General features: G+C 22.6%; 27 protein-coding genes, 1 long non-coding RNA gene and 1 other non-coding gene across 48 annotated transcripts in view; 8 read left to right on the plus strand and 21 right to left on the minus strand.

Annotated features, from left to right (window-relative positions):
• LOC122714767 (protein transport protein Sec24C) overlaps positions 1-6,585 on the plus strand; it is an 8,247-nt gene extending 1,662 nt beyond the window's left edge. The window contains exons 5-18 of the mRNA XM_043936836.1: positions 1,698-2,683; positions 2,760-2,882; positions 2,960-3,139; positions 3,215-3,410; positions 3,486-3,601; positions 3,670-4,080; positions 4,197-4,323; positions 4,406-4,566; positions 4,651-4,830; positions 4,931-5,132; positions 5,203-5,397; positions 5,475-5,666; positions 5,742-5,935; positions 6,006-6,585. Coding sequence (XP_043792771.1) covers positions 1,698-2,683; positions 2,760-2,882; positions 2,960-3,139; positions 3,215-3,410; positions 3,486-3,601; positions 3,670-4,080; positions 4,197-4,323; positions 4,406-4,566; positions 4,651-4,830; positions 4,931-5,132; positions 5,203-5,397; positions 5,475-5,666; positions 5,742-5,935; positions 6,006-6,149 — 3,407 coding nt within the window. The 3' untranslated portion in view covers positions 6,150-6,585. The remainder of the gene's footprint in view (positions 1-1,697; positions 2,684-2,759; positions 2,883-2,959; positions 3,140-3,214; positions 3,411-3,485; positions 3,602-3,669; positions 4,081-4,196; positions 4,324-4,405; positions 4,567-4,650; positions 4,831-4,930; positions 5,133-5,202; positions 5,398-5,474; positions 5,667-5,741; positions 5,936-6,005) is intronic.
• A 2,003-nt stretch (positions 6,586-8,588) lies between these two features.
• Positions 8,589-12,915, plus strand: LOC122720737 (LMBR1 domain-containing protein 2 homolog). The gene is made up of 10 exons (XM_043947692.1): positions 8,589-8,893; positions 8,989-9,329; positions 9,461-9,671; positions 9,752-9,928; positions 10,016-10,193; positions 10,354-10,535; positions 10,630-10,869; positions 10,936-11,137; positions 11,254-11,373; positions 12,237-12,915. The coding sequence occupies exons 1-10, from the start codon at positions 8,720-8,722 to the stop codon at positions 12,476-12,478; spliced, it is 2,067 nt and encodes a 688-aa protein (XP_043803627.1). The 5' UTR covers positions 8,589-8,719; the 3' UTR covers positions 12,479-12,915.
• Positions 12,916-15,807: 2,892 nt separating this feature from the next.
• LOC122710914 lies at positions 15,808-17,052 on the minus strand. The gene has a single exon (XM_043929203.1). The coding sequence runs from the start codon at positions 17,044-17,046 to the stop codon at positions 15,838-15,840; it is 1,209 nt and encodes a 402-aa protein (XP_043785138.1). The 5' UTR covers positions 17,047-17,052; the 3' UTR covers positions 15,808-15,837.
• A 117-nt stretch (positions 17,053-17,169) lies between these two features.
• LOC122710861 (glycogen debranching enzyme) lies at positions 17,170-26,222 on the minus strand. Its single transcript, XM_043929077.1, has 26 exons — positions 25,964-26,222; positions 25,021-25,265; positions 24,022-24,145; positions 23,751-23,940; positions 23,480-23,687; positions 23,245-23,379; positions 22,874-23,092; positions 22,555-22,793; positions 22,263-22,475; positions 21,944-22,138; positions 21,737-21,866; positions 21,534-21,657; positions 21,061-21,326; positions 20,773-20,931; positions 20,488-20,696; positions 20,207-20,410; positions 19,892-20,124; positions 19,745-19,834; positions 19,481-19,658; positions 19,022-19,378; positions 18,795-18,942; positions 18,352-18,715; positions 18,067-18,275; positions 17,683-17,868; positions 17,371-17,607; positions 17,170-17,289 (listed from the first exon to the last, which is right to left on the minus strand). Exons 2-26 carry the CDS (start codon positions 25,141-25,143, stop codon positions 17,224-17,226), a joined length of 4,806 nt encoding a protein of 1,601 aa, XP_043785012.1. The 5' UTR covers positions 25,144-25,265; positions 25,964-26,222; the 3' UTR covers positions 17,170-17,223.
• A 2,095-nt stretch (positions 26,223-28,317) lies between these two features.
• LOC122712111 (pumilio homolog 3) lies at positions 28,318-30,168 on the plus strand. Its single transcript, XM_043931520.1, has one exon. The coding sequence runs from the start codon at positions 28,318-28,320 to the stop codon at positions 30,166-30,168; it is 1,851 nt and encodes a 616-aa protein (XP_043787455.1).
• A 1,284-nt stretch (positions 30,169-31,452) lies between these two features.
• Positions 31,453-39,999, minus strand: LOC122720484 (proteasome adapter and scaffold protein ECM29). Its single transcript, XM_043947646.1, has 28 exons — positions 39,799-39,999; positions 38,825-39,072; positions 38,632-38,750; positions 38,413-38,562; positions 38,040-38,318; positions 37,765-37,960; positions 37,607-37,701; positions 37,327-37,516; positions 37,089-37,234; positions 36,618-36,921; positions 36,338-36,524; positions 35,904-36,260; positions 35,656-35,831; positions 35,480-35,581; positions 35,209-35,415; positions 35,020-35,134; positions 34,768-34,951; positions 34,370-34,658; positions 34,068-34,301; positions 33,652-33,996; positions 33,421-33,577; positions 33,188-33,343; positions 32,971-33,102; positions 32,604-32,913; positions 32,334-32,517; positions 32,136-32,265; positions 31,848-32,057; positions 31,453-31,760 (listed from the first exon to the last, which is right to left on the minus strand). The coding sequence occupies exons 1-28, from the start codon at positions 39,821-39,823 to the stop codon at positions 31,561-31,563; spliced, it is 5,427 nt and encodes a 1,808-aa protein (XP_043803581.1). The 5' UTR covers positions 39,824-39,999; the 3' UTR covers positions 31,453-31,560.
• An 8,544-nt stretch (positions 40,000-48,543) lies between these two features.
• LOC122711940 (phosphatidylinositol glycan anchor biosynthesis class U protein) lies at positions 48,544-50,378 on the minus strand. Its single transcript, XM_043931183.1, has 4 exons — positions 50,081-50,378; positions 49,692-49,894; positions 48,912-49,617; positions 48,544-48,845 (listed from the first exon to the last, which is right to left on the minus strand). The coding sequence occupies exons 1-4, from the start codon at positions 50,208-50,210 to the stop codon at positions 48,592-48,594; spliced, it is 1,293 nt and encodes a 430-aa protein (XP_043787118.1). The 5' UTR covers positions 50,211-50,378; the 3' UTR covers positions 48,544-48,591.
• A 981-nt stretch (positions 50,379-51,359) lies between these two features.
• On the minus strand, positions 51,360-51,466 carry LOC122717761. Its single transcript, XR_006347245.1, has one exon. It is a non-coding gene; the product is annotated as a U6 spliceosomal RNA (small nuclear RNA).
• Positions 51,467-52,144: 678 nt separating this feature from the next.
• Positions 52,145-54,733, minus strand: LOC122711033 (WD repeat domain phosphoinositide-interacting protein 4-like). The gene is made up of 7 exons (XM_043929462.1): positions 54,597-54,733; positions 53,916-54,183; positions 53,584-53,824; positions 53,250-53,398; positions 52,836-52,937; positions 52,650-52,768; positions 52,145-52,565 (listed from the first exon to the last, which is right to left on the minus strand). The coding sequence occupies exons 1-7, from the start codon at positions 54,643-54,645 to the stop codon at positions 52,456-52,458; spliced, it is 1,038 nt and encodes a 345-aa protein (XP_043785397.1). The 5' UTR covers positions 54,646-54,733; the 3' UTR covers positions 52,145-52,455.
• Positions 54,734-66,546: 11,813 nt separating this feature from the next.
• Positions 66,547-71,782, minus strand: LOC122716997 (serine/threonine-protein kinase STK11). Of its 3 annotated transcripts, none has more exons than XM_043941883.1 (6): positions 71,387-71,782; positions 70,094-70,214; positions 69,473-69,658; positions 69,169-69,305; positions 68,679-69,022; positions 66,547-67,230 (listed from the first exon to the last, which is right to left on the minus strand). In XM_043941883.1, exons 1-6 carry the CDS (start codon positions 71,728-71,730, stop codon positions 67,073-67,075), a joined length of 1,290 nt encoding a protein of 429 aa, XP_043797818.1. In that variant the 5' UTR covers positions 71,731-71,782; the 3' UTR covers positions 66,547-67,072. The 3 variants fall into 3 exon arrangements, with proteins under 3 accessions (XP_043797818.1, XP_043796975.1, XP_043798673.1); XM_043941040.1 differs by having other exon boundaries at positions 66,548-67,233; XM_043942738.1 differs by lacking the exon at positions 66,547-67,230 and adding an exon at positions 67,556-67,681.
• A 1,111-nt stretch (positions 71,783-72,893) lies between these two features.
• LOC122711661 (zinc transporter ZIP9) lies at positions 72,894-74,781 on the minus strand. Its single transcript, XM_043930698.1, has 5 exons — positions 74,419-74,781; positions 74,147-74,273; positions 73,498-73,724; positions 73,267-73,401; positions 72,894-73,181 (listed from the first exon to the last, which is right to left on the minus strand). The coding sequence occupies exons 1-5, from the start codon at positions 74,512-74,514 to the stop codon at positions 72,930-72,932; spliced, it is 837 nt and encodes a 278-aa protein (XP_043786633.1). The 5' UTR covers positions 74,515-74,781; the 3' UTR covers positions 72,894-72,929.
• Positions 74,782-75,333: 552 nt separating this feature from the next.
• On the plus strand, positions 75,334-81,850 carry LOC122715455 (serine/threonine-protein kinase SIK3-like). Of its 3 annotated transcripts, none has more exons than XM_043938922.1 (13): positions 75,334-75,521; positions 76,289-76,585; positions 76,699-76,869; positions 77,020-77,143; positions 77,296-77,416; positions 77,503-77,740; positions 77,832-78,153; positions 78,241-78,374; positions 78,473-78,629; positions 79,218-79,355; positions 79,510-79,728; positions 79,842-80,035; positions 80,224-81,850. In XM_043938922.1, the coding sequence occupies exons 1-13, from the start codon at positions 75,369-75,371 to the stop codon at positions 80,725-80,727; spliced, it is 2,772 nt and encodes a 923-aa protein (XP_043794857.1). In that variant the 5' UTR covers positions 75,334-75,368; the 3' UTR covers positions 80,728-81,850. The 3 variants fall into 3 exon arrangements, with proteins under 3 accessions (XP_043794857.1, XP_043795699.1, XP_043794008.1); XM_043938073.1 differs by having other exon boundaries at positions 75,335-75,521; positions 79,507-79,728; positions 80,224-81,849; XM_043939764.1 differs by lacking the exon at positions 79,218-79,355 and having other exon boundaries at positions 79,507-79,728.
• Positions 81,851-84,861: 3,011 nt separating this feature from the next.
• On the plus strand, positions 84,862-90,269 carry LOC122720229 (histone-lysine N-methyltransferase eggless). 2 transcript variants are annotated; one of them, XM_043946832.1, is made up of 14 exons: positions 84,862-84,923; positions 85,156-85,429; positions 85,514-85,643; positions 85,720-85,863; positions 85,940-86,304; positions 86,381-86,607; positions 87,406-87,814; positions 87,887-88,117; positions 88,203-88,547; positions 88,635-88,802; positions 88,864-89,172; positions 89,264-89,529; positions 89,597-89,924; positions 90,019-90,269. In XM_043946832.1, exons 2-14 carry the CDS (start codon positions 85,196-85,198, stop codon positions 90,223-90,225), a joined length of 3,363 nt encoding a protein of 1,120 aa, XP_043802767.1. In that variant the 5' UTR covers positions 84,862-84,923; positions 85,156-85,195; the 3' UTR covers positions 90,226-90,269. The 2 variants fall into 2 exon arrangements, with proteins under 2 accessions (XP_043802767.1, XP_043802850.1); XM_043946915.1 differs by having other exon boundaries at positions 90,049-90,269.
• A 1,612-nt stretch (positions 90,270-91,881) lies between these two features.
• On the minus strand, positions 91,882-93,416 carry LOC122712178 (myotrophin-like). Its single transcript, XM_043931642.1, has 3 exons — positions 93,250-93,416; positions 92,876-92,986; positions 91,882-92,718 (listed from the first exon to the last, which is right to left on the minus strand). Exons 1-3 carry the CDS (start codon positions 93,316-93,318, stop codon positions 92,542-92,544), a joined length of 357 nt encoding a protein of 118 aa, XP_043787577.1. The 5' UTR covers positions 93,319-93,416; the 3' UTR covers positions 91,882-92,541.
• Positions 93,417-94,564: 1,148 nt separating this feature from the next.
• Positions 94,565-102,710, minus strand: LOC122711868. The gene is made up of 2 exons (XM_043931057.1): positions 102,472-102,710; positions 94,565-95,024 (listed from the first exon to the last, which is right to left on the minus strand). The coding sequence occupies exons 1-2, from the start codon at positions 102,590-102,592 to the stop codon at positions 94,681-94,683; spliced, it is 465 nt and encodes a 154-aa protein (XP_043786992.1). The 5' UTR covers positions 102,593-102,710; the 3' UTR covers positions 94,565-94,680.
• Positions 102,711-105,354: 2,644 nt separating this feature from the next.
• Positions 105,355-106,383, minus strand: LOC122721063 (uncharacterized abhydrolase domain-containing protein DDB_G0269086-like). The gene has a single exon (XM_043948328.1). It carries the CDS (start codon positions 106,381-106,383, stop codon positions 105,355-105,357), a length of 1,029 nt encoding a protein of 342 aa, XP_043804263.1.
• A 1,746-nt stretch (positions 106,384-108,129) lies between these two features.
• On the minus strand, positions 108,130-111,513 carry LOC122721117 (uncharacterized abhydrolase domain-containing protein DDB_G0269086-like). The gene is made up of 2 exons (XM_043948454.1): positions 110,613-111,513; positions 108,130-109,166 (listed from the first exon to the last, which is right to left on the minus strand). The coding sequence occupies exons 1-2, from the start codon at positions 111,511-111,513 to the stop codon at positions 108,130-108,132; spliced, it is 1,938 nt and encodes a 645-aa protein (XP_043804389.1).
• A 1,466-nt stretch (positions 111,514-112,979) lies between these two features.
• On the minus strand, positions 112,980-114,376 carry LOC122711814 (antifreeze protein Maxi-like). Its single transcript, XM_043930929.1, has one exon. The coding sequence runs from the start codon at positions 114,107-114,109 to the stop codon at positions 113,108-113,110; it is 1,002 nt and encodes a 333-aa protein (XP_043786864.1). The 5' UTR covers positions 114,110-114,376; the 3' UTR covers positions 112,980-113,107.
• A 903-nt stretch (positions 114,377-115,279) lies between these two features.
• On the minus strand, positions 115,280-117,333 carry LOC122713129 (myosin-10-like). The gene has a single exon (XM_043933345.1). The coding sequence runs from the start codon at positions 117,183-117,185 to the stop codon at positions 115,470-115,472; it is 1,716 nt and encodes a 571-aa protein (XP_043789280.1). The 5' UTR covers positions 117,186-117,333; the 3' UTR covers positions 115,280-115,469.
• A 7,986-nt stretch (positions 117,334-125,319) lies between these two features.
• Positions 125,320-128,616, minus strand: LOC122711354. Its single transcript, XM_043930114.1, has 4 exons — positions 128,258-128,616; positions 127,582-127,645; positions 125,966-127,511; positions 125,320-125,892 (listed from the first exon to the last, which is right to left on the minus strand). The coding sequence occupies exons 2-4, from the start codon at positions 127,584-127,586 to the stop codon at positions 125,683-125,685; spliced, it is 1,761 nt and encodes a 586-aa protein (XP_043786049.1). The 5' UTR covers positions 127,587-127,645; positions 128,258-128,616; the 3' UTR covers positions 125,320-125,682.
• A 304-nt stretch (positions 128,617-128,920) lies between these two features.
• Positions 128,921-131,618, minus strand: LOC122711498 (sorting and assembly machinery component 50 homolog). Its single transcript, XM_043930359.1, has 8 exons — positions 131,366-131,618; positions 131,016-131,093; positions 130,839-130,898; positions 130,534-130,752; positions 130,177-130,391; positions 129,715-130,093; positions 129,354-129,648; positions 128,921-129,276 (listed from the first exon to the last, which is right to left on the minus strand). The coding sequence occupies exons 1-8, from the start codon at positions 131,384-131,386 to the stop codon at positions 129,092-129,094; spliced, it is 1,452 nt and encodes a 483-aa protein (XP_043786294.1). The 5' UTR covers positions 131,387-131,618; the 3' UTR covers positions 128,921-129,091.
• A 2,313-nt stretch (positions 131,619-133,931) lies between these two features.
• Positions 133,932-141,110, minus strand: LOC122716854 (anoctamin-1). 3 transcript variants are annotated; one of them, XM_043940524.1, is made up of 11 exons: positions 140,776-141,110; positions 139,843-140,156; positions 139,637-139,762; positions 139,070-139,549; positions 136,280-136,673; positions 135,901-136,133; positions 135,615-135,812; positions 135,093-135,528; positions 134,806-135,011; positions 134,436-134,720; positions 133,932-134,363 (listed from the first exon to the last, which is right to left on the minus strand). In XM_043940524.1, the coding sequence occupies exons 2-11, from the start codon at positions 139,996-139,998 to the stop codon at positions 134,052-134,054; spliced, it is 2,826 nt and encodes a 941-aa protein (XP_043796459.1). In that variant the 5' UTR covers positions 139,999-140,156; positions 140,776-141,110; the 3' UTR covers positions 133,932-134,051. The 3 variants fall into 3 exon arrangements, with proteins under 3 accessions (XP_043796459.1, XP_043796368.1, XP_043796283.1); XM_043940433.1 differs by having other exon boundaries at positions 135,099-135,528; positions 139,843-140,219; XM_043940348.1 differs by having other exon boundaries at positions 139,843-140,219.
• A 540-nt stretch (positions 141,111-141,650) lies between these two features.
• LOC122717096 (prenylated Rab acceptor protein 1) lies at positions 141,651-142,961 on the minus strand. Its single transcript, XM_043940869.1, has 4 exons — positions 142,744-142,961; positions 142,227-142,460; positions 141,938-142,137; positions 141,651-141,842 (listed from the first exon to the last, which is right to left on the minus strand). The coding sequence occupies exons 1-4, from the start codon at positions 142,812-142,814 to the stop codon at positions 141,736-141,738; spliced, it is 612 nt and encodes a 203-aa protein (XP_043796804.1). The 5' UTR covers positions 142,815-142,961; the 3' UTR covers positions 141,651-141,735.
• Positions 142,962-142,989: 28 nt separating this feature from the next.
• LOC122716998 (wee1-like protein kinase) lies at positions 142,990-151,970 on the plus strand. 2 transcript variants are annotated; one of them, XM_043940742.1, is made up of 6 exons: positions 142,990-143,108; positions 143,718-143,922; positions 143,999-144,311; positions 149,982-150,300; positions 150,379-151,261; positions 151,337-151,970. In XM_043940742.1, the coding sequence occupies exons 3-6, from the start codon at positions 144,059-144,061 to the stop codon at positions 151,649-151,651; spliced, it is 1,770 nt and encodes a 589-aa protein (XP_043796677.1). In that variant the 5' UTR covers positions 142,990-143,108; positions 143,718-143,922; positions 143,999-144,058; the 3' UTR covers positions 151,652-151,970. The 2 variants fall into 2 exon arrangements, with proteins under 2 accessions (XP_043796677.1, XP_043796589.1); XM_043940654.1 differs by having other exon boundaries at positions 143,069-143,108; positions 143,686-143,922.
• Positions 151,971-154,596: 2,626 nt separating this feature from the next.
• On the plus strand, positions 154,597-156,896 carry LOC122712779 (sodium/bile acid cotransporter 7-like). Of its 4 annotated transcripts, none has more exons than XM_043932707.1 (7): positions 154,597-154,655; positions 154,885-155,140; positions 155,274-155,431; positions 155,556-155,782; positions 155,864-156,007; positions 156,072-156,321; positions 156,533-156,896. In XM_043932707.1, the coding sequence occupies exons 3-7, from the start codon at positions 155,296-155,298 to the stop codon at positions 156,775-156,777; spliced, it is 1,002 nt and encodes a 333-aa protein (XP_043788642.1). In that variant the 5' UTR covers positions 154,597-154,655; positions 154,885-155,140; positions 155,274-155,295; the 3' UTR covers positions 156,778-156,896. The 4 variants fall into 4 exon arrangements, with proteins under 4 accessions (XP_043788642.1, XP_043788900.1, XP_043788815.1 ...); XM_043932965.1 differs by having other exon boundaries at positions 155,556-155,728; XM_043932880.1 differs by lacking the exon at positions 154,885-155,140 and having other exon boundaries at positions 154,639-154,655.
• A 1,039-nt stretch (positions 156,897-157,935) lies between these two features.
• On the minus strand, positions 157,936-163,292 carry LOC122712659 (RNA-binding protein 26). Of its 2 annotated transcripts, none has more exons than XM_043932578.1 (10): positions 162,946-163,292; positions 161,819-161,937; positions 161,440-161,737; positions 161,202-161,360; positions 160,768-161,126; positions 160,447-160,695; positions 159,814-160,329; positions 158,919-159,703; positions 158,581-158,835; positions 157,936-158,388 (listed from the first exon to the last, which is right to left on the minus strand). In XM_043932578.1, exons 1-10 carry the CDS (start codon positions 163,002-163,004, stop codon positions 158,308-158,310), a joined length of 2,880 nt encoding a protein of 959 aa, XP_043788513.1. In that variant the 5' UTR covers positions 163,005-163,292; the 3' UTR covers positions 157,936-158,307. The 2 variants fall into 2 exon arrangements, with proteins under 2 accessions (XP_043788513.1, XP_043788434.1); XM_043932499.1 differs by having other exon boundaries at positions 161,202-161,363; positions 162,946-163,291.
• Positions 163,293-163,705: 413 nt separating this feature from the next.
• On the minus strand, positions 163,706-166,204 carry LOC122717386 (excitatory amino acid transporter 3-like). 4 transcript variants are annotated; one of them, XM_043941545.1, is made up of 10 exons: positions 166,124-166,204; positions 165,564-165,758; positions 165,285-165,462; positions 165,159-165,201; positions 165,044-165,080; positions 164,789-164,972; positions 164,479-164,712; positions 164,209-164,400; positions 164,013-164,147; positions 163,706-163,939 (listed from the first exon to the last, which is right to left on the minus strand). In XM_043941545.1, exons 2-10 carry the CDS (start codon positions 165,670-165,672, stop codon positions 163,810-163,812), a joined length of 1,242 nt encoding a protein of 413 aa, XP_043797480.1. In that variant the 5' UTR covers positions 165,673-165,758; positions 166,124-166,204; the 3' UTR covers positions 163,706-163,809. The 4 variants fall into 4 exon arrangements, with proteins under 4 accessions (XP_043797480.1, XP_043797393.1, XP_043797656.1 ...); XM_043941458.1 differs by lacking the exon at positions 166,124-166,204 and having other exon boundaries at positions 165,564-166,065; XM_043941721.1 differs by lacking the exon at positions 166,124-166,204 and having other exon boundaries at positions 165,595-165,736.
• On the plus strand, positions 163,968-164,470 carry LOC122717584. The gene is made up of 2 exons (XR_006347234.1): positions 163,968-164,106; positions 164,199-164,470. It is a non-coding gene; the product is annotated as an uncharacterized LOC122717584 (long non-coding RNA).
• A 137-nt stretch (positions 166,205-166,341) lies between the features above and the next one.
• On the minus strand, positions 166,342-486,673 carry LOC122717162 (ankyrin repeat domain-containing protein 50-like). Of its 5 annotated transcripts, XM_043941081.1 has the most exons (20): positions 486,094-486,672; positions 361,922-361,968; positions 308,559-308,619; positions 260,586-260,669; positions 205,902-206,050; positions 178,684-179,580; positions 177,292-177,822; positions 175,485-176,259; positions 174,192-174,365; positions 172,987-173,157; positions 172,440-172,751; positions 171,367-171,688; positions 171,000-171,246; positions 170,731-170,914; positions 170,031-170,247; positions 169,733-169,924; positions 169,399-169,646; positions 168,502-169,040; positions 168,131-168,308; positions 166,882-167,018 (listed from the first exon to the last, which is right to left on the minus strand). In XM_043941081.1, exons 6-19 carry the CDS (start codon positions 179,007-179,009, stop codon positions 168,137-168,139), a joined length of 4,410 nt encoding a protein of 1,469 aa, XP_043797016.1. In that variant the 5' UTR covers positions 179,010-179,580; positions 205,902-206,050; positions 260,586-260,669; positions 308,559-308,619; positions 361,922-361,968; positions 486,094-486,672; the 3' UTR covers positions 166,882-167,018; positions 168,131-168,136. The 5 variants fall into 5 exon arrangements, with proteins under 5 accessions (XP_043797275.1, XP_043797016.1, XP_043797101.1 ...); XM_043941166.1 differs by lacking the exon at positions 205,902-206,050 and having other exon boundaries at positions 169,408-169,646; XM_043940997.1 differs by lacking the exon at positions 205,902-206,050.
• Between the last annotated feature and the right edge of the window lie 83,897 nt (positions 486,674-570,570).

Below are 570,570 nucleotides of genomic sequence, written 5' to 3' on the forward strand. Positions count from 1 at the left end.
CTTATTAAATATTATCATCTTGAATTACATCATTATTATTCACAAGAAATGTTTTGATGGACAAAAAAATGTTAAATGGTTTCAAAAAGTGAACATACTGTTATTACTATGTTATTATTTTTATTAGTTTTTTTGAAGATGGATATATTAAGGATATATCAATTTTCATTTTTTTAAACATAATCATATATTTTTTTTATATACCAATCATATATACAGTTTTTAATTTTGTATTAACTCATATATGAAAAATTAGTTTAGAAAATAAATTTAAATAAATTAATTTAGAAAGAAGATATTTTGATATAAATGTTAAAAAAACTCACTAATGATTTTTATACCAATATTATTGCAATAAAAATATGATTTACAGCATTATGAAATATAAACATTTGAGAAGTTCTATTATTATCTTGATACAGACATTTAACTGATGAATAATTGTAAAAATGAAATACACTAAAGAAGAAATTAGATATGTTATCAATTTTTTTTGAAATTCAAAAAATGCGTCACATGTAGAATGATTGTATTGTTTTGATAAAAATCATCCATATCGTCGAACTTTAATGTTTTTAAATGATTTTCATTTCAATTGGAGGAATTATCACGAAAAATTTCTTCGATATAAGAATGACAAACAATCTAAATGAATAATGAAATTGCAGTTTTAGCTACAGTTATATTAAATCCATCTTTGAGTTGTAGTAAAATTGAAAGACAATCTAGAATTAATTAAATGAATATTATACATATATTTTATAAGCATAAATTTCACATATATTACTTTTTTAAAATTTAAAAATTATATATATATATATAGCTCATAATAATTTTTATTATTGTGTAAAATTTTCTGAATAAATTTTCTTTGAAGATGTTGATTTTTTAAAAAATATCATGTTCATGGATGAGATTACATTTACAAAGGATAGAAAGTTTTAACAATATTATATCAAATTTTTAATATCAATATTTTAATAATATTTATATCAAAATATTTCATAATAATTTTTTTTCAACATTATAGACAATTAAAAACTGCATTGATTAATGCATAAAAAATATATAGTTTTATTTAAAAAATGAAAATTGATCTTTATATGTTCTTAATATAAAAACCTATAAAAAATTAATAAGCTAGTATATACCTCTTAAAATTATTTAATAATCACCAAAATATTTTTCGCTGCGAATAATAATAATTTAACGTAATTCAAGATAGTTGATATTTAATATTTAATAAGATATAAAATATAAAAGATATATACATACAATATACATATAATTATGGAAAAATTGATATATAAAAATATATAAAATTGATTATAATATTTCTATTATTATAATTTTAGTCAATTTCGATCGCTCAAAAATTTTTTTATATTTTATTTTTACATTTTGATATGAAGATTGCTGTCATTATATACTATCACATACACTGTTATGGAAATATGTAGGCAGAATTTAATATATAGTACAAAAAGTTTTTTTATAAATAATCGACCATTGATTATATACGAAAAAAAAATTGTTTAAAATGAAATTTTTAAAAATTATTTAAAATTTTTTAAAATTATTAAAATTAGTAAAATGAAGACTAATGAATTTACTGGGGATTTAAAGATTTAATAATAATTAATAAGATCAATAAGATTGATAATCAATAAGAAATTAAATTTATTTTATTTTAATAGGTTCAACAGGACAAACTGATCCTGGTGGAAAATCTGGACCACCTATTTCTGGGACAAATGTACAAGAGCAGAAGACAACTTTGAAAACTTCTACACCACAGCTTACTGGTCTTCCATTTTCAGGACATTCTACAGGAACTACTTCTGGCAACTATTATCCTGGACCAACTTTACCAACTGAACAAGTGTTCAATGCAGGAATACCTTCAAATCAACATCAATCTGGTGGTCAATTGAATGTTACTGACACATCTGAACAATCAAATTTTCCTAGGCCACCAATAGGACAAAGATCTAAAGTTGCACTATTACAAGGACAACAAAATGTATCTTCTACTTCATCTTTACCTGGACAAAATTTTTCTAATCCAATAATATCGGGACAACCAAATTTATCAGGGCCTCCATTATCAAATCAACAAACACATAAAGATATGCTTATGCAAGGAACACATGGGCAAAATTTAATTGGACCATCACTATCAAAACAGAGTTTGTCAAATCCACTATTACAAACTCAACAAAATTTATCTGGACCTTCACTTTCTACACCATCATTACCAGGACAGCATTATTCTTCATTACAAGGACACCAAAAGCCTGGTCATTCTTTTCCAGAACCGCAAAATATGCCTATCTCTAATTTATCTGGTCCTCCATTAACAAATCAACAAAATATACATCCATCCCCAATGTCTGGTCAACAAAATGTTGCTCAATCTTCATTAATGAATCAACAAGGATTTAATAGACCACCAATGTTAGGACCACAAAATTTACCTGGTTCACAAATGCCTCCATTACCTGGTCAATCAGCAGGACAAATGATAAATTCTGGTGCAACTTTATCACAATCTGGTCAAAGATCATATACATCTGGACCACCAATACAAGGACAACATATAGCAAATCCTGCAGGAATCAGTCGTAGTCCAACCAGTGCAATGCCAAACTATCAACATACAGGATATCAAGGCTATAATAATGTATATTTGAAAAATAACAATTATAAATTTATCATAATCAATCATATTATAAATTTTTTTTTTTTATTTTATATAGGATATATATAATGCTCAAAGAAGTTCATATCAAGGTGGTACACCAAGTGTAACAGGTAGATATCAATCAGGCATGCAACCGCAACAAACTAGACGCTTAGATCCTGAACAAATGCCAAGTCCAGTAAGAAATAATTCAAAATTACAACTTATTATAATTTGATTTGGTTCTTTAGATTAATTTTAAATATATTTTCAAAGATTCAAGTAATTCAAGATGATCAACGCGCAAGAGGTGGTGTATTTATAACTAATCAAAAGGGTTTGGTTCCACCATTAGTAACCACTAAATTTGTAACGCAAGATCAAGGAAATGCATCTCCTAGATATATTAGATCTACTATGTATACTGTTCCTACCACAGCAGATATTATAAAACAAGTACATTGAATAATCAAATATATCAAATTATTTAGTTTAATTTTGTATATTCTTTAAAATAATTTGTATTTTTAGACGAATGTTCCATTTGGTCTAATAATAAGTCCAATGGCTCGTATAGCAGAAGGAGAATATGAACCACCTATTGTAGATATGGGTGAAATTGGTCCAGTGCGTTGTGTACGATGTAAAGCATATATGAGTCCATTTATGCAATTTATTGATGCAGGCAGAAGATTTCAATGCATGTTTTGTAAAGCAACAACTGAGGGTATGAATTTATTTTTTTAAGTTTTTTTGTTTTGTACAATTATTATTTTTTTTTTTTTTTTTGTTTTTAATGTAGTTCCAGCAGAATATTTTCAACATTTGGATCATACTGGTCAACGTATGGATCGTTACGAAAGACCAGAATTAATGTTAGGAACATATGAATATATTGCTACTAAGGATTATTGCAGAGTAAGATAAAAAAAAATTTAAAAAGTATTTAATTTTAATAATATTTATTTTGAAAATATTTATTTTAGAGCAATACTTTTCCAAAACCACCAGCTATTGTGTTCGTGATCGATGTATCATACAACACAGTTAAATCTGGTTTAGTTAATTTACTTTGTATGCAAATGAAATCAATTTTGCGACATTTACCTGTTGATGCTGGTCAATCAAAAACAAACATGAAAGTAGGATTTATAACATATAATAATACAGTGCACTTTTACAATATTAATTCTTGTCTCGCTCAACCACAAATGATGGTTGTGGGAGATGTACAAGATGTTTTTATGCCACTTCTTGATGGATTTTTATGCGATGTTGAAGAAAGTGAATCTGTTATTGACAGTTTAATGACACAAATACCAGCAATGTTTGCAGATACACGTGAAACAGAAACAATCCTTGCACCAGCCATACAGGCTGGATTAGAAGCATTAAAGGTATTTTTTTTAATAAATAACGTAATCTTATAATAATAAATATTATAATAAATAACATAAAATAAAAAAATCTTAATCTTATATGGACTAATTATAATTTTAATTGAATAATTAAGGCTTCAGATTGTGCTGGAAAATTAATGGTTTTCCATTCTTCTTTACCTATTGCTGATGCACCTGGTAAACTAAAAAATCGTGATGATCGGAAAATTCTTGGTACAGAAAAAGAAAAAACCGTATTAGGTAAATTTTTTATTTTTAAATTAATAGATATTTTTTAAGTAATAATAATAATAAATATTTTCAAGTTAATCTATCTTTTCAGCTCCGCAAAATAACATTTATAATAATCTAGGTCAGGAATGTGTGGGCATGGGATGTTCCGTAGATTTGTTTGTTTTCAATAATTCATATGTGGATATTGCGACAATAGGACAAATAGCTAGGTTGACTGGTGGAGAAGTTTATAAATATACTTATTTTCAGGTAATAAAGATAAAATTAATTATTATTATAGTGTAAATAAAATATATACATATATCATATTAGAATTTTTTTTTAATTCTTTAGGCTGATATAGATGGTGATCGTTTAATTTCGGATGTTATTAATAACATTAGTAGACCAATTGCATTTGATGCTATTATGCGCGTACGTACATCTACTGGTGTTCGAGCAACTGATTTTTTTGGTCACTTCTTTATGTCAAACACTACAGATATGGAATTGGCTAGTATAGATTGTAATAAGGTAAAAATTTTATTTGCATTATATAATTATAAAATAATTTGATTTTTTTATTTTATCATGTATTAAAGATATAATAAAAATTGTTAATTTAATATTTTAGGCTATTGCTATAGAAGTAAAGCATGATGATAAATTAACAGATGATGAAGGTGTATATATTCAAGCAGCTTTATTGTACACTTCATGCAGTGGAATTAGAAGATTGCGTATTATTAATCTTAGTTTAAAAACATCATCTCAAATGGCAGAATTATACCGTGCATGTGATTTAGACGCAATCATAAATTATTTCTCGAAACAAAGTAGAATAATTCATATTTATTTCATTAAAAATTTATCTCATCAAGTATTATTCAATTAAAATTTTTTTAGGTGTTTTTAAATTAATTGAATCAACTCCAAAAACTGTAAAAGATAATTTAATTGCAAGATGTGCAAATATATTAGCTGCATATCGAAAACATTGTGCTTCACCATCTAATGCTGGCCAATTAATATTACCAGAATGTATGAAATTGCTTCCACTTTACATTAATTCATTATTAAAAAGTGATGCATTATCTGGAGGTATATAATTTTATTTTTAATTATTTTCTAGTTTTTTATTCTACAATGTGGCCAACACTATAAATTCAATTTTTCAGGTGCTGATATGTCTATTGATGATAGAGCTTTTGTTATGCAAGCAGTTGCAACTATGCCAATTTCTATATCAGTTGTGTATATTTATCCGAGATTACTTCCTTTACATGATGTTGATTTACAAGATACAGAATTACCACAAATGTTACGTTGTTCTATTGATAAATTCACTGATGATGGCGCGTACTTACTTGGTATAATATTATTTCTTATTCCATTTTAAAAAATTTTAAATCATATTCATATTTGTTTTGTATTTTTTATTTTAGAAAATAGTATCCATATGTTTTTATGGTTAGGCCTGGCACTTTCTCCACAATGGGTACAAGCAGTATTTGGTGTTCCATCAATAGTTCAAATTGATACAGACTGTACTGCACTGCCAGTATTAGATACTCCATTAAATAAACGAATTTCTGATATCATTAATCGCGTACGTATGGAAAGGCATCGTTGTATGAGGGTAAGTAAATTGAAAAAATATGAAATGCATTAAAAATTTCATGAAATTTATGTTTTATTACATCTTTCAGTTAACTATAATAAGACAACGTGAAAAACTAGAAATTGTATTACGTCATTTCTTGATTGAAGATAGAGAAAACGATGGAAGTCCAAGTTATGTTGATTTCCTTTGCCATATGCACAAAGAAATAAGAACACTTCTTAGCCAATAAAATGAATCTTACAGCAATCAGTTACCTTATGTTGTAATCCTAGCTTGCTACATGTTTGTGACTGTTGTCATGTTATGTCCAAAATCAGTTAGATTATTAAAATGAAATTCACTTAAAGCTCAATGAGAATCATAGATTATGTGTACATTCATATGACTATGAAAAAATATGAAAAAAAATATGAAAACGAAAATAACATATATTTATAACATGGTACCTATAAAAAAATAAACTTTATGAAATAACTAATCATTCCGCGAGAAAGAATGGTACATGTAACAGGAAACATCAGAATGCACTCGTACAGTGATTTATACATTGTAAACGTAAACTTGTATTATTACATTTTATTTTAACTAGCTCATTAATGTTATTATTATGTTAAATTAAATAATAAAAATGTATTAAATCATTATAAATTTATATATTAAAACAATATCTTGTATTAATTGAATAATACCATAATGAAAACTATTTATAAGTTAATATTATTTTAGTATATTATATTTTATAATCTCAAAATTGTTTTATATTTTAGAATATGTGAAATGGTTATATAATATTTTTTATTATATTTTGATTTTTATTTTTAAACATATTATGAGTTATGATAAATAAATTTCACATTATCATTGCATTTAATTTCATTATTTAATCATTTAAATAAATTTAATATTCAAATATTTATAAAAAAAATAGAAATTTGAAAAGAAAATTTTTTTCATTACTTCATATACAATCTATTTTACATAATCTATTCAAATCATTGATGAAAATAAATTAATAACATTTTTTAGATTTTTACTTTAATATAAATTTTAATTCAATCATTATATATATAGGCTTATAACATATATGTAATTATATTTATGATATATATATATTTTTTAAATAGAAATGAATTAATGAAATATTACATAATACAATGTATATAATTATTAAAATATGCAATATATATAAATATTTGTAATATAATATAAATTTGTTTTATAATTATATTTGATTAATTTTTTTATTTCACATAACATAATTATTTAGTAAAATTTAAAGACAAAATTTAATTTAATTCAAATATATCTTATTCAAACATAATAGTATAATACATAATGCACTGATTTAATAATATTAATAATATATCATATTACATAGTTTTTCCATTAAAATATTATAAATTAATAATATTATAAGTTATAAATTAACAACATTTATAAGAAATATTATAAAATTTTTACATAATAAAAATGATACATCATTATAAAATATTAATATACATTACATATATTTTAAATACTTATAATATTTTTCAATAATTATAATAATTTTAATGTTAATTCTCTTCAAAAGTCTTTTCTTAGCAACGTTTTTTTATGAAATTACGAAAGTGTTTAACCTCACTTATTTAACATTATTCTTTGTATATTTTTATTTAGCTTATTAAAAATTATAGTTTTATTTAAAAATGTTTTATTTATGTTATTTTTATTAAATGTAAATATTTTAAATATGAATATCAATTTTAAATCTTTAATATTATTTTGAATATTTATTATAATTATATAATATGTATACGTAAATATGAAAAGACTGTATATTTAAATTAATTTTTTTCTAAAAAAATATTAATTACAATCTATCGATACATTCATAGTAATAATAAAATATAAGTTCATTTACTTACATATTTGCAAAAGCAATGTTGCCAAGTTGAATACTATGGCTTATATCTATCTACAGTAAACTATGTTGTGTGCAGAATAATATATCATATTATTCGCAAATGACAATTTGACGGTGTGCATGTGACGTCGATATTTTTTACTGTATCATACAATGTATATCTAACGATTTTACTGTAAAAAAAAGAAATGGATAAAATATATTTTTCAATGATAAAAGTATGTTATAATATACATGTACGTAATTTAAAATATAAGTAACTTTGAAAGATATCAAAGTAAATATGTGAAATGTGATTATAACTAGCCTTCTGTTAACTATTTTTTAGTTTTATTTATTCATTATTTAATGTCTTATCATTATCTAAAAAGTATTTAAAGTGTTAAATTTTTTATTTACTATCTATTATAAGTATTAAAACGATTCATATTAAAAATAATAAATCTCATATTAAATATTTGTATAAATTAAGTTAAAATATATATGAAATATATGTAATAATAGATAAATTATTTATTACATATATTTTAAAATGTTTAAAAGAAAATAATTTTAAAATAATTGTTTAAAATATATAACTTTAATAAAAAATTTTTTTATTCCAGTCAAAATGTCAGAGTTAATGGATAATTCTTTAGAAAAGATTGATATTATTCTTCCTAAGCAAAGCTTGCTATACCAGGAAGAAAATTTGGATTATATTCTTTGTAAACCTAAATTAATTCCATTAAAATCAGTTACATTAGAAAAATTAGAAAAGATGCAAAAAGATGTTGAATTAAAAATTCAAGAACCAATAGAATATAATAGTGTAAATGAAAATGAATAAGTTTTAGAAACTGAAGAATAAACATAATTTCAGTTATGATAAAATAAAATTAAAAATCACCAAAATGGTTCTTGGAGTATTCTTGACAGAAATTGTGGTAGCATTTTGTCTTGCTGCCACTTTATTATATAAATATGGGAATATTTTTCGACATCATATTATTGTTACAATCTCTGTACTCATAGCATGGTACTTTTCATTGTTAATAATATTTATCTTACCTTTAGATGTTTCATCTGTAAGTAGATGTTTATTAATTTCAGTAATATCAAAATAATATACACATTGTTAATTCAAATTAATTAATTCAAAATTTATATTATTTTTATATAGACTGTTTTCAGACAATGTGTTGAACAAAATATTCATAATAGCACAAAATTAATGTCTGATGGTACAACAGCAATTCCATTTCATACTTGTAAAGAACCTTGGCCTAATGTACCAGAACATATATTTCCAAATTTATGGAGAATTGTATATTGGACTTCACAATGTTTAACATGGTTGATATTACCTCTCATGCAGTCTTACATAAAAGCAGGAGATTTCACTGTTCAAGGAAAATTAAAATCTGCTTTGATAGATAATGCTATATATTATGGAAGTTATTTGTTTATATGTGGTATCCTTTTAATATATATAGCATTAAAGCCTGGTTTTGATCTTGATGGGTAACTATAATATATTAAAAAAATAAATATAAGATTATATTTTCATCATATATATACATATATACATCATATGTATACATATATATATATATATATATATATATGTGTGTGTGTGTATGTGTCTATTTTAGTCAAAAATTAAAAGCTATAGCATCATCTGCATCAAATACATGGGGTTTATTTTTATTGGTATTACTTCTTGGATATGCACTTGTGGAAGTTCCTCGTGGATTATGGAATGCTAGCAAACCTGGATACACTTTAAATTATAGCTACTTTAAAGTTGCTAAATTAAGTTTAGATAAATGTGAAGCGGAAGAAACAGTAGATGATATACTTGAGGTAGTTTAAATTTAATTAATTTTATTTAATATTTGATTTTTATAATTATTTTGTTTATTTTATTTTATTTTATTTTTTAGTCTTTACAAGCTGCTACAGTTTCTATTGGACCAGGACATCCTTTTCATTGTAATTTAGAAACAATTTTTCAAAAAATTCCAGCAGAATTAAAAGATAGAATGAATAGAAGACAATTACCAGATGATACACCAACAGATACACCATCAGAAAAAGCTTTAATTCGTCTACATAGACAAGTTCGTTTTTTATTAAATATATTATACATATACATTGAATATGTAAATATGTATATACATAATAAATAATTCATTTCTTCCTTTTAGACTATAAAAGCATTGCAAACTTTACAACGTATAGAAACTCAATGGGGAATTTTGGTTGATAAAATAATTGATTTGGAAGATATAGCAAGAAATCAACTAAATGATGATAGAAGATTTAAACCAACTTTCCCTACACATCGTTCATTTCCATTTTGTATTATTTATAATCCAATTATTGGTAAAATATAATTATATTATATATATAATTATAATTATAATTACATATATATATAATAATTATAATTATTAAGATATAATATTAATGATTACAAAATATATCATTATTTAAATTTTTATAAATATTTTAAAATATTTTATAAATATTTTAAAATTTTTAGAATGGTATTGGAAATGTATCATAAAGAGTTATGTACAAAAAATTGTAGCTATTTGTACTGGATGTCTTTCTATTGCTGTAGTATGGTCAGAAGTAACATTTTTCAATAAATCTCCAGTATTATCACTGTTTGCCCAATTTTTGAATCTAGCTAAGGAAAATTACGATTACTTTACCATTGAGGTAAAAATATATATATGAATTTGATATTATTAAACAAAATTATTGTTTTAAAAAAAATTAAAAATTAATGTAAAATTAAGTATACTTTCTTTAGGTATTATCAATGCTGATAATTGCTTATCTTTGTTATTGTGCTTATTCAACTGTTTTAAAAATTCGTGTATTAAATTTATATTATTTGGCTCCACATCATCAAACAAATGAATATAGTTTAATATTTAGTGGCATGATGTTGTGTCGTCTTACACCACCTATGTGTTTGAATTTCTTGGGTCTTATACATATGGATTCACATATTATTAAAACTCACATTTTGGAAACTCATTACACTCAGGTAAATGACAAATAATTGTTAAATTTTTGTAATAAGTTTAAATTATTTTACAATACATTTATTTAGGTAATGGGACATATGGATGTTATTTCTATTATATCTGATGGATTTAATGTATATTTTCCAATGGCTATTTTAGCATTTTGCTTAGCAACATATTTTAGTCTAGGAAGTAGATTGCTTTCTATGTTAGGTTTCCAACAATTTCTTGATGATGATGAATTTACAACAGATCTTGTTGAAGAAGGTCAAGAATTAATAAAACGAGGTAAAACTCTTTATTTTATTTTATTATTATTATTTTATTTTATTTTAACTAATACAATTAAATATTATTTAATTCATATAATATTTCATATTATTTTGCTTATATTACATTTTTAGAAAGACGCAAACGACAAAGAACGGAAGATTTAATATGTAGAAGACGCGAGCTTCAAGAACGATTTAGCGGTGCTGCCAATTCATCTCGCTACAGAACCTCAAGACAAAGTACTGATACAGGTATTTATATATTATTTGTTCAAAAAGAAAATATATGGAATGTTTATGAACTGCTATACATAATATACAGAATAATTGATAATTGATAATATAATTGAAAAAAAAATGCTTCTATATCAAAAAAATAAGTATAAAAAAATAGAGAATAAAATTTTTTCTGAAGCTTTGTTTTCGAGAAAATCAATTTTAATTATTCGCCAAATATACATACATTTAATCTAATTTAATGTATTTTGCTGTAACTTATTCTTTTAGTTCAGATTTGCTTGTTTATCGTTTGATGTTTATTGTACTATGAATTTTTTAATTATTTTTTTAATTGATATATTGTTTTAATTAATTATAAAATTGATTCTTTCTTTTAATTGATCAAACTTGTAATTTTTTCAGAATAAACAACTGATTTAATATAACTCCTTTAAGATTTAATAGTAGATTGGATAGTAAAATTTGGCTATTGCATTCTGTTTCATAGCACTTAATTTTTATTTATGAAATCATATCAAAACAGTTCGGAAAAAATTTCAAGTTTCAACTAATTAAAAAAAATAATTAATTTCTTATTTAATTAAAACAACAAAATAATTAAAAAACGTTTACAGAAATTTAGAATATGCCTATGACCAATATGCCTTTGACCAATAATTATCATGAGAAAATTACAATGAGATTAAGTTATGAAGTGCATATGTTTTCAGCGAATATTTAAAGTCAATTTTTCTTGAAAACAAAACCTCATACAAAAAAATTTTATTTTATATTTTCAATTTATTTTTTATATAGAATCCCTTTCCAATTGTACTATCAGTTATTATTTTGTATACTATAAAAATTTTAAATCAGTTTATTTAATTAAATTATAGTTCGTCCTTTAAAACGAGATGAATCAGTAGAATCTGCTAGAGCTGGATTATTACATGATTTTGATCCTACGGAATATTATATTGGCATGGCATCTGGAGTTGATAGTTATGGTGCAAATAATAGTTATGATAGAGGTTATCAAGCCGATGATTTTTATGAAGAACATACTGATACAGTAAGAGCATTTATTGCAAATACTAATTGTGTAGCTCCACAAAGAGGATTATTCGATGATATTTAAGTATATAAAACTTAATATATAATATTTAAGTTTTGCTCAGTAATAAATTATACAGCTAAATTATACAGTAATAAATTAGAACAGCTTATATTAAAAAATACTCTAATTCTATACTCTTGATACATAATAAAACTTTCTATGTATTAAATTTGAAATTGTGAATATAATTAAGTTCAACTTTTACTAAGTAACAATCATATAAAATTATGTTACAAACAGTAGTATAGTTAAAGCATGAATTAAATAACATAATTGAAAATTTGTTTTTCGTATTTTTATTACTTAGTGCTAAATATCAAACTGCTGTATATATATTAATTTTTCTTAAATTTTAGTAAATTTTAATTTATTTTATCTAAATTTACATAAACACTATTACAAATTAATAAAATATTAATAAAATATTATAAATAGTATAGTTCCATTAATCTAATGTTGAATTTCATAAAGCATTTGATATATTTTTAACAATACTACAAGTAGCATATTTAAATAACCATAAAATAATGTAAAAGATAAAAATAATATACTTAGATTTCAAGAAACAAATAAACTATAAACAAATAAGCAAATTTTGATCATTTCTTATTGATTTTTATAGTGATATTATAATTTTTGAGTTTGATAATATGATTTAAATTTAATATATTTATTATTGAAAATAAATTAATTAAAAAAGATCATATAAATATTCTTTTAGATTTTAATGACACAAAAAATATAATATAATTTAAGTAATTTTGATAAATCTTTTTTGTATCATTATTTTTTTTTTTTTTTGTATGAATTTTTTAAGTCATTTATATTTTTTATCAGATATTTTTATCAGAATATTTTTTTTTATTTCATTTTATGAATAAAAAAATATATTTAAATATATTTAAATATATCTGAATATCTATAATTTTTAGACATAAAAAATTCTTTCTTTAAAGAAAAATCTAAAGGAGTCAGATTATAATAAAATTGAATCTATGATCTGAATCCATTAATTCAATAACTTAAAAATTTTGAAAGAAATTTACTAATACTGATCTATAATTTCAAAAAATACAAATATATAATTAAAGTTTATGCTATTATTCCATTTGTAATAATTAGAATATTACAATTCATACATCAATAATAGAATACAATTCATGAACATCAGGAAGTTTAGTGTTATCATTGACATTACTTAAAATATTTTAAGTTTTATATATAATAATATATTATTATATGTAATAGTTAGTTTAAATTATTATTTAATTATTATTATTTTATTATATAATAATAATTATTATGTTATATTAATAATAATTATTATTATTATATTATTGTTTAATTATCATTTTAATATTATTTTATAATTTCATTTTATTTTAATTTTTATATTCAAAATCTACAAATCATAATTAGATTCAAATACAATCTTTTATATAAAATAAACTAAAAAAAGATATAGGCTTTTAAAAAATATCAATGATTTTGAAAAAATTTGAATAAAATAATAAAAAAAAAAATTTTCTTTCATGATGTGTTTGTTTTTAAAGTCATTTAAATTGTTATAAAAATTTTTTGCTTCATTAAAAATAAAGGAACAAAAAAATATTTAAATGGTCTTTTTTAATTGAGATATGATTCTATATTTTTTATAATTTCTGTTTATAAGTATATGCACAATAAAATATACATATTTAAAATATAATAAAATCAAATATAATAGAGAAATGATTTTAAATATTCATATTTGTTCTATACATGTGAATAATTCACTACTTATTAAGATTAAATAATTATATTACTACATAATTTATTATATTTAAAAAATATAAATTAAATGTATATTTAAAAAATTATAATATTAAAATATAATGTGTGAGCAAAATTATATTTTACAATTTTATTTATGTTGCATAATAAGGATTATTTTTTTAAGAAATTTTAATAAAATTTTGAGAAATATCACATATAACACATAATTTAATTTAGCATCATTCTACATGATGTCACATAAAATTCTGCTAAAATTTCATGTTGTCTAATTCTTATGGATTTAATTTATGTCATTCTATTGTATAAAATATATCATATAGTAGATTATCATATAGTATCATATAGATATCATATAGTAGATTATTGTATTTATCTCAATAAATGCTATTATTTATATTATAAATAAAATATATCGAATCTTATTTAAAAAAATTAACTTGACTTTAATCTCTCCTGTATCCATAAAAATTACTTTTTCAACTTTTATAAAAATATTTTTTTAATTATTTTAATTAATTTTTTTTATTAATCCCTTGGAAGATATTCTACTATTATTTCCATTAAACGGATCATATAGATTTAGTTCTATATATTTTTAACTATTACAGATTGAAATTAAATTTTAATTATTTTTGTAAATGATTTATAAATAAAATTTATATATAATTATGTTATGATTTATAATTAAATTTATAAATAAAAAATACTATTTTTTCAAATTAATTTAATTATTTATCATTCTAAATATATATATCGTATATTAAATATTATATTGTAATTCATAATATAATTTTATATTCCTATATAGTGCATAAAATATAGGGAAAAAATAACACTTTATATTATGCAAAATGATATATATATATCAATATTTTATTGCAAATATTTCGTACAGATGTGAAAATTATTAAGAAAATGTTATATATCTAAAATATACGTGCAATAAGTACCTGCTAATAAATATGTAATATAATAATCAGAAATAATAGATTTGAATAATCTTTAATTTAAGTGCTTACTCCTATGCATCCTATATTTCTTAAAATTTTTAAGGACATACATAGACATATTTTTGAAAATTGAAAATTTTTTTTATATTAAATATTTTTTTATATTTCATTATAGTTATGGTTTCAATAAAATCGCACATATATAATTTCCTAAAACAACATAAATCTTATATAATTATGTAAAGATCAATAAATTTTTAATTATAATAATAAACCTTAATAACTTATTATTAGAACAATCATGATAGATAATATAATAATTAACGAAAATAATAATACATTGTATTAAATTTATAATATAAAAATACTATGTATGCGGAAAATATATAAATAAAATATTATGTAAGATTGATACACTTAATAAAAAACTTTACACTTCAAAAAATTGAACTAATATTTAAATTGTTTCATAAAAATTCACAAGTTTTTTAAATAAATAAAATTAAATTTAAAATATATTTTCTGTATAAAAAATGAAAGAATAAATTTAATATAATTCTTAATTTCATAATTTTAATTAATATATCATATAATGAATATTCAATTGAACTTGATAGTTATTATGTGAAATAAATATATTTTTCACATATTTCATTATGTAAAATAAACTATATAAAATGTGATTGTTGCTAAAATAAAAAAAGAAAGAGTATAGGCAATTATTATCTTTACTATTTTTATGTGCTCTGATTGTGAAATACGATTTTTTCCGTGCCTATACCTAGAGTTTCCTAATTCTGGCATTAATAATAGAGGTTCTAAAAGTAATAAACTGGATCTATTTGCGCGATGATCGATTACATCATCTTGTTTGAGATTGTGCAATCGTAAAATATCATTACGGTAATTCATCCAGTTTTGCAAATCAGTATCATATCCAACATGTTTTATAGAACTTAAAATATTATTATGGTTCATATGAAACACTTTAGGTATAATGCCATTATTTGATATTCTCGTATAAAAATTACTTGCACAACGATGATATAACTCTGTATTTATTACTCCTCTGGTATTACTATTTATAATAAAAATATTTGGTTTTAATGTTGTTTTCAAATCAAATACATCTCGTGATGCGCCGTAAAAATAAAATATACTAGAGGCATTAGTTTTTAAATAATTATAAACTAATAAACAATGTTGAATATTATCGTATTGCAAAAATAATGTATTGTCACATTTAGTATCTTTTGAAGAATATCTAAAACATAAAGTTTCGTTCTGTTGAAGCAGATATACTTCTTTTGCATATAATGGCTTTTTTGCATATATCAAACGATCAGAATATACTGGACTGCCTTGTAAATTGGCACATTGTTTACAAATTTTATATCGAGGAAGAAAAAGTGTATTTATTAATGTTTTTGCTGTCGTAGGACTATATTTTTCATAATAACTTATAATATCACATTCAAGAGCATTGACTTCTTCATAAACGTGATCTATTTTTGATGAGTATTTTGTCATTGCATTATTTTCCCCTGTATTTGGTGTCATTAATATTGTACAAGTGTGATTATTTATATCATCTTTAAGTTTAGTTAAAGATTTACTTTCATATTTTAAAGGTTCATTTCCATATATGAATTGTTCTGATTTATGACATTTATTTTCCGTTACCATTGATAATTCGGTAGTATTTGGTATACTTTCAATTATTTCTAAATTGTTAATAACTGTAGGCGATATATAATCATGTTTAACATCTATTTGATTTTCGTTTTCTTTAAGTCCTTGAATTAAAAAAACATCATCACTTGTAGGTGTCATGTCAGCCTTTATAAATTTGCACGGTGGCATGTTAGTTTTATCTACGTGCGAAATATCAAATGCGTGTGTTTCCGTGCTCGGTGTTTCTATAGCTGTGTTAAATATATGCCATTTGTTATCGTGACATTTGTTTCTAATACTACGTTCTTTTTCTAATCGTAAATGTTCTAAGTGTAATTGGCGGTGGTGAACACACGCAAAATTATATCAATTCGTTCTTTCATTCTCCTCAGAACGCAATTCCCGTTTGATTTTATGTAAATCATAAAGAACCTAAAAATATAATATATCAATTATTAATAGAATTATATAATAAAATATATTTTACTATATATTATCATCATGTATACAAACTTCTAGGATAGAAGCAGCGCTCCAAGCTTGCGATCTACAACTATCTTTGCAATATTCCCCATTTTTGTTAGTAAGTTCTGGAAGACCTCTCCAATGATTTGTAGATGCTTCTATAAAATGTCGAGAAATAATAATTTCAGTTGATTCAATTGTACGGCATAATTCTTCTTTTCCACCAATTAATGGAGCAAAATACAATCGAGCTCGAAGAAAATAACCCATAGGCCAAATCCATTCCTAATAGATGTTATGAAATTATATTATTTTTATTTTAGAGTTTTTTATATTAATGTAATATTAAAAAGCACATACAGGTCCTTGATGATAATTCCAACCATGAGCTAATTTAGTATCTCCACTATCATTAGAATTATCATAATATCCATTATATGCCCAATCTGCAGGATCTAATGTTTTCATTCCAAGTGGTCCTAATAAAATTTCTTCTACTTTTTTTAATGCTATCCATGCATGTTCTGGATTAAATAACTCTGGAGCCTTTCAAAATATAATATAATATAAAAATAAAATATAATATATATATATATATATATTAGAAATAAATATCAAATGCGTGTGTTTCCGTATACATATATATATACACATACATAAATATATAAATATATAAGAAATTATATATATATATATATATATATGATTTAAAAATATTAATAAATATAAAAATTAAATACTTACAACAACCATTGCAACTGGAAAGTTAGGTCGTAGTTGATAATCAGCCCATGCTTGTGTTGCTCCATGACTATCTTTAAAAATTCCACGCCGATGAATAAGTTCTAAATTTAATTCTCCTTCTCTTGCTATTTCATTAATATAAAAATATTTTTCAAAATTTAATGAAATTTTATCCGCCCATTGTTTATAACTCCATGTTACAACAGAACCTACAATAAATATTAAATATATTTAAAAAAAAAAATGAAAATAAAATGAATAAATATAAAAAAATTTATTTCTTACCATCACGATTTTTTCTTTGCACACTACCATAAGGGAAAAGATTTTGTTTATATAATTCAGCTAAAAAACTAAGAATACTTTTACTAAGACCCACTATTTCTACAGCTGAACCATCCCTTGGAGTAGCTGGTTTTCCTTTGTTACCAGCTTTTTCAGAAGATCCCATTTTATCCATCCATGTACCACAATTTGCATCATTTCCACCAAATATAAATCCTGTTTCTGGATGTACTCCAATTTGATTATTAAAACCACGATCTGTCATATGTTCATCAATCTGTTTTCCAGCATTTCTTTCTCTAAAACAAAGTCCTTGAAAATGTACTAGAAGAGCTTCTTGAATAACATCATGTAATGATTGATCCTGAAAATTTGTTATGATAAATTTATAATATATAATATTAATACATATAATTTATTTATAATGAATATTTTGTACATACTACTTGTCCCGCGGATAATGGAGGAGAATCATCAGTTGGAAACAGTCTTGAAACTTTATCTGTTAAAATTTTTAAACCATTTGGCACTTCTTGTATGTAACATTGAATTGTATACAACCACCACCATAAGGCATCTCGACAGTTATATCTAAAAAAAAATATAAAAAAATTATTTGAAAAATGCAAAAATAATTATGAATTAAAATACATAAAAATCTATTCTTCACCTAGCATTCTTTCCTTTATCAAGTAAATTTGGTATAAGACCATGTCGTAAAGTTCCAGCATAACCAAGAATAATAAATCGTGCTTCTGTATGTCTGCCAGTCAATATTAATAGTCCTCTTAAAGCAATGAATGTATCTCTTCCCCAATTTCTCATATATCCTGTTGTGAAATGCGGTAAACCAGCAGATAATGTCATACATATTTGTTCACTTTCGTCATTATATTGTTTAATCTTTGGTTTAGGAGAATCTATATTTGGTGACAAATCTGGTAATGGAGCTGATTTTATTACTCCTCCCATTTGTATTGAAACCAAAGATAAGATCTTGACAAAAGTAGAACCATCTTTCACAAAGCTAATAATTATAAATGAATTAGTTCATTTATAATTAATAATGAATAATAATTATAAATGAATAAAACATATAAAAAACAAATGAATATTTAATATAAAGTACCTTGACATTAGATTATAGCATTGTTCGAGAAGTATCATATAAACGTTTACAACTATAACATCAAAATAACTAGGAACTAAATAACGAGGTATTAATTTAAATGGTTCAGTAGCTTCTTCAAGCCATTCTCCAAGTGCTTTTGTTCCATCATCTTCTTTTAACCGTTGCCAAGTATAATCTATATATTTGTGTAAAATTATGTTTTATTAATCATATGTTATTTGAAAATAAAAGAATGATTTTAATATTTTTTTTACCACTTACCTATTAACCAATTACCTTGTCTGAGATTAATACACATTGGATGACCTAAATCATTATTAGGACGAATATCCGCTAATAAGGAAATAATACCTAGAAAAAAAAATTTATAAATATATATATATATAATAATTTATATTATTAATTTACCTTGCAATCCTGCATAAACAAGTGGACCATAACCTGGAATATTATATACATCAAATCTGTTTGAAGTTTCGTCGCGTTCTTCCTGATCACATCGATATAAAGCCTTATTTAAATCTATCAAATCCATACGTGAAGCAATAACGCGTATGTCCGAACTTTTTTGTGATGTGATTATTGAAATAGTATTATGGAGTTTTGCAAGAGCTGGTTTTATATTAGCATGAAGAGATACACTAAAATATATTAATATCCATATATGATATATAAAATTTAGGAATAAATATTATAAAAAAGAAATGTATAATTAAATATTACCGAATAGCAATAACAGAACCTGGTTGAAAATTTACAAAATTAAGTTGAGTTATTTTAGGATCACCTGAATCAACTTTTTCCAAAATTTCTGAATCACAAATTTGTATATGTTCTTTAAGATTTACAATATATTCTGAGAGACCATTTATATAATTTTCATCTCGTACATATTTTTCAGAATAATGGAAAGGTGAGATATCATTTCTAAAATGTAAATATTTCTATAAAATATAAATATGTAAAATAAATGTATAAATAATATTGCTGATTTAATTTCTTACTTTGCTTCTATATGACATAAGGATGCCTCCAAAATAATTTCTTCCATTACACCTTCCACTCGTAATGGTTTCACATGTCTTCTCAAATCATTAGCATTAGGATCAGGATGTTTAAAAGCAGTAAAAGCAATTAAAATTACACTATCATGAGTTGTTGGAGAGTGTCTTGTTACAGCTACTATGTCATTATCCATTTGATCAACAAATACCTGTAATTTAATAATTAATACTTGAGAAATATTAAACTAATACTTTTTATATACATTATGAATTATAATAATATACTTGAGAAAACTTCTGTTGTCCAAGAATATAATGCAAATCATTTAATGCTTTCTTTGCAGCAATTATACCAGTTTTAAAACCTACAAATTTGATACCATCTATTAAACATTCATCATCTGTCCAAAATGAATATTGTCTTGTTTCATCTACAACATGTATCTGTAAGAATTGATAAAAATTAATAAATATTTCTTTTTTTAATATTATTAATAATTTTCTTTATATTATTATAATTTTATAAAATTATAAAAATAATTATATAAATATAATCATATAAAATTAAATTACATGATGAGGAACTAATTCATCATATCCACGATTACTACCACTAGCACATGCTGCCATTGATACAAGAGCAGCACTTGGAAGTAAATCAAACACGCTACGTTTTTCCACAGTGCTAGGATTATCATGAGTTAAATCTAAAAAAAGGGCATGTGCTATGCTTGGTACTAAAGGCCGTTTACGTGATTGCAAAAATGCACCGACTGGTTCACCTCCATATCGATATACCAATCGACCTTCTTCATGGCTATCCCATGCAGACATAGCTTCTATTTTAAAAAAAAATAGTATTTAATAATATTTTTTATTTTAATAATAATTATATTATATATTAATATTTTAGAATTAATTATATATTAATAATATATTTTATAACTTAAAATAAATATACATATCTTGAATTAAAAAAATAATAACGAAATTCAACAAATTCAACAAATAATTATAATTCTATAACTTAAAATAAAAATATATACCTCGAATTAAAGAAGTGATACCAAGACGATTAACAAATATATTGTCTTTTTGATCTGAATTTGTAAATAATTCTGCAACAACGTACAAATCTGGACGGATTCGACGAGCAACATCAAGCATATACTGTACATTAAATATAAAATATTCAAAATTTATTAATAAAAACATAAATTTATATAGCATTTTAAAAAGTTAAATATACCTCTGCAACTGGAATAGGAGTTGAATGACAATTGTCTAATCGAATACCATCAAAAATTTTAGCTGTTTGTTCAACATATGTACTAATATGCTGCCATAGAAAAGGACAATCTTCCGGTTTATCTCCATATCTACAACAAATTCAATATATTAATGATTTAAATTATTTTATAATTTTTTACTAATATTTCAAAAACAATTGCAGTACCTCAATTTTACACTATCACCCCAAGCAATAAGTTCTCTTCTTATATAAACATTAGAATCAGAATCTGCAAAATTTTTTAAAGGATCACCATTCATTACCCATCCATTATGAGCCATAAGATAACATCCTGCATCTGAGTACATTGTTGCTTCTCTTTCAGTTAATGTTTTAGGTGCTCCATAATCAGTAAAATATCTGAAAATTATGTTCATGTTCATAGTGATAGTGTAATAATACATTTTCTAACTTAATTTATACAGAAATAATAATAAAATTACAAATGTTTATATATTATATAGTTATAGATATAATAGTATACCTAGGAACTAGTGGATTTCTTTCACTTATTTCTTTAAGTTTAGGTCCATCAACTTGCACTCTAAAATATCTTATACCAGCAATTGTATTTTCAACTGCAGCATTTAAGTGATTTTGTATTTCATTAATGATTATATTATTAAGTTCCTGCAATTTTTTTCTTAAATCTTCAGCACAACGTTTCAAACGAGTCTCTTCATCAAAACAATCAGTTCTGAAAAACATAAAGAAAAAGATTAAATAAATCAAAATTTTATAAAATTAATATTTTTTTTAGAATATTAATTATTAACCTATATATGTTATATTTTTGTAAAGCAATTTGCATATTTATAGTTGCTTTTAATCTACGAAATTTTGAATCTTGTATTATTTTAATATCTTCTGATGTTTCTGATTTAATGGTGTCTTGAGGCATTTGATTTCGTGCTAAATTCAAAAACTCAGCAATAGTTTCATTAATATCTATTATATATAATTCATGTATTTTTATGAGCGGCAAAAAATATGTATGAAGTGCATGACGAATTGACTGGAAATGATAAAAATTAATATGCATATATAATGCATCATAATTATTATTAAATATTAATTTTAATCCATTTATCTTACATTTAAATGTTCTTCAGTTTCAACTACCAAAGGGATACCTTTAAATTCCCATTCTCCAGCAGCCACTTGCACTGTTAATTCAAATAATGCAGCATCCAAAATATATGCAGGACGTAAATGAGGACTATTCAAACAATTATATGTACATTCTGGATGAGATACCAAAAAAGGACTTTCGTTTGCTGTATGATTCAAAACAATATCACAGATGCTTAACATCTAAAATAATAATAATAAATTTACAAAAAAATTTACAAAAATATTTATAAATATTTTAAATTATAAAATTATAATATATAATTTAATATATAATATTTTAAATTATAAAATTATAAATTATAATATTTTAAATTATAAAATTATATATTTACATTCCATTCATTGCGCATTTTATTAATTAGTTTTTCAATATCATCATATGTAATTGATTTATTATCATCATTAAAAGAAGGATTTAATTTTAATTGGTCACTAAGACTATAAGAAGATTTAGAATATCCCAATTCCTAAAATATAAATTATAAATAAAATATATTCTTAAAATATATTCCTAAAATATAAATTGAATATAATAATTAAAAATATTATGTAATAAATGAAGTATACCTGAATTGGTGTAAAATGAATCATGTTATATCCAGAATTTTTAGCGACTAGTAATTTATCTTCCCAGGTAGAAAATGATCCTAAACATTTTGCAAGAACAGTTTGACATTGAATACAATCTAATGGTAAATCATTTCCATATTCCCCTATTTTAAGTTCTGGATCTACAAGGAGATATCCAGAAGCAATAGGCTTCATACCTTCAGAACTAAGAATTTAATATTAATTTAAGATTATGAACAGATGAAATTTTTTTATATTTAATACTTACTTAGGATCTATAAGATAATAATGAAATGAACCAGCTAGAGATAAACATATATTAGCTGTTTCATTAATCCATTCTAAGAGATAATATGTATGTCTTTCAAATTTTTTATTTTCTCCTAAAGGATAATTTATAAAAAGATCAACAGTTCTCCCAAGAAGAGAAGCGCCTAAACGAAATTCTACTCTCCATCCTGTTAAAAATTATTTTAATTCTTAAAAAATTATTTAAATTTAGTTTTATTAATATTGTAAATAATATAAAATTTACATACCTTTCTTTAATCTATATAATATACCATCAAGATGTTCTCCATTATTTAGAGTTAAGACTCTTATTTGTTCAGATTCGTAATTTTCAGTTGATGACATGTGTTCTGACATATTTTTAACCACTGCCTAAAGACACAAACACTTATTTTTTAAAACAATATTATTAAATCTTCAAAATTATTTTTTTTCAATTGTTTCCAATATTCACAATTGCTACTTCTAATTAATAATTAATTTATATAATTATAATTATACTTTTTTTAATTATAAACATTTTTGATTTTAAATTAAAAAATTAAATAAGATACATATATAGATATAAAAATAATTATTCAAAAAAAAAATATAATAGATCAATAATAAATTAATGAAAAATTTACAAATTATATATCTATAACATTTTTTAGAATAAAAATCTTTTCTCAAGATAGTAGTACTTACACATCAAATATGGTAAATGGATAAACACTTAGCTCACGAGTCCCTTAATATAAGTTATCAGCACAAAGCAGTTAGCAAGCGTGCAAAAAGCATAATATTATATTACAAAGTTATGCTGTATGAACATGCATAAAGCCTAGAGATATTTTCATTCTATATGCTTAGATTACCTCTTTGTAACAATATAAATATAGGATAGACTTCATACTACATAACATCAATTATATTATGTATATATTTATACTATTTTTTTATCTATCTACTACTACTATTATAAATTTTTATAAATTTAATAGAAGTGTTATTATTAACTATTTTTAATAATTCAATACTATTTTAATATTGAAATATTAGCTTGAATATAATCATTTGATATGTAATAAAATACCTCCTTTGATTAGAATGTATAGTTATATTATAACTGTTTATATAATTATATTATCTAAATGTTATATAAAGACATTAAAATGATATATTATTAACTCTAATTACATTTATTAATAATATAATAATATAAATACAAAAGGTTATTACATTATGATCATTACATCTAAACTTACATAATAATAAAGGCACTTTAAATAATGACATTTGTAAAGGCATTGGAAAATAGTCCTAAGTTTCCTTATCAATCTCCTTGTTGCATCGGAAAAGAAATAGCCTATTGTAAGTATGGAACCCATTCTCAAAATAAATCATATAGTTGAAATTATTATTAAAGGCAATGATTTTTTTCAATTAGCATTATGTTATTATAGCTATATGTTGCTTTTATTTAAGCAAATACTACTTTATGTTGTATTACCTACAAATAAATAAGGAAAAGATTAAATACAAAAAAATACTATTATTTTTAATATAATCAATTTTTTAAAAAGAAACAAGAATAATCTTCTTATTATCATGCTTATTATTTTATATATTATATTAAAATAAAATAAAATAAATACTTAAAAAATTATTTTATTTTTTATATTATATATCATATATAATATATTTTTGAATTAATTTGATTAAATAAAATAATTTTTTAATATAAATAAAATAATTTTTTAATATATATAAAATTTAACTTATATATATAAATATTATAATAATAGCATCTAAATAATTAAAAAATAAAGTACCTTATATGTAAAATAATATTTTAAAATATTTAAAAGTATTTATTATTGTTATTGCTTACATTTTTTAAAAATATTAAACAATATTTTTATAAAAAAGATATAAAGTTGTCAAAGTTACAATAGACATAACAATATAAAAATAATATAATTTTTATATAAAATTATAAAAATTATATACAAATACACAATTACAAATAATTATTAAAATTTAAATGTTTACATGTATATATAAATATAGTATATAACGGGTTAATAAAGATGAATAAAATCACAATTAATATTTCATATAATTAGAACATGCAGTATAAAAATTTATAACATTTTAGAAAACATTATTATTTTTTTTTGAAAATACTAGTTTTCTCAGTTTTCATACCTGACTATTCTGCAAACGCGTATTTTTCAAGAAATATATATTAAATTCTTATTCAAAAATAATGAAATAATAAATTAGTAAAATATAAAATATAAAACAAATTGCAATGTATTTTTTAATAAAAATAATTTAATACAATTCACTATATAATATATTAATAAAAATTGAGAATAATATCTTTTGTTTAAATATGACCTCTATTTTACAAAGACAAACTTTGAAGGTCGTAAAAACAAGAGTATGATTCAAGTCAAAGCGACAAAATCAGGCGACAGGTTGTAGAAATTCAAACATGTTGATTGGATAATAATCCATAATTTTCTTATTGAAAAGTTAATTTATAATTTTATTATATCTATATTTGCCTACATAATTATATATATAAATATTTGATATATAATAAAACTTTATTTAAATAATTAGCTTTATATGTAATTAAATTTTTAGGCTAATATTTATACAGTTACATATTATTGTAATCGCTACATGAAAATTTGCTAACAAATAGTGACGACAACAAACTATTCTATATATTTTATATGTATATATCTCATATATTTCTAACAATCTTATATTTGCTCACAAGATTATTTTCCCGCGCAAAAATGACCAATAAATCGAAAACAAAGAATATTTTGAGAGAAGATTTTTTAAATCTTTATGATATTTTTGATTGAAGCCATTTTCAAAAAATCTGTAGCCTAAAGAAACAATCAATATCAATAATAACATTTTTATGATTTTTATTAAAAAATTAATTATGTTAATATAATATTATATACATATATTAAATATCACTTGATTAGTTTCAAATATTAATATTTTTGAATATTTTTAAATATTCTTTTATATATTTTTATATATTTTTCTCTATATAAATTCTAAAATGTTATTTATTATTCATTATTTATTTATTAATCATTATTTCTATCAATATTTCTGTAATATAAAATTAAGTGTATCAAATATAAATAATCAAGCATAATCATAATAATAAACAATAAACTTTTTATAATAAAATTTGATTGCATTTTGGATATATATATATATATTTAATTGGATATATTTCATATTTAAATATTTTTATATTAACTTTTAATCATAAATTTCATTTCAAAACACTTTTGTATTCTTTAGACAATATAATTTAAAAAAAATAATTAAATTTCTGAATGGACATGTAATATTTTTCATATAATAAAATTAATGTTATAATATATCAGTATTTATCTGATGAAAAATTATTATATTATATATATATATAATATATAATATAATATATAATATATATTATATTATCACATATCATATTATAAATATATTATCAAATGAACAATTCGTAAATTACTATTGATACTATCTTCTAATATTTTATTGTTTTACAATCATATTTAATTTTAAATTAGATTTAATTTTAAATTAAAATTTTTTAATTTAAAATTTTAAAATTTTAATTTCAAATTTTAATTCGTATTCATTTTATGACGACTTAACACATGATTTAATTTGAATTGAGTTTAAATAATGATTTAAATTTTTTATCTAAAAGATGATTTGAATATCATGCTTCTTATTATTTCTTTTTATTGAATTAGATAAAAATCAAACACGATTTCACAGCTTGCAAAAATCTTTATAAAATGAAAAATTTTAAATTTCGATAATTAACATTGTTGTTTTTACTTTATACGTTAAAATCCATAAAAACATTTTAAAAAAATTAAAAATTTTATTACTTCAAACTAAACTAAGTAAGCAATTAATATGTAATAAAATAATTTTAATTTTTTAGATTATAAGAAAACTGCATTTAAAATTGTGAATTTAACTTTACATCTCTTATATTTTGACTATGTGATTTTGTTTACATCCGATAATTCAACATTCAACTATAAACGATATATAATTATATAGTTTTAGATTTATATAAATAATCGTGTGTATAGTATACACGTGTTGGAGCCAATTTAAATAATAAAGTTTAAGTAAAGTTAATTCAATATAATATATATTTTTTTACAATTTTAAACAAATTTTTAACATGAAATAATTATTAAAATTAATTATAAACTTTGATATAAACTCTATTTTTTCTTTTTTATAGGTTATATTGTTATATTAAGAAATCTTAAATATCAAATTTTATTATTAAGAAATCTTATATATCAAATTTTTAATTTTGTTCCGCTAATTAATTTATTTTTTAATTTAATTTATTATTTATTATTAATTATTATAAATTTTAAAATTTTATTGTTTAAAATTGCAAAAAATTTTTATCATTAATAAAAATAAATTAAAAGTCATTTGTTAATTTCTTAATTTTATATTTTTCACTTTTAGAAATTTACAAAATGACAACACGAAAATTGAAAATTAATAGCAAACCAAAATTACAAAAAAATAAAAGAAAAATTAATAATGATAATATAAATAGCAATATAAAAAAGATTAAAAGTAATGAATTTGAAATTCAAAAAACAGAAGAAAAATACAAAAAAACTTTGACAAAAAATGACAAAGAAAACCATAATAGAAATATAAATGATAAATTTGATATAATAAATAAAAACTCTATAGAAAAACCTAATTGGATGGAATTTAAGAAACAAAAAAAAGAACTTAAAGAAAAATATAAAGCAAAACGTCTCAATGATATTTATAATATAACAATTACAGCAAAGCAATTTAGTGAAAAGTTTCGTAGATCTGATTGTTCAAAATTAGAACGTAAAAAGTTAATTTTAAAAACACATAATATATTAAAAAATAATTATAATAGAATAATACTTACACATGATATGTCTCGAATTATTCAGTGGATACTTAAATATTGCGATACAAAGATTCGACAAGCTATTTTTCAAGAATTAAAACCATCAATTTCGTCTATGATTAAATCAAAATATGCAAAAAATTGTATTAAAACAATGTTAAAATATGGATCTCAGCAGATTAGACATGAAATTATTTCTGTTTTTTATGGTAATGTAATAAGATTCATGTGTCATTCTGTATCTGCATCATTATTAGAACTCATTTATTCAACATGGGCAACAGAAATAGAAAAAATATATTTTAAACAGGAATTTTATGGTGATATGTATAAACAAGCTAAAGATAAAGAAATTAAAACAGTATCTGATACATATAAAATTGCAGGAGATATGAAAACAGCAACATTATCTGCAGTAAAAGGAAATTTAATGAAAATATTAAATAAGAAATTTTTAAATTCCACTTTATTGCATTGTGTTCTTTTAGAATTCTTAAATGATTGTTCTATTGAAGATAGAACAGAAGTGATAACTATGTTAAAAAATTCAATAGTGGAATTATCTCAAACAAAATTTGGTTCAAAAGTTGCTGCAATATGTATATGGCATGGTACAAATAAAGATAGAAAAATTATTATGAAAGCTTTAAAAGGGAATATAAAAACTATTTCGATGTCTGAACATGGATATTTAATACTATTAGCATTATTTGATTCAGTAGATGATACTGTTTTAATCAAAAAAATTATATTCTCAGAAATACAAAATGATTTGATAGATATAGCATTAAATGATTACGGAAAGCATGTAATTTTATATTTAATAGCTAGAAGAAATTCCCATTATTTTGCTCCCAGTATAGTAAAATATTTGGAGCAAGGAGATAACAATACAATAAGTAAAAAACCAGCTAATATAAGAGAAAAAGAACTTTTATATTCAATTTCTGATTCACTTCTAGAATCTGTAATTACAAATACCTCAATTTGGATGTCTAATAGTTCTATTGCAATGGTAACATTAGCAATATTGAAAATAGGTATTGGAGAAAAATTAAAAAAAGCCTTTGAAGCTGTTGCTATATTTATTTCAGACTCAAAATCAAAAATCAAAGAAGGAGATGAAGAATATAAACCAATTGAACATACAGGTTTACATATGATGCTAAAAAAACTTATACAAAATGATAAAGAATTACAAAAAAAAAATGAATGTACATTTGGAGAAATATTAATTAATTATTTAAAAACAAATATTGTAGAAAAATGGATAGAATGCAATAGAGGATGTTTTTTATTAATATTATTACTAGAAAATGAAACAATATCTGTTGTAAATATTCTACTTTTTAAATTAAAACCAATGATAAATATTTTGAAATCAAAACAAAATCCAGGTGCTAAAATTTTATTAGAAAAATTAAAATAAATTAAAATGTTAAATCTTTTTTTAAATAGAAATTATAAGGATTTTTTTTTGTTAAAAAAACTACTATTTACTACTATTACTATTTTATTATTTATATATGTAATATATGTAGCGAAAGAAAAAGATATTCATATATTTTTAAAACGAAATAACTTTTTTAAAATTGGAGTAAATGACTTGAATTTTTTTTAAATATTCGAATAATTAATTTACTTATGTAATATGTAAAAAAATATTCATATTTTTTAAAAAATTGATATTGATTTTGAAGAAAAAAAAATCATGATTTGAATCTATAATAAAAATTTAAAAAATGTTTTTTATAGATCTAAGAAGTTATCATTCATCAATTATATTCACAAAGTTTCACCAAAATCGAAAACAATCAAAAATGCTAAAGTTTACAATTTTTCACGACTTTCGGCTTATAATTATTTAATTATTTATATAATATTCGGCTTATAATATTGTAATATGAAAATTTTCATATCTTTCGATCTATAGCTTCAATTTCGATGAAATTTTGTGTACATATATGATTTTCAATAAAAAATATGTTTTAAAATTTCATTACATTTACATTACATTATTTTTACTCAAATAAAAAAATTGAAAATCAAAATTTTTACTTTTTTTTCAAAATTCCGACCAATAATTAATTTAAAAATAATTAAAAAAATTTTTTTTAAACATTATAAGAATTAATTAAATATTATTTTTTTTTAATATACTAAAAAGATTTAAATCATTTATTCCAATTTTAAAAAAAATAATTCCATTTTAAATGATATATGAATACTTATATTTTATTTATAATACAAATACTTACAATTTATTCAATTAAATTTTTTGCTCTTTTTCATCTTTTAAATTTATTAATATCTATAAATAATTGTATAAAAATGATATAAAATATGATAAATTATGAAAAATATGATAATGTATATTATTATAACATGTAATGTATATTATTATTATTATTATTATTAAATATATTCAAAATAATTTTATTATACTTACCTATACTTATGAAAGCATACAAATACGTGTTTGAAATGCAAATTTATTAATTTAGAAAGTTTAAAATAAAATTAATGTAATATTTAGAAAGTGTTAAATTATTCTAGCATTATAAAATTAAAATATTTATAAATTCATATAAATTTCTGTTTTTTATATGACATGTAAAATTAAAAATTAAGAAATATCGATTAAATGATGTATTACTATAAAATTGTTTTAGCTACATTTATAATAAGTATAAAGTATTATTAAGGAAATATGTATTAGCGGATACTATATATTTTAATTATTATTTTAAAATGATTGAACACAAAGTTACTAATTTAGCCATATGTAACATTAATTAGGAAATACTAACATTTATTATCTTCATATTTTAAGCATTTCTTTGATATCAATAATTCTGGTTCGAATTTCTGGTTCATTATCCTTTGTTAATTCCGGTAAAGTTTCTTGTATTATTAAAATCATTTTATCAAATTTTTCATTATTTTTAGCATAACGTAATTTTCTACCAAGAGATAAAGCTATATTTAAAGCTTCTTTTCTTATTCTGGTATAAGAAATACCTATAAAGAATATAGAAGAAATTCATTAATTTTACAATTTTATAAAATATATACTTTTAATTATATTTAAATATACAATATGCTTACCCATACTATATTTTAATATTTTATTAAATGTATCACAAATTAAATCTAACATTGTTTTGTCTTCGATTGACAAATCCGAAATATTTATTTTTAGTAAGGCAAGTTTATCCACAAATAAATTAAGTGATGATAGCATTGATATTTGTATAGTTGTGGATTGAACAGGAAGCATTTTATCATAATGAGTTATAAATTCTACGCAATATTTGTCTAACAAGAGATTAAATAATAAAAATAAATAAGTTTGATATTTAATTTGATATTAATTTTTACGCATCAATAATTTACCTTGAGTTTCTTTATATAGTGGCCAAGCTTTTCCAAGTATTTCATAAACAGTTTCATATAATTTTATAACATCATTTCTTTTTATTTTCTCCTCAGAAACTAAAGATTCATCTGCATCTTTTCTTGCCAGCTAAATTGTACAATATTCATATATCAAAATGTATGATTTATCATTTTATTTTTATTATTAATACATACCATTGTCCAAATTTCTTGAACGATTTCATATACTTCTTTAAATTTATCAATATTTAATTCGTGTAAAATCGTACCAAATGCACATAAAGCGTGTCGACGATATTCTAAAGCCTCTTTTTTACTTTCCCTATATAATATTTGTACTATATCCATAGACATTTCAGAATTTTCTTTAAGAGCTGTTCTATAATTATAATATCAATTTTTAAAAGTGAATAATAAATATTGTTTTTAAAAAATATATATAAAATTTATAATATTTTTACATACTTGCTATTACATGTTAATGTAGCAAGAGCATTTAATAATCGATCTTTTCCATCCCAAGTTCTACCACGTAAACCATCCATTAATACCTTTAATAAAATATCTCTTATAGTTGCATCAATATTGCTACCTAATTTTTCGGCTAATGTATGAATCGCATTAGCCGCTTGAGCTTTCGTATTCCATGATGATGATTCTAATGATGTGCGTAAAATATTTGTTATTGATTCTATGTTTTGTCTAATTCCGGTTTCTGTTCCTGGAGTTATTTCATTCCACAATTCGGTCCATAAGTCGATAAGATTTTCATTTTCTATGAAAATAATGCAGATGAATATTATATTTACAAATTTAACTTCAAAATACGAACCTTGTGCTTTTTGTTCATGCATTGCAAAAAAAGTAAGAGGTATAACAATATTCGAAAAATTTCTTAATATTTCCTGATTATAATTATTTATAGCTTGTAATGTTTGACCAATTGCTAATTTAGTTGAATCATCTGAAATTAAGAATCAAATAAAATTTTATTCTTCTTTTTTTTTTAAGTTATAAATACAATCTTTAAAAAAAATTATTATGTGCACCTCGTTCCATATACCATGTATTAAGCATTTTAAATAATTTTTCAAGACTTGATTCTTTTGCTGATCCCACTATATGTCCAATAGCAATTGCGTTATTTTTCCTAACGACAGAATTACGATCCAATAATCCATTCATTAGCGCATTTAAAAGTTTACCTACATAAATATTAAATTATAATAATTTGTAGAAATATTTTTTTAAGATAATTATAATATTAATATTTTTTACTAACCACTATAAGATTGTAATTCTTGTTTAAAATGAGTACTTAAAAGAATAATAAAATGCAAACATGTAATTTTTGTTCCAAAACCGATGCTAGATTTCATTAATTCTATTATCTTTGGCATTAATTCTTTTAAAATCTCTGCATCAATATATTGTATGCACTACATTAAAGGGAAATATAATAATTAATAAAATTCTTTTTTAAAGTTATATCTATTTATATTAAATAACTCACTTTTGTCATTGTTTCAGTAGCATAATGTTCTTTAGCAGCGCTAGCTCTAATGTTATCAATAGCATCTCGCGCCTCCGACATTGTTCCACATACGTTACTCAAATATGATAAATTTGGATTTTCTGATTCACCAATTGTACTTAAAAGAGCAGGAATTAATATAACTAAAGACGGTTTAAGCAAAACACCTGCTCTCGAAACTAATTGAGATATAGTTTGTAAAGATACTATTCTTACGCTGCTTACAACGTTAACAACTCCAATATCTAATAACACAGGTAAAATTGCTTGTAGAACTTCTTCTCCTTCTTTGCCATAAGAAGAATCACAGTATCGAACGCAAACCTGTATTTTATTGAAAAATATAATTATTAAAATTTAATGTAATAGATAAATATTTTCAATATAAAACTTACTTTACTTAATGCTTTAGTTGTATTTGTGGCTGCTAATCTAGTGCCTTCGTGAATATCATCCATTACTCGAAACAATGTCTTCAATAATTCTGGAGCACATTTCGCCAAATTTAAACGAACGTTTACTCTTAATAAATCTGCAAGTGCATTGCAACAACTGATTCGCACTCGCCATTCATAATTTGTTAAATTATCAGCTATATCACTTAAAATTTCTTTATGATATTGTTCAATCTATTAAAATATGAAATATAATTTTAAAAAAAAAATCAAAAATGCATTTTAACTTACATATTACTTACAGCTTTGCTTGTTGATGGAACAATTGCTCGCCAAATACTAGACATACTGTGCTGAATCTTGGGAGTGGGATCAAATTGATATCTGTATAAACGTGGAATTATGTTGGGTAAATATTTATTTAACTCTTCATTTGCTATTTCAGCAATTGCTGCAAATCCAAATGCAGCACCTTTTTTAGATGTCCATACTGCATTATGATTCGCTAAATGCATGAAATAATATACCAAATCGGGTTTTTGTAATTCTGTAGCTAAAGAACAAATTTCTCTATATGTAGATAAATTACCACTGTAAATAAAATATTATTTGTAAAATTAATATTGTAAAATATTGTAAAAAAATATTGTAAAATATTGTAAATACATAATAATATCTAAATTTTTAATTGTCATTTTACCTTGTTGGAGATTTTCCTAATTGACCTTCTTCAAATAATTTTGTATCAAGAGTAACTTGTTGTACAGTTTTACGTCCCTGTGTAAATTGATCTAATATATTAGAAACAAAAAATTCCTTTTGTTCTTTATTACTATTAATATGTATCAAACTAAGACCTTTTGCTGCCATATCTTGTACTATATCTATAATAATATATTTTTTTAATAAAAATCTAAATTTTTTTTATAAATAGCAAATATATATAACTTACCACTATCATCTGAAAGAAAATCCATAAATGCATAATGTAATGACGAAAATTTTTCTTTAATACACTCTCTTTGGATATTATATTTTAGAAGTGCTAATAACCATACACAGACAGCCTTTATAAAAAATATTTGTAATAAAAAAATGAAATAACTATAATTTTAGAGAACTATATTTTTATTATAAATACCTGTCTCAAATTAGGATGTGGATCTTTATATATATGAAGTAATTCATCTAATGTATGTATTAATAACTCAGTACTAGTATCGCTGTAAGGTACTGTATGTTCACTTGGTAATATCGTCCAAGCATCTCGTTTTTCTGGAGAAGCTTCAGCTTGAACACAACAAACCAATGTCTCTCCCATAATCAAATGGATTTCAATATCTTTTGTCTAACAGATAAAAACAAATATAAAATATTTTTAAAATTTGTAATTATAATTATTATATATTTACCTCTTTAACAGTTGTAATTATTTTGTTCACTATATATGATGTATGAGGAAAATTTTCCCCTACACATAAATAACCTAATGAAAGTGCAGCTTTCTCTTTAATCTAGAAATATAATGAAATTAGTTTTATTTTATAAATTCAATAAATCAATTAATTATAAAAATATGTATATCAACCTTAGTGTTTAATTTTACATTATTTAATACTGAAAATAATATTTCAACAATTTCTTTTTTATTTGGTTCTTCTTTGCCCTCATTGGATAATGGTAATTCACATGTTTTACCCAAAATACCAATACTTTGAATTGCAGCATCCAATAACAAAATTGTATTATTATGAAGAAAATTGCCTATAATAATATTTTTAAAAAAAATTAGAAAATGGACTAATATTAATTTATTACATCTAAATATATACATACATATCATTCTTACGACATTAACATAAAGATTCCAATTAAAACAATCATTATTTATGTTATTTTGTTTAAAAACTAATCTTCTTTCCATCATATATGTTAAAGTTAATAATGAACCATGTTGAGCTTCTAAATTATTTTTATCTATGATACCCATAATCTCAGAAATTTGAGCTTCAAACTCATTATTGGAAAGCTGAGCAGTTATTATACCATAAATTTTAGCAGCTAATTGTCTTATATCTGGTTTAGTAGATATAAGTAAATTACGAAGCCATGATAGATTATTTTCATAAATTCTTGTTACAAACTGTGGGATAGAACCAATCATTTCCAATAAAGCTTGCAATGAAGTTTGATCTGTATTATATAATTATAATTTATTATAATTATTAATTCATTATTCATGTTTATCAAAAATATTGCATGCATTTTACCTGCAGAAGCATGACTAAAAATTAAAATTATATCAAGATAATGATGTAATATTTCTATTTTGTCTTCATACATATTTTTTAAATAACGTGTAATTAGTGGTGTACTTTCACAAGGATGTTGTAATAATTCATTATATTTAGTAACATGAGCATTTCTTGCTAAACAAATTCGAAGATAAGTAATTATCTGTAAGAAAAAAGTTATTTTATTAATTATTAATTATTAAAAATATATGTAATTTCTGATAAAAATAAATTATTTTTTTATTAAATTGATTACCTCTGTAAATACAGTGATATTATAAGGAAGTATTTTATTTTCTATATTCATTTTTTCATTACCAATTGACATTCTTGCTTGCATTTTTGAATAAATATAAGTAACAAGTTTTTTAAAATCTGGTAATGAGATATGGTTACAATTTTGTTTATCACATTCATTTTTATGCATAGTACCATATAAAACTTTCATAGCTTCCGTTCTTATTTCATGTTTATCATCTCCAGATGCTAATAATAAAAGATAACGAGAAGGTACATCATCAGAGGGAAATACAGTAGCTGCATAATGCATAGCTACAAATCTGTTTTCAAAAAATATGATTAATTTAAACGATATTTTTCTTAAATATATAAATGTATTAAATAAATAAAAAATATATATAAGTAATATATTATAATCATGTGTATATAATTCATTTACTAATATATACCAATATATATATACTAATAATAACTAATATATACATGCCTAACATTAGATTCCGATGACTCAATATAAGTAGATAATAATCCATTCATGAGAGATATATTGGCTTCATCATCTTTATTAAGAATGAATGCAGATGTTATTGAAATCAATGTATCTCTTACTGTTCTTCGTAAATCTCCTTCCGTCTTAAAGTTAAATTAAAAAAAAATATATAAATATTTTAATAAACATGTATATAAATTTGATATTTTTTTTTTCTATTATTAATTCTACATACCGATACAAGTGTATCGAATAAATGACACAATAAATTTGAATTTTTATCTATCACTGATGGAATTCTTTGTCCTAATTGTCCAATAACAGTATATGCCATCATTTTATGAATATCTTCACCTTCAAAAATTAATTTTATCATGCCATTTAAAATAATTCCTGCTATGCGAGATAATGGTGCAAGGCTACATCTTAAAATATTAAAAAATATCAATATATATGTATCAATGATTATTTAAAATTTAAACTCACTAAAATAATTTATATTATATCATACTTACTGTTGCACAATATTTGATGTAAATTGCAATGCCATTGATTTTAACTTTGCATTTGTAGTTTTTCCGTCTCCTTCTTGTAGAGAATGAAAAACTACCTATAAATTAATTATAATTAACAAATTAATATAAACTATAAACTATAAGATAATGAAATATACCTGAATACATGGTGGTATAATAAAACCAGCTTTAGTAACGCGGCAAAGATAATGCAATAATTTTAAACGAATTCGTATGCCTGCAGGTAATCGTTTCATTTCTGGCTTAATTTCCTTCTGAATACCCAAAGTATCAGTACCCAAGAATAATGAATACAATGGTGCTGCTAATTGCATTGAAGACCAATCTAATATGCTAGGTATTCATAAAATATAATTTTATATATTCTAATAAAATATTTATAAAGATTAAAAAAAAATTCTTTGGTACATACTTAACAATTTTTTTCAATTCTAAATCAGCTAGATTAGCAACACTGAATCTGGTATCTGCAGCTGCTACTATCAAATGTATAAGAATATCTGAATCAGGGAAAAAACCTCCAGCTAGAAATTTTACAATTCCTAATTTTGTTTGTTCAAGTTGTTCCGCTGTTGGTGGATTTTCACCAATGACTCGTTTAAATGCATATTCACTCAAACCTGGTGGTACACGAAAACATGACCAGTCAATAGCTTGATCTGATTGTTGATTTTGCATTTGTCCTACAGATCTAGAATAATTTTGTACAACAAATTATTATAAATAATTCTTAAAAAATTTTCTTATAACATTGGAATATCAAAATATAAATACAATAATCTTACCCATAAGGTAATAATAAAACATCAAGCATAAAATTGAGTAATTGTTTTGAGACATAAGGTTTGTCATGTAGACCAAGAAAGAATGCTCGCTTGTCTGAATCCACAGGAATATTAACATGACCCAATGCAGGCATAATTATGAATAATAAACTGAAATATTTTGTATATTTATTTAGATTTATATTTTATTAATTTACATTATAAAAAATATTTACAAACCTATCTTGATGAGATAACGGTTTTCCTTCAATAGCATTTAATATACTTGGAATTAATTCTGCTTGTTTTTGCATTTCCATTCTAGGATATCCTAGTTTTATGTATATAATTGTAAAATTCTGTGAAAAAAAATTTTTGATCTATCAAAAATATTTTAAATTATTTTTTTAAATTAAAATTAACTATTACATACAATTACAAATGAGCTGGCAGCTGGATCTTGATATTGTAATAAAAGTGTTTCAACTGGCAATTGTACTTGAGGTCTACTTTTTATTCTTTTATTTATATGAATTAATAGTTCCATTACTTTCTTTCTAACACCTTCTTGTGCACTAGAAAGCTTTAATAAAACTGGAGGCAAAAATTTGCAAACTGATGCTTGCAATTGTTCATCAGTATCTGCAGATCCCAAACGGAAAAATACTCGCTCGAGCAAAACTTTCATGGAACAATAAATTATATATACAATAATTTATATGATTAATTCATGTTATATATTATATATTATAATATATATATATAATAAATAATTTAAATAAATAATTATATTAACTTTTATAATATTAATAATCATTAATTATCAATAATTAATAATCAATAATAATCATTCATTATATATTTAAGAAATTATATTAATTTAATAATATTATCTTAAAATAAATTTAAAAAGATATTATCAATAAATATGTTTTATAAATTTAATAATAAAATCAATAAAATTTTTAATAATAAAAAATAAGATGCAATATTTAAAATTTTAAAATAACATAAAGAAATATTATACACTATACTATTATAATAAATGATAAGAGGAAAATAATTATATGAGTTATTTAATAAAATTTATTTATTTAACAAATGAAAATATACAAATAAAATAAAATAAAAATATACAGAGAAGTAAATAAAGATTTTCTCTTAATATAAATTTAGATAAAAATTATAAAAACAAAAAAAATGATATAATTGAAGTTGTTTTTTACAAAACAGCATGATAATTAACTTTTTTTTTAAAACTTAAACAATAGCTTTAGAATATTATTATGTTAGAAATGATATTTTTATAACATAAGAAGTGATATAATCAATAATATAATTGATGTCATCATCAAAATAAATTGCTTTTATACAAATCAAATTGATATTTTTTTCGAAATCACTTACTCAGCTCATCCGTAGGGGCTGCCATCTTGGATTAATGAGCGAAAGAGAAAGCGAATGACAGTTAGTCTATGACAAGACAATATCAAAGACAAAGTACAAAATGAATCTATCACTGACATCTAATTTTTATTTTTAATCATAAACAAGATACAGAAAAGATTTAATATCTTATAGAATTTTGTTATATATTTTGTAATACTGATCGATAAATTTAATTAAAATATTAAAAATTTTGTTAATATAAAAGTTATATATATAATTATCTAAGTATCTATATATAGCTTTTTCTTGTATCTAAAGTAAACTTATATTATATATATATATATAATAATAATATAATATATTATACTATACTATACTATATTCTATTATATTATAAGTATTATATATTAAATATATGATATATAGTATATACATATATACGAGTTTCTGTCCATCACGATTATAATTTCCTAACAAAGTTATATTAAAAATAATAGAGAAAACAAACTAATTTTGAATAAGAGATATAGAATAGAAAATTATGACATGATGACGAGTCATCACTATTATCATGACATTTGTGATTTCAAATATTTTGACATTTTGTAACAAAAATTGTAAGCAAATGCTAAATTAATGAAATGCAGAAAAATTAAAATGATCATAAATATATATAATATTTATTTATACAAAATAATTTTTATTTATTTTTTTAAATATTTCATTATCATATATATATGTATATATATATATTATATATTATATGTATATATATATATATTAAAACACAATAAAATTTTAATTTATTTATTTCATATTTGTATAAAAATATCAATCAGTTAATTGAAAAAGCAATATACTTATTTGTCAACTTCATTTTTCAACATATTCAGATATTCTCTATTGGATATAAATGAAGCATTTTTCAACATATTATTCTAAAATTTGAAATTAAATTAAATGTTGAGTCAAATTTTACATTTTTTATTTAAAATTGCCATTGTGTTACAATACAATATTATTTTTTGATATGTTTTTAATTATTTCTCATGAATTTTGTTTTAAAATATCTTTTAATTATTTCTCATGAATTTTGTTTTAGAATATCTTTGTATTGATCAATTATATCATTAATTCAATAATAGATTTTACATTATATGATGTAATATAAATTACAATATGAATAAATTATTTGTTATTTAAAGTTTTATAACTTTAAATGATTTAAATTTTGATATAAAAAAAAGTGATTAATTTTTCTTGTACAATATAAAAATCAAAAATATCCATTTAATGAAAAACAATTAATTATATATATTATTTACTATTATATGTGATATAATTTTAAATTATTATCATTATAAATTATAATAAATAATTATAAATTATATATGATAAAATTATCTCTTTTTATTTGTAAATATATAATTTAAATATTTTATGGCAAAAAAATTAGTAACCTTTGATTTTTTATTGATTTTTTAAAGTGTATGTTTTTTTTTCTTTTTAATAATTAGAAATTTATTTTATTTAATATTATTCAAACTGATCATTTAATAATTCTCTCTGTAATTTCTTTTCCTTATAATTGTTTCTTAGTACTTTTAATACCAGCTTTAGTACTGATATAACTTATGAGGTATACTTACCAATCTTCTTTGTCCTGACTAGAAATATTATTATAATATATTCAGTATTTTTGGTATCACTGTTTAATGACGTATTAAAATAACATCAAATTTTTTTCAAGTTATCACATTTTAATAATAAAATATTTTTTTTAGAATTTATGATAATGATTTTTCATAAAAAAATGCTATGATATTGTCATATATATAGAATAGAATATGATGAATTAATTTCTCGAACATTTCTCGGATCATTAAGATCAATAATACTTTTTAATAAAGTTAATTGAATTTAAATATTAATTTAATATAAAATTAATTTTACAAAAAAAATTTGTATTAATCAAAATAATAATAACATAATTTGATAGTTCTTGAAAAGATAGAATATTATATAAAACACTTTATATTTTTTATGTTCTATAACATGAAATAAATAATATTAATATTTTAATATTATATTAATAAATTTTTTATATTAATATTTTTATTCGATTTTTTGATACTTGTGTTTAACTCATCATTGTATTTTATATTATCATTTTATTTATTGTCATTTTTATCAGATAATAAAATGCCAGATCTGCTGAAATAGATTTTTTTTAAATAATTAAAATTAAATAAGTACAATATTTCATTCAAAATTTGTTATTGTTATTTATTACTATGCAATTTTGATTTTTCTTAAAAAAAAATTTAATTTTATTTTTTAATCTTTCTTTCTTTAATACATATTGCAGTTATTTTTAATGCAATTATTTTTATTGCAATTATTTTTATTGCAATTATTTCTAATTTCAATTTATTTTTATCTTCAACTTTTATTCAATTAATAATTGAATAAAATCTTTCTATATTTGAATTTAAATGATATTAAATAACATTAAACATTAAATATAAGTTTACTATTAATATTTTTAAATATTTCTTGCATATTTTTTGCTTATTTCATATCAAAATTCACATATTCATTCAAAATTTGTGCGAGTATTGTTTTTTTCTTTATAATGAAAAAATAAAATACCATTTAATAAATTCGTCTTGTTGAATTTTAATTTAAATTTATTTTTAATATTTTATTAATTGATTCTTTTTTTATAAAATATAATTTCTTATATTTAACATTGTTGGAATTTAAAAATTCTTTATTAAATAGAATTTTTTTTATAATAATTTGAAAATACATTAGTAAAATTATTTAATATTATTAAGAATTTTATTAATGAAACATTAAATTATTATTTTATTATCAATGAAAATGTCTTCGGTCAATTTATCGCTTAATTTTTTTCTCGTCATTTAACATTAATATTTAACATTAACTATATAAAACGTATAACTATATAAGATCGCTCTTAATTTTTATTTATTTCTATTTTCTTTTTTGCATCTTATGATCTTCTCAATTAGAATATTTATTCTATAATATTTAATTAATGAATATTATATTTTCAATTGTTAATAAAATTGATTTATTTTTTTTACTAATAGTTTGGAAAATCAAATACAATAAATACGTTATTTTTTTATTAGTTCTAAATACAATAGTTTTGTTATATTTAACATAACTGAAATATTTATTGAATTTTTTGAATTCTTTTATTCATATTTATTTTTATTAATTTTCATTTTTATTACATATTGAATATCTATTGATAATTTTTCTTATTTTATTAAGATTCTAGAAGTAAATTGGCCTTATTTTTTTCATATTTATTTTTATTTAAAATAAATATCTATTGTGAATTTTTTTATGAAGAAAATTTATATTATAAAATTTAGATTATTAAAAAAGAAATAATAATCGATCTCATAAACTAAAGTTATAATTAAAAAGATATATATATAAATGAAGATAAATATAAAGAAAAAGTTTTCAATACATTTACAATTATTTGTACAATTATAATTTAATCAAGTTTGAATCTCTTTATTATTAATATACATTAACAATAAAGATATAATATACAGATCAATTGTATTTAATTTTTATTTCTATGTATGTATGTATGTATGTATGTAATAACGCAATAAACATTAGTAATTTGTGATTATTTATAATAATTGTTAAGTTTCAATATCTATAATGAAGAATGAATTTAAAATATGTTGTAAAAGGCTTCATTTTGAATAATTTTTTTTTTACACATAATCAATGGTTGAATTTTATTCATAATAAATGTGCTTCTATAACAATATATGCTATATATAATATACATATAATAATTATATAGTATATATAGTTATATAGCTATATAGTATTATAATTTATAATTATGATAATAAGCGATTATTATTTAAAGATGGTATCTATTACTTGGTAATTAATATATCTGAATGATGAATGAAAAAATCTATTTCTTTATAAATTTTAAAATTTTTTTTTCTGATGTATATACACTGTATATATTATAATCATATATATTATACTCATCTGTTTGGAACAAAATTTAAAAAATAAAATCGAATAAATAATTATAAGTTTTTTTAATTAAATAATAAGTTTTTTTAATTAATTTTTTAATTGAAACAACAGGCGCTTATTTGTGATAAATAATTACAATATTCTAGAAGCGAGATAGTATAGGAAAAAGAAGACTTATTCTTCTTCCTCATTTATCATCATGTATTGTTATGTTATTTCATTTGTAATACTTTCGGTCAAAATGTTTATCTATATTATATATTATATATCATTGTATATATCATTATCATATTAAATTATCATCTAATTAAAAATAATCAGATTTAATTAGAAATAATTATTCCATCCTATTAATTAGAAATAATACATTCCTTTGTCTTGTCATTTTTTGATATCTGTATTATTAATGTTTCGTATTCCTCTTTTATTTCTATTTGCTATAACTTTGTCTTCATAAAATTGAAAAAAATATACTGGTATTGTAATTTTAAAAAATTGTTTTTTTTTTTAATATTTTTTGAATTAGATAGAATCTTAATAAAATGCTACATAAGAATATAAAAAAAATCTAAAATTGAAAAAATTGCTATTGGATTGGAAAATAAAAGATTTTATTCTATAGAAATATATAATATATATTTTGCATAATTGGAATAACCATTTCATCACAGATCAAAAAGCGTTAGTTTCTTCTTCCAAATAATTGGAATTCACTATATTTTTCTATATGCTCATAATTCTAAATTTCTTGTATAGCAAGCAAGTATAAAATCTGATATTTTTCAATCAGTGAAATTAAAAAAAAATAATTAAAATGATAATTATTATCGACATTGCCGACTTATAATTGGGAAAAAAATGCTATTAGAATAAAATTTGTTAATGTTTGCAATAAAATTTTTAGATATTTTTGATGCATTATATTTTTATTTTTAATTGTTGCGAATATATTAAATAATATTCTATTAAATATTCTGACTTTGACAGAATAATACTAATCATTGATTTATAGATAATTGAATTATTTTTTGTGATATTCATGAATATCTTAATGCTTCTCAAAATATTTTATTTTAGACTTGAAAAGTATGAGTACATATAATATAAAAAGTCTTTAAATATATAGCTAAAAATATTAATAGCTAAATTATAGCAATATAAATAATATATAACTAAATTACTGTGTACAATATGTAATTAAAAAAAAATAATAAATGCATAAGATAACAATTTTCATTAATTCTAATACATAAGAAATTAATGAATTATTTTCTATTTGCGATATTGACATAGATATCTATAATTTATTTAATATTTTTTTATAAATAAATTGTGTTTTTTTAAAAAATATAAGAAGCATTTGTACAGAAAAATTATTAATATTTATAAAGTAGCAATTGTATCATATTACTTCCATTCTATTATGATATATGTAAATAACTTCTATTATTAATTATTCTATTATTATATATCTCAAAAACTAAGATTGCTAATATGCAAAGATTAAAATCTTGTTTTTTACAACATATTCAAAAATCATCAAAGAGAAAGTTTTTTCTAAATAATTATTAATTATTATCAAAATAACAATTTTGATTTTTTAATAATATAAATTCAAATATATGTATTAACTATAATAAAATAGAAAACTAAAATATAAATATTATAAGAATTCTAATTATTATATTTTTTTTTTGTTTTTTAAATGCAAATATCTCACTGTGTGCTACCATGATTTCTCTTTGCTTTATTGAGTTTACATTTAACTTAAATTATTTATAACTTAATAAATAAGAAATTTTTATAATTGAATTACATATCAATTTTATTTTGTTGGCTTCAAGTCGATTATTCAATGATGTCTAGATATATACGAGCTATTAATATATTCATGAGATACCTTTGAAGAATCAAATCTAGAATCAAAATAAACACAAAAATTGATATACAATAATATCGATTAAGACTTATTCATTAAATTAAAAATAATTGAAAATAAAGCTGGAACAGAATATGACATATAGCAGAATATTTGCACCGAAAAATCGAACAAAACTATTAAAAAATTCGTTCAATTTTTAAATTCTATTTTTTATTTTTTTAAATTTATTTAAAATTGATAAATGAAATATCAAAGATTGAATTTTTTATTTTTCAATTCTTTAATCAATTCTATCTAAATATTCAAAAAATAAAATTCATTTTTAAAATGTAAAAAATTATGCTATTTGTCAAATGTTGTAGAGATCAAACAATAAAATAAACATTTTCGTAATAATTTTTACAATTTATATAATTATATAATATTTACACCTGCGATTGAAAAAAAATGATTATTTATTTTTAAAATAAAATTTCATTTTTCGATTAAATTTTAAAATTTAATCAAAAAAAAATAATTTTTGCAAATTTTTGCAATTTTGAAATTGTAAATATTCTATATATAGTATGAATATATAATAAAAAATATGTATATGTATTTATAAATATTATATACATATAATAGAAACGAAAAAAACCATATATATATAATATATATATATATATAATAGATCCTTATCCAATTCTAATCATAATAAAATTAATAAAATATTACACATTTAATTTCTTCAAAAACCAATCAATATGATGCAATGCAATTTATAATAGAATAACAATAAATAAATTATATTTATAATATATATTAATTATAATTAATTAGAAAATATAAGATTCATGAAATTATTTCTAGTATATTTAATTTATACATTAAATATAAATTAAACTATTAAAATAAAATAAAAAAAATATAATATATAAATTTGTAATTTAAACAATTTTTTAAAAGTTTCTTAGTATCTTATAGATAGACAAATGCAAAATGCTCTAACTCTCAAATATTATTTCTATTTAATTAGCTATAAAATTTCAAAACTATAAAAAACTATAAAAATTCAAAATTTTTATTGCATTATAAATTTTATCAAACGTAACCAAATAAAATCGGAACTTATCTAGAAATATAATAAAATATATAATAAAAAAAATAAATTATTGATTATTTTCAAATATTAATAATATAACACATATGTATTAATATTAATATTATTTTAATATTAATTATATATTAATAATATACATACGTATTAATATTAATATTATATAGTATTAATATAATACTATATAAATATATACTATTTTTGAAAAGTAATCATAATACAAGAATTTATATAATTTTCTTAAAATATAAAAATCGAATTTTTATAAAGTAGTTAAGAAAGAAATGAATGTCATAAAATCTCTTATTCTCTCGAAAACTACGATTAAATAATGATAATATGCAAAGAAAAAAATTCTTTAAAATCTTTTAATATATTTAAAAATCAAAATCAATGAAGATCCCCTATTTCGAATAATTATCCTTTTTTTATTTACATTTTTATATTTCTTATTTTATATTACTATATAAATGTATAATAAATAAATAAATTATTTAAATATTAAGTCAATCTGCTAATTAATTTTTCCTTTATTATATGATTTTAATAAATTTTAATGAAATATATTGTAAAGCACTTCATTTTTAAATATTTTTTTCCAAAGCGATCAATTTTAATTTTTACAAAAAACTGTGAAAAATGATATAAAAAAAATAAAAATATAAAAAAAATAATCTATAACTATTAAATTTTGTTTTTATGTATGTATATTCATGATAATATATAATATTATATGTATATATGTTATATAGTATTATATATTAATATTATATATATATATAAAATATATATGTTCGATAATATATATATATGTTTTATTGCAATTTAGCAACTGTATGTACATAATAAGTAAATTTATCGAAAATCTACTTCCTTACGGATTTGAACAAGATCTTTTTCAAAATTTCTTTTATAATATATATATATATAATTCCTTAATTATTTAATTATTTATTTATTTATTTAATTATTTAATATTCTTTCAATAATTATTTTATATTCTATTTTTGCAATCCATGAATCATTCAGAAAAATTCGAATGTTTAAACTCGTCATGAATAGATACTAAGTGTAATGGTATTTGTTTTTTATATTGTGTTTATACAAAGAGTTAAGAAGTAATCATCGCATATTGTTACATGTATTTTACGAATGCACATGTGTAGATAGAATTCAATATAAATTAAATATTTTAAGTTTATTAAAATGAGGAAGTTAATCAATGAGAAGGAAGTTAATTAGCAGGTTCAGGCCTAATTGCTTGTATCTTTAATACAAATAATTAAAATATTCAAATTAAAATAAATATAAATAAATAAATAAATTTTTATTTTTTTAAAATTATATTATCATTATTTAAAATTATAATATAATATAATTTTTAAAAATTTTTTAAAATTATATTATCATTTTGCTATTAAACATTAAATTTTTTTTAAAATATAATAATTTATGAACATTTAATTTATAATCTGATGAAAACAAATTAACTTATTACCTCATTTATGAATATCTTTAAATATAATTAATCATTTAATAATTAATCATTTCATTATGATTAATATTCATCATTATTATTATGTTATATATCTTTAAGACATATATTATATTTATATTGACAATATAAAATCAATTTGATGGGACTAAAATTAATTCATTTGTATTTCTATGATAAAAAGAGTTTCTTATTTAGAAATGATTTGGTTAACAAGTTAAAGTAAAACCACATTTATAAAATTTCAATTAATAATTTTAATATCAAATTTTTTAAAATACAATTTTATTCTAAAAGAAGCTTTGTATTACTTCCATTAACATCCTTATTAATACCATGACGCACAGCAAATTCATGTTTTACACTTGCGAAAAGAATATCTGTTACTAAAAAAATTTGTGCTATAGCAAATGCTAATGTAACTCCAAAGTAAAAATTTGCATTAGCTGATCTGGAATAAATCCATTGATACCAAACAGTAGGTGCAAAAATTGTGCAAAATAGCATAAAACAACCTACAATAAATCCTTGTTGCGTATCTGTAAAAAAAAAATCACTTTTACAAATATTGTAATATTTTATATTTAAATAAGCAATATACTTACATTGAAACAAATGTTTCCAAAGTGGTAAAAGTGACATATAAAATCCAACATCTCCTATACAAGGATACGATTTAAATATAGCAATAATTGCTAAGTAAGAAAATGCTAGTAACATTGGATCATGTCGTAACCTCAATGCTAATGGTACTATATATAGTAAACTGACATTTATTTGAAAAGAAGCAATGAAAAGCCATCTAAAATGCTCAAATACTTCTGTAAAAAAGTACCAATATAGTCCAATATTTGGACGTAAATCAGGAACTGTTAAAATAAAACCAAATGTATTCCAAATAAATGACCAATTTCCCATAATATAATAGGAAATATAAAATAGACCAATTAATGTGCTTATAAATACTATAATAAAATTAAAAATATTCCTTTTTTGTTTTATACTATCAGAACGAGCAATATAAATAATTGCTGGTACTATAAGTGAAATAGGATAAAGTCCTTGTAATGTTAATAAAGAAATTGATAAAGAACTCCAAAATATAGAAGATTTTGTCATTGAAATTAATGCTATGGAATATAATAAATTTGTAAATACTGTTGTTGTATGTCCTACACAATTAAGTATTATATATGGATTAAATAGATATCCTGCTGAGACATACATTATTGAAGTATATATTATTGAAGCATTATTATGGCTTTTTGTCTTTTCATTACATAATTTTTCTTTTTCCTTTTTTTTAAAAACCTAGAATTAAAATATAATTCCAACAAAATAAAAATCATATTTTAAATATTTGATAATATTGAAATTTAACTAACCAATTCAGTTGCATATTGTTTTGCTGTAAGTCCAAGAAATAATGCTGTTAATAAATCAGTGAACACAAATAAACAAAATAATATTGACTGTGATAAATGTTGTTGTATGAAATTAAAAACATATAGTCCAATGGGTGTTTCATGAAATAAATCTCCTGTATAAGGATCAATGCCAAAGTTATATAAATAGACTCCTTCAGTTACTAAAAATTAATTAAAAGAATAATAATTGTTATCATAAATATACATATATGATATAATATGAATACACACACACATACACACACACACATATATATAATCTATGTAATTTGTAATAAAAATAATAAAAATTCACAATAAAAATTCTCTCAATCTTAATATTAAATATATTTGACATTTATTCTAACCTCTCTTCCAAGAATTCAATGCAGTAGAAACTTCCACACGATCACTAATGATTTTTTGATATTCAGAATTCATTAATAAAAATCTAATAATACCGGCTAATATAAAATTTGATAACCATTGTATCTTCATTTTATATTTAAATTATAAATCATTTACGTATGATATAACCGGTATTTAAAAAACAGACTATATATGTATTTGAATTAGTTTTTAAATTACTGTTTAATATAACTTATAAATATTTTATTAATAATATTTTTTCTTTTTGCTATAAGATTTCTTTTATTGCTATATGTTAAATATTACATAAAATTAAATTGATTACGATGAAATCATGACATATGAGCGGATTTTTTTTGTTTAATAAATCCATTTTTTTAACACAATTTGATGAAATAGTTATCAATATAATACTTATTTAAAAAAATTTCGAATACGAAATAAATAAAAAATTTAAAATATAATTCTAAAGATTAAAACAAATGAAGACATAAATTTTTGATATGTAGTGGTATATCCAATGAAATTTATTTTTCAAGTTATAAACAATTTATTTTTGCATTAAATAAAATTAGACAATAATCAATCACGATGAGACATGATTTTTTTATCTCTATTTCATTTAATGTTAAAATTAAATTCTTTATGTTTAAAAAAAAACTGATGATTTTTATATACAGATCCATATATTTATTTTAATTTTTAGAATCAGATCTTAAATTTTTTATTTACTTCGTATAAATATATTATATAAAAAATATTAAAAAATATATATACAAAATGAAATTTTTCTTATTCACATTTGAAAAATATTTAAATGTACATACATTAAGAAAATTTTTATATATGTTAATAATAATATTAAATAATATTGTAATAATATTAAGTAATAGAATATATTAAATATAAAAATAAATAACTTATAAATAAATAACAAAAGATAAATAAATAAAAATTAAATAAATTGAAAATATAAAAAAAAATAATTTGTATTAAAAAATTAAATATATAACAAAAATCAAATAGTATATTAATATACTAAAAACTTTTATTTCTTTAAAAAAAATTTGTTATGTTTTTCTTATTTATTTATTTCTATTTTTAAAAAATTATAGTTAATCTAAATAATTAAAGTATATATTAAAAATTTATATATATTTCATTTATTTATTTTTTTTAAATAATATTTTATAATTCTTTTAAGTTACGAGAAAATAGATTTATATTTCATTTAAACATTTAAATATTAAATTATATTTTTTACGTAAATATAAAATAAAAAATGTGGAACGCTTCACGATTTTGCGTGTCATCCTTGCGCAGGGGCCATGCTAATCTTCTCTGTATCGTTCCAATTTTAGTATATGTACTGCCGAAGCAAGTACGCTGTTAAATTTTTATTTCTCATATATAAAGGAATTAATAAATTTTCGACCACTAGTGAGAAAGGAATATTAATCCAGCCATCTAGTGGCGTATTAATGTAATATAATTTGAAGCTATTGTAAAAAAAATAATGGTATTTATCATTAAATTTCTTTTGAAAAAATTTTGAATTGAATATTTTAATTTTGCCATTTATGTTAGAAAATAATACTATAAAAAATAAGATATAATTTGTTTAAATTGAATATAATCTAATAACATCGTATTTCTTGGTTATTTTTAATATATATTTTTAATATAAAAATAATAAACATGAATAATTATAACATTTTATTCTTATTGTAAATAAAATGCAAATTATTCTTAATGCAAATTGTGATTCATAAGTATAAAATGAAAAATAAATTTTAATCAATTTATTTTTTAGCGATTAACAGGATGGAGATATGCAGCATTTATAGGTACATTTGTAGGAACTATAGGAATATTTTGTTATTTTACAATGATAAGTCCTATGATTAATCCAGAGCCATATAGTATGTATAAAATTTTGCTTATTAATTATAAAAATATATTTTTATTTTTTATATGTAAAATAAAAATTCCAGAAAGAATTCGAGAACAAGTGGCACAATCCCATAGTAAAACTTACAAAAATAGCAAAGAAATATAAATAAGAATATATATATTTGCAGAACTACAATTTTTACTATAATTTTAAAAAAAAACAAGTTAAAGATATAAAATTAATTTTTATTATATATTAAACATATGTTACTAAAATGTTAATGTATATAAAATAGACTGAAGAACATTCAGTATGTTATATTGAGAAATCAATAAATGTAGTGACTTGTACTCTTCTTATAATTATTTTCCTAATTATTTACAATACAGATATTGCTGCAAGAAGTTTCTTATTTAAAATGACTGGAAACTTTCTTACAGATATTCTAAAATATGTTCTAAATGTAATATACAGTTCATGTTAAAAGTCATCATGATCACAAACATCTAGGAAGACATCAAATGCTTCACGGTTACAATTTCCATCGGCAGTAAAAACATATTTATGAAATGTTCCATCCATACAAATTGCTAAAAATAAATAAAATAAAAAATTAGAATCAAATACATTATTATAAGTAATTTTAATATAATAATAGATATATTTTTTTATACCTATGACAGAACTTCTTGTACCAAATGCACATACGCAAGCACATTCTGGTGGTACTGTGAATGTAGCCAATGCCCATTGACTTTCAACGTAATTTCCCAAAAATCCCATTTTTGAAAAACTATGAATAAATCAATCATTAATTTTAATCATTAGAATTTATAAAAATTTATACTATATTTACATACGTCGATCTGCGATTTAATTGTGTGTCTTTTAATGCAAATATGTGTACTGTTCCTTTATCACTAGAAGCACATAAGAATTCCGAATCTCTACTAAATGTAATGCTGAAATATTATAATTTAAAATTATAATTCAAGACTGTAATATAAAAATAAAATATTTTTATATAAAATTCATTTGTTTATAATTTATTTATAATATTTATATATATTTATATTATTTATTTATATATATTTATTAAATATTATTATTTAAGTATTAAAATTTTATTTAAATTATTTATATTATATTTTTTTTATTACATATATATATATAACATATATGTTATATATATATATAACATATATAGTAATATTTAATTTATAATATTTAATATTATATATAATATATATATATATATTATATATAATATTTACCAATAAAGTGTTGCAGGATCAGCACCTCTTCTCAATTCCACTAACAAGTGTCTACGTATACTATCCCATACTCTAACTAATGTACCTTGAGTGGAAGCAGTTGCTATCATTGTTCCACTACTATTAACTGCAAGACAAGCTAATGCACCCTAATAACATATATAAAAAAAAATGTTTATACATAGAAAGAAATATTAAATCATAGTAATCCATATTTAATTATTTAATTCTTTAAATTAATTATTTAAATCTTTATGTAAACTTTATAAAAATTATCTTTATGAAATTATTTAAGTTTTTATTTATCTTATATAACATATCTTATAAAACATACTTGATGTGCTGCAAGAGTTGCAGGAGCACTAGAACTTCCTGCTTCTGTAGCACCAAGATCAATTAATTGTACACTACCCTGTTTATGGCCAGGGAAAGCAAGAAGTTGTTTTTGTGCAGTAGCTAATGTAGCAACTTCAATTAATCCCATTGGATTATCTCTGGTTTCTAAAGTCAATAATCTTCGTGTAGGCATAGGAAATGAGAAAACATGTATTTCTCGTTGAAGTGCTACTATCATTCTGTTTTGTAAAATTATTCTTACATAAATGAAATATTTATATTGACTATTATATTAACTAAAATAGAAATTGATATCATTAATGAACTTACTTATCTCTACGTAATCGTATAGCTTTAATAGGACTGGTAAATGTAACTTCCATTATAAATTTTTTAGATAAATCATCATAAATAAGTACTGTATTTTCTGCAAACTTTGGTCTTGTACCACCACCTACTATAGCAATGATGTTTGTTCTCCAAAGCATTTCTGCAATAGCTATACTTCCCATTATATCATTTTCCAAATGAGCTTTTTCCACTAATGGTTCTACATTGTATACTCTAAGACCAGATTCCATACAACATGTGAAACATCCTAAAAGAATATAAATTAAAAATAAAATATAAATTAAAAAATTATTATCAAATAATAAAAATAATTTAAGAAATAATAAAAATTATAATTAAAACTATTGTTATTTAAAATTTTAATAATCAAACTGAAAATCAATAATCAAATATTAATATATAATAATAAATAATATATAATATAAATAATAATATAACTATGCTATTAATAAAATAAATTTTTCTTTCACATTATTTTATTTTGTTTTTGTATTTTATATATATTTATATTTCTGATAAAATATAAATATTTTAATTTTAAAATTTTTAGTTTCCAAACAAAAAAAATATTAAATTTTATTAAGCAATTTATTTTAATTAAAAATAAATTCATTCTAGTTGTTAAAGATTTCAGAAAATAACATTAAGAATAATAATTACCTTGATCTTGATTAAATCGTAAACTAAGAATATTTTTTTCGCCAGCCATTTGATGTTACATTAAATTAAACAAATAAATATTTTTTCGATATAAATTTTTTTTAATGATGAATTTTATGTTTTTGTTTACATTTTTCTTTCACAATCAGCTGTGACACAATGTTTGGTACAATATTTATCATTCAGATATATATATATATATATATATATATACGTAACATAGAAATTAGGTTGATTTTCACTTTTCGAATGAATTAAATTTATTTATGAATAGAATAATACAAACAAGTATCTATATGTTGTATATAAATAATAAAAAATACAATGATTTCTATTTTTTTTTATTTAATGAATAAAAATATATAAAATATAATATTTAAATAAATTTGATAAAAAATATTTTATATTCTAGTGATTGCTACATAGATATTCGCCAGTAAGTTGCTGTGATCATAGGATATCATATATTTAATGTATATTTAATGTATTCTATAATGATATAAATAAATGGTATAAAATAATCATTGAAATAATTATTGAAACAATCAATAATAAAATAATTAGAAAAAAAAAGAATTGTTAAATTAAAAAAAGCATTTTTAACTTTATTATAATTAAAAATTATATTGATGAAATTAGAAGTATAATGATGAAAATATATAGTTTAAAAGTATAATTTGACTAATCTATTTATATTGCTTTATTATTTTGCTTATCATTATTTGTTTGTTTGATTTGTGATGTGATATTTTTGATTAATATTGTTTTTATTAATTTTTAATTTTTAATTAATTATTAATTTAATTAATACTTGTTTTGTAAACAATTAATTCATTGTTCCTTTTAAATTTTCTTTTTATCTTAATATATATATATATATATATATATATATATATATATGTGAAAAAATTATTACGATTTATTATATTTGTAATATTTGTTTTTGTGTCATATTTTTTGTTATATTGAAATTCACTTATTTTCATAATTTCATAATTCCACTTTTATAAGAATAACATAAAATTCCTAAATATATTTTATATTTTATATTTTGTATCAAATTTTTACGGAACAATTATAATCATTCTTATACATATTATTTTAATATCTATATATTTGAGATAAATTATTATGTCTTATTATATATAGTTAATATATTGTATTATATATTAATATATTATAATATATTAGTTATAATAGTTATTATAGTTTATTATATGATTTTCATTGTATGACATTGTTATTTTAGATTGATACGATATATATATAGAAATATATGAATCAAATTGAAGCAAAAATAATAAAGAAAATGTAACATTATTTGTAAGAAAAGGTAATTCAAAATGCTGGATACTTTATTAGAGATATATTTCAAGTAGCTATGTGAAACAAGTTACATATTTGTTTGTGAATAATTTTTTAATAAATTATATATTAATAATAAGTTATTTAATAAGTACAAACATGTATATAGAATTGTACAACAATGACGCATTAAATACAATTATATCCAAAATATATTTTGCTGAATTAAAAAAGTTAACAGTTAATTTATATTTTTATTCATCATGAGCTAATAAATGTTAAAGATATATATAATCTATTTAATTTCTCCAAATTCTCTTTTTTCTAATCTTATATATAACATATTATTTATCAAAATTATTTTATTTTGCACTCAATAATTGTAAATAATTGTAAATAATTGTAAATAAATCATTTTTTTTCTGAAATTATAATTTTCAATATATGTAAATACTATTTAAAATTGTATTATATAAAAATTATTATTATATAAAAGAATAAAATAAAAATTAATTTTTTTTATAAAGTATAAGTAAATTTTTTATATATGTTTTATATATATGGTATTATATATACATATAATACCAAAAAAAGCTGACAATTATACATCTTTTTTATGTTTTGATAATTTAATGACATCAAATACTATAATTGATCAATATATAAAAAAAAATATATCAATATATAAAAAATATATAAAAAATATTTAAAAAAATTTGTTTTTTCAAAAAACAANAAATATTTGATTTTTTGTTTAAATTGCTATTTAATTCAAAAAAACTAAACTAAAAAAACATAGTCATTAAATTATAATTGTTATAATAAATATTTTAATCTTATAATAAGTTCTTCAAAATATTTTCTGTTTTTTATATTATTAAATTTATTTAATAATTGAATCAAATATTAATATACGATTATAAATATTTTTTTATGATTTTTTGAATATTTATTTATTTATTTAAAAAAACTATTAGAATACAAAAATTTGCGAATATTTATTTAAAAAATTACAAGAATATGATGTCCAAAAAATAATTTTAATAATATTCTATTTAATAATCAATTTTTACTATCATAAGTTTGTGAAATACTGTAAATTTTATTTTTTTAACAATACGGATTGCGTAATAAAAATCATTATTCAAATTCGTTCTGAATTGTTTAATTAAATTGTTTTCCGAATATAAATATAAATATATAAATATATATATATATATATATATATATTTATATATATATTAAACTTTAATAAATTTTAATTTTATCGCGTGGTTATCATTCATAAACAGAAGTTGCTGAAATCAATATCAATTATTCTATTATTATTATTTTTACTGACATTTAATAATTGTCAATTGTCATCTGTGATAGTCATCTAACAGGATGTAATTGTATTCAAATTTGTTTACAAGTTCTCCTATTTAAACAAATTATAAATATATAAAATCATTAAAACAAAATCATTACAATTGTAATAATATATAAAATTATTTATAAAATATCACAATTTTATATTCACATTAATTTTGATTCCAAGGATTTCTAATATCAAAATTGTAATTTTTATAAATCGTTTATTAAAAGATATAAAAATATATTGTAATATCAGTTTGTTTTAATTTAATCGTAAAGATTTCTATTAGATATAACGATTCTATAATAAGTAATAGAAAAACAATACGGTACATTATTCCAAAGAAAGATTCATCATAAGCATTATTTCTCAAAATCGATGATATTTAAAAATCTAAAAATCCGCGCAATCATTTTGATGAAACACTTTTTTTTTCTCAATTTTTCAAAGCATTTTAAATTATGCAAGATATTTTATATCTAAGATTTTATATTTTATATTTCATATTTAATATTTTATACTTAATATTAATTACAATTATATCAATTTCAATTATAATAAATTAATTAATAATATAGTTTTAATATATTTAAATCTTATTATGCAATATTAATCGAATATGATCATAAAAATTTTAGTATAATATTTAAAAATTTTAATCCGAATAGAATCTGACATTATATTATGAATAGGTCATCAAGGGAAAGAATCTATTAGAAAAAGCTAACTGAAAGGAAAGTAACACGATTGCTACGCCATCTATCAGAATGCTTTAATATTATTATAAATATAAATAAATATTATTATAAATTCATTCTTATTTATGATCTATTCTCTTTCTTCAATGATTTTTTGACAATTTTATTTTCATTTTGAAAAATTTAAATTTCATAAATAATAACTCAGTTAAAATAAATATTTAATCTTTTTATATCAATATAATTTTCAAATTATTATTTTTTAAAAAATATAACTACTTATTTTATTATAGATACATTAAAATAAATATGTTTATTTTCTCTTTTAATAATTATTATTTTAAAATTTTTTAGAATATATTGTTATAATATTACAAATTTATTAATAACAAATGTTTTATACGAAGATTAAAAATTTTGATAACATAGATTTGATAAAATAGATATATTCCTGATCCAACTTTAGTCATTGAAATTATTAATGTAAAGGAGAAAATAGTAATATATCTATTAATATTTAAATCGGCATTGTATTTTATTTCTTTGATTATCGCTAAAGGATTAACAATATTTAAAGTTTTGATGAGTTTTATTTTAAATTTTATAATTTTATTTAAAAATAATGCATAAAAAGAACTGATTTTTTTAAAATTTTTAAAATTTTATTTATTAAATTATTTTTTAAATTATTACTATTAAATTATTATTTATCAACAACTAAATATTAGTTTCAATTAAAAAAAATTTTTTGAAATAATAACTATATTTGTTTTGTGTTTTCTTTGTGAATATTTTGTGAATATTTCTTTCTTTAAAGAAATTGTATATATTACTAGGCTGAAAAAATATTATTGCTTGCGATTAATTTGTTATTTTTTACAGATTAAGTATTCAGAGTTTCTTTGTTCTCGAAGAGGAAAGATAAAGCATAAAGGCCGAAAGACAGATAGCGACAAATCATAAAGAGAACAATTGAGCAATAATGTTAAAAAAATTTTTAACATTAAAAAAGAATAGAATGACATATTTTTTCACTTCATTAAAATGAAAAAAAATAAATTCAATACAATGAATATATAAATTCTCGAGTTGAAAATTCAAATGTAATTTTATAAAAATTTATAAAAATCGTAAAATTTAAAAACCTATAATTTTTAAATAAATATAAAACCAACAAAATGATGATTTTCCCTAATTTAACATGAATTATATTATATTTCAAATTGAACAAAATTCAAGATATCGGAGCCAAAAAATTATCAATTTGATATGTAATAATCCTTACATATATTTTATATGATTTGATAAAATATATATGTGTTAATAAAATACTTCAAAGAAAATAAACAAAAATTATTTTATGATAATAAATATTACATATATTTAAGTTCATATAGATTTCCTTTTTCTTGGTTTTATTTCTTCATTATTCATATTACATTTTTAAAACACCAAAACAGAAAAATGTTTATACGAAATTACAAAAAATTATTGCATTGCTGCATAATGTACTCTTATATTTATCATACATACATATATTTTCATATAATAGTAATTCTCAATTAGTTTTTCGCTCTCTATTATTTTCAATTAAAATATGATATCAGATTCTATAAATCTTATTTGATAATCCGATTTCAAACAGCGTATCGTAAAAACTTCCTTTTGAAAAAATGACATCACATTACTTCTACTTCCATTCTCTCTCTAATATCATTGCATCGTGCAATTACAAACAATATTTTTTTTATAAAATTATTTGTCTACAATCTATAATATGAGTAAGCTACGGTTATTATAAATTTTCAATTCATGATATCACATTCTCATGTGTAGTAAGGGAAAAACTAATTGAGAAGAGATTAACATGACGCATTGCTACATGTCCACGCATTAAGGTATGTTTTCATGTAATAATAAATGTCAAAATTTTCGTTATCATAACATCATACAATATATAATAATAAATTCAATGCTATTACAATATAATAACGACAAAAATTATAATATTTAATGTCATGATTATAAAAATCACAATTTAATATCGAATAAAAATGTATATGCATAAGCGTATAGCTATAGCAATCATATAATGTTACCCTTCTCTTCTTTAAAACTTAGCTTAGTATTATCAAATAAAAATGTGATGTCATATATTTAAAATTTAGAATTTTATCTGACAATCATGGAATGAATTTATTTCTTATACTAGTTCTTTTTTCAAAACAGCAATCTTAATCCTAGATTACTCTAGAATTTTGAATATATGTTTACATTTAATAAAATTCTTATATATCTTTACATTTTGAAATTGTATCTTATGTCAAACTTTAAATCAACTTTAATAATAATATATAATAGTGATAATTTATAATTAATAATAACAATAATAAACAGACAATATCTTTATCATAAATTAATATCAATTTTTTGATATATTTAATATCAATTTTAAATATATCAAAATCATATTTAAATTTTTTTTCCAAAACATTTATTGACATAAAAAGTTAAATTGAGTTAAAAAATATTTCTTAGATTTAAAAGATTAAGAATATGTAATATATCAAGTAAATTTAATAAAAATTAGAATTTTTTTTAAGAAAGAATAGGAGACATTTCAAATTGAAATTATTTGTATTTATTTGTAGAAATTAATTATTAAATGTCATTTACAAAATAATGTAATATATACATTTATTATAATTTAAATTATACTTTTATATATTTATTATATTTTTATATATCATATTTATATTAATTGAAAAGTTTAGAAATAATTCTAATAACAAATATATATCATAGAAATATTTAAGAACATTAGATCTTCTTTTTTTATATTTCTAAATAACATCCTCTTAATGATAATTTATTTTTAATTTGTTAATTTTAAAAAATATTTTTAAAAAAATATGATGAAAAAAAAAATATATTGATGATTATTCAAAATTTAATAAAAAAAAAGTAATTATTAAATGATATTCATTTTATTAATTTTTATTATGATATTTCATTTACATTTCATAAAATTTAATGTTTTAAATTAGATAATTAAAAAGATTAAATATTATTAATAGACAATGATATTAATTTTAAATTATTTTCTTTTTCTTTTTTTCTTATGGAAACTTTTTAAGTGGAAAGTTTAATTTATATTTGATATAATAATTATATATGAAATGCATAATATATAATTATTATATTTGTTTAGAAATAAAACTTATCTCTATAAAAAACAAAGAAATGTTTCTTTCAATATTAATTTGTTGTCATAATTTACAAGAAAATAAATTTATTTGATATTAATGACATACTTTTCAAACAATTTTTATAACAATACAATACAATAATTTTTTAGTAAAATTTATTATATATTACATATTTTATAATAATTTATTTATTAAAAAAAATTTTTTTTATTTCTGTATTTGTATGTAATATATATTCATATCACAACATATTTATTATTTTATTAATTACTCTAATTCTATGTACATTATATATATATATTTTATCATGATATTTATAGAATCTATAAATTAATATTTTTTAAAAGTAAAATTATTTCAAAAACAATATATGTAAACATATCATTATGATATTCTAATAATTATATTCTAATAAGAAATTATATAAAATATATGAAAAATATATAGAATATATAGAATATTTTATGTATTCTCTATTAATTAATAATAAATAAAAATTATTTTGATTATAATATACTGAATAATATTAATATATGAATCAATAATTTTGCATATATTGTTGAAATAATTTATTTTATGGATTTACAATTTATTATATACATATTTCTAGATATATTTACTTAATATATATTGATATATATTGATATATATTGTTAAATAGTTTCATCTCTGATTTGAAATATATATATATATATAGTTTGATTTAATATAATTATCTTGAATATCTTCGGAATTATGTTAGCTAGATAAATTTCTTTTTTAAAAATTAAAAATTAAAATTTAAAAATTGTTTAATATAAAAATGGTTATCATATAATCATATCAATCTTTTTGTAAGTAAAATCTATCAAATAGATGAAGATATGAAAATCATTTCTTTGTTTTTTTTTTATGGATAATATATAATGTTTTATTTCACTTGATATATATAATTATGTCTTTTAATAAATAATAATTTATAATAAGACGAATACTAACATTTATAATAAAACATTTATAATAAAAAAAATATTACAAATAAAATTAGTTAAAGTAATAAATGATTGCTTCATAAATATTTATATAGGATATATAAAGAAATAATATAAAAAAATATCATGACTATAATGTGATTCTATGATTACGATCTATAATTTATAATCTCTCGATCAATGAAGATTTATAAACAATTGTTATCGCAAAAATGATTTTTGATATAGATTTTCAAGATCAAAACTTTTTTATTGCATTATATAGTACTCGTTACAAGAAATAAAAATCGCAATAAATCATTCTTTTGAAAAATGAATCTAAAATTTCATAAATTATATTATTCAATAATGTACATAATATGCAATTAAATACATTATACATTAGTTCATTAATTTATGAAATATCTGAAAATTTAATGAAGAAAACAATTACGTCTAAACGAAATCTAAACAAAATATCAATTCAATTTGACTTTTCATTAATTTCATAAATTAACAATTTATTGACCAGAAATTAATATATATTTTTTATCATCACATTATATCATTCTACTACACATCAGAAAAGGGAAGATCATCATTGCTCTCATCGATAACAACTCGATAAATAGAAAAAAATTATATGCATAATGTTCAGTTAAATAATTATATAACTTAACAAGATTTTGCTGATGAATTATTATATAAATCGAATTGTAAACCACGCTTTTTTTTATTATTGCTAGAATTAAAGGAATGATAATATTTGAGTTAAAGAGTATTTTGCAAGGATATTTTAATGTTTGAGCAGGAATCATTGAGATTTATAATATTGAATTGACTTAAATCTAATATAAGTTTAACTATAAAATTTCTGAGGAAAAAGATCACATATCTAGGATAGATTTGTTTCTGATAATCTAAAATATTTTTTGAAGACTGATAAATTATCTATACATTATCTATATCATTGTATATAGTTATATAAAATCGTTCATATCATCAAATATAGTTATATACAATATCGCAATTCATTTAAATTTTAAAAAGTTAGTTCAAATATTATAAATCTCAATGATTCTTCCTTAAACAAATTAAATTAAAGTAAATAATAAATTGAAAACAAAACGTCCCAATTTTATCATTCTTTTGATTTTGGAAATAATACATATTTTAAAAAGCGTAGTTTATGTTCCAACTTGTGTAATTCATCAGCAAAAATTAGTTATGCGATTAACTGAATATAACACGTATACGATTTTTTTCTACTCACTGAGCTATCATCGAGCAATAATGATTTTTTTTTTAATGTTACTTCTTTTTCATTGTGATTTCTGATGTGTATTAGGATGATATAATGATCAAAATTGATCTGAAATTATTAATTTAATTATTGATTTAATTAATGAATTGTAAGGAATTGATATTTCTTCATATTATCATTATATAAGTTTTCACATATTTTAATTGCATATTATTTACATTGTGATAATTCAATAAAAATATAAAAATATTTAATAAAATAGTTTACAAAACTTTAGATTTGTTTTTTAAAAAAATGATTCGTTTGTGATTTTGTTTCTTGCAATAAATATTGATACAATAAAAAAAATGTTGACCTTAAAAATCTGTCAAGGTCATTTTTACGGCAAAAATTTTTTTATAAATCTTAATTTATCATTTTTATAAATTTTCAATAGTCGAGAGATATAGAATTACACTATGATGGCCATGATATTTATTTTTTATATATTTTATGTATTGTACATATTAAATTATGCTTATTTTAATATTTTTTGTCATTATAATTCTTATTGTAATAATTGCTTTATACAATGATTACTTGATACTAATATTATTATTATATTTGTCTTAACATGATGTTTGTTATTAACATTGTTATTGTTATAGAAACCGTTCAAAAATGATTCTATTGATGCTAATATTCAATATTTCAATATAAAATATGGCCATAAAAAAACAGAAATGACATCTCTTAAGCAATTTTATCTAAGAATCTAAAAAATTCGATATGACTATATGATAATTATTTTTATATTAAATAATTTTTACTCTGGCTATTATAATTCCAAATTGTTTAAAACAGTAATTCTAAATTATCTCATATAATTTAATTATTTATATGAAAAAATCTATTGCTATTAAATTTTTTGTTATATTTGATAAATACTATAAATTCTATAAATTTATAAATTATATAAACATATAATTTTATAAATATGAATCATTTCTAGCAAATAACGAAACTTTTAGAACATCACTATAATAATAATGATATCTTTACATTTATGTATATATATATTAATATATATTATAGTAATGAATTTATGATTGTAAGCAATATGTGTATAAAAATTAAATAAAATCTAGAATATTATAATAAAAAAATTATTTTCTATAATTATTATATAACATTTACTTAATTTAATATTAAAAATGAAGCATACAATTTGCTTATTTGATATTACTGTTATTTTGTTTTTACATCATTTTAATACAAATGCGATTATATTACAATTTAAAATTACAAGCTAATTACATTAATATGTATAATTCTGTGCAATAATTTTTAATTATTATACAGATAAATTTTTAAATATACAGAATATATTTAATTATAATGATGCAATTTAGATTTTTTATCAATTTTATTCCACTGTGCGTATTTTTATTATTTTAATTTAAATCTTTATTTTATTTGAATTCCACTTATTTATTATAAAAAATATTAACAATTTAAAATAATAAATAATAATAAATTATATTTGTTTTAAAAATTATTTTAAATAATTTGAATTTTATAATATATTATTTGAATAAATCAATTGAACAATTATTGTATTATTTTGAATAATTTTCTTTTCTTTTAATTAGTATTTCGAATTAACATTAAGCAAAAAATTTTAAATTGTAGTAAAATATAATAATTTTAATTTAGATATATATATATTCATAAAAAAATATTGAGGAACACAATATACTTATGGTATATAAAAATATTACGCACATATTTTTTTTGTATATATTTTTGTATGTTAAATCTACTAATTTTGTTAATTTTATTTTGCACATTTCTAAATTTGAAAGATACAAATAAAATAACGAAATAATCAAAGTTAATCAACAAAATAATTAACTTGATGTTATTATTAGTGAATATTTTCTATTTCACCATAAAGTTATATATTTCTTAATATCTTGTATGCTTTTTCAAAATAACATATAATAAATTTTACAATAAAAAAAATGTTTGAACAAAAAAACAAAATTACATTATCACATAAATTTGATATAAACTTCTACTTTTTAATTATCATCTTTGTTCATTCTTCATGTAACTAAATATAATTACATATAATTTTTTCTTGTTTATAATATGTACAATCACAAAAGATATAATTATTTTTATGTGCTTTCAGTACTTGGCAGTATTTAGGCACCTTAATTCCATCAAGGAAAGATAATGAGAGAGAGGATAATTTATATTCATGTTCTCTCTATAACTTCAAATTTACATGATAGATAACAATTCATTATGATTTTATCTTTGTATAAATTGCGCAGACGATATTTAAAAAAACATCAATATTATTGATTTTCGCTTATTTAAAAAAAATATTTTTTATTAATGTGACAAAATTTTTGTTAATATATCTTTTATGAAATAAATTATTCTTTTGTGGAAGCATATTAGATATATAATAGATATATATGTCTTGAATTGGTTATATCTTTTAATTGGTAGATTTACAATTCATACTTGAAATATGTATGTGTATAATGTGCTCCTGTATAAAGATTTATTACATGCTAAATTTATCACACCCAATTTTGAATATTTTTTTGAATATTTGGTGTAATATTAAAGCATGAATACAGAACATTTAATATGAAATTTAAAAGTAAACATACAGATCAACAATACATTGTATTTATCCTTAATGATATTCAAGTACGCTTTGATAATATCTATTATAAGTATTTATATGTGAAACAATTTTCAATATTCTTATATAGAAGAATCGATGTTTGTTTTATATTAAGTCATGTTACAAGAATTGCATTAAGTGTTTACAAGTCATCTTACGATGATAATACTATCATATATATGCAGTCTACAAACACAGATATTTTCTAAAATAACAATTATATATAAAATATTTTTAACATGTACATATATTGGAGGAAAGTTTTTTGTCAATCTAAAATAATATTTGTGACATATTTAATATGTTTCTGTTTATATATATTTGTATGTTTGAATTATTTTATCCTCCATCATAACATCAACCATAAAGTTTTTGTATTAGAAATAGTTTGTTAATGTATTATATAAATAAATCTATTTAATAAACAAAAATTTATGCTTTACTAAAAGAATAAAAAATATAAATTTTAATAGCGTCAAAGTTAGTAAAATAGCTCACACAAATTTTGTTCAAAGTAACATGTTTTTTTTTAATTCATAAAACAAGAGTAATAGAGCAAAGCATGATGATTAAAAAATAGAATTCAAAATAATTTGATGATTTTTTTTGTATTACTTTTTCAATCTTTTTATCATTTAAGTTGATAAAAAAGAGAGAAAATAAAAAAGTTATACAAAAAGAACACTTAATAACATATACCTTAATAATTGTAACTTCATTATGGCACATGAAAGAAAATCACTTTATTTGGATGTCAAGTTATTAACCTCATAATTAATAAATCATAATGAATTATTTACTACGACTATTTAATATTAATATCACAAATGTTTACATTTAATGTTTTTGAATTAGTTTAAATTTATACTCAATTCGAGCTGTAGCTAGATAGTTATTCTAGCATATTTTAATATTTATTAAATTTTCAGTCATCTCCGTTGCAGAGAAACTTTATACCTGACATAGTCAGTAAAATGTATGATAAAAAATAAGTATGATGAGTTAAATCACGATGGCTTACAAGATGGAAATTTCTTAACATTAATACATGAAATTGGTTTGCGCCATCTCCGTTTACTCTGATGTGAATTTTGTTTGTTGTTGTGACTATTCCAAGTAGTTTTTTGATCTTCACTAATTTTGTCCATTTCTTGAAGCCGTTTTTCTTCTGAACAAAAAAATGAATTTATTTAAAATCTGTTTATAAATTTATATTATAAGGGTTAATTCTATTTTATGTATAAATAATATAATAACTTTATAATCTATTGTGCAATATAAAAAACAAGACTGTTTTTGCAATAATATTACTACACATAATTTAAAATATGCATGACACATTGCAGAAGCTAATAACAGAGGGCTATTCTAAATATTAATGAGTTAAAAATTTCAATACCATAATTAATATAAATTTAGATGTGTGTTATAAAATGTAGAAAGGAAGAAAGGAGAAAGGTAAAACTGGGTATACACTATATAGAGAGTACCCGTTTTTGTCAGCTCGCAACATCATAGGTAGATATAAACGTGTCATTGTTACAGAATGGTGCATGTCTTTGATAAGAATACTAGTAGTCGATTTGAAAAAGATTGTTCACTATTCCGTTTAGAATCTGAAAAGCAAAAGCTGTATTTTATTCAAGTGTTTATTTATTTTAATTATAATTAAATTTATACTGTAATATAAATAATATAATGTATTTTTTCTTCAATGATATCTTTTTTCTAATAATATATAAAAAAAGGAAGTTTTTTAACATATTTAACAAATTTTTAATAATAATTTTTATCTTTACTTAAAATAATTTATACAAATTATATAATTTAATTTTTATAAATAAAATACAAATATCAATGCTAATTTTATTAAAATACAATTATAAAATGACTTTAATAGATAAGATTATTAATTTAATTGCAAAATAATGTAATTATCAAACCACTTTAAAAATACTGCTTCTGAGCTATAATATAGGATATTAATATATTCATGGAATATCTTTGAAGAGTTGATTTTAGAGGCAAAACAAACAAAACAAATAAATACAAAAAATGATATATAAAAATGTAGATTAAGATTTATTTATTAAGTTATAAGCAATTTAAATTTGCACGAATATTAATGAACGAAATAAAAATAGAATGAGATAACTTTATTTCTGTTACATCACTGTCTTATTCTGTCTGTCTATTTCATCTAATGTAATTTATTTCCTTATAATTTAAAAAATAAATCTCAATATCTATTTATATCAACTTATGTACTTGATTTATCCTTTAGAATCAATTCTTCAAAAATATTTTGACAAATACATTAACATCCTCTATATTAAGCCACAAATAATATATGATTTATTTATATTTTATAATATACATAATATTTATATACATATTTTTTATATATATAATATTTTATATATATATATATATATATATATATATATATAATATTTTTTTAATTAGTGTTTTTGTGCATGCAAGTTTATCTTACCTTTCTGTTAGATGTGAATATACAAATTGATATAAATATTATAGCAACAAAAATTTAAGCTTTAATACATAAATATAATAACACATAACATAATGCAGAGTAATGTAAAACAAACATACCATTTAGTTGATGTTCAGTATAATACATAGGATTGTCGTCACTTCCGTAATGATACTCCATCAGGTACGGTAGTACGGTCATACTATGCCATTTATGCCCTTTAAGAGGAGGTATGGGTACTTCTTCTTGTGTTTTAGGATGCCTGCATATAGTCCATGGATGTTTTTTAACTTGTTGCAAAGTAAACCTTTTATCTGCATCTTTTTGTAACATTCCTTGTATAAGAGATTTTAAAGGTTCTTCAACTTCTTCAGGTATAGAGTATTCACCTTTTCCAATATTTTCATATAATTTATAAATATTATCGCCTTGAAAAGGATATTGACCTGTAGTTATATTGTATCTGTGAAATATTTATAATTTTATTAAAAATGCATAACAAAATTTTTATTTTATAATAATTAAAATTCAATTTGTAAAATAAATTTTTTATAATAATTCTTTAAATTACAAAAATAAAATTAATTTATAAAAAAAAGATATACTTACAATGTAACTCCACTGCTCCATATGTCTACTTTAAAACCAGAAAATGTTTCACAGCCATTTGCAATTTCAGGAGGCTGAAATGCTGGTGAACCTTGTCCCATTTTACATGTATCATCTTCAGAAAACATGTCTAATGCCTAATAAGTATATCAAAAATATATATATCAAAAATTACAGAATATTTTATAATTTCTTTTATTAATATAAACTTTAGTTTGTTAATTCTAAATATTTAACTTAAAAAATTATATTATAATTAAATAAAATAAAAGAAATTCATTAATTATCATATATTATCATATACCTCTGCAACTCCAAAATCGCTAATCTTCAAGGTACCATCTAAAGCTAATAATAAATTCCCTGGTTTTATATCTTTATGTACTATTCCTTTACTGTAGAGGTATTCCAAACCATCCAATAACTGACAAAAATAGTCATGTGCTTGCCAAATTGGAAGCTTCTTGAGAGGTGTACTTCCCAACATATCCTGCAAAAAATCTAATAAATAGAAATCTAATTGTTGTTAATTTCATGCAGGTTTTCATTATTTATAAAATTTGCATAAAAATAGATTCTTGTAAAGTACATGAAATTGTTATATTAAATTATAAAAAGCATATTATATGAAAATAATTAAATTAAAATATTAATATTTTTTGTGTTTTTTTTTATATTGTCTAGTTTTAAAACTATCTTTTTTACTCTTATATTAAATATGTAAGATAAATCACTTTTAAATATTATTACGACAAAAGATGAGGAGTTTATAAATTTTTATTAAAATATAAATATTCAGAAATATTGAATTAATTATTACACAAATTGCATCTGAAACTTTAAACATGATCAAATATCAATTTATTTAAAGATATATGTGTATAACACATTCTAAAATAAACCATGTAAGGTTTTTAAACTTTACCTGTAATCCACATACACAAAATTCCATAACTAGGTACATCTTCTCCTTTTCATCATTATATAAAACATCTACAAGGTTAATTACATTCTTATGTTTTAATATCCTTAATAGTCTTATCTCCCTGTTAATGAATGTGAATAAATAGCATTTAGAATTCTAGAAAGTAATTAAATATATGACATAAAAAAAATTTTTACTTTTATAAATCCATATAATTTATTTTTTCTTTTTTTTTTAATGTTATGTACATTATAAAGAGAAAAATCAAATTTTATATTTAAATAATTTTGATTTTTATTAAATAAATATTAAGAATAATAATAAAGCTTTATTATTAATTATAAATAATAAAACATTTTCAGATTCTAATTATGTAGATGTTTATTTATGTTGTATATATAAGATATTTCAAGATGAGTTATACAGATAAATATAGCATAAATCTATATGAAAAATGAGTTGAAAAAGACATTTTTTTATCTGAGATTTTATTTTTGAGAAAATCGAATTTGAAAATTTATTAAATATAGATGAATATGATTAATTTCTAATTAAATAGATAAGTTAAATTGACAAAAAGTTGTTCTATATAATAAAAAAATAATTATTTTGCATTTTTAAAATAAATTTTTAAAAAATACAAAATAAAATTAATTCATTTAAAAACTAGATTTTGAAATAATTTAAATTGAAAATTCATCAAATATGTGAATATCTTATTGCTTCTTCATAACTATATAAACTATATTACTGTATAAATTTTAATTTTTTAAAAAATGAGAATTTAACTTTAAATAATGAAATCATATTTTATATTTTTTTATTTTCATGTATACATAGACAATAAGCTTTTATCAATAATTTGCATAATATTCAGTTAGAAATTAATTAAATTCACTTGTATTTAAAAATTGTTTAAATTTGATTTATTTGAAAATAAAGTTTTAAACGAAAAAAAATTTTTTTAACTCATTTTTATATATAGAATTATCTTTTGTCATCCTCTTATATTATCTGTCTTAAATAATACTATTGTTATTTTAATTTTTATGTTCATTTTTATTGGATTAATATAAATATAATATAATTAATATAAATATAATATAAATAAATACTATAAGAGTAATTTTTTTCTTTGTTTGGGTATAATAATATCAATATAACATAAATTATGTGATACCATATCCATATAATTGAACAAAGTAAGAATATATAGAAAGATCTTGTCTACTTTATCTAATAATTAAAAAATATAAAAATATAAAAAAAATTTTAAAAATTTGTTTATCGTACCGTTGAACGTTAAGCTCTCCATTTGGGATTCTACGAAGTTTCTTCCTTTTTAAGATTTTCACGGCTCTTCGACAAAGTGTCTCTGAGTCCAGCACTTCTTTCACCTTTCCGTAACTACCTTCACCAAGAACATCACCCATAACATATTTACCGATAAATTTACATTTCTTCTTTTTTTCTTCATATATAATCTGATCTGAATCCACCCTATGGAAGAACATGTTGATCTCATCCAAATCATAGGTCGGATCATCGTTGATCCACGTGACTGGTTCGATATCCCGGAATATTTCATTATTAATTTCTTCTTCATCTGGGTCACATATTGTGATTCTATTGTCCATTTTTTACAATACTAATTGGACTAAAATTACTGAAAACCACACAACTTTAACCTAAAACACGACCGGCACCACCATTGTTGTGAATTACAGCTGTATATTCTACCATAGCTTGTGATAATAAAAGACACGATCATCATTTCAATTCCTGAACGTATACACACACATACCAACTATATTAGCGCTTAAATTCGAAAATATTTCGTTAGATTTATATATCAAATTTTGCATTTCATTTACGCAAATTTTTTTTACAATTATTTAAATATATTTTTCTTTCCTAGCTATTTAAGAAAAAAATTAAATATATTTTAGTCTATTTTAGTAATATTAATCACATTAGTCAAAAGAAATTCCTTGATAAAAATATATATCTACAAAAAATATATATCTACATATATATATTAATATTATATTTATTAAAAATTATATTTTTATAAATAATTTTATATATACAAATGTAAATGATAATTTAAAATTTTATTCTTTAATTATTTAAATCTTTGCTTATAAAATAAAATATAATTACATAAAAAAATGTATTTTTATAAAAATCAAATGATTTTATGTAAAAATTTTTTATAATTTTTTTCATATACAAGAATTAAAAAATCTTAATAAATAAAATAAAATCTACTAATTTTAATACTATTAGATTTATATTTATATTGTATCATATCATACTATCTATCAGGTACTATTAAATTACAATATGGAATCTTTTTTAAATTATTATAAGATGTGAAATATTTTTTTTATCTTTTATTTAATATTTTAAAAAAACTTAGTTATTCATATATAATATGAAACAATATGAAATAGTATAAAAAAAAAATATTTAATTTATTTTTTATATTAAAAATTTATCTATATAAATAATATAATTACGAAATTTCATTGAAAAATAAAAACTTATTTAGAATGTTTTTTGCATTATATTATATAACTTTATATCACGCGTTTATCATTAAATTTATACAAATATATAATAATTGTGATATGCTTTTTCTATAATTATTTACAGTACATAAAAGTATATCTCTTAAAACAGATATCATAATTGATAAATTTTTTAATTGTCATTTCATGATTTTATAAAAAAAAAATCATGGAATATATTAAAATATTATACTCTTTAATGAAAGGGACATTTTAAATTACACATAGTAAAAAAACAGGTATATTTTCTGTATGACATTTTGTCAATGATGATGTCCAGTTGTAATTAATGCAGGTAAAAAAGAGCCTAATACTAGAACTAATATTTCTTTAACTTTGAGTCCAGAAGAAGATACTGCAATGTTTTCGGCAGATGGCAGATGAGTATAGTTGCTATTAGTTCTTGTCATTAGTTCTGGTAGAACATGCACAGTAGCAACATATAAAAATGTACCTGCACTAAATAACATTGCTACTCCAGTTGCATTTACATTACTAAGTGTTTCTTTTCCTTCCTATAAAAAAAATATATAAATTTTATATTAGTACTTATAAATTAAGAAATATTTCATTAATTTATATAACTTTGAAATAATTTACCTTTCCAATACCAAAATATGTTACAAGAGCAAGACAAGGAGCTGCTAAAGAAAATACTAAAAGATGTCTACCAATTTTTTTTCTATCTACTCCTTCATGTAATAAAAATGATACTAGACCAAATGCTGCAGGTGCCTATAAAAAATTTTTTGATTTATTCATTTAATAATTTAAATCTCTGTGACATTCTTATTCTTAGATACAAAATGATATTAAATTTATTTTACTTACTTTATGTAACATTATTGCTAAAAAAACAATTAATTCTACATCAGCTTGTGATGTAGTTGCAGCAGCTCCTAATGCCACTCCATCAGCAGCTGCATGAACTACAAGACCTAAAGTAGCAGTAACACTCCTTTCTCTCACTCCACTTCTTCTAGCTGAACACTGATCAATCAGTAACATAAATACAAAACCAAGTATTAAACTAATGCCTATTAAAGAATGAGGATCACCTAGAAATAAAAATCAAAAATATTAAATTATATTTAAGTAAAATCAAATTAAATTAAAGATTTTTTAAATATTTTATTTTAAATATTAATTTTACTAAAATTGATATATATAAAGATTGTCTCATGTAAAACTAAAATATGACAAACATATATATTTTTTTAATTCATTAATTTTATTAATGTATTTATCAAATTTTATACTAATTCTATAATAACAATTAATAAATATTTCTTTAACAAATTAAATAATAAAGATTCATTTATATATTTGAACATAATAAAATCCAAAAAAATTTGTTTTAAATATAAAATAAAAAGTTCATAGCAATTTAAAAATATAATTGATTTACATAAATTTAAACACAAAAAAAAATATAAACTATGCATAGTTATGAAATAATATATTATTATGAAATACTAACTATAAACTCCTTGATCATTATTACTTCCACCAGTAAATAATGCTCTTATACCTTCAGGTATAATCACAGCTAGTGCAGTGCCTACAAGAAGTCCAGCACCAAGTATTGAAACCAGTTGTAATTTATCCTAGAAAGATTAAAGGTTCATGATGTTCATGATCATGGAGTTCTTTGTAGAATCTGTAATCAGTAGTTTAAGTATATGACAATCATAGAAAATGATAGATAAAAAAATTGTCTTTTCATCTATCGTCAAATGAAAAGAAGATTACCTCGGATAAATTCATGACTAATGGTAAAGATCCAGTTATACAGGAACCAATTAACATTACCAGTGAAAGCATCCATAAAACTGTACTTTCTTCCATTTTTTGAGATGTGTTTTTTAAATAAATAAAAAGTATTCACTTTGTTCAGGTATTATTTTCTCATTGTTATTTAATATTAAATAATCAGTTATATTATATTTATTGAAACAATTCAATTTTTTTATTATTGCATTTTAACTAGAATGCACTTTCTCATAACGTTCAACAATCTGTTTTCGTCTACGTAGCAATTTCGCGGTGAATACTGTGAGTATAGCAATAATATGACAGCAACCTAATATTATGACATAAAAGGAAAAAAGTTATATATGTAAAAAAATATGTCATAATGAAAGTTCATTGATTTCCTTCATAAAAAATAATATGAATATTTCAATATAAAAAATTATTTAAAAGTAAATATTTTTTAATGAGAAAATTATTGATTTATTTAAGCAAGTTATAGTTTCATTCATATAAAGATGTTATAAATGAATACACTCTAAGAATAATATGTTCTATGCTTTCGAAATTTAAGCGAAAAAGATCAATGAACTCAAATCTATGTACACTAATTTTCATGGATAATATTTATACAGATGGCGTATAAAGATTTATCTCGTGATTGTATAAAAAGGTAAACAAACAATACTTAATCAATAATTAAAGAGAATTAATGCATTTTTTGTAGATTTTATTTATTTTATACTATTAATAATTTCATATGAAACATAATTTTCGGAATTTTTATTATAATTTTTTCATAATAATAGTTAATTTCTTTTAATTTTTTAATTTAAATTATTTCACTAGATGGCAGAGATGTCGATGAATCGTGGCACCTCTAGCGGAAATATTAATGTACTAAGCAGTAAGTGATTGGTAACGAGTTGAGTGAGACAAGTGATGAAAAAATGGCATCCGCGACGACGTCGCACAATGAGGTTTCGCAGGAATTTTCTGTCAACAAACTTATTCGTGTCGGTTATTACGAATTGGAAAAAACTATTGGCAAGGGAAATTTTGCCGTTGTTAAAATGGCCACTCATGTTGTAACTAAATCAAAGGTAAGGCATTGTTAAAATATTTTTCTCACAAACATGAAACCGTCATTTTGTCGTTATATCTTTGAATAACAACGTGAACATATAAATTATATCATATTTTATACATTATAAGAGCTTTTTATAAAATAATAATGTATCATATGTCATCATATGAAGAAAATTTATAACTTCAAAAAATGTTTCATGGACCGATGTTACCAACAGATACTATTACATCGATTGAAATATGTTCATTACAATAATTTTTCAAATCATTATTAATGATAATAGATTTAATATCATTTCAAAATAAAAATAAAAATATTTTTATTAATGTTCATAAAAATTTATTAACTGAATTTCTACTTACATTACTACTTATATTGTAGTATTTTTTTTTTTTACATTTATTTTTCTTTGTTTTTTCTTTTTGTATGTTTTTTTTATTTTTATATAGTAATTAAATCAAATAAATGTAATATTAAAAATTAATGTTAATTAGTTTTTTGATACTATTATGCAATTTATTTTTATAATAAAATACAAATTATATGAAAAAATACAACTTTTTTTTTAGTAATCATTTATGTACTTTAAAAAATTTATAAATATTTTTTATTCACAAATGATATATATTATTATATCTATAATATACTTAAAGTTCTTTAAGATAAAAAATTAATTATGTGAAACATACATGTTAGTTGTTATTTTTTTATAATTCAATTTAATTTAATCATATATATTTCTTAAAAAATATAAATTTGTAATAAATATATTTTTTTTAGGTTGCTATTAAAATAATAGATAAAACAAAATTAAATGAAGAAAATTTAGCCAAAATTTTTCGTGAAGTACATATAATGAAACGATTAAGGCATCCTCATATTATAAGACTATATCAAGTAATGGAAACAGAGAAAATGATATATTTAGTTACTGAATATGCTCCTGGAGGAGAAATATTTGATCATCTTGTACGAAATGGGAGAATGCCAGAACCAGAAGCAAGAAGAATTTTCCGTCAAATTGTTCTTGCTGTTCGTTATCTTCACCAACAGAGAGTTGTTCATCGAGATCTTAAGGTTTAATTATCTAAAATGTATTTTTTTAATATTTAAAAAATTTATGAAAAATTAAAAAAATAAAATAATTAATATTTATATATTATAAATAATTATATACATTATTATTCCAGGCTGAGAATTTATTACTTGATGCAGACAATAATATAAAACTTGCAGATTTTGGATTTAGTAATGAATATACTCCAGGTGTTCCACTTAACACTTGGTGTGGTTCACCACCATATGCTGCTCCAGAAATTTTTGAAGGAAAACACTATGATGGTCCAAGAGCTGATGTATGGGTATGTGATTAACTTATAATATATATTATATAATATATGGATACACACACACACACACAATACATGGGGATATTATTATTATTAAAATAATAAATTATGCAAAAATGTTAATAATATTGCAACATGATTGAAATATATTTATTTTTTTAGAGTCTAGGTGTTGTTTTGTATGTATTGGTTTGTGGTGCATTACCATTTGATGGACCTACAATGCAATTATTACGTTCTGTAGTAATCTCAGGGAAATTTAGAATACCATTTTTTATGTCTGCAGGTAAAAAATATACAAATTTATATATTTTTATATTATATATTTATATATATTATATATATATATTATATATATATATATATTATATATTTTTAATTTATCATATGGCATTATATTTTATATGTATATTTTACTAATATATTAATTTTTTGTAGAATGTGAAAAATTAATTAGACATATGTTAGTAGTAGAACCAGAACGACGTTTAAGTATCTCACAAATTTTAGCACATTCTTGGATGGGTGGAGATGGTATAACAGAACCTGAACCAGGAGGGTAATGTACAAATACTAATAATATGAATTATATTTACAATAAATATATGAGAAAGATTCTATGAATATTTCATTATATATGTTTAGGTGTAATTCTGAAAATGTGCCACTTCAAATAAATCAGGTAGTGATAGAAAATATGTTAAGATTACCAGGTCTTAGTGCAGAAACATTATTAAAAGCAGTTCAAGGAAATGCATTTGATCATGTGTCAGCAATATATAATCTTCTTGTTGATCGGTTAGAACCAACAATGCCTAATTTACCTAGTATTCAAAGTATACCAGGAGATTATGCTCCTGATGGAGCACATCAACTAGAAAAGGTATATATTAAATTTTCTTTTTTTTTTTCTCTTTATTAAATAGCAATAAAATATTCTTCAAAATTATATTCTTTTATTTCTTTTTGAAAAGTTTGGTGATACAGAAGCAGAAACAGAAGAAAGAAGTGGAATGCAACTTACACCTGGCACACCTTATCATACAACCAGAAGACACACAGTTGGACCTGGTGATACAGCACATCAGCCACCATCATATCCTTATAGCTATAATCACACATCAGGCGATCCAGCATTACGACTACTTCCTATATTACAATGTAATAATACTGATCCTCAAGTATTACCTCACACAAATTTGCCCTTAAATCTTCCTTTGGTTCAACATCAACCTCCTCAAAATTTTCAAATCAAAGATCAACATTTATTAAAACCTCCTCCTGTGATGGGAGCAAGTAAGTAATATTATTTTAATATATATTTTAATATATTATTTTAATGAGTCATTTTGTTTTTTAATAACAATATTTGATTAATTACAGCTGGAAGTTTTGGAAGAAGAGCTTCAGATGGTGGAGCTAATCTTCATGTCTTCTATCAACAACATGGTAGTAATTCCGCTGGTGCTGAAGATGGAGGATGGAGTCAACCTGGCAGTAGAGAACATTTGCAACCTGTAAGAAAAATATATAATACATGTATACTACATAAATTATTAAATATTTACAAAATAGTTTATTAGAAATACAATTAATTTATTTATATTCTATTCAGATGCAAAGCGGAAGTCCAACTCTGGTACCATGTGCTCAGTCATTAAATGTAGGAGTTAATAGTGGCAATGGTGATACAAATAATAATAGTGGAAGTGGAAGTGGAGGTAGTGATAGAAGAAGACGAAGTGGTCTTACTGCCGTCATGCAAAGACCAGGTACTGTGGATTATGCCTTTCAGGTATTCGTGTGCACATAATCAATGCACTTTATTACAATATGTTTTATCTCAATGAAAGTTGATTATAATGATTTGCTATATTAATTAATTTAAAAGCTTATCATATTTCTTCATTTGTAAGCTGTAAGTATTATTGTGCCTTGTTTATATTTTTGCTTTTGCAATATTTGCATATTGGTATGTTTTTTTTTCTTTTTCGTTTTTAAATAGTGAAATATTGCATGATAAATGTAAGAGATGAAATTTGTCAATATTTAATGTTAATATGTTTATATTATAAATATTATAACTATTGTATAATACTTAATAATTAATATTATAGTATTATACAATATTAGTATTATCATTATATATTATTATAATATTAATATATATAATATTATTTCATGCTATATGTAAATATATTTGAATAATAGTTATATTTTAAATTTATACACAATACACATGTGCACTTCATTTGCAATGTATTTTTTATGGTATTTCATTTGATTTTATTTTTGATTTTGCATGGTTTTTTTGTATCCACTGCACTACCATGCCTCGTTGGTTGGTAATATGCATGTAGTTATAAATCCGGAAATGGTAATGGAAGTGGAAGCTAGGATGAATAGAGCTTACCTCCCATCACGACTATTACCGACACATCTTAGAGGATCTACACTTCCACACCATAGGAAGACTTCATTGTATCATACTAGCACTGGTAATTTTTGTGTGGTTCTTTGGATTTTGTACAAATAGAAAGTTAAATTATTGTATATCTTTATTAACATAGTTATACATATGCATAAATATATAATTTATATTTGTAATATTTAAATAATATATATTATTTTTTTTTGTATTGCTTTTAGTAGGTAATAGAGATTCATACAAGGAACCAAGCACTCATGTTTCTACAGAAAGATATTCACCTGTTCGGAGAGCATCCGAAGGTTCAGGTCCACCTGGACCTGGAATTCAGGCACTTCAACAAGAATATCAACAATTACAAAGGTTAGCATCTCCATCACATAGTCCTGCAAGTATTCCTGGATCTCCTGTGCATGAAAGAGGAGTAGCAGCAATTACACAAGGTACTCTCATTTTATAATATAATATATATTTTATATATATATATATATATATAAATTTGATATATAAAATTTTTTAAAAATTGTAATATAATGTAGTATGACTTCATTAATAGGTTTAAGTGGCTTAACTACAGCAGTACAGGGTAGTATAGTTCATGGTACTCCAACACAGCCTCCAGCAACGCCATTAGATTTAAGTCCATTAAGACATCATAGATCACCAGCTACCACACCAGTTAGTTATTCACCTAGTAACAGTCCAGCATTAGATATGATTCAAGAAGAACATCCTGTGGAAATACCAAGAGTAAATAACTTAAGCATCAATTTTATTATTATATTGATTTATTATTTAATGATTTTCTATATTAAAAATATTATTGTTAAAATGATTAATAGTATATTATTAATCATATAATAATTATAATATTATATTATAATATACATATATTAAATGTTATAATATAAATGTTATAGTATATTTATTTCTTTTAGGTACCGCCTCAAATATCTGTAACCGATCTTGGAGGACAAGTAACACTTATTAGTTGTTCACCTTCACCATCTCCATCGCCTGATTCACTCGAAGACACGTTACCTCATTACAATCCTCTTCCCAGCTTCATCATTTCTGAACCGTGTGATCCATCAAGACCTAGTATCACACGTGGCATTGGTAGGCCATTGAATACATCAATACCTACAGAAGTTGAAGTTACATTATCGGATGAATCGAGTAGATTAAATTCCGAAGCTATATTAGGTCGTGTAAAACAAATTATAGACGCAAGAGCCCCTCCAAAAGGATTTATCTTCTCTAGAGAAGAAATAAAAGGTGGTGGGCTTAGTTTAGAATATCCTGGTGGTGTTCAAATTGAACTTAGAGTATGTGAATCCGAAGAAAAGGAAGTAAAAGGCATTAAAATGCGAAGAATTAGTGGGGACCAATTACAGTACAGTCAACTTTGTCAGCAGCTGATCTCGTGTATTACTGTTTGACGACAACCAGCACATAATATAATGTTTTTCGTTACATTACATTCCTGGTGCCACATACACCACTCATTACAGTATTGCACATGCATGCTGCATAATACGAGCGGTACTTTAAGCATACCATTCTTTACATTGATACATTCATGTAACATTCAGTGTGCTACATTTCTCGATATTTTTTTCTTGTTTTTTTCGTTCTGACTTATAAAATTAAAAAAAAAAAACTTGTGCATAATATAAAGCTAGAACAAAAACATAATTTTTTAAAGTCTTATTAAGACTTTAAAAGATGTACAAATATACATGCTTTTGTGCAAATAAGACGATGTTCTGCTATTTTTAAATAATCTAAGTATTAACAAATCTGGACGTTTTTCATAAAACTTTAATCATTAATGTACATCACACACCATTCCTTTTTGTAGAATATTTGTCTTCATATTAGAAGATTGTAGGTAGTAAATTCATATTTTACTGTTCAAATTATCATCAGGTGCCCTTTTTAGCTTAGATAAAAAAAAAAGCGTCTTTTGTACCGAATTAGATGGCAAAATGTAAGCATTTTCACGATATATATGTCTTTCTAATGTAATGGAAATGTTTTATATGAAATTTACTATATTTAATCGATTACCATTGCAATTTTAATTTCATAATGTGTATTTCATATTTGTAGATATTCACTTTATAATGCTGTAATTTTCTTTTTTCTTTAATATTATTAGGACTAGAAGAATTCCCTTCTTGTTTTTGGTACAAATACCATTCTGTTAGATAATTTAATTTTAATAAGTAAAAACGTATATATTCTTTTGTATAGTGCAAATACAATTATTGTGGTTTGTAGTTTAAAAGCTACACAGACTGAGTTACGATTGTATATTTTTTTTTTTTAAAATCATATATAATACTTAAAAATTTTAAATCTATGATATTTCAATGATAATATAATTAAAAATTATTAATTTTTAAAAAATAGTAAAGCATCGTTATAAAGTATACTTTCTAATAGTTATATTTATGAATTATTTAATTATTGCCATTTAAAAAGGAAAGTATACAACTTAACTCTCCTTGTGTAACCAAAGAGTTGAATTACTTTTATATTTTCGAAAAGATCTTTTTCTTATTTTAAAAACAAAAGAAAAATATAAACATTCATAATAATTTCTAGTTAATGCAATTGTAACTATATGGGCACATTATTTTATTATGTTGCAATGATTAGATAAAAGACATTATATTAGTGTCATATATGAAAAATAAGATTTAAGTCGCTTAACAAAATATTTTTCTAAATTATAATTTAGACAAAAGATAATATATGCAAAAATATATTTCCTGTGTACGAGCTACAATGAATATTTTTACAAAATACAACTTGTGTAAACATATTTTTTTTCATTATTAAATATATGCTTATCTTCTTTTTATCATACTTCGGTTTAATATTGTTTATATATTTATATTTTCTATTAGTTCTAATAGTATTGCTTAATTATATAATCGTTCAAATTTTTTACAATTATTTTATAATATATCATTCAAATAATTAAATACAAGTTGTATTTTGTAAGTAAAATCACAAAACATGCTTCATATACTAATACATTTTTGTTTGAATATTTCATTTTAAATCATGGATCAACTTACATCTATTAGAAGTGATAATACTTCTGTGTTTCTGTAAATAACAAAAATTAATGTAAATATATGATGCGTACTATTTAGAGATTTCTAAAGTGTACATCATACAGGCTATTCTATTTGAGATAACTTTTAATACTTTAGTGTTCTTAAAATATTCATTAATATGTAATTATTATTACAATATGTTTCATTATAAAATTTTCTATAAAAAATACATAATCTTACATATTTATATAATATTATAATAGTTTGAAAATAGAAAAAGAATGTTTTCATAGTAATCAAATTTACATACACATTATATGCATACATGTTTCTAAATTATATGGATAAATTATTTCATTAGTTAATCAAATAAGAATAGCCCTCAATATTATGCAATGCCCAATTTCCATCAAGTAATTAATAATGTATTATATTATATCATTTAAACATTTTTTTTTTATATATTCTAATCAAAGTAAAAACCTTGTATATGTATACTATCTATATTAGATTTATAATGAATATGTACCATTAAATATTTTAATATATCTTAATAATTTGAATTCTTTGAAAATCCAATATGCAGTATCAATTTTATATTAATATAAATGGTATATTTCATTATAAATCATTGCTGACAAAGCAATTCTGAACAATTCTTATTATATATATTATTATATATATTAAATATTAGATGTCTAAAAATGTCTACTTAATTTAAGTAGAATTTAATTCAAAAATTCTATGTTCTAAATTCTTAACATTTATATGAAAACGTATTTTAAAGCAATAATTATTTCAACAAAATGTTTCCTGCCAAATAATGTTTTTACTTCTATATTTTGACTATTTTGTGTACAATATTTAAGTCTTCCTTATGAATTATTTTTTATTATAATATTAGAATACAAATTTTATCTTGTATAATGTATTCTACATAAAATGTGACACTGTTTCCGAAAGTATTACAAATATCGATATGATATTTTTTGCAAATTAAATAGTACACAAAAGCTAATTATTTAGGATAAAAAAAATTATAAAGACAAGTCTCGGAAGATAGAAAAGATACCGCCTCATTTTTTTTAACTCGAATATTTTTTTTTTAATTTAATTTGAATCATTATTTATTATATTTATATATCATCAAACATAATAATATTTATTTGATACTTAATATTTTTTTTTAGAATTTCCAATGAAAAATACTCTACATAAGAGAAAAAAATTTAAATCGTCAAATATATATAACGTAAATTTTTTTTTCCATTCTTTTATATACAACTTTCTTCATTATGATTTTTTAATTAATCTGTGAAATATAAAAAAATATTTAAAAATATAAATAATAAATAAATATTATTAAGTCCAATAATAGATATATAAATAACAAATAATTAATATGCTATTTCATTTAAAAAGAATGAAAATGATATTTCTTCCATCTCTTAAAATTCATTCCTAATTCTTTTAACTCTAAATGTTTGAATCCTATATACTGTTTAATTTGCAAAAGAATTTCATGTTAATATTTACAGTTGTAATGTTTCGAAGAAAACAGTTTGTTATTTTTTATATGGAATATCCTATATATTATGATATATATATTTTGTAAATTTTGTTTATCGAATACTAAAATTTAAAAATTTGTTTCATAAATTATATTATTTCATTTTTTTTATTTTTGCTATTAACTTAAATGTATATAATAACTATTATAAAAACATTGAAAATCTAATTAGAAATCTTTTTATTCTTTTAGCTGAAATTTTCAATATTTTAGTTGAGAATACAATTATAAACGAAAAAATTCTGTATTGATGGAAAATGGGCAAAAATATTATCAATTACGCACAACAGTGAAAGTGTAGATCAGCATAATCCAATTTATTGTACATAATACATATACATAATTATTCATTTAAGATACATACGATAGTATGTATGCAGAAGCAAACTATGTACATTATAAACATTTGCTATATGGATAGGATACAGATAGTATTTTCTGCTGTCAATTCTTCAACTAAGACTGTGATTTTTAAATATACTAATGGCTAGGTAGATACAATACATATTGATTGATAAATATGATAAAATAAAAATAAAAGAAATATTCAAAACATGTGTATTTTTAACTTCTTTTATCTCGTACAATAATAAATCTGCGAATTGTTTTAATATTCACTTAAATAAAAAATTTAATGTCAATTTGTACTAAATTAAAATATAATTCAAGTTTCTAATTATATTTGAAAAATTAAAAATTATATATTATAAATATTTTTTTTCTGTTTGAAATTATGGAACAATTTTTCCCACTATAATTAAATAATAATAAAATATTTTAATAGATGGCATCATGGTAGCATTAATTTAACCGGTTTTCATATCATTTCAGTGTAAATAAAAAAAAATGTTGCTCGTTTTATTTATCACTATTTAAATTTTTTATTTATGATACCAATAAGTGTAAAAAAAAATTAAATGTGTAAAATTTATAAAATACAAAATGTTTATATATTTTTATATGGATTAAATTAAGAATTGAAAACAACTACTAGGTAAAAACATATTTATTAAAAATAATTTTATTAATTATCAAAATTGTTTTTATTTATTATTAATAAGATGTTATTTTGGCAAGTTATATTTTATATATAATATATTTTATATATTATATATATTTAACCTTTAATAAACTAAGTATTTTAATTATCTAACCTAAACTAAAATATTATTTTTATATATTTATATATTTATAATTTTTACTTATAAATTTATTCTTCTTTTAAGTTATATAAAATAATAACATTTGTAATTAATATTGCACAAAATGGAAGTTATTGAACTTGTTTCGGATGATGAAGCATTAGAAGATAACACAAAAAAAGAAAATAGAACTTCAAAAATTTGTAACACTAATTGTATAAATTTTCAATGTTCTTCTGGATTTGATATGAAATTAGCACCTTCTTTTGCATGTGCTTTTTATGGAGTAAACACAGAAAAAAAGAAAATGCGTATGATATGTAGACAATGTTTTAATGCTGCTTTAGAACATCAAAAGGTTTGAATTTTAAAATATTTATTTTAACAAATTATAAGTAAAAAATTAATTTTAATATTTGTATCAAAATATTAATTTTTATAGCAATTAGTCACAGCTTTTGTAGATCGTAAGCCATTGTTAAAATGTGAATTTCCGGATCATACAATGGAGGTAGAAATTTCTGATAGTGACGATTCAGATGATGATAAAAAGAAAGATACATATGATGAAGGTGAAATTAAAATTCTATTATAATGTGCATTGCATGTATTTTAAATTTTGTTGATAAATGTATATTTGTATTTTAGAAAAATATTTGCCGGAACATATGCTTGTGGATATAGAAGAAATGTTAGATAGCACATTGAATGATATTTTTAAAAAGTATGATGTTGATTATCAAATTAAGCAAGCACATAATATATTAAAGAATCAATGGAATAAAATAGATGGTAGATTATTATTTTGCAATATATTTTACATATATTTATTATATTTACATTAGATTATATAATTTTTTTTAAACAGAACAAAATGAAATTCTGGATAAAACAGTGAAAAATTTAATGCGTACCATGGATACTTTACGTAATACTTTATATGATGAATTTAGACCACAAATTCAAATGCTTCAAGAACTTCAAATAGATGATGGCTATTTGGATAATATTTCCTATCCATTAGTGGCAACAAAAAAAGTTACACAAGTGAAAGTTCCCCCTTCTTCAATATTACAAGATAATCAACCAGAAATTTTACCAATTGAACAAGATAATAGACAAGTTATAGTTTTAGATTTACCTCCAATTGGTCCAATTGTAAGAGCACAAATAGATGTAGATAGCATTGTATATATTATGAAACATCCACTTATGCCTTGGGTTAAAGGAAAGGTGTGTGAATTTTATTATTTGAATTTTGTTTAAAAATATAAATAGTTAATTTATTTAAAGTTTTATTCATCAATAGGTGCAAACAGTACATATAAAGACTCCTTTGCATTGTCGTGTAAAATTATTACAAAAGAAGTATAATTCTGTTATTAAAACTGTTTCTGGCAAGCAAATTGCAGCTACTGTAATTAGTCAAGTAATAATTCCAGTTGGTACACGAGTAGTTGCAATATTTAAAGATGTTTCTAGTAATTTTTATAGTGGAGTTATAGCTGAACCGCCAAAAGCTACAAATAAGTATAGGTATGTTTTATATATGAGATTTTATATATAAATAAATAATATGCAATATATTAAATAATGTATTATACAATATATGTCTATACAAGGCTAAACAAAAAAATTTTGTCTTCAATTGAATAGAAAATGAACAGAAAATATTTTTATGAAACAATGTAAAAAAAATCCTTTATTCTTTATTTTTAAAGTTATATATTTATTTTTTCATTATCTATTATAATATATTTCCAATGCTGCACTAGTTTTTGTAATTCGTTCATTAAAAAATCTTAAAATTATTTCTTCACAACAAATTTCACTTTTTCATATTTGCCTTTTCAAAATTTCAAAAATAGATGAAAATCATTAAATATTAAGTTTGGATTTATAGATATTGTTTCAAGAAAAAATATTGATTTTTTTTATAAACAGATTAAACTAACGCAAATAGCGAAAATATATTACAATAACTTTAAAAATAAAAAAATAAAAATTTTTTTTATATTGTTTCATAAAAATATATCTTTATTTTATTTAAGAAGATGAAACTTTCCTGCTTTCATGTCATTTTATACTACATGATATATATATATATATATATATATATATATATATACATATATATGTATATATATAATACATGATATATATATGTATATATATAATACATGATATATATATGTATATATATAATACATGATATATATATGTATATATATAATACATGATATATATATGTATATATATAATACATGATATATATATGTATATATATATATATAATAAATATAACAAAATAGCACATTTGTTATTTTTTTTTAGATATTTGATATTCTTTGATGATGGATATGCTCAATATGTTGTGCACAAAGATATTTATTTAGTCGCAGAAAGTTCTTCTAAAGTTTGGGAAGATGTACCTAATGAATCTCGTGATTTTGTAAAAAAATATATTGAAACATATCCTGAAAGACCAATGGTAAAACTGCAAACAGGACAAGTTGTAAAAACAGAATGGAATGGAAAATGGTGGATTGCAAGAGTTGTTCAAGTTGATGCAAGTTTAGTACAAATGCATTTTGATGCTGATGGAAGAACAGAATGGATCTATAGAGGGTCCGCTAGATTAGGTCCTTTATATATTGAACTTTTAAAAGCTAATGCTAGACAACAAGGACATCATGCATCTGTCAATTCTCCTAGTCGTCATCGATTGCCTGCTGTTTCTAATGTATGTGAAGTATTTATATTTTTATACAAAATAATTGATTAATAATAATAATAAAATTTATTGATATTTTAGAAAAATAATTTACCATATGTAGAATATACATCTAATATAGAATCTGAAGAAGAAAGACTTTCTCAATTAGAAAAAGAACAAAATACAGTAAACGAAATAACAAATACAATTACAAGTGCACCACAACAATCACGTGCTGTTGCTAGAAAAAGTACTAGTAAAAAACAAAATATTGTAGATACAAGTCCATATACTCCTACAACAGAAACAAAACCTTCTCATAGTATAGTTGTAAGTATATTGAATAAATGAATTATAATTTCTATAAGAAAATTTGAAATTTTAAGATTTAAAATTTATCATTTCATTTTTTTAGTATTATCAAACACAGAACAAAATTCAAACAAAAAAATTTGTTCCACATAAATGTGGTCCTCAGTGTGTTCAAGGAATATCTTTTACACCTGATGATTTAAAAGGTTATTCACCTCTTTCAATACCATTACTTTGTGGTTGGAATAGGCAACTTTGTAAATATCCAAAAGGCAAAAAAATTACCTTATATCAAGCACCATGTGGTATTAGATTACGAAACATGGAAGAATTACATCAATATCTTCGTAAAACAGGTAGTCCAATGTCAGTCGATTTATTTGATTTTGATTATTGGGTACATTGTTTAGCAGAATTTGTCTTGGATAAATGTTTTATTAATATAAAGGTAAATAAAATTTTATTAAATTTTTAATATTAAATTTAATTAATACTTCATATTTTATAATTCATTTGTCTTATTTTTAATTTTAAGGATCTTAGTTATGGTGTAGAAAATGTACCAATACCATGTGTGAATGAATTAGATCATACTCAACCAGATACAATTAGATATAGTACTCAAAGAGAACCAACAGAAGGAGTTAATCTTAATTTAGATCCAAATTTCTTGTGTAGCTGCGATTGTGAAGACGATTGCCAAGTATCTTTTTTTTTATGAAACAATTTAAAATTATAAAATCATTAATTAAATTATCTTTCAGGATAAAACAAAATGTCAATGTTGGCAATTAACGATACAAGGTGCTACTCTCGGAGGAAGAGTACCAAATACATCTGTTGGTTATGTATATAAACGTTTACCAGAGCCAGTTACTACTGGAATTTATGAATGCAATTCTGGATGTAAATGTGCTGTAAAAACTTGTTTGAATAGAGTAGTACAACACCCATTAACATTAAAATTACAAGTATTCAAAACAGCTCCTCGAGGTTGGGGTATACGATGTTTAAATGATATTCCTCTTGGATCTTTTATTTGTATATATGCTGGTAGATTACTTACTGAACAGGTAAAAAAAGAATTATAGTTAAATTAATTACATATAATACAAATTATATTATTAATTAAACTTTTTAATTAAACTTATTTCATATTATCAGGGAGCTAATGAAGGTGGTAAAAATTATGGTGATGAATATCTAGCAGAATTGGATTATGTGGAAGTAGTAGAAGGTATTAAAGAAGGCTATGAAAGTGATGTTTTAGAACCAGAAATGCCATTATCTACTCCAGAAGATAAAAAAAAATCTATGACGAGCGATGATGAGGATAATTCTAAAGCAAATGCAAATGATTCCGACGAAGATTTCAATATTAGTAAATATGTAAATTTTAATGTTGATTCTACAGAACCTTCCTCTATTAGGTAAATCAAAAGTAATTAATTTTTAATAAATGACACAATCTATATTAACATTAATGAATAATAATAGGAAAAGATTAAGAAAGCGAAAACGAGATGATATCAATCAAGATGGATCTGAAGAAAATAGCGAAGATGGAAGCGCTACCAAAATTTCCGAAAACATTATGAAAACTTCTATTAATGAAAATCGTTCAAATGATCAAGACGCAATTACTATAAGTGATGAAGAAGAAAATAGAAGTGGTAGACGTGAACCAAGTAGATTTGAGCCAACAGTTGAACCAACGCAAATTGAAAGACCTAAATTTAAATCAGTAAGAGATTTCTTTGGAGAAGATGAGGCTGTTTATATAATGGATGCTAAAACAACTGGAAATATCGGACGTTACTTAAATGTAAGATATATTGAAATTTTTAAAAAAATGTTTTTAAAAATACTATTTTTATATTTACTATTAATTTAAAATATAATTATTGGTAATTTTTTAGCATTCATGCGATCCAAATGTTTTTGTGCAGAATGTATTTGTTGATACACATGATGTAAGATTTCCATGGGTAGCATTTTTTGCTTTAAATTATATAAGAGCAGGTCAAGAATTAACATGGAATTATAGTTATGACGTTGGAAGTATACCGGGTAAAGTTATCATTTGCAAGTGTGGTGCATCTAATTGTAGAGGTCGACTTTTATAATGTATAAATATTTTATATAAAATTAATAAAATTTGATTATGTAATAAATGACTTTGTTTTCTTTTTTTTTAATATTTAATTTGCAATTTTAAATTACGTAATATATATAATATATATTTTATTTATTCTCAAAAAAACATTATTTTATTATACATAACATTTATAAACATATTATAAACATTATACGTTTAATGATTGTTTATTTTATTATTTATTAATAATATTATAAAATAAAATAAGTCTAAAAAAATCTATAGAAAGAAAATATATTACATTGTATTTCAATTTTTTAATATTTATTATTTAAGTTTAATAATTATGATATATTTTATATTGTTAATCAAAATTATAAGTTCATTGCATTTATGATTCATTTATTATTGTAGAATTTTATTCTTTTTTTTTTGTAGAATTATATATAAAATATATTATTATATTATATAAAATATACGAAAAATAAAAATATTGAATGAAATTTTTACAATATTTGCATAAATGATGAATTACTAATTCTTACTAATTCTTTTTAGAATGGACAAATTGTATTTGTATTCAATTATATAAAATAACATAAATTCAATTATAAAAAAAACATTTATTTATAAAATTTACAACATAAATTGTTTTTAATAATTTATAACTGATGCATAAAGATAAATTAGTTGAAAAATTTTTATACTATTTTATAAATAAATTAAATTTTTATAAATTTTGCTATTATAATCTTGATCTATTTTTTTCATGTATTAATAATTGTTATTTAATTGTAATTATATATATATAATTATTTAAATGTAATTCTTCAAATATTATTCATTATTTTCGTATATATATTTAATAGATTTCTTTAATATATATAATAGTTATTTTTTGATAGGATTATTTAAAGAATGGGAATTTGAAAAATCATTAAGTGATCTTTAAATTATTAAATAGTTAACTGATAAATAAAAATTATTTTTTTGAAATTTAAATATTCTATTATATTTTTTGACATATGAAAACATATTTATTTTTTAAGATTTTTTAATATTCAATATTAATTATTTTATTAATTATTAATTATTATATTTTAATAAAAAAATTTCCTAATATATATATATAATATATAAATACTAAAAATATAATATATAAATACTAAAAGTTGTTCATATCATTACAGTATTTCCACCAAATTTATATATTGAAAAATCTTTATACTTTTTTAATATTTAATAATAAATAAGGAAATAATGTTAATATGTACATATTTTAAAGTTTTTTTTTTTTTAATTTTCGATATTATATCGAATAACACGAATATTTATACATTGTAAAAAAAATTAATAATTCACAGTGTATGCAAAATTTTTTTGCAATTTAAAATTATGTTAAATCCTTCTTAAAATGATTAAACTTTTATCCAAAGCTTTATTAATATTATTAATAATTTTGAAAATATTTCAGTTTCCAATCTTAGATAATTCACTTCTAAATATATATAAGAAATTTTAGTAAAGATATGCATATTTTATAATTATAAAAAATAGTCTACATTTTTAATAACTGAAATTTGATATATATAACTTTTATAAAAAGATTTATACATAATGTTAATACAAAAAATAGTAAATAATAAATAAATGATAAATATGGGTTTAATGAAATACAACAATATACATAACAATGATGCATTGGCTTATTATTTTTGATTATTATACACTTTTAAAACTTCTTAAGACATGTAATTAATATCATAAAGATAGCTCTTTAATTTTTTTTTTTTATAATTTATACATGTCTTTCTTGAAACACAATTAAATTATATAATATATTTTTCATCTCGAGCATTCATTTCAATACATACAACTTTTTCTCACAAAAAGTTGTTTTAATAAGTAGTTGTAAAAAAATGTATAAAAAAAATTTGATTTGTAAATTAATAACAAATATTTAAAACACGATGCTGCTTCTTACAAATGTATCAAAATATTTTTTGCTATATAATGTTACATGCTTTAAAAATAAATTTGTTTCTATTGTTAGTTTATAAAACAATCTGTATAATATACTATTTTAAAGCTGAAACTATATATACTTTAAATCTCTAAGAGTAATCATATAAGAATATGTTTATGATTATACGCTCCAAGTGCAATATATTATTATAAAACTACATTTGTGTACCTATATTTTTTGTTTTTAATTTAAAGTGCATAAATATGATAGTCTAGTCATATGCAAAAAATTAAGAGAAAGCAATAGTGATACTCCTATGAGGAACATTAAAATACTAAAATAACAAAATTATTGCTTTACGATTTGTTTGGCTTTGTGCTAGTGAAATTTAAGCAATTGTTTGATCTCATCTTTTTCAGCAGCATCCAAATAACTAGTTCCATCTGGTGTTAATCCATCTGGTTTAGCTCCCTTTTCTAATAGTAATTTTACACAATTTGTATGTCCTTCCCAAATTGCTGCCAATAATGTTGTTATTCCATGCTTGTCTGTAGCCTGTAAGAATATTTTATTTAAGTCACTATATAAATTTTCTACATATTTTCTACATATTTTTTATATTTAAAGCAAATTTAAAAAATTTATTAAAAAAAAATTTTTTTAATAATATATTTTCACTTTTATATATTCATTTAATATTAATAACATTTACATTTGCATTTGCACCCTTTTCCAAAAGATATCTGACTACTTCACTTTGACCATAATCAGCTGCATAATGTAGGGGTGTCCTTCCATCAATCATTTGATTAACATCAATATTCTATCAACAGAAATATATTTAAAGGAATTAATATATATTCACTTTTAAAAGAAAGAATATATTGAATTTAAAAAAGAAATATAAATGATTTTTACAATCATTAGTTTAATCGGCTAATAAGAATCTTTTCCTGTGTTTTAAATTATAAAAAAATCGGAGAATATAATATTAAACTCCAAGAAAGATATCTTTATGACGTTTCTGATTAGCGGTAATCAAAAAGCAACAGAAGAAAAAGATGATTTAACATTTCATATATTTGCCTTGTTTTCAACGATATCTCGCACTTGCTCCAAATCACCATTTTTTATTCCCCACACAAGTTCACTCATTTTCGTTGTAAGCTATTAGACAAATTTTTAATGTAACACAGCCTTTCAAATTTCTACGTTTGTTCTATTCAATTCACGTTCGTACTCACGTCCATTAAATTTGGTTAAACAGCGAATTTTGCTGGAATAATTTTTCCAGGTTGCCAACATATATAACAGTAAAATGAAAACTTTATGTATTCGTTTATAATACCAACATCAAAAATAATATAATAAGATAAATATTTTGCAATATTTTTTTCAACAAAATATCATTGCTAGATAAATTATTATTATATATATTAAAAATAAGAAATTAGTATATTATAATTTTAGATTTGCATATATTAAATTTTTTTTTTAACTATAATAATGAAATTATTACTATTAATAAGATAATATAATAAAGTTTTATCACAAAATATAATATGTAATTCTAGATCTCTTTGTATAACAACATTATATAATATTGTGTAATAAATTATAATGTAATTATAATTTTTAATTATAAATATTTCTTTTTAAAATTTGAATTATATATATTGATATATTTTAATTATATATTAATTAATATATATATAATAATATATAATAATATATAATAATGATGTATTAATTAATTAATATATTATAATTGAAATATATATATATAAAATTAACTTGAATATGATTCGTTATTTTTGAATATAACTTTAATAATAATGAAATAATTATTTCCAAAAAATTTAGCAAAACAATTTTTTTTTCTAAAATAAATGTAAAAAAAAAATTATTGATTTATCAAAGATATTACCATATAATATATTTATTATATGAATATAGGATAAAAATACACGTTATATATTTTTTTTAATTAAATAGATATTAATTTAATTACATATAATTACAGTCACACATGTCTTTACATTATATATGTAGAATTTTCTACTTTCTGAGAAAGAGAGAAAAAAACAAAATTAGTTTACTACGCGAGAATTACTGTTTAAAATAGAATTACATACAAAAGCATCTAGTAAGTCTCGGTTTCCGGGACTAGGAAATTGAAAAAATTCGATATTTTAGAACGGATACCGAATTACTGATGATTTTACTAGTATGCATATAGTTATTTATATAATGTAAGTTTGCAATTTTATATTTGTATCATCGTATAAATATAAGAATTTTATATATTTCAGTAAAACATATAATGAATGAAACAACATTTTTCGTTAGAAGTAATTTTTTTTTTACTTTCAAAAATGTACTTTTTTTAACGAATATATATATATTTTTAATTAAATTTATTATTTCAGATTATAATTAATAAATTTTTAATTTTTGTTTCAATTTAATCGATTGTTCAATTTAATTTGTAAAGATTATGATTTGTTTTTTTAGAATTTAAGCTTTTGTCGGAACTTCTTCTGAAGTTCTCTCGGTCTCTACAATTTCCGTGGGAGGTGGTAAAGTTGGAATTTCTGGATATTCAAGTTTTGCTCCTTCTTCGCATTCGAAAATGGGACAGCAATTAGGGAATGCAGCGGTCTTATTAGTTTTATCTGAGAGTTTGCATTTCGGATTGGCTTTTGGAAGTGGTCCACAGTCTTCGACAAGTTCGAAAAGTCGACCAGAGTTGTCATCAGCAGGTACGCAAGTAGAACGGCCACAAAATGGTGTCAATTCCCAAGATTTTGTTGGTTCAATAGTGGCACATCTTGTCGAGGCAAAGCACATACCAGGAAAATCTATAAATATAAAATTAAATAAAATTATATAAATTTATACATATTTACTTATACATATTTACACATATACTTATTATTAGAATGCAAATATTTGTGTATGATAAATATGAAAAAAACATATATTATAATATTATATTTGAAAAATTATTATAAAATTATTATATATGAAAATGTGCAAATATAAATTAAATATATAAATATATCAAAAAAATTTTAATGGATGATATAAAATAAAACACAACAGTATATTAATATGTAATATTAAATAACAATAATTATTGAAAATACTAATTATTAAGAATAATATGAAATGTGAATAATTAACAATATATTTAAAATTGTTTTACAAACAAATTTTTTTTTATGCAAATACAAATGCGTTTTACGATTATTATAGTTTGTAATATAAATTACAATAAAATATAAATATTTTCTTTAAATTAGATTGATAATATTTATCGATAAAAATTAATTTATGCACAAAAATTTTTATATTATAAGATTTTATCATTATATATTTAATTATTAATTTTTTTTCATATTTTATTTTTTCATATTTTTATTAAATTTTACAAGTACTTTATTCATTAATTTGGTGAATAATGAAATTAGAATTGTCTTGGAAACAACTCTCCAATGTTCTATTTTTTGGAATTCTATATATTTTAGATATTAAAAAAGAATTTTCAAAAACAATTCAAAATTCGTCTTATTGCTGTAACAAATAACACACAAATAAATTGTTTAAGATACAAATTGCATCTAAATTAACAACTTGAAAAACAAAAGCATGATTTAATATAGCTTATAATCAGCATTGATTATATATTATTATCAATATAATAAATAATGATAAAAGAATTTATCGATAAATGAAATTAATTTGATGAAATTAAATAGGTATTTTATATAACACGCATGACATTAATACAGAAAATATATATATTTTTGAATATGTTTTTAAACATAAATATGTAAAATATATATATTATATTAAAAATATAAAATATTATTTTTCTTTATCTTTATTTATGTTCTTATATAAAAATATGAATTTATATAAATATATTTTTTTTATTGCATTATAAAATCTAATTTTTAATAACAGGAAATTAAAGTTTCGAATTTTCTAAGTTTCTCTTAGAAAAATATTCTTACAAAATATTGCATGATATTAGATTATTTTAATTAATTCTAAATAAGACACATTAATTTATGATAATTTATACTATTACTAAATTTTTATTATGACATAAATAAATAAAATTAATTAAATAGCATAACATATTGAGTAGTTAACAAATTAATAATTATAATTAATTATAATTAACAATGTAATTATAATTAATAATAATTAAATTATAATTAATAATGTTTTATAATAATATTTTACAAATTAATTTTCAAATTACATAAAATATATTATATAAAGATGATATAGAATTAATATATTACATTCACTGGAAAATATTATGTTTGGTTATATAACAGAACAATTTATGCAATAAAATCTTGTAGTTATTCCTTCTAGAGAAAAAAGTCCATAATTCGATCATTAGAAATATTCATATAGCAAAATTTTCTAACCGGAAATCTCTATTCGAAAAATTTTGCAAATTAGATTTCTTAAAGAACAAAAAATCGAAACAATTAATCTTCTTAATTATTAATGTTTTTATAATTTTTCGTAAAAAGAAAATTTGTAAAAATATCTCATCCAATATATTTATTAAAAAAAAAAGAAAGTAATATAAATACACATATTATATATATTATATTTACATATAATTTTTTTAAAAACTTATAAAATACTTTATATTCTAAATGAATCATGAACTGATTTTCACTAATTATGATGTAAAAGTAAAATCTCATTGTATATAAGCAATCACTTGTACAAATTGCAATTCTCTGACAAAACGCGTCATTGTTGTGCATAATAGCATGGCCGGCTATTATTTGATTACTTGCACACCTGTGAAAAGTGTCGTTACTTTCTAATGTATAATCATTTTCAATGCATCTCGTTGCACCTTCTTATACAGATAAACTTAAGTATAATATTTCGTTATAATATGTCTCTATGGATTGTAAATAGATGATAGGATTGACGATAATCAGATTAGAAACTTCAAGGGGAAAACACTTTCATGTTATCACTTCTTTAATTATTTGAAATTCTGTAATTAAATAAATTAATTGTTATACTTTACTATTTGTTTTTCTTTATGTAAGTATTTTTTAAAAACCTAAAATAATTGAAAAATAATTTTTTATTTGTTATTTATTTCTTTTTTATTACTATTTCTATTACTGAAAATATTTAAAAATAATATTTATTACTTAAAATAATAAAAATTATTTAAATATCTTTCATTAGAAAACAAAGCATAAATTATGAGCATAATTTTGAAATTAACATGTGATATAATATTTATGTACACCAGATATGTTAAAAGGATGTAGTAACACAAATAAGAAAAATTAAGAAAATTTTTCATAAATAATTTAAAATTATAATTTTTAATTTATTTTAATATCATAATATTAAATATTAATAAATTTTTAATATTAATTTTAATTTATTTTAAATTAAATTATTTATAATTATTATATCATATATATATACTCTAAATTTTTAATATATTATATAATTTAAATTTCTATTAAATTTATAAAAAGAAGTGACGTAACAAAAAAAAAACAAAAGATAACAAGTGAAATGAAAAGAAATAGGAAATATTATGTATACATAAATTGTCATCATTATCTTCTTCGAATAAGATTTATTCGAATAATAATGTGTTTATTATTGTTTTCCAAATTTGCCAATTTCATTATGTTGAAGGTTTAACACAATGGACATTCACGATAATGTTAAAAGTATCATAATGTAAATATCGTACATAATATCAGTTTTTAGAATAGTTTTACAAAAAAATGGTACACGAAATGATTGAATGCCTAATATTTGAAATTGTTAAAATGTTCTTTTAATATCGCTAGTAGAAGAAATATAAGCATTAAAAAATTTTCTTTTAAGAGTCATATTTTTTTTTTATTCCAAATAATTATTCCATTTAAGGAATTAAAGTACTACATAATAATGATTATAATAAAATTATAATAAAATTCATAATTACCAATTAATCTATCAGAATCTATAATATTTTCTTATTTTCCTAAAATAATATATTATGCAATAATAAAATAATTATTTTAAGATCAAAATAAATAATTTTATTCTTAATGATTAATTAATAGATAATAGAATCGTTAATAAAGTATAAAGTCTTTGATACATGTTGCAAATCGAATAATCGTTGCGGAAGTAAAGTAGTACATAGGTAAGCAGTTTCACTTTCCTTTCTACATCGAAGCATATGGAATATGTTTACTTAAGAAAAAAAAAAAAATCGAAAGCGAATACGTTAACCAATAAAGGAATTACAAATTCGAGAGAAAAACAATTATTAATATGTATTAATTAATGTATTAATGTATTAATTAATAGATCTCGAAAAGAAAAAGGGACGATAAAATCAATTTCATTGTGCAATTTTACCAACAATAAAATTATAAAATTATCGATAATAAAAAGATTCATATCAGATCAAATAGTATTTATATAAAATAAAAGATATCGATTTTATTCGATAAATTTGTTAAAATATCTATAATGCTGATAAAAAAATTCACTTTTAAGATTAGATAATATTTGCCAAATAAGAAAAAAGATATTAATCAATGTGAATCAAAAAAATTAATATTTTCGGTATTGTTATCTGCATTTAAAATTCCATTTTCTTTTATCATTCGATATATAGAAAACGTTCCAATGTAGATAAAACGTGAATTGATTTATAATTTGTGTGAAAAGAATGTTTTTTTTTATGTTATTTGAAGTGATTCATTTAAGGAAATATTAAAGGATGATTTATAGTAGATGTTCCTAAACTTTCACCAACAAAGATTCATCTGGCGAGGATCGACTTTCATATTAATAGATGTAACATTACGTTCATTCACTTTGACTTTTTCGTTATAATCAGTATGTTTTTACTTGATGTATTTCCGTGGTTTCATCTGTGACTCAAGAGAAAAATAAAACTTTCATTAAATAGACGAAAATATTTTTTGTTATTTTATTCAAGAAATTCAAGAAATTCAATGAAATTAAAAAAAAAATTATATGTTAGATATTGCATTAAAATATTTAATTAAAAATAATAATAATAACAATGGATGTTATTGATAAATATTCAATCAAATTAGTTTAGGTTCTTGATAATGTTTTTTATAATCGTTAAAATTATACACATGATGCATTAATGCATATAATTTGTCACTTTCGATAATAGTAATAATTGAAAAAATAATTATAATTCTTTAATTTATTCCGCTTTTACATAATTTATTTGATTAACAAATTTATATTATTTCAAAAAGTGTATAATTTTATTTAATATAATTATTTAATATAAAATATATAAATATAATATTTAATATAAAAGTGTATATTTTTATTTAATGATACATTATTTGTTATATTGTTTAATGATATGTATTTGTTATATTAGTTAGTGATGAATGTATTTAAAATATTAGTTATTGATCACAAATTGGATATTTAGAATTGCATGAAAAGCAATATACAGAATTATAAATAATAACGAAAAAGTAACAATCTCATATTGGAAAGTCATAAAAGAGAAGCAGCAGATTGCAATCGGTCTCTTTCTCCACGAATTTTCATTTGGATCCTACTTTCGTCGCCGATGACCCAACCCAGGTCCTACTTTCTGTAATCATCCTGTTTCGAAACTGGTACACCCGGAGTGGTTGGTATTCATGACTGTGAAACTTAACTTGAAACACGTGCAATTGCACTTAAATGGACATTAGTTATTTTTATTTCTTTAGTAGTAATTAATTAACTAATTTTTTTATATTTTATACTCTTTTTGATTTATTTGATCATAATTTAATATTCAAAATAATTTTATAAATATAAATTTTAGAAATTAAAATCTTCTAAAAATTCATTAAAATTTATATAATAAGCATTTTCCTCATAATTAATTCATTCAATTATTTAAAAAAATTTATTGCATACTATAAAAATACAATTTAAAAATATTTCTTTGCTTTATATCATATAATTGTATATTATATATTGTATTTTAACATCGATAAATTAATCGAGAAAAGTATTCGTTTAATTATAAAACAAAGTAAGAAATCGATGTTTCTTTTTTGTTAAAAATTTCGTAATAATCTAATTCCATTATTCTTATTTTGGTGACGTATAATTAGAATGTCCTTAATGCTTAAACGATGACCAAGACATTATATACATGCATGTACGGTAAATACCATGTTCGGTGTTCGCCGGCAACAACTTGTTAGTGATTCGATTATTCATCGGAATCTAGGTCTGGTGCGAAAAATACGCAATATCCAGGCCACAGTATGTGAATCAACAAAACACAATCTCTTAAATTGCTTTTAGACTTCTTCTAACAAGAGATATTTAATTATAAATTATTGGAATGATCGATATATTTAATCGAATGGAATGATCGAAATATATTGACGATATATTGATAATATATTGATATTGATAACGATATATTGATAATATATTGACAATATATTGCTGCCGATAAATGATCAAGTATCGTGACTTTATTGTAGATTTTCATGTGATGAAAACCGCTAACTTGCTAACTATTTGTGTATATAAAGCGTATTTGAAGAATTGCGATTAAATATGTTTTATGCGCTCCTGATTATTAATGTTTTATCTTCATAAAATTATAATATACATTACGATATATATACGATATATTCTTGAAAAAAATGATGACAATTATTACGTGATGAATTTTTATGAAAAAAATTAACCTTGTTGAAATAAATAAAAAAATTATGATTGAATATGAAAACTTTTATCTTCAATAATAAAATTTCAATTTAATTTCAGAGTAGGAAGAAAACTGCTGTTTTAACTCGAGAACAGCTTTCCTGTTCTATTATGAAACTGGAACTTTACTGGACGAGTATGTATATACCATGTAGAGAGAGAGAGAGAGAGAGAGAGAGAGAGAATGAAATGAATCAGGTTGCGGGATCGGAGAAAGAAGAAACGGGCCTCACACCACAAAGACTTTCACGCGATCCGGTGGTCTCGCTACTATTTTTTTATTTTTCTGTTCGTATACGTTGTTAATATAAATCTTCAAATGAATTAAACAGATAGGCGCGCCTATTTTTATGAATAATTATGTCCCATTACGTTTTGAAAATAATTATATTTTGTCTTGTGTTGATTACATTATCATAAATATTACGAGAGTACAAAATAATCACATCAAAAAAAAAGCGCAATCTCAAGGACTTGTTTCTTCGATCGTAAGTGGAAAGTCGAAGAAACAGGAATTGGATGAAACTATGATTTATATCTATTTTTGCAAACCTATCGCAATGATCACTTCATTTGCAATTCTGAAAATGATTTTCAAATCGAATGATCAATAATTTGAAATAGAGAATAAAAATGATCGATTAATAAAATAATCGTATATTTTTTATTTATTTTTTTCTTTATATTAATCATTTTCATTACTCAGTTTTAGTTTTTTAATGTAATATTGATTTATAGAACATATTTTATAAATATACATTTTATAAATAATTTTATTTTTTTAAAAAAAAAGTGGTAAAAATTTTTCTATTTTCGAGTCACGTATATGTATGTCGAGTCACGTATATGTTCTTATTCTTTTGACGAACTGCTATTATTCTGCTATACATTTATAAGTAAAATTCCTCTTAAATACATTTGAATGCAAATTATGTGAAAGAAATTATGAGAATAAAATGGTAATTACTTGGTTTAATAATTGTTTTGTTAAAAGACAATTGTGAACGTGAGTTGTTTTTTTATTATAAATTTCTTTTTAAAATTGTATAGGCAAAAAATATAATATGAATGAAATTTAAGTTTTAAAATACTCTACAATTTCAACATATTCCAAAGGAAGTTAATATAATATAGTTTATTAAAGTTTTAAACTGATATATTCACTGCAAAATTGTGTTTCAAGTAATTTATTTATTAAAAAAAAGTCACCTACATTACTTAAAAACATTAACTTAAAAATGTACATTGCAAAAATATTTTTATAAATTTACAATTAATCTCTCGGAATCTTGTTTAACTTGGATTTATTAACTTCGGAATTATCGGCGACAAAATCCTTTTACCAAATTTTCCTAAACTTTAACAAAAAACATTAAGTATTCATATCATAATACCATTGTGCCTTTTTTATATCATGAAATCTATATTAAACAAATCTACATTAAATTAAAGCGAATTTTTTAAATTTCAAAAATAATAGAAAGCAAAAAAAAAAAAAAAAAAAATAAAAAAAAAACTTACCGCGAAGAACATCTGCTGGAATGAGTCTTCTAAACGTTTTAGGACGTTCTTCCTCTTTCTTCTCCTCGGCAGCGAAAACAATCGCTATGACAAACAACAGGATCGGGGCGAACTTCATCATCTTGAAGATGACACGGGAGAGAAAGAGAGAAAGAGAGAGAGGAAGGAGAGAGCAGACCCAACGTACCTCTAAAGAGGAGAAAGAGAAAAAAAAGGATCCTCGTATACTGATTAAGACTGGTTGGGTCCGATTCCCGTACCGGCATTTTATAGCTGTTCATGGGGCGGGGTCCTATTGTCCCCACCAAACATTTATGGTCTCTCACCTCTTGAACCACCAGTCACCAAAGGATCGTTCACGTCCCCCGATGCTCGATCGTATGAGCTTCTCGTTCACCAACGGTGGACGCGCATGTACACCTGAACGGTACATAGAGTATGCGACAATATAGGGTATACATATTGCGCTCTCACACTGTCGAAAGATGCAAATGGAATCAAATCCACGACCAATGCATTCCAGTTGCGAGTGATACATATGACAAACTGGGTTACCATTCAGTTTACGGATCTTTCTTCTTCTTCTTCTTCTTTTTTTTTTTTTTTTTTTTGCTTTTGTTGATCTGAATTTCTTGAATCGCTATTTTTATTCGCTTATTAGCGATGATCGAAAAATTGCTTTAATTAATTATTCAATTAATGTAATTATTTAATTATAAAATGTTACAAGATAATTATTTATACTTTCTTAATTAGTGGTTTTATATGATTTGTATCTCTATGAGAAAATAAAGATTGTTTTAATAGATACGTGGGATATATTAGTTAATTGTAAGTCTTTCACTGGTATAAATATTATGAAGAAATAATGATGTATATAATACATTAAAAATAATTACTTTAGCAAGTAATAATTATCCCAGAATTGAAAATTGAAACAAAATACAAATGTTTTATATTAGTATTACTTTTAAATAGTAATTTTAGTGATAAACTTATTTCTATTATATCTATTATAACAAATTAGATCCTAAGTAAATTTTATTCGTAATATAATATTCTGCAAAATATACAGATACTGTTGAGTTAAATAAAATAATTAATCAAAGATAAAAAATAATTTTTTAAAAATAAAATTTCGTTTTATGCAGTTACATTTAACTCAGTTTTAAACTCTAAATTTTATACTATTAATACTCTTTCTTTTTATTTACACATATTTATACTTTTAAAATAATTATTCGTAATCATAGAATTATTATTTTATATGGAACTGATAATAACACATATTATACTTTGTTATCGATGAGAACTATAATATAGTAGTATTTTATTTTTTGATAAATTTAATTTGTTAATATAAAAATTGAATACATGTATTGTAACGTTAAATTTTATTAGTATATTTTAAGAATCAATTTTTTCAAAATCGAAGATTTATTTAAAAAAATTTTATTCTTTACGTTCTATTATTTTCTTTTTATTCAGAATTATATCTTACTCCATGATATTATACTTTGTACACTCAGTACAAATTTTCGTGATCATATATAATATATGTATCATATCATATATGTATCATACTTAATTTATGTGTAATAATTTTAGAATAACAACAAGGAAACTAACGATTTATTCATTATCATATATCACGAAATCATTGTATTTGAAGAAAAGAAGTTGGGTTAGTTTATCGTTTTTCCACGCATGTGGAAAACGATGTCTTGGAGGTTGAAACGGTCGAATCTTTCACAAAACACTGCTTACCACATCACGACTATGCCATTACAAAAACTTGTAAAAGCGTATCTCGTATAATCAATGTGGTAATTGTCTAGCATTAAGATATACATGTGCCTATTTCGTTGGCAATATTTTGTGTTCGTTAATCTAACTTTGTAACAACTTTCGCTGTTTCATTAAGGCATCTCATATTCGATTAATGGAACGACGTTCTCGTCAGAGAACCACTGTCGCGTAGAAGAATATAATATAATAATAGGTCATAGAGAGTTTCTTCCGGACCATTTAAGGTAACGAGTAGGAAGGAATCAAGACTAGATATCTTATGGTTAATAACGTTTACGTAATACAGTGCAAAAATTATCGATCGAATTTATAAAAAAGACGAATTATAAGTAAGATTTCTTTTTTACCAATTGCTACGAATTTAATTATTGAATTTAATCATCGAGTGAATTTATTCATGATCATATTTTATCAATCTCTAATTAACAAAATGAAATTTTGCCAACATGATCGCGACGTGAAATGGCGTGATATCACGGGAGGAAAGTAAAGAAGAAAGGGAAAGTTGCTCACTAACATCGTTCTTCCAAGTGAAGAGACTGTAACCTTCTGAATCATCGATCTCGAAACAAGTTCGTGATATTTCGAGATTAGAGATTATTTCGTACCACGAACGTTCCTTTTACAAACGAGTTTTACCAATATATATATATATTCATATTAGTATTTACTAATAACAGAATGGTATACTCGAATAATTCAATATACCGATACATTCATTTCTCTTCGGTAAATAATTTTCGATCATCCAATATTATCATCAGATTTCAACAACATTGTTCCACGTATACGTTTGACATTTATTTTATTTCCACATGACGAATCGCCAACAATGGAAGGACAAAGAGAAAGAGAAAGGTATATGTGTGCCAGGAAGCATATGTAGTAAAACATGTACTGATTTGCTACAACAGTTTAATAAGTCATCGTACAATTTCGATTCGTATTTAATAAAGGTATCTTTTAATCATCTCTCGTATGCGCGTTATCCTCTCTACTCTACAATATACTCTGCCTTAAAGATGTCTAATTTCTTTCATGCAACTGTTCCCGTATTGTCGGCCTCGCGCCCTTTTACTTCGCCACCGGCTCCCATTCTTCATTCGTCGCTTTCCATTCTTCCTTCGTCGACGTTTGCCACTCTTCCTTCTTCACAGGAACCCGTTTCCATTGCGGCGGTTTCAGCTCCCCTGCTAACGGGCCAGCCTCAGCCGCTGCCTCCGAAGTCGCAGCGGCGGTCGCTGCAGCGGCTCGCGATTCCGCCGCGGCGGAGGCGGCGGCTTGCAAAACACCGGCGGTGTTCTCTGCTTGGGCCGAGGCCTCCTCTTCCGCCTTGGCGATGGCGTTCACGGCTGCAGCACGGGCAGCGGCCGCGTCTGCTACGGCCCTTGCCTTTGCAGCTGCCACGGCGGCAGCTGCTGCGTCCGCTTCCGCTTTCACCGCTATCTCGGCGACCTTAAGGGCGATTTCCGCTGCCTTGGCGGCGGCGGCTGTCTTGGCCTGCGCTTCGGCCGCTGCCGCGCTCTCAGCTTGAGTCAATTCGTTCGCTTTTTCCGACGAGAGAGCCGCGCGAGCGCTCGCCGATGCGAGATTTCTCGCCAGGGATTCAGCCTTTTCCGCGGCAGCCTTGGCGGCAGCCACGGCCGCCTCGGCCTCTTCCGCCGATTCTTCGGTCGCCAAGCTGGCCTTCAACGCGCCCGAGGAGGCGGCGGCCGCTCTCGCCTGCGCTGCAGTCGCGCCAGCAACTAGAGCAGCAACCTTGTTGGCAAGCTCGCTTGCGTTTATGGCGGCGTTTGCTGCCGTTTTGGATTGCGAGGCGGCCACGGCCTGAGATTCTGCCGCTGCCTGCCCTGCTCCAAGACTTATCGCGATGGCTTCACCGCTGCTAGATGCCACCTCGGATGCTCCAGTTCCCACTCTTCTTCCAAGGATGGGCTCGCTCGTTAATTTAAGTTCATCCTTAGCGGGAACAACGACTTCCACTTTCTCGCTTTTCACCGCTGTCGAGGTCTTGGTCTTGTCCCGTACCTCCACCTCTTCGCTTGCGCCGCTTGCCAAACCCCAGATCAGCAGGGAAACCGCGAGTATGGATGGGATCTTCATCTTCAAGGCTGCTTCGCAAAATTGATGCCGACTCAGGCGGGATTTCCTCGTTTTATACTGACATTCACAATTGTGAAAACATTGGTGTTATTATTTGTAAATGTTGTTGCATGGATATTTAAATATGTAACTTTATCTTTTTGTTATCGATATTTTTTTATGGGGAAATCTGGGTTTATTTAGGTGGGTCCCAGTCTGAAATATAATATTTGTTTCTTCTTTGGGAAGGGATTATTTATTATTCGTGTGATTGTATGATTTTGATAAAGAAAATTTATTATTTCGGAAATAATTTTGAAAATTGTTTTGAAACTAAATTTTGAAATATGAAACAATGAAATTTAAATTTTATCGGTAATTTAATTGCATAGATTGTTATAGATATTTATGATGTATTTAAAATATATCAAATTTTGAAAAATATCGCAGAGATTTGAATCTTAAAAATTAAAATATTTATTATAGAATTAAATATATTCTTGTTATGCGTGTTGATTACTTTAATAGATACAGTTTCATTATTTAAAAATATTCCATCCTTCCTTTTAATTAAAAGTAATTTTCTATATTTATCTATAATTATTTTACATGTTTGCTTTTATCTTTTATATCTTTTATTTTAAAAAAAATTATTATTTTTAAAGACATCGTGTTCCCTATAAATATAAATTATTTTAATCATTCGATTATTTTATTATTTTGACATTTAATTGAAATATTAATATCAATGTTGTATTTATATTTGCATATATTCAGAATCGAAAGTGGAAAGTAGAACAGTATAATTTTACAAGAAACCATTTAAGAAATAATAATGATAATAATAAATTTATTTATAGTACATATATCGAACACATGCATTATGTAATTGTTATTTAAATATTGATTTTGAAAATATTATAATTTAACTTATTATTTACTTTCGTGTATTCGTTTGCAAATGATAATTCAAAATTTATTGATCAAGTCAAATATAAATGATTAAATAATTAGACTATTGATTTTAAAATAAAAAGAAATTGTCATTATATACAAGTTGAAAATTTATACTTTTATAATAAAAGTGAAATAATTTTAATATATATTTATACGCTTTCTAATTATTATAAGTTTTTATTGTACTTATTCATTGTAAGTTTCACTAATCTAAATCATTCAATGTATACATATGAATCATACATATTATGAAATTATAAATTCTTACATATCAAGATAAATATAGAGTAGTATTAGAATCATCAGTAATTTTGAAATTGAATCAATTTCTATATAAAAAGAATAAAAAGTATACAGGAATAAAAAGTATGCAGAAATAGAAAAAGAATTAAAAACAGAAGTATCATCAAATATTATATGTATTATTAATACGTTTCTTAAATTTTCAATTGTAAAGTTTCTCTATTATTTTAAAAACTTATTTTATTTTTATTATTATTATACCTTAAAAACTTATCTTAAAATCAACAGGATAAAAATTAATAATCGTTGAAGATTAAAAAGGATTCGTGGAAAAAAAAAATAGGACGCAATGAAATCAGACCAAGAAAAGACATATTTGCTAAAATAGTGGATCTTTATTATCACGTAGGTAAGGTCGTTTCGACAATGTTTTACTTTTAATTTTAATCGGCCCCGTCCTCAACCTGTTCTCTAATCATATCCAAACAATCAACTCCTATTCTTCCCAATCAAAATTCTCAGTGATCTAAGAAAGGTTTCCATTCAAATCCCTATTAAATGCCTCCTTCAAAATTTTTTATCCTCAATATTTTCGGATTTCGAACTAACTTCGGCTAATGCCTTCGCCTGTGCAAGCAACTGAGCCGCGGCACCCGCGTCCTGTCCAAGTCCTGAAATCGCTCCATCCCCGATAGCTGCGGCCACGTTGGCTCTCGCCGCGGCAGAGGCTTCCAATTGCGCGGCCTGGGAATCCTCGGAGGCCGAGTTGGCAGATCCTTCGGCGGCTGCCACACTTTCAATCTTCGCAGCTGACTGTGCCTCGGTAGATGCCGACCTTTCCGCGCCATCCGCGTCAGAAGCTATCGCGGCCGCCTTTTTGGCGGCGGCGCTAGCGGCCTCCGAAGAGGCAGTGGTCTTCGTTTCTGCGGCAGCTGCAGCGGCGGAGGTTTCCAAGGCAGATTTGGCATTCCATTTGGTCTGTTCTGCGTCCTGTGATTGCCTGAGGGTAGCAGCGGCTTCAGCCGCGGCCTTGGTACTGGTCCGTTTCTGCAAGTCGCTGGCTACATCTTGGGCGGCCGTTGCTATCCTGGAGGAGGCTTGAGCGCGTTCCACTGCCGACTGTGTCGCAGTGGCTGCTGCGTTCGCACGAGCAGAAGCTGCCTCTTCCTCGGACTGAGCTTTCAACGCGGCCAAAGCCTTCTCCTGGGCGACTAATTGCGCTTGTTGCGCATTCTTCAGGGCAGCGGCTGCCTTGGCTGAAGCGGCGGCTGACAATGCAGACGCTCGCAAATAGGCCTCTGCAAGAGCCAGAGCGGACGCTTTCACCACGGCTGATGCTTTAGCATCCGCGCCTACCGATGCCTTGATCTTCTCCAGGGATTTGAATATGTTCTTGCCGAGCACTGGGGCGCCGTTCTCTTTTCGTTTCGCGCTAGTGTCCACATTTTTCAACAGGTCGACTTCTAACTTTTTGCCGATCACCTCCTCGGTTGCCTTGAATTCCTCGACGCCTGCGTGCACCAAGCCCGATGTACCGAGCAAGCATATGACGAGAAGCGTTGGGATCTGCATGGTCGACGGAACTTTGTCGATTGATGCCGTTCCTTCCCGCCCGCGTATGTTATATACAGGGGGTTACAGTTGTGTAAATAGTTAAGAAGAAATATTGTCGCGAACGGTCCGATTCTTTTTGTTTTTCTTGCTTTGATTAAGTTCTCAATATTTGTGCCTAATTTAGTAGTGTTTACAGGTGTGCGATTATATTCAAGGGAAGAGAAAAGTGTAATTTTGTTGCTTCAGTAGAGTTTTGTTTGAAGACGAATATTTATTGGAATAATACGAAGGTGTGGTTCGTTGTTGATATTATTTTTCGATATTTTGAATTTAAATTTTATTTATGAATGATGTAAAGATTTGTGATGGAGATATATTATACGAGATAATATGTACTTTGCATCGACGAAATTCACGATTTTTTGAATCTAATCTATTTTTATCATTTCAAGTCATTTTGGATTACAAACTTTGGATTGTATACTAAAATAAATTATAGTAATATTTGAAATACACAATCAGTATTTCAAATTTATTATAATATTTCATACATATCAACAATCAGCATTTTAACGAGATATATGTACATGTATATTTATATATATATATATATTTTATTTCAGAAAACGTATCAAGAATAAAAATATTAATTAATGAAACTAATATCTATAGAAGGATTTTGGTATATTAAACAACACATAATATTTTCTTATTTAATATTTAAACATTTTATTATTTTTTATCATCGAAATAATAATATATTAGAAATGAAATTTCAAATCCAATACGCAATAAAACGCAAGATTAAATATATTTTAACTTGATTTTGTCTACAAAAAATGCAAGATTAAACATATTTTAATACATATTCATTTATATTCATAATTTTGTCTAAAAATAAATATATTTGACAACACAGAAAAGAATAAGTACATCTATTATAAATTTGATATAAAATTTGAGAATGTAAACAAGAAAATTTTTCCAATAATAAAGCAAATTAAAATATAATTGCCTTTATACAACTAATAACTAATATATAAAATATAATATAATTGTCGTTCAAATTTTTCTTATAAGATTAAATTTATTCTATATTCTACATAGAATTTCGTTAAGCTCTTTCATCATATTTATTAATTTTTTTTAAATAATACGAATTAAAAGATAAAGAATCTAATGACTATATATTCATTTCAATATAGAACAAATAAAAAAGGATAAGAATATAGGAGGAGTGTATCGTAAGAAAAACATTCATCAGAATTCGAGTTGCTACGACAATTTATTTCCACTAAAATATTACACGAATGAATCTCAACTATGTTAATTATCTTTCTTCATATAATATCTGTCAATAATCATCGTGTTTAAATCAAATTATCAAGGTAATTTGTCTTTTTGACAACGATCTTCCGCCTCTTATTCTGCCAACTCTGCTTCAACTTAATCTATCCATCATTCTCTATCTTCTCTTTATTCCAACTTTTCTACACGTATTTTTTTCTCATCGACGATCTTTTTTGCTAGTGAGGCGGCTTTGCTCGCAGCCTCAGCCTCTGCAGCTGCGACAGCTTCTGCCGTAACCAAGAGAGTTTCGGCTTGTGCTACAGCGGCTGCTTCAGCATTCGCTGCTTGAGAATCTACCCTAACAGCCGCGGAAGCTTGAGTCGAGGCGGTTGCCTGTGCGTTCCTAGCCTGGTTCACGGCGACTTCTGCGTTTGTTAATGCCACTGCGGCTTCGGCCGCGAGTTTCGTGGCCTCGGATTCCGCAGCAGCTGCTACTTGAGCCTTAGCCAAAAAGTTCGCTGCCGATTTCTTGGCGATTGCTGCTTTAACTTGAGCTTCCGCTGCAGCTTGAGCCTCGGCAATCGCAGCCCGTTTCGTGATGATCGAATCGGCGTTAGCCTTTACCTGGGCCTCCGTGGCAGCTTCAGCAGCGGCTGCAGAAGCTCTGGTTGCTTCTTTCGCCGCAGCCGTCAATTGTGCTGCCCTCTTCGTTGCTGATACAGTTGCCTCTGCCGCCTTTGCTGCATTAGTCAACAACTGGTTTGCTATCTCGCTGGCTTTAATCGCTTCCTCCCGTTTGGCAATGGCGGCGGCCAGAGCGGCGTTTGCTCCTGCTTCCGCAGCCTCTGTATTTTTGGCCTGGGCAGCAGCGGCAACACTGGCAGCACGCGCGCCTGCGTTCAATTCCAGATTCAGGCCCACGTTCTCAGACGCTCGAGCAACTTTTAGGGCGTTTTCTATGGAGGAGCCAATCGCGTCAGATCCATCGCCGACTTGTCCTGCTGCTCCTTGATTATCCACGTTCGACTTCAGGGATTGATTAATCACGCGGCCCTTGGCCAATCCCCAGACCAGCAGAGACGTGACGAATATTGCTGGAATCTTCATGTTCGACGCAGCTTTCCTGATTGATGCCGATTCGTAAGATCATTCACGGTTATATAGTGGGTGATGGGACAATTGTGAAAACAGCAGGTGTTTTGGATGAAAATTGATACGTTACACCATCTTAAAATATTGTTTTAAGTAATCTTAAGGAATTGGGAGAGAGAGAGAAGCTTTGTGAGATTTTTTTTTATTGAACTGTATTTATTTAGGTGCAACGATTGGTTATGCTTAAATATTTTGCTTTTGTTATGTATTATTCCTAAAATTCCTAAAATTTCTTTCGAGAAAAATGTGTAATTCTAAATTGAGTTAATTTTTCGATTTGATTTAAGAAATAAATGAATCAATATGATTGCAATAAGTTAATACAAATTTACAAATCTTTCTTTTTTAATTCATTTTTAATAAAATCTAATTTATTTTTTATTCTTTAAATATTATCGTATTTTCGTATTATCGTAATTTGTTTTTATTTAAATATATCTTTGAATTTTGTTGCTCAATTATTTAAAAATTAAATTTATTCAATTATTCAAATTAGTTATTTTTATTATATATGAATCTAGACATTATAAGTCTGAATTAGCAAAAAGTAAGTTTTTGTAAATAAAAATTATGAACAAATTGACAATATGAAGAATCTTCATATCTTAACATTATTTTAACAATTGGCTATCAAGAATTACTTATTGTTAGATATTGAATCAGATATATTAATATTAATATTACTAATAATTTCATATATTTAAATATAATATATATAATATATAATATATATATATATATATAAATTTAAATATATAACAAAATATTTGTAATAATATTGGAAAAAGATTGTAAAAATTAAAATTAAAGTAAATATTGATAGATTTTGATAGTATTTCATATAAAATTTTAAATTATGGAAATAAATTTATTTTCAAAATATTTATTTATATTATTTTTATTATATATCGTTACGATTTTATAATCAAAATATAATAATGTATACTACAATCGTAGATTATATAATACTCATAAGTTTTTTTGTTAATACAATTTCAAGTAGTAAGTTTTTCATCTATCTTTTAATATTATCGAAGAATTATGAATATTTTAATTTTTTGTATTAATTTTTAAATTAAATACAAATTGCTTAATTTTTATTGTTTCATGATAGATATATATATGATAGATATATATAAGTTATATAGATATATATAATAAATTAAATTTATTCCAACCAATCGAAAAAAAATATATAATTTTTTACATGTGAAATTTTTTTAAATGTACTTTATTTGAATATGTCAAACATTGTTGATTGCAAGATTAATCAATACATTTTTAATATAAATTTCATAATATGAAATTCAAAAATTAAAAATAAGAAAGTAAATTTAATTTTTAACTTGAAACTTCTATTGAATCTTGAAAGAATAGAAAGGCAAAGAACATCAAAAGACTACATATATGCTAAACCAATTTATTTTCTTCATTACAATCTCTGTCTGACTATAGACAACATTTTCTCCGGAAGCATTTAATACATCCTATAACGGCTGAAATTTACTTTCAAACAAATCGCTTTTCCCGATATTTTATCCAATTCTTTCTAAAATACATTGCTCTTCAGTTCGAAGCCGTTCAGATTTATATCCTCCTTCTTCCCTTTCGTAACCTCTTCATCTTCTCTCCATGATGTTGACAGTTCCGGCTCCGGGAATTTCTTTATTTCCACTGGAATTGATACGACTTGTTTCGAAGAGTCGATGTTAGCTCCGATTGTCGCCGTTTCTACGTTCCTGGAGCTTGCCTTGGCAGCGGCACGCGCATTAAGCGAAGTGGCTGCGTCGATTTCCCTACTCTTTTTATCAATCTCGGCGATCAATACAGCTACTTCGTTCCTGGCCTCGGATTCCGCGGCGTTTCTCGCACTGGCCGTGGCTGCTTCCTTTGAGGAGGCTAGAGCGGCCGCAGCAGCCCTTGCAGCAGCCTTTGCAGAGGCCGCTCTTGCGATGGCTTCTTCAGCCACTTTCTCGGCCTTGAGGGCTGCTTCCGCGGCTACACTGGCCGCAGCCGCCAAGTTGGCTGCGGCAATCGCCTTGGCCTTGGCTTCCTCTGAGGCAACAGCTTCAGCCTTGGCTGCTCTCTCAGCTATTTTCGCTTGTACCGTGGCTGTGGATAATGCGGATGCTGCGGTTTTGGCGGCGGTTGATGCTTCTTTGGCAGCAGAAGTGGCCGATGCGGCGATGGATACCGACTCGAGACCAGCTCTAGCTTGACCAACCGCTGCCTCCTCCGTTTCTTTCCCTTTGGCGGCAGCCTGCGATTGCACTGACGCCGATTCTTGGCTAAGTTTAGCCGTCAGATCGGCAGCAGCGCGTGCCTCTGACGCGGCGGATGCAGCAGCTTCAGCTTGGAGTACGGCATCCTTCTGCGAAGCTAAAGCTACCTGTCCGGCTCTAAGTCCCGATCTAGCGGTCACAGCAGTCGACGCGGTGGCCGATGCACTACCTTTCACGAGCTCGGGCAATGAGTTACCCGACCCTTCCAAACCGGCGGACACAAATCCGCAAAGGTAGAGGCACGTTGCAAGCAATACTGGAATCTTCATGTTTGACGATGCTTCGCGAATTGATACCAGGTGTGAGATGCTGGACGGATTTATAGCGGCGTTGACAGTTGTGAAAATAATTAATGGAGTCTGGTCTGATTAAGCATGATTGAAAATATTGTTTCAGGTCGCACTTTGCAAGTGATGATGATGATTTCGATGATATTTAGGTCGGAAGTGGATGTGTTTAATTAAGCGCTCGTTATCGAAAATGGACAAAATCGTTGATCAATTTTTAAGACGCTAATTTTAACGTAATGAGGAGAATAAATAATGAATATTTAAGAAACTTAAAGATAAAATTCTGATTTTAAATATTTATGACAGTTTTTAGTTTCCTTAGATTGTTTTTGTGAATTATATTTTTGTTATTTTTTTTTGTACATTTTTTTTATTCAATGTAACAAAATCAATGATTAACCGATACTTTTCTTATTTATCGTGTAAAACTATTATCATATAAGTAATATTGAAACATATTTAAATATTAAAATCAAATAAAATTTACATAAAAATTTGCATAATGTAATTATATGATGTATATTTTAATAATTCTAATTTTTTAAATTTTTTATTTAAAATTTTGATATTTATTTTTTGATATATGAATATATATTTATTTACATTAAATAATAATGTTTTTGCATTTATATTTAATTTATATAAATAATTTATACAATTTTATATTTTTTTCATGAAATATATAAAAATTCAAGAATCATCAAATTTTATATATTATGTATTAAATTTCATCATAAAAAAAAATTTTAGAATTAGATAAGAATTATCTTATCAATTTTGAAATAAAATGTATTTAAGAAATGTATTTATGAAAGAAAGTTATTGTATGTTCGTAACAATATAACTCTTTATTCAATACGAATCAATTTAAAAAAGTTATACTCATGTTATATATAATATATTTTAAGTTTCATTTCATTCTTTCACGCAAGAAAATTCTTATGTATTCGTATAAAAATAGTATAAAAGTTTTCAAATAAAATAAATTATATTACTTTAACTGATGCATATACTTTATTGATAAAATAAATTCTAATATATACATTATATATAATAATTTAATTTTTCAGTTTTTATTTATATCCAATATTTTCGTTTTATTATTTTCTTTCCATTTAGCAATATTTTTTAATTTTTGTTATGATACATATCAATTCAAAGGGATTTAAGGGAAATGAAATAATAAAAAACAATCTCCTCAATGCTATGTGACATTATATTTATAATTCCTCACATTTCTTATTTAAAAAAAAATCAAAACATCGCCTTTCCTCATTCCATATCTACGATTTTCGTAGATCGTAAATAATTTTTTATAATCTCCTCCTATTTTCTCTTCTCACTTGTCTCGATTCTCAACCACTTTCGTCAGTATTTCTGCTTGTTGCGCGTTAAGTTCAGTCACAGACGATCCCAATCCGATAACAACTCCATTCCTCACAGCTTGAATTGGATTCACACGAGCCGCAACTGCCGCCTCAATGGTCGAACTTTCAACGTCCGTTATCGCCATTGCAGCAATTTCCTCTCTAGCCGCCGCATTCGTTTCCACCAACGCCGTCTCCGCTTTTGAAATCGTACTTTCCTGTAGGCTGGCCACATTATCAGCAAAGTTCTGATTATTTATCTGTAAACGCGCTAAATTATTAGTGGAAGTAATAGCAGCCGCAGTCGCTTTATCAGCCGCTTCTATAGATGCTTTTGCCCTCTTAATCGCATTCTCAAGTATTGCCGCTCTATATTTCGCATAATCGATAATAGCCCCTTCTGCAGCAGCTGCTTTCACCGCCTGATTGGTTATAGCAAGCGCTTCAGCTTGCAAATCCGCTGCAGCTTTCGAGGAAATTGTAGCTTGTTCGATCGCAACGCTTAGAGCGTTAGCCAAGGCTTTAGCATTGCTAGAAACAATTGATTGGATAAGAGTAGCTTTTTGAGCGGCTAAAGCCTTCATGGCGGCATTTGCTCGAGCCATGACAGCAATTCTAATTGCCTTCGCAGCTTCCCTGGCGGCCACACTAGCTGCTAACGAAGCTTCCGCCGAAAGCTTCGCTTTTTCCTTTACCTCTTTGGTAATCGCAATTTCCTCTTCAAACTTGGAACGAGCGTCGAGTATCTTTATAATTTTCGATTGTAACCGAGAACGAGCTTCTTTTTCCATCTTTGCCTTCGCTTCCGCCTGCGCAGCCTCCTCGGAATTGGCCTTCGCTGTTGCTCGAGCTGCAGCCAAAGCTTTGGATTCCGACGCCACCAAAACTTCCGCCTTTGCTCGAGCTTCTGCTTCCTTCTTAGCCTTCAGCTGTGCTTCTCTAAGGACCTTTAACTGAATTTTCAATTGTCGACGAAGTTCTGCCGCTTCTGCTTCAATTTTCGCTCGTGCTTCCGCTTCCGTTTTAATCTTAGCTTCTGTCTTTATTTTTTCTTCTTTAAGAAATTGAATTTCCTCGCTGGAGGGAATATTCTTCAATTCGTTTTCTTCGCTGGTCCAGCTCCATGTTTTAATCACTGGGCCTTTTTTCACATATGTTTTCGTAACAATCCCTTTATTCTTTTCATTCGTCGATTCTTCCTCGATCTTATCCCATTTAGAATTTGTGATCGTTGCAGCTCGTTTAATTTTACTTGATTCTGTGCCAATTTCCTTTTTATCGTTTTTAAATTTTTCCAAAGAGAATGGCTTATCTAGAATTTGAACTCCGTTCAAAGCTCCTTCTCCAGATTTCAATGGTGCTTTCTCTTCCTTGATGTCAAGTTTCTCGTTCAAGGCTGATAAAAGCGCCGCCGATGACGCCGTACGTTTTGATACCGCTTGTGTGGACGAAGCGAAGAAATTATCAGCAGGTATCTTTTTATCTAATGTCTCTAAATCGATTTGTTGGTCCTCTGCGTTTCCATACTTCTTGTAATTATCGATTGAGAAACCTTCCAAGGAAGGCGGTAGTATAAATTCCAAATTTTCTATTTGACCATCATTTTTCTGAGCATCGAGGCTGCTTGCGAGTACCGTTTCCCGGTTTATAAACGCCCAAATGATGAAACAAACGACGAATATCTTCATCGTCGATGGAGCGACCTACATTGATCATCGTTTTCGCGATTCGTCAATTATATACCGTAATGAACAGTTGTGAAAACAATGTTGGTTGGATGACGTATTGCCGATTGAAAAAATAGCATTTTTTTGGGGGGAATTTTTCTTAATTTTGTATGGTAAAATCGGAATTTTTATTTTAGGATTACTGTAATTAATTTAGGATTACTGTGTTTATTTTAGGATTATTTTAATTAAATATTTGATAATAGTATTATATATTATACATATATTAAGATTGGAAAAATTCAATATTCATAATTTTAACATTTTATTTTTATTATATTCTGCAAGCTGTTGAGAAATTTTTAATTCATTAAAATATTAGAAATTCATTTGATATTAGAATATATTATTGGTTTTTTCTTTAAGAATCTCTTTTATAAAAATTCTTAAAGAATTACAAAAGTTGAGAAATTTTATTGACTCGTCAGCAAGACTGAGCAACAGTTCGTAGCCTGAAGAGTTCTGGAGCAGAAGCCTGTACGTGTTTTATCATATACTGTCTCGAAGTCTTACACTTCCTTAAATAAAATTCCGTATAATAACAATACGTGCAAACGTATACAATTCTTACCCCACTACCATGAATCTTTAATATCGTCTTTTTTATAAGTTTCATACATTGTATTTTTTTTTTTTTTTTTTAGCCTTTATATAACTTTTTTGACATCGATGAATAATAAAAATTTCAAAAGAAAATGATGAAAACAATTTTTTTTCTAGATGAAAATAGAAAATTTTAGGAATCGTAAATAATATCAAAATTTCATTTTTTAAACATTTTTACGTAAAAAGAATTTTTATTTTGATATTTAAGCTTATTAAAAATGGAAAAAAAAAATTATAATCTTTCTATTCTTATTAATATATATGAGATACTTTTAAAGAATCGATTCTAGAGATCAAAATCATAAAAGTTTATGTACAAAATATTGATTAAGATTTATTTGTTAAATTATAATTAATTAAAATTTGGAGCGGGATGGAAAGAGAATTAGACTCCGTCTTACATCATTGTTACATTCTGTCTTGCTTTATTTAATACGAATTTAGATTATTAATAATTCAATAAATAAGTTTTCGATATTTTTGTATACCAACTTTTATGTTTGTTTAAGTTCTAGAATCAATTATTCAAATATATTAATATATATACATTTATATCATTTACTTTCAATTTAGTGGTAATTCTTTTCTTGGATACATTGATACATTTATTAAAATAATTTTTCAATAATAGTTCATACAAAAACTAATAATAACAAAACATAACAAAAAACTAATAATCCAATAAATATTTTTATTTTAATAATATATATTATAATATATATTTTATTTATTTATATATATTTTGTTTTATTTAATTATATAAATTTTTTTATAATAATACATTTTCATAACATATAATATTTTTTTGTTAGAAAAAAACATTATAAATTTAATGATCTACTAATACGAAAGATTGTCGTTTAAAAGTTTAACTGGTATTGCAAGTATTTATCTGTTGTCGAGATTTAATAATATCAACAATAGACTTTCAAGTATTCCAAGGAAAGTGATTATCATTGAAGGTTAAGCTAAAAGACCAGATTGTTGATTATAATTCATTAAATGGATTTCGCATAAATACATTTATGAGATTTGCTATTATAAAATTAGATTGTTTATTTATTACAAATAATTTCGAAATTGACTTAATTTGAATATTACAAAAATAATAATAATTATTATAAAATTAAGAACAAAATAAAAAATATAATGAAAAATTTCGATATTAATATATAATATTTTTATTAATTTATTTACACTTTTTATATATTTCAGTAAAATATTTAATATCAAGAAAAATAAAATAAAAAATTTATTAAAATGTTTTAATGTGAAATCATAGCAAATTAATATTATTTTTTAAAAATCTTATAAAATCAGATATCGTAATATATATAAATATGTATATATATAATTGAATTATATTACTATATATGTTTACACAGATGTACAAATATATATAAAAATTTTCATTATTATTTTTATTATTATACTTATACTACATATACATATATTTAAATATGACGTAGTATTTAAAATATATTATTAAGATATTTAATCAAATATCTTATCAGTAAAAAGAAATATCAGTTTCAAGAATTTATAAATAATATGTTATATACATAAAATTCTCAAATTGACTTTTTTATATAAATTTTTTATATATTTATAATATAAATATATAATATATATTTTATAATAAATATTTTTAATATTTTTTTTATTAATAGAAAATATAAAAAATAAAATATGTGATATATAATAATTTATAAAAAAAATCAATCATTAATGATTTGTAAAAAAAACAGATGAAAGTATTTACCTGCGATTAAAGAACAGATATTTAATATATACGCATTTAAAAAAACAATATGATTCAGAAATAATTTATTTTTTTATTTTCGTCATAATAAAAATTAGATTTTTTTTTTATTTCATATAATGATATCCTTACCTTTTATCAAATATCAATAATGAAAATTACTCTTTTAAGAATAAATATTTGATATAATTGTTAAAAATTCGTTTATGTAATAATAACATAATTAATATATTAATATCTTATTACTTGATATTTAACTCTAAAAATTGAAATAATCGTTGCATATTATTTAGCTATGCAATGAATTTTCTAAAATTTTCTCGTATCATAAAATTTCATATATTTGTTATATACGATCTCTTTACTAATCGTGAAAAGTTAAAAGCAGATCGAGTCGAATAATCCTTGAATAAACTATATTTTTTTTTCTCAATAATGATTCATATGAAACTAAAAATAAAGTTAGTTTGATTTTATAATTCATATCCGCTTTAATATTATTTTAATTTTATATTCAATATCAATAAAAAAACACAATGTTATTAAAATGAAATAAAAATGACATTCAATTGCTTAATGAATAATGACAATAAATAAGATTCAAAGGTATTAAAATACATTTAAAAAAAACATTTAAACAATTGAAAAATATTTGATTTAGTTAAAGTTATATCTGATTTAGTAAACTCTATGATTTCTGATTAAAAAAAAATATATATAAAAGTATTAATTCTTAACAAGTTAAATTTTTAAAAAAATTTAAAAATATAAAAAATATTTTAAAAAATATTATAGAAAAATAGATATCAAATTTTAAACATAAAAATTTTCTATATCAATGAATTATGTAAAAATTATTTAACACAAATATAGATTTGTTCTAATCTTTATTTTGATAAATGAAAAATATTTGATTCATTAATTATTACACTAGGTTTATTAAGAAATCATTTTTTAATTCTTTAATTCTTTTAATTAATAATAATAATTTAATTTTTTAATTCTTTTAATTAATACACTAAGTCTATTAAGAAATCTATCTATTAAGAAATCATTTTTTAATTCTTTTAATCAATATTATCAATATTTTATATTTCTTTTTTTATTTAATTTTCATAATTTTCACACACACAATTAAAATATGTATTAATAAAATATTGTAATATTGTAACTGAAAGACCATCCTATTACAATAATACAATAATTACAATAAAAATCATCTATATTTAATAATATATACAATTTAAAAACCCTCAAAGTTTTAACCGATAAAAAATAGTATAAAATAAATAGTAAAAAAATTATAATTCAACTAAAAAATAAATTTTATTGATACATTCTATTTATTTAAACTTGAAATTCATTAATATCATTATTTATTAAGCAATATCAAAATTGTGTTATTTTAAATTTAAATTATAATAATTGTGTTTATAAAAATTAGTCAATAAATTATTACGCACTTTTATATATATTTTTGTAAGTGATTTATCATTAAATGGTAAAGGACTGCTGATTTATTAACAATATCTCAATTACAAATATGCATCGAAAAATATTGTCCATTTTGTTCCTCTTTTCCTCTCTATTGTAATAACTATCCAGTTAAATTATGCCTATCCTTTTCCGGTTAATATTCTCTCCAGTGTTCTTTTCACAATAAATATTCAACATATTTCATAGATAATAATATTAGATAATAATATTAGATATAATATTGAATATATTGTTGCATGTAAATCAATTATCATCAATCAATTATTAATATTATCAATTATAATATTTTTTAAATTAAAAAATATTAGTTAAGATTTCTAAAAAAATTGTTTCTAAAAAAATTTTTTATATAATTAATAATGAAAATTGTTTAGAAAATATATCTAAGAAAAACAATTGTAAAAATTTTCATTATTATTTTATATTTATATTATATCATTATTATTTTATTTATATTATAAATGAAAATGTCGATCAAAAATTGTGCAATGCAATATATAAAATATGTATAGCTATAATTATAATTCAATAACATAGAATTATTATTAATTATTTAAACAATGCACATAATAGAATACTGATAAAGAAAAAAATTTTTAGAAACATATATAATTATATAATTACAAAAATTAACACATATTTGCTAATTAAGAATAATTTGATATCTTTTAAACATATTTTTTGATTCATGGAAAATTTATCATAAATAAAATAGATGCATGTTACAGTAAAATAATTTTTTAACTATATATGTTTATATATAGCATGAATAGCAATGAAATTTTTTCATAAAAGCATTTTTTAAATTATTTTAAATTGAAATGCATTGTTGTATTAAAAGATTGATTTGAAGAAAATTATTTCACTTTTTTCTATTATAGCTACGGCTTTAATAATAAGAATTAATTATAATGAATGTTTTGTGCAATATTTAATTTTACTATTAAATATATAATATAATAGTTATATATATAACTTAAATATCATTACATAATATAATTGATTAATATTTCGAAAAAAACATAAAATTAATTTCCATATAATTCTAAAATCAAATAAAAGGTTATTTTAGATTGCTGAAAAATAGTAATTGCAAATAGTAAATGAATTGTTATTATATTAATAATATTTTGATATTTGATTTTATTTCTAATAATTGTTATAAATCATTAATTGAAAAATAATATTTAATTTTTCTTAAAAAAAATTGTTATACCTCAAAGAAAAAAATATTTTATTATTTTATTATTATATTAAATAAAAACTATAGTATGATCTCGATTATATATTAAATATATTATATTTATATATATTATATAACTATATTATTAATATTATTAAAAATATTTATTATGTATGTTCTGTTGGAATCAAATAGTATAGTATCAAAATAACATTGTTTTTCAAAATGAATTCGTATAACAATCCGATAACAATTAAGAAATAGAATCCATAATTATAACATTAGTTTTATGACTATCGCCATCACCACAAGTACTCACAATCACGTAATTTGTCCTTGACATAATTTGGATTGTATTATTACTTTCATTGTTAGACTCTGAGCAACTTTGCAAATTATTTATGACAAGAGAATTAATAATATGTCAAAACCAACATAAATTCTTTATCAATGTATAATTAATAATATTTTTATAATAATATTAGATTAAAAACAATAATATATAACCAAGTTAGATCTTGATATTTGATCTTTTTTTAATTATTTTTAATAAAAAATTATGTTAATTAAAAGTACAAAATTTTATTTTTAATAATGGATATTATATTTTTAATGAAAGTTACTTTATTAAAAAAGCATTGAAAATTTTTTTTGGATTAAATATTTTACAAGTTATTATAAGTTAATATATTTATTAATGTATTTATTCAATGAAATATATATATATATACCTATAATATTTATATACTAGATACATGTAAGATATTATTCTAATTTTCAAAATAAAAATAATATTTTAGTTTTTTTGATAAAATTTAAATATAAATGACTATGTATATATATATGAAGAACAAATTTTTTTTTTTGCATTATTACATTAAGAGAAATTAAAATAATTTTTAAACTAAAAATAGAAAGAAATTATTAAATAAGTGCAAATGAAGTAGATTATAATTTAATTATTACAATTTATAACACAGTCATATATATTACCAACTTTTGTATGTACATGCAGTAATTCCTAATTAATTTTAAATATATTATACATTGTAAACTTGGCAAGAACAATTTTTTTTATATTAATCCAAATCAAATTCCACAGGGAACATTTATATTTAATAAAATATATAAATTAACAATTTCAAAAATATCTAAAAATTCCATTAATAATTAAATAATGAAAAAAATATATATTATTTATACAAAAGTATGTTTGAATTAATTAAGTAAATTAAATTATTTATTAAAAATTTTCTCTGGTGTTTTTTGATTACGTATAATATACCTTATTTCACATATGAATATTATGCATTGCTGACAAGAAATCGTTTGAAAAAAATGTGATCAATTTTTATTTAATTAATTTTTTCTAATAATTGAATGTAATTATAAAAACAGTCAAAAATGGTATTGCTAGCCAAAAATTTCATATTTACAAATAATATCATATAATAATGATTGTAAGTGAAAAAAGTATTTTCTTATTTTCTTATCAATTTAGAAAACTTCTCAGCAATATATAGCATTTATATGTGTGTGCATTAATTAATTATAAGTAATGAAATAGAATTTATTTTCTTATCATAATAATAAATTAATTTCAGGAATTACAATGCATAATTTATTATAATTATATCTGCCTAAACTTTCCATTAATTTTAATATTGTCAATATAAATGATATATTTTTCAATATTATGTATTACAAATATTCAGATTTTTCAATAAAATTTATAATAAGAAAATTTTCTAATAAAAATGTGGAAAACAAATAATATAAATTAATAAATAAAACAGAGACATGTATAAGCTGTATGCTTAAAATGGAAATTAAAGATATTTTTTATTTGTTCAATATTTAGAAATTTGTACTTAATATTTAATTACATTTATACCTTATTAAAAATAAGTAATAGAAAATGAAATTATGAATATATCCTTAAGTTAATAGTTAATGTTCATATATTTATATTTTTTATCAAATTAAAGACGAAAAAAACATGTACATAGAATATCACAAATATGTGACTTCTGAATTTTATGTTTAAAAAATGCATATAATAATTTTAATATCGAAAATATAGTGAAAAGATTTTAATTTTGTTACAAAATAATTGTATAGAAGAGATAATGTATGTTAGAAAAAAAAAATGTGAATAATGAAAATCTTCTAATAATTTGTTTTATACATAACAAAACTGATTGATAATTTATACATTTAATGACTAGTATATATAATTCAAGTTATTTATATTTTGTAACTTAGATATATAAAATGAATTTAACTAAGAAACTAAGAATAATATCTAGGATGTCAATACATTCAAGCGATATTTAGAAAATAGATTTTAAACCAAAACAAACACAAAAATTGATATAAAAAAATTATTGCAAAAATTAAAGTTTATTTATTCATTTATAAGCAATTTAAGTTAGCAATGAATTAAGATGTATTTATTAGATGTAATTATATGAATTAAGATGTATTTTATTAGATGTAATTATTGAAATAGTTCTATCTTTGTCATACTATTATTCTATTTTCATCTTGTATCATTTAATAAAAATTTAAATAGTTTATAATGTTATTTAAATTGCTTAAATATATCTCAACCAATATTTTTGTATATCAACTTTTATTTGTTTTGATTTTATTAAAATCGAAAAAGAATCTTCAAAGTTATCCCATGAATATTTTAACATCCTTTATATAAATGTAATTCTATTATTCTATTTTATTATTCTATATTTTGAAATATTTAAAAATGTTAATAGAAAAGTGTATTTCTACTTATGTAACTTAAATTCTCATTTTATTTTAACATTTTTATATTTACAGTATTTTGCATACAAATCAAATTAAATAATCTAATATGGATTTTTACTGAATTGAAAATGTGAAATTTTTAAATCTTTAATTATTGAATCTGTTATTGTTGATACAATTGGATTTACAGATTTTAAAAAAATATAAGTGAGATATATTTCAATAAAATATAGCTTATTAACATTTTAAAAGTATGCATGTATTTATTTATTTATTAGCTAATATAATTTATGATATAAAAAATCTAATATTTGTTAATATTTTTAGATATAATAGACTAGCCAAAAAAAATTTACAGCTTATTAACTTCATACAAGTTATAGTATTATAAATTTTAATGAAAAAATATATGATATATACCAATTGTTGTTGCAATTTAAAAAATGAAAAATTAATCTTCATTTTTATCATTATGAATATATTGTATTATTAAAAGACATCATATTCTATTTGTTCACAGCCTATTTTATCATTTTAAAAGAATTATTATACACATTTTTTTTTTTAAATACATCATCTCTTCTATTATAGTACATAATACTAATTTTAAATGATACAGTTACCTTAAATAGTAAATATGAATTTTATTCAATAAGTGCAAATCGTTCTTGCCAAATATAAGTTCTGTGTTGAGTTGTTAATATTGGATTAAGAACACGTTCTATACAATTTATACGGCCTCTAAATCGTTCTCTATCTCTAGCCATTTCTTCCCATGGACCTTTTCGAGCTGCACGATAAGCATAGTCCCATTGAACCATTATATGAATTTCTGGATTTAAATTAAATTTTACCTATAATAAAAATCTTATTAATTATTATTTCAAAATTATAATAAGCAAATTTAAATCATAAATGATTAATTACTTTTTGAACAGGAGATATAGATCGTTCGTCTTTATAAATTTTTTCATCTTCGCTTATTTGATCTTCATCATTTTCTTCACTATCTTCAAGATCACTTTTATAAGTTACTTCGGAGCCAGTTTCAAATACTATACAGTAACTATCTTCTGAATCAATGGAACTTTCTGATATTAACCGTGGTCGAAATGTATTCTTTTGTACATTATATCTATTCTCAACAAAATCATGATGAAAAATATTTGTTTGTTCTGTACATTCGAATATACTTTTCATTTTTTTAGAAAAATTAGGTATACTTTTATTAATATTTCTACATATTTTTGATTTTTGAATTTTGGGTTTTATATCGGCAAATGTATATGTTACAGGATTCACTGTCTCTTTTACAGTATATTGTACAGTATCTATTATATCTTCATCTAAGCTAAAACAGTCTTCTAATTTTTTATTTTTTATTGTATGAGATACTTTTAATTCTTGCCAGCTTTTAAAATCATCTTCTATATCTATAGCAATATCATGTTTAATGCGTTCTTTTCTATGTCTTGTTTGGCTAACTCCAGAACGTCTAAGTTGCGACTTTGCTCGTCCCCGACCTCTACCTTTCGCCACTGCAATAAGTTTTTTTCGTTGCTTCGGTGAGAATGATCGTTTAATTATCAAATCCGATTCAACAGATTCTGTTCTATAAAAGCGATCTGTTATACTATTGAAAGCTTTTTGCAATACCTTTGTGAACAGATTAGAAATTATACCTTGTTGGATTGGTTGCATACTTAATGTATTTGTACTAGATGTTAAAAAAGAAATTATTTTATCATCTATACTGTTGTTAATATAATTAAAAAATTGTTCCTTATTAAATATATGCTTATTATAAGTATCTTCAAAATTATAACAATTTTCTTTAGTACATACTTTTTGTATGTTTTTATCAAAATAAATGTACTCAAACATTTCCTCTTCATTTGATTTGTTCAAATTTTGAACTGATATCAAATAATTATAATTAGTTGTATCATATCTAATATTCTCCTTAATATATGATTCTTTTTTATCAGATCTTTTTGCATATTTGTTTTTGTTACTAATGTATTCATAATTAAATTTTAAATTATTATTTGCATTTTTGTTAAAAATTTTATTTATAGATTTTCTTTCATCAAATATATCATTATTTGTATTTTTAATAATATTTAAAGATTCTTTTACATGAGCATTCTGAATATATACATTATCAGTACTTAATCGTTCTCTTTTATTTGACAAATCTTTAAAAAAGTCATGTGGAATTATACCATCATTGTTCACAACTGTTATAGACAATGGATAATTAATACTTGCTATAAATGAAGCAGGAACTTTAGAAAATTGTTCCCAAAGTATATTCAAAATATTAAAGACACTATGGAACATATTTTCTTTTTTTGAACTTGACATATTTCTTTTTTCATTCAGTACATTATTTATTGAATACATTTTTTCCATTGTTGTTTCTAGAGGTAAACTCTGCATAAAATACATATTTAATATTGAAGCAAAGTTGCTGCAAAAAAAAAAAATTTAAATAACTAATTTAAATTTTTGAAAAATATAATTTAAATTTTATTACATACATCATTCAACACACTGCTGCTTCTTTACAATTTTTCTCGGTTCTCATAAATCTTCTTTGTTTAGCTGTAAAATAAATTTAAAATTAATATAATATAATATAATATAATATAATTAAATTAATATATAAATATTAATTTATAATATTTTAAAATATTAATTATATTAAAATATTAAAAATATTATTTAAAAATAGTTAATAAATAACTTAAAAAATTGTTAATTATAAGTAAATAAGTTAAATTTAATTATCTCGCATAAAAAATGATAAATATGTAAATTATCAAATATTTTCTAAAATATTGCTCAAAAATATTCGATAATCATAATCTTTGTATATGATATAATATATATTATTTTTCAATATAAGAATTTTATATAATAATTTCAATATTATATATTTTAATAAAAAGTAATAAATTTTAATATTAAATTTCAAATTATTATATTTGTAATTTTAAAAATATATTTGAAATCGATATAATGTTTATAATCACGTCACGAATATTCCACATCGCACATACATCAGACATTAATTAATCAAAAATCAGTAAATTATTAATTTAAATAATATATTCAAATCCAAAATATTTATATTTCAACATGATTTTAATGTTATAATATTAAACACAATAATATTAATTACATAAAATATTTTTTTTTTTCACTTATACATACAACAAAGATAGCCTCCACTATGACAATTATCACGTATAATATTTTGCTCGCAATATGACAACTGATTACTTGTAATACCACACTTTTTATATTTTAACAATAGATTTCTGATAAATCTCTTTACTTCAATCACAATATTTTGTTTTAATTCTTGAATAATTTCGAAGGATTCCATTGTAAAGTGATACATGATTAAAACATACATTTCAACGATAACTTTTAAGCGGCCATTTTCAACTAACTGATGCATAGGTCATTTATACATACATTGTAGGGGCGCTGTTATAATTGATTCACGTTTAAGATATAAATTTAAGAAAGATAAAAGAATAAATAATTTAGCAAAATGATGTCTTTATAATATTTGAAAGTAAAAAATAATTTTTTCTGAAATAATATTTAGAATTATTGTATATATATTATATTAATTTAAATCGATAAAAGATAAAATTACACAATTTTAAAAACAAATATGCAACATATTAATGAACTGATTCATAGTTGATTCATAACTTAATTGATGAAATATATATATATATACTATAAAATACTATAAAACTCAAACTTAATATAAACTATGAAATAAATGTACTAATTATGTTTATGTATGTAAAATACAACTTTAATAATATAAATATATTTAAAAAAATCAAGAAATAGATTTGTATCAATTTTTATTGAAAATGCTTTTTTTGATACTTATTTCTAATGATATTAGCATATATTTCCATAAGAGTTATAAATTTATAATTGTAATTTATTTTACATTAAATGCATATGATTCACATAGAAATAATGTAGGTATAATTTATACTACTCTGAAATAGAAATTATTTATAAGTATTGCAACCCAATACCAAATTGAAATTGTTGCAATACATCGCTCCTGACAAATAACAAAGGCATAACTAAGTTTAACTCTACTCTTGCTATATTTCCAAGTTTCATTGCAATACCTCCACCAACTGCACAACGAACATTTTCTTTAAAAATTTTCATATTTTCTTTATAATCATTAGCTGCAAATAATGAGAAATTATTTATTTCCTAAATAATTACAAATTAAAACATAAAAAATACTTTAAAGATATCATACCAAATTTAAAAGTAAAATTGGATACGTTTCCACCATTGATAAAACCATGCAATTTGAATAGATCACCAAAACCATTACGACCAGGTCTAAATGGTAATGGTGTGTATAAATGCAATGCAAGAGCCCAATATGCATCACCACCAATAGAATTTCCATCATGACGAGGTCCACAACCTCTCATATCAAATCCTCTAAGATTTAATGGTCCACCCAGAAAAAAATGATCAGCAATATTTATTTTCATGTCATTGCTAATTCCTCGAAGCAATCCAGATTGAAAACCCAATTGGAAGGTCTAATAAAAATTTTTTAATTACACAAATTATATATAAGAAATAATTTCAAATTTGAAAATACTTGCTAGACATTCATATGGTGACCAATTAGTTTGCATGGTAAGTTCATTTTTAACAAATCCTATATCTCCGCCAAGACCAGCTACTTCTGTCGAAAATTGCACTAAACTTCCCATAGTAGGAAATATTAACGAATCCCTTTTGTCAATAGAACAAATATGTCGTAGAGCAGATTTTAAATTTGGACCACATTGCTCTCGAACGCGAAATGACACTTGCTTAGAAGAAATTATTTCCCTATATGTAGCTTCATATTGCAAGTTATGTTTTAATGTACCTGCTCCATCTGGATTAAGACCAATATCTAATAAAAAACCTTTATCACATTGACTAAAACCAGACCATGGAAATCTATTTGATGTGTTAAACACACTACCAGTTAATCTATAAGAAAAATTATTAAATATAAATTTACAAGAACATTTATTTTTAATTATTAATTTTTAAAATGAAATAATTTTGCATACACTGTATGACGCCAATTATCTATAAATGGTTTAACAGCAGATATACTTATATTAGTTGAACTTTTTGAACCATAAGAATATTCCATCTGTAAACGTTCTCCTCTTCCAAATAAATTGGGTGCTTTTGCATGAACAATAACTGAACCTTCATTATTTCCAACCATAGTACTAATTCCACCTGTTAAGCGTCTTATTTCACGTACCATAAAAGTGACCTGAAAAAGAACATGGTTTTAAAGTTTCTTAAAAGAATATATATTAATCATTAAATAAGAAATTCATGAGTGAACTGGAAAGAATTAAATCTGAGAAATTACTTATTTTTTGTTGAATTATTGTGTAATTATATAGACCCACTTCAACGCCTTCTGGGGTAGCACGAGGACCCTGACTGGTATCAATGTAAATTCCAATATTTCCAAAACATCCTAAACCTTGTAACTTTTCTCTCACTTTATAGGCACGTAGAACAACATCATAAAAATCTTGAGCTTTAAACAGTTCTATTACTTGAGCTTTTATTATATCATCTTTCGTTCTTATAAGCCCATCTACATGTATTCTGTCAACTCTTGCCTAATTTATAATATTTTAAAACTAGAGTTACTAATTTGTAAAATTATTAATTTGAAAAAATTAATGTTTTATATTTATATTAATACCTTTACTGAATGAAGATCAATGGGTTCCTCTTTTCTTTTTTCAAATAAATTCATCTTTTCCTAAAAATATAAGGATTAAAAATAAAAATTTAAATTATTTTATGTATTATAAAAAAAATTAAATAAAAAATATAAGAAATATTAAATAAACTTTAAAAATATATACATATTACTTACAGAATTATTTTTTCTAAAATTTTGTTTTTCAGTATTATTACTTGAAGTTTCATTTATATTTCTGGACATATTTGATTCCTAAAACATTAAAAAGAAAAATGTAAGTCATTAGATTATATTTTCATTAATGAAAAAAATAATGTAAAGAATTAATTAACAAATATAATAACGATCTATATAATAAAATTAGAAGTATATTTAATAAAATAATACAAATTTAATAAAATATAACAATTTTATAAAATATTCAAAATAATAATACTAAAAATTATTATTAGAAATTACTCATGGTATAAATTAATAGCTTTTATTTTAGGTTACATCGTAATTTTCTAATAATACATGTGTACCTTTGCATGAACAGTTCCCATTTTTCTTAGAAATTAAATTAAATTTCGTTGTTTACATAAGAATTCACATTAAAATATTATAACAAATTTTGTTGAATCTCTTTTAGTAAAAAATAAGAATAAATTTTTTAAATCAAATATTCGGAATGACTGAGAATAAATAGTGTCCCATTTTCATACCGGTTCTATGATATCGCCCTCTGCATACCGTGCTTTAGATAATTGTATCAACTTATAAAATTTAAAATTATATAAAAATATTTATATAAATATTTCAATGATAATTTAAACTTTATTATTATTATAGAATCTTTTATTAAAATTATATATATTTATAATATATTTATATTATACAATTATATTATATATAATGAAAAAATTATTATTACAATTTCATAAAAATATTATATACATTATATACATTTAAATATCATTAATTATGGAAGCTGAATATATATATTTAAAAATGTTACAAAATTTGTAAAAATTACAAATATTGTCAATTTATGGATAAAAAAGATAGATTTTATAGTGATATTAATAGCAATATATGTTATTGATATTAAAAAACTTTAATTAATTAGTATATTTTGCATAAATATAATACATTTAATTCATGTTTAAAAGTTAATCCAAATATATCAGAATATATTATTTGCAGGAACTTTAAACAGAGACTTATATTATGAAAAATATAAGGATTAAAATTCATAAATAATTCAACAATAAATATTTATGAATAATATAATAATTGAATAAATAAATTATATTGTAACAAATAATTTTTAAATCAACTATAATTTAATGAAAAAGAATTTAATGAAAAACACAAGTCAACATTTAATATTTATATTTCTTTAAATAAAAATTAGAAAAATCATTAATTTTCTTTTTCATTTGCAAAGAACATAATATAAAATTCATATATATATATTTTTCAATAAAGATATAATAATATTAAAATTTGATTATAATAAAAATATTTTCTTCTTTTTAAATAATTATAAAAATATATAATTCCAAGAGTTTTTTATATGATCATTTTAAATAAAATGATTATCTTAAATTATTTATTAAGTAAATTAAATTATAAAAAAAATGTTATATACAAACATTTCATATTGAAAAAGGATATAACTTCATATTATATTAATTTTTTTAATAATAAACATATATATAAAGATTATTATTCCTTTAAATAAAATAATATAGTTCATTATTTTCTATATTTTTAAAAATGATTAATTTATGAGATTCTTTTTTTAATTTTATAAAATTTAATATGTGACAAAATAAAGATAAGAAAAACACTAATTTACATTTCTTTTTATCATATACATATAATAATTCTCAGTGAAAATCAATTACTATTCAAAAGAGAATCATTTTTTTAAATCAAATAAATTGAATTTTTTTGAGAAGTTAGAAAGATTTGAAAATGCTAGAAATTTATTAGATAATGTATAACAATTTTTTTTTAAATTATTATTGATTAAAATTGCGAAAAAAAAATAAATTTCGATTTTTAACTTTTTTATTTAAGTCTATAAAAAAATTTAAAACGTATTTTATATATCAATCTAAGTAAATTATACATTTATAAAGTTTCATCAAAATCAATTAATGCATAGAACAATATAAACATTTTTAGATTTCTTAGTTATATAGGTCAAAAATCGTGAAAAATTGCGAATTTGAATATTTTCGATCTTTTGTAATTCATAATTAATGAAATTTTGATGAAATTTTATGTAAATAACTTACTTAAATCTACAAATACTTACTTGTTAGATTTAACTTATTTAGATTACATTTATATTTTATTACAAAAGCATTTACAAAAGCAAAAATTTTTTTTAGCTTAGATAAAAAAGTTAAAAATTACAATCTTTGCTTCTTTTTCTTTGTGATTCTGACTGATAATAATTTTTTTTAAATTTTTAATAAATTGATTTTAATAATTAATATCTAACGAATATTTTTCGAATATCTTTCTAACATTTTAAAAAGATTCAATTTGATTTCGTTTGATTCAATTTTTAAAAAATTATTCTATCGGTAAAGAATAACCGATTTTCACTATGAGCCATTTTATTTTGAAATTGATGTTCTCTCTCTCTCTCTCTCTCTCTCTATATATATATATATATATATATATATATATATCTACAGAAAAAAAAATATATATATATATAATATCACACCAAAATTATTCAATTTTTATATGATATTTTGCTATAAATAATAGAAATTAGATATTTTCTTTTCTTTTACATTCAGATTCCTTTTTTTATTAAGATTTACTTATTATATTTAGAAGAAATTTAATCTTATTTTAGATAAAAAATCAAAAATATAATTCGACAAAAATAGAATTGTAATTCTATTTTCGTTTCATTTTATGTAATGTAAAATTAAATTATTTATAATTTAATAAATTAAACCTTATCGAACATTTTTGTATATCAATTTTTGTTTAGTTTCCATAATTACTATCAAATTTTCTATTTTATTTCATTCAAACATGGATTCATATCCTTTATATGTATTATATTTTTATCAAATATATAATACATTTATATATTTTTAAAAATTGTCAAATCAATGAAATCAATATAAAATATGTGACTAGAATCACAATTATAATTTTTTTATTGAATTTTTTATTTTTTTGATCTGAAAATGATCATAATGCGGCAGGACTAACACGTGAATGTGTGTTAGGTGGTGATACAGGACTTCCGTGAATTTCTAAATCGAATTCAGAATTAGATAAACTACTTCTCATGACTCTATTCCATCGATTTGCATTTTCGTTTAATCTAATTAACTGTTGATTTGCATCTAAATCAGTAGATCGTTCACAAGCACGAAGCGTTTCTTGTTGAATAATTATTTCATTAGTTATATATGCTTCACGTCGAATTTTATCCCTTAACTTCGGATTCATATCAGGAATACACCATCGCACTAATATCATTACAAGAGCAACAATATTCTGGAAAATATTGATTTTATTAATAATCAAATTAAAATTTTTGATTTAAATTAATTTCAATAATAATAATACCTCAAAAACAACAATGAAAGCTAATCTTGCCGCAAGTACATGCCAAAACATAATAGTATATTGATATTTATTTGATGAATCGGGTGGTTCCCTATAATCTGGATATCTACATATTTCAACTTGCTGAGTAGATGTTGAAAATGGTTCAGTACCATTTTTTAAATCACTTGTATTAAACTTCGAAAGAGAATGGTCTAGAAATCCTTCTAGAGAATAATTATCAGAGACAATTATTCGATAAACTAATCTAGGTATAAAATTCGAAGTGAAAGCTATAATGAATGCCTAAAAAATTTCAATTATAAATATATCAAAAATTGTTTTTATATAAGATATTTTTTATAAGAAATCTTCAATTATTAGAACTTACATTAGTTATAACAGATAATTTAGAAATGGAATCTAAAATACGGTACCATATGCCTATATCAGTAACACGTTGTCCGACCGGTCTTCTATACATTGTTAACAATTTTTTCGCATCTAATCGCATTTCAAAAACATTATTCAGTAATGCAAAAAATGGTGCTAATGGAAATGCAGCGACGAAGATAGTAACAAATCCATATTGTAACACTGTAATATAATATAAAATAAAATATTAAGATTTAAATATATTTAATTATATGATTTAATTTATTTCAATAAATTTAATACCAATACCCATTTCTAAATACTCAGGAAATAAACTTCTTGGACCCCATTCCACTAATTTATAATCCTTAATCCATTGGAGATATTTTCTAGTAGTAACTTTTCTTTGTCCATCTTCTGTTGTCATTCCAACATGTACTTTTAAAGTATTTAACCATTTATAAAATAATGGAAACAACATTTCTAATATTGTATTCATGGCCTGTTTGCCAATCATAATAATGCTTAGCTGTATGCATAATTCCATAAGACAACCACCAGGACCACATTCTTCTTGTCGATAATGAAAGAAGCGATTATAATTTCCAGGATAACCAACGAACTTTCCTTTAAAAAATGCTATATAAAATATGGAAGCATAATAGTTAACAAATTCGAGTAGATATATTTTTAATGTTAAACTATCATCAAATTCAGTTTGGGTTCGAAGTAGTTCGATCTATAAAAATAAAAATATATATTATAAAAAAAATTAATAATAATATATTATGAATAAAAATATATTGTTATTATGATATAAAATACCTCTGTTAAATATTCAGCTAACCAAACATAAACCCAATTAAATATTATAATGCAACACAAATTAATACTAGCAGCAGTAGCTGTAGTAAATAGTATTGCATAACTTGTTACCATAGGATGTCCATAAACACTTAAAGCAGTCAAAACAGACATTCTATATAAAACGACACCTAAGACAGCAGCCATTGCTATTGCGATCTAAAATAAATGTAAAATAAATGTAATGCAATGTAAAATAAATAGAAATAAATTTAATAATTTTAATTTTTTCCTAATTTTTACAAACCAGCAATAAAACGACGGAGAAACTGAGAATTGTAGCAGGAACTCTCATCTTCCAAAAGGGAACTTTCGGTTCTTCTGTATTTGTGATAATATTGAGCGATTTTTTTTTTATATGTGCTAAACGTGCTAAGTACTGAGGTCGAGGATGTTCCTCTTGAGCATCCAAACCAGTTAAATCCCATTTATGAGTAATTTCTGCTGAATATCTTTTCCATAATTCCAAAAACAATGTAGCTAATAATAAAAAAAATTGTAAAATATATATTATATATATATTATATATTTTATGCAACAAATTTATATATATATAATTATATATAAAATATATAAAATATATAATATATATATAGAATAATTATATTAATATTATTATTACATACCCCATAACGACATAAATATAGAAAAAAAAACAGTAGATGGATTGTCAAATAAGTATGTAATTCTTGCATGTAAACATGTTTCTTTTAAATCCCAATATCCACAAAAATGATCACATAAAGGACACATTTCAATAGTACCATTGAAATTGCAAATATCTTCACTTGGTTCATTAGAATATAAAGTCGCGCAACTGTATATGAAACATAAAAGACCAACAATACTAGCAGGTATCAACATATGTGTATAAAATCCAAGCCAAGCAAAGTAAAGTCCAATTTTTACTCCAAAATACTCTTTGATGTAATCTAATGGTTGATAATGAAGACATTTCTTTATGCTTGCCCATTCTTTGTACAAGAGATATCTCATAGAATCTGGTGCTTGTAAATCACCCTAAAAAAAATTATATTTTAAATAAATTGTTTTTATCTAAATAAATAATATTTATAATATTTTAATAAATATTTTATTAAATTGTTTATTTTTTTTTATTTTTTTATTTTATTTTACAATTCGTAAACTCTAATATTATATAATATTTTCAAACAAAAATTTTCTTTTAATCAAATTTAATTTATCAAATGATATTTATTTACTACTTAAAAAATTAGAAAATATTTATTATAAAAAAATTTAAATATCAATAAAAATAATAATTTTTTCTAAGATTTCTTTTGTTAAATAGAATTTCAATTGATTTTATAAAATAATTATATAATAGCATAAATTTTAATATAAATATATTTTCTTTTAAATAAATTTTCTTCTTTGAAAAATAATATTAAAAATATTTTTAATATTTAAAAAAAAGGATTCAACAAACATACTTTAAACATTATTCTTTTTTATATAAAATATGTATGATATAATGAAATTAAAATATTTTTTTATTTTTATTTAGGTATTATTTAATTATGAAAAAATAAAATCGAAAAATAAATTTTTTTTTCTAATTAGTTTTCTCTAATTTCTTGAATAGACAATTAATCACTATTTTGGATAGAAAGAAATTGATTATAAGCATCTTAAATCATTTATTCAGATCATATCAAATATATAGCAATTATTTTATTTTTTTATATATTACATACTCTTAATTTTTCTTTCATATATATATATATAAATATTATATAAATATATATAAATATATTATATATTTATAATTTAATTATATAAATTATATATATTATATAAATATACATTATATAAATATATATATATTAACTTATTCTGAGTCTCTATGATGTTAATCTGTTTTTATTTAATAATTATGATTTATATTTTAAAAATCATAAATAAAAATAATATCAAAAAGATAATATTCTTATAATAAATATAATTTTTTTATAAAATTTTTATTCATAATTTATTTAATCAAATTTCTCATAATAATTATTTAATTAAATTTGTTTGTAATTTCTCTTATTTAGAAACTTGTTCATACATTATATAATGCAAAAATAACATAAATAACATTGAAGTTTATTTATTTAAAATTTTTAATAAAATTTTTATCATATAAAAAATATGAATTGATAAAAGTATTCATAAAATAATAATAAAAATGGATATTCAATTCTATATAAAGATTAAAATAAATTTGTAAAAATAAAAAATTTTTGGACTGGAGAACTTCTCTTATTACAACCTATTGCCACCTATTTTATAATCAAGTTAAGTTCAATTTTTTTTTCTATGTTAATAATTTATATTAATAGTTTAAACTTTTAATTAAATTATTAATATTAGTTTATTTAGCTATATTTTATCTAGTATAAGAAAATTAAGAATAAAACACATAAAATCATATAATAAAACATAAAATACATAAAAATATATAATAAATAATAAATACAATACTCAGTTATTAAGTACTATATTTTAAATTTAAAAAAACTTAAAATAAATATAAAAAATAATATTATTTAATAAATAATTATAGTAACTATATATATATAATTATTTTAATTCAAAAATATTATAATTTTTAACAATTTTATTATAATTTTTATTTTAGAGAAAATAAATATAAAATCATATTTTTCAAAATATATTTTTCATATTATATATTATATATATTATATTATATATATATATATATATATATATATTATAAATAAAATATTCACAAAATATTTAAAAAAGTAATACTTTAAAAAGTTTCTGAAGTCTAAAACATGATATACCAACAAAACCTATAATAAAATAACAAAAAAATAATTATTACTAAATATAAAAAAAAGTTAGTAAATATAATCATTAAAAATTTTGCATTTATTTTTATTTTTTTTTTTATGTTTATATATTAGGGTAATTTAATTTAAAAAATATAATTTCATTTTATTTTTATATTTATATTAAAATTCAATTATTAAAAGACATATTTTATTGATATGAATAAGTATATAAAAATGAATTATATAACACAACAAATATAATACATCACATATATTTAATATAAGATCAAAATAATTGAAAATGAACAACTAACCATTAAATTATTGAGTCCTTTATTATTGTCCTTTTTTCAATATTTAATTTAAAAAATTTTCAATATATAATTGATTGTTTGGGATATAACAATTTAAAATGGGCAAGCATAAAATAATAAGCTTTGTTGATATTATCATATATAGATATATTTAAGTATTCCATATAATAATCCTATAATCCTAAAGTTTCTGAAGAAAATATGAGTATACATGTAACTTAAGCGTAAAATTAAAATAATTAGCATAATAAATACAGAATTTAAAAAATACAATGAAAAAAACAAAAAAATGACTTACATCATGAAGAGGATATGCAGCTATGTATGCTTTTTCCGAAATCAATCTATCTATTCCAAATGCAAAATCGTCATCCTTAGTTTCAGTAAATCTGGTTCTATCTAAAATAAATTGTACAATTCTAGCACGTGTTGCAGTAGTAAAAAAATTTGGTGAATCCAAATTGAATAAATATTCTTTATCACGGCTATAAACAGCTGTAAAATTATGTTTTAAAGTTGGAAATATTGTTTGGTTTACATAATACTTTTTCATAATTCTCTTGAATAATGAATTGACTTCTTTAATTAATGTGTTACTACGATTTTCAAAAATCATCATGCTAGGTAATTCTTTCATTGGCAATCTAAGTTTTAATATTTCAGCATACCGTCTTAATACTTCTTTAGGTGCATGAATTTTTATGAAATGTAAACCATTTGGTTCTACTTGTTCATATTCTAATTGTAAACCTTCCTTTTCTAAATTTTTTTCAAATATCTAAAAATTAAAAATGAAAAATTAAAACAAAACAAAAATTATATCTCTAATTATATTATATATTTATATAAACTATATATAATTTACACGTCTATATTCAATACAACGGTACGTTTGAGCTTCTACATTGTATTCATCCCAAACAAGTACAAAATCAATTGTACGAATTTCATCACGAAAATATAAACTAAAAATTGTTCCACATTTTGAAGCCTGTGAAAAAAAGATTAATGTTTCATGTTAATTATTATTTATATTTTATATTAAAATATGTAAAATAATTATAAATTTACCGATCTTGAACTTCTTTTACTGTTTCTTAAATCTGTACAACTACCATCAATGATTGTTTCATTGGTATCATTATTAAAAGTTAATGTATCGTCATTATGTGTTTGTTGAATATCTTCCATAGAAATTGCACTATGCATACTATTTAAAGTATTCATGCTTCCAATATTATTTAATGAGATATTAGGAACACTTTGATATAATGTTTGTACAGATCCTGCATTTAAATTACTTTGTATTGATCGATAAAGACTTGCTTCAGATATATTATTTCTATGTCTTTGTATCCATGGTATAGAAACTTCTTCATCTTCCTCTTCCATATTTAATTGAATTGATCAATATTCAAATTCTACTTATTTGAATCAAATAACATATACTACATGCAAGCCAAATAAAAAAAATTTATATAAAAAAAAATACTATAATATATAATTATAGAAGCATTTTAACTAATAATAAATTGAATTTATATTGAATTTAACTTATATTTTACAAAATAAATGAATATTAAGACATAAATAAAATAATGAACAATAATAATACGAGCAATATTAAGATTTATTAAGTTTATATTATTTATATAATATTTTTAGAGAAAAAATAATAAATGACAAATAAATTTTTAAATTTTAAAAGTTATATTTTAGAAAAGTATAAATATTTTCATGTAAAAATTAAAATATATAGTATATTATAATGTATAAAAACTTATAAATATAAAAACTTAGAAATAAATAATAAATTCTAAAAATAAATATTATGAATTATTTTTAGTATTTATTTCAATTTTGAAAAAAATGCATTTTTCCATTCAAAAAATATAAATAAATTTTAATACAATATAAAATGTTCGTATTATATTGTGTTAATGTAAAGCTAGCTACAACATTAAATTTTCTACGAAAGAAATAACAATTAAAATTTATCCTTACAAAATTTTTATAATGTTTCCATTGGGAACCTTTAATTCCGGATGCTGTTCAGATATGAAGCAGGAAATTGTCACATAATTGTGTGAATTGTGTGAATTCCATTATACAGTACTTTTAACCTTTGCTTTACTATTTATATTTTTTTATAAATAATTAATTTAAATGATTAATTTATGTGTATTTTTATAAATGTGACGTATTTTAATGTGTTAATTTTATTGTATAAAAAAATACGAAAAAAAAAACATGTAATGAGATAAATATATAATATACATTCATGTATAAATGCATATGCATCTCGTGAATCATATTAACATGTAAGCGATACAACAATGTATTAAATGATTACATGATAATAAATTGATGCCAATTATTTTGTAATTTAATTTATATAAATTTTAAATTAAATAAATAAATTTTTTTCCTATAATAAAATATAAATTTAAATTGATTTATATTTATATTTATATTATTTATATTTTTTTATATTATTATATTTATATTTATATTTATATTTATTTATATAAAGTTACATTTATTTAATGTTTTTGCTATATATTTTGTTGAATAATAATTTTAAATATTATTAAAATTATTATAAAAGAAAAAAATAAAAAATTTTGTTTTAATTTATAAAATTTTATAAAATTTAAATTAATTTAAATTTATAAATTTATAATTTTTTATTTTCTTAAATGATAATAATACAAAATTATTTTTTATAGTTTCTATACTAAATGTAAATTATATTTTCTATACTCTAAATGAAAATTATATAAAGATTCTTTTTATTTGATATATTATCTATTATTTCAAATTAAAATTCATCAAGATATTTAAAATTAAAATTCATATACATCTTTTAATAATACATAAATATGTAATATTTTATATTATTTACATATTATATAAAATTTGTTTTTTTGTTTTTTATTATACATAAATCTTTTACAATACAGATCATACTTCTTGCATAACTAAAGAATTGAGTTCATCTTCTCCTGGACATAATACAGAATCTATATTATAGAATGCTGCATGTAAAGTTATTAAAAACCATGATACACCTAAAATAAAATTTTTATATATATAATATATAACATTATATACATATACAACATTGTATATCATATCAAAATGAAAGTAGAATTATTTTATTTACCAAGAACCCAAAATAGAGCTGCACCAGCACCAACCAAATAAAAAATTGGTAATGAACAAATTCCTACTAAAGTATAAACTTGAGCTAATGTTAATTTATGATTGAATATCATAAGTTCCTGTTTAGCATGACGCTGTGAAACTTTGTAACAAGTGCCAAGAGATGCAACAACAGCGAATAGCAACAATGGTGATGTAATTCTAATGTTAAAATATGTAATTTTGAGATTATTATATTTTAAAGTATACTTATTCTAAAAAGAATAAATTTTGAATGTAATAAATCTTACAAGCAATATATAACTAATCCAACAAATACAAATAAATAATTGCTTTGGAAATATTCAATATTTCTAACAATTCTTTTACTCAATCTTGGTAAACTAGGAGCAGGTCTTATATTGCTTGTATTAAGAAACAAAGACCATGATCTAATATTTGCTTTTCTGTGTTCAATCCATTCATGAGCTTGAGGATATCCTATGTTATTGAGTGGGAGTTGTGGTATCTGTAAGAATTCAAACCTATAAAACAAAATATACATATTATAAATATTATTAATATTTCATTAAAAATAATTAAACATTAAAAAATATTTTTTAAATATTAATAATAAAGAAAAATTTACATAATAAATTTTAAAAATAAATATAATTTGAGAATACGGTTACTTTAATTAACTAACAAATATATTAATAAGATGTCAATGTCATTAACATTGTAAAATTTTCTTATAGGTTAGATAATAAATATTTGACATTTTATTTTTCATCATCATCCATGTATCATATCATATTTGAAGATTACCCAGTGCTAGATTTTTGTTTTTGTTGTGGTATTTGCATATCACCTACGATGTCAATTTCTACGTTTGCCATTATCTTTTAGTACTTGAACTTCTTAATTTTAAATGTATGATAAAAAAATAACTATCCTTTCTGTTTTATTCTATGAATCTCGTATCTCCACCGCAAGGCGTCGTAGCATCGTTTTAGAAAAAACCCATCGTAAGCACTAAAATTCCCATCATATCGCACATCGAACTACTATGTTACCCCTACCACTGATCCGACTATACCAACACAACCAATGTCGTGTATACAAATGCTACAGGTTGCAGCTGCTCGATAAAAATTCTTTCACTGCTCCGTAAGGCTCTTTGTCTGAATAAGGTAAAAGACGCAAAAGATTTTTCTTTCCTTACGTGAGTTACAAATGTTTTCACTTAACAGATATAAAAAAAACTTTTTTTTTTATTTATCTTAAATCACAGTATGTTCACTGCATGTTAATTCTCATTGAATTTTGCTTTTAAATTGAACAATTTCACTTTTTTTTCAGGAAATCAGATTATATATATTGTGTCTAGATTTCCTGAAACTTATAATTTAAAAAAGAAACAGAATATTATAAATAAATTATTTTTTTTGCAATTAATAAATAATATGATAATCATTAATAATATATTTTTTTTAAAATAAATTTTAAATAATTTATTTGATCTATTTATGATATTTTGTTTAAATTCATAGTTATGAAATTTATATTCAAATTGATTTTGTTTTATAAATTTTTGAATTGAAATTTATACGTTATGATTATATATTAATAATATAATTTGTCAATATATGATTATTTCTATAGAAGATTGTTTAATTTACTAAATGAAATTATCAACGCAAAAATAGAAGTTGTTTTCATCTATTATTCAACAAGAAATTATATTTTTTAAATATTCTTCGATTTTAGGTGAAACTTCCAAAATAAAATGTGACATAAAGTTTTTAGAATTAGATCGAGAATGGTTTCACCCTCGAAAATGTGTGCAGATGACGCTACTATGTATTAACATTGTGAATAATTACAACCAATAGCAAAACGCGTTATATCAAATTCAATAGCTTCTCGTTCTCGAAGAAGCTTCCAATTGGTTAGCTGTAATTTCCCAAGTAACATTGGGCCACCCGCCATAACGAACATAGCGTGGTACGAGCGATTATTTGAATGAATGTCTTCAAATGTAATTGATAAAATATTGTAATTAGTATTTATTTTATTTCAGTATTATTAGTGTATACGAGGTGATTATATACAAGGAAACGTATGGTGACAATTTGAAAACATGGAAGTTGCACAAAAGTTGCATTTCGACGCATGCGATATTCAGGACGAGGAGCTAAACATTAGCTGTCGTACGAATAGCTCCGGTTGTGATGTTGACGATATTTTAGATTCTTCAGCAGAAGATCTTGGATGTTCACCCCCACTTCAACCAAGAAAATTATCATTTAGTAATACAATGGACTGTAGTGACAGTGAAAATAATCAATCTGTGCCAATTAATAACAATAAGACGCCGATCAGTAACATGACAGGTTAGTACAATTTTCAATTTTATTTTTTTTGCGAGTTGTTTTTATATAAGATTTTGACTGTAAGATCACGAGATCTTGACTTTATTCTTCATTATTTTATATATATTTTTATGTAGTTATATCAAAAATTAATTTTATTTGTATTTTCTTTTTATTAGTATTTTTAGATATTTTTTATATAAATTTCTAACTATTGTATTAATTTTCATTCTATAATGATTTTTTCATTATCGTAATTCTATATAATTATTTTATTGATATATATTTACTTTTGTATTTATAAAAATTTATTTTATAATTAAGCATGTTTTTTTCTTTTCAATTTTTTATATTATTTTAAGCAATGTGCATGGTGTGGGAAAATTGATATTTTTCATGGACAATTGTTTTACATCATGCTTGCATGTATATAATATATATAAATATAAAAAAAGAAATCGAGAAGTAATCAGTAAATATAATTATACTATGTACTGTTATTATTTTAGATTTTCTTTAATTGTATATATGTATGTTATATAAAAATTTGAAAAAAAAGAATGTATATATACAAACTGATAAAATGTTGACAAGTTGATAAAAATTATTATAAGTTGTTTTCTTTAAAACTATTGCAGATATTGTCATAATTCCTTTTTTAAAATTAAAAGTTTAATTAGTAAGTAAAGCAATAAAAAATTGAATTGAAAAAATTTTAAGAAATTTAGAAAGAAAAAATGCTTAGTCTCAAAGAAGAAATGATGCTTTCCCTTTTTTTTAAATAAAATATATTACTATTTTATATTGTATATTATTATTTTTCATTATTTAAATAACTGCTATTAAACTTAATGATATTTATTTAATATATTTTTTTTATATTTAAAAAATTACAATAAAGAATATTCTATATAAAAAAATATGACGAAAAGAATTCATATTATTGAAAATATATGATATAAATTTTTTCTTCAATATATTTTTAGATAATGTAGAATATTTTGCATTATTAACTCTTTAATCATATAAAAAAATCAAAAAAAAAAATATTTCAAACAAATATTATTAGATTCAATGATAGTTATTTAAATAACAAAAAAGTCATTTTGTTTAAAGAAATAGAAATAACATCTTTTCCAAGACTTGTCCTTAAAATTATTTTATTGTAAATGATAATTTTTGTATATTTAAATGATTAATTTTTGTATATTTATTAATTTATAAAAAAAATACATTGTAATAGATTGAAAAATTTTCCTTCATTTAAATAAAAAATGAATGCAAAGACATATATTTATAAAATAGCAGTAAAAAAAAACTTTTATTTTTTATTTTTAAAATTATATAATTACATAATTTTTCTATATAATCATCACTTATAACAATACATTTTCACCAATGCTGGTTTTTATAATTCATTTATAAAAAAGTCAATTTTTTTCTCCAAACTGTATCTATTATATAATCTAGATTTATCTAATAATTTTAATTATTTTTGAAATTAAATACTAGAAGAGCAAACATTTTAATTATAATGAAAAGATTTCAGAAATGAAAAAATAGTTTCAAGATTTTTTCATGAATAATTTTCAAGATTACAAAAATTAATACAACATTAGAGAAAATATATTACAATAAATGATGATTATGTGAATAAATAAATGTATAATTTTAAAAATAAAGAATAATGGTTTTTTTTATTATCTTGTTTTATAAAGATATTTTTATTCATTTTTTATTTGTGAAGGCAAAATTTTTCAACCTATTTTTATATTATGTCAATATCTATGATAGTTTGTTTATAGTTATGACTATTGTTAGTTATGCTTTAGGAATTATTATAATATCTAAATGAAACATATTTTTGTATATATGCAATGTAATGTCTTACAATGAATGCTATAACAAACAATTTTTTTCATTATATCAAAATATTTACAAATACTAACAAACATATTACGAACTATATTATGAACACAAAAAATGTAAAATTTAAATATAAAATATTAAATTTATAGCATGCATATTTATATATTGCATATTATATATTTATTATATATTTATGCATATTATATATATATTTTTTTTTTGTTATTAAATTTATTTTTTAATGTGATATCTTTGTTTATTTTTAGAGACTAAAAGAAATTAATATACAAAAATCTTGATTGAGGCTTATTTATTAAATTATAAATATATGATATATGCAATAAAAAGATGGAGAGAGATAATATAATAGAAAATAAACTGTGTCATTCTATCTCTATTTTGCGTCATCTAACGCAAATAATGCTTTATATACTTATAATTTAATAAATTATCCTCAGTTGATATTTTTGTATGTCAATTTTTATATTTGTTTTGGTCTTTAAAATTAATTCATTAAAACGATCCTGTGAATATTTTAATATCCTATATATTTATATACAGAAGTCCCAGAAATTAACCGACAAGACTTAACTGATGATTTCTAAAGTGATGATTTTAATCAACATTTTTTTTTTTTTTTTCTAAAAATTTTTGTTACGATTATATTATTACGAATTATTAACGATATAGCTAATCGTAGAACGTAAATATCGCTTTGCGATTATAATGTTAGTATGTATTACCGATGAATTGTCGGACTTGAACAAATAATCAAATGTTATTGCAGAAATTTCTTCTTTTCTATTGCCATTTTCACATCACGTGACTTCTATTTCGATTTGTTTATGACAGCATTTCGTGAAATATCTATGAAATATTTCATAAATCCTGAAATTTTAACAGAATATATTATTTTTCTAGAGTAGATAGATATAAATAATAAATAAAATAAATAAATAAATCTAAGTGCTTAATAGCATAATTCTCGCGCAAAATAAGCAGTGTCTAATTTTATTTATGAAATATGTTTAAGTTATCGTAGCATTTAAAATTATTCCATATTCATTTTTATAATTTTTCACGAAATATTTATTTTTCGTAGAAAACGCGGAAACGTAGTTCGGTATACTAAATGCTATAGTATGATCATAAGTGTTGATTATACTAATTTTTCAATTTGCTCAATATAACAATATCCTGGCGATATATATCTATGCTCTACTGTTATGGCGCAACAGTTTTACGCGCCATGTGATTGGCCAATGTTTTTGACTATAGTTATAAAAGATATCGATCACCGATCAATATAAAATTTGAAAGAATAATAAAGAAGAAGGAATGGACTTTAAATCTAAAATTTTAGTTTCGAATATTTATTAGTTTATAGATATTAATGAAAAATATTATACATTGAAAACTGCATAAAAGATGTTATTAATATATTAATTGCTGCCTATTCAAATGTTATTAATATTCAAATGTTATAAGTCTCCGCTTTAGTCGTCAAATGTCAAGTAGTTTATGACTATGTAAGTAAATATATCGATCTATCTAATATCTATAGAATGTTTTATAATCCATTGAAAATCTAATCATTCGTTTTCAAGAAATTAAACACATTTGATTTAAATATCAAATACGATGTCAAAAAATTAATTTGTAAAACATTTTAGCAAATATAATAATTGCTATTGAGTACATTTCTAAAAGAAGCAATTCTGTATTGAGTTAATTTTAGAATTTAAAAACGACTTTCGATCAGAATGCCGCTAAAATTTTCTTAGAAGCAATTAAAGGTTTTACATATAAGATATTTCATAGATATTGAGACTAGCTATTAAACATGTGCAACATTGCCGCAAAAATTGCCTTTTGAAGAAATAACATTACATAATTTTCTCATTAAAAATTTTATTAAATTCATTAAAATTTTTTTTTCATTTTTTTAATCATAAGCGGCAAAACTTGAACTTCCATTTGTTTATAATATGAGTTAGTTCATTGACTGTATTAATTTTTTGCTAATTCTTCAAAATAGCAATTTTAGATATTAAGTAATAATAATTTTTGCAGCGAATTGTTGTATCATTATATTTGTAAACAAAATTCAATGTATAATATTAAGTGCTTTTCATAAATATTTCGAAAACTAATTCAAAGCTAAAATTTGAGAGATGTCTTTCTCCTTCTCTTTTTCTTTCTTCCTTAAATCTTGATAGAGGCTTTTCAAAAAATAATATTTGTATTTTTGATTAGTAACTTGTTAACAAATTCCAAATCAAAATTTTCGCAAAAGAAAAATTTATTTATTTATTTGAAATTTATTTAAAATCATTGATTTATCAAATGACTTATTTGAAATCATTTAGGAATCACTTATTAAATCTTGTTGGTCGGTTTCTAAGATGTATATACCATGTCCGATTTATCTTGAATTATTCAAATATCTCGAAAAATGAATGATATAAAAGAATGTTTCAAATAAAAATTGTTTGAGAAAAAGAGATACATTATCCAATATTAATAGTTTTTCTATAGATGAAAGTGTAGAATATGAAATATGAAAATTAATTTTAATTTTTTAAATAAAATCATATAATTTTTATTGCATTAATTGGTTCATTAATTGGTAATTATTTCTTACGAAAGTATTAAGCTATTTATATCGAAAAATCTTTATTTTAAAAGATATTAAAATTTGTAAAACTTAAAAGATAATAAGTTGAACAATTGTGAAGCGATATTTTTTACAGTTTTCCTTATTTTTCGTATAAGTAAATATTACAACATGTTATAAACTAACAATTTTTCGATAAATAATTAATACTTTAGGAAATAATGAAATGCACCAACTAGTATAATAAAAATTATATGATTTTTAATTATATTTAATTATATTTCCATTTAAAAAATTTATATAACCTTAACATTTCATTCTGTACAAAAACTATATATGTGTAATATTATATCTTTTTGCAAACAATTTTTATTTATAAAAATGTTAAAATTTTCTATATTATTTTATTTTTCGTAATATTTCGAGATAAATCGGATACACTGTATACATATATATATATATTTATATAATTTTAAAGTTTTGTATTTTCAAAATTTCATTCTTGCCATTTTCTATAAAATACATATATAGTTTTAAATTTTATTTTTATATGAGGATTATAAGTAATATTTTTAAAGAATGTAAATTTTTATACTTATTTTTTTATACTTATTTTTTTATATTGTTTTTTATTAACTTAAAATATATTTTTGTTGTTGTAAATAAATTCAATTCATATTTTTTTATATATATATTTTTAAATGAACAAAAAAAATATATGATAAAAAAAAAATAAAAAAATATAAAAAATATATATATAATATGAAAAATATTGTATGAAAGAAATAGAAATAGAACAAAAAATATAAAAAAAATAAAAAATGTAAAACAAAAAATATAAAAAAATATATGATAAAAAAGAATAANATAAAATATCAAAGATATGAAAAAAAATCAAAAGTATGAAACAAAAAGAAAATATTAAAAAAATATGAATAAAAAAAATATCATAACTGAAAAAAAAATATAAAATATCAAAAATATGAAATAAAAAGAAAATATCAAAAAAAAAATATAAAAAAAATATGAAAAAAAATATCGAAGATATGAAAAAAAAATATGAAAGAATACATATATAAAAATATATTGATTATGGTTGATAATGAAATAATATGATAATGAACATAAATTTGTTTGCATGGAGTTTCAATGCAAGGAAAATTTTGCATCAAATATGTATTTGTTTTAAAAAATGTAAATTGCAGGTACATCAAGAATTAGAATTCCACCTCGTGAAAATATATGTTCTCAAAAAATATCAATGGCATGTAGTCCACCTTATAAACGTGTTAGAGCTTTACGTTTATTTGATTCTCCTGCTACTCCAAAGACATTAATGGAAAAGAGTGCAATGCATACTCCATTTCCATCTAAATGTACTAGACTATTTTCATTAGACAAATCTAGATCATGTAATTATCAAAATAAATCTGACAAACCTACTGCTAATGTAAATCCTTTTACACCAAATGGAATGTTGTTAACTGCAAGAAAACGCACTAGATCTAAACGTAGTCTTAATGGGTAAGTATAAATATAAAAATCAATCAATTTGATAATACTATTGATTTCATAATAAAAGTTATTTTCTCTTAATTTTAGATCTCCAGATATTCAAATACCAAAATTCGATCTCGCTGATTCCGAAGATTCTGATAACGAAATAGAACAAGCTACAAAACGTGTTGCATTGCAAGATTCGAATATTTTACGATATCATCAAGAGTTCCATGAACTTGGTTTAATTGGAACAGGTGAATTTGGTTCAGTTTATAAATGTATTAACCGATTAGATGGATGCACTTATGCTATTAAAAAAAGTATTAAACCAGTTGCTGGAAGTATTAATGAAAAGAATGCCTTAAATGAAGTGTATGCACATGCTGTACTTGGTAAACATCAACATGTTGTGAGATATTATTCTGCATGGGCAGAAGATAATCATATGATAATTCAAAATGAATATTGTAATGGTGGTAGTTTAGCAGATGCAATTATCAACTTAGAAAAGGAAAAAAAACATTTTACTGAAGCAGAAATGCGACAATTGTTGTTACATGTTGCTGAAGGTTTAAGATATATTCACAGTATGCAATTAGTACACATGGATATTAAACCTGGAAATATATTTATTTCCAAAGAAAAGAGGTTACTCGCAGTTAATTATGATTCAGCTGATGATGGTTTCGACGAAGAGGAAACTATCGAAGAAGAAATTACTTATAAAATAGGAGATTTGGGTCATGTTACATCCGTTAATAATCCTCAAGTTGAAGAAGGAGATTGTAGATATTTGCCAACAGAAATTTTACGCGAAGACTTTAGTCATTTACCAAAAGCTGATATTTTTGCTTTTGGATTAACTGTTTACGAAGCAGGTGGTGGAGGTCCACTACCTAAAAATGGACCAGAATGGCATGATATTAGAAATGGAAATTTAAAGGAATTATCCCATTATAGCCGTGATCTTAATGAATTACTTAAAGTAAATTCATTCTCTAATTCTATTATTTAAATATTTATTTTATAAAATGATAATAAATTTCTTTTTTTTTTATAGTTAATGATTCATCCAAATCCTGAAATGAGACCATCAGCAATTTGTCTTATACAGCATAGAGTATTGTGCCCATTTGGAAATAAAACAAAAGCACAACTTCGACGGGAATTGAATGCAGAAAAATTAAAAAATGAAATTTTGTCAAAGCAACTGCAAGAAGCGGCTAAGTGTCTAAAAACTATTGCTCCAAACGTAGCGGCTATTAATAATACAATGAATGCAGGAGGCTACAAACTAAGACCTACACCAACTAGAACATCGTCTCGAGCAGTGGGTAAAAAAGTCAATAGAAGCAATAGCACTACAAACTTTTGAATGTTCTATGTTATATTTATGTCAGACTAAATGAGAAGGGGAAAAGGTGCTTAAGAAAAAAAGAAATTTTTTTAAGTGCCTTGAGATATTGTGATATAAAGTAACTCTAATTTAGAAGTAAAACTATAATTAATTTGATAGCAAGAAAATATGATATACAGAGTGAAATTGTACAATAACCACGGGTGTATATCTTTGCAACATATGATGGAGATATTACATTAATAATATAAGCTGTGGATTAACTTATGAAAATTACAAATAAATAACTTTCATATTTTATATTTCATTAGATGGGTAATACAGTAATTTAATACTATTTTCTTATGTATATTATGTTTGATCTTTTCTTTTTTTATATAAAATAAAAATAAGTACATAAGTTTTGAAAAGTTTAATGATTATTTCTATTGTTCATTGGTCTATTTATCTTATAAAGTATAAAAACTGTAAAAAAATCTATTTCTATATAAAATGAGAATAATTTTATTAAATATTTTCTTATGTGCCTTTAATGTTACAAGTATTTACTTATGTACTTTGTGTAATTACAATATACAATTATTTTACAATATTACTATTTTTTAGTGTAAAATTAGTATCATAAAAAGAATATTGACGGAAATGAAATGATAATGTTTTTAATATCACTTATTACCTAACATTTTGACATATCATCGTGTGATATTTTCGTTCTTCCCGTTTTTACTTAAGAATTACTGTAGTATATAAAATGAAATACTAACAGTAAACTGTGACAAATTTATTACAAATACATTGTATTTTTATATATAGATATTTACATATAATAATAGTTCAGTGTTGTGTATTGTTTAGTGTTTAAATATTAAATAATCTCTGTATTATCCATCGTTAATTTTCAAATTTTTATAGAAATTCAGATAATTTTTTCTTTCTGTAATTTTCATAATTATCAGATACAAGACTGCTACTTTAAATATATCATAGAATAATTTTTATATTTTGCCAGATTCAATATTTTTTATAATTTTATATATATGTCTTTTTAAATTAATAATGAATAAATAACAAATAATACATGTTACCTACATATTGTGTTTATCATGTTTAAGAAGATAGAAAATTTTTTGATGATGACTAAATAGAAATTGACAATTAACATAGAACTTCATTTAAACATAATTTCTAACCGTGAAATTTATAATTTCACTCTGTGTATTCTTATATAAGGAAATAAATCTTAAAATTGCAAACAGTTATAGAGAGAATCTTTGAACGTAAAATGTTTTAAGTTTAAATTATTTTTATAATATTTTTTTATAGTCATATTATCTTTGGCATGCTCTAGAATTCATATTATACAAGTTTTCTTTGTGTTTCTAATATATGTATATATGATATATATAATATATATATATATATATTGGATAAATATTGATATATAATAATCCATGTTTCTAATATAGGTGGTACTATTGATTAGATTTTTCTTATTCTATTTACTAATGCAAAAATTCAAAAAAAAAAAAAATATATTCATTTCAAATGTGTGTCAAATTTAAAGTATTACAAATTTTGCTATATTGGACAGATTGACTAATGATCTTTTTTACTTCATTTTTTGTTTTGTAATACATTGTGTTTCTTGATCAGGAATGACAAAAACTAATGGTTTATCATAATATAGTGAATTCAAAGTCCTGTATCATATAAATACATCCAATGAATATCCTTTGTTCCTCAAAATAACATTGAATAGATAAATCTTATGTATAATTATTTGGCTTTTAGCTAATAAACAAATCAAAGCCTTTGTATCTTGATTTAGTATTTTTGTATCTGAGCATGCTAATATGTGATCTTTTATATATTTGCGTTACTGGAGCATTTCAATATTTATATTTAGAAAAAAAAAATATAACGTGTAATGCTTTGCATTACCATTTATAAAATGATTTCGATTGGAGTTTTTAATATCATGAGATTTTTTGTTGTAGTTTGCGTTACAAACTATTTATGTCTTTTATTTTCAGTATAAATTCAATTCTTAAAAGTAAGATCATTTAAAAAATTTTCTGTTACACTATCAAAGTTTTAAAAGGGTAATGCGATTAAATATTAATTTTCGTGAGCGTATAACCTCGTTTACAAAGCAATGTTATGTATGTAGTTATAGACCGTGCTATGTATAAAAGTTACGAAGTTTTGTAAGAAAAAAATGTGAATAATCGATAAAGGAGCTCTTAAGCTTCAAACTGTGTGCCAAGAAGGGTGGACCCCTACTTATGGCAGTAAAGGTATTGTGGTAATATGCCATGTTTACATATACTGTTGTTTCATTAATCTTATTATTATTATTAATATTATTATTGTATTATTATTAATATTATTATAATAAATAATTAACAAATAGATTTTTTTTGTTTATTCTTTATTATATTTGTTAAAAATTAATGCTATAAAAAAATCATAAAACCAAAATTAATATATTTTTATTATTTATTTCAAGTATAGATATTTTGATATCAATTTTGATTTTAATGATATTATAAAATGAATATAAATGTTTAAATTAACACTTAATTAACAAATAAATTAACAATAGAAACTTTTTATTATAAATATATTTTTTTTGTAAATATATCTTATTAAATTTATGCAAATTATTTAAATAAATAATAAATTTTATGTTATTTTCATATTTTTTTAATAAAAACTTAATTTTAATAAAAGAATATATGAAAATGTTTTTTGTAACTACGCATGCGTAAGAAAATGAAATCGGATTTTCCTAATACATTTTGATACGATATGCATCAAAGCATTGTATTATCTAAATAGTTAATTGTTAAAAATAATAAACATTTAGAATAAATATCATATAAAAATATTCGTGATTAATGATTTTGAAGTTTTTCAAACAAATATTAATGAATTATAACGAAAAATTTAAATATATTTATTACGGTCATATAATAATTTTTTAAAATACAATTTTTGAATTTATACATCACACACAAGTGTAAATATACAATTATGTTTGAATGCAAGCTTAATTTGCACAAAGCATTATTATTTTGTATATATATTTCATTCAATAAAAAAAAATTGAATAATACAAATTTTAGAATAAAAAACTTATTATTAGAAGAATATCATTGCATTTTATAAATCTTAAAAGTATTGCTTTAATTTAGATGCATTTATCTATTTAATTTTATATTACATTAATTAAATTATGAATTTTACAGGAGTTTTGATAATGATAAAAAATAGCACAGAATGATTAATGTATGATTTAATACAGTATTATAGACAATAAGATTTTCTTTACTTAATTATAATATTTTAAGCATGTTTAAATAGGATTATAGTAAATATAATATTTTATCCAAATATGCACGTATAAATTCTTGTAAAGAAGACAACGCATGAAATTTCTTCAAAGAAGAGTCAGAAAAAAAGTTTCACTGGTTGCTTGTAGGCTGATATAATTTCATAAAAATGGTTTGCATCCTTTTTATTGTTATTAACATTTTTTCATTGTTATAAATCATATTTCATTTGCTTTTATTATATATTATTACATAAATAAAAATTTTCAAAAATAAACACATATAAAATATTTAAATTATTACAGGCATGTATAAAATTAAGTAAAAATGCAAGAAAATTATATGCAAGATATTCAACCAAAAAAAAAACAAAATGAACTTTTATATAGATATGGATATTTTTTATTAATGCTTTTGTGTATGATGCTTGCTTCTGTTAAACCACATTTTGGTAAAACAAATGGTATTATTTTATAAACAAATAATTAAATATATATAATAAAATTTTAAATTACTATTTAATAATTAATAATAATCAAAAAGATATACTTGTATTTTATCATTTTTATGTTATTTATTTATTATAGGTATTCTGAATGGAAATATTATTATTCGATATTTTGCTATTCCTTTAACATACTTAGAAGCAGGTTTATTGTGTGATCCAAAAATGCTTTATTTAACATTAAGCAATGGTTCTCTCTTAATATTTACAATGACTTTTATATATATTTTAATGCCTTTTCTTATGAGACTTGGGGTATGTTTATTGACTTATATCAATGTCAATGTGTGGTTATTGAAAGGAATGGAAGTAAATATATATACACAAGCAAAATATCTTTAATTATATAATATGTAAATATTGATAATAATTTAATTTTTTCGGTTTTAGGTACTTTATTGCATGCCACCTCCATTTAATACAAGTTTTGTATTATGTCGATTAGCACAAGCAGATTTATCAACAAGCATTGTGATTACTTTAGTATCTCATTTTGGAGGATTATTTATTTCTCCTATATTATTATATTTTGTGGTAATTACTCACTATTAAAATTTAAAATATGATTTTTCTTTTATAAGAGTTTTAATTCTTTTAGTTAGGAGCATCTACACCACCTTTGGTTGGTATAAATATAAAAGAAACCATTTATAGTACTATTATACCATTAATTATTGGTATTGCAATTCAAATTATTATTTTAAAGTACGATATTTGTCCAAAAATTAAATCACCTTGGTTTTCTCAAGGATTATTATTAGCTACAGCATATCATTGGTTTTGTGATGCATTGTTAGTAGATGCATCATCTTTGCAAGCTTCTGATGTATTATTATGTGTATTAATTGGTAAGTAATTTATGATAATTTAGATTAAAACTTATATTGATATAACCAAATGAACTTAAATTTAAATAGCAATATGCTAAAAATTTTTGTCTAATATTAATGCATGTATATACAATTTATATGTATTTAAATATTATTAATTTAAATTGATTCTAAATATAGCATGTTTTTTATTATTTTATTATGATATTAGTATTCTTTTATGTTCAAGCCTGTGCGGGACAACTATTTGTTAGCTGCTTATGTTGGATTTTGTGCTCTCGGTGGTTACCTCGAAATATTTTGCTAGCTACACTATTTACAAGTACTCACAAATCAGTTGGTCTTGGTAGCTGGATTTTACGTGGTGCTTATCATGGTTCAGCTCATGGTTCAGCTGTGAATTTACCATTATCAATATTACCAGTTGCACAATTATTATTAGGTAGTTTACTAGCTGGCTGGTTGTCTCCATAATATAAAATGTTACGTGATTATTTTAAATAATTTCTTTTGCGAATTCTGCTTTCTAATTGAAATTATGTTTATATATACTATCTGTTTCTACTACTGTTATATATGTTTATATATACTGTTTTTTTATTACATATATTTTGTTTTGTACTCAATATATAAGCTAGCTTATAAAAATAATTTTTTTTTTGTTTTTTAATGTATTTAAATGATTATAAAAGAATAAAAAAGAAGTTATAAATATTTTGTAAGTTTTAAAATGTTAAATTATAAAGAATTTTGATATTCATTAAAATTAAAATGCTTAAAAATTTAATATAAATTATTTGCTTAATTATATTTATAAAAAAAATACTTTAGTAAATAATATTGAAATTTGGAATTAAGGAATAAAAGAAAGTCTTAAGTAGATTAAGATTTTAGAATTTTAATATGTAATGTATTTTTAATATGTAAAAAATTGTATGAAAGTTATTTACATAATTTAATTTGAAAAAGTGAAATGTTTAACAAAATATTGGGTAGGATTTTACTTAAAATTGTTTTCAAAATGTATCAAATAAGTTTATTTATATATATAACGAAATGCCAAAGGCGTTTGAAATATAGTGATTCTTTTTTTTCTTTTTAAATTTTACGCATTATTATGAGTTTTATTTATTGCGGAATTTAATACTTACCTTGGAAATTAGTTTTAAGAATTTATATATAACAATTATATATTATTTTTTTCAGTATATATTGAAACAACTAGTGTAAAATTATGCACGAATAAGTTTTTTTCAATTCTAATCAACTTAGTTTCATTGATATTTGATAAAAGAAAATCATGACAATTATACAATACACTGTACATCATTACAGGAACAATTTTAAATAGTACATTAAGTGAAAGTAAAAAAGAAAAACCAATTACACTACTTCGAAGCGTTATACGCTATATCTTACTTGGTAATTATATAATAAATTGTATTTGTATCTTACAAGTTATAAATATAGTTTCTTCACTTTCAATTGTAAAATTTTTGAAAATTATAAGTATCTACCTATATCTAAAAGTCTGGTTACTTGTTTATTATGGATATATCTCAAAAGAAATAACAAGAGACAATTCACAATTCTACACACAAAGAAAAAGGACTTTGAATTCAGAATAAGATGTTTCCCATACAAAACATAGCGATTTTATTCTACAAATAATGGGATAAATTTGGTTAGTTTTTGTTGTTGTTGTTGTTGGAAACTTGTATATCTGTTTTCTATTTCATGATACGCAATTTGATACGGTATATTTTTTTATAATACCGTTATCATGCGCATATGTATATATTTAATAATATTAACAAATAGTGTAACACTCATGATAACGTGTATGAGCTCGTAACCTGATTTTTTTGTGAAAATCATGGTATTTAATGCATCAAACGACAGTGCAGCAATGGCGCAAGTGCTGAGCATATATTGATTCGCCCAGATCATCACACAGTCATTATAGCTGGTACCAAATTTTTGTCACGAATAACGCTGACGCTGCTATCGCCGCCAGCTTCGCGATTCACCATCTTCATCTTCTTCTTCTTCATTTTCTTCAAGAAGTAATGCTTCAGCGTTACCCTGTTACAAATAAAGGTTTATATCATATAAAAAAAAAAAAAAAACAAACAAAATATTTCATATTTTTATTATTTATTTATATATCAGAAAAAGAGAAAGTTTTCAATAAAAGTAAAATAAAATACAAATAATTGCATCTTTAGATTTAAATGTTTAGAAATTACATGATAAATTTAAATTTTAAGGACTCACTTCTAAGTCAATATCTTCATCGGTAGTAGGTGGTGCTTGTTCAGAACGTGAAGAAAGTTGTACGGATGCGTTTGTATTACTACCACCACCACCACGATGGAGATGATGTCCAGAAACCCATGTTATAGATAATAATCTATCTTGAAATGTGCGTCCTTTTACTAAAGCTATTTCGGCTTCTTTTCTGGATTTAAAATTAATTACGATCGAAGGTGTTGCGTCATCTACTATTTGATTGACTATTTCTCCAAATTGCTAAAATATAAAAAATATAAATTTTAATATACATTATATATATAATATATAAAAATATATATATATAAGAGAATTAATCTTACTTGAAAATGCGCTAAAACTTCAGCCTTTTCTTCGGTTTCGTAACCAGAGACTAGAAGACTTGTCGGTCTATGATCTACCGAAACATGGGCAAAACTCCCTCTACCACGACCCCTATATGATAATGCATGACTACCTCGTATAACTCTACTGGATCTTGTACCTCTACCAATAGCTGAACCTGCATTTAAACCTAATGCGGCAGCTTGTGCTCGTAATTCATTTAATCTTTTTTGCAATTCTCCAGCATCTTGTCCTTCTTGTTGCGCAGTCATTAAATCTAATTCTGCATCTAAAATCTCTTTTTGAGTTTGTTCTCTAGATTTGATTTGTGTCTTATTTCCGCCAATTTGACCGTTTGCAGCCAAATCTTTACGTAAATTGTCAATAGATTGTTGCATTGTTTTGATCGTTGCCATAATTGCATCTTTTTGTTCTGGATTCTTTTCAGCTTTATCAATTAGAGCTCGAATTTCTATCAAATGCTTATCTAACAATTCTTGTTTTCTTTTACGTAAATCAGCAGTTAATTTTAATGCTTCTTTACGTTTCTCTTCTTGTTTCTTCTTTAATGTTTCCTTAGCAGCTAGTATCTCCTGCGTCTTTTTTATTGCAAGAACTTTGTCTTCTCGCGTAGGAACAGTAGTAGTTTTTGGCGATGTTGGAACCAATGTTTGTGAAACTTGTTCTTCGGTTGAACGACGAGTGGGAATATATTCATTTTCTTCGGTCTTTGCTGGCACAGTGACAGCAGCACCTAATCGTTCTTTAACAGAAGGTCGACATCCTAAATGAAATGAACAATATATTAAATACTGAAGTTTTTATAAAATAATTAATAAATTGATAAGTTAAGATTTATGAAAAAGTAATATAAATATATGTATGATAACTTACCAGGTGGTACATTTTCAATGGCACCACCAGATGCATTATTGTTAATATTGTTATGCCAAAAAACTTTGATAAATCTATTATTCAACACAGCCTCTGTACTTCTGTATGCAGCCTTTGCTTCAGCTGGTAACTGGAAGGTAACCAACGCTCCTTCAGGATCTCCACCGAAATTAACTTGGATATTTACAATTTTACCAAATTTTGAAAAATGATTATTTAACTGGGTTATGTTGTTCAGACTACGTGGAACTTTTTTTAATTCCAGAGAACAATTAGCTGGATTATGTACCACTCGTTGTTTTGGTCCAAGACGGTTAAAATCAAATGTTTGTTTACGTTTTAATGGATTCGTTTGAGTATGTGTTATTTCGGACGAGTTTGTATGTGGAATTACTGGTACACTAATTAATTCTCTTTGACCTCTTCCATAAATTGCAGGTCCAGGTTGGGGATGTCTACCCCATGGCATTCGGGGTTCCATACTTGGTGCGTCTGGATTGTATTCCGCAAAAGCATCTATTGAAATTTATATTAAAATAATTATATTTATATATAATATATATATAACTATATATATTAAAAATTTATATATAGAAAATATATCAAATTTATAATTTTATATAAAAAATATACCCATATTAGAATGATGTTGATTTCTTAAATGTGGAGGAGGTAAACTGGCAAGAGGAAGATGTTGTGGTGGAGCATTTCCATTAGGTCCTGGAGGTGGTTCTGGAACTGCTGTTACAGGTACTGTTCCTGGTGCTTGAGCACTATGTGGCCCAAAGGTGAGAACACGACTTAGAGCTACATCTTCTAATACAACTGGATCTGTACCATGATCATAGGGGCAGAGATCACCTCTCATACAATATCCTTTTTCTATAAATATTAATTATACTCTATTATTACATTTTTTACATTTTTCTATGAAACAATTTAAAAAATACAAACCATCAAAATCTCTACATCTTCTCTTAGTTTGAAAACCTGGTTGGCTATTCGGAACACTAGAGGCAACAGCAACGACGCTTTGAATTGATTGACTAGTAGTAGACAACCTCATGTCTACATCTCCATGATTACTATCCTGAGTTGGAGTACCACCACCAGGACTCCCGTCAATTCTTTCTGTTCTATCTACTTCCATTCTTTCAGAACGATCTATCTTTTTTCGTTCTAATGATCTTGAACGAGATCTAGATCGAAGTGGTGTTGGAGATCTGTTTCTAAATCGTGCTCTATGGTCACGATTATCAGGACCATCTCGTATTCTTGGACGTATTGGCGATGTGCTACGACTTCTGCTTCGTCTAAAAAAAACTAAATGTTATAGAAAAAACTATAAATTAAATTTTTTTATTATTTGAAATAAAATTTATATAAACCTTCTATCATGCCGTCGCGTATTTGGTGGCGATTCATTTCTCCATGGTCGACTTCTGTCACGTTCTCGATCGCGACGAATATGTTCTCTGCTTCTTGATCTACGTCTATCTCTTTCCCATGAACGTGAACGAGATCTCGTTCGTGATCTCATTCGACCACTTCTAAAATATTTAGATTATGTTTTAAAAAATTATATAAATATTTTATCATTTTATTAATATATAATTTGAAACTCACCGACTCCTAGAACGTTTTTCTTTTTCTTTATCAACTTTTTCAGAATCTGATTTTCTAGTTTCACGTTTTCCTATTGCCATAGGTGCAGATCCATTCATTTGTAATGGAGCAGGAGGATTTGTATTCATAGAAGTAATTGGAATTGTACTTTCAGTTACTTTTTCTGTGTTTAATGCAGGCGGTGGTGGATTTATACCTGGTGGTGTCCCACCACCATCTGGATCACTTTTTGGAGGTGGAAGAACATATTCTTGAGTTTCTAATGTTTTAAATAACAATTCCACAAAATTTTTTGTTTCTATAAGAAATATATCATAAAATAAAATAAATTAAATAATTTTTAAATGTCATTTAAATCTAATGATATTTTAAAATGTACCTTGCTGTAAAAATACATCAAGTTGTTCAACCATTCCACCTCGTAATTCTTCCAATGTTTTGTCCTTCTTAACAAGAGCATATACATATTTTGCTAATGCTGCAGGATCTGCATCACAACTGAAAAATTATATTGATATTAATATTTTAAACAATAATTACAATATTAACAATAAGAAATTCATATGATGTTATACAATAAATACATAAATTGTATATTAATTTATATAACAATGTTTTTAAATAATAATCATGTTTATGTAATAAATAATTATTAGATATAATAATATGATAATATAATAAATTATATAGCAAATATATATTTTGTTATTTGTAATATTCTATAAAATTATATCATGTTTACAAGTTGTAAAATGTAAAACAAAAGGTTAAACTTTACTAAATCAATAAATTACAAATGAATAAATGAAGTTAGTTACATATTATCAATTAATTTATATCAATAAAAAAATTATTTCTTACAATATAAAAAATATAATTCAATGTATATATAATTTTAAATACTTTTGATGTTTTTATTTAACATTTCTACTTAATTAAAGCATTCTTTATTTTATTAAGTATTAAGTATTTTAGTGATTATTAAAGTTTGTTCAATGAAAATTATTGATGAAAGAAATAGATATTTCAAATATTGATTCCTTTTTAAGCATAAACAATGTTTTAATTAAGTATTATTGTCAATAAATCATTTTAGAATAAGTCATTGCTTAAGCTGTTTATGTAGGATGATTAGTAAATTAAAAACATATTTTTATCATGATACTTAAAAGAAATATAGATAAAATTCATGTTGCGAATTAAAACGCAATAGAATTGAATATTCTACGTTCAATTATTCGAAATATATTCGCTTTAAAATAGATATGAAATATATTAGAAATTAGACACATTATTATTTGATTACTTATTATTAAAAGCATAATAAATTCGGCGAAGGAACAGTGTCAAACATGATCTATCGATGATCATTGAAGGACAGGCAGGGTAATACATGTAAATATAATTCTGCATAGGGTGTAAAGCATAGCACATGTACGGCCATTTACAACATCAAATGCATACACATACACTTAAAACCGTACTCGGACAAGCTGGCCTACTTACAGTGGCTCCAAGACGGCAGTGAGCCACGCCTTGAATTGATCCGGATTCTCTATTATCATTTTCAGTGAATATGTGATGAAAAACACATGGAACTTTCCAAAGACACACGTTAATTATACAATTTCTGGGCGGGAATAAGTACTCTCCTAAGTAAAGACAGTCGCCATTCTGAAATCTCTCTCCTATACATGCAGTATTCACATAGATAGACTTTTCACTTCTAGAAAATGTCACAAGAGACGCTGCAGCAGCGCGTCAAAAAAGTTAGGTTTATTCACCAGTAAGTAACATAGAATATGTTGTATACAGATATGTTTGTATTATATCGAAACATTCTCAGTAGATTTTTAATGTATTTTAGAATACTTAAAGTTATTTATATGATAGTTAACAGAAAAATTCAATATAATTTAAATTTTTAGAATTTAGGAATATTTATATATTTATTAAAAAGTATAAAAGACAATTGTAAAATGTTTATATTTCAAGATCATTTGAAATAATCATAATTATAGTAATTATAATAATATATATTTATTGCATATAGAATTTGAATTTTTTTTAATGAAAATTTGTACCTACAATATACTAAGTTTTTAATATATTCAATTTTGAATTTATTTTAATAATTTACTGTTGTAAAAAATATATATATATTTAAAATTTATATTTAAAATATAAAAATATTTTTATTAATAAGTTATTATTTTCTTTTATAATGATTAATTTTTATATTATGAATTTATAATAATTTTTTTTATTATATAAGTTTTTATTGTGATTTAATATTATTTTTATATTTTAAATATTTAAATATTTCTTGACTTATTAAAAATCGAGCTTATTATTATATTATAACACATGTCATGTGGAAATGTATAATTCCATTTCTTCTTCTTGAATGGAAGTTTGCGTATTTTTTTTGTAATAATGAGTTATTATACCAGCACCTAATGCATCCGCCACAATATTTAAGGTAGTTCTAAAACGATCTCTAAAAATTAAATTTATATTAATTTTTATGAATAGATATTTAAAATTATATAAATGCATCACAAGATGCTTACACAAACCAATCAATCGCAATAATTAATGAAACATCTTCTACTGGAACTCCTACGGAATTTAATACCATTATTAACATTACATAACCACCGCTTGGTAAGCCAGCAGCACCAATACATGATAGAGTACATGTTATGCTGCAAAATTTTTTAATATTAATATGTTATTAATTACAAATTAATTTATAGAAATACAAACCAGATTATAATAATTTTAAATAATGAAAATTGTAACCCATGCAATTGAATTATGAAAATTGCACCAATACTTTCATATAGTGCTATACCATCCATGTTTATAGTTGCACCAATTGGTACAATAAATCTAGATATTTTAGAAGGTATTCCAATATGTTTTAAGCATGATATTGTTACTGGAACTGTAGCTGTACTAAAATATAATTGTTAAATATTTATAATTTTATTAATAAGTAATAAAAATAAAAATATATTTATTTTAATTGATTACCTTGATGATGTACCAAATGCTGTGACAAAAGCTGGTCCAAGTTTAACTATAATTTTGTATGGAGATTGACGAGTACATATAAAATATAATAAAGGAAGTAATATTAAACCTTGTATGAGTAAACCACTGAAAACGGTTAAAATATAAATTCCAAGTTGTTTTATTACATTATTAAAATCTTCCACTTCAAGAATTTTTGCAGAAATAAGAAATAATGCACTTATTGGTACAAGCCTATTACAAAATGAATATTTGCATATAATAAAAACTTATTTCTTTTGTTTAAATACTTAAGACTATATAATTTTACATTATTGTCCAATTCATAATTTTCATCATTACATCTGATAAAGACTGAAAGAAATTTATTAAAGGTTCTCCTTTAACACCTATATCTCCAATTGCAAGTCCCAAAATTAAACTAAAGACTACTAATCCTAAAACATTTGTGCCTGCTATATTAATATGATTTATTTCCCATTCATTGATTGGTACTAAAAAATAGAAATTAAGTTTTAATTTAAGTTCTATAAATTTAATTTTTCTTTATTATTATATTACATACCTGATTCATTTTTTGATTTTTTTAATACAGTTTGATACTAAAAATATTTTATTTATTTTTTTTGTTTAAATTAAATTAATTATATGTGAAAAATAAAAACATAAAATGTTATTACCTGAAATAAGCATGCACTCACTATATTTTCTGGTATGAAATTTCTGTAATATAAATAAAAAAATAAATTTAATAGATAAAAGCATAAAATAGAATTTGATAATATTATGAATAAAGTATAAAGTACCGAAATAAATCTAAAATTGTATCCACTGTTATAAATGATTTGGTTGCATTTTGTGATATGATATTTTTATTTTTAAGTAAATCACCAGGTCTTATTGTTTGAACAAGTGTAACACTTAATACAATTCCAAGTAGTGTTGTTGTAATATAGTAGTATAGTGCCATTGTTCCAATATGACCTATATATATTTAAAAAATTTTTACTATGTAAAAAAAAATTTTTATTTGCTAAAGTAAATAGAAAATCAATTTAAATCAATTTGTATTTAAGTTGATTAACCTGATTTTTTTAAGTTGCAAGTAGCACTCACTATACTAGATGTTATAAGAGGTAGTATTAAGCAATTTATTAATCTCATGAATAGTTCTCCAGGAAATTTTAGATACATTATATCTCGTTTGGACCATGGTTGAAGAGTAAAAGTTTTAAGAACAAATCCTAATAAAATTCCAGCACATACACCAATAATTGTTCCTAATATTAATTTTTGTTTTAATATTTTTTTAAAAGTATTCATTTTATATTAATTTATCAATATTTTATTTTATATTTTTATCTTATATCTTTGTTATTTCACTATATTGTAGTATTTTAATATATTAAAATCATTAAACTTGTTTATTTTTTTTTTGCATAAATATTAATAATGCAAAATTTTAAAGAATATTTTCTATATATAAAAGATAAGATTTCTTATCTGACAATATGATAAAACAGAATTCCTCTTTTTTTCTTCCTTATAGAATTTTCAGAAACAAATTACTTTTTATAATATCTACAATTTTATCTAATATATTAGCAATGTGGATGAAACATTTCTTAAAAATAGGAGATATTACCTTAAGAGATATCTTTTGACAATGAATGTATTTATGACTCTTTTATATGGTATGAAGATAGATGGAATCATATCATGATATAATATATAAGATAAATTTAGTTTCATCTATAACTAGACTCGTTTTAGAAAAAATTGTTTTAATAAATTTTTTTATTATCGAATTATTTAAAGGTGTTTTAGAGGATCCTTATGACGTAAATAAATAAATAACATCGATATTTTACTTTTTATTTATTTTGCATCTATTACAATATAATAAATACGATCGTGCACAATACATAAAAGATGTGTATTTACACACGTTTTTATCAATTTTCAGGCCATAATTTTACGTATTTGTAATTGAGTTTGCATTATCATGCTATATTTTTTTTTTAATCATTTAATATAATTTATACATATCTTTACAATGCTGCATCATTCACATCACATTATGAATTTCATTTGCATCCAGTCTTCTGAAGAAAAAAATTTTATAATATATCATCTTTTTTCATTAAAATCATAATTACTTAAATTTTAAAGGTTTCAATAATTAATTCATTTTTTTTTTGTTTATATGAAGTATTAGTGAGATCAATAAAGAATTTTATTAACGTTACATTTATACAAAGTCACGTTTCGTAAAGTTTACATATCTAGATCTACATATTTTTCTATACTGTTTAATATTTGGTTTTTTTTATATTACGCAATTTTTATTTTTATATTATTTTCCTTTTGACTGCAATTTTTATTATTTTTTTAATCTATTTTTTCATGTGAGGTAATTTGATTTTGCTCAAATAAAAAGAGAAAAATTTATTTATTGACTTCCGCTTTTTGGTGATTACAATTCGCCAGCCGCAATAACGGATTCCAGTATCCCGTTGAGATGTTTCTGAGAATACAACCTATATTACAAAAAATTAAGATTTTAATTAATTCTTTGTTTTCATTTTCGAACATTTTATCGTAAACAATAAACTTAACACAACACACTTAAATGTATTGATTAGTGAGATGATTATTCTGAAAAGATTAAAACATTAAATCTTCTTAAAAACTCATGTTTTTTGTGCTGAATTTCTAATTTTATCGTAAAATCTAAAATTATATAAGAGTTATTTCTGATCATGCAAAATATTTATACGTTATAATTTAGTAGAAAAGGAATATAAAAAATCTACTGATACCACTTCCAAAATTGAACACTGTAATTACAGTGTATAAGGATTAGCTACTTCTATTTCCTTATATATAGGATATTAATGTATTTATGGAACATTTTTAGAAAGTTTTTAAAATTCAAGAAGTCAACACAAATATAAAATTTGATATATAAAAATATTGAAACTTATTTATTAAGCAATTTAAGTTTGCATTAGATAAAGCAAAACAAAAAAGAACAGATGAATCTCAATTACACTACTATCTTTTTCCATCTTCATTTTATTTATAATTTAATAAATAAACTTCAATTGATATTTTTATATATCAACTGTTATGTTTGTTTTGGCCTGCAAAATATCATGTATCACAAATATATCAACATCCTATATATGAATATATATGTATATATATGTGACACACACATACATATACATATATATTCATACATATATACATACATATACATAATATAATATTAATATATATAATATATATATTGTATATACATATATCATTCAAATATTGTTTTAAAAAAAAATAATTTAAAAATTTATCACTCAATAATTTTTAAATTAAAATTGAATTAAATGAAACTTGAAGGGATGAAAAAATTTAACTTCTAATACTAAGTGAGTGATTGAATGGAATTTATAATTATGTATATTTGTGAAGCATAATAAAATTATGCAGTGCATTTCAAAGAAAAATATAATAAATACATTACTATAAATATTTATACAATATTATATGAATTGAAGATTTTTTTTAATATTTATTCCTTCTTTACAATTATGTAAAATATTTGTTTTCCTAGACTTTTATTGTGACCTTCAAAAATGAAATTATATAATACCTGTCCCTACAAAGGTGTTTCCTTTCGTGCCTCAGCCTTCCACTGAAATCCATTAACTCGTGTTGTGATAGGTTTGTTTCTATTAGTTGCATTTTCAATTCCATTCCTAACACCTGCTACTAATCTCATGGCTGGATTGGAAACCAAACCATTACGCTTTGGTTTTGCATTACTTGCACTGTAATAAAAAATTATTTATCTTAAAAAGATGTTTTATTTAATGTTTTATAATTATATAATTATATAATTTTTTCAGTATATTTTAGAAATTTTTTGCAATTAAATATATTCATAATTAATATTTAAAGCAATACATATAAAGAAATTTTTATAAATATTTGAACAAATAGTTTTATTAAAATAAATCTTACCTAGCAGGTGTATGATCTGAGGCATGTTTTACGCTTCTGCCAACACCAGCACCACTGTTACCCAATATTATTCTCATATGAGTATCTCTAGTGAAATGAGTGTCGGCTGAATTTCTTTTTTCATCAAGTCCATTTTTTTTGTCTTTTGTCACGCTTAAACCTAACATTTCGTTCGTTAATTCAAATGGTTTGCTAATTTCATTTTTATCGATGATCTCGGTCTTTATATTAATCGGTTCGTAAATAGCCGATGTATGATTATATCCTCCGATTTGCACTTTATATGGTATATTTTGATTTCCAGTCAACAATGATACTCCAAGTTGATTCTGTATCACATTCGCTGCGGTCTGAGCACTAGGTGGACTTGTGTTTGTTGGCGAATAGGGTATCAGGCTGTCACTTAACGGTGAATGAGGTGGTGATGCGTAGATAGGACTTTGCGGTTCACTTTTCAGAGGTGATAAAAGTTTGCTGAGTGGACGACTCTTGGCTCCCCTCGAGCATTGTTGCAGTTGTTGCGTGAAAGATAATGGTGTCTAAAATTATAGCAGTCAGATGATGCGGGGAGAATTTCCCAGAGGAGAATGAGAATCAAATTCGTAGCGTGTATAGATCGAGTTGGTCTTTAACTTTTTAAATAAGAATCAATCGAAAGTTTTAAATGTGAAATAAGATTGTTTGAGATAACAGTTAAACAAAATCTTCGTACAAAGAGTGATCTAGTTAAAAAAAAAAAAAAACGATCTGTACACGAGTGCATAAAAACGAAATGAACAAAACATGCAGTCAGAAAGAGATGATGAAAATCGATTGGAAGTGGTATCGGAGAATTTGAATTGATTCCTTAAATTACACAAAAGAGTTAATAAAAAAAGCAATAACGTTGTTACCTACTTTTATTACCTGATTCACCATCGAGTTCTGGTTAAATTTTCCCTGATCGCTTTTTGTGCTACCGGTTAGGTTGCTACTAGATTTGCTGTTGCTGGAATTATTTCCCAGAGACACGCAGCTTCTTCTTTTTGTCGAATCCGGCGACTCTGCCGGACTGTATTGAGTTGAAAGGGGATTCAAAATTGCGGATGATGGTTTTGTTTCTGCTGTCGAATTTGATGTTACTGAAGTAGCACTACTACTTCCGCCTACATTATAATAAACAATATATATTACAATAATGCAATTTCAAATCAAAAAATGAATTAGTAAAAATTATAATAAAAAAATGAACCTCCATTGATGCCAGGCCTTAGACTTCGTTGATTAGCTGAATATTCCTCGAGCAGTCTTACTACTGTGTCGTGGCCGCTTTTGGCAGCTACTTTGATAGCATTTCGACCACAATGATCAGAGTGGCTGGGATCAGCACCGTGATTTAAGAGTGCTCGTACACAGTGTTCATGACCCTCTTGTGCGGCGATACCTAATTAATATTGATTTTTAATAATTATTTTATACTAGTTTCATTATTATTTTACAGATGAAATTTGATTATTATTTTACAGATGAAATTTGATTATTATTATTACCTAAAGCTGTTGCTCCTTGATTACAAGTATGATCAGGAGTTGCTCCATGTTCAAGAAGCAATCTGACAATGGCTGCATGACCTTGCCAGGCTGCAGAATGTAAAGGAGTTCTATTCTCATTGTCACAAGCATTTACACTGGCACTACCTTCTGTTAATAACAAAGCTACCATTTCAACATGTCCCTGCCAAGCACTTACATGCAAAGGAGTTCGTCCCTGTAATATTATATTAAATTTATAATTTCATATTCTAATAAAATATAAATATTCTAATTTTCATATTCATATAAATAAATAATTTCATATAAATAAAATTTCTATTATGATATAAATTAAAATATGATATAATCGAATGTTGGAAAACTTCTGAATAATTTATTTCTAAAAGCAATATTAAATTGCATAAAAATTTGTAGATTTTTTTAATTTAATTTTTTCAAATAAATAATAAAATGTTAAAAATTTTTGAATTAACAATATTATATGTGTTAATGTAATATTGTACATAAAATTACATGAAAGGAAATAAAAAAATATTGAAAACGATACAAAAATCAATTTATAAAAATAAAAATCTTCAATTTGACAAAAATTTTTAGTGGTATATTTTTATAGAATAATAAGTCTATTTTGAAGAAGATTGTAAATTTTTCTACGATTTTTATAAGATTTAAATTATTATAAAAATTTTTCATTTACTTCTGAATCCCTGCTTTCCACATCTGCTCGGGCATGCTCCAACAAAAATCTTGCCATTGCCAATCTGTTTTCTAGAGCAAGAATATAAAGAGTGCTTCTTCCATCAGCATCTTTTGCATTCACATCTGCATTATGAGCTAACAGTATCCTGACAGTATCGTAGTGACCTTCCAAAGCTGCAAGTCTGTAATAGTTTTTGATTATTATGAAGATATCTTAGAAAATAAAATTTATACAAAATATATATTAGAGTATCATTATTAAGTTACCTGAGAGCAGTTTTTCCATCATGAGCATGTTGATCGATTGGCGCTCCATGCTGTTCTAACAGTCTTTCAACTAATGCAGCATGTCCTTCTTGTGCAGCCAACATTAGTGCACCTTTTCCATCATTGTCAGTTTCATCAATTTTGGCTCCTGCTTCTAGTAGTGCTTCGCAAACGTCGATGTGACCTTCAAATGCTGCATAATGTAAGGGTGTCCAACCTGAATTGTCTCTATGTTGTTCGTCTAAGCCTAAAATATCAAAAATTTTATAATCATCTTGTTTGTAATCTAATAATGAAATTAATTGGAAAAGAAAAAAAAAAAAGAAAAAAAAAAGATAAAAAATCTGAAAAAGAAGAAATATTGTACCTCGATCTAATAATTGTTTCACTACATCTGTGCCGCCTTGAGCAGCAGCCACACTCAAAACTGTTCTGCCCTCGTTATCGATACTATCAACGTAACATCCCCAGAATAAGAGAAGAGCAACCACTGATCCATGGCCCATGCTAGCAGCTGCCCACAAAGGTGTGCGACCCGTAGCATCGCAATGATCTACATCTGCCTCGTATTCCAACAATAATTCACAAACATCCCTATGTCCTTCGAATGCAGCCACTAACAATGGTGTCATACCATCCTTATCTTGATGATCGACTGCAGCTCCTCTTTCCAATAGAATTGTAACTACCTGTGACAGAAGATTATATTCGTTTAGTAAAGACAATTATAAGAGATTTTGCAAGTAAATAATTTTTCGCATTTCAATGAAATTAAAAACTTTTACATGCTTCTTAAATGATTTGATTGTTTTACTTATATATAAAACGTTTATTCTTATATTTATATTATATTTATATTTTGAGATTATTTTAATCTTTTATGGTATTTAATCAAACAATGTTTACATTAAGATGATTAAGGATTTGTAATGTTTGTTACAATTTGCATAAAATCAATTAATCTATTAATCTTAGAAAGGGGAAAACTCTTCGAGTTCATTTAAAAAATTTTCTCATTTAAAAAGTTTAAAAAAAAAAGATTATTTTTTTCATTTTAAAAATTTCTAAAAAATTATTTATTGTAACTTTTTTAATTGCAGCATTCGCATGGAATTACATATATTTCTTTTTATTTTCTTTTTTCTCTATGGACTTTCTTGAGTCTAAGTCTTTCTAGGCTCAATTATTTCTCCGTACACTTACAATTTTCTTATACGTTTTAGATGTATATAGATCATGATATGTGGTAATAAAAAGTAGTATGATATGATGGAATGATATTAAATAAACTTAAATTTCATCGTTAGAAGTATGTATGACAAAAAATAATATTTGTGTTTATATAGCAATAAATCTTGCAAATATCTCATCTTCGCTTGTCCCATTACGCGTTTTTCTTGCACGATAAACATTCACGAATACGAGGGGAACATAACTAACTTTTGCATAGCCATGATTGGAAGGGACACAGAGGGCAGCGACGCTGAGTGCAGTCCTTCCATCGTTATCGGCGTGATCGATCTCCGCGCCGAAGTCTAGAAGATGTTCGACGATTTCGCTGTGACCCATGTAAGCAGCGGCAATTAAGGCGGTTCTACCCTCGTCATCTGTTCTGTTCACGTCGGCGCCGTGCTGTAGAAGCGCTTTAACGATGTCCTCGTGGCCACCCCAAGCGGCTGCTCTGAGCGCGGTTCGTTGATCCCAATCGGCACAATCCACCATTGCTCCATGTTCCAGCAGCATTTCGACTACCTATATTTTTATTTCACTATTTATATTCCTTTCACTTCTTATTACATTTCAATATTTTCAATCCCCTCCAATTAAATATTCATATGTATGTATATAATACAACATTTTAACGATTTTATTTGTTTAATTATGAAAGAAAGATGATGATCGTCGAGGATAGATGATAATGTAATGTTTCTTATTGTTATCTTTTATTGATTATTTAATGATTATTTATTTATGTTTTAATGATTACCTGAGTATGTCCACCCCAGGCAGCAGCCCTAAGAGCTGTCCATCCATCGCAGTCAGCATGATCCGCACAAGCCCCAGCAGCCAATAGAACTCGTACCACATCCGCATAACCATGCCTGGCAGCAAGATTCAAAGGTGTTTGACCGTGACGATCAGTAGCTTCCAACTTTGCCTGCGAAATTAAAAATTCTAAAATATATGTGTGATATAAAGAAATTCAATTTATGTGAATATTTACTTCATATAGAATAATTGCCAAAAGTTTTTAAATAAATTATATTTTTGTTTCGGTTTAAATTATATTTAAAAAAAAATTCTTTTTATCAAAAATTTAACATTGTATTTTAAATTTTATTATATTATTATATACATAGTAAACCATACTATGTATATATATTATATTTTATATTATGCTTATATATTAAACACTTATTTTAAAAAATTCATTTTGAATAATGTATTGCAGCTGCAAACTTTTGACAGATATTATTTATTTATAATAATAGGAAAGAGGTAATGTTTTGATTAATATTTTATAATCACTTTGCATTAAACCTAATTTTATTTATAAACAGAGTGTTTATAAAAATGTAAGAGCTTTGAAAGATCGATTCTAAAGATCAGAACAAATAAAAATATTGATATATAGAAATTTATTATTTGAGATATATTTATTTATTTAAACAATTCAAATTTGCATTGGATGAAATGGAAGATCTTAATTCTATTATCATCTTGCTTTATCGAATAAAAACTTAAATTACTATATAAATTATTTTCAACTAACATTTTTATACACAAATTTTTGTATTTGTTTCTCTCGATCCTTTAATACATTCTATATTTTTATAAAATACATCTTGTATATGTTTAAATCTTTTATAAATTGAGCTTCTTTTCGTTGCTTCATTCCTTTCATTGAGAATTATAAGAATTTGTATATAAATGTATTGATTCGATACAAATATGATAGAAACTGATTCATATTGTTGTATATATATTAACAAATAATTTTTATGCAAAATTTATGTTATAAAACAGTCTTTATATTATGTTTTAAAAATAACGAAAGTTTATTTTTTTCAAATTTATATATAGAAACATACACGTACATGATGAATAACATTGATAGATGCTTTTAAAAATGTTTCCAATGATAGGTTGGTACAAATGATGATGTTGCGCTTTAAAAATGAGGATTCTTACCTGTGGACACGTCGCTAGAGCCAGCTCCAGCAGAGATGCATTACCATCTGCAGCAAGCGTGTGCAGTACTGTTCGTCCGCAAGAATCAGCTTGATTGATGTCTCCGCTTTCGCCGAGTAGTTCCGTTAATGGTTCGCTGGGAGATTCATCCATAGGGCTTACATCTTGCGAGACCTGCGACAAAGACCATTTTATCTGTTATAAATTCCATTTCTACAAAGGAAATGCATTTGAAAAAAAAAACAAAATGAAGGAAAATTTACTTTGAAGAATCATAATTTAATTCTCTTTAATAATTTCATATTTCTTTCAAATATGATACAAATAATCTACAAGTCTTTTTTTTTATTTCCTAATTTTTTATTATTCTAGATTTTGAAAAAATTTGAAAAAACTTTGAAATAAAAATTGGATAATTAATTGACGAAAATCAAGATCAAAGGATATTTATAAAGTATGTAATATAAATTTAATTTCAATGATTTTCAATTCGGAATTGCCTTTGTATTTATTGAACATAAAAAAAGACAATGAATGAAACAGAAAGAAATTTTTTATTTTAATTCAAAAATTGAAATAAATGTATGAGTTTTCTTATAGATGTTAAGAGGAATACTCTGAATGATGGAGACGAATATTGAATAGCAAATTACCAGCAAAATGGTCGATAGTGATATAGATAATAGAGGAGTAAAAAAGCAATATGATGTTCATATGCTTCCATATCATATAATAGAATTGCCAAATATCTAAATAAAATAGCTGCCAGTGACATTACAAAGTAGCAACGTGAAGAAATTGCAAGGAAACGATTTCCCTTATATCCGTCATGTAACGCGTCTCTATACTATATTAATATGATTGTTCTCATGCAGAAATTCGCCAAAAGGGAATGTATTTTAACAATAGAGAAAACAACGTACTGTCCTCATTTAGCAACTCTATTCTCAACGTAGAACTTAGATGTCAAACACTAGACATGTAGAGTCTCTTCTGGCAACATTGCTGGCAATTCTGTTAAGATAAGAGATTCGTTACAGTGACGAATCTTTGTTTTAGTTTACCAGCCATTTATGCCATAAATTATTTTATAGTTATTCAACTTTTATTATAATTATCAAAACCTCTAATTTAATATATAAAAAATGATTAAGTGAAACATTTAAACTTTTTCAATAGAAATAAAAATTCGTTCTAGAGAAATTTAACAATTTTTCTTTTTTTGGATGATCTACAAATTATCTACTTAACTATTTCTGAAAATGCAAACTGCTAAAGATTATTATTAATTACTTGACTAGAAGAGACAGCATCCTTATTGGCATCGTCTTCGACAATTTTCTCGGATGGTTTGGCTCCGGCATCAATCAACAACTTCAACAATTTCACCTCTTGCCTAGGCCAGAGAATGCATTCAGAACTGTCCAGGTAACAGTCTTCTATAGGCGCTCCACTGCCTACCATCCAGACCACTTGAAGCGTGTGCACATCCAGGTTACAATTTGTAGTAGCTATACTCGTTATGGCTCGTTGCAGATGTTGTCCTAACACGCAGATCTCGTCGGCGTTTAATTCCGGTCCACGAAGGGTATAATAAGCGGCCAGCATTGCGTGACCCTCAATAGCGGAACATAAATATTTCTGCGTGCAATGTTTCACGTCCAGCAACCATTCTGCGAAACTATGATGGAATAACATCAACGCTCCTGCACGAGAGACAGAGATGACTCTGCGTAAAAGGTGTAAACGTCGGTTGAAATCTTCTATGGTGATACTCGTGCATGCCGTTTTTACGCATTTGTAGAGTATCTCTTGTGTGATTGGTAGTTTCGCGGCCAGTATCACGTTTAGCAAAGGTTGAACTTTGGCAAATTGCTTTCTACTGAAGAGTCTTTGACACAACCATAGGTAGAGACCGTTCAGGGTGCCTGGTATCTCGCGAACCTCGCGTAGCACGATAAAATTCTCGGCCACACCGTCGAGAACTTTCTCCAGGTACAGGAAACAGCCATTGCTCTTGATGTGCAGCTGGTTTAGCATCTCGGCTGTATCGCGCGAGATGTGCTGCCTGGGTAAATGAAAATTCAGTCGTTTTTATCGCTTTATCTATTATTAGTTATTTTATATTAAAAAAAAGTATATCTGTTATTCTTTTTGGTCGAAAAGATGTTTTCAAAGATGATTTCAATGATATTGAAATAGGTTATTAAGGATTGTTATTATTTTGAATATTTTTTTTTTTTACAATTGACTTTATTTTTTAAATTATACACCAAAATATTTTTCACGTTAATTTTCAAAAATGTGAAGAATGATACGATGAAAATAAAATTATCTCATTCTATTTTTGCTTATAAGTTAATAAAAAATTTATGTATATCAAGTTTAATATTTATTTTAGTCTTTAGAACAAATTTTTCAACAGTGTCACGAGTATATTAATATATAAAATTTCTGTATTACTTAAAAATTAAATACATGTATAAAGAGAAATAGAATGATCTTTAACAACATATTTCAATACTGAATAATATGTCTTTTTCCACTGCTAGATGTAAAAATTAAAATCAGTAAAACCACATATTTTTTAAAGTATATCTTCTTTTTCTGTAATATCAATTATATAGGATGATCTGAAATAAATGTTTTAATATTAATCCAATAATTTATCTTTACTTGATAATTGAAAATGAATTACTTTCAGACAATAAGGTTTTATCAAAATGTAAAGGTTCTGTTGCAATGTAAGTAAAAAATAATATAATAAATAAAAATAATAATAATAATAAAAATAAAATAAAAATAATAATGTGATTTTATTTAAAAAAAAGTAATCTTAATATCCTTTCTACAAAATAATCAATAAATATTAAATTGTGCCTTGTGTTCTTCTTGAAATCAAGCAAATTTAATTGATATTATTAATATTTATTAACAAAAGTAAATGAGTAATATTTATTTTAAATGCTTCCCTCATCTTATATAAACGATAAAAGATTAAATTCATTAAATTTATTAATCAGAAAAAAAACATTTTCATTTACAAACAGTATGAAAGAAAGAAAATTTTAATGTTCTTCTAATATTAAAAAATTCACACCTGAGCGCATCTTCTTGATCCAACCGAGCGAGAATATACTGCTGAATGTCTCTGACCACTAAGGACTTTCTTAAATCATCCAAAGGGATTTTCCGGAAGCCGCTGAACATCCTCGAGATTGGCTTGCTCTGACGCCGAGCAGTACAAACCAACAGCAACCATTGAGGAAACAGATGATGATGATTAGCCAACAATTCAGCAATTGTTCTACTGACGTTATCATTTTCCCTTCTTGAGTCTCTGGTACCGGTTTGTGGAAGATCCAAAGTTTGACCCTCGTCGATGGAATCGACTAATAGAAACAGACAATTTTTTGGTGGTTCCAACTCGAGAAGAGGAAATAGTAGTGCCTTCTTTAAAGCATCGTCGGGGTCTCTGTCAAGAACATCTGGTTGCAAGGCGGCTTGTATTTCTGGGTCGGTTCTAAGCTTTTCCGCGTACGCTTCTGCCACCATTTCCCTCGATGTTAATGGTACTGTTGTGGCATTGGTGGTCGTTGTGCTTCCTGGTATTGGAGAGCTTGAAGACACCCTAAGGAACATTTGAAGAAAATTAACTTTGCGTGTGTGAAATATATGCGTATGAATAATATTATTATTTGATTTTTACGATTATATTACTGAACTTAAGTAGCTATTAAAGATCCAATTATCCAAATTATCCAATGTAATGATATATTTAGCAATTGCGAGCAATATTATATACAGAATATATTATATAAATACTTATAATAAAGTAGGCTCAGAAACAGTACTTTTGTTGCTTATATAAACAAAATTGTGGATAATCATAAACAATGTTCAGAATAATACAAATAACAGAAAATGAAGTAGGATTAGCAAAACATAATAAAACAAAATTCAACGAATGAGCCAAGAGGCAAAAAGTGGTTTTGAAAAACAATGCTGTTCAATATTGTTTGTCGTCCAAATAGCCATGGAGAGGCATGCGCAACAAATAATGCACAAAGTTCAATAGAAGTTTCAACCTCTCCATAAGTTGTTTTGTTTTCAGAATTGTTTATAAAATGACATATAGTACTGCTTTCAAGTCTCATATCGTCATTTCATTAATTTCACCATCGAATTACCATCGAATCTCCATCGATTGCCGAATGGAAACTTAAGTAATTTAATTGCGGCAAATTTTCCAGAAGCAAAATGTATGATTATTGCTACGTTTCTGTTAAAATTAAATATTGCATCGTGTCACGTAACATGCCTATTTGACAGTAGATAATATCAAATATTTTTCATATGTGGAAAGAAAATCAAGCTACTTTTAGTGCTAGAAGAGGTAATAGAGGTAAGAGATTTCTCGCAAAATAAATTTAATAAGATTTTTTTCATTTAAGGGAAAACTGGTCTAAAAAGATTAAACTCTCAAATTTACCTGTGAATTCCATCTGAACCGGGTTGCAGAAGTTGAGCAACTAGGGATCTGACGAATTGTGCTGGTGACAAGGATGCCTCGCTCCTAGCTTGGCAAAAGTGCCTGGCCAATAATCTCCTGTTCAAAGATCTTTGATGTCTGGCATTGGCACCGGTCGATGGCCAAGCTAATTCCGCACTGAACGCAGTTTTCCCGCTTCCTGGACCACCGACGACCAGAACACCGCAGGTTTTCGAAGCTGGCCTTTGCTCCAAACAATGGGACAATTTGGTGAACGCCCATTCGCGGCAAAAGAATCGTTTCTTCTCTATCACCGGTGCGGCCATCTTTTCAAACGATTGTTCCTTCCTTATTTAATAAGAGTTAAACTAAACGATCCTAATCGTAATTACACTTCGTTGTTCAGAACTCTTGGTTATCGCGCGTTAATAGATCTTTTCTTTCAGATTTACATTCATATCAAACACAATTCCGAAGTGATTCGAAATGGTTTGTGCGTCTGGATAGGAAATATATCAGAGGCCGTATTCGTGAAGAGCTCTGCTGTTTGAATTTTCTAAACTAATTGGATGATCGATCGATCTGTTCGTAGGTATGTAAAAGCGCGGTTTCTTCAAAATCGTTTTTCTAAAGTGGATCGAGAGTTTTGATTGTTTCGTTGGTTGATAATATTAATTGTTTATGTTTTAATTGCAATTTTGTACAAGTTGCAAAGGATAGTTGATGATTTAGTTAAAGAATGAATGCGGTGTGCGACTACGGTTCATCTTGTTGTGCTTCTCTGAGGGAAGATTCGTCGGAGCCCCAGGGGGCTCTGAGACTTCCTCGGCCTCCATTCAGCCTTCTCATCGCCTCGTCGCGGACGAGCACCGCGCTTCGTATCGCTGCATTCTACACCTGGAACAGAAAAAATTATACATTACATATATTTATGCTACTGGATTAAGTAAATTCATCAAATTAAATAAGTAAATTTTTTATTATCGTCTCGTATTGCACTTTCGTATAGTATTTTGATATAGTAGCTTCTTAATGTATGTATTATAAATATTTGATAGAATGGTAAATCACTCGGATGAAACCGCGTTAATCCACGATGAATAAAGTATGAAGTTTAAATAATATTTAAGTTGAAATAATATCTTCATATTTCAAATTTACTTATAACTTTATTAATAAATCGTTTTATAAATTCTATCCAATACCGTTTATGTAAAGATAAGTTTATAAATTCGGACAACTTGTTGAAAAGTTATTTCTTTAATTCAGGATAAGAAAAAAAATCAAATTGATTGGTATTAAAATTCGAGAAAATTTTGGAAATTTTTGAAAATTTTGAACATTATCGAACGTAACAAAAAAATTTCGAAAATTCTATTATATTTTATTAAGTTTCTTATAACGTTTCTCTTCAACACGAAATATGATCTTTTGTTTCGAATAATCGATTTAAAAATTTCAACATTTTTATCTTATATAAGAATTCGTAACTAACTAGTTTCTATAACTAACAATTGCTATAATAATAATAATATTGGCATAAATCAATATTCTCAATACAATAATATTTTTTATTTTATTACTTTCAATCTGATTTACATGTTAGCAAATAATTGAACTCAAGTTTAGTAATAAATATTTTGAATTCTCGCAAAAGTTAACAAAATTTTTGCAATGGTTGTCGCATGAAAATTGTTATTGTCAAACTGAAAATTAATTGCCGCAAGTTAAATTTGCTAGAAAGCAATATATCCATGACGAGATTACCAATAATTTATAAAATGCAAACCGCGTTAATCTATAGAATTATATAATTCTTAGAAACATAGAAAGAAGCATTGTTAATTTCAACATTTTATTTCTTGAAAGTATTGTTGTTTCAATCTTTGTTATAGAAAAGCATTTCAAATAATTTTTAACAAACATAGGTAAAGATATTTTAATAAATGTTATATTTAGTTCCAAAGTCGATATTCTTTGATTGGTTAAACCAATGTAGTAAATCGATGCATCATCAAGTGTCTATATGTTATCAAATGAATAATCATGTGCCACATGAAAAACTATGACAAATGAAAAACATTCCGATCTCAAAGAAAGATTCACATTCGGATTTAACCTTGTATTTTTGATTTTTTTACATCGATAAATAGCCAATCGAGAATATTTCATGACGATGTACCTTTATTATTCGAGATGTAGTCATCAGATAGCGTATTACGAGCTTATTTTATGTCGTAGTTTCTGATGTAACATAAAATCCAATCCGTTTATATTTTTTTTCAGTGGCTTGTAACGTTAGCTATCTATACTATTATATTCTTATTTTATTAGTTCTTGATGTAGGACAAAGCATTGATCCAGCAATAAAGCAAGGTTGTAAATTAAACTTTCAAAGATCACGCTTAATTACATATTGTAAAATGACAAGTGCGAGTAATGCTGGTCATTGGTTATATGACAATAATCTATATAAATATATAATATATTTAATATATAATGAAATTATAAAATATAAAATAATATAAAATAAAATTAAATATATAATATATATAAATTTTTTTTTAACAGTTCAACGAAATTATATATATTTTTCTTATAGATATCATATGTGACGAAAAACAAAGTAATTTTAATTTTAAACGATGCAATAGACATATATAATGTTGCAAATATGATAGATATTTGGATTCGAGATTATTAGAATTTATTGAACATCTTAAAATTTAATTTAAAAATACGAGATCAATATTTAATTTCATTTAAAATTTCACGTTCCATATATGAATTAATCAAAAATAAAATTTTTTAAAAGAGATAAAAATATTCAGAATTTCTAAAGTATAATAAAATTTGTGATGACTTTCGATATTACATCACATCTCAATTTCACGCTAGAAACTGATGATACCTCGGAGATATCGTCGTAAGTGAAGGAATTAATATTGTTGAATGGACGACAATTTTGTCATCATACGATGTAATTAGAACGTGGTGTCTGTTGATATGATCGTATGTTAGACTTATATATATTGCATATATTCTGTTTTAGAATTTCGTATATTAATCTTTTCCCTGTTATCGTTTAAGAAAAAAATTGCTGTTCACAGCTCAAGCCTGAAATTTATTACCTAATGATAAGTACAATTTTTATCAAGAAGAAAGTTTTAAAATAATGAAAAATAATATGTTGCAATTTCAAACTAATAATTTTAATTTTTATAATATATATAGAATGTTCCAAAGAAGATTTCTAAAATAATTTCAAACAATATTTTCTTTTGCAAAAACATTGGTTAAGGCTTTGTTAACGAATTAGTAAGAAAAAACATTGTCCAATCATGCATAATTTAGTCGAGCCGCGACGCAGCTACGTTTCGCCGACCGAACACAAACAAGTCCAAACAACATATCTCAAAGAGAATGTATTGAATACTATATTTATTTATTTATTCATGGTTTTTGATATAATTCGATGTAATTTTTTATCGATAAAAAAAATATTTATTATATTCGATGCATTCCGTGATTAGCCAGTGTTTTTTGTTAATAATTTGTTAACAAAGCCGTAACAAAAATTTTTACGAAAGAAAATGTTGCTATCACCTGAATTTCCGTTTACGGAAATTGTTTCAATATTTTTGAAAGTTATATATAAATTTCTTTCTAATAAAAATAGGTAGGATACTATACTTATTTTACCTTAAGAAAAATTGAAGTACAATATGTGTTATATACAACGTGCATGATAATAAATGTTAAATAAATAGAATATTATTAATTATGACTACAATATTTTATTATTATATTATTTACAATTGAAAGACTTATAATTTATTGAAAGACTTATAATATATCCAAATATATTTGGAATATTTTGAGTCCATTGTCCATTTCTTTTGTATACATTATTATTTACAAAATAAAGTCAAATAGTAGAATTAGTTGGATTATTTTTCTAAAAATCTAAAAAAGAAAAGAAATTCAAACTAGAAAAATCAAGAAACAAAAATTGTCACATAAAAGTGAATTTTTATTTTTAAATATATCACATTAAATAAAAATTAATCTAATTAAATATTTCTTTGTATATAATCTTAATTAAAGTTTGTAATGAACAGATGTTTAAGTCTTTATATTTTTGTTAATTCTATTATATTGTTATCCGTAATATTATTATTATTGATTTAATTAAATTATTATTGATTATTTCTCATTCATTTTATGCTTTGGCTATGTATTGGGTCAACGTTCAATCTTTAAAATCCTAACTATTCATAATTCACATCACGTTATCGAGCATGACCTACGCTCTGATCTGTAACAAGTTTTAAATGAAACACTTCTTCATTTATTCTTTTTTTGTTTCTCATTTCTTTAATCAATGTTACTTATGGAATGTTAATTATGAAATGTAATATGTTATAAATTTTATAAATATTTCAATAAATTTGTTCAACATGTATAATAATGTGTACATAATAATAAATTTTATTAATGAAAATTTTATTGTAGAAAATTTCAGATTTTTATAAATAATTTCTATTTATTTAAAAAAATTAATAATAATTATTTTTCATATGAATTCTTTAATCGAGTTAGCGTTCAAATTCAAATCATAATTAATGAGAAATATTCTAGAAAAAAAAGTGGCGACAAAATAGTTGTTCTTCAATAAAAAAAATATTCTGTAGTTCTGTAGAATTTTGTTATGTAATAAGAGATCCATAGTAATCCTAGGTTTATTTATTCTTGTAATTTTAATTGTAACATATGCATATAACTTGTTCGGTTTAAAAGTCTGAAAATCTTTTTTTTCGTTTTTCAAATAAAGTTTCTTGTTTTGTACTATTGTCAGTAATTAAAGGGAATTTGGTTATTTCTCTCGACACTTGTTTGCATTGAAATTATACCATTTCGTGCCAACCCTCTTCTGTCTAGGCCGAAAGAGCCTTGCATCTTAATAGATGCCAAGCATTTGAATACTTTATTTTCTAGTTTTTCTTTTTTCTCTTTCTCTCTTTTATTTTTCAAAAGTTGGTCGAAGTTTAAATCTTATTAAAATTCATTTGATTAGATTTAATTGAATTGGAAATTTTTCAGGAATTAAAATTTTTAAAAATTATCATAAATAAGAGGACACAATATATTATTCTCTTTCAGTAACATAATCGTCGAATATTGCTATGCATTAAAAAATTTAATGATATTAAAAAACAATTGTTAAAGCATTCGGTATAATATATGATCACTATAGAGAACATTAATATATTCATGGAATATCTTGAAATGTACATAAAAATTAACATGTAAAAATGTTGGTTGAAGTTTATTAAGTTAGACAAAAAGAAACAGAAATAGAGATGATATGATGTATAAAATATAAAATATAAAACTATCTTTTTCTATGTTTATCTCGCTTCATTTAATGTGAATTTTTCGTAAATTTAAATTGCTTTTAATTTAATAAATAAATCATAATTTTCAATTTTGTATTTAAATTTTTATATTTATTTTAAGTTATGGAATTCACTTTTTAAAAATATGTTGCAAATATTATCTATATACTGAATATGAAATTTTAAATATTTAAAAGTGCAATTAGAAGTTCACAAATTTTTTTCACTATTGTTATTACATTGTTTTAGAAATTAAGAAGATAAGAATATGAAAAATTATATAAAAAATATATATAATTATATAATTATATATATTTATATATATATTATATATATTANTTTTCTTTATATTCAAATATAAATAACATATGATGTTTATATCGTATGAAATTGTAATTAATATATAATGATACTAAACATAATTATTTTTATATAAATGTTTTATTTTTATTTGAAAATATTTTTAAAAATAATAGAGAAAAAGTAGATAAAAATTGAAATTTCAACAATATAAAAATGTTTAAATTAAATTAAAAAACTTAATTTAAATCAAGAGAAATATCATGTAATATAAAAGATTTTATCACTTTCTATGTAATAGCAATGTATAAAATGAAAAAAAAAACAAATTTTGTTTTATTATTAATTTAAATATTAAGTTTGAATTTTAATTTTATTTTTGTAAAATTCGATCTTTATGAACTTGCCAAGATGTTATACGTCTCATATAATAAAAATTTATCTAATTTCAATTATTGATTTAATAGAAATTCATATTCATATAATATTTCATAAAATTGAAATAAAAATGTAATAAAATAACAATAAATTTTCTAAAATGCATAATAATATATCAAATATTATAAATTTAGAAACAATTTTGTTAGCATAATAGTTAATAATATTTATGAATTAATTTTTTACTTATTTTGAATCAATTTACATTTCTAATTATATTATTATATTCTAATTATATTTTTTATTATATTTTTATATTATATATTTATATTATAAAATAAAGATATATTTATATAAGTGAAATTACATTTAACTAATAGCATTAGTAATAATAAAAATTCAATTAGAATTCAGATAATTAAAAACTATATAAAATCTCATATATTTAATATTTTACTCTACTTTATATTTATATGTAAATATAATATATAATATATTTATATATATAATATATTTAATATTATAATATATTAATATTATAATATATTTAATATATAATCACATTTTAATTACATAATTATATAAATTAAAAAGTTATATATATATAAAGAATCTTAAATATACAATTTTATATTTCTTATATTTTAATAATCAGAATTTTAATAATCAGAATATTTTAATAATCAGAATGCTTTACAAAAAAAGTATTGTTATAATTAATTATAAATATTTGTTATGAAAATATTAAAAAATATTAAAAATACTTATTACATAAATTAAAGAGTTATAGATTAAAAATTTTAATTGTACAATTTTGTACAAATTTTCTTTATTTTAATCAGAATTTCTTACAATTGTTTAAAAAAAGTATATTAATTATTTATAAAAAATAAATTTTTCTACAATGATCCCGATATTATTACACAATTCATTATTACACGCGAAGATTACGGGAAACAAAGTGACAAACAATCCTATTTCCACTCACAACAGTTTATCGAATGAGGAGAGAGATCCAGTCACGTCTAATGAAAAGCCTGATTCCGGTATTATTCGTTGCACGGTGAACGATCTGAAATTCGTATTAAACGACCGTGATAATTGTCTGTTCGCGGTAGACAGGTGGATTGAAATTATGGGAGTACGTTTGAGACGAGGGAAAACGTGGAGGGCCAATGACAAACTAGTTCCACTAATGAGAAGGAAATACCTCGGCGACTGACTTTTCTAATTATTACTCACCGTGTATTTGCGTTTGTTGAGACTTCCGTTTGAAAATCTGATACTCTCATAAATGAAAACACGCTTAATTTACGATGTTATGAATACGTTAACATTCCAGTTGAATATGCATGTTTGCATTTTGAGTTTAACAGGGTCTTTTAAGTTTTATAAATTTATAGTCGATTAAAGAAAATCTTTATGAAAGTTCAACTAATAAATTGTGTTATTAAATTCAACAATAATTATATTTTATATGAAACATCATAAGAATGTATAATGAGTTACATAATAGAGTAAAATTTTTTTTATTAATGAAATATTACTCTCAGGAAATGAAATCCCTAAAGTAATTAATATTCCTTTTTTAAATATAAGTTCGTAATGATATGAAATAAAACAAAATTTTAAATTATAAAATAATTAGAGTTCTATTCTTCTATTGTAAAAATTATAAAATATAAAGAAAAAATGATGAAAATTTAGAAATTGATTTCATGCACACAATTTTTCCGTTAAAAAATTACTCTACATATAATTCATTATAATTTATACAACACACAAGTTTTTATAAAGATCAGATTTTTCAAAAAAGATCAATTTTCTTATAAAATAACATATGTATTTATAAATGACTGTGTATCTCTTTTTTGAAGATAGTGATATCGAAAGTTTTACTTACAGACGTAAATTTCAGATTATAGAGATCAAGTTTTGTTTTAAATTTTGTAATTCTTCTTTTTAAAGTTAAAATAAATTTATAAAATATTGTTTGCAAATATTCGAATTCTATAATTGTAAAAAATACTTTAATTTTAACAGTATTATGATTAATTATGAACTAACAATTAGAAATAATATTTATTATATTATATTTTTATATAGGATAAATCATTTATCATTATATCATCACCTACCAAATATTATTATTTTTATATCAATAGAATTATTCATAATAAAAAATTTTCAAATAAAAAGTGATTTCAAAAGAAACATTTTAATATATCAAAAGATTAAGAATAATTAGAGAAATATTTTAATTTAAATTTTATAAAACTTGATGAAAGATAAATATGACAGAAGAATATTGTTTCAATTGTGTTTCTTATCTTTTATATAATAATAAGATTTATATTATAATAAGATTTATAAAATTTGAGTCAATATATTTTTTAAATTAAACTATCTTTCGACATAATTTGAATTTTAAAAAAGTGTTTTCTTATTATTATACGATTTACAATTGATTATTTCATTATTATTATATCATTTTTAATCAGATTTATAATTTTATAACTAAGATATTTTGTCAAAGATAGTTGTATTCGAATATTTTTGAGTATACTTCAAATTTGAATAAATTTTCATAGCAGAACAAAAAAGAAATGAATAAAATTTTAATTTTATAAAACTTAAAATTTTATATCATATTTATATCATATATACTATCATATTTTTCACAATATAATAAATTCTTCTTATCTTCTTGAAGAAAAATCCTATATTTTACAATTTAAGAAAATTTTTTTAACTTTTCCATATCTTTTTCTATATCCAAATGTTTTATTATTGAAATATTTATTATTATTATTAAAATTTTTATTACTATTAAAAATATTTCTTAAGTATGAGAAAAATATGAAATATGAATCATTAAAATAGGAGGGAATTGAAAATAATAAAAATTATAAAACCATCACAAGATTAAAAACATACCAAATATTTTTAAGATTTCTTTTTTTTTTTAAGAAAAACAGACATTTTTACTTGAAACTTAAAAGTCGACGATTATACTTGCAGATCCTTCATAACTAGAACTTCCGTTTCACGAAAATTACCCGGCACCAATACAAATCAAACGTTTTGTTTGCACTGGGATGCATTGAAAATTTACTGCTCGGCCATCCAGAGTATGCCGGTGGTTTTGGCTTATCGCGTGCGTCGCGTCATTGATAGCGAATTTTCGAAATTCCCTCGTACGCCGGGACGATTTGAATCTGGACCCACCTCAACTATCAACCGCAAAGATAAACCTTGACACGGACAAGCCATTGTCGACGTTTACACTACTCGTTTTTATCTGTGAACAATGTTGCGATGCTGTCTCGAGGATATCGTAGTCGACAAATTAACAGTAACAAATTTGCAAGTCGATCGAACCGATTGGAAGAACGAATTCGAATGGAAGAACGGAACCAGTTAATTTATTTGCGCAATTGGAATCTTTGCTCATGGATAAAAGGCATGGAAAGTGTCGCGTTATTTCTAACGAGTTTTCAGAAGCTTTGTTTCATTTTATAACAATTGATAAAATCCTGTTTCTGATATCAGATCGTATTCTGTAAAAAGAACATCAAGCAAAATGGAATTTCGAACGCGATTTAATATAACATCACGAAAAAATAGGAGAAAACGATACTTTCTAATGAACTTCTTTAATCTGTTAGAATTTATCAATTCTCTGTTAAATGAATTGCTATTGCTGAATCAATTGTAATTTTCAAATTTAAATTTCCAAATAAATATATTTATAATATAATAATATATTATAATAAATATATTTATATATAATATAAATATATAATATTTTTGTTCGTATAATTTAAAAATAAGAATTTTTATATTTTATAAGTTTATTTATATTTTGTTTATATTTTTTATTTACATTTTTTATATTTCATTAAATCTTTTTTATTTCACAATATCTGAATTTTAATATAAGTTAAAAATGATTTGATCGCTATTCGACTATTCATTGTTCGATTATTATTAATTCTTGATTTTAAAATCATAAAATTTTATCAGTTTTGAATTTATTTTTTCCAAAAAAATTTTTAGTAGGTATTAAATTTTGTATTGAAAGTTAAAAGATCGTGATAGATTTTCACGTGTCAATTCGTCACACATTGAAAACCATGCAACAAGAGAAGGATAGATCCATTTTCGACAGTTTTTGAATTATTATGTGTAATATATCTCAAAATAAAATTCTACATCGTGAGGTAAACTAGACAGATATCGAAAAAAAACAAGCGATTTATATCCTGCAACAATATGATTTTCAATAGCATTATAAAATATTTCTTCCTTTATAATGTAATAAAAGTTTAACTGCAGATAATATTTTTTTCAAAACAAATTTGATCTGTTCAAAAATAAATACAATGAAATGAAAAATGAATACAATGATGATAGCATTTACGTTAAAATATATAAACAAGATTTTGATGTTCGAAAAAAGAAAAATTTTTTTACATATTTTTATATATTGGGCATAAAAATTATATATTAGATTTAAGATATAAATATATAAGTATTGATTTTTTGTTATATTTATGAGAATATTTCAAAAATAATAATTTTTTTCAATATTTTTGTTAATTGCATCATATGATACTAACTTTTCCCTATGGAATCAAATTTAATTAATTATATGATTATAAATATTTTTTTTCTATTGTTTTCTTTGTTTTGCAAATTATTTCAAAACTAATCAGACTTGCTTTTCTTCTGCAACTAATAAAAAATGAAATTTTTAATTAATAAAATAATAATAAATTATTTTATTATTTAATGTTAATAAATATTAGTTTTTTTATATTTTAATGCAAATCAGAGATAGTTCCGAAGAGATAAAATTTATTGAAAATTGAAACGAAATCAATATAAATTAATGCTAATTAAAATACAATTTCAATGATCTGATAAGTTATTAATTTCGGTGTGATAATTCGGCTGATAATTTCGGCTTATCAAATGATAAGCCGAATTATTGAAATATATCTCGCATATGAGAAAAATGTAAAAAAATTGTGGTTAATATAGTGATGCAATTTTTTTTAATAAAAAGAGATAATAACAAAAATAATAAATATATCTGTAAAAAAGAGTCATGAAAACAACGATGAAATATTTTTATTTTTATTTTTAAGATATGATGATGATTGATATTAGGCGTAAGATTATTATTAAGATTATTAAATTATATAAATATAAATAAATACATAAATATCAAATTGATTATGGATTAAATAATTAATTAATTGATTATTTAAATTAATCCAATTTAGTAATTTTTATTGAGTAATTATTTATTAGATAAAATTAATTTTTTTCTAATTTTTATATTATTTATAATATTTATTTCAATAAAAATAATTTATGTGATACGATTTATTTTTTATATAAGATAAAGATAATTCATAAAGATAATTTTATTTAAAATCCAAATACTGATATGTGATCAATTTTTTAAGTCTTTTTAAGTCATAAGCAATAATTTTATGAACATTTTTAAATTTCTTTCAAAATTTTAAAATTTTTTTAGTTTCCTCGTTATAAATCGATTTATTTCTTTCTTTTATTATAAAGCTTTCAATTATTCTTTTACAATGAAAAGGTCGGCGATTAACACAAATTCCTTTTGAACATTGTTCAAAAAACTTTCCTTCTGGAAAGGAAAAACTGTGATAAATTCCAACAACCTTCGCTTATCCTCGAGAAGAACCTTCTATCACTATCTAATCGATCTATTGGAAAATTGAATCTGGAATAGATGATAAACCAAGATACACGAAATGGTATGATGGAATAACCGAGATCTTTTCCTTTAAATCGTCATTGTTGTTGTCTATCAGACGTGAATTTAATGAACATCGTTGGCTAGACATTCGTTCTAATCCAAATAAGGTTGTGGTATTCTAGTCTTAAGTAGGTCAGGTCTGCCATGATTTCGCTTTGTATGAATTTCAAATACCATGCAGCTGAATCGCAGTCTCCTTAATGATCAAAACAAGTTGTTCTTCGTATAATCCAGTTGTCGGACTGTTTACCTTTTTCTCTGTATGATCTAAGAAAGATTTAGGCAAATTGTCAAAGATTAAGTAAATTAAATCAAAGATATTAGGAAATTTATATTTTATATTAACTTATTGATAATATTTAAAAATTGCAATGAAAAAATTGTTTTTTTATTCATAAATATATTATTTGAAAGGTATGATAAATATGAAAAAATGTATATATTAATCATCCTTACATGTCATATATATCTTTGATTCTGGAGGTTAAGATAAATACAAACGTTGATATATAAAAATTTTGGTTGAAATTTATATATTATTAAGCAATTTAAGTTTCTATTAAATGAAGTGAAACAAAGAGAGTAAAATAATGATGTAATGAAGATAGAATGGTTCTTGGAATTTTTATACAATGTTTGTATATCAATTTTTGTGTTGTGTTTTGTTTTGATTTCTAAAATTAAGTTTTTAAAGATTTCACGAATATATTAATGTTTTATATACTACTATTTATAAATATTTTAATATTCAAAATCGACTTATAATAGATAATAATATTTATAATTATTTATAATGTTACAAATCTTATCAAAATGTATTAAATTAACGATAAACTAATTTTATTTAAATTAGAAATAATATTTATTATTACTTATTATTTTATATGTAGATAGATTATATAAGATAAACATCTTAAAATATATAGATTACATCTTTATGATGGATATTATAATTAAATTAAATATTTTATCGATAAAATTATAATTATGTGTTAAAACATAATATTTACTAAATATTATATATCTACTAATAATATTAAAATTAAATATATAATTCGATATACTGATTTTATATGAATCCATGTTCCTAATAAATTTGATAATTTGATTGCAAGTAATTATAAATTAAACAAATTAAATAATTAACATTCTTCTATCAAATAAGAAATTAACTCTTTTATTACATGATATATTTATAAATTAATTTTATAGTATTCAGTATTATATTATAGAATTAAATTTGACAATGATAAAAAATAAAATCATTGCAGATTCTTATGTAATTTTAATATAATTAATTTTTAAAATTAGTTATATTCAAATTAATAAATAAGTTTTTTTAATTGCTTTTTATATAATAACATAATATTAAAAAAAATAATAATAACATATAACTAAAAAATTATTTTTATGCACGATTAATTGCTTGCACGAATCACTATTAAAAAATATTGTAAGTTATACAAGTTTAAGATAATACAATTATTTATTACTACATTATACATCTGGATGATTATTCAGATTTATATTTTTATGAATATAATTAAAAAATTTGAATCTAAATGATATATTTTATCATTATAATATTTAAATAACAATTAAACAATATAATATGATTAAATATTATTAAAAATTAAATTTAAGTAATATAGTATTAAGTTTTATCATTCGAGTATATCTAAAAATAATTTTACATGTGCAAGGAGAAAATATGGGAGATTGACAAATGTGAATAAAAAAAAAACATTGTGAACAGAACTAATATTGATTGAGACTGGTATTAAAAATTGATAATTGAATTCCCTTTTAATATTTAATGAGGAAATATACACAGAGTTGAGAAAGAATGAATATAAAAAAAAGAAAATAGAAAAATAAAAATGGAATAGAATGAAAAATTGAAAAGAAACAAAAAAAAATAGGAGAATACAAAATCTTGTATTACAGACAAATTTAATTTCATTGATTTTTCTTTCTAAATAGTTTCTTCTTAAAAATTTTTTTTTATTTATATTATAATTTTTATTTTTCACAAAAAATGAGAAGAAATTTGATGATTTATGTATTTTAATTGCATTTCTCGAGTATTATATTCGAAAGCAACTTGAATAGTAGAGAAACAATTGATGGCGAGAGAAATCGAAGGAAAACACGCTTTCTCGTTCTCATAGAGCTCTCACGGTGACGTGGGACAGATTTATAACAATTAAAACGTGCGAATCCCAAGAAACTCCGATAGAATGGAGAATAGCAGAGAAGTTGGTTGGAATTATCGTCGGAAAATCAACAATGTATTTCGTTCGAGAAATTCATTTAGACACTTTCGAAAGATAAATTGCGAATCTGCTCGATTTATTACAAAGAAAGTGCTTGCTGAATGAGAGAGAAAAAGTGATACTATGTCCATCTATTGGTTAATTAACCGCATAAGTCGGTAGTGAATTTTATATTTAATACTAAAGACATCTAACAGCAAATGATATAAAATTCATTTAAAGAAAGAAATATAGTTTTAAATTGTTGTTAGTAATATTTTTATTTTAAGAAATAAAAATGGAACAATTTTTTTTTTAATTGTTTTTTTTTTTTGATTATAATATTTAGTATTTTCATTTTTAATATTTTTACTTTTAAATATTTGTTTCCATCATTATTTTATACTTATTTGATTTTTTAATAATAATTATTGATATTTTTCTCTTATATATACATATATCCAATTTTTCTTAAATTTATTTTTAATTTTAATTTTTTATATTAAAATAAATTATTATCTATATGTCAAAGTATAGAAAAAGTACCGAGATCTATTGAAATGAATTTTTGAGAAAGAACATCAGAAAAATCCAGAAAATAAGCAAATTAGAAAAATTATGGAAATAGTACATATAATTATATATCAAAAATAAATAATTTATTTGGAATTGTACAATGAATATTCAAAAATAAAATATCAAAATAAATATTGGCAATCCAAAGACAGAAGATCAAATAAAAGTTGGAGAAAAGATATAGACAAGAAACAAACGAAAGATAAAGGAACAAACAAAAGAGAACTTCAGAAACTTGTGAAATAATAAGAGGTGGAGAAAAATAAGAAAATATTGAACAATCGATATAATATACACGTATACTAATATAAATAATTTGTAAAATGAAAATGAAAATTTATTTGAAAATATTTTTTATAAGTTGAAATAAATTAAAGAACTAAAAATTAATATTGAAATATATTAGATAAAATAATACATAGAATCCATATTTATGAATGAATTTTTGTTTATTTTAAAGATTTTATATGCAAAACTAATATTTATATATTTTATATATGTTGATATATTATTTTTCTTTCATAAGGAGAATAATGTAGGACACATAGAGGCTGGATAATCTATTTATTAATAGATTATCGCAAGGATAATCTATTTATTACTACTATAGCTTATCTATTACTTTAATAATATAATAAAATTATCTATAATTATTAGGAATTCATATAAAAAAATATCTAATAAAATAATGTTGCAAAACTGGGTCAGATATAATATAGACAATGCAACAGTTAATGTTTTATGGAAGAAGATAATATATATTATAGATAATTATACATATATATGATTTTTTTTATAAGTGATATAAATCTTTAATAAAATAAATCTTAATAACACAAATATTAATATAAATATTAAATGTTATATATATGTTTATAAGGATAAATATAATAAGTAATGTAATTAAATGCTATGAATTATTTTAAATAATTCTTATTAAAAGGCTATAGATATTTATTTATAAGAATAAAAATATAAAAATAATTATAATTTGTAGAATAAAAAGAATATTGTAATATCTATTTTATTTTAAAGTATTATAACAGTTGCTTTAAGTAAAGAATCACTTTATTCTTTCGAGACTAATAGGATATTATATCCTAAATTAAGTATTATATGAATTTTTCTGATACTATTGAGATAAGATTATTAATCCTATACAATGAAATTAAATTTATTTTATTATTAATTTATTATATTCATTATATTATTGTTGAAAGAAAAATTCATCTCAAGAGGATTAAATGATAAAAAAGAAAAAAAAAGATATGAACAATTCATATTCTGACCTCAATGCAATGTGTAATAGTAGTTTTGCAGTATTACGGACTTAACACTACAAATTGGATCTGTCGTTAGTCGAGATTAGAGTAATCTACTTAGGAAGAGATGTAAATCATGTTATTATAACTGATCTTAATATTTGGCGTAATTCATTGTTATGAAGAGCCAAATTATTATTATTATACAATTATTTTAATTTCATAATTATAACAATAATTGTTCATTTTATATATAATGTAGAATAAGAACTTTTTATATTATATATTTTATATTTTTATATTTATTATAAATTTATTTTAATTATTATAAATTTTATGATTTATAATTTAACGATAATAAGAAAATTGATAATTCTTTTCAGATATTCTTTTTATGTCTTGAAATATTTTTCTACTAAAATAAAAAATAATTCTTTTTTTATTATTATTAATTAAAATTATTTATTTCTATTAAACTTTTCTTTAATTTCTGAAAAAAAGTTATTGATTTTAATCTTGTTAAATTATTATTTAAAAAAAAATATATATTAATCCAAATGAAAATCTTAATAAAAAAATAAAATTTCATCCTATTTTCTACTTTAGTTTCTCAAAACCAAAAGAATTTTAATTCCAAATTCGAATTCGAAACGAATTCAATATACGCTTCAATATAATTAGTATTGAAGCATATTTCAAATAAGAAACATTGAAAATAAATATTGAAATACATATTAAAATAATTCTACTGAAATGAAATAATATTTAAAGATTTATTTTAGTTTTTTTTATGTATAAATATAATAAAAAAAATAGTGAAAATATATCAATGAAAGATATTTATTTAAAATATAGTAAATAAATTTATTAATTGAAATAAAAATTCTTTAAGATATATTAGAAATAATTATTTGAAATAGTATTTGATGTGCCTAAATATTATTATTTTAATATTATTTCTTCGTGATTATTAATTAAAAAAGAAAATAAGAAAGAGTAGAGAAAAAAATAGAGACAAAAAATAAATGCAATTATTTATATATATAAGAAAAAATAAATTTTTCTTTACAATTTCTCATTTGCGAACGAATTTATGAATATTAACTTTTTAACTTTAAGTACATTTTAGGATTATTATATTTAAATTATATAATTATTATTATATAAAAACAAATATTAATCAAATATAATAATGATTTACAGGATTTCATGAAAATAATATTCAAATATTTCATTCTATGTATATTTAAGAAAATATTTATCAATTGTTTATAAGAACATATAAGAATATATAAAAATGATATTTCAATTTAACAATATTTCAATATAACAATAAAACTAATATGTTTTTTTATCTTCTCAATAAAAAAAAAAAACATGAAAACAGATATAATGAGAATTACAAAAATAAAATCACTTATCTCCATTGGATCTAAGCATTTAATATTTTACTAGTCTTAGTTTATATAACACTTTTTTAACACACACACATTTTTAATTATTTTACATACATTTTTAATTATTACAAAAAAATATATATACATAAATATTGTTATATTAAAATATAACATGATAAAATGATAAAATGTTATCAAGGGTTATCAATCATTATCTTGTATTACAAACAAGAAAATAATTTTTAGATAAATATACATAAATGTAATATCGAAAATAAAATAAAAATATTCATTTTAAAAATATTTATTTTTAAAAATAATTTTATATTAAACTGCAATTCTATAGCGTTTATGAATAAGTAAATAATATCTATTTCTATTTATATAATATCTGAAAAATAAATAATTGAAATTGTATATAATATTATACACATATATATAATATGTAATAATTAAAAAGTATATAATTGATATTAACTTATTATACATTATAAAATCAAATAATTATTTCAAATAATATTTTAATCAATACAGAAACAAACTATTATTGCAAATTTAAGACTTAAAGAAATGCAGATATTTTTTTTTCTCATTTCAAATATCTATTATTATCAATATCATAAGAAAAATTAGTTATAATCAAATTCAATTGACAGAAAAACTACGCAAATGTGATTCCATCACACCACGTGTCGTAATTAACCGATGAATTATAGCAAGTAGGAACGCGTGAACGCGTGAAATATAATAGGATGAGGATAAGCAGCAAACGAAGTATCGAGCGTTCAAATTCATAACAGCAGGAAGACTGAATAATTAGGTGACCCGACTCTCAAATGTCGATGTCATTATCCATGCGAATCGCAGTACAAAAGAAACAGGACGAAGATACGCTCACTCACATTTATAATTAATTCTCGCCAAGTCCTTCTTTTTTGTTTTTTTTCTTTTTTTTCCTCTCTCTTTTCTTCTTCCTCCTTTTTTCTATGTTTGGTGGTGCAGCGTAAATTGAGTTGGCGAATTAACTAGACTGTCGTGTAATTAAAGCAATTTGTTGGATAACGGTGCGAATTACGACAAGATGACGGACACGATATGGTTCTCACGCTAATCGATTTTTTCGATAAATCAGCAAAGAGAAAGAAGAAAGATTGAAATGTGTTGGTGAAATACATAGATTGAGATTGAATATAAAAATTAGAAAAATTTATTTAAAAAAATCTTACTTTTCCATCATTTTCTGTTGAAATTCTTATTGTCCATGAAACGTTGCATATTATGTTATTTACACTGGCTAAAGTTGTTCATGAAGTATTCGCTTTGTAGATACCTATTACACTGCGTTTACACTGACTAGAGATTTTTGCGAGCTGCTTACGACCTCTTTGGGACTTGTTCGTAAATTATCGTATTCAGAATAGAACTTGCAAATAATGTCAGTTTTAGCCAGTGCAAATTCAGTATTAAATTTGTTGAAATCGTTATTATGTATAAGTAACACAAATAACACAGTTAATTGATTCCATGTTATATAAGATTTAGAATCGTACAAATGTGATGATTGTGTTCTGTGATTCTGATCCTACTGATAATTTGAATTCAAAAGAAGTCATCGTTGTTAACAGAAATAATGTTACTGCTTACTGAATAAGTCTTATATATATTGTTAATATGTTTTTTATCAAGCACCAAATTGGAATTAACAAGCATTTTTTCTTTTAAATGGATTTTTACATATAAAAGTTTTTATAATAATTACATGAAAATTTTTATAAAAATTCTAACAGGGAATGTGATAATTGTACAAAATTTTAATTAAATAAAAACAGTTTTTCTTAAAATTGTTAAAAAACACTTTAAAAATAATACATTTAAAATACTGTTATTCGATGGTTGGCACAATTTCTCGTGCTATTTTTATGTAATTCAAATACAAGTGATATTCTTATATTTTAAATATAAGAAAATATCAAAATTTTTAAGCTTAGTTTTTTTTAAAGAAATTTTTCGTGAATAACAAAATGTCTAATTAATTAATTAATTAGGTAAATGTCTGATCTTTATGCTCTACATGTAATTTTTTTTTAAAATTAGAATTTTTAAATTAGAATTTTCTTAATAATAAGATTAAAAAAAAATTTGTGATTAATTATAAATTTTATAATTAAGTTTTTTAAGTTTAAGTATCTTATTTATTAATTAATCTATTATTTAAGTTTAAGTATCTTAAAAAAATATATATCTTTGAAAATACATTTTAAGTTGTTTTTCTAAACATTTTTATATAAACTTTTGTCAATATTTTTTGTCAATATTTTTGTCAATATTTTGTTGGCAAATTCAATTAAATTAAATTAACGATTTCTTATGTAAGAATTTATATGTCTTGTTACTTTATGTACAATTCAAAATTATCATTATTGTTTACATATTATTATAAATTACGATTATTTTGTTATTTATTTAAAATCTAATGCAGCTATATTTATAGAAAATTAAATATAAGTTATATCACAGCGATACATAAGTTTTGCATAATGCAAAAAAATACAATTTTTTCTGTTCGTTTCTTTCAAAGAATTAAATAGAAACTATTTTGTTAGATATTGATTATTTAATTATATTATAATATTTTTAATACAATATTATGTTTATAAGTAAATAAATAAATATATTTAAAAAATTTATGAAATATTATTGATTTATCTATATTGAATTTTATTCAAATATTATCTTATTTCATCTAATAGTAATATATCTCATTAAACAATTATTATCATTTTCTGTTATTTTGTATTACATCTTTCTTTAAAAAAAGAAATATTCACGAACGAATTACAATTTAAAAAAAATAAAAAATTGTTGAAAAATATTTGTTTCCTTGATATTTCTTCAAATAATAAAATAACAATATGTTGTTATCAAACTGATTTATCGTGATGAACTGTTATGTTTTCGTATAGACTGATAATTTCAATAAACAATAGGATATTTAAACCATGCATTTTTCGTTCGTGACAGCACATGATATGAGGATCTCTGGAACAATGGTGAATGATATGGATAGGATGGTGATCGGGATTAATGGCCCATGTCTGTTGCGAGATTTTCATGATACGATGAAAAGTATGAGCACAACTTTTGGCGGAGCAATATGAAAATGGTAATCGAAAAAAATTATGCGAGTATAATATTTCGAAGAGGCAAACGATGCGTAGCGGTTTATGATAGTTTTGAAAATTAATTTCATGCAACAAAATATCGAATATTTCATGATAATTCAATCGTAACAAATATAAATATTGTTCGTTATATATGTTATTTTGATATTTGTAGTTTTGATATTTTTTCAATTTTATTTCTTTTCTTAATGATGAGATCAAGTATATCAAGATTAAATACTGACAGATTAAATTCGAATTTTTTATAAATATCTAAAAAAAGAAAAGATTCTTTCAAGTTACTTTCAAAAATAAAAAAAGTATTTTAAAATAGACTCAAACAAAAATTTTAGAAATTTCCTATTTATTTAAAATTAATTTTCTTAATTTTTTAATATTATATAATTTTCATATACATATAATTTAATTATAATGCTAATAAATAAATTATGTGTTTCAAATGATTATTTTTTTATGATTTTTTTAAAGATATTATAAATCAAATATTATTTTTAAACTGTTATAAGTAGAAAAATTGAAATAAAATTATGCTCATTTTTTTATTATCTATAATTCCAATTACGATTTTTTTATCTATTTTAATCTATTATAAGAAATTAATGAAATATATTTTTTAGATTCTCATAATTCTATTAATAATTATAAGATTTTTAATATACATAATTCTAAATACATATTAATAAGTAAATTCCTGAAATTGAGAAATATTTTGAGGTTTGAAATCACTCAATTATCAAATATTTTGCAAATGGATAAATTTATTTGTCACTATTAATAATATAGTATAATATATATTATATGCAAAACAAAAATATTAGATCTATATATTTAGCATAAAGCAAGTTGAATCTTAGTTATATTTCATTTTATCTAATTTTTTTCTACATATGAACAAAGATAAAATCTTAATTAATCAAAATTCTTCTTAATCAAAATCTCACAAATACAGAATACTTTTATCATATTATCATACTATATCATGAATGTTATCTATTTTCATTTTGCTTCATTTAACGAAAATTTAAGAATTAATCCTTCTAGAATTGACTGAATTTCAAAAGAGTTCCACGAATATATTAATTATATATATATTAATTATAATATAAATTTTTAATATATAAATATAATATATATATAAATTTCTATTTCATATTATAAATATAACATTATGTATTACTTAATTTTTATCAAAAATAGATTTTCATAATAAATGATCATAATCAATCATCATCTATCATTGAATATGATTACCAAAATTCCAATTTTTAATTTCAGTAAAATCTGAAAAAATCGCAGAATAAATCGATCCTTAACTTCGACAAAAAGAAAAATGGCAAGATTCGGAAAGGAAATGAGACGAGCAGCCGCAGAATCATCTTACATTCTCATTAAAGTTTCACAAGGAGCAAGAAAGGTCTCTCCTGTTCCGGCTTCGAGGGCGGGTTTATCGTACGCGATCCTTGATACGACGATAACGAGAACGAGGCCTCAAAGGCAAAACGAGGAAAACAGAGGAAGATGCTTAATGGGGTGGAGCAGAGGAATGGGCTCGGAGAGGCGTGGAACATTTTGAACAATGAGGATCAAGCCATACCATAGGGAGAGAGAGAATCGAGTCGAAGTTACTTCGTTGGCTGAATGACAACGCCCGTTCCACCCTTCGACTTTAAATTTGCTTGGTTAATAAAGCGGTGCATTCACCTTGCGAAGAACACGCAAATTGAGATGTCTCACCTGAATGGGAACCGCGGGACCAAGCCTCGATGCCATTATCGTGTGGAATCGAGGAAGGGCGAAGGGTGGTTCAATTTTACACAAGTGGACTGACGGGAATTCGATTTCACAACGGCTCGTCTTCCGCCTTGTCGCATCAGGAGTATGTTTAGGAATTGTTAAAAGGGGAAGTTGGCACTTTTCCTTCTTCTCGTTGCATTTTGAAGATCGAGGAGAGATTCTCGAGAAGAATGTAGAATCTTTGAGTAGCTTCTTTGAATCTTATGTATATGTATACAGGGTAGTCTACTTAAAATAGTCTTCTTTTAGACGAATAACCTACAAAGATTTTTTTCTCAAGATTATTTTTTCAGAAATTTTTAAGATCACCAATGTTTTGTAAGGTTGCATAATAAATATATATATTTTTTCCTTCGTATTATTCTATTTAACATTAGAATGCAAAGATGACAATAACATGATTTCGAAGTGATCTTTGATTTGCAAAAATATTCAAATACTTAATTTTTTTTTTAGAAATAATTATTTGCTATAAGTTTTATAATTAGAATATCATATTTAGTTAAATTGAAGTTGGTAAGTTTGAATTTTTGTGATTTTGTTGAAAATACAATATTAATTATTATAACTATAGAGTACATCATTAGAGTACATCATTATTCAGATCACAATTATTTCAAATCGTAACTCCGTTACGTTATATTATCACTGGAGTTATAGCAAAATATGAATTTAAAAATATTTTTTATATGAGTTATTAACTGGAATCATTATATTATATTATATATATATATTATATTATATATTATATTATATTATATTAAATTAATTATTTGTCAACTCTATTCCAATATTTTTTTATTAGAAGACTTATAAAAAGAAAACTTATAAAAAGAAAAAAAATGCATTTCCATTTAAAAATTAATGTAATTATTAATCACATACTAATATTTTAATAAAAAAATATAATATAATAGATATATAATATATTTTATAAATATAATTTTTGAACTATTTATTTTTCTTATAACCAAATTGACTATCTGTCTGTATCTATAGATTCTGTATATACTTTCATTTCTGTTATAATTTATTATTTTTCAAAATTGCATATAAATTGTTCAATGTTGAATTCAATATTTTTTTCGAGTTAGTTTTTCGAGTCGGCTAATTAAATTTTTTTTTATGCTTTTCTCAATTTTTATTTATAGGAAACTATCACATTATTTTAAATTCTATGAAGAGTGATAAAAATATTTTAAATCTGTTGTTTTCATCTAAAAAAATAAAATTATATTTTTTATATTATTAAATTATTGTATATTTGATTTATTAAATAGTTTGATTATTATATTTTTAAAATCAAATTTATTTTTATTTATATAAATATCGTTATTTTGAGAAAGTTTTATTGAGTGCCAATTTATCCCATTATAATTAATTCAAAAAAGACTTGTTAAGTATCAATAATCAATAATCAATTTAAATGATTATTCTCTTTACTTCAAAAATTCAATAATTTTCTAAAATATTTCCAATGTAGATAATTTCTAGAAATTATAATTATATTTATCGTGCTTAAGTATATATATTAGAATTGCAGAAAAATAAGAAAATATGAAAAGTATGCCAATTCTAAATTCTCTTAGAAAACAATTTATCGAACATCTACTCGAATGTCTATTGAATGAATTCTAGTTCAAAGTAAATATATTTACCCGACTTAATTTCAAATGCAAGAAAGAGTTGGAACCAGTTATCGGAAAAGTTTGATTTCATCACCATCGAATCCATTCGTTTCCTCTTTTTAAACGTATCAAAGAGAGGTTTGTGTAATCCGATAGCTTCGTCTTCGGCAATTGAAGTATCCTTAACGAGAAAACTTCTTCACAGTGTCCATTAAAACGAAAACACAAATCCGTGAGTGAGCAAAAGCATCGTGTTACGCATTCTGCGCGACTAGTCGGGATGAACGATGAAATAAAGGAGAAATCGTACAAGACGAGACAAGATCGTCCAATTACGGGAACAATTATACCAGTAACACCTTTCGCGGCATACTTGTTGATCGATCCATTGAAACTAATTAAACCTTCAGTCACTGTACACTCGAGAAAAAAAAAGAAGGAAAAAGGAGAAAATCTGTGGCGAAGTATTTGAAAATTACGCGTCAAGATATGATGTAATTGTTAGATTTCTAACAGAATTTTTAAACTATAATTTGAAAGATTTTAAAATATATTAGCGTAAAAATTTTAATATCTAAAAACTAAAAAGGAAAGGAAAAGACGAAAACTCGTTGCTAAATATTTGAAAATAATTCAAGATATGTTACAAAAATATTTCTAAAATTATTTCAATAATTTGAAAATTAAAAAGTTTAAAAAAAGTTTAGAAAAAAGAAAAATTTATTATAAAGTATTTGAAAATTAATACTTATCTTTATCTCTTTTTACTTTATCTTTATCTATAAAATTATAGATTTCTATAGAATTTCTATATTGCAATTTAAAAGATTTTAAAATAAATAATATATTAGTTTAAACATTTTTAAAATTTATTTGATAATTTTAATATTTAAAAATTAAAAAGATAATCAAATTCAATAATCAATTCAATATAAAAAAAAATGAAAAAAAAGAAAATTCATTATGTATTTTATAAATAAAATTTTAAATTTCTCTATCAGAAAGTTTCTCTATCATAATTTGAAAACTTTTAAAATGTATTATTTTAAAAATGTTAAATGTTCGAAAATTAGAAAATTTCACAAAAAAAAAAATGCAACGATTCATTGATAGTAAACTCGATTTTTAAAAAAATAATATAATTAGAGAGATAAATAATATATATATATAATATAAATAAATAAATATGTAGTAATAAATATATAGTATAAATATAGTAATTAAATCGAATAGTTAAGACAACAGAAGAAAAAAGAGTATTAGATACGTGTAAGCAACGTGAAAATTCCAATGGAAAAAGGAAAGACTGGGCTTCTTATCTTCTTGGATGTATACGAGATCGTTAATGCGTTCATGGTTAGCCATATTTGGTTGATTGAGCAACGGCCTCGTTTCACTCAGATCCAGATACAACGATCTTGTCTTGGTTCTATACACGTGCTTCTGTGCCGATGCACTACCTTAATCGGTTCTCGTTTGTGCTTCGTGATCGCTTTAATTATGGTAGTGGACATTGAAACGTTTTACTGGACAGTAGCGATTGCGGTAATTAAGAAAGAAGCTTGAAAGAACGAAAACTTATTCAATAAGTCATTATATATATTTTACATTTAAATTTGTGCATTTAATAATATATAGAATAATATTCTAATAAATATCATTAGATTTGTTATAGTTACATAAATAAGATTTAATCATATATAGATTATTTAAAAAAAATTATTATTTAAAAAATTGTCTTATTTTGTAAAATAATATTTAAAAATTCTTTTATGATAGAAAAATGTTTATATACTTCAATTATGAAAAATTAATTAATAGTAATTGACAAAAAATTCTAATATTTCTAATTGTTATCTCAAAAATCATTTTATTCGTATTATATTATATTAATGTCATTTAGTCTAGCTATAATTCAATTACAATTTTTATTATTTTATAAATTAAATAGAAAAATTAGTTAATTTATAAAAATTAAGTTTTTAATATACTTTTTCGCCACTTTCTATTTATATAATCGTATTTTCTTATATTATTTAAATTGCATTTTTATTTATTAAAATTCATTTTTAAATATTAGAAACCTGTATGTATAGTTAGTTAAAAGTTTTTATACGTACACAAATTTAATTAGCAAGTTATTTATCAATAGTAATAATAATTCTGTTTTATATGAAATTTTTAACTTTTATATGAGTATATAAAATATCATAAATTATATATACGTATAGAGCATTATTTTGTTATTAGAACTTCGAGAACAAATCAATTTTTAATTTTGAATAATCTCTTCTCTTTGTTTTTAATGTAATTATATGATATATGATAAAACAAATGTTTAAATCAAGAACAAATCAATTTTTAATTTTCAATAATATCTCTTCTTTTTTTTTTTTAATGTAATTATATGATATATGATAAAACAAATGTTTAAATAGCTATATAAAATACAGATTTAATGCTTTATTACCTTATTGTAAGAGATATTCTCAATATTTGCGAAATGATATTTAAAAAATAAAAAAATAATGAAAATTTGATTTCACGTGTTTTAAATATATTTTCATTAAAGAAGAAAAATTTTTTTTATATATATAATCCTTACATGCATACATCTTAAAATCTTTAAAAAAGATTTTTGAATGAAATGAATTTTCTTGTAAAATTTTCGTGACTGATTATATTTTTTGTTCCATTAATTGTAAATCTCAATTCTAATTATTAAAAAAATTTATTTTTGCATTATTTCTTACATATTACATTTTTACTAAATAAAATAAAATGATACTTATTAAATTGACAATTATTCATTGACAATTATTAAAACATTTAATCCCTGTAGACAAATATATTTTTATTTTACTTCATTAAGCAATTTTAATTGTTATGTTCACAACTATCTATTTCTTTCCTATTGAAGGAAAATTCTAAAAATTTTAGATTCTCAAAAAAATTAAAAGAAATTCTTACTTATTGAGATCTCTATTTTACATAATTATCCATCCAATGAAATATAATATTTAAAAGATTTATCAGCAAAAATACAAATTTTTTTAAAAGAATTCAAAATTTTGTTTCGCACACAGAATGTTCACGGATGATTATATTCATTTAAAAATTCAAAAGGACTTGAAAAATCTAAAGAATAAATTTCACTTCACACCTTCTCTTATTTTTTCTTTAAAAAAGAGTGCAATGGAACAAATTGTAAAGAAAAGGAAGGGAGAAAAATGGCAAAACGAACCGTTCGATCCCAGTCCAGGCCAAAAGATGGCGAAATTCGGGAACGGAAATGAGTTCGGCAACCACAGAATCCTTTAGAACGGAGTCAGAGTCGTGGCACGTTTGGAACGATCTTTATCGTTGGTAGCGTCAGACCGTTGAAAGCTGGCCCTGAAATATTTATAAGCTGTACACGCTCGTAAATTACGACGGATTTCGAGGGGGAGGCTTTCCACGGATATCATGTTCGGCAGTTTAATTTTTCATGGACGGGTACGAAGGACAGAGGCGAGTGGCCGCTAACTAAAAGCGTGATTAGAATCTTATTGAAACGTCACCATCTCTTCCCTTCGATCCATTCTATTTCTATTTTCTCTTCTTTTATTCCTTTTTCTCCTTCTTGCATGTATGTAGCAGGAGTACTACATTGAAACTTTAAAAGGACAAAGCAAAAAAATATTTTTTTGATTTAATTTTCAAATTTATATTAGAATATTAAACTTTTCTTAGGGAATATAAATTTATTTTTGTTTGCTTCTGATAATGTTTGACTATCCAATATTGATCTAGATTTATCCCTTGGGTACTTATCACTTTATAAGATCAATAAAACTAAAACTTTTAGATATTGTAAATCGAAATTAAACTTTATCCAAATTTAATTAGCAACTATGTCTCATTTGGAATGTTATCTGCAATCCTATCAACAAATCAGTATATTTTTTTTCTATTAGCTTTATAATATATAAGTATCTTTATTTTCTGGACAATTAATAATTCCTTCATTAATCATGTATATGAAGTCAATAAGCTGTATATATAAATACATATAATATACAATATAATATTTCAAATAAAAAGTATCGGAAATATGTAATTATTGAAATAATATTTTTGAAATAAATAATTTTTGAATTTTTATTTTATATATATTTATATTTTAGAAATATAGATATTTAGAAATATAAATATATTTATATCATAGAAAAAAAATTTCTTTATGATATATTAGAAATAATTATTTGAAATAATATTGACATATTGATATATTGATTATATATTTCAAATTATTTCTTTTATGGTTATTATTTAACAAGAAAAATATTAACTAAGAAACTAGATAGAACACATTTATAAAAATTATACGAAAGATAAATTTCTCATCATATTTTCTGATTGATGCATAAACTATTTATGAATATTAATTCATAAAATTCCTTAATAATATAAATATGTATAAAATATACTATCGTAATTGTTTGTGGAATAAAATTTCATAAAAATATTATTTAAATATTTCATTTCATATATAATAAAAAAAATATTTATTTTAATCAATTATTTCAAGTCTATATCAATATACGTGCAATTTATTGAATATAATATTTATTGAAAAATATTTATTGAATGTAAATTCTAATTTTATTTCTTTTTTATATCAGAAATAAGCGTTTAAAATTGATCTAGATTTATCTCTTTGATGCTTGTCACCTAAAAGATAGGAGGATTAATTAAACTAAAATTCTCGGACATTAATACAAAGATTCAATTTAATAATAATAAATACAACAATATAAATATATAACAAAAAAAATTTAATAATTAAGATTAATAATTTCAATAATATTTTAATCAATGCAGAAACAAATAAATGCAAATTAATCATATCAGACAAACAAAGAAATATACTTACACAATATTTCTATTTTACTATCTTAAATATTCACAATTTTTGATATAATGATTTCTGATATTATAAAGATATAAATATTTATAATTATGAATAATTTATAAATAATATTTAATCGCCTTAATTCCAATGATTTTATTAATTTTCCATTATAATTAAAAACACGTGATGAACTTAAAAAGAGAAGATAGGGAAAAAAAAATGAAATTTAGGGTTGAATTCATTATCCATCATCCGTGTTGCTTATGGACACGAAGGAGAGAAGTTATTAAAAAAATTTCCATAATATTCATCGGTCAGGATTTACGTTTTACCAGCTGTTAAATCCTCGATTCTAATCGTGGTCAAACAAACGTCGAGACAAGAGAAAAGAGGACGAGAAAGAGAATGAGTGGGCTTAATTAACGAGATTCGAGATGTTAGACTGATTGCAACTTTGTGAGGGAAAGAGAAATCCTGGAAATTGAATACAATTTCTACGTGTTTGTGTTCCAACTAGATTGGATAGTTACTCCTATTTTTTTTTTCCTTTTTTTTCCCCCCTCCCCTATTCTCTTTCGTGGGGGGAACGAACAAAAGAAACGGTTCTGGAGTTATGACAGCGTAAAAATTTTTCGACCAGGCTTAATTACGACGTCTGATGCAATTCGACCAATCGAATAGGCGGAAATTGAAGTTTAGCTCGTAGAAGTAAGTTTCATGGTGAAGTAAACTGATTGCGCTCCAAACTTCGTTTTTGTTTTTCGAACGGTTGTTTACTTTTATCTTTCTTTTTTTTTTTCATTTGATTGCAATTAATTTTAATTCATTTTAATTTTTCGATTGATTCGATACCGGGATCGGATTTTCTTTCGTTTTGCGATTACAATTAAAATACTCTTGACACGCCCTAGAAAATATTTTATAATTCTTTGGATAGTTTAAATTTACAATTAGTAATTTTAATGATGAAAATTTTGAAGATATTGATCAATGTTGCTTATTATGCAAGAATAAAATTTGTCTGGAATTTAAATGAAATTGCGTGCTACAATTAATAAGAAAATTTAATTTAATTTTTTCTATTTATTTAATTTAACTTGAAAATTTAATTTGAATTTTGTCAGTGTTGGATATATTTCAAGCGAAATGTATTAAAGGAAAATTAAAAATAATTTTGTTGAAATGAAAGAATAATTTGAAGATTTATTTCACGTCATAGCGATAGTATTTATTTGAGATATAGTAAATGAAATTATTAATTAAAATAATAATTTTTTAAGACGTATTAGGAATTATTTGAAACAATATTTACTAAGTTTAAGCTTGGATTCATTATTTTAAATATTTTTTAAAATAAATAGAGAAGCAATTACAGAGAGAACAATACCAGAAATAATAAATTAAGATATAATAAAACGAAATTAACAATATCGAATATCTTATCAAAGAATAAACTATTTATATTGTTTGATTAATAAATGAATATTTGCAATTATTTAGTGTTTTTTGGCGAATTTCATTAAAATTATATTCAAATATATTTCATTATATGTATAGTTAATTATAAAAATTATAAATATTTCATTTTACACGACATTCATTTGCTCAATTAACAAATTAGTTTTTATCAAAACTAATGAAAATTATGATTTAAATAAAGTTTTGTGAGTAGTACATAATATAATAATATTATATGTAGCAATTCTTTTTTTTAAATAGAATATCATTTTCAATTAATATTTGAAGTTTTAATATTTTTTAAAATATAACTTTATAATGATACAAAATAGAGCGAAATTTTGAAATGTTTAGATTTTAATGTTCCATGTTATAAAAAATATTTTCATTTGAAATAATATTTAAAAGATAAAATATTGAGGGTTTAAATAATTGCTCCAATTATCTATCATGCTTTATATATGCATAAATTTTCTTTAAAATTAAAATTTTTGCATTACATAAAAAAAATTTTTTGTAATAAATGCATAAAGATTTTTAAAATGATTATATAACAAATTAAATATTTCAAATTAATTTTAAAAAATACATAATTGATTTATAATAATATTTATTATATATTTGAAAAGTCAAATAAATATTTCAAATAGCATTTTAATATTTCAAATTTATTTCAAATTATTATTTCAAATAAATCGTATTTAATATAATTAAAGGAATATTTTTATGCAAATATTATTTTTTATTTCAAGTGGAACGTCATTTTTAGAATAATTATAATATTCGAAGTTTTATTACTTTTTCCATTTTTTTAAGTATAACTTTACAATGATATAAAATAGAGAAATTTTGAAAAAAATATTAAGTTTTATTATAATATTATCCACGATTAGATATTAAATTAATAATGAAATTTCATATTTGATTCTCCGTGATACTATGTAACCCACAACAATCTACTATTAATTGGGAATACAAGTACAGAATATTCAAGATACGTCTTCATGATAACAGAGGCAACTCCAGGGACGATTCTTGACATTTCTATTACTCGAATATCTGCTAATGCTAATAGAAATTGATACGCGACAGATATATTGCAATATTCGATGCTTCGTATCGAGATCGCCTCAGTGGTTCAATTTACGTTTCATCCTGAAATAAAAAAAAAGAAGAAAAAAGAAAATTGATCAGAATTTATACGAGTCGATTCACATTTGTCTCTCAGAACATGTACAGTATTTCATCTCTCTGGTTAGAGGTCAAACGAACGGAATGCGTCAAGTTAACTGAGACCCAGATACGTTTCACCCGTTGGGATGAATCGAGATATCTTTCTCGTGTCTTCCTATATCGATGATCATGAAATTTTATGTGGTCGTTTGATATAGATATTTCTCTCGCGCGATATATGCGTATGAATAATTTAATAATTTAAATGAAATTTCAAAACAGGTGATATATATGATATATATATTTTTTACAATCGTTGTATATTTCCTGTTTCGAAATTTCATCCAAATTATTAAATTATTCACATGAATATAATATATATATAAGAGTTCTTATATATATTCTGAGTATATATTCTGATTATAATATACTGTTTATCAAAACAAACAAAGAATCTTAATAAATACGAATTTAAAAATCATTAATTTGGAAGATGTTAAATCTTTTTCTATTTTAAATTTTTAATAGATTTTATTCCAGATATATGATATCTAGAACAAACCCAAAGAAATGTTAAAAAAATATTAGAAAAATGTTAGAAAAAGATCTTTCAACGCAATGTATATTTATGAAGAAATGTGTAAGTAAAAGTGGTAATCAAAATATAAGGCGGACGTATTGAACATATGATATAAAAAAATATTTTACAATTATAGTAAAAATTAGTAATAAAAATATCTCGTAACTAATGAAACTAATAGTTTTTAATATTCTATACATATACATATCAATTACAACCAAAATATTCTATAATTATAATTTTTATTAATATAATTTTATTATTTCGTAATTTATATGTGTTTTTAAAGAAAGTATAATAATAAAATAATTATTTAATAAACAAAAGAAAAATATTATTATTTATATAAATATAAAAATAAAATAATATAAAACAGAGATATAAAATGAATGGGATTGTTCATAATTATGAATTATGGAAGTCTTACCAAATATGATATAATAATAAAGTAATAAAGTAATAAAGTAATAATAATAAAGTATAAAAAATTAATGAAAATAATGATCTTATCATTTTTCATTAATTAAAAACAATTTAAAAATAATTGCAATGAATCTTATAAATATTAAATATAGGTCAATTTAATTATGTAATATAATAGATTAATTTAATTGTAAATGTATCATAGTAAAATAATTTATAAAAAATATATAAGAAAAAAAAAGAAGAAATTAGCATTTATAAAAAATAATAAAGTTTTAAAACAGAATAATTTATGTATATAGATAGTAAATATAAGATGGTCTATTATTATACGATTTATCTGATAAAGTGACAAGATATTTCAAAACTTGATTATTCTTTTATATTATTCTTGTCCTTCATATTTATATTATTTATTTATTTCATACTTTTTCCAAAACTTTTCTAAATCTTCACAGAATATATATAATAATATATAATTAGTCAGTATAATATTTGTTTTATATCTTTCTAATTTCTAATTTCTAATTTCTAATTTCTAATTTCTAATTTCACCGTTTAAGTAAGTTTCATTTTAGAAGAATATCGATATAAAATTTGAGGTAAATAATCCATAAAAAATATCATTAGAAAATCTACGCTCTACATTTTTATTAAATATACATTTCCAACATATACATTACCAAATCATAGACTGTGAAATCAAATCGTCCAGGAAACTATTTATAACAGTATTTATAGTGTATCACTAATCAGAATTTCGAATATTGTATTTGTATTCACAGTGTTTTAATACGAAACGAAATAGAATATCAAGAGAAAAATTTTTATCGTGATATACATCTCGATCAAAAGCTTATTATTCTATTGTGTTGAAACTAGGAGTTTCTATTCCAATTCATTGACAACATATCATCGATTTGATCAGAATCTGTAATTCATTTTCAATTAGAAAATTCTTTCTTATTTGTCTTTTTCATTTTTTAGAAAAAATAACATTGTATGTTTCATTTTTGTGTAAAATACATTTAAAAATCATTTAATAAAATAATTAAGAAATTTAGAATAAGATTTTTTTTCGTTGAAGATCTTGTTCTCGAGAAAATTTCAAAAATTTTATGTATCTAATTAATACATAAGTAATGCGTAACATCCCAATTTCTTCATGACTGATATTGTTTAATAATTTTCATGAAAACTTTTTATATTTAAAAAGATGATATAATAAAGATGATTGTGCATATTGTAAAAAATGATTAACTACATTTATTTACTACAGTGTTATATTGTTGAGTGTTCAATGTATTACAATTTGATAATATTCTATCAATTATTCAATAAAATTTCTAATATATAAATATATATTATTCATATAATTCATTATTCAATATAAATTTCTAATAAAATAAATAATTAGATAAATTCGTATTTTATAAATTTTTAGATTTGATTTCTCAAAAATGAAGCGTTCAATGAAATTTTATTATTAAATATATATATTTTATTTTAAGGCATACCATACTTTAGATCTTATTTATATTAAGGATTTTAATTGACGTTATTTGTATATAAAGTGAAATATAAAAAGAAACAACATTTGGAATCGTAGTATATTCCTAGTTTTCTAGTATTTGAAAAAAAGAACAATAGAATAATCAATACATATTTTTCATAAATCACATGAAATTAATAATAGTATTAAAAATAATGTAATGAGAAAATTAGAATTTATAAAATTTATAATATGGAATAAATCAGCAATTCGAAAAAATACAAAATATATAAGTTAATTATTTTTTAATTATAGAAATCATTTTTAATAAAGATCATTTAACGATCTCTCGAAATATAATATTCTCATAAATTGCACTATTCTTTTTCAATTTATCTTTTAACGTTAATTGAACATTATCAAAATACATATATTTCGCGATTAGAACATATACGTATAACATATGATTATACGAAATCTATTCATCAACCAGTTCATAAAAGTATTTCGTAAATAGAGCGGCCTCTTCTCACAGCAATCTAGCTCGATTTTCTTTCTCACTATTGTCTTTATACCTTTTCGATATACTGTACAATTTAATAATTACTTTTCTCACGAATAATCTCGAACGGTAACGTAAGATTTTATTCGTAAGGTTAACATGTATGCATATTTCCATCGGAAGTATTTCTCATTAGTCTCTTCTATCATATAACTCGTTATGAATTAATCTGTCATTAATATTAATATCGCAAAAAAAAAGATTTATTTTTCTCGCAATTATTTCCGGTGATAAAATTTCGTTCGTAATATGAGATTGAGCATAAAAGTAATAATAAGTATGTAATTACGTTACTAATTCAATGAACATTTACAACATAGTTACATTAGTTACAACATAAAAGTATCCGAATAATTTGGAGATATTTTTAATTTTTTCTTTTAGAATTTGTAAAAATTTAATTGTTATCATTAATTATTTTATTATTTTTTTCCTGATAAATTTATTGAAAAATGAAAGGAGTATTAATATTAACTAAAATATAAAAAAAAATCTTTGTAGTATTTTCCTAATTTTTCTTAATTTTTCATTAGAATTTAATATGGAACTCATAAATTTTTATATTATGATGCAATAAAATTTTTATTTTATTAGTCTTTGAATAATCATATTTTGTGAACGAGTTTTTGATTCTTTATAATCTAATAATCTAAAATCAGATTAATTTAATTTATTAAATTACTTAATTTATTAAAAATACTTATTTATATATATTATTCATTATAAATCGAAATTTATTTCTTATAATTATTTCTTATAATTTCTTATAATATCAGATAAATAGATAATATTTTCGTATAAAACTTTTTGTTTCAAATTTTTGCTTTCCTATATATTTTCCGTCCATCCTATATATAATAATGTATAACTTATTCGTATCACGAGTGCAATCCGAAAAAAAGAATTTTAATGGAGAAAAAGAACTTATCATTGTTCGTTCCATTCAACAAGATTAATATTAATTGCGAAATCAAAAATAGTTTTTCGAAAGTAACATTCACCCGATGAAATAAAATGGAAAACGGAAGAGTGAATTAATGAAATTCGTAGAAATCAGGATGCGAGAAAAACGATGGCATCACGATGTGAGTTTTTAAGTTTTGTTCATTCAACTTTTTCAATTTTCGAGCAGAGTGCAGAGCTGTGTCCGATGTACCGTCCTTCAACTTGTCGAAGTGGATACACTCCGAAGAACTTTTCCATCCCTTATCGCAAAACGGAGCTGAAACGTTTGTTCTTTCTAGTCTTGAAAGGCATGCAAATTGTATTACGCGGGGAAACTTCGAAGCATTTTACATACATGATCTTTAACTTCACTTGTATTTTTATATTGTTCCGTTCGATACGATAACATAAAATGCGTAACTAAAATTAGATCATACGATTTTTAATTTTAAAAATTTCTATTGCAAAGAAATCATTTATTACATTATATAAACTATTTAAAAAAAAAGAACAAATCATCACGATTGTAATTTATAATAAAAAATTAAATATGTAAAATGGAACTTTTATAAACAAATGGTTGATATTAAAAAATTGTAAAGAATTATTTTTTTTATGATAATGTAACTGATATTTATATAATATCTAAATTTATTTTATTATTTATCTAAAATTATTTATTAGTAGATAGTAGATTAGTAAAATAATTAGTAGATAATAATAGATATTTATACAGTACAAGTTTATACATATACATATTTATTATTAATTAACTGCTGAATCACACGATTCTTTATTTTATATCAATTTTTCATTACTTTAAATCAATAGATAATTTATTATTTATTATCAATAGATAATGAAATTAAATTTGATAATGAAATTAAATTTGAGCATGGCATATACATAAGAAACGTTAAAAATATTTATATATATAGTATAATTAATGATATATTACAAAACAAATTTTTGAAATTTCAAAAAAATATGACATTTGAGGAAAGATCTGTGACAATTACATGTGACAATTAACGTTAAATCTATTATATTTTTCAGAAATTTTTTCAAATCTTTCAAAAATCACAAAAATTAAAATTAAATAAGTTTTTCGATTGAAGAGAGAAGAAATTTATCGAAACAACAAATTTTTTGAAAAATACAAAATTAAAATAAAAATGTTCTCTCATAAATATTGCGAATGAATAAAAATTTGTTTTAGATTCTTATCAAATTCATCCAAATAGAACAACAGAAATATTGCTCCGAACTGTTATCCAACACCTTTTTCAACTTTTAACTTGCGCGATGAAGTTTTTCAAACTTTTTCCCCGACACAATGGAAGAAGCATCGCATCAAAGTCAATCAATAACGAGTCCAAGAACTAAATACAATATCAACAGAATTTCACTTCGTGAAACCAATAATTCACTGGCAAGACAGGGAACCAGCCAGATAGATTTATCACGTTCGAATCGGATTCGCGAGGGCGTCGCTTTATCATTTATTATTGGAAATTCTGTCAGCTCTAACAACTCGATTCCACGCCGAAAGAAGCAGCCATCCCAAGAGATACTTTATTCAGAACGTTTATTTGATTCGTGTTAAAGCCGAAATTCGGCTTTGATATTTTATTTAACCAATCTCTCTGTTACCATTGATTACTATGATATTTTATCGATATCTTATTGATATCTTTCGATATACCGATGATATCGTTAAGATAGAAGCGACTAGAGTTGCTGTTTCTTTTTATTGAAAGTTATTATTAAAAAACGTAAAAATTAACGTTATTTGTAAGTTGAAAATAAAAATAAATATATTTTATTGAAAAATTATATTGTAATTTACTTATGCCATTTCTATTATTAATATCTTAATGATGTTTTGAGTATGTAAACAATTAATCAAATATCGTTTATCCAAAAATAATCATTAATATCTTCAATAATAAATTTAATATAAAAAAATATAAACTTTAATTATCTTTATCTCTTGTAACATATCAACAATGTCAATATTATCAATATTTATCAATATAATCACAATTCTATGACATCTTTCGATCAGTTGAAAGAAAAGAAACGGAGGAACGACGATTTACGCTAGAGTTTCTTTTCTTCTATTCTTTTCGCGATTTTATGTTACATGAATGAGAGTGGGTCTCAAAAACATGATTACGTCAATTAATTAAACGGTCGTCGAGCATAACGCGATTTAATGAGACATCACTGGCAATTACCGAAGTTGCGCGATAACGATTGAACGAAATCGTGAGGAATTTAGAACGGGCGGGACCCTTGGATTTTTCCACGGCCAAGCTGATTAATTGCCAATTATTTCTCTAATTGCATGTTTTGCTCGAACGCGTTTTCTCCTATTTTGTACATTCATCGTGGAGCAAAGTTAATTGGAAAAACCGCTTCGGCGACCGAACCGTATATACGTCTTTCTTAACGTTATTTCATTAGACGTTTGTTTAAACGTTTGTTTCGCTTTATACAAGAAGAAAACAATCAACACGAGATAGAATATCGAATTATCCAGGTTGAAGGTCGGTAGAAATAACCGCAGTTAATTTTATTCACAGAAATCCAAGGGGGATTTAATCGATACGCCAACTCTTGACCTGCAATAAGCTATCTGGCAGAGCAGAATTGAAGAAAAGAAAGGCATTCAAAATCTTTGATGAAATGTATACACTGTATAAGCGAGATAGAAGTAATCCAACAAGATCTATCTTTGTAACGTTAAAGATTGCAAAAGAGTACCATTTGTCAATATTTACATCTGTAAATATTTTTATTTATTTTGGAAGAAGTTAGAGTTATTTGTTGAATTCAATAAAGTTATTCATTAACTGAAAAAGTTTTTAGTTTTTTTTTATGAATCTTTAGAATCTTCGTTATATGAATTAATTGATAAATAAAAATATTCGTGTAAATATATGTTAATACTTAAAACAAAAAAAAATGAATATAATTAATTTATAGATAATTTTATATCTACGATATAAAATCAAAAGAAGATATTATTAATACTGTAATTGCCTTTTCTTAATGAAATTAAAAAATAATAACGAGACAAGTAAAAATAAAAAATATCAATTGCTTAATGAATTCATGAATATTTAAAAAATAATAAATAACCGTCCACGTGATAATAAATCATCATATATAAACGAGGTAATTTTAACCTCGTTTATATCTAAACTGATTAATGGAATTTAAATTTTATTTCTTTTACAATAAAATATAATAATTCTGATTGACTATTTTGAACTATATAAGTAAAATAATATACAAATAAACTAAATCTTTTTTTTTAAATTTCAATCGATCAAAATCAAACAAACAAGAAACATGCTTAATTTATTTAAAATTACAAATTATCCAATAAATATTAAAATGAAACAAAAGCACATTCTTAACATATGATATTAATAAAAGATTATTATATAATGGCAAGAAAATAATGAGATAAGTAAAAATATAAAATATCAATTCATAAGATTACAAATTTTTTACTTTTTCTCTTTAAAATTTTCAAAAAAATTCAATACAATAATTATATCGGTTATATAATTATTTTAAAAAGTTTAATTAAAATTAAAAATGGAAGATTAACAAGCCATATTTCCAATCTGAGTTTTTTTTTTTTATTCAACAAATAAAATATGATAAGGCAATTAAATAAATTGAAGCAATACAATTTTGAAAATTTTTTTAAACAATTACATAACCGATATAAACATTCTATTGAATTCTTTGAAAAAAAAATTTAGTCTTACGAATCGGTATTTCATACTTTTTACTTTTCACTAGTCTCTCGTTACTTTCTTGCTGTGCTATAATGCACAAATCTCTCTCAAACAGCCCAATAATTCTAACCCAAAACAGACAACGAAGAACATCAGTTAAAAAACAGTGAATTCCTCATCCTCCGTATCATGTTCCAGATTTCCATTCACTCTGCCCTACTCGACAATTTCAGGTTAAAAAAAAAGAAGAGGGATGAAAAGACGAGAGCAAAAAGGGAAGGCTCGAGTGATCGACCATCGGTACATAGGTACAATGTACCTCTGCTATGCCTCCTCATATCTTTCCCATTCGCTCGGTCCTCTTTCGGCCATTCTTTCTACTTGCAAACCGAGAGACGAGCACTCTCGAAGCAACCACACTATTTCCGATACGGCCTGGTTGCGCGTGTCACTGTAGATTAACAATTCAACGCGGCGACACGTGCATGACCTATCGGCTTCCAGCGACGGTGACTTCGTGTCACGACGCGCTGCTACCCACGGACGCGTTGTTAATTAATTTCACAAGTAGCACCCGGCCGCGGGAAACGAGGAAGAGGGAAATGGAGACCTCTCGCCGCGGCGGGATTTCTCGAGGACGCGACAACCGTGCCTTGATCTTTGTGGTCGATGAACCGTGTCGAGGGAGACGTCTTCCGACTCTTCCGAATCTTTTGTTTCGTTCAGGTTTTGATGAAGTTTCGCGATGAAATTTAAGAATGTGAATATTTTTATTTTATTTTTTTTTCTTGGATACATGTAATCAAAATTGCACTTGTTAAAAATATGTGTCTCGATTGACTTTTAATTTTAAAATATATTGTTAAGAATATCGTTTCGACTAATTGTTTTCTATATATTATATTTTTTTAATTTTGCATTTTGGCAGAAAAGTTGTTTATTTTGACCTATTATTATGTATTTTTATTACAATTTTATATTACTTGTTTTGAATGTTAAATAAATTTGATTCATTCATTATATAGCAATTAATTAGTTTATTTATTTATATAATTTTTTTTCAATAAAAATTCGGATTTTTTTATTTATTATATTTAATATATATATTATATTATATATATTATATATAATAATATATATATTTAATATATAATATATATATAATCTTTGACACATGTTATTTGAACTTGCTTGTTCAAGCTTGGCAAGTGCCCAATATTACTCGTCGAGGTTTGGCAAGTATCTGCGTTTTGTGATTAGCCAGTATTTTTTGTTAATAATTCATCAATAAATAAAAAATCTTCAGTTAATCGATGTTTATATATATCATATTCTTGAAATGTAATACATATGCAAAATATAATGTGATTAATTCACATTTTTTTTTTGAAAATTTTAAAATTTATTTTTAATTATTATATATTATAGAAAGATAAAATAATAAAACTTTTTTAATATTTCAATTTTTATCACTTTAAGATATATCGATAATTTATTTTTTAGTAGTAAAAAATAATAGCACAAATAAATAAAAAGTATAATAAATATGTAATATTAATTACTATTGCAAGAATAAAAGCGTTTATTTAAGACATTAATTTTTCGAGAATTTAATATAGATCTCACTAAGGTTATGAATAATATAATCTTTAAAATATCTATGTAAATATTTAAAATAAATTAATAAAAAAATTTTCTAATAAAAGTGAATCAGATTACTGAAATATTGAATTTTTAATCGATTATTGCAATTAACGATTAAAAATTAAAAATTAAAAATTTGTATAATCAATTAAATTATTTATTAATTTTTTAATGATTAATTTCTTTCATCGATAACTGACAATTTATATTAAGGTCAATTTGCAATGTGCGGCTTTTTTGTTTTGTTACGTATTTTGCATTATGTATCTCGCATCTTTTTAACAATAATTTTATTTTTCTTTTTCTTATAGTAATTTTTGATGAACATACATACGACAAAAATTGTAAATTGCAACCATTGTAAATAAAAAAAATAAATCATAATTACAATTAATTATCATATGCATCAGTCAACATTAAATTAATTCAACTATTCAATTCTGATGCTAATTACTAGGATTACATGATATTGCAAGAAAAATTTGAAAGTTTAATAAGAAAAGAAATGCAATAATACAAATTTAATTTCTTCAATTAGACACATTTTCATTTCTCGAATTTTCCATGAAAATAAATTTGATATTTAATTTGATTTTAATTTTCCTTGAAAAATCTTAGACTACAAAAATTTAACATACGAAAATAAAGCAAATGAAATAGAAAATCCGTTCAGGAATTGCACGTGCATCTGCAATGCGGCCTGGAGCTTGGCAAGAGTCGAACCCTATCTAACCAAACGTTACTTCCCCAACCTGCGTGTCTCTTCTTTTCCCTTTTATTTCGCTTTCTATTCGATCCTTTCTTATTATTCGTAACTGTCTCGCGAAAAGAAAAAAAGGATAATTATGAGATGTTGAAATAATGGAGGAAATTGGTCGAATTGTAATCACAAGCCGAGACAAAAAGAAATTGATGTTTCATATTGGAAACATGTATGATTAATCAGAATGAAAATTCTTGGAATTCTTGGCAAAAAGTCCAAATAATTTATACTATTGGATATAAATGTTATCTATTTTTTTTATATCAATTTTATTTTTTCTCTTTATGTTTAATCTTTTATAAATTATTCTATGTCAATATTTAATTCTACGTCAATATTTCAATATTTTTTCTGATCTTTCTTTTTTCTTTGAATATTTATTAAATAAATTTTTTAATTCGTAATTTTTGAAGAATATATGCAAACAATTATTAGATTGGTGCATATAAAATATCCAATTTCACAAATAAATATTAATGCTAAATAATATTTTATGAATTGTTTTATATACAAAAAAATAAATTATGTATATTATATAATTATGATTATATAATTAAATTATGCTTCGAATATAATATCGAATTCAAGTTTAAAGTTCACATAAAAATTCATAAACAAACAATTTGTAATTAATATGAAAAATTACCAAATATAAAAAAAATAAATCAAGAAGTTATTGATCAAATATTTTAATAACCAAATATTTTAATTAATAATTTTAACTTTGTTTTTCGATATATTAAATTTGTTAAATTAAACTTCAAATAACATTCTTTTCAATGAAACTACAAAAAAAATTTTATTAGATTTCATTTATAATTATTATAAGTTAGAAATTCGCTAAGAATTTATTAAAGATAATTTCTCTTGAAATTTTCTTTTCAGGAAATTAAAAATGAAATAATTGATTAAAGATCTTCTAGTAATTTTCTCATTCTATGAAATATGCTTATATTATTTCTTTTTTAGAGAATAATTTTAAGATTTAGCGGTATTATTATATTATGACTCACTCACAATGACATAAAACATGAAACACGTGTCATTTTTACATAAAATAAGCATCATAAAATATGAGGACTACGATTCATCTGACGTGATTCATGTTTCTAGAAAAAGAATCTCTCTCGATGTTTAACCTACATTTCTCGAGCTAATCCTCTGTGCAAACTCATAAATGTTGACATCGTAATCAGTATAATTCGAAATACTGTATAATTCGAAACAATAATTTAAAATGTGAATTTTTATTAAAAGAATATGTAAGAATGATGTATAAATAAGCGGAAAAATTTTAAACGAAGAAATTATAGAATTATTTGACAAATATTTTTCTCTCTTTTTTCGTTTCTTTATTTAGTTTGATTAAAGTCTTCTAATTTGTTCGGTGTTAGACGAAAAAAATAAGAACATCTCTAGAAATTCCACAGATAATCTCTTAATTTGTAATTGCACAAGCCTTTCATTGACCAAGTCAAGTGAATGATTCATCACGATCTTCGAGACATTAATTAATCATGCTACTTTTCACCCGGCGCTTCTCTTTTTACTTTCTAGCACTTTGCTCATGTTAGTATAGAAATCGCGATAGTTATTTTACTTCATTATATAAGATTCGTTCGAAAATTAATGAACGACAAAGATTGATTACAATCTTCGAAGTATACAATAGTATTAATGAAAATTAAAATTTATATATATTGTGTTAAATCAGGAAATAGATTATTCTGAAAGATTCTAATAAAAATAAATATTTGATAAAAATAGATATATAATTTTTCAAGTTATTTTTTTTGATAATACTAGATTTATAAAAATATATTTCAATTAGAATTTAATTTTAATAATATATTTAATGATATATTTTATTAATTAAATAAAAATTATTAAAATTAAGTCATTAAATATAATAAATAATAAATAATAAATAATAAATAATAAGTATAAAAGATTTTTACCTATTGTATCCATTTTTTTTATATATAAATATAGTAGATAGATAATCAAACTTTCAATCATATGAGAATACTTTCAAGTATTTTTTTAAAAATATATTCTGTTTTCTTTAAATATATTATTAAAAATAATATTTATACATGTTATATAAATGCAATAGATACTTATTAATTTTTCATGTTCATGGACAAATATAAATTATATTGTTTTATTATATATTCAAAAACTTATCTTAATGATCATCTTTTCTAAAGTAAAAGAGTATTATTCAATTTAATATACATATAAAAAATTTTCAAAATAGTAACAGTTTAATAATAGATTACATGATTTTTCACAAAGGACAATATTTTAACGTGCATCTCTCGAGTAGAACCGCAATACTGCTTATAAGAAAAGCACTTGCGGATTCTAGAAGAACCGTTTACCAGAAGGAACACGATGTCATAGTCGAAGATATATCGCTCGGAAGAATTCAAGGCTGCGCCGGTTTATTGCCTTAATATTAAAGTTAGTCCTTTTATCTTTTTCCTCTTGGTCGAAGCTACAGAAGCTACTGGAAGAAATAAGTAGAAGAATATCTGCATGAAAGATAAAAGAGGAAAACTCTTTCTATCTTTTTCTCTTTCTCCCTTCATATTCTTACTCGTTGGAAATTTTTTACTTATTGCGCGAAAGTCACTTCAAAGATTTACAACTTACACACCACAGGTGCAACCTCTCCACAGAAGTATTACCATCGTACTTTGAGCCAGGGAAATATTCGACTTTATTCGAAAATTATGCGAAAACTTTGTCCGGAGTAGCTCTGACCCTAGCAGATGTATGCGCACTGCAAGTGATCTCTCGCGCGCCGGGAATCTCTGTCATCCGGTATTAATGTAATTCGCCGTATAATTCAAACTGGTACGCCCCACGTGGCCGGCACGTTACAAAGCTAATGAGTTATTCCTCTCATCATCGTCAAGGCGTGCCTCGCGTGCTCTCCGCGCCACTATGTAGTCAGCTTCGTAAACACGGATTCGTTATTAGGAAGTTTAAGAAAAGTTTGCTAAATTGATCCGCCAATAGCTTCAGGATGGATGTTCTGCTTGTTGAAAAGAAGGAAAAGTTGGAATAAACTTTGGCTCGTAATAGAGCAACTTTGGGGTAAATTTCTTTTTGGGTGAGAAAAAGTTCTTTAGCTTGATAAATTAAAGAGTTTAATAAATATAATAAAAATATTGATGTACCTGATTAACAATAAATGTATATTCTATAATAATACATCATATTTTTATCATACGATAAATTTTTTTTCTATTTATTTTTTCTAAGAGAAAAATTAAATGAGGAATTAAATATCAAACAATACATATTAAGTAATAAAATGCAAATTCCCTAGCAATACGATAAAACATAATGCAATTGTATAGAGGGCGGTGTGCTAGCCGAAATCAACGTAAATTGTTTGCGGATATCAACGGACCAATTGTAGCCGTTCTGTGGCTCGTGATCGATGCGCGGTATTGACTATTGGCGCAACTGGTAACTAGCTAATTTGCTACGTCGGTCAGACATCTGATTACGAATAGTAATTAGTGGTGGATCAGTATACTTGTGTTGATTGTTAGTGAACGACTAAACTTCGTTTCCTGTAATGTACAAATACAAATGACGCGATCGAACTTTAAAAATGCGCGTATTTCATTATTTTTATTTCCGTTTTCGCGCGTATGTCAACCATGTTTATTCGATTTTGATTTTGAATCTTGGTATTTCAATATGAATGAATATGTTATAAATATTTGTGTTTCATGTTGATTGAGAAAACAATAATAGTTCGATGAAATTATGAAAATGTTTTCGTGAATTTATTCGCATCACGTAATTCTACGATTCAGGTAAGTATGTTATTGTTCTAACCTATAATCGAAGTCATTTTTCTTAATCGGAGATTAATTATTATTTATGTGGCCGAATTGAAAGTGCTTTTCGTAAATTTTTTTACATATTTTTTAGAATGTTATTAATCTTTTTTTTAGGGCAAGTATAAATTTACATTAGATCGAATCTAATTTGGATTTAGATTTTCAGATTCTCATTATTATGATTTCTAAGATTTATTAAAAAATAATATTGATTATATAGTTTTTAAGAAAATTCTTTTCTTAAAGAAAATTTTCAATAATTTTCTCCATGTCATCGAATAAAATTAACGCGCACATGTGTTACACACAATGTAAAATTTTTTAACTTTTTTTTTGCTTTCTCTATCACAATGTATTAATTGGAATTGAGAAATAATGATTTCGACTGTGTATGCAAATATCAAACAATAAAATTTATTTCATACTCGCAACCGGTTCGAATGCGAAACATATATGGAACGGTAGAAATTATCGTATCATGTTTTTAAAAAGAATATATGATACTTTTGTAGTTCTTTGCATAGTAAACATTATTAAATATAAAATGAATAATTTAATTTATGAGCGAAATAAATTTTTATAGGATACTTGGACTATTGAAAAATTGAGATTGAAAGATTATGAATTTAAATCTTTTATTTTTTTTCCTATTATTAGGAAATAAAATATGCATATATATACAATGAAGTCAATCATTTGCAAATTCAAACTAACTAGAAAAACAGATTTAGTTTCTGATATCTGGCTTATCAATATCATAAATTTAATAATTTATTTAGCTATCTTTTATAGTTTAAGTAATGTTATATTTCGATATAATATATTAGTATATTATATTCATACTTGCGAAGATTTTAAAATCGATTTCACGGTATGTAATTCATTCGATATTATTAATTTTCAATTTTGTAAAAAGAAGAATATGATAATAATTTTTATACTTACAAAGATTTTTATGAAACATTCTAATTAACAAATTAATATTTAATATAGTTCAAAATTATTTTATATCGAAATTTTAATATATTGATTACATTATAAAAACGAGATTTTCTTTATGTCGATGTTTGAATCAAAATTAACAATAAAATTCTTAATTATTATGTAATTAAAGTTAGATATAAATACACGTTAATAGATATATGATATTTCGAGTTGCATCGTTGAGTGAATTCATAACAGTTAATTTTTCTTTATTGAAATTTTATTAAGTGAAAGAAGATATTTCAGATTTTGCGTTCAGAATAAATCTACAATTAATTTTATCACATATAATTTTGAGATAATCTTCTACTATTCAGATTTATCTATCAATTTTTTAAAATCATATTGAACAAAATTGCTAATCACATATATATTTGCATAAGATTGAGGAAACGAAAACAATTTCCTTATTTTTCAAAATTAAATAGGATTTCTAATTTATATTTTTCTAATTCTATTCTATTTTTCTAATTCATATTCTAGTTATTTCTTATTTTATTTCATATTTAGAAATTCTATATTATTTATTTATTAAATTAATTATTTATTAAATTTAATAAAAATTTAATAAATTTTTACTAAATTATATAAATTGGCTATACTGGATAATAACTTTTTAAAGTTATATAAAGTTATAATATATAATATATATAATATATAAATATAAATAATATAATAAATATTAATAATATAAATAATATAAATATAATAATATAAATAAATATAAATAAATATAATTAAATATAAAGTTCAAATTATTATTAATTTTTTTTTAAAGTTCAAATATTCTAAAATATTAGAATTATTAGTTTTTCTTAAGTTATCTATAAATTCTAGCAATCCATTTAACAAAAGGTAATGCTCTAAATAAAATTTCTATGTTCATATGAGAGTTTCAATTAAATTTCGCAAACAGATTACATATCGTCGATTTCCCTTATCGTAATGAGAGAGGAGGGTATTTTACTGGAGCACGATAATCTATAAGCATTTATCGATTAAATGTTCTCTTGGTCTAACACGCACTAAAATAGAGTATTGCGAGTGAGAACAAGTCGATGACGATGCAAATAGCCTACGCAGTATGCAATAGCATAATCGTTTTTGTTTGATATCATTATCAGAAATTAAGCATCTCATTTTCGTTCAAATATTCCAATACTTCGATATCCAATCAACGATTAATTTCTGTTTTATTTTTCACGTGAACAATTTGATAATTACGTTATAACATTAGATGAAAAATCAGTATCATTATCTATACATATATGATATCTATATGGCTATTAATTATACATGATATGGGATATCCATTTTATTAATATTATCTATATTTAATATAAATAAGCAATATACAAGGTGTTCCATTTAAATCAATTTAATTCACTCGAATATTTAGAAAACTATTTGAAAAATATTGTTTTTAGAAAATATTTGAAGAATATTTTATAAAATGAAAGAATATATTATTTAACATAAAAGATTTTTTTTTAAATCGAAACGTAAAACGTTTGGTTTGTTAAATAAGATTATATTGTTTATAAATCAACACAATTCTAGTCATTTTCCATAAAAAATTACTAATGGTAATCTACTAATTGTAAATTACTTATATCAAAAACATAAAAACATTTAAATTTTGTAAAACTTTCATATGAAAGACAAGAAAAATATAATTAAAAAAATAAAATTGATTTCTTATTTTTTATGATTCGAGCTATGATTTGAAAAAATTTTTTACGTTAAATGATATGCTTTTTCAAACCACTTAATGTTTTTTTAATATCGTATAACTAATATTTTTCGAATCAATTCAAATATAGATTCTATATAATAATATAATAATATATTAGACCAATTATGTTACGTTATCTAGAATTATATATATCTAAATGATAATATTCCAACATTATTTACAAAATATTTCATTACTTAAATTAACTAATAATTAACTTTCTAGAAAATTATCTTCGAATTTTTTTTATTCACTTATGCAGTAATTTTTGCTAAAATGTAACGCTATAACGTTGACGTGTCACGTTGTCCATACATTTAAAAAAGTATTCCATTTACATTCCCAATTACAGAGTGTTTAAAATTACCATTAGAAATTTTTCGTTCTCGATTCGAAGTTGTCGTGGCAATTTCCACCGCAATGTTTATTCCGCAATTCAGCTCGCCAAGCAGCCGGCGGTACCAGTCGCGTTCTACCAACAGCGCGGAATTAATGCGTGGCAGCGTGGCGCGTATGAAATAATGCGTATTAAATAACCCCAGACAAATTGAACACCAGCGACAGATCGTTAACTCGCGAGGCCAGGGGCGTCGAATAATTTCTGTGGCCTCTTATAATTGCCGGGACACCGCTGTTGGCCGCTTTAACTGCGCTTTATTTTAACCCGACGTATCACCCTCCCATTGCCTTGAATAAATTAATAATTAATAGATAAACACCGGTGAACGACGATTGTATCCTGTAACCGTGGACTGGTTCGACCTGCTAATGTAACAGGCTGCCGATAATTTAATCGGCCAGCCACGAGAAATCAACCGTTGCATTCTTCCTTTTGCCGCATATGCTGATGAACGCTCGGGTTCGAATTGGAATTGAACTTTTCGATGATGATACGTGATTGAACGATAGGGAGAATTAATTCTTTGTTATTATTGTTAATATTGTATTTTTTGATACTTGGTAATGAGAATATTTAATTTGAGAGATGTAAGGAGATTAAGTTCTTTTTTGTTGATAAATTCTTAGTTCGTATTGATTATTTTGAAGTTGTTTTTTCGAGTATTGCTTATAACGATAAAAAAATAATACCTAATTTAAAAATAATGTAATGCAAATCTTCAAATCAATCCTATATATTCAAATACGAAGTAATGAAATTTAGATTTGAATAAGAATGAAATTCGCAATGTAAGAGTTGATAGAAAAATTGATATTTACATCAAATATAAATATTATTATATACATTATGTAATAAATATACAGTTTATAAATTTTCTATGGAGCTTTAATTTGCAAATTTTTATAGAATCAAAAAAATCGTAAAGTATCAATCGTGTTAAAGATATATTTTTCGCTTTATAACGATAAAATATTGATATAAAGCCAAAATTTTGTTAATAGATTTTTATTAATATTTTAATTTTTATTAATAGATTTATTAATAATATTCGTTTTTGATTTTTTGGAAACTTACATGAAATTGATATTTCGTAAAAAAATTTCAACTTTTTACATCAAAGATTACACAAGATTTTTGTTTCCAAATAATAATAAAAATATTCTCAAGAACAACAGAAATGAGCAATGTTTAATGGACGATTTTATAATAAAATGCTTCATTATATTTATAGATATTACCATCTTGATTTTCATCACCGTTATTATTCGTGACAAAAAAATGATTCATAGGAATTAAATAATTTCACGAGGGTATTCTGATTATTATTATTTTCTTTATATGTAGATATATAGAGAACTATATATTGGAATCATATATTTTTTACTGCATCAATGATACATCTTAATATTTTTTACAAAAAAGTATTAACCTACTTTTGTTAAAAAGTTAAGTTAATTTAGAAAATACTTTAATTTGAAGTTTATAAATTTTATAAACTTTAAGTTAAAATATCTCTTGAACTAATAATTTTTAAATATAAGTAGATTAATATTTTTTTTATAAAAAATATCAAAATATACCAACTATGCAATTAAAAATATATGATCTTATTTAAAAAAAAATGTTAATAATCTTTATATGTCCTCTACAAAAAAATTAGTAACATTAGAATGTGCTCTTGAAATCATTTATCTAAAAAAATTTTGCTATAACAATTGCGTAAAAATAATATTTGATATACTCTATATATTATTAAATAAAATAGCTTGAATCTGTTACATATTACACATTTATTACATATTATCACATATTATCATTTACTTATATCATTCCATCTAAGAATAAATTAACTTGAAATATTCCAGATTAAAAAATATTTATGATACATTATATATCCATTCATACCAAACAACATTTCTCTTTTTTTTCCATATCTATATATATTTTCTCAGATATTTGAGCATGTCCGTATAAAACAAACACTCTATACATAAGCAAATAAAATTTTCATTGTGTTAACAGTTATAAAATCTCTTATTCTTAATTCTTAAATACAAAAATTCTCGTAAATTTTACAACGTTTTCCGCAATTTATACGAAGAAAATAAATCGAGGGAATTTGAGAAAAACAAAGAATTAAAGAAAACTCGATCATTAGGAAAATTAGACGGAATCAAGGATGGAATAAAGAGAGGAGCATTGTGCATTGAGAATGCGGTGCTCGCGTGCGGTGTAGCAGCAGCGACGAGAATCGTTAGGCATTCGAGCGAGCCGCACGTGACCGAATCGGGAATTCCATGGATGGAGTTGGCCAGCGTTCGCTTACGCGATTATTTCGTGGCACGTACGGCCATTGGAGTTTTCGCCACGGCTTGGAAACGTCGAAGAATGTTTTGAAGGCGAAGGGTCGCGGAAAAACACGCTCGTTCCAGATTGTTCGTTATATATTAGCGTCTGTTGAAAAGGAGATTTTCTCGAGTTGCAACGTGGGCGATGACCGTTACAAATCCAGTGAAAATAACTTCGTTAAAGTAAAGTTTTGCGAGGGAAAGTAACAACACCTAAAAAACTAGAGAGATATAATATTACACGTATTGCTTACATTTAAAGTTTTTTACAAAGAAGCGAGAACAAGACGTATAGGAAATAATAAATATATAGAATATTTTGTTATTCGTATAATCAGCGATTGTTTCTCTTCAAAAAGTAAATCGAAAAGGAAGAATAAAATTTGTTCATTTGAAATTAAGTTTGAAATTTTCAAATATAGATCCTTTATTATTCTAATATTCTAATATTTATCATTATTCGAACTATGCACTATCTGTACTCAATATAATATAAGTAAATGCAATGGAAATAAAATTTAATTTGAAATTGACATTGAACATGATGTATATAATGACATTGAAATATTTAGTATTAACTATTGAAATGAAATCGGAAATATTTAATAAATTAGAAAACAAGGAAAAGAATATAATATTGGAAAATATGCAATCATTGGCATTAACATGGTGGAATTGAAAATTATTTGTAAAATGCAAATTTCTCAAAACTTTTTTTTAGAAATTTAAAATTGTTAAAAAATAAAAAGAATACTGAATTGAACAATAATTTGTATAATAACTAGAGAAATCTTTCTTTCATTGCAAATAATTATTTTCTTCAAAATATAATTCATTTGAAAAAAGTTTATGTTTCATTATTTGAACAGTTTCGTTTCCTTATTAGTTCATTGTAATGCTAAGTGAAATTGACTAATTCTTGATTAGTTATAAACTCTTGATAGAAAATAATTTTATTGAATATAAACATAAAATAAATTTGAAAATTTATTTGAAAATTAATTTTCAAGAAAATTAAAAATCTCAATTTTCTTAAAAACCAAGATTTAAATTATAACATTTTATTCTATATATATATTTTTTGTTTATTTTAAATTAATCATTTATAGTTCATTCGTATTGATTAAAAATTTATCAATTTTATTTATATTTGAAAAATTTTCAAAATTTATTCGAAAATTCGAATAATAAAATTTTATTCTTTTTTTCTTACTATTTCATCATCATCATGAATAACAGGACAGTCTGTACACGATGTATGAATGACATAATCCAATATTGATTTTCCTTCGATGCCAGATGCATATTTGCTTACGTACTAGCATTTATAAACAAACATCATATGCAGAATCTTATTTGTCTAGTGATGTGCATTCATTATGTATTCATAATTCGCAAATGAGGTATTTAGTTACTTATACTTATCATATCGAATCATAGAACAATATTTGCTATATTCATATAAATTCTATAAAATTTCCTTGTTTAAAATATTAAAAGATGATTGAAATTCATATTCTTCATTTATTTTTAAATAAAAAAAAAAAATTCTTACGACATTGTTTAACAGTTTTGCCATTTCTTGCATAGCCATTAAGAAGTATTTAGAAATTATGACGTTTATTATAAGTTACATACAAACTACATACAAATTATAAGTTACATAAATTATAAGTTACATACGAATTATTTTTGAAAAATTCATATATTATAAATTAATTGTTGAGAAGAGAAAAATTTATTTTGTATATTTTTTTAGTTTTAGTATTGTTTTAAATTAGATAAATGTGTAATAAAAATAACTTTTATCGTGTAACTCAAAATAACAAATATGAAATTACAAATAATTTCATTTTTTATTTATTAAATTTATGATTTTATAATTTTTCATCATATATCAATACACATAATTTAATAGAAATTTAGTTTAATTTGAAAATACAAAGAATTAAATAAAGTTATTTATAAATATTGATTTTTCATCAAAATATATTTCATTATATAATATATATAAGACGAAAAACTTTTATTTTGAAGATTATTAATGTTTATTAGTATAATAAACATATTTCTTTATTAACCAATCAATAAAGAATATTATACCATTTACCATTTACCATTATTTTTCAGATATTTTTCTTATAAATTACCCCGGAAAAAAATTAATCAGCAGGGTGTCGTGATACGCTCCCCCCCCCCTCCCCCTTCCTCTATTAAAAACACGCAGATACTTTCAGAAAAAACTTAATATCGACTCTTAATATTGAGATTTATTACCTAAAAGATCATTTAACTACACCCATCCGAGACTCCAACAGTGCGAAACGCGAGGAAATCGACAAAAGTAACAACCGCTCGCCCTTCTTCCCAGCCCCTCCTCCCTCGAAGCATCTCTTTCTATGTCCATCTCGGACTAATATCGAAATTCCTCGGTCGCCTGAATTCGACAGAAAAACATTCCATGTCTCTCTAAGCGTCCGTCTTTCCCCCTTTCGAGGACTCCTCGCCATTTTTCCGACTCTCTCTCTGACCGTACAATTAGCCGGTCAACCATCTCTCGGGCTAATTGATTCGTCTGCCTGTAACCTTCTCGAAGATTGGGACGGGGAGGAGGGTGGCATTGCGAGACTTTAATCATTCCTCTCCACTCTTGGCCAACTTCGGCCGCAATTTCCGACGCAGCCCGAGGCCGTGATATTAACTTAAGACGACGGACTTCCGGCGGAACGTGGAGAGGCGGATTAACGCGCCGACCACAATTTCTGTAATTAATATTCGCGCGACGCCGCCCGAATTCCTCGTTTATTAGCCCTGGGATGGTGGCAGAGGGCTGTCTTGTGCGTAATTTGTAATTTATTCTTTTTTTTTTTACCTCTGAATGTATTAGGGATTTTAAGGGGGGAGGGGAGTAAGAGTTCACCTCGAAGGTTGCAGATGGTCGTAACAGTTTTTGGGGGTGAGTGTAATTGGCGGGGAAATGGTGAATGGTGAAAAATGATGGAGAAAGGATTTATATATATGTATATGTATATGGTTAAAAGGTTGAAGGAAAGTAGATGATATTAGAAATTATGCATACAAAATATTTAAAAAAAATGTATAAAATTATTAAGGGTATTAAGAGTATTATTTCGAAGAATAGAAAATTTTTGATTAAGATCATATTTTTATTATTTATAAATATTTTGTGAATATGATTTTTCTTGATTCTTTGTAACATATTGAATATAGATAGAGAAATTGATTTAGAAATATATTATTTCTAATCAAGTAGATTATTTCATTGTTGATGTAAGGTTACGTGATTTCCTTGTATAATGCGCTATATGAAAATATTAGAAAATATTTTTCGGATTTTTTTTTTTAATTAATTATAATTATATAAATTTGTTAAATTATTTTTTTGTTGAAATTTATATATTTATATATATTTATATATTTATTGAAATTTATATTGAAATAAAAAAAGTTTTATTTACATATATTAAGTCAATAGCATATATATTTTTACAAAAATGTCTAAATTTGATGTGACATTAATAATTTTAAACATTTTTATAATATTTTTGTTATATGAGAAAAATTCTCATGTACTGCATAATTTCCTTTAATGCGAATTCATACAACATGTAATATATTACATCGGCGTATAATTTTATTACTAATATCAACAAAGATTATTTCATGGATGCAAATATACAATAAACAAAGTTTTTTATAGTAAATAAATAATTTGATATATTTCATTGAAATGCAAAATTTACATCTGTAAATCATAGATTAACATTTTTAAATACACTCCCGATGATTCGAGAATAATGTATATTACATTTAGTATTATAACGAATATTGAAAATTTATATGATTTTGTATGAAATATTCTTTGTAATATTAATAACAATTTATCATAATTCTAAAATTATACATGTTTTAAAATCTTAATGTATATTCAACAATAAAGAAACATATACAAAATGTTTATAAATGATAATTAATGAAAAACTTTATTTTATATTGAAAAGAATGATCCCAAGATTATTACGTTGAATTGACATTTTTATTTTTCTCAGTATGAAATAAACGCATCATTATAATATTATGAAAAAAAAATTCTGATTTATATTTTATAATTTATTATTAATTGATAAATTTTGTTTTCGAAAACCAAAATAACTTAAGTCTTTTTTTTGTTTTATTAATGAAGCAGAGAAAATGCATATTGATTATATGTTGATCAACATTAGATTTGAAATGATTCATATTAATAAATTTTATATTTAACACATAAGAATTTAAACGAATTAAATAAAAACATAGAGCAAAAGTTAAAATTTTTTATTATTATATATTTTTTTTATTAATTTTTTTTTTTTCATTTATTCAATAAATGATAAAAGGATAGTTAAAAAATACTCAAAAAATTTCACTTGAATTTTATTGAAAATAGAGGAAGAATGAATGTTCTGATTTAAACGTACACTACCTGTACATATTGGACCAAGTAGGTCAACTTCTCAACGTGTTCGCCAATGAGCATAACGGCCAATGTATCCGAGTATCGTCCATATCCATACATTTGTCGATATTCGCCTACGAATCATTGATCATTACGGACATCGAAACGGACTATGGATAAATATGTCTACATGTTGGCGTTGGCGTACATTTGAGTACATTGGCCTAACACAGAAGTAGCATAACATAAATATGTCTTCTGTTATTCTGTTATTCTACTCTTTTTCCATTAATTAATATGTAACATGTTTTTAATTATTTTAATAAAGAAAAATTGTATATGTATAGGTATAACTGAATTTCGGGAGAAAATGAATTAATCTAGCTCTTAAATACAGAATTATCGTTTAAATATTTTAATTATTATTATGTAGATAACGTACAATGCAGAACAAATATTCCATGTTATATTTCACTTCCTTCATTAAAGTTCTTCATAAATATTTAAAATATAGAATTTTTTTCTCTCTAATTTTTTGTCAAAATTTTCTAATAAAATAGAATTTAAAGTTTAAAATATTGAATATTATGAATGATTATTTACATTCGAAAATAATATGCGTGCTAATATTTATGCTTCATTAAAAATATTTCATTATATATTTCTTATTATTGCGAATTTTTATGCAAACTTTTTCATATTATACATATATTTTGTATATTTTATGTAAACAATATAAATGAATATATTACGTATTTTTTTCTGATATTAATTTTATTTGTATGATAATTAAATATTATAAACAAATTAAATTCTAAATAAAATCTTCTAAATAAAGCTGTTAAAGTTAGGATATAATATTGAAAATTGAAAAAATTCTTAAAAATAAAAAAAATAATTTATTTAGTAGAAAGAACAAGATAATATACAAACAATATATTATATGACGAATTCATCTTGTAAAAGATCATTCAATTTAATTTTTTCAAATAAACGATAGAATTTTATCAAAAATTATAAGAAAATTTTTATATAATATTATAATTTTATGTAATTAAATTTACATAAAATGAAATTATTAATATTTTGTAAACATTTAACATATATTTCGAAACAACATAATATATTTTTTTATATATTAGTTGAATATCTGAATTTGTTTCTGCTGCATAAAAATTCACAACTTATTTATTGCTTATCTTTATTATACTTAACAATTGTGATATATTTAAACAAATATTTAAATTTTAGATATTAAAATTATGCTTTAATAAAAAATTAAAAAATCTTATTAATTAGAGACGTATGATACGATTCTCGATATGGTGTAAATATTCAAACAATGTGAAATGGAAAAAAATGAACGAAGCATGTCAATATTCTTGTTCGATGCTGTAAATAATTAATCGCATTTGACCAATTGGACAGTCGAAACAAGAAATCTTAATCTGTGCACGATCCTCTCTGATTAATCAGTTTGAGTGACTTTTCTCGACTTCTCGAGTCACGATTCGACACAACTAATTACACTTGGCACGCAATCCGCTTGATTGACCGATGTGAATCGCTCAATCTTGTCTTCGTATTCCTCGTATCTTTGAATGATAGACGATAATTTATTCGCTGGCATTAGCTTTATCCGTGATGGCAATTTCTATACGAGCTTTCACGTTAAATCTCATCTTTGTCCTGCTATCTACCTTTTATACTCATCCGGCGAATCTTTTTATAATCTCTTTGAGAGCGAAATGGACATATTAGCCATGGAGATTATTAATTTTAATTTAAAGTGATGGAAGGTTCGTCGTGATTTTGATGTTGCATTTGAGTGAGAGATTTTAAATATCTTGTTTTTTTTTGAAGGCATTTTTAATATATGGTACATATTTTTTAATTATTAATAGAATTATGTACTTGTTTCATCATTTAATTTGAAATATTAATTTCGCATATTTTTTTATATTAATAAAATAAGTTTAATGTAGGATGAAACATACATGAATAAAAATGAACATACATATGAATAAATAAATAATATGGATAATATAGTATATATTAATATAAATAATATAGTATATCATAAATAATAATTTTAAAGAAATGTCTATTTTATTAATTTTTTTTAATTTGAATAATCGTTATTTTTCTTTGAAGTTTTATTTTATCACTATTTTAATAAAGAATCGGTTATTTCAGTCAAGTTTAAAAAATATTATGTTTTTATTTTATCTAAATTTATTTTAATATAATTTAAATCTGTATCTTGAGAGCTCAATACACTTAAGGAGGATAAATAGAATCCTCATTAGAATCTCGTTAGAATCCTCAGACATTGTAAACAATTTAATCCAAACTTAATTATGTTTTATTGATATTATCAGAAGACATTCTGATTATTTATTAATTGAGCGATTTTGATCTTTGGATTTAACAGATGGATTGACAATACATATCATTCGTATTATTATATATACAAATATTCGTGAATGTTTAAAAGTATATTTAAAATTATATAAATCAAATATATACAATTTTTCCTTATACAAAAATGAATAAAAATATAATATCTTTTTGAGTCTTTTCTGAAATTTCGTTTTATGACAAAATAAGATTTGTTCTTTTAAAATAAATCTATATAGCAATATTATCGATATTATGAAAATTAAAATGACTTTATATTTTGATTTAAAAAAATTTTCATTATATATACAGAATAAATAAAATTCCATTTTATATCAAAATTTTTTAGGTAGATTTTTCTGAATTATTCGAATATTAGCATATTAGAAGGAAAGTTTTATTACAGAGAGAGTCGATACATTTTTAAGAAAAAAGATTTTTATCATGATGAATTTTTAATAAAAAAAATAATTCTTAAATTTTTCTTTATTTATTGATCTGATTTGAGACTAAAAATCAATTATTCCTTTTTTCTGTTAATTCTTATATATTATATTAATTTTATATTCATTTTCAATGATAAATATATAAGTTTCATTGTATGTTACTATATAGTTAATTTAATACTATATATTAATTTTATATTCTTATTATATTATATTATTTTATTATTATATAAAAATTTCTAAAAAATACATATGTACATATATTTTTTCCACATAATGATTTGGATATGACATGACATATATATAAACGATTTTATTTCATTATATAAGAAATTAAAGATATTTGTCAAATTTGTTAAATTTGGATTATAATTTCTATAAATTTTCTTTTGATTATAGTAAAAAAAAAAAAAAAAAAAATTAGAAGATATAATGTCAAAAGGGTTAAAAAAGGGAACTGTGTTAAAACGTTCTTGCGTGTGTGGACTAATTACTAATTATTCGATAAGTCAATGAACGGGTGTAATAGGAGGGCTAGGTAAATCTAAAGAGGCTGGAATACGCTCGAAGCTGTTTCAGCCACCTTTGCTAAACGCCCTCTCTGTTAATGTACGAATCCACTTAGGCGCGCTCTGCCATGTCTGATTAGATTAATTTTAAGAAGCCTTCCTAGTAACATCCCTAGCAGCTGGTTCACTTTTTACGATATTGCATTCAATGCTGTGCATCACATAAATTTTTCCACTTTTGAAATTGATGAGAAAACGAATGATATATTTTATTTTTTGATTATATACAAATAATGGTGGATAAAAATATTCATACATTCTTTAAAATAAGATAACTTTTTTAAAATTGAAAAATGAATTTGAATTGACGATTTGAATTTGTTTTAAGATATTAGAAAGAACAGTTTATTAATTAATGTAAATAAAATTTTTTAAAATTCCTATTGATCGAAATTGTGAAAAAAAAAATAAATGATTTTTAATTTTTTTATTTAAGCTTGTAATGAAAATTTAAAACATGCAGTAGATCTAAATAAGTTATGTACATTACGTAAAATTGTATCGAAATTGATTAATACTGCTATGAGTAAATAAATGATTAAAAATAACGAAAATTTTTTATGATTGGCCTATAATAAATCTAAAAATTTTTAATTTTTTTGTAGCTTTTTTATATGTGATTTCGATGAAACTTTATTATATGTAAAAAAATGTTAAACATTGTGATCTTTATTTTTTTCTTCACAATTTTTTTCACTAATAATAATTTAAAAAAATTTTTTCACATATTACTTAATAAATTAATTTTTAACATCTTAAAAAATTTTAAATCGATTTAATTTTAAAAAACTATTTCGTTTTAAAGGATTTGTGAATATTTTTATTCATCATTGTAATTATTTTAGCTTTATTTTTAGAAAACAGATATCAATGATCAAGTCTTTTTTGAAATGTTGTTTCACAATTAAATTCATTATGATACTATATGATTCGAAAATTATTTATTTAAAATGGTTATACAGTTTTCAATTAAATATTATATAATTTTATTTTATTAATAAAATTATTTAATAAAAATATTTCAGTAATAATAAAATATCAAATTAGTTGTTTAGTGTTTTGAATGGAGAAAGAATATGAAATACTTTCTTTATTTTTTTGATTTCATGAAAGAACCTTAAAATAAATTTCACCTTATAAAACTTAATATTAAAATATTAATGAATAAGTTTTAATGACATACAATTCAGAAATGTAATAGTAGAATTACAATTTATTTTATTTTTTAATGATTATATATATAAATTTTATTCTATATATTACATTGTATAAAATGAAATTATGAATGCATAATTTTTTAGAGCTTTCTTTTCTTTCTTCAAATTTGTTTTTTATTTAAACAATGATCTATATTTATTTTATTTTCTATAAATAAATTTCAAGTATCTTATATTATCATCTTGCTTTATATTTTATTTTTTGCTATATACAAATCACAATCAAAGATACATTATGTTTCAAATTAATAATTATCATTTTTTGAAACTACATTTTAAAACTACTAATTTTCTGTAACTTTTGGAAATAGAAAATATCTATTGAATAAAAATATTAGTGAACGATAATGGTTGTTGTAAAAATTCAAACAAAGATTTAATTATTATATATTGATCATTGACTATTAAGATTTGATTACTATATATTGACATTTGTTTTATATTTTTGCCTTATTTCATATTCTTATTTTTTTCTTTTTTTTCTTTATTTAAATATATATGTATATATATATATATAATGTTCAATTCTAATCATATTTTACTATTTTTTTGATCTATTAAATTTCATATTGGATAAATATCTTCCAAATTTTATACATGTTTTCTGTATATTTATGTTACATAAAAATTTTGAAAAAATTGATATACTTTTAGATATCTACTTTTAGAATCAAATATTTGTTTAGAATGTTTAAAATAAAATTATAAAAATTACAATATTTACAATTACTTTGCAATTATATTAAAACGATATATGAAAATATAAAATATATTAAAATTCTATCTATACGAGTATTCCCCTCAACTGTATCAAAAATTTATAGATTATTTAAATGTAATATTGCTAATCTTGCATAAAATTGTCTTAATACAGGATACTTATTTTTCATTACTCGTAAAATAATTTTATATTTAACTTAAATATTAAAGCGCTTTGAAAATTTCTCATAAAATTTACGAGATTCAATATATATTCAATATGGATAATTATATTATATAATAAAACTTCATAATCAAGAAAAATGATCGTAAAATAAAGATGGCTCCGTGTCACGTATCAAAAATTGATTCTCTGGAGAAAATATAGAAACAGCTACGACGACAGCTGGTAGCAGCCGCGAATTGTTACGTCGAATCGAGATGGTCGAGTCTTTATAGCTGGCGCCAATTTTCCTAAGAAAACGAGCAAATGGTAAATGGTAAATGGTAAATGGCAGACACGTGGGTTGACTCGTGGAACGTGAATGTACCACGTAACGACAAGATTTCGACGCCTACTTGGATTAAAATTGTTGCTTGGAATTTGTGCACAACTACTTTTGCAGGTATTTCTCGTCAATTCTTTTTCTTTTTTCTTTTTTTTATATTTCGACGAAACGAAATCTATTGGTTTTGCATATCTATTGCGAGTTAAATTCACGAGGAAATTTTATACGATATGTTTAGAATTAAAATTCTTTAAAATGTTTTATATTAAATGAAAATTCTTCCATATGTTGCGTTTGAGTGCTTTAAAATTTCTTTATATATGACAGCTTATTATATGAAATTTCTTCCATATATATTTCTTCCATATAGTTCCTTTAAAATGGCAATAAAAATTTTTCTATATCATTCTCTCAATTTTTTTTTTTTTTTTTGATATATTCTTTTATAATAGCTAAACAACTTGATTATTCAAGCAACTTTTTTCATAATTATAATATAATTAATATAATATAATTATATTATATATATTATAATATAATTATATTTATTTATATAATATAATTATATAATATAATATAATTATAATATAAAAATATATTTTTAATGAATATCAAATATATATTATATTATAATATTATGTTTGATTAATGATATTATTCACTGCTAGCAACTTTTATAATCAATAAATTTTTGATCAGATCTGTATGCTATATTTATACTATAATTACGTATTTTCATTCCTAATGTACATTACTAAATTTGGAATCTCTGATGCTATATATTACTTTAAATTTTTTTAAATAATTATTGCTTTTAAATTTTCTTGATTTTTTTAAATTAGAATAATTGTAAGTTTTATTTATTGTCGGTATATCAATAAAGTTTATCTCTATAATAAAATAAAATAAAATGATATTTTATTTTTAGAATTGAATTAAAATCCGGTGGAAATTAAAAATCGCAACAAATATAAAATATTTGATATATACGTAAATATTTGATTTATACAATAAATATTTTTCCAATATTTATTGTTAAATTATAAGTTATTTTTATTTTATTTCATAAAAAGGATTTTCATGTAAATAGCTATGTTGAAATTTATTGTGAAAATTCTTATATAAATATAAATAAAAAATATTAATTTCAATATTTAAATATTAATTAAATTTGAATTATTTATATATAAATATCAAACAAATAAAAAAATTATAGCGATTTTCAAATATCACTTTGCGAGGACACCAATAATAAAAAATAAAATAAATTTTTATAATTTTGCTTTTAATCTAAATAGCAATAAAATATAATATTTTGCTAAAGAAATTAATAGAACATAGACAAAATATAGAAAATACAAACAAGAAGAATAGTAACTACATTGTAAAATATTCTTTGAAATATTAATGGTTTAAATCATCAAAGTTTATGTCGATTTGCCATGAATGGGCTCTTCAGTAAATATTGTTTTCTTGTATTGGTTAATTTACATCACATATTCCTCTCCAAAAAACGATAACATAAATGTTATGAATATAAAATGTCTTATTATCGTTTCTCCAATATAATCAAACATCATTTTATTTTCATTTCGCTTCTTTTGCATTTCCTTCTCGCTTTCTTTCTTTACTTTTTCCATTATTTTCTATCTTCTTTTCCTATCCATGAAATCTTCTATCGATTTCAAGTTTTTTTATTTTTTCTTTTCCTCCATTTTTTCATTTTAGTTAATCCCATTCTTTTATCATTTTCATCTTTCTCTACTTCTAATGTTTTCTATTCCTTGACTATAAAAGCTACCCTTTTTTTTTTATCACTTTTTTTTGTAATATTTCTTCTTTTAATGTTATTCCTCCTTGATTTATGTTATTATTATTATCCATAAAGAAAAATGTTTCATATAGATGAATGATTTCAAGAAGGATATATTTTTAATGTTGTTAGTTTTTTTATAGAAACGCATAAAGTTTTTTTTTATAGATAAACATGCGTGAAAGTTAAATATGTTTTTTAAAATATAATATAAAATAGAAGTATGTTAAAAAATTTTAATATTGAAAAGTTAATATGTTTCAAAAATATCCAATATGTTGAAACAACATAGATACAACATAGATATTACATGATTTGTAAAATGATTCCTTTTACAATTCAATATTTTTCAAATAAACGATAGATAAACAATTTTATTCATTAATTTTGAGAAAAATTTTATTACAATATTATAATTTCATATAAATAACATATGTTACAATATGTAATAAAATTATTGACATTTTGCAAATATTACGTAGTTTAATACGTAACATTTTAATGCGATATATTTTTTTACATATTAGTTTGAATAACTTGTTTCAGTCGCATAAAAATCCGCAATCGACTTATAACTTAATAAATAAGCCTAAACAGATATTTTTTTCCACATCAACTTTTATCTTCCAATTTCTAAATTCGACTTTTTCAAATCTCGTTAATTCGTGTCCCACGAGTTATTTGATACCCTATATATATATGATTCTACACCGTGGAAAGCAAAAACTGGTGCGCCGCATATATTTGACGCGTGATAGCGAAAGGGTAGGTAAAAATATATTTAACCATGATAAATGTGGCAACACCTAATCACACAAACGTCTCGTTCACCTAACCATCATCACGATAGGTAACACGTGGCTTTCCAATCTAACAAACCCGTTCCAATTTATACGTAACAATCGCTCAAATTGATTTAGACAAGTCGAACACATTCCACGTCTCAACCACTCGCACGTAGGACGTATCACCCAAATCGATCTAGTCGACAGACGCCTGTAACTTTCTGTCTGGCCGGTATAATAATCGCCGGTAGCACATGTCTATTTCCATAGTAATTTCTCGGTCGCGATAACCGTGTGCGTCCTTTATATATGCATATACGCTCGGTCAATTCAATGCGGATATTACACGTATGAATTACTTTTCAGATACAGGGTGGAAACGGAAAAAATTTTCCTATTTCTCTTAACTCTTTGTGATCCACCATATTTTTTTTTTTTATTTTTCATTCCTGATGATTTGTGATAAATTTGTTTATTATTAAAGCGAGCATCGTATATCGTTTTCCATTCATATTTCAGAGGATAATTAATATTTAGGTGCATTGATTATATGTATTTTTATATATAAATAATTTAATCCTAATATATCGTTAATATCGTAATAATATATGATTAAATTTCTGTTTAAGAATTTAATTCATGTAATATGTATATTAAAATTAAATTATTATTCATTGTATGATATCTTTTGAAATATTCTCTAGCACGTTTCGCATAGATATGTGATAAGTAAACCTTTTTTTTCGATTTAATGATATTATGATTTGAATGTATTACTCTTGAATATTTATGTAGTTGAAGAGTAATCGGATTTATTTCTTGGATTATTTCAATAATTTAATTCTTATCGAAAAATTTGCATGCAATTTTTAATGCAAGTAATTTTAAATTTAGATTAAAACAGTAAATGGATAGTAGTATCTACAAAAAATATTTAAAATATATGTACTGTGATATTAATTAATATAATTGTGATATTTATTAATTTGTAATTTATAAAATGCAATATTTATAATTGTAATTGATTCAAATATATTTTCATCATTTGTATGATTTGATTAATAAGTTGGAAGTTTTTGAATATTTGTAAAATTCAGTCAAAAAATTTTTATATTATTAATTTTATATTATTATATATTATTATATTATATTATTATATTATTATATATATTATTATATTTTATATTATTAAATGTTTTAAATAAAATTATCAAAAAATGCTCAATGATTGAGAAAGTAAATTATATTTGAACCAAAGATTTCTGTTGAAATATTTCATTATTAATATGATTTTCAATTTTAATTATGATAAATATAGTTATAGATATTTTATATATATATATAAATTTTATATATATATAAAATTTAATGATTAAATTTAACTACAATAGATCATTGATATAATCAAAGTACATATCATAAATTTATAGTGTCTTTCAAGAGGTAAGACAAGAATTCTAATTTCATTTGAAAATTAAAATAATCAATATTTAAAATAAATGCTCCACATTGATCGTTTAAGTAAATAAATCTCGTATAGATTAATAAAATTATATTTGAATTCAAATAGTATTAAAACAATTTGAATAATGTGAATTAATTTATTTCACTTGATTTAAAATATTCTTTTAAGTTTTTATTCTATTAGTAAAGTCATTTGCTTCGAATAATTTGAATTCAAATAACTTGAAATTGTTTGATCAAAATAAACCAATTTATTTTATTTCACTTCAAATATTCTTTCAAATCAATCCTTTTAAGTGAAGTTAGAAGATTCTTCAAAATTCTGTGAATTTGTATAATATAAACGGTTTGAACTTTTATCAATTATATAATACTGAAATTATAATTAGTCTAATTTCTGATGAATCAGAAATGTATACAATTTGTAATTTGTAAATTTTTAGAAAAGTGATGTTGAAGATCATGTTTTATGAAATATCTACATAAATACATAATAGAAATTTGAGAAATTAAAATGTAACGAAATGAATAATGTATTCAAATCAAGTTATTTGAATTTAAACAACTTAAATATAACTTGACTATATAAATATAATTTGAACGAGGTTTTAATATGAATTTCCAAGAACAGAACGGAAACTTGAAAGAACGGTTTCAAGACAAGTGAAATAAGTGATTCATATTATTCAAATTGTCTTAAATTACTTAAATTGAAGACACTTGAATTCGAGTTAAATAATCTACATGATTATTAATTCTTTAACTACAGATTTATCCATAAATGCTAGATAAATTTCTTTTTAAGAAAAAAATGACATTGTGTATCTTACATCATACACAACTTCACAGCATATCTTATAACATCTTAAAAATATATGTCATATTCACAACAAGCCATGTTTTACTCTTTGCCAAACAATTATTCTTTCGATTCTAATTCTTGAAATTATAAATTAAAAATCTAAATATAAAGAAGAAAGAAAAATACATGTCATTTCCTGAAAATTGTATCACTTCGAAACTGAACATTGTACGTATTATTAATTAACCTTTAAATTTAATTTTATTTAATTCTAAGTTCGATGCCTGTTCAACGGCGATAATTCAATTCCAAAGTTTCTTCCTGTATTGATAATTGAAGGATTAAAAATGAAATTCTTCTTATTTCTGAGACACCCCGTATATCCTTTCTTGCTCCATTGCTTCGTAAGTCAGGTGAATGGACTAGCAGCTCGAACTCCATGAATTAATTGGTCCGTGAACGCTCTGTCATATGCAATCCGTTCGCGCGAGATGTCCGTTTTAGGACAGTCTAGTCGTTTGAAACAAGGTGCCACGCTACCATGAGAAGTTTTCACCTATATAACATTGTACACGGATACATATATACATTTAATATATATATATATATATATATATATATATATATTAGTCGCAGTGTCGCAGGTAACATTGCTGTGGTTTCATTTGAGGTTGTTCCGATTGTGGTTTTAGAGAAATCGGTTCTATGTCTCTTTCTCTCTCTTTTTGTGGTTTTTAAGAATATAAATTCATTCTTTATAACGTATAATGTATATTTAAGGATAATTTTAGTACAATAGTAAGAATTCTTTTATATAGGATTCGTGTACTGTAATGTGTGTATTATATTCAGCATTTAATCATTTTGTATTTTTTGAAATATTATCATATATACCTGTATCATATTTTGTATCATATTTTCTTTTTATTCACGAATCGCAATTCATGCAATATTTAATTATATAAAATTAGAATCGTCATTTGAACGTTTTATATAAGTTAATTGTCAGTAAAAATATAAACATAAATATATATAGTGTATATATGTATATATGCTAAAAACACTAATTTTATTAATTATGGATAATTAATATTGATGGGATAAATTTCAATATTACAATATTACAATGATTAAGTTACAGTTAATATTGTATAAAAAATTTCTGAGTTTCATCTCTAGATAAATGATTCAAGATTTGTAAAAATTTTATAAATATATTATTATTTTATCCAAAAATATTTTAACATTATTATATAAAATCAATTTTTAATAGATATATAATAATCGAGATCCATTTAAAAGTAATAATTTAAATATTTCTTTCAATTGTAATAATATAAAAAATATTTCTCATGCAATTTGGTATCACAAGTCAAATATCCTTATATAGTATATCTTATATACTATATATAAAAAAGATAAGTTTCAACAGAAAAAATGGCCACTAATTACCGAGTTCCAGTCGACGCGACGTTCTCTGGTTATTATTATTTATTGATTTATTTAAATATATTATTTCGCATGTACTATCATTTATACCAAGATGCTAAATCTAAGAAATTTCTGATTTCACTGATATGCTTTTTATTAATCATCCTCTTAAAAGGTTATCACAAATTAACAAACTTATACCGGTTGTTTTAAAAATTCATCCATTTTTCATTATTCTCTTCTTTCTCCTCAAATAATTTTCCATCCTGAGAAACAGAGAGAGAGAGAGAGAGAGAGAGAGAGAGAGAGAGAGAGAGAGAGAGAGAGAGAAGGATTAACACAAGATGCACCCCCGATCTGTCATTCGCAGTATAAACCACGCATCAATACTTTCCCTTTGGTATTAAAATCTGCCGCACGAAGGGTTCACAAAAAGAAAAGCTCTTTTCACCTCTTGTCCTCGGCCTGAAGCAACAAATTACCCACTACCCCTCGAGGACGTTGCGAACTTGAATACCCTCGAAGCGGACCAACGCGAACAACCAATGCAATCCCTCCGCGACCGTGTGATTTCGCAAAAGTCGCGTCCGCAGCCCTTTTCACGCCACCTCCATCCAACCCAAACCAACCTCGTCCGCTCGAATTAGTATCCCATTCTGTACCGCTCGAAGAGAAACGATCCTGCCGCATTTGCACAGAATAAACAATCCCCTCCCTTGCTCCTTTTATCCCCTTTCTCTTTCATCCCCTCCCCTTTTCTCAAACCGGCCGCTTTATAAACCGAATATATTCTGTCTTTTTTTCTCTCTCTCTCTCCTTCTTTCCCTTTCTTTCTTTTCGTGGATAGAGGAGAAGCAGAATGGTGAATTGCAGACGAGTTCGAGATGCACGCCTTTCGAATTATATACCGCGTTTCAACAGAAAAAATGGCCACTAATTACCGAGTTCCAGTCGACGCGACGTTCTCTGGTTATTATTATGTTGGCTACTGTTGCAGAGAATCGAACAGCATAGAGTGGACATTAAAATGATGTTAAGGTGATTGTGAAATTTTTTTGATGAAAGGATGAAAGGACGATGAGTGTAAATATTGTTGTCAAATGTATATTATGAACGATGGTTTTTTGGTCGAATGTTTTTGTCGAAGGAATCGTGGATATTTTTAGAAGAAAGAGTTATGGAAGATCTGACATTGTTTGGCTTGGTTTCTATTGGTTATTATTTTCAGATTTTTTTTAATTTCGTTGTACGAAAATGGTTGTTGTTTGACACATAATTGTGTTTGACATCAAGAGAAAAGGAAAAATATAATATGGATATATTGGTAATTAGATGATTTATAAACAAGTTAATAAAAAGGTACTCTGTTTTTAAGAGAATATTAAAATCTTTTTCACATATTCAAAGGATTTTCAGACAATCGTTATTTGGACAGCCTTATTGAATTTGTTTCGATCAGTATCCATCAAATGTGATAATATTAGTATTGAAAAAGAAAAAGATCTAATATTAATTTTAATCCCTTATCTTATAACAATATTAGACGTCAGATTTCTACAGATTTCTGTAGAATCGTAAATTTATTTATCGTAAATTTTATTGTATTATTTACAAATATATCTATATTTATAATGATTCTCAAACATTTTCATATCTTTACAATTTCATTTTGACATTTCTTGATTGCAATGATTTTCATTAAATTGTAAGATAAGGGATTTTAATATTAAGAAATTCAATTGATAATTTTCGAATTCTTTTCTTTTTTAATTTTGTAATAAATTTTTCGAGTTTTAACGATTTTGCTGATTTTTAAAATAAAACAATAAAATAAAATAAAATTATATTTTGTACCAAGATGATGATCTAAGAAGTAAGAAAAAATCAAAAAGAAAAATATCTTTATATATTTTTAAATTTTTTTAAAAATTTTTAAAGAGTTTATTTTATCTTTTGGATGCTGATCAAAATAAAATCCAAAGAGATCGAAAAATAGAAGATTCTCGAATTTTAATTTGCTTTTCTTCTGTTTTCGACGAATATATAAATAAAATTATGGAATTTTAAAATTTAACTCTTTTTATAAGTTATAAATGGCATCATATTAAAATTATGGATGATGGATATAAAATTTGATTACAAATTGAAAAGTGCAAGGATTAATATAAATATTCTATTATATGGCAAAACACGTTTATATTATACTTATAGACAATTCTATAAGATCAAATTAATTGCAAAATTGAATTCGTTGAAAATTATTCAAGCAATATAAATATAAATAATATAAATACTCTAAATTACGTGATCTCCTTTATCAGATGCAATATATATTTGTATGCTGAATTGATAGCATATCTTAATATGTAAACCTCTAAATCACATCGAATAACGATTATCTATAAATAAACCAATAAATTCTTAGAAAACGACGATCATAAGCGATGCTTATGTTAATATCCGAAATAAAATGGAAATAATCCAACAAGATCAAAGATTAATCAATATCTTCTCGATTTTAAAATTAATATCTTGTTTTTAAGAATCTCATTTTAAACTAATCCTCCTCGAATCATGCGCGGTTATAGGCGAATAATGAAAGATAGCATCGAGCATTCTTATTATTCTAATTCTAAACGATCCGTTCTCCACTATCGATTGCCATAAATATGGAATTTTCATTATGCCATGTATTTATTTATATCCACATCTTGACATCTCGTAAAGAGATATGAAATTATTTACAGAACGAAATAAAATTCATTCTTTGTTTTTTCTTTGTAGTCACTCGTCTATGGGCATTCAGTATTCTGCATCTGTTCTTTACGCATAGTTTCATTGATTAAATGTGTAAGACGTTGATATGTAGTGAAACAAGGATCATGAAAAAGAATCACATTTCTGAAAATGGTTGATATTAAAATTATAGAGTTATAGAATTAAGATGAAAAAAGATATCTGATTTTAATTTCTTGCAAAATGAATATTATGTCAATTTTATCTTTTTTGTTTTTGAAGAATAATATAAAATATTACTTTATTTTTCATTTAATTTTGCATCATTTTCAATTTTTACTTATAATTTCAAGTAATATGTAACGCACTCTGACATTCTCTATTTCTTATTAATAATTTATATAATTTTATATAATTTTATATAATTATAAAACTTGGAAAAAATTTTAATTCGATGATAAAAAATAAAATGCAGTATTCTAAAATATAATAAAAAAAATGTCAAATTCAAGATACATTATCTTAAAATTGACATTTTAAGATATAAATAATTATTAATTGTAAAATAAATAGTATTAATGTTATTCGTTATTTGTTATCATTATACATAATTACAAAGAGATCGCATTTTCATCTATCTTCAATCAATTTTAATAACGATTTATTAAAATATAATTCTGGTTATAGATTATTATTTTTCAATGAATTGCTGCAATTGAGCTGGAGAAAACAGTAAAAACACAACACGCAAAGCTATAAAGTGGCTATTTATGACAAATATGTGTATATAATATTTACATGAAAAATTTAACATATTTCAGAAATAGAAATAATTCTATTTATATTTCATTGAAGTTGACAAAGAAATATTTTTTTAGCAATTTTTTTCTAAGACTGGATTTGCATTGCAACAACTCGTAAACTATATATTCCAGTAGTGTAGATATTTTTGCAAATGGTGAGCAAACGAATATAAAAATATAATAAATTTATCAACAATATTCGTGAATATTGGGAATAAATCACAGAAAAAAGAAATCTCTTTACAAATATTAGCCATAGGATCAATTCTAATGATTAATAAGAAAATTAGTAGAAAGTTGGAGCAATTATAAAATAGCTTTTGGAAATTGAACAACTATTTAAAATACATAAATCTAATTGTTTGACTCTAACCTTCGATTACTAACTTTTTTATTAGTTTCTAGAATTCTTTTATGTCTTTTTTATGTCCTCTGACTCAGATCAATTTTATGGAGAAATGATTCCTTAAATTGCAAAGTATTTCTTCATATAATAAGGAGTCACGATAAAATTCGCTTGGTTATTTCTCTCTTGATTGTAGAGATAGTTCAGATAATAAAACTATGAGTTTATTATTTACGAAGAAAAAAAAACTTATTAGAACTTAGAATTAACTTCGTTCGTATGACTGATTAATATGAGATAAACAAATTCATTAATTTTTCTTATTGTAATTTTTCATTTAATGTAATTTTTCATTTAAATAATTCTATATTCAAATAAATAATCATTTAATATTTTACTGCTCGAAAGCGTTTATAATATATCACCACATTTCACAACAAATCACATAAATTTTAAATAAGTATACACGTACTTATTAGAAATAGACTATTTGTACATATAATATAAGAACTTTCTCAATTTCTTCATTCAAATCAGACTTGCCATTTAAATACAAATCATCGAAGATCTATTGTAACTATTTTAACCAGTAAAACATACTTTCATAAAACATAAATTCCTCTAAAATCGAAATACTTATGATTGAAAACTCTTTCAACATCGATTAAATCAAATCCTTTCACATTCGAATACCATTTATACAAAATCAAACAATGACATCTCGCGTAAAAAGAAAATCGCATAATGATGGGGCAAATGACAAATCATTGTACTTTATCGAAATTTTCCTATGATAGATTCATTATTCACTACCAAATCCACCATTGTTACCATTGTAACCAATAAAAGCATACTTTCAAATATGCTTCAAATTCCATTTCAAATTCCATTAAAATTGAAAATTCTTTCAATATCGATTAAATCAAATCCTTCCATACCATTCTTACAAAATCAAACAACGACATCTCGCGCGAAAAGAAAGTCGCATAATAAGCAAACGACAAGTTATCATACTCGAAATCGAAATCTTCCTGCATTATTTACCAAATCCATCACTGTTACCATTGTAACCACTTAAATATACTTTCAAATAAATTTCATTTAAATCGAAATATGATTGAAAATTCTTTCAACATCGATTAAATCAAATCCTTCCATATCATTCGAATAATATTCATACAATAATAATATTAATAATAAAATTCATAACGAATTCAAAATCAAACAATATCTCGCATGAAAAGAAAATCGCAAAAATGATGGGGCAAATGACAAATTATCGAAATTGAAATCTTCCTGCATTATTTACAATTCTATTATTGTTACCATTGTAACCAGTCAAACATACTTTCAAATAAATTTTATTTAAATCGAAATATTTATGATTGAAAACTTTTTCAATATTGATTGAATCAAATCCTTCCATATCAATCGAATACCATTCATACAAAATCAAACAACGACATCTCGTGAAAAAAAAATCGCATAATGAATAATCTAAAGTACGGTAGACCAACGTCGAACTAATAAATGACCGCGAAACAACGTTGGAAACGGAAAGGAAGAAGAAGATGTCGGGAAAAGTATCCAAGCTGTGTCGTTAACCGCGATTTAATCTGATCACAGCCTGTTTCATTAGCGGTCGCGTCGCTGTTAATCCCAGCAAGGGTTGGAAAGATGTGGCGGGGGTGGTTGAGGCAGACAGGAAGAGTTTCGGCGGGAAGAAGGAAGGACAAACGGTATCGCGACTCACCAGGGCACAACAGCCCTTGTATCAGTTTGCGTTCACCTGAGATGAAATTGCTTCGGTCTGATTCCATTCGTGGCTAACTAGATAGCATAAAACGGAGAAATAAATTCCTTGCCTCCGATTTTCAAGAAATTTTTCATTCCGTTTCTTGCGTCAAAACACTCATTTTTCGAGGGATATGTTGTTTGAAAATTATTAGTAAATCGGTACTTTGGTTTGGATCTGTTTGACGTTTGTTTGAAAAATTGTGATATGGTTGGGACGATTGGAAATTTGATTGGAATTTCGTGATTGTATTAATTGTATATTAATTATGTACATAATTAATTATGTAAAGTTATATTTAAAGTTATAGTAGTAATTTAGAAATATTGTTTGATAAGTGAAAAATTATCAATAAATATTGATGGATTTGTTTAAAAAATTGTGATAGTGTTATCGTTTGGAAATTTTTTTGAATTATATGGTAATATATTATATATATGTAGGTTGTAACATATAACTTATTTGTTACTAGGTTTATTAAGTTATTTATTATTATTATATTATTTATAAACTATTCATATGCAGGGTATTAATATATTTGTGGGCACGTTTAGAAAGTTAATTCTAGAGACCAAAACAAAAGATATATAAAAATGTCAATTGACATTTATTTATTATTATTATTTTAATTATAAGCAATTAAACTTTGCATTATTGATTATCTCATGAATATATTAACAGCCTTATATTTATACCAATTATTATGCCTCTAATTTACTTTTGTGCATAATTAATTATAATTGTATATTATTATTAATTATTATATATATTTATATATTAATTAATATTATATATTATATATTACTTATTATTATATATTATATATTAATTATAATTAAATCGAAATATAATTTTTAAAATAGATTTTGTGAATATCAAGTGGATATCAATTTATTTATTCTAATTAAATGTCGAAAATATATATTTTTTTTTTTAATTTTTTAAAATCATTTAATGTGATTTTTCTATAGAGTTTGTCAAAAAATTAAAAAATTTCCCAAACGAGAAAATATGTTTATGCTTTCTATTAATATAACTATAAAAATACAATATGTTTAAAAAATGTTAGAAAATGTTATATAATAAATATGAAAAATATAGTTTATAAATATAATGTTTATAAATATTTAGAAATAATAGTTTAATAATTTTAAATGATTAAGAATTTTAAAGAAACAATTAAGTAATAAAATATATTTAAATTTAATTAATTTAGAAATAAATTTAATATTTTTGTTTTTTTTTCTTTCATACAATCCAATAATAATTAAATCTAAATCAATTTTGGTTCTATTATTGTACAAGACAATAGTGTATTCAAGTTTTTCTCGATGCGATCAATTACTGTATTCTCCACGAGAAACTTTTCATTTAAAATATAATTTACTTATCATTTTCTGATGAGAAAATAAGTGTAAGGCATAATATTTGATGTCATAATATTTCAACATTTCATTAACATTTCATTTATAAAAAAATGAAAAAAGATATATTTATTATATGGGAAAAAATTAAATTATCCTTTGAATAAAATAAAAACTAAAAACAAAACGGACAAAAATATTTATTTCAATATTTTTTTTTTTCAATGAAAGTGTTTTTTTAAAACTTTGAAAATGATATTAAAAGCACAATAATATTGGTACAATAATAATAGCTTAGCGAACGAACGTTTTTGCATTTTGAATTTTAAAATCGAAACAAAATAACATCCATATTATTAAATTCCACATATTATTTTAATTTTAATATATATTTATTATTCGATTCGATTTTTCTAAAAAATTTCATAGAAGAATAGGTCTCACGTTGAATCAACTTTCGATACACGTACTAACACATTTTTGTCTATATAACATCACGTCCCTATAAAATCTCATGAAAAGATAACACGTAACACGTTTTCTCCACGAGTCGATCACGAATCGGGCAACGATTTTTCTCCAAATAGACGAGAAATAAATAACGTGGCTTTCCTCCTCTTCCATTAACGGGAGAATGATGGTCACGTAGTGATACGTGGCAAGTGTTTCGCAGCTGCCAGTTACACAGGCGACACAGATTGCGTCTTCGGGGGATTATATCGCTTGTACAGTTACCAAAGTTACTAAAAAGCAATTTTCTTGTTCGTCGTGTGCCTACGGAGAAACACGAAAATGAGAGAGAGAGAGAGAGAGAGAGAGAGAGAGAGAGAGAGAGAGAGAGAGAGAGAAGGCAAGAAGTATCTGACCAACTGTGTTTCATGTAACTTATGCAGTGATGAACGAGGCCAGAGATCCATGGAACACAGAGAGTCCGGGCACGGTTTCAAATTCTGCGACCGAAATTTAACTCAAGAAAACAACAAAGTTTGTAACAGATGCTCCGGTTTTAAACCCTTTTTCTCTACTTTCTTTTATCTACAAAGTGAACCGATAATTTTCATCTCTATGAATATTTCATTTATTCATGGAAAAGTGGAAAAAGTTTATTTAGAAAATTTGTATCGGAAACTTGTATATAAAAAGAAAGCTTTTAAATGAAGTGCTAATTTTCTATTTCTAATCTTTGCATAAAATAACGAATATTTAGATGCAAAAACATTCGATAATAACGAGATAAAAAAAAAGATCGTATTAAAGGATGTTATAAGGAATATTCGAAATAGTGGTAATTTATCATTCGAAACGTTTCTCACAATATAAATATTATTTTATTGCATCCTCATTATTTCATATATCATCGAGTGATCTTGCATCGTTGAAGTTATTTAAGCATTTGCTATTTTACTAAGAAATTGTACATTTAATAATAAATCTTAATATTTCTAAAAGGCTTCGGTTATAAAAGTATTGTTATATTTATTAACAATTATTTTATTATAAATTTTTTTATTAAATATTTCTAAAAATAAGAGAATTATTTAAATTTATTATAATCCTATATACATCTTATATATACATGTACATATATGTACACATATATGTATTCCTTATCTCAAAAAAGAAACAGAAAAGTTTTCTTAGATACAGTTTACGACCATTATCGTGATTTCTCGAATGTTTCAGTTCCATACGATAGATCTCTCTCTCCCAAAGAAAAACGGCGAAAGGAAAGGAAACAATTACGTCGAAAATTTATTTCTTCCCAACGTTCCATTTGTACCTATCAACTACACCACCATTATACCACTATTTCTCCGTTCTTATTATTTTTCTCCCTTTGTCGCGAATTATTCAGTTCGTCTCGTTGTTTTTAATCAGGAATGAAGTTATTAAACTCGCTCAAACGCGAGAGAAAAGCGGCCGTCCTATTTCACCGTCTTCCGCGACTGATTAACCCTTGTTGGACAGATAAACGTGGATTTATCGCGCCAGTTTCACAGGAGAGTTGGATTTGCGGTGGTTCCCACCCCTGTATTATCGGAACGGAGCTGACCGATCTTTAGCCCACCCTCGTCGTTCCTAAAATTTATCGCGTCGCCCACGCGCGACATTTAGATTTGTGGCTTTCAACGGTTAGTCGAGGGCTCCAGGGTATTCTTCTCCCTTCCACGATCGTCATGGTCGAGGTGATCTTGTTTCGAGGGTGGAAGGACCGTGAGAGAGGAGTAGGAACACGATTCCTCGGGGGGTGGAATTTAGGGGTGTATGGAGTAGGATATCATGAACGATAATCGAGATTGTATAATATATGTGTGGAGTTGAGATGTGGATTGTGGAAGATGTAATTGTAGATTTTGAAAAAATTTGAGATAGATGATATATTTTATTCTAGTTTGCATGATTTGTTTATATCATGTCTAGTATATTTTGAGTTGTATATTGTATATCGATCGAAGCTTGATATTTTCTTTTTGTATTTAAGATCTAATCTTGAGAAAACAATATGAATTGAGTGGGATTATATAGTTGAGATTACACAATATACGTGTAATGTATATATTGCACGATAAATGGGATGCGAAAGTTTGTGTGGTTGTATACCGGGTGTTATGTAATTAATGATATAAGAAGAGAAGTAGAAGATGGTTTTTTACGAAAAATATTTTTTTTATTTTGTTAATAAATAATTATTTATTAATAAATAATTTAAATAATTTATTTATTAATAAATAAAATATACAACTTTATATATTTTTATATAGAATAAAAAACTGCATCAACTTATGTATTAAAAAATATATGATTATATCTTCTTTGAAATAAAATTCAACTTAAAATATTTTTGGAATAATTATATAAGAATAAAAATAATTTGAAAAATAAAATTATAATAAAATTTTTCAATTAAATTACTTTATACAATATAATAATTTAATGATAATATATTTTAAAAGTTTAACAATTAAACAATTAAACAATTTAATAGAGTTTAGTATAATTGTAAATATTGTTTTTAAGCTTTTAAATATTCATATATTGATTTTTATAAATTGCAATTATATGTTCAATAATTTAATAGTATAATAATTATTTTTTTATATATTTTATATAATAAATAAATAATTTCCTAATTTTCTAGTACGCATATCTACTAAATTTATTCTGTATATATGTACTATACATCTTGCATATTTTCTGCATATTCATTGCATAACTTATAGTATATAATACTTCCGCAATACTGTATCAATTTTCACAATTTAGCGATAATCAATATCGATTTTTCAATAAATAAAATTGTATTAATTATATTTTATATTTTATTAATTGTATAAATTGCGTTAATTGCATTTTAAATCTAAAAAATTTTAAAATTAAAAAAACATTTATTTTTTCGGAAAAAATCAATATTACTCATTTATATTCTTTAATTATATATTTTCAATTATATTCCAATAAACTTATTTATTAATGGTATAGTAAGTATTATAATAAGTATCATTAATAAATAAGTTTCTGTAATAAATTTAAAAAATGGATGTTGTTGCTGGCTGATTATTATATAGTACTATTTATTTTAAAAAATTGATATTTTTCAAAATAAATATTGGAAAATAAAAATTGGAAATAAAAATTTTTCTATATTACATAGAACAAAGTTTGAAGAATCAAAAATCTATGAATATATTGGGTAAATTGGAATTTAATGAATATGTAAAAGAAAAATTTAAGATAAATATTATTATGTATTATGGACAAATTGAAATCACGTAATACTATGAAATTTGCAAGTTTATTTATATGTATAATAAAGTTATATATTGTAAAGTTAAGATTTTATGAATTGAGAATTTGAAATATTTGTATAATATGGGAAACATAGCGAATATAATGTATCATAAATTACTATGATAAAATTGAAAATTATAAATTAATAATTTAGAGTAAAGAGAAGTTGAATACTAACATGATTTTAATTAATTAGAATAGTCTGATAGTAATATAGTAAATATTTAGTATAGTAGTAATATAATAAGCTAATAGAAGGAAATTGAAATTCCATCAACTGAGAATCTGGAATAATGAGAAGTTGAAGGAACATAATATATTGTGTTCAATTAATTGAAATGACAGCGTACGCTATTTGAATTAGAATTTCATTTGTTGTGGAGAAATCAAAGTTTGATAAACTATGCAAACATTAGAATATATATAAACATAGAATTATATTATATATTATTAACTATTACTATTAGTACATAGAATTATTAATCATTAAAAAATAGGAATTGTCATATAAATAATGGAATTTTAATATATATATATATATATTGGAATTATAATTGCTAAATTCTAATTAACAACTTACAATAAATTATTATATTTTTTCAATTGATTTTGAGACATACTTTTTAATTTTAATTAATAAATAAAAATTATAAAAGGATAGCAAAGCAAAAAAATTTAGTTAAAGTTATTAATTTATTTTTACATAATAAACTTTCCTTAAATCATTTTGAACAAATAACTTTATTATTATCTTTTCTTTATTTTTCTTTTATCCTTTTGGATAATTTTATTAATTTCTCAAAATCAGATTATCTTTTGATAACATTTTTAATTGTTATAATATTTTCATCTTCTTTGTATATATATTTATGTAATTTTTGATTTATTTTAATTAAAAAAAAATTAAAAAAAAAAAATCTGAAATTTCATTATCAGTTCAATAATTCTTTGTAAGAATTATTACAGATTTATTTTAACATAAACTGCAAAATGAAACTAGTATTTTTATATTGAAAGAAAATTATCCAACATAATATGAAATATTAACTATGACTATGGAAGATTTATCTCAATAATCTGATTACAAATTTGTTGGACTCTTCAAATTCATTCATTCGTTTCATACATTTTCATCAATTATTCAGAATCGATGATACGAATTAATTAAAAAACATTATGATACGTTAATTCTATTCACATTTAAAAATAAATTTATATTTAAATTTAAAAATTTATCAAATTATATATATACGTATATGTGACGCACATACAAGAAGTACACAATATTATTTAAGATATTTAATATATGTTAAAAAATTCGAATAATTTCTGATACAGAAATTTTTGTTGTTTAAAGTTCTTTTAAAACAATTAAAGTTCAATTAAATTATTTACTCAATATCAATTTTAACATATTTTTACAAAAATATAAAATCAACATTTTCACTAAACTACAAATATACCATACAAGTATAAATATATAACACACTAATTTTCACAATAAATAAAAAAAGAAGAAAAGCTCCATATATTTATCACAAACATATTAAATATTATTACCTTTTCGATAAAGAAATTATCAGCATCTTATATACACACACACACACACACACACACACACACACACACACACACTTATATAGACACAAACGACCTATAATTCTCGCGTCTTCCTCTCCCATTCTAAGTTGGAAACTGTGCCGATTCCTGCAAGCATTCATTCGCTCCGCCACGTGTCATGGCTCGGACAGCTCTCGAAGGATGGGGTGGCACGGTATTATGCAAACATTCTGCATCTCTCGCACACAGCCACGTGGTGTGCTTCGTACATGCGCGTTCGATACATCGGTAGATGCCGCATTCGACCCATTTTCCAACAATGCTCGACCCGTTTATTATTAGATGCCGAGGCTCAGATACAGTGGCTGTCGACCAAACCACCGGAATAAAGATGACACGAGGACGGCTCGTATCTCGCACGTTCGACGATGGAGTGCGATGGATCACATGGTGGATGTTTGCGAAGCGATCGTATATTCCACCTTCTGCTGATTTCAATGATTCAAGAATCGCTTACGTTGCACGTTCTGCGCATGAATAACGAACCAATCTCTACGAGGGATTGTTTATTCGCCGATCTGATTCGATTAGAACGTAGTATCTGGCGCGAAGACGTTACGATTTATGAAGTAAGTATGCTGGATGCGATACACTTTGTGAAAATTTATTATTTTTTTTTTTTTATATGTATAAGAGATAACTTTGCATAGGTGAGAAATGTATATAGGATGATTTATTCGAGATTGGAAACTGAAATGTTTATTTTTGAAATTGTTTGTAATTTCGAAATTGTTTGTAATCGATTGTGATTCTTTTTTTTTTTTTTTTTTTTGTAAATGATGAATGTAGAGAATATTATTCATTTGTTACAACGAACGATTTAAATTTTGAAATTTTTGAAATTTTTGATATTGAAAAAATCATTATTTGTATTTATTGTATATTTTATTGATAGAATCGTGTAAATATGTTTTTAAATAGTGCAATTTAATATTTTGATTTTTAGATAGAATATTTAAAATATTTGTTCTAAAATTGTGATTCTTAAATTATATTATTTATATGAAGGTTAAATTTGTTTTTCATATAAAAACCTAATGGATGAATTAAAGTAATATGAATTTCTGAAAAAGTATGTCAAAGAATCGTTAGTTTAAAAAATATTTTGATTTTATAAATTTTATAAAATTTATTACATAAAAAACAAGAAATATAGGAAACGATACTCATTAATTTACGTTTTCCTTGTTTTTCATAATCAAATTTTATTTAAATTAAAATATCATCTGAATTAATGCTTTTTGATATAAATAATTAATATTTTATTGAAAGAATTAATAAATTGCAATCGATTACATTAAAAGATATATGATTATATTTAGTAAAATTTCATTTATAAATTATCTTTGTTTCGAAATTATTCAATTTGTGTAAAACTTTTTTCAATATAACTAATGGTTTTAAAAATAATTTATAATCTTAAATAATTTACTTTGAATATGTATTAAGATGAAGAGAAAAGAAAACAAAATTCTTTTTTGTTTTCACGATTTTTAATAATGAACGAAAGTTCCTTTTCATATTGAAAGGAAAAAAATTTAAAAATTTTAAAATTATTGACTGTGAAACGGTAAAATTCAGGGATAAAGTAACGCATTATACAACCAAAAAAGGTGCATAACCGTGTTAGTGGATTCGTAGACGATGTGTTTACAGAAGATGGACGGCGGGGAAGGATAAGCCGTCGGCAAACACGTAGGTTTGGTGAAAAAGTATGTCATAAGCGAAATTCCGTTTGAGTTTGTTAGAATTGTCCTTCTTCGACGGATACGAAGGAAATAAAAAAAGGATAGAGGAAGAAGAAGGAAAACTTCCGTTTGAAAAATTCCTTAAAATGCACGCTACGTTGCACGACTTACCCTCTGTCGGTACATCTGTTCTCTTGGTCGAATTTCCACTCTTCCTTTTGGTTTCTTTCCTCCGCTTTCTTCTTTTTCCGGTTTCTAAGAACAAACGAGAAGATATCATTTAAAGAAAAAATATTACACGTGCAACAGTTTGAACGATGTTTTCGCGAAGAAATGTGTGAAGAGAAAAGTTGTAAAGAAATGTGTGAAAAGTTGTTTTAAAACTTGGGTCGTTGGATGGTTGATTTGGCTTGCGTTGTTGCAGCAATTTTTAATTTTCTTTTCGAAAAAATACAATACAAAAATACTCGTATTCAAATATATCTTATCTTCAAATATATCTTATCTTTACTTTTAATCTTTATTTTTCTTCTTCTTAAAATTATCAATATAAATCAAGAATGATAACTGTGATAATAAAGAAGAAAAAGTTAAAAAGATAACAATTATTTTTTCAACTAAAAGTTTTTTTTGTTATAAATAACAATTGTAATTGATCGAAAAAATTTTTTCATCGATAACAATTTATGTGAATATAATACATGATAATTGATGATGTGAATTGTAAATAATTATCTGTAAAAGAAATTGTATTTTTTTGCTTATTAGTTACCTATAGTTATCGATGAGAGATTATATTTCAATAGTCAATAATGCATAGTTATCAATGAAGAAATATTTTATATTTTTTATATTTCATACAAAATAATTATCGATAATGAAAATAAATATATTTTGATTGCAATTATTCCACAAATTTTTAATTTTGTAATAAATTATATATAATTTTATTAATTATTTTATATAATTTTTATTCATGTAATATGATTTGTGTTGATATATATTAAGATAAATCTTTTTTCCATATTTTTACTTGACTGATTATCAATAATTTGAACCAGAAATTAGATTGTAATAATAAAATATAAATTACAAAGATAAAAATTTGATTGAATAACAAAATAAGCAAAATAATATTTTTATTATCGATAACTATTATATACGATTGAAATTGTATTCTTTTCATTAATTCTCTTCATTAATAATGATTATTGACTATATAATAAAATTTTCGATCACTTAAAATCATTATTTTTAAAATATTATTTTCATACTTAAATGTTTTAAAATCTTTTCTTCCCTCTGGGGTCACGAACTTTCTATATCTGCGTTTGACTGCAAGTGATCTATGATGATGTGAATCGTTCAATATTGAAATTGAAGGCAATTGTTTCGTTGAGAGAACGATCTGGATTCTTTTGAAATTGAAGTTCGAAATTGAGTTTCGATTATTTTCTCCGTTTAATCCTTTTCTTCTTCATTTTTTTTAAGATATTTTTTAATCATATAAAAATTTTTTTGAAAAATTATCTATATATTATGAATGTTATTTTTAATTTATAACTAAATAAAAAATAAATCTTTGTTAATGATTTTTTTATGAAAAGTTTTTAAATTGTTATATTTATTTTCTCAAATTTAAATAATTGTTATGAATAAAAAATGGTATGAATAGAACATATTAAATAAAATATTATAATTATTTCAAAAATATTGAATCTTCCTATAATGGAATGTCCTAATTATCACATTTAATCAAATATTTCTTCAAGAATAATAATATCTAGATATTTTTTTTAATAATAATTGAATAAATTAAACAAGTTAAATTTCCAATATTTTTGTCACATTCATAAATGAGATATATAGAAAAATAAATAGGATATTTCATAAACAAATTTCATAAATATTTAATATTTTTATCATGTTTATGAAAATATTTAAAAAAATGGATGGGATATCATCTATTTGCGGTCATATGATGATTATGTGATATATATATATATATATATNTTTGACCTTATTTTTTAATTATAGCGAGTTTCTATTTATCTTTACAAGAGTATTCAAAATGATTTTCTGAATAACACATTAAAGACACTTTTACGATGCTATCATGTATGTAGGAAAAAGAAATATCGTCATTTGTTTTTTTCTTTATTTTTTTTTCTATTGCATTATTAATAAAATTATTAGTACAGTAAGATTGAAATATTTATGTAATTTAAAATCAACGATATTGTAATGCTTAAAGAAATTATATAATTATAAAATTAACATCAATATTATGTTTTATTCAATACCAATCGATCATGATTATATGAATATATGATTTATAAATCAATTAATTAAATAGAACAAAATACACTCTCAAAAATAAAGAATAAAACGTAAGAAGAGATTTAACAGCCACTTAATTTTTTTGCAAACGTTATTTTAAACAAAAGTGTTTTCTTCTATATATACAATAGCATGCAATACAACACAATATGTATTAGCTGTTATGTTATATGTGTTACCCAACCATTAACTTAACAATTTTTCCTTCTTACAAAAACGTAACGAAAAATGAAGAAGGAAACGAAGAAGAAAAGGATTAAACGAAAATAGAAAATAATCGAAACTCAATTTCAGCCAAAAGAATCCAGATCATTCTCTCAACGAAACAATTGCCTCCAATTTCAGTATTGAACGATTCACGTCATCATAGATCACCTGCAGCCAAACGCGATATAAAAAGTTCGTGGCCTCAGAGGAGAAAAAGAATAGAAAGAGACGAAGAGAGAGAGAGAGAGAGAGAGAGAGAGAGAGAGAGAGAGAGAGAATGGAAAAGAAAGACAGGATAGAATCCTCGTAGGACCTTCGACGTCGATCGTTGCCACGAGAGAGTTCAATGAGCTGGCTAATCGAAACCGTTTCTCGACTGCTAACCACTTATCTCGAGAGAAAGAGAGAGCCAGCCAGTAAGGAGGTCCATCATCTGCCCTCGTTTTCTTCTTTTGCACCTTTCCACGGCTTGTTATTCTTCCGCCAAGACGCAGCCGCCGAGTGTACTCGCAAACGACATATTGCATTCAAAGCAATATCTTAAACTCTTGATTTCTTCATTTCTTTTAGATTTAGTATTTGGTTTAAAGTATGAAATGAAGCAGAATGAATTTGTCTTGTGAAAGTTATTTTGCCAATTCATTGCTTTTAAAAGGATAAGTTTGGAATCGATGTTACCGATTTCGATGATTTGTCTCGTGATAATCTCTTCAACGAATTCGTTATTTATTTATAGATATTTAAATGTTAAGGATGATTATAAATGTTATAGATGAAAAGCTTTATTTTTGAGTTTGAATTGATGGTGAATTTGGTTTGGAAATTTGGTTCGATGAATAAATTTCTATTCGAATAATTTTGATGAAACTTTATTTGCCACAGTAAAGGTATAGTATAAGTATGGAATAAATTAATTTTAGGAAGATAAAAGAAAATTTTCATAGAATAAAAAGCAGTTAGTACTTTGTTTTATATACGATTTTTAAGATGAAATGAAAAAAATGAATATTTTGTTTGTTTGTTTTTATTGTAAAAATATATAAAATAAAAAAATATAAAATAAAAAGAATATATATTAATAATAAATATATTAAATAAATTATAATATATTAACATTCGGATTAATGAAGTTTCTCACATCTGTTATTTATAAAGAATTTTTATAGCAATAATTCCAATATTTCCAATAATTTTTTAATCAATTAATATAATTATTATAATTATGCTAAATTTATTGTATATCTATGAATATATTAATTATAAATATATGAAGTAATAAATTTATACATATAATTGGCATGATAATGGCAACAGTGAATCCTACTTACATATATGATACATTGGAATTTTTCAAATTCAAGTTCTACATTTCTCACATTTTACATTATAAATTCATAATGTAAAATATCCTAAAAAAATTCATTGATATACTTTCTATTAAATATCATTTTCCAAGTTATATTAATACAAATATATTAATAATTCAATTTTTAATATATTAAACAAATGTTATATTTGCAATAATTTTTCAATATAGAAATAAAAACGAGTATTCTATTAATTATTAGAATAGTAGAAAACTTTGATGTGCTATTGCAAAGTTAATTATATTTTTTTCACTTTTTAATGAAATATATATTATTATTTTAACGACGTACTTGATACATTACATTAATTTCGAACCACTGTAAATACATTTTATTAGATTATCTCTATTTAGATAAATAGAAGAAAATAGACATTTTTGTTATATGTTTCATTTTAAAAGTTATGTTTCTCAGATACAATGCGATATCTTAATATGATTCACATATATAGATATAAATATAATAATAAATAATATAATAAATATAATAATAAATATATATGAAGTATCATGTAACAAACTGTGTAAATCATTTTAAAATTTCGTTCATTATAGCATCCATTCATTATGATTGATACATTATGATATATGAATATACAATTATCGAATATCTTACACAAAAGAGAAAATAATAAATGTAATAATAAATAAAAAAAGAATAAGAATATATATAAAAAAAATATGCACATTATAAATTTAATTTAATATATTTAAATTATGTTTTGTTATTTGTTATTCATCATTTATCATAACATTTTAATTTAACAAGAGAGAAAAAGCATTCTTTCACAATATTAATATAATGATTACAATGACACAACAACTTTTTAATTTTATTAATAATTCTTTGTTTCTTTATCATTTATTCCTTTTTTTTTCAACATAAACGATTCGACAAACAGGTTAATAACGACGAATAGAATAAAGAAACATTTAACTGCTAGTTAAATTGGTAAGATGGAAAGAAAATTTCTCCTTTTCAAAGTTTAAAAACAAAGAATTGAAATACAAGTTAAGAAAGAAATAGAACGTTTCCTCTTCGTAAATCACTATACAAAAGATATTCCATTTCCTTTTGTAATACCCACTTTGCGAATATCACATAATTTTTTCACATTCGAATGCTTATACCACAAATATGTTCATAACACATTATATGCCAACGAATACGCACTACTCATTTTCGTTGATTATTTATTAAAGGATGGATATTATCCGATTCGGTTGAAAAAAATGGGTCACTTCTCTCTTCTTTTAGAAACTGAAACTTGAAATTCAGCGGACCGTGACTGCGAATAGATGCACGCTTCGACGGAAATTGTATCGGAGGGAGACAAGACCTTTTTTTTTTTTTTCACGGGGACGAAGATGAATTTAATAGAGGTTCCTCAAACTCTTCCACTCCTCCCCTCTTTCCACTTCGTTCCTTCAATTTCCAACATTTTCAAGAATGCACAAGAGTATTCTAACATAATTGCAACGACCTGTAACGAGGTCGAGCGACACTTGTGCCTGTTTTCCTCCTTAATGAATACGTTTCTCGATAAATCGACCGTTTCTTTCGAAGTGCATAATGTAACCTCATCCTCTATCTGTCTGCTCTGCCGTCGCGCCTTTTCTTTTTCTCGATTTCTTCCTTTCTTTTTCTTCGCGTCCTTCATGTTCAATAATTGCTTACCGTGTATCCTCGATTATTACTTCTTTTTCCCCTTTTTCCTTATTACGGAATGATGAAGGGCTCGTCGAAAAAAACGGAACGAAACATAATTTTTTTCTGCGTATATTATAATTATGCGATTTAACGTATTCCATACAGAGTGTTTCATTTTTTGATATTATTGATTTTAGTTAATATTATTACTATTGGTAGTGAAAAATGTTTCGAATAAAAGTTGAATGATTATCAAGAAGTGTATATTTTGATGTATTAATTCTTTCGTCAATGAATATTGTAAAAATTGTATGAAAATTAACTTTGTTTTTTTTTTTTTAAATGGAATTATGTATTTTTTTTAATACATCAATCGATACAACTTGACATTCCCTATAAAAAAGTACTTATATATTCATATATTAAAAATTATTCATTTATTTCAATTTGAATTTTCTCTATAGAAAAGTATTACCTCGAGTATTACTTTTCATGCAATGAATTTTACAAAATTCGAATTGAAATATTTCTTATTATAGGCATAAATATAAGTTAATACTTTTTCTCACAAAAGTATCAAGTAATTATTGAAAAATAATTCCATTTAAAAAAATAAAGTTTACTTTCACGCGTGATTTTTCATCAACGATTTTTTATCAACGAAAGAAGAATTAATAATAGGCATAATCCACTTTCTTCAACTTTTATACGAAACATTTTGAGTGTAAGTAATAATACTAAGAAAATCAAGATATCAAAATCTGAGACACTCTGTATATATCGAGTAATTTTATACATGTATAGATAAAAAAAAAAAAGAAAAAAAATGTTCTGCTCGTTCTAATGTTGGTAAATAAACAACCGCTACTATTTGAAATACGTGCGTTAATGATCTCGCGACAGCATACACAAGCATGTATATGGGCATATAGATGTCTGCACTTGCTTCCTTTCAGCTCCCAGACTATTTCATATTAAACTGCGATTTTTTAACTTTTCTATTTAGCTTTTTTCGTAAATTACTTCCTTTCCTGTGACATTCCATGTTACTACACGTCAATTCGTTTTAATTTTCTACTAACGTTTTTTGGATTTTTATTTCTCTTTTCTTTTATTTCAGAATGTTCTTAATTATAAAAATGTTTTAATAAGCATGTTTTCGTAATATTCGGATTCATATGTCGAGCAAGAATTTTCTAAAATTGGAAACTGAAATATTTTTGAAATTGTTGATTAATATATCGAAAAGGCAAAAGTCTCAGGCAAAAGTTCAATTTCTCGAGATTTATGATTCGTTATTGAATATAAATTATATTATATTATTATTACATTAATCCTTCGTTATTATTATGTTATGTTACTTATATTAAACTTGCATTTTATTATATTGTATCATAATATATTACTTTAACATATATAGTTGAATAAAAAAATAATATATTAAGAATTTATATATGATATAATCGTTTAAAATATTAATAATTTCAGGAGATCATTTTTGTTCGATATTTGAAATTTTTGTAAATAAAATAAATATAAATAATTGTAAAAAAACATTCAAGAATCAATTTTTAAAATAAAATAATTGTATTTGTTAATACACTAATTGATACAAATTATTTTAAAAATTACTAAGGATTTATAATTTAAAAATTATTTGAGAAAATATTTTAGTATGAATTTTATAAAATTTATTGTATTAAAGTATTATATGATTAAAAAATTTTTTTTGGAAATAATAATATGTACTGATTGCTATATTAAATAAATGATTTTATTTAAAAAGATAATATTGATCTTTGAATGCCTTCGATGTGTTTATTTATAAAAATTAAGAAAAAACAATAACTACTGTATATATCATTTAATTGCTATAATAACACAATTCAAAATTTGGAATTTTTTAAATAATTATTATAATAATTATTAAAAAAGTCATTGTTACATTATTTTTTATCTATAGAATCGTGTGTGTATTTTTATTGTGCATTTTTAATTTGTTGCAACAAATGAATAATATGTACATCTAATAATATCCTTTTTCAAAACTATTAAAAGTAAAATAAATAAAGTAAAATAAATAATAAATAAAAAAACTATTAGAAAACTTATTATGTGAAATATTCTTCGATATAATCAAAAATATTTCAGCTTTTGTTTGAATATGAATCATTTTGTATATAAAAATCGAATATAAAAATACTTTAAATAAATGGCAAAATAATGACAAATTCAATGAGCATTTTGATACAATTCTAACAAGCACTTGACAATTTTTATGCTACTTCAAAATACAATTTAGAAAGAATATTTAATTTTCTCTAGACAGAAAAATGAATCACTTTTAAATGCGATAAGATAGGTGCTTATATTAGACAAGAAAAATGGAGGAAGATGTATATGTTCATTCATAAAAGCAGTCATCAGCTACGACACGAACAGCGGATTTAACGCGTCTGCAAGTCGCGTGACAATAAGACTGTCTCGCCTGCATTTTTTTTTTTTTTCACCCACTTGATGGATTATTACGTGAAATGATATATTAGCTGTTACTACCATATTTTTGCTTATTTATCATGGCTTGATAAACAAAACAACATGGAAAAGGATAACTATACAGTTAAATTGTAAAACAATTTCCATTTCTAATAGAAAATGAATTTAAAATTTAAAATTACAAATTTACAGCTTTGGAATTTTTTAATTTTTAAATAACCAGATATTTAAACGAAATCCAAATAATCCTAAACAAAAACTATATGTTTTTTTATACCGAATGGATTTGTTGAAATATCCATATTTGTAGATCCATGTGGAGATCATCGATTCTTAATTTTAACTAGATTCGAAAAGTGAGGAGATTAAAGGAAGAATATTAAGTGGAGAAAAGAATTGAAGAACATATTTTTTGAATATGCCAACAGTCTTAGTAACTTTTGATCAAAGTAAGATATCAGAATGAAATTTCAACAAAGAGTGGAAAAGAGGATTAGAAGATATATTGTGAAACACATCAACACGTTCTAACTTTTGATCAAAATAAGATATTTGAAGAACGAAACTTGAGACAAAAATTACTTTAAAAAATTCAAACTTTCTGTAGAGATCTATCTTTATATTTTTAAAATTTTCAAATTTAATTATTTTCGTTTTTTTTGTTATGCTATTTTAAAAAATTTATTATTATTATTATTATTATTATTATAATTATTTTCTTTTCGATGCTATTTTAAAAAAATTCAGAAAAATTGCAATTTTTTAATAAAATATTAGATAAATTGCAATATTTTAATAAAAATTGCAATTTTTTAATAAAATATTAGATAAGTAAAATAGCAAAATCATCAGATTTTATATAAAATGCTTGTTTTATGCTTATTCAGATATTAAAAGAAATTTAAAAAAAACTTTTTATTATAACATAAAATTAATAACTCGATGCTTAAACGAAGAATAAAATATTCAAATAAAATAAATGTTATTTTTATGTAATTTTCTATATATAATTTAATTTTAAAATAATCGAAATATAATAAACGACTCGGCATTTTTACAAAAATTCATTTTACGTTCTTCAAGTAAAAAGAATTAAAAATAAGAAAGATAAGATAAAGAATTAATATTAAATAATATTGAAATAGTATTATCGAAATGAAATAATATTTAAGAGATTTATTTTATAATTATATTGATAAATATATCAATAGAAAATATTTAAAATATAATAAATGAATTTATTAAAAATAATTATTTCAAATAATACGTGCTTAAATATATATTATTATTTTATTATTATTTTAAATATTATTTTCTTGTAATTATTATTTAACAGAGAAAATAACTAAAAAAGTAAAGAAATAAATTTCTCTTTATAATTTTCTCACTGATGAATGAACGTATGAATATCAGCTTTTTTATTCATTCTATAATATACCATAATTAATATAAAATATCACAATTAATATAAAATTGCTTGTAAAACAAGATATTTCATTGCATATATAAAAAAGAAACATTTATTTTAATTAATAATCAACTTAACCGATTTTAATAAGCTTGAAATAGTGTAAAAAATTTAATTTTGATCAATTTTTTCCTTTACACGTAACCGATGGTTAGCTTTAGTTTTCGAGTTATTCGCAAAAAACTTTTGATACTATAGCGTTGAATTCTATCTACACACACACACACACACACACACACGCGCGCGCGCGCGCCTGTAATAATGTATGCGTTAGACTTAAGGGCGCCTGTTAACCATATGTACATGTAACGGGTGAACTTATCGAACTTATCAAAATCCTCTTTATGGATTTGAATATAGTCTTTTTTTAATATTTCCTTTAAGATGTACATGTATATGACAAATAAACTACGATCATTGTAATTTTAACCAAAAATTATTTTATATTTTATTTTCAACTGGTAACGATATGTACTGTATAACGGATCTATTTGCTTGATTTGAACATGATTTTTAAAAAATTTTTTTCTTCGTAACGTATATGTATACATATATGTATAACGAATCTATTTATTTGATTTGAACATGATTTTTTAAAAATTTTTTTCTTTGTAAGTATGTATATGTGTATGTATACATATATGTATATATATGTACCATTATATGTATATATGATTACCAATTGAAAATAAAATATAAAATAATTTTTGGATGATTACAATGATCGAATATATATATATTTTTATAATATAAAAAACTAAAAAAACTTGGATCATTGTAATTTTGATCGTTCAAAAATTGTTTTATATTTTATTTCCGCATTTGAATTCGAAGAATATCTAAGTTCGTTATGATGGATATTAAATGATATATATTTGTTCATCCGTATACAAAAATCTGTCAAAATTAACTGTTATTACATATTAACTACATATTATTGCACGTGCGAATATATACATATAAACAAAATTCAATATAATAATACTGGAAGTTTTTGAAAAATGATTCTAAGAAAACTAAGATGATCATGATTTATGGATAAAAGAAAAGATTGTTCAAAATGACATTCTTTGCAACATATTTCAAGCTTATTAAATCAATAAGAGGAAAGCTAAGAAGCAAATTCATTCAATTAATAATTTAAATTCATATTAAAAGATATAAATATATAATTGAAATATTTATTACACATTCGTAATAATAAAATAATCATTTCAAATGATATTGCAATCAATATAGAAACAAATTAATGATTTGCGAATTAATTATATCTAAGAAAATCGAAGAAATAATTTTATACAAATATTTCTATTTCTTGTTTTAGATATTATTACTAAGATTGCTTCAATATGTCGTTTCGTTGAAATAAATAAGTACAGGGATAACCATATATAATTTCGCGCTCTCCCTTATCGTCTTAATTCCAAGCTTTCGATCAATGCCATTCATTCGATTTGTTGAATATGTAACGTGTTAATTCAAAAACGTGTTCGCGTGTCACGCTTTCGTGACACACAATCTGATAGGACATCTATTTACCTGACCGCTTATCCGGCTGGTTAAACGATCTTTCCAAGTGGTGAAAGCTGAAGTGTGCCTAATTTTCTCCGTGATTACGGATTATTGTATTTGCATTTTAGTACCTGACTGTAATTATTGTTAATTTTCTCTTCCTATATCCTGATAGACATAGTATATGATGAATATAATCTTTAATCAAATCAATTTTTGCAGTCAATAAATTGATATGTTTAATTATAATTGATATTAAATGAAAGTCGTGTATGTAATTTTCTCAGTGTCATGTTTAAAAATTATTTCTCTTAAAATATCGTTTAAAATTTCGAAATAATCTTCCACACATAAGTGTGAAACAAACTTTTGATATATTTGTAAAACAAATATAAAATATAAAATAATGATAGTAAAAATAATAGGAAAAATAAAAAAATGTTTTTGATATATTTCTATTTTAATATATATAATATATTTGTCTTTTTTTCTATAAGAAAAAGAAACACAAAAAGAAAAGTTTTATAAATCGATATTTTGCGCATGATTTCCATTCATAATGCTTCATCGAAATAGGACAAAAAAAAAATAATGAATAAATCATTGCTACTGGAACAATTCCCTTACAGGTCGATTTATTGGACGAATCAAATATCATTTGAAATATCATTGGCCATGTTTCCAACGAATCGTTCATTTCTATAAAAATATAATAAAATATAATTTTTTTATTTTTATAAAATTTGAATGTATTTTTTAATTTTATTTAAAGATTGTCATAAAGATATGTAAATTTTAAATATTTAAACATACCTATCTTATAAAATGAAAAAATACTAAACATATAGAATATTTTATCTAATAAAGGCAATTTTTTTTTGTAATTTTCATAAAGGTTAATTTTCATTAATTTCATAATTATTTTAATTATAGTATCCTCTATTTTTTATAAAGAAAAATTTTAATTTTTAGTGTAGCTACGTTAATAGAATATTAGAAGATTATTTTAATATCGCTTCACGGATTTATTTTTTAAATATTAGAAGAAATGTAAAAAAGTATCAATGATTTTTATCAAAATTACTTTTTTTATCAAGGAATTCGAAAATTGTCTAAAAACTGAAAAAAACAATAAATATTTCAAATGTATTATCATTTCTCGTAGATGCACATGCTTTCTTTTTAATCTTTGGAGAGCTCTCAAAATTATGGCTATATCATAATGACTCAAAATTAACAAAAATTTTATAGAAGATATTCTTGTACACATATATACACACACATATATGAAAGTCAAAACAAATAAAAGTTAGTATATAAAAATATTAAAAATTTATTTATTAATTTATAAGCAATTTAAATTCGCGTTAAATAAAAACAGTAGTCTTACTTTCTTTCTGTTTCCTTATCTATATATATTAACACAAATTTCAATTATTCATAACTTGTGAATAATTCTTGATCAATATTTTTGTATACTAATTTTTGTGTTTGGTTTCTAAAATCATTTTTCCAATAAGATATACATGATAGAAAACATACACATATTTATATCCTAGCTTCTGAAGCAAAATTATTAATTTACCTAGCGTTGATCCTTTAAAATTCCTTGCAAATAGTTATTTTAAAAATGCATATCGACAAAACTTCCAGATCTAATGCGCATGATACGATAATACATAATGTATACCAAGAGAGTTGAAAGACTCTCTCTCTTTCTTTCCTTTTCTAGAATTCAACTCTTCCTTTCTTCCTTCATCTGAAACATAGCCTACATTTTCCACCATGGGGAGCAAACTCTTGTTCGATATAAAGGGAGCGCATGGATTTCTTGAAATCCATAAAAGTTGCACGGTCGCTTCTAGCAACACGCGTGAACACACGATCGTTCCATTGCCTGGAACGATATCCTATTAATTATTCCATGGTGCAGGCGGCCAAGTATGCGGCAAGTTGGCTGCCTTCTTGGCTCAAGCAACCGCTTCCAGCGATTTTCGCTAACTCGGATAATTCAACTCAGAGTTTCTTAGGCGGCCGTGTGTGTTTTAGCAATTCCGTGCAACTTTGTTTCGTCCATCTATGAATTCTCTCTCTCTGCGATTCTCTTTCGGGTAAATCGTCTTAATCTTCTCCACCTTTGGGATCAGTATTATGATTTCCTAGCGAGAAATTCTTCTGATGAATATAATGAAATTTCTTGAAAAAATTGGTAACGAAAATTTAAATAATCGTTCATAATTATAAGTAAGATAAATAATACAGTCGAATATCGATGAAATTAAACTTTTACTCTCGGAAAAGAAATTAAAATTTTATTCATTCTTTTTTATTGTAATAAATTTTTTTAAATCAAAATATGAACTTGATTGTGAAATTCGAATTATCCGCCGCGTATTTATTTTATCTTCGTAACTGGAATTCTGCAAATCTCAATTCTTGCCAATCGAAATTAATTTGTACAAGTTGAACTAAAATTACACGTATGTATTACAATTTTTTATTAATAACTTTTCAATATTGTCTTTTCTGTTTCAATTGTTAGAATTGTTTCGAATGCTTGAAAACGAAATCTCAATTATTTCAAAATCTTTACGAATATAAAATTTTAGCTTTGAATCTCGAGATTCGGTTTATCGAGATATTGTTTTATATAAAGGCAATAATTTCTTCTGTAATTTTCATAAAGATTAATTTTAATTTTTTACATTCAGAGGAAGAATCCATGTTTTATAATTAAATAATCAGAATAGTTTGAATTATATATGTGCTCTTTTTTATACATTACACTTCGTTTATTTAAGTTTATATAATATAATTATAATAATATATATTAATATAATATAATATATATAAAGTTTCCAAGTTAGATTCGTAAACATTTAAAGCTCGACGAGGGTGGTATCCTCAAAGTATCATAAATAACATTTCCCACATTCTGAACATTCAGCAAGTTAACACTGCGAGCCAACCTCCAAACTAACTAACTTAATTAGCCTGCCACCGACCGACCACTTAACTTCATCAAGTACAGTACTGTTGATCCGTGCATTTCTAGACATAACCCTGGACATTAATGCCTGCACATATTTTCTGCTTATTCTATTTAATTGCAATACTAGATACTCGCGCCATGAGAAATCGATTATTTATAAGTCATAATAAAAGTTGTTTGTCGTTAATAAAAGTCATCTTTTTAAATATAATAAATGAAGTGATTCCTTCTCGTGCAAACGTAGGATTGTTTGAGAATGTCGAATAGATAAATTTTTTGATGCGAGGCTTCGTTTTCAAGAAAATTGATCGTGAACAGATTTCTTCATTTTGTACTTAGAAAATTTATTATGATTTAACAGTGTTTAACAGTGATCTCTTATTATTTTTATCGTATTTAATTTATTATTTGATTTATTAATATATTGTGGATATTTATATAAATTGAAATTTTTAAAATAATTAAAAAAATGGAATTTAAGTAGAGATAAGTTTCATTTTTTAAACGAATGATGTGTATATAAATATTTTAATTTGGATATTTTATAACCTTTTGTAAATCATATTTTTATACATTTTCCATAAATACATAAACGGTATAATTATTAATATGTATAAAATTATTGCAATGACATATTTATAAATGTACATATTAAAAGAAGTAAAGATTCATAACATTATTATTTCATACTTTTTTTAGTCCATCGAACAAAAGTCTTAATTTGAAAAATTTTCAGTGAACATAATTAATTGTAAATATGTATTATTGGATGTCATTTACAAGAAAAATATCCTAAATTCAAAAAATAATGAAACTTTAAGAATATATATAGCATATACATAAATATACATATATATAGCACATTATTTTTTTGTTGCCCAAATTTACTTCAAAATTTATTTAAATTTTTTAATTATTATAGATAATTATTATAGATTTTTAATTATAATAGATAACTAAAAGAAAATTTCAGATAAAACTTACTTCTTTCACTTAAATTTTTTAAATTGTAAAAGATCACTAATTGTTTAAATAATTAAGAAAACATTTTTCGCTTAAGAAATAGCACAATTCATTTATTGCTAATATTTTCCATATGTTTGATTTGATATATATATATATAAAATAAAATAAAATCTAATTCAAAATTTATTATTCTATATTTTTTTAATTTAATTTTATATATATATATATATATATATATATATATAAAATAAAATAAAATCTAATTCAAAATTTATTATTCTATATTTTTTTAATTTAATTTTTGCTGCAAAAAATCATTCCCTTTTCGATTTATGTTACGTTTTCAGTACACTCTGTATATAATGAAATAACACTTGCCAGCAATGAGAGGCAAAGAAAAAAAAAAAAAAGAAAAATGATGAACAGCCTCAAAGTATGTACTTATCGCGAAACGGGTAATGTGCAGACTATGGAAAGAACGTGGGGATAGTGTTTTCATTTCCGGTGAACATTATGCATAAGCAGCAAGAAGTAGCTGCCATATCGGAATACGATTATTGTACATGGAAATTGTATTGTTACTTTGCTTCCCACTGGCTATCTATGCAATTCACAGCAAATACTCTCTATGTATTATCTTTCTCGAGAGGATTGTTTCTATTTCGTTAAAAATAGAATGTAAAAATATGTAGAGTTTGTCAATTTTAAAGAATATTCTATAATTCGAACGAATCTGTGATTTTGATCTGTTTTTAATTTTTAAACGATAATTGTTTTGAACGTATAGTCAGTCACAAAAGTCTTCATATATTATCTTTCAAGGAAATTCATTTAATTTGAAAATGGAAGATTTTCTGATTTTGATAAAAATTTCTAAAAATTTTCATCATATTTTGATATTTGGAAATATAAGATGTAATTTTATAATTTATGGTGCAAATGGAATTAGAAAAATTCTATTAGAAAAAAAAATCAAGAATAACAACATTATGTTGACTGATTTTAGTTCTATTATAAGAAGTATCTATCGTTTGATGGAATAAAATTGTATATTATGATAATTGTATTGTATGATATATTTCAAGATGTAAGATACTTTTACTTCAGAAAATATATTCTTGAGTTGCTTTTTGTTTTTATATTTAAAGTGCTTTTAAAATCTTTTACATTTTATCTTGGAATATTTTATTTTGTGAATTCTAATAGTTTTTGTACATTTTTTATTTTTTAATGTTTATAACTTTTATAAAAATAATATAAGTCAAAATTTGATTCCACGACTTTAATCTTATATTCTTATTAAAAAATTAAAATTAAAATTAAAATTTTTAAATTATTATTTATTATTTAGTATATTTTTTACTCATTTTTTATTTTTAATATTTATTTAATTTTATTATTATTATTAGAAGTAAATTTTTTACGGAGACAGATTATTTATTTTTTAATATAATTTTATTAATTGCAATTTGTTTGTTACATATTATATTGAATTTTATATTTATTTAAAGAAAATATCTATTTAAGAAAAATATCAGAATTTGAAACATAATTCATTGAACTATATAATTTTTTTTTATAATAAAAAAAATTGATAAGAAAATATTATTCAAATTGTATTCTTCGAATTTTAAATTGATCATCAAATATTATAATTGATATATTAAATATATTTTAAGAATATTCAGATTAGAATCATTCATTTCAATTAATTATAGAATCAAAGAGATTATTAAGTGCAAGAGAGCATTGAATATAAAAATTCTTTTTTTATCTAAATATTATTGCTAATGTATACACACAGATGTATTAACATTCACAATCTCGAGTCAATAACATTAACAATGATTAAGAAATAAATTTTTGTCTTTACTTCGAGCCATTATATTTTCTTAATTTAGCATTAGCAAATTTTTTTAATCCCATAATTATAATTAAAATTTAAAATAGATGATTTCAATCCAAATTCAATATAAAACTTTTAATTTCACTTCAATTGCAAATTTTTCAATTTTGTTATTTAAATATACGAATGTATAATGTTTAATTTTCAGAAATTCTTAAAAATTATTTGTTAAATGTTTTTTTACGTTTAATATAAAAAGATATATAAATAGAAAAAAGACATAAATCATAATAGATTAACATAAATATAGATATACTAAATGTAAATAACTAAAATACATAAATATTTAGCAAATATAAAACGAAGATTATAAATTAATTAAATTCGTATTTATTTTTTTTTGTGTATTTTTTTTAAACAAATTAACGATGAAGAATAATATTTAAAACGATCAGTATAAATTTAAAAGCATTATATATGCTATTCAAAATAATTATTTCTAATACATCTTTAAAAAATTATTATCATAATTAATTACATTCAATTCGTCTGTTTCAAATAAATATTTTTAATATATATATATATATATATATATATATAATTATAATTATTAAACAATATTTATATGATATAATTTCTTATATTTGATATTTTGATATTTTTTTATATTTGATATAATTTCTTATATTCAATAAAATAAAAAAATATAATTAAATACAACTTCAAACAGAAATTCTTTAAACAATTTAAATAATTAAACGATAAATATCAAAGATTATTTTATTTAAAAAAAAAATTCGTAATATCATGCGTTATTATTTTACATTTTTACTATTCTCAATTATTTTCCTTCTACACCGGGCACACTATTCGTAGCATCGTTTCAACGGAGAAAGTGGAATCTATTCACCTATTCATGAATGAAAAATACGCTCGCGTGAATCGAGAGAGGTCATGATCGAGCCCATGGGGCGGTTGTCCATGTTTCCTTTGCCACTGTTTCCCTTTCAATCCATTTTCATGCGCATCTTCCCCCTCTCTCTTCTCGTCCCCTATTTCTCTCTCTCTCGTGCGAAATTTATCGCCATTGGCAAGAAGTTCCGTGGAATTCAATCGGCTGATATCGTTGTCACAGTTCGACGTATGCGAGAAAATAAAGACAAACCGAAAGAGAAGGCAGAGGAGCGTGAGGAAGAGGAAGCCAGCCAATTCAAGTTTACCCGCAAATGTTATCGTCGGCCGCGAAATGCACCGGAAACGAAGAGTGTATCCTAGTCCGACTGTATTTCTTCGAATAAAGAGAGCAACGTATCATCCACGATTTATCTGACAACCGCGTCAGACCCCGATTTCCCTTCCGGTTACCGATTTTATCGAGTTCTTTGACCTCTTTGTATCTGTTTTAGATAGGTCTTTGGGACTTTGATCGAGTCCAGAGGAAATCGAGGTGCTGGTAAAAATATAACGAGGTGTGAATAAAAATAAAGTTTCTGGAATTTTCGTTCATTCGAAAACATTGGACACTATGCTTTGTGATATGATTATTGATGATTCTTTCGTTTTATTTCTTCTTTCGATGATCGATTTGAAAATCGTGGTTCTGGTTTTCTTTATTTTTGAGAACAGAAAATCACAGGAAATCGTTGAAAAAGATGTTTGAAATATTATCTTACAAAGAAATTCATTGTAATTCTGAAGAAAGAAAGTTTGTATGTATGGAGAAGAAAGTGTGTATGGAGCATAAATTATACATCGAGCAATTTATTTGTCAATGTTAATGAAATTTTAAAGTAATGAAATCACCAATCCCCAAAGTTTCAACACTTTTTTATTTTTTGAATATAATTTTGTTTGGCAATTTCCTTCGTAATGGAATGATGAGTATTTTGCAATTTAAAATTTTGCTCGATCTCTCATCATTACAAAGTTATATTTAAAAAAACGCAAAATGCTTTAAAATTTTGAACATCGATTTTACCTCTTTAAATATATAATGTATTTGTTAAAAAAAAAATTTATTCATATATATGATTCTACATACTAACAAAGTTTAATTAAAAATAAAAAATTGTTGATTAACATTTCATCAAAAAATAAAGAAATATTCGGATATTTTCGCGAACCAATAAATATAATAGATGTGGTATCAACTGTGTTATTTTTGATTAAAAATTTATGAATAAGCAGTAACGAATGAACTATATTATCGGGCTTTTGCACGATGAAATGAATATATTAAAATGCAAATTATTTAATTGATTATGAAATCATCAATCTAATCTACATAATATACTAATAAATAATATAACTTATATAATATAATCTATATATACAATAAATACAAGTGATATATAAAATATATAGATATAGATGTCAAGAGTTGTATCAATATCACAAAAACGCTTTTGTATCAAAAGTTTCTTTTATGGGAAATTAAGCATGAACTTTTTGAACTCGTATAGTATCTCATAAAAGATTTCAATATAATTTTTCGAATTTAAATAAATAATAATTTATACATATAGAATTATATATATAGTTATACAAGTATAATTATATATTGAAAATATGTATTTGAAATATATGAATTAAAATTAATAATTGAAATAATAATTTTTTAAAGATATAATAATTATTTCAAATAAAATTTTATGCTTTTAAATCTACAACATTGATCATTTCAAATATTACTTTTTATGATTATTATATAATAAAGAATGTAAGCAAAGTCTGTAGAAAAAATAAATACAACTTAATTAATTTATAATCTTCCTTTTACGTTTGCTAAATTCCTTTGTATTTCGATTATTTGGAAAAGATTTCGGATAGAAAATTAAATAATGTTATTTTATTTAGGAATAACTTTTAAAAAATAATTATTCTATTGTTGCTAATTTCAAATGCTCATTTCGTTCATGATATACTTATTAACAAAAATTAAGAATAAGTTATTTACGAATTTACTTATTATTTCTCATTTTTTGAAATAAATAGAATTGGAACTAAAAATAATATAGGGAAATTTAGTTTATAACAGTTTATATATTAATAAGCAATAAATTTTTTTTGAATATATTTGCATAAGATAACGAATGAAGATGAAGTAAAAAATTTTAAAAAATTTAAAGAAATTTGTGAATGATTAGTTTCTTAATTTTTATTAGTAAGTAATATAAATAATAAATATAAATAATAAATAATATAAATATAATTATCACAGTTACATGATAGAGAGAATTTTATTCATGTACGGAAATAAAGAATATGCAATAATATTTTATTAGAATAAGAAATATTTATTTCAAATATTTATTTCAAATTCGTATTGAAAAATATATAATTGAAATATATTTTTCTATATATACAAAATATTAAATAATTTCAAATAGCACTTCAATTAAAATGAACAAAAAAAAAATTTTGAAATGCAATAAATGCTTGCAATAAACAATTAACTAATCATACTAATTCTTTTTAGATTTTGAAAGATTAAAAAAGTATTATATATTAAATCTACATAATAGATTCAAATGTTATATCTAATAAAATTATATTAAAATAAATTACATTATATACATATTTTATTATACTTATTTTATACTATAATAACATGATATCATAATTTTCTACAAGAATCGATAGATTGTAATATTTTTATTATTACAAAGAAAAAAGAAATTAATACGAAAATAAATAATTATTTCAAATTGATCAATATAATACAATTCGAAAAATAAACTTTTGTAACTATTTTTATGTTTTACTCGAAATACTCATTCTTAAATTTTTTCAAATCATTCAAAATTTTTCTCCAATCCATCATATGGTAATTAATATGTTAATGATTTTATTTGATTATCGTTGCAAAACTTCTTTAGCACATTGACTGACTGACCCATATTCGGATGACGCTTATTTGACTACTTACTTAAGAAGGATCTTTTTAAGTATTTTGGAAAGATATTCCACAGGGTGTAGTAAAACTATTGTTATAAAAATAATATAAAAATGATTTATCAAAAAAATTATTTGGAGTGTAAATGTACTTTAAAGCATTCTATATATATACAAAGTTGAGCTTGGTCAGAACAATTTGGACAAAAAGTTGTTGTCTATTATATATTTGCTATAAGACTCACTAAGATATAACTCTTCTATTTTTTTTTTTTTTTTTTCGTTAATTAGAACGAATTAAAGCAAAAATTTTAATAGTTATACCACTCGGCAAAGATTCGAACTGTTCGTGTAGAATGGCAAAGTGACCTTAGCGAGAACCTCATATAACGATGAAAACAAATGATGCGAGTTGATGCGATCAAACGAGTTGGTAATTAAAAATAAATCAAATATTTTAGTTAAACTAATAGCATTTTTATTCCCTCTTGTTTCATTCCTATAACTGCTTTCGTTTTCGAGATATAAAACGAAAATTTCTTTCTTCATTATTCTCAGATTCTCGTATTAATATTTTCAGGGTTTCTCCAAATTCATCTTTATTTCTTTTTCTACATCGAATCTATCCAAGCTAAAAAAAAAGAAAAAAAAAAAAAACAACCGTAGCACGTTCAATGCCCCGAAGAAACTATCGCCGACGTCTATTCGGCGACTAGGATCCCGGAAAAATAGCTTTTCAACGGTGGCAGCCCGACGGCTTCTCGCAAATTATCCTCGAACCACGTCGCAATCTTTCGCCGTAAGAAAAGGAGGCGTCTGCTTTTCTGTTCGTAGCGCGATCCAGTCTAGACGAACTTTTGTAATATCGAGACAGTCGCGTCTCTGGTGCATCTAGGCCGCGGTGGAGGAGAGTCGAGGATCCTTTCCTCCGGAAACGAGCGCTCTTTCGTCTTCCCATCCGGCCGATGAAAAGTAAAACGGCCGTTCGACACAGCGTTCCCCGGCGAATCGACCTTGAGAAATTTTCCACGCTCGATGAGATCGTCTGGTGGAACGAATTTTGAAATTCTGTGAAAGGGATGAAAGAATTGTCGAACGAAGGGGGAGGGAAGAATATAGGATGTAAGGAAAAGAGAATAAAGGTTTGAGGGTTTTATTACAGAGTCAAGAAATTATTTTATCGGAAGGAATTCATTTTTTTGTCGCGAGAATTTATTAAGAAAAGAGACGAGAGATTTTTGTGGAAGTTTATTGAATATTTTTTAATTGAATGATTGTTCGAGTGAAATATAGTTCCCGGTTTAGGATCATTCATAATTTTCGACACTTTTAAATATTTTTAAATTCACGAGTTGAATTCGAAGTTCTTAAAAGTAGAAATTTAGAATGATTTATTTTATTGATAGTATCCATTTTGCTAAGAATTAAAATTTTAAGAGGTTTGGAATTCTTCTATATTTAAACTCATTGATTAATAAATTATTCAAAAAATTAAGATCATTCACAATTTTTAATATTTTTCGTGTTTTTAGTAAAATTTAAAAATTTAAACGAAATTTAATTGCAAATTTTATTAAACATTAATATATTTTACAAATATATATTAATAATTTATATATTATGATATATAATATCTTATTATTTTTTACTATATTTTTTACTATTTTCATAAACAAGAAATTTTTCTTCTATGAATGCAAATTGAGATTGTCTGAAGTTTTTTAAAATACTTGTATACAAATCATCACATTTAAAGAAAAAAATTTTTGGTTAAAATATTGGTAAATATTTAGAAAAAATTAAAATTATCCAAAAATAAAATATAATAAAATAGAAGATATAGGAGAAAAAAAAATATAAGCAATATGGTATAATTTAAACAAAATAAGAAAATATAAATTACATGTGTATTTAGAATGAATCAGAAAATATAGAAAATATAGTGAAAAACGATTCTGAAAAAATTAATTGAAAATATAGAATAAATATTTTTCATTTAAGATTTCACTTTTGAATGATTTAAATTTAAAAATTTTTCAAATATAAATTAAATTGATTAATTTTCCAATAAATATGAATGAATTATTGATAAATGATTATTCTTTATATAAAAATTAGCAAAAAATTTTATCACTTAAATTCTTGTTTTTGAAAAAATTAAAATTAAATATATACGATTAAGAAATCGTACAATCAATATACATTCAATTTTCTCGAAAACTAATTTCTAAATGAAAAATATTTATTCCGAATTTTTGATTTGTTTGTTCATGTTACTCTCTATACTTCCCACATGAAGTCTCTTCTGATTATATTATATATGTGTACTAATAATTAATAAAATTTAGTTATTAAATGCCATATTAAAAATATGAAAAATATTGAAAATTGTGATTAATTTTTAATTGGATTGTAAAAGATAAAAAAATTTAAAGATTAATTTTAAAAATTAAAATAAAAAAATTGATATAAATAAAGAAATTGATGCGATGAAAAAATGTTCGTTGAAATTTATTTCAAATATATAATTCAAATATATAAGTTACAAATTATATAATTTAATTTTGCACAAGATGATATGAAATGGAAATAAAATGTGACAGATATAGAGTTATTTTATATTACTATCATTTCATTTCATTTAATGTAAAATTAAATTGTTTATAACTCGAAAAATTAGGTTCAATGAATTTTCTTGCATAAGCAACTTCTATGCTTGTTTTAATATATAGAAAATTACATCTTCTACTTCGTCCAAACATCCTGTATAACTTGGTAAATGTTATTATGAGATTGAGCAAACTTACAATTTATTTATTTTTTTTATATTTAGTTACATTTTTGTTAAAATTAGAGAAAAAAAATATGAAATAGGACACCAAAATTTTGATCTATAGTATATATTAGTTATAATCATTAACAATGATTAAAATTTAATCATTTAATTATATTTAATCATTTAATCATTTAATTATATTATGATATATTGTATATATTAAAATTTAATTTATTAATAAAATTTAATCATTTTCAAAATTTTTTTATAATCGTATTTTTTCAATATTAAAAGATATTTGAAATATTATTATGTCTTTGATTGGGATATAACGATAAGAATTAAAATAAAACTAAAAATGTAAGTTATTTTTTTTATTATAATAAGTTTCAATCACGTATTCAAGTGCAAAAAAAAACGAAAAAAGAAAATGAAAGCTTAAATCTGGAATTTGAGATATATTTAATGCATATATATATTTATTATGAATATATTGTGATTATGCAGAATAAAATTTACATATATAATTATTGTAAAATAAAATAAATTATTTTATAATGTTTTTATATTTTTACGTCATTAAAATGTTTATTTATATTTTATAAAGTTTCAAAATTTCTTTAAATTACACTACTTCATTTTATATTTGGATTTCTACATTTTCGATTTTATTTTAATTTAAAAAAAAATAAAAGATTCGCAAATTTCTTAAGATTTATGTTCTTAAAAATTATATTTATGTAACATTTTCACATAAAAATTTCATTTTACAATTTCCTAAAATTATTCATTTGAATTCTTTATTTATTTCGAAACTTTCTAAATGATGATAATTTTGAAATAATAATTTTCTAATATTCCTATCTTTTTCTCTTGTTGGTGAAATTTATTTAGACTTTTACTTGACAACATATAAATTAATGAAAAACGAATTTATTGTTCATTGACTTTTCTTAAATGGATGAAAAATATGATTAATAAACTGTATCGAGATTCTGTCCATAATCAAACTTCATTCAACTGCGAGTTGCAAGAAAAATCCAAACAAGACGGAACAAACTGAACTTTCCAATCCAAACACCACTTTATACATCCTTTTCAGTTTCAACACATTTCTCGTCCCTTTGATCCCCTCATCACCTCTCTACATCCGCTTTTCGTAGCCGCTTTCAACATCTTTAACACCCCGAAATGCTCTCGGGCAAATACACAACGCGTCTTCAGCTCGTTGCAAAATCCAGCAAAAAAGTTAACTTAACTTCGCTGGAGGACAATTTGGTCCTTCAGCTACAACTGGATCCCTTTCAACCTGCTCCAACAGCTTTTTATCAGCAAGTGCAATATGGTAGTTAGAATAATGGTAGTAAATTACTCCTACATTGTTTTTGTGTTTTTGTGAACTGATAATCATCATTTTTTTGATTTTTTTTCGATAATGGTTACATACATTGTTATACAAGGTATTTTAGATTTTGCTTTGTATTCCTGCATAAAATGTATGTGGCAAAGTTTGTCAATAGGTTTTACAAGAGAGTAAAAAGTAAGATCAATGTAATAAAAAGTACATAAATTCATTGATTCTTTGAAATATAAAATTTTAATGTAAAAATAAATCCAAATTGATCGATTTAAGTTTAAATTGCAATTGAAAATTTTATTTTAATGATATATATATATATATGAAAGTATTATTTGAATATGTAAAATAATATAAAATAATAAAAAAATAAAAATTAATCATGAGGGATAATCATATAATTTTCGATTATTTTTAAAAATATTGAATTAAAAAATATTTTATTGAGGTGCATTATATATAAGATATTACTATTATATTCATATCATGGAATATTTTTTTAGAGATCAAATAAAGCACAAAAATTGATATAAAAATATTGATTGAAATTTATTTACTAACACATTAGCAATTTAGATTTTCATTAGATGAAGGAAGATAGAGAGATTGTATTTATCAAATTTCAATTAAAAATTTTTACTTTTGTCTATATAAAAACAAAAATTAGACAAAACAAAATATACCTATGATTTAAATATTCTATATTAAATATAAAATTAAGATTAATATTTTTATTTCTGTATATTATATGTATTGTGTGCACATAATGAATATTGTATAATATATAATAGTTTTTATTTTGCAATAAGTAAACATTTCATGTTTTTTTATCGATCGATAAAAAGAAGAATAAAATAAAAATAATGAATTAAATTAAATCAATGGAAATCGAATATATCTATCAATATGTATAAAATGAATATCAAAAATAATTGATTTTTATTTTTAATCTAAATAGTAACTTATATTAAAATAACAAATAACAAATATGGTATGTAAGATTTAATTAAATTTTCATACATTATTTAATTTTATTCAATTTCAGATATTATTTTAAACATAAAAAAAGAGTATAAAAAGTAAACCTTTTTTCTATACGTGAATCAATTTGATTAGTTCACGCAATATGGAACGTGTTTAACCGTATTGTTTGCATGAAACATGTGAAAAATGTGGGAAAATGTAAGAAAGCAAGGAGAAGATACTTGGCGAGGGTACGACCCCCAGGGCTGGCTTCATTTTACTCTCCCTGTCGGCTGCTTTTTAATTTCTCGCCGACCCTGATGCACACGTGCACTCGCGTGGAATTCCAGACGCAACTAGAATTTTTTCACGAATGAAAGAATCTTTAGATTTGTGTTTCTTTTTTCATTTTTTTAGAATAAATGAAAAATGAATTTCGAAAAATTAAATAAAAATTTATAATTCCTTTTATTTAGAGTGAAAAAATTAGATTCTAACTTAACTTAATCCTTAGTATGTAATGTAGACTTTTTATGATCTTATTTTACTCTTTTAGAAGTAAAATGAGTAAAAAATCAATTTACATTAAAAACATTAAAACGATAAAAATATTTCTTTTATTTGAAATGAAAAAGTTAGATTTTAACATAATCTAATCAGAGTGTAAAGTGATTCTTTATGATTTTATTATTTATTAATAAAATAATAATTTGTTGTGTTTTTTTATAAATATTATTTGTTCTTAAACAAATTGAGATTTTATGAAAAAAGAAAATGGAAAGAGAAAATTATCTTGTTGGGAGAAAAATATTATAATAGAAATATGAACATTGTAATAAATATATTATATTTCATTCTTTTCATATTGCCTTTTTGAGAGTAAATGTAAATGAATTTTTCTTCATTTATGCACTTCAAAATTATAATTATACGTTTATTTGTTATTATCTAAAGTATGAAATGTTTTTTATATTTAAATGAAAATGAGTGGAATATTTCACAAGAGATTAAAGTAATAAAAATGTTTTTATTATAAAAGTTATTTGATATAAAAAGATGAATATAAATATCAAATAAATATTATATACACTTATATCTATTCATTTTTTAAAAATGAAATTGTATAATCTTTAATGTATTAATCAATGCAGTATATATTTCTTGTATTTCTTATAAAAAAATTATTTATGTCCAAAATCAATTTAATAATCAAAATATTGTATATTCTTCACAATGGATTATGAATTGTGAAAAATAATGTTCACGTCATGGTTTCTTTATCTTTTCATGCTATTTATTTTTACAAACTTCGATATTTTTTAAACTAATAATTTTTTAATGCTTAATAACGAGTTGCATGAATTAAAAAAATATATAATTCCATTTAAAAAATAAAAGTTATTTTTATATGATGCGTCCATTTTCCAAAAGACTATTAATATATACATATGTATACATAATGTATACATATATATTATATTTACACCAACTTTTATATATATATATATATATATATATATATATTTCTTTTATAACTTCAATTCTTTCTAAGATTTCATTTCAACCTAACATTATAATTATTAATTACAGAATTCAATTATGTTTTAATGCAGCGATATAACTTTATGATATAATATATGTTAATGATTTAATATTCAAGAATCATGCTCAGTTCGATTGATTTCAATATTAATTAATTTCTGAATCTACAAATTCTCTTTAATCACCTAATCCACACACCCTTAATACGCTATCTACACACTCTAACTCGAACTCCGAATATCCTTAGCAATCGATCGTTGTTCCCCGCCAACAGATATACAGATCCAGCAGTAGATAAGTCAGTCACTCGAACGAGGTCAGCGAATTCCATTAGTGACGGAAGCGTGTTGCTGACGAGAATGATCAATGTGATCATCCGGGTTGCCAGCTGACGTAATAATTTAAATCAACATAATCCATCCGGTAAATGTACTTACACATCGTGATTTTGTTCACACCAGTCTGTCTGATAATTAATTTTCGTATTCATTTTCATTTTTTTTCATTTTTTTATGAAAATATAACAAATAGGATATTTGTATTGATAATTATATTCGGCTGATTACTGTTTTTAGCTTAAGTTAAGATTAGATATCTTTGATAAATTTTAATTACTAAATTGAAGATATTATTTTTTAAAATAAATTTTAATTTAATTATTATTATATTTTAAAGATTAAAAAATTTATTTCTTTAATGTCGAAAACAATTTTCTAAATTTATAATGTTCAGTTTAATTAATGTGACTTTTCTTATAAAAAAATTTAAGAAATACACAACAAATGGAGTTTCAGAAAAAACATTTTTGCTTTCCATATGAAAAATATATTTAAATTATTGGAAAATAGTTAATTTTGAAATAAATTTAATATTTTCGTTTTTTATTTTAAACAATTTAGTAGCTAATTAAAATCAATTCTAAATTTGGTTCATTGGATCATATGATAAAAGATCAAGTTTTCTTGGTATAATTTGATGAAACATAACCTCATTTTGTAATAAGCAAAGCAACATAGTATTTAGGATGTAATATTTATTAAGAGAAAGTCTTTTTCGTGCGTATTAACTAATTTTTCGCTTTATATAATATCATATAAAATCTATAAATTCCAGCTTAATTTCAAAATTTCCTTTTCATTTCCATTGCCATTTTAGATTTTTTTTAAAACATTTCAACAAAATTTCTATTAATAGAAAAAAACATTAAATTATACTTCGAATATACTAAAAAATAATAAAAACAGACAGAAATATTATTATTTTAAACTCATGTACATAACTGTGAAAGTGAATATCGGAATACACAGCAACAGGTACTCTGCAACACTTTACGACCGTAAATTTTCTTCATTCTCGCAATTTTTTTTCTACATTCGTTAACGATCGACATTGTAGGAAAAATTTTTCCCCGCAATTCTAGCAGGGAAAACTAGTTCTTTCACGTATCCGTAATCAGTCTTCCGTTGTTTTACACACTATCGTACCGGTTCTCTAATTGGAAAACAAGGGAACCGTGGTTTCTATCCGTGTTCAAGCACGGTCATCGCCTTTCTACGAGAGATCTGTTTCTCCCTGGCTGCCACGAACAAAGGTAGGCGTTGCGCTCTTGCTGCCTCTGCGCTCCTCCCTATATTTGATGAACAACCCTAGATGCAATCCGCGATACAATGTAGACAAAAGGAGAGATTAATTCATTAAAGGCGAAACTTACTATGTTAGAAGATCAATGTTCCATTTTGCAATTATGCATTTATATGGATATTCGGATTCTCAACTATTTCGACGATAAACACAGATTTTGAAGATCCAAAATGATATATTCATAGGTTTGTTACCACCAGTGAGATACAGAATAGATTTAACATTCAATATGTGTCTCGTGCCTCGAAGGGCTCAAGAGACCCGTTACTATTTTAGTATTATATTCTCTGGGCTATCGTGATTCAACGTAGGATATAAAATTAAATATTATAGTGGTGAATTGAAATTATCGTTATTATTCTATTATCATTTTATGGATTAACTTTGATCAATTATAAGCCCTTGTGAATTCTCTATATAATTATTCGCATAAAGGATATATACGAATAATTATATCATTATTATCAGTGTATCTTTTGATCTTTCAAATCTTTAATTAAAAATTTTAATTTGTAAAAATATATCAATTATTTAGTAACAATCATATACATGTGACAATTGAAAAGAAATTATATACAACTCTGAAATAAAAAGAAACGTATAGAGCTTTATCAAAATGAGTATTCTTCCTTTATAAATGTGCAAAACATTATTTTATTTATTTTAATCATTTGTAGTTAATAATATTTTTAATAATGGAGATTGATAAAAATGCCATGTCATGTATATCAGTCTTAACTATACATCATTTATTCTCCATCAAAGATGTATCAAAGAAATTAAAGAAATTAAATCAATTCTAATTTAAATTTATATTCGTCTGGTACATTTTATACTTTCAAATTTTTTTATATATTTTAGAAAGAATTTTAAAAATCTTCATTTGATTATGAACAATAAAATGATGAAATTTGAATTCAAAATCGAGAAATGAGAACATTTTAGTAATGGAATAAAAAAAATCTGTGATTTATAAATATGAATTATGTTAAAAAATAAACATACAATTTTAAAATTAATATATTATACTTTCGATTTTGTTTAAAAAAGGTATAAATGAATATATATTACTTTTCAGTCGACCCTTATAGAATATAGTATGATGATTAATATGTTTGAAATAATTCTTCTAAATCTTGGAAGCGAAAAATAAAATTTGAATTCTTTTAAATAATTTTTCTTTCATTATATTATTATTATTATTTCTGAAGATGAAGCTTAATTAATAGAATGATAATTAATGGAAATTCTGTTGTCTGAATAAGATTAAACATGCCAAACATAAATACTTATATGAATATAATGAAAAAAAAATGCAACGAATAAAAGTTGAAAAATGATGAGATTTTTTACTACATAATTAACATAAATTTCTTTTTTAATAGATTTATAATTCAACAACATTTTTCTTCAATCATCTTCCGTGTATAAACACGAATATTAATACTAATTTTAATTTAATTTAATTTCTATCATCGATTATCTACCCCATTGATAAACTCTTTTATTTAATTTACTCTTTTCGAAACGCAAGATTTTATTTATTTACCATTACGTCAATGAATTTCATCAATGATGAATGAGCGAAGCGTTTAACGCAGCGACGAGATCCGCGAGAAAACGCATTTTCACCGATGCTAATAAATCTTCCGCCACGATGCAGCGCGAACTCATGGCTCGCGACAGAACCATCCACTATGGTGTCGTTCACGTGGGCCCGCTAGACGATGGATACCCGTTGTCGTGCACCATGTTGTCGATACATGTTTCTACAAAGGCAACTTCATCACGTCGTAACTGCATTCCCCGTTGAAAGAGATTTGTTCGATGGTAAACGAGTTAAATCATCTGAAATATCGATCGAAATCTTTGGTGGTTTTTTTAGAGATTTTTTTTTTTTGGTATGTTTTTATTACATTATAATGTTTGAATTATTTATATATATATTAGATTTTTAAATTTAATTTTTTTTTTTAAAATTCGACAAACAGATTTTATTTTATATTTTTTTTACTTGTTTAACAATTTGTGCATGTTGAGACAATATTATATATAAAGTGTTTTATATAATTCGATCAAGTTTATTAGCCTTTAAACGGTAAAATAAAATTTCATAGGATAAAATTAAATGATATTGAATGGTATTCGTGCGTATCAAAATTATATTAAGTTTTGTTCGGCTATTTTAGATTTATGTTTATTATATTGTATTAATATGTATTATAGATAATAAAAATGTTTTAAGATTTCAAATTATCTTTTTTTTTTTTTAAATAAGACTATATAATTTTTTTTACATGTCATTCAAAACATTATTTTATTATATATTATACCTTATAAAGGGGTATTAAGATATTTGAATATTAATTAGTTTAAAACATATTTTAGATTCAATTATATAATATCATATACAAAATAGTATTTTGTCATTTTTTTCATTAATGAATTTCCAATATAAATACAAATTAATATATTTTTATAAAAAATAAAAAGTACATTGCTTGACATATAAAAAGTTTAAAATTTCTTTTAAAAAAAATAGAGACGAATTTACAATCTTTGAAATTGTATTTGATTCCAAAATTATATTTTCTATTATTTAAAGCTAGTTATATGAAATATTCTATATGCAAAATATTAATATATTTATTGAACATTGTTTAATAATATATGATTAAATTAAGATTAATTTATTATCAATAATTTAAGTTTGCACTAAATTTCATTCTCAATGAATAATATAAGTTTCAACTGACATTTTGTACAACAACTTTTATATTTGTTTTTAATCTAATTTTCCAAAAATATCCTGTAGATAATATTACAATAGACTGTTCAAGAAATAAATATTAATAAATATCCTACGGTTGATGCAGAAATATTTGTGTTTATTTTTATTACCAATATACTAAAAAAAAAAAAATGATAATAATATTGAAAATTATCCAACAATCAACATTGACAAATTTTATCATCCGAGACAACATGAGCAAAAATCGAAAGACCAATAGGAAGAGGTGAAACGAGAGTCCTCCAGGTAATTATATTCCCGTCGGTTCCCTGTTTCGTTCTTCCCGCAACGTTTCAACGAAATTGTAACGTGATTCTCCCCTCTTGCATCCGAGGGCATCCGATTTTAAATCAATTTCGCCATGTAATTGCACAGAAGCCGCGGATGGTTTGATTACGGAAGGAAAAGGCGATGGAAATTATCCCGGCGAGTGTTCGGCTTTGAACGCGTGCACACGTTCGCACACGCGTGTGTGTAGTGCATAGTGCATGCGCGAGCGAGAACAATTTCAATTCCGACCCCTTCGTCGTGCATTCTACTTGCCAGCTTCATTTGCGTGATATTCGCAATTCCTATATCCGAAAGGAACAGTAACCAACCGCTGCTTATCTTATCCTTTCATTAAATTGGAAAGCTCACCGTAGATAGCTATAAATTTTTCAATTTAGAAGAAATGTTTTTGTGTATCATAATTCGATCAATTTGCGGCAATGAATAATACGATTCGATTATTCATGTTTCGTTTAGCTTCTACGGAGAGGTGAAAGTTCTCAAAAATTCGAAAATTTTGATTGTAATAAGAAAATAATATTTTAATTCAATATTTAATTTTTAAAGTTTATATATAGGGCATAATGGATCATATATAGAATAATTTTCTTGTCCTTTTGAAAAGGAAAGATTAATCTCCAAAGTTTCAACATCTTTTTGTGTTTTGAATACAATTTTTTTTATGATTTTTTTTTTATATTTTTTATTTTTTATATTTTTTTAAATTTTGTGTATTGATTTAATTTCGAAAATTTTCTACCTTATTCGATTTTTACTTTTCATTTTTATTTTTCTTATAAATTTATAGTCATGATAGTTGTTTAGTAATAGAACCTTAGAATAGAACTCTTGTAAATATCAGAGAATGTAAATTAACGGTGATCTAGTTTTCTAATAATAAAATTGTAACCTTGGAGTGTAAATCAATAACAAATAATGTCAAGTAACAGTAAAGCAATGGAATTTAAAATTCTATACAAAAATAGAAAATAATAGTATAATAGTTTTGTGAAAAAAATATAAAGGTTATGGGAGGTGTGCTTTCTTTTTATTACTAATAAACAAGAATTCATAAGAGGAATTTTCAATTAGGAGTTTTCATTTTCAAATGGACTTAATTCTGGATATATTATTTAATTTCGAAGATGTTTGTAGTTAATATTACAATAGAATTATTCAATTTCTTTGATTTTATAATTAAAAAATTGTAATTTTAAAAAGTATCATCATTTTCTTAGAAATTGAATTATGTATATAATCATTGAAAAGATAAAAGATTTTTTTTTATGATACAATATATTGAATGAACTTATATTAATAGAATACTCATGATATGATACAATAATATTTTTCTTAAAAATACTCTTAAAAAATTGTAATAATGATCAAACAAACTTATATATTATGTACATAGATTAATTTATACATGTAAAAACTGTGGATAATGTGGATTACTTAATAATTTTTAAAATGATTATTTTATTTCACAATTATTAATTTAATTAATTTATTTTTGTATATTATTTTTATAAATAAAAATTCCTTTAACTATATTTTATTTTAAAAAGAAATCGTACAAAAATATAATTCCATATTTATAATATTTAATATTTTATTTTAATTTTCTAAATTATTATTTAGATAATTATTAATTATTTTAATGATTTTCATTATTAAAATTTGAATTCCTATTTTAAACTTTTCACTTTATTATAGAGTACATATATCGAGTCTTTGCTATTTTTGATTGATGTTTTTGATTAAGAAATAATGCATTGACTAAGCTCTTTTTATTTAGTTCATTATCATTTTTCAAGATCAGACAGGTAAGCTCGAATAGTTACAGATTAAATTAGAATCAAATTAATAAAATAAATATCAATAAAATAAATTTGTTAAAAATTATTAGAAATGTTTTAAATATAAAAATTGACAATTTTTAAATTCGAGATGAAATTATAAAAAAATTTTACATCTAATTTATGTTGAAAAAATAAAAATAATTATGTTACATAAGTTTGACTTAATTAAATTAATTTCTATTTATGAGTATATAAAATAATATATATAAAATAATATATAAAATTGTAATAAATTAATAATTATAAAAAAATATTTTCAGAAATTATTTTAAATAATTTATTTCTTCTAAATTCAGCAATTAGAAATTAAAATTAACTTTTATGGGAATAAAAACATAATACATATATTACATATATATACATATATATCATCTACGTACGATTGATCAGAAAGAATCAAAAGAATGCATGAAAAGAGAGAAAAAGAAAAAAAAAAAAAGAAATGCCAGACTTCGATTTCGATGAAATTTGATTCGATGCAATAAATTAAATTTGATACACCCTTCTTTGTCGTTTTCTTCTTTTCCATGTGGTAAAAATATGCTAATAGAATCGAAATTGCGGTCACATCTTGGATTCCTTCACCTCGTAACACGATCCCCGATGCGCTCTCATGTTTTGCGTGCATCTATGCATGCTGGATGCATCTCTGCCAAAGAAGGCGTGAAAGTGACACCTGCGCGCGTCCATTTTGCACCGGTATGCGTTTCATACTGCCCACATGAATGTCAGTGAACACGATAGAACAAGAATCGATAATAAATTAGCACTATCGATAAGGTCGTGTAATACTCGCAACGTATCGTGAATCGAAAAACCAATCGAATCTTGTTACATTTAAACGCAAAATTATGAGCCTTTGGTTGACTGGCAAAAAAAAATTCGCTATTTTTTTTTAATCGAACAATTTATTTTACGATCGAATTTTGTTATCTCTAATAAGAATGAATTAATTTTGATATAGTCTATTTGTGTGATTATCAATGTATTAATTTTAAAGAATAAAATTTTTTCATATGTTCGTTGTATATATGGAAAATTTAGAAACCAATCATTGTTACATTTTCTGAAAATGATTTATCTAGTTCAAAAATATTTTTATTGTTTAAATTTTCGATTAACAATTAAGTCAATATTAAACTATTGAAGTAGTTACTTAATTAATTTATTGAAAGTTTGAATAATAAAGAAACATTTGATCTAAATCATTTTTAAAGAATGAAATACTAACATATTATACTAACTTATTATAATTGGCTTCTGATGTCTTATATGCAGCGAATAGTTACAAAATTTATAATTTAATAGTTATGAATAAAGTTATTTCGATAAGTTACTTTAGTAATTTATTGTTCAAAATATATTAATAATCGCAAATAATGCCGAGATTATATGAAAAGCGGGTCAATTATAATATAACTACGAATATATTTTTTAAATATTTTAATAAGTAATTATTTAACTTTTTTTGAAATTTTTTAACTAATTACTTTTTTAACGAGTTAATTATAAGATATAGAATTTCTGTTTTTATCTTATTAAACATAAATCTATTTTCTTTTTAATACTATTATTATTGTTATTTTTATATCATAATATTATAGAATGATTTCATAAATAAAAAAAATATATTGTTTTATACAAATATTCATCAATGTAGAAACAATATAGAAACTTTAAAATTTTGTTAAAAACTGTTAAAAAATCGAATCATGATACTGCATATCATAAACTATTATATCTATCTTGAACTATTATATTATTATTTTTAGAATATTTGATTTTATAAAATCTTATAAAAACGAATCAAGAAAAATTAGACAACTCGAAACTTACAATTAATAGACAATAGATTTTCAAAATCATATAAAAAAATTTTATATGAAGCTTCCTTTTCGATTCATTTTTTCATAAGAAATAAATCACTATTCAAATATGCATCACGAATAATGAAACATATATTGCAATATAATAAAAGATATTCACATATTAAATATAAATTGTGACTGTATCTTCGTTACATATATACACATGTATATTGCATATGAATTTAACTAAATAGTAGTAACTATTATTATATTTAAAGAAAAAAAATTTTTCAAAATGATGATTCTTAAAAAATATATTTAAAAATCTCTAAAGACTCATTTACCTACAAATTACCCTATTTCCTAACCATTAAATAACCGTATGTCTTCGCACGCGACGTCTCCTTCCACATTATCGTCGATTCTCGATCGAATTCTCAATTTTGTTCATTCGCAACAGGGAACAGACGTACCGCATTGGGTAAACGGTTTCCTTAATTAGTCCCGGCACGGTCAGGTGCAAACCAGGAAGTCGTGGACGTATACACAAGTTTGTGCGATCGTCGAGGGAGATTCATAGTTGCGAATACACGCGTGCACGAAGTCACGTAAAACAGACATGGGACACAGGAGGAAGAGATCGAGTTGGCAGATATACGGCGTGTCCCTCGTGGATTCCTCGATGCACATGGGACATCGTTCCGCGCATGCGCGTGCGCACGTGGTTTCGTGTTGTATTCGCGCCCATTTACGAATGCAATAGGGAGATGAAGGAATCGTATCCCTTGCGGCGGAAATATGATTCGTTCCTCCGCCAAGCTTGACCGTTATTTTGACTTTCAATTTGCGTTTACATAAGGATGGAAGAGAATTAATCGTTGAAATCGTTATGCAGCTTGTACGATAATTTAATTTGTTACGGGACTTGAGTAAGTTGGAATATTTCGAAACCGATGCAATCGGAAAAATCGTATTTTTAATTCATGAGTACTGTTATATTTTTAGAAGGAGAAATATTTATTATTTCATAAAGATATTCAGTAGAAGTATTTCCTATTTTTCTGTATATTTTATGTTTTTTATATTTCTTTGCTTTTGTCAGTTACTTTGATTTTCTATTACATACTATATATTATATTTATAAATATATCTGTATATTTATTAAATTAATTAGTTATAGAAAATTATTTAAATTAATTGAAAGATAAATTTATTTGAATAAACAAATTTTGGAGTAATTGATTGGAATAATTGAAAAAAATCAAATTTTTCAATACATCATAAAACAATTAGAAATTAATATTCAATTGTCAAATATGAATATTTATTATGTAAGAATATATAATTATATATATAGTATTAGTATTATATATATATATATATATATATATAGTATTAGTATTATATATATATATATATATATATATATATAATATAGTATATTACAAAAATTTATTAATTATTTATAGATATCATCCCAAGATATTTATCTCATGATATAAACATTGAGATTTAAATTTAATATTTTAAATTTAGTTTAAATATGTAAATGCATATATGTGTCTCAATTCATGCTTGAATAATCGATCATTTTAATTATCGGAATTCGATATTCCGTTGTATTTAAATAAGGTACTTTGCTATTTACTATTATTTTTATTTATTTTTATAATTAAATGAAATATAATATTTAATTTTTTTCTAAAGATATAAAGAACTAGATTTAAAATATAAAAAAAATAAATTATTAATTAAAATAAATTATTAATAAATAAAAATTTATTAATTAAATAATGAAATTAAATAAACAAATTTATTAATTTTAATTACATAGATTTTTGAATCTGATAAATATATGTTATTATACATTATATAATAAATAAATTATATTATATAATAAATAAATATATAATTATACATTATCTATTGATATTATTTATTTGTGAGCTGTAAAATTAACGAAAAGAAAAATCGTGTTAGATTGATTTTGTCATAAAGTTCAAAAAATCTTCATTCTTCATAAATTCTTGATTCTTCTTCTTCATTCTCCAAATTCAATTATATTTCTATAAATAATAATAATCTTAACCTAAATACTAATGTTAGTTACAACGTAATATATATCGCGTGTCAAACTAAATTGCATTTTCGTAAAAGTCTCGGTGCATAATTAATTACTTTATGGTAATAAAATAACCTGAATAGATAATATCAGTTACAATGTTTATCGCATGACAAATTGATCTTTCTGAAAAATCATACATTACAATAAACTAATCTAACCTAAATGCATAACATCAATTAAAGTCTAACTCATAATGGATATTTCAATCTTTGATATATCTCACTATTAAATTTCGATATATCTCGAAACTAATCCATATCGCATGTCAAAGTGAATTGAATTTTCCAAAATCTAAATACGTTACCATAAACTAATCGAACCTAAATACGTAATATCAATTATAATCTAATATATAATAATCTTTGATGTATCTCAATATCAAATCGAATATATATCGCGTGTCAAAGTAAATTGAGTTTTCGCAAAAATTTAACTGCATTACAACCATAAACTAATTCAACCTAAATACATATCAATTACTGCCTAATATATAACGAATATTCCAATGTTTGATATATCTTACTAACAAACTTCAAACCTAATCCATATCGCGTGTCAGAGTAAATTGAGTTCTCAAAAATCTAAGTTACATTAACATAAACTAACCTAACCTAAATACATAATGTCAATTGCGGCCTAATACATAATGGATATTCCAATCTTATATCTCAATATTTTTTCCCGAAAGGCTGCTCTATCGAGCAATCGAAGAAAGACTAACGCAATTAACGCGAGTCGCTTTTGTAGCGGAACGTGTCGACAGTGGAACGTACATAAATTTAACAACAGTAAGGCGTGCGTCCTAAGTCGTGCACACACGGTTGAGAACCGGTTCTCTGGCATTTAATGCCCACGTCGAGTTTGTGGTTGCATACGATCGCGGAATCGACTAAGTTACAACAAATTAACAGGTCGTTTATCGACTTCTTTCCCCTTGGCACTGCCTATGCACCGTGCACCATAGAAATAATCGAACTAAAAGCCGCAATTAATGACCTGCTACCCTTGTAGACAATAAACTTGCCGATCGTAAATAAATTTGCTCGCGCGAGTTATCCATATATTTTTCTATGTTCGTGTGCATGTTACAAGTAAACTTAAAAGAATAAATTTAATATTATTCGAGTAAACATATGATCCGTAAAAAATAAAAAATTTAATATTTTCAAAAATATATTTTATACTTATTGCACGCGTTAAATTTAATTTTTTTTTTTTCATTTTTTTGTTTTTTCACGTGTAATCTCATTTATTATTTTATGTTATATTATGTTATCATGCATTTTAAGCAAAAATTTAGAATAATAATTTTTGATACAATTTAGATTTTAAGAAAAAATATAGAATTGAGAAGTTATATTATCTTTCACTATCTATTTCGATTTAATATTATTACAGATATATTATTATATTATACGTATTACGACTATAGATATACATTCTATTTCATAAATCATTCGATACTTGTTAACATGAAGACGGTTAGTTTTGTTCATTTTTTCAAGAATATGCTTGAGATAATAAATATTACTGTGAATAAATATTGCTGAGTTTAAGATCCTTTCATAAATCATAGAGTTAATTATAATGCTAAATGGTTAGAAAATAATGAGAAAATCTTAAATTTTAAATTTTACGATACTAAATCAAAATTTTAAAGTATATACAATATAAAATTATTAATATTAAATTTTAATATAATTTGTAAATAATGTTTTATTAAATGTATATACATTTAATTTTACAAATTAAAAAATAATAAACTAAAAAATAATAAATATATCGTTAAAATTATAAAAATTTATTAACATTTATTTAAATAAAAATTTATAAAAAATTTGATTGATAAGATTGATATAAATTTAAATTTAATATGTATATTGAAATAATACTATATATAATCTATTTTTTTTTATATAAATACAATTATCTCATACATTCGTTACTCAAAAAATGTTTCAAATAAAATGTTTTGTTTTGAAAAGAAAATAATTTGATGTAAAATCAATCTACTTTAGTCTAAGTTATTATCTTAAAAAAATTCATTTTAATCCAAAAATATTGATTTGAATAAAAATTGTATATGTAAAGTATAATATATTAAACATGCAGCAATTTTTTCTTAAAAAAATATTTTTGAGTATATAAAATATTTTTTTTAAATTCAATCTTTCTTTTTATCTTTCAAATAAAATTTCGAAAACATTTAGAAAAGAAAGAAAAACTATACAAAGTAGAATAATAAAATATTAAAATTTTAATATTTTATAATTTTATCTCATTTCATATCATTGTTATATTTAACATAATATTAATAATATTAATAAATAATTGTTTTATATATACACATGTTTCATATATAACTTCATATTTATATCAACATTATATATTTATAATGATTTCAAATGTAAAATAGAATTATTATTATATATATATACACATAATATAGAAAATAATAAGAAAATATAGTTTTACATCTTTGTTTTTTAAATTTGTAAATTTTTCTATGTCCTTTAAGAATCATATATTTCACTTCATTCTTTTCACTTCTGAAGAAATTAATTATATTAATTATATATTATTTCTCTCTTGAAATAGAATAAATTCTATTTGAAATATTTCTTATATAAAACATTATTGATAATTAACGAATATGTGGAAAATAATTATATTTATATTAAAATGAGATATCTTGTATATTTTGTACAAAAAAATATGAAATAAAAAAAAGTATCTTTTATTATTAACTTATCATCTTTTATCTTCAATATCTCAAGAAAGTGAAAGAAGTTAATTAATATTTTTCAATTAATAAATTTGGATTCGCAATATTAATAAATGTTCAATAAATTTATCTTTAAAGATGAATAATTCTTTTTTTTATATTGTAAAATAATAATAATAATGTTAAAAATGATAAAATAATTGAATATAAAATGACAAAATATACAAGGAATTATTACAGAATGTGTAGAAGCTGAGAACAAAAGGATAAAGTTACGTAGAAGGATCTAATCCGAAACTAACCGAAACCTAACCCAAACCCAGATTGCAGACGGTCCTGCTCTAAATCCGTTACATTACTCAAGCCTTTCTCGTGAATAAAATAGGATTTCTCCATACCTTTCATTTTAAGACCTGCACAGAAAAACAAGGAATTCATATGAGATTCGTTTATTCATTTTTTTTTTTTAAATTTCTTTTTTCTCTTGTTACAGTAACATATGAGATTCCTATTTCTAGATTATACCTACGCATTAGAAAGTGAGTGAAATACACACAGTAGACAGGTGCATTAGAAAAATTTTCCGAGTATATTTGAATATTTTTCGTGCATATTTGCATATTTTGCAAATATAAATGTTACGTATATGTGATACAGTATATGCAATAATGTTATTATAAGATTGTAGATTTTTATATAACTAAAACAAGTTCAGATATTTAACTAATATATAAAAATTATTTCGTGTTATTCGAAATATATATTAAATGTAATATTCGCTAAATATTAATAACTTTATTTTATGTAAATTTAACTATATAATATTATAATAACATTATATAAAATTTTTCTTACGATTTTTTGATCAATTTCTATTGTTTATCTGAAAAAATTGAGTTGAAAAAAAAATCTTCTATTCAAGTTATCATGTAATATATTTCCCTTCAGAGAATATCAGAATTTTTCGAATAATTTATTTGTAATTATCGCATCCTATTGTATTTTAATTTATACTGTAACTAGAAATTTTATTTAGAATATGATTAAAATACAAATATAAATAATATAAATAACAAACAAATATAATATATAATATAATATAAATATAAATATAATATATAAATATAATATAAACAAATATAAATAAATACATACAAATGAAATTTATATCGGAAGAAATATATTTTTTTAAATATATTTTTTAATATATTATATTATATTTATTTTTTAATATATTATATTTTTATTAATATATATTTTTTTTTATTGTGGAAAATATTTTTTGTGTGTGTTTGTGGAAAATATACAAAATATATAACATAATATAACCTAAAGATATTATTTTCATAAAATTTCGTGATTTAGTTATTATATACGTGAATAAATGTAATATGACTTTATAAAGACGAATCAATGGAATATCTTGATTCTGTCGGTCAATTGTTGATAGAGATTTTGATTTCTATTGATTTCCTTTTCGATTTCTGTGTATCTAAGGTTTTCTAGAAATCTAAGGATTTCTGTGTACTAAGGTTTCTTTTTGAATTGATGAATCCATTGATAACAATGTAATATCAAAATGAAATGATTCAATAATGTATCATCAGATATTATATTTTTATATTTATAGAGTTATATTAATATAATAATTTATTTATATAAATTGCAAAATTATATCATATAAGAAAAGAAAGTTGTAAGAAAATTTATATATTTTGAAAAATTTAATTTAAAAAAAAAATTTTGTGTATAATTATGTGTGAAATCAATTATCATCTTTTTATTATTTTTATATTTTGTATACAATTTGAATTAGAAATATTTTTTATAACAAAATAACATAACAAATCATTAAAACTTAAATATTTTATAGTTTAAGTTTACTTATCTTGTATGAAGATAAGATTAAAAAGAAAATAATATTAATATTTCATTCTTCGGAATAATATTTATATTATTAATTAATATATTATATTATTAATATTTATATTTTATATTTAAAAAAATTACTTTATATACAATCCATTATATATATTCATAGTATTTCATATAAAACTCTCATATAAAAGTTACTTCTTTCAAAGAAAAGCATTGCTTGAAATTTTCTCAATTTTTTATATTTTCGAGACATTCTGTACATTTTTTTCTTTCCTTCTTCTTTTCTTATACTCCCTTTGTACATTCACGATGCATAAACAGTCCCTAATCTAATTCTAATTATAAAAAGATATCGTACAACGAACACTGACTGAGAAACACCGACTTATATCACATCTCATGTTAATTCACATGAGTGTCATCTCACCATTCTCGTTGCTTAAACATCCAATAAATTATGAACGAGAGTATACCCAGCGATGTTCACCCCGACGATAACGTAACCCTTGCTCGCGAGACACTCCTCCTCGTCAGTTTCATTTTTAGTTGTATCGACATGTGTGCGGGAAATATCGCTGGCAGCGAGACTCGTTAACGCGGCCTGAAAGCGCTCGCGCGATGGTTATTTTCAACGTTATTCAACATCTTTTTCATGCGCCCGTGTTCCTGAAAGGGATATTAAGAGAAACGTCGAGGTCTCACCGGTTGAAAAGGATGTAACCTGCGCGAAACTTGGAACGCCACTTCTCAAAGAATTTTAATTCACCGGTTCGTATGAAAAAGAAGAAGAAGAAGAGGAGGAGGAGGAAGAAGAAGAAGAAGAAAAAGAAGGAAGAAAGAAAAAAAAAGAAAAAAGAAAACACGGGAGGAATATAATACCGGCGGGTGGTAAATGTCACTTTCTCTTCCAAGTATCACCGTTAACGAGAGTTAAACGACGATCTTAGGACGGTTTCAGGCGATCACGTAAAGATACGTGATGAGCGAATGAGGATCTCGTGGGTGTAAGTGATACGTTCGTTTTGTAATTCGCTCGGCAAATGCAACGATGGTTATCAAAACGATACGCTGATTTTTGGCGTCACGTAGCGGCTACGTGATGGGTTAATGTCATTAGAAAGCATACCTTTTGATTTATTTTGGCATGGAGGATACGATTTTTGTTATTTGGAGTTTGCGAAAGTATAAGTGAACTTGTACTATAAATTCACTTGATAAAAAATTGTATTTTAAATTATTAAGTAGAAAAGAAAGAATATGAAATATTATATGTGAGAATATGAGATATTATATGTGAGAATAGTAATAAATAGAAAAATGAAATAAAAAAAATTTGAGAAGTTTCATATGAAATATGCTGTTTATGTATAAATATTATAGATTTTATAGAACTTTTGATTTTTTATTCCTTTTTCTAAAAGTAAAGAAAAATCGGATTAGTATAAATTCCGATAATAATATGAGACACTTTTATTATTGAAAAAAATAAATTATGGAATTATATTAAAGTATTAGATTTTATTAATGTATAATAATAATAGATAGTATGAAATGTAATAAAAAAATTAAATGGACAATTTATCTTGTTTTGCAATAATCATATATATAAATTATGCTTTCTACACGCAAATCATGATAGGCGTATAATTAGCATAATAAATATTATATCTATTTATATCTAATTAGTCTTTAAATTCTTTGGAAAATTTTAATTATATTATTATTTTATATTTCTACAAATTTGTCATTTCACTTTCTTTTATTACAAACATGAGGATTTCAAATCTTTATTAATATATTAAAATTATTATTATTATATAAACTAAATAACTAAAATAAATTTTATTTTAACGGTCATGTTAACTGTTTATTACAATTAAATATAGAAATCTATTAAATAAATTAATTATTGTTTAAAATCTATTAAATAAAACAAAAATATTTTGACAATAATTGTTATGGTAGATTATGGTTTAATAATATTTGAAACATAATTATTGTCAAAATTATTAATACTGCATATAAATCAAAAGTTTGGTATCTTGTATTTCTATTCTATCTTGTATTTATATCTTTTTCTCTATAATTTTATTAAAAAAAAAAAAAAAAATTGTATGTAAAAAAATTGTAACAATTAATTGGAATTCATTATAAAATCTGAAACTTTTCACATTTAATTTGTTTTTTTTTTTTTAATATTTTTATATTATATAAATATAAAAATAAAGATAAAAGTAAAGATAAAACCAATTTATATAATATAATAAAATCTGATCGTAATATGATAGTTAACTTTTCTTAATTTGATTTTTATTGATAATATCCTAATTTTTTTATTAGTATAGCGTTTATCATCTTAAAAAACATTATATATTAAAGAATATCTTTTTCTACTTTTTCAATTTACATTTACAGAACATCATTTTTCACATGAATGCTTCGTTGCACTTTTATATAATGTCTAGAATTTACTTATAATCTTTTTTCTTTTTAAATTCTTTTAATTCTTTTTTAATATTTTTTCATTTTTACAGAAGAAACTTTGAAAATGAAAAAATAATTATGATATTCATATTTTTTTAAATGAAAATAAACAAATTCAAAATTATTATAAAAATTTAAATATACTTTAATTTAAAATTTCTTCTGAAAGATTTTTAAAAAATTTTTCTCTTTTATTAATTACTTAAAAAAATATTAAATTTAATTTAATTTCGAATATATATATCAATATAAAATAATATATTTTAATATCGATTTAACAACATTAGTTTAAAATAATTAGAGTATTTATATAATATATAAATATTAGTTTGTAATGAATAACATAAGAAAATAACATAAGAAAATAATAACTAATTGTATAATATATAAAATATATCAATATAATAATATATAATATAAATCAATAATATATAATGTAATATAAATCTATTTTAAAAAATAAGAAATGAAAAATAAAATATTATATTATATATTTTATAAAATTTTAATTAAATAAAAAATAAATATTTGTATATTAAAAAATATTAATATTAACATTTGTAATAATACTTCAAATATGATTATAACTAATAAATAGTATTTGTTTGAAGTGATGAAATGATTCATTTTTCAATCTGTTTGATTTATTTTAAATTTTTCTCATTTTTCTTCGGAAGTTCAAGTCATTCCCATAAATTACATTTCAAAATATTTATCAATTTTCAATCAATGTGTAACTAGGATAAATAATTTTTGAACATGAATTTAAGAGAGATTTAATCGTAACAAATTTTATATATTTTTAATAGTATAGTATCAATAAATATTCCAATATCTAATAGATGATAAATATCATCCATAGATTATAATAAAAACATTCCTTTTGTGGAATTATGATAATTGTAACTAGAAATATTTTAATAATAATAAATAATTCGATATCTATAAATATAATTTATAAGATCTTCTATCTATCTCAAGACATCAAATTTATAAATAAAAAAAACTGAAAAAGATCGTGTAAACGAAATTAAATAATACTTTAATAATCTTTTTTTGTAGATTTATATTCAGCATTACATTCTTAAAAGAGAAATAAAGTTAAAATTTTTAAATTTATACAATATAAATATATTAAAAACATGTTGTAAAATGTGTAAAATATCTCTCTATCCGAAAAGATTTATACATGGAAGACATGATTATAGTGGAAGACATGAAAAATAAAAAATAAAAACAGTTTATTTTATACAAATCTTCCTCTTTTCCAATTTCTTTTCTTATGATTAATTTTTTCTATCAGATTTTTCTTCATTGATTTTTGAGAATAATAATTATATAATCTCCATAACAACACTGTTAATATCATATTTTCTTAAACGAAAAAATTAAAGATATATATACATATATAAATACTTGAAAATTAAAACTTTTTTGAAAAATGCAAAACTATATAAACTTCGCTCTCGAGTATTACCAATTTAATTAATTTCCAGCGAAGTTACATTAAAAACATCCTCTGAACCGCATCCTTTGATCTACATCCTCTATACATACATACATACATACATACATACATACATACATACATACATACATACATACATGTGTAACCTAGAATTCGATTTAACATTTCCAAACGCAGACGCAAATCCCTTTCGCATTTCCAGTAATTCGTAATTTTCAAAAGCGCCTAAAAGGGAAGGGTGATCAGGTAGTTACGCGAGCGTTGCATTCGTTTATCCAAAATGTTGCGTTTCCTAAGGCAGAAAGGTTTCGATGCGTTGGAAATAAGAGGATTGAAATGGACGCGGTTATGAACGCGCCCGTCATTTTGTTCACGGTTGTGTACACATGTACATCTACTCTATCCTGGACGCCGCAGGATTTTCTTGTCGACGTTTTCGTCAAGATCACATAATGTAATTCCTCGCCTTTCCTCTTCTCTTCTTGCTGCGCACAGAATTTTCGATATTCGCGAAACGGAGGAATGAAATTGAAATTTCGCTTGCCACGAAGGGAACTCTATTTAAAGGGGAACGAGGATTTGATCAAGGAAAATGCAAATATCACGATTTCTTTTGATCGTTTGGACAAATTTCTTTTGATTTTTTTTAAATATCTTTCAAATTAATGTTTTGGCAGAGCAAAAATTGATCAATTAATTATTGTTACGGAATAATTTTGGATTTTAAATTTAACTCGTTATTTGTAAATTCATTTCAAATAAAATATAAAAGATTTATTTCAAATTTTTCGAAAAATTATTTCAAATTAATCGAAAATCTTAATAAAATTATGATTTTGTTTATTCTTTTTCTGTGAATCAAAATACATCGATATTTTATAAATCGAATTATTTGTTATACATTGAGATTTTATTAAATTATAAAAGAAGTTAAATTTATTATGGAATATTAATATATTTTTTTAGAAAAATATCAAAATTTATTTATTAAGTTTGTGTTAGACGAAGAGAGAAAAGAAAAAGAATAAAATTGTCTCTGTTATACTGTCGCATTCTATTCTCGCCTCGCTTCATTTAATCCGAAAAATTGCTTGCAACTTAGTAAATAAGCTTCAACTGGACATTTTTACACCAACTATATATGTTTTGAGTTCTAAAACTAAATCTTCAAAGATGTTCCATAAATATATATTATGAGAACAGTATCTCATAATAACTCAAATTTATAATTAATTAATATAAATTTATAAATAATTAAGAAAGAATAATTAGATTTATTTTGAAACATAATTTACATAATGTAACTTTCTATTTATTTATTGTGATCTTGAAGTGAAATTCATTTTTAATTTTGACACATTAATTTTGAATTATATTCTTTATTTAGAAAATTTTATATTATATTAAAATTTTATATTTATATTATCGCATGTTATATATGACATATTATCATATGTTATCGAAAAGTAACTTTCTTTTCTAAAAATTTTTTAATATTTTTGTATTTACTACTAATATTAATTATAGTAAGAAATTTATATTATAATTATTGTAGAATTTAATTATTTAATGGTTGTTCATTTGAAGCATAACCATTAAAAAAAGAAAACAAAGATATATTGATCATAAATTTTTATTTTGCAAAAATGTGTTATATTGTTTCTATCTTATCGCCCATGTTACTCTTTTAATAGTATAATAAAATGACACGCTTACCGTGTCAATCTCTTGATGAATCTCTTTCTTTTCTCTTTTCCTTTGGTGTACCTTCGTATTTCTGTAACAAAAATAAGAAAAATCTTGTTAACGAAAGAACAAATCATATTGAATTATACATAATTGAATAATTAATAATAGTTTTATTTCTTAATTGTATTATTAATGTATTATTATCATGGTAACAGAATAATAAAAATACATATTATAATTCCACCAGCTCTCTTGACTTACCGAATACTTCCTCTAAAAGAATTTTAAAAAGGATTTTCGTCGTTTAGATCTGAACAGGGTGATAAGTGGCGCCTTTTGGAATTCTGTTGCACGTGCCTCCAGCGACGAAAAAATTAGACTCGTTTCCTCGCGAAATTAGCAGCGCGATAAGTCGGCCGGCGGAGAAAAGGAGTTATTTTGACTGAAAAATCGGCGAGCGACTAGAGAGAAGTCCGGTGGAACAAAGGGCGAAGATAATACAAATGGAAGAAATGGTATTGTGCATTTTGTTCCGGCAAGAGGACTTATTACCAACTTTGCTTCGTTTTGTTCTTATTTTGGGACAAAAGATGTCAGGTGGGAGGACAGTAAATAGATCGAGAAATGGACGATGAAACGGGTTTCATATTTTCATTTGTTATCTTTAGTAGCGCGCCATTTTTATTCGGGATTAAAATTTTATAATATGTAAATGTTGAAATTTAAAATTTAAACATTAAAATTATATATGCAAATTCGTAGCAAAATATAAATATCTACTTTTGGTTTAAATTCAAATTCATATTAAAATTTTGAAATGGAGAAAAATTATAAAATGAAATTGAGATTGATTAAATTTAAATTAATTATATGAATTATATAATATAAATTATAAATTTATTATTATGTATATATTTTTAAATTGAAAAAAATTGAAACATCAGAAATTGTAATATAATTTTATAATTTTTTAATTTTATAATTTTTTTCTAATGGCCAATTGATTCTTTCGTGATTGTCATATCTATAATAAAAATATTTAAAAATAAATTATAATGTTTTATCTATTAAAACAAAGTATATTTATATTAGATGTTAATAATGAATATAATAGTTTAATTTGCAAAAAATTGCAAAATTTTTTTGCCTATCCAAGAAATAAATATTTTTTGTAAATTAAAAAATTTAAAAAGTCAAATAGAAATATATTTGATAAAAGGTAGATAGAATCGATATTTAATAAATAATAATAATAATATAAATAAGTTTAATCGATTATCTATATTTTCCATATAAATTAAAAATTTTCGAAACTATGTATTAATATATATTCGCTCTCGAAAATTATAAAAGAAGATATTTAAGAATGTCGTTAAACTATGCAAGAGCGTTAAGATTGAAATAAGTATAGAATGTGAGTTTCAAAACTCATTTTCTGATGTTTCAGATATTGAAATTCTTCTTGAGTGGAATTTTTGATAACATAATATAATATGATGTAATATAATATGATGATAATTTTAATTTTGTGGTGAATATTATTTATATATAATATAGCTCTATGGAAATATGGATTAAAAATTTTCGAAATTACGTGAAAATATATTGGCCCTCGAAAACCATAAAAGATATTAGAATGTATGAAAAAGAGAATTAAATATTTTTTGTTAATAATCGAATAAACATAATCAAAAAATTATTTTTTTATTATTATTGGTAAGAATTATTGTTCATATTGCTCTCTCTTTTATGAAAATTCCTAAAAAAATAATTTATTTATATTTATTATATTTATAATATATATATTTATAATATTTATAATATAATATATATATTATATTTATGATAAATAAATTATAATATTTATAAGTTATAAATATATAATATAAATAACATATTTATTAATATATTATTATATTATGTATTTTTATAAAATGATATATATTTTTATAATATATATAGATAATCTATATAATATATAGATAAATTTAATTGAAATTTATTTTTCTTTTATAACATAACTTTATTAGTTTATCTAAATTTTGAACAATTTAATTTAATTTCTTAAACGAAATATAAAATTAAGAATCATATTATTATTTCTTGCTTTATTTCAATTTAAATTTAAATTCGTTTTTTTCAAATCAAAATTTTAAAAAGATTAAAATTTAAAATATATAATTTTCTTATATTGAAGTTATATCGAAAGAAATCGAAACATTTAAATTTTATTTGATATTCATTTTGATTAAAAAATATTTCAAAATTCAAAAGAAGACGCGAAATATAATATATTTTACAGATTTATTAAAAATAGAGTATTGATAAAAAATCGATATTGTTCAAACCTGTAAAAAATAGATCGAAACATATTTTTATTGATCGTTTCATTCAGGAAGCGAACTGCGCTTGTTTTGATCAAAGCAGTACGGTTACAATCGTGGTAGATACAATTGGAAACGTGTACAGCCATGACAGACGATTTTCGTTTTATTATTCTGTCGCTAGTTGAGGTATTCAACCATCAAAAAATGATGTACTCTTTGTTTGATTCAATGATTATTGATTATCAATATATCGAACCAATTGAATATGTATATATCTTTTTTGAAATTTAAATATTCATAGAAATTTCCTAACTTGATTCTATAATAATCTAAAAAGAAATAAGTACTTTATTATTTGTAGGAAATTTTCTTCTGTTCAAAATATTTAAAAATATCGAAAATTTAAATATTTCGCATTTCGAAAATTTTCAAAAAATTATTCATTGTCACTCGTTTTGAAGAAAATTGAAGAACTATTTCTTGGTTTAATGGTGATATTTTATAATAGTAGGTTTCATAATGTTGCAAATGATTGTCAAAAAATAATACTGATTGTAAAAAAATAAAATATATTTTATTGAAGACAAAATAATTTTAATTATTACAATAATTGCAAGCAATATTAATTTATAATTTATAAAATGTATTCAAATAATATAATAATAAAAAAAAATTATTCTACAATCGTAAAATAATTTTATAACAATAACAAAGTAATCATTTTTTAATATTTGAAAGCAACATATTTATAAAATGGTGCGAGCAGTGATGTCAAATATTATAGAAAAAACCGAACAATTGCATGAAAAGATTTATAATATTTGCTCAAATAGTGTGGATTTCTTTTACCAGAAAAATTCGTTCATATGTTTATTCTGAATTTTCGCTCTTTTTTTTCATTTATCTTTTTCTATTGGCTTTGAATTTTGATCGAACCATGGGATTAAATTTCGACTTCACTATTTCATCAATTCCTGGTTCTCAATTTTCGTACAATTATCCAACTTTTACTATATAATAATATGCAATATCAAATTCTGATGAACTGAATTCAAACTCTGAAAAACTCTGAAAAATATCTTATGGAATTTTAATTATAAATCATTAATGTAAAAAATTTTATATTCGTGATATATGGATATTTTTAAAATATTTATTTTTAAAAACTGTTTTTCGATAAAAAATTAGATAAATTCAGCAATTTTTTTTTTGATTCTTTATATAGTATCTCAAAATTTTGTCTTTTTAAAATAAAAACTAATTATATTTTATAATTAAATCATAAAATATCTGTTTCTTTTTTTTTTTAATTAAAATTCAGCTACAAATATTATAATAAATGAAATTATGAAAACGTGAAAACCTATTAAATCCATTACATCTCAATGTTCCATTACGTAATTCAGATCAGCATATGAATCGCAGAATCGATAATTTCACTCCATTCTCCCCATTATATTCGTTATCTCGACACATTGTTAAATAATTCTATGAGAATTTCGATTGAACAAATGAGTGGGAAGATAATAATTAAAATATAATTCAATAATGATTAAAACCGAAAAAAGGCGAAAATTAGAGAAAACCAAAAATATAGATGGCAAATGAAAGTTTAAAATAACTATTACATTTTTGATAAGTTATCTTATTATATTATACATATTAAGTGAATTTTTTAATTTAAAAATACAATGTAATTGGATATATATAATAATTTTTTTTTATAAAACTTTCTTTTAAAGTATATTATCAAATGGAAATATTTTATATTTATGTGCAAATAAATATGATATTTGATCATATTTTTGTTAACGAGTTAAATTTTTCAATTGTATTAATAAATACAATTTTAATTATAAATTTATAATTTATAATTTTTTAATTTATTTCAATAACTTATTTTATTATATATTCCAAAAATAATATTCTCTAATTTTCTAATTCTCTAATTTCGAATAATACACAATTAATCTCAGTTCATTATTTATTCATATACATATTTAATTTATTTTTTCATAATCCTAGTCTTAACTTAACCTAATCTAATCATAATATTATACTGTATTATATTGTACCACATACATGTATTTTAAATATTATATTAATTAAAATAATAATACATGTAACTTTAATAAAAACTTATATGTATATATAATATGTATATATAATATAATTTATATTTATATTATACATAATATAATGAATTATACATGGAGTAATTTTTTTTTATGGAAATCAATTCTCAAAGCGTTTTTTTATAAATACTATTTTGTCTGAAATACTATATTTTTACAACACGATGATAGAATACTAAAATCTAAACATTTTGTGATTTTAAATTTTAAAATCTCGCATCATTATAAAATTATATTTTTAAAAAAATGAAAAGAAACTTTAAAAATTCACTTCATCCTTTTCAATAAAAAAAATACTCAATTAAAAAAAATTAATTTTCTGATATAAATATATTTTATATAATCACAACAATATTTTCGTGACTTATACATATCGCAATCTGATATTTTTATCCATGTTAATAGTTTCATTTACATAAGTGTATACTTTCGTGAACTATTGTATCTCTCAGATTTTCAACCTCCCAAAAGATAAAAACAATCTGCTTGATTGTTCGTTTAGTTAATTTAACATTTATTCTCTTCACAATTCATAACTGTTTGCGAACCTCGAGATTTAACGATTGTTTTCGTCCATTATCATCGTGCAAGTTCGCAAATTGTTTTCGAACAAGCCAACACATAAGAAGCGACATTCATTTGATAACACCGTTATTAAATTTTTGACTATCTCAGTATATAAAGATAAAAAAAAAAAAAAGAGATGGAACGACTTATATTGTCTTTGTGCCCGCATAAAAAGATCCCTCATCTCGAAAAATATTACACGCGTTTCTGGTGTCCGTCACCGGTTACCACGTTTGAATTAAAACGTAATTTTACCCTCAAGGAGAAAGAGAGAGAGAGAGAGAGAGAGAGAGAGAGAGAGAGAGAGAGAGAGAGAGAGAGGAAAAGCAAGAAGGGTCCGTGTCGTGGAAAATCCGCGTGGAAATGAAAAGTCTGGTAAAACGGAACATTATACGTGCAAATGGCGGCGTTAATAGATGTACACGGGGCGGAAACGTCATCAACGCCACGGTTATCCAAATGTTTTTCCCTGTTTTCCGCGCTGAGCGCAATCCTTAATGGCCGGGGAAACACTTTTATTTAGGGTCTCGCGGATCTAAAAATGTTTCTTCGTTAATCCCGTTCCTTTCTTTTATTCCCAAAGTGTATCTAGGAATTTTCGTTGAAGGATTTGCGTAAAATATTGAGATATTAGATGCGATGGAACGTGGTTTATGATGATAGAAATTGAATATTTTTCCTTCTTATTCGTTTCCTTGTATTGTTCGTAATATTTTTGAAACACTTTTACCAGTCTTATTATTTTCGATCTTTTAATTTTTGAATATTGTTATTTGAAAAATTTGAATAATTTTTTTTTTATTTTTATGGAATGAGATATTTACTTAGAATGAAAATAAACTTTTTAATTTCAATTATTTGTTTAGAGATTAATTTTGATGGTGGATAAGGAAAATGTAGTAAATAAAGTTAGTTATTCAGAGAAATAAATGTTCTAAAAATTATTAATGGTTTTTTTTCGATTTCGTTCGTTTTACTGGAATGTGAGAAGTGAGAGAGAAAAATATTTCTGAGATAAATAACGTTTTGTTTTACGATGCATATTAAGAATTTTAGAAATCTGTGCGTGCTTCAAAAATTGGAATTTCAATTCCAGATGAGGATTACTTTGCGATAACTAGATGCACAAAATGCAAAAATTGGCTGAGTACTATTATAATTGTCTAATGTTTAATAATATCAATGTATTTTTAATTAAACACCATTAAACATCAAAGAATTAATAAATAAAACAAACAATAAAAACAATAAAGGTATTTAATAGAGGAAAGATTAAAAAATATTTTTAAAATAATATAATAATAAAATTAAAATATTGTTCCAATTAATGTCGTTAGAAAGATCAGTTATTTGTTTATAACAGTATATAGTAATTATTCTTTTTTTATTTTCTATTTTATTCATTTATTTTATTTCTTATTTTTCAAAAAAATGTATTTCATTTTTGTTATAAATTGGTTGTGTTGGATGGGATACGGATATTCATAACTTCTTTGAGGTTTTCATAGCTTGGATTTTTATGATCTTTTATTAAGGCACACATGCAATATCAGTGAGTTTTCTGATTCCTGAAAGAAGTTAATGCAGTGCTACGTTGGAAAGCAAAATTCTTTCAAATTCATACTGAAAGCTTCAATAAAAGATATTCGTGTATAAATATAAACTACAATATTATTAACTTTTTCTTAAATTATATATAAAATATGATAATATTATTACAATATTTATACAATAAAAATGCCAAGCTTATATACTACAGATGCTTTAAAAATAAAAAAATAATCCTTAAATTTAAAAATAATTCTTTTTAAAAAATAAAAATAACAATCTTAAAAGTATATTGATTAAAATTAATCAATTATTAGCAAAATTAAAAATTAACAATTATTTGATATCCTATTTATGAATTTTCGGTAATTTCTTTTCTATAAATATATCAATAAAATTGGAAATATGTATAATACTATATTATACTATATTATTATTATATTATTATATTAGAGAAATTACATATCTAATGTTTTACATTATATGCATTAAGTTTAAGTTTTGACAAAATACAAAATGAAGCATAAAATAAAATTTAAATTGAAACAAAAAAATGTTTAATCATCCATCAACATTTCATATAAACTTATTTCGATTTAATATTACATATGATTTGACATTTATTTTCATATATTGTTATATATATATATTTATATAGATAGATTATGTAGATAAAACAAATATAGTTTCATCATAAGAAGATTCACCATCTTCAAGATATCAAGGCAAAATTACACTTTACACTTTGAACGTGCATCACGGATGATTCATCCATAATAAATGTGAAAGATGAAAGGAGCATATATAAGGAGTACACTATAGTTCAAAAGTTTGAAAGCAGTTTGTTTTGTGTTGGTAAATAAAGTTTTTTATTCTATAAATTGAGTGTGAGCTTTTAGAGCTATGAATGCAATTTATCAAGAGTATGAATAAAGAATCTTAACTTTATTTACTGATTACTAGACTACAGATTTTTATGCAAGCAACATATTTTTCTATATCACCTATGTTTTACATATTTTTCATAAACGATATACACGAATATATTATATACTTTTTTTTCCTGATATTAATTTTATTTACATAATAATCGAATATTATAAATAAATTTAATCATATTTTGAATGAAACTTTTGATATAATATTGAAAGCTGGAATAATACTGAATAGTTAATTTTGTAGAAGCAATATAAGGATATGATATATCGAATATGATATTGAAGCAATATATTACGTGACGTCTTCTAGAATATTTTCTTTTTTGATTCTTTCAGATAAACAATTTATCAAAAAAAAAAAAAAAAAAAACATGAAAAAACTTTTATATAATATTTTAACTTTTATTAAATATTTTATATAATATTATAATTATATATAAGTAAATTTATATAATAAAATTATTAACATTTTGCAAATTTTATATAAAATTACATATTGAATATCTAAACTTGTTTTAGCTGTATAAAAATCAGCAATGTTCTACTAATGTTTGGACGAAATGCAAATGTTTATATCTTTCATTGTACATAAATCATTTATGATAGTGAAGCGTGAAATCTGATTTTCTTAAAACGAATCTCAAGAAACATAATACACTTGTTTATTTTGGATATTCATTACGGTTTTGGAGATTCATGAACATCGAATACGAAAAATGAAAACTGGAGTACACTTATATTTGTTCAATGATTGAATTCAATTCATTAGTTTTCAAAATATCAATTAGTTCAAATTATTTCTATTTTGGCCTATATATCCTTTATTTAATTAAGTATTAAGATAAATCCAATTTTTTACGTATATATGCTTTTTTATTTGTATTATGATAATTTTCAGATATTCAATTTTATTTTAAAGATATTTATAATTTCGATATATCTTTAAAAAATATTTTCATATATTCATCTTTCCATGGAAAGATATTCTCAATTTTTGCTAGCACAAAAGTGCATAAATATTTGTTATTCTGTTCATTTGTATTGAACAAGTTTATATCTAGTCACTACTGTTTCCCTATGAATGAATCGTCCATCCTATTTATCAAAAGAAATTGATTCATCAGTCATTTTGAATGTTCACTTTGGATGAAATGCGGATGAAAACAATGTTTTCTTTTTGTACACACATGAATCATCCGTTATGTACATCCAAAGTGAAAAATATTAATTTTATTTTTTTGTAAATTTTATCTTTTTGATTTCGATCACTTGAAATGCAAATAAAAACAATATTTACGCTATACATGAATTATTCATGATTAAAAACATGAAGATTGAATACTTCTAATCAAAGTATCACTTTCGTAATACGTTGTTTCATCCAATCTCTCTCTTAAATATGTTTCGAAAAAACTCTCATCTCATCCATCTTGCTCACTGTCATTCTCGAGTTACCCCTCAAGTTATCCAACAACAATTCTCTCACTATTTTTCATCATCTCATTTACAATCAATCTTGCACCAAAGATGTATCCCTCAAATTACCAGTTTGCTCTTCAAACGAATCAACTTGTACCTGGAATGGCCAATTTTTCGGCCGAAAGTACACTCGAGCAAGAAATGAGAGCATTGGAAAAGCGTTTGGAGAGAGGGCGAGGGTTGTTGGCGATGTAAATGCTACGAAAAACACTTAACAGCCTTTTTCATCACTCTTCTTCCCCGCTGTTGACGACAACTTAAGGAACGCTACTTGTTTACTTTAATCTATTTCGATATTAAGGTGTACCAGTCGTTTTGGGAAAATTATTCGTTGCAACGTTTAACCCTTTACACTCGAGAAGTGATTAATTCAGTTTATGTAGAAATTTGTAAGAAGGTTCAAAGACAAAATTGAATATGAAAATAAATATTATTTGAGCTTCGTTAAACGTAGCCTTTGAGATGTAAAATTTGATAAAATGTTCAAGATGAGTTTTGAAATGTGAATTTTTAATAAATGTTAAACGCAGTCTGATATGGAATAAATAGAATAAAAAGAAAATAATTTAAGTTATAATATAATCTTTTTATCAAGAACAAAATTGGATAAAGACAATTAGTAATTATACATAATAATAATAATAATAATAATCAATGCAAATGTATGTACAATAATACAATAGTAAAACCAATTATATACATTGGACAGATATATCAGAAAATTTATCTTAGATAGAAAATATTTAAAAAAAAATATTTGTTTCTTTTGAATTCACAGTAATAAATATATTTTTTAAGATTTCTGTTAAATACTTTCTGTTTTTCCAATGTTTTTTCTGTTTTTTTTCAAAATGTACAAATTTCTGATTTATTATACTATTTTTCTATTTTATATTTTATTATTATTTTATATTTATTATTATATATTTTATTAACATTTTATATTTATACATTATATATTTTCAAAAATTATAATATTTTTAATGAACATTATATTGGATTTTGTGGAAAACTTTTTTTTAGATATTTCTTTATCATTTAAAATTTTATTGTTAGATTTTTCGTGAAATTGCATGAAGAATATTTTCTTAATTGTCGAAAATTTATTTAGCATCAATGATGATAATTTTTCAAATATAATCCTTAATATTTATTTTCTTGATAGGATTGTTTTGTTTTTTATGAAAAAGATCCATATTAAGTTTTAAGGTTAGCTTAACAATGTTAAGTGATTATTCAGGAGTCATTATTTCATCAACTATGCCTCTAAGAAATATATTTACTTATAATTGAATAATAATATTTCTTTCAATAAATATATAAAAAAAATGTTTCTAATATAAGAAATAAGTTCTCGCTGAAAATATTTCTTTTGTCGACACTTATTTTGAATTTTTTACATCGTAATAGAAGTCTTGTTATGATAAAACAAAAATTTCATTTTGCGGTTTTATAAAAGAAATTCAGAAAATTGGAGGGTTAAAGTTTAAATGTCTTTTTCATTTTTTTTAATTAATTTTGTAATTCTACGCAATGAAATAATAAAATTTTAAATGTATATGTATACGTAAAATATATTTTTTCGTATTTCTATTAAAATTTTAAATTTTAATATTGTATTATTCTGTTGTAAAAAATATTCTTAAATGAAATCAAAAAGATTTTTTTTCCAAAACAATTTATAATTCTATGTATTTTCATTAAAATTAAGATTTTGAATATCTTATAAATTTTTCTAGAAAAGATAGTATCTAAATACTTTTCTAAGTGACTGTAAGATAGATAGAGAAAATAAAAGAATAAAAGAATCTTTTTTTTTTTTTTTTTTTTAATTGTATTCTAGCTATACGATATATTATCAATTTTAAATTTGTAATTTTAATTGTAATTTGTAATTTGCAATTTTAAATTTCTTATTTTAAATTCTTTCATTAATACCCATTTTAATCGACATTCATATAGATATCTGTGAATACTCATTGTAATCGGCTTTCAGAGATTAATTCTAATTGCACAATATAATAATCGTTTTAATTTTGAATTCGACAAAATATATATTTTGTAGAAAGTCTTTTGTACAATAAACGTATAGGATATAAAACGAATATAAAACGTTAAATATCTCAAAATATATGTAATAGATATTAACACAAATTTTAAATGTGTTATGATGAAAAATTATACTTAGAATAGACGTGTATATAATAAAACAATTGTGTATATAGAAAAAAATAATTTTTTTTTTATTGATTTAAAGTTATGATATAAATATTCCCTTTGCAAGTAATTGTTTTTTTTTTATAAGAGATATTGGTCATTTAACAATTTTAAGCTTTTAATTAAAATTTAAAATTTAAATTCAAGAAAGCATATTCGAAGCAGAGTAATATTATAATCAACAGAGAAAATTCGATAAAGAATATTATTGCTCTTTGTAAACAAATTCAAATGAAAAATTAGTGCAATGCGCATGAAAAATGAATAAAGAAATAGTTTATATTATTATCATAATTATAATAATAAAATAATTTTTAATTTAATAAAAAAATCTAATAATTTTATTTTTAACTTTTTTTTATACATTATATAATTATAAGATTATTTTCATTTAATTTCATTTGTTATTAAAATTTAGTTTAACAAATATTTTAATTTATTGATTTAATTTATTTATATTCATGTTACAATTAATTGGAATCAGGAACGGGGAATAAGACATTTTTTCGCTCCTTATTTATTATCAAGATATTAAAATACATACGATTATAATTATCAATAATATCAGATAAACATGTATTATAGAATTTAGATAATTAATATAAGAATTTTTATTGTTAATCAATCATTTCCAAAGTCAGTCTAGTCTCATTCACAGACACAAAAAACAAATTAAATATTCATTATTATTTCCACGAAAAAAAAACAGAATTATCTGCAAATAAATCCTCTTCTACGGAAAAAGAAAGAAAATGTTTATTCGCTTTAATAAAGAGATCTACTTAAAAGACACTCCATTTCCTTGTACCTCGTAATGAAACTTATTTACTAAAAATTCTCCAATCCAGAACGATCCGCTTGAAATAATTAAATCATGGAGCAGTATCGCGCGAATGTTCACCATGTTCAAGGATACTTTCTTCTTCTGGATCTTCTAATGCGGGATACGTGCAAAGAGATTTCTCTGGGAAACGAGATCTTCCGCTCGGCCCGGATAAAAACGAGTCCGCCGGATAAAAAACGAGGACTCACATTAGGAAGTCGAACATCGTCGTCTGCCAACTGGACATCTCTTGGGTACGACGATATTTATTTAAGAGTTGGCCTCGAATTTCCGGATGATAATTAATTTATCTTGGAATTTAATTAGGAAATAAAAGATAGAGGGAGGGGGGGAAGGGAGGAAGAAGGAAGGGAGAAATGTTCTGAGTCGTCGCGACAGACGATAAAAATATATCGATTTCGGCTGATTGAAACTTAAGCGAATTTACTTTTGATAAAAGGTATCTAAAAATAATGGAACTAAGCCTTTATTAAGCTTTTATTAAAATCGATTGAAATTTTATTGTACGTGTTATTAGATTAACGCGGATATGATATAAGCAATCTTTACTTTTTTTTTTTTTATTAATTTTTTATGCTACGTTAAAAGTAGGTAATTTTATCGTTAATATTAGATTATACTATATTGAAATTGAAGATAATAATAAAAACTTTTTAATCTTCAGATATGATTGTCTTTCAAATTTAAATAAATTAAATTTGAAATTAAAATAAATTAAATTTTATTTCTATTTATTATTAAAATATTTTAAGATTTTAGAATTTACGCTATTTCGATGGCCAATTTCGAGTTTTCGAAATTTGAAGATAAGATTTTCTTTTTAAGCATATATATTTTTTTAATGAACTTGATATTCATTATAAAAAATTATTAATTTACGTCGAAAAATTAGTTAAGATATTTTAATTTTATAAAACTTACTGTATGAAAGATAAAGAACATGTGACGTGATAATTCGTTCATGCTTTCCTGGTCTTTTATATAATGAAAAAAGATAATTAAAAATAATAAATTTATGATTCCTTTTATAAAGAATATTGAATATTGAATATTTATATATTCTTTGTGCATCTAATTATAAAAATAATTATTTACATCAAATTATATGTCTTTTAAAATTATTCAACTATTAAGTGAAATATTTTTCGGTACAATTATTATTTAAAAAATAATCAAAATAATTACGTGTTTTATTATATATATATGTTTTTTATACAATTGCATGATATACAATATATACGATGTACATATACAATGAATGATAATATAATTTTTTATAACAGATTTTTTCTATTTAATCTATTATCATATATAAAAAAAAAATTAATTTTATATTAAATTGTTAATAATTTAAAAAAAAAGCGAGGTGAATTTGAAATTAGAAATTCTGGCACATCACAAAGACTTTATGTATTTCTTTAAACATATACTTATATATGCATATACAAGTTATTATATACGTATAATATTTAAATATACATATATCCTATATATTATTTTTATATAAAGTATAGTTATAAGCTTATATTTTATATAGTTTTATTCAATCATTATTTATTAAATTTCGAAGTTTTGAAAAATTACACATTTTCATTTTTTTACTTTAAGAATTTAATAACTGACACATCGATGGAAAAAAATAATTACATATATAAGATTTATATATATATTTATATATACATATATTTAAGATTTATTATAAATAATAAAAAGATTAAAAATCCCAATTTCACGCATAATCGAAAATAATGTAAAATTTTTAATCTTTCAGTATCTCAAATTGTGAATGTATATATGAAATATAAAATAATGTATATGTGAATATAATATAAAATTATTTATGTATACGTAGATGTGATATATGGTAACTGTGAAATCTAAAAAAAAAATCTAAATATCTACATGTCATTTGAGAATCAACTTTTATTGATTAAATAAATTATTCTTTTAAAATAATAAAATTTATTCATTTATGAAAGTCGACAAAATTTTTATACTCCTAATAAAATAAAATCAAATTATTCATGCAATAATAAAGCTACTATCCATCCGAGTTTCCTGATTAAAAATTTAAATTAGAATTTGTTCTAATTTTTAAAATAACCCAAAGAAATTTTTTTCTATAGTGATTCGGATTTTATTAAATATTTGCATTTACATATTACATTATATGAAATACAATTCATATATGTAAAACAATTTATAAAATTTTATTATTACTTTCGTATTGATTGATCAATAAGATTATTTTGGTTGATTTTATTTTACTTATATGTTAACCTAATAATTAGAAAATATTTTAATGATTGATAATATGATCATAAAATGATCATATTTTTTTTGATAGTTTTATTTGATATTATTTATTTAATATTATATTATAGTAATATAATAATATTTTAATAATATATCATACATAATCAATAAATAAATATCATAAAAGTTGATGTATAAAAATATCAGATTGAAAGTTATATTTTATTTTAGCAATTTAAGAGATAGAGTGAAAAAGTTTTATCTTCATCATACTGTTATCGTTTCGTTTCATCCAATGCAAATTTTTGTAATTTTTATTTTTATTTTGATCTTTATGAATATATTAATTTTCTCTATATAAATTTTATATACAGTATATAAAAATAAAATTTTTCCTTTGTATATATAATTTTATACTTTACTTCTTAATTATAATTGTAACTTAAGCAAATTTTTGTCTTTAAATATTTAATCTAGAAAAAAAAAATGAAACTTAATCCGGGGTTAAAATAGAGAAAAGTTAAACTCTCTATCCTAAGTTAATAATTTTATAGATGGTATAGTTTTATCTACAGTAAAAGAGACCACCAATATCGTCGCATGAAAAACGAAATCAGATCCAAGGAACCCAACACGATATACCTAAGAGGCAGAGCAGTAGAGAAAAAAAAAAAAGAGAGAGAGAGAGAGAGAGAGAGAGCGAAATGTTTGTCCAATGGTTCGATCGCACAACACGGCTGGAGGTCTTAATTTACCGTGGGGGAAAATCCCCTGATCCTAGTACACTGGCAACACTACGCTTCACAGTTATCTCCACCTCTTGTATTTTTCTTAGCGGCACGCAAGAAAAGACATTACCCGGTTCCTCTCCATTTCCCGGCTAATCAACAGCGGAAGACAGGTTGGAAACATTCGTTTCCCCGATCCACACACATCAGCACGACTGTGGTATTCGCATCAAGATTGAAAATTTATTCCATCGGCCATGAAGAAGCAAGAAAATCGTAGAAGGAAGCAAAAGTTTGTCCGACGTTCGATACGATGGTTGGTAACCCTCGTAAATCAGGCTTATCGTCAAGATCCCGGATTCTTGAGCTTAAGTAATACAAAGTATGGCTTATTACGCAGGGTGCTAAGCCTGATGCGTAACTGTAGCTGGATGCGTTTCGATTTACGAAACGCGAGACGATCGATAAATTACCGACCGGTAAAGAGTGTTCTCTCTCTTTGCAAATGGAGCTTAATCGATTGATATATCTTTCTTTGACGGAAATGTAGAATAGCGTAAAGAAAGTTTCAATCCCTTTCTATTCTGCTCCAGTTTACGCAACCCAATCGTATTTTTGGATCAACGTCACTGTTTTGCATTGAATTTTATTAGGAAAAAAGAAAAAAAAATATGTGCCCAATCGTAAATCAAAATGTAATTAATGATAATTGTATGGTAATTGTATAAGTATAATTGTATAAGTATAATATACTTTTATATTTTATACTTTTTTATTAGTATTGAAATATTATTGATATTCGATTGTTTGGAAATTTTTTTTATATTGAAAATTTTTATTATTCTTTTGATATTAATATTAATATTGTATTTGTATTGTATTTTTCTTAATTTTCTTATTGAAAGTTATTATTAGAGATATTATAGGCGTTTTTTATTAACGATAGTAGCTTAGCATTGATACGATTGCACCGTTTTATTAATCTCAATGTTTTGCTGATCAAAATACTATTGACTGCATCAAGATAACGAGTGTTTAATTATTTCATCTTATTACGAAATATATGATATCTTATTCATATGCAAACAACTAAAAGTTGTTATGTTATTTTGAAAAATTGAAACTCGTTTTTTTTCAATCAACATCTGCCCGACTATTATGCTGTAAGACATAAGAAGCGACTACACGAAGGATATTTATTCTGTGTCTTATTTTTTTATTGTGTCTTAATTAATGATTTTAACTAATTAATTAGATTTTAGAATTTGAAATTTTTCGAATAGTTTTGAATCTACGCAAACGATGAAAAATTCATTTAATTCAAGCTATCCAAAGATTTGCAAATCTTGATTTCCAAGATTTATTAAAAGTTCTAGATTTTGAAATTTGAATGCCATTCACAATTGATATAATTTTAATCACTTATAATAAATAATAATAAACGTAAAACTTCTTAAAAACATTTGATCATCTTGAAGATTTGGAAATTTTTAAAGTCTTAATAGATTCAATTATTTACTTTTTCATTTTTGTTCTTAAGTCAGAGTCAGATAACTTCGATTAATTCTTTAATTTTCTGATAATAATTATAAGATTTTAAATTTATCAAAGTTTTCAAGAATTTTTAAATTTCAAATCAGATTGAAATAAAAATTTTCTGTTATTTTACAAATTCAAATAATTTGAATCGTTCCATATCCTTACTTACAATGTAATTTTATGACGGATATGACATTTTTTGACGATTGCGTGATGTTGACCTTAAATGGATGATAGTTGTTCTGGCATATTGTCGATACCGATGAACTGTCAATCAGATCAACGCTGTCAAATGGACGATAAGTTTAATTCATAGATCGTACAGACCATGGAATTATTAAATGTCTTGTTCTCTAATTAAATAAATAGAATTCTATCCATTATTTTTGTTAATTCTGATTAATTTATGAATATTTTTGTTTTTAAAGTAATGTAAGTTTAATGTTAATATTGCTATGGATATGTTGTTAAATAAGAATTTTTCAATATTAACGAATAAACTATTCAACTAATTTTGATATTTAAAAAAATAATAATTAAAGAAATAATGTTAATATTATTACATTGTTCCATAAATATCCTTTTCAATACAACCAATTTATGAAAAGAACAAAATACATTCTTTTAGAAAAAGATTAACAGCCACTGAAATTATTCAATATGTATGAAACGAGAAAAATATTAGGATCATATTGTGTATTATCTATTTCTAATTTTCTAAAAATTTTGTAATATCAATTATCAATATATTCATACACTCTTATTAACAATGATGGTGATCCTGGTGTACAAATATTATACTAAATTATATCTAAGAACTGCATCGATAATTTTTTCGCTGTGAATAATAAATTCGTCAATTTTTATCGTACACATTCGACGAATTTTATTATGCACTGATGAATAACACACGAGATGTACATAATATAAGAATATGTTAATAGTACTATATATATTTTCAATATTATCAATTAAAAATAGAACGATATTTTAATTTTTTTTTGTATCTTATTCGAAACAAAAATGTCTTTTCCCTACATTGTATTCGAGACGATTATTGTCAACGCACTACAGAATCTACAAAAGATAGCTATATTTTAATTGATTGATATTCGACAAAGAGGAAAGATATGAAAAACACTTCCGCCGAGGATTACATCACTATTCTTTTATTAAACAGAAATACCAGCGGTCTGCCGGAAATACGCAAGAAAAGGCCATGTGTTATTCGCGTTGCGCACCGGAAATATGAATCTTGACACGAACAACTTATCGCTGGAAACAGTGGCCTTTTTTCCCCTTCCAAGTGTCGTCTGTCCCTCACCAACAAGAAATTACAGATTCTTCGAGAGGTCGGTCTTTCACCGTCTTTCGGGATACGTTGTAGAGACAGGTGTATGGAAGACGATGGAAAGCTTTTACGAAAGGGAACAAAGGAGAACTCGTAACTGTGTCAACCTTATTTATGTTACTGTAGGACCTGCAAATGGAACTGTTCGCGATATGAGGACGTTTTTCAAACTTGTTGTGTCTGAAGGTATATACTGGTGAACAATGAAAAGATGTTCTGGTAAGTTTATAACTAAGAAATAAATAGCGAGTAAAAATGTCGTTTTGCTGCAACTGTGTAACGAAAATTGTAGTTTTTAAATTAGTTTTTAAATAACTGTCTAATTAGTCTCTTAAAAATAAAATTTTATTCGAGAAATTAATATTTTTAGAACTAAAAGAATTTGTCATAATCTAAAAACATTGTTTATATATATGTATCAAATTTATTCTGTTAGATAAAAAATCATTAAGGTTATATGCCAACAAAAGAAATTAATTTTTGTGAATTTTTTTTATTTTTTAATATTAATATTTTTGAACAATTTATTAATATTTTTGAACAAGAATTTTTTTAAACTTTTTTTTAAAAGTATATGTTTTTAAAGTAATTTTACTTTTGTTTGTTCAAAAATATTCTTTTTTCTTTTAATAAAAATTATAATCGTGATTTCTTGATAATTTTTCAGAATCATATCATTTAAAATTAAGAATTCAAAATATTTGTTATTATTAGACAGTGGATTTTTATGTAAAATCAAATTTGTGTGAAAAATGAACTTCAAATAGAAATTTATTTTATTCTTCAAATATCATAAAATATACTATATTTTATATTTTTGCATGTCTTTTGCATAAATGCAGAAAAATAACAAATAATTATTATGTTATATTTTTATTATATTATATTTATATTATATTTACATTGTCTTATTTGAGACAATTCTAATTATTAAAAAGATATAATAATAAAAAGAGATATAATAATTAAAAAAGAGATAATAAGGAATAATTGATATTTGAATATTTCATAAAGTTACTGTGATTTACTGAGATAGAATTACTGAGTTAGAAGATTGATTTATAGAAATAAATTTCGGCTTGCAGAGAATTCCAGATATATATCTGGACACGTAACAAATAATTATTAATTAAAATAAGTCAGAAAGATATTTCGACTAAATATTTATTAAAATTTCACAGCAGAAGAGATGCACAAAATTATAACTTTTATAACTTATAGTCTTTTTCGAATTATAAAGATTCAAATGATCGAAATTCGATTATATCAAAAGTAATAATTTCACATCATGCGATCTAACTAATCCTTTGTTAAAATTTTAATTCCATCTTTTTTACGCAAAATCATCGCGAAAGGAATTATAATTTCACTTTCAAGATAAAAATGGAGACACTAAGGTATAAAGAGGTCGCGATGGTCGCATCGGCGTCACCACTGGTCGTAAAAAGACCGAGGAGAGATTCGAAGAACCGGCGACATTCCGGTGCTCCTTGTTGCATAAATGCTCACGGAGACACTTTCTAAAAGGTAACTGCAATTATTTAAACGCATCCGCGCCGCATTGCATAATAATCGCGACCCGAATAAATTCGTTCATCCAACAAGATGCTGGAAGCCCTTGTTGAAAAGACTGAATAGTTATGCAATGTCTCAAGGTAAATCGTTTTATATCGGTCGTTAATTACGAAGATTTATAAAAATAATGAAAACAGAATCGATGCAGTTTTAATTAATATTTTCCCGATTTTTATGATCGGCCCGTCTGTTCGACGATACGTAATGGTTTAATCGGGACTTAAGAGTAACGATAATCGTTTGCAAGAAATAATAATAAAATCGATTTGTGTCGGATTTTCATTGGAAGTAATGAAAATATTTCTTGTTTCATAATATATGGGATATGTGGGTTTTAAAAATGATTTTTATTTTGCTATTGATGATAATTTTTCTTGCGAAATGATTCAAGTCACAACTTTAAGTAACATCTTTGATAAGAATTTTCATTCTACATTTATTTATGCAAAATTTAATTATAAAAAAAGATTCGAAAAAGTTTTAAAATTTTCTCATAAATAAATATTTTCTCATAAAAATACTGTTCAATATATTGATATAGAAAGTGAAATTTTTAAAAATATTCATATTGTAATATTCATTTTGATGAGAAAAAAAAATTTTTTAAAAATATAAATTTTTAATTTGAAGGTTATAAAATATAAGAACAAAAAGAAAGTTTTTCTATTATAAAAAAATGTGTTTAATAAATATTTTATTTGTCAATGTTATAAAAAATATAAAAAAAGCCCATAATGAATAAATATTGATTACCATAATTCAATGAAATATAATAAAATTATTGAATAATATTTATTTATATTTTTAATAATATCTATATTTTTTATTTTATATAAATATACGTATTATTAATATACATTGTTAAATAAAATATAATATAATATTACATTGTTAAATAAAACCAATTTTGGTAGTTTTATTTAATCTTTGAAATCTTTTCTAATAAATTTTCTTTTCATAGAAACAACTTGTTTCTATGAAATTTTTATTAAATAAATTTTAAAATATTCACAAATGTACTTTTCGAAAAAAAATTCTTAATGATAATTAATATTTCCATACAAATTTCTCAAAATATATATATATAAGTTCGAAGAATTTTTAAAAAAATGAAAGAGAACTCTTTATTTAATTCAGTTTCAGATTTAATTGAATTTTAATTTATTTTATTTTATTAGTAGAATAAAATCTGTTTTATACATAATTAATAAAGAAATAATAAAGAAATTACACAAAATTTATTTATTTACAAATTTATAATTATTAAAGAGAAAATGTATGTAATCAGAGAGAAAAATGTTAAGAATGATGCATTATATATTTATAATTTAATATTATATATATACAATATATATACAATATGTTATATGTATACAATATATACAAGATATTAATTATTTATTAATTATTCATCAAAAATATTATATATTAATAAAAAAACTTTTAGAAAGTTGATTTTAGAAATAAAGATAAATACAAAAGTTATATATCAATTTTTTCTTTTATAATCAATTTTTCAAAGATATCTTATAAATACATTAATATCCTATGTTTATTTTAAAAAATGTGACATGGTAAGATAAGATATAAAAATTTATTTTATTGAAGTAATTATATTAGATAACTTTTGATTCTGTAGAAAAGATTTATTGAAAATCAGGTTGTAAATTTAAAAAGTAATGGAATTTTAATATATTGAGCGAATTAATTAATGATACTAATCGCCAAATTAATGACTGATTTATTAGTATGTCATTTTAATTCGCAACATTAAAATATAAAGGAATCCTATTACTTAAAAAAATATTTTTAAAAAGATGTTTATTATAAAGAAATAAATTATATAATATTAATATAGATAGAATATAAATATAATATTATATAGATAGACACATTATATGAAGATGATTTACATTTTATTAGATAGAGTCATATAATTTTTAATGCAGCTTACAATAAAAAATTATTGATTTTAATTTAGAAAATATTTCAATTCATGACAAGAAAGAAAATATTTCAATTTATGATAAGAAAAGCATGAACAAAGAAGATTTTGTTTTCTATTTCTTTTATATTATAATAAATTTTATAAATTTCAATTTAAAATATTTTCTAAACAAACGATTTTTTAATGGAAATAATTTTTATATAAAATAAAGAACTATATAATATATTAATAATATATTATTAATTATTTGATTTCATTTTAAAAAAAGAAAAATTATGTTTATATCGAATAACATCAGAATATGCTTGAAGCAATTCAATTTTTATCTGAAATATGTATTAATATATATATAATATATATATATAATAATATATATATATATATATATATATATATATATATATACTATATACTTTATAAATTACAAATAATATTATATTTTGCCTTAAAACAGCAAAAACAATTCCTTAAAGAAAAAACAACGTATAATTATTAAGCAATAAAATAACAAGACTATTACGATGTACTTCAAATATTCTTATCTAGAAAATTTTTCACATTCTTCATAATTATTATATTTTTCCAAATAAAAAAATTCTAAATAAATACGTAAAATGATATATAGTAATGATATATAGTAAAATTTCGTTTATGTGAGCATCTAATTATTTAAATTATATAGATTCTAATAAAATTTTAATTTATTTATATTATATGAATTACTGTCGTGTTTTTAATTATCTGAATGAAAACAGACATCAATGTAAAAATAATACTAAAAATTATGCGTAAAAATGATATCACAGAAGACAAAATTTAAAAAAGGAAAAGGGGAGATAGAAAATGATATAGAGATAGAGAAAATAAAAGATAATTGCGAAGAATTAATTCCGAAACACAGATACAATCAATGTAATAAATATAACAAGAAGGCAAAATTTTAACGATTAAAAATAAAATTATTTCAATAAATTATTTCAATAATTTATTATTCAAAGCATCGAATAAAATAACTACAGATAATTATAGCGCCAAATAGCTGAGCTTATACGAAGGGTGGATCAACTATTATACCTGTTATATATAATACTTATATATAATTATGTATATTTATGTATTTTAAATAAAGTTATTACTTAATTAATTATTTTTTCAACGGCTTAATGATCAAATTTGAATATAACTATTAAATTGTTACAAAATCGTAATCAAACACGTTTAAACAATTTAAAGAAATCTAAAAAATTTACAAAATCTTTCAATGAAACCGATTAATTGTATTTCTACTATTATATTTTAATTTAACGCTTAATATTTTAAACATTTTGTTTTTTTAAATTTTTATCATATATTTATCTTTAAATTTTCTAATAAAAATGTTTAATTCGACATAAAAAAAAGAAATTAATTACAATTGTTTTTAACTTTATATCTAAATACGACTCAAGATCTGAATTAAACGATTGAATCCATTTACGTGAACGTAAATTCCACTTATTCGAACGAAAACTCAATAAGCAATGGAAATAATCGGATCACTCGTTATTACGTAAATTTTTCACTTATATGAATTACTATGTTCTCAACGAATTCATATAAACTAGAAGTTCTACTGTGTGCTCACGCGACATAAAGGCGCTACGTTAACCCCCTAAAAAATATTTCAAAAGATATATCATTTTTCCTCTCGGTAGGGTGATGTCGATCAGGGTACGTTCGATTCCGCCGCGTTAATCCCATTAAAATCCCTTTATCGTTAAAATCCTGGCCGCTTGACCCCCTGGGTTCACACTTTTCCGAGCCGGGTATCAATTAATTCACCCTCATACGCGGATATCCTGATTCGATCGATTCGATTTCGAGGCAAGGAAGCAGCTGTCGCAACGAGACGAAACGAGATTCGTTCGGCGTTCGATGTCGCGCGACAGAGGTTCGAGGGTCGTTCAACTGCGCGCTGTCGAACTAGGAAAAACGAGAAAAAAAGAGAGAGAGAAAGAGAGAGAGAGAAAAAAAGAAAAATAGGAAAGAGAGAAGGAGAAAGAAAAAAAAAATAAATGAAACGAAAAAGAAAAAAAAAGGTAGAAAAGAGAAAAGCAGAGAAAGAGAGAGAAAAATCGAAGAGGAATTCAATCGATATCGGATTACAGATTGAGCTCGACGGGCCTGAAAGTTAAGGGCGTGTGGCGGGCAATCCTTTCCCGGTTCTCCCAATCCGCTTAACTTCGCAGATTCAACTGCAAAACTTATCGGATCGTTCGAGAACGTTCGATGCGAAATCAGCCGATATATCTGCGGTATCGATAATGAATTCGACACGCTACGATTTCGACTCCCTGTCTCTTTTTTTCAGATTGCTGCTCTGGGATATTTGTAGTCACTTTTAAAGTTTTTCGTTGAAATAATTTCGTATATTTCTAATTTTGTATATTTCATAATGGAATTTCATTTTTTTTTTGTTTATTTTAATTTCGTATTAGTAGGGATTTATTTTGATGAAGATAAAGAGAAATAATAATGAAGATAATGATAATGAAAATAAAGAAATTCATGAGGCAATTATTATAGATTCTAAAAGAATATGTTACTGTACGTGAATTAAATGCTATCTAAATGATATTTTTATGTTACAAACTTTTCGAAATCTTTTGGGAAACAGAAAAGAGAGCACTATTAAAGATCAAAAGTTGCGCAGGAAAAAAAAATGAACAGTGATAAGGAAAAACAAATTATGTTATCAAAACTTTTATCTTAATTGGATACTTTAATTACAAAAAAAAAGAAAGAAAATTCTTTGTTGTTCAAAAATAATAATATATATACTCAATAAATAATAATTTTAATAAGTATATAATAATTTTTATACTCAATGTTATATTTGCACTTAATAAAATAATTTTATTATTGTTTACTTTTAGAATATAAAAAGAGGCATGTTATAATTAGCTATTTTATTTTCCATTGTTACAATGAATAAGGAATAATTCTTATATTTTCTTATATATTTTATGAAATGTAATACATATTTTTTAATACTAATAAATTATTAAATTTTTTTATAATTACTATATAACTATAATATTATATCAGATATTGTATCGCAACAAAATAAGATTATATTTCACTAAAAGATTTTTCGAAAAGATATATAATAATAATTGAATTAAGACAAAACTTAAATTCCATTTCTTTAATCATATTCATTCCATAATCATATCATAAAAATTTTATTTTGCGTAAACATTCGAAATCTAATTATCAAATTAGAAAAATTTTATTCATGTTATACGTATAAATAAATCTGCCTTTTCTATTTTTTAAAAAAATCTATAATCAGCGAGAAAACTAAAATGATATCCTGTGAACATTTTGGGACAAATATCCTACGTAATCGATAATACAACAACCGTTACGATTTATAGTACAGTTTTTCCCTTTAGAGATAGAAGCCGTTCCACGCCCAACCTAAATCGAATCATCGGTCTCAATCGAATGAGTTAAACGGCAAAACCTCAAGCTATGTTTCCGCCGGTACATTAGATCAGGAGCTTTTAATTACCGACCGAGACGTTTTCCCGAGACGCGGTCTCCGTCCACGGTAAATCGAATACGAAAGGCAACGACTTCCGTCCCGCTGTAAACGTTCCTTTTCGTCTTGGACGAGTTCATTACGGTTGCAACGCGGATAACAGGATTTTCGCCGGCCCTCGTAACGAGCTCTCTCGTGCCGTAATTCAAAAGTTGATTCGAGCAGCGCCAATTTATTGCCTGTGGGGATACCCGTTGAGACCTTTCCCCGCGGGAACCGCTCTGTTCTCCTGCCCGAACAACTGTCCAACCAGATAAGGTCAGTGGAAATTGCATTAAACAGAGCATGAGACCATGTGCCCGGCGGGACCAAGAAAAGAGAATTTCGCAAGGAAATAATACGGGGACGCAGCCTCGTTAAATAAAGGAGGATATTTTTTGGCTAAGTTTCACGTGATTTAGCCGCTCCTTTGAGCGGTTTTTCCTAAAAAGAATGTCTTAGTCTTTTTTTGAATCGATAATTAAAGAATGTTGCATGTTGAATTTTAATGTTTTGGAATGGTGTGATTTTGTTTTGAAATATGATGATAACGTATAACTGTGTTATCAATTATCAGTTCATTCAACTTACTTCTCTCAAAAATTACATCTAAATTTTCTTACATCTAATTTTTACTTAATCTATCTTGTCTTAGTGTAGAAAAAATAAAAACTTATTAATTTTATACAAAAGTTAATATTTATGTAGTACATTTTTATTTATTTATTTATTTATTTATTTATTTATTTGTAACCATTCTGAGATTCTTTATGTGTAGTAAAGTATTTGCATAAATAAAATTCATTTATTTATAATTTATTCAACAAATGGCATGATCTAGTATAATTTATTAATTTTAAATATAATTAACAACTATATTTCAACAATTTTGAAATAACCAACCTCAAAATCTGTCAAAATTAAAATCATCATTTATTATAATTTTTCTGTTTTACCAAATTACATAGAGACACTTATGTCAAATATATATGTATATGTAATTATATAAATTATATTAATATATCTCTGATACTTTTTGAACTATATCTAATTGAGTATTTCCATTTTTATTTCATTTTTTAATTAAATCAATTTAATAAAGATTAATATTCATTGCATTGTAAAAAATGAAAGTTTTCATAAAAAAATTGGTTGCTAGTAGTTGTTATTAATAAATTTACTGAATAAAAATATTTTTCATTTACTAAAACTATAATTGCAAGCTATATTTATACAAGCTAAATGATTACTATAACAGAGATTCACACAATACGAAATTTATTCACCTGTTACAGAAATGTCTATTGTACACGATCTCATTCATTATACTTTTTCCCTTACTTTTTTGAATGTAAATATCATGTAATATCATGAATGTAAATATCATAAATATCACTATGTTACATTAAAAAAAAAAAAGACAGCAACAACAAAGGTATCTCATATCACTATATCCTTTCCTCTATACAATTTTCAGAACAAAAGAGTCAACGATGCATCTTGATTCTCACTTAAACGCGAATCATCGAATTTAAGATCTCTTTTTAATTCACCTTTGCATTTTTCATTCTTTCTATCTGTTTCGCGATTAAAAGCAACAGCGTGGAAAATCGCACGTTTCGTTGAATATCTTCAAGCATGGCAACCGCTTGTTTACATGCGAAAGGCACAAGCTCGTTTTAATTGGTAAAAGGCCTTCTGAAATCCTTCGCATTCAAGATGCAAATCTGCATGGACGCACTCTTCCAACTGGTCTGGCAACGCGCAAACGATAACGTTAAGGCGTCATAGCCTTTTGTGTAAGGAATATAGCTAATCCTAATGTTTCTCGCGGAAAACGTTTTCATTAGCACGAGGAGGAAAAGGAGAAGCTTACGATAGCTCTCTTTCGCCATCGACCGTCACAAAATGGAACAAAACGGTTTCGGGATAATATAATAAATGCCTTGAACATACTCTTTTGCTATATCTGACATTGTTTTAGAATAATGTAAGGTATTTAAAACTCGATCTTTTGTAAATTTTTCGAGTTTATTCGTTGAAAGAAATTTCAAAGTGTGAAGGAAATTTAAGTTTTTATAGTTATTTTAAGTTATTTATTTGTATATTTATTATTTTTTAAGATTAATTTATTTTATTTGAAAATCAAATAAGTTTTAAAAAATTGAATTATATCTAAATTTATTTTTTAAATTGTTTTATTTCTTTGCTAAAATTTAAAATGGTACAACTTTTTGGTTCAATCAAAGAATTTATAATAATTTGTTAAAACAATCAAAAGATGTGAACAAAATTTGTTTCAAAATTATAATTTTTTTATAGATACAAAAATAGAATTATAGAAGATTAAATAGGATTTTATCTCTCTAAAAAATATATTTAGAAATTTTTTATTGTTATTATTATTTTATATGATATAATATATATAAAAATTATTATATTTTAATCAATTATATTTCATCTTTATATTATTATATTAGCTTTTTATTGTAATTATATAATATATTCTTATTATAATATATTATTCTAATATATGTATAACATTGAATAAAATAATATAATATATTTTTATATATATAACGTGTATCGGATATATGTCATTTCAATTGTGCAATGACTTTGGTCATGCACAATATATTATCTTCTTTATATCAGAGGCACAAATTTGATAATTTATGGAAATTTCTACTTTAAATATAAAAAAAATAATTATCGATATTTTTGAAATGCCTATATTTATTCCAGAGTTCAATTTAATTATAAAACATTATGAGCTGAAATTAAATAGAAAAAAAACAATGTTTATTCTATGTTTTATTAAACAGATATTCGAATTTATGGTATAAAGAGAATGATGCACAATCAATTATGAAATATTTACACATTTAGCAAGTTCAACGACAATAAAGAACAATAATTGTGCTGTCAAATTCTATTTTATATTCAATTCTATTTTATATGAAATATTGTATGTATAGTAAGATATATAAAATAATTTTTTTTAATGAAACATCATTCAGAGAGAATGAAATCAATTCTTTCAATTTTTTTCTTATTTTTTAAAAATATAATTTTATAATAATATGAAATAAATTTTAAATATTCATATATGTATAGCAAAATTATATTTAAAACTTGAAAAAATAATGAAAATTTAAAATTGATAAATTTTATATACTTAAAGAAATTAGAGAAAAAAATTGTTGCATGTATAATCCATTATACTCTGCATACTTTTATTAAAATCAGGATTTTCAAATTAAATAAATTTCATCGTAAGATAATGTATGAAAATTTTTATGATTGTATAATATCGTTCAAACGGATTAAAAATGAAATTTTATTTTTGTTATCAATGAAAAATATCTAAATAAACGAATCATATATTTTTGAAAAATACATTTTTGAAACAGTCGAAAAAGATTAAATAACAATAAAATAAAACAAGGATAAAATAAAATCAAATTGCTCTTTGATCTTACCCAACCCTAAATTTACTTTTACCACAATTTATTTACGCTCGGTTAAACAAACAACCCTCAAAAATGATTACTACACCCCGCAAACACTCGCGCTAGAAACATAAAAAAAAAAGAGGGGAAAGTAAAAAAGAAAAGAACACTAAACCAAAGAACCTAAAAAACAAGACAACATCAACCTCAAAGCCAGTCTCGGCAAAAGACCACGCCAAAGGGATACGCGTACATCGAAGAGGCGTCAGAGCTCATTTTTCCGTAAAAAAAAAAGGAACGACCAGAAAGTGCAACCAAGATATAGAATGGAAAGCCAAAGCAGCAACGTGAATTTCGTTTCCCCTTTAAAAATTTCCTTAAAAACGAAGTGAAATAGTTCTCGAACTGCCAATAGGGGTGACATTTAACCATTCATATGGTTACTAAGTGATCATCGTATGGCGTATTTGCATTGTCTAACAAAGATTTTGTGAATCATGGTGCTTCTCAAGCAATATTGATTTTTAGTAACAAAGAATCGTGAATAAAAAAGTATCGTGAGCAATATGTATTCTGACTATTGAAAGAAATTATAACTCTGTGTAAATTGTGATGCTTATTCGAGTTTTTATCTATGTCAAAAGAAATTAATATCGATTTACATCTGTTTTTTTTATTTAATATTTTGAAGATACCAACATAATGTTTTCTCATATTTTACTTTTATTTTTCATAATTGATATCAATAATATAATGTGATCTTGAAGTTCAATTTTTTTTAACTGTTTTTGATTTTTATTCGTTAAATGTTCGAAGATTCGATATTGGTATAATTTCAATAATTTATTATGATATTCTTATGGATTTTTTGCAAATATTTTAAATATTATATCCATATGTAACTGAGCGACAGCTATGTATTATATATAAGAAAAAATTGCTTAAAATCTTGTCTATAATGAAATCAATTCTTCTAATTAATTTAAAAATCAAATTGTCTTATTTTTTAAATTCATGAGAATGTATAATTTCAATATACGAATATTTTGCTAAATATTCAAAGATTAGACATCAGATTCGAATAATTTCGATATTTTTGACATTGATATGATATCGATACAACTTAACTCTACTGTTCCTTAATTTGATTGTAAAATCAGAACAAAAATTGTTTTACAAAAAATTTAATTTTCTTGTTATAATAGAGAAGAGCTAAAGAATCTATGCTCTACTAAAGCTGTGATGAAATAGAGGCAATTCAAATTTTACAAATTTAAATTTTAGTAATAAAAATATAAATCATTTATTTTTTTTTAAAAAATTAAATCTGTATCCATAAATCATAGATTATAATTTTAAACAATTGTGAAACAAAAATTTTCGAAGAACTTCTTTAAATATTTAATATTTTTTTTATAACTAGCAAACAACATAGCCAAGGATAACCAAATTTTTAATATTTATCATATACCAAGACTGAAAAATTTCATTTGCGTATTCGAAAAATTAAACAATTTATATTAAAACCGATCCATAATGATGGGAACAAAAATATCCCGGAGCAATTGATATGATATTAATATTACAGCATATATTAACAATCATAGATCCTGTATTCCTAATCTTTCAATACACGAATCTTTAAATATTAAACTATTTACGAATTTTTTATTGAAAACTTAATTACGCCTTGATAACTTTCATAAAATTCTTCTTCACAAATTTCAACTTTTTATTTTAACTAAATAAAGCTAAACATTTTCTATCATCGCTTTTGTTACTTATATATAAATATTTTGAAAAACTTCGAACTGACAAAAATTTGACAAGAGATTGTTCGAAAATCACGACAAAAACGATCCATATTTCCCAACTATCATCGATTTTTTCATTTCTTTCAATCCGTTTCTTGATTACGGAAAACAACAACCGTGATAAAGTCTTTTCGTCGCCGTTCCACCCTTCATCTCTCTGCGCCCGCTATCCATCCCTTGTCACAGGCAATTCCACGAGGCGTTCGTGTCGTTTTTGCCGTTGCTAAAAACTTTGATACCTTTTTAGCGGGAGAAGTGCGGCGAGGTATTGTTTCCAGCCAGGAGGGAAGAAGGGGAAGGGAGGAGAGAGGAAAAGGGAGCGAATCGGCTGGTTAAAGAGGGTCGAGATAAGCTGAAAGGGGGTGGAAAACGAGGGCCGCGACGGCGCACCGGTGCCGATAAGAGCGATCCTGAGGGCGCGTTCACACCGAACTTAAGCTTAGTCATGGAGGGAGACGCGACGGGGGACCGGTAAATTTCGCGGCGCGATAGCGATCCAAACGGCGGATGGGAATAAGAATTCTGAGCCGTTATCCGGGGGCGTAACACGGGGTAAGTTACAAGCGGACGTCTGCACATGGGCTGAATGCCGAAGACGGGGATGAAACGAGAACCGTGCGAGAACCGTGGGAATTCGTGATGTTTCACTGTTGGATCGGGTATTAAGCTTTAGTGCTTTGCTTGTTACCTACGCCTCCTCGTGGAGCATCCAAAGAAAATATCCACGTTTCCATCATACACGTAGTTATATCAGTCGAATACATATGATGTTTATACGAGGGAGGGAAAAAAAATTTCTATTTTTTTTTCCGCGAGATGACGTTGGAATTCGGATATCTTCGCGAAAATATTGATAGATTTATATTTCCTTGTTGCAGACAATATCGATATTTAGCTGAAAATTGATGAGTCGAAGAGCTATAATTTTAAGTAATTTCGTAAATATCATAAATATAATAAATTTACTGTTGTTTTTATACAAGAATAAAGATATCTATATAAAAGTGATTGTTTTTTAATTTTATCATATATCTCGTACAAAAGTAGAAATCCGAAGTATTATGTTAAGTATCTACTCGATATTTGATAGAATATCCGGGTAAAATGTATCCGGATATTTTATATACCCGCATATTTCATCAACCACTAGCTCTCCTAAGTTTGTGTATCGTCGAGAATACGATATTGAGATCAATCATTTTATATTTGTCTTATTATCATATCGAGTTATCTTATTATATTATTTATTTTTATTTATTTATGGAATATTATAATAAGATTGGATTATTTAATAAAAAAAATTATACAATAATTCTTATATCGTATTCAATTATCCGATTCTTGGATCATATTGATTTCTTGATCGTAAGAGAAAAAACGAGCATGTAACCAATTTAATTTTTGTGAAAATAACAATTTCTAAAATAATTGAGTTTCATACTCATCGTATTTCTATTCGTCTCTTTTAAAAGTTAATAATAAATAATCTCTAATAAAAATAGAAAAACGAGATTGTAATTATGTAATATCTTCTAATAATATATAGTAGAAAAGTAAATGAATATATTATTGTATTATGTAGTAAATGAATATATTATTATAAAATAAGTAATTTAATATATTTTTAAAGTATATTTTTATGATATATTTATAATAAATAATATATAATATCTTATGTAATTTCGAAAAATTATTTCAAATTTGTGCGAGGAAATATGTATCTTTATTGAGAAAAAACTAAATCATAAATAGGGTGGATTTAATGAAACGTATCAAATGGAGTGCGTAAAAAACAAAGAGCTGATTATAGGAGAAACAATATGACGAGCAAATGCTTGCTCGATAAACATCGATGGAGGAGACAAATATGCTTCGCAATCTTCCCTCCAATCACGGTGAGCTGCGATTCTCGAGAACATCGAGAAACGTAGATTATTTGTAAGCAAACCTTTGTATTTGGTAAATATACATATATGTATGATCAAATAATGAAATATTTTGAAATATGTTTATCATAATAATATTTAAATAAGAAAATGAAAGAATGTTAAGCGAAATAACAAGTGATGAATAGCAAACGAATCTGAAAAGATGGTGATTCAATGAGAACTATTTTATTTAAAATAATTCATGATTTATTAAATCAATAAAATATTTAAAAGCATTTATCAAATGGATGCAATTTAATTTTTTTGTGTCTGAATTTTATAAGATTTAAAAATGATCTTGAATTTTTTTTAATTAATGCATTTTTTCTTTTCTTTTAATGCTATACATGTTATAGAATGAATTTAATGATACAATAAAATAATTTTGAATTCTTAAAATAAAAAAATATTTTTAAAATAAAAAAAAAAGTTGTACGTAATTTTATTTAATAACATATTTTAAATAATAGTTTTTATTGACTCACTCTATATAAGAATAAGTCTTGCAGAAAAGTTTTATAGGCAATCGAAAGCAATTACTCAGTTGAATGATCAGTCATTTTCTACTTGAAAAGTTTAGGGCTACAAATCAGATCGAAAAGATACGAACATAAAAGTTGATAAATTTCCTAATTCTCAATTTTTCGAAGATGACATATGCATTGAAACTTCTTGGAAACTCATTTAAAGTTACTAATGATATTAAAAGTTATTTTTATGCATTTAATTTTACAATTTTTTCAATGTTTTAATATTCAAATATATAAATAGATTAATTAATTTGACTAAAATTTGATTAATTGTTATCATCGATTTAAATTATAAATTAAAGAATTTTTAAGTGAAATTTAATATTTTTATTTTAATCTGTGATTAGTCTTTGCTTGAAATTATGTTCAAATCAAGTATTCTGTATAACATTTCACATTTATTTGTTTTATTATTATTTTTTTTTTAATAAAAAAGTCATTATTTACTTCTTATTTCTACTTTTCTTATTTAATGATTTAATAAAAGATAAAAAAATATTTTTTGGATCACTTTTTTCAATTTTAGAAATCACTTAAGAGATTAAAAAAATAAAAATACGATAAAAGACGATAAAATATTGTTCGAATTTTTTATTAAACGAATAAGCAGAGCATAAGCTTCAACCAATTTTAAACACCTCGTTTCTCTTCCACCTCACTTATTCACTTCAAGTATATACAAGCAATTTCTCGCCTCTAAGTGATTCTCGTATCTCGTAGATCGCTTTCTGCGAACGAAAGGGGGCGGTGCTGATTCGAAACGAGCGCCACTTTCAGTTATCTCCTTGAGCCTCTAGATATTGCTCGAATTACCGATATTATTAACGACCAATATTTTACGATAATGTCTAGGGGCCATTTTAACCTTGGCCTTGGCCAATTATCTTCTCTTACTTACGACTTTAACTCAATCCTTTTTGAACATTGGTTTGAAAATTATTCATATATGTTTAAATAAATCTCTTTTCGTTTGCTTATAACATTTTATTCTATTTTATTTCATAATAACAAAACGTTAACTTCAATGAACATGATTATGATAGTAATTACATATTATACATAGTAAATTACATATTATACATACATTCTTTTTACATCTTTTTCGAGATAAATTATAGATATCACTAATAAAATTCTAATATTGGAAGGGCTAAATCAAATAACGTATTACTGATTTTATCGGAGAATTAAAATTATAATATATAATAATAATAAAACATTTATGTTATAAATAAAATAAAATTATTTTTATTTATTATTTTATTATAATTTTTCGATTTATTAATATATAGAAATTGAAAAATCTGCAAAAAAATTAAAAAATTTAACGATAAAAAAAGTTATATATATATAATTATATATAATTATATATAATTTTAAAATGAAAAAATAATTTATAGCTATTCTATATAAGACCTAGCCTATTCTATATAAAGACAAAACTATAAGGATGGTTACAATGTGAACTGCATATATATTAAAACTTATACTTAATAACTTATATATGTTACAAGATTATCTATGATTAATTTTAATTTTATTATCCATTGAAAAGATTATAAAAATATATTTTTTTTCGATTAAAAAAAATGAAATATTGATTAATTATTTTTTTTTTTCTAAAAAAAAAGAAAGAATAAAAAAATTAAATTTAGCTATATAAAAAATTAATTTCAAATGTAAAATTCATAGAAATAATCATTCTTGCGTTGTATATTACTTATTGAGGCTGCAGTACAAAGTGACAAGAGCCGATTGAAAGGAGTAGAAAGACCAATGGATGAGGGAGAAATGTTGAAACATAGGAACGAGGGTCACAAAAGTACGCGTAAAGCGGAGAGGGAAGCAACATGGAAAAACGCTAGTGTATCGGCGCGACGGATAGGAAAAGAGGAGACAAGAAACATAACAAAAGAAAAAGGATACGAAGTACGCGACAGACGAATAAAGATGATTGTTGAAATGGAAATAAAGAGAAAAGACAGAGAGAATTATGAAGAAAGAAATGAAAATGAGTGTTCAGAAGCCCACAGAGAAATAAATAAAAGTTGGAAAACTGAGGAAAACCTATAAATATGAAGTGGGAATTATATTTACAGACGTATATAATATTGTATTGTGAAAGATATTCGATTTTATATTCTATTCTTATTGCCATTTCCAGCATTTTTATACTGCATTCTGATCATTTGGAAGAGTAAAAATCAAAGATGAATAAAAATTTTTTAAATTCCTTTGAATTGATTAAATTTTATTTTAGTTATGGAATAAAGCTTTTTTTAAAAAAAAAAAAAAAAAAAAAAAAAAGCATTTTTATTAAAATTGAAAGAAATCACTAAACTTAATAGTTATATTTTTTTAACTTTTTATTAGAATGGTTAAATGATATTTACATGATAAAATAATATCACACTTTAATTAATTAAAAGAATCTTATTATCAATAAATATATACAACTTCTTAAAAGAAAAATTCATCTGATCACCAGTTTTGCATGCCCTAGTACATCCACAAGTCGGAACAAAACGCGGAACAAAGAAAGATAAGCTACACATATGTATACACACAAGATAGAGAACATACCAGTCTCGATATTACGGGTGAAATAGAAAAAGAAAAGAAAGAGATCGTAGATGATATCGAAGCAGGCAACGAAATACAAACACAGACCTCGTATTGTAGTCGGTGGCCATTGTCTGCGGGCGTGCGCAGACCTACGAGCCCCCCTTGTTCCTTCTTAAAAACAAAGCCTCTCTCTAACAGGCCTGCCAATAGGGGAATACACAATTACATACATGGTCGCTTACTACTTCAAACCGTGCCCTAAGAATCTTTAATTAACGGGGACTCTCCGCGGTTAAAAGTGAGCACGCGTGACCAACCAGAGGGGCCTCATCCCCCTTCTCACACCGTCCTAGACACTCCACCACCAATTCATTCAAGTTTTGCTACGTAGGGAATGCGCGAACGATTTCCGCGTCAATGGTTCCGATCTTTTTCTCACTTTCGAATCGAGAATCGGTCGCAATTATTCGACGCGCTGACGTTCAGTCCTCCCCCTTGGTCGGATTAACGCAAGTCGGCGAACCCTCTCGTTCGTTACCCGCCGCTTTCTACCGATTCTACCGTACCGTAATTATTCGAACGATGAGGACGATGGTTCCTTTTTTTTTTTTCTTTCTTTTTATTACGGCTCCGCAGGTTTTATTTGGTCTACGAATTTTTGAATTGGAATGGATGAGAGCACTCGTTACTCTGCCGTCTTTAAATTTAGATAATTATCATCTCTTTTCTGTATGTGTGCATGCGTGCGTGTTAAATATTGTCGATAAAGAAGAGATTTTTTTTTTATTCGAAATTTTATTTAAGCACGAATGGAATTGTTTATATATATTTATATTATATTTTGACCTGCATGGAAAATATTAAATTAGATTTAGGATGAATAATTCATTTTTAATAAATTTAGTATCTGTATTTGAATTTAATATTAAGTAACTAGAAATATATAAAAACTTAATATATTTTATTAAAAATGAATATTGAACATAATAAAATAAAAAATTTAATATTCAATTATATATTCATTATCACTGTAATATAGAGATAAAAGAATTTAATTAAGAATTATTTAAATATAGAATTATTATTTATTATTATCAGAATATTAAAATTACTTGGATTAAACATTATTATTAAAATAGAAATATTATCCATCTTCTGTAACTAACTGTTATTTTCCATTGTGATTTATAAAGTTCATTCAATAACAGATAATATATGATATATATAGATAAAAATGTCTAGCTGTATTTGTGTAATTTGATAACAATTGAGATTACAATAATTTTATTGTTACAGACATATAAAATGAATGTATCATTTTTCCTATATTCTGAATTATCGTGCAAGAAATTAGAGAAAGAAATTTTTGGCGTGCCATCTATAATTTAGAGATTAATTTAGAGATAAATTTAGAAATTATATTCAATCCAAATATCAAAGTTGATATTAACAGAAATAAGATCTATATATATATATATATATATATATATTTATAGCACATTATTAAGATTTAATTTTTATTTATTAGACAGATTTCATTTTTACTTATTAGACAATAATTAGATATGAATCTATTAATAAATTCATGAATTAAAAATTATATTTGTAGCTTTGACATATATAAACATAAAAAACATATTTTTAAAATTTTATTTATAAAAATATCTCCAAATTTTGAATAATTATTGAATCCTACATTTAGTTATAATAGAATGCTTACTATCTGGATATCCAAATGTTCGAAATATTCATTATAATTTAAAGCCTGCCTCAAGAACTTTTAATATAATGATAAGAATCCGAATACATGAATTTTGAAATTAAGTTGAAGTTATTATAATTAGAATTAGAAGTATTATAATTAGAATTTCTTAAACATTTAGATATCTGACCAATAAAAGTTCTGCTAGTATTCATGTTTTGTGTTTCTTTAGAATATAAGAAACGATCAATAGTTTACTTTTAGTTTAGAACTATTTTAGTATTACTTGTAATGTTATATTTTCTTTTGTTCTTATATTTTTTTGCTAATTAATATATATTTTTCAAGATGATTTTTATATCGCAAATCTTACACTTTTTCGGTTCATTTTTAGCGATTAAATGGATACGTGAAAAATTTATATGACTTTAATCTTAAGTATTGCAATTTTTTTATGCTATTTCATCTGAATGCATAACTCTTTGCCGAAATAAGTGTATTTCATTATAAAATTGAAAGTATTTTTTCTCATTGTCTTAATAATTGTCTTTTATAATAAATCAATTATGATATCAAGATACATATTACGTTAAAATTAATTATCGTTATATTTAATTATTATTTCTTTAAATTTCTTTTATCTCAGTTGTGTCATTTCATTCTGAATTATTAATAATATTGCATGAGAATATTAATAAGTATTACATAGCTGTGGGGATTATGCGACATAAAAATGTTTTGGATGATACATGGCCAATTCTATACCCGGTTTATGGTATCACGACACTGCACACAGCATAATTCTGTCGATAACAAAGCGCGATCCATATCGATACATCTCGATTATACCATTGTTTCGTGTATATACATATACTTATGTATATAAACACGTGTTTAGAGCATCTGTCAGAAACAAGGTTCTAGCGTGAATCATCCGGTTGAATACGTGAGTGCACGGCGCCAATCGGTAAAAGGTATACCCGGAAACAGGTGTCGACGATGACGTTGCATTTACCGAAGACTTAAGAGTACGTAAATGTCAGTTTGTTCATAGTGTGTCATTTCACATTTGTTGCGATGTATATATATATATTGTAAAAAGAAAAAGTAAAAATAAGAAGTTATTTTCAATGTATGTTTTATACTATTTATTGTATAATTAGAATAAAAATTGTGCATTATTTTATTAATAATTCATAATGTAATTCATAATAAGAAATATAAGATGTTATTAATTTATTATTATATATTTATAATATTTAAAAAAAAACATTTTTATAGTATTTAAAAAAAATTTTTACCACAATTGTTAAAAAAATAATTTTCTTTCTTTTTCTGGTCTTTGAAATGATTGAAATATAAATGTTTGAATATGATATAATTTTTTTTTTTTTAATTCAATTTTCAGGCAATTGAAAAATAAAAGTTCATTATAATTAGCGCTAACAGATATTAAACTAAAACTTCGAATTTTCAACTAATTATTAACAATTTTATTAATAATTTTTATTAATATTGCACGTTGTAATTTTTTTCATTTATACAATAAAATTTATACTATATAATACTATATATATTATATAACAATATTTTTTTTATATATATAATATTCACAATATATTAAAATTAATCTAATGCCAACAAACATTATTGGTGCAAAGGTTTAAATATAGTTATACAGATATTTAGATAAACTAAAAAATTTAAAAAGCGATTTTAGAAATTAGAAGAAATATTTATCTATTAAATTATAATAAGATGATTCTATCTCCGTCTTCATTTGATGTAAAATTGAATTATAACTTAATAAATAGATCTTAAATATTTTTAAATACCATTTTTTGTATTTACTTTAATCCTTAAAATCAATTTTATACCTACATATTTATCCTCGCATACATTCGTTCATGCAACATATATGTCACTTTGAATAAATATATTTCCGTATAAAGTATAACTATGAATACAGATTACTGTAAATCCTGTATTGACATAGCGTATTAACATAGCGTGCAAACGAGTCGAATATGGGAATTACTTATGTGTCATGAGTTAGTAAATAAAACAGATAGAAGTACGAAAGCGTGAAATTTCGCATTTACGCGTGTTTACTTCCGTTATAAGCGTATTTCATTGGCAATATGTACATCGACGCGTATATCAGAAAATAGATGCGTCAACTTGTTTGAGAAATACGGTTTGGTTATTATTTTGAAACGCGATAGGGGTCAGGTTTGGACGATTTGGCAACGTCCTTCGACGTCATCTAAATTGAAATAAGTCACGCAGGCGAAGCAACCAAAAAAAGGACCGAGCCAGTAGTTATTATGCAAAGGAATGTATTTATATTATTAACTTTCGGAAGGATGAAATTGCGTTTCATTTTTGGCCCGTGAAAATTTTTTCGTTTGGATTATAAAACAAAATGCAAAATATTAAATTATTTTTTTCTTTTTGGATGATAAGAGTATTTATTTCGCTTGGGTTATAAAATAAATTGGAAATTATTGGATCATTTTTGATCTGTGATCTAATGAAATTTTTTATTTTGATTATGAAACAAAATGATGATCATCGGTTCACTTTTGATCCGTAACAGAATTTTTTCGTTTGGATTATAAATCAGTAAATATTTGAATCATATATATAAAAAAAGAGAATATCTCTTGTAATAAATTACGATAAATCGATAAGTATTGGATTACTTTTTATTTTATAAAATTTCTTTTGTTATGAAAAAAATTATGAAAAAAATTGGCGAGCACCGAATTATCTATGATCTGTAATACAATTTTTTTTTGGATTGCAAAATAAATTTTTATATGAAAATGTTTTATTTGTTTTATATGACTTGTTTTATTTGTTTTTCTAATATCTTTTTAGAAAATAAAGATTTTTAATTATATAATATATTACATAATATAATTATAAATAGCTAAATTTCATCAATCTCAGTGAGATCAACGTCCGACCGGTGAAGGGTTAATAATATACATATGCATGTATGTTATACATTCTATGTCGTACAGCTGATTGACGCGAGAGTTTTGAACGAGTTCCGGTGATTGTTCTCATTCTACGATTAAAACAACGATGAAAATACGATATTGTTTCGTTTGAAAGAGATTGAATCAATAATTCTTTTTACACAATTAAATTTCGATCTTAAGAAAACAATTAGAATATTTATAAATTTTCTCTTATTGAAATTTTTAAATGTGAAAGTTTTAAATGAAATATAGAGATATAAGGATTATTATTTTTCCAATTATAACTGAAAGAAAGAAAAAAATTCGTTTTGTTGTCGTTTTCAGACAATTTTAACAATTGAATGAAAAGAGAATTATCTATTGAATAGACAATATTGAATAGATTATTGACAAGTTACGATATCAGGATTACCGGAAAAATTCTTTTATTTTAAAAAAAATAAAAGAAAATAGTATATATAATTAATGAACTAGTAATGTTATGATTTATACAGTTAAATGAAGATGGAAGAATAAAGAATGTAAAATATTGAATGTAAAATACAATAAAATATTTGTTATTTATTTTCCCATCTCCATTTATTTATAATATGAATTATAATGTCATTAATTTATTAAATATATTATTTACTATCATATTCTTTTTATAGAGAAAATTTTCTCATATAATTATCTATTTATTTCGAGACATGGGCGATAAAAATTTCACTTATAAACTTTGATTTATAAAATTTACATTACTTATATATTCAAATATTAAAAATAAAATTAAAATAATAATAAAATGTATCTAGGCAAATAATGAAGTTCGAGTTGAATCAGTTTTGTATTATTTTAATGTATTATTTTTATTTCATATTTCGATTTCTTCAAAAAGTTTTTCTCAGAACGGAACGAATGAATAAAAATAAATTATATTATAATTATATTATATAGACTATTTTAAATTATAAAAAATTTTGTTCACTCGATATTTATCCATATCCCCATCACTAACTCATATTTGCAAATCCATTCATATTTATCATATTTTTTGAGTAAAATTGAAGGAGTGATTCTCAGATTGAATCGATTTGAAGGGAATCAACGACTACCCTATTCGATTTTAGAGGATGGCAATGATATAAACGGAAAATGAAAAAAAACACGAATGTAAGGTGAAACGGATCGTAAATAAATCGGCGACGTTATTCACTTCGCTCATTTCTTTCTTTCTTTTTCTCTCTCTCTCTCTCTCTCTCTCTCTCTCTCTCTCTCTCTCTCTCTCTCTCTATCTCTTAGACGCAGGCCCTTCTCATTTTATTTCATCGTGTCACGTTGCGATTCAGTCGTGAACACCTTCAGAAAATAACAAATCCAAATAAATTCAATCTGCTCCATAATTCTATCGTCCTTTTCCATTGTTATTTCATTTCTCTTTCTTTGGACAATAAAAAAAAATCATTTCGAAAAGTTATTGTTCCAAAATTCAATTTTCTTAAAAATATTCTTATTCTATGAGTTTATCAAAATCATTTGTAAATCAAATATCACTGATATTTCTTATTATATTTTTTTATTACAACATCGGATAGAGAGTTCATCACATGTTTATAATTATTTTGATTAATAAATATATTATTAATAAATATAATTTATTATTAAATATAATAATAATAATAATAATAATAATATTGATTAATAAATATATTTTTAAATTATAATAAAAATTTCCTTACAATATAAAAAATAAATACTAAATATAAAAAAATATTTCTTGGATCCATTAAATTTAAAGAAAAATTTTTTTTTTATTTATTTTTTTATTATAAAAATAATTTTATTTCAATTTAAAACTATAAAAATATATTATATAATTTTTATCTTTAGTAATTATTTGTTAAAAAACAATTATAAAAAGTGGTAAGTTCACAATTGTTTTCGATACATTTATCTCAATGTTTTTGATTCCCTGTGAAACAGTTATTTTATATTTTATATTTGTAGTTTGATAGAATAATATATAAGATAATTTTTATTTAGACATGATATGTGAAATAAAATCAGAGGCAAAAATTTTAATATCTATAATTATAATAATGATATAAGATGTCTCATAAGCTTCTTTCTTTTTTTTTGATACGAAATGAATACACGATATTTGTTGATTTCGCGATATATGAATCATTTTGCTCTATCACTTTCTTTCAGAAAGCCTCATTATTCTCTCTTTTCAAAATTGTTGGGGCTTATTTACAAAATATTCCTCGAAGCGTGTTTTTCGGATTGGAACCATTTATTATGAAGAGAATTTTTTAACGACAGGATAATCGGATACATTTGGAGAGTACAAAAGATGCAGTAGAACGTCTCAATCAAACTGTAATAACTTTTCTCTTACAGCCAATGGAACATGCGGTTTTGTATCGTCGTGATGAAAAACGACGCCTCATCGATTCGTCAATTCTAGCCGTTTTTCTGCTATGGCGGCTTTCAATTTATTAAACTGCAATATTTTGCAAAATTGATGCTTTCACTTTGAGGAAGGAGCTTATAATAAATTACAGCTTTCCAGTCTCACCGAATGGATAAAAGAATTTTATTTGGGTGACAGTCCAAGCTTCGTACAACAATTAAAGGTTTATTATCCTTAAATCAAGTGAGTTTTCGATGTACATTTTGATACAAAATCCAAGGCTCGTCTCCAGTGACGAACCTTTTTAATACGTTGACTGTCGTGCATATTTCTAACGAAATCTTCTTTCACGCGCGCCGCTGTATCAAGTGTACTTCTACCTATATTTTAGTAATGCGAATCGTGCTGATGATCGCAAGAATGATGTCTCGCATCATTTGTTTCCATCATTACTGTTCGCGTCCACAATAGAAGTATTGATAATAATTATATTCATTGTAATTATGTAATTGTATTCACAATAGTATTGAATAATAATATTGATTTAATATATTTTGTATATTTTAATTTGGATAATTTGGATTATAATTTGAATAATATGACTGTTGAATAATGCCCTTCGACTAGTCGTAACAAATACACTTCTTAGTTGTATATAAATTATTGTATATAAATTATTCCTGTATCTATTAGAGACCAAGGTCTCTCACAATGTCACAGCAGGTAATTGTGTCCCATGGTAAGAGCACGATATATTCATAAACTATCTAATTGTCGTATCACCATGAGACTCGTGATATCCAAAAATTAGAAGATTTAGAGAATTATTATTTGCAAAATTATTAGGATTGTCTGAAAATACAACAAAACCTTGTCAAAATCTTCAATGGAGTCAACATAATATCGCCGTTCGGAGAAATAATTCTGGTATAAGTATTAGACTGCATGCAAATTATATTATTCAGATAAAAAACGACAAACGGATCGATCAAACGCACGAAGGAATTTAAAAAAGACAACAACTTTTTGTCCAAATTGTCCGGATCAACCTCAGCTTTATATAGAATGTTTTAAAATTTTACATTCAAAATAATTTTTTTAATAAATTATTTTTTATTATTTTTATAACAATTTAATAATTTTACACTTTTAATTTTATTACACTTTGCAGTATATCTTTCCAAATACTTACGATGATCCTTCATAAGTAATCAAATAAGCGTCACCCGAATATAAGTAACACGGTCCGATGAGAATATATTTTGAATATAGGTGATGCGGCAGTCAACGTGTTAAAAAGGATCTCTTTCATGTCACTGGAGAAGCATGTATACATATACATATAATTAAAAGATATAATACAATAACAAAAAATAAAGTATGTTAAACTTTATTTAATTTTACCAGAACATATGTATATAATAAAACTGTTGCTAAAATCCTAGTTTTAAAAATTGGCATACGAGTTTCTGATATGCAAGTTTATTTCTACTTAAGTAATATTAATTTCTGAGGAAAAAAGAAGAGAAGTTCAAATAGAAAAAAATTGAGTCGAAATTTGGATTATATCAGATTTTTAAACAGATTTTTTTTCTCTTATGTATATTTTTTTATATCAAAATCCTAAAAAATTTATCAGAGAATAATAATTAAATATCTTTAGACTTTCACTTTATTTCTCATTCTAACATAAATCTCCTTAAACTTTGTCCTTTTTCCTAAATTTCCTACGATATACTTGCTTTGTCCTTCTTCTTACAAAGATGGGTTTATTCTTCCTTTGGCTTTATTACGGAGAAAAAGAGAAGAAATTCTTGTCACCCTACAATTCCCCCATTACTTATGACAGAACGAAAGAAATTTTTCTATATAGAAACGGATGACTCTTTCGTCGAATCGTTTCTGCTTGGAAAAATACATTTGGCATTCTTATATACTAGATGGATATTTGTACCAGTTACTGTGACACGTAACATTATTTTCAGAATTTTTATCAAAGCAGAAATTATTGTTTATTTCATTTTTATTCTTTAATGTATTCAAATTAGAATTTCAAATAATAATGAAAATAATAAAAATATGAAAAATGTATGAACTAATTTCAAAAACTTGTGTTATCATTTATATTATAATCATGATATATTATATTATAATCTCTTACTGAATATTTTTTCTGTGTTTTAGATATTGTGTACTATTATTATTATCACAAACTAAAGTTACGTTTTATCAAAGAATCTATTATAAAAGATATAATAATAAAAAAAAAATATAAAATTATTTCCGATTATTGTATCATTTAAAAAGAAATAAAAATATTAAATTTACTTTTAATTTAATTATTTTCCATTATCATATATTTTATGAATGTAATATAGATAAACTATTTAATGAAAGGCAAATATGTTGAATAAATTTGACGAAGTTTAAAATTTTTTTTGGATGTTTGTTGGATATTTTTTAAACTTGTTAATAAAATTTATAAAAAATATAAAATATTAAATTTTTAATTGAAGTTAAAATTTATTTTAAAATTATTTTCGATTTGATATTATATTATAATTTATCTTGTATAAAAATATGTTCACATATATATAATTAATTGGGCATAATTATTGGTATAAATAATTCATTTTCAATCAGTTTATTGCGATTTACATATATATACACACACACGCATATATATAATATATTGGTGAACAACCAGAGATCCACAGGTGTACTCGAAATTATTATCATTTTAAGTAATTTTGAATATTATTTTTTTTTATTTACAAAATAAAATTAAATAAAATAACAAAGAAGATTTTAAAAGAATTTTTTTGAATAAAAAGTTAAACAATTTGCCTTAACTAGTAAAAATAGAAAATATTATTTTTACAACATATTACTTTTTTTTGCAAATTAATCAGAAGTATATAAATATTCTTTTTATCAGATTAGTAAAGTATTATATTATATTTTTTGACGTATTATAAAATTTTAGTTTATTATTTATAATTATAATTATATATAATTAAATTAATCAAAAATATATATATATTTTTTATTAGATAAATAAAAAAAAATATAATATATTTTTTAGGATATCATAAAATTTTAATTAATTAATTTATTATTATATACAATTACGATGACATTAAAAATAAATTGAAAATCATCTAAAATTCTAATTGATTAAGATAATGAATTTTTTTTCAAAACAATCCTTTAAATTAGAAATATATTATTTATTTTATAGAAAAAAATTTAGCAATTATTTAAAAAATCCTTCAATTTTTATAATTTTTTAATATATTATCAAAATCATTCTAACAATGCCAGTTGTTTATTAAAAAATTATTAACAAAAAAGTATTATTCAATATGTTATGGCAATATTAAAAAATCATTTGAGATCTGAGATCTGTTTTTTAGTAAATGTTTGTTAAGAATTTTATTTCAATGTCTTTTTTCTTCATTTTTCCACAGTTCAAAATAAACGTTTCAACAAACATTTGATCAATCATATATTTGACTATCCTTTAGTTTTCCACTTTCTTAATAAATCTTCGAAGATTAAAGAGACACTATACATATCTAATGAATCTTATATTTTGATATCTCATGCTATAGTAACACAACGATTACTAAAATATTCTTTGAAAATTAATCATGGTATTCTTACTATTATTACAAGATAAAAAAAAACATATTTTTTCATAAATAAATTTCACAACATCCCTCGAAATTCATTTTATAAAGCAGAAACTTGAGAAGCAACGGATAGAAGCAACATGAAAACTCGTGAACTCATCGTCCACGAAAGGTCGAACGTGAGGAAACAACGGCCTCTAACACACGATTTATTCTCGCAGTAGGTTCACGTACGATACCGAAGACGCACACTTGACACGGTCGACGAATTCACACGTGATAACGTTTACGGAATACCAAACTGGTGGAATGAGAGCTTCGACGAGACACTTCGTTCGAGCAGACCGAACGAATCACTTGAGAGAGATTATGGGCTCGAGAGGTTGAGGTTTCTTCGAGTGGAAAAGAGTACCCGTGGATTGGATCTTCGTCTTTCTATAGTTGGCTCAAGATTTTCGGAGAGACAGATGGGTTTTCAGAGGAGTTGGTTCGATTTTATTAGATTGGCACGTGTGGACTGTTATAAGATGAAAATTGTACGTGTAAGTACGTTAGGATGGAATGAAACATAAAGATAAAAAAATGTTGCTATTCATAACTTTTAATAGCGAATAATATTTTAACTGTTAAAATTTTAATTACTTAGAAATAAATATTTTCGTTAGTTTTATAAATTTTTGTTCGGTGATTTATAGTAATTTAGTTTTTCTTTATATAGGTTTTTTTATAGCAAATAATATATTTTCTGTCTATATAATAATTGGATGAAGAAATTTAAATATTTATAATATATTTATTATAATATATTATATATATAATATAATATAATATATATATTTATTATAATATAAATTATATTGAATAGATTTGAAATAAAGATTTTTATTTTCTTAATTTAGAAAATTATAAATTTATTCATTTAAATAAATATTGTTAATATAATATTTTGAAATATTATAGTAATAAATATATAATATAAAAATTAAGGAAAAAATATTATTTGATAATATAATCAAAAGAATTAAAAATTAAAAACTATCTTTTCTGCATGAAATATTCAAAATATTTATACATTTTCGATTCTTTCATTCAATTCTGTAATAATGAATATTTTGTTTTTTCGAAAGCAATTTTTTAATCAATCACCGTTTTTTTTATCAATTTATCAATTTGCCAATCACTACTCACTATATTCAATCAAAATATTTTTCGTACAATTTTATATTTCCATAACAAAATAATAAATATCATTGTTGGAAATGCAATTTAAAATTTGAAAATTGAATGTTGCTTTTGTAATTTCAAAATTCAAAACACTTTATATTTTAAAAATTACACGATTAATTTCAATACTGTAATTTCTTTTTTATAAATAAGAAATATGTTATTATATATTTTTTTATTACTAAGTTATAATAATATTTCTGCTTTTATTATTTATTCCATTATTAGAATTCTTTTGGAATATCTTTATTATGATTCCTTGTGAAACGTGGAAATATTTCCAACTTTCAATTTTATTATGATAGAATGTACTCGAGGAAACTATAATCAGAAATTTAAAAAAAAGTTTGCGAGCCAATACATTATTTTCTTAGATAAATAAAAACGTTGCATGCACTCCTGTATATTGATTGATCCTCTCATTCAATGTTAACTTTTTTACGGCTTTGAATGAAATATTTTATCATTACTATAAATGAGATGTCTTACTTTGCATTCATTGACACTATGATAATATATGATAATATATTTTCTATTTTTTAGTGTTCATAATTAAATGTCACTTATGCATGTTTTACTTCTGTATTTTTTGCATACAATTTTTAAATGATGTATTAGATTGTTTTAATCTAAATTGTAAATTTTTTATTTTAGAAGCGATTAAATCCAAGAAAAGTTGAATATTGTTTAAATCATCATAAAGTTTGGATTTCTGTTTTTTTCACTGCGTTCAAAATTTTCTTTTAGTTTGAATTAAAAATTATGGAGTATTTGACAATAAAAAAATTCTTGTTGTTGAAATATTTAATACTAATAGACTAATAAAAGGGATTGTTTTCCAAAATTCTTCAAATCGTTAATCTTCAAATCCTCAAACTTCAAATCGTTTGAAATAAATGAGAAAGATTTAGAATTGAAGTTAATATATTTTTATCTAATTTAATTTAACTTATATTATTTATGTTCAAAATAAAATTTCATTTCTGAATTAAAGAAATTTCATTTCAAAGAAATTTTTATTTTTATGGATGATTTTTTAAATAATTGATTCGACGATTGTATAATAAAATGAAATATTCAATATGAAATATCCATCTCACTTTTTCAGATTTTTGAAAAACTATAACAGTAAAGAAAATAATTATTGACATAAATGTCTTGAAGTTACTCTCAAAATTGCAAAGAATATGTTTATATACTGAAAATTCAATGTGTTTTATTGTTTCGTTGCAATTATTTGATTATTATAGAAGATGACAAGTAATCTTTTTATATAAATATAATGAAATAATTTGTAATTTATTAAAAAAAAATTAAAAAAATATTTTTTTAAAAATATTACGCGAACTTACTGGATATTCTAATATTTTGCATTCTAATAAATGATACGAGAAACATCTTATAGCATTAATAACTTCTTGATGTCAAATCAACTATGATGGCGAGATCAACTTTCACAAAACTTGGAAGCAATTTACTCCTATCAACTCCATAATAGAAAGTCAATTTTAAAATAAAATAATTTTATTTTTTATTTTTTTTTTAATTTTATCAATTTATAATGCTATATTTTATAATCTTTTTAAAAAATACTATTTATTATTTACTATTATTTACTATTTAATCCATAAAAATCTATAATTTAAAAAATTATTACGTAGATTATAACTTAATTGTTATTGATAAATTAATCTTTCTTTAAAATATTTGCGGAAACTTTGTTGTTTGATTGAAATCATATTGTTTCATAAAACAAGACAAAATTTTAAAATTTGTACATAAATTTACATGGATTTCTATTCAAATAATACGTCAGTATTACAACAATAAAAATTGAATACCGATTATAATACCTATAGTAAAACTTAAGTAATATCTTTGCGAAAATTGAAATGTATTATTTTATGTTGTGGGATACCAAGAAGAAAACAGTGGCTCTTTGTGAAACATTATGATTCAACACGTATAACCAGAACGGTTGCAATCATTTTGTCTCTGGAGCACTTAAAACAACTACAACCATTTTGTCCTCGAACGGCTTGGTTATCAACGATTACAATTATCTTGTTCGCAAATGTGTTAAAAAAAAAAGTATGAAATAAAAAAAATACTTTTTATCTAACATAAACCTAAATTCAAGTCTTACTGCCTTGATATAATTCAAAGTTGTAAGCATTTATCATAAATAACCGAGGAATTTACTTTATATCTCTTCGAAAAATTTGTATCCAATTTATCAGATATTACCCTTTTTTTTTTACATCGTTATTATTATAGTGAAAAATGTTTCAGATAGAAGTGATTAGTGAATAGAGGAAGAATATATTTTGATGTTATTAGATTTTTGTAGATAAAACATATGTGAAAGTTACTAATGTTTTTTAAACGAAATCATTTTATTATATTTTAAAAAAGATATTAAGTTGCTTATATTCAAAAATCATTAATTTAGAAGATATTTTATGTATTTGGAGTTTATAAAATTTATTATATAAAAGAGAAAGAATATTCTATTGTTTATATCTTGTTTGTTTTTTATATGGTAAGTTTTCTAAACTTCAAAATATTTTCTAAACTGATTTTTAATATAAATGGATTAATATTTTTTTTTGTATAGAATATTAATTTGTATTAATTGTAAAAATATTCCCATTTAAGAGAAATGTTAATGAATTTAATATGCTCTCTATCTATAAAAAATAACATCAGAATATGCTTCTCTTGAAATTCAACAACATATTTATTATATGGATAATGATGAAAATCGAGATGATAATGTCTCATAAACCACTTTATTTAAACAATCATTTTATATTCTTTAGTTATTATTATTATTATTATTATTATTTTTATTTTTATTTATTCATAACATTATTTATTAGATAATAATAACATAATTTTATACATTAATTTATTTAACAGATTCATTTTAAATAAATTATTTAATTTTAAATAAAGTTCAAAGTAATTCGATGGAATAATTAATATAATGTTAGAAATAATTTGTCGCTCTCAAAAATCTTATTTACAATTAGTATTAATATATTTTAAATACGATGCATTATTATATTTATTTTAAATTACTTTACCTTAATATATGATTGATAAATGCAATTTAAATTGATGCTACATATTAATAACAATGTTGCATCTATATAATCATTCAACTATATATATCTTTTTCAGAACAGAAATTAAAACAAAGTAATTTATTTATTAATTACGATTAAATACTTGATACAATGTTAATGTAATACAGACATTTTAAATGCAAAGGCTTCTCTCTCAGTGTAATAAAATAACAAAATATTTAAAATAAAGAAACAAAAAAATAATTCTCTTTTACATCAAGATTTTTTAAATTTCTAATATTAGGCACAAAAAAATGTATATTTTTAATCACTTGTAATAAAAAATATTAATTTTATCCATTTAACAATATTGTATGTGATTGATAAATACAATTTAGTTGATTACATATTATACTATACACGTTAATAATAATGTATGTAATTATGGTAACTTAATGGTAATTACATATCTCTTTTTCTAGAACAGAAGTTGGAACAAGGAAGTAATTAACTTATTAACTGATCCGGGTACAACAATGTAATATAATACAGATATTCCAAGTGCAAAGATTTAACTCTCTCAGAGTATAATAAAATAATAAAGTATTTAAAACATATAAAAAAATAATTATCTCTTCTATATCAAGGTTTTTTTTTAAATATTAATCAACAAAAAGATACATACATTTCAAGCAATAAAAAAATATTAATACAATATTATTATCCATAATAGAATTTAATTTTCTTTCATTCGAAACAACTTTTGTTTAATTCAGTATTTCTCTGTATCCTCAAAGCTACATTATAGCGAATTCTCTCGTCACATTTGGTCCCAAGAAATGCTCTTCCAACTTTCCTCTTTTTTTCCCTCCCTCCCAAACCTCTCGAATATTCGCGAGAAAGCCAAGTTCTCCAAACAAAATAGTGTCTATCTTGTGAGAGGCGAACAGTTCCAACGAGCGTGCGACGAATTCCGAATACGTTTCTACGCTCCGGCAAAAGAGACGTTCGCGTATACTTCCGTCTCTGTGAAAACCTATCAGAACAGCCATCTAATATTTGCACGCGATATGCGAACACGCACGCTTCACATGAAAAAAAAAATCTTATTTGCCGTCCAAAGAAGATTTTTTTTCTCCGCGCTGATTCTCCCAAAGAAAAGGGAAAAACTTGTAAGTAGATTACAGAAGGGGGAGGGGGGAGGGGGGAGGTTAGAAGGAATGGAAGTTCATACAGTGATTTTTTCTGAACTGGAATTCGCGGAGAGAGGGTTCTGGTGCTGGTTCGTATAAATTTTATGCCGGGTAGATATTGAAAATTCCCATCCTTGGTGCGCGAAAACTGTTCAATGTGCTGAGGAATGAAGGTTTTGCGAATAGTGCGAATATGCATGGGATTTGGTCATTTTTAAAGATTTTTTTTCTTTTATTATTTTTTATTTCATTCTTTTTTTTTTTTTTTTTTTCGTATCTATAAAACGGAGACAATTCTGTTTTTCTATTAGAAACGAACATGTTTTCTTTTTTTAAAAATATATATGAAATTTTATTTGTTGAATTTTCTATGTTTTTTTTTTATATTTGTGAATACTGTTCATATATAATTCTGCATCTATTTAAAAATAAAGAAGAATAAAAAAGTTTTTATTGGTTTGATTAAGATGGAAAGAAAAATGACATTGTAAGGAGTTCACTAGAAATGTAAAAACCTTGAAACTTTTAAAATTCAACAAGTTTTAAATTCTTTTAAAATTTTTTGTAATTCGAAACTCTCGAAAGAGTAAAGAATAAAATTTGTTCATGAACAAAAGAATTGCGAGTAGTTTTTTTTTTTTTGATTATAATCTTGAATTTGAGGAATTTAAAAATTAATATTTTAGAATTGTAAAAAGAAAAAAAATAAGCATTCGGATTTCAAGAGTTTCGATTTTCGAGAGTTTTGAGAGGTTTCAAGAGTTTCGAAGATTCATAAAGATACGGATTTGAATTTCATAAATTTAAATATAAGATTCTATGTATCTTTAAGAATATATTTCTATGTAGCATATTCATATGAAATTTCCTAAAGTTATTCGTTTTATTTTTTTTTATTTATATTCTATTTTAAGATTCATAAAGTCAAAAAATAAAAAGGTATCTCATATTCTTACTCTTTTTTAGTTTTATTTAATTACAATTCAATTACATATTGTCTCATAAATAATATCGTTTAAAAAGCTTAATTTCAATAGAAAAATGTATAATTTTCTTTTTAACATATTTCTTATCTTTTTAATTATAAAGTTTGTCTAATATTATGTATATTTATGACTCTGCATTTTTTAAAATTTTATTATTTAAAAAATATTAAATATAGATTATTAAAATATTAAATATTAATAAATTATTAATTAAAATATTTTTATTTTTTCTATTACTATTTTCAATGTCATATGTATAATGTCATAAAAAATTTAAATCTTAAAAAAATTTTGTTACCATTTCGAGCATCCAACAACAATTTTTTTATTTATTAATATATTATCGTGATAATCACGAATGATTGGATCAATGGAGATCAAAATCATAAAAAATGTAAACAGGTTTATATTATTATTAATTTTGTAAATACGATTAATAAAATATTTTCGACAATATTAAAATATATTACAGCATGTTATTTATTTTATAAATTATAGTTGTGATAATTCAATTTTGTTTTAAAAATTACTAATAAATTCTTTGATATTTAATTGAATTTTGATATTATTTCTGTAATGACTTAATATAAACGTTTATTTTTAACATCTAATATCCTTTACAATAATATTCGAGATATTTAAAGAAAAATTGCACAGATATTTAACTTCATTCCATTCTCTAAGAAACAACGATTTCGTGCAAACAGTTAATTTTTTTCATTAGCGCAAAGTTAATTATTTTGCACAGCATCAACAGACCACAGTTACGTGTCCTCGAGGTTGGCACGCGAACCGTAGAGAAAAAGAACTAACGCTTGTCATTGGCCGGAGTTTCACGCGAATTTCACCTGCGAGTGTTACTCTAATAGGATTCAGCAAATTACTTACCAACTGGTCCCGCGGTGCACGCTCTAATTCCCTCTGGATTTTGTGACCTGACAGAAAAAGAATGGCGAATTAGTATGTTTCCAACCAAAGTGGTCAGAGGTTTACCAAAATTGTCTGGTAAAATGGTTACGATTAAGTAATCGCGTGCTTGATTCTCCATTAATAGTAACATTTTTCATTGCTTAAGAATGATCCAATTACAAAATTGTAATGGAATTTTTTTTGTCAAATTAATTACGCTTAAATTGTAATTTATTATTTTTGTTGTATAAATAATTTATGGGAAGCATAAGTTTTAGAATTTTGTTTGGTAATCAAATATTTTTTTATCAAGGAAGTAACGAATTAAAGAATTTAAAGTTTTTTTTATTACTTATTATTTTTTATTTTTATTACTTACTGCAAATAAATAATTTTCTATTTTTGTATTAAATATGATATATAAACAGTATTAAATGATTAAATATTCAACTCGAGTAAAAATATACAGTAAAGAACTAATAAATATTATATATAAGAAGCTATATATGAAAAAATATTTCGACGATAATAATAAAAATTAAAAAAATAAATTATCAGAAAATTATTATTTCAATAACTTTAACTTAATAAATATATATTATTGATAAATTTTTATTTTAATTTTTTCCAAATTCTTTTAAATTCCGATTTGCAAATAATAAATAAAATATATATAAGATATAATTAATTTACAATAAAAGACATAATTACTTTTTGTTAATAATAAACAATAAACAAATTATTAATTTATTTTTTTATTAATAAAAAATATGATTAGATATAAAATTTAAATCTACATTTTTTTTATATAAAGTGATAGTCATTTGCATAAAACAATCCATAATATAGAATTTACGTGTAATAATAATTATCGAAAACAAAACTATATACTTTTTATTATAAGCATTTTTTAATAATAAACATTCCAATTGTCATATACACTTCTATATATATATATTTTATTAATATATTTTATTTATAAAACAATATATTGCTTTAAAAAAAAATTACAAATTCTTTAATTTATAATTGAATTATCGGTTTATTCAATCTTGTTCACTTTCCACGAAATAAAATATGTATTCTCACGAACTACCCAATCCCTTTAAACTTGAAACAAATCCAAACAATTAGTCCAATCCAGTTAGTCGAAACTTGCTTGAAATTGGTGAGAAGAATCTTCCAAGTTCGATTTCGACTTGATCAAATCTTTCGTTGCTACCCGAAGTTCTGAGAAAACAAAAGAGAAATCAGTGAAACAGATAAAACAAGAGTAAAACGCAATAATGTTTCCGGTTTCAACGCGAATAACCATCAATCATCAAGACGGATATATTAATCAATGGATATCAGTCCAATATACTTTTTTCCATATAAAATCAATAATCGACTTTAAATTTTATTTAAATATCGAACGAAACCATTTTTCAATTTTTCGAAAATCGAAACAGTTAATAAGAACAAATTTGTTTATTCGTTCTTTGTTAGAGTTATTTTATTCTTTAAAATTTCAAATCACAGGGAGACCGAATAATTAGAGACTGTTTATCTATCTTTTTTTAATTCGGGTAAGTTCGGCTAGATTCGTTCGAACTCGTCTAAATTCGTGTTCGTACAGTCTAATAGAGTCGAAGTGTAATTGCGAAGCTTATACAAATTGTTAAGATATTTTAGAGATTAAAATAAATATAAAAATTGATATGTATAAAAATATTAAAGATTATTTATTAATATATGAACAATTGAAATTAACAATTTGCATTAGAGGAAGTAAAACAAAAATAAAGTGAGATTAATATAAATAATTTTCTATTTTTAGTGCTATGAAATGTGCTAAATCAAAATTAAAAATAATCAAAGATACGCAAAGAAAGAAAATGAAGACGAAGTTAAACGTACACATTCGCAATGAAGATGTAGAAAAAACACTTCAACTAAATTCATAAAACAAAAAATTAAAAATTATATCTCGTTTGGAATAAACTAAAAAACACTAAATCTAACTAGTTAAGTGCTTTCAAATAATAAAAGAGAAGTCATTATAAGATATAAGTCACATAAAATTGATATACCTTACAGAAAAATTCAAATGTAAAAATATAAAAAATTGGATAAAATATGTTTAAAATAAAAAAATTTCCTTCTACTGTCTTTGTTTCTGTTTCTCTTCATTTAACGAATTTAAATTATTTATAACTTAAGAAATAAATGTTAGTCAACGCTTTTGTGTATCATTTTTTTGTTTATTTTGCCCTCTAGAATCGACCAAATATGTTTCATAAATATATTAACATTTTATAATATATATAATTTTCTTTTTATATTAAAATTGATAAGATTTTTCTTTCTTTGTTTCTTTTAGATAAATAAGTTTTGTGTCACGAGAGAGTTATCACGAGAGATATGTTTTAAACAAACTTTTTCCTTCCACAACATTGCTTTCTTTTATACATCTATCTTAATAGATCTCATTTTTGATATAATAAGATTATAAAATTAAATTATTAAATTAAAAAATTCTATAAAAATTAATAAAAAATTTAACTGAAATAAGTAAAGTATTATATTTAATTTTTTTTTAATTATTGTTTATTTAACTTATTGAAAATCGCGATAATACTATCAATTAGAATTCAATTCTAATATAAATTTTTGTATTTTTCATTGATTAATTATAGAAATCTAATAATTTATGTAATAAATTTTTTTTAACATTTAATATATATATATTGCTATTAATTTATAATTCAATATATTGCTATTAATTTATAATTCAATGTGTGTTGAATTAATAATTTCTCATGTTAACTATCTCGTTTTTACACTATATTTAAAAAGTAAAATAATTGCTACCGTAAAATAATAATAGTCATATAAATGTCAGCACAATATATTACTAAATAATTTCATTAAAACATTTTTTATACACAGAACTTTCAAAATATACTTTTACAATATTTTTTCCTTTTTCCCCTAAAAAAGAAAACACGTGTATCAAATGCCTGGCGGCGTTTCTGAATCCGTCAAGGGGAGATTTGGCGTTGTTCGAGATCAAAAGGAAGCAACACGAGAGAGACTTTACGCCAACGGTAGTCCAAGCTAAGCCCTGGGGCTTAGAGACCTTTCCCCATTCTGTTCGAGTTCGTATAGTAACATCAACTAGATAACTCGAACTTGATGTCATCCGTGAGAAATAAGTATTAACGGATATTATTACTCTTTCAAAGAATTTGTTCATTTCTTAGAGGGATGCTGCTTAAAGAGAGAGAAACAAAACCATGCAAAAGCGTACTGTGTCTCTACATGCGCATATGATGGATGAATGATGTTATTTCCGATATCATGAAAAACGTGGATTGTAGACGTTATAATTATCCGATTATTTACTGTTACAAGATACACAATTTACAATTTCATAACTAACCTTGATTTCATTTGTAATAATATATATTAATATATTATTTATAATATAATATATTAATATATTTGTAATAATATATAATAATAAATTATATTAATATATAATAATAAATAATTAGATTTGGATTATAAATTATTAGATTCATTATTCTATGCTTTGTATAATATTTATCTTTTGTTCATATTTTGATAAAAATATGCATGTATATAAATTTTGTAGATCGTTAAATATAAAATTAGATTTCAATAATACAGATTTCTATTTCATTCGTCAGAATATAACAATATACAAGATTTGAATGTAATATAATGCAACTCAAAAATAATCGTAACATTCCAAAAATTATTGGAATTTTTACAGTTTATGCCATTAAATGCTAGATAAATTAAAATAAATAAATTATTAATAAAATAAATAAATTAAATTTTAATAAGAGTTATTCAACTTAAGATTAGTATGTCGAATGGTCACTTTGTTGAATCTGCATTATATATACATATATTCTGGGGCCTGATGTCTTAATCCTCTTTTCGCTGAAGGCAAGTTTCCAAGAATTTTAGGGCATTTCTCAGAGGGAACAATCTAAACTGTATCCATTAATTTAGCAATTTAAGAAAGAGATTATGGTTATATTTTTTCAATTCATCAAATGAAATAAATTGTAAATACCGTAATTAAATTTACATTAGGTTAAATTAATTAATATCAATTTTGTATCGAATAAACAATGAATTACAATATTTAAAAGTTAAAGAATATTCACGAAAAATTAACAATAAAAAACACTTACAAATTATTTTTATCGGATTATCGAGTCATGTAAATTTTTTTTCAAAATTTATACAAGAAATAGATTAGATTCAAAGTTAAAATGAATAGTATTATAAAATGAAAAAGATAAATGTTATACTATATTCGACAATCATAAGTATTTATTTTCGCTATTATCGAGTCGTAAATTTCTTTTCAAAATTTATATTAGGAATAAGTTCTTAGGAATAAGATTTTAAATCAAAAGATAATATAAAATGAGAATCCACTCACATTTAATTTCATTATTTTCGATAAAATTACAATTGTCACAGAGATGATATATTCCATTAAAAATTAATTATTATTTAAAATTCGTATTAGGAATTGTATTATTCCAATAATTGTCTAGAATCATTATAGACAATTAATTTTTATTTCAATAATAAAATTAAAAATTTTTATAATGAAAAAAATATTTACCACATAATTAGAACCTGAATATATCAGTTATCTAGAATGATAGAAAACTTGGGAATTCCTTCTTTTTTCACTCGCTTTACTGGCCATGAGAAACGAAAGAGAAAAAACATTTCTTACAATTAAGATGTGTTTGTGTTTTCCTTTATGATACGTATCTTAAGTTTCTAAAAGTTACATGCATATTTCGAATACTGGAGTTCCGGCTCTAGAATAATTCCATTAACAGATAGTTAAACGAACAGAAAATGCAACAGTTAATCAAGAATTATTGTACTCACACTAGCTCCTTTGAATTATCAAAGACGAGATATTTCGCGAAGCGTTCATGAGATGTTGTAAACGATTCAACTTTTATACAAACTAACTCAATTAAACTTTTATCCAAATTAAACAAGATATTCTAGGATTCTAGTGATCTTGGAATTCTACTGAAGAAATAAACAAGATATCTCGTCCATAGCGTCTCACGAATTGCTTGAATAGATATATATCATTCTTGGTAACAAAAACAAAAGAATGCTAGAATGATCTATCTTTGAAAATTAATCCGATATTCATCAAAGAATCTTGATACATACATCACTTTCATCATCTAAATATATACGTATTATGACACTCGTCAAACATTCAAACTGATCATAAAAGGGATGAAGTTAACAATATTTCTGGCGCAAGAGAAGGATGAAACGACAGATTATATGTAACGTCGGTCGAGGAAATTAGCGACGTGCGCAACCAGATGAGCAAATAACTGACAAGTTCCAACAAAAGAGCTGGTAATGGGTAAAATTAACGGCTCTTCCTGTCCGTTCGATAGAACGAAATAAATTCCATATTCGCCAACAGTTCCGTTCGCGGTTAAAATTAATACCAACCGAGCCGGTGAATGAAATTAATAGGAATCGCGGTCTTGCCTGAAAATATTCCCATTTGCGGTCGTGGTTGAAGCTGACAACTGTTCCTGTTAATTAAACTAGATATTTAACCCGAAGTATCTGATGTTTGGCGAAAAAAAGTTTTTTCCTCTTCATGCAATTATTAAGAATTACATTTAATGATAGTTTCTTTTCTAAAACTATAAATTCTGAAAAGTATTGAATCGGATAAATATTCCAAACTTTTTTTGCAATTTCATAATTTCATTTCTTTAATCAATGAAATTAAACAATATGATAAAATATTATATATTATGATAAAAAATTATCTTCATTTTATAATTAAATAATTATTGATCATTGAAATAATTTTATAATTAAATAATTATTGATAATTGAAAAATATTTGCATTTTAACATTTTTTTTTCGTAACTTTGATTATTATTCTTTTCCACGCTATTCAAAATGAATAAAATAGATCAAATAAATAAACTTTTTTTGCAATAAAATTTTACGATTTCATTATAAATAATGAAATGAAATTAAACAGCGACAAAAAAATAAAATTATAATGAAAAATTAATTTAATTTTATAACTTTATAACATAATATTAATAATTTAAAAATTTTATTTTTAAATTCCTTGAATATTAAAATAATAAAATATTTGTTTTTCTCTTAAAATTTTCTTTTTTTCTTTTTCTTACGATTATCATTCATTTAAATTCCGCGCCATTCGAAATTCGACGAATCAGATCACGAATAAATATTCTAGACCCCTTTCGCAATTTCATCACGCATCTCTGTCCTCAGATATAAAATCGCACATTTCCAAGTATCAGAGGCGAAACAATGGCATATTCCCGTAGCGTGAACGAGCGGGAATGGAATCTGTTTCATGGAAATGCGGCGCAATTAGAATGAACACGCATACAGAAACGCAACGGATAATGCGTCCGCCGAGGAAGATCTGTCTTGACCTTCTAAAAAGCATTTCGAAACTTTACGATGCAGCGCCATCCGTAACACTGAGAGCGAATTAAGTCCCGGACTTTCGGCCCATTTTGCTCGGCGAAACTTCCAAATTGTGCCTTGGGGAATTTTCGTGCTATACGGGCTACCAACCACTTTGTGTAAAAACGCTATTATCAAATGTCTAGACTTGAAGTTGGTCGACCAATTTTTTTTTCCCACGATATCGCAAGATCTTAAATTAATTTTTTATAAGTTTGGAAAGCATATACGGCATATACTTTAGAATAACGGAGTTACACTTATACTGTTGTCTATATAAGTTATTAAATATTTAATTATATGTTTTCGATATAGGATAGGAATATAATAATTTTTAAATAAACATTCGAAAATGAATTTTATGATATTTATATGATATTATATTTATATTATATTTATTATATTTATTATATTTATTTATTATATATTATATTATTTATATTTATATTTATATGATAGCAATCAATAATATTCGGATATCATATATCATATGCTGAAAACTATTCTATATAGCGTGAATGAAAACATGCAAAGAATTATTCTATGTAAAAAAAATAAATCGAAAATATAGAATAAAATTTTTTTTATTTGAAGTTTCGAATAAATTATCAAAATGATCAGTTTTCTTTGAAAGATTTAAGAGATAAAATTTCTATATTCTTTGTTTATTTTCATATATAGAGTAATCACTTATCGTATTTTATTCGTATCTTTTATTCGCATAATTGAGAATTAATTTCATTCGTATTTAAAATATTTCAAACTCGATTTACTCGAAAATGAAACTTCAAAAAAAAAAATTTTATTCTATAATTTCGATTTACTTTTTTATATAGAATCTTTTTACTCATATTAATACATGCTGGTATATAATCTGATTCATTTTGTATATTTGTATCTTTCTTTAATAATATTATAATTTTTTAAATATATATTAAAACATTTTAAAATAAAAATATTAAGTATTTTAAATATTAATTTAATATATAAAATTTTTTACTTCTTGTGCACAAGAAACAAAAAATTAAATAACGAAAATTAATATCATGAAAATATTCAGACGAGATGCAAAGCAAACAAACTTTATGTAATCCTCAATTGATGGATATATGTTTAAATAATGTAGTGCAAGTTTTCTGTCTAATATAACAGAATATATAAATAAAATTTCACAATGTTTATTATAACTATTATGGCTAAAAACTAGTCTTGTAACTTGATCTAAACAAAGTATTATTGAACAATATATAGTATTGAACAAACAAATCAATTATTGAGAAATGATAAGCTTTCATGAAAGAATTGTATTAGGATATAATTTGTATGTATTTGATCCAACATCTATATTAATTGAAATTAAATTTTAATGTTTATTTTTATAAATATATTATACATATATTATATATATTAAATATATATATTAGATATAATAGACTCATATAAATAAAATGAATGTCTTATGACAAATAAATTTGAATATTTTTCGATGGGAAATTTCGCCATTATTTAAATTAATTTACAATTTATTAAATACAAAAATAAGTAAAATTTATATTTTTATACAATATATAAATATATTATATAATATAAATATATTGTATAATAATTTATTATACAATATACAATATACTCTAAATAGTTTATATAACATTGATATTAATTAAATTGTTTATATTATATATAGAGAAGATTATATTATAATCTTATTATATTATAGTATAAAGAAATATTATAAAGAATTATAATTAGGAAATAAAAAAAAAAGATTACAATAAGAAAATATTATAAGATTATAATATATATATTATATTATACAGAAATTCTATCTTTTAATATTCTTTTTAATATTTTAATAATATCTAATTTAACTTATTGAGCAAATATATATATATATATATACAAAATATTATTGAAAAATTAAAAAATAATATATTTATATTAAAGTATTAAAATATAAAAATATATTATATACAAGAATAGATAGTTATTATATTTCCATTCTATAAAATTATATAATTTACATTTAAATAAAAGAAATTACATTTAAATAAAAGAAAAAGATATTAAATAAATATTTATATATTGATAATAGTAATATTAAAAAAAATCTAAAAATTATTGAATAAATTAATAATATTTTTAAAATTATTATATATTAAAATATAAAATTGTAATAATATATTTAAAATCAACAAGTGTTCAATGGAATCGTTGTTCAACGCTTATATGTCTGAATTTTCACATGTTTTTTTTCATGTATTTTATTAAATAAAAAAGAGGAATTTGAGTTTAATAATTTATGTAATAACAAACAATGATTATTTTCAATGAATATCATGTATATAGAATACGAAACAAATAATCGATGAATCGAATTCGAATTTGAATTCGAAATGAATTCGAATTTGAAATTTAAAAATAAAAAATGATAATTTGATCTTGTCACTTGGAAAATGTCCACAAAAGATCATGTTCAACCAGTGTTTATTGAACTTGTTTATTGAATGTTTATTGAACTTTAACGCGAGACAATATTCGATAATAAATAATTAAATTTACATCATATACATAGTACACATTTATAGTCTATAGACCATCAACAAACAGGTTGTACAGAAGAGGATCGAGTAAAATAATATTTCAAGTGATACGAATGAATCATTGTCCCCAAAGATATAACAATATCATACATGAATTTTCCATATTTTTGATCGGAAATTCCATGATTTCGTTACTTTTTATTGCGAACGCTTCCGTTTTTTTCTTTTTTTTTCTGAACAATGAAATTAAACGGCAATAAAAAAATTGAAAAATTGAAAAAAAAAATTATTTAAAAATTTTTTTAAAAAATTATTTTAAAATTGTTTAAAAAATTTTATGCAATAGAACATCAATTACTAATTGGGATCGAGGGGTAGTTTGGAAAATCGAAATCGAAATTATCGAATAATGAAGCATAAATATATTTACTCATTTTATAATTGTAGGCATTACATTTAAAATTATTTATTAAATAGCACTATTGTTAATTCGAAATATAATATATATTACGTAAAATATATTAAATCTACATCAGTTAATTTATTCAATTTCAAATAATTTCTACATTATTACTATAATCAATAGCTACACTGATTCCAAAATGATAGGATAACGATAATGCAACATAATGATAGCATTAGTTCGAATAATTAACGCTCTATTATATTTTTAAATATTTTAATTATAGAAATTTAATTTTAAAAATAAAGTTAGAAAAGATAGGAATTTCTTTCTATGATTTTTCAAATTTCTTTAGAAATTCATTTTAACGGAAGACATGCACGAAATTGAAAACTAAGCCACAGATGAAATCTTATCGAAAGAAGTGGTGCAAAGTACAATCGACGTAATCCTTGACATCCGTGATTAATCGAATTGGTCAGGCTTCGGTCAAATGGAAGCTTCCCTAAACTCGGGTATCCATTTTGAGGAAATCATTAATCAAGACTTGTTCAAAAAAAAGAAAACATTTTTATCTCGCGATCAAATGTTGGAATCACTTTCGAAATTTTGGAATCATTGGCGAAATTGGCACGATGGTTGATATTTATATCTTGGTGTAACTTGGTATAATACTTTAAATTTATGTTACGATTTTTTACTAATTACACTTATTAGCTTTTTTGCATTTTATATTATTTACATATATACTAATTTTATGTAATAAAATTAGAGACAAAATTAAATTTTATGAAATATCACTTATTTTACTTAAATCTAATATGATATACATAGGAATATAAGATAGCAAATATATTTTTATTTAGAATAAAATTCTTTTTTGCTATTCATATTTTAATATCGATTAATAATTATTTTTTATAATAATATTTTAGCAATTAAAACCTAAATTTGATTGATAAATTTTTTTAATTTTTTAAATTTCTAAGATATCATAAATCATTTAAAAACTATTTTATTTTATTTGATTTTGTAAATTTACATTCTGTAATTTCCAATAATTTAATTTTTAGAAAATAATAATTTTTACTATGCGAAAATAATTTTCAATGAATAAATTTAAATTAGATTTGGAATAAATTAAAGAAAATTTATCGTTTAAATATTTTATATATTCATTGTGAAATACATACGTATTAAGTACAATAATAAAAATATAATATCAATATTAACGAAAATATATTATAATGATATAATAAAAATAAGAATTAGAAAAAGTAAGAAATATATTTAAACCTGTATTTAAGAGAAATAATGAAAAATTAAAACTGAAGATCTTTCCGACGTTTCAAAAATTAATTGTGCAAAATACATTATATTAAATACATTACATGAAAGATTAGAAAATAAATTTTTTTGTTATTTCGATTATTTCTGTTTTTTAAAATGAGACAGAAATTGTCATTTATCTCTAAATTTAATTATAAGTCACATTCCTCTAAATACTATTCATCATTGTTTTTTCTATAAACTTCTCAATTATAGATTCATTTAAATTAATTTAACAAATAATCTAATTGAATATTTTGAAGATAATTGATTAATGTGGAAAAAAGTTTTATTTTAAACAAATACTGAATGTTTAAATTTTTGATATTATAGGATGCAAGAAAGATCGAATTGTAGAAAATAAACCAAGTTTATTTTTTTTAATAAAATTATAATTTTTTAAATACATTCGAATCGATTTAGCTAATAAAATTCTCATATAGAGCATATATATTTTTCTTTAATATTATAATCTTAATAAAAAAATTGTTAAAATCATTCGTATTAAAAAGTCATTAGTTTAAAAAATAGTTTAAATAATAATAATAATAATTTAAAAAATAATTTAATTTCATAAAATTTAATGAATGAAAGAAAAAAAAAGATCTGATATCTTAAAATATCTTCTAATGATTTTTAAATTATTTAATTTAATACAATATACATACATAGAACATAAGATAGCAAATATATTTTTATTCAGAATAAAATTCTTACTTGCTTTTTATTATAAAAACTGATTATTTGCATTAATATTAAAAAAAAAAAATCTATATATTTTTAAATATTATTATATTAATCGACCTAAATAAATGATATATCTCTTTTTTTTCCTCCAAAATACTTTTCAATATCATTGATAAATTTAAATCGTTAAAATATAGAAATATTTTTAAAAATTCAAAGAAAATTCAAACTTCCTCGCGTTAAGGGGAATCATGTCGTAGGGACTAATAGGTGAGTCAAGCCGCCATATTTCTCAAGAAGAAGACGCGAGCCGAGAAAGGGATTCGGGGAAATTAAACGCGTGCACGATCGCAGTGAGAAAAATCGGTGAATGCAACATCTGTTTCGTCATAGAAACAAACGGCGCTGATTTCTCCGTGTCTGGAAACGGTTCGACCCCGATTACTACTTTCCACTAGAGGAACATCACTAGGGGGATGTAAAAGAGAAAGAGAGAAACTACTACAGTGTCGCGTGTATTTTTATTTTTCCAAGTTTAACGAGTTTCTCGCACCTCTCCGCCACTTTGTGTACACGTCTGAATTACGAGAACACGAATTACTCGAGGGATTGCTTTGAATGGCCGCGAAACGAGCACCTATTGAATAAGCAATTGCCCCCACGGCCTTCTGGCCCGATCGATCGATTTTCAAAACTCGTTATCCGTGTAATGGAATCCTAAAATTAGTGGAATACACTGTCCCTGATACACTCTGTTTATTTCTTGTTAATGGAGTAAATATATGGAGGATTGGAGCAAGAATAGAGATGAAAGTGAAGTGTTTTATTATAGAAGGTTTACGGAAATTTATGGAATCTTGTAGATTTTATTTTAGTTTTGATTGTCTTTGTTACGTTTGATTTTATTTTAACTAATATACAAAAGTTGAGTTATTTAATTGTGTCACTGAATTTATTTAAATTTTTTTATATAAAAAAAAATATTTCAAATGAAAGTTGTTCTTCTAATTTTTTTTTCTTATGATAAAGTGATTTCTCATTTTAATATTAAATACTAAATAAAAAATGGATTAAAAATGAATTGTAAGCTTAAATAATTGATTTTTTTTTCGAGAAATCATTAATAAGATATAAATATTGTATCTTCTTGTCTCAAGCATTATTATTTTTATTTTAGATTTATCGGTTATTAAACAATTTTAATAATGTGTTATTCTGCATGTTATGCATGACAAGCACGTCAAGTATTGCAAAGATTATTCCTTAATATATCGATAGATCAAGTATGAGGAATAAATTTCATGGTTGACACGTTCTCTAGATTCGACGTCACTTGATTATATACCTTCTTTAGAGGCATTTAAAGAATAAAAATTATTGAAAATCACATACAGTACTTAAAAATACATTTAAAAAAATCGGATTATTAAACTATGTAATGATGTAACTCCAATAATATTTGTATATATATTAATTGCATACGTATTTATATTGATTATAATGAACATTGATTATAATTATTGGTTTATGATTTTATATCAATATTAATATTTTTTTGAATTACATTGTTATACAATTAAAAAACTTAAGATCATCTTTATATTTCGATAAAAAAAATGAAATATCAAAGAATTATTATGTTGAATATTTTTCTTAATATCAAACAATTTTCGTTTGAAATATTTATAATTTAATTAAATAATTCGCTCTGTTTATATATTATATATATATTGTTTATATATTGTTTATTTTGTATATTATATGAATTTTTATATTAAATTTCCTATAAATATACAAATGATAATCTAATATTACAATAATATAATGATAATGATAAGATTCTTTTCACTTAATAAATTGAGTATCCTATTTGATCATTTTGAAATATTTAAACAAATTTTTTTTATATTCCTTATTTGAAAAATTAAATTAAATTTGATTATAAATTTCTATAGAAAGTGAAAGCAATATATATATATATATATATATTGTAGAACAAAATTTTTGTCACATTTAGCAGACATTGTGAACTTTTAACAATAAATTGCTACTTTATTTATTTATTTTATTTTTAATTTTTCATAATATGAAAACTTGAAATATCACTGTTTTTAACATTCATTGTTTCTTAACAGTTTATTCTATTTTGAAAAATAAAAAATACCAGATAGAAGTTTTCGAAAATAGAATAGTATTAAAATGTTTTATTTTTCAAATTCAAGTGCATATACGATAAGATTATTTAATTCGAGATAATATCTTTTTCTAATTCGTTCAAGTTCGGCTAGGATCGTTCGAACTCGTGTCCATATAGTCTAGTAGAGTCGTAAAGAATTGCGAAGTCAAATCATTAATAAGTTTTCTTTTGTAAATTTACGAATCTAATAAAATCTTTCCTCTTTTGTTTATCTTGTTCAATTTTCTATGTCACAATGAATAATGTGACTTTTAAATTAATTCTTCTGTCACGTAATACCTACTTTCTTTTATTCGTTTAACCTCAATAAATATTTATAAAGTCTTCTTTATTTTATAGTTTAGAAACTGTTGCGCTATCCTCTACAACTATTACATTGATACATTACAAAAAAATCGAACGTAAAAAATTGCGAGATTTTTATTAAATCTATAGAACATTGCTCTTCTTCTTTGTCATATCGATTATATTTAACAACGAGAGCACAGAAGACAATCGAAAGTTACAGATCCAAAAATGTAAGCCGGTTAACGTGAAATCCTCGATGACGGAACGAACATGTTGCGAGCACATGACGCTCCTAAGGCAAGTCGCGTACACGCAACCGGCATATCGGGGAACTGTAATGACGCACGTATGCACTCGGCTATATCGCCGACGATTTCTGCGTATGCGTGGGTGCGAAACGCAACGTGCTGCAGACTGCTTTCGTCGGGGACATCGTGTGTGCGGCTCGAGACATCCGGTACAATACCCTTCGGTTATAATGGGCCGCTAGTTCCTCGCATTGTTCGAAGGTTACATTATACGCGCCGTAGACCCTCCAAGTTACACGCGAGCGCACGAAGTACACGAACAAGGGACTGTATACTGGACATGTTGAAAGGTGTGTATATATATATATATATATATATATATATATATATATATATATTTGTTTATGCGTGTGTATACATATATGGAGCGGGAGATGTATCCTCGAAAGTGTAAGTGGATACGTTGGTGTTATTCAGCAATATCGCTATGTGGACGCGATTCAGCGACAAGCTCTGGGTATTATTATACGGAAGTTGGGTATAGTGTTGTTGTTGCGTCTCGTTGTTATTATACAAGCGTAATATTGGCCATCTCCGGCGGTCTGATGTAAATTACGATGATAGCGGCTCGATTTATCGGTACAGTGGTTCTTAGGATGGAGTGAGGGGTGAAGGGTGAAGCTCTCGAGATTTTAAGGCAAGATTCGAGTATTTGGGATGCTCCCAACACCTGACGGATCTTTTATTCTCGCCATTTTTAAGTTTAACAGAAACGTGAATTTGATTTTATTTATTTATATTCAACGTTAAAAATTTGAAAATAAATATTTATTAAGATAAGATATCTCGCATCGCACTTTTTGTTATACGACACATTACATTCTCATTATACATATTTTCATACAAAATAAAAATAAGAGGATTAATTTGTAAAAAATACAAATTATTCTTTATTCCTATTTATTTTAAGTTTTCGAATAAAGTATATTTTTATCAATAATAAAAATATGCGATATATCTTATTTATTTGATAATATCACTATAGCGAAATATCTTCTCGCATCTTCTTGCTTTGATATATTGGATATATTCGAAAGTAAATATCTGTGATAAAATTTTCTATTAATTTAATTTGAAAACCATTTATACCATCTTTACATCCATTAAAATTTATTAATTAACATTATATACGTAATTTCGATTTCGAATTAAAGAAACAATTTTTTCTCTTTTTTTTTGGTTTTTCATGCATAAAATCCCGTTCGCATGAAATTTCCACATCGGAATCGAACATAATCGAAGCCAGATGAAACAAAGAGAACACATGTACGTAGAACCGGAAGTACGCAAGCGTGTGCCCAACCGTGTGGACATATCGATTAGGAGGTTCGAACTGGTTCCCCGTTACTTTCAAATCACGTAGGCTGGCGAATAATCAGATGGCCAATTAAAAGGTTCAATTAAAATAATAAATCAGCTTAATTGGTCGTCGATCCTCGGTTGTATTTCGTTTTCGATAGTCTTTCGTTCTTTTCGTTCACTTATTTTCTTCCTTTTTTTTTATCCTATCTCTGAGTGTTTAGTGGAAAAAAGAGAGAAATGATGAGAAATAATGGGACGATAAAGACAGAATAAAGGGAGATAAAGGGAATGAAAAGAAAAAAAGAAGAAGAAACAAAATGAGGGAAATATTTCGTTGACCGATGCCGCGTAATTGCCAGTTTATTTTCGCGGCGCGACCCAGTGCAATTAACGCTTTAATCTCATCGAGTGGTTAGGTTAGAAATATGTCTCACGTGAGAACGTTTATTTCATTCACGTTTTATGCAATTTTTTTTTTTTTTAATGAAAAATTTCTACTGAATTTCTCCTGAATTTCAAAATAATGAGGTATTGTATGGAATAGACGAAAGATAAAAATAACATAAAATGAAACTAACAATATATATATCTGAAAATGTATAAATACATACATATATATATATATATACATATATATATATATATATATATATATATATATATTTTATTATTTAATAAGTGATGATTTTTCGATGATATTGAGAAAAATGGATAAAAATCATACCTTGTGACAATGAATTTTGGTTTTGGATTGAAAATATAAATAGCTACATCTTGAAATATACTAAAAGCTTATGTCATAATAATTAATCATTTTGTATCTTTTAATTTTTATCCATTTATAATTAATTCAAAACTAGATTAGTTATCCATATAAGTAAGTAAGTAAAAATAAAGAGAAAATTAAATATAAAGAAACGATTATAACTTCAACTGTTTACGTAGCAGTTCGTATAATGTTAGATATTCGTGGTATTTATAGAGGGTATAATTTTATGTTATAAAAGCACGAAAGGCGAGTATCATTTCGCGTGTTCCTTATCTTTTATGCAAGTTTTATGAAATTCAAATTAAAATATCTTTTAAATTAATTTTTCGATATAATGAATTAATATTTTTTTTTATCAAGTATGTCAAGTTAATCGATTTGAGCTTTACGTGTTCTTTACGTATTTATCTACAAAAAATTAATAACATTAGAATCTGCCCTTTTTGAAATTATTCAACTATACATAAAACATTTTTTGTTATACCGATAAAAATAGTAAATCATGGTAATATTAAGTGAATATACTATACAATAATTATTGTGATTACAAAGTAAGAAGAACAATAATATTATGCATTTTTATATTTTTAATTAGATAAAATTTTTAATAATATCGTATATGTTAATATAAACATTTTTATTTTATATAATAAAAGCTTGCCATTGTTCTCCAATTTCGATTAATAGATTTTATTAACACAATGAAGAAAATAACTATGATTATTTTTATAACTATAACTAATTTCTATGTTATTAAAACAATTTAAAACTGTAAATATTTCTTGAATATCTATTTTTTTCTTTTAATCCTTCATTTAATCTTCCTAAATGTAATAGCGATTGTTATTTAACATTATGCATCTGTTATATCAATAAAAATTTCTGATTTAATAAAACATGATTGAAGATGATTGTGTACGTTTGAAGTTGAAAGCAATATGGAATATTTGATAAAGAATACTATTGTCTTGTTTATCAGTTTACCAAATGAAATATGGGTGCAATGCATTGAGTATAGAGATTAAAAATCCATTAAAAGTGATTTATATGTTTGTCATAATTGCGATAAAGAATCATCCTTAATTTGTAAAAATCTTATTTTTATTTATTTTTAACTTCTTTAGATAAGATTATTTAAGTTTCATTTCATTTAATATCTATTATAATTTAGTACAATAAATATCTTAATTTAGTACAATAAATATCTTAATTTTTTAAAAATAAAATCATGTTACTATCGACCGTTATAAACGATAATTATAATACGTTCAAATATTTGTGTGATTTTAACATATAATACGCTTTACATTCTTTATTAATAATTTTTATTATTAGATATTATTTGTCGTACATCGAAATATAACTATATTTAAAAGTGAAATTATTACTTTCATCTCCCAATCCATTCTACATAATACCTATTCCGTTTGAAGTCTAAAAAAAGAAAAAAAAAATCCTTCATCGTCCTTTGAATTAGAGCCAGAACTGCGCATTCGCTTATAGAATGAGGTTCTTAATAAATTTCAAAGCGAAGTAAAGACAGAACCAGTTCCGTTGAAAACGAAGCCCGTATATGGAACGAAGATTTTATCGAACAATTTCGACCTACTTTCCTTCTCGACTCTCTGAGTTCCGATTGCGTCTTCCGTTCTCCTCATGAATTCGTTTTCCTCGGTGTTTCATATATGCTGCAGAAAACTCGACGTAGCACAAAAAAAAAAAATACTCGCGTTTTAAGTTTATTAAATTTATTAAATATTTCAAAATTTCAAATTATTATATAAAAAGGCAACATAGCGTTTTTAGAACTACTTAAGAGTACAAATTGACCAAAAGAAAAAAGAGAGAAAAAAATATATTATTCGTGGATTATCTAGCCAATGATAAAAGTAAATATATTCATTAAATAATAAGTAAATATGAAATTAAATAAGCAGAGATAGGTAAAATTTTAAAGGTGGAAATTAAGAATAACGTTACTTTAATAAATTATTATTCACTAATTTATTCACAAGTAGGAAGAATAATTGCAATTAATTTGACTTTTATGTATAGTGTTGAATAGCTAAGATTATACAAATAAAATTAAATAATAATAACTATGAATAAATTATTCAAGCATTTTAAATAAAATTATTACTTATTCGAAATTGCAAATAATTAATTTTTTAATTTGTTAATATTCAACTTTGGAGCAGGATGTTGCATCCATTGGATAGTAGAGATTGCAGCATCCCTTCTAAATCCACATATATATTCAATAGTTAATGGTTTATTTATTATAATATTATTAGATTATTTATAGTATTATTAGATTTATAATATCAGTACTTTCATAATGATTATCGAAACGACAATAAAAAATTATTTTATTATTAACAAAAAAAATTTTATATTAATTTGATTTATCATACCATAAATTCTGATTTATCGGTTTGTTAAAAGTATGATGAAATATGAAGTAACAATTATGACCAGATACTTGGACAAATAATATTGTTCACGTCATTATCCACTGTATGTATCGTGCAGAATAGTCATGATAGCAGTGGATATCGATCGGTCGTTGGAGGAGAATTGATAATAAGAGATATTAAAGCATGCCAGACAGCTGAAAATGCGCATGGAAGTTCTCCATCGAATCAATTTCGAGATCAATCGACTGAAAGTTCATTTTAGTTCATCAGATGCCGGCTGAAATCTGGATTAAACGTCCAGGTTATCGAATTCAATTGCTACAATATGCGAGTATATGTATATATAAGCGACGACGATGGTTGCGATGCACACGTATTCACCATATAGATTATTATTAATCTCGTAACCTTTTAAGCGCGAAAAATGAATTGATTCGTCGTCTGTATACATTGTGGCATATACTATTATGGATTTGCGTTTAACATGGCGAAAATCGATGATATAACGAATGATTTTTTGAAGATGTTGATGATTTTATTGACTTCATAACTTTAACTATTCTTGACTTATATCGTATATAACTATAAATCATGGTTTCATATTAAATATATATGGTTTTATATTAAATATTTAATTGGTCGAAAAATAATAGACGTTTAAAGATGTCGATTAAAATCTAATTGCAATAAAGATTTCATATATTTATTCATATATTTTTTTTATTTCATTATTTTTATTCATATATTTATTCAGATTAATATGTATATGGTAATATTACATATGATTTTTTAGAAATTTTATATTATATTTGGAGCATGATATCAACAAATATTGGATCATGCGGCAAGAAGATTGGAAAATGTTGCTATTATGCATATATTTAACGTTGAATTTAACAATATACAATATTTCTAATAAATAATTAAATATATTTATATATATTGAATAAATATATCATTATGAAAATAATTAAATATATTATACATAATTATTATATAAATTTTTTTTCTGAATAAAAATCAGTAATTTTGTCAAAACTATTTTTTTACATTTTTTATAGTTATGAAAATAAAAAATCTGTAATCAATCATTTCAACTTGTTTACTGTAATTAATATATTGATAATATTATATATATAATAATTTTATATGTTAACATATCATAATATATCATGATTTTTTCATTGATTATTTAAAAAAAGCTTGAACTGGAACTTATTTTGTATTTCAAGAGAGAAATACATTACTGTCGCAGTAAGTTATAAATACTTAGAATACGTTTTAACATACAAATGACTATTATTATTAAAAATCTTTATTATAATTAGATTTTATTATTAATATTAATTAATATTAATTAATATTTATAAATAATATTTATAATATTTTAATAACATTTTTAATTTTCTTTAACAAGGAAATACTAAGTTTTCAAGTGTTCATTACTGAAAATACATTATATTTTTTGTCATTATTATTATATTATATTATTATTACATTTAAAAATTATTATATGAATCTTCCATTTTTTTATTATATTATATTATTTATATTCTTCTTATTAAACTTCAAATATTTATAGATCACAATTATTATTAATTATGCAATAGAATATTTATGCATAGAAATATACAACTATGCTCAGAAAATTTTTGCAATAAAATTTTGTAATAAATGCAATAAATTGAATATATCAATATATTAATATGTAATATTAATAATAATTGTTAATATTAAATGTAATGTAATATTAGCAATTCTTAACTATGTTATTAATACGTATTTAATTGCAATTTTATTTAATTATTATTATTATTATTAATTTTATTAAAAATTAAACAATAAATTTTTTTTCCATTATTTCCATCATTTAATAAAATTGGATTTATTTTTGTTCAATTCTTTTTTAATAATAATTTATTTTTTTGAATTTTCAGCATTCTAGATATTAAAAGTCATTTTCACAATTTATATTGTTGGAATAATTGAATTGTATTGAATTATATTGAATTGTAAATTCAAAATAAAAATTATTACATTTAATGTTCAATTAACAATTTAAGATGCAAAAGTTATTTCATGTAATAATTCATAATTAACACTTACATATATTAGTTATTAATGATTATTAATTGGTTATAGTTGTAATATAAAAGTTTATTAATAAACAAAATTAATTTGATGATGATATATAATTTTTTAAGTGTTCATTACAAAAAATATATTTTTGTCATTATTATTATATTATATTATTATTACATTCAAAAATTATTATATCGTACGATATAATTCACGTACACAGAAAATAATACATGTATATTCTTGCATATGTTTTTAAATATAAATATGCAAAATAAAAAATATATTTTTAGAATTCTCTAATCACAAAATATTTCTATTCAGATCAGATTGAAAATGTGCATTTGTACAAATGCACACAATGTAATCTACTTATTACATTATATCATATTACTATTTTACATATATTATTATATTAACATATATATATATATATATTGAAAATAATGTATAGGGTGTATCTAATAATTAATTGTAACTCTTGATTTTTGATGAAGTTAAAAGATTGTAGAGGAAAATTTTTTTTTTCATAATTTATTTTTCCGTATTATTTTATGTATAAAAAGTTAAGAGAAAGTCATCGAAAATTCAACACTTTTTGAAATATTTGAGTTTCTTTGAAAATTTACAATAAATATTCAAATATTTTATAATTATATAATAAATATTTTTCTTTTTCTTAATATCTTTTATTTTATAGCAATAAATGCAATCCAATTTTTTTAATTCATTATAGAAATTAGAGATTACGAATGAATTTTATCACAAAAAATCTAAAAATTTTAAATTAAACGAATAAATTAAACAACTAAAATATAGAATATATTTTCTGAATGTCAAATTATTTTTTTCTATATGATTCTATTCATCTTATTTTAAATTATTCTGTTTCTTTTCATATATTTTTATCCATGTTTTATGAGGCGCATGGCCTTTTTTGATAAATTTTTGAAAAAAAAAATAATATCATATTTTCATAAACATTTTCATTCTTTTTTATAAATTAAAATTTATATTATATTAAATTATTAAAATTTTGCAAAATTTTATGACTTACAATTAGATAAAAAAAAAGTATTGTTAAGAAAAATATATTAAACAAATACGTATGAGTTTATAACTATGATATTAAGAAAATGTTATTAAGACAAATGTCATAATTAATCATAATTTGAATATTAACAATCAATAGATTAATAATCTTATTTATTAATCTAAAATCAATAGACATTCAGTGACTTATGAAGAGAAATAAGACTTACAAATAGATCACACAATAAAGAATGCTTATGCAAAATTGAAACGGTTCCAAAGCAAAGAATTATCGCATTCGCAAAACTGATATTACTTTCTTACCAATCCAATAACTCCTAACATTTGAATCATACTTCTCTCATTCAATTTCACCCTCCAAGCACTATATCAAAATCCGAGTAGCGTACAATATGGTATACATAGGGTGGTCTTTAATTTATGATACAAATAAAATTAGGGATTCTATGGCTCAAAATGAAAATATAGAATGTAAAATTTTTTCGTATAAGTTTGAAAATTTTTCAAATGAAATCAACTACTCCTTGATCTATCAATAAATGATTCTACATATGAAAATAATCAAGAAATATAGAATAAAATTTTATCACTTAAGTCTTTTTGAGAAAATCCAAATTAAACATATATAATATTTTATAATCGATGAATTTTCAAATTCGATTTTGTTGAAAATTAATTTTTGAATGAAAAAAAAAAAATCTACTGTATACATATTTTGCTCCATAGAATAAACTTCTAATCTCTCAATCTATTTCCTATTCGTATAGAGAATTTTACTTATATTTGAAAAATTGTCAAATTTGATTTACTCGAAAACAAAGCCTCCTTTGACAATTTCGCTATTCTTGATTTTCCTTTTATTTCGAGCCTCAGAATTTCCCTGATCACATTTATATCATGAATTTCGGATTACCCTATATACAATTCAAGTATACACTTAGTTACACATCGCTGTCTCAAGAGGCTCGTTCGCAGCCCGTGTGTTCGCTCAACGAGCAAAGATACGGCCTAATGCAAATGATCAATTTACGTCAAGCAGGTCAACGCTACGTCGAGGCGTAAACGAGAGAAACTCGAAGAGTTCGTGGTATGACGGAATCAAGGGATTCAATGCGTCCAGTTGCGCACCGTTAAATAAGGAAGTTCATTGACGGGATTTAACGATGTATTATGTCGGCGCTAACAAACGGTGGCCATGTAATTTCGTGCGGCACACAAAGGCCCAAAGTTCAACACCGTGACACACGCTATGGGAAAAAGAGCGAAGCATCCATGGAATCGCGCGAAATTTGCTTCTTGGATAAGTATACGCTTTCTTTGGGAGTGTGTCGTATTTGAAATTTAAGTCTCTTGTAGGAAGTATTCATTGTTGCTAGATTCGTAATTTTATATTTCTTTCTTTCTTTTTTCCTTCTTTTTTTTTTTTTTTTTGCGATGCATCAATCTTTTTTCTTTTTTTCATTTTGATATGTTGTTTTCATTTTCATTTCATCGAAGGAAATGTTAATGAATAATTTTTTATTTTTAAAGAAACTTTAATGAGTGTAATGGATTGTACAATATTTTAAAAAGATAAAATTAATACTCAAAGAAAATTGCTTAAAATCGAATCCTTTATAATATATTTCAAATCTTTTTTTCGTTTTGACATACCATCGTTTTCACTTGAAGGAAATGTTAATGTTAAACAATTTTTTATTTTTAAAAAAATTTTAATGAGTGTAATGGATTATATTCAATAGTGATGCAATTTTTATTTTATTGAAATAGTATTTTAAAAAGATGAAATCAATGCTGAAAAAAAATTGCTTAAAATTAAATTCTTTACGACACATTTCAAATTTATTAAGATCAGTGTGAAATTAATTGACAGGCTGACCATAGATTATAATATGAAATAATTTTTTTTCACTAATATTATCATTAATGTAGGATTAAAATTCTAAATTTTAATATGTTTTTGTTTCATTTATATATTTATAATCAGATAAAGCATAAATTTTCAATTAAAATATGTTCAGAATTGAATTTCCTATAAAAAAAAATTATTCTATATGTAATTTATTATACTCTTCGTACATATATAAACTTTCATCGATGAAAGAATTAAAATGAATTTTCGAATTACATAAATTATACTAAAATAATGTTCAAATAGTTGCGTGAAGAACAATAAGTAAAATTTATTATAGAATGAATTACATAAAAAAATGATCAAATCTTCAAATAATTATCGTAAATTATTTGTTACATAAAGAAAATTTTATATAAAAGTATCTAACTTTTTAATGATGTTATAAATAGAAAATATATAAAGAATAGTTTTTTTTTTTAAATAGAATTATACATTATTTAATGCTCTAAATGACACAAACATTTTTCATAAAATATATTATTTTTATAAAAATAACTATTAAATTATAATAAAAGATTATTATTTTAGAAAATATTTTTGAATTTTATAAAATTTATTATACATAAAATTCAAGTTAAAATATCTTTTCAACTAATAACTTATACAATTAATATCTTTTAAAAGAAATAATAGTCTGCATCGATCAATATATTAAAAAAGTAAATTGTAACGCTTTCATTTTTATCAAAATTATTATATTTTCTTATCATTGTTTTCAAATAACAATATTTAATTTCTTCAATAAGTAAGCAAGCGAAGTAAGCAACAAAATGGAACATAAGCACGTAGAAAATTGAATATAAAACGAGGATGTATGAAGCATGTTCCATTTCAACAGAGGAGTTTCCATGAGCAGTTTCTCGAGCTTACAAAATTGACGCTTAGTCATCCGCTTTGCAACTCAGCTTAATAGATTCTGTTACACAAGTTTCTAGAATGATGGTATACAACGATGGTAATAAGCAATAGAGCAACAGAAACCGGGCAAAAGCTGCTTGGCATTTACAATGCACCGAGTGCAAGTAATATAATTGTGTCGTTTGATCATATTTTCTTTTCAGTCTACCTTTCTTCCAAGAAATATGAATAATAAAAGCTTTGCAAATGTTATTTTCCAATTTATTAACTTTATTGTACTGTTTTGTTTGTTATAAAAATACGATTACAAAAAATATATAATCTTAAAAGGAAATTCATCTAATCTAATAATTTTGATTATAATGAAATTTATATATGCATGTGAAATATAACTTTGTAACGATGCAAGAGAGAAGAAAACTTTTCATGTAAACAATATTTAATTTTGATACTTTAATTTCTGTTGTAAAAGAAATTATTCGTAAAATTATATTTAAGAAATGTTATCGAAACTTTAGTAATTAATTTTAGTAATTAAAAATTAAAGTAAGAACTTTAATTTTCCTTCCTTAAAAAGATTCATTGTTGAAAAAAAAATTTATAATTTATTATGCTCTATGTACAAATAAATTTTTATTAAAATCAGAATTTTCGGGTATAGATAATTGTAATAGATATTTTTTAATAGATAAATTTTCTTAAGATATTATAAACATTTCGGTGACTGAAATGTATTTATATCAATTGATAATATCTATTCATTTAATATATCTCTTGTTAAATAAGAATTGCAAATTAATTTTCCAAATATTTACAATATTTGGAAATATTTGGAATATTTGAAATATTATTTATATTTATTAACTCTTAAATTAATTCTAATATAATAGTATTAATTCTAAAATAATATTTGAAAAAAATAAAAATATTTGCATAAAAATATTTCTTTAATTAACTTAGATTAGAATAATTAATTTGCAATAATAATTTGTTTCTATATTGATTAAAATACTATTATTTAATTTTATTTATTTCTTTTAATCATAGTTTTAATATAATTCAACAAATTGTACATGATTTTAATATAAATTTAAATATATTGTTTTTGTGTTATAATATTGAACAAGTTTTCAAAGTTAAATAAAACAATTCTTTTTCTTGATTTGATAAATAAAAATTATATTTCATTTAAAAAAATTTGTTTTTTGAATGTATCATTTTTAATGTAACTAAATTTCATACGTTTCAATAATTATGTTTCATGCATTTAATTATATAATATATTAATATAATGCAATTTTTATAATATATTTTTTTTTTTTAAATTTAATTTCTGTCTTATATGAAATTTATATGTGTATATATCAATATGATATATAATAAATTAATAAACATGCAATGAAATATTTGAATATCATTTTTATGAAATTCTGACTAGCAAGCAATTGATTCTATATTAACGAGTAAAAAATTAATATTTATATTTTTCATATATAGTAAAATGAATAAGAAATTAATATTATTAATATTCAATTCACTTAGCAACTAGAAAATTTTATTTTTCGTATAAATGTGCTTTTTCTCTATGTCTATTTCCTTTATTAATTTAATAATTATCCTTTATTAATTTAATAATTTCCTTTATATTTTTTAAATTGTTAAATAATAATTATAAATAACAGTACATAGTTACATAAAAATAAAATATTATTTCAATATTAATAATTATTTTCAATAATAAATTTATTTAGTAAAATATGTATTATATTTTAAATATATAATATTTATTTATATTTATATATTTTAAATATATAATATTTATATTATATATTTATATTATATTATATTATTATAATATTTATATTATATATTATATTTATATTAATATTATAAATATTTTCTATATATATTTATCACCTTAAAATAAATTTTTAAATATTATTTCATTTTAATACTTATTTCCAATATTTTTTACTTTTTATTAAAATATATCTAAAAATATACCCTTAAAACATTATATGATATACTGTTTATTTATTCAACATAACCCAGATATTTCTTCCACGATATCACTGTTTAAAACTATTCCTTTTAATTTTTCAGTTTTTATCCAATTTTCTATCTAACCTTTCAATATTTCACAAAACCTCTTTATCTATAAATTTATTTATTATATTTTAAATAAATATTTTCTATTCTATTCATATCTATTCTATTTATATCTTATAATTCTGAAATAAATCTTATAAATATTACTCCATTTCAATACTTATTTCCAATATTTTTTATTTAAAATATAACAATATATATAAATTTTTTAAATAAAAAAATAAATCTAATACAATATAACGTTTATTTTTTCAACATAACAAATATCATAAATTTCATCCCATAAATACAATCTACTGACTAAAATCATTCCTTCCAATTTCTCAACAATTTCTCTTATCATCAATTTTCGTCCAATTTTCAACTAATCTAATCTTTCGACAACCGACGAAACCTCCTTCTTTTTCACATCAACGCATTACCCCTTCCCTTTCTCCTTGTTCCCGAACAAATCTACAGCCAATATTCCCCTTCAAACGTTTGAAGTCTCGAACAAAAGCTCGCTTTCGCCAATCGCGAATTACCTGTGCCCAGGGAAACGCAACGAGTTCTCGGGCCCTCGAACACGGGCTTTCAAAACCCGGCCGACACTTCTCGCGCTTAATCGCGCTAAATGTCTCGAAACCGCAATCGAACGCGCGAAGAGAAAAAGAAAGAGAAGCGGAAAACGAGGTTTTAACGTAGTAATTTAACAACGAGCAAGGACGGGACTCCGCTCGTGAGATTAATTATCGCGTGTGCACAGCGCAAAGTATAATAGAAACGAGGAATAAGCGAGTTCTGGAACTTGGATTGCTTGATGCTCGAGATCGTTGTTACGGGGACTAGAGCTCTATGTAAGGGGGAAATAGTTAATTGACTGTAAGAATTAGTCGACTAATTGTTAATGCGTTTGTATTTATATATATCATTATATATTTATATATAACATTGTATTTATATAGAGGATAAGAGTATAAGTTCTATCAATTGAAATAGAATATTTTTTTTAAGATTGGACTAATTTGAATTTTTTTTTTTTTAAAAGTTAGAAAGTTTAATTTATTATATATTATAACATTTAAAGAAATTTTGAAAATGGCGAAATCGAAGAAAATAGTCATTCTTTGCATGGTCATCTTTGTTTATGACATTATGAACTCGTAATGAAATTTATATTATGTTAATTATGAACATATAATGAAAATTTGATCAAGATTGATAAAGAAACAAGTAACATGCATCGAAAAATATAAAAATTTTTAGATTTATTACGAAACTTCTGAAAAATTGCAATTTTCATTATTTTTAATGTTTCTAGCTCAACAAGTTAATCAATTTTGATAAAATTTCTTAACATATATATAATTGATATAAATTTACAAAATGTATCTTTTTAATTACAAATTCAGATAAAAAAAATTATAAAAAATTTTTACTATTTTTTTGTGATTTCGATCAATTGCAACTTTTTAAAATTTTTCTTTATATATATTTATATTTATATATTATATTATATATCATATAAATAAATCATAAATTGATCATATAAGTAGTAAATTAAAATTTTGTATCTTTTCAAAAAAATTCAAATCATTTGATTTATTTATTTAATTTTAAGAATAATAAATTATTTTCTTTTAAAACTTGTACTTTTGATCTGATATATTGCAGAAAAATATATAATAAAAGGAAGTGAGTTTATTATGCCAATTATTTTTTTTTGATGCAATGATTTCTAAAGAATTATTACTGTTTATCGAAAAAATAGTTATATGAATAAATATTTCTTCTTAAAAATTTTATATTTTATTTATATTTTATTTTGTTATATTTTATAATATATATTATAACTACATTATAAATGTTAAATGAATCTTTTAAAATTTCTTTATTGAATAGAATATTGCAACAATATTTTTTTTTATATTTAAATAATTCAAGGATTCGAAATCAATATTGAAATCAAAATGAATATTTGAAGCTGTTTTCCTTAATCTAAATTTTATATCTAGATTTTATTTTATATTTAATTTTACTTTTTTTAAATTATATTTTTATTTTTTGTTGTTTTTTAAAAATTTAAATTATTATGTTTGTTTAAATTTATAAATATATTATAATTGATGTCTAATTAATTAATAAATTTTTAGTTTATTATTAAAATGTAAAAGATCGATAATATTTTATCTTTCTTATCATATCATTTAATTATTACTAAAATAAATTTTTGTATATTTATACATAATAATATTTTTTTAAATTTATAGTTAATTCTATAGAGTTAATTAATTATGAGTACAATGTTAACATGGAAAATATTAGAAAAACATAAAAATACTTCGATTATTACTACGTTCGGTTATATAATTATTTAATCATATAATCAAATATATGTATCTTATTAAATAGCAATTTTTAGAATTATATTTTGTTCACATAATTGATTAAAAATCAAAAACTGAAAAATTTGTCTACTAGCTTGAGTCCTGAGTCCTTCTTAATGAAGCTTCTATATCTTTCTTTTTCTATCTTGCTCTTCTCTCTTTCCCCCTTTTTCGTTCTATTTTGCATTATAAGTATAATAAAAGAGTCTAGATGCTGAGCAATCGGCGTTCTCCCCCCCGAACTCTCCAAGGCCAAGTTCATATCGACTACCGATCGACAATTCCTGAAATTGTAAAGCTTCCGGCTAAAGTGTTCTATTCTGATAAACGAGAATGAATGCCGCATGAGCCTATTTTTATGAAAAGAAAAATGGAGGTCGTAAAAAGAGATAAACAAAAAGGGGAAAAAATGCATAGACATAATGTATGGAATATTCATAAATGGTTCTACCTTTAATAAATGTAGGGAAATTGGAGAAAGAAAAATGAAAGAGAAAAAATTTAATGAATTTAATGTTAATAAGATTTCTATTAAATTTATGAAAAATATGTAATGAGAACAAGTGGTAAAATAAAGTAAGTGATGATCAATAAGTAGTATTTATTTTGAATATACAATGGATTCTTGAAATTTGAATAATTCAAAACTCGAATAAGAAAATCTGGGAAAGATTGACTTTAAAAGTTTAACTTTTGAAAAATTCAAAAGTGGAATAAAAAATCACGTGATTATAATAATTAATATATTATTTAATGATAATGTTTCGTAATTTTAAATAAATTTAAAGAAATAAATTCTGAATAAATATACACAGTATTAGAATCTTTCCAAAGAAAAATGATATTAATTAATCAATTACAAATCAAGTAGTAAATTACAGATAAAAATTATTAATTAGTTTATTATTACAAAATATTTTTTATGTATCATTATTAAACAAATTGTTGATATTCGTTAATCATTATTTATTAAGCAAATTGTAAGATATATCTTATATTGTAATTATTAGATAAGAAAAAATAATCTCATCGATTTCCTTAGACTTCTTTTTGTAGAAATATTTAAAAAATAGCATGTAATGTCTAATAATTTCAAATAAAAAATCATTAATAAATATTAAAAAATTTTTATAAAAATAATAGAATTAATAGATGATTTAAAAATAAAATAAATTTCTGCATTCAAGCTGAACGATATATATTTAAATATCGACTTTTATATCATTAATAGTTTCAGATATTCGAATGGATCTGTTTAAATGGAATATCTTAAATATATATATTATTATGTATATTCTACATATTCCTAGAAACAAAAGTTTAAAAAATTAATTAGAAAATTAAAACATGTTGAAAAAGTTACGTTTTTCTAAAATTGAAATATATATTCATTTTCAAATTTGAAATTTGATATTTAAATTTTAAAAAATTTCGAATTTTTGTCATTTCGATTATTGTCATTATTTATTGTTTTTTTTAAATATTGTTAATTATTTTAAATGCAGCATTATATTTTATAAAACGATTATCTATTTTCAGCTATAATAAAGGCAAAATAATTAACAAAGGCATGAACAAAAAAATATGTAATATCTACTATTTTTTCATATGTGTGTATATAAATAAATCAATTAAATGGGGAAACATACACATATATATGGATAAAATGTGATTTATGGATGTCATTGTAATGACTCTGACATCTGTTAAAAAAAAAATACTCACATAAACTTTCATTGTTAGAATTTGCATTGTTGGAGAGTCAACTATATTAATATAAAGTTGCAATTACTTGCATGACAGAATTTCAAGAAAATAACACCCAAATATTTCATTGCATTTATATTATTTTATTTTATACAAAACAAAAAATATTTATTTCAATTGATTATTTAAAGTCCTCAATGAAAAACATAATAATTGAAATATATTCTTGAATATATCTCATAAAATTAAATAGTATTATATAATTAATAAAAATAAATTACAAACTAACAGTAAACGAATAGAATAAATATTGCTATTCAAATCAATTTTATTTTTTCCTCTTTTATTCTAAATACTATATTCATATATTCTATATTCATACAGCGAAACGTCGATTATTGGAATGTCAATTCAAATTCCGGTTATCTAATAACCAATTATTTGAAAACAAAATGAATATATATTTAAAATAGCATATCTGAAAATATTTATATTTTGAAATGCGCATGTCTATGATTAATTTATTTTTTATTTTTCTCTTATAAGGAAAATCATATATCTTTTTCGTAATAAATGTTCATATTTGAAATTTGTAAATTCCTATTTATTTTGAATTTGTTTTTTCCTAACCGATTATTCGAACAGATTCATCTTCCAATTCCGTATAATCGATATTCTATTGTACTCAATAGATTCATATATTCAATATTTATCATCATCAAAACTATATTTATATTTAATTCTCGATTTACAACGTATTGCTCAGTTAAACGTCCGTTATTATTCTCACCAATTCAAATAAATTCGAAGTGAATCTAAGAATGAATTTCGAATGAAACGATCAATATCAATCGTTAATTGTTTCGACACATATCAATGATAAATCATATCAATAGATATAGATATCTTACTCACACTTATCTCCTCTCTTTGTTTCAATTGAATTTCCAAAAATCACTTAAGCGTCCATATTCCATCTCAATTGTGAATGCTTAAGAATGCAATTAATATACTCGATTGTATATTAATTTCAAGTTACTTAGTTGGCTACTCGAACTCTACTAATTGTAAAAATTAAATCCAGCTAAGATCAAGATTAATAATCTCTCTCTAAAGAATATCGATATCAAGAGAGTTCGAGCATGAAACATTATTCGAAACGAGACATCGAATCGTGGCAGTTAACTGGGCGTCGATCTTCGTATAAATATATTTCACGATCGAAGTATGGACCCTGTTATCGGCCAATAAATATCGAACTCGATATTTATGGACAAGACCACCGTCCAAAATCGGATCTCCTTTAACAATCTACGCGCGATCCATTTTTTTTTTTTTTTATATCTCTTCGTTACTTTTCCCTCTTTTGCATCCTTTCCTCGTCTCTATCTCTTCCTCTATCTCCACTATCTGCCCATGCTTTCATGGGGGTGGTTGATTTGTTGCCGCAGATACAGGACCGATGGATCCACGCTCGTTTTTCCAGTTTTCCCGAACCCCCTCCCCCCGTTGTTAAATCGCTTTACCTTTTATCCGAGATCGAGTGAATTTTGGTTGCGCGTGGTAAAACAAATGTTTGGCGAGAATGCGCGGACACGAGCGTGTAACCGGGTTGTGCACGGGAAGCGCAGAATCTGCTGATACCTACTTTCCATGTATTGGTCGTTTGTTGATGTTCCATTGCAGAAAGAGACAGCGGAGCGAGCATTTTCAATGGTAGAAACAATTGAATCTCGAATCAGAGATCAAATGGAAATGTAAACTTTTATAAATGAAAGTTATTTGAACTTTTAACTTTTGTATTACTTTTTTCTTTTTATTTTTCTATTTCAAGTTCTTCAACTTCGTATATTAAGATTTTTTTAATTTGACATTTAATTCGTAAAAATTTATATTTTTATCGTTTAACTGCGTTCAAGAAGTATGCTCGTCATGAGAAAGTTATTTGTTTTTTATATATTTTTTTTTTGTTTTAAATTAATATATTTTTTAATTTTTTAATCATGTTTGGCGAGTATATTTGTCATAGAAGAAAATAATCATCTTTCGAGTAATGACAAATATTGAATGAGTATTCGTCATGTAAAAATAAAATATTATTGCTTAAAATAGAAATTTTTGTAAAAAAAAAAAAAAAAAAATGTAAAATAAGCATTTTCTTTAGAATATTGTATTTTTATAAAAATATTGTTACATTCGATGCAAATGAGTTAATATTGCATAACATTGAGATCATTTTTTGTGAAAATTATTTCATTTTCCGAATTTATTTTTTTTGTATTTGAACCATACAAGTTAGTTATATTGCCATTTTGATAAATTAATAATAACATTTATCATATGAATATAATGAATTTTTCAACAATTATTAGTTTTTTAAATAATCTAATTTACAGTATTTGACATTTTAAATTTTTAATTATTTTTAATTATTTTATTCAATCTCTGTTTTTGATAATTTAAAATATTGCTTATTACATAATGCATTTTCGAACTTGATATAATTAAAAAATATAGTATAATTTTTTCTCAAGAAAATATTTTTCTTTCTTATACTTAAATATGATGTCTTCCTAAATTTATTACAATTTGATTATAAATAATAATTAATTATAAAATTGTCATAAAATTGAATTCGAATATTTTGAATGGAATAAAAATGATATCTTTTCAAATGAAATTTTATTTTAAAGTGCAGAAGATAATATTCTTAATAAATATATATTGCATAAAAAAATGAATAAAAATTTTGTTTATCATAGGAATTATAACATTTTATACAATTTTACAAATGTATATTAAAAGTATTAAAATTTTGCGAAAAAAATTCAGATAAATAAATATACTTAATTTTTTATATTTTTTTAAATATAATAATAATAAAGATTATATAAAAAACTATATAAGAAAACAATTAAAAATGCCATTACATAGTATCGCAAGAATTTTGACAATGAGTCAGAAATAAATCAAAACTATAAACCTGAATATTTCAAACATCAAGATTTTTCGTGAAATTACTGATAATTTATTGCAATTATAATATTATATATATTATATTATATAATATTTTATATAATAATATATATATATATATTATATAATAAATATTTATAATATTTATATCATAAAAAGAAATGTGGATTAAATTAATTTAATTTGAATTGTATATACATAGCAAATGTTCATTGTAAAAGAATTTTTATATTTATAAGACTTTTTAAAATAATATAAATAAACAACTTAAATATTTTCATATTTTCATTATTATATATTATATATTATATAAATTATATATTTTTATATTTTCATAATGGTTTGGAATTCAATTTGATCGTTTTTCTTTCATTTCTATTTTCTTTTGTCACGCATAATCTTGTTAATTAATCTATATTTTAAAGAAAATTTAAAATATTTCAACTTATGAATTACATTCTAAGAAAAAATATAAAATTTACCATAATATATATTATAATATAATTTTTTCCCCTACATATGTGCAGTACATATATATATCAAGCACAACGACTGTATGTTTAATTCATAACAATGCATTAGTCATTCATTCATACGATCATGCAGAAGCGACTTCCATGAAGAATGCCGTAACAAGTTTCTGGAAAACTCTCCCGCTCTCTTTCGTTCTTCTATCATAGGATTCCGGTATGCGTGAAGCCTCGAAACGGCGCTAAGAGGATAAAATCGACTGTAAATCTTAGAAAGTATGATGGAAGCATAAAAATCGTCCAAGAATATAAGAACATTGACGATCATTCTACGAATGAAAATTAGATATATTTCTTGGTACGATAAGATCGTAAAGATTTCTTAAAATTTAATTTAAAGATAATTATCGTTATATTTGTAATATTCCTTGAATTATATTTTTTAGTTTTCTAATTTTTTTATTTGTATTTATTTTTTAATTTCTTATATATATATATATTCAAATAAAACTTATACAAATATATATATATATATATATTTGTATAAGTTTTATTTGAAATTGAAATAAAAGATATGTGATTGAAATTTATTTTAATACTTTTTTCAAAATTTATTTTTTTTTATTTCGAATTTATTATTTATTTTCTATATTGTTATTTATAACAAATATAGCTTTGTTTGAAATAATAGTAATTTCAAATAATAAATTATTTCGTTCTTTATTTCAAATTTAAAAAAAAAATAATTGTTAAAGTAAAAATATTCAAAATAATTTAGAATATGTTAGTTTTAAAATTTATTATATTCTTTGCAATTTATACATAAAAATAATGGAGAAAACATTAAAATAATGTATATTATAAGGTTTATTATTATATGTAAAAGCATAATCATATTTAGAATACGAATATCAATTTTTAATTCATAGTTCTAAATGTACAGTTTTATCAATTAAAATAAAATTGACAAATAATAATAATAAATATACAAAAAAAATTATAAAATTATTTAATAGAGATTTATTAGAGATACTAAATAGTTTTGGATATTAATAAAAAATAATTTAATAAATAATTAATAAAAAATAATTTAATAATTTTTAATAAGTCAAATTGTTTAAAACATATCATTTATTAAAAAAGGACTTGTATAAAAAATTATTATTATAAATTCTTTATCTTAGATTTTATAAGATATCCAATTATTTTTGTAAAATTCATTTCTTTTATATTTTTCTTTGAATAATAGTTTACAATACAAAGTCAAAAGTTTCTCATTTTCTGATATATATAATCTATTATATTTTAATATATTGTAAAACTATTAAACTATATATATTTATTGTAGATATGCATATTTTGTGAAATTCAATTTATATAAATTTGTTGAAGGATAAGCAATTCATATAACTATATAATATTCATAATATAGCAGAAATCCACTGATTATCTCCATTAATTTTAACTTTTCATTATCAAATAATAGATAATAATAAATAATAATAGATAAAAAGATTTAACAAATATTGATTTAATTATGATTATGAATTAATGACATTGATATTAATTCAAATAATGACATTTGGAATTCACTTAATCAGGCATTGAAAATTTTATTTCATATATATATATTATAATATAATATATATATATAATAGATAAATAGATAAATAGATAAATTTCGAATTTAAAATACGGAAATTAAAATTATCAATATCAATGTTTGAATAATTTTTTTGAAGAATGACCGTAAGTAACCTTAATCTTGTAATATTGTTCTTGCGTTATTATATTCGCTGCCGATTCACTTCCTCGGGTATTTCCGGATCTGATCGGCGATGCCGATTATAGTATTCTTACTCCGAGCGAAACCCGACGAAATACTTAGCTGAATCCAAATTAGTTAAGGTCAGTTACATAATAGAATCGTAATAGTTGTCAGTGACAAGCTCTTGATCTCTCTTTTGCGATCTTCAATCTGTCTCTTGAAACAATGTGTATCTTGAGCACAGTGTAGTGTCGTTAAACCTATTGTTTTGCGGACATGGCTGTCCACGATTGCTTGCAGGCAATACTAAGGGTAAAGTTACTAGCAAAAGTAGCGGAGTGGGGACTTTAGGCTACACTGTCTATTGTTCACGCACGTTCGCCGCGTCGTTCTGCTAAATAGCACTCATGTAATATAAAATAAGGAAAATTAAAGTTTTTATTAAAAAAATAACATCAGGAGATTTTTTTTTCCATTTATAGATATACAAAGTTTTCATGGATTTTGATGGTTTTTTAATATATATAACATACGAAATACAAAATTTTTAAACAAATTTTTTCTATATATAGAACCATTCACGACATTAAATTTTCAAAAAAATGAAATTGCTACTATTATTATTTCGATTTTACATATGTCAATTATTAGTTATTTTATACAAATATATTAATATATTTGTATAAAATATTAATATATTATATTGTATATTTTATAAAATATACAATAGCTATTGTTACTATATTTTCTATGGATGAAACATAAAAATAAAATATAAATTTTTAGTTGTAAGCAAATGAAATTACAATAACTCAGTACATTTTAGATTTGCAAAATTTAATTTGTGATTTGGAATTGATAGAAAGAAAAAATTATCTGGAAAGGAAATAACATATGATTATTTCGCCGCCTATCGGAATTGATGTTAAGATTTATCGATTAAATTGTACTTTTTATGGTCACGATATTAAATGTTATCATTGCATTGTCATTAAATTTAATATCACATACAATGTCATAACAATAGTTATGATATTTACTATCATGTGAAAACATATTTTAATACACACTAGTTCTGATAGATAACATAACAATCGCATTATACTTCTCTTCCTCTTAGTTAGCTATTTTCCTTTCTAGTACTAAATCAGAATATAACAAGAGATTTTCTAGAACCTTGTTTAATAATCCTGCAATGATCGAAATTATAAGAAAAATGATATTGATTTTACATGTAGTATTTATTATTATATTAGAATCATTATAACTTCGGATTTGATAATTTTTTTATTCGATTACTCAAAAAATATTTTATATTTTATTTTTATATTTAAACTTACTATGAGTTATGGTTAACATATTTCAACTCCATTAAAATCTGTGAGAAAGTTTTTGACCAGTTCACCCATATTATAACATACTAATTGCCTGTCATTGCGATATATTTCTATAAAAGATAAAAAAATAGCGGCTGATGTAAATCATGGTCATTATATGTATGTAAATGAAATTTAATATAATTTTTTGCAAATATTTCGAAAATCAAGATCAAGACTGATAGTTATACGCATAAGAAAAAATTATTTAAAATGTGATTTTTTCAATATATCCAAAGAGCATCAAAATCAGCAAAGAAGTTCTTTTTATATGATAATTATTGCTGTTTTTTTATACTTTTTTATAAACAAATTTTAAAAATAAATATACAATTTTAATTTTAATGATTAATTCTAATCTTCATCCGATTCTCTTCTTCATTCAATTTTTTATTAGTTAGTTGAAGAAATAATTTAATTATTTTTTTATGAAAACGATAAAATATTCATAAAATCCGACAACATTACATATAGGATATATTAATTTAAAGACATGTATATAATCAAAAAATCGTAAAAAAGTATTATTATAAATACTTTTCTTTTAAATACAATACAATAGAAAAATCTTATCGTCTATAACATACTTAAAAATCAGAATTCATCAAGATATCGTTAGATTTATTCTTACCCATTTCGTTAACCATTCTTCACAGCCATTTTTTATTTTTAACATCTTATAAATTGAAGAAAATAATAATGAAAACAAAAGATGTTAATCGAAAAACACGTGTCGCATAGAAAGGTCAATCGGTCGTATCAATTGCATTCCACTAGGAGAATGCAATCGAATCTGTTCCAGCCTCTGGTACCAGCTCTGACCGATGGCAATCACCGGTCGAAATCCATCGATTCGATACGGTTCGATACCGATCTGACATCAAGGGTAAAAGGGAGAAGGTGGAAAACGGAGCAACGGATTGTCCTTTGACGACGAGTGTGCAACGTTACTTTTTTACTGTCCTTTAACCGACAGCCAATAAAACCGACAACCACTCGTCCGTTTCACCAAATCCGTCTACTAACTGCGAAATTGCATGTTGCTCAGACACCGGCATGAGAATTCGTCGACGAGTTACGTTTACATATATCTAACGTGGTGGAACCGTGTCGATCGTAATTTTTAAGTTTCATGGAGGTTATCTCGAAGGTTGAAATGTAATTTTGGAAGAGGTACAATTCTCTGAAGAAATATTTTTTTCTTTACGATATGGTACATATATAGTATAGTGACTCTCGAAAATATTCTTATATTAACTTATTTTAATCTATAAATGTAAATAAAATTTCATGCTATGTTGCTCTAGAATAAATTCAATTTATTTAAATATTTTTTCGAAAATATATGATAACGATATGATAAATATATAATAAACAATATATGAAAAAATTGCATATATTAAAATTAAATCATTATATACATATATAAAATTTGAAATGAATGGGATAATTTTTGTAAAATTTATAATCAAAATTAATTTAAAATACAAAATAAAAATAAGTTGAAAGAAAAGTATTCTAATACAAATATTATTAATTTATTATTACATTAGTTATAATGTTGATTTTTTAAATAATATTTGTGAGACGTTGTTAACATAATATATAATATTTACATCGTTCAGCATTTTATATTTCAATAATTTTCTGTTTCCATGATGTTTCATTATTTATTTCATAATTATTTAATCTTTTAATGTTTAATGTTTAATCTATTTTAAACATCAAATATTCAATAGAATTAATGATTTTTTTATAAAATAGTTAGAATGTGAAATATATTATAAATATAGAATTCATTTTACTTTTTAATCAGTATGTTATATCATTTTGTTGTAATAAAATTTTAATAAGCTTAATTCTTTGATATTTTATTTAAAATGTACAAATATTTGTATTCAGAATAAAATATCCATCAGAATTAAAAAATATTAATTTTGTTTTAAAAAATTTTCATTTTATTAATTATAATAATATAGCAATTATAATTCTTTATAATTAAAACGTTCCGTTGCACAAATATCTAATTTAAATTTTATACGATTATGATATCTATTATCTTGTCAAATTTATTTGTGAAAAAAAATTTGTGAAAGTGAAAATCATCTGAATTATTTTTGCAAATATTTAAATATTTATTAAAATAAAATTTTTTTGTGATTTTTTTGCACAATTTCATAATAAATATTTTATAACTTTTTAAAAATAAATATTATTCGATTTATTTTATATTTTATAAAATCAGTTACAAAAATTCTTCATATGATATCTTATACAAGAAAGCTTATCACAATTCTTGAAAAATTTAATTTTAGTGAAAATTAGATCATAATAAATTACATATAAAATTATGTACTTTTCCATAAAAAAATATGTTTGAATCTCATGTGAAATCACATTCAAATTTTTATCATTTTTTTAGTGTTTTATATATAATATTCTGGAAATATTTTTTATAACATGATAAAACATTAAATCTTCAATATTTTATATCATCTGTGTATAAACTTGATATTTGTATCTTACATTAACATTAAATTATTATTATTATATAATTATATATAATAAGTTAAATATGCAATAAATTATTATATAATTATAAAATTAAATTCGAAACTTAAAAATTTATTGCATATTAATATTTTTATTTAATATTTATTATCTAGCATCGAATAATTTCTACGCGTATTTCAAACCGTCAATCATAATTAAATCAATTATCGAAAAAAAAAATAAATTTATTAGTTAATGCATCTCGAATTTATCGATACGAAGAATATATCTTACTTAATTCGATGAACATTAACGAAACAGATAAGAACACAGGCTATGAAATGAACCACAGTGAATTGTTGATCGGCGTGTAATTAAAATTTAATACGATATTTACTGGAAATCTTGTGTTTCTTTTTTGTTTTTTTTAAATGCAATATATCGCTTTTTTTTTAAGTTCGTCCCACTTTCTTCACGATTCACTAAAGATCAGGTAATCCTCATATATAAACACTGTGTTTCGTATTTTTTTTTTTTCATTTTTCTATTTTTTTTTTCTTTTTATTCTTCTTTTTTAACTGTTTGGCAACGAAACTGCACGATTCGCCTTGGTGAATTTCGAGTGAGCAATATACAGTCAATCACAAAAATCTTGTATATTATTTAATAAGAAAATTCTGATTTTAATTCGTGTATATATAGAATGATTCATAATTCATAGAATTATTCTATGGTTCGAAAGATTAAAATCAAGAATAATTAAAATATATAAAATAATCTTTATTTTCAAATTTGAAAATTTTTTAAATACAAGTTAAAGTCAAAATTAGCAATAAAAATATGAATGAATTATTCTATATGAATGTAAAAAAAAATATGAAAAAATAAGCAAAAAATATATTTTTTTTATTTAAAGAGAGAGAACATTTTTTTTTTATTTCAAGAAAATTGAATTTGAAAATTCATGGATTTTTTACTTGTATGTGTTCAATCTCGATTTTCTCAAAAACAAGAATTTAAGCAGTAAAATGTCATTCTATATTTTTCGCATATTTTTATAGATAATAGAAAGTTAGTAGAAAATTAATATTTTTTGCCTATTTTCATATGTAGAATAATGATTTATTGATATTCCATCCATATCTACTTAAGAAATTAGCTAATTTCAAGAATTTACAAGAAATTTCATATTGAAATTCCGTATAAAGCATAAAAAGATTTGATTGTTGATTTCACACACTCAAGATTTTCTATCAAAATATAAAATACTCTGCATATAACTCGTTATTTATTACATACTTGAAATTTTTATAAAAATTAGATTTTTCATAAAGATTTCTCACAAGTAAATTTTCACGAATAAGCTAGCGTATGGATATATACTTTTGCGATTGGCTGCAAATATATTCATACATATTATGCGCATATTTAAAATGTATAAAAATTTTTGTGGCCGATTGTACTTATGCAACTCGATGATAAATGCAAATTTATGGGTTTATTAAAAGAGCTCGTTTAATTACATTTAATTCAGTGATTATCATTATTACATTATCCTGATATTTGGTCCAATTTCGATGATCGAACATTTTGTTATCATCATTTTGGAATATTACGGGAATATTCCAGCGATATATTCATCTGCATTGATCCCTGACATTTCATCGTCGAACGATATAAAATGTCGTGGGCTGAATAATTCCTGAGTGTTTGAACATGGATGTCACAGATGTTGCAGATCGATACTCTCTTTTCTAGTTCTGGCCCGTGCTCAAAGAGCGGCTTGTCGCTGCGCCCCGATAAGATACGACAACTCGATTCGTCCAACATTCCATTCGAGAGAAAAGAAAAAGAGAAGAGCTTTTCCTATATAACTCGCTTTCACGAGTGAGCATCGACAACTGCGTGTAATTGAAAGAAAATATCCCGGTTGATATTCGTTCTTGATTAAAAACCATTATATTATCAAGATCTCAATCATTGATAATGTAGCCGTTGGTCCGCCTTAATTATTTTTGACATTATTCTAAATATGTTTCTAAAAGAATTTTTTTTTTTTTTTTAGAATTTTATTTCATCATTGATGAATAAGAAATCAATGGAGAAATCGATAAAATATATTTTTATTAGAGATTCGTGAATACTGGGATTCTAAGAAATGATACGTAAATACATCGCTTGTTCTAATATTGATTAGTCGGAAGTTTCATTATTTAAATGAATATATATTATCTGAACATATTTAATAAAATTTATATTCTGCAATACGTCATCAATTATGGAATGGTGATTAAAAATGATAAATTTATTTTTTGTAATGAATATATTTCTTTTACTAGCTTTTTTTTTTGCATAATAAATATTCGTTTAATTTTTAGTTATTTTATGATCAGATTAGCAAATTTGATTGTCGCTAACCGATATCTGAGAAATCGTTTATGAGAACGAATTTTCCCAATTACTTCATATAATCAATGTTATATTGTATTTAGATTCCTGGGATTTCGAGAAACCAAATTGTGCTTTGAAACGAACTTTGTTGAGTTATTTAATTGTTTGTAAACACTACCAATTCACGGTAATACCTAACAAAGTTCGTCCCGAGACGTGATTTGAATTCTCAAAATCTCAGAAATTTTGATATTTATGTATATTATATTATTGAAAATTGTCGAAAAAAATTTTGAATCCGACCTAACTTAATATTTTCGTGAACTTTTAATTTTAAAAATTTATATCTTTGAGTTTTGTATAATTTGAAATATTTTATGCGTTAAATAACTACAGTAAGTACATTCATCATTTTTTACTTTTAATAAAAATAGTTATACATTTATACAATAAAATTATATAGTTAATAAATTAAAATTTAAATAATTTCATGGAGAACATAATTGAATGTGAATAGTTTTTCATTTGTACAAAATATATTATTCATTTTAAAAATAGTACATCTTAATAAAAATTAAAAAATAATACTTGTCAAATAGAATAAATGTAATTGCTTTTAAATTGAATTATATTGTAATAAAATGGCAAATATTTTGGAAATCCAATAATTTTTTCTTAAATTTATTAATATTATTGATATATACATATAAATATAAATATTTGTAATTGAAAAAAATATTAAAAAATATTAAAAAATTATTAAATTTTATTTAAAAAATAAAAAGTCAATGCAAAAACCAAACATGGAAATATTTGATAAATTAGAAATATAATCTGTTTTTAATATTTTATAAACAAAATTTAATGCATATAATGCAATCACATAATGATATATTTCTCTATATCGAACATCAATATATTGATTCTTTTCAAATATTTATCTATATTACTTTTTAAACATTGCGTGCATTTAAACAACATTTTTTTTTTTAAATTGTCTTATTTTTCCATTCTTTTTATTCCATTATTTTTTCTGAATATTATAAAATGTCTTAAATTTATAAACATTTTTTTATTTTCATTAAAATTTTAATTTCAAAATTTTTATTCAATTTAAAATATTAATAATTTTTTTTCTCATATATCAATAAAATAATTAAAAATAGTTACAAATACAATTTTATAATCAAAATAATAATCAAAATTTCCAGTTTATATGTTATTCGGTATATATATTATAGTGATGACATAACTTAACAATAAAGATACAACAGAAAGAAATACGATAAAAATTTTATAACTACATTAATCAAATATCAACTCGTTATTGTATTTCTCATCGAGAGGAATACTCGTGTAATTTTAGATCAAAGCACAATTTTCTCTCCCATGAGTAATTTTCTCGAGTTCGATCGAAGGTATTTAACAAACCGATACTTTCACTTAATCGACAGCGAATGCTCGTGATTTATAATGATATTAAAATGGTCACGTCGATTCTGCATTCTAACTACGAGCCCGTCGTTCCTTAATGTTTTATCGGTTTTTATTTATGAAACCGGAGGAAATGACACTTCCGGCCAGAACCGCAGCCTATCTCCAACTAACGTGACACGTCGACCATTTCGAGGACGTTTAGTGGATTGAAATTAATATTGATATGTATTTCTATTTAAAAAAAAAACCATATTTATTATATTTTTTAAATATGTAGAATTGATACTTCACAAAAATTATAACTTATATAAAAAAGATATTAAAATAACACGAAAATTTAAAAAAATTAAAAATTCTAACAAAATTTAAAATATTTGAAATTAAAAATTTGAATAATGTTAAAGAAATATATTTGCTTGTTTTATCACTATATTAATAATAATATAATTATATTAATATGAAATAATAAGGTTTCATATTATCTTGAATATTTATAAAACTATAAGGTATTGATTTATTGATATTACATATCGATTTGAAATTTCCTATTGAAATTGACAGCGCGATTATGTAGTTTTGGCTTTTATTAAAATCTGCCATATACATAATATGTAGTGGATATGCGTATACATATTACATTAAAATTCGAACATCACAATATGTCAGAGATTATTATTCTATATACATATTTATTTAATATAATTTTATATAATAATGTTATATAATAATTTTATATAATAGTGTTATGAAATTGATTGTTTTTAACGTATAAAATATGATAGGAAAATAATTTTATGAATGAAGAAATAAATTAATTTATTACAACATATATATATATTAAATTTTAAAATTTAAATTTTATACAAATATTTTATATAGAATTTAACTTTGTATAATCTATTAATTTTTTTATTTTTCGAGAATTTGCAATTTATGGATATTAATAATTTTATTATTAATTCGTTAGATAGTGTTATTTTGTAAATCAAAATTTGATTAAATTTTGTGTTTTGATATACGTTCAAAATTTATTTCAAAATTATAGCAAATGTTTTTCTTTTTTATATTTCCATATATATCTTTCAATTTTTTAAAATTATTTTATTATTATTTTATTTTTATTTTAATTATCACAATTTTTTAATTAGTTTGTATGCTCAAGAAAATTTTTTTTATATAAAAATATTAATATTTAAAAAATATTTTTAATGAAATAAAAATATATTTTTTATCTTATACTTTTCTAATAATTTTGATTTTATTTCTATAATTTTTATTTCTTTTTATGTCTGTTTTTATATCTGTTTTATTCTTGCATATTGTTTCATTTCCTATTGTGTCTTTAAATATTTTTTAATTTAATTTATGTTTTTTAAACAATTATTTAAAAAGACAGTGAAAAATTTAGAATTGAAGAATAATTATTTTATATATAATAAAATATAACATATTCTTATAAATTTTTCTGTAATTTTTAAAAAATTTTTATATATTTTTTTATGTATAAGACCTTTTCTTCCATATCTAATATTTAATTAACTTTATTTTTGTTTTATTTGTTTTCCATTTTATTGTTTTTTGATTTTTTCATTTTAATTATATAAAATACGAAATCAATTTCGATCATCTCACAATTATGTTCAGATCTTTCAGATTCAATGATTTTAGAATTATTTGTATATATCGATTATTTATTTATTCTATATATAGCTATTATTTATTCTATATAGTTGAATATCTTTGATTTTATTTTATTTTATCTTTTAATTTTTTCACCTTAACTATGTGAAATTGATTTTTAATTATTTTCGACGATCACGTATAAATCATTCAAATATCTAGAATTATTTCCATATCCATTATTTCTATATTTCTAATAATTATAATATATATATATATATATATATATATATATATATATATCTAATAATTATTTTTGATTTCAATTTATTTTGTACTTTGATTTCTTTATATTAACTATATGAAATGCGAAATCGCAATAGAATTTCCAATCATCTCCAACAATCAGATCTTCCAGATTCAATGATTTCTAGAATGAAAGGGAATTGTTCACTCGACAGACGCACAACGAAGTTGTCGAGGAACGAGATATCAAACGTTCGCGATAGGAACGATTACAAAAGAATCCTCGATTTCCAGGGATGTTTTATCTGTGCAGCTGTTTCGCAACTATCTGGAACATCGTGTACGTAACGTCGGCCGCTTGGCATAAAACTAGGCCAACGGGTACAATCGTTGTTTTTGTTAATTTGTTCGTGGAAACGCGCCGAAAGTTGTGGACAAAAAGTTTATTAGAACGCTTCATACTCGACAAGGGGTGAATCAACCCCTCGAGAAAATGTTTCTCCCCTTTTATATCAGCTGTCTCTTCCTGTTTTTGGCTCCCTATTCATTCATCGCTGCTTTCGTCGTGCTGCAAATATACTTTTTATATCTTCTTTCCACAAGGATTTTATTTTTTTCCTTTTTTTTGTTTTATTTTTTCTTTTCAATTTATATGCAATTGGAACGTGTAAAAATTATTTGTAAAAATTGGGAGCGAATAAAATAAAAATAATGTAATTTTTTTTTATATATTTATGATTTTTCTTTCGTTTCGAAGAAAATTTAAGAAAATATTTAAATTTTTTCAAGAGAAAACTTGTTGATACGTTTTACTGTAAAAAAAAAAAAAACGAATGATGGAATTTTGTTTGGCGGATATAAAATTTTTGATTTCTTTTTTTTTTTATTATATTATCTTATATTGAATATTGAATATAATTCAAAAATATAAATTTTAATGTAAAATAAATATTATATTAAATTACTATATTTGGAATGTTAATTTTGGAATTTTAATTTGAAAATTTATTAACTTTCATACTAAAGGAAATTTTATATAGATCTAATTATTTATATATTTATATAGACCTAAATTAGATTATGTTAAAATTATGATTTTTTTTTAGAGAATTATTATGCTATTTTTTTTATTCAAATTATAATTTTTTTTATTGATATTATTCATTTACTGACACGAATTGACGCACGAACAAATTGTAAAATACAAAATAGAAATAGAAGTAAATACATGTATTAAAATAAGCCGAAAAATATGTACTTTTAAACAACTAGCAATAAAATATTAGCATATTATTATTATTGACAATAAAATATTAACAAAAATCTTAGACAATGATTTGAAAAAATTATATTTATGATTTTCAAACATACATGTTAATTAATCGTCCCAAGAATAATAAATATCAAATAATCTTTTTATTACGCATAGCAAATTATTCGAAAACTAAAAAATCAAAATTATTATATATTTTCTTAGGAAATCTAATAATTATTTACTATTTTGTCATACTTTGAATGATTAAAAATCATTGAATGCTTGCATTGATACGTCGCCATTTATTATTTAACTAAAACAAGTAATATTTCGTTAACACAAATATTAATTTAATACAAACAATTTAATTTTCTGTTATAAAATTCTGTAAAAAGAATTACTCGTTACGTTAAAATTGAGAGAAAATAATATTACGATTATAATTTAAATTATTAATATTAATTTTTATATTTTCTTCGTAACGTAAATCGGATATATTGAAAAGATTAATGTTAGTTTTTCTCTTTGAAATGCAGAAAGTATATTTTTCAGTGATCTGTGGTTAATTTATTTTTTATACAATACGTGTTTCTCGAAGGTTTAATTTGTTTCTTTTTGAGCAGCTTGTAAATTTCAAGTTTACTTTCCACATAAACTTCAATTTTCTCGGAAAAGAAACTTCGAAGCTTCCAATTATCTTCCTATTCAAGCTGGCAACTTTCGATTTGCTGTCTTAAGTAATCTTCAGAAAATCTGATAGAAGAAAATTGAAATTTCTATCTTGTTGCTTATTAAAAAAAAAAAAAATATCGAATTTTTTAATTCTCTTTTCTTCTAGAATGTATCTTGAATATTCAGCAATATTGATTTTAGATTCTTTATGCAATCTCACAAATGAAGAATATGATAAATTGAAAAAAATAATATTGTCAAAAATATTAAAAAAAAATAAAATGAACAAATTAGAATTAAATTTATTGAAAGTTATTACGATAAATATCGAAAATAAGCGCGATCTACATAACAGACTGTTCTTCATCAAATTAGGCCGATCTTTGAAAACTTTCGGCTGATGTTATCGTGATATTAATATTTCCCTTAAAGACTTCGACTTCAGTTTCTTCAAAATGCTTTTTTACGTATTGATATTTGCGTAGTTTGCTAAATTTTTTTCATTGCTGAATATCTTTTAAAATTTGAATTTTTTTTTTTTGTATCTACATACAGCATCTTAATAATGCTTACATTATGAGATTTAATTTGTGTTTCACGGTTAATAATGAGATAAGTTTCATCCATCGCTCATAATTAAATTTACCATTCACTAACAATCGAAAATTCAAATTGAAAACCGATGAATGGGTTATCGGTCGATAAACATTGGCATCGAAAAAATATTAATAGGTTTCCGATAAATAAAATGTTAAGAGATGTAACACATACAGTACTATCCGAATCGATATCATAGAGATTGGATCAAAATTGGAATTAATTACGTAGGAAATAGTTCTGAGAATTGTTGGCAGCTTTTTTTTCGATTTCGCTTATTTCACTGGGTTGTAAGAAGCGAAAGAAAAAGTCATTTCTTATGAATGAGATAGAAAAAAGTGTTTTATTTTGCGATGTGCATTTTAAGTTTCTACGCACATGTTCTCAAAAATTGACTCTTATTAACATAATACATATAAAAGCATTATTATAATTTAAACAAATTCGAAATAATTTCTAATGATTTCGATTCCATTACTATTTGCAAAACATGCATCGAGCCAAATTTCATCGCGTAAATTGTAAATTAATTGTTAATAATTAATAACTTTAATCTATTTTCGTTTTTGTTTCATCTCTATTTTGTGCTGTGTTTAAATGCATTGTGTTTAAATATTGAATAAACATTGATATTTGTTTTCATTTATTTATGCTTTATTATTATTATTATTATTATTATTATTATTATTATTATTATTATTATTATTATTATTATTATTATTATTATTATTATTATTATTATTATTATTATTATTATTATTATTATTATTATTATTATTATTATTATTATTATTATTATTATTTTAAATCAGATCGCATAAACAAAAGTTGTTAAATTGTTAAACAAAATTTTAACATGAAAAAGAAGATTTTTCAAATTGCTAATTCTACTTTCATTTTGTAAAAAGTTTCATCGTTGAATGAAGCTTTTAGAAAACATCAAATCCATTTAGTTTTCTATAAAAACATCTAAAACAAACGAATCACGATTCGCATTTTCCCAATCAACGTCGTTCTCTAAGTACTTGTTTCCATAGGAACGATTCGATGGAAAAACGCGACATAGACGAACAGTGAGTGCTCGTTAATCTCTGATGCGTTTTCTCATCTTCTATTTGTTTCTTGATTTACTTTAACCGCTGTGATTTTTGCTTCCATTCCACACTAAATCGGTTGCGATTTTTTTGAAATTTAAATATGTTCCAATTGAAAATAAGAAGAGTTTAGATTTTCTGATTTCAAAATTTTAAAGAATATGAATCTTTGGCAAATTTATTTCGAAAACTATTTTTGTAAAAGAATTTTTATTTCCGTAATTATTAAAGATGGATTTCTTTTTTTTTATTATTATTTTAATAGTAAAAGATCGATTTTTTTATTTGAATTGTTTATTTTATTCCTAAAGTTTTATTTTATTAAAAATATTTTTATTTTGTAAAATTCAAGATTCGAGTTTTAAAAAATTTGAAGGAAATATATATTCTATGATCTTTTCTTTTAAATTTCGCTTTTTAAATTCATATTCACTATAAAATTGTGATCAAAATAAACGCGATGATGCGTGGCACGATTATGGTATCCGATCAACTTTTCTCCTTGGAAAAAATCTGCGATAAACGCAAATTTTTATTGACGAATCAAATTTAATATTATAACTATTATTTTTTTTATAACTCTTATAAATATTTGAAATGTTTTACTTATATTTAAATATATAATAATTTTATGTTAAACATAATAATTAATAGCAATAATTAACTCGTCATGATATTTAATAAATTCGGTTGTTATTGTTTGTCATTTAAATAATGGTATAATATTTTTAATGATGAATCGATTTAAAAAAAACTATAAAAAAAATGCATTGAATATATTTACACAGAGTAAAAGATGATAAATATCATTGTACACAAGAAATAAAAAAAATGGTAAAAAGCATGGCGTTTTGTTTCAAATTTGATAATGTTTAATCTTTAAATTGGACTTTAATCAATTTGATAAATAACAAAATTTGAAATTATATGAAAGTGAAACACTAGTTAGTTTATTTATGTCTGTTTGAGGATTAATGGGAAATTGGTTTTTTTCGTTCTCTTCTTAGACTAATTTTTTAGATAACGCAAGATCCATCCTCATAGAATCAACTAAGTGGCTTTATGGTACGATGATCAGATAGTGCTTATACTTTTATGCTGCTATTAATTTAAATTTGGCGGAATTGATGATCCATAACATAAATTGAGCTTCACTGAAGCTTGTAAAAAGTATAAAATGCAGGTATAAGAATAAATTTCTCTTAACATGCAACATTATCTCAATTGACAATGCTTTTTTCGTAATTATTCCATTTATAATATTGATTTATTTTTTCGTGATTTATGTAAAGCTTTGATGTTTGCTTTAATTCCACAAGCAAATGATGATTCTTACTGATGAATGAAAAATAATAGGGAAAGGAATATCAAAAGCATATTAATATTAGGGATTTTAGGAATATTTAATAATCGAATTATATAATAATTAATTGAGATTGAAATGTTTCTTTCATATTTAATAATAAATTAATATCGGCAAATCTATATTTGATAAATTAATGATTGTTAGTTTATTTATGTTAAAAGTATTATGAATTTATGATACGTCTAAATAATTTTAAATAAAATTGTATGATAAAATAATTTTTACATTAGCTTTATTAATATAATTTTATTGAAATTGACAAATTACGAAATGAAAAAAAAAAAAAATGAAAGCAAAATCGCATTTGATAATTTCAAATTTAAAAAAAAAATGATACATTAAACCCTCTAAAATATAAAACTTTCGTATAAATAGTAATAGCAAAATATATTTATATTTCAATTTCAAAAAATTCCAAATATTGTGGCAAAAAATAATCGATTTGGCACGGAATAAATCGTATACAAGTCAATGAATGGATCTCGATGAAAAAAGTAGATATAGTCGAAGGAAAAAGAGACAGAGAATAAACGAAAGCTATTTCAATTCTCGATGCTTGTAGTAGTTTAATTACTCGCTAATTAACCTTTTCACCGAACTTCTTCCTATTCTCGTTTTTTCTGGTTCTTTTTTTTATTTTTATTCATCGTGACTCTAATTTTTTGAATAAACGCGATAAAGTTGACGATAATTTGTATCGATTTGATGAAACAAGTATCATTTATTCGATAAATAAGATTATAAAATATGGTGATAAATATAGATGTAACAATACAAGAGAGATAAGAATATGAGATACCTTTTTTTTCTTTGTTTTTTTCTAAGATCTAAGAAGTCACAGAGTAGCAAATTAAAAAATAAAACGAATAACGTTAGAAAATTTAATGTAATGTATTTTTTTTATATTAATATAGATATATTAATATAAATTTAAAAAACTTTTTACTTTTTCCAAATTAAGACAAAATCAGAAAACTAAATATATAAATAATATTGTGATACATATATAATATATGTAATATATGTAATTGTATATGTATTGTAATAATTTAAATGTTAATTTTTGAGAGGTGTAAGTTATGAAATTGCGTTTTATGTAAGTTCTAATAACGTATATTTTGAATATTTTGAATGAATCTTGAACATTATAATCTCTGAAATATTTATACATTAATTTGAATATTTAAAAATTTACAGAATGCATATAATATACAAAAAGACAGAATATCTACACATTATAATATATAAAAAATAAAGAAAGAATAAAAACAATTTCTATTTAAGGTTCATTTTTTTAATAAAATTCAAATAATAAATGTTCTTTAATATAGTTTATTTTTAATTTAATAACTATAATTAGTTTAATAATAAGTTCAAACACAATTTATTTTACTTATTAATCATATATAAATAAATTTTATTTTATAAAATCTCAATTGACTTATAATAACCATAACAAGCATTAGTTCTAATATACCAAATTCTAATTATTTTTATTTATTTCTAAACTTTTTTTCTAAACTTTTTTCAAGTTTGTTTTTGATATCTGAATGAATGATCATGAAATCTATTTTATTATTTATTAATATATTTTAAATATATTATTTTAATTAAAATTATTTTAATAACAATTAAATAGTATTTTAAAAATATGATTATTGTGTAACTTATAAAATTTAATTTTTTGAAAGTCATAAAATAAATTAAAATAAATTTTAATTATGCATGCGCAAGACCATCTGTTGCAACAAGAAGAAAAATCGTCCATTAAGCTGAACATTAATGAACGACACCGCTATTGTGAAAGGTCATTATAATCTTCATTTTACTTAAATTTTAATCATTGTTAATGATTTCATTACTACATCTATAGGTCAAAATCTTGATATCTCATTTTTTTTATCTTTTTCTTTTTTTTATTTCATATTTTTATTTTCTTTTCAAATTACGGTATAATTGAGAAGATATAATGATTTTACTGAAAAATAAATCGAGAATTTTAAAATAAAATTTTTTCCTTTTCTCATTTCACTAATTTTTGACCAAAGTAACTTTTGAATATATTTAGATTTTCTGAAAAATAAAAGAAAATTTGAATAAACCACTGTACACTTATATATAGTGTTACTTTTTTCGATGTAATAAATGTAATTTTTGAAGTAATTAGCAGTTTTTTGCTAATATGATTGTTACATATTTGTTATAGGTAAATTAAGATAATAAATGTTGTTTGAAATATATTGTTTCATTAATGAAATATGCAATTTCAAAATTGACCAAAGTAACTTTTAATATATTGAAATATTCTACATATTTGAATGTGATAGGGTATATATATACATTTTTAACAAATTCATTTAAAATTCATTTTATTATTAAAATATATAAATATAAATTTTTTATATTAAAATTATTGAATACATAAATTATTGAATAAAAATCGAGAAAAATATAACTTTTATGATAATTAATTTATTAATATTCTTAATTTAAAGTTATATTTAATTTAAATTATAAAAATTCATGCAATAATCTGAAAATCTTCAACTTTCACAAATATTAATCTAAAAACAACAATAAATTTTCTTTTTTGATAAAATATTCGAATTTGGGAAAAACAGAAAACCATAGTCTTGTGAAAATTGTGAAAATAGAATGAATTTTAAACACTTTTCTTGAAAAAGACATTATTGTGTGACGCTCCAAGTATACTTGATTAACGTAGAGCATTCTATAATGGAGCAAAAAACAGTCAAAGCTAAATATTATCCTTCTTTAATATAATATATATTCTCTGATATAATATTTAGTTTCATTTTGAAACATACTGAAAAAACTGAAAGCTTTATAATATTCTTTGCCTTATTAAAAAAAAAATTAATTAATTATAATTAAAAAAAAATTAATTATAAATATAAGTTACATTATTATAAAACATATAGGCCATTTTAATTTTATTTTATTAGTTAAGGAATACATAGAAATGTCTATTTCAATACATGAATAGTTCAGAATAGTAATAATGTAATTATTATTAATTTTTTTGAAAAAAGTAAATATTTATGAAATATTCTTAGATCAATTTAATAATGTAATATTATTAATATTTATTTTATGTGAAGAATATAATTATTTCATAAACTTTGATCAACATATCTCATTAATAAATTTCTAAAAAAAAAATAATTAAAGTGAATATTAGTAGATAAGATTGAAGATACATTATAATTCTGAATGATATATATCTTGAAAAAAATTTTTAATGATTAAATTAATTTTAGATGAGAAATATAAGTTAATTATTCCAAGTAATACTTTTTCAAAATTTGATTAATTATTATACTAAACGAACTATAAAAAAACATGAAACCTTTAAAGAAAAAGATTTGGAAATATTGATGCGAATCGAACTTCTATTCTTCTCTTTTTTTTTTCTCTTCTATTCGAAAGGTTTAACTCCAATAGAATTACGATATTTTTCCAAAGGATCCATTCGTGCGCGCCGCTCCCACGACCATAATTATGGATAAGAGTCGCAATAAATAACGTACGTGCGGCTCGTATATAAAGTCAGCGAGACGGGTATAATTCGTGCATAATTTACTCGTTTTCGATAGGTGGGAGCTCTGGGACGGGGTTTTCGCGGTTCCTAAATCGATGTGCCACTTTACAAGGAAATCGTGGTGGATACCATGCAATCTCTTTACATATTACACCCTTGAATCGAAATAACCGTTTCGAAGGGATGTTTTCTTATAGATATCGGCTATGCTTGAGTTAATAACCATTTTTATCTTTACTTCTTTCTGGAACTTCTTTTTACTAATATTCTTGATATTTTTAATGGATCATTATCTTTAATTATGTCCAAATATTATTGTAATTAGATATAAATAATAAGAGTTGGAAAAAATATAGTAAAAAATAATAAGTTGGAAAAAAAGTATTATTACTGAAATAATTAAGATATTAGTTAGATATAAGGAAAATAAAGAGAGAGATGGTAAAAATAAGTAAAATAAGTATATTTTTTTTATTTCTTGTACAAAAAGATATTTGTAATATTTTATTAATCTTATATGAGTTTATATCATAAATATATATGTTTTTGATTGTTGTAAAATTAAAACTAATTTGTGAATAAATTTGCCATTTTATTTTTAAGATGATTATATTAATATTGAATGAATACAATTTCAAGGTGTGAATGAATTTAATTTTTTTGTAAGTTTATATACCACCAATTTAAGAATTTAAAGCATATATGAACAAAATATGCTTATGATCAAATTAATTTATATGTTGGATTTTGTAATATAATTTTATTGTATTATATTGAATGATTATAAAATATTTAAATTATAAATGAATCATTATAGTAAAATAACAAATTCATTATTTCATCTTATATAAGATGTTGATATATTTATGAAACATTTTTGGAAGACTAATATACACAATAATAAATAAGTAATAAATAATTCAACCGATTATACTATATATTACTTATAGTTTATATATTACTTATAGTTTAAGTTTTACACTATTTGTAAAATTTATTTAAATCCTTCCATTCGCTAATTTAAACTGTCAAATTTTTATAAATCATATGTATGTAAAATTTATATTAATTTTTATCTTTCTTTATATCGTACTATTTAATATCTAGTTTATTTACCATTGAACTATACCATTAAACATTATCGACTCAGATGCAAAGATTACATAACGGCAAAAAAGAAAAAAAAACGACATCCGCCATTTTATCGTATTTACCTTCTTCTTCTATCTTATCTTGATCTCTCTTCACTTCTATTCCGATAAGTGAAATTCTGTTATACCCATTTTTACATCCCCGCTAATATCACCACTATATTTGAGCTCGTAACGCTGTCACGTATACGCGATGGAGGCGCGATGAATAATATTTAATGAGACCGGTAGTCGGTGTGCATCGGATCCGGGGCATGAATACGCTTAGGGAAATTAGAGTGGAGAGAGAAATGACCGGCGTTGTGCGACTGGCACTGTATCGCTGCTATACACCGGTGACTATGACAGGAGCACGACTCCACGGACAACGTACCGTGACCGTACCGTTACTGGCGCGCTGCGGTGTAAATCAACCTTTAGTATCAGCCGACTATCCTTTGACCTTAATAAAACGAAGCGGCGAGTCGACGATCGTGTCAATCGGTAAAACAGCTCGCTCAGTAAAATTCTTCAATAACGTGATAAATTCTAATCGCGAATTGTTAAAACTGAAAATGAGAGATTAAAAAAAGTTTATAAAATAAGCTATTTAAAATTATGATTTATTATTGAAAAGAGAACAAAAAAAAATTTTACATAAAAAAAAGTTTTCGATAATGACTCGGGCAACAATCTCAATAAAACGAATTAGATTTTCGAAATTGAACATTGATAAAGTATGAAAAACAAGTGTACACGCAATACATTGTATATGCGAAATACCACCACGTCATCATAAGTCAAACGATATGAAAAGAAGAGTAATTGAATTTCTCGAGCAAGGAATCTTTCAAAGAAACATTACAAAAATGATTGGATATAATCAAAGTGCTATCAATTATTTGAAAAAAAAATATATAATGAAACAGGCAGTATCTTTAAAAAATGTGACCGTCCGTGTGTGACGATAAAACAAAATGATGGAAAATTGCAATCGACAAAAATATAAGACGCTACTAATATGCTACGTCAAAAAAAATTAATGAGCAATAGGCAGAAAACGTTCGCGATCGTATTCATTAAAAATAGAATAAATATTTTATAAAGCGAAAACAAAATTTTTCCTCGCGAAAGAACATAAAAAGAAACGGTTACAATATGAAAACAATGTGTCAGTGATCAAAGAATCGAAAATGATTTTCGAATGAGATGCTGGAGTTAAAGATAACGTAAGAAATGTATGTTACATATTTGATAGAAGCATATATATTTTTTATGCTTGATAGAAGCATATTTTCATTTGATAAAATTTCACGAAAAATGTTCAAATTTAAAAAAAAATATTCAGAATACAAGATTTGGAATTCAATATCTATATAGATACTGAAAAATTATGTAATAATTTGCCAAATATGTGTATATATGTATTTTTAAATAATAAATATAAATATGTAATAAATATGTGTAGATTATTTTTCAGTAGCAAATATTAAAAATTTGCAGATTTGAAGATTTTTTCCAAAATGATAATAGCTGTATTGGAATATAATATATTGGAAAATAATATAGAAATTTTTATAAGAAAACAACAATAAAATGACTGAACAATCTTAACAAATTTAAATACAATTGAAAACTTATGAAGTTAAAAAAAATTATTTTCTTAAAAAATATAAAATAAAGACAAATTAAGAAAAAATATAAAATTATCGAAGAAAAATTTAGAAAGAAATATTTTCCTAAATTTTTTTTTCTTAAATTTATACTTTAAAATTTAATTTCTTTCGTGCTATGATGTAATAATATACAATAAAATATTTTCCTAATAATTGTATAAATATTAAAAAATTTGATTGAAAATTTGTTTGCTTTTGTTTCATTTGAATAATAAATAATTTTGAATATATTTTTGTTATTTATTTTTATTTTATGTATTCTATTAATTTCAACAAATAAATATAAATAATATTTTATATATATATATATATATAATATAACTATATTAAAATGATGTCACATTGAATCTGATTGATAACTTTTTTCATGAATTATAAATCAAGTTATAACAATAAATAATGTAAAAAAAATATTAATAAAATACTTTCTAATTATGCTGATATAAAGAAACTAAATATAGATAAAAAAACTTTAATAAATTACCATATTTTCATTTGATTAAATAGATAATTTGATTTCATAATGACAAATATATAAATCATGTTTTTTTAATGCATTTCTTATTTGTCTAATATTTTTTAATTTGTCTAATCATTATATTCCATGCATTGTATTTTAATAATAAATAAATAAAATAATAATATTTTTTATCTTTCCTATTGATTATAACGTCCTTTTGATTACTTTTGTCTTTGATCATGTTTTTAAAATTAGATTACAATTTTTCAATAAGAATATTAAGTAATTATCAGTTTTTAATAAATATAGTATATTAATATAGTATATACCATCAGTATATACTCACGGTATATACTCAAATTAATTTTTGGAATACGATAATTAATACGTCAAAAGCGATTCTAAGAAAGATTTATTTGATTTATATAATTAATTGATTAATAACAATTGATTAATTAATAATTTATTATTAATGGTTAAGTTAATTAGATTAAAAATAAATCAAATCATGCGAGGATCAAAGATTAAAAAAAAAGGTTTTCATTAGTTTTAGATACATTCAACATTTAAAATGAATCTCACAAATTATTATATTTTGTATAATTATTTATATAATTATCAATATTATTATATTTATTCATATAATATAGATCATAATTATATATAATTATTTATATATACATTTAATATACATACATAGATAAAAAATCATTAGTTTTTGGAATGGAAAATGGATTTTGAAAGTGGAACACAACAATATATACTATGTTTGAAGTTGTTTCGATAAAATATTGGAAAAAGTAACGCGTTTGAAGTCTTCGTACAAGAATAAGTAAAGATATCATAACATGCCTAAAGGTAGATAGCTTTAGAAACTAAAACATGTAGTACACTTACATTCGAAGCATTCAAACGTAAAAGAATGATAGGTACATTTGAAGAATATAAGTTTAACAAAAGTTGTTCTCTACAGTATGTTCAAAGATGTATAACTTTTTAAATTGAAACAGATAGTATGTTCTACAAATATATATATGGAATTCAAAATGAGAAAATATAGATATCTAAAGAATACAAATTTGATTTTTTCTTAACATTAATTTTCTTTTTGTAATTTTGCCATTATAAACATCTCAATATTTCTTCTTCTTTAATTCTTTTTCACAATAATATAAGAAATATTGTGCACTAAGAACGCAAAAATTGAAGAATTAAATAAATAATTTTATAAATAATTATATATTATATTATATATTTTAATATAATAGAAAATAACATATTTTATTTTATTATATTTTAAAACAATAAGAATGTAAAAATTTTTTATCATATATATAAAATAAATTAAAATAAAAAGATAGGTATAATTATAATCTAATCAGTGTCAAAAATTAAATTTTATAATTTGCACAAAATTTTACTGTTAAAAATAAAAAAATTATGTGCAATAGAATTTTGATTATTTAAATGTCGATTATTTGAAGTTTGATTATTTAAAACGGAAAGTATATTTAAAACTGACTATTACAATTAACGTATTAATGTATTAAAAGATTTATTTTTTGTAATGCATATATCCTCTAATATAATAAACATTCATATTTGAAAATTATTTAATTGTTAATTACTTTATGATATATTATTAAATTTTTTTTTTTTTGATCGATTATTCGAAGAACTTTTTATTCAAATGAATTTATCTTTGGTAAAATTTTTTTTTATTATAAGATAATTTTATTTTGTAGTAAACAGCATATGAAGCACCATACAATTCATTATCATTACTAATATTTAAAATATAAGAGAGCATAGTAATTAAACTATATTCACTAGTTTTTCTTTTAAAATGTACAGTAACTGCTCATAAATTTTTTATTTTCATTGTAATATGAATATTTTATTTCATTACTTGAAATTATTTTAATTTTTCTGCAAAAATTTCTATTATAGAAGATAAATTCTATTAAAAATTAAATTATATTTTCAATAGAAATGAAATAAACAAAAATATTTATTTTAACGAAGATTTTAAAAGCGATGCTAAGAGAATACACAGTAATCGACATAAATATCCTACACATTATCAAATATTCAATTATTGCAATATAAGTATCGTTTCGAAGAAAACGAATTTTATCATTGATAGTTATAATTTATTATAAAACTTTATCAATTACTTTTTTACCAACTAAATAAGAATCACGTGAATCAAAATAGATTGAATTATGATTCAATTTACATGTCCGTTTTATTCCTTGAAACAATAAACGAGCAACAAGATCAGGCGTCAAATTGATTTCATCGGCGATAAATGATCTATCGACCATAAAATTACGGTCCACGGCATGAAATGGGCTCAGTGGTACAGTTTATCAAGGACGTTAAAATTACATATGTGGTTAGCATTGAACAAATTGGCAGCACGATCGCGAAATTATATCACGCGCGGCCTTTCTATTCAACTGATCGTTCATAAGGTCTGTGTCGATACTATGCAAACATAACGATCAAGTATTTTAACGACTTCATCGAACGTCCTCCAGAAATCCGATATCTCGCCGATTAAGTCGAAAACGTACGGATAGAACATACCTCTTTCAACGATAGAAGAGCTAACTATCGAGACTCTTTTATTCTTGGATGAAAATTTTGCTATTTTCTGTTACTTGAGATTTCATTAATAGTTTATGGAAACCGTGACTAGTTTTACTAAGTTTATCGAGTTGTAGAATTAGAATCGAGAAATAATTTTTTCATTAAATGTTTATATTTGTATATTTTATTATTCGAATATATTCTTTTAAATCAAATCATATATTAGATTAGCAATTCTTTCGATAAAATTCTTTGGTTTTTTAGCATTGGCTTTTATATATATATATATATATATATATATACATGTATTTAAATAATAATAATAATAAATTTTCTATCGATTGTAGGTTTTGAATATCTAAATTTTGAAATTTTAATTTCAAGTTTAAGAAGCTTTTATTTAAATTATTTAATTATCGAATTTTTTTATTTAAATTTCGATTTGCAAAGATACATATAGTCAAAGTACATTTATTTTTAAATATTAAAAAAATTTTGAACATACTTCACACTTACTGAATAAATAATATAATTTAAAATTTGCACTTATTAAATAACTACATAATACAAAAAATATTGTTGCTTTTTTATTGTTAGAATTTACTATATTAAAATTTTCTAAGCGAATTTCTATACAATATACATCCAATTTTGTATATTTTTACGCGTTTTTAATCGAATAAAAATTATAATTTTTAAATTGTATTATTCTCTTTTCAAATATATAATTTTGACAGAATATATTTTAACTTTGAAATTATGTACGAAATAATGTACAATGTTTTTATTTTTGAAATTATTATATTTATGAACAGAAGAATACCGTTATACAAAATTTTATTTATTTATTTGTTATTATTATTCTTTTATTTTTTGATAAACTATATTTTTTTAAATTGTTCAATTTATTAATTATTTATCATTTATGAGCTATCTAATTATGAGAAAGATTATTTTTATTAAAATTTCGATAAGATTTTCTTAATATTTATCAACAAATTTATCAACTCTTAGTTTATCAATGATAAATATGTAGATAAAAAAAATTAAAGATTAAAAAAATCTAATACATACAGATAATTTTAATTTTTTAATTTATCGATCCATTGATTTCACAAGAAAGTAATAAATATTGTTTATTGTTAATAATTCAACAACTTTTGCAACTTGCTAAAATTCAAATACCATTGTTATCAAATCAACCAAACTATTCAAAACAAAAACTAAATGAATAATAATGTAGATATATGTAAATGTGCATTGGACGGTATTGAAAATTCTAAATATATCAACGCGTATTTTCACCTTCACACCGAAGAATTTATTATAATGTCTAGCAATGCGAATAATCTAAATTTGAACGATCAACACTTTCGAAAAATATTTCAACTTTAACACTTTCAATGCAGAATATTATCCAAGCAGAATTATTATCGATTGTTATTCAAGAATTTATAGTTTTAGATAGAGTTGCAACTACCAATGACATCGACATCATACAAAGTTGCTTGATGGTCCATTAAACGGTGAATCCATTTAGGAACCATGTCCTCGTCCAATGTAGTTTAATTTCACTGATCAGACTGCTGATTATGATAGCATATTAAATCATATTAAACCATATTAAAAAAAAAAACCAAGCACAAGAATCCTTGAATAACCATCTATTGAACATATATATATACAAAAATATTCGGATTAGTATAATTTTATATACTATGCTCTGCATCAATTTTCATGTAAAACATTTTTCGTTATAAGTAATAATATTTGAGAAAATTAATTTTGTCAAAATGAAATGAAATACAAATGTACAATGAATAAAAGAAGTGTATATTATGTTATATTACTAAAAATATTTATTTCATATATATATCTTTGTTTAAATCATAAAAAAAAATGAAATTATAAAAATTTATTTCTTCGATTTATCTTGTATTATATTTAGATATTATTAGATTTACAATTTTGGAGGGGATATCTGTATATATTAACATAAAAGTATATTACAATGAAATATATAGAGAACAAATATATAAAATTTATTGATTAATTATGTTTCAAAAATATAAAATCTAATAATGTATTATTTGAAAATAAACGGAAAAAAAATTTAGTTTATAAGAATATTTGGTAACATGTTGTAAATGTAAATTATTACATTAAAATAAAAAGTTTTGTATATTTGCATATTCTTAGGTAGGAGGTTAAGATGATTCAAACATTAAAATAAAATGATAAATTTATCTTCAAAATAGAAATAAATAATTTGTTATATATAAATAGTTTAAACTGCCTAAAATGTATTATAGAATTAAAAAAATATCAAAATCAATATTTTTATTATTATTGTTATTTTTCTATTATAAATTCGTTAAATCTTTGAATATGATTACAGAATTATCCATAATTTCTTTTATATCATTTAAATAGATATATGTATGACATAAATAATTTATAATATATACATATATAAACTTAATTTTTATATTTTTGTTAACTAGAAACTTTAGTATAATACATGTTTTTGTTCATTATATATTTTCAATATATAATGAGAGAATAACACACAAAATTATATTAATATCCGAATATTTTTGTGACCATATTTTTGTAACTTTATCCCGAAGAAGAAATCAAATGAAAATATTTCACGAATTTATCGGAATTTGGAATTCTTCCAAATTCTTCGGCGAACAGTCGAAATTTTCAACGATTCGAAATAGAAGAAACAATTTGAATTCACTATTAAAAATTATTGAAAGAACATATTTGTAACCGAATATATTTATCTTCTAGCATGTTTATAAAAAGATTACACGTCTCGATTGATCGATCGTGTTTAAAGACATACGTACAGGAGTGAAGAGAAAGTGATCGTCGAGAAAAGGCTTAATTAGCATCGAATCAATTAACGGTGATTAGCATTCTCTGGAATTAATTAGCGTTAATTAACACCTTGTCCGAGCCCAGAAATGCTGAGCAAGGAAATCGCGTCTGGTGTCACTTTTATCGCGTCAACGTCACCTTATTATCGGTCCGGTTTTCAATCACAATCATGATAAACGTCTTCTTGTTATTTCCTTTTCTACTCATTATTAAATTCATATTGATATAATATATATAATTCTACACTGGCAGAATAATAATACAACTGTATTAGATTGTAACTGTATTAGATTGTAATAGATTGTTGAATAATAAATATTTGTAAAAGATTTGTGATGTAAAAAAGAAAAGAATTTTTTAAAGAATTGGTTTCATTAATCTTAAAATGTGTGATGTTAATCATTTCTCTTGATATAAATAGCCGGTGATCAGTTATGTTTTTTTCATATTATACAGAGATTATTTTATTATTATACAAGATGTCCAATTTTAATCAATAAATGCAAATTATTTCTACTCACTGTCTAAGAAAATAGTTTAGATAAGAATTAAATGATTTCAAAGAGGATCTATTTTTAATCTATTTTTAATTAATTTTTCTTTAGATACATGAAGATTATATGAAAGTGAATTTTTCATTTTTTTTAAATAGAATCATATAATTTTACATGTGTCATTTCTTGCGATTATTTTTTCTAAAAAATATTATAATATATATATATATATATATAGCTTATTTATTATATTTATATTTCACCAATTTTTTATTTGTACTTTATTAAGAAAGAAGAATACATGTATCGCATTGCACGATTTGGCTCCTTTTTTCCTTTATTTATCTCTGTTTCTAATAAAAATATTACATATACTATTATAAATCAAATTGACTGCAAAAGTGTGATAGTTATGAATTCAAATTACTTAAAATTTGAACTTCAGAAAATTTTCTTCTGTAAAAGATAGATACAAAATAATTAAATATAATAAAAATAGTAAACTAAAAGTTATAATAAAAAGATTTCTTCTTTTAATTTATTTCTATAGGCATAAGAAATATTTTACAAGTTAAGAAATATTTTAAATACCTATATAAAATATAAAGTTAATAAATTCAATTCAATTCAATAAATTAAATTCAAGTTATCAAAATAAAAATATTTTATTTATCGAAATTTTACATTCTATTTAAAATATTTTTTTTTCATATTTTACCCATCCATCTTATGGCAATTGCATTTTTGTACACGTAACATTAATCCTATTTATACTAGTCTATTAAAAAATACATTTAATAAATTGTTACATATTTGACATAAATTACATAAAAATATGGCCATACTACAATAGATCTTAAAGTAGAATTTCTTATAAAAATATTAGATAAATGTAAAAGTTTTAATGAATTATATTATATTTATATATTTAATATTTAAACACAATAAACTGTTTCTATAATATAGTGGCGATCACACTATTTACAATAAACCTATTAAAACTTTTGAACTGATTCAATAATAGAAAAGAATAATGATCTCTAATGATCTTGAAAAAAAAAAAATTTATATACTTTCCATTGTAAATTTGTTTCGTATTTTATATGTGAATATCAATAAATATTCATATGTAGTTCTATATTTCATAAACATTGTGAATGAACTATTGTTAAATTGCAATCTCTTAGCTTTACGTAAAATTATCCTTGTGTGAGATGTAGTATATATACATAAGTACACGTAACATTAATTTCAAATATGCTTTCGTTACAATATAAATATCTTAAATGATTATAAACCTTAGTCGAACATAAAATAAATCTTATCTAAACCAGTTAGCCCAATCTATAGCCTGGAAAATACTTTTGCACGTAACTTGAGAATTGAAAGTTGAAGTCAAATATTTGTATAAATAAAAGTTGCTCAAAATAATATCCTTATAATAATACATTTCAAATTCATAGAAATAAGCGAGGAATCTTTCGACAAATGTGTATTGGAAAAAACAAGTTTGCAAAGGAAAAAAAAAAAAAGAAAAAAAGAAAAATAATAATGTGGCTTTTATATTTCTGCTTTTGTTTTCTAGGCCAAGTTATTGAAACTTATTATTGATGACAATTTTTATATTTATATCATGTGAATATTATATTTAAAAATCCTTTTTTAAATGTTTTCTTTAAAAATTATAAATATGAAATCAGGATTCAAAAATTGTAAATATGAAAATCACGATGAGGCCAACTGATTGTAATTTAAGCTTTATATTTATAGCTCAAAATAAAACGAAATAATACATTTTTTCATACGAGGCTTTTTAAATAAATCAAATTTAAAAATTTTTAAAATACCAAATGAAATTAATTAATTCTTAATTGGACATGAATGAAGTATTTTGATAAGAACACATCAAAATAAACAAAAAAATATAGAATAAAATTTTATAGCTTGTTTTTATAACAAATTTTTGTTTTCGCGAAAATCGAGATTTCAAATTCGATTTTCTTAATAATTAATTTTTAAATATAGAAAAAAATTTATTCTACATTTTTTTATTTAATTTCATTTTTATTTTAAAAATTTTTAAACTTAATTTGCTTTAAAATGAAGTCTCCTATATAATTTCGTTATTCGACTTTTATCTTATTATATTCAATTAAATTAGATAAATATTATTTCAAATCTTCCTGATATCATTTGTATAATGAATTACATTTTATATAAAATTTTAAATCCAGGAGAATCACTAAGAGTAATTAAACTTTTGCAATACAAAAATTCTATTCGCAAAATCTTCTTCTCTTTCTGTCTACATCTTAAAACGAATCCAAGAAAAAAAAAAAAAGAAAAAGAAAAAGAACAGAAAAAGTTCAAGGAAGTAATCATTCGTCTTTTCCAGTGACGACACGAAAACCCAAGCGACAGGCAAGCGTGTTCATCAGCCAATGAAAAATTCGCGCGTCACATCGTCCAAATAGAAGAAAAACTGGCGAAAAATTACGAGATGGGATCGCATGTTAGTTTTTCACGATGGAACCGGAGCAACGTTAATCATCCTGATCTGTCGTGGAATTGGTATGTGCTTCTAACGTAAAATAAGTGAGAAAAGGCGAAAAAAAGAGGATAAAAAAAAAAAAATAGGGTGCGGTGATACTCGCTCTTATCAGCCCGGAAGCTATTAACCTGGTAAAACTTACTTTTCCTAAAACTGGGTTAATCATCTGTTCCGCGAGCCAGGCCGAATTATCCGATCTTGCTGTCCTAAATTCCGAATTCCGGTATGCAACGAGCGCTCTGCTCGTATATCCACTCCGCGTTGCTCGTAATTAGACGTTAATTGGTCTACCGAATGAATTTTCCGATTCCATCGATCGCTCAAACTGTTTCCTTTAGATAAATATCTTCGAATTTAGGTAAATAGAATGCGAACAAGCGCCACGTCCAACAAATTTTTAATTTCTGATTGAACTATTTCATATATTGGTGGCAAATATATCTTATAATGAACTAATTAAAGTTTTTAAAATCTCGCTTGTTATATAACATTTCCATTTCTATTCATATGTAGAGTGTTAAAAAAAAAAGAGTTCAAGACTTTTTTCCAGGGCTTATCAAAGCACCAAGAGGAGCAAAAAATATAGATCCAATCAATTTTCAATTTCCAATCAATCAAATATAGGTTCGATCAATCCTTAATATAAAATTTTATACAAAATTTCTAAAAATTCTTTTATCTTTTATCTTAAATTGATTTTTATTATTAATGAATATTTGATATTGTGAGTGAGCTTCTTCGAAATATACATTGAATGTAAACATTGAGATTAGTTCGAAAATACCTCAAGATAATTAATATTAATAATAATAATATTAATTAATATTAACAGAGATCATACACGCAAACGAAGTGCAAATACTCAACATTTGTTTAATATTGAATGTAAAAAGGATCTTCAATTCGTATTCTATATTTATATATTCGAATATGAAAATAGGAAATATGTATTTTTTGTGTTGATCTGTATAGTTTTTATTTTGCTCTATAAAGTAATTTCTGTTAATATTAATATTAAGAATATTAATAATAATTATATTGATAATTTTGAATTGATATTCTCTTGATTCAATTTTCTTCTGTTTATATTTAATATAGTCACTCAGGATATCGAATGTGAATTCTTCAATGATAAAAATCGATTATTGCAAGATCTATATCGATTGGACATTTTTTTTACTTCTTTTGATAAATATTACAAGTTCCTTTCGTATATGTATATAGCAAAATAAGTTTTAAGAAAAGAATGTTATGAAAAAGATGTTCTTACAAGTTGTTTGATATTGAGAAAATAAAACATTATGTAGTTATTAAATTTTTAAATAAGTAGCAGTATTATTAATTTCTTTGCATTTAAAGATTATATAAAGGTGATCTTCTTTAAATTAATATTTTATAATTTTTAATGTACTATTGTTATACATTATTTTCTATTTAAAAAAAAATATTAATCTATTTATGTTGAAAAATCATTAGTTTAGAAAATATTGTAAAAAAAATTTGAAGTTCTTATTATATGAAGGATAAGGAATATGTGATGCAATGCTCTTCTGTTCATGTTTTCTTTGTTCTTAACTTCGAATTAAAGTATCTTTTAAACTAAACAATTCGATACTTTTTTTATAAAAAATAACGAGCTACTACAATTGCATGCAAATTTACAGAATTCCATCTAAAAAAAAAAAAAACGAAAATCATCTTCATATATCTATTTACAAAAAAAACTATTTAATACTGCATAATGTATTTCTTTATATAAAACAACTTTTGTGAAAAATTTTTTAAAAGATATTTCACTGTATTCGTATAAAACTTAAATATGTAGTAATATAACATTGTTATTATACAATTAACGATTTTACAATTTAATTCGAATACAATTTCATAAAATAAATTTGATATTAAATAAAAAATTTAAAAACATACAAATTCGCATAATATATATTCATAATAAATTTCGTCATAAATTTAATTTATTATATTTAAATTTTCCCATGTTCGTTGTGGAATTATGATTTAATAAAAAAAAATTATGTCCATTTGTTTTATGATATTCTATTGTAAATTAAATTATTCTATTGTAGATTAAATCAAATAATCATGATCATTCCAAATTTATAAATTATTTATTCTATGAAAAAATGTTACAAAAATTATATTAGTATTATTAATTTTTTACAAGTGAACATGTATCTTAAAGTTAATTTTCTTTAACATCATCATGTATTTTTTTAATAGACTTAATCAATATAAATATAAAAAAAAACTATTAAAAAGTTCCTTATAATTATTAGTTTAGAAGACTTAAATATTGTAAAATTTATCGTACTCAAAATAAGAAAAGTATAAATACAAAAATCTTCTTTATCTTTCATATAAATTTTATAAAATTTAAATTAAAAAGTTTTCTAAACTAATAATTTTTTACAAGTGACTTTATATATTATAGTTTTCTCTATGGAATAATAATCTTAATTAATATATTAAAAAATATATAATTCCATTTAAAAAACAAAATTAATCTTTTTATATTCATTTCAAATACAAGTAATATCAAATTATGTTATTTTCTCTATCAATTTTTATACGAGATACTTTTTCACTTACAAATTATTTGCCATAATCACGATTAGTAATATTTAAAATGACTGATCCAATGCAGTGATCATTGCTTAATATTATCGTATCTTCATTCTTTTGACGAAATTTTTATTTGGATTTATCTTTTCCTTCTTATTTTTCGTGGTCTCTTATGGTCGCATTTGTTATCTAACACTCTTTGTATATTTTATATTTATATCCACATTGCTTTCATATTTCCCCAGAATGTCCTTCTTTCTTTTTTTCTGGTTTCCTCTTGTGTAATATAATTTCCACTTTTCTTTTAATCAGGAATTTTACTTGTTCCGTCTACTTTCCGTTCCAATTTGTTTCTTTCTCTCTCTACCATTCTTTTCCACTAGGTACATATTTTAGGATTCGCCTAGAATGACATAGTTCGAGCTCTTTTCGACGAATCTACCTCTTCCGCGTTATATCGTCAGTTAGCGAAAGGAAGCATGTTTTCTCTTGAGTGTAATAAAGTTTGCAATTAAACTCGCGCCAACCAGGTCAACGATATCATAAAACAGTAAAAAGAGCTATCATCTATTTTTTTTCTTGTTAAACACAATTATTCTTAAGCTTTTCGAATGTCAACATTTCCTTTAGGTCACGCACAATTAAATTCATTTATTCTCGTAGAAAGGAAGGAAGTTTAGAAAAATGAGAGAAATTTAAAAACCTAGTATTATTCTTGAGTGTGAAAATTTAGAAAATTTTATGACTTATTTTTTGCCAAATCACCTCTATCAATCTTAATTCAATTTCGGTTGATTGAGGAAAATGAAAGAAAAGCTGGAAATCTTATTTTATTCTTGCGAGTGAAATTCAGAATTTTATGACTCATTTTCTGCTAAATCCATTCCATCTAATCTTAATCTTAATTTAATTTTAAGAGTATTTTAAAATATACCAGATAATTAAATATAAAAATTTTTTTCAAACCATTAAGAAAAATTATTGCATATAAAAATTATTATATCATTTAATAAGATTCTGAGAAAGAATCTTATCATTTTTCAATATTTGTTACGTAAATCACCGTTAATATCAGAGTCATCAGAGATCGTATTGTTATATTCATATTATTATATTTGATCATATTCAAATTATTCAATCGTATCAATAAGTTTATAATAAAGCTTAATTAATTAAGCTTTATTTTTAACAATTCTTTTTATATTTCTGTTATTATTTAGTTCTCTGCAATCCGACAAGAATATTACTCATCGATAATTTAACCTTTACGTACTAAAAATACAAACTTGAAAGAATTCAATATATGTTGCTTCGCTTTGTGATCTACAAGACTGAGAAATCTGTGTTTTGTTTAAATTATGATTAGCAGATTTATGCAAACTTTGAAGAAAAAAGGAGAAATTGTTTGATATCAAAGTTAAACTTTTTGTATACAAAAAATATATATGATATATATTAATTGTAAAATTCAATAGAATTGTTCAAACTATATAATCATTTTTTATTATATATATATATATGATCGATATTCATTTTGCAAATACAATGATATTTTATATATTTTATATTTGTGTCCCAAAAATGTCTAATAAAAACTAATCAAAATTTTTATAAAAAAATACATTATTATTATGTAGTATTATTTTGTATTTTTTGATTTTTCTGTAAATGGAATCATATTTTTAATGCATTAGCTGATGCAACTCGTTATTTTTTATGGAAAAATAAATATTGATATTAAATAAAATTAGAGAATCTATAAATTAGTTTTAAATTACTTTGAAATAATATGTTGCATATTTTTAAGCAATAAAAAGACATAATTTTAAGCAATTTTTTCTTTTATACAGTATACAGTCGGCTTTAGTTTTCGAATTATTAACAAAAAATTATTCACAAAAAACTCTTGATATTATACTGCATTATACCTTTTTCGAATTCCCAGAATGCGGAAATAAAATATAAAAGAAATCTTGGGCGTTCGAAATTACAATCATTAAATTTCTAAAATTCTTCTGTTATATATACGTTACATAGGAAATCTATAAAAAAGATCCATAAGTAAATTTTCGACACCTATTGTTATACAAAGCTGATTGGATATCAGTTTTAAAAAAAGACATATTATATACATAATATATATTGTTATGAATGTATAGACAGAATTCGATGGTAAAATATCAAAAATTTTTTTGTGAAAAACACGAAAATTAAAGTCGATTATTGGTTAAAAAGAAAAAGATTACTCAAAATAAAACTTTTTATAACATATTTCAAGCTTATTAAGATTAGTGAGAAAAATAATTGGATAGATTGACTATAAAAATTAAAAAACTACTTATATCATTAGATATCATTAGATACTTATATCAAAATGATGTAACTTTAAGTTTATAAGATTTATTGTAAATATATTATGAAAAACAAGAAATACTCGAGAATATTTTGTTAATAATCTTTCATACGTAAATTAAAATATCTTCTAAATTAATAATTTCTCGACATAAATAGCTTAATACTTCTTTCTAAGAATAACAAATTATATCGACTAATATATTAAAAATTATACGATTCCATTTAGTATAATTTATGTTACTTTCATACGATACGAATCTCTACATGGCCATTTACATAAGAACTATTAGTGTATCGTGTAATGTATCCTGTTTGAATACTGAATAACATTTATAAAAATGTCTTTTTTTGACAGATTATTCTTCATTAGAGATATTTTAACATCGCAAATTAAAAGAAACACCTTGCATGATTGTTAACTCTTTTGTTTCGAAGAATGAGATAATCTTGAAAAAATATCTTGGTTTTATAACATCGTACATTATATGTTAAAATGATCGAGATATCTCACATCGTAATTTTTATTATGCAGCACATTATATTCCCATTATGGTGATCTCATTATATGACACTTTCAAGCGTTTCTAATTATCCAGATCAACATTTTTAGGGCGTCAATATCTATTTTAGTGTTCAACTTGACTATAAAATAATGTGAATTTTTTTTTTTTATCAAATTACAAACTGAAATTTGTAAAGTAGCAAAAAAATATTGGTTCAATACATATTCTGGTATAATATTGTAATATTATTCACTGAACATTCATATTAATTTGCCGAATTATTCCATATTTCTTGCGATGAAAATTTGAATAGTTATAAAATAATTATTTCTATAATGGAATAATTTTTATTCTTATATTTTTTAAGTTTTATCGAAATCAAAACTTTTAATAACTTTCAAAAACTTCTTTTTAAAAATAAAATAGATTTTATAAATAGATTATCAACAAACTCCTTTTCGAATTCAACCTTAAATTATTAAATAATAATTTATCGAGTAATATTTTATAAATCATTATAAATAATTTGAATATCAATTGAATATAATTTTTTAAATTCTGCTGGAGAAAACTGATCATTTCGCTACTTTCCATCAACAATGTACAAGTAAAAAAATTTTTTAATCAAATTTGCTTTTAATACATTTAAGATCTACATTATGTTTCTAGTACAAATTTAATACTTTCAAAAATATAGATTTAAAAAAAAATTCATCAAAAATATAATAATTAATAATACCATGTAACGATTCGACTATATTTCAAGCAAAGGTATCCTATCAATAGAAGCATCCTTTCATTTTCGAATCCATCAGCGTGTTGGTGAGGCAACACGAGCGTGGAGATATTTCTGGTAACTGGAACGATTCAATTATCCTTCGTTCCTGGGAGTGCGAATTAACGAACTAAACCGGTTCTTTAGATCCAAATATTTGCCAACCACATAAACCCACCACTGTTGTTGGAAAATCGTTTTCATCCGACCCCTACGAACCGAACTAATCGAGTTACTTAGGAATACAAGGGAATAAAAGTCGAAGGTCAAAATTGGGCTAGCCGGGGAAATCGGGTGAAGGAAAACTCATGATCAGAAGTCGGTTTTTAATTTCGACCACCGGATTTCCGAGCAACCATTTTTCACGGTCGAGAATTTGAGATCGAAACAATGTCACGTCGAGTTTGTTTCTAATTTAATGACCTTGAAATTGTGAAATTATTCGGAATATTTGGATATATTTCAAGGAAATCTTTTTTATCGCATTTTTGTCTATCGCATATTTGTCATCTATAGATTAAAAAATTTGTATTTAGTATAAATATATATGAAGAAAATATGTTGTATTATGAAGGATTAATATGTGTGATATATAGATATTAATTGTATATTTGTGAAACAGTAATTTCATTACGTAAGGGAGAGATGAAAGAAAGGAAGTTGTTAGAGCAAGATAAAAAGAAAAGTAAATGATTGTTTTAATTTTAATTTGTATTATTAAAAAGATCAGTTATTTTACTATTATAACCAGTATAATATCAGTATAATAAAATAAATAAGTTTTTCTCTTATTTACCTGCTTTATTTTTTATTTTTTGAAGAAGTACATCTTGTTTCATTCATAAATTGATTGAATGGAATATGAATATTTAATAATAAAAAAAACAATATAATAAAATATCATATTACTACTAATTGTTTTACAGTTATTATTTTGTTAAGTATTATAATTATAATATTATTTTTTAAACATATGTATATTACAATATTTATTGTGCAAATTTTATATTAAAGTAAAATTTTTAAAGTTATCTGAGAGTGATGCAACAAGGAAAATATAAATGTCATAGGAAAATAAAAAGAGGTTAATATAAATGATAATCCATATGTATTTAAATATATATCACATAATATATCCATAAATAAATAATTACAAATGTAATTTGATAGGTTATAAATATTATGTTAAAAAAAAATTCTGAAATTTTATATGATCAAATTTGTAATTAAAAAAATGAATCAAAAGTAACAATACAAAACGTTTTGGAAAAATAAAAAAATTTTAATTTAAAGAATGAAAAAAGTTAGTCATCTATCATTTATTATCAGCTATGAACTTATAAAATTATATATTAATTGAATATATCATAATCTAGTTGCAAATATAAAAAGTAGAAAAATTCATTATTTTTGAGATAATTACGCCTATTTAATTATATATTCCATTCATATATGCTATTCTTGCTTAACATTATTTACTTAAAAAAATTATCATCATAATATATCCTTGATATATTATATATAATGATTCATGAAAGCATTTGAATATTTTTCTATTTAAAAAAATAAAAAAAAAAATATTAACGAACAATTTTTTATTTTTAACAAAATTTTGTGAGTATATATAAAATACATTTTTAATTTATATTTAAATATATTATAAATTTATCATATTAGATAACAAGTTTTGTACAATTGCAGTATTCTTATATAGAATTGGATCAAAGTACATACTAAAGAAAAGTGATAAAATAGGATCATTAACAAAAAATAATTTACATATACTTTACAAATACTTTAAATTGCTTAAAGCATATTATATAATCTAAAATATATCAAAATATTTAATTCTTAACTAATTCTTAAATAAAAATTGCTATTTTTATAAAAATTATTTTAAATAAATATTCAAATATTTTTGTGATATGATAGTTTCATTTAATTTTTAATATTATTTTATTATATCAAATTAATTAAATAAATTGCTAGTTAAATAAATATTTGTAAAATAAATATCCTATTGAAGAAACAAGTTTGAATTCATTTCTCCTATAATTAATAAAGATATAGATCGTTAAGGTTAAACATTTACAAATATTTTGTAATTGATTTATATATACTTCATGTTTAAATTATGTATCTAATAATATATATCCTTTCTTTCAAATGTCTCATTTTAATGTCTCGTCTAAGTTTAACGCGTGCAAGTTTAATTCATGCCACGAATGTGAAAAGAAGAATGGTTCAAATTGGAATATATATCAATAATATATTAAATATTATTGAAGGTTTAAAAAATGATGGAAGTACGTCCAATTTAACCATAGAATATAGTATTGAAAATTCTATACTTAGTGATATTAAAAATAGTGAATCAAAATTATTAGAATTTATTATTAGAATTTCAAAAGAACTTAGATAAATACTGATAAATTTATGTAAAAAATGTATAAATGAATCTTACAAAAAAATCATTATTTATTTATTTCAGATTTATTGAGCTCTAACAAGCTCTAGAAATTCAATACAATAAAAATTAGATTACAATAAATATTTCAAAGTATCTATTGATTAACTAAAGTGAAATTGAGATATGGAAACGTTTTGGACACGAAGAAAAAAATTATCCATATTACATTTTCTAATATAACAACTAAAAAATTTATTCAGGTTTTTGTTAGTCTTAAAGAAAAATTACAATTTAGATCATATTCATAATTGTGATGAACCTTTTTAAAAAGCATTCTTGCAGAAGAAAACTTCAAGATGAAAAAGAAGAGTATTTATAGCAATGGAATATAAAATCAACAAAGATTGTGTCACAGTCATGATACAATAGCAAATTCTACCAAAAATTATAAACAATCATAAAGAAAACAAAAATATATAGATAATTTAAAAAAAATACATAGACAGCAAGTGAATTTGAATAATTTCCTTGTCACGTATTCATTGCAAAAAAATTCGTGGATTGATGCTTATATTTATGGACTAGTTCAAATATGTATTTTTGTCCCTTCGCATCAATGAACGAAATATTTCGATGTCAGTCGTGATATATTTTACAACGCGTCAACAATGGAAAGTTTCAAAAATATACTCTTGATGATTTTTCATCTATGACGAATAAGTCATTATCATTCGACTATTTATTAAAACTATTTGTTAAAATGTTGCATTTATTTGAAATGTAAAAATGTTAGCAACAATGCGAATTATTATACAGACGAAATAATATTTTATGATTTTCAATATTTCTAAGAGATTTCAAATATTTCTAAGAGATAAATACAATTCATTTTAAACTTTATACACACATACCATGTAAAATATTTATTTCGCATATTATAATTAATTTTATAATCGCATCGAAATATGTTGCCACTTTACGTCAATCATGACATGGATTTGAATTAGATACCGTAATATAATGTGATGCCGTGTACGAGATATCTCGTTTTCCTGTTTTTCGATGTTTATAACTGAACATCATTCCGCTTTTGATGATAGTATTTCATATTTCGACCAATCTTTTCGGAACATTTCATGAGTCTTGATATTATGTTCTTGACGATTTAATAAAAATTCGTATTATTAATGGTAACGAATGTGAAAGTAACAAAGATACGAAGTTTAATCATAATGACATTTCATCGAAAAAATTAAACGAACTAAATACAAATATTCTTACAAATATTTATTTTTATACAATTGGATAAGATATCTCGTTTATAATTCGTCGTACGAATGATTTTGCATTGCGAGATATTTCGTATATAATACCATATGAAGAATATTGTATTAAAAGATATTTCTTCCAAAGTATATTGTAATAGACATTAATTTTCATAAGATATTTCGTCCACTGCGAAAAAATTGAAATTTATCAGAAATAATATCAAGAAATAAACGATTGTGTCTATTTTTTAATATATATATATCAGGTCATCCTTTATCACAATCTTTGCAATATGAAAGCGATTCTCTTCTTACCTGCCGATATAATATAACATCAATAGAGCAACTATAGATGGATCAATCGATCATTGAATTTTTCAAGATTGTCAAAAGAATTTATTATAGAATTTGTGATGATAATGATGTGAGAGTGATATAGTTCAATAAGAAGCTTAATTTACACTTGCATATTGGACATAAGCATATTGGAAAAGTTATTTATTATTCTTGAGCAAATGTGAAAGAAATTGTGCACTATGAATGCACATGATAATGTAAGTTAAAAGAAACCAATCATAAATTGAAAAATTTAATATATACTTGAATTCGAAGACTATAATAATGGTGATCATATAACAAACATAGATAAAAATATATAATATATATTTCAGGATATAAAATTATGAATGATAATATTATTTTTATACTTCTGTGTTTGACAAATGTATATATAGAAATAAAAGATATGATTGAATGTAACACTGATATATGCAATAACGCAATAAAAATGATGATAATATATTTATATGCTGAAAATACATTGAATATTGCATTAAAAAATTGCATTGGATAAAATAAGAAAAACAAATAGATACTATATAAATGTTTATTTTAGAAGAAATTTACGATTTATACAATAATCCATTGTTTAATAAGAATATTTAATTTAATCTAATATGAATAATTAATTTATTTTTTATGTTTTTAATGTTTTTCTTATATATATATTTTACGTAATAAACATTTATACTTGGAAAATTTTTATTTTCTATTTGTAAATACAAATTACAAATTTACAATAAATTAATTAAATAATTTAATAATTAATTAAAATTTAATAATTAATTATTAAATTAATTTAATAATTTAATTTTTAGATCAATTATTCGAAAAATCATTTATTCAAATTCCAATTATAAAGATCGATGTTCCATTGTATATATATATATATATATATGATAAAAATTATTTTGCACGATGACACTCAAAGATTTTCTCTTCAAAGAGAGAATGTAAACAATAACTACTACTTAGACAAAATGATATTTATAATACATTCGTTGCTCAATCGTAATTGAACTGTTCAATTAAAGCGAAGAATCAAAATTTAAATAATAAATGGGAAATATTTAAATCAAAGTTATATAAACTATATTTTATTACTTAAGATACGAAAAAAATATTCTATCACAAAAATTACAAAATTAATAAACAGAAGTTATAGTTTTTTTCGTAAATGGTGAGTATCAGGAAAAAATGTTAGAAAAATTTTTTCTATAAGCTAGTTGTAATGTTGTACACAAATTTTTTATATCTCCATTATTTTCAAGAAACAAAAATGATCTTCAGTTTTTTAAATGCAATGTTTTTATATTATATGAAATCGTATGTCGAGACAAATTTATTCATGTTCACAATTTTATTTAATTATACATCACAATTAAATTTTTCAATATTATTGCATATATTATGTATTTTATTATGTCAATTTCAAATTAAATTTCCATTATGATAAGAAAAAGCATCTATTTACATTGTTGTACAATAATAAATAATGTATAATTCGAAAAACAAAATATTTGATTAATAAAATAATGGACATTCCGATATTAGAATATTCGAATAATATAGGTTTTATTCTATTCAATGACGGAAATTAAAATAATTTTTCTCGATAAAAAAATATGAAATTTGCAATTTATTTATTATTTTTTTAAAAAATGCAAGAAAATTTAATTTAAACGAGACTGATGACTAAAATTACTACTTCCATGATTTGAGAAAAGAACTGATATTTCTATCAAGAAAATATATCAAAGTGGCCGATTTTTATAAAATTTATAGAGATAATTCTTAAAAAAATATTTGATACGTATTTTTTTCATCAATTAATATCCAATTTAAAGAAATAAAATCAACTCTCAAGTTTCTTAAAGTTGAGAATTAAAAATATATTTTTTTGAAAATCTTGGGAATTAGATAACATATTACATAGTTCCTCTTTATAAAAGAAAATTTAATTTTCTATGAATGTAAATATTTTTTTTTACCAAATTCTGAAGATAGTGTTTAAGTAATATAAATATTATAAGTTGTTATATATTTATATTTTTATACAATATTTATATATATTTAAGTTTTATATATAAATGTTTGTATATAAAGATTTAAATTATTATTTTCTTTGTGAGCAAACAATTGTTATATTCTGTTTAAATTTTAAAATATATTTTAATTTGTGAGAAAATAAAAGAAAGAATGTGAATAAGAACAGCATACGGATTTCGTTTTAAGAAAAAGTAATGGAATTTTTAACAGTGTGTGTTGCAAGTAACTCTTGTAAAGATTGCTGTTATATTTTCATATAAAAATATTTTTTTAATAAAAAATAAATTACATATTTTTTTTATCTCATATTTTTTACATTATTTAATAATATTTTACAATTTATAATTATGAAGATACTATATAATTTTATATTTTTTTATAATATGTGATATTTGAAATAAGTTTTATTATTCAATAATATTTCTATATTTAACAAAATATGATTGTGCGAATGCTTATCATATTTTATTTTTGTTATTTATTTTCATTCATATTTAATAATATCATTTTCAATTTAATAATATCATTTATTTTTTATTTATTTGATTTTTTTTTTAAAAACATATGAATTTTTGACACATATTGTTTAATAAATATAATTATAATATTTTGTATTATAAATTAATAAATATTTGTGTTTTATAAAAAATTTGAATACGTAAAAATTTACAAAATACATATGATATACACAAGACACAAAATATTCAAAGTACAATATTTATTATAATATTTAAAATAAATTTATATTTAAATTTCAGAGTTTTATTAATATTGATAAAAATTTGAAGAAAATTGAATTTACACATTTGCAATCAATAATTAATCAATATACAAATACATTTCTATATTGAAAAAAAAAATTAAAATATCAATATCATAATATTTATTAAATTATAATATAAATTGGTCACATTTTTAAAATTATTTTTACAATTATTTATTTAAGCAGTTATATACAAGTTTAATCAATTATCTTCGTATCTTCCATTTTGATTTATGATCTTTTGCTATTTTACTGGCAGCAGAAATATTTTTTTCTTTTAAAATTTATTAATTCTCTTCTTCGTATAGTAGAGAATATAACAAAAAAATAAAAGAAGTTTTTACACATATTTGAATCTGTTCACACTATTAACACATTTCACAATGATTAAGATAAATGGAAAGTGCAAGATCCAAACTATATAATAGATGCACATCTAAGTCGAAGGTAATTTTTGCTTGATATTCAATGAAACATATAATCTCATAAAAATATGATGCCATTTTTATTTAGCCTTTTCTCGTTTTTACTTTCCTTAATTTTATTAATTGTGAGTAATATTTGATCAAATTTATTATTTCGTTAAGAGAGTTAAACAATCTTTTTCATCAAATGCTTAATATTTCGTTTCTTCTAGTTTATATTATTATAAACGATATATTTTTCATTACCAATAATGAAATTTTTCAAAAATGATTTCGTTTTATATCGTTTTAGTAACAAATCGTAAGCGAAAATTCAATTAAATTTTTTTCGAACTTCTTAATCAGTTCAATATCGTATATATAGAATTGTTCAGATATTATTATATCGGATATTGGATTTTCATTACCGTTATTATTCGTAATAAAAAATGTTTTATATGGAGTCGAGTGGTTTCACATTCTGATGTTACTAGTTTATAGGTAGATGCATAGAAACCATGTGAAGATCGTTAACATTTTTTTAAATGAGATTATATATTTTTTGCATCAGTTGATACAATTCTATAAAAAAGTATTAAGCTAACTATTATCGAATGTTTTCAAAAAGGGTAGATTCTAATATTATTAGTTTTTTGTAAGACATATAAAGGATACGCAAAGGTCGAATATATTCTTTTAATTACGATTATATATTTTTTAATACAATAATTGATGTAACTTGGTATTTGCTATAAGAAAATATTAAAACTCTTATATCGAAAAATCATTAGTTTAAAAGATATCTTAATTTGAATTTCATAAAATTTACATGAAAAACAAGAAACATATAAAGCTATATTCTATTGTTTGTATTGTTTTTGTCTTTTATATGGTAAGTTTTACAAACTTCAAGTTACAATATCTTCTAAACTTAATGATTTTTGATATAAATTAATATCTTTTTGTAGAATCATATCAATGAAAAAATATATAATTCCGTTTAAAAAAACGTTAATGATCTTTATATATTCAATTATGAAAAAACTTCGTTCTAATAATATAAGAATGTATTTTTCCTGAAACTATTCAACTACGTGAAATATTTTTTGCTATGGATAATAATGGTGATGAAAATCAAGATGGTATATAATAATCTAGTGAATAATCATTTATAAAAAATTTTCGTATAATTAATTTGCATAAATATCCGCAATTTATTAATGAGTCGAATTAATAATATCACTACTAATCATGTATTCGTTAAAAATGTAATAAATTTATGTTACAATATATTGTTATCAATAATAAAAAAATATTATGAAAACTCATTATGAAAATATTAAAATTTTATAAAACTCTTAAATATAAAATTGTGACGATAAAATGACAAAAACACAAGTTGTATTAAATTTTCAACTCGTGTCGTCGGTTTAAAAAATATTTCTCGTTAATGAATTTTTATAACAATTTATATTGTCTTGTTATCTGTGACAAGTAAGTATCTCTAACAAGTAGTATTACACTAGTATTACACTCTCGAGAAATATTCCTCGTTAATTAATCCCGTAATTTAGTCTTCTTCACGAGAATTCTGATAAAATGAGATATATTAAAAAATAAAAAAATCAAAATATCATTTTTAAGTATTCAAGAATGTTTTAAGTATAATTTAAAAATATAAATTGAAAATTTCTGAAAGACTATTAAATATTTACACTAATTTTTAATTTTAATTTTTGAATTTTTTAATTTTTCATTATATAAACTGAATCGATCAAATTGTATTTCTTATAATCATATATTTTATATCAATGGAATTTATCGATTTAGTTTCTGTGTGACTTATCATTTTAACATTGATAGTGATACAGCTGAAAAAATTTTAAATTTGCTTTTATTGTTTACAAGTTTACATTTTGTTTTTATCTTTCTATAAATTTACTAAAAACCTCAATAATTAATTAATAATTATGTGAAAGAATAATTAATAAGATCTATTTAGTATTTTCGAAAATATATTTTAAAAATTTTTCTTTCTAAAATTTTTACTTTGAATTGTATCATCAATGCCAAATAGTGGTAGAATCTCATTACGGTGTTTAATTCAATACTTATTTAGAAAATTTTAATAAAATTTTTCAAATTCTTTTTCCAAATATTCAATCCACAACTTTTTTTTTATATTCTTTTATCGACAGCTTATACGAAATTTTCCAATATATTTATTAAAGCTACTCTTTTTCCAAATGAGATTCTCTTTAAAGAAAAAAATCCATACAAATATTTCAAATAAAATTTACAAATATAAAATTATTTCAAATTCAAAAGAAAATTTCGTGACAATGAGTGTTGGAATTTCCCGAAGCGGCTAAAAATCAGCTTTTTCGATTGAATATGGCACGTATGGTGTAACGTGATCACGTTATCATTGCGGCATGAAAAGCGATACAATTTATTAACTACCGATTCGCACCGTTCTTCGAAATATTGATCTGATCCACGAGATTCGATAGCTTCTGCTAATATTTCCATCATTTTACAATGAAATAAAATTTATCATTTATAAAAACATTGCATAAATTTTAGATATAGATATATGATAATTTAGATTTAAATAGAATTTCAATCATCGGAATTAATAAAAAAGTAGTTGTATTTGGATAATAGAACGAGAGATTTTTCACTAGTACAGAATTATGAATGACCTAATAACCTTCGAACATTCTGCTTACAATATAAACATACAATATTTTTATATATAATACAAATACTTGTTCTTCAGTATTATAAAAATGAAAATAAAAATTAATTTGAAATTAACGTTGAGTACGTTTAAATAGTATATTCATATATAATTAACTATTGAAACGAAGATATTTAAAAAATTAAAAAGTAATAAGAATATTGTAGAATTAGTATATTAATTAATGAAGTTTAGTAATAAAGTTTTACTTTAATTTTAATATATTTTAAATAGGGACAGAATCGTTCAAAAGCTTATATATTATTTGAAATTCAAAAAGTTTCTAGAATTCATAAATATTCAATCGTAATCATATTGAAGCATGGAGCAATTTTTTTTTTTTGTTAGTTGTAATAATAAAAGATTTGTTGTAGTAATAAGATTCGATTATAATATATTTTATCAAGAATTAAACAAATTTTATTTCTAAAAAATTTTTTAAACGCAATTTCATAATAGTGACAATTATTCTTTTGACTCGCGAAAAATTTAATTTTTATTTTTTGATTAATATTTCGAAAGTTTTGAATTATGAGATTACATATTAAATAACAAAAAGTTTTCAATTTTTAAAAATTATGAATGCTTCAGAATGAGAAGGAATTTTCATCGTTGTCAGTGCTTTCCTTGATTCAGACTATTACAATAATCATTAATCAACATTTTGTAAATAATTCTTAATTTTATTTTATTTTATTATTGATCGTTAATTGCTCAAAAATTCTCAAAATACATTTTGCTAAATTTCTTGCATATTCGCCATTTTTCTCTTTTTAATAATTTCACATTTTATTTTTAATTGATAATACTATTCTTTTCTGTTTTCACGATATTAATTATAGTTCTGTAAACAATTTAAATGTAAAGAGATTTTTTTTTTTTGATAGTTTTTCATTGATTTTGATATAAGGAAATAAATATTACATGGAATATATACAAAGTATTCTATTTAAATTACCTATTAGAATATTTTCCAAAATATTAATGATGTAAAATACAAAATTAATAGATGTATAATACAAATAAATAATTTTTAAAAGATAATATTAATTTATAATAATAATGAATTTTAATAATAATGAATAGATAAAACATATAAATGACAATTTTTTTTTCTAATTGAATCATATATTTTTTATTATAGGTATTATAGCATTAATTTATATTGATTGGTATTATATTTAGTTTTGCAATTATATCTTTCATAATCTAATACGCATGCTCGAGTCATCTTGAAACTAATTGCAACATATCGTGAAAGATGTTGCAATAACTACATTTATCCAATGATATTAAAAACGTGATTTATCCAAATAAAGTTCAAAATGTATATTATATAAATGTATATTTAAATTAAAATTAAAATTTTATTTGTGAATCGTAAAGAATATTGAAAAAAATAGTATTATTAACTCTGTAGTTTGTTGTAAAATCTGAATTTAAATTATTTTCAATTTTTTGATTTATATAAATTTTAAAATTGACAATTCATTGTAATTAATTATTGTAAAAATATTTTTTAAAATGAAAGTGTCATCGCATAATATATATACTGCTTATTACTTCAATGAATTTAAAATATATCATTGTTATATTCTTGAATATTCAATTCTTTGTATTTAAAAATAATTAATATTTTCTTCTATCAATTCTATAATTAAAGATCAAATTTAAAATAAAATCGTTTTATCAATTTATTACATATATACATATATTCATATTTCATAATATATTATATTTTCCAATATGATATTCCAATGAAAATATACATATTAATATTTAAAATTATGAAATTTACTACATCTTTAATCTACATTACTTACAATGTCAATCATTTCAAATGCAAAGAATTAAAAATATTATTTTGTATAATTTTTTCTTTATGGAAAATTTTGTCGAAATCCTAACCAAAAATAATATTTTTAAATTTAAAATAAATTGTTGAAATAAATTGTTATAATATGATTTTGAAATAATAATTATTTAATTTTTTAATCTTAAATATAAGAATAATTTCGATTAAATATAAAAATGTAAAATACAATCGGTATATTTAATAATAATTTATATATTTATATATTTTTTTTATACAATATAGAATTACTGGATAATTTATTAAAAATTTAAAAATCATTAATTAGTTGTGATGTTCTATTTTCATTATTTAAATGTTTATCTAAATTGTGTCTCAAAAATGAAGAAATACTCGTTATAATAAAAAAATTGCCATTTTATGACGAGTATATTCATCATATACAATTAATAGATTAATATTTAATAGCAAGTGATTACAATTCATTTCAAATTTTTTTCTTCAACCAAATTAAAATAACTTTTTAAACATAATATCGTTTCTTTTCTTCTTTTTTAATCAAATCAATTTCTCTTTAAATAATTAAAAAATATTTCAATTCTACCAGGAAGAAAACTTTTATTTTTATCTCCATTATTAAACACATCTTCGAAAAATATTCATAAAAATTCATATCGCGGAGGAGCAAATTACCGGAGCAATTTTCACAGGACAAGGGTGCGAGTGAAAGAAAAACGAGGATGGAAAACCACACGGCGAGCACATCATCGCGAAAAAAGTCGGGCAACACCGTCTAGTGGGCTCGATAATAATTTACACCGTTCGAATTCGTTTTGAATTCGCGGCGCGGCCGACCGAATCTGTGATACCGCGAGACAATGAAACGAAACGTCGCGCCGCGGCGACTCATCGTATTAAATTTTCAATTCTGTCTGCGAATTTTACGATCAACCATCGTGAACAAAACCTAACAAACAATATGTGCCGGAGAAGGGAATAAAAAAAAAAAAAATATCTGGAGACCGAAGGGAGAAAAAATAGAGGGGGAAAATGGCGAAAAAATTCCAGATTGAAGCGATTTCGACAACCATTTCCGCGCCACGTTATTTGCACGAGCGTTTGTTTATCCCTTCTTTCTCCTACCATATTTACTTTCTTCCATCTTTTTTTTTTTTTTTAATTCTCCGTGTGCGGCTATAACCGTTTTCGTTTACGTCCGAGGCAAAATTTCATTTCTGAATTTCTTTGAAGGGATTTTTATTGTTGCTTGTAGCTTTTTAAACGTTGGACTGGTAGAATAATTGCAGGGATTCAATTGCAATCTTGATTTGCATTTTTATTATTATTATTTTTCGTAGCGAAAAATGTTTCGTTGAATAGTTTCAAGAACACATTTTAATGTTAAATTTTTTTTTATAAGTGGAAAGATTTTTTTATAAAGATTGTGTAAAGGTCAAACATGAATTTATAAATAGAATTATCGTATATTTTTTAATATGTTAATTAATCGATGCAATTTGACGTTTTCTATAAAAATGTATTAAGCTATTTTTATCCAAAAATCATCAATATTAGGAAATATTTTAATTTTGTTATTGTTGAAATCATAATTCTCTTATTATTGTTTCATTCAGTGATAAAAAAATTGCTCAATATATGACTTATTATATTTATATACAAAAATTAAAATTTTTGTTGTATTAAATAATTCCTTTACAAGATAATTTTTCCAAATAGAACATAGATAATAGAATATCGATTATCCAAATTAATTAGGAGATATATTCTTTCAAATAAATTCAAAGAAACATATATGTTTACTACATAGAGAGAATATATACTTATTCATAAAAATTAAGAAACAAAATAATTATTTCCAAATTTCATTATATTTTTTATTTTTACTTGATTTTTATTCAAGTATATTAAAAAAAAAATTTTTTATAGTTTCTTGATATTATAGGTTATTATTTTCCTATATTATTTTCAGTTCCAATCTTCATGTCAAAGAATAAAAAATATAAATAAATTTGCAAACGATTAATTTATTTCTTAATTTTTATCAATAAGTGTATACGTATATCTCATAAGTTTATATAAATATATAAATATATTATTATTATTAATATATATTATAATATTAATAATATATTATTAATATATAATTATATAAATATATAATTTATATAAATAATAAAAAATAAATTAATTATTTTTAGATAATATTTCACAATTTTCCAGAATATAAATATTTTCAAATATGCTAACTTAAATACATACTCATCTTGTCTTTGAATAATCGATTGAAATAATCAATTGGATTAACGATAATCGTTTTATTTTTATAAATTACTGCAACTTTACAAACTTTTAGATCACTTTTCATATTTTTTTTATAATTTTTAATAAAAGATAATTTATGAATTTTTTGTTATATATAACAAATTTATGTAATTTCACTTTTATTTTACTTGAAACATTACTATGGAACATTAGACAATTTTTTTTTACTATGGACAAAACCGTATTTTATTGAAATACAATATTCGTAATTACTATATAAAATTAGTTCCTTTCGTAATTGTATCATATAATTTTAACTAATAAAAAAAATAATAATAATAAATTTACTTATTTTAATAATAATTGTCGGCAAAAACTTGATAAAATTTTGTGGAGGATTAAATTATTTCTTTTTCGTTCATCTCTTGTCAACACACAAGCAGACGAGTGCTTCATTCAACGTTCGAATGAATTTTCGCGTAAATTGCCATCGTTCCTCGCAGCGAGGCTCGATCGCTACGCATGCACGATGCCTCGTTGAATTTTCACGAGGACTCAGTGGAATTTCATGGAAGCGGCTCTCGATAGGCCACAATCCACCACCCTCTCCCGCTGATCGCCGATATATTTCGTCTCGTTCCGTGATAAAGTGCCACATGATTTTGGAATATTGTAAAATCTATCGGCAAACAACTCAAATCCATTTAGAATTCGACTGGAGGAAGGTCGAGTATTGAGATTTGCGAGTGTTGAAAGAATTCGGAAGCTTTAAGTGATTTTTAACGTGTTGACAATTGTGGAATGTATTTGATGTTTGAATGATTGAATTTTAATAAATATCAGTATCGATCTTCTTAATAATAATTATTTATAAAATTCTATCATAATGATTTTTTAATATCAGTCATCTGAATAGTGTTTTGAAGATTTTATTTGGCGATTGATGTTTATTAAAAAATTGTCGCAAAGTGTTTTTCTGAAACAATTTAGGTTAAGTTAGATCAAATTAGTTTTAATCAGATTTATTGTTTGTCTTATAACGGCGACATTAAATGAGTTTTTATTTAATTTTAATTTAAGATGAAATTGATTTTAAAATTAATATAAATTAATTGATTGTCAAACAAAAATTTATTTAATTCCTAATTTCATGAGATTATATTAGATTTTGGATAGATTAAGGTTAAAATAAAACTTAACGACGACCGCCAAGTAAAAATCTTACGTTACTTAATGTGATGATTTTGATAACATACTAAAAAATCATCGAGATCGGAGAGTGATATCTTTTTATAAATGTTTTTGACTCTTTTGCCTGATTTTATTACACAATTAATGATAATGGGTCTGTGAAATCGAATATTTTTTTAATAAAATATGTTAGAAAAGAATAAACATAAAAAGCATATTTTATTAAAATAAAGCTTAATTAAAGTTTACAATATATATAGATTCTTAACTCTCTTTTAAAACATCGAACAAGAAGACAAGAAAATATTATACTATAACTTAAAATATATTATAAGTGTAATGAGTATCTTATTGTAGAGGAAAATTGTAACTGAAAGCTAGTTAAAATCGAAAAACAAGATTTAAATTAATAAATAATTAATAAATATAAATAAAAAATAAAATTATAATAATAATAATAATACATATCATTAAAAAAGTATGTTTAAGAATCAAATTATTAATTTAATTATTTTAACGATAGCAGACGAAAACAAATCTAACTTCAACTGTAAAGAGTTAAAATTGTATTAAAATTCTAGAGGAAAATAGATAGTTTTTTTTTTTAAATTAATTTAAACACAACTAAATATCGTATATATATAGAAATAGATATAACTAGAGATAGGAGGGATAATGTAAGGAAAAATCATATGATAAAGAAAATTTCATTTTCTGTAATCTTGATCTTATTTTTATGATAATAATATCGATGAGTTAAGATTTTTTTTGAAATTTTAAAATAAATTCAAATATGTTGTAAATAAGATTATTTTTACTAATAATCAACAAGTAATCAATTATAAAATCAACAGTTGAATTATTTGTAATTGTCTTAATATCAGTTTCATAGTTATTATTAAAATAAATATTTTTATCTATTTCATATCTAATTTCCAAATATTCAAAATATAATTTAATGTTTCTTATATTAATATATAATAATATATAAGAATATATAAGAATCATAAAATTATAAATATAAGATATCGTACTGTAATGATATCAATATGATATTATAGAGAAGATATCTTTCGTAATAATTTTTCTTATGTATATTATAATATATAGTAATATATAAGTTATATCTTGTTTAATATTGGTACAAACGATTTTATAAAAACTTGGAAAAAATTTAATTTCTAATTTTCTCCATTGGTAAAAAGAGCTTAAAATGATAGATAAAAAAATTTTTTATCTTATTTTAAATTAAATTTCTTATTTTTATTTTAAACGAAACATTTTAATGTGTCGTGCAATACATAATAAAAATATACTATTCTGGATAAACTGCGAGATATCTCATTTATCACGATATCAACAAGATATATCTTTCTTGAAAAGATTTAGGATTAGATAGACCAGTCCGAATAAGATATTATTTAATAAATTTTGCATTAAAAATTATTAGAAATAATTATTAGAAATATTTTGAATTAAAACAAAGAAACCGATGCAAAGAAATTAATAAAAATTTTTATCATTTTTACATTTCACAAAGATAAGAATTTATTACATTCAATTCAAATCGAAAAATATGATTTAATTAAACAAATCACAACTATTAGTGTAAATATACAATTAAATTAAATTAATAATTATAATATCAAACAAATAACTATTTTATGAATTATATAAATATTTTATTTTACACGCAAACTCAATTTCTCCAATGCAACATAATTAAATTGATTATCAATATTTTCACATCCACGAATAATGGAACATTTGCAATCTATCAAGCATCCTTGTACTTTCGATCAAGGATATAATAAATGTAAACAATTTATGCCATATTAATGCCAAGCGACTTCGACAGAAAGTTGAAAAATCTGCGGAATCACGCGAGTACGACATTTCCTAATGCAAGTAAAGGTCTATGTAAGCAACTTTTGTTCTTGCGATATCGCAAGCATATTTTTTTCCTTATTTTCCCAGTTAATTCTTTCGTCTTTTTCTTAGTCCATATGTAATACGGATGAAAATACACATTATTCAAATCGTATGTATATTTAATCTTATATACTTTCTCATTATAGTAGTAACTCTTTTTAATAAAAAATTGATGAATGATGGATTTTGGAAATCAGAAGGCTTAAGTACTAAAAATATTTACTCACAGATCAGAAATCTACATTTATTCACAGAGCATTTTCCACAAATTATTGTTCTCAAACTAATTCAAGTTTCAAAAAAATAAAAAAAAAAAAACACGAGATATTATTATTGATTATTTATTGTATTTTAAAATATATGTCATATTAATTATTAAAAAATAATTATTAAAGAATAAAAAACTACATATTGCAATATATCATATTATTTATAATAAATATGATTTAATATATGTTATTAAAAATATTTTTTTTTATTGCACATCTTTATTTTAACAAGCGACAAAAATAAAAAAAATTAAAGAAACGAATATATAGTCGCAGCGATATTGGAGGCATCTGTATCCAGTCTAAGTCCACAATATAAACATTCTGCAATTATATTGTTTTCTCTTTTTCCTCTCTGTATTCAGTGTTTACATACTATTCCGCGAAGTTTTATCGGGCGAATTTTATAGTTTTAATGTCATCGATAGATCGACGGAGAAGAGTGGCTTTTATTTAATCAATTCAATGTTTTACATTTTTACGACTTAACATGAGTAAAAGCTGCTTGTTTTCAATTAACATGCCGATCATGAAAGGGAGTCTGTTTTGTTGCTCGTGAAAATTGCAAGTGGGTCTTTCGATAGATTTGAGTGATATGTCATGGCGAAGCATGGTAAATTTTTAGGATGTATAAAATTCTTATTTGTTATTCATTATTTCTAATAATGAGCAAACATTACTTGTCACAATAATATTTATAATGTGAATATATTTCTATAATATATATTCTATATATTCTAATAAAATATAATTTTAATATTAATATAATATAATTATATAATATAATATGATATTGTAATAAAAATAAAAATATTTATTAGTAAATATTTAAAAAGAGTCAACAAATTAAAATTTAAGTATCATTTCAAAAATTAATTTTACAGAAAGTTTCTTTTGCATATTAAATATGACAAATTAGAATAAAATTTTTTCATTATAAAAAATAATCATTTTGATTTTTTTTTGTTTTATTCTATGATATATATTACTATTTTTTAATAATAAATCTTTTCCTTAGAAATTACAAGAAAAAAAAGAAACCAAAAAAATAATAATAATAACTAAAAAAGATAAAACATTTAAGAATACCTGTATGGAGAAACAAAAAATCTCTGCTTTTAGCTAGGAGAACTCTAATGTGAAATTCTAGAACGAAGAAGAGAGAATCAATAATAAACTGGCGTAGTGCCACAGACTGTACTGCGGATGCATCTTCACTGTCGAGCTCGATTCTTAGACGTTCAATCGAGGAAGTTTGTTCTAGTTGCGAAGACGATGGTCAAACTTGCCTATTCTGCGCAAGTTGTTTCGTGAACAAAATACCATGATTTGATTTAATTTCATTTGAAAGTATAAAAATAATTTATATATGTTTGGTCCATAATTAAAAATTATCATGAAAAATAATAGTAATTCTGCTTTATTTAAAATAACAGTAATAATAATTAAAAAACTGTGAATTTTTATATATATACGAATATTTTTACATATATATTTTTTAATACATAAACAATATAAATGAACATATAACATATTCTTAGTTTTTCTTTTATCATATTTATTATTGGATGTATATATATATATAAGTAAAATGTATACAAAATATGTATGTATTTCTAAATGAACTGTTATGCAATGTAACATATCAAAATATGCAAATGTATACAAAATAAAGCAATAAAACAATCAAAATTATCTGAATAATTATATTATATTTACTTTAATAATAATTATCATAAATTAACATCAAACTTTGGTATAAAATTTTGAAGAATGAAAAAATGGTATCTAATATTGGACAAATAAAAGTTTTTATAAATTGGAATAATTTAATATAATTAATATATTTTTAATTAATATAATTTAATGATTAATAATAACAATAGTTGTTGAAATATTTGAAGGTATCAATATCACGTGTATCCATTTTTGATTAAAATATTCAATCTTCTTCGTTGTTTTCTAAATAAATCACGTTAAAATTTCTTTGTTTTTCTCTCTTGATCTTAATATTTTAGTTTTCTTGAACTTATTTCCTAAATTTTTCTTTCATTTTTTTTATTTTCATTATTTTCAATTATCAGTATATGCGAATTTACTTAAAAATAACTACAATATTATTAATAATAAAAATAGCAATAACAATTATCATCTAATCGTACTCAAATATATTCAATTTTCGATCCTTCTATTCGTAAAAGTTATCAATAATCGATACTTCATTGTCTGTGCCATGAGAAAATTAATGATCATCGATTTAATTAAAGGATTTAATCAAATCAAGAATAGATCATATAATGACTCTATTGACGCTAAAATCATATTAATCTAAATAGTTTAAAATAGTTATTAATAGTTAAAAATAGTTTTAAGATTTTATATTTATACATTTTTTATATTATAATACATTCTTTTCAAATATTATTTAATTTATAAATATGTAAATATATTAAATTTTTAGAAAAATATTTTTTAAAATTATAAACTTGTAAATATTCATAATATCAGATAGAATTATGAAATCATTACACAGAGTGTTTATAATTATTTTGATATATTTTTTTATATTGTATAATAAAATTTTTCTAATATAAAAAATAATTTGCTAATATAAAAAATAAATGTTATATGAAAAATATATAAAAATATTTTGAATTTATCAAATTTGAAGGAATATTATTTTTGAATACCTATTGTTTCTTTTATATTTATTATATTATATCTTTTATATTTTATTATTATTTCTTTTATTATAAAAATAATTACATCATAATTTAAGACTATAAATGACAAAAATATATTAAATATTTGCAAATTTCTATGTTTAATAATAATTATTTATTGAAGAAAATTCGTACTGTAAATATTTTCATGCGAAAAATAATATTGTATTGATTCATATTCATCATTTGTTGCATTTCGTATAGAAATGATTTATTCAGTATTGATATTAACAATATTATATCTCAAATATTAAATATTTAGTTGATTAAGCACATCTGTTACTCTGAATTTTTGACTGACAGTTCTTATTTTATCGATAATCCCGGAAATGAGACTTTCTTTAATATCTTTGTAGCTAGTAGATAATGGATCATAAATCAAGTATTAAATAAATTTGTTTGTCATTGTTCAACAAACATATAGATAAAATTAATTAATTAATCCTTATCTGCTATGATAGAATATAATTAAAAAATATAATTATTAACTTTTTAATAAAATTCTCAACCTAAATAAAAAATAAAAATCTATAATAAATAAATTATGTTTTAAATTAAAAGTTAATGAGATTTATATGTTATTATATTAATTATATGTTATTATATGTTATTATATTAATTATATGTTATTATATGTTATTATATGTTAATTATAAAATTATAAAATATTCATAATCATACTTTAAAGTCTTCATAATAACAGTTCCTTTCTTTTTCTTAAATCCTTTGTTATTCGATAGTTTTTATAATTAAATATTAATGTCACTCATTATTTCTTATCATTTATTATTTATGTATATAATTAATTTTCATATTTTTTCTTTTGCTTATAATAATTCAATTTGATTAATAATCAGACATCTATGAATTTAATTTACGTTACACAAAACGTATATTAAATAGAAAATTACGAAATTATAAGTAAGAGAAAAATAATGAATAGTGATGCGAGTTGTATTGTATTGATTGTTTAAAATCAATTGATTAAATAAATAATATTGCAAGAATGATAAGAGAATCGATAAGGTGTAATCATAGATTTCTTCTTTCAATTATATAATATTTACATTTATCACGTGTAGCGCTATTGAAAAATCGAACATCTTTAATGACTTATTTTCGATCAAAAGTTTATCGTAGAAAGCAAAAATTTATTTCAAAAAGAAAAAAATGATGCAATTGATGCAATCACTAATATATTATTATAATAAAATAAATAGTTTATTTAATGAATATTATTTATTTAATTATATATGATATATGATATATGATATATGTATATATATATATATATATATATATGTATGTATATATATATATATATATATATATATATAATATTTAATAACTTAAAAATATTTTAATAATTTAACAATTTTTGTTGAATTAGGATCTGAAATAGAATCAAATATTAAATATTTTACTACTTATTATTTTTTTCTAATTAAATTGGTCGAAAAGAATTGTTAGAAATACAATAAAATTAGATCTATTACATTAATATCTGGTAGTCTTCGTTACTTAAGGAAAATTTCCCTTAACACACCGTGAAAATATCCATATGTTTATTTGATTTTTTTTTATATTCTCCTTTTTTATGTTCGAAAAAACACGAAATCCAATCTTTAGCGGAACCATATGGGGATTATATTTCGATTCGATATTCTATAAGTACAAAGTTTAGGTCCTGATTTTTATGCAGTTATTTAACATTTATCATATCTATTAAATCAAAATATAAAATAAAATCTTTATTGCATTTACCAAATATTATAAATATAATAAATTGATAGAAACATCAAATAAATAAATAATAAACTGTTGTTTTAATTATTTGTTTTTTAATTTTTCATAGTATAGAAACTGAAACTTGTATTTTTTTATATTATAATATAATTAAAGCTTTTATAATCTTTTAATATATATTTTAATAATCATTTTTTAGTATTTTCAATAATTATCCAATTTTTTAATGATTTTTTTTTCTTGATTGGTAAGGTTTCAATCAAAAAAAATTGAAAAAATATCTTTTAAGCTATCTCGACTGAAATCCTATTTTAGGAAATAAAAATCGTCGCAATACTGTTGAAAGAATCGTTATTAATGATTTTCAAGTTAAACACTAACTGCATTTTCTAGAATAGATAGAAAATAGAAAAAAATAGAAAAATTATTTCATGAAACAATATATTCAATAATTATAAATATTTTTCATATTTTAAAAAAAGTTTATTGCGATAATTATTAGTTTTTAAATATATTTATTAATTTTAAATTAATTGCTTTATATTTTTTTTAAATTTTTAAAATATCAATTACAGGATTTTATTACAGGAGAAAGCATAGCAATTGAACCATTCAATCTATTAATAACTTATAGAGATATAAATTTTTCATTTCACGAGAAACTCGTATATAAACATATACTGTTACTATAAAACGATTAAATTATGATAGAAATGTTTGACGGGAGAACAGGAAGATATTAGAGTACAGTAAGTATTTTAAAAACCGAGAGTCATTATTAGAGGGGCACGGTGGACGATGTTGACGCAAGTAATACCGTTATCGTAACCGGTGCCACGCAGAAATCGAGCTAGGTGTATCCTACACGCCTCTGTGTACAATTTACACACATAGCTAGGTACACGGTGTGTACACGACCCTAGGTTTACCTTTATTATCCATCACCGTACTCGTGTCGATCACGAACAAGCACTCGGAATCTCGATCGCCGACCAATCGATAGATCGATTGATGGATGAGTTTCCGACTGCATGGCTTCTAGGATATGAACTTCCAACATTTAATTTTCTTGATCAATTTGTTTATTTGTTTGTTTTTTTCTTCGTTAAATTTTTCTCATCGTATATTTAATCTTTGAAATTTTCTAATTTTCAAATTTAATTTGAAAAATTCGAATACTAATATCCGAATTAAAATTCAGAAAAAAGATGCAGAATGCAGAATTTTTTAAGTTGGTTATCTTCTATTTGTTAAACCAGTATTTATTAATTTTTTTGAATAAGTAACATGTTTTAAAACTGATTAAGATTTGTTTAAAAATCTTTATTTACTTAAAATGATAATACATTTTGATATAATTGTTATAGTTTATTATTTATTTAAACAATATTCTTTAATTTATTATTATTAATTAGAATATTATTATTAGAATTTATTATTTAGGATTTATTATTAATTAGAATATTTTTTAAAATATGTCATTAAATATAAAAATTTTTATAATATTATTGCAAATCATCTTTCTAGCTAATTATTAAAAATAATGTAAGATATATCTAATATTAAATATAATATTCTATAATTAATAAAAATTTTTAATTTACATTGATCAATTTGCTATTTTAATATAAATGTCAAGTATTCTTTAGTTAAGTAAAATTTTAATTTTTATGATATAAAATTTTTATGATATATATCAATATACCAGTTGAGAAATATTGCCTTAAATGGAAATAGAATCATTTCCTCGCATCAATTTCGACTTGCATCAAGTTTACTCTAGCTATGTCATTTCCCGTGTCACGAAATGATGCCCTTGAAAAACTGACTAAAATCGTCGTTTCATCACGTAAAAATTAATATGTTCTTCTGTTTCTATTAGAATTTACTGAATTCTTATCAAAAATCTAAAATAGAGTTTACTTTTATTATTATAAAATTGCTTTTAAATTTAAAATTTGTGACTTTCCAATTTTTAAATTGAAAAAATAGTAAAAGAAAGAGGTAGATAGTAGAGTTGATAGTATATATTCATATCGAAAAGATTAATTATGGAATTTTTAAAATAATGGTGGAATTTTTTTTTTTTAATTTTTATGAATATCTCAACATTTTTTTTTAGTATCTAAGTCATGTGATTCATATATGTATTCATACATGTATATTGTTGAAGATAATAAAAAATATTTTTAAAAAATTCTATCATACGTTAGAAGTATTAATTGTATTTGCAACTAGAATAATTCTATCATTCTTTTCGTTTTATGCATATCTTACTGATATAAATTACATTATATGATATAAATATATCATATAAATATATACTTATGATTCTTTTAGTTAATATGTATAGTTAATTTTTAAACTATATTTAAAAATATAATATAATAATCATTTAATTATATAAATATCATAAAAATAAACTATTCTTTTATATAATTTTTAAATATTTTTTTAGTATTTATTAAATTAGAAAAAAGATTTTTTTGTACTCAATACTTATTACATTACTTTTTTTATTTTTTTATAATAACAATTTGGAAAATTATTAAAAAAATATTTGTTTCATTTAGAAATTTCTCAAATTCTTATGAACGATAATCGCCATTCTAACAGAAAAAATAAAATAAACATTTATATTCAGAGTTGATAATCATAAATCATAAAAAATTGCAAATTTTCACAATATATTTAATTAATTATGAAATTCAACAAAAATTATTTTAAGTCAAAAAACTATTACAATAGAAAATATCATTATTTTCTTTCATTTAAAAAAATGGTTTTAATTTATGACATCTCGATAAGAACAACATAAGAGTAATTCAAAAATATCTATCAAATATGTATATATTTTGCATTGTTAATACACAAAGTTTGTCTATGACATATACTTTAATAATAAAAAACATTTTATATGTAAATGTTTTAAAAATACATATGCAGTTTGACACATTAAACATACATGTGAAAACAAGAGTCATATTTCAATAATTTTTGAGACATATATATAGAATGTTGTTAAGTGCATATATACAGAATGTTTGGGCAAAGTAGGTATATAAAAAATTTAAGAAGTGATTCTAGAGAGTAAAAAACAAACTTGGAAAGTTGATATGTCAAAAATGTCAATTGAGACTTATTTATTAAATAATTACATTTTGCATTACATGTCAAAGATATAATTTCATTAATGGCTTCATGTTATACTTAACAGTTATAATTTTGAAATATCAAAAATATCAATTTAGAAATTTTACAATACAAATTATATATAAAATCTTAATATATTCATAATATATTTTTCTAGAAGCAAAAACAAACCCAAAAATTAGTATATAAAAATATTCATTGATATTGATTTATTACATAATTATGAATAATTTAACTTTATTTATTAGTTTTAATTAAGAATTTCTTGTTTTTACTTATAAAATGTACATATAAATTTTATATTATTTTCTTTATATAATTTCTTGTTCTGATATATCTATAATAAATATGTCATACCTGCAAAAATTGCAAGTAATTTGAAAAACATTGACATTTTGTTAAATTTCATTGATAATAATATTTCATTGATAATTTTTATAAAAATTTTTTATTGCGCATCATCGTATCAAATGATAACAGTAAATGTAAGAAAACTCACAATTCTCACTTGAAAAGACAATCCTGTATCGATTCTCCATGTACAAATCAAAGGAAGAATGGCGTAGTCGAGAAATGGCCATCGATATTGATAGAATCATATCTCTATGGCGAAGTCGAGGGCTATTTCAAAATTTTCGTTGTTTAAACCATCTGGGTTCATGTCTCTTCGATGAAACAATGGAAGAGTAACTTTAATGCAAGATTTCCTTCTCTTCTCTCTTTGAGTCATTCTACTATATTTAAGTAGATCTTGCAGCAATAACGCAATGAGCTTTATGCCAACAATCAGTATTCTACTTCCGTGACTAGACATCGAGGCGCTCTCCAACTATCGATTCACTTCCTTCAATGTCAATAACCTGCATGCCTCGATGACGGATATCGAGACGTGCTTACTCTCTCAAATACATGCATATATTTTATGTGCCTCATTATCGATTCTTCGATGATATTGGATGGAGAGGGGCCATACATCTCACTGGATTGTGATCACTAATAAATTTTGATTCGGCAGCGATGGAGTCTAATTGGATTCGAGATTAATTTATGATAATTCTAATTTATGATGATGAGTCAAGAAAGTTGATACGAGTATGGATAATAATAAATGAAAATAAAAATTTTAGAATAGAAAATAAAAGTTATATGTTAAATATATAAAAAAATATTGTATAAGATAAAGTCAGAAAAAATTTCGGTTTATTTATTAAGTTATCTATAAATACAAGAAAATTGCAGTTTTTATATATTTTATTTATGCAAAATTTGAATATAAAAGTTTAAGAAATATGATATGAAAAAGATAAAAAATATTTAAAATATAGTATTTATTATGATATTTGTAAAATGAAGTAAATATCGTTTTAAATTTCATTTCTTTAATTCTATTCATAAAAATTTAATTTTAGATAAAAATTCAATGTACTTGTAAGTAATTTAAGTTTATATAGATGAAGTGAGATAATCATATAATTATCTCAATCTTCGTTTCATCCAAACTGTATTTTTGTTTACCAACTTTTGTGTTTTAGTTTTAGTTTCTAGAATTATCTTCAAAGACAAATATGCATAATATCCCTCATATATTTTATGAGTTTTATTTCTTTTTTTTTTTTTTGATAAATTTATTGTAGCAAGATTTTAAAACATGATTTCAAAAGAGTCTAAACAATTTTATTTAAAATTTTATTTGATTTCACTAATTCTTCTTATTTTATATTAATTTTACACAGACTTCATTATTGAATAATTTTATTCTAGATATAAAAAGAATTGTATTATAAAAAGTTAAGATATAAATAAATTGATCCTCAAATAACATAGATTAGCGGATCTTTTTCTTCATAAAAAAGAGGGGCTTACCGTTTATATTTATAAATATCTTGTATTTAAAATAATAATAGATATAAATATCTATAAATATTCGATATTTAAATAAGTTACATATAAATATATACGTATGAATATAAAAACATATATATAATAATATATATAATAATTAATTATTTATAATTATTAATAATTATAATTATTTAATTACATCGATTATTTAATTAATTTGAAAATAAATTATTTATCCAAATAAATAAATAAAAATAATAAAAATAAAAAGAAAATATATCAAATACAAAAAAAAGCAACTTTAAATATTTATTCATATAATTCCAAATGTAAATCATGATATTTAAGCTATTTGATTACAATTATTATTAAGCTATAAATACACAATATATATATAAGGAAAAATGTTGAATATTTTAAAATAATCTTTTATAAATGATTTATAATTGAAATATAAATATTTCATATCTAAATATTTATTCTTTCTTTTTTCTTTTTTCAAATTTTAATTTAATTTTAAATATAATAATGATCATAATGCACTTTTATGTATTTTCTTAAAATTTTCTTAAAATGATTTAAATAGAAAAATATGATTAGAGATAATTGTAATAGGATAATTGTAATATTAATCGAGATTTAATAGTAACGACCAGTAAAGAATATTCGATAAAGAATATCATTGTTTTATTTGTCATCAAATAAAATATAGTTGCAATGAATTGAGTATAAGGATTTAACATGCATGAAAAATGTATTAAAAATGATTTATATGTTTGTTATAATTGTGATATAAAATGATCTTTAATTTATACAAATTTTATTATATAAAATTAATTTTATATATTTTAATTATTTTTAATGTCTTTATACATAAATAAGATTTTATTTATTATTGTATTTTTATCATTTTATTTTGTCATAATTTAGTTTAATAAATATTCCATTATTTTTAAAATTAAAATCCTGGAACTACTATCGATTCCATGTAATATAATAATCCGCTTACATTTTTTATTAATCATTTTGATGTTATTTATCATACATTCAAAATTTTATGATACAATAATATCAGATAAATTTTCGTATACAAATTTTTGTTGCAAATGTAATAGCTCTTTCGTAATTATATTATATTATATATATTATATTCCAAAAATTATTTATTTTGATCTATCTTATAAAATATATATATAAGATAAATATATAAAGGATTGAGAAGCTAATATAAATCATAATCTCTAAAGATAACTTACATGGTTCAAAAATCCTTTTATAGTTTAAACTTTTAATTGATAAATTAATTAATTGACAAATTATTAAATTATTGAAGTATTTATTTAATTTTACTTAATTGATTTGTTAATTGAATTAAAACAATAAATTTAAATAATAAAGAAATTTTTGAATTAGATAAATTAGATGAATAATTTTTAGAGAATGTAATTTATACTGACTAAATCTGTTATATATAACTCAGATTTTTTATCAAAAAAAAAAAGGAAGAATATGTATAATAATTTATTGTTTTGTATAAAGAATAGACATTTCAATTTAAAAAAAAAACATTTATTAAATTTTATAAAAATGTATTTTAAAAAATTGTCTATTATAGTTTCTAATCAAAAAATAGAATTAAATTAGTATAATAATTAATTTAAAATAATAATTTTCGGTATTTTTTATTAAAATTTAATGATTTTAATAATAATGATGTTTAATAATAATGTTTATTAACTAATATTTTTATTAATTATATAAAAAATATATAATATTAATAATTTATATTTCCTCTCTTTGCTTTAATTATAGTGTATATCAACATGTTCTATATTATTATATTTTTTATTTTTGGATGATTTTGTCAATTATTAATTATTAAAATTATCCAGAATTTTTTCTTTAAATTAACTAATAATTAGTAAATATACAAGTATTTTAAATAAACTTCCGATATTCTCAATTATATATGCGGAGAGTTTCCTGGCAGTAAAAAATATAGTATAGTAAAAAATAATAAAATATTATGCATCATAATTTATAAATTATACATGATAATATGAAATACATTACTAATTAGTAAAATTTGCAATTAAGTTTCATTCAAACTTTTAAATTTTATTAAAAACAAAAATTGTGTGTTGATAAAGATTGCAGTTAAATGACAGTCATTTTTCTTTAAAAGACATATTACATTTTTTCGAGATTTAATCAAGGATAAGAAAGTAAAAACGAGATCTGGAACATCTTTTAGCTAGTTTTCCCAATTGGACATTATATTGTTTTAGGTAAGTGTTTCAACATTTCTCCATTACGATGGTCTTTTAACAAAGATCTCAAGAGACACTAATACCAATGCAGTAGTTCTCTAATAGCCCATTTAAAAATATCTACATTCACATCTTGTAATTCTTATTCAAGTAATTAATCACTATAAATAATTATTATATGGAAGAATAAAACATATATAAAATTTATAAGTAGTTATTGAATAATTCTCAAAAAAAAATTTCATAAATATTTCGTGATCAAAATCAATGTAGATTTTTAAGTCAAATCTTATGAAAAACATACATTTCAGAAAAAGAAAATAAGAAATGATTCGTTTTAGGACTTAAATTAATTATTTATGTAATTATGTATTTATGTAATTATTTAATAATTATAAACTTCAAATTTTAGAATGAATCAATCAATTTTGAAACTTTATTTCTAAATATATATTTCAATATTAGATAATTGAATATTTCACAAACAATATTCAAATTATGAGAGATAAGATACAAAAGATACAAAATTCTTACAAGAAATAAATAATAATAAACAAAATCAGATATAATAAATAGAATTTCTATAATTTTATTTTAATTTTTAATCAAATAATTATTATATATTTTAATCAGATAATTATTATATATAAGATTATTATAAATCATGAAAATTATAATGCAAAAGTGACTTTCAAATATTGCAAAAAAAATTGATTTCAAATAAATAGAGAATTTTTAATAAAATATTCGTAGAATCTATTTAATCATTATTCATTATTTCTATTTAGGAATATTTTTACAGTTTTGAAATTATTTTTCTAGTTCTTTATAAAAATTTCGAATCTATTGTATTCAAATTCAATTCTATGTAAGAATATCATTTTTCTTTTACAAAACAAATACAATAATGTACAATTTTAACATTTATAATTGGAATCAAACGCTTATTTGAAAAAGTATTTATGCGAATTTAACTTGAAACAAAAGAGAAAAGAAAAATGCGAATAAATAAAAAATTAGTATCAAGTTTATTTTATTCGGTTGAACTTCACTCTGAATTTTTCTTTCTCCAAGAAATAATGAAAATAACGATAGAAAAAAAGATAAAAATCTGAACATTAAAATAAATATTACTGTGCTTAAGGATAATAATAAAGAATTCTAATCTGGACTGTTCGAACTTACTTACGATATAGCTATCCAATTAATTGACCCATTTTTCTGCCTGCTTAATTAGTCTGAAAATTTATCTTTTGTATTAATCTTTTTTGCTAACGCTATTTAAGAAAAAAATCTGATCAAGCCTGAAATTCATAGCCTAATACATCGCATATGTGCAAAATCGAGAAAATTTTAAAATAATCAAAAATAATGTATTCTAATTCCAATAATAATTTGCTACTATCTATAATATATGAAGATATCTCTAAAGAAAATAAATAACATATTATCCTAGAAAAAAAATATAAATTAATTATCTACAAATTTTTTTATATTTATCTTTACTTTTTTATATGGTAAATATATTTTAGAAGAACTTATTACTTGTTAATATTGTTATCTTTCTATATTATTTTTAATTCCAATTTATTCATCTTAGATAAGAAATATAAATATAAATTCGCAAATAAGATTAATGTTCTTAACGTTTGTCAATAAATGTGAAGCTAAATTCTAGGAAGCAACTAGTCATATAAATGATGAAGAAGAAGTTAAGATCGAAAAAGATAAAACTATCTATTTCATTCATAAGAATTGTCTTTTTGTTTTTTCTTTTTTTTTTTTTAAAAATTCAATAAAACCAGTAAAAAGTTAAGAAAGAAACCAATAATAATCTTATAAACTTCAGAATATCGACTTTTATTGATAACTAAAATATTCCGATTCTGCAACAATTAACTGGACTATTATATTTAATCTGTAAATTAAATTTTTATGCGATTGACAAGAAATAATGTAGACTGATAAGAAATGTGTAGAGAAATAGGTACTTATTTAGTTATTAAGTTGATAACGAGGATATAAAAAACGGGAATCTTCTTTGTTTTAGGTTTGCAACAGTGTATAAAAAGATAAAATAGCGTGCATCATCTTTTTATAAAGGAAAAAGTATCGTAATCTTAAAAAAAAAATTGTATTCTAATTATATCCATTATTATATGATATATTAATTTGATTAAAAATCTCATATATCAAGTTATTTGTTCGACATAATCGTTTAATATCATATCATTAAAAGATACATGACATAAATACATTAAAAATATAATTTTCTAACTTTGCTTTGTATTTATTCTTCTTCGTTGAAATTCACTCAATTGTTGAATATACAAATTTTCAATAATTGGATAAAATATTTTAACGATTAAAATTATCACATAAATTGTCAATTTTTTCGATCCAACACTTTTTTACTAAATGTCTGTTTTTTTTCTTAAACTGAAGCAGAAAAATGATGTTCATATTTCACACGATGAAATTCGCGTGAATTTTCTTTATTGTGAATAAGAACAAATGGTATTCGTTACGATGAAATTTTCATAATGATGCCTCTCTTCATGGAATTCCCATTGGCTCGTTTATCGTAATAAAAAAAAAGTTTATGTGAATACTGAAGATTCGTTAAAATTCTAATTATTCTCTATACTTTTTAAAAAGAAATTGAAAATGAGTTATTTATATCGACTATTGTACCATATATCCTTGACTTACTTTTTTACATGATAAACATATCTAAATTTTTTACATGATTAACATATCTAAATATAAGATAATTTACTTTTTTAAATAAATTTTAATTTATTTATCCTAACTAAGAATTGGTGATATTTATATTTTTTAATTGAATAATTTGAAAATAATTTTTCAGATTTTTGTGAAAATTTAAAAGAACTTAAAAAATAGAGCTGCAAATAGAATTTCAGAAATAAAATATTATTTGCTCTTCATTAAATGGAAAGTGTGTATCTATAAAATATGTTTAGATTATTATAAAACAGTTAAGATAAAAATGATATTGTGTTACTTATTACTATTTTAAAAATAATATTTATAGATATAGTAATTTTTTAAACATATACATTTGATCTAAACCAAAAATCACCAAAAATCGATCCGATATGAGAAATGTTAGAATCTTCATATTGTCCGATTTTTGTTATTCAATTGAAAATGATTATTATTATATAATTATCGATTATTAATCGATATAATATTTATTTTCTACATCACCTTATTACTCTATTTCCTTTTTATTTTTTTTTTGTTTATAATGCATTTTTGTCATTTAATTACATATAATTGATATGAGAAACATGCAAAATCGTTATATACAATGCAAGAAAATATATGTATGCCCTATGTATGACCACAGAAATAGTCAAAATATTGAATCAAATGCAGTTATTCATGTGACAAACAACTTTCTCGCAGATTATAGTAACAATATATATTGCATTTATATATATAATAATAATGAACTTCGAAATTTATTTCATGAATTAAGTTTTAGAGGGCAATTTGGAATTTATATTATAATGATTTTACCTCAATCAAACAATTAAAAAAATCTCAATGAGAGAAAACAATTTAACAAATGTTTGTATATGAAAGAATTTCAAAATAGAAGAGAGAAAAAATTTTTTTTTTATTTTTTCTGAAAATAACTTTATAATTATAACAATTTTTTTTTCGACATCCATTATCCAACTTTAGAATTCTCGTATTGATAACTTTAATCGCTTAAGGGCATAATTTTTGATCATCAACTTGATCTGTGGCGATTACATAATCTTAAGTTCGATTCCAGTAATTTTTGCGATATCGCTATACAAAATGCGAATATATATCTATCTTTGTTTTTTCTGGAGAAACAAGGAAAAACATATCGCAGGGATAAAAAAATAAAAGTTGGTCTGTATTGAGTTTTATATCATCCATTTCGATTCTATTTTTAATCGAACAACAATAAAACATCAGATAAAAAGACTTTTAACTCATTCGCTGACCAATCACGAGATACACCGATTGTTGAAAAATACACGAGTATATTTGGATTAATGTAGAAAATTTTAGCAAATCTTTTTTGGTCACAGATATAATATATATATAAAAAAAACTTGAAAAAAATATTACAGATAAAATTCATTATAAAAATTTAACATTTATTATTAATATGATTTTCCTCTGGAATTTCTATTGCCAATCATCATATTTATTGCATACAAATAATTATCTACATCAAAATATATATACTCACGAAGAAATAACATAACTTATATAAACGAAAACAAATTCAAAACAGAAATGAATTAATATGAATGAAATCATAATTTATCATAATTTAGACTTAGCAATTTAGAATGCAAACACAATGTTAACACAACGTGCAAAACAAATATCTCGTTCATTAAACATTAGATTTCTATCTATCCTTAATTCTATCTATCCTTTAATTCTCATCCGTGAACGAATTGATGAACCAGTTAACAGTTTATTTCTTAATGTAATATAAAAAAAAAAAAAGAAAAAAAGAAAATGATTCGAATAACATCCACACATAACACTGTACCCGCTGTCGAGGCCCGCATATTCCTAATATTAAATTTATCCATTCGACCGATCGACGAAATTCGTGGAATGCAACGGAAAACATTCCTGGTTGGCTTCGGGACAGGAATGGTCCTCGTTGCTTGCTTCTCTCGCGATTTTCAATTCACGCGCCATCGAATTCCCCGAATGAAATGTAGCCACGTTTCGCCCTCTGTTTTTTCACGATTTGTTAGCCCCCTCCTTTCCATCGATTTATTCATTAATACCGTGCATTATTCGCACTGTTGATTGTTCCGACGAAATAATACACTCCCCTCCCCTTGTGATTTCTTCAAAAACATAAATGGATATCGCTTGTTATTAACGATGAACAATACTCGGTTCAACAAAATTATATTGGTTACATGAATTATATATTCAATATGGATGATTGGGGAGGGAAGAGAAGGGGGATGTTTCGTTAGCAGCTCTGGGAACGAAATGATTCAGATTTCGATTTTGGTTGATTGGATCCGCGAATTCGAAATAAGATATGAATGTGAATAGAAACTTTTTAATATTATTTAATATTTGTAATAATGATTGTCGAATTATTTAGATATTCGTACAGTTTACGCGAGTTTAACCGATTAGTTATGTTATGAAACAAATAATAATTCTATTTTATATTTTACACGAAACATTGTAAATACGATTAATCATTGTGCAACGTGATTAATTCGATTGTTGTATCGAAATCATATTAAGCGAAAGCTATGAGTAATACAAAGAGGAATGTCAACAAGAGAATTATAATGGAAACATTATATGAAAGTGTTATATGAAAGCAATCTAATTATAAATTTATTAAGCCGTATTGCGTGGATAGATATCGTCGTAATTTTTGCACCGTTCTTCTATCGAAACTGTTAATTATAATGAGTATTTCGTTATTTGTGGTACAACGAGATTAAGAGATAATTCTTTATAGGAATAAATTTGTTTCATTTGAGATTGGTTTTTCAAATAAATCAAATTTGAAAAATTTGTAAGTACAATTGAAATTTATTAATTCCGAAATTAGATTAGAATTATTGATAAGAATTTGCTTATTGATAAGAATTACCATTCCTTGACTATATATCTTCAATCCCAATTTTCTCAAAAACAAAGAAATCCTTTAAATAAACGATAAAATTATTGTATATTTTTTTTTTTTTTTTTTTTTTTTTTNTTTTTTTTTTTTTTTTTTTTTTTTACATATAGAGTGAAAGTATTTATCAATTTATTCGTTTTCAATCGAAAATTAGTCAATTTTATTTGCATTTGAAAATTTTTCAATCTTGATTTACTCAAAAACAAACATTTTACTGAAATTTTATTCTTTTCCTTTGATTTGCTTTTTCATGATCCGATCAATCTTCTGTTCGATTGTACTATGAATAATAGTATAATTTTGTGTATAGAATAATTTTTTTTTTAGAATTTTTTTATTAGCATTCATTCTTAATATTTCAATATTATTTTAATTTTTTAAATATAATTTTCTAATGATACGGAATAAAGCAAAACTTAAAATATAAAATTTTTAAATTTAATCATATTATTCAAATGAAATTACATTCAAAAAATGAAAAAATTATGAAAATTAATTTGAAATATATTCAAAGATATTTTTTCAAAAAGAAATTGCTGCACATATGTGTGTTTTTACATACACGAACATTACATTCATTAAAATCACAATTTTCAAAATAAAATAATGTATGAAGATTTAAAAAAAAAAAGCTCAGATATACAAAGTCTTATCATTATAATAGCACTTACATTATAAAATATACCTTTAATAGAATTTCAATTGTTTATAATTTTTAATTTAATAAATAAACTTTAATTGATATTTATGTATATTATGTTTTTTTTAAATCAATTTTTTGAGTGTATCTCTAGAATGAATCTAGAATCGATTCGCTAATAATGTTTCACGAATGTATTAACATTCCCTATCTTTTAAATTTCAATATTAATATGAATTAGCAATATACAAAAAATATGGATGTTGCATTTCAAAAAAATATTGTTAATGAAATAAATTTTTGTCAAACTGTTCGAAAAATTAAAATTTGAATACATTTGAATACATATTTTGAATACAATATTTTTTCTAAGATTTTCAAATATATTCTTTTAAAATGAAAATTCTAATATTTCGTAATTATAACTTGTTTTAAAATTCATTAAAAAATTACATATTTTTTAATTCTTAATCCTTCGGCTAGTTTTAAGCGAAATTTTCATTATCTTAAACTTTTCGCCAAATTTTTATTTTTATTGCAAAAAGATTTAAATATTTAATTTAACAATCATGTATGATAAATTAGAAATTATAATAAGTTACAAAATTTTTTTCACATTTTTATAAAACTAAAAACAAGAATAAGAAATGAGAAAATGATTAAGTTATACAGACTACGTTAGTGAAAAATCTTATTATCGATTTGCAAATTTAATGAAATAAATTGCAAATAAATAAGTTTTCAAGTTCTTAAAAAATTAATACTTGTGAAACTTTGCAATTTATTAAAAAAAAAAAAAAATACATTTCGATTTATACGCGAAAACTTTAACTTTATATAATTAACTTTATATAATTAAAAATTAAACATTTCACATTAATAGAATCTCAAATATTTTTCTCCACGCATAAAACAACGTTGTAAATCATTTATACACGTGTTTCTCGCCGTTTAAAATTCAGCGCGATGTAAAACAAATTAAATTACGAAGAAGAGATCATCCGTCAATCGTGCAAGGCACACTTCTCAGAAATAAGCCTCGAGAAAGCATATCTCCGCTCCATAATATTGGAAGAATAAGAAGGAAGAGAAAGTGAGCGGAGAATCGCCAGCAACCAATCTCCATACACGAGTAATAACTTCATGTAAGCAAGCAGCAATTTGTATATCGTGTGCAGTATAGTTAGATATAGTTGACCTCGGGTTAACGACATGAAAAAGCGATCTACGCTATAAAGACGAGCCGTTTTCTCTGGGACGAAATTTGAAGGGAGAACTCGCCAATGGTGAAGAATCGTCCACGATGTTCGATTGTCTGCACGTTCTTCCGGTTTAGTCCTTACAGAAGGAGGAAGCTTCTTGCTGCAAACGAGACGGACACAATATCTGATCCTGGTCGTGGACTTGGTATTCGAATCGAGAAAAAACTTGGGATTATTTAATAGTGGTTTTTGCTTTTTACTTAGAAACAATTTGGTTTTCCTCGAGTTTAAGTTATGATAGATGATTGTTTTGGGAGTTTTATTTTTTTCTAATAATTTTTCTATTTATAAAATGAATTTAAGAAAAGATATAGAATAAATTTTAGAATAAATTTAAATAATCCCTATAGATGAATCATTTAAATAACATTCGAAATATCTTGATGTTATAATTATTTATTTACTTTAGTTATGTGTTGCATTCAAAAATAAAAATTCATTTAAATATTTTGTTTTTCTCTTTTTTCTTTAGATGAAAAAACTTCTTGTTTACAGTTTCATCTTTGTAAAAACGTAAAAAAAAAATCGTATTAAATTCGATCGAGAAAATTGTAAAATCAATATTCAGTATAAAATCAGTAATAGAGAAAAAATATGAAATTTTAAAATTGATACATATTATATTAAGTTCTTCTTCATAATATATCAATTTAAAGCATTTCTAATAATTTTTAATCCAAAATTTAAATATTTTTTTTTTTTTTTTTTGAGAAAATCACTATAAATTCAGTTCGAACATTGATAAGAATTTATACAAAAAATATATATATATTTTTTGTATAAATTATTAATTTATGTCATTGTATGTATTAGTTCTCTAAAGATTAATTAAATTAAAGTTGATCTATCTTACTTTTAAAAATAGAATAGTTGGATGAGATGAAAAGAGATTAGTCGGACTACTATTTTAATTTAAATGAAAGCAGAAATAGCGACACATTTGCAACACAAAAAAAAACAAAGAAGATTATAATACATAAAGAAAATAAATGATTAGATAAAATATTATGATTACGAATGGAAGTTATATGAATGTTCATATAATATGAAAATCATTGAAATAATTAGAAAAAAAAGTTCAAATTACAAAATAAGATATATAGTGTTGTTAAAAATTAAATGTAAAACTATAATTCGATAAGAAAATATAAATATACATATACTGATTTTTTATCATCTTTGCAATATATACATTTATACAACTCATATATATCATTTTTCTATAAAAACTCTATCCTACATAAAATTCTTCAACTCATAGTAGGGATTAGTTAGATCATTGTTAAAATTTTTTATATGTTTATTTTTAAGAAACTATTGTAATTTTTATATTAAATTTTGGAATTTATTAATGCAAATATATTCAATATTATGAAAAAAAAACATTTTACAAAAAAATCTTTAAATTTTGTAATTTTTAATTTTTAAAAATTTTTTATTTTTTTTCGAAATCTAAATCTAAATTTTCGTCGAAATCTAATTTTTAAATTTTTGAAATTTGAAATCGAAAATTTATGAGATTTTGAAACTCTCGAAAAAATTTTAAAAGTCAGAATTATTATTAATTTTTTTTTCCAAAGAATTTCTATTTTATCAAAGATTAAAATTTTAATTATATTATAATTTTTAAAATTCTTCAATCTCAAGTTTGTAATCAAGTATTTACGGAAATTATCTTTTTAATTTTGCAAAAAATAATTATAATAAAGATAATTTATGTAGATTATTAATTATCTCTAATTAATTGCATAATTCTATATAAAAGAAAAATAAATAATTTGTAATATGTAAAATTCAATCTTTAAAAGAAAAACATCACAGTAAACTATCTTATAAGACGAAGAAAGAGAGAAAGAAAAAAGAGAAAGAGCTTAGATTGAGGTGTGAAAGTAGAACTAATACATAGTACGATAACTCGGAAATAAAGTATATACCGGTATAAAATATTTAATTTCTAATTTAATTTCTAATTTATTTTTAGAAGAAAAGGATAATAAATTATAAGATTTTTAAAATTTTAATTAAAGTTTCTTAAATATTTTTTAGAAAATTAAAATTGAAGTAATAGTGACATATTTGATAAAAGAGAATGTTAATGAAAATGCTACACATCAATGAAAATGAAAAAAAAAAAATCGTATTAAATTCGATCGAGAAAATTGTAAAATCAATATCCAGTATAAAGTCAACAATAGAGAAAGAATACATTTGACGGATCTCAAATTTTGTCCGCACACCATATACAATAATGAACAAATACAATAAATTGTTCATATGCACTGTGTGAAAAATATAAAATTTCGAATACGATCTTTTCGCGAAATTCATATTGCACGTTCAGCATACTATCGCGTGTAAAATGCGAAGCAAATCGATGATCCAGGGCTTCGTGTTCCATAGTTGAGTGCATATGCACTCGACGAACCTTTCAAATCAAATTTCCTTACAGGAAAGATTGTAATTTTTACTGTCGTGTAATGTAATGTAAAATATGTATAATATAATGTGTATAATATAATATATGTATAATATAATATAATATAATATAAAATAGAAAAGATAAACTAAGAAAACTATATAACATTTATTAATTTGTATTAATTCAAATTTCAAATAATTTAATCTTTATTCGTGTCAGGTAAAAATTAATATTTCTTAATAGATTAAGACTGAAGAAAATATGATTTTTGGAAAGATAAATAGATAAATAGATAAATAGAAATAAATATTTTTATTTCTTTGTATAATGTAGAATTTTGTAAATAAACTTTTCTTTGAAATAGTATTTACATAAAAAAATAAAATTTTAAATATATTTAGTATTGATTTATACAAATATGTACTATTTTGAAAAAAAATTCATTCAAATAAAAAAAAATATTTCAAATAAGCTGCTTTTAATTTTAATATTTTATATAATTACTATAAATAATGTAGTAAAAGTTATATTATGATATATTAGATATATTAGAATATCCTATGACACTATATGAAAAAAAAAATCGAAAATGTGAAATAAATTTTTTTCATTGAAGTTCATTTAAAATCCGATTTTGAAGTAAATCAAGTTTAAAAATTTTGCAAATATAAGTAATACTGGTTAATTTCCAATTTAATGAGTAAATTCTCGATAAGTAAAAAAATGTAGAATAAAATTTTATTTTTTTTTATAAAAATTGAGATTTAATATGAGATTACATGTATATAATTAAATTTTTAAGTTCAATTTTCTCAAAAACTAATTTTTTCATGAAAAAAATTTCATATTTTTTGTTTATTTTCACATATAGAATTATTTCTTATTAATAATTCATTCATATCTAATAGGAAAACAGCTAATTTTGTTTGTACTCAAAAAACAAAAATGAAAAAAATTTTTTTTAAATCTTCAATTTATTTTTATAAATTCATATTATAATAATATTATTAATATTAATATAATAATATTATTAATATTATATTATTCATATTATAATAATATTTTTATAAATTCATATTTTTATATAATTTCATATAAAATCCCCTCTACGATATTAACATACTCTATACATGTAATAAGACGTATTTATATCTAATAAATATATATATCTCCTATTTTTGAATTAATTTTTTCTAAGTATAAGTATATTTATTAATATTTATTAATATTTGCTGATGATTGAATATTGTATAAATACGATGAAAATTGCTGAATATCGATATTTATAAATGAAAATATTATAAATAATATTTTAAAATAATATTTATTTATAAAAATATATCATTTTATAAAATTTTATCTCAAACTATTTCCAATTCTATAAACGAAATATTAAACGGATACATTAAACGAAAGTTATATTATCAAATAAAATATTAATAAAAATTTCAAAATATATATATATATATATATATTGATAAAAAATATTAATCATTTTAATTTAATTATTAAAAATGTATCTATAATATATTTTCTAGTAAAAATACTTTTATACTTTTATACTTTCTATCTGTGCTGTATTATTATTATTATTATTATTATTTCATAAACATGTTTCATCTTACATAAATATATCCATCAACTGCATTTACCATTTAAATTTCATTCTGATACATGGTAGTCGCCATGTTTATCAAAAATATTGGAAACGATAACTTGTATTTATTCAACGCGAATAAATATTGAGTCAACGCAATTAACGAGAAATTGTTCGGCAATAAAATATAGCACCACATTCCACAGTTTTTCATTTTTACCGGTCTGTAGCAAAAATTTTCTGAATGACAATCGTTACTTTCTATTATAAAAATTTCTATTTTTTTTTGTGATCAAGTGCAAAAAATAAATTACAAATAATTTACACAAATAAAACAAAATATGTGATAATAGAAATTAATATTCTCTTTATTTATCGTTTTATATTATCGTTACTTTTTAACGAAATATAACTTTTCAACTTTTGTTGTTGTTTGTTGAAGATCATTATTGCTTTTATAAAAAGTAAATATAATTTCATCGTTTATATAATTACAATAATTTTATATATAAATTTAGTAATTATGATTTGTAAAAAAAAACTTTATTAATAATATTAACTGAATTGAGAATCTTTATTAAACAAATTAAAAACAGATTCAATAGGTTTACTAAATTATTAAGTTAAATACATATAAAAAATGTATACTATATTAAATGTATACTATATTATATGTAAACTAAATACAAAATAAAAAACAAACAATTTAAATTTTGAGCTGTTTTTTATAATGAAAATATAAATTTAAAATAATTCACAATTCAGAATACATTAAAAAATTATGTATTTTATTTTTTAATATTAATAAAAAAATAAAAAATAATTATTTTTTTAATTGAAAAAAATTTGCTAAAAATTCAATAAAAAGTGAATTGAATAAAACGAAAATCAATTCAACAAATACTTAATAAATAATAAATATTAAATAATTATATATATATAATATAATTAATATAAAATATCGCTGTTTGACATTGATAGTGGCTTAACTCAAAAAATTTTAAATTTATTTTTACTATATACAATATGACAATATTTAATAAAACTTCTATTTATAGTATTTTTAAAAATATAAATTTTAAAAAATCTCTGTAAAATTTATACTTTGAATTGTGTCATTATTAATGTCAAAATATATTTTTTATATTTGATATTTTCTTTTTTAATTTTAAGTTAAGACAATAATTCTACAAGCAATTTTTGGATTTCTTTTAAAATTGTTATAAAATATATCTATCTGTTTCTTGTTGCGAGATTCTCAATTCTAAGTAAAGAAATTCAGATTTAATCGAGAAATAAATTTAAAAATAAAAATAATAATCATATGTAACAAATACAACAATCAGAATAGAAATAAATTAATCATGATATATTATATTATATTATGAAATATTAATAGCTGATTTAATGCTTCAGGTTATAGTAACAAAAAACAAATAATAATAATAATAAATATAACCGCTACAGAAAATTTCTTTTCCACAGGTCAAAACAGCCACGTCACTGTTCAAGCGTTCGCTCCTCGAAGGTTACCATTCCACAATTCCTTCCTCAAGTCTTATCCACTCAACCCTACATTTCCTCATTTTTCAGCGAGGAATCACCACATGCTACGATATAAGCTTATGAACAATTATATGAAATATTCTACTCGGAATTTATATGGGAAATGTAGAACTGGGATTGAAGAAAAAAAAATGTGATAAGAATATTTAACGTTAAAATGATAAGAATATTTAACGAATTATTAAAAATGAATTGCTAATTCACTTATTTCATAATTAGTAAGGGAGCATTGTATTATTAACGAAATGATAATTGTAATTTATAATTTTAAAAATATCAGAACATTTAAATTCATTAGAAAATTATTCAAATTTTAAATTTATATATATATAGACGAAATATTTTATTTGAAACTATCGTAGATATTGAACATGTTTTTTTAAAATTAAAATAATCGTAGCAACTCTTGGTAGTGCATTTTAAGATTAAAAAATGTTTTTCTTCCGTTTTTTAAATAAAAATGTTAATTATTTTTAGATAGGTATTATATAGATATATATAATAGATATATAGGTATTATATAGATATTATATAGATAGATATGTATTAAATAATATATTGCTTTAAAGATTACTTTATTCAAGGCATTGATCACTTAGTTGCAAACATGTAATAATTGCATATATATATTATTATTGCATACACTTGCTACAAGATTGCAAAAAAAATATTTTTTTTCATATCTTATATAGATTTTTTGTTATAATCTTTTAATTATGCAAAATAGATAAAAAAAATTTTAAATAGTTTTTTACACAATAAAAATGTTTTAAGTAGGTTGGTTTAATGACAACTATTTCAATAACAACAAATCAATGTATTATATATATTATTTCATTAAATTATTCTTATTTAAAAAAAATAAAAGAGAGAATTTTTTGGGCCTCAAGATGAATCAAAAATTTTCGAAAAAAATATAATTATTTTTTAGTTAAAAAATATTTCAAATATACTTATAAAAAAAATATAGCATTTTTTTTTATACTTTAAAATATATTAAGATATTTGAAATTATATGTGATTTTTAATTTTAAAATAAATTTTAAAATATTCTATATCCTTTTTAGAAATTTAGAATTTTTATTTTTCCTTTATAAGGATGATACAAAAAAAAAATAAATCTTTTGCTTTTATATGTTTCAAAATATTGATTAAAATAATAAAATAAAATATTACATCCTAAGAAGAATAATATAATAGTCTTTGATAATGAATTTTATCTTCTCAAAGATAATTTCCACTAAAAAAACTTAATCCATGTATTATCCATTATGTATACATGAACATCCATATGTATGTATGAATTTTCATTAATATCAGATTTTTCGAAAATTAAAAATTTCTCCGTAAAATAATATTTCATGATTTGAAGTTTGATAAACTATCATAATTTGAATATCTAATAAAATTTCCAAACTATAGTAATTTCTAAGTTATACAATCACAAATTTTTAGAATTAATCTATTATATTTATTTATATAATATATATATAATAATAATATATATATATAATATATATATAATATATATAATATATATATAATATATATAATATATATAATATATATAATACATATGTAATATATATGTATTATTTAGTATTCCTTGACTGCAACCAAGAGACACATACACATGTAACAAAGAAAAAGCTGCCCAAAAGAAAAAGTAATCGGGTTAACGACGTGAAACTTCTTCAACGTTCCCTCGAATCCCCATGGAACGAGCTCGAAGGTTACCTTGGTGAGAATTCCACGAGGATGCGCGTTCCTCGAAAACGACGACGCGATCCTTCCATTTACACGATGCCACGACGAATTCGGGACACCTTTGGGAGAGAAGCAGCCGGGTAAACGAGATAAATAGAGGGGGATGGCAGGGAGGCAAGGGAATATATTTGCATGGGCGAATTGGAACACCTGGACAAGCTTGTGTCCGCGGAGAGAAATTGCACGGAACATCCTTGCTCGTTCCATGCGAGCCGCAGGCTGGTTAATTCGTGGAAAGCGTCCAACTAATTTGCCCTCTGATTTTCTTTCACGAACTCGGCGAACTTTATCTTGCGATCACTTTTTAACTTTATTGAGAATTATAATATTCAATCGCATTATCTTCAATGGATTATACATTGAAGATAAAATTAAAGATAAAAATATAAATTAAAGTATTAAATTTAAGTATAAATATTAACTATTTAAGTATAAATTTATACTTAGGTAAGTAGGGTGAAATGAAATGATCAAAATTGCATGATTATTTATTATTTATTTTTTATGATTTCTTTCTTATTGATTATTTATTATTTCTTTATTATTGATTATTTATTTTTTATGATTTCTTTCTTACTGAAAAATGCATTAGTTTTTTTAGATTTAGAATATAGAAAATAATTTCTTTGATTCCAAATCTGTTCCAAATTTTTTCAAAAATTATCAAAAATTATTAAATTATTAAATTCGTGTCCGACTGATTTGCATCTAATTTTGCGATAATTTTTTAATTTGAAAATTATAATATAGGATTGCTCTCATGAAATAAATTAAAATATATTTAAAATAGAGTGAAATGAAATGAATCAAAATTGTGATTATTTTTTAAAATGTTTTTTATTTTAAAAATTAAAAACACATTAATTTTTTTTTTTAGATTTAGTGTATAAACAATAGAATATCCTTGATCTATTTCAAATCTAATTTAAATTTCTTCATTCAAAATTTCTAATTAATTCTTAAAAACAGAAATTGTTATAAATTATTGAAAAAATTTATAAAAATCAAGGAAAATAATAATTTTTAATTAGTTTGCGATCAAATTCAAATTTTAATTGTTTAAATATTAATAAAAAAAACAATTTTCATTCTTTATTAAAAATTATAAATAAAAAAAAGAATTTTATTTCTATATTTTTTTTATCGTAATATATAATAATATATTTAAAAACTTACAAAAAAAAATTTATATATATTATGTAAGATTTCATAATAAATAATTGAACTCTTTTGAAAGCATTTCATTTACTATCATATGAAAATTTTATATCGTCTTATATTATTACTATATATCCTACAATTAGTAATTTTAAACTTATATCTATTGAGCGCATATTATTAACAGTCTGCCGGTTGTAACAGGTCAATTGTAATTTATAAATATAAATTTACAAATAATCACAAATATATATTTTGCATATTTTGCAAGTGCATATAATTTATTCAATGATTTCCTTCATTTCATAAATTCAAATACAAAAATGTAATGATTAAAAGTGATCCAACATCATTTTTTATCTGTCCATCTAAATCTGTTAAAAGCTAATGAAAAATTTTCGCAGAATTTATTTTTACAATTTTTTTTTTTTCTTCAACATCCATTCTAACACTTACAAAGATAATGAATAAAACATTTCAGGAGCCATTTACCGATTCAGAACGGCAGGAAAAAACGCGAAAAGAAGAGCAAGCTTGACTTGTAAAGAGAAAAACAGCTGTCTCGATGACGTCACTACCTGTGTTACAGCTCTGTCAACATCCCTTGGGGTATGGGTCAGTCCCAGTACACACCCAAGAGCTTAGTCCAACTATCCAAGTGACGAAACTTCATTTGCAAGCACGTTACATTTTTTAAAAATCCGATATGCGAATAACTGGGAATTTTCTCAAATATTTTCAAAGAAAAGCACACGACATCTTAACATACCCTTTTCTAGATGTAAAAAAATTTTCCAAATTTGTTCATCCTTATTATTATCATGTATTCTCATTGCATATCATATGTCATATAAGGTTTTACTATGAATACTTTGATACAGTAAAGTCTTAGATATCGCAAGTTCAAATCTGCGTTATGATTTTATTCATCTGGATGTTCTAGGAATTGCTCGAGCTTCTTTCTCATCGTTTTATTTACTTGTCGAATGCGTCAAAAGTGAGAGTAAATGAATGAATGATAATGAGTGAAATATTTTATTTTATCACCGTTTTGAATTCGAGATAAAACAAAGATTTTTATCAATCAATGAAATTCTCAGAATTGGGACTTCGCGACATTCAAATGGAGGAAAAATGCATTTAAGCGAATATTGTATGTACATGTAATTTCAAATAGATAGGATAATTATAGAAGAGACGAGCCATGTTTTTTTATGATAGAATTACGTCTATAATTAACGGAGAAAATAAAGATTTTTTGCTTAAGACATAATATATATTCGATAAATTATTATTCTTTTTAATAATATTTAAGCGTCAATTTCAACTTTTTGTTTTCAATAGGATTTTCAATGCATATAATGACACTTTATTTTTGTAAAATATATTTCTGTAATAAATTTCTATAATATTTCACTCAGATATTATTATAAAAATATATGTAGTAATTTCTCATGGCTACATTAACAAGTATACGATCATTTTATCAAGTGATTAATTAACGATAGGTTTATATACTTTGATTAAGTCCGACAAATAAATCAAGGCTAGGAATATAAAACTTCATAAGTTTTTTTATTTATATTATTTTATTTAAAAATATTAAAAATAAAATAACAAAAATTGTGATTAATCAATTCTTTTTTTACTGATAGTGAAACCTTAGTGAATTTGAAGTATCATTTTGAATAACTTTTTCTTTTGCACATAATTAATAATTAGCTTAATTTTTAAATTATTCGAAAAAAATTGTTAATATCATATATTAAACTGTATACTGATATAATATAATATTGAATTTTGCTTATATATGATAGTATGTAATCGCTACTTGTCAACTATTTATATTTAAAACAGGGTAACTGTTAAACAATATAAATGAATTTGTCAAAAATTTACTTTCTTATCAATTTTTAAAAATCTTCTTTATAGTGCATAGAGAAAAATCAAATAGTTTCAAATGGTGCATTATTTAGCATTTAAATCTTCTCTGAAAATGGAAGAATTTTACAGATTTGAAAGATTTGAAATTCAATTTTTCTTAAGTAGAATTCTATAATTTTTATAAAAATATTATTTGAGTCAAAATTGATTGATTTATATATATTTAACATAATTTTAATTTCTTGATATTTTATTTGAGCAATGTATACGCTTAAATATTATTTTTATATACCATGTTTTGACAATTTCATCATACAAGCATTAATTTAACTCTCTTGATATAAAATCATGTCATATTTATGAATTTAAAAAAAATAGATTTATTATCCATAACTTTTGCAATAAAAAAGTTAATCAAGATGCTGCAAAATTAAAAATATGCTATAAAATTAAAAATATTTCAATACATGTAGTTAGAAAAATGTTAGAAATCAATTCATAAAAATATAGTTCTTTTAAAAAAACTCAAAAAAGAAGTTCAAAGGCTAATAATTTAAGAAGAATATATTATATCTATATTTGAGTATATTAAATTAGAATCTGCAAAGATCTATGTATGGATCCATTTGAATATCTTCTATAGCTCAAGTAAAAAGATAAAGAATCTTGAAAATTCATCAATTTTTAAGTCAATTTTTAAGCATCCTAATGCATATATATATACTAAATAATAGTTTTATATACATTTATATACTAATATATATATATATTAAATAATGAATCATTTAAAACTATTTAATTTTTTCTAATTAAATTTTTTTCTAGTTTCTAGTATATTAGCATTATAGCTTATTATTAATTCAATTGCAAGAAATATCCTATATACAATAGCAAAATAATAAGAAATTAAATGTGAAATTGATATCATTATCATGTAATTTTTGTTATTGTAATTTCGGTCGTTCAAGGATTATTTTATATTTTTTTTTTTTTTACGAAATTCGAATTTAAGTATAGATAAATACAAAGTACTATGGAATAAATAGAAAAATAAAAATCTATTTTTATATTTGTTATAATAGTATATTAAATTATTTTATTTTAATTTTCTGCCTTAATTATTTTAACAATTTTAATAATCATCATGTTATATAATTATAATTATATCATTATATCTAATCATCTATCTTTTTCGTTTTACATATTATTCTTTTCTATAGATATATAGATCTCTTAGTTTCTCATATTTATTTTTCATTCAGAAATAGTGACTTATTAATTAAAGAAATTTTTTTATTAGGTTGTAGGATTTCATCATTCATTTTTCATTCATATTTCATTAATCATTTATATGAAATATTAGATTTTTATATAAAAAGTTTATATTTGATTTTTGAAAATTATTTTTAACTTTAATCAAAATAAACTATTCACGATATTTTTCCAACAGCAATCTTAGGAAAAATCTTCCTTTTCGAATAAGTCTTTGTTTTTAAAAGCGATAAGCTTTTTGAAGATTTGAAGTCTAAAGAAACTTTGTCTTTGAATATTTTCTGAAATACACAAGAATGATTCAAAGTTCTGAAAATCTATTAAAAGTATTTGGAGAAGAATTTTGTAATTCTGAAAATGTTTATACAATTATTTATAAAAAAAAATACGAATTACAAAGTAATGAATATATTTAAAAAAATTTGTTTAGAAAAAAATAAAATTCAAAATTCAATAAAAAATAATGCAAAATATAATAAACTTTTCAAACATGACAAACAATTTTCAATTTAAGAATAGCCGAACAAATTAACAAATCAACGTTCAAATTTTGAATAAACATAAATTTAATATTTCATATAACACAATTTAATACTTATAAGATACAAAATTAAAATAAATTCACAATTATAACATCAAACAAAAATTTTAAAGGTTATTTAAATGATTCACTTCTTCCAAATTTATTTTTTTTTTTATGAGAAAAATATATTATGATTAAAATTTATATAGAAAATTTAATAAAATTAATGAAAATTGGAAAAATGCGATTAGTAAGTAAACGAAAAATTGAAAATAGAAATATTAATTGCACAAAAATTTGAAAATTAGTCTTTTAGAAATTTCTATTTAAGAACTATAAATATATATAAATATAATATAATATATAATACTTATATATTTCTACAATAAATATTATATATTTGTACAATAAAAGTTTTAAAATTAAAAAGTTTTTAATATTCAATAAATGTACAAATGTACATTTAATAAAAATTTTAAAATTAAAAAGTTTCCAATATTCGAAAATTAATTTTTTTAAAAAATTTGAAAATTGTTTTATAAAAATACTTATTAACAATAGCATTTTGCGTTGTTACATGATAGAAATGATTGTAAATGAATTTATTAAATAAATTCAAAATCTTGAGTTCATCATATAAAAAAAATAAATATTTTTTAAATATTTGTTATCATTATTTATAATCCATATAAATAAATTTTATAAATTCTTTTTATTGCATTTTATATAAATGATTTAATAATTGTGACAAAAATGAGCATTTATTTTTATTTATTTTTTAAATATACAATTATCATAAACAATTATCGAGGAAAAGTTATGTGAAAAAATGATTTTAATTAAAATCGAGTAAGCATATTCTGCTAACTAATTAAAGTTAGTAAGTCATAATTGTATTCTTCGCGTATATTATTATACTCCATCATTATTTAGAGTTTGTATGAAAATAATCAACGGAATGATTGTATTTAATGACTAATTAATGAAGATAGTATACAGCAAATCTTAATTTACTGTACCATACTTAGAAACGGTTAATTTGTTAATATTATATCGTTTTAATTTGCATTACAATTGTAATTAACTGTTCTTGGATAGTATAAAATAATCAATATTCATCGATTTGTCATTTGTCATAAGTGCATATCAATAAAGAACGTCTTACATAAGAGATAAGAGAGATACATAAGACGTCAACTCATAATTCAATTTTATATAAAAATAAAATATAGGTGTTAAATATCAAGCAAAAAATTAAAAAAGAAAATATATAAAAATAGAAAGATATTTTAAAGTAAAAACTAATTTAATATAAATAATATTTCAATAGTACAATTTGATTAAATTCACATGATAAATCAACTTCCATCGATCATCTATAATTTCTAAATGCAATTTATCGATAATTACATAGGAATAATTAACTTCTCCAAAAGTTTATAATAAATTTAAACATATATTTTAACATGTAGAATGCATATAAAACAACTCATTCTCTACTATATGTTGTAACTATTGTATAAATTACATTACAAAATATACTGCTATGATACGCCATATAAATTAAGATTATATACAAACATATATATATGTAATAATGAAAACCATTCCTAAAATTCTTTTATTCTTTTATAATTTATTTATTTATAAATAAGTTTATTGCAAAAATATTGATTGTATAAAGGAAAAAAATATTAAGCAAAATGCTTCACGTTCCAATCGCGCTTAATCGATATTAAGATCAATAATTTTTTCTATTGTAAATATATATACTTGGATATTTCTTCGAGCATATAAGTATACTTGTAACGAATATTCGTTGGTAATAATGTTTCAGATAAAAATAGCAAATCAAATAAAAACGGGAAACGCACCTAATTATACAATAAATGAGTTAAATAAATTATTTGACTATAAATTCTTGACTGAGCGACTTCTTTCCATTATTTCATTTTCAAATTATTATCGATCATGTACTTCGCGTAAACAAAGTCATAATCTCTTCTTCGAATTTACTGTTATCAACATTCTCAAGAAATTGATATAAATTGTCTGCGTTGCAAGTGCAAATTCTATTTTTCTACGAATTTCTATAATTATAATTAATAACTATAATTTTTTGCAATAAAATTAAAATTGAACATTAAAAAAAATGATAAAAATTTTTGCGATACAAAAACCCGAATGAAAAGGTATTATTTCCTGCAGTTATTAAAGCCTCCATTAAGGGGGTAAACTTTCGGAAAATTTTCGAAAGTTTAATGGAAGCTCACAGAACATGGTAACCGTTTATGAAGAAGTTGAATGGACTGTTATGTGAATAGACCATCTGGTCGTGGGAAAACGTGCGCATTTCATATAGTATCGAGAACGAAGATAGCATTTCTTTTTTTAAAATTTCTTTTCGCAATTTAGTNCAAAATTTATAATGAAACTTGCAATATCATTTGAAATTAATGTTAACGAGAAAAATGAAAAGGAAATCGAAACAAAAGAATAATAAAGAACATGAAAAATACATTTTTTTAGAAAATATTTATATTCCGTACCGGGAACCACGTGAGAAAACACAGTTAGTGGCGCAAGCATTATGAAAAACTAACGTAAAGAAATTTGTATATTCACATAAGCATACAAATACATGTCTGAATGAGACAATCGCGCGTGTCTCTTCATCGAAGAATCACATCGTCTAACCTCAATGATAATATCGAATGGAGGCAGTGAACTTCTCTGGCGTTGAACTATTTCAAGCTCTTGAAATGCGGCAAGACGAGAGAAAAAAAATTAGTTCACTGCGCGCGTAGAATTCTACGTGATTTACGTAAAATATAACATTGTTCTGAAGAGACTCAATGCATTTATAAAATATGTTACTGCATATACATGATAATATGTTTAACATACATATATAAATATACACATATATTGTTGTCACTTGGATCATTCTCGCAAAAAACAAAATTCATCGACTTACGTCAACTGCGAGCTCCACTCTCGATCGATACACCACGATATCTCTCTCTCACTCTATCTGTCTTTGTTACCCTTTCACAACTGTTGGCTCCGTCCCTTTGTTTCTATCGTCCCGGTAGATTCTCACCAATAAACACCAAACAAGACGAACAAAAGCAATACATAAACTAAAAAACTGTCTTCTTTTTTCACGAATCACGGTAACGTGAACGAATATAGAAGCAAGTATAACGAGAAATTCGTAGAAAAGATAAACAAGAAAAAACGTCGAACACCACACACACGCGATTCGCAATTCTGGAGCACAGCTGGTTGGAACGTCGTCGTGCGCGTTACGCTGTATCGGCCACTCGAAACTCCGGCTGCTTTCAAGGGCAAGGCTAGCCCTCGTCGTTGAAAGAACGCGGTACTATCATTATGTTACAAATAAATTTTTACAAATACAACAATGAGAACAAATTATACACGATCAATCTTCTCACAAATTGAATCGAATTTTTCTCATAAATTGAGTTGTTCCAAACTTTTGTTTCGTTCAAGAAATACCAAACTCGTCACGAACTGACTCTCTCGATGGACACGACGATACTGAGGCGCCGGCGTGTTTATTGCCCCACCACCGATTCCCCCGCTGCTTCCAGCAATTTATCCCCACTACTTTCGCTGCTCTTTCCTTCTCTATTTCTCTAATCATGCTGGATTTTTCCCTACCACACCACTCTCTCTACCATCAGCTTCCCATTCGATTCTTTCCTACCTATATCCCAGGTCTCAGCTGTCCTACGAGTGTCTGCTTTAAACCTTTCCTTCTTTCTCTTACTACTATTTTATCCTCGTTCCTTTTATATCCTTTCTCTGTTTCTATCCTTATTTCTCTCAACCCTGATCCGCCACGACGTCCTTGTTCGCAACGTTTCCCCTATACTATTCCTTTCTTTTTTCTTTGTCTCGCTTTTACTTACACAATTCGTGTTAAACTGTTCCTTTCTTTCTCGCAAGTGAATTCGAAGCATAAACTAGGTCGTTATGTTCACAGTACCACATGCGTGTTTTAACCGTTTGGCTTTTTCGAGTTTTCTCGGGATACAGATAAACATACTGGCAAACCCTTCGAAAACAATGGAATTGTAGCGCGTGCTTTTCGAGATGAACGAGGATAAAATCTGACCGAGAATTAGCCGATGAAGTCTGTCGCGACAAATCCAACGTAGTGACGTAAACTGCGTCAAGGATTCACCCTCACGAGGCCAACGAGATATGCAAATATAGGCTATTCAGAAAAAGCTGCAAAAGTTAACCTTGCAACTTTTCACTGGCAGTCTTGAATAATTATAATTGTTATAGATTTTTAAAAATCAAGCTGATGTAATTATTAAATTATTTATTTGACTTTATTTGTTTTGATCTTTATCTTTTTTCTTATTATAAAAATAGTTCTGTATACAAAAATATTTATTTTCTAGAGAAAAAGAATTTTTTCTCTCAAAAATGATATTTAAAATTCATTTTTTATCTATTATGTTATTTGATTTTATAAAGCAATTTATAAAATTATTATTCGATAGAAATAGAAAAATTTAATTACCATGCAGATTTTTTAGATATTTACTCGAAAACATTTGTTTATTTTCCTCAGTTAATTCAGTTATAACTTAAAAAGGGAGCACTTTTCAATACCATAATTCTACAATTCCTTCTAAAGTAATTTTTTTTATTTTAACAAACCTGCGCAAATATTGAAACATGCGTTCAGAAAATAAATCAACATTGAAAACATAATCCATGCACAAACTTTAAAATAAACTTTGATACAATTCTTATTAAAATTTTGTGTAGAAATTTAGTGCTAGTGGAATTTCATCATTATAACTAGATTATGAATATTTATGCATTTATACAAAATTTCAATGTCAAAAATCTAGAACATGATATTCAAAATAGCACTTATTATAATATTTAAAAAATGAGACAATCTTTTTAAGTTTTTAAGTTTCATTTTAATTCATTCATTCATTTCATTTTTTTAATTCATGTTTATAAAAATTTTATTTTGCGTAAACATTTACATTCTATTCATAATGTGTTATATACGTATTCTCATGTCACATTCATCCAAAATTATGATTGCATTAATTAAAAGTTAAACTTTTTTTTTATATACTAACTAAAAGTTAAAATTAATAGTTGATTAAAATTCTATTTGTATATATTAAAAGAATAATAATGTTTCTCAGTTATATTGATTTAAAACTTATATATATCATACTAATCATATGTAAAAAAAAAAAAAGAACCAATAATTTTCTTTTTTATTTATTTATCTTTTTTTTATATTTTTGCAAAAACAATTGCTACCTCTACTATAATTCTACATTTATTAAAAGAATACAGTACAGATCTAACGTCACATCGTATCGAATTAATCGTTCTCCATTCGCAATAATATATTCGAGGCACGTTCTACCGGAAACCGCAATGCGATCGTAGGAGCGCAGGGATAAAAAGTGAATCTTTACGCGGCAGGAAATATAGCGATCATTTAACAGTAAATCCTGTCGCATAAAGCGGACGCTTAATCCGGTTCGCAAAAGCGATAGTATAGCACTAAGTTTCTTTAGCTGAGGTATAAAAATGATATTGTGCAATTATCGAATATTTCGTTCTTTTTTAAAGAATACTTGAAAAGAAAAAAAAAAGAGAAAGACCTTCGATATCAGACTGTTTTCTTTTTGCTAGGCGAGACACATGCGGTCATTTATTACGGTATTCATTTATTAAGACCACCTGGGATGTGTGCTATAATTATGCTGCTTGAAACTGCGTGAAACCAGTTCGACAGTAAGCCTGGCGATAACTAAGGACAGCCCTCGCTCTGTTGCTGATCTCGAATCTTCGCGATTATGCAATGTCAGCCATTGAACAGAATTCTTTCGTTAACATTTGATTAATTTATTTTTCCATTTATAAATTTTATTTTAATTCTTTTTTAATATTTTTGTTTAATCTTTTTTCTTCATTTTATTTTTTATCTTATTTTATTTGTCCATTTTTGTTTATCCTTGTTCTTATGTTTAGATTTCTATTCCATCTTTTATTTATAGTTCAATAAAATTATTAAACGTTATTTTAATATTGGAAGTTTCAATTATCCTTTGAATTAATATTTATTCTAATTAGTCTGTTTCTTTATTTCTTATTTTTTTTACTTCTCATTATATTTTATTAAAAACACATTTGGTTTTCCCTCTCTTATAATCTTATAATCTTATTCCTTTTATTATTTTCAACAGATTATACTGTTGTTCATTATTGTGGCTATTTTTATCTCTAGCATGCAGTAGATTAGTCATATTTTCTGAATTTTTTTAGGTCTTCTTTCTGTAACCTTGTTTATTTTTTCTATTATCGTATGATATTCCCTTCTTAAATTATGCGGAAATTTTCGAATCATCATTTCGAAATAAGCTGAAATTCAAACTGTATATAAATATTTTTAAGTTTGTATTCATATACTTTTTTAAATATCCATATTTATGTTAATATATTTCATTGTAAAAATTCTAAATAATTTTTTTTTATGGTTGTATTAGAAAAAGTAAATAATCCTAAATTGTATATAAATAATGAAAATAACAATATTTCACGAAATAAATGATAATGAGTTTCCACATAATCCATAGTCAAAAGATTAATACAAGATGTCATAAAACAATATTAAAATTAATAAATATATAATTTTAATAAATTTAAGTAATAATTTTTTTATCAATAGTTTAATCAATTTTTTTCAATTATATTGATCAAACAATCATCTTTTATAACAATTTTATGAATGCATATTTTTTCAACAATATTTTTTATGACATTTTCATATGTTCTTTACATTATTTATTAACGATTTTATAAAAAAAATTTTTATAATAATAATAAATTATTGGAACATCAAATATTCCATAATAAAATTGCATAATCCATACTACATGGTTATTAAAATTAATATTAATAATTGACCCAACCTCAATAAGATAACGAAACAAAAGAACATTGCTTCTATGATATTTTTTATACATAAGTATAACTAGAGTAACCAATTTTCGGAATTTGAAAAAGATTTAATCATGATACATTTTGCACATTTTGCGATGCGACATATCTCTACCAAATATAAATGATATAAACAATACTAAATAATTAATTTAGTATATTTATATTTAATATATTTGAATGCAATATTCATGAAATAAAATAAATATTTATAATTTATAATTTATTTATAAATATTTATAATTTTATTACTAATCTAGATAGATATGTATTTTTGTATTTATTTATTAATGATTGAATATGATATTGTTATTATTATAAGTTAAGTTATTGTAATTATAATCGTTTAAGAGTTGTTTTATATTTATTTTCTTTTAAGCTTTCTATAGATACTAAGTATGGTCATACTAACTCTTTATACATTTTTGCTACCAATCGCTATGATATGTTTATATAAACAATTGATAAATGACAATCACATGTTTCAATATACATTTTACCAAGGACGAAATTCTATAAATAAATAATAAAATAACTACTTATTTATTCACTAATAATAATAGCTTGATGAAATATGAGACTATGTTACTATATTGTAATTTTGTAATTTTAATTATCTAAGAGTTATATTTTAAAAAGTATTATTAGTTCACATTATACATTTTGGATTGGATGCTGTGATATGTTTATATAAATAGTTGATAAATGGCAGTTGCATGTTAATATTCATTTTGTTATAGAATATATATTTATTTATATAGGTAAAATTATTTATTTTATATTTTTTATTATTTATTTATATAAGTAAAATTATTTATTTTATATTCTTTATTATTTATTTATATAAGTAAAATATATAAGTAAAATTTTTAATATTTTTATAATATAATATTAGCAATTTTTTTTGTAAATATCTTAAATAAAATTAAGGAATTATATATAAAAACAATAACTTAAAGTTGTTCATCTCATTTTTTATAATACATTCGAAAATAAAATTATCAAAATCGATAATGAAGATAATTTTTTTACTATGAATAATGATATTTTGTATTGTAATGTATTTAGCAAAAATAATATAAAATTGGTTTAAATTTCTTGATTCAAATAAATTGTTAATAATGAGAAATAGGAAATCAATACGAAAATCGGTTTAAAGGATTAAAAAAAGTTAGTTTTAATAACACGTGGAAATAAAATTGGATTTCCTTATCGCGATAACGACGATAAAATATTTCTATGCAAAATGCATAAATTTCTACGCAATAACTGAACCCATTCTGGAAAATTGTATCGAATATAAAATGTGTCAGTAAATGATTTGGATTATAGAGGATCGATAAATTACTAATTGATCCGGAAACAATTGGCAAGGTGAGATGCGACCATTTTTGACACGACGCGCATTCTAATTTGCTCTGGTTGGATAAGGCGCAGTTTTATTACTCTCACATCTTGTTACGATGAGTCACGAACAGGTTCCACTTCGGAGCGACGAATTTTAAATAATTTCAGCCTGTTATTCTTTCGCGACAAGATGCTGTCATCGCTTCAATTTTACACGATGTGGTCATTCGCTATGATGAAAGACTCGCAATGGAGATCGATGGAGGGTAATTTAATAATTGAGAAATTCTCTGAAGAGGAAAAAACGCATAAACCTTTTCAGAATCTTTTTTCTTTTCTAATTAACTAGCAAATATGATACAAGATTTTTCAAATTTTTATGGATCGAGATGTTTTTTCGGAAACAATTTATTTTTCGTCATTTATTTATTTCTAATGTGTATTTTAAAAGAAAGAAAGAAAAAATAAAGTTTGAATAAAAGATATCGCTTTATTTTTTATTGAATACATGTTCTTATTTAATTAATATTGTTTTATTAACGAGTTAATTAATATTATATATATTTTATTATATTAATATTATATTTATATATTATTTAATTTAATATTTAATTTTTATTATATTTATATATAAATTAATGTAATTTAATTATAATTATAATATACAATTTTATTATATAACTTTATTATATATATACATAAATATGTAATAATAAGATGAAAATATAACATAATATTTTTGGATAGTTCTGATCTCTGAATATTTTTATTTTCAATATAATTACTGTTATTAATCTTCTATTTTTTTATTGTTATATTTAAAATATATTTATAAAAATGAAAACTTTTAATACAATCCATATAATTTATTTATCGTATTATTATTTTGTTTAAAAAAATTTATAAAATATTCTATATTCCTTAAATAAAAATTCACAAAAATGAAGCAAGATAGTTTAATTTTTTATTTTATTTATTCTAAAAAAAAGAAATATTTTTATTATTTTTTTATTATTTTTATTTTTTATTTTTTTATCATCATTATTAATCATTAACAGAAATTTGATCAATATAATCTTTTAGAAATTGACAAAGTCGAGAATGAATGATTCATAAAGATTATGAATCGAAGCCAAAAAAGTGGAATATGAAATACGTAAATGTGGAAGAGGATTATTCATTCTAAGTCAATTATTCACACTTTACTTACTTATATCTACTATCTATCTTATACTTTTTTTACATTTAAATTATTATTATTATCGATTTGTTACAAATGGACTCTTCAATAGATACTCTATAGTTGGATAAAATAAGAAAAAAGAAAAGATGATATGAATGGGACACGTATTGAATGGAACATTGTGATTATTTCAAAAATGGTAAATCTTCCTACGATGAAATTATATTGTTTTGTATATTATGACATATTCAATTATATCTAATTCGAAACTGTTGCCAATTCATTCATAATAATTATAATAATAATAATAATAATGGATAATTAACTTTTTTTCTGCTAAAAAATAAAATTTGTTCTATTTTCTTCAAATATTGCAACACTATTATTTTTTATTTTTCATTTTTTAATTATCATATTTTATCAGATATTTCTTCGATAATAATAACATAAAATATTCTTTTTTTAACGTATAATATATATAATTTATAATATAATAACAAATAAGTTAAATTTAAAATAAAATTTTTAATACTGTTATATTTATTAATGAGAGTATATACGAAAGTTAGAGATCCTATTATCTGTCATTGATTCGGATGATTATATATATAGCAGATTTTTTCTTTTGCATTATTGTCCAATGATCTAAGAAGTTTAATTACAGTAAAACGTCAATTATTCGAACTTGAAAACAAAATAAGAATCTATTTAAATTAGTATATCTGAAAATATTAACATATTGGGAAATTTTGATATATCAAATATTCTGTGATATATCAAAAAATAAATATTTTACTTTTATAATTAATTTTTTTTATGATATATAAATATATTTATTATATTTAATATTAAATATTTATTATAAATATATATTTTTTAATATTAAATATATTTACTGTATTTGACATTAAATTTGATAGTATATTATTTGATATTTATGATATAAAATATTTTATAAAAAAATATTCTTATAATATAACAAATTGTTTAGTATAAAATAGTTCTTCTATGAGTTAAAAAAGTTATAATATATACGTTAGAATATATAGAAATTATAGGAAAATCAATTTAATTTTTAATTTTAAAAAAGATTATTGTTATAAAATCTCTATTTATTTTATAATATTTTATAATTTATAAAAAAAAATATTAATACTATATAATGAATCAATTTTAAACAATTTTTATAGTATTAATATTTTTTTTTATATAATATTCTATTCTTAAAAAATATTTTATTTTATTTAGATGAAATAGATTCTTTTTTATACTATTTTATACTATACTATTTTATATTTCTATGCTATTTTAATACCCATATTTAAAAATTAAAAATTGTTTAATTTCTATTTTGTTATTTGTTTATAAATTTGATTTTTAATCAATTATTTAAAAAACCATTATCTGAAAGGATTCGTTTCTCAATTAGCTCAAGTAATCAATATTCTGTTAGAAATTTACAAGTATAATAAAATTGTGATATTTAAATTATTCAAGGAAAATGTCAATAATATCATAATTTTAATGTCAAAAGAAAAAAAAATAATTATAAAATTAATATGTAAATATCAATATTATTTTATTTCATTTAATATAATTAATTTATGAATGGCAAAATGGATTTTTCTAAAAAAAGAAGATCTTATTATTTATGATTTGATTATGACTGATTTTTTAAATATATATATATATATAGAATTAAAATGATCATTTAATTTGTTATCTTGTTCAACAAAAATTCCATTCATGTCACTTCTCTTCTATTTTTTTTATAGATCGTCAATCAAAATTGTATCGTAAAATATCCTGTCAAAAAAATTATTATTATACAATATCTAATATCTGATATCTGATAACGAGATTAGAAATCGTAAATTAATTCCTCTCGCAATCTTAAACCCTTTGAGTAGTTGAGTCTTCACAGTATAAAATGTCAGAGATACCAATAAAGCTATCTATGGGTAAAATCGAAAGTATATGCGCCGGAGGCTTGAATTCAGTCATGGTGCCATGATTCGTTTAAACGTTATTCAATGCTTCCAGGCGTGACTGAACCATGTACATTTGAAGAGTATTAAGAATGTGCCCCGAATAACTGAAACCGTTTCATCAAACTTTGCAAACATTCTTGCCTTTTCTTAACGATTAATCGATGCGGAAAAATCACAAGGTGTGCCTTGTGAACTCGTATTACGTTTAAACGTTCCAAATACGTTCGCGTATAATGATTAGCGTGGGTGGTATTAAGTTAAATTTGATGAATCATGAAGAGATAAAGCATCATCGAAACTTTCTCTTTATGTTTCATCACTGTTAGAAATACATGCTGTTCTCGAATAGATTTGATCGATCCTGTAGATTAAGAAATTGGTTTTTGTAAAAGAAGAATGTTTTTTTTTGTTCTTTGCATCTGGGAACGGTTTAATGTTGCGTTAAACATAATTCAAGATAAAAATTGAACAATCATAAAATTGTACATACGAATAAGAATATAGGATTTTATTAATATTAGCATATATTTATATTTTATAATCTTTTATGGCAATATGTTTTAAAATAATTCCCTAATTTTTTATCACAAGTATCACAACAAAAACTTTTTTTTGTATTGTTTGTTCGTTTGTTTCTTCATATTGATTTATTATATTTAAAATATAGAGTGCAATTTTTGATTCTATAAATAAATTGAAAAATAAATCGATTTATTATTGCCATAAAATACTGAATGGTTAGAATCACTATCTTTTCTTTATATTTATTCTCCAAATTTCGAAGTATTCGAAAAAAAATTTATAATAAATCAATTTCCTGATTTTATTTAATATCTATTTTATTAATATCCAAAATAATTTATTTATTAATAAATATTACATTTTATTATTAATATCTTATTAATAAATTATTTTTATTGATTTTATTTTATTTATAAATTAAATTAACTATTTTTTATAACTATTAATTAATATAAATTAATTTATAAATTAAATTTATAAATTAAATTAATTTATTATTAATTAAATTAAATTATAAATAAATTAAATAATATAAATTTATTATATAAGATGTTAATATAATAATATTTATATAATATTTTCCTATGGTTAATTATAAATATAAATAAAATAATCAATCAAAATAAATATAAATAAAAGTTGTTATTCAAAAATTCTATTGAAGTTTATTTCTATTATTTTAAATATATTAAATTATGAGCAAATAAAAGCATCGAAGATGAAGTTAGACAGAAATAGAGCGAGATGGCGGTGTGACGAAAATAGAATCGTTTCATGTTTATTTTTTAGTTTTAATTGTAGTCTATAAAGCGATATATTCGGAACGTCGATGTATCCAAAAAACTATTAATATTATTTAATTTATAATATATATAGAAAATAATAAGAACGAATGATTTGTTAACCAATAATATTTATGTAAAAATTTTGATATATCTGGTTGATTTGCAGAAAAATAAAAACTCATTTTGAAAATTTTTCAACAAAAAATCATTGAAATCATAGTTAAAATATGGTCAAAACTTTAAAGCGAATCATTTAATCTATTTTTATTTTTAATTTTATGATTTCATATGAATTTTATAAATATTCTGAGAATATAAAATGTGAGACAAGATTTTAAATTTCAATATTGTTGCTAATTCGGAATATTAAATATGAGAGAAATTTAAAATATTTTGAGATTATAAGGAAAAAATAGTGTCTACTTTTTTTACAATGTAGTAATAAATTTTTATAATGAAATGCATTGAGACAAAAGAGAAGAAGAATGGATTTTTCATATATGAAATATAGGTACATTGCCATATAAATACAATAAGTCGATTTTGACATTGGAAATCATGACTATTGTAAATATTTTTTTTAAAATTGAAAATCAATATTTATGTAATGTTACAGTTTTTCCTATATATTTGATTATGATTGATTTGAAATTCTAAAATATATCTTAATAAAATTCTTATTTTTAATTACATTAAAATTTAATTTTGTATTTTTAATGTTATAGTTTGAAATATATATTTTTTTAATTATTAGTTTTAATAAACTTATTAATTTCTCGATTTTATATATAGTTTTATTTATTTTCAATTTTTGCAATAATTTTTTATTCATTAAACAAATATGCTGTGTTTTCCTATCTTATAAAAATTTTTATGAATCTTTCTTTGAATCGTATCTAATCTAAAAAATAATTAAAAATGTCTAGACCGTGAAAATTTTGTTTTAATGTTATCTATCTTAGATTAACGGGTTTATAAATTTAATTAAAATAAGTCTATAATTAAGTTATAGGTTATAATTTCAATACTCAAAATTTTTCAATCAATTATTTTATTATACATTCTTTACATAGCACATAAATACTCATTAGATATATTTCTAAATATCAAAAAAAAAAATGTTATATCCATTTTAATATTTTTCGCAAAGTATGAAAATTAATTTACAATTATAAGCTAACATAGCTTATATTCGGAATGCAAATAATTAATAGGAATATAACTCGTTTTCCTTTTAAACATTGTAAACATGATTAAATGATGTTTAAATGTCGTTAAAACACGTTTGGAGTCAACATTTTTCAGTTTAACGCTCGGAAGTATTTGTTAAAAGCCGCAACAGCACGGTTTACGTAGTTAATGCATTGTAAACACAAAGGGAAAAAATACGTTTCAATGGTTACAAGAACAAGATAGAGAAAGGATTTTTTATATCAATGATAATACAGCGAAAAATCGTTTTCGCGGCTGCGAATCACGATAATATTTTTCGATGGTATGACTGCCATTACGAATGATTTCCCAAAGTAAAGTTAAATATGAAGCTTTGAAGTTTATGCTGCAAAGTCCTCTATTTATTAATAATTGCCAGTATTAATTTCAGAAATAATTCTAATCGTATTGTATATAATATATTTTAAAATTAAACTATCGTTATAAATTTTTTCATCCAGTCAAATAAAAATATAATTAGATAAATAATAAGATAAATTTGAAGAGATATTATTATTCAGGAAATGTTTGAAATAATAAATTTAATTTGTTATTTTTTAATAAAAAAATTTTGAATAAAGATATTAAAAATTACATATTAAATTTATAGCAATTGAAGTTGCTGATAAAATAATATATATTGAAACAATATACAATAAAATCTTATCTACAATTAGATAAAAATAAATTAAAATCAAATTTTTGCTTAATTAAAATGATCATCTCTTTTTTATTATTAAACTGCAAGAAGATTTATGCAAATATTTTTGTAAATTTTTGTAAAAATTTTATAAAAGATAGATAAAAAAGTAACCAAGATACAAATTTATTTCGCCATTTAGTGATTCCAAAAAAATATATTTTATTTTGTATATTGCATATTGTGTATATTGTTGCATATTTCTTATATATTTTTTGATATATTTTTGACATATTAAAATATTGGTTAATTATTAAATATGGAATTAGATCATATAATTATGTTATATAACAAATACTTATTAATTTAATATCTTTTTATTAATATCATATACATATTGTTCATACATATGACATTCATATACAATTCTAAATATATACACATACAACTAAAGTACACATTTATTTGTACATAAGTATACACATATATATGTGTAAAGAAAAAATAATATTAATAAAATACTTTTATCCTTGTAATCTAGTTTTTCTTATAATTTTTATTATGATTTTTATTAGTATTTAATGTGTTCCTTTCATAAATAAAGACCAAATTAATATTTTGAAATGATTAATTAATTATACTATATATTATTTAATTATACTATGGTTTTTGATTCTAATTCTAATTTTTTTAATAATATGAATAAGAAAGTACTTTAAATTTCTTTCATTATATTGTTCAATAAATTTACGGAAATAATCATTTTTTTTCAATATATAGGTATCATAACTATTATGACTTCAAAGCGATATTTTCGGATAAAAAATCTTATGATTATAAATTAAATTTAATAAAGGAAAGTTAGTATTATACAATTCAATTGATAAAAATAAGCATTTTTGAAATATTTTCTTTGGAGTATTTAAATATAATAAAAATTAATACAAAATTGATATTTAAATTTAATATAATAATAAATAATAAATAACATAATGAATTTTTCAATTAAATTCAAATTTAACATAAAAAAAATCTTTTCATTCTTAAATAATAAAATATCGTTGATATTTATTATACTTATAATCATTTTATCGCATTCATTTTTCACATAAACATAAAAAACATCAAAATATAAATATAAAATCAAATTTCTTCATAAAAGATGATTGATTTTTTTCTATATTAATAAAGATTGTAATGATACCGACAAAAAATATTAGCAGTGTAATTACGATGAAACGCGATAACTTTTTTAAAAATGATCTTAAATTTTTAGAGAAAGTTTTGAGAAGTTAAAAAAATAAGATAATGTGAAACAAAAATGGTAATTAAATCAGAATTCTGAATAAAATAAAAATTATCTTTTATATCTTTTTTATCTATAATAAAAATTTAAAAAACATTTTGAAGATTTATATCAATTATATATATATGTACATTTAAAATTTCATTGAAAGTTAATATAGAAAAAAACATCGAAAGATATAAAAATTTTTAAATTTTAATAAGTCGTGAAAAATAGATTTTTATTTTTAATTATTTATAGCTCGTAGCAACATTAATTGATTTCGATGATACTTTTGACATATATATATATAATTGATTCTACAAATTCTATAAAATGTATTTAAATTGCAACTTTTTTTTATATATATCATTTAATTAATTAATCCTTCTAATTTTTCAAAGGAATTCAATACGTTACGTTCAATTTTAAAAAAATAATCGTTTTTTAAAGAATATACCAATACCTTCTTTATGAAAAATTTGCATATTGCATTAATCTTGAGAAATATCGAAAAGCATAGAATGTGGGTTTCATCCCGGAATGTGTTATACGTGTAATAAAGTATAAAAGTATATTTTGAACACAGAGCTACCAAATGTAAAAAGTATTCTAAATGTTGTTTCATTTCGTTCGAATTATGAAATAATGTTTAACACCCTTTAGCAGAGAGAAAAAACAAAGCTCAAGATAGAATCTGATATATACGGCTTTGAAACTCGTTACGTAATCTCATTTTAGAAAATGATCCCCATGTGTATTTACACTGTACGAATTTCAGCGCCCAGTTTAATCGATTTCTCTAGAGTTGCACCCATGCAAAACCTCAAGTTTAATGCTGACGCACGAACAAATTCCACTTCGAGCAAGCCGAAAATCGCACGGAACATCTGGAATCCGTCCGATAACAAATATTGATTCGATATTTTTCTCTCTGAGGCATGTTCATCGAGATTTTTAAATAGCGAAGCGGTTTTAAAGAAAACATTTAATTTCGCACAAAATTCATAGTCACGCGATTCTTATCCGAGCACCGTTAATCTATTTCGAGCCATTCTTCTTTCTCTGAGACCCAGATTCTTAACTTGACCCTTAAAAAAATCTTATCAAGTATATTTTTATTAGATTGTTGGTGCTGTTATTTAAATTTTTAAAAAATTCCATTATAAATATTTGTCTTAATAATATATGTATAATTTCAATAATTTTTGCAATTTTTTTTTATTTTTTATCATAAGATTTAATATCTGATAATTCATTTTTTATACTAAATTTAATACGACCTATTTGTTTTTGTCATGATTTTTGAGTGACATAACATTTTGATATTTAAAAATTTATATAATTTTATAAAATTTATAGAATGTTAATATATCCATAAGAGATTATTAAAAGATTATTAAAAGATTGATCAGACCAAGACAAACAAAAATTAATTTATTCATTAAAAAAATAACTAAAATAATATATAGGATTTATTTATTATTTAATTATATCTCTTTTCAAAATTTATATTAAAAATTATATTAGAAATATATCAGAAATAACTTGAGAAAAGATGAATGTAATTAAATATCGATTTTGATGAAACTTTATAACTTTGAAAACAGTCAAAAATAGTAAATACATATTTTTCTTTTAACTATAGTGATTCAAATTTAGAAATGAAAATAATCCTTAAATTTCGATGTCTTAAAACTCGACCAAGAAATGGTTAGAAGTAAAAAAAATTTTTTTAACACAGATGCTTTCTATCATATCGTACGAAAATATTAAAAATAACAACAAATTTTTAATATTTATATTGATCAAATGTAACTGTTATAAGTAATGACAATTTCTATTTATCAATTAGTACTGATAATTATCAATGTCGATAACAAAAAAAAAAAAAGGATAAAATATTTGCTAATATAGTAGTTAATACAGTAATCGGTATACTGTTAATACTTTTTTATTATAAATTATTAACTAATTTGCATTTGTATAATTGTTATAATTTTTCAAATAAATATGATTGACAATTTTTTTAAAAAATATTAAAAATTTTTTTTTAACATTTTCTTTGATACGAAGCATTTAATTTTTATTAAAAAAATTTTCTATCTCTAATTAACATTACTAAGTCAGTTTTTAAATCGTTAAAATGGAAGCTAGTTTCATTTCTTAAATTTGAATTATAGCAAAAAAATATATATATTTATTTTTTTTGATCATTCTTTAAAAGCTTGCTTGATTAAAATCGGTCCATTTCCAGCCTTTCCTTATATATAAGTCTTTTCCTTATATATAAGTCTTGAATTAAAAATAATATTATAAAATAAAAAAGCGAATATTATATTAGATTCAGCAATTGTACGATTTAATTTAATATGTATTTAATTTCATTATTTTTAATTTTTGATACAATATAATTATAATTATTATGTCATAAAAATTTAAGAATTAAATACTATTTAGAATTTGTATTTACTATTGTAATATTATTTAGAATTGTTGTTAGATATTAATATATTCATGGAACATTTTTTGATTTAAAAATTGATTTATAATGTCGATATAAAATATTTATTAAGTTATAGGTAATTTAAATTAAATGAAATAAGATGAAAGTAGAATGAGAAAATATAAGCATTTATTCAAATAACTAAAATTTTGTCAAAAATAATAAATTTTTTTCAAGAATATTTGCTTTTTTTAAAAAGTGATCATAATTTCTAAACTTGTAACGAAAAATAAGAAAAAAGATATCTCCAAATTGTAAATATATCAAATATTAATAAATTTTAATAATTTAAAAATTCCTTTACCCTTTGGACACCGATTAAAATAAAAAAAGTAGTTTTCAAACTTTAACTTGTTTTTATCTTTTTTCAACGAATATAAACTAAATTATGAAATATAACAATTTTTTGAATTAACTATAAAATATTATTATATAAAAACTTATGTAAAAATACATAAGGATTAGCGTTAAAGATTCTACGTGACAAAAATCTCATTTATACTACATTTGAATTTTACATTTGTCCCAGTATAATTTCAAACATCAGATCTTTTGATAAATGAAAGGATTTGTGAATTAAAGACGACCAACGATTAACCATTGCGACAAAGAAACAAAGGATACTATTTTACAACGAAAAACATATAACGTGATTTTCCATGTATCATGTCGGTATAAAGCATCGTCCACCACGCTTTTACCATGAGACGCACTTTGAATGCATCGTTGTTCCATGCAGAAAGCAATCGCGATTCCCGTAACCTGTCGAACTCTAGCACCAACTGCGCCGCAAGTGAAAGCTTCTAACTCGCGTCGTGCTTTACTCGCCGCACTGACTCGAATCCATTTAGCGGCAGCTCTTGTCTAAACTCGCCATCTACGCTCTCCTCTTGTTGAGATCTCCCGGCCAGATCAGCTAGCCTCCCGCAAAGGGAAATCGGTATATTTCGCGTTCGGGAAATAATATTAAGATGCGTCCTCAACAGTTTGAAAACACTATTCGCAAATAATATTCATGAACAATTCACGAATAATTTATAAATTTTTTTATAATTTTCGCGAAATGTTCGTGAATAATTCACAAACAATTTATAAACATTTTATAATTTTCACGAACATTGTAAAAGTGTATCTAATGAATAGTTCACAAAATAATTCGCAAAACAATTTATAAAGCTTTTATAAATTTTTCAAACATTATTTATTAATAAAGTAAATTTTCACTAATAAACAGTAAACTTTTTTGAATTATTTTTATAATTATATTTTTATAATTATCACTCGAAATTTTTATAAAAATGCGCCCTCATTAAGGAATAATTCATGAACAATTCGCAGATTTTTTGAATAATTATTACTCGAATTTTTCATGAATATTGAAATTGTTTGTGAACAGTTAAATTTTCTAAAAATGTCTAGTCTGTTTATATCTATTCGCGAACTATTTGTGCAAAGTTAAAAAAGATATACTCACCGGCGAACATTTCAGAAATATTATTTACTCATATTTCATAATTAATTGTCATCTTTTCGCAAACACTTAAAATACATTTACAATAAAATTCTTCAATAAGATTTTTTTTTAAATGAAAATACAATGTAATTTAAACTATTTTATGTTTAAATAATTAACTACAAGCGATTAGAATTAAATAAAATTTTTTGCACACGTGTTCGATATTTTTTTATAAGTCTTCGATATTTTCTTGATTTTTCAAGAAAAATGTACAACAGAAATAATTAACAAACTAATCAGTTTGTTAATTATTTCTGACGCATCTTTAAGATATGTTTTCATCAACAAACAGATCATATATAGTTTACAAATAGTTTATAAACTTTTTTTTTTTATAACTATCATTCGAAATTTTCGTAAACAATAATCTATCACATTAATCTATCAATTTCTAAAAAGAAATCGGTCCGTTGTGCATATATTTGCATTTATTACTTTTGAAAATTCAAGACTTATAAAACATCGATAAATTTAAAAATCACGATTTTTAAAAAAATAACAGTTTGTATAAAAATCGTAAATAGAAGGAAAAAAATTTAATTTTACTATAAAAAATTTTGTTTTACTCTAATTAATCAATTATAAATAATATAGTATTGTATATATTAGTTTTGTAATTAATTATTAAATTTTTATTGTATTTGATCTCATTTCATTTAGAAAAATTTTATCAATGAGAAAAATTTGTAAGTATGAATTTATTAAATGTTTGCGAAAAGATTACGATTAGTTACGAAATATGAACAATATTCATGAAATGTTTCCCAGTGAGAACATTTCTTTTATATAGTATAACTCTATGTTACGAGCTATTCGTAAATATTATGGTGCACTCATGAAAATGTACCTTTAAATTTTGTGATATTTATACATAATAAAGTTATAATTATCGATTGTTCTCCATATATCAATAATATCATTAAGATAGTTAACAGAAAGAAGTAAGTAATTCCTAATTTTTTTTTATTGAAAATTATTATTAAGGTACGTAAAATTGTTATCTATAATAAGTTGCAATACAAAAAAAAAAAATTCTATTAAAAAACTATATCATAATTAACTCAAGTCAATTATTTATTCTTCTTATTAATATTAGCAATATTTTGATTATATTAAAAAAGTTAATAAAATATCATTTATCTATAGATAATCTATAGATTAACGATATTTTTGATAATAAATTTGAATAAGAAAAAAATATGAATTCTAGTCATTTTTATTTTTTATTTAAATTATCGATATCTTAATAATATTATTGATATATCAAATTATTAAATAATATATCAATATTATTGATATTTAATAATTATAAAATCTAAATATAAAATTATATCTATTAATAAAATATAAAATTAAAAAATAAAAAAATAAAATAAAAATTCTAAATTATAATTAAAATATATTGTAAATTAACAATTTTATTTCTATATCATAATGTTTTAGTAAAAAATGAAGTTAATAAAAATTTATTTTTATTAATTTTTTTATTAATCTTATTAATCTTATTTATTTTTTAGATTCTCGAAATTTCCGTTTCGAAACTCTCGAAATTCGAAATTCTTAAAATTTAAATATTTTTTATTATTTTTTATTATTTTCTTCAAAAGCATTTTAATAATTAAAATTTGATAAAATTTAATTTTGATAAGGTTATGATAAAGTTAAATTTGATAAAGTTAATTTTTAGAATTGTTTATATACATTCAAGTTTATAGTTAACTATAAGTATAAATTTCTAGTCAAAAAATTATTCTATTATTATTATTATATTATATTAATATATTATATTATTATATTAATATTATATTCTAGGCAAAAAATTAGAATTTATAATTTTAATTTAATTAATTTTAATTTAATTAATAATATTTCACATATATACATATTATTAATTAATATATTATGTTACATGATGCATATTAATAATATATAATAATAATTAATTTAATTGACGAAAATTTGATTTACAAATATGCATTGTAATATATGTTGTTTAATTACAAATATGTAATTTCATTATTGAAGATGGAAACTTTATTTATAAATTAAATGTATAGATTATAAAATTTATTCATTTTAAAGAATAAGAAATATAAATATATTTGCAAATATTTCTCAATTTTTATCAGTAAATATATGTATATAACTGGTTTTTTGATTCTTGGCTAAAATTAAAAACTAAACTACTGTGGCTTTTTCATCAACGATTTTGAATAAAATCATATATTATTGACAGTTAACGAATGCTTTTACTTTAATTCTATTTCTTTATGCATTTAAACAATTAAAATCCAGCATGTAATATTTTTTATTTTTTATTATAATAATCATACTATAGTCAGATAAATCTTTTGATGTGAATTCAATTAAGAATGTCTGGAATTTATTTAAAATACTTGTATATAAATCACGTGGTCATCATGTGATCATTAGTTGATTTAAAAAAAAAATTCTGAATATTTCTGGATGAAAATCACATAAAAATAAAAAATATGATAAAATATGGAACATGTGAAAAGAATAATATGTAATAAGAATAATATAATATATATATAATATAAAGAATAATATACAATTCATTGTAATCAAAGCAAAGGGAGGAAATTATATATGTACTAATAATTAATATATATATATATGTAAAAATAATTAATTAACTTAATAAAACTTAACTTAGTATTATTAATAATAAAATTATTAAAATTATTAAAATTATTAAATGCTACACTAACTAAAAAAACTAAAAATGTTGAAAAATAAAAAAATTATGAGTAATTTTTTAGCTTGAGATTATAATAATTTTTTGTATAATAATTTGTAAAAATTTTAATTTTTATGCAAATAACTCTTTACCTAAATTGAAAAATTCTGAATTACAAGAAATAGCAAAAAATTTTTAAATTCAAGAATGTGAAACTTTTGATAAATTTTGATAGATTCCAAATTTTAAATTTTCTATTACTAATAAAAAATATTTGATTTTTGTTTGAAAAGAAAGGAAAATAATTATAAAAAGAGGATTATTAGAATATATAATCTGCATTTTCATTATTTTTTTCTCTCTTCTTGTTTTTATTTTAGATCTTTCTCCTAATTCCTTTTTCTCTTCTTTCCATTTTTTCTTTTTTTTCTCCTTTTTTTTTATTTGAGTTAGAAATCTTTTTACTATTTATATCTATATTCTTTTAGCTCTTCCATTCTCTCTTATTGTCGTATTATTTTCCACTACGACTTATTTTTTTCTAATCTTTTTTAATTTCATCGCGTTTCTCACTCACGATTGTCTTCTCTTATTCCTTTCTTCTCTTTTTATTAAGTCAATTATTTATTCTGGTTTAAAATTAACAGTAAACACTGAAAATATAGATAGACAAAACATCTGAAATGTATTTCGATAAAAACTTTTTCAGTATTTATAATTATTATAGATAAATGAATATTATTAATGGATAATATGAATGGAATGTTTTAAATTTATTAATAACGAAATTGTTTTAAACAAATGAAAAAATGAAATAAGTTAAATAAAAATAGAATTTTAACAATTTGATTCATCCTCACATTTTTTAATTCTCGTATTATTTTTAAGAATTTTTTATTACTTTATTTTTTAATTCTTTTTATTTAATTGAAATAAGAACATCGAAATCTTTGACGTACAATAAAGATAAAATTATATATGAAATAGTGTTCCCATTGACTTACACACGTATAAGATTTTTTTGCTTGACTAATATGGATGAGGAAACTATTATATTTTCAAATTCAGAATCTTTCATTGGATTCTTCTTAACATTGAAAAGTATAAAATAATCGATAGAATTGGCAGCGCACATAATTTTTTATAAAAGAGTATAGAAATGGACAAAGACAACGGATTCATAAAATACACAGCGAGTACTGGATTTTCAACATGAACTTTGAATTTTGTACGCTTTCAATGCAGACATTCAAACTTTATATAACTTCATTTATCGTTATATAACACTGTTTAAATGAACATTTAATTTACATTGGCAAATAAGTGTTTGGTAATTATTTAGAATAAGGATTTTAATATTGCAAAAATCAACTTTTTTCATCCATTTTGCATATTATCACCGTTCGATTTTAATTTTCATGATATTTGCAAAAAAAGATTACTACTAAAACTTATAAAATTTCTCTTATATCTCTTATATATATGTAGCTGCGTATTGTGTAAGCATGCTATTATTCCTATAAATATATTGTAGTAAGCAATTTCCAAAATGTATAACGGGTAAACTGATAAAAAAGTTAGACTTAAAATAGACTTAAAATCCAATATTTCAAATCCAATGCCAAGCTTGCGCATTTCATGGATCCAAAAATAAAATATAAAACAACCTTTGAAGAATTACAATATTATTTTTTATATCTATCATTATAGTTTCAATTGTTCATGAGTAGTTTCATATTTTATTTTTGCATCAAAAGAATTCCTGGAATATCCAAATTTGGCATGGATTTGGAATATATTAACCTTATTATGATTCATGAGTAAATAGATTTTTTAATTAGTTCATCCGTTATACGCCTTAGTTGCTTATTACCGCCATGTATTTATATTAACAGAAGATAAATAGCAGTCGCATGCTTAAATGTACACATAATCGCGTACATATAAGAGAAATCTTATGAAATTTACTATTAATTTTTTTTTGCAAATATCTTGAAAATCAAGATCAAGCGGTGATAATATGCAAATGAAAAAGTGGTTCAAAATATTAATTTCTGTATATGAAAGATTATTGATGAAAAATTACCAATGAGGATTTTTCTATTTTCAATAATTACATAACAAATATTTTATTATTTGCTAAATAATCGATTGTTCTACGAAGTCTAATAATTGCTATATAATTTATTTTATTTAATACAAATATAAAATACATAATGTATAAAAAAAATATACATATAATACATACACAAAAGAATGTTTCTTATTAATTTAGGATTTATATAATACCACAGAAACTCATATATTATATATTATTATTATAAAATATCATATATTATTTGTGAATGCTTGATATTTAAAAGTTAATGTCAAAAAGTGAAAATATAGTTTGCATCGAAAACGCAATTATGTAAAAAGAAAATGAAAGAAGAAAATACATTATTAAAAAGAAAATAATAATTTTTATATCTGATCTATAAATAATAATAAAGATATCAATGATAGAATCATGAATAATATGGACTGACAATTATTAAGTAACAGGAATATATTTTTACAAAATAATTTTTAATTATCATAAAAATATTAGAATAAATTTAATCATTATTAATTAATTCTTTATATTTTAAATATATAAATATTTTTGTGTTATAAAATGAATTTTAATTAATAAATATTGATACGTATTAATTATATATAATAGAAATAATAATCTAATTATAATAATGTTGATTAATTATATGATTATATATAATAAAAATAATAATCTAATTATAATAATGTTGATTAATTAATTATATTATTATATAATAATATAAATAATAATATAATTGATAATAATAATAATGTTTTGTTTCTCAAGATAAGATTATTTTTTAGTTAAATAATCTCTAAATCTAAGTTTCCTAATTTTTTTTACCACGTAATTCAATATTTTTTATTGTAATTGTTTTGCAGTCCAAATGATTATAATATAAAATTATTTAACAATAATTTTTACATACATAAAAAGTAACATTTGATACATTATAAATTTCTCTTGAGAGATTTGATTTACAATTGCTTCAAATGGTTTCATATGGTTGAGTGGTTTAAATGGTTATTACTTTTCAATCCAATATAGATTTAGATTTTAAAAAATTTTTATATTAGATTATTTTAAAACTATTTTTTTAAATTACTTGAGAAGTAATTTTCTTTTTGAAAATGATATAATATCAAAATATATAATATATTGAAATATTTTGTACAAAAAGTAAATAAATAATAATAACATATTTGCAATTAAATGATTTATTTAACAAAAAATAAATTATTTATCACTTGCAATTGTTATTTGTTATTTATGATTTATATTGAAAATATCTAGCTTTTTAATATATAATATCAAATATTTATATTATTTCTTTTTATTAATATTATTTATATTATTATACGCTTACTTTATTATTATTATTATTTATTTATTATTATATTATTATTATATTTATCATTCAATATGTTTTCTGAAAATTATTTTAATATAACTTATTCATTAAAAAATAACTTTAAATTTAAAATAGTTATTTGCTCAAATAATTCATTTCTTCAATTTATTCTTATCTTAAATTCAATTGACCAAATAACCTCAATTAAAATACATTACTTATCAAATAATAAATAGCTGTTCTTAAATTATTATTTGAAATAAATTTCATTTGGAACTGATCCAATATTTGTCCAAAATTGATTCAATATTACTTAGGTATAATTGAGAAACGCTGCTCTAAATAATTAAATGTAGTTTAATGAAATAAGCTTAAGGTGATAATTAGAATAACTATATCATTTCTATACAAATAGTTGAAAAAAGAAAACTTTATTCATATATTAATCTTATTCATATTATTTATATATAATTTCGTTTAATATGTTGCAATTCGAATCTAAAAATTGAATTTTTCTTTTAAGATGAATTATTTATACTGAAAAATTTGATGAAAATTTATTTATACTTTAGTTTTTTTTATTTAATTTATATATTTTGAAAGTTAAAAATAATATAAAATGCAAATAATTATATTCTGCAAGTTTATGTATTTAATTACATTTTGGATAAAGATGTTTCGATTTGTCTAAAGAAGTAAATGGCTCAAAAAATCTATGGCCAATAATTGGCTAATGTTTTTTGTTAATAATTTAATAAAATCAAAACGATATTTTTTTGTAAAAAAAAATATTTCTTAAAATTATCTTTTCAATTAATTGATATTTTTACATTTTCTAAGAGAATATTATATTCTATACAGATCTCCTTGATTTAGAAATCAATCCATCGAATGATTTTTCGTTGATTTTTCTTTCATTTGCGTAAACACAATAATAGTTATAACATAAATACATAATTTTATTTATGTTATTTTAGCCGAATCGGATTTTATTCTTTTATTTTTTTTATCAGCATTTCGTCTCAGTTTAATCTAATCTTTTTATTTTTTTCCATTCTTAGAAAAATATAAAATAATTACGCCTATTCTTAATATATGACATGCTGATTTTTTATTTTATTAATTTATTTATTATCATGTCAAAATATTAAAATTCTTTCAGTACTTATTATCTGATATATAGCACATCAGAAACATTATACATATGTAAATAGCATAGTCCAATTTACTATGAAATAAGTTTTTGAAATTTCTGATAATTTGATATAATCTTTTATCTTGATATAATCTTGATATAATCTTTAGTCTTGAATAAAAATATTTATGTTATTAAATTATATATTAAATTATTTATGTTAAATTAGGCATAGCAATCAATGCATCAATCGGAAATTTAATTATATTAAAAGTTAGCCGAAAACAAAGTAATCGAGAATAAATTTAATCGCATTGGATATTTTTAGTAGTATGATTATTGTAATTAATGTTCGTGAAATATATAATATTAAATTTATAATATTAAAAAAAACAAAATTTTTTTCCAAATTCATAAAAATTAAAATAATTTGAAAACGGATACTTCATCATGAATTAATATATATTAAACTTTTTATTGATTATTATAGATAATTTTTTAACATTCATTGTTAGATATTTAAATTTAAATTATCAAAAACAAAGTATATATTAAAATATATTTGATAGAAATATATAATTTCAAATAAATGCATACTTGAATCATTCTGAGAAAAAATGCTATATACTATTATAAAATTAATTATAAAGATGAAATAAATCAATAATCAATATTTAAGTTACTTATCTTTTGCTAATATTTAAGTGAAATTATATTTTATATTAATTTTTATATTATATATTATATTTTTATATTATATATTATATTAATTATATTATATATAATTAATTATATTTATAATTTTTATATTATATATTATATTAATTTTTATATTATAATTTTATATTAACTTTAACAATTAATATCAAATATATAAAATTTCTTAATGAAACTTTTTTGAAAAATTAAAACTTGATGATATAGTTCTCTTGATCTAAAATTTTTAATTTTATTTCATCAATATAAATGAATATATTATAAGAAATTATATAGAAATATATTATAAGAAATATTATTATATATATTATTTATCAATATAAATTTATTAGTTCTCAAGATATGGAAAATAAAATAATATAAGTACAAGTAATCAAATGCATTTGAGTCTCTTAACTTTTAATGATAATCATATATTCGAAACCTTAATATCATAATATCATAATATATATAACTTATTTTTGCTCAAAATAAAATTCCAAATCAGTCTAAATTTTATTTGAAATATTAAAATATTTCAAATATATATTATTTGAAATATTATTTGAAATATTTAATTCAAACTTGATTGATTGATTTTGATTATTTATAAATTATACAAGATAAAAAGAAGATCAATACAAGAATTGAAAAGATACAATAAAAACTAGCTTTAATATGAAAATTTTTTGAAAAATTGAAATTCACTTCTTACTTCACTTAGAAAATATTATCAATCGTTTCTAGATTGTAATTTTACTCTTTGGAAAGTTTTTTTAAAATTACCTATAATAATAATACCTATAATAATCGACAACGATTAACCAATGAATGAACGAACAATTTAAGCTATACGTACAAATTCCTCCGGTAAATACGACTTCGTTAACAAATGCTCTTTGTGAACCTGACTACGGATCAATGAACGAGCAGTTTAGTTAATCTCAGTCTAAACCTTTGCTTGTTAAACGAGAATGCACGATCGAACCAATGGAACTCTGTTAAACTCTGTTCCGTATTCTCTGTGTTCTATTTTTGCGCACTTTCTTGTTATTAAGATTCGGTATACGTTTAAAGAAGTTTTAAGGCGAGGCACGTAGTTGATAAAAATAACATTGCTATAATCTTGGAAATTTTCTTATATAATAGTCTTTTCTCAAAAGATTAGTATAATTGCAAATCTTCTATTTTATTCCAAAGAATTTTTTATTTAATATGTAAAATGTATGTAAAAAAAGAAATAGGTATGATGTTTTAGTTTCATATTTCTTTTCAAAAATCCAATTCATGTAAATTGTTGTAAACTTTTGTTGTAAATTTAAAAGATATTTATTTGTTAAATTTAAAATATAGTTAAACTGATAAATAAACTATGGATATTTATGCAAATTTAAATTTTTATTATTATTAATTAAAAAAAATGAACATAAATAAAGATTTCATTTATCCTCTAAATATAATTTTATTTGAAATATTTCATATTTTTATATATTATAATTTGAATATATTTTTATTTAAATTTTTATTTAAATTTTTATATTTAAATTTTTTATAAATATATTAGCAATATTTATATTGAAAATTATATATATTTATAAATTTACATATAAAAATAAAAAAATAACATTTTAATTAAGTATATATTATGGAAATAAATCATTTTAAGAACGCTTATCCAAATGACTACTTAATATAAATTATAAAAAATTCTTTAGTAACATTTTTATTATTTACAAAAATAATATACGTAACAAAAATAAGTAAATCTCTTTTAGCAAAATATATATTCATTATATATTTAATACATAAATGCATTTAATCAATATTTTGCCATATTGGAACATAGAATAACGTTTGTTATATAACATTGCATCATCTTATGAAAAGTTTTATAAAATATCAGAAAATAAAATTTATCATTTTTTACTTGTTTCTGATTCATATCAAAATTCCTGCGACATTGTTGAACAACATTCTTAATTATTTCTATAGCTTCAGGGATCATATTATCCTTCATTTTAGAAATTTTTATTATAATATGAAAATTATGAGAGCCATTTTATTAGCAGGAGATTATAATACTATTTTTTTCTGTAATGTAATGAACTAAAAAATACAAATATCTTCGAATATATTAAAAAAAAAAAAAACAATTACGTGAATATTTATTTAAAAGAAATTAATCTAAACAATTAGATATAAAACATTTTCCGTATTATTAATTTTCATCTGATTATTATTAAAAATTTTATTGCAAATAAATAATCTTAATTATTTAACATTTATAGTTTGAAAATAATATTAAAATAATATTATTAAAGTTAATTCAATAAATTCAGTGTATCTTATTTATTAAAAAACAAGATTAAAATTACGTTTAAAATTTTTAATTACATAATTATTATTATTAAATTCAAGGATTCATTTTTTATGCCCATATTTGTAAATTTTATTATTTTTAATTCTTTATTATTATTATATAAAAAATAGATAGCTATTTTTTTTAATATAAAAAATTAATATCAAAAAATACTTTAATTTTGAGGTTTGGATTTGATGTTGAGATATAATTTATTATAATACACATTTTCTCTTTTTATAATAAAGCATTAAATAAAACACTATCTAAATAACTATCTAAATAATAATTAGCAAACAAAAAATTTTTGATTTTAAAGAGATAAAATAACATTAATTCAATCAATTTTTCATGAAGAAGAAAGGCAGAGATTTTGAAATTTTGAAAGTATTATAAAAGATTGAAAAAATCATAAAATAAAATGGAGAACATTTAATAGAATGAAAATACTTTCTAAAAAAAAATCTTTAAAATAATTAATCTTAAAAAATATCTTTCTAAAAAAAAAAATATTTTTCATTAAATAATCCAAACTATACGAACTTGTTGGCGAACTTAATATATTTATAAAATTTCATATGCAACAAATTCAATATTTATTTAGATAAATCACTTTATATTTAAACAAAAAAATTTGTAAAATAGAAAGAGAAATGAAACTAAATTAACGAATATTTTATTATTGATTATAATGTATAAATTTTGCATATCAATATTTATAATAATAATAAAAGGAAAACTTTGTTCAACTTGTTACAGAGAAATTATAATTTGCAATTTGCTGTACATATCCAAATTCTTTTCAAATGGTCAACAATATGCCACAATATTCCTTTGCCATGACATAGATTCCTCTTTCGAAACGTTTGTTTAACAAACTTTGCTTATCGCATTTGACTAGCTTTAATCATTTCACAAAGTTAGGATGAAAAACGAGTGCGAATAATTTGTGACCGCAATCATGTTTCTCTATTGTTGCTATACCTCTTTCGTATTACAAACCACTGTTCTAATTAAAACAAATATTTCTCATTATTCCATTCCAATCTATAACATAAAGCAGAATTAAAGTTACATAAAAAGATATATAAAAAAACATGTAGAAATATTTAAATATTTGTTTTTGATAAGAAGTAAATTAATTAAAAGATTATAAATATTATGTTATATAATATAAATAATACAGAGAAACATTTTATTTTATGTACTACTATTAAAAGTTTTGAAACAATAAATAAAATTATTATTGTTGTTAATTATTATTTGTTATAATTAAATAATATTGTTAATTATTATTTATTATTATTAAATATTTATTATTTATTATAATTATAATTATTTATTATAATTAAAGTTTGCTAAATAATAAAATGATATCTAAATGTATAAAAGATGTTAAAAAAGATCTAAAATTTTAAATAGTTGTAATAGATATTCATCATAAGAAATGAAAAATGTCTCAATCAATATATTACAATTAATTCTTTCAATCTATTTTTATAATTTATGAATAATATTTGATATTGTCAGTGAATTTCTTCGTTGAATGTAAATAGAAAAATTGATTTAGATGTATATTAGTTCAAAATTATTAGTAGATCATTAATAATATTAATAAAAATTATTTCATAATTATAAATGTAGTACAAATTTTGATAAGTGAAAACAGCTCACGCTACAATAAATATATTGTAATAAACCAACGAAACCTAACGTATTAATTTTCTCTTTATTTTTTAAATTACATAAAAATGAAGCAACTACATATACCAGAATTTACATCATGTTGAATATATTTTTAATTTAAGAAAAGTTTTTTGTAAATATTTCAAAAATCAAAGCTGAGCAGCGGCAGTATATAGGAAATATATAAAGAAATATATAAAATAATTGACCAGAATAATAATCTTGAATATTTATCAAGATTATTGAAATCACACTTTTAAATAATTACCAATGTTTTTTTGCTTAAAGTAATAATTAATATCAATATTTATTTATTATAAATAATTATTTTTATAATATTTACAAAAGATTTTTTATCTAATATAAAAATATAGTTATATAAATATATAATAGTTATATATTTATAAAATATAATTGCAATAAAATTATAATATATATAATAATGTAAATTTGTCACATGTATCGAAACGTGAGTTTTGTCTAAACAATTGAAATGAAGAACCGAATTTCAAGTAGAGACAGAATGATTGGCAGATCAGTCAGAGAGTGTCAGAGAGTGAAACTTTTAAATTACAAATTGTCCTTTAGAGAAATGTGTATGTGAAATAAACAACTTCCATGGATTCTAACAAGATCCTGTGAATTCGAATTAATTTCTATTCAACTATAGTTTCTCGTAAGATGGCTATGTAATGTAAATAAATTTCTTAAACTTTAATTCCTTACATTATTTTCTTTCAAACAAAAAACTGTTATTGTATTTCATGATTCTTTGATAAATATATCGTATCTAATCCACAAAATGTAATCTTCTTAAAGAAAATCAATGTTTTTTCATTTGAAACATCGAGCAATGTAGAATAAGTATTTTAATTATTACCACTTTAAGCTTTTAATGTAATTTCATTTAATCATTCAAAGATTAATTAATAAAAAAAATCAATTTGAAGTACAATGTTAATGCTTCCAACATCTTCTTTATAACGGAAAACATTAATATATAGATATTTATATATTTGTCATATGTGAGAAATTAATAAATAGTAAATTTATATATGCAAATAAGAAATAGAAAAAAATCAATTTATCGATAAAAATATATTTGGCGTGATAATTGTTTATTTTCACGTTTCAAATCAATTTCTGAAATAAAAATTGAATTTAGTCATATTTAATTTTAATTATTAAATATTACTTTTTTTTATTATTATTTTTATAATTATTTTTAATCATTAAATATTTCTGATTTTTCAATGTAATTGAAAATTATATAGTATATGAGACATTCTATAGATACATATAAAGTCGAAACTTTATTAGATACTTAATGAAATCTCTATAGCAAAGTTATACAAAATGCACAATTATATAAATGTATTTATATACATATAGAAATCAATGTATAATATAATATTGAAATTTTTCATCATGTATTCAAAAATTAATAACTGAAATTAAAATTTTATATTTCATTTCTCCTTAAAATTTTGTATCAATCAGTTATTGGGATCAATCTTTGGAATTTTATCCAAATTCTAATTTAATAAATAAAATAAGTAATTTAATAAAATAATTTATATATTATATATTATATAAAAAGTGTGTTTAAAAAAAAGAATCCAGAAGATTTTAAAGGCTTATAATACTTATCAAAAGGAACAAAAAAAAGTTGCCGAAAATTTTATATTGCGAATTTCTTCTCAATTGAACTATTGAACGTAAATAGAAGGATTGATTCGAAAGTCAATATTACTAATATTACTTAATATTAACAAAGATTATTTTCTGCACAAAATCCAAATTTTCAATTTATTTAAGATTGAATATGAAAAAAGTTTTTCTTCGATTAATTCACATTTTGCTTATTATATTTCGAAAATAGTAAATATGCATTTTATACATAACTATTATTAGCTTTGCTAAATGGTTTTTACTTTGTTCGTCTTTATGAATAATTAATATTAATTGTTAATATTGTTAATATTAATTGTGTTGAAAATCTTGAGTTCTTTTCAATCTTTTGTTTACATTGTGTTGCGAAGAAAATCGATTTTACGAAGATTGTTTGCAAGTTCTACGTTGATTGGTTATTTTTCCTTTCAATAATTACTATAAACTCTTAAAATCTTGGATTCCTTTTTTTAATAGTACAATTTTATGTTATGTTTATATTGACTTAAAATAAATTAAGCGACAATTGTTATTAAGTTACTAATAATCGAGATACTTACCTTAACTAATTTCATTTCTAGCTTGAACGCGAAAAAAGTGAGTAGAGAGAAAAGTGGAAGAAGGAATGTAGTTGTCAGGTAGATCACGCTTCGGAGCACCATCAGTTTCGGTAATACTTGCGGTTTCTTGGAGACGGATCAAAGATTTGCTCGAAAATGCTCGAAGCTAGGAAGAAAAGAGCGCGAGGAAAGGTGTACGAAAAAAAGGGTTCGTAAAGATGGGGAACAGTTGTTGGCCGTTCAAACAAAGCGGCCAATCTACCGGGCTTGAACCTGCAGACCCTTCAACACGGCGAACAATCACCCCAGCACCGCATCACTTGGGTCGTTTTCGCGAGGAACATGGTCGATATAGTATCATAGGTACACGATTCGATACTGATCTACGGATTAAAACGACAATCTACTACGAGCTAAAAAAAGATTTAGAAAAATAATTTTAAATAAAGATTTAAAAAAATAATTTTATTGGTTTAGTATTTTATAAGAAAAATTTAGATTGTCTTGAATCATTGTGTTGAGATATTTCTGTTAGATTTCTTAAATTTTAATTTTTTTTTTCTGTATGACGTAAAACAAGAATTTAAGACAATGTATTCGTTTCTTTTTTTTTTTTTTCTAATTTGTTCAATTCTGCTAGATTCGTGCGATTGTTTTTTAGGATTTATGTAAATAATGTCGGTTATTATATTTTTTGTGAAATCAAATATTTTTATCTACTTCTATTTTCCAATATATTTTATATAAATGAAGAAAAAAATGTTGATAAATATTTTAAACTGTATATAAAAAATGTATATAAAAAGAATTGTATTCATTCTCAATTCAGTTTCAATTTATTTTGAAGCTATTTTAACTTTCGTTTCAACTTTTCATTTCTAAATTTGTTTCCTTCAAAATTTCTATATATAGAAAAATAAAGATATCCCACATTTTCTTATCAAAAATTTAAAAAATTCAATCGATTATAAGGAAAAATTTTTTGTAAATGAATATGAAATGTGAATGAATTCACATAAAATAGATTTGGAGATTGAATTGATTTCTTCATAATGAAGAAATCCCCTCAAAACTTATTGTACAATTTTTTTTTTAATTATTGAACTATAAATATAATAAAAATTGTACTTTTCTTATATCTAATCCTAATATTATCATAATATAATCATACTGATATAATATAAAGGAAATGTAACTTATTTAAAATACCATTTTATTTAAGATTCTGTAATAAAAAATTATTACAGAAATTAGGAACAAATAAAATTACAGAAATTGAAGGAATTTATTATTATATTTCAAATTCGAAATATTAAAAAAACATAAAAATATTTGAAACTTGAATTAAAAAATAATGCAAAATAAAGATTTTAATAAATTAATTTGAAAAAGCGATTTATTTATTCCAAATTATCTTCATTTTATAAAATTAAAAAAAATATATATTTATTAAAATTATTTTTTTTTATAATCAAATTAAATGCAAAAATTTAATATAAAGACTTTTAAGATTATTATATAATTTTATTTTTTATATATTTAGATAAATATTAATTTTCAGTCTTAATTTCCATAAAATTTATTTATGGAAATTATTCATTGTTATAATATAATTAATTTTTTTTCAAAATTTTCATTAAATATAAGTCTATAGTTAATCATTTTGTTTGTAAGTTAATCAATATTTTTTATTATTTACTGATAATCTGAATAATATAGTCCTTAGAATATTTTATATTTCAAATTATCTTCATCTTCAGCATTCCAAAATTAACCACCATGGAAATTTAAAATCTTGTATTACATTTTATATAATATTTTCAGAATATTTGCAAAATTTACATGAAAGCATAAAATTAAAATATATATAAATAAATTAAATGATTTACTTTAATATTTTGACCATATTTTAATTATAATTTTAACAATTGAATATTTGCTAAAAAACTTTTACAAATTGACGTTTTATTTAGATTATTTTATATTTTTATAGATTAAATCACAAATATACAGTTTTATAATATATATATAAAATACAATAATATACAAATGTCATTAATAATTTGTTTACTATTTATGATGATACAAATTAGATAATATTAATAGTTTAGATATTCTGAGTATTTCAAATTTCTAATAATATTCCAAATATGGCGAATTTTAATATTTAAAATTAAATAATATATTATATTATTGTAATAATATTAATATATTTAAATAAAGATAATAATAAATATTGAAATATATAATAAAAAAAAATAAGATAAAGTAAAATAAATATTTTCAAATAATTTCTTTTTTTAATAAAATATTAATTTTTAAATAATATTATTTTAAAAATAAAAAATTAATATATTTTATTTTCAAATATATATTATTAAAATACACTATTTATTATTTTATATTATAATTTATTATTAAAATCGAGTTTAAACGTAATTTCGTAAGAAATATATTCTTATTCTTTTTTTTTTTGAATCTGAATAATATAACGAAATCTTTTTTCTTTTGTTTCTTTCAAATAAATAGTTTCATGCGCCATGAAGATCACGTTCTTACAATTAAAACAATTCTTCCATCACACAATGCTTTCTTTTATTCATTCACTTCAATAAATCACTTTTATGACATAATGAGATTATAAAAGTAAATTAAATAAGTAAATTAAAAAATTTTAAAAGAATATGGAATTAAGATAATTATTTCTATGATATAGTGAGATTATAAAAAGATAATTTTCTAAATTAAACAATTATACATATAAGGATAACAATACAAAAATTTAAGCAAAAATTTTATTTAAAATTTAATTTTTTAAAATTTAAGTTAAAGCAAAAAGAGATACTTGCTTGTTTCAATATCTGTTGAAAAACATAAAACATTGCAACAATTGAAATTAATTACTAACACAGATTTTTGTACTTTTCATTAACAGAATTGATTTTACATTTAATAATTCCTCGTATTATTTTACAAAAATCGCATGATTAATAGTAGATATTAATTTCATAATATGTTATTAAATTTTAATAAGATATTTTTGTAAAAATTTTTGTAAAAATTTTTATAAAGAAACTTATAAAATATATATATTTATTAATTATATACTAAGAACATTTCTTTGTTTATTGAAAAAAATCATTGTATCATGTAAATATATCATTATATCAATTAAAGAAATTAAATATTAAAAAAAATTTCAATATTTTTTACGAAAAAGATTGATTTTAGGATTTATATTTATTATTATATTTATGTTACAATTTAATAGAAATGTCATTTGCTGTTTTGCAAAATTAGCGTAATTAGATAAATAGTCAGTTCACTGATCGAATAATCGAATGGATGATTTACTTTGTATATATTTTGTTGTTTTATTTTGTATTACTTTGTATTACTTTGTATGTATTTATATTCTTTGTTATAAATCTATTATTATCATCACATATACATATCTATTATTATAATTATTAATTGTAATACTCAATTAAAAAAAAAAAAAGTATTAGAGTATTAGATTTTTTAAATTTCTCAGATTATCAATTAATTTTAAAAAAATAATACTGAAAGTATTATCTGTAACTATTTCTATAATTTGTTTCTATAATAAATTTAATATAAATTTGTATAAATTTAATTTGTATTTCTAATTTTTCTACTTAATCTAGAAAAACTTACAATGAATATAATATTATATTTTTCATTTTTCCTAAATTCCATAGATTATAAAGAAAAATATATATAGATGTATAATATGTGATCAAATGGTATATATACATACATGAAAAATCAAGTACAACAAATAAAAAATATATTTTTATATACATATATTTGATATTTATCATATCTAAATGCAATTTAAACTTTGGATAAATAAAAGAAATCAGGATCTAAATTTATTTTTTATATTATTATTTATTTTTATAGATATTTCGAAAAAATCTACAAAAAGATATTTATATTCATTTATCAATCCATTTAGGCAGATTTTTGATGAATATCATATCAAATTTTCCGAATTAATGATATTCATTTTATTTAAAGTGATAGAATGAAGTGAAGAACAATGAAGTTATTTTTTTAAAAATTAATCATTTCATTAATCATCTTAGTAATTTTTTTTCTAATAAATATTAGTTTATTTTTGAATATCAGAAATTTATTTTTTAATATGCTCATTGTAATGCAATAATAGAATCATAAAATCGTCGGATTTAAATATTAATTATTTTATTTTATATATATTTATTTTATATAGAGCAATTGTCTTTTGCAGGTAAATAAATAAGCTAAATAAGCTTATAAGCTAAATAAGCTAAATAAGCTAATAATAATAATAAATAATAATTTGTAGAATACATTTTTTTTTAATGGTCAGCATATTTTTTAAAACCCAATATATTTTATAATTTTATTACTTACGAAACTAATAGTTGATCATGAAAACATCGCATGTGTCACTGCAAATTGATTGTTACTTAAACACAATTGATAAATAGATAAAATTAGTTTATTTGTATATTTTTTATAACCAATCATCTTCTATCATTTTTTTAACTTGAAATTTTGACAATTTATTAATTCTTATCTACTAATAGTATATCTATCTTAACTTTTCTATCTAACGAATTTTTTGTGGAATTTAATAATGAGTCAATTTTCTGATAGTTAATAAGACAAATAAAATATTAATATATTTAACTCACATATTATATGAGTTATATGTATATAACTCACATATTTCCTATTTCAATTTTTACAAATTAAGAAAATTAAACATTCTATGATTTACTATTTTCAATTATTGAATTATATTATAAATATATTATTATATATATTTAATTGTACTCTGAAATATTTTCCATATTTACTCTCTTCTATCTACTCTATGATATATGGAATTTATTTTTTTAATAATTTGCAAAAAAAATTAAATTAATATCTAACGAAGATATAATAGATTCTTGATCACGAGTTATTTATTAAAATTTTAACTAATAAATATATTATTATTTACAGAAAAAAATATTTGAGAAAATTTGAATTTGTCGAAATTATTAATGATTACATAATTAATGAATTTGTATTATAAAAAGCAAAAAAGATAAGTTTGTAACGAAAACAATTTATTTTACTTTCATTTAAACTAAATATTAATAGTTATCTTTATTATGTATTAGTTTTGTATTTATCTTTGTAAATAAAATATTCATCTTAAAAAAAATGCTTATTTTTTTTTAAATTTTTGTTTCATTTTATGCAAATAAAACTTAAAAAATATTCTTTTATTTAATTTTATTATTATTAAACTTATATTATTATTATTAAACATATATATATAAATATTATATATAAAATTTTTAATAATATTATAGTAAATTAAAGATAGGCGATATTTATAGCAAGAATTCTTAAGAATCATGTTTGCAATCCATATCTCACTTTTTATTTTATGAAATTAAATAATAAAAAGATTTTTTTTTATATTTTAACTATTTTAATCTTAAGATTGCGTATATGTATATTATATGTATGTATATAACAGTATAAATGTATGTCCATATAAATGTATGGATGATTTTCAGAGAACAGTTATGAGAAAATCATTAAAGCAAAAGAATACATAGATAAAACATTGCGAGAAAAGAAATCTGAGCAATTTAATTTATTTTTTATTATCTAATAAAATCATAAATTATATAATCATAAATTATATAAATGTTGCGCTACGCAATTCCCCTACAATATTATTTTTGCGCATGTCTGCTAACAGCCTAGGAACGATACTAGACTAGACTGTAAATTAATCGAATATCACAATACGATTTCGTCTGATAACTTCACTCCACACACTGTTTCGTTACGAATTCGAACCGTTACATCCGCTCGTTTGCCCTTCGGAAACGCGTATTATCGAGCGAAGGTTGAAAGTCGATGGCCGACGAAAAAACTTTCGTCGTGAAAATTTTTTTGCTCCTCATAGTCGTGCAGTAATGACGTTTTCCGGTCATTTCATTCTCCTATCTCTGCTTATCTTCACGGTTAAAAGAGCATTAACAAAAACAAACGATCGAGATAAATGGAAGTTGAATGACGAGAACTCTCTAAAATTGTAATTGATTTATCGATTGTTCCTAAGGGATTGATATTATTTTCATGAAATTTCAATTATTATAGGATTGATATTATAGGACTTGGTATAACAACTAATGATGGACATAATATGAATCTTTCTCATAATTTTCGTAATTTATTGAAAAATCAGAAATTTGAAATTGATTTTCATAATATCAATTCATTATTATAATATATTATCTCTATAAAAAGTATACATGGATAAAACCATACTTATTTTTATAACTAAATCAAAAAATTTCACGATTTACAAAAATGTCAATTATCTTTTGATACTCCGAATTTATTTGTCAATAATATTTTATACAAATAATGTACATTTTAAAAAATTGTCAGTAAATACAAGATTTTAAAGAAATCATTTCCGCTTAATCTTAATCTCAATATATATTGTTAAGATTATCTTAAATGATCTTTTCAGAACCGTTACTTTATATACTATATATTCTACTTCTAATGTTTGAAATAATTTAATTTGAGTTGATTTGTATTAGACTATATATACTATAGTTGTAACTTAGCCACTATGAGGAGATAATTGATCAATTAATTACAATATATCGAAACTAAATTCATTTAATTATAACCTGGTCTTAAATTAAATAAATTAAATTAAGTGATAGATTGAAAATAGTTCAAGTTTAATTTCACTTAAAACAAAAATTCAAACGACATTTTTACTTTAATTATTTTAATAATAATCTATATCGAACTTATAATTTTCAAAAATGTTAATACATTTGTCAAAATTATATTTCGTTTTAAATAAGAATTCAATAAAATATAATATATAACATAATATAAAATATTTGGTTATAAAAATTTTTGTAAATGCTTATCAATGTTTATTGAACTTATTATATTTTTAAATATTTTAAATATTCTAATCTTACATTCAATTCTTTTAGACTTTTAAACCCATATTAATAAATATGGGTTTATAATAATGTGTTTTAATAATTAATAAATAAATTATATGATGATATTAACAGTATCTGTTAACATTATATGAAAATTTTCGTCTTTATTAATTAATTACAAATAAAGAATTCATGTATCCTAGAATACAATACGAATACAAACTAGCATACCATTAACATTTATTCAAATTAAATAATGATATTTATTTCGAATTTACAAGAACCAACAACTTGAAAATTAATGAAAAAAAAATTGGATAAAGTTTCGAAAATTTTTTAAACAATTGATGTGAAATTTGATGGAGTATAAGGAAAAATGAATGAGCTACAATTATTATATTAAATTTTTAACTTTGAATTTATTTATATAAATTTAAACTTTTAATTATTTATTAGTTTCCAAAATAATAATGAAAAATTTTCAGTATTATATGTTGAATTTTGAATCTTTTTGTGATGAATACATCTCTAAAAGTCGTCGTCATCGTCGTTTGTTTAATAATCGATATATATGATTATAGAATACTCTAAAATCTTCAATTATTTTTATGAAAAATCTCAAATTAATCCTATCACAATTCTATTCGAAGCATGCTCAAAATAACAGCAGTTGCCATCATCTTGTATGTCAAATACTTTCATTTATAAGTACTTTTATTTATATATTGATTTTTTTTACTGCTATTCATATTTGACATCACATTTAATAAGTCAAATATGTTTAATTTTTTAAGAAATTAAGAAATGGTCAAATTTTTTATGAATTATATGGAATATTCTATAATGTAAAACTAATCATCGGTTATTTAATAGTCGATGACGATTACTGAAGACTTGTATTTATATTGTATTGTATTGTATTTATATTGTATTGTATTGTATTTATATTAATATCTAATAGCACTATTTAATATATAAATAATATTTATATATATAATTTTCAATATATAATATCGAAGATTTTTTATTATTTTAAAAAGTAATAAATATTTGACACTAAAATTTTTAATATAAAATCTATTCTTTTTTCTATCATTTCTATCAACTGTAAATTTCGTTTTGATTGGATTTTTTTGAAATTATAGCTAAAAAATTAAATTAAAATGAATTTAGAGTTGATAACATAATGATACAGCTATTATCAAAAAAAAATATAGTAAGAGTTGTTTGTAAAAAAAATAGATATAAGATATATATAAATATAAATAAACATATTAACTGAAGAACAGAACTTATTTTCGATATTGCCATTGTTAATTTAAATTAAGAATAATATTGTATAGAATATATATAGTTTTACTATTGGGAAAAATCGAAAAAAAAATAGAGGTTTCATTGTTATTTTAAATATTTTTTTATTTATAGAATTTTTTAATTTTATTTGTTGTTTTTTGTCTCTTATGAAAATATTTATCTAAGTACAATTTGATTTACACAATTTATTTTTCTAATTAAAAAATTTTAAACTTTTAAAATTAAATATATAAATTTTTTACAAATTTCATCTATATTTAATAGACTCGATCAAGTAGAAGTATCAAATTTGTCGGTGTTAAATCTCCGAAAATGAATACATCGAAAGAATTAAAACCAATCAAATCTTAAAAATATAAAAAAAAATATTATATTTAATAATATCAAGTTTGAAAAAAAAATGAAAACATTATATTTCAAAATAATAACAAATACAAATACATCGATAATTTTTTTCAAGATTAAATTATCTTATAAATAATATTATTTTAAAAGTTAAGGTACAAAAAATTATTTATTATTAAAATAATTAATTTTATATATAATTAAAATATATAATTAAAATATATAAAATATAATAATATATATATAATATATAATATATATAAAATAAAATTAATCATTATAATTATAATTTATAGTGAAAAATTAAATAAACAATGTATAGTTTTAATATATAAATGTTAGAAAATATAGATTTAGATAGATATAGATTTATATATGCTCATTCATCATATATTCATGTTAGAAAATTATAAATTTCTTTTTGACTATGATAATGCATAATTATGAATAGCAAACGAAATAACGAAAATTAAGCGATATAATTGATATAGTCATTATGTTCTAAAGTAACATCAATGTACTCATTACTATTATTACTATTTTTAATAGAAATTTTTTAAATAATAAATCATAGAAATTAATATTAAATAAATTCCAATTGATTCCAATTAAGATTTACTTCAAAGTAGATAATATCTCATCAACTAAATTTTCAATCTTCATTGTCATTTTAAATATGTAATACGAATATCGATAATAATAACTTAAAAATGAAATTTTTAAATAAATAAAATACTAATAATATGAATAATTTAAAAATGAAATTTGCAATGATTACTGTCGTTACATAAATGAAACTAGCTGACTTTCTATAACATTGCATTGCTTTATACGATGCTAATAATATAACATAACATATTATTTCTTATTCCTTCCTGGATGAATCGTATTTGTGAAGCTATGGTTCCTTGTTACTAGAAATCGATATTAGTTGAAAAACATTTTGGCCAAGCATTACATAGTTGAACGATCTTCTTCCAATGTCTCGATCGAATTGAGAATTTGTATCGCAATTCCGTATGCCGTGGAAGGAAAAAAAGTTTGTCGAATTCCGTATTCTTTGATCCAAGAACAAGTTTCTTTCACAAGTTAATTGGCAGCAGTTCTCGTTCTTTAACGAACCAAAAAACTTTAATTCTGCTCGAATGGCCGTATACATCCCACTGTCGATTATGTATACCGGTGGAAAAATTAAGATATGCCGTTCGGATCACGGCGGCATCGATAATGCTTTAATTAAACTCTCGACAAACGGATAATTATGTTGCATAACGTAAAACGGTCACGTAACGTAAGCTGGATAGACACATACTCTCAAAACTCATTGTTATTTAGTATGAACTTGCGAATGAAGATATCAAAAAATATATATGATTCAAAAAAAATTATTATTATGATACGGAATTATTTGAGAAGATATTGAATTTTAGGTAAATCATTAAGAAAATAAAATTTATTGTTTTGATTGAAATTTTTATTATAATAGAATGTCTGATTATTTAATGATTCATCGGATACTATCATCACGATTTTTATTATCGTTATTATCCAGGATTAATTTAATCAACATAGATTAAATTTACAAAAAGCATTAGTTTAGTTTAAGAGATATTTTGAAACTTGAAATTTATAAAATTCACTATATGAAAAACAAACATAAATTGCAGAATATCAATTCTATCTAAAAAATTTTTTACTATCAATAATAATAAAAATTATAGCGAGATGGTAATATTTAATATATTACTTGTATATTTACCATTTTGTATATTTTTGGCCATATGCTTATCGTTTTTAAAGAATATTTATTATTCCTTACAAATTATTATTATTTAATATTTTTATAATTTATTATTCCTTACAAATTATTATTATTTAATATTTATTGTTGTATTTCATTTTATTTCTATTATTTTAAATTATTTTAAATTATTATATATAATAATTTATTTATATCAAATTAAATAATTAATTTGAATTCTTTAAATAATTAATGCACCATTATCACTTAGACAAATTCAAAAGCAACATGCAAATTTTTATTTTTTAATATTTATGCTAACATTTATTAACTAAATGAAAAAATATTAATAAATAATAGTAAAATAAAATAAATACATAAAATAAGTAATAATTATAAATTGTAAATAATAATTATAAAATAATATAAAAATTAATAATAAATAGTAAAAGTAATTATAAAAACAGGAAATATATTAATAAAAAAAAAATTGATTATTAATGAAATATTAAATACTTCATTAAAATATGTTATATATGCAATACAAAAATATATACTTAAAATTTGTTGAAAAAATTCATTATAATATTTGATGGTAATTTCATAATATTTTTTATAATTTTTATAAAATTTTTTATAATTTTATAATTTAATTTTTAAATAATTATTACAATTTAGATGTCTATATATTTATGAATGGGAGTGTATAAAAACAAATGATTTTTGATCATAAATAAAATTTGATACTTTTTATAGAAAATAACGAATTATATTAATTGAAGTATTTTAATAAATATAAACTACATTAAAATATACTAAATAAAATGTAATAAAATACTTAATATGTAATAAAATTAAGTCATTTTATTAAAAAGGAGATATTATTATGTTATTTTCATATGACTTCTACAGAAAAAGTATTTATATTAATTAGTTACATCAAATATGGTCTTTTCAAAACCATTCAATTGTCCAATCATTCTATTTGAAATATTTATTACATATGTAAATATTTCATAATTATAATAATTATAATTCATAATATTTTATAGTTTGCACTTATATATCAAGAATTTATATATAATCACTTATATAAAAATCAAACAATCTATATGTAAACTGTAATTATAATATTTAAATAACTATAAGTGTAAAATATAACATGTTTTTAAAATTTAATTTTTTAATTTATCTAGCAATATTTTATATCATAAAACAATATATGTATATAAATAATTAATTAATTTTTTATAATATTTTTTTTATTAGATATTTATCTATTTTTTTATATACTATTTGAAAATTGTTTAATTTTAACTGTTTTATAATATATTCGCATATATGATTTTTTCTAATCGATTATTAAAAAATTAATTTGTCTGCCAATCCAATCCAATAAATTTGGATAATTGAAATTGTATAATACAATTAATATAAAAAATAATATTCATTTATAATTATTTACAATTATAATTATTATTTATAATTATAATTCATATACAATTATATTCCATGTATTTACTAATTTATTTTATTTGTAATTTTGTCGTTGTAGAATTTTGTAATTTTATTAAAATATACAAAATGTTATATATAAACGAATATTAATTAATTTCTCATAAAAAAAATAAGAAGTGTTTATATAAATGACATGACATGTATATATAAGTTACTGGATTCAAGAAAATACAAAGAAAATATTTTATAAATTTATATAACATTATATCAATATTATATTATACGTCGTGCGATCTCTATTTTATAATCATAAATAGATACATATGGAGCGGATTTTTAAATTCGATTTTCTCGGAAATTCAAATCTTAAACAAAAAATTTTTATTTTATATTGATTTTTATTTTTTATATATATATTTATATATATATATATTTTTTATATATATATATTTTTTTAATAAATTATTAAATTGCTCGTCTGTACATAATTTTTTTTTTAAAATTGAAAAATAATAGTCTTGTTTAGTGATTTTTCCATAATTTTTTTCTGATTCCAATTCTGATTCAATATTGTTTTAATTTTTTTCAAAAATATTGTTTTATCACTAAAATTTTAATTTTAGGTTAAAAAATATTATATTTTTATTCATTTAAAATAAGAAAAAATTTTGTATATTTGTTTTTTTATATAATTTCGAATACATTATACGTTTGCGAATTTACATGTATATTCTTATAATGAATTTGTCGATATATCTGTTAAGCACAAAAACTAAAAACTTACTTGATCAAAAAAAAAAAAAAAAAAGAATGATCTAAATTCATTTTGGTTCTTTCAAACGATCACTTTTTTTTTTTTTTTTTACATCCAACAATTCTAGCTGATTTTAATTAAATTAGACTTGGATTGATTTGAATTTACAAAGACTGAAAATTTTAATTATTTATCGTTTTTATTTATGTTATTTATACATATAATAAATTTTAATTTTATCATGGGATATTTTTAGAGAATTAATACGAGTAGAAATTCTAGAAGCAAAACCAAAATAAAAGTTGATATAAAAATATTAGTTGAAGTTATTTATTAAATGAATCAATCAATTGAAGTTTCTGTCATATCGTTATGCAATCTCAATCTCTCTCTTTATCTAACTTAAATTGCTTATAACTTAATAAATAAAATTACATTTTTGTGTAATTTGTTTAACCAATTTTGTTAATTATTTATGTTATTATTTTGATATTAAGAATCGATTTTTCGATTGTCTCCCAATTATATTAATATATTATATATAATATTTCGTAAAATGATAAACTTAAATCAAGATCAAATATAATATTTAAGATTAAACAATATTTAATTTATATTACACTTATGTTATATTTCATTTTTTTATGTAAACAAATATTTGTTTAAATTCTCTTTCTTGAAATTTTATTTTAGCAAAGTTTGAAAAATTATAAAACTATTTTATAAGTTTTACTTGTAATGAATCATAAGAGCTTTTTAAAAAAAGTTCTTATATCAAATTTCAATCAGAATAAATGAAAGAAAATTCTTGAAATTAAAGTTAAAAAAAAGTTAAATTGAAATTTTTAAAATATAAAATTAAAAATTTTTTTATTACAACAATAGACATTTCATTTATCAAGAATAATTGAAAATATTCTCCATTATAATACAAAAAGGTTTAATAAATTAATATTTTATAAGATAGTTAGATACAATTGTATTATACTACAATAATATGATATTTATTATAACTTTTATTTTATATGAATATATTAATAATATGTCATTAATTGTTAATTAAAACTGACACCTAGTAATATCTAATAATTCAATAATTTGATAAATTTATGATTATTATTAATGATTTATGATAAATTTTTTTAATAAATGTTCTAAAATAAATAATTTATTTTATAAATTATTATAAAACTTTATTTGTAGTTTGATTTGCAAATAATAAGGAAAATACGTCAAAAAAAAATTTAATTTTAACTTCAAATATTTACCTATTAATTTCTTATAGTTTCTAAATAGTTTCTGAGATATTAATGAAAAATTGTTAATTACTATTGTTAATTACTTAAATATGAAAATTATATATACAGATATATACAAACATTATTAATATATTGAATGCTATCTATCCAGATGTTATTAAACAACAATCTTTAACTGTAATTTTTTAACTGTATATTTTTAACTGTATATTTTTCGTTATTAAATATCAAATAGCTGATGACATCTAATTATGCTTTATTTATATAGGATGTCTTTCATATAGTACATAAAAAATTTGCTATTCATTCTTAAGAAATTAAATATATTTGATTTATCAAATACCAAATACGAATAGAAGAAAACTAATAAATAATTTATCTAAAAATATGAAGCATACAATGATAATTGCAGTTATTTTTAGCATTTCGAAAATAATAATAAGTTAGATTAGAATTGTACTATTAGATGTAAATCATTATATATCTTTAGAAATAAATGTTCATTGGCTAACATTGATTTACAAAACATGTCTAAATAGTCAAAATTTTACCAATTTTGAATATAATATAATTGAATATTTTTATATTAATAATATTATTTTTTATATTAACAATAAAATTTACTATTAAAAAAACATGTAGATTTTAATTAAATATTTTATCCAAAAAGAATTTAGTATTCTAAGATTTTTTTTGCATCCAACAGTTTTATTAATTATTTAAAGCGAATTCTGTGAAAAAATATTATTAATATTTGTGATTTTTTTATGGAAATAAATAATAGTTTTATTTAAAATATTCTATAAATTATATCTACAGATTATAAAAAATCAGAATCATGTTTTCAAAAACATTGCTAATAATAATAATTTTTTTAATAAAAATTCATAAAAATAAATCTTGTCTTAAACGAAATATATAGCTTCGAATATATATTTTTTAAAAACGAGAACTTTTTATTTTAATCCTTATGTTTTATCCTTTTATCTTCCTTTTAATAAATATGAGATTAAAAAGTCAGAAGCAGTCATTTAATTAGATATTTAAAATCAATTGAAAATTCCTAATTCAACAATAAGAATCGTTTCCTTAAACGAATTTTCAAGATCCACTATCTTGCCTGAGTAAGGAGAATCTGGACGGAAGAAGCGTAGTCGCTAATTGTCTCAATAAGAAGCGCAAACGGAAGTTCGCAGGGCTAGTAGAGAACGTTGAAAGTCGTCCGGCGTTTGTCAAATTAAACGAACAGCCATGAAGGGTTCGCGAAGCTAATCGCGTAACTCGCTCAAATGAACTGCATAGTGGGTGCAATGGCGCCGCCGGATCGGAAGCAGTCACAGGGCTTTCCGAAGCCCTCGAATCGAGTCTCTAGGGCAAACCTATGTGAACGGATTCGTACGTTTACCTTGTTAGATCAGGCCAGATTCGAGAATTTTCTACGCGAAACAGTCGAACTTTTCTACCAATGGTTGTCGAGGAATGAAGTGATGTAATTGTTGACCACTTTGAAACTCAGGATTACTGTTCGTATAATTTAACAATAATATAATAGTATAGGATGGTTCGTGCAATTGTTTCAGGTTATAACTTCATTAAATGTAGTTATGGAAAAATATCAAAACAGAAAAGTGAATAATTTGAAGGAGATAAAGGTAAAGGAGACCAGAAATAGATCAATTTTTCAGTTTTTGATTGTAATAAAAATTGTAATAAAAAATAATTGCTACATGTAGTATATTTGATTAACTGATTGAATAATTAAAATAGATCTAATGTCTAAAAAATCTAATCTGATCTAAAAAATAATTAAAATATTGTCATTTTTTTTAACATCTTCCATATTAATCAACTATAATAAAATAACTGTAATAAAATAACATAATGTTAAGAAATTTGTGTTGTTACAAAATATTAATTATTTTTCTTTCATATTTAATCAGCTAAAGCTTTTCTAATTAAATATATATATATATATATATATATATTTGTATATATATATTTATATATTTATATATATATTTATATATTTATATATATATATATATCATATTTATAAATGGAATTAAATACATAAGAAATTTATTGATCGTCTCATTTATAGAATATTAATATTGATGAGACATCTTTAAAAGTCAATTCTAAAGATTAATTGTTAGTACATAAAAATATTTGACTTATTTATTAAATTATAAACAATTTAAATTCGTCTTAAATAAAGTAAGATATCTATAAATAGAAGAAAACAACTATATTTCCGTGTCTTCATCTCCACTTCATCTAATTAAAATTGCAAACTTAAATTGCTTATAACTTAATAAATTAAGTTAATGAAATAAATTAACTTAATAAACCTGAATTAAAATAGTAAATTACAATAAATTATACACTAATAAAACATTAATTATACTTCGATTAATTATCTTTTCGATTATTCGAGCACAAGATAATATGTAGATAATATATACATATATGTATATATATGTTTATTGATATATTGAACTGTTTAAATTCTGTTATATAACAAATATTATATAATATTATTAATATGTGAAAATTATTTAATTTCATTGTTTCAGAATGCATTTATTAATTTGATTTTTTCTGATTGATTCAAAAATCATAGAAAAATTTTTGTTACATAAATAATATTAATATTAAAATTTTTTAATATTAATATTATTTTTGTTACATAAATAACATTAATATTAAAATTTTTTAATATTAATATTAATATTAAAAATTTCTTGTTTTCCAATTAATTGTTGAATAATCAACATTTTATTATACTAACTTTTTTATTTATTTTGAATCAATTTTGCAAAAGTATTTCAATCTATATTATATATTATTTACTTTGTATATGAATGATTTTATTTTCATAATATCACTATTGCTATTTAATATTGACAATAATGTAAAATTTAGAGATTATGATATTATAATTTATGAAATAATAATTTTTATGTAATTTAAAAAATCAATAATATCATTATTATCAAAGTGTAATATCTAAAACACGAATTACAAAATATCAATATTAATATCAATATTTTATTATATTATTTCATTTAATACAACTTATATTATTTGTAATATATATATATATATTTTAATGATTTTAAATCATCTTAATTACCACATTATTTTATAAAAATAAATAAATTTTTATACGTCTATTAAATTATAAATCTTTTAATTTATTTTTAAATTCAATTTATTAGCATAAAAAAATTAAGTTAAATTCCTTAAAATTAAATCTATTCCCAAATTAAAGATAAAAATTTCATGTTCAAAATTCCTCACAAGAAAAAAAACATCTCGCATATATGAACATTGCATGCCACATGTACACGTGCAAAGAGGATAGAAGAAAGATTGCGGAACACAGAAGCGGTATTTTCATGGCTTGTAGAATAGCTTGTAAAATAGCTTTCGTATGCATTTCAAATCGATGACTTTAGTTTTCAGCGAACAGACATGCTTGTTTCTCTCTTGTAGCGATTCTTAGCATCCTTTGAGATTTATTTAACGCATTTCAATAACACGAAATGTTTTCAAATATATCTCTGCAATCAACAAATGTGAATTCTATGAAAATACATACTACATCTGATTTATATTGCAAATTATCGTTTGCGTCTCAAGAGAGTGTCAACAGTATCTATAAAAATTTGTATTTAATGAGAGATGAATTATCTCATGTACTTAACGAAGAATAAATTTCTACGTATAAAAGTGCAATCTAATGACTTATGCTAAGAAGTGAGTTTTTAAAAAAAATAATGAGAAAAAAATAATAAAATTTTTTTCTTCTAAAGCTTAGTTTTTAATATACAATTATTTGGTTGATAAGATAGAAAGTACAATACTGATTTATTAAGTATTGACTGTAATATTATTACATAGTTTTTTTCAGTGCGTTTCTGGTAATTCTTATATCTCCAGAACAAGAAAAACTGGCTGCAGATTATATTTTTTTTATTTTTATATTATTAATAAAAGGAAAATTTCTGTAGAAGAAAAATTTATTTTGTTACATAAATAATATTATATTTAGTTTTTTTTTATTCTTTTCATGAGATGAATTTTTTTAAAAACATTTTAAAAAATGTTAAATGGATTTTAATTAAGAAATAACATTATCCTAAAAATTAATATTTAACAAAATATTACAAATATATCTACATTTTATAATTATATTATGAATTTTTATGCTAAAACAAATTCAAATATTCAAATATAAATTTTATGTATAAATATAAATAAATATAAATTTTAATGTATTATGTATTAATGTATAAAATCAAAATATAAACAAAAAACGATATATATTTTAATAATAATAATATATTTAATAATAATAATAATAATAATAATAATAATAATAATATTAAAAATAATAATATAATAATAATAATAATATTAATAATAATAATAATAATATATAAAAATATATATTAAATGTTTTTAGAAGAATTTATATAAATAAAATAATAATAAATTTTATTTTATATAAATTTAATCACATAAAATTTTATAATATTATAAAAGTTTCTCATAATTTTTTAATAAATTCTTTTATTTGAAAAAAATGAATTAAACAAAATGTTATACGTCTATATATTATATATTATATATATTATATTGACTAAAATATTATATTTACCGTCTACAGAGACTATTCGGAATTTTTCCAATTATTGAGAGCATTTCGATTATACGTTATCGTTACATTTCCAATGTTTTAATTTCTACTTAATGATGCTGAATCTCATAATGTTGAAATAATGATAACTTGTTGATGAGTACTGCTGACGAATGAATCTGCTTGAAAATGATCGATCTTGTTCTCTTGATGTTTAAATTTTTTCTCTCTTTTCGATATTCGTTCAATTGACTTGTCTCTCTGATGCAACATCTCTGATTTTTGTCTTTTCGAAAAACCAATCAAAGGACACGTTGACATGTTCATCGCTGAACGTTCTCGATGAAAAGGATGGAGATCTGAAATGAAAGACCGCGATATCTCAGAGACTTCGTTCTGGGTAAGAGCCACGAAGAGTGTCACATATTGCCTTCATATTACCCTTCAGAAACTCTAATTTATAACACGTCTATAGCTATTGAGCGCAGAAAAGAAGAAATCTTGAAGCATCTGGTTTATCGTTAAAAATTTTTTAAAAATTTTTACTTTCAATATAAATATATTGTTGCATTCGTTTCTCATTCGTCATTCGTCATCTCGTTCCTTCATTGTAACTTTATTTATACATATTATCTATAACTTTAATATTAATTTATATTTATTTTTACAATGATAACTCATCTAAAAATTATAAAATACAATATTCTTGAGGAGGAGACAACACGTTTACTCCTTGATATCAGATTTTATTAATATATTTAATTTCGATGACAACCAATGTTATCATCTCTCATAGCGCGGTTTATATTCGCGTTTTACACCATAACTCATACTTGTAACGATATTATAAATACCGCATCTCGTTTGGGTTTCCGAAAACCGAATGATACACTGAATGAACATGATACACTGTTGCAACGTAATATAATATCTCTTGAGAAAGTTCCTTCAATGAAAATGCAATGCAGATACTTCAGTGCGATTGATATTATATATAATATGATTGATAGAGATATGTACAATGTTGTAATACGGACTTGTAACATAAACTTGAGAATGAAATGGTTTTAACGTGCTGATGATGACGTATTGACTTAATTGTTACTAAATATACAATATTGTGTTACACGATAATAAATGTCACTATGATTATCGCTCCACCGTCAAAGATTTCACGGATCGTTTATATTTGCCACATGCTATTTTCATTGTCTGCTTCCAGGATGATGATGTGTCCATTTCATAAGCTCTTGATGTAAACTTCGATCACAGTTTCAATCGAACGATTTCGCTATTCTGGAATGCCACTTAGTCCGAATATCATTTCTGTGATATTCTTCAGACCAAAAATGTTGTTTTAATTTTTGTATGTTTTGTATATTTTGGATTGTTGCTCGTTCAAAATTTGCGAAAATTCATGATCTGATTCGCCAATTAAAAAATGACCGCAGTCAATGCGGTCAAAGTTCAGATCCGAGGGGAGAGAAGTTAATGGACACGAGTTAGCAATTTGAATTGTGATGAGGAACAGAATTTTAAAAGACAATAACATTACTTACTACGCGAATTAATTAGATGATATTTTATGGATTTAACTATTCGTTTTCCAAATATCGAAGTGCAGTAATTTTGAAGAAATATTTTGATTTGCTAATTTGTCGATTAATTAATTAATGATCGATTAATTAAGAACTTTTTTAGTTCTCGATTATCTGTCATATTATCTGAAGGAATATTATATTTATCACGTCTCGAAGGAAACTATCGTAGTCAATGTGGATATCAGAATTTTCTTGCAGCAATGTATTATGTTTGTATATTTTTTGTTAATCTGATGGTACAATATTGTGATTGTGTTGGAAACAGTTCGCGCATAATCCTTTTTTTTTGGATCCAATCCAATTCTTTTTTCTATGTTTAAGTCGATCAATCGTTGACAATATTGCATGAAATGATTTTTCTTTCAGAGAAAACAGCGAACGTGTACACGAATATGACTTTTAGTGTTTGATAATCCACAATTATGTGAAAATCGAATTAATATACGTCGATTTGCAATTTCTTGAACTCGGTATCGTATGTGAATTCTAATAGGTTCTTTCATCGATGGAAGATCGATCCCCTGTGTTTTCTCCGTCCATCTGTTATCGCGTTTGTTCATCTAACTTTCTCGTTATCGCTCGTTAGATCGAGAACGCTTCGAAAAATGGTTTATTAAGATTCTTCAAGCATTGCAATGCTTTGTGACTATCAGCTTAACGCTTCTGAAATAAATCGCCAATACACTGAAAGTTCGAAATATGCTTTCATGTGTTTGTTTATTACGTTTGTTACATGACGTTTGGATCATTGTATAATATTTCTCGAACAGTTCTCGCTGATTTTTCCCATTAGGCAAGATTTTAAATGGATTAACTTCTGCGCGTCGCACAGTGGTTCGAAAAATAGGGCCGAAATGGAAAAAATTATTTTTTTCCGATTTTGAGCTTATATGGAGATTTAATTTTTATACAATATTGTTTTTTATTATTTCATTCATAAAAATGTATATAAAATATATAAAAAAAATAATTAAAAATATAATAAAATTAACATATAATAAAATTAACATTGCATTTAATTAATATAGAATAAAAAAAAATACAAGTAATCAATATAAAAAAATATATAAATATACAAATATACAAATATATAGAAAAATAAAACATATAATATAACTTAAAATAAAATACAAAAAAAAATTAATAAATACTTAAATAAAAATGAAAAGAACAAAATAAAATTACAATTTTTTAAATATGGTCTTATTAAAAATAAACTTACAATTAAAAATATTAAAATAATTAAAAATAGAAATATACAATTAAAATTAAAAATATGCTAGTTTTATTCACTATTTGAATCTGAATCTGAATCTGAATCTGATGACTTGATAATGAGGGTGAAATACATGGATTGGACAATTTATATTCGAAATTGACAAGAAAGATAGTCAAATCTATACTATTGAAAAAAAAAAATGCAAAATGTGACAATCTTCAAGTCATTGATTATTCTCAGATCATACTCTTGAGTAACCGCACAAAAAATCTGCATAGTAGATGTAGCAAAAAAGTTATAGCAGGCAATTAACTTAGAAAACATATCAAATTTGATAAACATAAAATACGATAAACTGGTCTTTAAGAATTGGTATTCTAAAGAAACAGACGTTAAGAAAAAAATGCTTGTTAAAAAAAGAAGTTTTGCTATGTCCGCGAAAATCCTATCCTATAAATTATCTGATAAATATGAACCAAATATAGACTTAAATAGTGATAATTTAACGAAATAACATAATAATAATAATGAAATTAAAAATTATGAAAAATGCATTGTAAGAAGATATACAATATACCGTTCAAAGATTAAAAAGAAATAAAAAAAATTGCCAATTAAAGTTAGAAATATTATTATTACTTATTTTTAAAATGTAATAAATAAATAATCATAGAAATGCATATATTATAATATAAGATAGATTAGAATTAATCTATAAATATCATAATCTACAAATATTATCTATAATATCAGTTATATTAAAGAATCTCTTAAGTGACGAATGTTCGATTGTACCTATATATCATAGACGGCCGTAAACAAAATTAATTATAGTATAGTTTTATAAAGTTTTACAAATCAAATGTGGCAGTAAATTAAAGCAAAAAGTTTCTTTTTATCTAACTCTTATTGCGTGGAATATATAAAAAAAATCATTGACAAATCATTTGAATTCCAATCAAATGAATTTTTAACATAATAATCTAACGATTTCTAACATAATCATTTAACTTTAAGCTTAATTTATAAAAAAAAAATAAGAAAATTATATTATATTATTGATAATGTATAACGATTTAAATTAAAATAGATATTTCGAGATGTCATATCCATTAAAAAATTGAAATTTAAGTGCTTTTTAATAAATTTATAAAATATTTCTCAATTATTGAAATGTGACTGATCAATTATCGATTAGTTCTTTGCTTATATACATGTATTTTGTTTAATCTGTAAGTGTTTAAAAAGAGGATTAAAAATTTTAATACATAAGAGTTTTAATGTATGATTATTATATATTACATTGAAACAATTATTTTTTAGTAAATTTGAAAATTAATTTTATCCACGTTTAATACATTTGTTCGAATCACTGAGCATTGCGGAAATTGGGATTTTTGTGTAATTGTAACATAGCTCCCGCCGAAAAAAGGGTGTATCATCAGATATTTAATTTGGGAATCCGATATAAATGGAGATAGAAACAATATTTAAGTCGTTACCGCAATCGATTCTGCCTTTGAATCTTTTCTTGATTCCTTACAATATCTATCGCGATTGCCATTCAAAAATTTCGAAATACCAATTCGAATTTCTGTTCTTTCGTTGAGTTACGCCTCAAATTTGTCTCGTCGGATGCGAGATCCTAGCAATTCTTTTTGAACCGATTCAAATGTTTCGAGTTCTTTTTCGACATGCGTGATACGTAATTTCAATTGATCAAGACATGTGTCCTCCGATATGACTCGACGAATTTCACAAACGCGGTTAATTTTGATTCAATTGCTGCTTGTCTCTTAAGTTAATCTCGAAGACTATTGTGAGAACGAAATTAGGAAACAATAGAGAAATTGACTAGTATAACATAACGATAAATAAAATGCTTTTTATTTGCGCTGTGTAAACGACTCTGGATATCCCTTGCTCCATGAAATGTGAGAAGATTTCCAGCCGATATTGATAAATCGATTCCTTGTTGGAAATCTCTGTTGTGAATTTGCTTGCAATATACAAATTTTTTCAATCCTCATTACCGTAGCATACATAGATTTGATTCAACAACAATTTATTCCTGGCCGCTGGACTGTATTGATGGACAGTGTTGTCGTTATCTAGTATTAATAAATGTTAATAAAAACTGGATTTCGACTATTGAAATTGTGAAAATCTGGCTCGAAAGACCAAACAATGTTGAGAACTATCCAATTATATGTTTCCAATTATACGTTGTCGTTACGTTTCCAATGATTCAGTTTCAATTTAATGATGCTGAATTTCGTTGAAATGATAAATTCGTTGATGCGAAGTAAATTTTGAAAGTGATGTTGATATCAATCTTATTCTTCTGATAGTTGAAATTGTTCTTTCTTCTCGATTCATTCACTTCGCTTGTCGCAGCATCTTTGATTATTGATTTTTGTCTTTTTTGGAAAATCAAAGGACACGCAGACGATATTACCGAATGTTTTTGATGGAAGATGATGCCTAGTATAAAACCCCGGAGATCTCGAGACTATTTCCTATGTGAAAGCTGCGATCAAGAATGTCACACATTGCCTCTTAATTTTCCTTCAGAAACCCTGGTTTATAACATGTCTGCAGCTATTGAGTGTAGAAAAGGAGAAATGTTGGGACATCTGATTTATCGCTAAAAACTTTCACTCAAAAATAGCCTCGTTATAAACGCTTGTGTTATAAACCAATCTTCATGTGTTTCGTTAAAATTCCAAGGTCGAATGACATGCGATGCAACACAAATCATTATATCGTAACCAAAAACTTTATTTTTTGAATATAATTAATAAAATAATTAATAACGTTCAATAATTATATGAAATAAAATTAATATCATAAAGAAAAAAAATTATCATAAGAAAAAAAACAATATTCATTTTTATATTTTATATTTTTGCATGAAATATACAAAACATATGTAATACAAAATATATTTGTATGAAAATTCGCAATCTATTTATATTTTAAAGTTTCAAAATTTATTTTCAAATTTTAATTAGTTGAAAAATCATAAAAAATTCAAAATATTAATATAAATAAATTATCTATGTATTTTTTATTAGTAAAATAAATTTTCACGATTTAAGAAAGTATTGTTATATATTCAAGCATTTAAAAGAAACAAAGCGGCTTTTTTTGCAAATCATATTGAACTATGTGAAAATCGTGGAAAGAAAGTAAAAAAACAAATTAGATTAGCCATCCTGAAAGAAAAACACGACTTAAATCCGATCGAATTACTTATTTTGTTATTACTTGTTATAACTTGTTGCAAATATCAACTCTCCAACAAAATCAACCACTTTCTCCCAACCAGACTAGGCGAATTCGCAATTCGAATCCAGTGGTTACAAAGTGGCCTTGTCGAGACAAAACTTCCATTGGAAAGTAACCAAATTGAATTGTGAGCGTTTCCTGGTCGGCGATAAACGAACGAGAGTTCATTGAAAATTGTCGACGATGAAGAGACGATAAAAGGTTTGTCGATCGACGAATTTTTTCATTTAATCTTGTCTCAAAATAGAACGAAAGATACTTAAAATCTTGAACTGATCGATTTCTAATTTTTTAACTACAAAAAGTGTATTATATTTTAATATATTTGTTTTTACTGTCGAAACATTGTCGATTAATATGATGTCTCTTGTACCATCCGTCGATAATGCTTCAATAATACATTGATAAGGATCAAATTAGCAATACACACTTATAACTAGAAAGAAATATCGTTTTTTCGATACCATTCCATTATCATTATTAAAGTACTATCGATGGATAGTACATATTTAACAATAGCAGTAAACGTAATTTAATATTACGTAAACTATTTGCAACATTTGCAGTTTACATCATTGTTGATAAGAGCGAATGTAATACATATTAATATGTATTAATAATTTATATATAAAACTATAATATAAATAATAAAATAGGCATACAACATTTTTTTAAATTTTTTTAATAAAAATGTATTAAAATTAACATAATTAATTGAATTAATCGTGTAAATATGTAGAATAGATTTAAAATAACATGGAGATATTAAATAAAGATATCTGTAATTTTTTAATTTTTGAATAAAAAAAATAGTCAAAAGTTTAGAATATATATTTAGAATAGTATTAGACTATATATATATATATATATTAGAATATATATTTAGAATAGTATTAGACTATATATATATATATATTAGAATATATATTTAGAATAGTTTCGATCAGAGAAATTATAGAATCAATAGAAAACTTATCATTAAAAGAACTCATCAATGGATATCGAGATTCATCAATGGATCATTTTTATAATTAATCTTTCAGTCAAGCTTTTAACAAGGACTTTTAAACTATCTTATATTTTTCTGATGATGTAAATAAAATTTAATATTTACAATTCAAATATGAGTAAAAAATGACCAGTTTTCGGTAATTTGAGTATTAAATTAAAATTATAATATAATGAATTATATTTATATTATTTATATAATTATATAAATTTATTTAAAATTAATATATATACAATTAATATATATACAAATTGAATCGCTATACATTTGATAATTTCTTTGAAGGAATTCAATTTTTTTGTTTAATATTTTTCTGCATAGATGCATAGGTAAATTATTTTCTTTGTAATCTCAGTTTATTAAATATTAAAATTATATTTATTATTATTATTAATAATCAATTACAATAATAAATACTAACTGATATAGATACTATTATGACATCATTATTATTATAAAAAATATAATATTTTAAACAGATATCTCTGATATCTATTATGATCAATATTAATCCAAATACTAAACTGTAAACCAAAAATATTTTTTTAATATAACAATTTTACATGTTTTAATCACATAAATACAATATATAAATAATATAAATAATTTTGCAGTTATTTTTGAAGATAACTTATTTTGAAAAATTACCTTTTCACCGACTTCAATGAAATTATAGTGAAATATATTGTTAAGGATTTATTTTCAACAATTTTTTCTATTACATACGAATAATATATTCGTGAAATATTTTAGGAGAATTGATTCTAACGACTAAAACAAACAAAAATTAATACAAATATGTTTCAATAGTAGACGCATTTTTACGCCTATAGTAAAAAACAAAGTTATTTTATTATCATGCGATTTTCGACAACCAGACTCAGCAAATATAATGTTCTTTCTATTTCATTCAAGCTTACTATTTTTCATTTTTACTACTTCCCTCATTAAATAGCAAAGATACGGCTCTGGCATTCTACATCATGTAGAAATGTCCACACTTGTGATGAATATAGAGCTATCTTACTTTCATCTCGCTTTATCTAATGTAAACTTCGATTGGTTATAACTTAATAAGAAAATATCAACATTTCTTTTATACTTCATATTCTATATTAATTTTTGTTTTATTTTGATTGCTAGAATTAATTTTTCAAAAATAATTCACACAAATTATTATTCTATATAACTTTAATATAAAAATATGAATAATTTCTCATAATCATAATTTACATTGTTCGAATAAAATATGAGTCAAGACGTACTTTAATTGTAAAATTATGAACAAAGGATTTATAATGATTCTTTTATATAATATATAACTTTCTTTTTGTATAAATTATAATAGAATAATAGAATAATATAATAGTATAAAATTAATTTTCAAAATTAATATATAATAGCAAAGCTAAAAATTAGTTTAAAATCTTGAAAAAAATTAAAGTTGAAAATTAATATAGATTGCGATCGAACAATATATTTAGCAAATAAGTTATTTCTTATAAGAAAATAAAATAAAAAAAAAATAGCATAAAATTTTATCGTCAAGGTTTCATTTTTGAGAAAATCAAATTTGAAAATTTTTTAATTTTTTACAAATTGGATAATTCTCAGTTTGAATACAAATAAATTATTAATAAAAACTCAATAATAAGAACTATGTTTAAAATAAACAAAAAATGTGGAATTAATTTTATTTTGTTTAAAAATTAATTTTTGGAAATACGAATTTTAGAAATCGTCGATAATTTGACTGATATATGTTCAATCTTAATTTTTTAAAAAATCAATAAAAATTTAAACAATAAAATTTTATTCTATTCTCCATTTTTACTTATTTTCACGTTTAAAATATCTTCAATAATTCATTCATATCTAATCGAAAATTAATTAATAATTTTCCTGAATAAAAAACTTTGAATGAAAATATTCTTTTTTTTTTTTTAACTTTTCATAAGGAAGCATATCCTACTCATTTGATATGTTATTCGACCACACTCTTTATTCATAATAGCAAAGTTGATACTCATAATTATTAAATTTCATAAAATTTTATTAATTTATAAGTTCTACATTTTCAAGATATTTAAATTTCATAAACTATTTTTATAAACTTAAAAAATTTTTCTGAAAATTACAAACATTAAATCTATCAATAATTTACACGTGAAATCAATGAGCAAGTAGATTGGCAGATAATTTTTAATATCTGATTTCAATCATCAACTTCTCATTCATTTTTTTACATTTTTTTACATTTGCGTATATTTATGAACTTTACATAAATGAACTTTACAAATATGATATATATATATATATCATATTTTATATTATTTTTGATATCTAGTTACAGATAATTTTTAATATCTGATTTCAATCATCAACTTCTCATTCATTTTTTTACATTTGCGTATATTTATGAACTTTACATAAATGAACTTTACAAATATAATATATATATATATATCATATTTTATATTATTTTTGATATCTAGTTACAACGAAAAATGCAGCCATTCTTTTATTCTATCGCAGGAAAGATACGAAAAAGCGCAATTAGTCTACGATTTTTGCAACAAAACACGGATGGTAAAAAGTTTTTTGCATTTTCTAATAATTTCACAACGAAAAGTTCTCCATATGAAATATCCGCGTCCGCCGGTAAACTTTTATTTCTGTTATCCTATGAACGCAAAGGGTTAATTGCGAAGCGTACCATCGTATTGCGAAGGCATAAAATAAAGTTCATAATTGTATTCCCTTTGTCCATCAGTCAGCCAGCATTGCTTCATTTCTTTAATTCGTACAACTTTCAAAATCCCTTTCATACCATGATCTCCCATCTCTTTCATTAACTTCCTCATTATAAAGAAAGATCTTTCTTCGTTAACGACGATTCCGATTGTATTATGAAAATACGACATTGTTCGTATCCTTTGCATTGATAGAATTTTTAATTGTCAATTTTTCATCTTTTACAAAAGAAAATTTCGGTTTCACATTATCGTAGATATGATGCTAGTAATAGAGATATCTTGTATCACGGTTTTTATTATTCGCAATTTATTTTTGTTGAATAATAATAACAAATAATATTACATATTACAATAATAATACACAAGAATGATTACACAAAAATGATTTATTTAAGAATCGATGTTTGATTCTGCAGACTTTTTGATTTTCTTTCCAAATCACATATAATATTTTGAATGTAATATTTATAAAAATAAGTAAATGTAAATAAATATTAAATAAAAGTAAAAACACATATTAGATTTTTTACGCATAATCTTTTATTAATAAATAATGATTCAAGTATTTGTTTTATTTTAATGGAATAACTTTTGTTTTTTAAAACATATGACAATTATATGATTATTCCATCAATTGAATTCATGTTTTAAATATTCGTTTCCTTATCAATTGTAAGAATTATTTAGTTAATTTAATTTATTAGTTGCTGCCATTATGTCATTTTTCGATGAATTAAATGAATTAAATTTTGAAAGATAGATTAATTACCTCTAGTTACTAAAAAATAAATAAATATTATTAAATAAATGTAAACTTGGATCGTTACAGATTTTACGAACTAGTTTTCCAAGTACTATTCGGTTAACTATTCTAATGAATATCTTTATCTTCAAATCAATATCTTTTTGAAAGTTAAAGTTATTTGTATATATCCCCATCCATCATCATTAGATATTTAAGTCATTGCTAAAAATTGCCGACATTTAAATTATTATAATTTTGTGAAAAAAAATTCTATAATAATCTTGGTTTATTTTAAAAATTTACTTTCAGAATTTCCCTCCATAATTTCTTTTTTTTTTTTTTTATGAAATTTATATATTATGTAACAAAAGAAAGAAAGAAATTTTTTCATTGAAAATTTTATATATTCAAATGAAGATAAGAAAAATTTTTTTATACCTATCAATACTAGATTTAGAAGATTGAAAGTTTTTTTTAAAATGATTGTTCAAAAGTCACAAAGTAAGATTTTTTTAACTTTGAATATATTCTATCAAACTTTGAAAAATATACCATGAATTCAAATTTTATCATATGAAAATTAAACATGTCTAAATCATCGAATACTTAGTAAAATTAGAATATAATAATAATTTATACTATAAATGACAAATTATAAAAAATTATTAATATTTATTTATTAAATATTAATTATTAAATAATTATTAAACAAAATATATTATATATATTTATTTTAATTATAAAATCATCACGAGTATGATTTTAATTTCGTTTTAATTTTTTATTTTGTTTCATAACATTTATGTTTTAGGATGAATTTAAAATTAATTATTATGATTTTTTTATGAAATTATAACAGTTTTTTTATAAAATATTGATGTAATCTTTTATCGAATATTGATTCATTTATACTCTTTACTGTATATATACATATAAAAACTTAGATTTTCAATAAAAATATGAAATTATTAGTTGTTAATTTCGATTATTCGATTAAATTAGTTAAATAACATTATGTGAACTCATTGTAAAATATAATTTTTAACATTAAAATTGATATATGTAAAAATATCTTAGAAATAATCTAAGTATATCAAAAGTAATGAAGTAAACAATATAGTTTCAAAGCACATATATATTAATAAGAAACAAAATACAAATGCTTTTTGTGAAAAATAATAATTTATTTATATATCACCATAGAAAATGAAAGAAATTTATAATATAATATTATATTTATAATATAATATATATATGTATGAATATATATATTATATGTTTGAAAAATCTTTTTTAATGTAACAAACATAAAAATTTTGTATTTTTTGTTTTGTATTCTATATATTTTATACAATTATGTTGATAACTCAATTTTGCACTGTTATTAAAAATAAACGAGATATAACAAATTTAAATAAATTTAATATTTTGCATAATCCATTAATATTGAAAAGAACTCCAATTCGTCTTGGCATATTTTTAATTAGATTTAACTACATTGCATAATTCCGAAAAAGTCTGCTATTCTTTTATTGTTCTCCATAATTCATCAAAATTATATAGTGGCATATCATGTTCGTCTCATAATTGTTTTTTCAATATTGCTTATAAACTTTCGATTGGATTCAAGTTTAGATTTTAGGCTAGTCAATGTTTGAAATGATTGCAGCTAATATTATACAATTTTTACCATATACTTTTAGATCCTTATTAAAACACAATACTCCTTTTATCAATTAGTATGTTCTCTATCATTTCTCGTAATGCATCTCATCATTTCTTCTTTCATTTCAAGCTTGTATAGTATATGTATTGATTCATTTTTTCATTAATGATCTTACGTTATATATTATATATCTTCACAGAATAACAGATCCACTATCAAATTATTGTTTCTTTCAAATGTCGTTTTTATGGTGATTTATGGATCTTTACTCATTATGGATCCAAGCTCATTAACGTCCATTGAATAAAATTTTATCAATTTTGAATTAATCTCTTATAATATGATGCGTTTCCAATTATCTGCTGTCCAATAAATATTTTTCTAAGATCTTGTCATATGATCCAATGGCTGCAATAAATTCTTATGATTTTTATTAATTTCCCTATCATTTGGCAGATTTTATGATATCTGAATTATATAATAAAGCATATGAAACTTTTTTTATTTTATAATGAAAACATTCAATTGATTCTCCAGGAATATCGCTACAATATTTTTTTCTAATCCTTTGCATATTGTATCGTGATTAAGTACTTTCTATATAAAGTCAAAATAATTCTCGAACCAAAATAATTTTTTTATAAAGAAATTAAATTATCGCATGTTGAACAACTTTCATTATGATTTTATTATATAGATTTCATTATAACACAAGAATATTTGATCAATATAAATTCGATTTTCTCAAACAGTTCTGAATATAACACAAATACAAACATATTTAAATATTTAAAAGCAAAATTAAATTGAATACCAATGTAACAATTTAAGTAGAATGCTATAAAATTTACACAGATTTCTTTTAATAAAATTGTTGTAATTTAATATACGTAATACATTTTTTCTATTGTCTTTCTTGATATAAAATAAATTATTATTTTTTATAAAAAGGATTTGTGTTAGTTAAATTTTACTGCTTACTGTATGTATATTAGATATGTATTGTAAGGATAAATATTATTTATTTTAATTTTTAAATGATTCGTATATTAATCTTTAATATGTATTATGATTTATCTAAATATAATATAATTGGAAAAATTTAGTAGAAATAGAGTAATATATTGACTTAGGATAATGACTCTGAAATACAAATATAATTATTTGCAACCAAATATTTTTAAGATACATAATATTTTTATTTTTAAGCAAATGTGTTACACAGAATTCTTATATTCACATTTTATTCCAAATAAAATATTAATATCTGATGGAAAAATAAAAATTAACTAATCGGTATGATTTTCTTTTATTTAAAATTTTTCTTCGATATCAAGAGTAATAATACAGATTGGAAAATAATTAGTTCTAATTTTCAAAATAATTATATAAATATATGCAAATTTTTATGCAAATATATATTTTTTATGTTACATATATTTCATATATTTCATATAAACAATATAAATGAATATGTTGTTTATACATATCTTTTTTTATTGTTTTTATTAATTATTTTTACTAATGAATATCATAAATAAATTTAACTATAAATAAAACATTTAATTACAGTAAAATATTAAAAGTTGGATAAATTCGAAATAAATTTATAAACATCTGTAAAAAATATTGTAAAAAATATAGAAAATATAGAAAATATATTATATGAAATTTAAAATATTTATTCATTAATTTTTAAAAATAAATATAAGCAATTTAAAAAAATTTTTATACATGTTCATTATGAATTAATGAATATTGATTCATTAATTCGCAATGTCAATCATCAAAAATTTTAGATATCGACAGTTTCCACTACTTTATTTCTAGCAACTACTAAAGATATATTTGAAAATAAAATTCTTAAGAAAATTATTTTTCATTAAAAAAATAATATTACGATAATAATTTATTCAACAGTAATTTTCAATCAATATTCATTACAAAAAACTCTCATGAATTTAGACTTTTACATTAATCTTATTATCCTTGTAGTGGGAACATTTATTTTATCAATAAATTATTTTTTATTAATTAGATGTCGTCATCACATTTTGAAATTGGTACCTGTTAGACAATCATTATAATTATACCATATATTTATATGTTATCATATATTATATGGAATACCATATTTCTTTGCGCTTGAATCTTTTTCGCTCGGCCGAACCAACAAGTTGAAACGATTTTCCGATATTCAATGAATTTTTTACAGAAAATTTAAAATGATTTCTCATATAAATTATATATAATTAAAATATAAAACTTTTATATTTTAATATTTTATGTATCTTTACATATAAAAAAAGAAAATTTGTTGAATATTAAATTCTATATTGTTATTTTGTGTAATATTTATAAAGCAATCGCCAAGATGTGTTTTTTGTTTATTAGAATAAGTATCATAGTAAAATGCCATTTGATCTTTTATCCTTTATCTTTTATCTTTTATATTTCATTGAAAACAAACTTTTAAATTCTGTTAACAACGTGATCTCACATTCACTGTCTATTATTCTTATTTCTCATTTTCTCTTACTACATCTCTATTTTCATCACTGCTTTTCTTCTCCCTATTGTCAATTTCTTAATGAATAGAAATAATTTCGTTCAATAACAAAATTCAATAACAAAAAATCAAACTCATCTTATTTGAACTAATTTCATTACCACATTTCATGCTTAAAAAACTCAAAAACTTATAAACTTTAAATTAATATTCCTATTCATAAACTCGAACTAATGCTGAAGATGCAAGTCAATCCACAATCATAGTATAATTTCAGATAAGAAAATCTAATCATTTGATAGCATATTATTCTACATTTCATAAGATAATATGTAAAAAGTTTAGGAATCTATATATGAAACAATATTCTAAAAAAAATCAAATATAAATATTATTATCGTTCGAATTGCCGCATCAATGTAAATAATGCCTTAGAGTCATTTTTCAAATACTCGCATCAAAGCATGAGGTGACTCAGATATACTATTCAAGTACAAAGAGATATATTTATTATATACTAAGTTTAATTAAAATTAAATTAAGTAAAAAAAAAAAAAAAAAAAAAAAAAAAAAGAAATAATATGTAAAGAAATACAATTTGTACAAAAACATGCGTTTTCAATCATTTATTTTCGGACATTAAATCTTTGAATTCAATCCAAATTATTTAAAGCGAATATTCAAGATTTTATTAAAATTATGCATATTAATTTTAGGATGTCCTAAAAAAAAAAAATTTACACATAAATATTATGTAATATATATATAATTAATTAGCATTTAAATTGGTGTATCTGATTGATAATTTGTAGATCTTCCCATTATCGTTTTAAAGTCAATTTTATTACGCGTATTTCGAAAAAAGAACTAATAATTCTCAAGCCAACGACCATAGGAACTACTGGTTCTCGTTCGATCACCAAAGTCAAGCTACGTTGGGCACAGTTAATTCTTGGATGGGTGACCACTTGAGAATATACCGTGTATTGTTAGTATTTTTTTTCTCTTTTTTATCTTACAATGTATTTTATCGGTATGTATTAACTTTTACCAATTTGTGTATTATTTTCAATTTTACGAATTTTTAATTTTATCAGTATAAAGTATTCTCTTGTTTTTATTAAAGCATTTGCAGTTGATATTGATTTCTTTATATTGATATTAATTAAGCATCGATTTACTTCATGTTTTGTGTTTAATGTACTGTCATGTGTAACAGCATAGCTATACATGTAAGTCAAGTCATCGAGGATAGAGATTTATTCATAATTATTTTTGACAAACATTGAGATAAGTATGGGTTCAAAAAAGTGAAAACGTAATGATAATAAATAAGATTTTTAAGGTTAGTAATTCTGTTAAATAATTATTATAGTTGCTATTTAATTATAAATAATTATTTTTAAATATTGAAAATATAAAGATTTAATTATAAAGGAATGCAATTAATCTTAAAGATTTCTTAAAAATTATATGATATTATGAACAAGTGTAATTTTATTTTATTATTTTTAGAAGTCTTTCCATCTGAATACACTTGTATATATCAGCAATATTGATTTACTATTTTTTAAAGATTTGGTGTAATAATAGAAAAATTAAAGGGATACAGACAAAATTTATCGAAATACAGAATGAAGTCGAAATAATCGTTTCTTGCGTTATAAATGAAAATTTCCACCGAATATAAATAAATATTATTTATGACATAAAATCTTTAAAAAAAATTGGATATTTAATTTCCCATATACGTTCAATAAAAATTACGTATATTGACAAGAAGTATTATATTTATAAATAAAATCATATATACTTTTGAATAGAAGAAGATGCTCTCATTATTCTTGTGTCGTCTCGCGAGATTTCTTGTCTTCACAAATAGTATATAGTTCGTACGAAAATGAGATTATTAGTATTAAAAATAGTAGATAATGGACATTAGGAGCTACATCTAGAGATTTAGATTCATATAAATTGTAACATATGTACCCATATAATTCTATATCAAAAGAAAATTTTTATAATAATAATCTTCTGCGACGGTATTATGTGGATATAACACTTGATTGAAAAGAGTGCGTAGAATAACAATAATCATTAGCGATACTCATCATGTCGATTTTTAATCAAATAGTGTCTGTTTGTATCATTGTAGTATTATGCTAAATATTATCTACTTATGTTGAATATTTCATGCATATTAATTATTAATTATAACAATTGAAAAACTTTACATCAGAAAAGAGATAGATTTATTTTTGATAAATTTTGTATTATTATGTGCAATATATATAAGAAAATACTTTACATTGTTTCAATATATTGGATGAATATAGAATGATTTAATTCAGATTTTATTAGTATTATTGGATCGTCTCTATTAATATTTTATGCAATATGAACACAAAATATTATTTTTTGATGATTGCAAAAAATTTCAAATTTATATTTTTTCATGTTGGATTAAAACAGTGTTTTAGTATTTAAATCATGTTATTGTTCATTGTCAATATAAATCATGATTTTAATATTTTGATGCAAGTAGTTCCAAATTATAAAAATTCGTTAAAATAGAAATAGAATTATTAATTTAATAATTAGAATAAGACTACTAATCACTATATTCATTAAATCTAACTTTTCTTGAATCAACATCCTTTTTTTTTCTTTTTAACATACATATATATATATATATATATATATATTATATTTTATTTTTTCTTTATCAATAAAAAATGATTTTATACATAATTGTTTCAAAAATTTCAAATATTAATCAAAACAATAAAAAAAGTTCAGTTAAATCAATTATATATATTTTAAAAAAATGAAAAATAAATTACTATGTACTAGTTGTTTAGTTTTCCAATATTAGTTTTCCTACTATTGGATATATATAATAGATGAACGAACTATTAATGGACTTATACATAATATAAAGCATTCTAAATATTGTACTATATATATATTGGTTATATGATTATATGAAATATTGTGCTCTAATTTATCGTACTTGTTTTACTGGCAAATAATTTATTCAGAAATAATTAATTTTTTCTAAATTATATACAACTATGGAGAAAGATATTTGTACATTTTTTAAAACGAAATAACTTGTTACAATTGGATTATGATTTGATTTTTTGTAAATATTTGAAGAATTATTTTACTAGATATATATATATATAAATATAAAAAAAAATTATAATTATAAAAATTATAATTTATTATAATTTTTTTTATAAAAAAATTGATATTAAGAAAGTGAAGAAAAAAGTAAAGATTACTTATATTTTTAAATTTTTTATCTAAGTTTATAATAAAGATTTAAAATATATCTTTTATAGATCTAAATTGTAACAATTAATTGTAAATTATATTATATAAAGTATACATATACACAAGTTTTAAAATTGGTTAACGTTACTATGAATTACAGAATAATCAAATTGCTCAAATTCGTAATTTTTCTCGACTTTTAAATTATAATTGAAATAAATCTAAAAATTTTTACATCTTTCAATGTCTATAGGTAACTGATTTTAATATCTTAAAAAAATTCAAACCAATATAAATAGTTAAACGTTCAAAAAAAATAACATTGGAAGAGATTCACACATTATTTTTAGATAAATTTAGAAAAAAATTTTTAATAAATAATAAATTATTATTTTAATTTAAAATTAAAAAAAATCAATAATTTAAAAAATAAATATACATATTAAATATAATAATAAATATATATATTATATATAAATATAATAATTATTAAATTAAATTTTTATCAATTTTTTGATGAATTTTTTTAGAATTGAATGGAATAATTACTTTTTGTTAATTTAAAACGGTTAGTTTAAAAAAATGTTAAAATAATATCTATACATACTAAAAAATAATATTAAAATAATGTCTTGAACTTGCTCATTATTATTTTCTGTGAAAATATAAAATTATAAAAAGCTTTATTAGATGGGATGTAATTGATAGCTAATTGTAATACATTGTTATCTTGTATATCTTATATATTTTAGTAGCAAATAATTAAAATAAATTAGAAATTCAATTGATAAAATTATATAATTATATGATTGATTTATATTTTTATATATATATTTATTGTATTAATTGTTATATAATTAATTATTAATTGTTATAATTAGTTATTAATTGTTATATAATTTTATTTATATTTATATTTTAATTAATTTTAAAATAATAAATGTAAATGAAAAAAAAGTGTAAAACAAAGTTGATATGAAATATATATGTACTTATACGCATAAAAATGATTTTATAAAATTTAAATTTTACGTATAATTATAAATGAAATAGATGATAAAATATAAAAATACTTGTAATTATTACACATAGATAGTTTTATATAATACAATTTGATATATAGATACTAATATAAAAATATGCTAATGATATTGCTAATAAAAAATGATATAAATACAACTCTGGTAAAAATATTAAATCATTGTTTTAAATAAAATAATTTCTTTAAAATTGAATCAAACAATAGCTTTTTACTCAAAAATTATTAAGTGAAATATTAAGTAAAAAAAATATTAAGTAAAAAAAATTTTAGAAAAATTGCAATTTTAGTTAGAATTGCAAAGAAAATAAATAATAAAGATCAGATTTGAATTTGTAATGAAAAATTAGACAATATTTTTTGATTGTAAAAACAAGCAACAGACATTGAAAAATATAAAAATCTATAGATTTTAAAGAATGAATCGAATATTTTCTAGCAAAAGAAAAATTATTAAAATAAGATATATTAAATAAATAAATAATTTTCTATATTCAAAAATACAGTAATGAGAAATTTTGACTTTTTTTTCCCTATTTTATCACTTTTCTATTAATCACTTTTTTGAAATAATTACTATTTTAATTTTCATTAGAGAATCATATCATTTGGATTAACTATCACAATAATTTAATAATTTTTAGATATCTGTTTAATAAATTTCAGATCACGATCTATTCCAGGTTTATAACGAATAAATATTGAAAGCTTATAACGAATAAATACTGTATGATGCAATCGTTTCCTATTTGACATAAAACAGTAATAGCGGCAGTCTGTAATAAATCTGCAAGTATCTGCAATAAATCAGTCATTTTATTGGATTTGCATCAAACATGCATCGAACGATGCAGAAAATTTTTTATGTAGTGTATTACACGTAATAATTAAAGAACTGTCAAAAATGGATTTATATTCCTCTTGCTAGATTTTCAATTGAAATCACATGGTATACGGTATCATATAATATGATATTTAATCATAAATCGTGATTAATGAGAAAAAGTTATTGAAACATAATATATAATAATTAGTTAAATATGAGAATATTAAAATAATTATTAATCAGCAGATTCATTGTAATTTTATAATAATAAAATTTTATTTATACTATTTCTATAGCTTATGAATTTCTTGTTAAATTAGTTACTATAATTATAATTTTATAATATCTATGTAAATTGACTATTTTAGAATATTTCATTAAAAGCAATCCTCAAATTTCAAATGATTTGATATTTGAATAATTTAAAATTCAAATAAAAAATTCGAAAATCAAACAAAGAATCACATGCTGTCATATGGAAATATTTTCATTAAACATTAATGAATTGTTGAATTATTGATTTAAAATTCATAGAAAATTGCATTTCAATATCATAGTTTTAAACAGGAATATCAATTTATTTAAAATGATAATGACAATGTATTGGAACATTTTAGAAAAATTTTTAAAATAATGTTTTTTAATAAATTAGACTGATATCTTTCAAAATAAAAATTAAATGATGATTAAATAGTAAATGTTAATGAATCATAACTTCCTAATATATATTTTATATTATATAAATTTTAAAAATTTAAAATTCAATTAATTTAATTTGTTCAACATTATTTCAAATGGAAAAATTAATTCAAACTCAAATAAACTCAAGATTAAACTTAAAGATTAAATTTTGGACAAATTTGAAATTCAAAGATCTACTGTATTTGAATAAAGAATGTATACTTAATATAGTGAACAAAAAAACTCAAACATCTTTCCATTCAATCCAATTCCAATTTCTTTCAAAAGGTTTGCTATTTCCCATGAATGTAGCTAATGATACCAGATATACACTTTTTCTTCGAATGTTTCAACGTAATCGAAGAAACCGATTCCAGAGTCGATCAATGCGAATGACTTGCATTGTATGTATATACATATACAGTAGCTCCAAAAATTGGCATATTCTCTAAAACACGACAATTTTTTTTTTAAATTAAACTTAATGCGTTGAATTATTTTGAAAAGTTAGAATAGTTTACACGCAAAAAAAATCTTAAAAATCTTAGCTATTGATCGAGATTGTAAAAAAAAATAGCAAAAATTATTTTTTCCAATTTTTTTATCTATTATGCTATTAATGAAAAAATATATTTTGTATAAATTTATATTAATTATATATATGCTAAAAATTTTGTTGAAATAAATAATATTATTACAGCTACAAGCAGTTAAAGAAAACGAAAATCATTATTTTTTATTGTTTTGATTAAAAGTCTGAAAATATTTATATTTTTACTAATACTAATTTCATACTAATTTTTGCATCAATCAGCATCAATAAAATTTTCAGCATATATTTACAAAATAAATAATCTGATAAAATAAATAATATTGCATTTTTAACTTTTTAAAATATTGTCAAGATCCCCTCAAGTACCCTGAATAATATTAAAATTAATACTAAAAACTTCAATAACAATAATTATTCATTAGTTATTAATAAAAATTATTAATAAAAATATTTCTTTAAAATAATTTAAATCAGATTAATTCAAACCAAAATAATTCAAACCAGTTAGTTTTAATCATGTTTATTACAAACAATTGTCAGATTTAGAAAACTAATCCAAATTTAATGCAAATCATTTATTTGATTAATAATTAGATGACTTTTTATTTAATTTTAATTTGAAATGAAATTAGAATTAATATAAATTAATCGATCGTTAAACAAAAATTTATTTAAAATCTGGTTTTTTAGATTACATTATAACTTTTTAATAAACAATGATTACCAAATAAAACTTTCATACATTTAATATAATTTTGACAAAAATGAAAAAAATCATCGAAATCAGAGAATAATACTTTTTTGTAAATATTTATATATATATAACTAAGATAAATCTTTAGAATCTGTTTTTTAAACTAAATTTCCATTACAAACTCATTATCAGATAAAAAACGATTTTTATTTTATTTTTTTCATTTCGACAAATTGCAATTTTTTAAAATCTTCTTTTTTCATTTAATCAATTAAATTATTCTTTTACTTTTACTTTTCAAAACTCAATATATTAAATGCAATTTTAAAAAAGTTATCGCATTTGAAAAGATGTGCCAATACTTTTTGGAATCACTATATGTACCATTGTCTATATCTGTATAAACATTATCTATATCTGTACATACATTGTGTAGGTTTCCATATAACGAGAATCTATTGGATCCTTCGCTACTTTCACCAAGAATCACAATTTTCCCTATAACCTCACATTCGAAACGTATGCAACTGTGGTAAAGATAAGAACCACCCCGAATAAAAAATTTGATATTCGATATATCGAATAGATCTGTTGAACAGTGGAAAGGGCTTTGAGAAATCGAAAAAAATATTATCCCCTTCGCTGGACCATTGGGATTTATCAGATTTACTCCGAGCATGATTTAATTCTCCTACACAGATGTCAGAAAGTTGAAACAATCGCTGTTGCAATTCGTATATACGTTTTGTACTTCTATTCGATTATCGAAATATCTATTATCCTAACTCTATATTATCTGAATGTTTTTATTATTCCGTGTATATCTGAATGTTTTTATTATTCTGTATATGTTGTTTATGTCATACAATATTTATTTACTTATTGTATTTACTTTCTTCTATCAAAATTATAATAACAATCAAAACAAAATCTTTCTATATTTTAATACTTAAATTTGAATTAATATTTGAATCGTTCACAGTAGTATAATAATTTTGTTGAATTGAAATGAATGAATGAAGTGCTACTAATTAAAGCAAAATGTAAAATTATTGAGAAAATAAAAAATAGTGAATATGCAACGAATTTATCAAAAAATAGAGATTTGGAAAATCAATAATTAATAATAAATAATAAAATTAAGAATTGTCCATTGGATTGTGACTAATGATTATTATATTATAAGTGTTATTATATTATTAATCGGAAAATTTTAAAGTTGGAAAAAAATAATGATTTGGATATTGGTGAGATTGGGATAAAGCCGATGGTCATAAATTGATTTAAATTTGATAAAAGAAATAATGAAATAAAAAAACGTTCCAATTCTTCAAAATGTTATATGTTAACATTAAGGATGAAAAATTACAATTGACTTATGAAGCGACCGAGATAATTGGAACTTTAATTCTAGCATTTTTAATAGTTTAAGTTTTGGACGATGACGAATATTAGTTACTTCACAATACTTGCGTACTAAATAGAATCTTGCGATGGACCATTTTTTGGACTTTTCGGACTAAAAACCGTCCTTTAACACAATTATTAAGTTCTTTTTAATCTTTTCTTCTGAGTTCTGAGTTCTTAGTTATTTTATTAAAAATAATAATTGAAGAGAAACTCGTGACAGTTTTCAAAATCACAATTAAAACTCAGTAATTGTAATTGATAATTGAATTTCGCGGTTTTTATGTCTGATATCTGATTTTTGTGGCGATTTTGTGCAATCTCTCTGATGTTTAACTGCGATTTGATCTGAATTCTATCTCAATTCTAAATATAATTTTAGAAAGTGTCGCGAAGCTTAATTTTCTGTCAGTAATTATTTTCGATGGAAAAATATAATTTAAGATTTTTATTAAAGATGAAAAGAACCAATCTGCGTGAGAATCAGAATTTTTGCAATCGTTTTTATACTTGATGTTATGTGATTCGCTGATTTGGCACGCAATGTATGACTTATGGAGTGACCATTGCTATTATATCTTAGTGTTATTACTAGTGTTATTAGTGAAAGTTTAAAAGAAAATATGAGAGAATTATTAATTCATTACTAAAATATAATTATTAAAATCTAAACTGTTAAAAATATTGAAGCTATTGAAAATGAAATTTAAATTATCTTGACCATTCCATAAGTTTCTGGTTTTTATCTTTAAATAAAACTTTAAATTAAGAAATGAATACAATAACGAAGATGAAGATATGTTTTCTTATTCTGAAGTTTTCCTATTCTGAAGTATTCCTAAATTTCGAGAAAAAAAAATTTCAAATACAAAAATAATACAGCATTAAAAAATTACTGATATTAAAAAATTTATATAATTTAGCAGATAAAAAGATATGAAATCCATAAATTAGACTATTTTTCAAAATATACCAAATTAAATACAGTTAAATATATATATATTGTTTATTTGTCACTCAATCCAAAAATTCTTTTATCCGAATGTACTTGTTTCTTTATTAGTTTCGATAATTGGGATTTTATTATATTTTATTTTGCTCATTTGAAATTGAAAGAAATTATATATATAATTATGATCATTAATATATTTATTATAAATATTATTTATTCAATAATTATTAATAATGATTAAGAGAAATAATTATAATTATTCAATTAATAATCCAATATTTATTAACTGTAAAATAATTACAATTTTAATTATAATTAAATAATAATTTATTTATAATAACAATATTGTATATTTTTTTAAATATTAATTTTTTAATTTTGGATTTTGTTGAATTTGAGCAAATTATTTATTTTAATATACTTACTTATAATTATGAATATAGTTTGCTTTTAATTTTATATTTATTTTAATTCTTATTTCAAATATTTTATTTCATAATTTTATATCTTTCGAATATGTATTATTATTTATTGCATATCAAAATAATCTCTTGATTGAAAATGGAATCAAAGAAAAAAATTTTAATTAAAATTAAATTTTAATTTTGTTTATCAAGAAATATTGAGTGAGAAATTTTAAATTCAATTGTTCTTCACAAATGAAATATATACAATTGAATGTATACAAATTGAGTGATATTATTTTTAAAATCAAAAGAATTTGTTATCATGAAGTAATTTTTCCATTTTTTGAAATATTTTGAATTTCTGAATTTGAAATTATTTCAGTTAATATACTTCTTTAAAAAATTATTATTAGATTATTATTAGATTTCTTCTTTAGTATTAGATTTCTTTTTTTTTGTAAATTTTATGATAATAATAAACATACAAATAATTCATAATCATTCAAATGATTATAAATATATTAATTAATAATTATAGATGAAATATTTGTAACAATTAAAAGTGATATTTTATGATATTTTACTGATCAGGTAAAAAAAAATATATTAATTGTAATTAATTGTAATTCTTATAATTAAAAGTTAAAAATTAAAAGTGAATGACCAAGGATTTTTTTTTATGTTCGTTAAAATAGTTTGATATGTCATTCTAATTTCTGAAAATTCTGTAAATTAGATTATTCTATATGATAATCATTTGATTCATGATTATGATTATTATTATTATTTTAAATAATAAATTATTAATTTAAATAAGAGTGGTAATAAAAATTGCTTATTTTGTACACAGTGAAAAAACGCGAATAAAATAACAGAAAAAAAGATTTTGGACATAAGAAATTTCGATATAAGAAATATATGATTTTTTATTTTATCGCGAAATTTTTTTAATATTATGTACAAAAGAAAGAATATGAGTAAAATACAAAGAAATTATTCGTGCATGATAGAAAATTAATAATAAATTCTGAAGTTTTTATGAAAATAATGTGTATTTAAGGTAAAAATATTTGCAATAAAGTAAAAATTATAGAAATTATTTCATTTTTGGATTAAAAAAATAAAATAAGGATAAAGAATAATAATTTTTGAAATATGGTTTTGCAAGAATTATTGAAATCTATAAGATAAAAATATTTTTATGATATATATAAATATTTTTATAATATAATTTTAATATAATAAATTTTATATACAATTCTTATGCAGAAATTGAATTTGAAAATTTAAACACAGTAAATTTCTGCAATGTTGCTTCGATAGTTGCTATAGAACAGATCATGATTTTCTTATAACAATTATTATTTTTTTATATGATAATATACTGATAATATTATATTATAAATTTTATATGTAAGTAAAAATTCATATCTTGTTTAAAAATTAAAAGATATATGATACTTTACTGATAAGGTAAAATATATTAAAAATAATATACCAACAAAATTATCTATATATATATGCAGTTAAAAATAATCTTCATTTTATTAAGAATAATCTTTAATTTATTAAGAAGATATAATTTTTGAGCGAGTATTTATGTACATATATTGTATTTATATTTTATTTATAACCTATGAATAATATTATCGGATTACTGGCCATTTATTTATCCGACCAGAGAATATAGCTAATCCTATAAGGCTCGGTTAGAGAAAGTTTACTATACAGGATATCCCACAAATATATATAGCACAACTTTGAAAAAGATGTTTATATATTAAAAAATAAATCAAAAATATAGAATAAAATTATTTCATTTAAGAATAAATCAAATTCGAAAATTTTTCCAACATAAATGAAATTATTTAATTCCGGATTAAAATGAATTACTGATAAATGATTACATATGAAAATAAACAAACAGAGCATAGAAAAAAATTTTAAATTCTTTTTTATGAAAATTGAGATTGATATATATATATATATATATATATAACAAAAAGCTATGTAATTAATGAATTTTCAAATTCAATTTTCTTTAGAAAAAAAAAAAAATATGAAAAAAATTATTATTTTTTATAAAAAAAGTGCATTATAAAATATTTTGTTCATAATATTCTTTTAATATTTTTTTCATAATATTTTTTCTTTAAAAAATATTTCACATTTAGATAAAACAGATACCTTATTTTTTCGATTTATTTTTTTATATATCTAAAAATTTCATTTTTGAAACTACATTATATTATAAACGGTATAATATATGATTATCTCGGATTATTCACAATTATTTAAATATTTCAAATTCTAATTAATTTAATCAAATTCTAATTAAATTCTAATTAATTAATTGAATCTTGTGAATTATTTCAAAATCTAATTGTTTCAATAAATTTGATTGAATATAGATTAGATTATTTGATAATTTGATAATTAAATTCCTAATTTTCCAAAGATTGAGTTTTATCGAATTCCCAAATGAATTTTTATTAATATAGATATCTACGTAGTTTTTTTATCACTTCACGTCATATTAAATATAATGCAAATATGAAAAATTTATCCAAAAGTTATTGAGTTTCCTGTCTTTAAATTGAAATATAACATAAATTATTTAAGATTTATTAATTATTAAGATTTTATTAATTATTTCAAATTTTTTTTTAATATATTATATTTTAATTATGAAATATGATATCATTTTTTCACAAAATTGATTTATTTTATTTAATTTTTTAATTTTTTTTGCATTATAATGGCTATATTTCATTAAAAAGTATTATCATTTTTGAATCATTTCTGAATTATTAATGTAAATTTACAAAATTGTTATTTTTTATTATTTTTTTTTTTTATCTTTCTATGTACAAAAAGTACCAATGATTCTGCCATTATTCGAATGTAGTGCATTTATTTGAATATATTTTATTTAGAACTGCATTTATATGAACTCAAGAAATAACTGATTCGTATAATCGGGTAAATTATTAATAATAAAAGTGTATCGATTATCTTTTTAATTTTTCATTTAAATAATCAGAATTGTTTAAGTAAATAAATTATTCAAGTAAATATATACAGCTTTTTTTTTAAAGTTGTATATACATTCTTATTTATCTTTGTTTTTTATTAACAAATATTCATATAATAAATAGAGTTCTACTATTAATCATTTGCACTGTTTATGTATGTAACAAATTATATTACAATGTTCAATTATGTTGAACGAATAAAACTGTAATGTTAATATATATTGTTATGATGAATTGATTTTTTTCATGAACAATTAGTTGCAAGATTTATGATCAATGTATTCAAGAAAAATTCCTCGCAAGAATTTCAATTATTATCGAGTATTAATCTTTATTAAACTTGAAATGAAGAATTTAAAATAATTGCAGAAGAATATTGTTTTTGAAAATAATATTTATGTGACATTTGCAATTGTATATTTTTTAAAAACTTTTTATATATTTTATATATTTTTTAAGATACTTCAATCTAGTTAAAGTAATATAATGCTGATTCCAGGTATGATATGCTCCAGCCATGACATTCTCAAAGCAATTAGACATAAACAAAATTTTAATAATTTTAATTTATTTTTCAAAATATTCAATAATTGTAATATTAAATCACCAAGATTATATGAAGTGCAGATCAATTCTAGCAATCAAATAAATATTATTCAATCATTTTAAATAAAATTATTATTTAAAATAACTTTAACAATTTATTTTCGTAATCCATTAATGTCAATTAACGGTATACAACATCACCATATCTTGATGAGACTTCTGGCAAAATCTATTATGTGCAACACTCACTTCAAGTTTAGTTAAAAACTTTCTTCCATCATTCAGAAGATGTCATTAATTATAGTTTCCTTACAGATCTTTCAAAAATTAGTATGAATTAAGAATTAAAATCCAATTGATCATCGAATTATTTCTCAACCGTTATTGAAAAATAACAGTTTCATATAATCACGTATCCATTTAAATATAATCCATTTATAAAAAAAAAAAAAAAATATCTCATTTTTCATCCATCCAAGAAGAAAATTCTTTTTTGAAAAAATATTTCAATTCACTTATATATTTATTTAAATGGTATTCCATCATTCATTCAGCTAGTCGCAGTCACGAATAATATTCATGAGATTTTTTTGAGTTTATATTTTGTATATCAAAACAAATTCAAAAGTTGATATGCAAAAATGTTGGTTGAGACTTATTTATTAAGATATAATCAATTTAAATTTGTTATATGAACCAAAAAAAAAAAAGTCAGTGATAACGATGAAGTGACAAGTGAAATATCTATCTTTATCGTTTTATTTTTCGTTTTATCTTCACTTCATTTCAACATAAAATTACTAATATTAATACTTATTTACTAATTATTACTAATTAGTACTAATTACTCTACTCTACTCTCTTGTAGAGTACTAATTACTAATTACTAATACTTATAACTAATTAAATATTATTAAATATTATAATTTATTTATAATATTATATTATTATTATTTATAATATTATATTATATATTAATGATTGTAGTGAATTATGAATAATGTATATTATTATATAAATATTAATAATAATAATAATATATTATTATATAAATTCATTATTTATAATAATGAATATTATTAATGAATATAATGATTAAATATTATATATTATATTATTATTATTAATATTATATTATATACTATATTATACTATATTAATAAATAATTTCAGTTAATTAATATTTCTATATAGCAATTTTTAAAATCGATCTTCCAATATCTCATAAATATTCATTAATACTTTATACAGTATTTTATCGCTCCTTGAATAAGAAAAGCATCAACAAGAATATTAAAATAAAAAATAATATAATTATATTGAATTAATATATATTGAAATATATAATAAAGTAATCGAGTAATTTGTGTCTTATTTAATTATAAATTTAAAAATATGGCATTTAATTTAGATAACTTTATATTTGTATGTATCAACATCATATTTGTATGTATCAATATCAATTTTTCATTCAATTTAGAATTTCGAAACTTGTTCTAAATATTTATAACACCTTGTATGAGTTGGTTAAGTGAGAGATTTTCGTCATTGCGGTACACCGCAATTTTTGACCTCTAATTTTATGGTTTTTTTACGGCAGAACTAGCATGAAGAGGTTTGACTCTCTTGACCAGAATGGTGCACGATGAAATATCTTTTGCATATATTTACGTACAATTATCTCATCAGTTATACTACAGACCGATTATTTTTTTCTCGCATCGTGTGAAAAAAAACATTCTTGTTTCCTTCTCTTTTATTCATCTTCCGATGATCAATTTGTTTTCAACTATTTTGTTATTTGAAAATATTCAAATAATTGCTTGTTTTTGATAGAATATAACTTATTCACCGCTAATATTTTCTATAATTTCATTATTTATAATAAAATATTTATTTATTTTATATATAAATATTATAAATAATATATAATATATAAATTTTAATTTTTTTTAATATATAATATATAAATTTTATAAATAAAATTTTTATTTTATTTATAAAATATTTTTCCATTAAATTGATGTAATAATAATAATGTCCGTCATGTTTTTTTAGAATCTTAATATATCTTATATTTATAGAATCTTATTAATAATTTTATATATGTCTTATAATATATTTATAATTTATTTAATTATATATTTATCATTTTGTTCTTTGGTCTTCTGCCATCTTTAGATATTGATATGTATAATATATAGATATTAGAAATTTTTGACTTTTGTTAATCTATTTATCCGTTGTTGTGGATATTGAATCAATCACAATCCTTTTATCAGAAAACATTTCTTATCAAATGTGAAATCAATTCTTTTTGAAATATAATTATATATATATAATTATATTTGATTGATAATTATAATAATTGATTGATTGATAATTAATAATTATATATATATATATATATATATATATATATATATAGTTATAATTATAATTGAGAAAAACTTTTATTATTAACTTATTTTTATTTATTAACTTATTTATTAACTTATTTTATTTATTAACTTAAAAATTATAAAATGTTTAACTTTTAATTTGTTATTCTATTATAAAATATATTCTGATATAAAATTATATTCAAAAAATGAAAAAAAATAATAAAAATTTCAAAGTTCAAACATTCAAAGAAATTTTTCATCAAAAAAAAAAATTGTAATTGGTTATATTTAGATGATTAATTTAATATTATCGATGTAATTATAATTTAAATTTTTATTTACTTATTTATCTTTTAACTAAAAATCTTAATTTATACCAATGTTATTCTATTTCTTATTATTATACTATCAATATTAGTTGTTATTATATATAGTAAATTGCAAGTTTATGATAATTTAAATACTTCTTCACTATAAAACTTTTATACTAAAAAATTTTTATATTAAAAAACTCAATTACGTATATGTTCATTTTTCCTTTTTTTTTGAATAATTTTCCATTAAAAAATTTTTGCAATGTACAAAAAAAAAATAAAAAAGATGAGATTTTGATAAATGGATGGATAAAATAATTTCATTTAAGATATATTTAATTAATTTTTGTTACATCAGATCTATATATATTAAAAATATACTATACATATATGATCATATTTTGTTAGAATATAAAAAAAAAATGTTTTTCTGTATATAAATAATTGATAAACTTTTAATTGGTTTCAACACAGTACTTTTTATTGTTATATTTAGACGATAAAAGTTATTAATAAAATTTTTTAGTAATTTTAATTTTTTTTAATTTTAGAGATAAGATCTTTTTTAAATTACACAATCTAATATATTTATATGATCCAATCTAATCTAAACAGTAGAATTTTCATTATTATTATATAGTCCATTATCTAATATTCGAATTATATTATATATAATTTTTTATTAACCGAATATTCTATCTGATACATTCTATTATACACTATCTCTATTTGCGATAATGTAAACAAACGTTTTTTATATCATTGTCTCAATTTCATTCAAAATAAGTTTCATCAAAATAAGTCTATTATTTTTTTCAAAATATGAATAATTATGAATATGAATATGAATAATCTAAGAAAAATTTATGTTCTATTATCGAAACGATTTTATTTGTCTATTAATTTAAATAATAAAATAATTTTACTATTTATATATATATATTACTATACATAATACAACTTACTATGTATAATATACATTACATATTATATATATAATCTACAAAGATAAGTTAAATAAATTGCATTCATTTTAAAAAAATAAAGAAGTATTCATATTTGTATTTAGTTTTATTTATTTGAAAATAGAATCTAAGTATCTATTACTTTTCTATACGTATTACTTTTCTATTAAAGTATTCAAAAAAATTTTTTGAAAGATTCATATGAAGTATTGAAAAATAAGACATATTGAGAATGAGTAAAAAAGCTTTAGTAAATATAGATCGAAAATTCAATCATTTAAAAGATATAATCTCTTTTTTTTATGTTAGTATCATTATTGATTTATTAGTAGTTTCGTTTTAGAATTTAAATTTTTAAATGTTTTTATTCAATTCTCATACATATTTCATAACAAAAGTATGTTAAATCTTTATCGATAAGTAACTTAACGAAACAAAATCTGCATGTTTGTCAAATAAAATGAAAATTTAGAATTTTTAAAAGATTTCACGACTTATAAAAGAACATGCCAAGCGTTTGTAAAAATAAAAGAATGAAGATGTGAAATATCTTTTAAATATTGAGGAGCAATAATATCATTCATGTAATAATTATGATGTTAATATAAAACAAAAAATGATTATTATCTTGAAAACTTAAGATTTCGATTAATGTTTTTTAAGACTTTTTTATTCAATATATTATATTGAATATAGTATATCCTATATATCATATAAATCTTGAATGGTTTTTTTTGAACACCCTATATATAATTTTTATGTTTATTGAGATTTTTTATCATATTGTGGTATCAGTTTTTCCATTACAACGTTGAAAAATTGTTATTCGCTTGCAATAACCATATTCGCGTCGCACGTTGAATTTCTTTATGGGAGCCATATCTTCTCTTTGAAAAGTCTTTTTTATTGGTTCTAAAACATGAAAGTCCCAAGAGAAAAGATTTGGATTATATAAGAAGTATTGCCATATTTTCCACTTGAATTTTTTAAAAAATCACAGTCTTCCAATTTAAATGTTATTTTCAACGGATGCTATGTTTCACGATTGATAAAAAATAAATAGTGATTACTATAAATACAATTTCAAAATAATAAAAAAGTATTGCCATCAAGTTTAATTTGCATCTTGTTTTGCAATACATCTTACTTTTTTTTTTATTATATAATAATAATTTAATATACAAAGTGCTCCATTTATCATTTTTTCTGTCCAAACTTTGACAGTGTTCTTTTAATAATATATTTTTCTAAGAAAAAAATATCATAATATATGCCATTGAAAGTATTATTAAAAAATTATAACAATAAAATGAAATATGAAATGATAAATAATATGCAATATTACTACAAATTATGATCAACAATATTTACATGTAGTAATTATCAACAAAATTCACAAATTTTTTTACAATTTCAATTTTATTTTAAAATATCCATCTATCATTTTTATCAATATAATACAAAGTAATAATAGAAAATTAAATTCAAAATTCTTTGAAATTTACTTTAATTTTGATTTTTTTTATTTTAAGGAACAAGGTGAACATTTGAAATGAAATTGTAGTTGAAATTGTAGAAGTATTACAATATATTCTCACGACTATTACATGTAAATATTACTAATTTAGTCATTACTAATTACTAATTTTACAAATACTAATATATGGAATTATATGGCATTATATGGAAAACTGAAAATCATAATAATATAAATTCAATAGATAGAAAATAAAACTGTCTTCTAATTTCACATTATTTTGATTACATTTTTTGATCACATTTTTGATTACATATTCATTTATCCTGAATAGATTAAGGTCGATTTATTATAGAAACCATGGAACATCATGAAAAATGCAACATCGTTTTCGATTTGATATAAATAGAAACGAGCAAATGTTTATCTTTCGTGCTATCTATGTGCAGAATAAATATTTGAAATTTTTTACAAAGTTTCTATACAAATTTACTACCCATCTTCCATTATTCTTTCCCTTATCCCATGATGCGATGCTTGAACTATAGGAGATTTCTAGATTTTTTATCAAGATCTTCGCTATTAAATGGACAAACGATTCCATTCTTTTTTCTGATCGCCTTTGTTAAATCAATATCTACTTTATCCAATTCACTTTCGATATATTGCTTTACGAATTTAAATATTTATTATTGTTATTTGTTTATAGTTTTTTCTTTCGTCTTGAAGTTAGAAACTATAGTATGAAATTTTGTGTTTTTATTAGGATTGAAAATTTAAAAAATAAACTTTAAATATGTTTTGTTATTTAATAAATGTTATTTAATAAATGGATTACAATGGATTCTACTTTTTCATGCCTTTACGTATAGAATAAATCTGACAAAGAAGTTTTAGAATGAGATCGTAAAAACTATAAAATTTTCGAATTTTCAATTATTTTGATTATATATTTTATATTTATATAAAATACATCAACTGTTATTTTTCATTTGTTTTTCAATTAAAAAATTAATTATACATAAAATAAAAATTATATCCGAAAATATTCTCGAAAATTTTTTACATTATTTTTTAAATTACAAATTATTGACATTTTATCAAAAAATAACTTTTTCGAAATATAATGCATTATATAATGTTCAGAGATTATGTTTATGTTTTGATGAAATATTTTGATCAATATCATATGGTTATTGAAAAAACAAGTGAATTATCATTCTTTGACTTTTAGGTTAGATAATTCAATTTTTTATGAAATGGACGATTTATTATAATAAATTTATATATCTATATATCTATTATATATATATATATATATATATATATATATATATATATATAT

Source organism: Apis laboriosa, unplaced genomic scaffold, assembly GCF_014066325.1.
Source record: "Apis laboriosa isolate Shangri-la unplaced genomic scaffold, ASM1406632v1 scaffold104_cov149, whole genome shotgun sequence".
Taxonomy (NCBI): Eukaryota; Metazoa; Arthropoda; class Insecta; order Hymenoptera; family Apidae; genus Apis; species Apis laboriosa.

What these genes read in the sequence shown, in the direction of transcription:
- LOC122720737 (XM_043947692.1), top strand. Translation starts at nt 8,720, where the DNA reads ATGGTTCTTGGAGTATTCTTGACAGAAATTGTGGTAGCATTTTGTCTT. An exon ending in ACGATTACTTTACCATTGAG is followed by an intron (nt 10,536 to 10,629) that starts GTAAAAATATAT and finishes TACTTTCTTTAG; the next exon opens with GTATTATCAATGCTGATAAT. An exon ending in AAGACAAAGTACTGATACAG is followed by an intron (nt 11,374 to 12,236) that starts GTATTTATATAT and finishes ATTAAATTATAG; the next exon opens with TTCGTCCTTTAAAACGAGAT.
- LOC122710914 (XM_043929203.1), bottom strand. Translation starts at nt 17,046, where the DNA reads ATGCCACCGTGCAAATTTATAAAGGCTGACATGACACCTACAAGTGAT.
- LOC122710861 (XM_043929077.1), bottom strand. Translation starts at nt 25,143, where the DNA reads ATGGGTTCCATACTTACAATAGGCTATTTCTTTTCCGATGCAACAAGG. An exon ending in ACAAGGTAATTGGTTAATAG is followed by an intron (nt 19,659 to 19,744) that starts GTAAGTGGTAAA and finishes ACAAATATATAG; the next exon opens with ATTATACTTGGCAACGGTTA. An exon ending in GCGCTGCTTCTATCCTAGAA is followed by an intron (nt 17,290 to 17,370) that starts GTTTGTATACAT and finishes TTATATTTTTAG; the next exon opens with GTTCTTTATGATTTACATAA.
- LOC122712111 (XM_043931520.1), top strand. Translation starts at nt 28,318, where the DNA reads ATGACAACACGAAAATTGAAAATTAATAGCAAACCAAAATTACAAAAA.
- LOC122720484 (XM_043947646.1), bottom strand. Translation starts at nt 39,823, where the DNA reads ATGGCAGCCCCTACGGATGAGCTGA. An exon ending in CTGCCAGCTCATTTGTAATT is followed by an intron (nt 38,751 to 38,824) that starts GTATGTAATAGT and finishes TTTTTTTCACAG; the next exon opens with AATTTTACAATTATATACAT. An exon ending in ACATTAACATGTAATAGCAA is followed by an intron (nt 32,518 to 32,603) that starts GTATGTAAAAAT and finishes TTATAATTATAG; the next exon opens with AACAGCTCTTAAAGAAAATT.
- LOC122711940 (XM_043931183.1), bottom strand. Translation starts at nt 50,210, where the DNA reads ATGAAGATACAATGGTTATCAAATTTTATATTAGCCGGTATTATTAGA. An exon ending in ATTGAATTCTTGGAAGAGAG is followed by an intron (nt 49,895 to 50,080) that starts GTTAGAATAAAT and finishes ATTAATTTTTAG; the next exon opens with TAACTGAAGGAGTCTATTTA. An exon ending in TTGGAAACATTTGTTTCAAT is followed by an intron (nt 48,846 to 48,911) that starts GTAAGTATATTG and finishes TTTTTTTTACAG; the next exon opens with ATACGCAACAAGGATTTATT.
- LOC122711033 (XM_043929462.1), bottom strand. Translation starts at nt 54,645, where the DNA reads ATGGCTGGCGAAAAAAATATTCTTAGTTTACGATTTAATCAAGATCAA. An exon ending in GATCCTGCAACACTTTATTG is followed by an intron (nt 52,938 to 53,249) that starts GTAAATATTATA and finishes ATAATATTTCAG; the next exon opens with CATTACATTTAGTAGAGATT. An exon ending in TACAAGAAGTTCTGTCATAG is followed by an intron (nt 52,566 to 52,649) that starts GTATAAAAAAAT and finishes ATTTATTTTTAG; the next exon opens with CAATTTGTATGGATGGAACA.
- LOC122716997 (XM_043941040.1), bottom strand. Translation starts at nt 71,730, where the DNA reads ATGGACAATAGAATCACAATATGTGACCCAGATGAAGAAGAAATTAAT. An exon ending in TTTGTGTATGTGGATTACAG is followed by an intron (nt 69,659 to 70,093) that starts GTAAAGTTTAAA and finishes GATTTTTTGCAG; the next exon opens with GATATGTTGGGAAGTACACC. An exon ending in TACTGAACATCAACTAAATG is followed by an intron (nt 67,234 to 68,678) that starts GTATGTTTGTTT and finishes TTTTTTGTTCAG; the next exon opens with AAGAAAAACGGCTTCAAGAA.
- LOC122711661 (XM_043930698.1), bottom strand. Translation starts at nt 74,514, where the DNA reads ATGGAAGAAAGTACAGTTTTATGGATGCTTTCACTGGTAATGTTAATT. An exon ending in TAGTCATGAATTTATCCGAG is followed by an intron (nt 74,274 to 74,418) that starts GTAATCTTCTTT and finishes TAATCTTTCTAG; the next exon opens with GATAAATTACAACTGGTTTC. An exon ending in TAGCAATAATGTTACATAAA is followed by an intron (nt 73,402 to 73,497) that starts GTAAGTAAAATA and finishes AATTTTTTATAG; the next exon opens with GCACCTGCAGCATTTGGTCT.
- LOC122715455 (XM_043938073.1), top strand. Translation starts at nt 75,369, where the DNA reads ATGGCATCCGCGACGACGTCGCACAATGAGGTTTCGCAGGAATTTTCT. An exon ending in GTCCAAGAGCTGATGTATGG is followed by an intron (nt 76,870 to 77,019) that starts GTATGTGATTAA and finishes TTATTTTTTTAG; the next exon opens with AGTCTAGGTGTTGTTTTGTA. An exon ending in AGTAGCAGCAATTACACAAG is followed by an intron (nt 79,729 to 79,841) that starts GTACTCTCATTT and finishes CTTCATTAATAG; the next exon opens with GTTTAAGTGGCTTAACTACA.
- LOC122720229 (XM_043946832.1), top strand. Translation starts at nt 85,196, where the DNA reads ATGGAAGTTATTGAACTTGTTTCGGATGATGAAGCATTAGAAGATAAC. An exon ending in CTGCTTTAGAACATCAAAAG is followed by an intron (nt 85,430 to 85,513) that starts GTTTGAATTTTA and finishes TAATTTTTATAG; the next exon opens with CAATTAGTCACAGCTTTTGT. An exon ending in GTAGATTACTTACTGAACAG is followed by an intron (nt 89,173 to 89,263) that starts GTAAAAAAAGAA and finishes TCATATTATCAG; the next exon opens with GGAGCTAATGAAGGTGGTAA.
- LOC122712178 (XM_043931642.1), bottom strand. Translation starts at nt 93,318, where the DNA reads ATGAGTGAACTTGTGTGGGGAATAAAAAATGGTGATTTGGAGCAAGTG. An exon ending in GAGATATCGTTGAAAACAAG is followed by an intron (nt 92,987 to 93,249) that starts GCAAATATATGA and finishes TTCTGTTGATAG; the next exon opens with AATATTGATGTTAATCAAAT. An exon ending in AAAAGGGTGCAAATGCAAAT is followed by an intron (nt 92,719 to 92,875) that starts GTAAATGTTATT and finishes ATATTCTTACAG; the next exon opens with GCTACAGACAAGCATGGAAT.
- LOC122711868 (XM_043931057.1), bottom strand. Translation starts at nt 102,592, where the DNA reads ATGATGAAGTTCGCCCCGATCCTGTTGTTTGTCATAGCGATTGTTTTC. An exon ending in TCCAGCAGATGTTCTTCGCG is followed by an intron (nt 95,025 to 102,471) that starts GTAAGTTTTTTT and finishes TTATATTTATAG; the next exon opens with ATTTTCCTGGTATGTGCTTT.
- LOC122721063 (XM_043948328.1), bottom strand. Translation starts at nt 106,383, where the DNA reads ATGAAGATCCCATCCATACTCGCGGTTTCCCTGCTGATCTGGGGTTTG.
- LOC122721117 (XM_043948454.1), bottom strand. Translation starts at nt 111,513, where the DNA reads ATGAAGATTCCAGCAATATTCGTCACGTCTCTGCTGGTCTGGGGATTG. An exon ending in CGTCGATGAGAAAAAAATAC is followed by an intron (nt 109,167 to 110,612) that starts GTGTAGAAAAGT and finishes GCGGGCGGGAAG; the next exon opens with GAACGGCATCAATCGACAAA.
- LOC122711814 (XM_043930929.1), bottom strand. Translation starts at nt 114,109, where the DNA reads ATGAAGATTCCAGTATTGCTTGCAACGTGCCTCTACCTTTGCGGATTT.
- LOC122713129 (XM_043933345.1), bottom strand. Translation starts at nt 117,185, where the DNA reads ATGAAGATATTCGTCGTTTGTTTCATCATTTGGGCGTTTATAAACCGG.
- LOC122711354 (XM_043930114.1), bottom strand. An exon ending in CTATATCTCCTGTTCAAAAA is followed by an intron (nt 125,893 to 125,965) that starts GTAATTAATCAT and finishes TTTTTATTATAG; the next exon opens with GTAAAATTTAATTTAAATCC.
- LOC122711498 (XM_043930359.1), bottom strand. Translation starts at nt 131,386, where the DNA reads ATGGGAACTGTTCATGCAAAG. An exon ending in GATAATTGGCGTCATACAGT is followed by an intron (nt 130,094 to 130,176) that starts GTATGCAAAATT and finishes TTTTTCTTATAG; the next exon opens with ATTAACTGGTAGTGTGTTTA. An exon ending in GGTCACCATATGAATGTCTA is followed by an intron (nt 129,649 to 129,714) that starts GCAAGTATTTTC and finishes AATTTTTATTAG; the next exon opens with ACCTTCCAATTGGGTTTTCA.
- LOC122716854 (XM_043940348.1), bottom strand. Translation starts at nt 140,163, where the DNA reads ATGGAAGAGGAAGATGAAGAAGTTTCTATACCATGGATACAAAGACAT. An exon ending in CTGCATATCCTCTTCATGAT is followed by an intron (nt 136,674 to 139,069) that starts GTAAGTCATTTT and finishes AATTTTTTTTAG; the next exon opens with GGTGATTTACAAGCACCAGA. An exon ending in TATATTTATGTCGTTATGGG is followed by an intron (nt 136,134 to 136,279) that starts GTATGTAATAAT and finishes TTTTATTATTAG; the next exon opens with CTACATTGTTTTTGGAATTA.
- LOC122717096 (XM_043940869.1), bottom strand. Translation starts at nt 142,814, where the DNA reads ATGGCAAACGTAGAAATTGACATCGTAGGTGATATGCAAATACCACAA. An exon ending in AAACAAAAATCTAGCACTGG is followed by an intron (nt 142,461 to 142,743) that starts GTAATCTTCAAA and finishes TTTGTTTTATAG; the next exon opens with GTTTGAATTCTTACAGATAC. An exon ending in AGCTCTATTTTGGGTTCTTG is followed by an intron (nt 141,843 to 141,937) that starts GTAAATAAAATA and finishes ATTTTATTTTAG; the next exon opens with GTGTATCATGGTTTTTAATA.
- LOC122716998 (XM_043940742.1), top strand. Translation starts at nt 144,059, where the DNA reads ATGGAAGTTGCACAAAAGTTGCATTTCGACGCATGCGATATTCAGGAC. An exon ending in TCTAAACGTAGTCTTAATGG is followed by an intron (nt 150,301 to 150,378) that starts GTAAGTATAAAT and finishes TCTTAATTTTAG; the next exon opens with ATCTCCAGATATTCAAATAC. An exon ending in ATCTTAATGAATTACTTAAA is followed by an intron (nt 151,262 to 151,336) that starts GTAAATTCATTC and finishes TTTTTTTTATAG; the next exon opens with TTAATGATTCATCCAAATCC.
- LOC122712779 (XM_043932707.1), top strand. Translation starts at nt 155,296, where the DNA reads ATGCAAGAAAATTATATGCAAGATATTCAACCAAAAAAAAAACAAAAT. An exon ending in CTATATTATTATATTTTGTG is followed by an intron (nt 156,008 to 156,071) that starts GTAATTACTCAC and finishes TAATTCTTTTAG; the next exon opens with TTAGGAGCATCTACACCACC. An exon ending in ATTATTATGTGTATTAATTG is followed by an intron (nt 156,322 to 156,532) that starts GTAAGTAATTTA and finishes TTTATGTTCAAG; the next exon opens with CCTGTGCGGGACAACTATTT.
- LOC122712659 (XM_043932499.1), bottom strand. Translation starts at nt 163,004, where the DNA reads ATGATAATAGAGAATCCGGATCAATTCAAGGCGTGGCTCACTGCCGTC. An exon ending in AAGTTTTAGCGCATTTTCAA is followed by an intron (nt 158,836 to 158,918) that starts GTAAGATTAATT and finishes TTTATATTTTAG; the next exon opens with CAATTTGGAGAAATAGTCAA. An exon ending in ATGAAGATATTGACTTAGAA is followed by an intron (nt 158,389 to 158,580) that starts GTGAGTCCTTAA and finishes TATTTGTAACAG; the next exon opens with GGTAACGCTGAAGCATTACT.
- LOC122717386 (XM_043941458.1), bottom strand. Translation starts at nt 165,801, where the DNA reads ATGAATACTTTTAAAAAAATATTAAAACAAAAATTAATATTAGGAACA. An exon ending in GCATTTGGTACATCATCAAG is followed by an intron (nt 164,401 to 164,478) that starts GTAATCAATTAA and finishes ATTATATTTTAG; the next exon opens with TACAGCTACAGTTCCAGTAA. An exon ending in TTTAAAATTATTATAATCTG is followed by an intron (nt 164,148 to 164,208) that starts GTTTGTATTTCT and finishes AAAATTTTGCAG; the next exon opens with CATAACATGTACTCTATCAT.
- LOC122717162 (XM_043940997.1), bottom strand. Translation starts at nt 179,009, where the DNA reads ATGGCCGCACCGGTGATAGAGAAGAAACGATTCTTTTGCCGCGAATGG. An exon ending in CCTGGGGTGGACATACTCAG is followed by an intron (nt 172,752 to 172,986) that starts GTAATCATTAAA and finishes ATAAAAATATAG; the next exon opens with GTAGTCGAAATGCTGCTGGA. An exon ending in GATGGAAAAACTGCTCTCAG is followed by an intron (nt 170,915 to 170,999) that starts GTAACTTAATAA and finishes AAACTATTACAG; the next exon opens with ACTTGCAGCTTTGGAAGGTC.